Here is a 576716-nt window from a genome sequence, read left to right on the forward strand (position 1 = left end):
CAACCTTGAACATCTCCTAGTTCTTCATGGTAAGTGCACAAATTAATAATGGCCCTGGGATATGTGCGAACATGTTTGCATGCATAAATTTACGTATGACTCTTTTTAATTTGGTACCCAGGTTATTTATTTAAAGATGGTTGAGAAGGTTGATCTTGGACAATCTGTAGATAATTACAACTTGACCTGCCAGATGAAACGTAACTGTCAGTTTCATTCAAAAAATTTATTCATTTGGAGATTGCCATGATTAAAATAACACATTCTTGCACATGCTTGTATGAGACCAGTGTAATCAAAGACATGTAGGCCATTAAAAAGAACTTTCGAAGTTTGCTGAGTTAAACCTGGAGTTTCAGATAACACTTTCTCACTTACCTTTGATCTATTACCTGCTGCTGAAGCAAGATGATAAGGGAAATCAACTAAATTATGAACTTTTTTTTCATGAAATGGGCCAAAGAGGAGCAAAACTTTATTATAAATAGGGAGTATTATTCAGCCTATGTAGACATTACAGACCGGGCTGACTGATCTCAGACCTGACCAACACAGCTCTATTGGCCAACCACCACCTCCCCCTACCCCCGCCTGGAGTCATTTCTACAAGGTTGACAGTAATTCCAGATCTCTGGGTACCACCTGCAAACACACAAGGCAGCTTACTGTTGAAGGAGCTGTGAACAGAGTTTGGTTCTTAGAGCTTGCTTACACTTCTGTTTGCTGCTAACAAAGATCTGGTTAATGTTCTGGGTGAGGTAAAAGGCTCTCTCTGGCTTTCAAAGCACCTTGGCTTAGCTTCTCCATCCTACTCCACCCAGCCTCTTGTTCCACAGCCTTTCTGCACACAGAGCAACTTTCTGGAACAGGAATCTGAAGTGTTTGGCCTCTCTGCCCTTGGTGTTGACTCAGATCCTGTGAGTGGTCCTTGAAACTAATGAAAATAAGATAAAGATCATGAACAGTCAAACCCACTGAAGAGGAAATGCAAGGGGCTAATAAAGAAAGTACAGTATATTTCAGTAGTGATTAAAAGAATGGCATGTGACAACGTAATATATGCCACTTAACAAATTGATGCATTTTGAATAAGAGAATGGCCATTGAAGGTACATAAACTTGGTTCAACTGCTTTGCCACTTATAGTCTGATGTTACTGGAGAGCGATTTGGCAATATGTATGCAAAAAATGTATAAATGACAAAAAAATCTGTAAATATGAATGCTCTTTCTGCTTCCAGCCAAGATGAAGTAAAAGGTACCAGGTTTACTCTCCTGCCTGAAATGACCGAAGAGAATTAGAAAAAACTAGACAAAAAATATATTAAACAGTGGTTTTCAAGATACTCCCTGTAAGACAGAAAACAAATGGGGTGAGCCCTATAAAATTGCTTCATCTTACTCCCTGGTGAGTTCCCAGACCATGGAGCAGGGAGAGTATTCGCTGGTGGATCCCAGAAGGTTCCCTGAGTTGAGGAGAGGGGGCTGAGAATCTGGGGAGACCAAGGCAACTAGAGTTCTTAGAACAAAGTACTGGGGAGGAAAGAGCTTCACAGAGAGCTCTGCTGAGTCTCCCTTACAGTGATCAGCACATGCCACATGTGAAAAACTACCCATGGACAGGCAAAGACCAGTTAACAGGATTACAGGCAACAGTGCCCAGCACTCACACAGGGCTGGATGCAGGGCATGTTCCTATAGGCAGACTGGAAAACCTCGCAGTTCATTAGACAGATACACGGAAGGATCTTGCTTCAGTGGTGGGGAATAAGCCCTAGACAAAGTACAACTCCAGTCTTGCCTAACAAATCTTAAAAGCAAGACTAAAAAAGATACTAAAATGGACCAAACTATTTCTGATCAACTTAACTGCATTCCAGAACAAAGCTCATGAATATTGATAGGGATAAAAAAATATCCAGTACCCAACTAAGTAAAATTCACAATGTCTGGAATATAATAAAAAAAAAGTAGCTGTCATACAAAGAAGCAGGAAATCATGACCTATAATGAGGTGGGTAATCAATCAAAACTGAATGAGAGGGCTTCTCTGGTGGCGCAGTGGTTGAGAGTCCGCCTGCCGATGCAGGGGATGCAGGTTCGTGCCCCGGTCCGGGAAGATCCCACATGCCGCGGAGCGGCTGGGCCCGTGAGCCATGGCCGCTGAGCCTGCTCATCCGGAGCCTGTGCTCCACAATGGGAGAGGCCACAACAGTGAGAGGCCCGCGTACCGCAAAAAAAAAAAAAAAAAACTGAATGAGAACTGACAGATATGTTAGCATTATCAGGCAAAAACATGAAAGTTATCATAACTGTATTCCATATGTTCAAAAATTAAGACACTGGAGATTTTTATTTTTCTTTTCAGCTTTGAAAAGAAAAATTGAGGTATTGAAAGATTTTTAAAAGAAACTTCTGAAGATGAAACTTATGTGAAGTGAAAAAAACACTTAATGGTATTAATGACAGATTAGACATTGCAGAAGAAAAAATCGGTGAATTTGAAGATATAGCAATAGAAACTATCTAAAGAAAATAACTTTTAAAAAATGAACAAAGCATCAGTGAGGTGTAGGACTTCAAGTAACCTGATATAGGTATAATCAGAGTCCCCCAAGGGGGGAGGGCAGAAAAAAAAGGTTTGAAGAAATAATGACCAAAATTTTACCAAAGATTATAAACCCCAAATACCAAGAAGCTTGACAGACCTCAAGCCCAAGAGTTAAGTGAGCACAAGTAATCAAAACTAGTGATAAAGAGAAAAATCTTCAAAATGGCAAGAGAAAAAGGACATGTTTATAGAACAACAAAAATAAAGATGACATCAGTTTTCTCATAGCAAAACAGAATAGTGGAGCAACATCTTTTAGATACTAAAAGAAACAAAACTGTCAACCTCAAATTCTATATTGAGGGAAAATATCTTTGAAAAGCCAAGTCAAGATACATGCTTTTTCAGACATACAAAATCTGAAAGAATTCATCACCATTAAATCTCCATCAAAAGAAATATTAAAGGATGTCAATCAGAGAAAAGGAAAATGATATCAGATACGGCTCTACACAAAGGAAACAAGAGAACCAGAAATGGTAACTGCATGGGTAAATATATAAGATGATTTTCTTATTAATAAAGTATGTTTAAATGATAATTCACAGTTTAAACAAAAATAGTAACAATGAAGTGTTGGGTTGTAGCAGATGTACAAGTTAAGTTGTATGACACTAATACCACAAAAGTTGAGAGAGAGGAAATGAAAGTATTCTAGTGTAAGATTCTTGAACTACATGTGAAATCATCTAATATCACCTGAAGTCACATAATATCACTTATACTGCATGTGAAGTCACTTAATACAACTATATACTACCAACTAGAGTGTGGTAAGTTATAGATGTATACTATATGCCCGAAGCAACCACTTAAATAACAAAAGGTTTTAATTACTAAGCCAGAGGAGATAAAATAGCATCATTAAAAATATTTCATTAATCTAAAATAAGACATAACAAAGAGGAAAGGGGGAACCAAGAACAGATGAGACAATACAAAATACTGCTGAGATAAATTAAAGATCTAAATAAATGGAGAGAGCTATCACACTCATGAGTCATAAGATTTAATATTAACATGTCAATACTCCCCACATTGAACTGAAGATTCAACACAATCCCAATTAAATCCCAGCACTGTTTTTGTAAAAATTACCAAACTGATTCTCAAATTCACATAGAAACATAAAGGACCTAGAATAGTCTAAACAACCTTGAAAAAGAATAACAAACTTAGAGGACTTACACTACCCATTTCAAGCCTTATTATGAGGGTGACTAATCATCACAGTGTCAGATTGGGATCTGAAGGACAAATGATCAAGGGGGCAGAACAGAGTTAAGAAATAGACACCCACATAACAAGACAAGTGATTTTTGACAAAGATGCAAAGGCAATTCAGTGGAGAAAGGATAGTATTTTCAATAAATGCAATGGAACAATTAGAGATCCATATGCGAAAAAAAATGAACTTTCATCCATACCTCATACCACATTGAAATATTTATTCAAAATATCCAAAATGCAACCCAAAATAGATCACAGGGGGAGCTAAATGTGGTTAAAGCCAGGAGGTCTTCAGTCATTAATTTGCCTGAGTTAATTTGCATTAGGACTGGAGTTGTTGGGAGAAGCTGGTTTTAAGCACACTGGCCTCCCTCAAAGAGACAGGAATGTAGAACCTAAAAAGCATGGCTGGAGAGGGAGGGTTTGTATTGCCTACTGAGCAGGCCATATGGAGGCCTGGGGAGGCTACAGGGTCTCTGGACACCATGAATAGTTTGCAGACTCAAGGTCCCAGGAGACAGCACACTAGACAAGGAAGCCAGGCTCCTCTCCCAGAGGAGCCTCCCTCAAGGCTCTGTGATCAGGGGACGTCACAGAGCAAAACAGGAGAGGGCGAGTATGGGGGACCCTGAGCTACCCCAGGTACCTCAGAAATCATTGGGGGGGAGATTGAGGCAGCACTGGAGATCCCGCAGGCTTCGGCTGGCAGGGATGAACCAATAAATATGCTCATTTTTAAGAGTCTTCATATGAACCCTTAAGTTGGTGAGACATGGAGACATTTGGGTGACAAGGGTACCATAGAAAATACTCTGGAAGAAAATAGATTAATGTCATCAGTTTTCATCTTTGGCTGCTGGAGTTCCAGGTGATTTTTATTTTCTTCTTTATAATTTCTGTGCTGTCTGAAAGTTTTACAATAAACATGTGTTACTTTTATAGTTATAAAAAAGCAATAAAGCTATTTAGTAAAACTCTCCAAAGCAAAATCCTAAATTAAAAAAGGATGATATGATCCCATTTTAATAAAATACAAACTCAATGTAAATGTATAGAAAAGAAGGATGGGTGGAAAAACACCAAAATATTCATGGAACGATAATTTGAGTGGTAGAATTGTGAGGGTTTATTTTTTTCTCACTTTGCTCCAGTGAGTGTTTGTCACTTTTATAATCAGAAAGATTATTAAATGATGATTATGTTTTAAATCTAGTGAATAGAAATGAAGGCTGGCTGGACATGCAACTGTATACGTCTATTCAGCTCCCTGGGCTCTCTCTTTTTCACCTTATAAAATGAGGACAGGTTGGACTAGATGGATTTTAAAGCCCTTTTCACCATAAGAATTAATCTATCTTAAATTCTGGGAGATTACATGTGAAGAACTTTGGTACTCTTATGTTAAAGCTTAAAAATAAAAATAACTAGTAGGAGAGGTTTTTAATTTCTCCAAAAGCTTTCCCCTCCTCAGATTGTCTACTGAGCTGGGCATTCTGCCCTAGATTTCCGTCTTTGAAACAGAGTCCCTTATTCTTCAGATGAGATTAATTCTGAAGCTCAGGATTGCTAGACCTTCATGTTTATTTATAAGCTCCTTATTGAGGCACATAACTCGTACTTGCTCGAAAACTGATGTAGCATTTTCCATGCCATACTGCCCATAAATTATCCAAATACCAAGTTCCCAGACTGATTTTCTTCCTTCACTCCCCCTTTAAATCATCATATTAATCACTCCAACATTTTCCTTCATTGAGGATGTTGATGAATAGGAAGTAAATTATCTGTCAATTGCATAGTCACCAAAGTATGTAAGATTATTCCAGACTTCTTAAAAAGTAGCTATCCAGCACTGCCCACTAGAAATACCAGGAGTCTGATTTCTATTGAGTTAGAGCAATAGATATGCTGGGTTCTCCCTGGAAAGTATAACACTCGAGGAATCACATTGGTACACATGCCTTTGATTTTATCAGTTGCCATTATTACTATGGTTTGCTGAGGAGCAGTGATGCATAGCTCGTTGTGGGCTCACATTTTAGATCACTTACCATGGAAATACTGGGCCCAGGATATACTTTTCCTCTGTTGGTGTCTCTTCCTTAAAGGCATTGGTTCACAAACTCAAGACTGAAATGAAGATCTAGAGCAACTGTAGTATAAAATCTGATGTGTCCCGATTTCTCTTATAGCTGATGACCTCCTTTGGAGGGACACATTTTTATTACCTTCCCAATATGGGTGCCCTAGAGGCTAGTGGGATGTACCACTCATTGATGTGTGCGGTGGATAGCACCATGGTTCTAAGTGTGAGCTTTAGAATCACATAGATCTGGATTAAATCCTGGCTCTGCCACTTATTAGCTATCATTGGCAGAAAGTTCTCGGGGCTTCTGTTTGCTCAACTGTAAAATGGAAGGAATAATTTACCTACCCCATTGGGTTATTAATGAGGATTAAAAGAGATAAGACACTGTAGACCCCTGAGGAGAGTGTGTAGAGCACAGATAATAGCCAATAAATTTTAGCAGATATGATTAGAAGATGAAGACCATGGCTACTGCATAAGTTCACAGTGAATTGCAATTTTCTTTTCCCTGTTCCTTAGAGGCAATCTGACTTCCCCAGGCAGCCACTCCAGTATTTTGTGTCTATTTAGTTTCTTTTTTCCCAGGTAGGCCATTTTTTTTTACCTACTGTGTTTTCTGCTATCATTTGGACAAAGATTTCACATGTTCCTTTGTGTTGTATTCTTACGGCCTGTTGTATTCTTACGGCCTGTGTTGTATTCTTACGTCTCTGTGTTGGGACCTTCTGGGACACAGGCTGCAGTGATGAGTGAATGACTGCGTGATCTCGCTTAACACAATAAACCCTAAAGGCAACTCTCTCACTTCCAAACGTTGTAAGGCTACTTTTTAAAAAAGGACAGTAAAAGAAAGAAAAAATAGTCCATTTCACTTGTGCTGGTGACAGGGAAAAAAAATCTGAGCTCCTTTACGGCTGAAAAGAAAACCACAATGATGACCACTTGCATTTTTCTAGCCAAAGTGCTTTGCAAAAATTATTTTATTTTTGTGGAAAACCAAGGAGATGGGCAGAGGTACAATACTTTAAACTTGTTTTATCTACTAGGAGATTAAGGCATAAAGGAGGGTGAAGCAACATGCTCTCTGCTGCAGCTGCTCAGTAATTCCAAAAGCAGTAGTTCATGGGACCATGAATCACTTTCTCAATGAATATCCTCCTCTCCTTTGGGGAGACCAGAGGCTTCCATTTGCAGTTTATTGGAGCCACTCTGATTATTTAATGGCTAACATTATTGAGGCCTTATTACATAAGCAGATGGTGTTCTGCATTTTTTACATGTATTAACTCATTCAATCCTTCAGCAACTCTATGGGATAAGGACAATAATTACTCCCATACTAACATCAGAATAATGCGGTACTTGTCCGAGGCCACACAACTGGTATGTAGTAAAGCACCATGGTCAAGAGCCTGAGATTGGCAGAGTCGGCCTTGAGGGGCAGCTCTCTGGACCTGTTGCTTCTCTCTTCGCACATTCATCTTTCCATCCATGCTCCTCTGCTGTGTGAACAGTAAGCATGGCACTCTTCCAAAGGCAGCCAAGTCTGGGTCCACGAGTTGACTAACACTTCCTTAAATAAAGAGAGATGTAGGGGCTTCCCTGGTGGTGCAGTGGTTGAGAGTCTGCCTACCAATGCAGGGGACACGGGTTCGTGCCCCAGTCCGTGAGGATCCCATATGCCGCAGAGCAGCTGGGCCCGTGAGCCATGGCCGCTGAGCCTGTGCGTCCGGAGCCTGTGCTCCGCAACGGGAGAGGCCACAGCAGTGAGGGGCCTGCGTACCAAAAAATAAATAAATAAATAAATAGAGAGATGTAAAGAAAGGAAAGTTTGGGACATTGGCCCAAACCTCAGTTTTGTTTTTCAAACTTCTACCATTTCTTATCCTCAGTCATGAGTGATGAGAAGAAGAAAGGAGCAGCGTGAATAATGCTATGGTCAACCCAAACAGTGAACGAAACAAACATCTGTTCAACCCCAAGCAAACTGCACTTTGCACCATGCCTCACAAGCTGGACTCTCCTAACTTTTCCAGCCTTAGAATGTCCTCGGTCCTCATTCATCAAAAGGATGTGTTGGATGTCTTACATCTGCGCAGAAATCACCCTAAGTCTGTGACTGTCCCATCACTAAGAGGAGGCCAGCCAAATGATGAACTCACTGGTTCATGCTGGGAGTAGGGGGAGAAAGAAACTGGGAGGCTCCTTTGTCTTCAGGCCAAGCAAAGGGCTCACTGTAGCCTCAACTCTTTTTTTTAAGCAGGAGAAAAAAATAGGTTGGTCGGATGGGGTCCAAGTAGCTGAGGAGAACGTCACCATTAGGAAGTTGACGGTCCATCCAGATCCCCTGGGCCCCTGAGGCTTTCCACATGAGCTGTGGCTGTGTAAACCTTGTGACACCACGCGGGAGTATGCCTCGTGTGGGACATAAAGGACATGGGAAGAATAAAATGAGGCAAAGAGACTGGCTTCCAAGTTTGCTGAGGATCTGGTCTCCTTGGGGAAGTCATTCAAGCATGCGCTCTGCTCTGTCAAACAGATGGGCTGTTTACATTGCTCCTTTCCCATAAGGATTCTAAATCCACGTTAGGACATGAGGAAGAGAAGACAAATAAGGGGGAAAAAATTTCCAGTACCTAAATAAAGTTGTTGGGTATTAGGTGTATCCCACCTCTGCAGAAACAGAATATAGTTTGCCCTGCAAGCGTCCCGGACTCCAACCCAGTCCAGAAGACCAACCACCCCGAGAGGTCATGAGGGGCTCATAGAGGCAGAGGGGCAACTGGTACGAGGTGGTCACAGCTAGCACAACGGCTGGGCAGAGAGAAGATCCAGGGCTGTGCCTGGCCTCTGGGGGGCACTTAGTGTCGCTCACACACATTGCATCCCCTATCATCTACGTCACAGTTTTGACATCGTTCCTATGCTCATGGATTATTAGGTATTCTCCTGGCATTTATTCCTTCCACTCGGACTAAGATCCTAACGTGTAAGCGGAAAATTCATAAGACAAGAAAACACAGTTAATTTAAAAAAATTGTAAAATGTCAAGAATCAGAAATTCAAAATAAAAACCACAGCGAAATATTTTTCACTTCCAAAATTAGCAAAGAGTTTTAAAGGGTAATACCCAGTTTTGGCAAGAGTGTTATGAAAGGAAACCTCTGTTGATGATGACGATCTTGCACATGAGCGAGCCTGGTACCTAGTTAGTGCTAAATAAAGAGTTGTTGAATGAATGAGAAGAACTGTCTTCCAGTTCAACTTGGACTTAGGCTGGCCCACCCTCGCTTGTGACGGTTTTCCCCTGCAGAACATCAAAGTCACCAGAAAGCCTCCGACAGACAGCTATTTTATGAGGTCCTATCTGCCCTAGAATAGTTTCTTTATCATTCTGACAAACAGCCCCAGGGTAAATGACTATATCTCCCTCCACACTGAAGATTCTCCTTGGCCCTGGTGGAAAATGTGACGAGTTTTGCAATGGACTTGAAGTGTGATTCATGTCCTTTGTAAGTAATCTGTTAAGAGGGCATTCAGCAGTATAAACCGTTCTTTGCAGGAAGGCTCAGCTAGTGGTGTGTTGGTTTAATGCAAACCTCCTTGGTTCTATAAATACCTAGGGAAGCCACAGAAGTGGTAGTGGGCTACCACTATTTGTTCATCCTGTGAGGTCTTCAACTGGTGGTAAGCTGACTCTCCCTTAATGGAGTCCTCAGAATACATTTTGGGTCAGAAAGAGATAAAGGAAGCACAGGGTTCTAGAACCATTAGGACTTAACTCACTCTTACTGCAGATGAGAAAACCGAGGCTCGGAGAGGTGAAATAAATGCCCAAAGATAAGCAGCCACAACTGGAACCCCGAGAAACTAATTCCCAGTCTTGGGCTTTTCCCACGTGAACAGTGTGGGTCACAAAATATTTCACGGAGCACCAGGTCTAAAAGATTTTCTAGGAGAGGAAAGCAGAAGGGGGTTTTATGATGAGGTAAGTTCTTGAAGCAGTGTATACACTATACTCTCTCCAGCCAAGCCCCATACCCCAGCCCCACTTTTGCCTGGAGGTTCACAGGGCACCTCAGAATTTAAAAGGCTCTGAGAAACCATGCAGCAAGGAAAGCTTTTTTTTTTTTTTGTGCGGTGCGCGGGCCTCTCACCGTTGTGGCCTCTCCCGTTGCGGAGCACAGGCTCCAGACGCGCAGGCTCAGTGGCCATGGCTCACGGGCCCAGCCGCTCCGCGGCATGTGGGATCTTCCCGGACGGGACACGAACCCGTGTCCCCTGCATCGGCAGGCGGATTCTCAACCACTGCGCCACCAGGGAAGCCCAAGGAAAGCTTTTAAGGTTGTTTAAATCGTATTTTCCAAGCTTGTTTGACCACAGAATTGCTATTACATTCAATGACATTCCGGCAAAGAAAGATTTAAGGTTGTTTAAATCATATCTTCCAAGTCTGTATGAGCACAGAATCTCTATTACATTCAATGACAATTCCATAGAACGTGTATTCCTCAGAGCACACTTTCAGAAATGCTTGGCTCTAAATCCCACGAGTCTTTCCTTGCCTGAAACTGGCCTCAAACAGGTGATGAAAATGACTACTGGGCCAAAGATGAGACTCCGAAATAAATATCTATTGCTTGCCCAGGAAACCTCCTGGTCTGAAACATTGGGAGGGACTAGCAGGTTCCCGCCCCCCCCCCATCTTCATTCCTAAGTCCTAATCCTTCAGAAAGACTGTGAACTGGCCCATTTCTTGCCCGTATGAAATCTGAATTTTACCAGCATTGTAGTTATGCCATCTCCAAAGCACCTGATGTACCCTGTGCCCAGCCTGGGTAGGGTGGTGGTTGTGGTGTGTTTACTCCACAATCCCAGCCCAGGAAGGTGGACCCTTTTAGTCAATTACCACTTCATTGTTTTTTACCAATGCTTCCTCTTCAAATAGAGCACGTTTTTGCATTTTCTGCTTTATGGAACTTTTTCCTTAGCTTTAACTGTCATAGGAGTAATTAAATAACTTTCTGAGCTCTCTTTATTGGCATTAACTATTGTGGGAAAAAAGTCGAAACTCCCAAAATGATGTCTTCCAATAGCAGAGAACCAGAGGACTTGCTCTAGGTGACTTGTTGCAGAGCTCCAAATGTACTTTCTGAAATATTGGCCTCTCCTAGACTTTCTCAATTCTTTTTTTTTGCAGTACGCGGGCCTCTCCCTGTTGTGGCCTCTCCCGTTGCGGAGCACAGGCTCCGGACGTGCAGACTCAGTAGCCATGGCTCACGGGCCCAGCCGCTCCGCGGCATGTGGGATCTTCCCGGACTGGGGCACGAACCCGCGTCCCCTGCATAAGCAGGCGGACTCTCAACCACTGCGCCACCAGGGAAGCCCCTCAATTCATTTTTAAGATTCCAGAAAGCATTTAGCTCTCTTTGTGTTGTTAAGAAGCACCAGATCAGGTAAGGTTTATTCATTCTTTTAGACATAATCACTTCCCATGCGGGAAGGTCCCCTGATGGGTCCTCCTCAAGCTACCTTGGAGGTTCTTGCAGCCTGTTCCTGCCTCTGCTATTTGACCACCTTGAACAATTCTGAAAAGGATACTAATTCAGAACTGAGCATGACCATAAACCGAGCAATTGAGTTTCTTTGAGAATCTTGTTCCTGCCTCCGAGAAACACACCCAGGGCTCGGCTGAAACACCGGCAAAGAGAGATGGGGTGGCAGCTGGGGATGGGCACAGCTTGCGCATCTGAAAGGGCTCAGTGGATCCTGTCAGGGGAACTGAACTACAACATGTGAACCGAAGCTTAGCTTAGGGAGGTGGAGGGCAGGTAGGGGCAGCGGGGTATGTGATTTCTGTCCCAAGCACATTTTCCAAAAGTGGTTCCCTCTCCTACATATTTTAAGGTGAGGTATAGACATGCAGTTAATAAGATGTGAAGCTTTGTGAATTATGTGAGTAAATCACCTGTGGACAAATATGGGGACAGAGAAACGGAAAAATGTGGAGCCTTTGTCACGGGCTCTCTCCCCCATCAACCACAGGGACAAAGTCCCTCATGCTCCAGCCGCCTCAGACAGGTTCCCCAGGCGTTAAAACGAGCGAAGCCTCTGTGTGCAAAAGCCTGAAGGGATTTTATGGTTTTTGCTTGACCACTAGGGATGGAAATGTCTCTTTTGCGTTAAATGAGCACTTCAGTCTAAAGTCTCAGGAGAAAGGCCCCTGCTGTTAAAGCTTTCAGGCCCATTTTTGATAGAGACTAAACTATGTGGAACCCTGACATAATCTGGGAGTAGATCTAGACAATTCTACACTCCACTTTGGGCACCTGAGAAAAAAGGAAAAGATGATAGATTTGAATGGAAAAGGAAGAGACATCGAGTGATTTACAAAGAAAGATTAAAGCAGTTAGACGATAGTTTGGCCAAGACATGTCTCAGATTACAGGGCAAGGTTAAAAAGTCCATAAATATTTGTATCATAAAAAAGTTTCTGTCTCACGGGTACACATACACACACACACACGCACGCACACACGCATGCACGCACACACACACCAATACCCCACGGATGGGGTTAAATGCCTTTCCTTTTAGGAGTTTCAAATAGGCTGGTGGAAGATTTACTGCACACCTGGAAGGGTCTAGTGGCTTCTCTCAGGGGAACTGAACTAGAAGTTTAGCTTGGGGGAGGCAGAGGGGAATTCAGGGAGTGATTTCTCTCGCAAGCACATTATCTGAAAGTGGTTGTTCTCTTTTGTGGGCAGGTGTGATGGCAAGGAGTGCAGTGTAGGTGAATTTTGGGGTTTATGATCAGCTCTCATTCCTGTAATTGATGCTTTTGGTGCAGTAAGACATGGAGGAAGAAAACCTGAGATAATAAATTGTCATTGCTGTGTGCAATGATTGGCTACCATTGTTGCCGGCCACGGTGAAGCCAGAAGACTTGATTTGCAATTCATTGATTCATTTGAGATTTGCCAAACAGTACAAAAAGGGCTTCAGGTAACTTCGTTGTGTGCTCACCTTAGAATACAGTGACTGCCTGCCATTCTTGCTCATAGTTCTATATTACTCAGAAAATCACGTAGTATTCCAAGTTATTCTCCCAAGGTGCATGAACTCTCTGGACACAGAGTTTGATAACGAAAGATGAGCCCTGCAAGGTTGTCCAAACAGAAGACAAGTTATTCACAGGTATGTCCTAAAGATGTTGGTGGAAACCTTGAGTGGCAGGATGAAATTAGAGATGACCCACAAAGCCAGTAGATTGGAGCTGAGTCAGACAAGGACTAAACAAAGCACCATGGCTCCCAACTCCATGTTTTGTCACACATCTTTTTGCAGTGTTGCCCACTAAATAGTAAGATGTTTATTTCATAAGTAATAGACATTCACAGTGGGGGAAATGAGAAAACCCATTTCAGTTTTGATATACCAGCATTATAGTTACCACTTTTCACCACCACCTGTATCCATGCCCTTTGCAAAGAATTTGCAGATCCTTCCACTAGAAATGAAGTCTATTTCCCTCCCCTATTGGCTTTGGCTTGGCCCTGTGGGCAGAACAGACAGTGTACCAACTCCACATCAAAGGCTGAAGAGAGAGCAAGTGTTTCCACTGGCTCCCTTGCCCTTCTGACATTGCCCTGGTTGGTCCGCAGTCCAAGGAAGATGAGACACGTAGAGTAGGCTGGACCCAGCTTGAAGCCACAGCCAGCCAAGCTGAGCTCCACCTGGATCAGCTGACCAAAGACACATGGCTGTGAGTGAAGAAAAAGCCATCATTATCCTCGGGCACTGAATTTGGAGGTGGTTTGTTACACACCATTATTTTGGCAAAAGCTAAGTGCTACAAGTGTAAATAGGAAATTTAAAAAAATACCCATAACCCATTATCCAGAGATAACCAATATTTGGTGTGTATTTCTTTCCTGGTATTTATTCATGTATATGTGTTTGTCCTATGTGTATGCTAACTTTTATAAAGCTATATATAGAGTACATACTGCTTTGAAACTTTTCCCCCCACTTAATTGGAAATTTTTTTCCAAATCGATAAATATATTTTAGAGCATATTTTGATGACCCTATAGTGTTCTACAATATTGATGTAGCATATATATTTTAAAATTTTAGTTCCTGAATTTGGGTAGTAGCTAGATATGTTTTCTTTATAAAAAAGACAATAATACATGGATTCAAATGTAAATCCTCCTTTAAACACACACGCTCCCCAATAGAGATCCCTCCACTCCCCAGAGACAATCACTGTTAAAAGTTTGATTTGTCTTCGTTTAGACCTTTGTCCATGCATTTAATGCATGTACCAATATACCTACACACACATAGGATTTGAAAAGTGAATGGTATTATAATGGTTTTATGATTTGCAGCTTTTCTCATTCACTAAAAAACTCACTCTTCTTTTAGAGATTACTGCACGTCAGTCATGTAGGTTTACCTCATGATGTTTAATTGCTGAAAAATATACCACAATGAGGACGTGCTACGATTTACTGACATACTCCATCATTGGTAGACATGTGAATCATATCCAAGTTTTTGGGCTGTTCAGTGAACATCCCTCTTCCTGCCTCTTGGGTACATACGCAAGTGTTTCTCCTGAATCAGTACCTTGAGGGTAGCGGACCCTACAAAAGCTACCCTACTTTTAGCAGACGCTGTCAAAGTGCTCTCCGAAAGGCTGTGTAATTCACCCTCCACCAACAGCGTGCCAGAGGATGCATGAACACCAACACCAGCCAAGTCATCTGCAATTACTTCCAGCTAAGTCTTCAGCTTGTCTCAGAATCTCCGCTTCCTAATCTTTAAAATGCCTATGATAATTCTTTCCTGATCATTATTAAAGGAAATTATTCAAAGGAAAGATCTTACCACTATGGGCAAGAGCATTGCGCTCATCTTATCGTTACGTGCTAGGCTTTCTCCATGTGGACCTTTACTTCGTCAGCCCAGCCCACTCTCCTTCTCACACTCACACATTTCCCTAGGCCTCCACATCCTTCACACCTTTCAAAACCCAAATTCTCCCTATCTTTCAAGGTTTATTGCAGGTCCCTCTTTCATCACACGGTTTACTGGCAACTCTGCTGAACTCCCACACGTGTCCTTGCTGTGCCGCTTTTTTTTTTTTTTACTTTTCTTAGAATTACCAGCCATTTAATAATTGTGTTAAAATCGATGCTATTTATTGATTCTTAACTCTGTAGGAACCATTGGGCCACATGCTTTGTAGACGTTACCTCATTTGTCATCACTATGCTATTATTATTCTCAGCTTACAAAAGAAATTCCAGAGGCTCCGAGAGTTTAAAGATCTACTCAAGGCCACTCATCAGTGGTCAAGCAGAGATTCAAAGCCACATATGTAGGCTGTAAATCCTGCCATCAGCCACTGGAAGGTGGTCCTTACCCTCTCAAGTTCCTGACGGCAGGGGCAGAATCCTTCCTCTCTTTGCATTGTTTTCACAACGTAACACAATGCACTTGCACGTGGATGCTACTCAGTTACCGTGTTGACTGATCGAAGTTTCTCCCCTTCTAGGCCCCATTCCAGGCATGAACAATCACTCCTTCCTGCTGTGGCATATCCCATCATAGAAGTCCTAGGGAGAGAGCTAAGGTCTTGTTAAGTACACACTCTGCACCCAGCCCTTAGGTAAGCGCTATCTGGGCTACATCAGAAATAGATTACACAGCCCCTTGGCTTAAGGAACTCCTACTCCATATTTGAAGAATCAGATGTAAACAATTGGAACAAATTGTTAGGAATCAAAACGCCTACCTCGAAAACAAAAAGACCTGAGTTAAATCAAGAGTCGTATGGCATTGCAACAAGCCATTGGGAAGAGAAAAATCGGCATCAGTTGAGAGCACATGAAATGGCCTTTGAGAAATGGGTGAAAGGAGGTCGGTGGGAGGACATTGCCCAGGTGAGGAACAGGCGGAATGAGGTCATGGGTCCAGAGGTCCAACTCCTCCTCCTCTCCCCTGCCCTGGGCTTCCCTGTTCCTCTATTTCCCTCCCTACAAAGTGGGAATAATGATATAGCACAAAACTTGCACTTAAAAAAAATAATAAAAATGATTAGGCCATGCCTATAAAGCACTTTGAACTCTCTTACAGAAGGGAAGTGACTATAAAAAGGAAACATTATTAGTATGAATGTGGGACAACCCTTTTTGCAAAAATCAGAGCAAGTCTCCTTTCATAATTAATTTCAGTCCTAGAAAGCAGTGGCCTTACAGATTCCTGCATCGAGAAACTTCTCTATCTCTAGATTTCAGACAAAGACATTAGACTGAAAATAACAATTCCTCCTGGAAAATGGAAAGAGTCAAAAATGATCAGGCCCCACTGGTATCTGAATGGGTCAAAGATTTCATGTACAGGGAACAACTTGAACAAGCCAGGTGATAAAGGTGTTTATGAGCTAGTGATTCCATTGGAAGCCTGAAACGTGGCCAGTCTAGCCTTGGGCTGAAATTACCAAATCTCATACTTAAGCCCATTAGAACATGCTTGCACAAAACTGTTAGGCGATGCTGGTTGGTTGTGTCCAAAAAACAGTCCACACAGTAAGTGCATTGTTCCCAGCATAATGCTAGGACCTGACTTCCAAGACTAGAGCATGTTCCCCCAGAAAACAAACTTTGAAAAAGGACAGAATTGCCAACTACCTAGACTATAGGTTTAGGGGATGTCTCCCTCTTGTGGAAGAGGATGTGGGGTGCTCCATGTTGCCAAGATGGCGGGACTGCAGTCAATGTAATTGGAGGGAGACAGATGGCAGACTAACCCAGAAAGGAATGTGTAACACTTAGAGCTCATGAAGAGTGATGCAGACTTCATCCTGAGGTGGTGAGCACCCCAACCCTGGAGGTATTCAAATGTCAAGAAAGACACTAGAGGAGGGGTTCCTGAAACACAGAAAATTGAACTGGAGGACTTCCAGTTGCCTAGTTAAGCCTATGATCAGCGTGTTTCCTCATAATCCCTGGTGGCTCTGATGACTATAAAATGAACCTGGGCACCTATGGTCCACTAATCTATGACAAAGGAGACAAGGATATACAATGGAGAAAAGACAATCTCTTCAATAAGTGGTGCTGGGAAAACTGGACAGCTACATGTAAAATTATGAAATTAGGATACTCCCTAACACCATACACAAAAATAAACTCAAAATAGATTAGAGACCTAAATGTAAGACCGGGCACTATAAAACTCTTAGAGGAAAACATAGGAAGAACACTCTGACATAAATCACAGCAAGATCTTTTCTGATCCACCTACTAGAGTAATGGAAATAAAAACAAAAATAAACAAATGGGACCTAATGAAACTTAAAAGCTTTTGCACAGCAAAGGAAACCATAAACAAGACGAAAAGACAATCCTCAGAATGGGAGAAACTATTTGCAAACAAATCAACGGAAAAAGGATTAATCTCCAAAATATGTAAACAGCTCATGCAGCTCAATATTAAAAAAAAAAAAAACCAACCCAGTCCAAAAATGGGCAGAAGACCTAAACAGACATTTCTCCAAAGAAGACATACAGATTGCCAACAAACACATGAAAGGATGCTCAACATCACTAATCATTAGAGAAATGCAAATCAAAACTGCATTGAGGTATCACCTCACACCAGTTAGAATGGGCATCATCAGAAAATCTACAAACAACAAATGCTGGAGAGAGTGTGGAGAAAAGGGAACCAACCCTCTTGCACTGTTGGTGGGAATGTAAACTGATACAGCCACTATGGAGAACAGTATGGAGGTTCCTAAAAAATCTAAAAATAGAATTACCATATGACCCAGCAATCCCACTACTGGGCATATACCCAGAGAAAACCACAATTCAAAAAGACACATGCACCCCAATGTTCATTGAAGCACTATTTACAATAGCCAGGTCATGGAAGCACCCTAAATGCCCATTGAAAGACGAATGGATAAAGAAGATGTGGTACATATATACAATGGAATATTACTCAGCCATAAAAAGGAACGAAATTGGGTGGTTTGTTGAGACGTGGATGGATCTAGAGACTGTCATACAGAGTGAAGTAAGTCAGAAAGAGAAAAACAAATATCCTATGTTAATTCATATATGTGGAACCTAGAAAAATGGTACAGATGAACTGGTTTGCAGGGCAGAAATTGAGACACAGATGTAGAGAACAAACGTATGGACACCAAAGGGGGAAAACCTCTGCGGGGTGGGGATGGTGGTGTGATGAATTGGGAGATTGGCACTGACATGTATACACTGATGTGTATAAAATTGATAAGAACCTGCTGCATAAAAAAATTAATAAAATAAAATTCAAAAATTATTTTTAAAAAAATTAATAAAAAAATAAAATAAAATGAATCTGGCCCCAGGAATGGGGTGGGGGCCAATTCAAAGTCCCTTTGCAAAATGTTCTCCAGCTGCAAATTATTCAGCATCAGCTGTGAGTATTGAACAGACAACGTTTCTTGAATGGCTGCAACATTTCTTGAATGAAGACTAGCAAAGTCTGAGGTTTGAGGATCTTTTTTGTTTTTTAAGTTTTAATCTCACTCTCTTTTTAAAAATTAATTAATTAATTTATTTATTGGCTGCGTTGGGTCTTCATTGCTGCACACGGGCTTTCTCTAGTTGCAGTGAGCGGGGGCTACTCTTCGTTGCAGTGCACAGGCTTCTCATTGCGGTGGCTTCTCTTTGTTGCGGAGCACAGGCTCTAGGCGTGCGGGCTCAGTAGTTGTGGCATGTGGGCTCAGTAGTTGTGGCTCGTGGGCTCTAGGGCACAGGCTCAGTAGTTGTGGCACACGGACTTAGTGGCTCGGCGGCATGTGGGATCTTCCGGGACCACGGCTCGAACCCATGTCCCCTGCATTGGCAGGCGGATTCTTAACCACTGTGTCACCAGGGAAGTCCCTGGGGACCTTTTCTTTTTAAAAAAACTTTTAAGAAAATAAGTATGCCATGATTTGACAGAAAATATTGTGCCCTGCTCTGGATGGATTATTTTCCCAGGAGCTTGTTAATCCTGGTATTATCATGACCCAAAGAGCTCAAGATATGGGATCAAAGACTTAAGAAAGCAATAATAAATAATATAGCAATAATGACAATAAAGATAATAATAACAGCCACACAGCAACTATCACTGAGAGGATGCCTACTGATCTGAATTCCATTCTAACCAGATTAACTCATTTAAACCCATTTTACAGATAAGCAGAGCCAATATTGGGAAGTAGGCAGTGTAGATCCATGTCCAAACATGTAACCATTACGCTACATTTAAGAATATTTTCTAATCTAAATGTCTGTTTTATGTGCTGCGTTTTCAGCACGTTCTCTCTGCCCCTTTTGGAATGTGTGCACTTAGAGTCCACAGCAGCAGGCCTGGTGACAGGCAGATCAAGCCCTGCCATCTCTCCTCTCTGTCACCAGCTGGGTAACCTACTCCTTCTCACCAAGCCTGCTCTCTCATCTGTAAACCAGAGGTAATGATATCTCCCTCTCACATGAAGAATGGCCATGTCTGTGCTGCCCCTAGCATGGCGGCCAGCACAGAGGAAGCCCACAATACATGGGATATATCATGGAGAAACACCCTGGAACTCCTGTGTCATGTGTTTCCGAATGTGGCATCATGTTGACAATGAAGGTGGACATTCTGGTCTGTGACTACTGGTCACTTGCCAATACCTGGGCTTTCAGGAGACCAGCCCCAGTCTGGGCAGGCAGGGCCCACCAGAAACCCATAGTCTGATTGATTCAGCACCTGAGACATGTCAGAGCAGAGACCAGTCTCCCTGGTGTTTACTATGAAAGTTGCCAAACATGCTCAGTGAGCAGGAATGACGGCCTCCCTCTCTCCATGGCCAGATCCCAGAGCCCGTGGGAAGTCAGCAGCACATGAGATTCCATGAAAACAGTCAGGATGCTCGCAGGGGTGGAGTGCTTCTAAAAGTTATACATTAATTTGGGTAAATTCAGATTTATCTCACATCGCTCATAACTTGACGGGAATCAGAATCATAGGGTGCTTCAGAGAGCCCTGATGATCTTCAGGCACTGGGAATTTTTTAGTGAAAGGCAACAGAAAAAAAAAAAAAAGGATCTCTCAGCATGTCTTTTCTCAAACAACAGGGCTGCGGAATGAATCCACAGGGCCAGATGGGTGCTTGAAGCTTTATGGACAATAGTCATGCCTTGCACCACAGTGCAAAGCAAAGGGAATGCAGGTTGTGAAACCAAGGATATCCATTTGTTGTGATCGACCTCAAATGGAATGGCATTGGGTGTTTCATGTACAAGCCATATGGTTTTAAAGGGTTGTATAAAGAGAAGTTTGGCAAACAGATCCATTTCCCACGGACAGAGATTGTCATTTGAGAACCTTTGTCTTTGCTTAACACTTGTGGTATGTAGGGCAACCAACAGTCCCAGTTTGCCTGGGGTGGAGGGGTTTCCCGGGACATCGGACTTGGTTTTAAAATTGGGACTGTCCATAGTAAACTGGGAAGAGTTGGTCACTGCTTCGTGCTTCCTAACCCTTTAGATTCTGGTCCTCTCCTCCCCCCACTCGTCTCCTTTCCCCACCAGTATAAATCAGTAGTTCTCCAGGTTAGCTGCCCATCAGAGCCATCCGGCGAGCTTTGGAAACGCCCGACACCCAGGCCACGCCTCCCATCCATCACATCACAAGCTCTGAGTGTAGGTCCCAGGCATCAGGCATCAGCCTTTGGAATCACTGAGCACCAAATGGGCACCAAGTTAACAACTGGTGGGGGAAGAATGGGGCTGCTCACCGCCACTCCCATTTAAAGGAAATCCTTCTGTCAACTAGGACTCCTCATGGCAGAAACAGGCTCATGCTAATTGGTTTGATACATTTGTGTTTTTCTCTCAATGTCTTCTAAACACCAGTAGATGCTTATGTGCAGGCAGTTACCTCTAAGCCTTTTGGGAAGTAATGGACATGTATGGTTTTACCACCAGCTATGCTCAGATAACAACATAATGAAGTGGACTTGGATATTCCTAAAAGGTTCTCATCATTGAGCATGCTAGCAATTTTCACAGCTCTTACAACATTTTTCTTAACCTGACCCATTACTTGTGCTTCAAGACATGGAGGACCAAGGAAGCAAGAGCACTGAAGGCAGACAGACCAGGGTTGGAGTCTTTCTTCTGCTATTTACTGCCTAAGGAAGGTCAAATCATTTCGCCTCCCTGAACCTCAATGTGCTGATCCATGAAATGGGGACAATGACGATGGACTGATGGCTTCTTCAGAGAGTCACTGGAAGGTAAAATGAAGGAATGGGGCTTCCCTGGTGGCGCAGTGGTTGAGAGTCCGCCTGCCGATGCAGGGGACACGGGTTCGTGGCCCAGTCCGGGAGGATCCCACATGATGCGGAGCGGCTGGGCCCGTGAGCCATGGCCGCTGAGCCTGTGCGTCCGGAGCCTGTGCTCCACAATGTGAGAGGCCACAACAGTGAGAGGCCCGCGTACCACAAAAAAAAAACTAAAAAAAAAATAATAATAATAAATAAATATTATAATAAATAATATAAATATAATATATAAAAATATATAAAAAATAATATAAATATAATATAAATAATAAAAAAGAATGAATGTGTTGAGTTTTACCCAGTACCTGGCACCTGGTGGGCACTTAACAAGCGGGAATGTCTTCACTCACCTAGAGGGAGAATGAAGTAAGTGTGCATTTACTTGAAAATGGTTACTGAGTGTGTGGGAAAATCAATATCTGTGGCTTTGAAGCTGAGGGTTTCCCCTCCTGAGCCAACAGAATCCTTCATCCAGAACAACAGGCAGTTGAACTCCTTCCCAGCCCATTTGCACAGAGCTCCTCCCAGCTCTCTGGAAGATACCGTATTAACATTTGAGCCACAGGCTTTGGTCAGGACCTCCCTGAGCTGTTGCTTTTGATGTGGGCTTAGGATCTCAGGTCACTGGGAATAAAGCCTCTTTCATAAGCAGAGGAAGAAGGAAAGGAGCATGTGCTCAGAATTTAACCCAGTCTGTTCCAGAGAGACGGAGAAGGGGAGGGTGGGAAGCATTGGGGTGCAGATTAGAGCTTCTAGCTCAGTGAGCTGCTGTGCTGGGTACATGGGAGCAGCCTGTTGGGGGAAGGACTTTTCCACCTGCTCTAAAGCGGAGCCCACGATCCAGCGCTGTTCACCCCAAGTCCTCCCTCACTCTGCAGTGCTGAGTGAATCCATCCTGCTCATGACTCTGATGCTACAGGATGTAAGGCCTTTGCCCCAAGGCTTCATCTGTTCGTCGGAAAACCAATGGGGTACGATTGTCTGGCATCTCCCTGGAGAAGGATAAGTGGTTTTCTCCAGTCTCCAGATGTTGTCACCTTGCCGGATAGTGTGTGCCCGCCACTGGCTCCTCTTAATTTAGTCTCCTTTATTCCAGGGAAGTTTGAGGGTGTCAGATGTTCTAAATGAAGGTATCAGCTCTTCACGGTTACAGGACTGATCTCCATTTAGTTCCTTAGAGAAACAGATTCCACTGCAGACCAGAGGCCCCCTAAGCTGGATGATGATCAGAATCAAAGAAAAAAAGTGCAAAACTCCAGACTTTTTCCTGCACACAGATCTACTAACTCTGAATCTCAGTGGTATGTGGGTGAGGGCTCTCCAGGTAGACAGGGTCAGAATTGAACTGAGTTATATGACATGCAGCTGGCGTCTCGGGGAATTGCCTGGTGTGGGGAGAAACCCCATACGTTTGGTGACCAGAAGTGTCAGAAGTGAAGTGTTCTGTGTGAGGAATCAGGGACAGACACACAGGAGACGCGTGTTTCTCCTTTACAGTTGCTCTCGGTTGAAAGCCCGGGATGCCCATTTCTGTTTTTCTCCCCGGGTGATATGCCTCTAACATGAGGACAAGGCTACGTGCTCAGACTGCCTGCACAGCCTCCCTCAGACTTATCTCTAGCCATCAGCCCACCCGCCTCTCTGCTTTTCCTTCTGATCCCTGCAAAAACTGGCCTCTTGCAAAAGGCCAACCCATCGGTTTTAGGCCACTTTGTGTCGAAATGCTTTTTCCGAGCAGATGAAATCAACTGATTTCTTTCAGGATACGCCTAATGGTTTCTTTTGAAATCGCCTTTTGAACTTAGCTTTCAGCTCTAGGTCGTATTTAGAACATTTGAGAGGCTACAGGAATCAGAAACTAACAATTTTCAGCTCTGGTGGAAGTACTTAACATCCTGTGATTCTCAGCTGGTCAGATGGGACCTTTTCATAATGATAGCATGGTCTTGAAGGACAACTGACCCTCCCCAACTAAATTCCCCCAAAAGTCAAAGTCATTAAGAGTCCCTTCTGCTGCCAAATGGTAGACAATGTGAGCACCTTACAGGTCCCCTTTCCGGACACACTTCTACAACAATCTGTGTTTTAATAACAATGTGGACAGACATACAGGGAACAGAACATGAAGGGAATTCTTAACTCTGAGATGAACAGGAGGGGCAGGAATACCCTTGAGGTGGAATCACAGAGCCAGTTGCAAATCCACCTTTGGCTTCTAATTTTTTATTTGTCTGATTGTTTTGCTTTTGCTGAATCTCAGTTTCCTCTGAATTATAGGGGTCATAATAATGAGAGTTAACGTTTTCTGAGGGCTTATTGTGCTAAGGCTTTTGGATGGGTGCTGTCTCATTTCATCACTACAGAAGTCTGTGTGGTCAGCACTATTATAACCCTTCTTCCCCATTTTATAGATGAGAAGGTTGAGGCAGACAGAAGTTAAGTGAAATGTCTGAGGCCATAGGTACCAAACCTGCCTCCAGAGTCTGTGCCCTTAATGGCCGAGTGACACTGTCAACAACTTTCTTAGGCCTGTTGACATACGTTATAGGAAAGGACCTCTTTCCATCTCTACCCCATTCCCACACAGCTGTCATTGTCCCCTCTATCGAACCAAGAGATGACACATGGGCTCTAAGGTCAGCACACAGTTACTCCTGAAACTCATAACTGTCTTTCCACACCACCCTGTTTCTAGCACCAGACATGACACATAGACATGGCATCTGGGACCTACGCTGTTCTGCCTGGTCCCACCCTCCTCCTATTGCACGTGGTAGAATCCAAAGGTGGGACTCAAATCAGAACTTCTCTATAAAGTACTTAAACTGAAGCAACCAGGTTTCCTCCAGGTTGTATCCTTATTTTCATAGTTAGGACACAGCAGGTACCACTAGTGAGAACTTCACATGCGGCCCACACTGCGCTAATCGAATCATTGCCTAATTTAATTATTGCAAATACCTTGCCAGCTTGCTGTTCCTATCTACATCTTAAAAATGAGAAAATAGAATTCAATTATCCCATTTAATAGCTAAGCCACTGAGCTGGGAATGGAACCAGGTACATGTGATTCCAAATCCATTCTGTCAGCTTCTGCTCTTTGAAACTCGTGATGTCAAGAAGCCTTTTCCGGAGCCCCCGCCCAGTACCAGTCACTGGGCTGTGCCTCTGTTTTCTCTACTATGTGTTTAATAGGCTTCCGTTTGTCAGGAATTTTTCTATTTGCTCACTTAATGTCTGTCTTCTAAAAGAAAACCGAAAAAGAGTTGAAATAGCATTCTGGAGTGACCTCTGACGCTCCAGGATTAAACTGTCTTTTTATCCAAAGGGGTATAATAATAAATAAATCACAGACAGGGCTTGCTACTCATCAACACTGTCCCTCTCTGCCTGCAGCTCCTCACCTTTTCAATCTCTCTCTCCTACTCTCTCGCTCCACACTTTGAGTATCTGCTTATATGAGAAAAGTGTTATAGCATCTACCCAGTGCTAGCATCAATTATCTCACTTTGTCTTTCAAACAAGATCAATTTGATTTGAAAAAGTGAGGAACTGATGCTGAAGGCATCTGAGTGATGTGCCCTGGGTTGCAGCAGTGGTACCTGGCAGAATTAGAAATCGGCAAAGCCCTTTGATGGCAGATCCATCGGAACAGCAACTAAGTTGGTCCAGGCCGATGGGGCCCCCTGCTGCCTGCCCGGGGCCTTCTCCCTCCACACGGAAGACAAAAGCCCCAGACTGGTCCCTTCTCCACTCTTCCGGGCTCACCACTCAGACAACAGTGTGTGGTGGGAACAGTGAGTGCAGACTTGGGAGCCTGAAGGTTTGGGGTTTGACTCTTGGTTCAGCTTCTCACTGGCAACTTTTGAGCCTCAATGTGTTTAGCTGCTAAAAGAAGGTAATACTGGCCCTCTGCAGTGTTTTCCGAGGAGTCAATGAGAGAATGGTGAGTGAGGAACGTTGTATATGCCTGATTCGTAGCAGGTGCTTATCTGAAATATGTATCTTCCAAGTCGTTTCCCTCCTTCTACACGATGCCCACCTAGATAAACAGGAACCCAGGGTTCCTTTTTATGTCGTTTATGTCGGTGTTTCTTGGCTGCCATGTCATGACACAAAAGTTGAGAGCTAAGTGGCCAGCAATAAAATGGGAAAGCAGTATAGGATAGATATTAAGATTGAGGGTTTTGAGTCCAGCTGCTTAAGCTGCTTCCTATGGCAGACCTTGCTCCTGACCAGCTGAGTGAATAATTTCTAAGCCTCAGGGTCCTTCTCTGTAAAAGGAGATAATAGTACCTTCCTCAGAGGGGTGATGCTCTCACCACACTTAGAAGACTTCCTGGCGTACAGTAAATGCACAACACATTTCAGCTACCATAATCATTCTTATTATTACTAGTTACAAAGACTGAAATTTAGAAATCATTTCATTTTAAAAACAATCAGTCCTGATTCAAGTTTAATACTTTAATGTCACTTTTTCTTGCATTCTGAGTGGAAAAGAAAGGAGCAGAGCCATAGCTACAAGCCGAGAAATGCTCAGAGCCGTGAGAAAGCCCACAGAGCGTCGAGCGTGTGAGTGGCATGTGACATCTGGTGTCCAAACTCAAATAATAACACATATATAGTGTTCATGATATGACAGTCATTATTCTAGATGCTTTATTCTTATTAATTTCATCCTCAGCAGCATTCCATAAAGTATTATTGTCACCATTTCAAAAATGAAGGAAACTGGGCAGAGAGACTAAATGATTTGCCTAAGACTACACAGTTAATGTCGGAGTGAGGATGTGAACCCAGGCAGTCTGGCTACAAAGCTACATACCCTCTATGCTATACTCTCAAACAAACACATAAATAAACGTAGAAAACCACAAATTTTTATATCATGTTCTCGATTAAAGAACTTAAATTCCAACAGTTGATTGCCTAATTGAAATTTAGAGCACAACTGGTCTGTAAAATAGGCATCCGTCTGGGGATTCCCTGGTGGCGCAGTGGTTGAGAGTCTGCCTGCCGATGCAGGGGACACGGTGTTCGTGCCCCAGTCCGGGAAGATCCCACATGCTGCGGAGCGGCTGGGCCCATGAGCCATGGCCGCTGAGCCTGCGCGTCCGGAGCCTGTGCTCCACAATGTGAGAGGCCACAACGGTGAGAGGCCCACGTACCGCAAAAAAAAAAAAAAAAACCAAAAAACACAACAACAAACCTAACTAATCTGACTCCTTAGCCCAAAAGGGTGTCTTCCAGGCATCAAGTTAAAAATGAGAAGAAATTCGGGCAGATTCCCTACCTAGGATCACAAATATACCAACAGAGAGATGTTTCTTCCTTTTGAGTTATTTTTTTTCCCAATGGGGCATTTTTCTTGTTCTGCAAGGTTGTCGAGCTTGAAGAGCAGAGAGCACCTCAGGAGTCTATCTCCTTCATCCTCCTGGCTCCAGGAAGGGCCCCATCTAAATCACATTTAATGAAGGGGTGTCTACTCTTTACTTAAACCTCTTCCTTGACATTCCAGCGACTTAAAACCTTCAACCTCAGAAAGTCCTTTCTGTCCACTGGAAGGTCTCCTTCCTAAGCCTGCTTTCCTTTGGCCCCTTCTTGGAGGGGTAGAAGGTGGGCTGTCTGCATTGTATGCACAGTTGCACTTCATATATTTGAAGGCAGATAAATCCCTCTTAATGCCTGTCTTCCTGAGGCTGAAATCCCCTCACCCCACATCTCTGCAGCTCCCTGGTGCCTCCTGCTACCTGCGTCTCTTACTAGAATATATAAAGACTCAACCACATGAAGTCACAATTCTATCAGCTTGGGCGGCGGCGGGGGGGGGGGGGTGGGGGGGTGGGGGTTGGGGATCAGAGATTCTATTTGACCACAATGTAGCTAAAGAGAGCCCCACAGGTTATTTGGGGGTAAAAAGATTAGGAACGAGAAACAGGGAAGTATTAAGGAACCGGGAGCTTGTGAAAATTCTTCTTAGGGAATTAAGCAGGTGCTGGCAGATGCAAGTAGGACTTAGTCCAGAAAAAAATTTATCATGGACATTGTAAGGAGAAATTGCTGAAGAGGGAGATGAGTTACTTTGGATCGGTGGTTCTCAAAGTGTGGTTTAGGGTGTCTTCGTTTTCTAGGTCTGCCAAAATAGATGATCGCAAACTGGTGACTTAAAACAACAGAAATTCATTATCTCACAGTTCCAGAGGCTCAAAATCAAGGTGTAGGCAGGGCCATGCTCTTTCTGAAGGCACCAGGGATGGATCTGTTCACGCCGCTCTTCGCCTGTGGTGTTGCAGCCAATCACTGGCGGTCCTTAGCTTGTAGACGCATCGCTCCAATTTCCCTCTTGTCACATGCCTTCTCCCCTGTGTCTCTGCCTCTCTTCTTTTCTTATAAGGACACCAGTCAAACTGGGCTAATGATCCATCCTATTCCAGTATAACCTCATCTTAACTACTTACATTTGAAATGACCCTATTTCCAAATAAAGTCCTATTCAGAGGTTCTGGGAAGGGCATGAATTCGGGGGGCTCCCAGGGGATTGGTGGGGAACAGTAACTCATTATTCCCGTAAATCAGTTATAAATGTAAACTGTTGGGCCCTACCCAAGACCTACTCAATCAGAAACTCTGAGGGAGGGCTCCACCAAGCTAGTTTAACAAGGCCTCCAGGTGAATCTGATGCTTGGACGTTTTGAGAAGCACTGATTTTGATACAACCGAGGCATTTTCCAAAATGCACCGAAGTGACCTTGACTCAGAGTTCAAGACATAGGAGACTATCCTCAGTGACATGCAAAGTGGGCCATTTCATCTGAGATTGCATCTGTTAGTTTATTTTGGTGGGGAAACATATTATTTTTCTATGAATACATTTAGAGGGTGCCTTGCGCTTACATATCAGGAACCAACGTGTGACTGTGTTCTGTCACCACGCACTAGGGACAGCCCAAGAAAAACCCTGAGTAGAAAAACACTCTGATCTTAGATCACAGTTCATAAAGAGCCCTCGACCACTGCTGAAAGGACTCAGCCTTGTTCAAAACAGTACAAAGGTAAAGTTCAGGATCAAGGCAGCCCAGGAGGAAAACACACCAGCAAGAGGAAGAAGCTTCCCCAAAGGAAGCATTTCCAGCTCCCCCTTTGCTGGATAAACGCACCTGCCTGGGATGCTCGATGGTGCTCCTGAATTTTAGTACCGTCAGCAGAACTTCTGGCAGTCTGCGAAGCTTCATGCCGTATCCTCCAAATTTGCTGAGTTTTTATTGCAGAGTGTAGCCTGGAGACTTTGACTGCCTCTCGGGGTGCAGTAAAGGAAGGGACATGAAAAGATAGTAAGATAGCATTAGGAAACGCCCCTCCCGCAGTGTGTAATGGAAAACAATCACAGAAAAAAGAAATGACAACGCATCCTTTGGGGACTCTGCCTGCTGCTTTGTGCCTGGGTTTCTGTTCTTCTGGAAGGAATTATGCGCTGATGTCTGCTGCTGTGCAGGCTGCGGGCTCAGGTTTCCCAGACAATATCCTGACTTTGGACACATGTGTCTCTGCAAGATATATGTCCTTCGGCGTGGGAGAGTGCAATGGCTGCCTGGTGGCTTATTAGAAGAGTGAATATATTAAGCGAGGCAGCAGTTTTTATTTTTAAAATTCTGGGTCTTTCTGACTCAAACATGCCTGGAGGAATCATACTGCTTGCTACCTCAATTTTATGCAGAATTAGTCCTCTTAAAACTTAAAAGCTTCTTAAGAGAGAAATCAGGCTATTTAGAACATCAAGTACTGCTCAGATCCTGCGTGTTTTCTATAGGTGCTTTGAGATTTGGGGAGTGCTGGATCTAAATAGTGTTGATGTCACTAGTTAGCTGCCACATCTGCAAGCATGTTTGTGGGGGGATGGGGGTTGAATGGTACCCACCCCCAGAGGTTAGAAGGAGATGAGACAGGAGACAAGACCTTACGTAGATGTGACCCATCACCCTGTGTGTGTGTGTGTCATTCACCCTGCTGGCCTCCTTCCATGCCACCATCCACCCGCTTCCCTACCCCTGTATACTTATCCAATCTCCCTCCGCCTCCCCCCACCAGTCCCCAGCCAACACACTGAGGGGGTCAGCCAGGGATCGCCAAGCCCTTTATACTTCTCCTGCCCCGTGGCCACCACTCACAGGTAACACTGATACCAGCAGAGTCCCAAGTTCCATTTCCAGCAGGCGGGCACCCAAAGGGGCAGAAGGAGAGGCCTGTGTCCCCAGTCCACCCCCAACCCTCACTCCTCATAGGAGGGAAAAGGCACTTAGAGCCAAAGGCACTCCTGGAGCCAAAGAGACCAAGCCCAAGAGAAGTGTTGCTTGAAAAGGAAATGAGCCCCTCTGACAAAAAGGCTGGCTTTAGTGCACCTACATACTCCAAGTATTTGCACCCAGCCCAGGCCACCCTCCCACTCTCAGGTGGAAACCCTAAGCACCTGTGGGTTAAAATACAGGCAGAGGTTTTCCTGTGAAAAATGCACCCTATCCATGTGTTCTGAAATGCCTGGAGGATCTAGTGAGAGATTAGCCATCAATAACCAATGTCAAAGCCAAGCAAAAAAAGAAAGAGAAAAAAGTTTCCTAAATCAGAGCTCAGCGGGGGCATACTTCCTGTTCCTTTCAGTATCAGTGGAACATTTGGCGGATCTGGGGCTGGAGAGGTGGGGAGCCGTGGATAGTTGGTCTGGAAATGTAGCTGTGTTCTGTTGTGTCTGCTTTTTTTTTTTTTTTTTTTTTTTGCAGTACACGGGCCTCTCACTGTTGTGGCCTCTCCCGTTGCGGAGCACAGGCTCCGGACGCGCAGGCTCAGTGGCCATGGCTCACGGGCCCAGCCTCTCCGCAGCATGTGGGATCTTCCCGGACCGGGGCACGAACCCGTGTCCCCTGCATCAGCAGGCGGACTCTCAACCACTGCGCCACCAGGGAAGCCCTTGTGTCTGCTTTTTAATCAGCCTCATTAATGAGCAGATTTATTTCCATGATGCTAAGTTATGGTATAACAAGTGTTATGCAAACAAAATATGAAGCACCTGAAAACTTTCTGGAAGTACTGCCAAATGCTCTCATAATACTGTCACTGATACAGCATCAGAGCACTCTCATAAGGTACAAAGGTAAAGATAAGGGATTCCCCTCCCAGCTATTACACACAGCTTGATGAATCGTTCTAAGTAGAAAATATGAAAAGTGACGCATATTATCCCAAAGAAGCTTCCTCCTGGGGCAATATTATGTGTAGACTTTTTCAAAAAAAAGGTCCTTTTGAGTCTCCTGCTGTTTTTTGCTGCTTTTGTGCATAATTATCTAACATCCTTTTCTTTCCAGTCCTTTTGCACACTTTTTTTTAGAGCTTTTTTTACGAACTTGTCTCTCTCGTATTTCCTTTCATGGAGTAGGAGGATGCATTTTTATTTTGTAATAAGGTTGCTCAAACCACTTCCTCAGTCTCTCTCTGGAGAACAGGGTTTCAGTAACAGCACTTCATGGTCTCTTAGAATGTCTTTCCTTTGTTGCTCTCTGCTTGGGAGATGGGGGGGAAATGGCACCTTGTCGTGGATCCGGGCCTGGCACCGGAGGCACAGGCAAGTCTCCGGAGATTAAGTACAAGTGGGGAGGGAGGGGCTGGGACCCCACTTGCAACAGCAGCCATCGGCCCCCTCCCTCCCTCCCTTCCCCCCTCCACCCCCCACCCCCCCCACCCCCCCCCCCCCGCAGGAAAGATAAGGGTTAGGCTGCTTCCCACACTTCGCTGCTGGCAGCTTTGCTTCCCCCCCAAGGCCCATTTGTGAGTAGGCAGGTAGCATGGAGTAGCCACTTTCATCCCCTTGAAAATATTTATGGCTGATCATTGCAGATGGCCCTGGGCAGTAGCCTGATAAATTTCCTTGTGACCTGCACTGTCCCTCATTGTGAAACTCAAGATGAAACAATCCTAGAATGAACAAAGGGAGGAAGAACCGAAATTTGCTAATTCCTTATCTTATTGGCAACTCTGCCTGAGCCACTTTGTTTGGCCCTGGTGACTGACCACTGGCTGAGAAAAAGCCGTTCCTGGAGGGCATTTCCAGGCCTGAGCTGGAGACGGTTCAAAGGCACTCCGCCCTGTTTTGGAGAGATCGACACCTCATTCTGCGGGCTGATGGTGCAAGCTTGGCAGGAAGGGAGGTTGCCCTCTCCTCAACTCTGGGGCAAGAAGTGAACTTTTGAAACTAAATGGTCCCACGGGGGCTTTGCTGGGATTCAGCGGTGAGGCCTCCTTTGCCGAGTCTGGGGGTTTCCGGAGACTCCCTCCCTTCTGACCCATGCTAGGGTATTAAACGTCACATGGTGCCAAGAACCCAGGGTGGCTCTCAGACAGGACTTGCCATCAGAGTGGCTTCAAGAATTGCGGGTGCCCCAGCCTGGTGCTTGGTGAGTGTGCCGCTCTGGCCGTAGGGTCACATGGGCACGCCTTTGCCTTCCGGCTTGGCCTCTCATCAGTTACGTGATTTGAGTCCCCCTTTGCTTCATCTGTAAAATAGAAATGATATTTCTATCAACCTCAGAAGGTAATTGTAAGAGTTAAACACGACAGTGTGTATGATCTGTTGAGTGATATCAAGCACAGAGTGAGCCCTGGTGAGAAACCAGTTATCACCGCCATTGGTATGATGGTGTCATTGCGATGGCTTCCCAGGGACTCTGGGCTGGTGTCTTCCTCAGTCTGTTCACGGGTGAGGGTCTGTGCTTACTGCAGAGCTTCTTCTGGTGCCTGTCCAGCCCCAAGGTTGAGCCAAAAGCCTTGTTGTCAGGAAAATTAGCCCATCCCAGAATGTAAAGCACTAAGGTCTCCCCGCCAACGCTCGCTCAAAGGTATTTATATCACAGACAAACGTCCCTGACATACAAGTAACACACACTGAGCACGTAAATAAAAAATTTTTTGACAGAATCAAGTAACACTTAGTCCCACACAATCAAGTGCTATGCGTACCCCATCATGTGGCCTCCTCATGCAGCCAAAGGGATGAGCAGGTCACATACATGACTGTAATCGGCCTGCCTTTCACACAATACAACTGCAGCTTTCATTTTAGCTTCTCTTTTTCCTAGCTCTCCAGGACATAGAATCAGTGTTTGTGGTGACTGTTTTCCTGATTCTGGAGAAATTTTAAGATATGATGAAAGTCAGTGCTTTCAAATTTCTGAGACTTATAATCACTCCCCCCTATCCCCAAGGCCAGTTGGATGGTGCCTCCCAGGCTCAATTCTACACATCTTCTCAGACAGCAAGTGGAATTTCTTATTTACCTTTAAAGGCTTCCCTTCAAGTTCGTTTCTAACTGATTGCCTACAGAAGCCTCCGTGTGTGCTGCCAGAGGCGGCCTGCATTCCCCAAGGAGGGTCCTGAACATTCGTATTCTCCTTCCCTCCGTACTCACCCCGGCCATCCTGCGTCACCAGAAAGACCTGTGCCTCACTCTTTCCCATGCAACTCAAGGGATCTAGAACATTCTCCAGCACTGATTGCCTTGGCCAGTATTTGCAACATGCTCTGCAGGCCGTCCTTGACCTGTCTTACTTCATTCACTCCCAGATCGTTCCTGTGCTCCCCCACAAATGACAATGTCCTCTGCCTCACTGCTATCCTAGGAGATGTTTCAATCGGTGAATAGACAGGAAAGGTGTTAGCTCAGTAACTGAAGTATTGGTGTTTCCTACCTCACAAGAAATAAAAGTGTCTTGGGTACTGGGGAAGGGGGGGTCCCATAGGGAAATGAGAATGAAAACGAGAATCTCAGCCCTTTTGTTCCTCAGCTTAAACCCTCAGCTTGCTGGGCCCTCACTTATCGTGAATAAATTTAGGTCAATAAATTTCAGGAGATTTTTCCCCCCAATTTCCCATCTCTGCCCATGACCAAACGGGACTGGGTCTCTCTGGGACCCAGTCCCATTTTGAATGGCATGTGGTTTCTAACACCCTTTCAGTGGAATAACATTGAAAGGCTCTCCTTCATGTCCTAAGGTTCTTGAGCCTATAATTAAATCACTTCTGATCAAAGAACACTACTCATATCACCACTGAAATATACAATCTCTATGTTCCTAGACAGAGCAATCATCAACTACCAGAAGAGTAATGCTCTTAAGAAGTTGGGACAATCATTTCCATCTTTGAAGCTGGATTTGGCTTCCTTTAGCTCAATAAAGTCCCTATCCAGGTTGTACATTGTACTGTGAAACATTCTAACACATGGATTTCTGCACAACGTTAGGATTCTGTTAGGAAGAAATAGGGAATGGGATGGATATTGGGTAGGCAACCAACAGTGTTGACCTTTCACGGGGCACCAGAGCACTGATGCTGTCCGTACTTACTCCTCATCACACCCCCATGGAGTGGAAGAAAATAGGGGTGGCCACTAATTCCAAGTGGAAAAATACTGCATGGAAATGACTTACTATAAATGTTAGGGTAAATTCATAACATAAGACCAGGATACTGCCTTCTACTCCCCACTTCCTGCTTTTCCTGAATAAAGCACCCACTGAATATAGAACTTCACACTGCCCACTGTCTTCCATAACTTCTGCCTTCCAGCTCTTCTGCCTAAGATGCCTCTATCTGTCCTTAGAAGGGACTTCATTTCATTGTGTGTCTTTGTCATGCAGTTGTTCTTTAGAGACAACAGAGATGGAGTTCATAGGATCGTCGATGGAAAGGAAAAGCACGTTGTGTAATGGAAACAGGCTTGTCTCAGCGTTACATGGCTTATTGGCGGAAGAGAGAGAGGACTCAGCTATAAAGGGTCATGGACATTTCTGGCTTCTCTGCCACTCATGTCAGTTGCAAAGTGGTTATCCTCTCCTGTCTCTCTCCACTCAAGAATGACTGAACTGTGATTGGGAGTGAGAACTCAAGTCAGTTGCCTTAAACGAAAAAGAAGTTTGATTGGCTCATCTAAGCGAAAACGTAGGGAGATCAGGGATCAGGTGTGGTTTATACAAGGTCCAGGCTGTACAGTTCGTGGTTCTCTTGGCTTCAGATAGGTATGGATACTCCACGAATAGTTTTCATTTTTGAGCTCTTATCGATAGAGCTACAGAAATTCTGGACCTTATGTACATGACCACCTCCATCCTAACATTCCAGGTGAGAGTCCTGAGATTCACTTTGATTGGTTCACTTTGGTCATATGCCTTCCTCCTGAATAGATGACAATGAGCAGAAAATGGGATGTGCTTATTGTCTTAGTTAACTTAACTAAAAATGACCCCTGGACCATGGACTATTAGGCTGAACCATCTGAAACTGCTAATATCAATTTGTCAATTTTTGACTTGTAGAAACAGTAATTTCCTGTGGTCCAACGTAACACATGGGACGTGTGTGGAGAGGGATGAAAGCCAAATGAAAACCCACGTGGTTAAACAAGTGGGTAGGAAACCAACACACCCCATGTGTGTCCACTGCAGGGAAGAAGTGGGCAATATCTCTCTGACTGGCTTTACTGTGTATTAGCTATGTTAGGTCGATTTTGCAATTTCTTGGTTTCCACATTCACAAAATGAAAATCACAATAGCACCTACCTTGAAGCGTTGTGTAAGGATTCAGTGAGTTAAAACACAGAAATTTTAGAATAGTATTGAATACCTAGCTCTCAGAGATTATAAGCCATTATTATTATTGTTGTTTTGGTTGTTATTTCCGGGCAAATGTGATGGCCTTCATTTGCCATCACCATGGTGCTTCTTGGTTCATACTTGGGTGACGTGCTATCTTGTAACCAATAGCAATCACTGCACTCCCAGACCATTAATATTCTGGGATTTACTAAAAATTGGAGTCATCTTTCAATTACATTTCATCGCACTGGGAAAAGTTTGCTTGCATTTGGACCCACAGCGGCTCTGCGATCTCCACGGTCTCAAAGCCAGTTGTCAGTGAGTTACCCAAATGACCTAAAGTTGACGAAATCTTCCGCCAGAATCATTTTCTAGAAAGCACAGAGTGGCTCGATAGGCACAGACTCAAATAAGATGACTCTTCTCATGCGCCTCTCAATCCCAAGGGAAATGTCAGGGTTCCCATTCTCCCTGACCCTCTTAAAGGAGGTCTACTTTGCTGGTTGTTGGTAAATCCTGGGTCTCAGTGTTATTGGCAGCATCCTAGGAAAATCGTCTTGGTTCATCCCTCTACCTCTCACCAGAACTTTATCAAAACCATCCCAGGCTAGGTGGGCAGCCACACCACCCTGAGGGAACCACCCAGCCCAGCAAGAAGCCTACCCTCTCCCACTTCCTCTGCTCTGCCCTCAGAGGGAACCAGGGTTGCACTGATGGGGCAGCTGCAGGGGGAACGGTGGTGGTGGAGATGTGTGTGGAGTTCGGGCAGAGGAAGAACCGTTCTGAAAGGAGAACAACACCGTCCAACCATACCCCAGGCTGCCGCCCCCGCCAGCAATCTCTGCTGAGTGTTAGAGCTGGGGTAAAGGGGAGTAGATACCTTCTTCTATAAGATAAGGTGTTCAGGCTGCGTTACCTTTACATTCACACTCAGCGACAAACTTCTAGGACTCAGGGCTTTGGGAGATCTGGTGACATCCCTCCCAACCAGTTCCACTCTAAATTCCCAGGGACACCATCTGTTCACACACTTTACAACCCAAGGCAGACCCTGTGCTGGGCTCCAAAAATACAGAACCACGTCAGGCCACAGCCTGCTTTGTACCCACCAAATGGAGTCTCCATCATGAACGCCTTCACGACACAATCCAGGGCACCATCTGGCCAAATATGATTTATCTCTATCTGCCTGGATAATAAGGCCATTGTATAGGAACCACCTTTAATTCATTCTGTTTTTTGCATAATACAAATTAATTGTAAAAGCCACAAAGATACTAGCCAGCTTTTAATGCATGGGGATTCTGTATCAGGCAACTAAGCCCTTGCCTGCATTATCTCATTGAACCCTGACAATAACCCTCTGAGCTATGATGTACCAGCCCCATACAGGGTATGAGGACACGGGCGTCAGGTTCAAAGAGGCTAAGTAACATGCCCAAGGTCATCCAAGGAAGGCAAAACTTAAAGTAGGTGTCTGCTTCCATAGTCAGTCTCCTTAATTTTTAAAGTGCCCATGTTGCAGCCTCCTTGGGGACAAACACAGATCACTGTGGGCCCCCCTCTTAGCCCCCAGCACAGAGCTGAGCACTGTTAGAAACTCACAAACCCCTCTTTTCGTTTGCATTTCCTCCCATCAGGCCCACTGAGCTTCCAACAGCTGCCCTGTCCACTTCTGGCTTCACCCCATCTTACCGTTCTTGTCATCGTATCATCCACGACTACTGTATACCAAACAAAAGTAAGAACTATTCGTTTTGGACGCCATCACAGGTATGAAATGAATTCAGAAAACTTGGCTTCTGGCCTGCTGAAACTTGAGGCATCGAGCAAGCACGTGTTGTTCAAGTTTGGGCATTTTCCTAGAGCCGTGCGGCTCCCTTAGCTTTCGTTCCACATTCTTTGGGTGCTCGGCTGGATGTTCAATGGACAGCATTAAATGTAACTTCCCAGCCCTGATAACGTCCCAGCTTTGGTAAATGGACCAAGGTACCTGGTAATTCATCTTACGCAAAATGTTCACAGCTCAGCGAGCGTGCCTTCATTATCATAGAAATCATCTGAATGTTTAACAAACATATCTGGCATATTCTCAGCATTCACAGTTCCCATTTTCACCTAACGTGTCGTGAAACGTGCTATGTGTATACAAATCAACAATTGGTACAGGGATGATTTTTCACCGGGTCTGAGAAAAGACGTTCAGATTTCAGATTCTTTAAGGAGAGAGGCTTCTCCTTCTTCGACAGCTTCTGTGTTTTGACTCTGAATAGTTATTCCTCCAGCGTGGTAGGTCCTCCTTCTATTCAAGATCCAGTTTAAGATTCAGACCCTGTATGAAGGTTTCCCTGAGTAATAACACATCTACTGTACAGTTGTGTTAACACTCCCTTTCCCGAGTTGATAGTGTGTGGTTGCTATTTCTCGAGGAGTATGAGGTCATGTGAGCGTGTGGTCCCTTCCATCAGACTCCAGGGGTTTGCCAGTTTCTTTTGTGTGTCTCCCACACACTTTTGTGAAAATATCCTACAAAGACCCTCCAGACAGCCGCAGACAGGGTGTCCTAAAACATGAAAAAATATATAGCCTGCTTCTTTTTTGCAAGTTGCCTGCAATTGAGTTGGAGAGATAAGATTTTATAGATGGAATAATAAACCATGTAAGTTACTGTGGTAGATCCTTGGTGTTCGCCAATGTGCAATTTTAATAAGCTTCCTCATGATAGAAGATACACGCTGGCAATGAGCCAAGTCATCCAGCCATACACATAGAGCTTATCCTGTACATTGTTGGCTCACAGAGTGTTTAAAAATTTAGAAGTTGGCTGCCAAGAAATTTGTAAAAATAGAACATATTGCAGATCTGGTTCCAGGTTTTCTTTAAAAAATCAAATATGTTTCTCTTTTTGGAAAACAGGTAATGCTGAATCCATATTCCCATTCCAACATGCCTTTGGATGGGGTGTGAGTCCTCCATTTTTCCCTAGTACTCATCGTTTCCTACTTTTTCTTCCAGCACTCAGTCAGAGCTCAGCTAACATTTATTATCTGTTTTTACTTTCTTTAAATTTTAGAATTTTTCTTTTCAAAAAACAAGGAAGAGAAGCAGACTGAGAGGGCTGCCTTTTGTTTTTGTTTTTTTCCAAAAGTGGGTTAGAGGTACATTTCTAATGGAAAGGAAGACCGTGACAATGTGTTTAACAGGAAAAATGTGTCTGGGTGAAATAACACAGCTTAATGTTCCATTATGAGACAAAACGTGATGAGAACTATGATCTGTGAACTGGTCAAGAATACATCCGGGGCTTCCCTGGTGGCGCAGTGGTTGGGAGTCCGCCTGCCGATGCAGGGGACACGGGTTTGTGCCCCGATCCGGGAAGATCCCACATGCCGCGGAGCGGCTGGGCCCGTGAGCCATGGCCGCTGAGCCTGCGTGTCCGGAGCCTGTGCTCCGCAACGGGAGAGGCCACAACAGTGAGAGGCCCACGTACCACAAAAAAAAAAAAAAAAAAAAAAATGCTTGGGCTTCCCTGGTGGTGCAGTGGTTGAGAGGCCGCCTGCCGATGCAGGGGACGTGGGTTCGTGCCCCAGTCCGGGAGGATCCCACAGGCCGCGGAGCGGCTGGACCCATGAGCCATGGCCGCTGAGCCTGCGCGTCCCGGAGCCTGTGCTCCGCAACGAAAAAAAACAATACATCCGGCTGCAAGGAACAGAAAACTCAAAAATATTGGTTGAAGTATGAGGGTCAGCAGCTCCACAAAGCTGTCAGAGACAGACTCCTATCTTTCTTTTTCCATCCTTTGTGCAGTTTTCATGCCCATGGTTGAAAATTATTTTGCACATTTCAGGGAGCAAGAAGGAGAAGGGATACAAGGCAGCCTTCCCCAAGCCCTCTGCCTGTGCCCATTGGCCAGGACTCTGTCACACATCTACTCCTAATTGCAAGGAAACTGGGAAATCAAGTTTCAGCCTCTAGAAGTGAGGCAGAAGGGAGAAGGGAGTTGAGTGAGCCCTTCAATGTTATCGCCACAGTCAGTATGCGGAAAGCTGTGTTTGGAACAGACAGAAATGGAAATGCCATCAGAGTGCGTTGACGAACCTGGCCCTCTGCGCTCATTTGCACGACCCTGGAAGAATCTGAGGTTGCAGTCCCTGGTCCAGGACCTACTGTAATTGTTGCAAACCCAAACTTGAATCTTTCAAGGTGTGAGCCTGGTATGTACGGGGAATCACTTAGCTGGATGTCGGAGCCCAGTGTAACCCACAGCATCCCCCTCAGATCTGGACTCTGCTTCCCTCTGTCAGGGCCCACACAGTAATGTTGGTGAAATAATAAAATTTTATTTCTTTGTAAGAAAGGGCCCTGAAATGAAAGACAACCAACTTTATAAGTAACTTAAGTCCTATATTTATAGTCATTAAGGGTCTAAAGGAACACAAATTTTTCTACCACATTTTATTGCATTGTGTGAGGGATATTATTATGTTACAATAATATTTGCAATTCTGGAGATTTGCTAAGGCTTTAAAATGTATCTGCTGTGAATTCCAGGGGTCTACTGTGTGTAATAAATTACTGTGTGGTAGAGATCAAAGCCATACACCTAGGGAATCAGGGGAGGGATTAGCATGGGCTGGACTGATCAGGAAGACTTGCATCATTCATTGCTGGAGCAAATGGACACACAGGTAAACTCAGTTCAAGTGATGGATTCCTTTTTTCCAAGATTATAGCAGCATCTTCATTACCTAGAATTCAGGTAATTTCCCCTATCTGGAACACTTTGGAAAAACACTAAAACAAGCACAAAAGACTACTAGAATAGCCAAAAGAGAACTCACTAAGTCCATGTACTGAAATGTAAATGTTTTATTCCTAAGGAAACCTCACTCAAATTATGAACTCTTGCTTTACTTAAACGTTCACTAAGACTGGTATTCTGATCTCAGTCTAAAGTTAAGCAGGAATGGCTGACATCATAGAAGTAGACCTACTGATAGAGGCAAGAAGTTACACCAACAGAACGACAGCAGGGGAAAATACAAGAAATATTCTAAAAATCAGAAATCCAAAGACCTTGCCGCCCGGAACCATCAAATGAAAAACCATCTAAAGAAGGCCAGTCTTGGATCAGTACAATAACGGTGGTTTTTAACCCTCATTCTGACTCATCAATAAAGGTTAATTTATGTTGAGAGTCACTGTTTAGGAAGTTAGAGAACTGTGTTTTATATTTCAAAAAAGATTTTCATATAAATGATTAAAATAAATGTTTTCAATCTTAAAGGGAATAAGTTTCAGTTATCTGGAAAATTCTTATTGGGGAGGACTTAATTCCCTAATAATGCTGGAGAGATGTGACTGTATTGTATCTATAGAGTGAAGTTATGTGTATATGCTCAATTTGTAAAAACATAAGAAAACGATCAATGTTTAGGAGGTAACCATCCTTTTCTAATTATAATCCATTTTGAGTCAAGCTGTAAATATTGCCATACTTGAACACAGAATGAAATAAACATGCTCCAGGATATCTACTGACCCATACTAACTCCTTAAGTCAATGTGAGTCCTATACAGATTGCCTCCAAATCATTCCAAACGCCCTCCCTCTCACATATAACACAGGCAAGACTAGACATTACAGGACAGAAAACAGAACAACCAAAGTATAACGCTTATTAACCACAAGCATATGGAACACTCAAGCATGTTTGTTTGTTTTTTTAATTACTACTCTTTATTTAGGCTGCGTTTGGGTCTTCGTTGCCGCGTGCAGGCTTTCTCTAGTTGCGATGAGCGGGAGCTACTCTTTGTTGTGGTGCATGGGCTTCTCATTGCACGACTGCTCTTGTTGCAGAGCATGGGCTCTAGGCGCACGGGCTTCAGTAGTTGTGGCACGTGGGCTCAGTAGTTGTGGCTCGCGGGCACACGGGCTTAGTTGATCCGTGGCATGTGGGATCTTCCCGGACCAGGGATCAAACCTGTGACCCCTGCATTGGCAGGCAGGCGGATTCTTAACCACTGCACCACCAGGGAAGTCCCTCAAGCATGTTTTAATGACTATGAAACATAGTCATTCATAGTCTATGAATGTGGTTCTACGAATGTGGTTCAGTTCGGTCAACTGAACCACAGTATTGAGACGCATCACTTCCAGTAAATGGATACTAAATATTTTCCATTAAAGAAGTATTAACAGTCTCAAAACTCAGGCCCTTCTCAATTACTCTTCTGTTCCATAACCCTGCTGCCTAAAAGGGTATACGTTATATGGTGTTTGACACTTCAACAGGAAGTAATATAGAGCTACTTGGCTGTTAGTTCTTTTCCTATTTCTTTGATAGAGAGTGCACTTTCTCCTCTTACTCTAATGGAAGAAGGGTTGGACTTTATCAAGTGCCTTCTCTCAGGTGCTCCTGGTGGGGTTTGGCAGTGCCACCTGCCCCAGGAGTCAGGTAGACAGCAAGGGAAAGAACATTGCTCTGGAGGCCATGTGAAGAAGAGATAATGAGCTTCTTGCCTGCATCTATGAGTCTAATATGAGGCCCAGCATCTGCAGGAAAACCAAGGTTTTAGAGAGCATCCGGAGATTGAAAGGTTAAACAGAGATAGGTAAAGAAGGTTTCTGAGGTTGAAAACGAAAGCATCTTTTTTTGCTATCAACCTTGATTCTCAAACTAGGAATTGGCACCATTGTTATCATCATCATGCTTGTTATATATCACCTACCACTTTTTCAGTATGAATGAAGCCCTGTGCCAAGCATTTTATATCAACACAAGCTCTTATTTAATCCTATGAGGTAGCTATTACCTTCCCGTTTTTATTGCTAAGGAAATGGAAGAGTAAATAAAGAGGCTAGCTTAAGTGGTAGAAAATGGTAGCATTTGGGCTATGAACCCAGGCATCTGACTCCAAAGCCCACAACTCAAACGCTGATCAATGTTCTTATGCTCAGCAAAGCAACCACGTCACCCTCCAACCTCTTCCACAGAGTTAGGCTCAAGGAAACTCTCTCAATCCTGCTTGGAGGGCGTGGCCTAGTTTAAGAGCAGCATCGGGATAGAAATGGAGGGGTTCCAACCCCTTGTGGCTCAGATTCTGGTCTTTGTTGCTCTCTGGTCTTCTGTACTTCCCAATGACTATCCTAGCTCACGTCAGCCCCTCACGACTCCTTTCACAGCGATGCCCAAGTGGTACAACTGCAAGCTATCCACGTAGCTATACCTCATAGAAGGCAAGAATGATTGAACTGTAGGGAAAGGGCTTTCCTTGTTGAATCTGTCTTTAAACATGTAGAAGGTCAATTGCCTAGTCCTACAGCTGCCAGGTATTAAAAAGCCCAAGGTAAGCCGACACAACGCTTTGCGGTTTCCCATTAGCCACTTCCCAATCATGTCCAATACGTCTACTAAGACCCTTCTTACCTTCCTGTAAAGCAGGTTGGTTTCTCTCCACTAATATCTTTCAGCAGCATCACTTTCTTTTGGGTCCTTGTTCCCAGATCTTTAAAATTTGTCATCCCTTTCATTAGCTGGCCCATACAGATGCAGCCAAATGCTCAGAGGAAAAGGAAGACCTCATACATCCTCCTCCTTAGTTAAAACTGTGGGAATCCACTTCTTCCTCCCACCACCTTTCTTCTCAGGACATCACCTGCTTGCTTCGTTTGCCTGGTTCGTGGTTTCCTCTGAGAACTAAGCTTCTAAGTGATTCACATGCCTGGATAGCCAAAAGAACCGAATTCTTGTATTCCGCCCCACTGGCCTCACCCCATCGTACCCTTTCATCACCACAGCTGTCCTTTTCCTGAAATCACAGCCACCAGCTTCTCATGGCCTTTGCCAGAGTTGCCCACTCTCTGAAGAGCCCCCTCCTACTCATGGGAACCATACAGAGCCAGTTAGCTTTCCCACCTCCTCCGAACTTATCCCCAACACCTTCAAAGTCTGTCCTGCCCCGGCCCCAGGCTGGGTTGGGGGCACAGGGGGAAAAGTTGGATCACCTGGAATCTGGAAGAGAAAACTGGCCGGTATGGAAAACTGGGAACTAAAGGGAACGTCAAGGGCAGCCGCAGGGTGAAGAGCTGCCCAGGTAGGGCTGGGCCTGAGAGCAAGAGACAGAAGCCCCAGAGGGTTACATTGAGAGGGGGAGCACATAGGCCCAGAGTGAGTGAGAGGCGGGAACCAAGCGAGGGGACGAGTCGCACGACAGGAGAGGCACAGGATTGAGGGGACTCCAAGGACAGGAGTCGGGAGGCAGAAACAGAGCAGAGTTGAAGGGAAGCGGAAGGAATCAAGTGGAAAACAATAAGGAGGTGGGGGTAGGGGGTGTGGCATGATAACCAAGGGCTGAGTTTAAATTCCACCACTTAGACAACATCCCAACCATGTTTTGTGTCCGTTCCTTCTAGAACAATATATACGTTCATGCACTGTAAAGCCACAAGGGGTTTCTGATGGTTTATTACTCCCTGATCTGAGGCATTGTTTCTAAGAGATGCCAAGGACAGTTGAGTCCAGCTTCCCCCCATAGACTATTCCTTTGCTCATTAGTTGGCCACAGACCTGGACTCAAGTCCGAGTTTTGCTGGTTAAAGGTGACCTACCATTTGGCTGGTTTTGACACACAAAATGGCAATGTTATATGGTTCAACCTGACATCACAAGAGCTTAGACAGTTTACATTACTTTTCCAAGCCTCAGTTGTCTTCTCTGTAAAATGGAGATAACACCTCCCGTGCTGTAGTGATTCGACGAAGTCACAGATTTTAAGGTGCTTTTTGGTATAATGTCTCATACCTGGTAAATGCTTAATAAACATTAACTATTATTATCCATAGGTTTTAGGAATAAACATTTTGGAATTAAATTTGATAGTAAAACACTAAGAACAAGCACTGGGCAGGTAGTCCTAGACATACATGAAATACTTTTTTTTTTTTTTAACATCTTTATTGGAGTATAATTGTTTTACAATGGTGTGTTAGTTTCTGCTTTATAACAAAGTGAATCGGCTATACATATACATATATCCCCATATCTCCTCCCTCTTGCGTCTCCCTCCCACCCTCCCTATCCCACCCCTCTAGGTGGTCACAAAGCACTAAGCTGATCTCCCTGTGCTATGCGGCTGCTTCCCACTAGCTATCTGTTTTATGTTTGGTAGTGTATATATGTCCATGCCACTCTCTCACTTCGTCCCCGCTTACCTTTCCCCCTCCCCGTGTCCTCAAGTCCATTCTCTTGTAGGTCTGCGTCTTTATTCCTGTCCTGCCCCTAGGTTCTTCAGAACCTTTTTTTTTTTTTAGATTCCATATATATGTGTTAGCATACAGTATTTGTTTTTCTCTTTCTGACTTACTTCACTCTGTATGACAGTCTCTAGGTCCATCCCCCTCACTACATATGAAACGCTTTTGATGCCAAGTAGTATGCGGACCTCAGTGAGCTGTTTTATCTCCATCTAACTCAAGCAGGAGTGGAGCATATGTTTAAAACCATGCCCAGGCTTTGAAGTCAGCCAGGCAGTGGTGAATGAATCTACCTTTACCACTGGATGACCTTGAGCAAATCACTCAAACTTTCTGAACCTCAGCCTACTTATCGATTATCTGAGGATAATAACAGTACCTGCAGAAATACTGCCTGTGACATGTTAGCACAACACATGACAAGTCGTGAGTGATCAATAGATAGTAGTCCTTACATGCTGATTGGATCTCTAGTCTGACCCAGGCCTGCGCACGAATTCCAGCTCCCAGCACAAAGCCACAGCAACTCTTGTATAGGAAGAGAACAGTAGATAAGCACGCCCTCCTGTCTTCCGTCTATTGACCCATCTCCCACCCAGATTCTAGGACTTGTCTTGCCTGGAGGTCCTGGACTTACTGTGCTGCTGGCCACTGGCCAGTTTTGTTACGTGGCTGGTTGTTTCATGGCAGGCAGATCTGGAGGGCTATCTGGCTGGGTCTTGGAATTCTTTGCCTGTGGTTTTTGGGTTTCAGAGGTTGGAGGAGAATTCTTGGCAGGTTGTTTCTCATTCAAAATAAAATAGCTTGTTTTAATTAAAAAGACTTATTAGGTTTCTAGGACATCAAATGGCTCTTATGAAGGAGAATATTAATTGGTTTCAGTAGAAGGGTCACACAGAAGCAAAGAGAGACTGTTTCCTTCTAGATACAGATGGAATTCAGAACTTGGTGCAAAGAGTCAACAAGAACCCACTGGGTACAGCTGAGGCTGAAATGTCTGCAGGCGTTGGGCTGAGCCTGGTCTGTCTGCTGTTTTTCCCAGTGGGAACTTGAGCGACACCAACCCCACTGCAGCCAGATTACATGTTGCTCTGGGAATCATGTTATGTCATCTTGCAGAAAAATCTGCACAAACATGTCAACTTTCTTCGGTAAACATCAAAGGCCCACTCCTCTCTTTCATCTTCCCGGCTCTATACCTCCCAGGCTTCTAAGTTGCCTCCTGTGGCTTCCTCTCTGCATTGAGAGAGGCAGATTTTATCAGCTCAGCTTGTGTGGGGTAACCCACGCTGCACAAACAGACTACAGTGGTAACATGGAAGCAGCTAAGAGAGCTAAGAATACACCATTGTGACATGGGCATGCTGGGCAGAAGTAACAAGGGCCATGGGACAATTTCACTTTGGTTCAAGAAAAATAAAAATTTTGGACCCTATAACACCCAAATGGTTCTGTTGGAATGACTGGCTTAAGAAAAGGTACTGGGTTCAATTAATAAGTCAACCAAGTTTCTGGTATCTTTTTTCTTTTGATAGCGTATAACCTGTGGATTCAAAATGGTCTTCTTTGTGGAGTCTGTGGGAACAAGTTCAAGCCCAAGAAGGACATTAGAGCTAGACCCAGTTGGCCTCTAATCCAGCTGAAGAGACTCAGGGGATTTTATGTCTCATTCAACAACCCATCACACTGGGCCCAACAAATGGTACCTGAGAATCCACTGGGTCAGAAGACAGACCCAATAGGAATTTCTGTGATATCTAAGTATGAGGCATCCAGAAACCTCTACCTTTGGGAAATGGCTCCTTTCTCTCCAAGTCTATCCTGGGCTGTATTAATTTTGGTTCAGAGAAATGGATGGAAACCGAATTAGTCTTGGGCAAGTGTGTTTAACCACCAGAGTCCCATCCCTGTTGATTACATGTAATACGCTGGGACAAGAAGGTCATATTCCTACTAAAATTAGCATCTTGCCCGAGACGTAGCTTTTTACCAAAGCCATGGCAAATGCCATTCCCTTTTGCTCTGTGGGTTTTTGTGGTGACTCTAGCAGCAGTTCCTGAGTGGAAAACCAAAAAAGGTCATACTTAAGTATCTCTCAAGTGACAACAGCTTGAGGTCTCTCCATCCCTCTTCCCTTTATCTTCCCTTCTCTGGGGTGGTGAATGACCATCATCACTTCCCAGGGGAAGTCACTAAGTGCATGAACTTGATGCCATGGTGAAAAGAGAGGGGTTATGAAAATCCAGAGAACCAGCCAGCTCATGACCACCTAGGTATACACAGCATCACTTCCCCATCTTTGACAATGATGCTATTAGAGGAACCTCTTCTCTTTTCCACTGTGGGAAAGTGGCTTATACTCATTCTCTTTTCTACTTCTTGATGATGCTGTGAGAATGAATGAGGGGTCTGCCATCCACTTTTAACTCCTCAGATAAAGAAAACCTATGAATAAAAGTCATGTCAAGGGAGTAACGGGGATGGTGAATGCCGTGATACAAATGAAGTATCTGAACGCAAGCTCCAGTAAAGGCTATTCATGTAATCATGGAAGTCTGTTGGGGGTTTCCTATGTACAGGGCACTGTTCTAAGAGCTTTGTATACACCTCAAAATAACCTTATGAGGTAGGCATTATTACCCAGACAAATGAAAAACTGAGCCACAGAAGTGTTAGGCAATAACTCCCTTAAGTTCATACAAGTAGTCAGCAGTAGCCCCAGGCTTCAAATTGAGGTAGTCTGACTCTAGAACCCAGGCTTATCACCGCTATTTCATACTGTGTTTTGTATTCACCTTAGACCTGTTAAGGCCTACTGGTTCTACCGTATCCTATTTAAACTGTTTCTACGAAATGGAGAAAATGATGGGGCTAAATTTCTTTCTACAAGGCTAGGATTCTCTCTGGCATATTCCAGCTGATGAACTCCCATCTAATTAGTTTGGGATGAATTAACCTTAAATTACCTTGCCTCTGCACCCCCAAAGTGCCCAGTTGGCACCTTCAGATTGCTCCCCCTGGAGGAGTACTTTGGAACTTCAACGAAACAGTTGCATGTATTAGAAGCAAAATGCCTGCATCAGCGGAGTAAACCCTGACACCATGCACAAGCAGGAGCAGCAATGAAATTCCACTCCCTGAATTTATGCCAGCCATTCCTAGATGCCCATTTGTAACCTGAGGTTGCCCAGATGAGTCCATCAGGAGGCTTGTCAGAGGCAGTTCTTAGAATTCCACCGTCCCCCAAAGCCCTTTCTTTCTCTGCAGGCAAGGTTGGAGCAAAGGGTGGGAGACTTGTGCCCCAGTGGGCTGTATGAAGCTGCCAGCCAGCACGCAGAGCCTCTGGCAATCAGCACACAGTTCTTGCCGTTCCTTAAGCCATGTCGGTGGACCCTTGTCTTTCATTAAGCTGCCCGAAAGCCAGTCTCCTGATGGATCCCAGAGGGAAAAATCAAGGAGGAAAGAGTTTGTTTTCAGATGCAGTTCAACAGCAACCAACTTACGAAGCACGCAAAGAATAATCTCTCCTGGGAGAAATATTTAATTAATATAAATACCCCAAGAGTTAGTCCACGTAGATCTGTTTAGAAAATGTCCAATTAGGATAATATACACCACATTTCAAGGACCATAGGGACTGTGTTGCTTCACTCTTTTTTGCCATTGTTGATACTTCACTCTTTTTTGCCATTGTTGTTTCTAAGGGAATAATATATATGTGTGTGTGTGTGTGTGTGTGTGTGTATTCTTTTTCCATGTTCAGGAGCAGTATATCCTCTCAAAGGAAGGACAAGGAGCCATATTTGGTGGCAAAATATCACTCCGATTTGGGGAGTCAATGGCTTCTTAACAAGAGTCAGAACTGAAGTTGATATGGAGCAATGAATGGGATCTGATTAAAAGGACAAACTTCATTGTCAATCAAATTCTGTGTCTACTGACGTGACTCTTAGGACAGCAATCTTGTGCTTTTATCTCTGTTTAGCAAAATGAAATGAGCACCTACTTTTTCTGAAAGGAGACTAAGGGTTCTCTTCTCCTGTTAATTTTTTTTTTTTTTTTTTGCGCGGTATGCGGGCCTCTCACTGTTGTGGCCTCTCCCGTTGCGGAGCACAGGCTCCGGACGCGCAGGCTCAGCGGCCATGGCTCACGGGCCCAGCCGCTCCGCGGCACGCGGGATCTTCCCGGACCAGGGCACAAACCCCTGCATCGGCAGGCGGACCCCCAACCGCTGCGCCACCAGGGAAGCCCCTCCTGTTAATTTTTATTGGGCTTCCAGAAGGCCTCTGTCAACCTGGCTTCCAGATAAGTGTCCCCTAGTGTGGTTTCATTCCAAAGGATTTAAAAGGATCTTGAGGACTTCCTCAAGTGTCCACTTTAACCACTAGTGTCTCTGACACAAGAAATGCCTACCAGGGTCTTTTTCCTGTTCATTATCAAGATTAATTTAAGAATATCCTATAGTAAGCAGAAGGAAAGCAGTGTTTGAATGACTTTTAGCCTCAACGAGATGCAAATTCCTACAGTGCAAATGCAGAAAGCGCCTCAACTCCTTTGTTTTTAGCCAGGAATAGATCACCTATTACCCCTCACCACGAAAAGCATAGCAGAGCCCTCATTATCTCATATCCATGCTTTCCAAATCCATCAGCTGCCTGCTACACTGCTGGGCTTTTTAATTTAAATGTCAGCTAAAGTTAGAATGTGTTTTATAAAAATGTCAGAGCCCCGTTAACTTCGCTTCTGGGCTGGTCTCGCCTTTCACTTTGGAGTTGACAACGTTAAGGAAATGATTTCTCTAAGAACTCTTGCCCTAAAATTCCTCTTTGAATCTTTATGATACGCTCCTTAAAAATCTGAACTCTGGTTAAAAATCAAGGTGCTCCCGATACCAGTATCTATAAAATAGTCACCTCTCAGCCTGTATGAAAGATTTCTAAATGCTTCCCCACCTTTGAATTCACATTGTGAATAAAAAATATATTCTAAAAAGCTGGCATTCGATCGGTGCTTCTCGGTGGGCTTTTGGAGGTGACAACTGTCCTTACAGGACGATCCCACCCACTGCAGCATCTGAGTGTCCCTGCTCCTCCTTTTCGCTAAAAGCTAATAATTCTCCCCAGTTATGGTGATAACCGGAAAACCTTCCACTCATTTCCAGATACCTCCCGGGCTGTGGTACGCTCTAGGTGAGATGAGACTAAATTGAGAGTTTCAAAACCCTCGCATCGGACACAAACCAACCAAAATACTCACCAGCCCACAAAGTCTTTCCTCACTTGACTCCTAAAACCGTGTGCTTGGGTTGCTCATTTCGTTGCTGGGATTCACCACTCTGTGATGCTGCTTGAACTATATTGTTCTCTTGCTGTAGATGGAGGTCTCATCTGGCTCCACAAATGGTGCCCTGCTGGTGGGCAGATATCTTAGAATAGACATCTGGTGGTGACCCCATGTCAAGAAGAGTCCTGGGCACAGCAGATGCTCATTGACTTTGTTAGAGGAATAGTTGGTGGGTGGATGACAGAGAGGACCTAAATCCTGGACCCCTGGCCACTGGCTTAGGAAGAAATACAAGAAGCTCTGCACGCTTCTTGTCCCCCTGGCTTGCTGGGGTTGTGGATCGTGTCTGCAGCATTGTGGCAGTTGGGTTCTTTTGGCCTCATACTAACATAGGGCAGGGCACAATAGAAGGCAAATAGTCAAGTTTGTTGCTGGGGCAGCAGGTATATTAAAGTGACCACGATATACACACACATGGAAAGAATACATGTTAACAGGTAACAAGAATAAAACACTTTCTCAAAATGTGATGAGTTAGGGGAAAAGTAGATTTTCCCCTAACTCCCAATACTGGCTCTATTTTTATTTGTTTCAAGGTTTCCATTGTTGCTCTTGTACTAAAGCACCTAACAGATGTCCCTCCAAAGGCGTCAAACCACTGTTGTGGTTCTCCTCCCATCTCTATTTCTTTTTCAGTAAACAAATTACCCAGAATATATTTTCCCCTTTATATGTGTTGGGGAGAAGAAAAAGACAATTATATTTTTAAATGTCATTTTTCTCATTAATGACCAGAGACAGAAACAAACCACAATTGATTCAAAAGCCAAATCCTAATCCTTTCTATTTCTGTAGCCTCAGCAGGGCTTTCTCCCATGAGATAAATGGAGATAATCCTCACATAAGAGGAAAAGTGGAAAATACAAACAGATTCAACAATCAAGGTTAAGGGTGAATGAACTACAGGTCACGTCTGGAGAGGACAATACAGAAAGGAAGATGTGCACTTGCATTTTCCCCCCAGATGGTGATAAATTCACACTGATCCAATTTGTCCCTCTTCCCCTATCTCTAGAGCTCTCAACGGCACACAACCGTAAGGTGTCTGACCTTCGCTAAGATCGAGTGCCACCTGCAGCCTTCACCTCGTCAAAAAAGAAAAGAAACGGCCCCATTCATAGACAGAACCACGCTGTTATCAGTGGCACAGCCGAACTGGGTTAAGGGTACATCAGGGATTGGGGCACAGGATGTCTGACTCTTTAGAGGCATACATATATGATCAGACACCTACCTCACACTGGATGAGACAGCTTTGTCATTCTCTCTCTCTCTTTTCTCCCTCTCTTCCCTTGCCTCCCTTTCTTCCCACCCCTGCCCTGCAATGCCCTATTACATCATCCCATTCTGACTCAGCTCCACAGTCTAGGAATGGGAAGAAGCTGAGTTTGGCCACCAAGACGCTAGGACACTATCCCCCAGGAAACAAGCACCTCTGCGTGTGATGCTCTGATTCCCATTTTCAGACAGCACTGCCCCCACAGCTTGGAGACAAAGAAAAAAGCCATCACGCTTCAAAAGATACCAGTTCTGGTCAAATTGCTGCCAGTCCAGCAGAAAAATCTTAGGATGATTTCAGCCCATTAACTCCTTCCTGCTGACCAGGAGGACGCAATGTGGGGACACTACTCATCTTTGGGGCCACTAAGCAGGATTCAGATGGAACCTAATTTGCTGAACCTGGACCTCAACCTAACATTAATATCATTCAAGTGAAAATAGAAATGTAAAGCTTTAAAAATCATCATTTAGTTCCAACTGAAACAATCAAATATCCTCCAAATCAAACCTGAACTATATTGATGTTTCATTTACCTTCTAATCTAGAAGGCATTCCCGTGACAATTTCTCCATGGCCTTGGGCAGCTAATCTCTTTCTCGGCTTCCAAGTCACTGATGACACTACGCCCGGCAGGTTGGACAATTAACATAGCTCCAATCCACACACTTGGCCTCCCTGCTAGGTAGTTTACCATTTACACAGTCCAGTTTGATTTCTGAGTGTTCAGAAGGATGGGTTGCTTGAACCCACTGATCCAAGAACATGTTTTTGTATATTCCTATACCTCTTATAAATCAGACCAGAGAAAGGAAGCATGAATGGACCACTTGTCCATTTCAAGCAATTATTCTGTCTGGCATGGGTGGAGGAGAAAATAGAGTAGTGTCAGCAGAGTGATGATCAGTGGTTAGTTTTACCAGAGGAAATGTTACGTGTCCAGTGCCAAGCACATCTATCTGTCTGACTGCCTCGTCTCTGATCATCTGTATTTTTTCTCCTCTCTCACGTACACACGTACCCTCTTTAATTACTAGCAGAAAACAGTGCATTCTGCACACTTCACAACATCTGTTCAGGCCTTAATTAATCCAACTCTCACAGTCCCCATAGCAACGATGCTTAGCAGGTTCAGTCTCTGCAAGCAGAAATCTTCCCCTGAGTGACTCAAAACACGGCCATTACCGAAACATGTTTACATTAATTCTAGCGTCAGATATAATGAGAACTTTGCACAGAGGGTGTTTGCGTGGAAAGACCAAGTTATGAGATCATATTCAGCATCCCCTTAGTAAAATCAACTGCCTCAAACCGGGAACACAAGTTAACACTAATTTTTCAAGGTATTGCAAAAAAAAAAAAAAAATCCCATTACTGCCTTTATGTTACAAGAAATTCCTGTGCTACAGAAGGTTAATGACCACAGTTACCCTGATGCAGCACACAGTTATTGTTTGTAGGGCAGTTTGAAGAAATGCAAGTGTTAAAAAGAAATTCAGCAGGAGGGGGGCCTCCTGAGCTTCTGGCCCTACAGACATTAATTAAAAGTCTATTGTTCTTTGCGGGCACCCGCCAACTTCTTCCCCAAATTAGAGCTTGCCAGCAGCAGAGAGGTTCACTGAGCCTTTCCAAGGGGGCCATGAACGCTGCCAAGGGAAAAGTCAAGCACATCTCTGAGAGTCTCTTTTAGCTCCATGGTCTCTACAGATGCTCTCCTTGACGCTGGCTGTATTTGCGTTTATATTTGAAGCTGTTACGTTAGCGATAGTAAAAAGAAACACTGACAACTCTCCAGAAAACCTGCTCAGACCTTACATACGGTGTTGTGGGGCGCGGTGGTAAAGAGAGCATGGACAAGTGAAGCCAGGCATTTACCCCCAAGTAGTGGTTCAGTCCATACCAGCTCCGTCATTAAATGTTTAACTTGGGTTGCTAACAAGAAGTAAACCACTCATCAGAGTTCCAACTCCTTTGCCTATTCAAAGAAGGAAGCAGTGAAAGGGAAACAACCCAAAACCCACTGAGGAGGGAGAAGAAAAGAATTTAGACAAACTCTTGGGTAAGTCAAAACTCATTTTAGTAGACAACTCAGATCCCTTCTATGATATACATTGGGGCACCCAGTTGAGCCTCTGAACAAGAAGGGGAACTTCCTGAACCTTCCCCAGTGGCTGGAACTCTGTGGGGCCTGGGGACATTGGCCCTGGGGATGACGTATCTCCAAACTGAATGAAAGACAAGTCATTGGGGAAGGGAGGGTTGGGGGCTCCTGCAGGAATAAGGGCCAGTTCTCTAATGTAACCATGGTATCTAGTGAAATGAGCAAAGAAAGTATAATCCTTGTTTCTCACCAAGTTCATTCTTCGTCCGCAGACAACTGTCTCTATGAGCTTTTTGGCTGTTGTAAGTAAAACTTCTGACTTTCCTCTCTCCAGAGAGTTTTATTGGTAGGCAGGCTAGTAGGATTCGATTAAGGGCGTGTTGAAGTTTCTCAGCCATGAAGCTTCTACAAAACTACTGAACCATGGTCCCCCTTCAAGTTACTTCACCCAAAACAATATTCAATGACCAGCTTAAAGGAACGGCTTTGAACTCACAAGCCAGAGGCAAAGAAATGGAATGGAAACACGATCAGGGTTCTAGTTCTAGTTCTGTCGCCTCTTTGATCTCAGATTTCCAAAGGCTCCTGTTCATCCGCTCATCCCCTCAACTGAATAAGTCTCGTGAAGCTCTTACTCTGAGTGCAGCATCATGGCAGGCTTGGTTAGACCATGGACATCTCCCAGGGCAAAGGAAGATGGGCTGTGAAAAACGGAAGCAGTGATGCCCCAGCTAATTTAGCTCAAGCTCGCCTTCCTCCCACCCCTATCACCAGCATGTTACCCCTGCTATCATTTTTAGAGTGGTTACTGTGTGGCGTTTACTGTACTAGGCTTAACTCATTTAGTTTTCACAACAGCCCTGCAAGGCATGTCTAGTATTATCCCCTTTCATCGATAAGGGAACTTAGCTCAGAAGCAAGGTTGCGGGATTGTGCAACTCCAAGAGATCCCATTCACGCTGGATTCCACGAGCAAATCCAGACAATGTAAGTGGCGTTGTGTGACCCTGTGGCCCTAGGGAATTTCAGTAAGCAAAGCCTAAATCTGATTTTTTCCCTACCTTTTCACTGCCTCTGTCACACTTATTAGAGGGAGCTCTGTGCCTGACAGGCTGTCGGGAAAGAACATGGTGGACTCTTGGTGGTAATCACAGGATCACTGTGGAATCTTTCTTCCATGTGTCCTCTCTACTCCTTTTTCTTTTCCACAAAGCCTTAAGTGGTAGATGAAGATGGGGTGAGGGGTAAAGCTGATAAAAAAAGGCAGGCAGTGGTCAAGATAGTGATATAGGAAGATCCTATGTAGTCACCTCCTCCCCTGGACACACCAAATCTACAGGAGCATATGGAACAATTTTCTCTGAAAAAGACCTAGACTAGCAAAACAGCTCCACCGCATCAGAAAACAAGAATAAGGCCCACACGGAGGCGAGTAGGAGAGGCTGAGATGTGGTCTCACCCTAAACCCCCAGCATGGCAACCCACCATCTGGATGGAACTCACGAACTTCTCCCCAAGGAACAAAGGGTTTATCCCTCACATCAGGCACCCCAATTTTTGATAGCAGCACTTGACAAGTCCCCCAAACACCTGGCTTGAAAACCAGTGGGGCTCACAACCCCAAGACCCAAAGGGCCGTAGGGACCTGAGGACCAGCTTTTAAAGGGTTTCAGCCTCACTCTCTCCAGGGCCCGGCGCAGAAGCAGCCCTTTGAGAAGCGCACAGACTTTATGTGAAAGAGATTCATGTGCTGATCGTAAAGCCTCAGCCTACAGGGCGGAGCCCCACACTTTTCCGGAATGGGGATGGAGACACTGGCACTCCCTAAAGCCAGCGGAGTCCAGTTGTTTTACCCTCTGCAGGTGCCGCCTCCCCTCCGGCTGGCGCCTCCCTAAAGCCAACTTCCCTCTCCCTGCACTAGCATCTCCCACGGGGGTGCCCCACGTTTTTGCAGCTGCAGCCCAGGGCAACAGAGGCAGGGATGCCACCATCTTTGCGCCCTCCCTCTGCCTGGCTCCAGCTCACCGGTATCCCCCAGAAAGGAGTTGATACACTCTTCTGGTGCCCTAGTTTTTGCAACTGTCGTCCAGAGGACACCTCCAGATCGCCCGGCTCTCTTGGCCAGCAGGGCTTTTGCTTGCGTTCCCATAGCACTGTATATATTTCACTGTATTTATATATTTTGAAGCTGCTGCCTGAGGGTCTGGCTTCGTAAACAGCCTAAACCTAGATGCTGACTGAGGTCCCCCCGCCCACCTTTAGGACAGATAGGTCTTGGCACACCTCAAACACTGGGAGCCACGAAAAATAAAATAGGCTGCTTGGGCGATCACGAAGGTTTGGGAGATAACCAAAAGCTAGAGCAGGTTTGAACAATAAGGTTCATCTCCTACAACAAGAGCAATCCTGCAAGATCTGGAGAGGTGGCTGTCTCATCTAATATACAGAAACCCCCCAGAGTCAGGTAAAAGGAGAAAACAGGAATATGTTCCAAAGGAAAGAAAAGATAAAACCTTAGGAAGAAAACTTTACTGAAACAGAGATAAGAAAATAAAGCAGAAGAGCAAAGTGAGACTTCTTCCCTCCCCGTCACTTTATTCTTCCACTTAAAACTCTGCTCCCTCTCTTCCAAGAAGCATCTTCAGGTAGCCCCCAGGAACCCCTTTACTTTTGGTTTCTTGTGGCTTAGGATCAGTAGGTAGATACCCAACTGGCCATTTGACCACAACCCAGTTGCTTTATGGTGGAGGTGGATGTGGAAGGGTGAGGGGTCAATGGTGTCATTTTACCCAGCGCTCAGCAAGCCAAAATGCCGAGACGCCGAGGTTTGCAGCAAAGAGAGGGGCTTATTCGCAAGGCCGCCAAGGGAGAAGCACGAAACAGTGCATCTCAAATCCACCTCCCAGAAAAACAAAGGGCTTAGGGGGTGGGATATTTATGGGATAACAAATAAAGAGGCAGGGCTGGCAAAGGCGTGGGGAGCGTGGGGAAAGGATTGGAAAAATCTGCGGTAATCATGGCTCTGCTCAGGTGTAACTAAGCTCCAGGGCTCTGCACGTTCTAAAACGGAGGCGCTTGGCACGCTCTGAGGGTGGAGTTTTCAGCCCCCTGACGTCAAAAGGTCACGGAGCGGACACTCACGCATGCCCAGTTGGAGGGTACTGGTCCTATCCAGTCTTAACCAGGCAGCTCCAACTAGACACAGCTGACTCCAATTCCCGGAGAACAACTGGGGCAAACATCTTGTTTAGGCTCCGTGCCACCTGGAGGACAGGCAAGTCTTTTGTAGATGACCTTGATTAGTGAAGGCAGGTGAAATGGATTTGACTAATGCTTCCCCAGGGTTTCAGCAGTCCTCCATAATCCAGCTCTCTATGGAACCTGATCAGTTACCAACTTGAGAGAGACACTTCCATGTTTTCCACCACTTGTACCAGAGCGCTTGGAAGAGTCCGAGATAGATGGATTTTCTCCCTGGATACCTTGATCCAGAGGGGAGAGACACATTCTGCAGTACCTCCAAATGTGTACTCCAGTGGTCTTTTCTTTTGTGTCTCTGGACTTTTGCTTGGGTTTCTCTCCTTACTTGGAATGTCTCTTCCACACCCTCTGACTCTACTTCTATTTCAAGCCTCAGGCATCTTCTACTTTAGGACAACTCCCTTCATTCCACATATTACTGGCCCCAACATGCCCTTTCTCTGAGCTCCCATGGTGATCTGTGTTTCTCAGTTATCTGTTCATGTGTTTGTCTTTTCCAACAATTTGCAGGCATATTCATCTTTACAGGCTTCCTAACATTGTTTGGCCTTTAGCAGAGGGTCAATAAATGTTTACTGAATGAGTTGAATGGAGGTTTAGAGATGCAAATGAGTTGAAAGCTAACCTTATGAAGCTTTAGTCCACCCTTATAGCTAGCTATCTCCAGGCACCTGACCCCTCTATTCACTGCTTCTGGCTGTGCAGGTGCAATCTGCCTAAGGACTGGGACCAGGCTGACCAATTATTAAAAAAAGCTTATGATATGATAATAATAGCTAGCATATGTTGAGTGATTACTATGCCCCAGGTACTGTTCTAAGCACATTACATAATCATTTAACTCTCACAGTTCTGTAAGGTAATCATCCCTGCTTTATAGATGAGGAAACTAAGACCTAGAGAGGTAAGTGACAGGCCAAGGACACAGCCAGGAAGTGGAAGGTCTGGCTCCAGGATACACTACTGCCATGCCTCTCTCATTGAGAAAGACAGCGATGGTTGAACCTTAAAAACCTCCGTTTGATCCTGAGTTTGAATGGTGTGTCCCAGGTCATAAGAAGGAAAACATACTCCTTTTCACTTTCACTAATCCCATGACTTTAGCTTGCTCACCTTCTTCATTTTATATAGCCCTTACACACAACATCACCACCACCACTTCTGCAGCGATTATTTTCCCCCTTTTCTGAATGAGCAGGGCTCCATTTGAGAGTGGGCTGGAAGTGTCGCAGGAAGGACTCCAGCAATTATGCAGCCCTGATGAAGTGCAGAGAAGTTTGGACTACAAATGAGATGCACATGAATGTATGAAACCTGGAAGGAACAGGGCAAAAATGTTGTTTTCCTTTCTGCAACAAATCTCTAAAGGGATGAAGGTTTCCTTAAGATCTTCAAGCGGTGGGAAATACCCTTTGAGGGAAACTTATTTATGATGCTGAGAAACAGGGTGGTTTTCTCCTCAGATGAGTGAATTTCTTTTAGAGCCAGAGTGAATTCCACGAAATCTGAGCTGATTACATAGCGAGGACAAAGTGAAAAGGAAGAACTTATCAACAAAGTGTTGAGACTTAGATTCAGTTGAGAAGTCATAATATTAAATTTAAAAATTACCAAGAGGAATCTATGAATAGAGATATATCAAATAATGCTGAAGCTTCCCCTGGGTGGCTACACAAAGCCCCAGAGTTTGCAGGACTTGAAAATCAACCGAGCATATGTATTTTTAAAGAACTCCGTGGGGATTTTGAACATCTTTACCTATTTTCACGTATGGTTATTTCCATAGCCTCTGTCAGCAAAAACGGAAAGATATTTATAGTTATCAGAGCAAGGATTTATACTGAAATATCTATACGCTTTTTATTTGAAGGATAGAGAATTCTGGAATAGACATTATTGGAGAGAGAGGGAAGATAGATCTTTCTCTCTAGATGTCTTTAGGAATAGAAGATGCACCTTATAATTTAGGAGTTCATCTTGGAGATGAAGAGACTGATTAAAATTTTAACAAGCTATCATCCATTCTGTGAAAATTAGTCTCTGAATCTGTTAATACGATTGTGACCAAAATGGCCAGAAGAGGCAAGAGTCAGAAAAAAGAGTGTCCCCCAAAAAGGTGTTTTTTAAAACTCAGATTAGACTTGCCCAAGTGAAAATATAGGTTCGTTATTCCACTGGTAACTTAAGTGGGAAAAAAACATAACGGAACCAGGGTGAATTTTTTTCTCTTCCTATCACAGCTCCCTCCTGGTAAGTGTTGCAAGCCTGGGTGAATTTAGTATTCCTCCTTTATTTTCATTTTTAATAAAGGGAGATTGTGTTTGAGTGTGAAATGTGTATTTTACTATGGTTCTAAACAGTTTTAAAATTTCAAAGTAAACTAGCAAGGGAATAGATATTTATTGACACTGACCAAAACATACACAAACACTTCTGAAGAACAAGCTGAAAACATTTCCTGGTTTATTTTCTCACACAGAGACCCATAGTACCTTGAAAGCAAGATGCGCCAGTTTTCCTTTGCGGAAAAGCACATTCAGGCCACAAGCTTCACCGAGAGAGCAGCTTTTGTCCTTCAGTAACTGCTGGGCATCGATCCCTCCAGTGAGTGGTGGTCTTTGGTGCTCCCGGGACCAAAAGGAGGCAGGGCCAGCTGCGAGAAGCAAGGGCTAATAAAGTCTTACTTCGGTAGCAAAGTGTTGCTACTAAACTTTACCTCGAACCGACTTGCTGGGGCCGTGCCTCTGGGCTGTGTTGAAAGATGCCGCTGATCTATGACTGAATTCAAAGCCCACAAGCATTAGGACCACGAAGGTGCATCTGAACAGTCTCTGCCCCAGGTCCCAAGAGTCCAGATTGTGTCCACAGTAGAGTGGCCACCCGGTTAGGACAGGGGTCCAAATAGGGTACCTCGGTTGCTTGGTGACTGTGACAGCTCACCACCAGGGGTGACCCCTTTGATGTCCCAAAGAGTAGCTAAGAAAAGTTCTTTTCCACATCCTCCTGGCCTTTGAGGGCCCTGAGGTCACTCCTCCTAATCAGCTGCTGTGATTGTGAAAATATGCCAATTATATCACTCTTTCCATCCAAAGTGCTTCACCTAGATCTCAAAAGGCATTTCAAAAAACAAATGATCCTGTAGAAAATACAATATGGAATTTTACTCTAGGGTCATAACAACTTTGAACATATTTCTGCTTATCTAAGTTAATTTCTCCTCCAGGAGTCTGGAATTGGGTGTGATAAGTTAATGACGATACAAACAGAGTTGTTTTCAATAATTTAATTATTAGACTCATGCCCCCAAAATAAACTTGCACGAAATATTAAACATTACTCCTAAAGCAATTTGGACACAGTCACACACACATCAGGAAAGGAAAAAAAAATTCTCCCCCAAATGCCTGTATTTTGTTTCATTTGGAAAAATAACAACACAATTAGAGGTAAACAATAGTTTCTTCTGCTCCATCTCCAGTTTCGCCATCTTGTCTGGTTACTCTCTGTAGATTTAGCTTTGCTTCTGCTATGAACGTTTGCAGCTGAGGGCCATGCGGATTTGAGTCCTGGGGGGGCGGGCATGCAGTCTGAGAGAGGTCCAAATCTGCAACAAACAGACAGCACAGGTCACAGGAGAGTCAGCTTGAGACCTACAAGTCAGGTGAAACTAGGAGTCAGAGTCAGAGCCCTCGAAGATGGGGAAATGCTGTGGCCATAGAGCTAGCCACGGAGAGAATGACGAGTCCAGTGAGAAAGGAATGAAATGGATATCTAATGATTTAATCAAAATCACTAAAATGGTTGGTTGGGTGTACAAACATCTCCTGTAGCTAAAAATAACCTTTACAAAATACTCCCAGCAAAACCGTCAAACAAAAACTTGTTACCATTTGTGGGCTGTTCAAACACTGCACCTGCTGAGAAGGGGGTGCCCAGTTATTTTTAAAAATGGGTTCAACGTCTTAGAAATACAGTTACCTACTCCGGCTGTGTGCAATAAGCCATATTTGCATCTGCACCGCATCTTCCCTCAGAGTAACTCAAAGTCAAGAACTGATCTGGAAGACTCAAATAAGGTACCTGGGACTTTCCCGATATGGGGAAAGGGGAGGGCAGAAAGGAGATGAAGGATGGAGACCCTCCAGCCTCACCATTATGCAAATCTGTTAACACCACACAAATCACTTAGCAAAAAGAACCAGGTTCCTGGGGAAAATCATTCTGGTAACAACTGACTGGGTTTGTTATTTTTCTGGTTACCTAGCAACAGCAGGGCACAGCCCATTTTCCCTTTTCTGATAAAACCCTCTAGTACATGGTTTAAAGGAAAGGCAAAGGGGGATTTTGATTTGAAAAAAAAGCAAGGCTGTTGCTGCAAACCATATTCTCTGCATTGCTCCACTGACCGTCCTCCCGGAAGCTTAGCTATGTGGGAAAATTACAAATAACCAGCTTCAGCTGGAGCAAAAAGCAGTCTACATGGAAACCCAGGTGGGGAAGATGCAGAGCCCTGAGGCCCACCTGTTCTTTTTTCAGGCATTAACAAGAGGTCATTCTAATCCTTGCCACATTTTATTCAAAGGCTCTATTATTTAGATGGATACACATAACCGCCAGCACTCTGATGACAAAAATGCTTGTAATTTTTACGCTCCTGACAAGGTTCTTTGGTTATTAGGGAAGACAGGAAGCAAGGCCTGGCTGGAATGAAGAGCAAAATGTCCTCACAGGGCTCCACCTTCAGGGATGCGGCTTCCTTTGCTACACCCCCTTTCGTCACTTCTTCCAATAGGAGGCAGAGCCAGCGGGAGAGCGGCAGCCAGGGCCACAGGAAGTAGACACAGGTCACCTGGAGGAGCTGTCCTGTGCCTCCAAAGCCAGCCCAGGAGGACCCTGGGGGGAGGGGAGGGGAGAGGTGGGGAGGAGAAGGGAGGGGAGAAAATAGAAGGGAGGGGAGGAGAGGGAAGGGGGAAGGGGAAGGGAAAGGAGGGGAGGGGAAGGGAGGGGTTGGGGAAAGGAGGTGAGGCTGCACTCCACAGCTCTGCTCAAAGGTTTAGGCCATCCCTAACTCTAGGTATCAATGGGGCACAAAGAAAAAAATCCATTTATATTGGGGTGACTTGATTCTGTTGATCCTAATCCCATACCTCAAATATTGGGCTCTCACTCACTACTGAAAACATGACTACTGAAAATGCCTCCAAATCCACCATGTGTACGGTGCCTTCTCTGGGCACAGCACCTGTTCCAGGCCTTTTACAGTCATCATCTCCTCAAGCCTCAAAATGTTGTAACGCACAATTTACAGATTGGGAAACTGAGGCTCAGGCTACATTCTTGCCCATCGTGCAGCTAGGAAGTAATCCAGATTTGAACTCAGAGGATCATTCCCACTTGCTCATCTGCTCAAGATTCTCATGGTCCCCATTTCTTGTTGTGCTGGAAATGACTTGACCATCTTTGCAGCATTAAGACACCCTGGATGTGTAATGCTTAACCTCCCTAAGTACCGAATTTTGAACACTTACCAAAAAAAGAAAGAAAAAAGACATTCTGAGCTCCTCCAAACCGACACAGTAATTACTATAAAATTAGGAACCTCCCTCATTCAATCAGGTAAACACAAAAAAAACCCAGGCAATGATTTCACTATCAGGGCAACACAGATCAACCTAGAATGTTCTCTGTCCTTCGCCTGTCTGTGGTCATCACACATTTTCACACTTTTAACTCCTTTTCCTAGCCATTGAAATAAAACCATTTCACCTCTAAAAATAAACATTCCCAGTTAAACTACTGATGTTTAGTATTATGCAACCTAAAAAACAAAAACATGCCTCAGAACTTCCATCTAGCAGAGGCTGACCGACTGGAGAACAGTTCACCTCAGCCACCAACCACAGCGCTGCCTACTGGCCCACAGAAGGTCCAGCCAGGGTGCAAGAAGCGCTACAGGGAGAATGAACAATCATCCATTGAAAGAGGCAGTTGTCGGGACGCGACTGCTGACAAATGTGACAAAGCCGGGCAGAACGGAAGCCCTTAATCCATGTAAGTTTCCTTCCTCTGGGGTAGGAAACATGTAGCAAAGAATCCAAAATACTGGTGATTCTAGGCATCTGGGAAGTCCCCTTCATGGTTTCAAGAAAAGACTTGTTCGAAAAGAGCCCAAGAACCAAATACATTTCAGAAAGAATTCTTTTATCTTAAATTGTAGGCTCCAGTTCAGGAAGATAGAGAACCAAGAGTAAACATGGGGGGAGGTTTTTCATTTGTGTGTGAGTATAAGGCAGGCAAAGAGAGATTTAATCAGAATTTTTTCAAATAATAAAAATACAGGAGAAAAACATCTCCTGGACCCTAAAGGGAATCAATGGCCCACGTTGTAATCCCATATGTATTGATGTTGTGCTTGTGTGTCACCGGGAGGGGAACTCAATTTCCTTCTCCACGTTCCTTCTTGGTTTCTACCTGAACTACTTAGGCAAGGTCAGACAGTCTGTCTTTGAAATTAGAAACCGTTCTGTGATTTCTGATTTTATTACTCCATTTCAACCCTGAAAGGACTCCAGCACAGCAATTGTATATTTCTCAAGGTCAGCCACCTTCTTCCACACGCTCTACCCTAGAGAGTATGATCGTCGTATAGAACCCTAAACTGAAAAAACATTTGTTAAAATAAACCCTCGTTGATTCAGAAAGCAGAATTCTTGGGGAGTAGAATTAATCATCCAATTTTATTTGTGATCAAAATGCCTGTAAATTACTGGAAATAAAAATAGAATACCTCTTTTTTTGTGGAGAAAAGAACCCTCTTGTAAATTGTAAACCCTCTGTAAATTGATACAGCCACTATGGAGAACAGTATGGAGGTTCCTTAAAAACCTAAAAATAGAATTACCGTATGACCCAGCAATCCCACTACTGGGTATATATCCAGAGAAAACCATAATTCAAACAGACACATGCACCCCAATGTTCATTGCAGCATTATTTACAATAGCAATGTCATGGAAGCAACTAAATGCCCATCGACAGACGAATGGATAAAGAAGATATGGTACATACATACAATGGAATATTACTCAGCCATAAAAAGGAACGAAATTGGGTCGTTTGTTGAGACGTGGATGGATCTAGAGACTGTCATACAGAGTGAAGTCAGAAAGAGAAAAACAAATATCATATATTAACACATATATGTGGATCCTAGAAAAATGGTACAAATGGTTTGCAGGGCAGAAATTTGGTACAAATGGTTTGCAGGGCAAATGGTTTGCAGGGCAGAAATTGAGACACAGATGTAGAGAACAAACATATGGACACCAAAGGGGGGAAAGTGGTGGGGGGGTGTGTGTGGGGTGTCTGTGATGAATTGGGCGATTGGGATTGACATGTATACACTAATACGTATAAAATGGATAACTAATAAGAACCTGCTGTATAAAAAAATAAATAAAATTCAGAAATTCAAAAAAACCAGAATACCTCATTTTTTAATAAGCAAAGAAATATTAACACAATCATAATTTGGTCAGATAAAAAACCAAATGCTCTTATGATGAAACAAAACTTCAAACTACAAAGAACCTTTTAATCTACTGTCTCAACACAACTGTCCCTCTTAGTTGACATAAAAGAAATAATTTGATCCTTCCCATACCTCTGGAAACTCAACAAAGTGAGCATTATTACCTTAAAATAAGGACAAATAGGCTAAAACACATCAAAGCCTAGCTAAACCAAGTGGAGGAGTAGAATCTTGATGCAGGTTTTTTTTTCCCTATTTAGCTGAACTTTTCTTCACAGCCTAAAACTTCTTCCTTCACAAGAAATTTCCTCAGTCTCACTGTAGGGTCTAAGTCAGTCTTCTCAGGAAGTTTCTAAAAATGATAAGTATACACATTTTGGCTGGTCCTATCCCCTTTGTCTTATGGGCGGGGGGCAGAAAACACCCAGGCCATAGGCTGTATGATGTGCTGATACCCAGAGACAGTTCCCCAAATCCCCCTATTTTTAGCCCTTCATTGTAGCCTTGAAGGGCTAAAAATGCATTTGTTGACATTTGCATTTATCATTTTCACACTTTGCTCACCTGCTATTGGAATTTCAAACTGTGAAGGAAGAGAATGTGGGATCTGGATGACATAAAACCATAGGGATTGGCACCTGCAAAGCTGACACGAGCGGGAAGAAAAATTGGCCTTCCCTGCGTCAGCTCACCATCATTATTATTCTTTTGAGCCAACTGGATAATTGGTTATTTGCAAGACCAGACTGTAAAGTCAAGGTGTAAAATGCAACCACGTGTCACACTGAAAATGAATGAAGTGTCTCCCAAGCTGAGAAGTGAATGAAATCTTTTAAACCACAAGGTCAATGTAACCTTGGGCGAGTCACTTCCGCTCTCTGGGCTTCAGTTCATGAAGGATTGAACTGAAATCATCATTCAGGCCTCTTAAACTTCTTATACTGTAGGAGAATGTTTACACCTGTGTTTTGGCTCAGTAATGTGCCAAATACTATTCTAGAAGTGCAACAGTGAATGCATTTTTCAACTGCTTTCTGCTCAAGGAATACAAATTTATTACCTTAAGTTGCATTCAAAATAATGTTTTAAGGGTAATTTCTGGATATATGCGCCACCCTTCTACTTTCAGTCTTCCCTACAACACGTATTTGAGTTGAGCCCACACAGCCCTCAGAGCACAGGATTTGGAAAGCTACCTAATGAGTGGAAGATAAGGTCCACGGTCAAAATCTACACTTGATCTTCCCTTCTATGAACAGCAAACCTAACAGGAGTTTGTCATAAAGAAAGTGGTTGTCTATTGTTTTAAAATATTTAATTCATGTAGTCTTTGCCTTTTTCTGGATTTTCTGAATAGAAAAGCATTTTAAATCCTAATAATTTTTAAAGAAAAGCTTTGTTTCAATTTCAAAGCACCAGGATAACTTCCATCATAAACATTAATGTCCAGGTCTGAATTTAACTCCACATTACCCAATGGCCAGACAGCCCGCAGCCCAGTGCTACAAAAGCACGTTGAGTCAACGTTCGGATCATTGATGATGTGTGTCAGCCCTCTCCGTGTCTTACCCCAATCCATTCTCCCCAAAAAGACTCACAAAACAGAACTTCATGTCTCTGGGTCCTGGCTCTGTTCTTGGTTATTTTAATGAAGTGTTCCGACTCATACTCTTTACTACTGTATCCCTCGTGCAAGTTCCTATAATCAAAACTCACACTTTCCTAGAATAACACCACCTCAAACAAATTGTCATTCATATTCCAAGTCTGCAAAATAAGTTGTATTCACCCATTTAATGATCGATTCATGCTTATACTGTGAAACATTTACAAAATTGTTTCCTGATGGCCTTACTGGCAATCACTATTTTTTTCTCAGGAGCATTAATGCACAGCATATTCTTTCTAATGGAAAACACTTAATGTACAAAACTCAACATGTCCTCAGAGCTAAGGAAAATTTTTCTCCCTCACTGCTTTTGCTCAACTGCATTTCCCATAGTGAGCCACAAACAGCATGTGAACATCTGGCATAAAAACCAATCTGGATATCTGAAGCCAATGACCTCAATGAGTGTTAGGATTCCCTTCATTACTCCTCACGTACCAATCCTGCACCTGAAATAAAATAACCGAAGTGTACTCTGGGGTTGTATACGTGTAAATGTGTAATGTAAGAAAGCAAACTTATCATTTTTTAAAGTTGTGACCGTTAGAGTTGGACTTTATTTTCTTACCAGTAATTAACATATTTGGAATAATCTATGTTGGTTATGTAGGTAACACTGATAAGAAACACAGCAATTGAAGCAATCAATACAATGAAGTTACAATTATGTTAACACAAGATGCATTATGATACGTCCATTGTCTCTGTGTGAACTTTGATTTGCTCTCACACTCTCTCACCCAGAAGGGTGCCCGTGTTACTGAGTCATGACCTTAACATCAGCAAGTCCCACGGGAGAACGGGGCAAGTGCTTCCACCTTCCCCTCTTCTCTGAGATGCATTTCAAAGTGTGTTTCTCCAATCAGGATACTAATAGGTATTAATGATAAAAGAATACAGTGGTCAAGTAAGTTGATGAAACTCCGGGTTAATCAAGTTTCTTTATTGACAAATTCCCCAGAACTTTAATAGGCTCACCTGTATTATTAATCTCTGAAAGGGAAAAACTGTATGTGGCAGGTCCCAAACTCGGGGAGCCTTTTCTCACAGTGTACTTTTCAGTGTTGTGTTCCATGTAATATACTTTGGGGAATAGTGCACTAGAGAATAATAAATCTATTATAGACTAAGAAAGAAAGAGACAATAAATGACCAAGATGCCAGAATAAATCAGGGGTGAGAAGCTGGAAATAGGTGAGGTTTTCCAAATTCAGAGACTCTTGACCCTGTATATAACATCTATAGCAGACTCGGGCAATCATCATCAATGGCTGCTAAAGGCATTAGGAGAAGAGCTGATGGGGAACTTTATAATGGATGGACAACATCCGAACCCACGGGTCAATCTTAATATCGCAAAGAGAGAAACAGACACCTCAAGCCTCCTGATGGGATGCAAGAGGAAACACACAACATCTACAACATAGGAAACAGACAACTCCATCTATGAAGATTTTTTCATGTCAAAAAATAAAGCCTGCATCTAGTCAAATATCAAATACCTATTCCCAACTACCAGTTTACAGGAAATATAGAGACAGAAGACTACGTTAAGTGACACCACAGGGATGCAATCAGCAAAATCCAGAATGTAGAAAATTTTTCAGGAAATATATTTTTTTCAGAAAAAAAAAATGTCTTTTCACCAAATAAACAACCCAGTCTTTTCAACAAGTTGTAAGATTTTTTTTTAAGGCAAGGGAACTTTAGATTAAAAGATTCGTGAGATATACAAACCAAATGCAATACATGAAACTATTTGGATCCCAATTCAAACAAACCAAGGGAAAAAAAATTGAGACAATCAGAGAAATTCAAGTACTGAGAGTATGATTTTAAGTAAAAACTATTAAATTTTTTAAGGTGTAATAACGATACCGTGGGGACTTCCCGGGCAGTCCAGTGGTTAAGACCTTGCCTTCCAATGCAGGGGGTGCGGGTTTGATCCCTGGTTGGGGAGTGAAGATTCCACATGCCTCATGGCCAAAAAAACCAAAACATAGGGCTTCCCTGGTGGCACAGTGGTTGGGAGTCCACCTGCCGATGCAGGGGACACGGGTTCGTGCCCCGGTCCGGGAAGATCCCACATGCCGCGGAGCGGCTGGGCCCGTGAGCCATGGTCGCTGAGCCTGTGCGTCCGGAGCTTCTGCTCCGCAACGGGAGGGGCCGCGACAGTGAGAGGCCCGCGTACCGCAAAAAACAACAACAACAAAAAAACCCAAAAAAAACCCCCCAAAAAACCCAAAACATAAAACAGTAGCAATGTTGTACCAAATTCAATAAAGACTTTAAAAATGGTCCACATTAAAAAAAAAAAATGATACTGAGTCCATTTGTCCAGAGCAGTGAATTGATAATGTTCTTTTAGAATTTGGATCCCTATTCTTTAGTCTTGAGTTTACTTAAAACCAAAAACTAACATTTTTTAAGAAATAGGAACTAAAAGATGTACATCTAGTCCAACAATATCTGAGTAAATTTCAGTTCCTAACAACAGTAGGTGTCAACATATAATGTCAAATGAATGAATGAATTAGTGAAGACCTTATTCAAAAATTCTACCTACTGTAATTAGAGTTGTGGGAATCACCAATTTGGAATTCTTATGTTTAGAAAGTACCTTACAATTTCATTTATTCTAATTCTTGTCTTCTCAGTAGGAATGAAGCTAAAAATGTAGCCAAGATAGAACTGCACAATAAGGCTTCTCTCTTTAAGCCACTAACATTATTTGACCTTGAGTCAAGCATTCAATTCAAACCTCACACCAATCCACAATGGTAAGTACACTATGGAATATGAAAAGGAGAGCTTAAAACAAACCTAACTTGAAAATGGAACACAACTCAGGAACACAAGAAGCTGAAGAAAACATCCAAAAACCATAATTAACATCTTCAAAAAAAATTTTTAAGATATTTCGGCCACCAAACAAGATTCCATAAAATAGGAACTATAAGAGAACAAGGAAAAATCTCTTAGAAATTAAAAATATGCTGCTGAATTTTTAAAAAAATCAATGGAAAAGTAGGAGGTTAAGGATGAGAACATCTCCCAGGAAGTAGAACAAAAACATGAAGAAATGGGAATAAACAGAAAAATCAGAGGCTCCAAGAGGTCCAATTTATAACTGGAAACAGTTCCAGTAAAGATAAAACTGAAGAGAAGCAATTTTTTGAAGAAGAAAATGTCACAGATTCGAAGGAAAATATATTTCTTGATTGAAAGAGTCTAATGAATAACCGGTAAAAATGATTTTAACAAAAGACCAGACTAAGGCATATTATAAAATTCATCCGAGAATGAATAAAGTGATAATTCTAGAGGCTTCCTAAAGCACAAACAGGTTGCAAACAAAGAATTAGGAATCAGAATGGCATCAGACTTTTTAACAGCAACGCTGAGAAGTGGAAGAATCAAATCCTTCAGAATTCTGAAGGAAGATAATTTGGGTATAGAATTCTAAGCCCAGATATATTATAAAAACCAAGTATAAAAGTAGCAAGAATAAATAAAGGAAATGAAAAAGACATTTCAACTGATTTGGAAAAAAAAATCCTTTCATTATTAGATTTTTTCTTAGGAAGATTTAGAGATATGCTCCAACAAATAAAGGAATATGCCATAAAAGAGAAAGATTGGGATTGAGGACAATAGGATCCAACACAGGAGAGATATGAAGAGATGTCCCAGGTGACAGCTACACTGCTGGCCGGGACAGCAACAAGGGCATATTAGAGTAAGAGGACAGAAGATTCTGGAAGGGAAATTTCCAGGAAGGAAGATGAAGCTGATAGATTTTGGAATGTGTTGAGTGTGTGTAAAATAACATTGATCAGTTATTGAGAGAAGTATAGGAACTCTGGAGGAAAATATAGGAGGTAGAAAAGAAGTGAGCAAATGAAAAAATAAGGCAGATGGTTAAAGTCTCAGTAGGATAGAACAATGACATTATTTTTAGTAGCTTCTGTTCATACAGTTGATTTTTCTCCATCTTAAAAGGGCTCAGCTCTCACAAATGTCCTTTTCTAATCTTAAATGTCTACATATAAATATGGATTTTCGGAAAACTACTTCTCAAAGTACGAAATATATTGAGCCCATTCTAAAAGAATGAACGTGTCTGTATAATTAAGATTAGAGACTTCTGAAATTCTAATATCTGCTGTTAGAAAAAAACCTTTATAAACAGGCACTTCAGAGAGGAAGAAACCTAAAAAGCTAATAAATATTAAAAAGGAACTAAATCTCACTGGTAATTAGGGAAGTACAAATTGAAAGAAAGGGGTTACCCATTCCATACCCATGATATCGGCAAATATTGAGAAGCCTAACAATGCTAAGTGTTGGGGAGAATCTGGAGAAACTCGACCTCTCGTACGTTGCTGCTGAGAGTTACACTATACAATTTTAGAGAGAAATCAGTAATACCCAGTGAAACCAAAGACATCCCTACTACTTCTAGGTGTTCATAATCTACATAAACTCTCACTCATGTGCACAAGGAGATGTGCATAAAAGAATGTTTACTGAGAAGCGTTTGTAATACAAAAATATTGGAAACATCCTAATTGCTCATTAGTAAGGTAATGAATATGCTGGTGTTTATTCACATAATGGAAGAGCATACAGCAGTCTAAAATTAACTATTTGTGCTACATGTACAAATATGCACGTTGAGTGAAAAAATAAGTTGCAAATAGACATAAACACACACATACACATGGAGCGGGGGAGAAAGGGAAGAAGGGCAGGCTCTTTTATACTATCACTACGTACATATGTATCCATAAACAATATATCATTTTTTGTTTTCCACTACATTTATATGTATCCATAAACGATAAACAATATGTCATATTTTTGTTTTTTTAAAACAAAACAAAAAATATGTTTATTGATACATATATATGTTTATGGCATAAAAACACACTGTGGAAATGACACACCAATTATAGGATATTGGATAACTCTGAATAGGAAAAAAGAAAAAGATAAGGGGAAGGGATTTCATATCTAACATTTCTTTCAAATAAAAAAAGGGCAAAGAGATATCTGAAGCAAATATGGTATAAAGTTAACATTTGTTAAATGCATGCATGATACAGATTTTCTGTACTTTTCTGTAAGTTTGAAATTTTCATAATTAAAACTTTTATGTTAAAAAATGCATGAAAATACACAGCAACCAATTGCAATATGTGGTCTTTATTTGCATACTGAGTCCAAAAAACAAGCTGGAAAAAGGACACACGTACTACATTTATAAAACAATTGGAAACTTGAACCCTGACTATATGTTGATATTATGGAAGTTTTGATAACTTTTCCTAGGTGTGATAATAGTTTAAAAAAGAGAGCCTTATCTTTCAGATATGTATGTATCAGTACATACATACTGATGTATCAGTATATGCTTACAGATGATTTTTAGAATTTGCTTCAAAATAGCACAGGGTGTGTGTTGTTGCTGGGCATGGGGGATTGGTGGGTAGGAATCTACATAAATCACCACTGGTCATAATTTCCTAATTTTTTGAAGTTGGGTGATGGTACATGAGCAGTTATAATACTCCTCTGCTTAATTTTGTACATGTTTCAAACTGTGCATACATTCAGGTAATCAGGGAATATGTCAAGCTCAAATTTTAAATCAAAACAAATTAAGATGTTCCAACCTCAGAGTCCCTGTTAAGAAGCAGGGACAGCTTTTTAAGATTGTGCTGAATTAAACAATATGTAGGTCTCCAGCTACAAGGACAGGGCAGTATTTTCATGGCATTGAATTCCTCTTAAGGTTGTAGAGACCAGGGACTCCTAAGTACCATGGCAATAAAACTGGAAACTGCCTTCTGCATGACTCTACCCACACTGAAAGAGTTATGCCTCTCATTTTGCTGAAAGAAGAACTGAATTCACATCTCTGCCAGGTGAATAATGCAGAAAATCAACCTAGGAATTTTAATGCTGCATTTACTTCTTACTGGTTCAGCAGAGGGAAAAGCAGATGTTAAAATTCTTAAGCATACCAGATCCAGTGTTTTTCTTTAAACCAGAAGAAGGCAAGCAATTAGATCAAACACACCCAAGCTAATTAGTTCTACCTCCTTCTTAATAATTATGTTATTACCAGACTTTTTAAAAAAGGCACCCAATTCTTTAAAGGTATATAAATGAGTGTTTTTTTCTCTTGATCAACTACAAAATTATGAGATGCCAAAGAACTTACATGCCTTTTTCTGTTCTGAGAAGTTGGTATTTACAGTTTTCAGAGCAACATAAAAGTTTTTCTTTTTAAAAACGAGAGTCACTTTGTAATTCTTATCTGTTTGAAATAACATTTGCTGGGAAGCCAAACCCTGAAATATCTTTTCCAACTGCAGCTTTGAATTTATGTCACTCAAAAATGATTAAAATTTTAAAAGTACAACATCATATATAGAAAATGTTTTGTTCAATGTAAATTTTCACACTCAACATTCTTTTCATATTTATGTTTGCAATCAGAGCAAAGATTACTATATTACATTTCTGGAAATTAAACTTAAATACTTTTAGAAATTGTACCATTAGAGAAGTAGGCAGTTTGCAGAACAGAGGCAAAATTAGGACTTTATTAAAACAGGAATCAAATGAGAATATATATACTAAGATTAATTACTTTACTCCTTGAAGCCATCTCTTCCTATAGGAGATGATTTTACGTTGTCTCATGCATACAAATGTCACGTGGAGCTACTCTAGATGTTTATATTTGTGCTTCCTGACTTGTGACCTATGACTAACACTGGAGCCTAAGAAACCAATTTCCCTTTAATTATCTACAAGATGACACAAATTCCCAAGTTTACACTACATCCTCCTCCTTTTAGATCTCTTTCTTCTGTAAACAACTCTTCTTAAGAAGGAGCCACAGCATTACCATACAATTTAACTTCTCTTTAGTGGAATCAGCCACCGAGAGCAAAGAGCAAGTAGCCTCAGTGACTTAGTGCCCAATGGCCCCAGCGCCTTCCAGACCAATAAGGGCCACTAAGCACACTGCCCTCTGACAGCCTGTTACCTCACAGAGTAGGAAGACGCAGACACAGATAACTATAAAAGAGGCTAATGAACACTGTCCACAGGCGGACACCACTTCAGAGATCTTCCAAAGAGAGCATTTTTAGATGTGGTAGCCAGGACAGGCTTCAGAGCAAAGACAGAACTGGAATTGAGCCTGGCTGACCAGAATGTCAACAGGAAGAGGTGGCCTCGGGTGGAGGTATTTTAGGTAGAGCTCACCCCTACTGCAAAGGGGAGGAAATGCTGGATGCCATAAGAAAAGAGAGCTGTTGGGTCTGGTGGAATTATGAGTTAGGGCAGATAAACCAAAGGGGTGGGGATGTGTTGGAAGATGGTGGAGGGTTTTGAATGGGAATGCTGGGAGTTTTAACTTTAGGAGGTAAGTTTTGCAGCTGCTGGTGATCAGGACCCTTCTATGGTCCCGTGTCTATCTACATACTTGGCTTTACCTGCACATGTAGGTCCAAGGCAGGGTCAGAAGGGAGCTGTTATTCCCCATTTTTCATCTGCTTGGAATAAGCCCACATTTAGCCAGTCATGTTTCCATCCCTTTGATGGACAGAACATTATTTATTTTTCCAGTTAGGAGAGGGTGTGTCAGAAGGAAAACTGTTTTGAGCTTCTTGTCCATTCACTCTTCAATCAACACTGAGTGCCTAGTATGTGCCCTGCACTGGGTCGGACACCAGGGAAACCGAGTTGAACAAGACTTTGTCTCAGCACCCAGGGAGTTTATAGCCCATACAGTCACTTCAAAAACTGTTCCAGTTTCTTAAAAGCTAAATAGGAACCAATTCTAGGATGAATTCTACTCCTAGGTATTTATCCAAGAAAAGGGAAAACGTAATTCACAAAAAGCCTTGTACAGACTGTTTATAGCAGTTTTATTTATAAGAGCCAAAAACTAGAAATAAGCCAGGTATCTATCCACAGAAGACTGGATAATTGTGGTAAATTCATCGAAGCAAGATTCCTTAGTAATAAAAGGGAACCAATTACAGATTCATGCAACAGCATGGATGCATCTCAAAAACAGTATGTTGAGCGAAAAAACCCTGGACACACAAAGGTACGTAGTATTTGATTCCATGTCATTCTAGAATAAGCAAAATTAACCTGTGGTTGATGGAAAGCAGATGAGTAGCTGCTTCTGGGAATGAAGGTTGGTTGGTAAGAGGTAGAAGGGAGCTTTCTAGAGTGATGGCAGTACTCTGTGCCTTGAAATTCTTTCCACAAAAATGATTGAATAATAGAGTTAATATCTGAGCATTCAATGTGTGTAAATATCTCAAACAAACAATATATAGCAACTTAAGAGTCCAGAGGGAAAACAAGTGACAAAATATGGTGGAAAGTAACACAAGGATTTACTGGACACTATAGAATCACAAGGAAGGCTCCTAACCCAGATTGGGAGGGTCTGGATGGGCATTTGGAGGAAAGTGACCCTGGAGCTGGGGTCTTGAAAGACGAACAAGAGTTTACCAGGTTGAGAATAAAGGGTGGAGGACAGGATATTCCTGAAAGAGGAAATAGATGTACAAAAGGGGCAGATTTATGGCCTTTCACATAAATGCAAGAACTTCCTATGGCTGGACCACAGGGAGAGAAAGGACAGAGCAGCATGAGATGAGGCTGAGAGATCAGAGGTCAGATCAGGCCTCCAGGCCCAAGCACATAACCTCCTGCGCTTCATCAGCAATGACTAATTTCAGCACACGGTGCATTTGAATAAGCCCAAGGAAGGTGACCCAAAAAAGCCCTAAGAGGACTGGACACAAATCCTTATCCACAGGCCCAAATGCTGGCCTAGGGGCTAAACAAAACTCTATCTAAAATTCATTGTGTTGTATTTGGTATTCAGAAGACAACCCACGTGGTAAATCACGTTGGCATATGTCGTTTGGATTTCAATTGTTCCTACGGGAGAAAGGATGTATTTGAAGGGTGTGCCATGCGCAATGAGTTTATTTCAACACCCACTTACATCACTGGTTTTCTTCCTAGTATACTTTAAGGAATAGTAGCCCTGCAAGGTTCTGGGCTGGAGAAGAGGATGTTGTGGTTAAATAGGTTTGGTATGTGCCACTTTTGGAGAGTCACAGTACACATGAGCACAATGAAAGTTTTGAAGAAGTTGTGTAGTCGCCAAACCGCCATTTCCCAGTACCATCTGATTATGGGAACCTTCTATCATGTACTGTGGAATGTTTTTTGAGAAGTGTCTATTTAGATAATACTCCAATGAGACATAATATGTCCTTCAGGTCCCCAGAGCAACTATTTTGGAAGCTGCCCAGTGGATGAAGCAACTGAATGTTCTTCCTAATGCTCTGCTCCTTTTTTAACACAAGGTATAACAGTAACAGTGACAATAACTGTGTCTACTAAGTGCTTCCAAAGTTCTCAGAACTGTACGTTTCGTCTTATAAAACCCTCATACCACCTACAAAGTAGATACTGTCAGAAGTCCAATTTTACAGATGAGGAAACTGACACACACCAAGTTTAAACACTTGCTTAAGTTTTTACAGGTGGTAAATCTGAACCCAGGCCTTCTATCTTCACCACTATGCCACTCAGCCACCTCCACTGTTCAGTATTAATCAAGTTTATTCCTTCATGCATTCATTTGTTAATCTATTCATTGATTCATTCATTCAAATCCCTCATGTAAAAGTGAAGTACCAGAAAATACACCTAAAGTTCATTACATTGGAAAAAGCATCGTTTTAGTCTATGTTTGCTGAAACTTGGTTTAGGAGGTGGGAGAAGATGTATTCTTTATATTTTCATCTTTGAATGACGGGGAAATATCACATCACCTACCTTCTTCACATGAACATATGTCTCGTCTTGACCATTCTGGTCAAAAATGATATTGCTAGGCAGGTTTCCGCCCTAGTGTTTTTTCTGGGTCCTCGTTGAATTAGTCATTTAATCAAGCGCTTCATGAAATAAATTTTCTGAAATTTTCCTGAACCACACATCCTCAAAGTTAGCCAATGGTCTAAAAAGATAAAATAACCATCTCTAAAAAAAATACCCACCCTATCTATATATTACCTATATCTCTTATCTGAAGAGGAAATATTTTAATTTGAAATATTGTAACTCACTGGCAGCAGCATTTGCAAAAACCCTTCCATATTCCTATCAGAAGCAATGATAATTTCTTTGAGTAGGATAATTTTAATGTGATTTTTCCCAGTACTCTGCTCACACAGTTAAGATTTAAGCTTTTCCCCACTACATGCATTAAGGTAATCACCTCATACCCAGCTCAGAGCAGAGGTAGCTCATAAAAGACAAATGTAGTATCTGATCTTTCACGATGCTTTACCTCAGGCTGCTTGTTCAGCATAAAATAACTAAAATTTTTAAAAAAATCTTTGCAGATAGTTGAGTGAAGTACCCTAAAAGGCAGCTAAACACACCCTCCCCCTTGCAGTACTGCTGCATTCTCCTTTCAAGGGGGATGGGATTCCAGTCCGCAGTCCTCGGGGACACATCAGTGTGTGACTGTACTTCCTCACACTGGAGCCCAAATGCAAAATAGGGCCTCATGATTATGCTGACTAACAGACCATCAGATTTTGGCCCAAACCTTCCTTTTGTTTTCTCCTTCCAAGCTATGTGCCAGTGAAAAGTAGTTTGCACATGCAAAACTTTGTGGGTGCATTTTAGAGCTCATGTTGAACAGAAGCATCAAGTGTCTAAAAATACAGGATGAGCTCTACTTTGTGTATAATCCATCATGCCAACCTGGACTCATTAACAAGTAATCAAAAACAGGTTAGCTATTTTTGGTAGGAATAAATTCATCAAGAGTCAGAAGTTTAATCTACTCATTGGAAGTAACGCAGCTTTAAAAGCCTTTCGTTTCTTAAAAGAAGGTTCCATTTTAATCAGATGGAATATATATTAAGAATTATACATTCCATATTCTTGTTATATAATAACATCCCCAAAACAGAGCCATATGGAAACAAGTCAAGAAAACACAACCTACATTTATCCAAGAGTTTAGGCTTACGTAATTTTAAGAATATTTAATAGCTCCATATTTACTACACTAAAATAAGAAGAAAAAAAAATCCAGCAGAGCTAAACAGTTGACTGCAAGGGTGCGTCTGAAATGACAAGAATACAAGTCTAAGATCCTAAACACAGATTCTAGAAGCTTTTGGCGAAGCCAAGTATGCGAAGTCTCTTTCTCCTTGACTCCTAATATCTCACCATCCCACCTTCTGCCATCTGCCTCTAGCAAATGTCAGTGGATTCCCAGGATGGAAGCATGTTTCCTTTCTGATTCATTCCTAAAAGACTCCCCAAAATATGGCCTACTGCAACTGAGCATGACTGCCCTGAATTCACGGGAAATCACCAAAGCCATAGTCTTCTTTCAGCCATCCAGAAGAATCAAGAATCCCTCCCATCTAAAGGACTCGTGTCTAAACCGAACACTTACAGACTCCTATACTGACAGCCCAAACCATCTCTGAGAAATAGGAACTTCAAAATTCAGAGTCTACAAGAAAGTACTGAGGCTTCTGAGGACACGTTAGAAAACAGAGCGTTAAAATCACCTCCTGATTTGGGGTTTTGCATGGACAGGGCTCCGAGCAGGCGATTCCTGTTTTTTGTTGCTGGCGGATTTATGAGACTCTTAGAACGCAAGGCCCTTATTGCAATGTTATAACATTCTGTGTGATTAACTGATTGCAAATCACTGCACAGGGTGCCAAGATCGCTGGTAGGAAGCAGGTCATTAAATAAAATTAAAACTCTGCCAATGTTTTGCTTGTAAATGCTTCTTCCAAAGCTCTACAGCAGCACCAGTCCTTACAAAATGACCTCAATTCACCTGAGAAGTCGAGTCTCCAGTATTTTTGGCAGATGATCCAAATATTCTATATTTAATCCAAACATCCAGCATGTTATGTTTTAGGAAGAAAAACCTGTAGTGTAATGAAATTTGCACAAAGAGAGCTATGGAAAAGAGTGAAAATAATGAAATTCTGCACAGTCGTACTGTGAAATTGTTCAGCAAAAGGCTCAGGGTCCTATCTTGCAGAACTGGGAACCTCTGTAAGACCACATTTTTCCTTAGGTAAACCTTCAGACCAAGCATTAACATTTCAAATTAAATTGAATTAGTATCTTACCTAGAAAGCGAATGGGTACCCGGGCCCCTTCTCCAAGCAAACTCCACAGTGATTTATCACGGCAAGTTAGCATCTCCACAGATCAAAACCCAGGCCCCGGCTTACTTATTATCTGGCTCGAAGTCTGAGCAGAAAAACAGGACAAGACGTTGCCTCCTCAGCCAACTGTTTCTGGGGACTAACCAGCTGAGGACACATAGGTGCCTTTCAGTCAGTCTGTCTGGGGTAGAGCAAAGGGATATATTTCTTAAGATGCCACCGCATTTAATTTTAAGATTGCTATGATAAATATATGATCTTTCAGGCAATACTTTAAGGCTGACAAGTAGAAGGTGCTGCCAGGGAAATTGGTTCACATTCTAAGAGTGTACTTAACGACACAAATACTAATTGTTTTGCCTGGGGAGATACACTGGACTGTTAAATAGGACTTAGCAGAAGAAAAAGGGTTTAAGAAAGTGTTTCACTGATGTTGAGCTAGCTGCCCATGTTTAATTTACTGGTGTTCAAGCTACTTTATGGTTAAAAAAGAAATGCCCCAGTGAACAGATAGGCTGACTAACTGTTGTTCATATAACAATTAAATGCTAAATTCTTTATGTGACATCTTCCTAAAAGGACAGCAATGAATTCATTTCTACTTGTTTAGAATAAATTAAGGCATTTTATGGAGAATATGTTTTAACTGTTTGAGCTTTCATTTGCTACACATGGCCATGTGTGGCTATATGTACAATATTCTAAAGGGAAAAATAACTCATATAAGAAGATGCTCTCTAGAGTTGAACAAAGAGTACTCATATCAAACTGATAAATGAGACTATACGTCTGAAGACAAATTTATTTCAACATTAATGAGGAAGAAAAGTTGGCAACTGTTAAAGTCTGCTACCTAGAATCCAGAAAGGTATTCATGGCAAGCAATTTTATAGTTATCCTGACATTTCAGGAATGCCACCTCACATATACCCGTCTTACAAAAGTTTTCAAACTCACTCAATCCAGGTAGCTAGCCTGAAGCACTTGCCTACTCCACCTGTATTAACCCCCATCACACTCCACAAGTCTACTGGCTTTCCTCAACCTGTTTCAATGCCTCAGTCAAGTCAAGCTGTGTGACTCAAGCTCATAGTTGCTTTCATTTCTGCTAAAGAGTGTGGACCTTGACTCCTTCATTCATGTCACAAATTTTTATCAAATGTTCATTAGATGCCAAACACTGTGCACTGTGCTTTGTCAATTGTGATAGAGCAACGAACAAAGGAGATACATGGAGCGCCCCACTCTCTTGAAGCTCATTCTACAGTGGGACAGGCAGACCTTACATAATTTATTACACATGTCATTAATTCAAATTATGAGAAGTGCTAACAAGGGGTGCTTCCTGGTGATTCTGAGCCTTGATTTTTATCAGTCTATACAGGACTAACAAGGACAAATAAATTCAGGATAACTGAACTCAAAAAGAGATTAAGGTCATAAACCAGAACACAATTTTTAAATTTAAAATTGGTTTAAACCAAAATACTCCTGTTGGGTGTTCTCAACATTTTCTTTCTGGCAGGAAAGTCTATTCAGGGAACTCAAGTATTATCAGAAGTTTTCCTGGGGATATATTGATATAATGCAACCATTTATATAATGCAACCCATGAGGGTTGGATGTTCTGTAGATATGGAAGTTCTACATCCCAAGTTGAGATGTTCAGTCTTGCTGCCAAAATCTCTCTTACATTTGGTTCTGAAAACGTGGTTGACTGATGTAACTTCTTCTCTCAGAGAGGAACAAAGGGAAACAAAATGCTGTGACTTATTTCCTAAGACAGTTCCGGTGATATACTAACAAACACCTCCTCTTAGACCAATATGGAAAAGTAGTTAACCCTTTATATTCTAATCTATTTCCAGTCTGAGTAAAAAAATTCCCCAATTTACATATTTTTTAAAAATCACATTTGAAACTATTGGCTTCCTACTGACATTGAGGAGACATTTTCATTTCTATCAGCAGGCCACCTCTGAATCACAATTACAATGAATTCTTTCTACCAGGTAGGGATGAAGCTGAAGTTCAGCAGATCCCAGAATATCCTTGGCAATTTTTTCCTTTTTAAGTTCTGCTAACACTTCCTTCTCTTTTGTACAGATGAGGAATTAAGGCTTAGGAATCACGCAGCAGCCATACGAGCCTGAGTTAGCATTTGAACCGAGGTTCTCTAACATCAGGCCCAGTGCAGGGGAAGATAACAGGACGGCTGCTTCAGAATCACTTAAGGAAAATGTCAGATACACAAAATTGCAGGCCCAGCCAAGTCCTACCAAGTCAGAATCTCTGCACAGAGGAATTCATATTTCTATTGCCTTCTCCCAGAAACCATGGTACACAGCCAGCTACAGTAACCACGGTTCTAGCAGCCAATCCCACCCACGGCATCTCACTTCTCATGAGCCTCACAGTTAGAGGGTGGCCCTCCGTAACACCATCACAGGATTTGGGGAGCTGGAGTTGGGGGGGAAAAGTGAAAAATAAAAGTTGTCTTCTTTGAAACACAGAGACAGCAACCACCATCTCACAGGATGTTGTAAAGGGCAAATGAGACCATGAATTCAAAATGTTCTTTTGAACGGCATGAAGTACCATATAATATTACATTAATTCACCCAAAGGTGAATTAACTGGGATGGAATTTCCAAGCCAAGAGGAATATAAACGTCTCAATTTAAGTGAAAAAGAAAGTACAGGTTAGACCATCTATTTTTACAAATAAAGTTTTACTGGAACACAGCTAACCTCATTCTTTTTTTTTTTTAACATCTTGATTGGAGTATAATTGCTTTACGGTGGTGTGTTAGTTTCTTAATGTACTGTCTACGGCTGATTTAGAGCTATAACAGCAGAGCTGACTATATGCGACAAAGACTGACGGCCTGAAAAGACGCAAGTATTCACTGTGTGGTCCTTTAAGGAAACGTCTGCCGCGCCCTCTGAACCAGATGGTCATATTTTTCTTAGGCAAACATTAAACATCAGTCCTTAGCTGAACACCCCACATTTTAGGCAAGTCCTGAAAATTGAATTTTCACGGTTGGATGGACATGGGGGTGAGAGAGGAGACAGTCCCCGGATTCTGATTTGTGGAAGGCATGATGTTTTCTTTGCCTACTTTGGGTCATTGTCCCAGGAGTCATTGAGACTGACAGGAGCACGCCTTATCCTTCAGGTATGTTCGGTACCTAAATGGTTACAAACTTTCCTTGCAAACCCAACCCTTAATCACTTTGAGAGTAAAGCCCCACTGTACTAGAGAGGTCAAATATGTAACCCACAGACCACATATGTGTGTATGTACATGTATGCATATATGTACTTGTATGTAGGGTGGGTTAAGCTAAGGATGACCCAAGGTCAGGCCTAACCCCCTGGAATCCTTCATACTGAGTAGGTTCCCACTTTAGCAGCTTGTTCAAACCAAATTGGAAGCTCGGCGGGGATGAACAGCCAGCCACACGGCTGGCTGGCTGCCTCTGAATCCACCCACCTGCTGGTTTTGCTCTCCTGCTGTGTACTGGGCTCTATTCACTAAGGCAGGATGGCCCTGGCCCAGCTGGCTCACATAGCAAACCTGCCCCCAGAGAACTATGCAGTCAGGAAGTTGGCAGTCAGCACCCTTGGCTCACCAGGCTCTACAAGCAAATGGCATGTTTCCCTTTCCTGGTACAAAATCTGCAAAATCATCTATACTTGTCAGTGAGAAAAATTAAAATTAAGTCTTTGAGCCCAATTATCTATGCTCTTGTCATAACGCAGATGACCGAGAGCAAGCAGTATTTATGATTTCCTTTAAAATGTAAACCAAAGTGATAGCCAAGATTCTAGAAGAAAAGATAAAGAGCTGATCAATGATTTCCCAATTTTGACTTCTACAAAATCCCATAGATATATCTGGATAATAACTTGATGTCATATGAATATTCTCAACCCTTCAGCTTTGGTTTTATTTAAGCAATCCAAAATAAAGGCATCTAATATTCCCTCCCAATCATACAGAGAGTTCAAAATTCCCAAAGCTCTTTAATTAAGGTCTAGGTTTGGGAAAATGTCCTAATGAATATATAGACATTTTTCTGCCCTAATTTCTGTATTGACACAGGCTTGATAACAGATACCTATATCTACAAATATAAAGAATATAGATATTTACCACAATTTTACTGTGACACATTTTTTTAAACAAAGTTTACTTCACTCCCCTAACCAAGTTAAAAAAAAAAAAAGCTCAGATTGTTAAATTATAGTTCAAATATGGTACATTTTTTAAAAAATTAAAGCTTTCATGGCACCTAAAAACAGCAAAGAGAAAATAATAATTTTATCCTGTGTTAAAGGCTGAATTGTGTCCCCCCCCAAATTCATATATTAAAATCCTAACCCCCATTACCTCAAAATATATTCGAAGATAGAGCCTTCAAAGAAGTAATTAAGTGAGGTCATTAAGATGGGTCCTAATCCAATATGGCTGATGTCCTCTAAGAAGATGAAATTAGGACACAGATTTGCACAGAGCAAAGACCATGTGAAGACAGGGAGAAGATAACCATCTATAAGCCAAGAAGAGAGGCCTCAGAAAAAGCAACCCTGCCAACGCCTTGATCTTTGACTTCCAGCCTCCAGAACTTTATTATGGCAGCTCTAGCAAACTTATACATCCACCTTTTCAAATACTTCTTTGTCACTGAAGTCTATATTATCTAACGCCAGCTTCAGTTTTATGGGAAATTGCCTGTAGGTCTTTAATAAAGCTTCCTTCCACACAGATAACACAAATAAGGGACCCATTTCTGAATTATAGAATATTTTTAAAACGTTAGAAATTATCACGTACTCACTTCTTAAAGACTATTACTTAAATACTAACTACAGCATAGCCCTTTATTTGGAAATTTTCTATTCTATTTCCATATGTAAAAAACATGTCATTGAAAGTTTAACGCAGCTGTCTGTATTTTAAAAAATATAACAACATTGCCAAGATGAAGTATTCTGAATACAATGCTTTGAATTTGAAAATATTTTGATGGGCACCAAATTCTAACAAGCAGCAAAGCGAAACACTCTTCTGGAGTCCAAACTTGATAAAGTTATTCTTTTTCCAATGTCAACTACGTGACTAAGGCATGAAATTTGGTTCTCGATTTAAATTTTATCATATGCGTTACGGCAAAACTATGATGCTTTAACTACATTGAAAAGGAACTTTTTAGGTAACCTGCAAATGTTGAGGTACAGATAAAAATATAACTGAAAAGGGAGACTAAGAAGATTTCAGATTAATTATCATACCAGAAAGTATTTTCTCTGTTGATTAATGAAAAAAAGGCAAATATAAACTAAGAGAGACACTGAGTAAATAGTCCTAGAATTCTAAAGCTTGGAGAGAAAAAAAAAGGCACAGAAAGAATGTTTTTTGTTGGTTTTGCCTTTAAGAAGACTAATACAGTTGAGCATTTCATGGGGCCAATTACATAGCAATTGTCCTACAGGGACTATATTGTTTAAAGAAATTCAAATTTTCTGTAGTCTTGGCTAGTGTCCCTCAGAGGAGTGCAGATTAAGTTCCTAAGCCAACCATCTCTTCCACTATAAATAAAATCAAATACCAACTTGGATCTAATGTTCAAACATCAAGAATTTTGTTCATGAGACAACTTCCAAAACTGGAAAGTAAAGTTCTTTATGAAGTATTACCTTAAAAAATATTTACAAGTAACACAGGGATATTGTTAGGCAACACTAGAGAAACAAATGACCCTTAACAAAATGTGTCTTATGGGAAAAAAGTGAAGCTGAAGGGTAGTTATATCTGAAGATCCTCAGAGCTCATGCAAGCACTGGCCACCACAGCCCAAATGATTGAGAAATATTTTCCAAATGGTAATATTAAAAAAAGAAGGAAGGGACGAAAACAACAACAAAGAACTGGACCTTCATCATGAACATCCTGCCAGATATTACAATAGGAGTTATTCTAGTTCTACTCCAACTCCTTTTAAAAGGACAATTCAAAACAGCATTCTAGAAATTAACAACATGCAGTGTAATGGTTCAGAGCATGGGCTCCGGAACCAGTCTTCCCAGTTCCTCTCTGGCTCTGCTATTTACTAGCTCTGTGGCCTTGGACAAGTCACTGAACCTCTCTGTGCCTCAGTTTCCCCCCTCGAATGGAGATAATAACAGAACCATCTCAGTGGGTGGTTGTGAGTACTAAATGAATTTCTCCATGTCAAACCTTAGCACAGTGCTTGCAGTTTGGCAAGTGTCATATAACTGTCAGTGGTGGCAGTGGTGATGGAGATATTGAAAAACCAACTGAAACCAAAGTGCACAGGAAAATGTCTGGTGAAGCTGGCTTGAACAAACTAAATGAAAATTCCAATCTAGGTGACAGCTAAACACGTTAGAGAATTTTATTTACATACAATTTTTTCCACCAGGCTTACTGCTCCCAAAATTCACATTTCCACTTATCTGAGCTGCTCTTAGGCACCCAGTACAAGACCAGACAAAAGAGCAAAGCATTCTTTAAGGAGCTGCCTGAAAACAGCTGAACTTAGGGCCTACTGATGAAACCAAACCACGGTTAAACACACATTTAACAAAAACACCAGCCAAGAACAGGAGAGGCAAACTTCGTTAGCCAGGGTAGTTGTCACCGATGACCACTCACACAAAGATACAAGAGCAAATATGAAAGCAGGGGACAGTGACATGGCATCATCCTTGATTCTGGCACATGGACTGTCCCCCCCTCCCGCCTCCCCCCCCTCCCCCCCGGCCCATGTGGACAGCACAAGCAGAAGTGAAGACCACGTCGGTGGCTTATGTTGAGCTACTTTTTTTTTTTTTTTGCGGTACGCGGGCCTCTCACTGATGTGGCCTCTCCCGTTGCGGAGCACAGGCTCCGGACGCGCAGGCTCAGCGGCCATGGCTCACGGGCCCAGCCGCTCCGCGGCACGTGGGATCTTCCCGGACCGGGGCACGAACTCGTGGCCCCTGCATCGGCAGGCGGACTCTCAACCACTGTGCCACCAGGGAAGCCCATTGAGCTACTTTTGATTCTAAGAACCGTGAAAACTCTGGAGTGGCTTGAACAATTTTATCTGGTCCTGACAACCCTCTTAAGAATATATATCCAATTTTCATTCCACTTCCCTACCACCTCCTTAATCTCTGACTTTCTTCTCTCTCCTCCAGAAACTGCTTATCACGCTTAAGTAAACAAACGTAAATAGGGTTTTCTGACCAGTTGCAAAACTCCAGCGCTTGACAGCCCACACTGCATTTCTGATCTAATGCCCCCTGCACACACCAGGACGCTCCTGAGAGAGGAAGGCCAGAGTTGATTTTGCTCTCTTCTATCAATGTCCTGAGTGTCCTTGGCCTACACTGGACACAACATCTGAAGCTGAAGCACGTTTTCTCAGCATTTCCCTGGGCTATATTTAATTCCTTACATGTGGAGACACTGGTTTTGTATATAATTACTGTTTATTTCCTTAGTACATGTTCTGTCTCCTGTATGCAGGCTGCCAAATGTTTAAAAGCTTTCTACTTTAAAGCACAAGTCAACAGAAACAGGTAGGAGATACAGAAAAAGCAGAAATACTTCTTTCAAACAAAAGTGTAATGTGGTTTAACTCAAACTGAGTTTCTGAATTACCCCAAAGCCAGTATGCAAAATCACAGTGACAACACAGAAAGCACTGCAGATAGCAACTTAATGAATCCAACACAGCAAAGCAACATGTATCAAGAGAAGGCATGCTGCAATATGGTCTCTGTAGTGTTAGGGCTGCAACATAATACATTAAAGGGGTTACACTTTGCTACATTATGCCCATTTTTTAAACCCCGATTCACTGTTCCATTTTGTTTCTTTTTTCTTTAAGGAATACTTGAAACGATACTTAAAGAACTATTTCATTCTCTCTTATATGCTGACAAGAAATAAGAATGTTACAGCAATGACTGAACAATGTCAAGAATTATCCACTGCTAAGAATCAACATACTTTGGGTTAGTAATACATCTACTTTCAGGCAGTGTCAGAATTATTTACTCTCTAATTCGGAGAAGCTGAACACATTTAAACCTTTTCATTGCTGACAAATTATCCTACTGACAAACTAAGAATAACTATGAAGCATGGAAACCAATCTCTGTCCAGTTCTGAAGAGCTCTATACCACTGCTTGTTTCATGTTTCTGAAACATTTTGCTGTCAGTGATTTATTTCCCATCCATGTGGCCAGCCATTTGTTTATTCTATTGCATGCCATCTGTTTTTCAGTAGAGAGGTTTTGAGTTCTTCTCATTCCCTACCTCATATCCCACAGAAAACAATTTATAATAGACATAGAGTTAAATCATTTGGATTCATGTGGAGTTGGTAACTCGAGCTGCCTTTCATTTATATTTGGCAAATGCTTTAATGGGATTAGCAAATTGTGTCATTACGAGGTACTTACGGAGACACAACACCTTTTTTTTTTTTTTTACAATGACAAATGATGTTAACAGTTTCATTTGGGGTATTTAACGGCAGTACAGAAGATTTTACTAACATTGCAGGAAATTGCCCCGAGAGACAATAAAGCCCTACCACAAACCCTGTCCATATCTTTTATTTCTGAGAGTCAACAAGTATGTGTATCAGGATGTGGTTGGGTCTACAGTGAGGAATAAATATCAAGTTGCTTCACTTTTCAAGGAAAGTTATTATTTAACCCACAGACCTAAAAACCCTGTCTGGTTCTCACATCTCAGTGGCATCCTCTAAGCCCTCCAACCATGGTCTAGTTGTCTCAATGCTCACAAGTGATGGCCCCCAGACTTCCCCAAAGAAAAGTTTATGCCACAAAGTCCAGCTCATCAGCACCAATTTATTCCCATTCTAGGGCCCACTTTGAGTTGCTCTAAAGAAGAGCCAACCATTCAGAAAAACAGCTCCTTGTGGAAACTATACAGATGATGTTTAAAGTATTAATTACCATTTTTACAAGAATCCTTGCTGCTTTGGTGGAGAGGGGGTATCTGATGACAGGACCCAGCGGCTATCCACAGTTCATGGCTGACGTCCAAGGGCTGAGAAATGTTCATCTTGAGGTCTACTTGATTTTCACTAGTCCTTACCAAATCGGAATGAGATATACTTGGGGGGTAAGTGGCATCCTGATGGATATCTGCTGGAGGCGGTTCGTTCAAAGTGTTAAGTGACATTTGCGCTAAAGCTTCATTGATGAAGAATGAATTTTCATGACATAAACCCTCAGATTGATTAAGTTCCATTACCTGTGTAAGAAAAAAGAAAAAACACAATAATTCTTCCAGCAATTTGCACCAGTTTTATAAAGTATTTATTCCTAACAGAATTTAGCAATCAAGATTTTAATGAGTGAGGTGGAGAAGGATATTACCCTTGACTCCCTCCTCCCATCCCCTTTTAATGAGCTAGTACCAAAAACTTCAATTGGCAACACACAGCATATCTTAAAAGAAATAAAAATCAAATGAAAAGACACATGCAGCTGTGTGCTCACTGCCGTTAAAGTGTTTCTACTTTAAGGGAATAGCATTTTCACTTTTGCTAAATAAAAGTTGAAGACATTCATGTATACATAAAGTATTTGCAATAAATATAATTTAGCCAACTTGAAAGGAAAGTCAGATATAACACAGATCACTCTTAGAAGCTTGTCAACTTTTACAACCTTATGTACAGTATTTACAATAGCCAGGACATGGAAGCAACCTAAATGTCCATCGACAGATGAATGGATAAAGAAGATGTGGCACATATATACAATGGAATACTACTCAGCCATAAAAAGGAACGAAACTGAGTTATTTGTAGTGAGGTGGATGGACCTAGAGTCTGTCATACAGAGTTAAGTAAGTCAGAAAGAGAAAAACAAATACCGTATGTTAATGCACATATATGGAATCTAAAAAAACGGTACTGATGAACCTAGCAGCAGGGCAGGAATAAAGACACAGACGTAGAGAACAGACTTGAGGACACAGTGAGGGGGAGGGGAAGCTGGGATGAAATGAGAGAGTGGCACTGACATATATACACTACCAAATGTAAATTAGCTAGTGGGAAGCAGCCGCATAGCACAGGGAGATCAGCTCGGCGCTTTGTGACCACCTAGAGGGGTGGGATAGGGAGAGTGGAAGGGAGGCTCAAGAGGGAGGGGATATGGGGATGTATGTATACTTATAGCTGATTCACTGTGTTGTACAACAGAAACGAACACAACTTTGTAAAGCAATTATATTCCAATAAAGATATTAAAAAAAGAATATAAAAAAAATAAAAAGTATCTATGTGCACATAGTACAGAAAAGTAAACTCTTGGAACAAATGGAATTGTCAAGTATGGTTAGAGTGGGTGCAAAATGAAACACGGAACTTTTGGAAAGGCTTTATCCTGCCCAAACATTAATTAGTATACTACTTATGTTAACTGTCATTAGTGAAATGGATTTTGAATTTATGAGGTCAAATTTACAAAAAGAGAATAAGCTTGCAATAACGGAATAGTAGTGTACTTGTTAAACTCAGTACCTATGAACGTTAATAGCTTAACTGATCTGCTGAAAGGTAAATCTATACAGAACTCTGAAGACTGGAGCATATACAGGGGGGCTCGAACTACAGCACGCTCATGGTGAGCGTGCCTCCAGGGTAAAGCTCGCCTCAGTGGTACAGCTCTAGTCTGTATTTCTTCCCTCGGGTAAGGGGGTCTCAGAGTACAATGAACCCATGGTCCAGCAGCACCCGGACCTTTCACGTGTCCATACTTCAAGTCAAGGTGCATATGTATTGTCTCTAAAGGGTCCCAGCTTTTGTTACCTACACACCAAGTAACTCTTGTGAGCTCTCACACAAGCAGCGAAAAAGACAGACGTGTGGTCAGTGGCTCCGGAACCACCACGACCACGGCCGTCTCACACGCTGCTTCTGCAAGCACAGGGAGACCCGTACCTCCACGCCTCCTCCAGGCAGCGCCGCGGGAAGGCTCCTCTGCCGGCTGTGCTTCCAGCCACGCAGCAGGCTCTTCTGGGCCCGCATCCTCTCCCTCTCCCTCTCCACCAGGCGCTGGCCCTCCCGCAGCCGCTCCAGGCTCTGCTGGTACTCCTGGCGCTGCTGGTCCAGCTGCCCCCGGCTGCTCAGCAGTAGCTCCTCCTGCAGCCGGCACTCCCTCTCGCGCTCCTGCAGCCGGCTGGCCTTGGCCTCCTGCTCTCGCTGCTGCTGGTCGCACCTGCGGTGCCAGCGCTGCCGGTCCTGCTGGAACTGCTGCTGCAGCTCGTGGAGGTTGGCCAGCTCCTCCCGCCGCTTCTCCAGGCTTCGGCGCTTCTCCTCGTCCTGAAAGGGGCTGCCTCGGAAAGAGGGGCCGGGGGACAGGCCCTCCTGCTGCTGGAGAGCCAGCCTGTGCACCTCAATGTGGCTATCCTGAACGGTCAAGGCGGCCTGTCCGAGCAGAGGGCAAAAAAAGCAAAGGCGTCCGTACCGTGTGCACCTTGGGTTGGTACCACCTCAAGAGCATGACCAAATTATTTTCTCTGAATATCTCTGTCCTTGTTCTAAGTTACCTCCTGAGACTGACCTTGGCACTTCAAATAGGCTTGTCTGCATTTCCTTAGTGGTATGGCCTGGAATTTATACACAAAAGAAATAAAGCACAAAAGCAATACTCATCCCCTCTTTTGGAAATGCGGTTTGTTGCTGGTTGGTGGATAATATTTAAGCAATAAGAATTCAGTACCTGAATTCACAGGACTCTGCATTCCTGTGCTATGCCTCATTCTTTTTCTGAGGTCTTGACAGTCAGTAATTCAGGAGAATTTAAGAATCTATATAAATCTGGTAGTACCCTTTGAGTCTCAAACCAGAAATTACTTAAGCTATATGACATACACGAAGACATAAAAATAAAAGTCAGCCACTTGGAAGCTTTGCTAAATAAACTTTTTTATAATATAATGCCCAAGAACAGCAGTTAATATCATGTTTAGGAGATGTATAAATGGTAAAGCTAGTCTCATTACCGCTATTTCTTTGTATTATAGCAGGAAGGTCATGCACAAAACATTAAGCTGAAATTCGTTTAATAGAGTGCTAAAAGGAGGCTGGACTGCTTCAGGGGACATAGGTACTCTAAAACCCAGAGGACATTACCAACCAGGGACACAGATCCTCTAAAACCCAGAGGGCATTACCAACCAGATTAAAAAAACATTTTGAGTTACGGCATCTGCCTACAAAAAGTTTGGCAGTATCACAGGAAATAACTGACAAGTTTTGGAAGGATTCCACAAAACAAAACAAAAAAATATCTGTAAATGCCCCTGGAAGCTTTTAATTTTAAAAGTCCCCAGTGAAAGCACAAAGAAACAGAAAAGGGACAAATTGAAAATGGCCACATACTGGGTATGTGTGTGTATGTTGTGACTCGTTATGAGAAATTATTACTCTCCTAGGGATAAATTCTCATTTTTCTTTCCTAAAAATTTAAAAAGCTGTCCATGTAACAGATGCTGGGAAGATGGGGATTTGACCATTAGTTATTTGTTAACTCAGCAGTTTCCCACGCTTTTGAAGGTTAAAGAACTAAGGTATATTTTAAATTGGTATTTGTCTTGGAGTAAGTCTCAAAAATGTATTCAGTGGGGCCTTTTGAAATAAACTTCATGTTTTTAAATTTGAAAATCAATTCAAAAAATTTCAAATTCACGTGAATATTTGATTAATGACTTTTAGCAGTTATTATAAAGAAAACAATGATACCATTGAGAAGAGGTACTAATAACTTTGATATTTAAATATGAAATAATAAGCCATTCAGGACTCTGCTGACCTGGCTAAAGCAAACTGTAGACTGCACATCACCACTTAATTCTAACAAATCCTAAGGGCATCATCAGAGTAAAACAAACAAAAAATCCAACATTTTATATACCAAAACTGCTACAGGCAATGGTAACTCTCATGTAAGGATTACAATTAGATTAATTAAATGCTACCATGAAGTATTCTTCATATATATTTAACATTTGGGATAAGACTACTCCCTTCTGTAGCAGAGAGATGAAATCTGAAGACTGGATATTCATCTTCACATTTAAAGTTTACATTTACATTTAGGACAGAGAATAACGCTTGCTTTTGAAGTTTAGGAAAATTCCCAATTCACTCTCTCTCCTTTTCTTTTTTTAACTATTGAAGTATAGTTGATTTACAATGTTGCGTTAATTTCTGCTGTACAGCAAAGTGATTCAGTTATACATGTATATTCGCTCTCTCTTAATTTTTCTCAGCTGAACTGTGTCCTTTCCTTTCTGCCTTGCCTATACCTCATCTCTATTCTTCTAACATAGGATCAAATTTCATTTTCATCTGATTCAAAAATCCTTTGTAAAAACTTTAATCATGCATAAAACATTCAGCTTCAAAAGAGATGACTGTGCCATGAACAGAAATCTTTGAGAGCCCCTATCCTTAGACCAGCTCAAAAGCTTTGGTTACGAGAACCCACTATAGAATTTGGTATTTGCTTTAGTGTTGCAAAAACTAGGTCATTTAGGTCATCCAGCTTTTCTGAACCTTGAATCCACAGAGGGCTGCATTCAAGGTTGAAAAGAAGAGATATGACCTTGTGAGTGTTTTCATCAGGCAACACAAGCTGGGACACTCAATGTTTTCATCTCCCAAAAGTTAATGAAGTGCACGCAAACTATACCCCTTCTCAGTTAAAGTTTAAAAGAAAGAATATTTGTTTTACATGAGAAATTAATCTCTAAGACCATCTACCCCAGACCAGCATATCTAATAGAAGACACTAAAGGCATTCCCACTAAATCTTGAATACGACAAGGATGCTTACTATTGCCACTATTATTTAAGACATTTCAGAATTTCTAGCCAAAGCAGTAAGCCAAGAAAATGAAATTGATATAATTATTGAAGAGTAGCCAAAATACCACTACTTTCAAGTTTTTACTTTCTACTTGGAATACTCCAAAGAATCAACAGAAAAACTATTAAAACAAAAAAACAAAAATTCAATGAGTTGGCCAGTTAAAAATATATAAAAAACCAATACCTGTATTTATACCAGCAACCAACATTGGGGAAACAGAATGAAAAAAAAAAAATTCCATTCACAATAGGAACAAAGAGACAAAAATATCCAGAAATAAACTTAGCAGAAAAAAAAAGTACCTAAATGAAGACAATTACAAAGCTTTCCAGCAGAACATAAAATAACATGTTCTCAGACAAGAGAACCAATTATTGCAAAAGTGTCAATCCTCCGCAATTTAATTCATAAATATAGTAATATTTTAATTTAACTGTCTCAGTAGAAGATGAAGAAATTTGTCAGACTGATTCAAAAGCTCTTATGAAAGAACATACAGACAAACATGGAAAATAATAAGAGGAGACTGTCATGCATTCAAATGTAATCCAGAACTTTAATAAATAAGATAGTGGTACTAGATCAAGAATAGGAAGATGATCAATAGAACATAAAAGAAGTCTTGATGCAAAGTATTAATAAGAAAACAGCAAATGTAGCATGATATTTTTTTCTGGTAAAAACTTAAAATCAGACTTTTATTTTCCTTATTTTCTTTTAATATTCAATTAGGTATAAGATATGAAATATGAATGACAATAAACCAGTGGGGAAAAGTTTAATTTCAGTAGTAACCCAAAAAATGCAAATTAAGATCATGAGCTAACTTGACCTATTTTCAAATAGAAATTTCCATTACTTCAACATTTTCAAACTGGCAACAAGTTGTCCATATTACCCTATTGTAAACTTTTCCAGGTGTATGTAATCTATGTCCATGTCCCCTTTTTCTTGCTGATAATGATTTTTTCATGCCTTTTCCTTTTTTTCTCATTAGTATCAATATGAGGTTTTAAAAATTTTACTAATGTCCTAAAAGAAACAATATCTGAATTTTATTGATCTTTTCTATTATTTATTTTCTATATAATTTATGCTAACTTTATTTCTTCCTTCCCTCTACTTTCTTTGGATTTTATTTTGTTGTTTTTTAACTTTTTGAGATAGATGCATAACTCATTGACTTTTAGCTTTTCTTCTTTTTGAATATGTGCTTTTTAAAGCTCTAAATTTTCTCTAAGCATGACTCTAACTATAACGTACATATTTTGATACTTAGTAATTTTATTATCCTTCAGTTAAAACTATTTTATAATCTTCAATATATTCTCTTCATTGAGTCCTGATTTACTTAAGCATATATTTTCTTAATTTCTAAATCAACAGGGATATTCCAGTAGAATATTTGATACTCGTTTCTAAATTACTTGCACTGTGACCCTAGAATATACTTTGTATGATTTTAGTTGCTTGAAATTTGTAGAACCTTACTTTGTGGTCCATAATATGGTAAATTTTTGAAATGTTCCAGGTGTACTTAAAAAGAATGTGTATTATTCAGTTTTTGTGTGTATTATTTTATGTATATTAATTAGGTCAAGTTTACTTTTCCTGTTATTCCACTGTAACCTAACTGATTTTCTGTTCACTTTTATTATAAAGAGAAATGTGTTATAATCTAAAAAAAAAACAAACCTTAAGATCAGACTTTTATTTTCCTTATTTTCTTTTAATATTCAACAGGGATAAGATATGAAATATGAATGACAATAAACCAGTGGGGGAAAATGTTTAATTTCAGTAGTAACCAAAAAAATGCAAATTAAGATCATGAGCTAACTTGACCTATTTTCAAATTGAGGACAAGTAGAGAGGAGTGCTGATTATTTTGGCAATGTCTATCAAAAACCTCAAAAATTAATTTCAGTAATTTATCCTAAGGAAACACTCACATATGTTCAAAGAGATCAGTGCACAAGGATGTGTGCTAGACTGTTATTAACACAAAAGTATAAACTATGAGGAATGGATAAATTCTGTAGCCCTGAATATTATTCAACCATTAAAAATCGTGCTATAGAGGCAAGTGATGACATACAAAGGTACAGGTTCCAAGAGTATGTATAAAATGATTCAAAAAACTAGAGGGGGCTTCCCTGGTGGCGCGGTGGTTGAGAGTCCGCCTGCCGATGCAGGGGACACGGGTTCGTGCCCTGGTCCGGGAAGATCCCACATGCCGCGCGGAGCAGCTGGGCCCGTGAGCCATGGCCGCTGAGCCTGCGCGTCCGGAGCCTGTGCTCCGCAACGGGAGAGGCCACAACAGTGAGAGGCCCACATACCGCAAAAAAAAAAAACCCAAAAAAACAAACCAAAAAAACACCAGCAGAAACCTAGAGGGATACATACCCCCATGACAACAGTAATTCTCTCACAAAATTACAAGTCATTTTACTTTATGTACCTGTATCAAGATTTTCTATAAATCTGTTTATAAACATTGCTTTCACATCGTTTTAAAATGTTTTTTAACTCACAAATTAAGCAACTGGATGTATTCAGCCTTTCTTGTGCACGACCTAAGGTATCATCCAGCCTTAGAGTCCTCATTTTCACAATGCCTGTCTTTCCTGGACAGACAGTGAGCCGTCTGATGGTAGATTTTGTGGACCGCTTGTCCTTGTGTGCTTGGCTCTCATCACAGTGCCAGGCCCAGAGAGGGAACTTAATAAATGTTAGGTGGATGAACCAAGAAAACAATGAAAGAGCATATGAATTATTTAATTGCCCCAAAGGCCTAAAGGCCACATGTGGAAGTGAAAAAAGTTTAGGTGTGAATTTAAGTTTTCACCAGAAAATGTGAAGTCATGCTATACTCACCTAAGAAAGAGATTCATTGTAAACTTCAAGCCAGATCATACTCATCAATATTTTTTAAAGATATGAACTGTTTTATGGTTTCAGAGAAGAATGGTATAAACGGTAGTAGTGGTGATGCCTCGTGATTACAAAACCAGGTGAAGTTCAAAGCATCTAGCTGAGTTACATTTGGGGTGAGGCTTGGTGTTCTTTTAAGATCATTCACTACCTCTCAAATGTTCTAATTTTTAAAGTCCAGAACTCATCGAATAAAGTGAGTTGCATGAAGAGAAACATTCACAGGGTCAAAGCATAGTTACCTGAAGGCTATATAAGAGACGGGTTAAATTCTGTATTGCTTGTATAATCTGAAAAATAAGATTGTGAGTGTCAAATTTTGGAAAAAGCATTCATTATCCACAAACAAAGGACGGTAACATATTTAAGGTATGCAGAGCTCACCTCTGACTGTGAAGAACTTGGGAAACTTCTATATTCCACCTAAAATACATAAAAACATAAGAAAATGAACACACTCTATTCTTGAAAAGCTGCACTGTAGTGTTCCACAGTATATGACCTCAGGGAAATCGCTTCTCTCTCTCTAAACTCTTCCGTAGTGACTGTTTCCTCCCACAAATCAAAGCCTGTAGAATTAAACCACCACTTGATGAGAGAGAAGCCCCTCTGTGCGGACTTGGTATCTGAGATGCATGGCAACTTTCCACCCAGCCATCCCTTAAAACACTCAGGGAATATGGTCAAGGAGCGCTGCAGGCTCTAAGTGACAATGTTCACCTCGTGCAAACCGTATTGTAAATGGAGCTCTCTGTGCCCAGGTTGAAGTTGTCTCCTGGGCCCAGCTTCCATCCTGGAGGCCAGATTTGGAAGCCAGAGATCATCATGCCTGGTCTCTAACTCACTTTGAGATTTACAAAGCCACAACAGACAGTGTTTGGGAGGAGAAACCAGACCCAGAGGCAGCCCAAAGGAGAGCGCTCAGCTGGCCAGCTCCAGGTGCCCCCTCTCAGAGCTCACTGGGCCCATGCATGAGTGCCTTAGTAGAAGCCCTGTCAGCAGAGGCCTTGAATGAGGCCACAGGAGACCATGTGCTCCCGGGGGATGCATCTCTACCTCACTCACTGCCTCTCCACTGCACACATTGGGGGCACATGTGGCTAGTGAGGGCTTCCAGTTTTCAGAATTCAACATCTATTTGTTTGTCGTCTCTTTTCTCTCATTAGGATGTAAGCCAACGAGTGGCAAGATTTCATCTGTATTCAGTACTGTACCTGCAAACCTAAAAACGCTGCCTGGAATGTAATGGACACGCACACTCCATGCTATAGATAAAGAGAGAGGGACCACGAGGCCCTCCACACCTCACGCCGTGGGGATCATCAGATTCCCTGCCCTCCTACAGTCTCCTGCACACCACTTGTGGTCTTGTCTGAGCAGCTTTACATTGAAACCGCAGGAAACGGCTCTCAGGTAACCTGAGACTTGTTGAATTCAGTTAGTTCAGGCTGATGAGGCCATGAAGAGCTAGCCAGGTCTTTTCTTCCCGCCCCTCACCCTTCCCCAACGCTGCCCATGAAAGACGTCATTACTAAGCAGCACCTCAAACAGGGGAAGGACAAACGATGGGAAAGGAGATGAAGTTTAGTCATTAGATCTGCGCCCAACCCTCAGGAAGATAACCGGGGCTGAGAACCCCTGTTCTGCAGTGAGTTCCGGAGCTCTCTCTGCTCTTCTGGTTCTGTCCTTGCTCCACATTCCACTGCTTTTGTAATAAAAAGATTGTATGGGATATAATTTTTATATTCTACACACATAAGAAACATAGAAATGAGCTGGATTACGCTACGTGTAGTTACTTATTCCCAAGATCCACTTGGTTTGATACCAGGCAGGAATTTTGAACATCATCTTTTTAATGGAGTTCGTCTGCCACCTTGTGGTGAACGTGCATAGCTGCAGTAGGTGCTTTACACACGGGATATTTTGCCATTTGGGTTACCAATCAGTAATTTTGAAAAATCCTTTCAGAAATGTTTTGTTTTGTTTTTTTAAACCTTAACATATTAAGAAAGATAATTACAAAATACCCATCATATGCTTATTTAAAGTGTGATTTCAAATGATTCTGCCATGTATGTCAGTTCATTTCGTTTCTAAAAATGCCTTATGAATGGCAACATTTTCCAGGTAGGTTCATCCAAAGAGCACCCTGAACACGTAACCTCTTACCTGTCACTGAATCTTGGAAGGGGAGGGCTTTAGGGGTGGGAACCACCCCAGCTCAACCCTCCCCCAACTTCCCCCCCTAGTAACATAAAAGCAGCTGGAAGCTACAGGCTTGAAAGTGAAGTCTGCCCTGAAAAGGATGGAAAAGCAGGAATGTTTTAAGAAGAAATAAGTTAGAAAGCTCAGAGTCAGAGTAAGTGGAGTAAACTCTAACGACTATTTTCATTTTGGCCTATGAAGTTTAAAAAAACACTAAATCACAGCCATCTTTTCTATGGCTCTTAAAATATCTTTGGTTTCTCAGTCATATGTAATATAGACAAAAATATATATGATATACAAAACGTTACATAAAGATCGGACAGATGTCATCTTCCCACATGAACACACAGTGGTATCTGGTAATGTGCCTAATTCGATTTTAGATAAAGTTAAGCTCTTGAGCCCCAGATAATCCTGGGAAGGCCCACTAGCCACTTCTCAGAATCATATTCTTACTCCCTCTCTCTCTCTGACATCTCAGTTTCATTTGACGTTAACAGAAAATTTCATGCACTTAATGTTTAAAAGAGTGTGTTATAACCTATGTGTATAGTACGTAAAAAAAAAAGGTGTTTGGAATCACTTTGCCCCAGAGCAGAAATTGGTTAGGTTGATTACAAGTCTATCACAAAAAGGCAGGTGACAACAGGGGTGGTGACAGGAAAACAATCGTAAAGGAGAGGAAGGTAAAAGAAAGTGAAGAAGCCAGAATATTCCAAAGTCAAAATTGTTGCTGCCACTTTAGCACCACCTGGCTGCATAAGGGCCTGGATGTCCAGGACCACCTCTCAGCCACGAGTTACTGTATGTAGTGGGTGAAAAGCTTGAGGTTTGCAGGGCGGAAAGTGAGACCAGAAGCAAAAGCGCAGACACACAAATAAACATTTGAGTTTTAAATCTTTTTAATTACTTTTCATTGGTTGCTTGGTTTACACCTACACGATATCAGAAAAGCAAGAACATTTTAAGAAGAAAAAAGTTGGAAAGTTCAAGTACGAATACTGAAATTGAGAACAACGCAGGAGAACGCTTGCGGACTATTCACTGCCGTGGACACACCAGGAGCTGAGGTTGTTTGATTACACAAAGTAACCGCTGCTGTTTACTAACAAATCAGTTCACAATACCTTCTCCCCGGCATCAGAGACCGCCAGGTCGGTTCCCACACCCTGGGTCCCAGGATCCACATCCCAACAGCCTCTTCCTCCTGTCCCTTCTGTGACTAGTGCTGGAAGCACACCATTGAGACAGAAACAAAAAGGACATCATCAAACATCAGCCAGTAGACCGGGTTCTTTGTACTCAGCTGACACATATTCCAAGATAAGAAACATCACCACATCACATGTATAGAATATTCTTATAAGAGGTGCTAAAAAAGTACAGAGCAGAGTGCAGAGTCCCTGCCCCCAGGGAGCTTACACACTAGTAGATGCCAAGCTGACTCACAGCACCCATTGTCACCCATCTTTTTACTTTTCTTTCTTTCTAGCGGAGAGATGTCTGTGGTACCAAAAGGGTAGGATTCTGCATCTCACTTTCACTTAATAGGAAAAGCCGCCTGCCGGGGGTTAAATTGAAAACAGGCACCATGGAAGAAAATCAAAGGCTGGCAGGCCAGGTCTAAGGAGACGGGTCTGGGAAAGGCTCCCTTAGGGCCGGTACAAGAGTAGCAGACCGTAAACAAGGTTAGAAGGGAGGCATCCAATGGCAGGAATGAAACATCTTTCTAAGCAGGTGAAGACGGCTAATACTTTATGAGCTCAGAGTCATACAAACTGAGAAGCTGTCCTTATCTCCAAATAACTTAATTTTTAAAATAATTTCCAAGTGTGTTTTTTCCCTCACAATTCTTACTTATGCTGTAAATTCACAAATACTGTAAATACTGTATAGTTAACATATGAAAACACAGAGATATTTCTAGTCCAGAGATACGTTTAAGTACCAAATACAGACTTCACGCCATCCATTAAATTTCCATTGGTGGGATTTTCTTTCTTTACCCACGTGAACTCAGTTAAAATTTATACCATGCTCACCTTGCACATATTAAAACTAGACTTTCCAAAGCCCTTTCACACACAGAGTCTCATTGGAACCATGTCCACTCAGGACCCTGGTGAAATAGATATTCGCTTTGTGCTATCTTGAAACTTCATTACTGATGAAGGAAATACTTTTTCTTTATTTAAATTAATTAGAAAACACTTTGGTCTTTGGGAAATGACAGTCCTCTTTTATTCCAAAGACGTTTTTGTTTAAGCAGAAATAGCTCCAAATTATATCAACTAAAAATTAAGTTCATTTTGCCCAAGCTAGTCAACGCTTTTTCACTACAGTGAACAAACGCTTTATAGAGATTCTTCTGTCACTCAAAAAACGGTTGGACTCTTGGGTACTATTCTTAACTCTTAGAGAGATGCCAAAAGCATTACCAGAGAATTAGCCATTCTCTCTTCCCCCCAGTAGATACGAGGACCGTCAAATGGGAAAAGGAGCTGATGGTGAACCAAATGAAGGCAGAAGAGTGGCATGGACCAGGTCTCTCTGCTCCTGTATTCTATTTCAGAATTTCAGAATTTCACAGGAAGTAGATTCTACCTGTCCACCTGATTAGGTATTTCAAGGACTAAAAATAGAGGGCCTTGCTTGGTCTGTAAGCTCAGACTGACAGGGGCCCGACTTAGAAGGACCCAGTCCTCCCAGTCAATCATAGAACCAAACCATCTAGTTACAGACTTCCGTTCAGGACAGTGCTTCTCACCCTCATCAACTCTAGGAAGAGAATCAAACTCTTGTAGCACCGTGTTCCAATCCAGCCCAGCACTAAACCCCAGCACAAGACTAAACCGGTGCAAGACCCCACCAACCTGCCCCTCCTCTACGTGAACCCTGACTTCAAGCCACTGTAAACAGCCTCCCATGGTTCTAGCAGACGTCAGGGGAGATGTGGATACGGACAGGGAGAGCCTTCGTTGCCTGGTCTGACAGGAGGTAGGTGCGGCCTGTGCTCTGAGCAGCTGCAGGAGCTGAGTGGAGCCTGTCCAGCTGTCCCTGGGCTGAGGCTGAGAGCGGCAGATCCCTACACCGTATTTTTAGCTAGAACTTCCTCAATGGCATCAGCAGGCTCTTCTTTAAAAAGCAAATCACCTGGGGCAGTACAACTCCCCTGACAAATCTGGGCTGTGTCCAAATGAAAAACATATGTGCACATTCTGAAAATAGAAACCCAGGATTACATAAAGTAGAACTTAAGAATAATTATTAGCTCTGGTTTAAAAAAAAGGTATAGAATTTTAAAACTGTACTGCTTCCATGTATCTCAATTAACCAAGGGATGCTGTTACAGAAATTCTAAGACCATTTAATCCTCCAATCTCTAGCTACTAAAGACATTTTATCTGTGCACAGAAGACCTGGTGGAAGTAAGGTTTTTAATCACCAGGACATAATGAAACTATATCCTTTATGGTCCTACCTCAGAAACCTCTAGGGAACTAAATATTTAGCTCACAACTATACATATAATTCGGTTCTGAGAAATTACCTAAATCAATTCACCACGTTCTAGTTTTCTGTATTTAAAATCTACTGAAACACTGTTTAATAAATGAATTCTGACCTCAACTAAAGTGTATGACAACAGTGATCGAGAATCTTCCGGCATTTCTGCCTTTAACCCGAACACTAAACCTCGTGTGTGTGTGTGTGTGTGTGTGTGTGTCTGTGCATGTGCATGTGCATGTGTGCATATATGCATTAGATTCTAGTTTTCTGAGTTATGTTTTCTGAGTTGATGATATGAGATTAAGGTAAAGGTTCATTCATTCTTTAATGAACTGCAGGGACCCTTTTCCAAAAGACCAAAAAGTGTCAAAGCTCTTTCAAGACTGTATTCAGCAAGTCACAGCAAATACAAGACACGGTAGGGTTTGAACAAAGGACACAGCTTCCCTGGGTAATGGCAGTATAACCTACAAACTATTCTTTAAGTCCTTGTCCTTGGAACACCAGTGTCACTTCTATAGGTAAAGGAGGCTAGCATATTTATTCTCAGGTTTTTTTCAAAAGAATACACTCGTACCCTTCAAATCAGGACAGAGTCACTGCCTTCATTTTATGTGCCCATTATATGCTCCAGGGACGGTGCCCAGGCTCACTGCAAAGGCTACATGCTCACTTACAAGCAGTAGGTGATCCAGGTGCGTCCCGAGGACTGAACACATCCTGCAGAGCAGGTTCTCCACAACCTTCCTTGGGTGACTGACATACATCGCTCGTCTGGGAGGCCTTCACCGCAACTTGCAGGCTCTCGGCTAAGGAGAAGGAGGAAAACAAAAGTAAATTAAAAAAAATATATGTGTGTGTGTGTGTGTGTGTGTGTGTGTGTATATATATATATATATATATATATATATATATATATATATATATATATATATGGCCCAGGAGTTAAAAATGGCTTTTACCTTTTTAAAGCATTGTTAAAATACACACACATGCACAAAGAAGATTGTGTTCCCCAAACTGTATATGGCCTGCAGAGCCTAAAATATTTACTATCTGGCCCTATACAGAAAAAGTTTACCAACCCACAATCTAGACCAATACTTTTAGCATTACTTTATGATAGAGAATTAATTCAATAAAAAAACAAACAGTATAAAAATAACTCAAATGCAACTTCCAGTAAATTAGTATGCTAAAAAAACTTCCTGAAATCAATTAATTTAAATATGATATTAGGCATTAGGATTTTATTTTTTATTATTCATTTATTTATTTAGCTGCGCCGGGTCTTAGTTCCAGCACGCAGGATCTTCCCTGCCGCGTGCAGGATCTTTAGTTGCAGCATGCGAACTCTTAGTTGTGGCATGTGGGATCTAGTTCCCTGACCAGGTATTGAACCCGGGCCCCCTGCACTGGGAGGGCAGTCTCAACCACCGGATCACCAGGGAAGTCCCCAGGCATTAGGAGTTTACAACTTGCTACTCAGAAATATTAGCTGTTCTTCAAAAGAGTATTTCCCCAAATGTGCCTGAAATAAAATACGGGTTCACAATCTTCACCCTAGACCTACTGGATCAGATTCTCCAGAGGAGAAAACAGGGGATTTGAATTTTAAACAAGCACCAATGGCTACTCTTAGGATCTGGTAAGACTGGGAAACGCCACACCAAGAAAGTCAAGTTCTTATTTACAATTAAAAATTTGCAACCAGCTCATAGGATAGTATAATTCTGAGGACGCTACAAATATTTCTAAATCCCTCTGTCCAGTGATTCAATCTAGCAACTACTCATTGAGCACCTACTCTGTTCTGGGGGCCACTGGGCATCTGTTAACTAACAAGGAGAGTTTGCAGACTAGAGAAGGAAAGAGACACACACAACTAACTCTACTACAGGGCAGTGCACGATCAGTGCCAAGTTCTACCATCCAGGTATCAGAGCATCACAAAATGCCCAGCAGCACAGGCTAAAATTGAGAGTGCGTGACTTATTTGATAAAGACATCGTCAGGGACAACGAGATGGTCCCTGGTTGTGTCAACTCATTTGGAAGTTCTTCTGGCTTTATTTCTGAAATCTACCTTGCCTCTGCCCACTTCTCTCTATTTGCATTGCCAAAAGTCCTGGTCTAGACTGAGGCCCCAGCCTCTCTCATCTCAGCCTCTGTAAGCACTTCCTAACAGTCTCCAGGCAAACTAGTCTCCTTACGATCTTGTTTTCCATTCAGCAACCCTCATTCTTTTCAAGATATAAATAAGATCATGCTACACCCTTGATTAAAAGCTTCCAACAACTAACTTTCCACTGATTTTGGAATAAAATGTCTCTCTCTCTCTCTTTTTTTAAACCACAATCTACAAAGATCTGGTCCCTGCCCACCCATAGCAGCCTCCTCTGCCTCCTGTCACCCTGCCTTCCTTCTTTCACTGAACATGCCAAGCCCATTCCAGATGCAGGGGCTACGTACTCACATTCTGTCTGCCCAGGAATGGTCCTCCCCCAGATCTCCAAACAGCTGGCTTCTCATCTGTCAATTTTCACCTCAAAATATAATCTCAGAGCAGTCTTTCCTGACCTCTCTACAGCAAAGCCTTCCCCTCATCCAATCCCATTATCTTATTTTCTTGTGACTTTCTGAAATAACCTTGTTTCTCTGTGTATTGTTTATCTTCCCCAACTAGAAGTTTTTATGAAAGCATTACTGTTTCCTTAGTTGGCACCAACAATAGTGCCTACAGTAGGTAGATGCTTAATGAATATTTGATGAATAAATGAGTAAGAGATTCCATCAGTGGACTCCATTTCAGACAACCTCTACACCCTCCTTAAGACCTCAGTCTCTTCAACCGTGAAATAGATACAACAGATTTGATCATTTCTAAATTGTCTTCCATAGGTAGTGTTCTGAGATTCTAAGGCAGCACTTGGCATACGTTTTCTGCAAACATTTCTGCGGACAGTAAATATTTTAGGCTTTGTGGGCCGTACAGTCTCTGGTGCAACTATTCATCTTTGCCACTGTAGCAAGAAAGCAGCCATAGACAATATGAAACAAGCGGGTGTGGCTGTGTTCCAATAGAACTACAGCTAAAAAACAGGCGGTGGGAGGTGGGATGCATTTAGTCCGTGGTCTGTAATTTACCAACCCACGTGCTGAATGACAGCATTCCCTTCCACTCTCGGGTGGTGGCTCTTTTATCTCCCAAACCCCCTCTGTCCCTATTGTCACTTCCAGACTATTGGCCCCATTTCCTCCCTAAACCTGTTTTTCCCTTGAAGTTCATGCCACCAGATTACACCACTCCTTGGTCCTCCTGGTTGCCATTCATCTACATACTCCTCAAACGACATGGCACCTCGTGCAAGTTCTCTCACCTCCCCCAATGCTACTCGTGTCAGGATTCTCTGTAATTTCAATTCTGTGAACACAGTCCTTCCAGTACCCTGGCCTATCATCTCCCTAACTTTTTCCCCTTCAGTGAGCTCGTCCTCCACCCTCCTTCAGCCACCAACTCCCACGGTTATGCCCTAGACTTTGCTATTCTCCACACAGCGCCCAGAGGAAGTTCCTTTTAAAACACAAATCAAGTCACTCCTCTACTCAAAACTCTGTACTGCTTTCCCATCTCACTCAGAATGAAGTTCTGAGTGCTTACCTTGATCCGGTCCATGGAATCTGAGTCCTAAGTAACTCTGACTCATCTCCTGCCACTCTCCACCCCTACGTCACTCTACCAGCACTGTCCTCCTTGCTGTTCCTCAAACAAGCCTGGCACTCACCTGCCTCAGGACCTTTGCACCTGCTGTTCCCGACATCTGGAACATTCTTTCCCCAGATATCTACTTGGCTTTCTCACTTACTTCTTGTCTGCTCACATATCACTATATCAAAGAGGCCTTCCCTAGTCATCCTATCAAAAACAGAAACTTCCCAGCCCTATCACTCTCTATTCCACTTACCCTTATTTTTCTTCATAGCACTTGAACCAAACTGACATCTTTTTTAAATATATGCTGCTGTTTCTGGAATAAGTAAGGACTCTCTGTTTCTGGAGAGTAAGGATTTTGTCTTCTTCTGCTGTGTCCCCAGCACCAAGACCGTAGCACACGGCACATCGTAGCTGCTCAATAAACATTTTATGAATTTGTTGAACCAAATCCTTTTGGAAGCAACTTACCTTCTTTCAGTGCTGCTGCCAGTAATGAGGCTGCCTGGGGAGGCTCTCCGGGGTCTGGTTTAATGAGGAGGTGGGGCTCTAGATGGACATCCTCAAATCCACTCAGCTCTCCAAGTTCAGCATAGATATGCAGTTTCTCTTCCAAATATGTGCAAATTTGTTGGTCTTGGTTACTGAGTATTTCTAAGAAATAGTATTTACCATCGAAAGTTATCACATGAATACAACTAATGAAAATCCAGGCTCTAAGATAAAGATGTTGCTAGTTAGCAAGCAGTACATTGAACAGGTCAAGTACAAGTTATTGATTGGGTGGGACAAACCTAGGTTGAAATCCTAGCTATTCTACTTGGTGACTGTAGTTTCCAGCAAATGATTAACATCTCTGAGCTTCCTTTGCCTTTTCTGTAAATTTGCTGTACTCAATAAATGTTTGTTTCATTTCCCATTCCCCTAATTCCCGAAAACCTTGCAAAGCTGATCTTTGTTTATTCAGGCTGTTTTCTATTAAGATTAAACATGAAGGTCAGGAATGAAAATTGGGGTGGCACTGTCCACGATGAGCGCTTCCCACAAGGGAAAACAACGCAAGGCCTGGAACTGCTCGGCCTTCAGCCAGTCCTGGTCAAAACCAAACATACCGGTTTATGTTTTCGTTTCTCAACATCCAATGTCTTTAACCACCTTCGCATGCATCATCTTCCTCTAATTTCAACATGTCACAGAATTCTTAGAGCTTAAAGGGACCTTAACCAGAAGCGAATTCAGGGGTTCTCAGTCTGCCTCAGAATCACTGAGGAAGAGTTTAAAATACTGATGTCTACAGCCCATTGCCCTCAGATTCTGGGTGAACTGATTGAGGGTGAGGCCCAGACATCAGAATTTTTAAAGACCTCCCCAAGTGATTCTAAGGCCCAGCCAGAGATGAGAATCACTGAGCTCATCTAATTTCCTTACTTCACAGATTTGGAAACTGAGGACCAGAGCTATTGTGTTCCTTGTCCAAAGTCATACAACCGTGACCTAACAGTGTGAGATCTAAAATCAAAACACTAGACAACAGGTCCAATGCCCATCTGCACCATACTGTCCACAATTGCTGTTATGTTACATGCAGAATTTTTTAAATATATTTTTAATCACTAAGGAGGGAGGGAGTCATTTTATTTGAGCACCTTTAGTGCCAGTGTATATATATATACATATATATATATGTATTTATGTATATATGTATGTAGATAGATAGATTGATATCTACTAACTATATATATATATATATATATATATATATATATATATATATATGCATGTATGTATGTGTTTTTGTTTTTTTGGTTTTTTGCGGTACGCGGGCCTCTCACTGCTGTGGCCTCTCCCGCTGTGGAGCACAGGCTCCGGACGTGCAGGCTCAGCGGCCATGGCTCACGGGCCCAGCCGCTCCGCGGCATGTGGGATCTTCCCAGACCGGGGCATGAACCCGTGTCCCCTGCATCGGCAGGCGGACTCTCAACCACTGCGCCACCAGGGAAGCCCCTGTATGTATTTTTTGAGAGTGGTCAGTGTGGGCCTCCCGTGCACAGAATTAATCATTTAGTCATACGTTCCCATTCATGACACCTGGGCTTTCCCAACCTCCAAGGAGAACTGCACGACCCGGGAACGAGAGGCGTCTGCATTATACCTTGACATTGCTGAATTTTGGCCACTCTGGCTTCAGCTTTCCGCCTCTCTTCGTCAGACTCACTTGTCCTTCCCCCTTCTTCTTCTGGGCAACTTTAAAAGACAATAGTCAAGAGAGACAACTGAAACCAAATCCAAGTATCTTTAGGCTCGTTAGAAAGACATGGGAACTTGGCAGTAGAATTATTCGGAGAAGAAAAATTCAGCAGAAAGAGAATTCATCGTGCCCCCTGGCCAAGAGATTTGGTTTTCTTGAGTATATAATGGACCTTGCATAATATAACATAGCTCTCAAAGTCAGCAGTTTAGGATGACTCAAATATTTCAACAAACACACACATACACAAACATACACTCATACATGCACACAATACCAATGCCACCGGTAGGTACAACTCAAATCATCATTGTTGCTTCCTACTGCATTTGGGCACTTCCATTCTTAATGAAGGTAGAGAGACTGGAGGGGATGGTGGTAGGGTGCCAGGTTGGGTGGGGCGCAGTGGAGGAGGAGGAATTTTACACAACATCATTCAAGATCTAACTAATCAAGTTACCATTAAGAATGATCACCCTCACATCCCCGTTTATAAAAACTGTCTTTGCACAAGTAATGAGGGGTAAGTTGATGTAGCACACTTAGATCCAGCCATCTAAAAAGGTTTATTGAATGATTCTTCAGAATTAGGGACAAAGAGAAACACAGACATGGTCCCTGCCCTCAAGGAGCTTCCAATCTAATAACCAAACATATATACATAGAAAAGATAATAGCTGCAAGGCTGAAGATGACAAGCACCAAATAAATGCTTTGAGAGCAGGTGTTAAGGAATTTCAGGTAAGGAAGAGACCAGTGGAACTGAAGACGTCTTCAGGAAGGAGGTGAGCCATGAGCGGCAGCAAGATGGGCAGGATTCACACAGGCAGAGGGAGACAGGGCGTTACAGGCAGGAAGGCATGGAGGAAAAAGGTGCAGATGAGGGGCTACTGCAGGCCGGGGCAGGGGGTGGGGAGCAGACCCTTCTGGCTGAGGCTAAGTTTTCATTCAGGGGAGACACAGTTGGAATATTTTCCCCAATGGAACAAGTCCATTGCCTCAATAATGGACAGAAGGAAATGTTACCTTTCTACTGCCTGTTGGATCCGCCTCATCCAGGTATTCCGTTCCTCCTTGGAGTTGGTATGAATTTCATACATCTCAGGACCAGCAGATGAAGCACTGATCAGAAACATTCCTCTCTCCTCATTCGCAACTTCCCTAGCAATGAGCTTCTGAAGGGAAATAACTGATGGCTTCTGATCCTGCAGAAAATAGGATGAGGTGCAGATGAAACAGTGTCTTATTTAAAGCAAGGGTCTCACAAAACATAGTAGCTAAGGAAAGCAACAGTATTAGGCAAATCTTATTTCACTTCAACCTTTTCTCTTCCACAGAAGAGCTGTGGAAGTTCATAAGATTTCCAATGAAAAGGTTATGCTGAAGAGAGGATGGAAAAAGAAGACACAGGAGAATGTTTGTCCTTAAGAACTGGTGGTTTAAAAGAATATCTTTTAAAAAGACAGAACAATCAGAGCAGTAAGAAAAAAATATCAAAACTGTTGTAGTCAGGGATGGAGAGATTTTTCTAGAAGGGCATGGTATAGGAAACAGTGTATCAAATATTACAGAGAGATTATGAGGGTTGGAAGACCTACAGAGTCCACTGGATTTGGCAGTTAACAGTAACACTGTTTGAACAAGCTGATGGGTACAGAACCCCAAGTACCAAAGAGTAAACTGTAAATATGAAAGGTAACACTGGGGAGGCAAGGGCTTCCCTGGTGGCGCAGTGGTTAGGAATCCACCTGCCAATGCAGGGGACACAGGTTTTGAGTCCTGGTCCGGGAAGATCCCACATGCTGCAGAGCAACTAAGCCCGTCCGCCACAACTCCTGAGCCTGCACTCCAGAGCCCGCGAGGCACAACTTCTGAAGCCCGGGCACCTAGAGACCATACTCTGCAACAAGAGAAGCCACCACAATGAGAAGCCCACGCACCGCAACGAAGAGTAGCCCCCGCTCACCCCAACTGCGGAAAGCCCGTGCACAGCAACAAAGACCCAACCCAGCCAAAAATAAATAAATTAAATAAATTAATTTAAAAAAAAGAAAGAAAGAAAGAATGGGGAGGCAAGACCTCAGATTCCCCAGAACCAATGTCTACTGCTATTGTAGTACTGAGCACAATAGCCTCACTGCAACCTGCAAATGCCTCTTGTTCCCACCAAACAGGTGAGCCCTTGGTGGGCAGGAATGGGTCTAATCCATCTTCATATGCCTAGCCCAATGTTTTGAATAAAGTAGGCAACTCAATAAATGTCAGTAGAACTATATTTGGCATAATTCCATCAGAGAGAAATAGGAACAAAGTCTAAAATTTGGCATCGAAGCCATGATTAAATCACCTTTTCTATCAACATTTACTATGATCCTTCAATGCCCCATTCTAAGCACTAGGGATTCAAAGATGAATAAGACACTGATAATACTAATTTGGGTAGGTAGTTATGGTTGAAAATGATGGCCAAAAGAATGCCGGCAGGATGAACAGTTTGGGGGCTAAATATGAAGAATCTTCTTTGGTTTGTGGCTTCTACCACTGTTTACAGAGTTGGTTGCAGCATGTGGTTTTGCTTCTTGGACTCTTGGACTGAGCGACGCCTTTATCCAGAACACACTGCTCCATCCCTCTCTGCTGACTCCTTGGTGCTGACACGTCGGCTTTCCCAGCATCACCCAGCTTTACCACATCTGAAGTTGCGTGCAAGGGTATGACCAGAGGACTTCTTCATTCTATCTTCATCCAATTCTTAAGAGTAGCAAATACAAAAAAGCAACCCATGCTGGGACAGACTACTGATCTACCCAGTCCTGCTCACTCCCTCTGCTCATGGAAGTAAAAGCCACTTTGTGGCAGAGCTCTTGGAACACTGCCCGTTCTAATTAGGGACAGCCCCTGAGCACTGTTAACATCCCTTATTCGAATATGGATCTACTATCTAAGACCTTATCTGCTTTCCTTCTTGCAAAGCACAGTTTTAACTTCCTCAGCTTACAAGGTCAGTAGCCTCTATACATAAAGAGGCAGAGTAGCTTTGAATACACACACACACATACACACACACACACACACACATATGTATATATAACTATTTGAACTAGTTGTTTAGTGTTGCAGGAGAGGAGGTGGTGGCGTCAAATATTTTAAAAATGAAAAATAGGTCAGTGGGTAGAACGTAGCATTAATTAAACCACCACAGACCAGGAGGCATCAGGGACATGACCATGATTATTCAAACTAATCACACATGGACACTAGAGATGATCAAGAAGTCAAATTAAATCTCTAGGAATGGAGGTAACCTGTCTACTTTGGAGACAGATGTTAAAAACTAGTGATGCAGGGCTTCCCTGGTGGCACAGTGGTTGAGAGTCCGCCTGCCGATGCAGGGGACACGGGTTCGTGCCCTGGTCTGGGAAGATCCCACATGCCACGGAGCGGCTGGGCCCGTGAGCCACAGCCGCGAAGCCTGCACGTCCGTAGTCTGTGCTCCGCAACGGGAGACGCCACAACAGTGAGAGGCCCACATACCGCAAAAAAAAACCCCCAAAAACCCACAAAACTGGTGATGCAAAGGCCTAACTCAGCCTGCAGAGAGCTTTTCTTTGTACCACAGCACTTTGACAAAAGATTTTTAAAAATAATTGCCAGCCTTTAAAAACTGAGCATTTCACTGTTTTAAAAACTCTAGATTTCTGAGTTTTGGGAGAAAGCAGAAGATTGGCAATCCTGGGCCCATAGCTTCATTTTAAACAACAGGCGACAGCTGAGCCATCCCTGCCCTCTTTGAGACGGGGCATGAATTCACCAGTTCACTGTGGTCCCTACCACTCTCTATCAGCTCCTTGATAGCAAGAGTCTGGTCCAGTTTACTCATTTACATTTCCTGCCCAATCCCTGTAGACACTGGAGTTGACAACCTCTGCCCAAGGGAAAGAGGAAAAGGAACTGCTATATTCAGCCTCATTGTTACACCATATCCACTGGTGATTCCATAAAGTGGCTGATTCTATTAGTGAATCACTCCATTCAGGATTCCACTGTGATAACAAGGTCTTAAGGTCACTTCATATTGAACTTGCACTTGCACATCTACACATTCACTTTGTTTTTTTTTATTGTTCATTCATTTTGAAACTACCTTCTTTGATATTCAAGAGGTCCTCCTAGATTCAGTATTCCAGGATTTAGTGAACACATGTACCTTTTCCTACTCATTTCTAGAGCTGGTCCTACTCCCATTTCCAGAGTCCTCTTTAAAAAACAACAAAATTCTCTTGTAAGGGACCTATTCCAACCTCTGGCTACTTTCAGCTGCTTATCTTCTTGGCCATTTTCAAATTCATCATGTCTTCTGCAACACGTAGCAAGTTAAGAATTTACTAAAGAAAAGTTTCAAACAGCACAAGGAGCAGAGCATCTCACCTGTGGTCATCAGCATGACGATACCTTCCTAAAATACTATGGCGAGTACTAGGAAATCCAGATATTTGTATACTCCTAGCTAATGCATCAACTCTCTCATGCTGTTAACTACAAAGTAAGATACCTGGGTTTGTGTCCACTAAATGTACATGATGCAACTAAAAAGCATAGGATTGAACAGTAGTGTGCATTGACTCTCAGAATGACGCTTTCTCTTTTGCTCCCTGACATCGACAAGGCCTTGACTGGCCTTTATGAAGACAGCTATGTGGCAGACTAACATTGTCAGGAAACAGTATCAGAACCATCTTACTACTGTCCATAGCCAAACACATTATACCAAGAGGACCTAAGTTGTGGCTGCCTCCATCCTGACATTTGGTGGATTGCATTCCTAGTGTCCCACTTAATGGCAAATGTGCTCTAAGGGTGGCACCAATAACTCTTCAAGAGATCAGATAAGAGGGGAGGGCAGACAGCAGAAGCAAGAAGAACTACAATCCTGCAGCCTGTGGAACAAAAACCACATTCACAGAAAGGTAGAGAAGATGAAAAGGCAGAAGGCTATGTACCAGATGAAGGAACAAGATAACCCCAGAAAAACAACTAAATGAAGTGGAGATAGGCAACCTTCCAGAAAAAGAATTCAGAATGATAGTGAAGATGATACAGTACCTCAGAAAAAGAATGGAGGCAAAGATCGAGAAGATGTAAGAAATGTTTAACAAAGACCTAGAAGAATTAAAGAACAAACACCTAGAAGAATTAAAGAACAAACAAACAGAGATGAACAATACAATAACTCAAATGAAAAATAAACTAGAAGGAATCAGTAGGAGAATAACTGAGGCAGAAGAATGGATAAGTGACCTGGAAGACAGAATGGTAGAATTCACTGTTGCAGAACAGAATAAAGAAAAAAGGAATAAAAAGAAATGAAGAGGTCCCTAATAAGGGACCTCTGGGACAACATTAAATGCAACAACATTTGCATTATAGGGGTCCCAGAAGGAGAAGAGAAAGAGAAAGGACCTGAGAAAATATTTGAAGAGATTATAGTCGAAAACTTCCCTAACATGTGAAAGGAAATAGCCACCCAAGTCCAGAAAGTGCAGAGAGTCCCAGGCAGGATAAACCCAAGGAGAAACATGCCGAGACATATAGTAATCAAATTGACAAAAATTAAAGACAAAGAAAAATTATTGAAAGCAACAAGGGAAAAATGACAAAAAACATACAAGGGAACTCCCATAAGGTTAACAGCTGATTTCTCAGCAGAAACTCTACAAGCCAGAAGGGAGTGGCATGATATATTTAAAGTGATGAAAGGGAAGAAGCTACAACCAAGATTACACTACCAGGCAAGGATCTCATTCAGGTTCGACAGAGAAATCAAAAGCTTTACATACAGGCAAAAGCTAAGAGAATTCAGCACCACCAAACCAGCTCTACAACAAATGCGAAAAGAACTTCTCTAAGTGGGAAAAACAAGAGAAGAAAAGGACCTACAAAAACAAACCCATAACAATTAAGAAAATGGTAACAGGAACATACATATTGATAATTACCTTAAACGTGAATGGATTAAATGCTCAAACCAAAAGACACAGGCTCGCTGAATGGGTACAAAAATAAGACCCATATATATGCTGTCTACACTTCAGTGGGTCTGAAGACCCACTTCAGACCTAGGGACACATACAGACTGAAAGTGAGGGAATGGAAAAAGATATTCCATGCAAATGGAAATTAAAAGAAAGCTGGGTCAGCAAATACTCAATAGCAGATAAAATAGACTTTAAAATAAAGAATGTTACAAGAGACAAGGAAGGACACTACGTAATGATCAAGGGATCAATCCAAGAAGAAGACATAACAATTATAAACATATATGCACCCAACATAGGAGCACCTCAATACATAAGTAAACTGCTAACAGCTATAAAAGAGGAAATTGACAGTAACACAGTAATAGTAGGGGACTTTAACACCTCACTTACACCAATGGACAGATCATCCAAACAGAAAATTAATAAGGAAACACAAGCTCTAAGTGACACAACAGACCAGATAGATTTAAATGATATTTATAGGACATTCCATGCAAAAACAGCAAACTACATTTTCTTCTCAAGTGCACACGGAACATTCTACAGGATAGATCACATCTTGGGTCACAAATCAAGCCTCAGTAAATTTAAGAAAATTGAAATCATATCAAGCATCTTTTCTCATCACAATGTTATGAGGTTAGAAATCAATTACAGGGAAAAAAAACATAAAAACCACAAACATATGGAGGCTAAACAATACGTTACTAAATAACCAAGGGATCACTGAAGAAATCAAAGAGGAAATCAAAAAATACCTAGAGACAAATGACAATGAAAACATGATGATCCAAAATCTATGGGATGCAGCAAAAGCAGTTCAAAGAGGGAAGTTTATAGCAATACAAGCCTACCTCAAGAAACAAGAAACATCTCAAATAACAATCTAACCTTACACCTAAAGGAACTAGAGAAAGAAGAACAAACAAAACCCAAAGTTAGCAGAAGGAAAGAAATCATAAAGATCAGAGCAGAAATAAATGAAATAGAAACAAAGAAAACAATAGCAAAGATCAATAAAACTAAAAGCTGGTTCTTTGACAAGATAAACAAAATTGATAAACCATTAGCCAGACTCATCAAGAAAATGAGGAGAGGACTCAAATCAATAAAATTAGAAATGAAAAAGGAGAAGTTGCAGCAGACACCACAGAAATACAAAGCATCCTAAGAGACTACTACAAGTAACTCTATGCCAATAAAATGGACAACCTGGAAGAAATGGACAAATTCTTAGAAAGGTATAACCTTCCAAGACTGAACAGGAAGAAACAGAAAATATGAACAGACCAATCACAAGTTATGAAATTGAAACTGTGATTAAAAATCTTCCAACAGGGGCTTCCCTGGTGGCGCAGTGGTTGAGAGTCCGCCTGCCGATGCAGGGGACACGGGTTCGTGCCCTGGTCCGGGAAAATCCCACATGCCGCGGAGCGGCTGGGCCCGTGAGCCATGGCCGCTGAGCCTGAGCGTCCGGCGCGTGTGCTCCGCAACGGGAGAGGCCACAACAGTGAGAGGCCCGCGTACCGAAGGAAAAAAAAAAAAAAAATCTTCCAACAAACAAAAGTCCAGGACCAGATGGCTTCACAAGTGAATTCTATCAAACATTTAGAGAAGAGCTAACATCCATCCTTCTCAAAGTCTTCCAAAAAATTGCAGAGGAAGGAACACTCCCAAACTCATTCTATGAGGCCTCCATCACCCCGATACCAAAACCAGACAAAGATACTACAAAAATGAAAATTACAAACCAATATCATGCATGAATATAGATACAAAAATCCTCAACAAAATACTAGCAAACAGAATCCAGCAACACATTAAAAGGATCATACACCATGATCAAGTGGGATTTATCCCAGGGATGCAAGGATTCTTCAATATACACAAATCAATCAATGTGATACACCATATTAACAAACTGAAGAATAAAAACCATATGATCATCTCAATAGATGCAGAAAAAGCTTTTGACAAAATTCAACACCAATTTATGATAAAAACTCTCCAGAAAGTGGGCATAGGGGAACCTACCTCAACATAATAAAGGCCATAATAAAGGCCACAGCAAACATCATTCTCAATGGTGAAAAACTGAAAGCATTTCCTCTAAGATCAGGAACAAGACAAGGATGTCCAACCTCGTCACTATTATTCAACACAGTTTTGGAAGTCCTAGCCACAGCAATCAGAGAAGAAAAAGAAATAAAAGGAATACAAATTGGAGAAGAAGAAGTAAAACTGTCACTGTTTGCAGACGACATGATACTATACACAGAGAATCCTAGAGATGCCACCAGAAAACTACTAGAGCTAATCAATGAATTTGGTAAAGTTGTAGCATACAAAATTAATGCACAGAAATCTCTTGCATTCCTATACACTAATGAGGAAAAATCTGAAAGAGAAATTAAGGAAACACTCCCAATTACCACTGCAACAAAAAGAATAAAATACGTAGGAATAAACCTACCTAGGGAGACAAAAGATCTGTATGCAGAAAACTACAAGACACTGATGAAAGAAATTAAAGGTGATACAAACAGATGGAGAGATACACCATGTTCTTGGATTGGAAGAATCAATATTTTAAAAATGCCTATACTACCCAAAGCAATCTACAGATTCAATAAATCCCTATCAAATAACCAATGGCATTTTTTACAGAACTAGAACAAAAAATCTTAAAATTTGGATGGAGACACAAAAGACCCCAAATAGCCAAAGCAGTCTTGAGGGAAAAAAATGGAGCGAATCAGACTCCCTGACTTCAGACTATACTACAAAGCTACAGTAATGAAGACAATATGGTACTGGCACAAAAACAGAAATATACATCAACGGAACAGGATAGAAAGCCCAGAGATAAACCCACGCACCTATGGTCAACTATTCTATGACAAAGGAGGAAGGATATACAATGGAGAAAAGACAGTCTCTTCAATAAGTGGTGCTAGGAAAACTGGACAGCTACATGTAAAAGAATGAAATTAAAACATTCCCTAAAACCATACACAAAAATAAACTCAAAATGGATTACAGACCTAAATGTAAGACCAGATACTATAAAACTCTTAGAGGAAAACATAGGAAGAACACTCTGACATAAATCACAGCAAGATCTTTTTTGATCCATCCCCTAGAGTAATGGAAATAAAAACATAAATAAACAAATGGGACCTAATGAAACTTAAATGCTTTTGCAAAGCAAAGGAACTACAAACAAACAAAAAGACAACCCTCAGAATGGGAGAAAATATTTGCAAATGAATCAATGGACAAAGGATTAATCTCTAAAATATATGAACAGTTCATGCAGTTCAATATTTAAAAAACAAACAACCCAATACAAAGATGGGCAGAAGACCTAAATAGACATTTCTCCAAAGAAGACATACAGATGGCCAAGAAGCACATGAAAACCTGCTCAACATCACTAATTATTAGAGAAATGCAAATCAAAACAACAATGAGGTATCACCTCACACCGGTTAGACTGGGCATCATCAGAAAATCTACAAACAACCAATGCTGGAGAGGGTGTGGAGAAAAGGGAACCCTCTTGCACTGTTGGTGGGAATGTAAATTGATACAGCCACTACGGAGAACAGTACAGAGGTTCCTTAAAAAACTAACAGTAGAACTACCATATGACCCAGCAATCCCACTACTGGGCATATACCCTGAGAAAACCATAATTCAAAAAGACACATGCACCCCAATGTTCATTACAGCACTATTTACAATAGCCAAGTTATGGAAGCAACCTAAATGCCCGTCGACAGATGAATGGATAAAGAAGATGTGGTACATATACAAAATTATTTATAATTTATGGCTGAATATTACTCAGCCATAAAAAGGAATGAAATTGGGTCATTTGTAGAGATGTGGATGGATCTAGAGACTGTCATACAGAGTGAAGTCAGAAAGAGTAAAACAAATATCGTATATTAACGCATATGTGTGGAACCTAGAAAAATGGTACAGATGAACCTGTTTGCAGGGCAGAAATAGAGACACAGATGTAGAGAACAAATGTATAGACACAAAGCGGGGGAAGTGACGGTGGGGGGGGCGGGTGTGATGAATTGGGAGATTGGGATTGACATGTATACACTAATATGTATAAAATGGATAACGAATAAGAACCTGCTGTATACAAAAATAAATAAAATAAAATTCAAAAATTCAAAAAAAATGGTATATAAGCCCCCCCCCCAAAAAAAAAGAGATCAGGTAAGAGGAACAGATTCATATTTCAGGTCCTATTTTAAGTTGAGCATCACAACTTGATCTGAATCCATTTGCACATTGTCCTAGAAAACAAGATAGCTGTCTTTTTTTTTTAATTAATTAATTAATTTATTTATTTTTGGCTGTGTTGTGCGAGGGCTTTCTCTAGTTGTGGCGAGCGGGGGCCACTCTTCATCACCGTGCGCAGGCCTCTCACTGTCGTGGCCTCTCTTGTTGCAGAGCACAGGCTCCAGATGCGCAGGCTCAGTAGTTGTGGCTCACGGGCCTAGTTGCTCCGTGGCATGTGGGATCTTCCCAGACCAGGGCTCGAACCCGTGTCCCCTGCATCGGCAGGCAGACTGTCAACCACTGCGCCACCAGGGAAGCCCGATAGCTGTCTTTTTGCTGTGTCGAATTTTTGATCCATCAGCAGGTCACCTGGCCTATACCACCCAAGAAGCAGGATTTGCTTCTCTTTCCGGTCTTAGTTTTTGAAGAAACCTTTGTTTATAAAAACGAGGTGTGAATTTGTTTCCTCTTTCAGCATGGCCCTCACTGTCCCACAGGGCAAACAAAATGTTCCCACCTTCCTGCTTATTTTCTCTGTGTTCCTTCAGAGCATCCAAGATAATAGCAGAGACAGGTTGTTGGACAAATCAGTAGGTTGTCATGAAATATGCAATATATACAGTTCAAGTGGATCAGGGCCATGGAACTAGTTTAAGGCCTCTTGTTATCCTCTGGTGCAGCTCTGTGAAATAATCTCTGACCTTTATACAACTTGGCATCATTGTGTTGATGAGAGGCAAAGTGCTGAACAGGGTGAGGAAGCCTACTGGGCCAACCTGACAAGATGGAGAGGCAGCTGAGACACTGCTCCAGCCTCTTCCTCCCCAGAATCTATCACTGAGCAGGCATGTTTCTTTGTTTTCTCTGAACGGCATAACATAAACTTCCTTAAGCTCTGAATTTGCCAAAACCAGTTGGAACTGAGGATATCTGCTAATGATACCCAAATATCCTATCAGTCAATGGATGATAAACACTAACATTGTAGAGAAGCACCATTATACCGCCCACATCGGTACTGCATCTTAGATTCTTTCCTATAACAGGGCCTGATGCTCCATGATGCTGACAAGGGGTTGACTCATGACATCTTCCATCTTTGAGCGAGTCACTGTGGACAAGATGCTATATAAGAAATGCTATGAAGTACTGGTTTTACTGCTAGTCTGAGTCTCACTCTGTGCTGGCAATGAGATAACAGTAACACACTACAAAGGTAAGTGTTACATGAACAACCTTAGTATTAGTAGTCATTATGGAAGAATTAAGAAAGAATTGTCTTTACACTTTAGATACCAGGATGGTGTTCTCGTGTCTGGCAGAAGGAGCATCATAACAGTTATGAATGGAGTTGGCAACTGGTACAGCAGGCACTGTCCAGCATTAACATTTGAGGTGCTGGGAAGTCAGGACTGCAGGGGGAGGGGGTTTCTGGAGGAAAGACCAAGATAGCCAGACAGCAGAGGGTCCCCTTGTGGGGTTTAGGGCAGTGCCTATCCACCAACCAGTATCAAAGTACTTCAATATTTTCACAACTGGTTAAATCGCTGCATCAGCGGACTACCAGTCCTAGTTGTGATAAATCAATGCATATCATCATGGTTGGTAAACCTAATTGGATCCTTGCTACTGAACACTGTAATCGCTAATAATGAGACTATACCACAGGCATGATCTTGCCAATGACCATTTAATTTCACGAGGAATTTCAGGCAGTTTTCAAGGAGATGTGGGATTAAACCAATGAAAACACTCATCACATGGCCATATACTTACAACAGCTGCAAAGATGTACTTCTGGTCTTTCTCTTGTAAAAAGAGCAGCACATCAGTTAGAAGCAGAGCTAGGATATCTTCAAAGGAAAAATATTACTAGTATTAATGAAGCAAACCACAATTCAAATGCCTTTATTAAAATTCTAATTTCATGTTTAAATAATTTAAATAAACATACTAAAAATAAATACTTTTAGTCTAACTATAAAACCTTTATTAAAATGCCTGTATTATGATAGCTAAAGATATATTTTATAGATAACTCAGTAAGTAAGCTGTGTTTACGTGCACGCTGCATGTGTCACGGTTGGTACAGCTAAATCTCCAGCAAAATTTAATGTTGTAGCCTTCCAAATGGAAGAAAAATATTCAATAAAAAACAAGGTTCTAATAGAATGGAGCAAGCCCTTACCTTTACGGCAAAAAAGTGCTTCATTAAAAATGTTTATGGGCAGCTTCTGCCTTGAATTACTATATATACTAATCTGCTATTTTGTTCCATCTGGATCTGAGGGAAGTGTGAGGTCCTACACCTCCTTTACATACTGTTCACAAGAACCCACCTTCACTACACCACTAACATTCTAACACAAAGTTACCCAGCTGTTCATTCCACAAAACAGATAAAGAGCAAATGACTTGGAGCGATAGGATCTACAGACCGCGGTTAATATTTTAGTTGTGGTTAATATTCTAAGTATGGTTCATGTTTAGTTGCAACACTGCAAGTTGCTGATCAATAGGTCCTTTGGTCATTTGTTGCAAGCACTACCAAAACCTGATAATCCTTCAGTGGGTAGCAACCTTGGAGTACCTGGAATTTAACCACCTCTTCCCCTCATTGCTTACCTAAGGAAGATACTAAGACATATCAGAAACAAGAAGGTTGGGCCAGTGGTGCTTAACCCTGACTGCAGACTCACCTGGGTGCTTTGAGCATCCCTATGCCTGGGCTTCACCCCCAGACCAATAAAATCAGAACCTCTGGGAGGAGACTTGAGCATCAGTAAAATTTTTAAACTCCAGAGGCCATTCTAGGGTTTTAAATCCAGTGGCCAGTGTTGACAAAGCCTCGGACAAGGTGCTAGCCACAGAATCATTTCTTAAGGATCAGAATAAACTATTTTAGACTCTAACCAGATGAACAGGCAGGTTAATGCCTGATAGCAAACAGCACACCAATGTCCACGTGTATATTTATGCATTACTATGTATATTTATGCATTATATCATTCAGTCCCAAAGATGATGCTTAGAGCTCATTTTTCCCCTCAATGGTCTGAGCTCCTGGCTGGCTTGGCACACAACAGATTCTGAGTGTGTAGGCACATTTTCCAGGATAATATTTCCATGCCAACAATTAGCAGAATTCTCAGGTCCTTTGATGCGAACTTGAAAACCCATGCAATACCTAGGAAGCCTTTTGCTTGAGGCAGCAAACTTCCCCCTAAGGTTTGTAGCGTGGGCCACCTGTGCCTACGGAAGTTTTCATCTTGATCCTACAGGGATCTTTCCACTGACCTAGGGTTTGTGTGTGGGCCTGCATCGCTGAACCAGTTTTCTTTGGAAAATCTGTCCTCTGTTAACTGAATAATGTGCGTGAACAAGAGGGAGAAATTGGTCTGTTAGAGCCACGGTACCTTTGAAACGACCCGTAGCGGTTTTCCAATAAACAAGGCCATCGTATAACAGGGTCCTTTCTTTACTCATCAGTGCCTGTTTCCTAAACACGTGGCCATTTTTAAGCTTGGTATATGTTTTGTTTTCAATCTTATTTAGGATCTCAAGCCATTTTTGTTTCTTCTCATATTCGCTGACTTTTAAATCCACAGCTGCAATCATGTCTTTAATTAAGCAAAGAGCTTTGCATAAGTCCTTCTGTTCTTCAGTGTTCTCTGCATGGGAAAAAGAAAGAACAGACACCATGAAATAAGCCAGAGCGCTAATAAGGAAGACATTTTTTCTTTAGTTTTAAGTAAAGTTAAATACATCATCCAAACAGCAAAAATCCCAGAGCAAAAATATTGGATTAACTTCAAATATTCTATCATCACTCAGCACCCCTCCTCCCCAAAAGGATGGTTAAAATGTGTCCTTAAGAAGATTTACTTATCAGATGCTTCAGCAGAAACACTGTGACAATATGATGTCTGAATTCTAGAGACTGGTCTGACCTTCCTTCCTAGAGCAGTGAATGTGTCACATCCCAAGTTAGGCCTTCCTTCCACCTTCCCAGACACAGGTAATTAAGCAAACCCCACGCCTAGCTTCTTAGAACTTAACTGAGCTACAAGCCCAAGCTGGAGTCCTTTCCCAGAAGGGAGCTGCAGGGTGACTTGAATAGACCTCGGACTCATTTGCTTTCCTAGATCCCTCTCTCCCTAAAAAAATAACATTTAAAATTATAACTTACAACTGCATTAACATAAAGATATTAATAATATATATTAAAACATTTTTTCAACCTAAAAAAATGGGACCAAGGCACCGTGCAGAGTGGGTAACTCAGCCACGCTCACGCCAACCGAGTAGACGATCATCGAATCCAGCTGTTACTCTGAAATACTGGCCAAATCTCTTATCTCTAGATTATCTTAAGAAAAACTTCTGGAGAAGTTTCTGCAACAGCCTCCTGGAGCTCCAGATGAAACCAAATGTAGCTATTTTCTATATCTGATTTTAAAAAAACTAATTGATGTTTACTGAGGTGAATGGAACTGAAAGGGAAAGTTTCAGGAGGTCAGAAAATGCTAGAAAGAGAGGAGAAAGAAAAACAACAGGGAAAATAAAAGATTCTCTAAGAGCCTAGAGCAGCAGAAATAAACACACAGAAATAGCAGTGAAATGGAATAAGAACAAGTCCTCCAAAGGGTCTAAACTTTCCAGGCTCTAAATGCCTCCAATAGGTACACGAGGGCTTTCTGAGAAAACCAAGGAATAGATCGTGACACCAATCATTAACAAGGAAGATTTTCTCATTGCCCATGAAAAGAATATACTTCATTTACTTCACTACTTTACTATACCTGCCACCCACCTAAGGAGCACTCCCCACCATGAAAAAAAAAAAAGATCCTTCTTTATAAAGAGCATATTTTAAATATAGGAAAGTTGAGTAGAGAAAATCAAAGTTGAATTACAAAGTGACTTAAAGTAAGGCCAAGAAAAGGCTCCTAGTCTTCTGACCTTCAGGAACAAATTACTGTCTTTTAACCGCTTGCAACTCAAAGTGCAGCAGCATTGGCCCCACCCGGGGGTCTTGTTAGAAATGCTTACCTTGGGTTCTACCCCAGACCTACTGAATCGGAGTCTGCATGTAAATGAGATCCCCAGGTGAGGGGTACTCCTAATGAAATCCTAAAAGCACTGCCATAAAGAGTCACATGAACCAATGTTCCCAGCAACTAGAGAGGTTGGAGAAGTCTGACCTAACTAAGGAGGCAGTGTTCGTTCAGCCACTATGACGCCTACGCCTGCAGAGCCGTAAGTCCCACTTCTCATTTCCGACACACAGCAGGCAATCACTGTGATGCACCCTACCTGGAATCTGGCATGGGATGATTCTTGGAGGAGCACTAGCTGGCCTAACACAGTCCGACAGATGTTAGTCTTTGAGTATTGTATTAAACTTAAGAAAGAGAATATAACCATAATATAAACTAAAAGTCTTAATTTTGTTTTCATTCTTTAACTGAGAACAAAATTATGAGGCTTTTCTCTTTCTACTGTGCTTGTATTTTATGTTAAATTATAGGAAGCGGGCTTCCCTGGTGGCGCAGTGGTTGAGAGTCCGCCTGCTGATGCAGGGGACATGGGTTCGTGCTCCGGTCCAGGATGATCCCACATGCTGCAGAGCGGCTGGGCCCGTGAGCCATGGCCACTGAGCCTGCGCGTCCAGAGCCTGTGCTCCGCAACGGGAGAGGCCACAACAGTGAGAGGCCCGTGTACCGCAAAAAAAAAAAAAAAAAAAAAAGTTATAGGAAGCAATACAAATGGGACATAAGGAATGGATGCTACCATTCCTGCCTGAACTTAGGTCCTAATGTAACTAAAAAAAACAATGGAAAGACCAAATCATGCATTTCTATTCACCGAGACCCCTTCCAAAAAAAGGATGTTAAAAGTTGACTTTTTAGAGTGGGAATTTAAGATCTCATTACCACTTTCATGATCTCCAAGTCAGTTGGTCATAATAAAGATAATAAAAACAGCTCTCAGTTATCAAGCACCTTGTTTATACCAGGCTGTGTACTGGGCACTTTCTGAGACAATCTCACTTAATCCTCACAACAATTCCACAAGATAAAGATTAGTATTCTCATTCGGTAGTGGAGAGAACTGAGGCTCAATTCGTTACCTTGCCCAACTAATGAGCGGCAGAGCCAAGTATCTGCAACGGCCATGCAAGTTCACGCAAGGCCAAACCAAAGCCCTTGTTAACAGAAGACACTACCATCCTAATAATTTACTCACGATCAATAAGCTAGCTTGAGGAACAGGCACTTTTATCTGTCCATTCATTGCACCGTTATATTTATTTATTGATAACCTGTTCTGCACCAGGTATTGAATCTAGACCCCTCAAGGAGCTTATAGGCCAGCCATGTGCATTAACAGGTTCTTAAAGGACATCCAGATGTTAGTCCTTGAACATGATGAATTGACAGGGTCAAAAATAGCTCCTTCATAAATCATTCTCAATCTAATAAATCACTGCTGGGAAGGTAATAGGAAGATGAAGAAGAAGAGGTATTAAGGTCTGGATATGGGGGAAATACAGATGGGAAGGGTAGGGTCAAAGTATGAGGAAGTCTACTTGCTTTGGGCTGCTTGGAGGAATTCAGAGTATTGGCCAAGTCACATTACGAAAGATAACTTTTCAAAATGGATCCAAATCCTACGGCTTCACAGTTTTTCCATAATGAAAAATCTTTATGAATCAGGCACCCACAAGCACTTATAGCTGTTTACAACACCTCAGCTATGTTTAAAACTAATGAAAGAGGCAAACGTTTATCCCAGAAGTCATCACTCACCCTTTGTGTACTGCAATATCCTTTCCACCAAGACAGGGTATTTTGTGATGCGCTGAGTGACCAGCAGAATGCATTCTGGAATTCCTCGGCGTCGAGCCAAAAGATTACTATTTCGGAGCTTAAAAATATATATATATATATATATATGTATATATTTTTAAACTTTAACATACACAAACACTACCTGTATTTTCTTTTTAGGTAGGAATTTAGTAATACAAAGAACCTGCAACAGTATAATTCTATTCAGACATAACATGCTGCATCATTAATTAAAACTTGATATATTGTCATTAAATTGTATACTTTGAAATTAATTTCAATAACCCAACTCTCCAAGATTAAGAAGTTTCAAGTTACACTGATGTACTTAGAGTTAATTCCAAAAATAAGCAGGTTTTAAGACTTATAAGTGCTAAGATTCATGAATAGCAGAAGTTTTGAAAAATACTCAGAAATCAAAGTCACACTTTGAACATGAGTTTGCAATTAACTGTTTGTTTTTCTAAGAGGTTTTCCTCTACATTTGTTATTATTCATCATAGCATTTAAGTTTCCTCTAATCCGGGCAACTTTTTTTCTAAATATCTCAAAGCCTTATTTTCAAGTTCTCACTGCACATGTATGTTTAAAAAAAGAAAAGGAGGAGAATCCAGTAGCATGCTTAAAATGGTAGATAAAAAATTAGAATCTATGAAACTCTAAAGGACAAATTTCTTCAATAAGTAAGTAGGACACCAAAAAAATCGGATGGGAAGCATTCAATGTAAAGGCGGTTTAAAAGACATAACCCCCCATGAATAATACATAAACCTTGGTCAGATCCTGATCCAATTTTATGAGCTAATGAGGGAAATTTGATTACTGGCCAGCTGTTTGAAGATATTAAAGAATTATTGTGTATTTAAGTGGAATAATGCCACTGTAATTTTTAAAAGATATATTGTTCAGTGATACAAGTTATATATGAAATGATGTGCATCACAGACTTGCTTCAAATTAATCCAGTGGGGGTGGGGTAGGTTCTTTATTTTTACTGTGGTTCTTCTGATTTATAACTTGTCAAGGCATGAAAAGCTTCACAGGATATTACAAAAGTGCTCAGAAGTATGGAGAACATGGCTTCGCAAATATAAATACAAAAGTAAGTGATTTGGGAGAAATATTTTACTAACACAGAAAAAGAGGCTTTCTATCTTTGCCACAAACCTATCACTTCCTTCTTCCCTGAAAAACAGTACCTAGATGTGAAACTTGGTTAGATCACCTAAAAAACAAGTATGAACTTCATGCTGGCTTACCATTTTGTAACAGAGTTTTAAAATACTTGCCTTAATAAAATTCTGAAACTTTTTATTCTGCTGGAGTTCTTTAAAGAGGCTAACAGCCTCCTTGTGATGGCTACAGAATTCCCCATATATTTTCTTCATTTTATTTGCATTTTCTTCTGAAAACTGAGAAGAAAAACATTTCAGTGATGGTTTATAAATTTAGTCAGTCCTAAACACTAAAAAGAACATGCAATTTTCATATATTTCAGTACATTCTTTGCAAATAAAGAATAAACATCCAGGAATTTCTGACCACAATCACTTCTCTTCCCCAGATTCTTTTTAAAGTAAGAGGAAGTAGTCAAGAGGTAAGAGGAAGACATCAACCTAATGTGATTATATTATATTGAACTAACTCAATTATCAATAGCCCAATGAAAAACATTTGATATCTTCTATTTTTGTGTGTTTATGCAACTTTATAATTTCAATTTATAGTTTTAATACTTTTATAGATTGAAGGGTATGGGGCACATTTGGGGATCCTCAGGAAGGTTGACATTTACATTGGGTAACTGATCATGTCCACGAACTCAGTCTTCATTGGGAATTTAATTTTTGTCATCACAAATGGATCAACAGGCAGGTTATCATTAGCCAAGATGACAGAGAAAGATGAGTAACCAGAAGGCCAATTTATTAACTGATGGACAGAAGTAAAGACGTGGGCTGGATATTTCAATAACCTTGACCTGCAGAAAAATCTACATGGGAACAACTTAGCAACATACGGTGGTATGGAGAGAATCAGCTGAATAATTTGAATGCCAACGTTTCAGACTCTGGTGACACTATGTATACATGTGGGTGTTGAAGATCACTGTAACAGAAACCAGAACACACCTACGCCTCCTTAGAAAGTACTTAAAATGTACATCCCTATCTCTGACAGTCTTTTCAACTGTGCTCACAGTTTTATCTATGCTTGAGGCCAATACATCTTACGAGATGATCCTTAAACCATCAACAATAATATATAGGTATAAATTTAACAAAACATACACAGGCCTTGTGTGCTGAAAACTACACAATGCTAATGAAAGAAATCAAATAAGATTTAAATAAATATACCATGTTCATAGATTGGAAGACTCAACATAGTAAAGATGTCAATTTTCCCCAAATTAATGTACAGGTTTAATGCAATTCTTATCAAATCTCCGCAAGTGTCTGTACATATAGACAAGATTATTCTAGAATTTATATCAAAAGATAAAGAAACTAGGATAAAAACAATTTTGGAAAAGAAGAATAAAGTGAAAGAACTCAGTCTAGACAATTTCAAGATTTATTCTGTAACGACTGTAATTATGACTATGGAAGGATACACATACATCAGTGGAACAAAATAGGAACCCAAAATGCCCAACAGTTTTTGACAGAAGGCAAACGCAATTTATTGGAGGAAGGATAGCCCTTTCAACAAATGATATTGGAGCAGCTGAACATCCACAGGTCAAAAAATAATAATAATAACCTTGACCAAAGTCTCATATTTTATACAAAAAGTAACTCCAAATGGATCACAGACCTAAATATAAAACATAAAACTATAAAACTTTTAGAAAAAAAAAAAGGAGAAAATCTTTGGGATCTCAGGCTAGACAAAGAGGTCTTAGACTTGAAATCAAAAGCATGATCCTTAAAATATGAGGGAGTCCAGGAAAAACTTTGGCCTGTGTAAGAGGTAAGAGACCATTGTTTCAAGGTGTGCGAGGAGAGGGGATTCACAGCACTGCCTAAATGAGCTTCAGAGACAGGCGCGAGCTGCAGCTATCAGCGTGGACACCAGAGACGGGCATGAAATGCTAAGGCTGCTGCTGCAGCCACCAAGAAGCCTGTGTGCAAGCACAGGTCACTATCCACACCTCCCCTCCCGGAAGCCTGTGCAGCCCGCCACTGCCAGGGTCCTGTGATCCAGGGACAACTTCCTTGGGAGAACACACGGTGCACCTCAGGTTGTTGCAACATCACGCTGACCTCTGCTGCTGCAGGCTCGCCCCACATTCCGTACTCCTCCCTCCCCCTGGCCTGAGTGAGCCAGAGCCAGCTAATCAGCTGCTCCTTTAATTCCCTCCTGTCTGGGCAAAGAACAGACGCCAGAGGGCGACCTACACGCAGAGGAGGGGCCAAATCCGAAGCTGAACCCAGGGAGCTGTGCGAACAAAGAAGAGAAAGGGAAATCTCTCCCAGCAGCCTCAGGAGCAGCGGATTAAATCTCCACAATCAACTGGATGTACCCTGCATCTGTGGAATACCTGAATAGACAAGGAATCATCCCAAATGGAGGAGGTGGACTTTGGGAGCAACTGTAGACATGGGGTTTGTTGTATGGAACTGACTAGATTCTGATTTTTATGTTTATCTCAGTATAGTTTTTAGTGCTTGTTACCATTGGTGGATTTGTTTATTGGTTTGGTTGCTCTGTTCTTTTTTTTTTAATTACTTTAAAAATTTTTTTATTTTAACAACTTTTTCTTTCTTTCTTTCTTTCTTTCCTTTTTTCCTCCCTTTTCTTCTGAACCGTGTAGCTGACAGGGTCTTTGTGCTCTGGCTGGATGTCAGGCCTGAGCATCTGAGGTGGGAGAGCCGAGTTCAGGACACTGGACCACCAGAGACCTCCCGGCCCCACGTAATATCAATCGGCGAGAGCTCTCTCAGAGATCTCTGTCTCAATGCTAAGACCCAGCTCCACTCAACGACCAGCAAGTTCCAGTGCTGGACACCCCATGCCAAACAACTAGCAAGACAGGAACACAACCCCACCCATTAGCAGAGAGGCTGCCTAAAATCATAATAAGTTCACAGACACCCCAAAACACACCACCAGATACGGTCCTGTCCACCAGAAAGACAAGATCCAGCCTCATCCACCAGAACACAGGCACCAGTCCCCTCTACCAGGAAGCCTACACAACCCACTGAACCAACCTTACCCACTGGGGGCAGACACCAAAAACAATGGGAACTATGAAACTGCAGCCTGCAAAAATGAGACCCCACAAAGAAAGTTAAGCAAAATGAGAAGACAGAGAAATACACAGCAGATGAAGGAGCAAAGTAAAAACTCACCAAACCAAACAAATGAAGAGGAAATAGGCAGTCTACCTGAAAAAGAATTCAGAGTAATGATAGAAAATGGAAATAGAATGGAGAAAATAAAAGAAATGCTTAACAAGGGCCTAGAAGAACTAAAGAGCAAACAAACGATGAACAATACAATAAATGAAATTAAAAATTCTCTAGAAGGAACCAATAGCAGAATAACTGAGGCAGAAGAACGGATAAGTGACCTGGAAGATAAAATAGTGGAAATAACTACCGCAGAGCAGAATAAAGAAAAAAGAATGAAAAGAACTGAGGACAGTCTCAGAGACCTCTGGGACAACATCAAATGCACCAACATTTGAATGATAGGGGTCCCAGAAGAAGAAGAGAAAAAGAAAGGTACTGAGAAAATATTTCAAGAGATTATAGTTGAAAACTTCCCTAACATGGGAAAGGAAATAGTCAATCAAGTCCAGGAAGCACAGAGAGCCCCATACAGGATAAATCCAAGGATAAACACCTCGAGACACATATTAATCAAACTATCAAAAATTAAACACGAAGGGCTTCCCCGGTGGTGCAGTGGTTGAGAGTCCGCCTGCCAATGCAGGGGACACGGGTTCGTGCCCCGGTCCAGGAAGATCTCACATGCCGCGGAGCGGCTGGGCCCGTGAGCCATGGCCGCTGAGCCTGCGCATCCGGAGCCTGTGCTCCGCAACAGGAGAGGCCACAACAGTGAGAGGCCCGCGTACCACAAAAAAAATAAATTAATTAAAAAAAAATAATAAACACGAAGAAAAAATATTAAAAGCAGCAAGGGAAAAGCAACAAATAACATACAAGGGAATCCCCATAAGGTTAACAGCTGATCTTTCAGCAGAAACTCTGCAGGCCAGAAGGGAGTGGCAGGACATATTAAAAGTGATTAAAGGGAAAAACCTACAACCAAGATTACCCAGCAAGGATCTAATTCAGATTCGACGGAGAAATTAAAACCTTTACAGACAAGCAAAAGCTAACAGAAATCAGCACCACCAAACCAGCTTTACAACAAATGCTAAAGGAACTTCTCTAGGCAGGAAACACAAGGGAAGAAAAAGACCTACAATAACAAACCGAAAACAATTAAGAAAATGGTAATAGGAACATACATATCGATAACTACATTAAATGTAAATGGATTAAATGCCCCAACCAAAAAACACAGACTGACTGAATGTATACAAAAACAAGGCCTGGATATATGCTGTCTACAAGAGACCCACTTCAGACCTAGGGACACATACAGACTGAAAGTCAGGGGATGGAAAAAGATATTCCATGCAAATGGAAATCAAAAGAAGGCTGGAGTAGCAATTCTCATATCAGAAAAAATATACTTTAAAATAAAGACTATTACAAGAGACAAAAAAGGACACTACATAATGATCAAGGGATCAATCCAAGAAGAAGATATAACAATTTTAAATACTTATGCACCCACCATAGGAGCACCTCAATACATAAGGCAAATGCTAAAAGCCAAAAAAGGGGAAATTGACAGTAACACAGTCATAGTAGGGGACTTTAACACCCCACTTTCAACAATGGACAGATCATCCAAAATGAAAATAAATAAGGAAACATAAGCTTTAAATGACACATTAAACAAGATGGACATATTGATATTTAAGGACATTCCAGGCAAAAACAACAGAATACACTTTCTTCTCAAGTGCTCATGGAACATTCTCCAGGATAGATCATATCTTGGGTGACAAATCAAGCCTTGGTATATTTAAGAAAATTGAAATCTTTTCTGACCACAATGCTATGAGACTAGATATCAATTACAGGAAAAAAAACTGTAAAAAATACAAACACATGGAGGCTAAACAATACACTACTAAATAACCAAGATATCACTGAAGAAATCAAAGAGGAAATCAAAAAATACCTAGAAACAAATGAGAACGAAAACATGACAACCCAGAATCTATAGGATGGAGCAAAAGCAGTTCTAAGAGGGAAGTTTATAGCAATACAATCCTACTTCAAGAAACAAGAAACACCTCAAATAAACAACCTAACCTTACACCTAAAGCAATTAGAGAAAGAACCAAAAAAAAACCCAAAATTGGCAGAAGGAAAGAAATCATAAAAATCAGATCAGAAATAAATGAAAAAGAAATGAAGGATAATAATAAGAGTAAAAGCTGGTTCTTTGAGAGGATAAACAAAATTGATAAACCATTAGCCAGACTCATCAAGAAAAAAAGGGAAAAGACTTATATCAACAGAATTAGAAATGAAAAGGGAGAAGTAACAACAGACAGTGCAGAAATACAAAAGATCATGAGAGATTACTACAAGCAACTAAATGCCAATAAAATGGACAACTTGGAAGTAATGGACAAATTCTTAGAAAAGCACAACCTTCCAAGACTGAACCAGGAAGAAATAGAAGATATAAACAGTCCAATCACAAGCACTGAAATTGAAATTGTGATTAAAAATCTTCCAAACAAAAGCCCAGGACCAGGTGGCTTCCCAGACGAATTCTATCAAACATTTAGAGAAGAGCTAACACCTATCCTTCTCAAACTCTTCCAAAATATAGCAGAGGGAGGAATGCTCCCAAACTCATTCTATGAGGCCACCATCACCCTGATACCAAAACCAGACAAAGATGTCACAAAGAAAGAAAACGACAGGCCAATATCACTGATGAACATAGATGCAAAAATCTTCAACAAAATACTAGCAAACAGAATCCACCAGAACATTAAAAGGATCAAACACCATGATCAGCTGGGGATTACCCCGGAAATGCAAGGATTCTTCAATATACGCAAATCAATCAATGTGATACACCATATTAAGAACCTGAAGGATAAAAACCATAGGATAATCTCAATAGATGCAGAAAAAGCTTTTGACAAAAATTCAACACCCAGTTAAGATAAAAACCCTCCAAAAAGTAGGCATACAGGGAACTTATGTCAACAGAATAAAGGCCATATATGACAAACCCACAGCCAACATCATCCTCAATGGTGAAAAACTGAAACCACTTCCACTAAGATAAGGAACAAGACAAGGTTCCCCATTCTCACCACTATTATTCAACATAGTTTTGGAAGTTTTAGAAACAGCAGTCAGAGAAGAAAAAGAAATAAAAGGAATCCAAGTTGTAAAAGAAGAAGTAAAACTGTCACTGTTTGCAGATGACATGATACTATACATAGGGAATCCTAACGATGCCACCAGAAAACTACTAGAGCTAATCAATAAATTTGGTAAAGTTGAAGGATACAAAATTAATGCACAGAAATCTCTTACATTCCTATACAGTAATGATGAAAAATCTGAAAGAGAAATTAAGGAAACATTCCCATTTATCATTGCAACAAAAAGAATAAAATACCTAGGAATAAACCTACCTAAGGAGACAAAAGACCTGTATGCAGAAAACTATAAGACACTGATGAAAGAAATTAAAGATGATACAAATAGATGGAGAGATATACCATGTTCTTGGATTGGAAGAATCAATACTGTGAAAATGACTATACTACCCAAAGCAATCTACAGATTCAATGCAATTACTATCAAACTACCAATGGCATTTTTCACAGAACTAGAACAAAAAATATCACAATTTGTATGGAAACACAAAGGACCCTGAATAGCCAAAACAATCTTGAGAAAGAAAAACGGAGCTGGAGGAATCAGGCTCTCTGACTTCAGACTATACTACAAAGCTACAGTAATCAAGACAGTATTGTACTGGCACAAAAACAGAAATAGAGATCAATGGAACAGGAGAGAAAGCCCAGAGATAAACCCACGCACATACGGTCACCTTATCTTTGATAAAGGAGGCAAGGATATACAATGGAGAAAAGACAGCCTCTTCAATAAGTGGTGCTGGGAAAACTGGACAGCTACATGTAAAAGAATGAAATTAGAACACTCTCTAACACCATACACAAAAATAAACGCAAAATGGATTAAAGACCTAAATGTAAGGCCAAACACTATAAAACTCTTAGAGGAAAACAGAGGCAGAACACTCTATGACATAAATCACAGCAAGATCCTTTGTGACCCACCTCCTAGAGAAATGGAAATAAAAATAAAAATAAACAGGGCTTCCCTGGTGGCCCAGTGGTTGAGAGTCTGCCTGCCAATGCAGGGGACATGGGTTCGTGCCCTGGGCTGGGAAGATCCTACATGCTGCGGAGCGGCTGGGCCCGTAAGCCATGGCCACTGAGCCTGCGTGTCCGGAGCCTGTGCTCCGCAACGGGAGAGGCCACAACAGTGAGAGGCCCGCGTACAGCAGAAAAATAAATAAATAAATTAAATAAAATAAACAAATGGGACCTAATGAAACTTAAAAGCTTTTGCACAGCAAAGGAAACCATACACAAGATGAAAAGACAACCCTCAGAATTGGAGAAAATATTTGCAAATGAAGCAACTGACAAAGGATTAATCTCCAAAATATACAAGCAGCTCATGAAGCTCAATATCAAAAAAACAAACAACCCAATCCAACAATGGGCAAAGACCTAAACAGACATTTCTCCAAAGAAGATATACAGATTGCCAACAGACACATCAAAGAATGCTCAACATCACTAATCATTAGAGAAATGTAAATCAAAACTACAATGAGGTATCACCTCACACCAGTCAGAATGGACATCATCAAAAAATCTACAAACAATAAATGCTGGAGAGGGTGTGGAGAAAAGGGAACCGTCTTGCACTGTTGGTGGGAATGTAAATTGATACAGCCACTATGGAGAAAATTATGGAGGTTCCCTAAAAAACTAAAAACAGAGCTACCCTACAACCCAGCAATCCCACTACTGGGCATATATCCTGAGAAAACCATAATTCAAAAAGAATCATGTACCACAATGTTCATTGCAGCACTATTTACAATAGCCAGGACACGGAAGCAACATAAGTGTCCATTGACAGATGAGTCGATAAAGAAGATGTGACACATATATACAATGGAATATTATTCAGCCATAAAAAGAAACGAATTGAGTCATTTGGAGCGAGATGGATGGACCTAGATTCTGTCATACAAAGTGAAAATAAGTCCAAAAGAGAAAAAAAAATACCGTATGCTGACACATATATATGGAATCTAAAAAAAAAAAAAAAAAAAAAAGTGGTTCTGAAGAACTTAGGGGCAGGACAGGAACAAAGACACAGATGTAGAGAATGGACTTGAGGACACTGGAAGGGGGAAGGGTAAGCTGGGACGAAGTGAGAGAGTGGCACTGACATATATACACTATCAAATGCAAACTAGATAGTGGGAAGCAGCTGCATAGCACAGGGAGATCAGCTGTGGGCTTTGTGACCACCTAGAGGGGTGGTATAGGGAGAGTGGGAGGGAGAGAGACACAAGAGGGAGGAGATATGGGGATATATGTATATGTATAGCTGATTCACTTTGTTATACAGCAGAAACTAACACACCATTGTAAAGCAACTATAGTTCAATGAAGATGTTAAAAAATAAAATAAAATAAAACGAAAGACACCTCATTAACATAGCAAAAGACACTTTTTATCACTCAGCACTTAGGAAATTCAAAAGAGTTTTAAGAGCTCTGTGCCTATGGAATCAAAAAAAAAAAAAAAGGTTCTGATGAACCGAGGGGCAGGACAGGAATAAAGATGCAGACGTAAAGAATGGACTTGAGGACACGGGGAGGGGGAAGAGTAAGCTGGGACGAAGTGAGAGAGCAGCATTGACATATATACACTATGAAATGTAAAATAGATAGTGGGAAGCAGCTGCATAGCACAGGGAGATCAGCTCTGGGCTTTGTGACCACCTAGAGGGGTGGCATAGGGAGGGTGGGAGGGAGACACAAGAGGGCGGGGATATGGGAATATATGTATATGTATAGCTGATTCACTTTGTTATACAGCAGAAACTAACACAACATCGTAAAGCAATTATACTCCAATAAAAATGTTAATTAATAAATAAATAAATAAATTGTGGTACATTCATACTCTGGTATACAACTCAACAATAAAAAGAAATGAACTGCTGACATACACAGCCATCTAGATGATGCAGAGAATTGTACTGAGTGAAAAAAAGCCAATCCAAAAGGGATATACTGTGTATATAATCTATCTAACATGCGTGTAATTTATATAACTGGTTTGAAATGACAAAATTATAGAAAGAACAGATTAGTGATTGCCAGCAGTTGGGGACAGGAGGGAAGTAGGTGTGGCTATAAAATGGCCAGATGAGGAATCCTCATTGTGATAGGAATGTTCTGGCGTTTTGCTGTATCCCTATCAGTATCCTGGTTGTGGTACTGTATTATAGCTCTGTAAGATATTACCATTGGGGAAAAAATAATTTTAAAATGCCAACCCCCTGACCCAATCCTATCAAACAACACAGTAGGGGTTGGGAGCACAGAATACCTCGTTCTTAACAAGCTTTAGGAGATTCCTATGTACCTGAAATTGGAAAACCACTGCTACATATCAAGTATGTTCCACATGTTCACAACTTCTCACCAACACTGCAAGTTCCCACTGACTAAATTACCATCATATTCCAGCCCAGCCTCCTGAGATCTATGGAGTCCCCGAGGTTGGAGTGTGGGATTTCCCCAGACTCTCTCATACATCCTTCAACAGCTTGCTCTCCCTCTGCTCCTACAGAGTGCCACTCCCACAGCCATTGTCTGAGGACTTTGCTAATATATTCTTCAGGAGATAACTTTATTTACATAGTATTGGAAGGAAGCCCTTTCCATACCCACTAAGCATGTCCACCAACAGGAACACAAAAGCAGACTTAATCCTTCTCTCTGAACACCGAAGATTTTCCTTTTCATCCAAAAGACCACCAGGCTCACCCTGTGTAATAGTCAATTTCCCAAAACTTGTCCTCCAATTCCATAAAATTAAATAGAAAATATATCTGGTAAAGATGTGAAATTTTTGTTAACTATGAAAGTGACACAAGAACGAAAAAATGTTTTCAATGATTAGAATTAAAAGTCATGATTGTTTGTATCAAGGAAAGAGAGATTATGCAAATATTTTCAAATGATAAAAGAATCTCGCACTTCATTTTTGAATGCACTCAGATTCAAGTTCACCAAGACACAATCAGACATTTTTATTCAAACTGTCTTCCCAAGTACTTTACGGTCTCTTAACCTGGCACTGTATATGTTTCAGGTGAATTATGAAGATGGAACAGGTCTAGGACTTTAAAGATAATATGCAAAGCAGATAGTGCTTTGATTAGAAACTTATTACTAGTGTGGATTTTTACATTGTTAGACATGAGGAAGAAGATTGGGGGCAACTGTCAGGATTCTTTTTGTGTATTAAAAATATTCGTATTTAAGCATATTTAAATGTTTAACCTATAGACCAACAGCTAAACTCAACCGGTGTGTGTGACAGGGTGAAACTGATACAAAATTAATATTTTGGAGGGGACATTTTGGCATCTACTTAGAGAACACCAAACTAAAGTAATTAGCGATAGACCTCCATGCCTTTCCTCAAATGCTGTAAGTGACTGCAAAACATAGCATTGGAGTGAATTCCTGGTGTGTTTTTCCCAAGTGACCCCTTCATTCAATACATACTTATAGTACCAAGCACTGTTCTAGGTGTTGAAATACAGTGGTAACCAAAGAGACGAGACTCCCTGCCTCACTGGGACTTACAGACTAGTGATGTTAGAAAGCCTTCCCAGAATGTCACTGTGGATATCACAAAGATATATTCTTAACTCAGATCCCAGCTATGCCACTTATGAGATGTGTGACCTTGAGAAAGTCATTACTTCTCCATGCCTCAGTTTTAGGGAAAATAAATATTTGCCTCACTGTGTTGTGATGGTTAAGTGAGGTAATATAATGGAAGTACCTTGAAAGTCCCTGCCCTGTTAAGGCTGCTGGATACATGTTATTTAACTTCTGTATTAGCATGTTTTAAATGCAGGGCCTCTTTCAGAGAGATCGGGGACCAATACAAATTGTCGAAAGTAAGGTGTTTTTTCTTTTTAACTAGGAGAGTGGCACAGCCCATTCTCACTGATGCTTCAAACATCCCAAGCACCTAAAAAGTGCCTCCTTTGAGTGAGATTTGCTTGTCTTATCCCCCAGGCATGAACGCCAGGGCTTTCATGATAATAGATCTGCCTCACTCTTCCTAAAATTAGCAGCACTTATCTTGGAGATATATCACGGGCCACTCAAGAAGGCATGTTACTAGAGAGCCCATCACATCAAGAAGTCTAAGTAGGGAATTCCTTGGTGGTCTAGTGATTAGGACTCCACGCTTTCACTGCCGAGGGCAAGGGTTCAATCCCTGCTAGGGGAACTGAGATCCTGCAAGCCGCACAGCGCGGCAAAAAAAAAAAAAAAAAAAAAGTCTAAGTAAATTTTCTCCAGCCGAGTCCTGTGACACACAGAAGAGTTACTGGCTATTAAAAGCTCTCAGACATCGGTCATACACACCAACATCAAATAAAAGACAACCAGCTAAACCCACCTGTCAATAATCATAATGAAATCAATTCCAGTTCTCTGCAGGCTTTGAATACTCTAGACAGTCTGCATACCTTTAGGCTTTGAGGTTTTAAGACCTTTAAACCTTTCTCACCTGTTGTACTAGAATATCTCCGATTCGGTTGATGACGAAATTCCTGTCGTTGCCAATACAGGATTCTTGCCTTCGCTCCTTCATACTATAGAAGAAATGCCTGTGGATTTCAAGTAACTCATCTAAACAGGGGAAGATTTTATCCACAGTGCTGTGGTCAAGCTGCAGCTCCTCCTTCATCCCTTTCCTGAAGATCTCGGACATGATGAACAGGGTCTGGATGTGATGCATTTCTGTCTGCATTAGCTCTGAAACAGGTGAGCAGAAACAAGCTTTAAAAAAACAAGTGTCCTTTGATGTTAACTAGACTTACTGTGGTGATCATTTTGCAATATAGACAATTATCATTAAGTTGTACACCTGAAACTAATATGTCAATTATACCTCAATTTTTTAAAAAGTATCCCTATTGACCTAAATTAGTAGCTAAACACTGTATGTTACACAAATAAAAAAAAAAAGAGGGAATGTTTAGGAATAATAATATTCTTCTACTGTTGAAGTCAGCATTAATTAAACATTTAATGTAAGCTCAAAATATTAAACTATTCTCTTTTTTCCAGACATTATATGAGGATATGTATAAGTCAAGTCCAAGATGTAAGAATCCAATGTATCAAACTTTCATAATATAACCAGCTAACATCTTTAGGTATCTTCAGTTGGGCACCAGGTTTTATTTTCCCCTGAATGCTCTATAAAATGTAACTTAGTTTACCTCTTTTCTTTCTTTTTCCTTCTTTCATTTTTTTTGTGTGTGTGTGTTTTGTATTGAGTAGGAGCACAATTAATTTGGTGAATTATGTTGAATTAAATATAATAAAGTTCCTCAATGTATACAACAGTAGGTCCTTTCTATTATTGGATCTGCCTCTGAAATTCCATTTTCCCCAGGAGAAAACAATGTGTCATGATGAAGGGACATCATCAAGAAAGTGAAAAGACAACCCATACAATGGGAGAAAATATTTGCAAATCATGTATTTGATAAGGGACTTGAGTCCAGAATCTATAAAGAACTCTTATGACTCAACAACAACGAAAAAACCCACTTCAAAATAGGCCAAAGATTTGAATAGATGTTTCTCTAAAGAGATACACCAATAGCCAATGTGCACATGAAAAGATGCACAACATCATTAGCCATCAGGGAAATACAAACCCAAGCCACAATGAGACACCACTTTACACACACTACAATAACTGTAAGTTAAAGGATGAACAATAAAGAAGCCTTGGTAAGATGTGGAGAAATTGAAACCCTCATACATTGCTGGTGTGAATGTAAAATGGTACAGCTGCTTTGGAAAACAGGCAGTTCTTCAAAAGGTTAAACATAAAGTATGATGTGACCCCCAAAGTGGGAACAACCCCAAATGACCATCAAGTCATGATTAGATGAACAAAGTGTGGTAGATCTATACAATGAAATATTACTCAGCCACAAAAAGGAACAGAGTGCTGATTTCTATTACAGCATGGATGAACCTTGAAAACAATATGTTAAGTGAAAGAAACCAGGCCCCGCACACTAACTATTGTAATGTTCATAGGGACATATTCACAGGGACAGAAAGTAGATTAGTGGTTGCCAGTACTGGTGGGAGGGGACAAAGGGGAGTGACTGCTAATGGGCACAGGGTTTCTTTCTGGAGTGATGAAAATGCTCTGGAATGAAACAGTGGTTGACGGTTGCACAACTTTATAAATCTACTAAAACTTTACAAATACACTACAATATAGATTATGCACTGTAAGGGGTGAATTTTATATCTCAATGTTTTGTGACTATATCTCAATATTAAAAATGCATCATGAGAGAAAACAATAATTCCCAATTTGTAGGAGCATCAGAAGTACAAGTTCCAGATTAATATTTCCAAACTCATGTACGTGTTTTGAAAAAGAACACAAAACATCAGCCATGGAGGGTAAAGAAATCTACACGTAGCTTTGTTTATTATTTTATCATAAACAAAACTCTAATTGGGAACTGACTAACTTTAAATTATTAATTATTGTATCCTACCATATTTTTAATACCTACTCCATGCTAAGCCTCTACCATATCCGTTAATCCATTTAACTATTATGACCCCCAAAATAGGAATGATTTTCCTTATCTTTAAAAGAGAGACGTGAAGAAGAGAGGTGAAGGATTTTCCCTAGAACACAAGACTTTCTGACCCTGAGGCCATGCTGTGAACTACACGACGTGATAATTCATCCCACATGGGTGAGATTATTTTTAATAATATATGAAATCAAGAAATAAATGAAGAAAAATTACAGTATAATATAAATTAAGTGAGACATACTAAAGGGGACAGCATCACTCTTTCCAAGGTAGCTCCCACCTGCACAGCCCTAGATGTCAGCACACGACACGTCGGCTCCTCTGATCTACGTAACCACCACTTCACACAGGAGAAAAGCGGCCGTGGTCGCCACCGGCCTGTGCGGCCCATGCTTTACACACACAGGATTAGCAAAAACTAAGAGTTAAGCTCATATTTAAAGTAAGGTATCTTCTTGGAACCACTTTTTAGCATCTACTTCATACTTGAAAATTTTTTAAAGTTCTTTTTTTCCTAACTAGTCTACAATCTAACCTCCCTTAATTCAGACGGCCTTCACCCCAAATAGCATGAAATCGTAAAGCCTCCCACATTTGAACTCCATACTCAGGACTGAGGCACACAATCACACACGGCCCTAAGCCAGGTGCCGCCAGTCCCTCTGCATATGTGAGTCGCAGTCTCTGTGGCTGTGTGCAGGCAAACTACAGGGTCCTGCATGCAGCAGCCCTGACTGCCCTACCTTAAAATATGTGAACAGTCAGTGTGATTCGTACAACAGGAGAGGTGAAAGAGTAGAGACCATGCCTAAGTAAACTAGAAAAGGGTAGAAGACATAAAATGTGCTTATACCAGGTACAGACAATGCCTCATTTAAGCCTCACAACATTTTAATCCAGAGTATCATTATCTCCATTTTACAAAAGGAAAAACTGAGGTCCATGTGAGTTAAATATTTTATCTGAGACCAAGTAACTAGGAAATGGTAGAACCGGGATTTGAACCTCGCCTTGAATCCAGGTATGTATGGTTTCAAATGCCATGCACTTTCCTCTGCACCACACTGCTGGAGCCCAGAGAGAATGTTTGAAATGCTTACCAAAAATGACATCCTGTCTTTTGATGACATCCTTCTCCTGCCTACTACAAAATGAGGGGTCCACCACCAGACTCCAAGATTCTGCTTCAAACCCCTGGGCATCACTGCTGAGGTCACTCCACAGAGACGAATCCACGACATCTAATGTGCGTTGAAGAAAGAAAAGAAAAGCCAGAAGTGGGTGAACACACATAACACAAACAGACCTTCACAGGTGCCCATGTTTATGGATTCATCACCCTAAAGAAACCTGCTATGAACATAGAAACAACTAAGCCAAAATACTGTGATATGCAATTGAAACATCTGAAACCAAACAAGCGAAATGGTTCAAATCAAGATCGCCCTCATGAAAGCAAAGCAGAATCAGGCATTAAAATAGTGATTGTGTGTACGCCAAAAATATATATATATATACTGAAGATTCTTTTGTTTGTTTTCTTTTTGACTTGTTCTATTTTAGTTTTATTTTTGGTGACCTGCAGAGTCCACGATGTGCATACAGAATCTTAAACCCACTGATTTCTTTTGCCCTGGGTTGCTTTGTGCTGTTTACTCAAAACTGAATCTTGTACTTGTCCACTTTATTTGCTCTTTACTTGGCTTGCTGTCCTTAATATAAACATGAAGCAGGGTATAAGGCCCCCAGTCACATGTGAGTACAGATTTTTCTGATAGAATTTGACAACACACATATACCCCTTTCAGGAAAACTAAATTCTATTTGTCCAAATGGCACTCCTTAGAGATATTCTAGCTCAGAGGAGTCAAGATGTGATGACAATGGATTTAAAATAAGCAGATTCCTGGGGAAGAGTCCACCCCCTTCTCTCAACACTACTCTCCCTTCATTTGGTTTTCCTTTGCCTATTAGTAACGCTAGGATACAACAAGCAATTCCCCAGATTGTCCTTTCCAAAAACATGTTTTTTAAAAATGCTTTCATTCCCCTAGAAGTAGGAGGCAACATATGGGGATAAATATCTCAGCGATCCAGGCAAGTCCAGTCTTAAGTAACTGAAATATGTATTTTTAATGTATGATCCTATACCAATTCATCAATAGCTGTAAAACATTTTTAAAGAAGAACAAGCACATATTTCTTTCTCTTCATGACGTTTATGACATATTCTTTGGGGAATAAGTCCCTTTAAAAAGATGCATCATGTTTCCTTGGTCACTATCTGGGAGTCTCCTCTGTGGCTCAATTTGCATTCTTTTTAATCAGAAGAACCTGTAGCTAAGTGACACCATGAAACAGAATTCTTCTAAAAAGAATAAAAGAAAACGTTTCCATCTTACATCCTTCAGAAAACATTCCTTTCGGCAAATGCTCACAGAAACCCAAGTAAATGCAAAGGCGTCTTCTCCTCACCTTCCATTAAGAAGGAGTCCGTGGAGGGAGGTGAGCCCATGGGCTGGAACAGCTCATCAGACTGAGACCTGCTTTTCCAGGTGCTCCCGTCACTTTCGGACTCCAAGGATGCCCCTGACCTCCTGAAGCTGGAAGGACAGGGAGAAAAGTCAGCCCCAGCAGCAGCTCTGAGACGTCAAGGTGTAAGACCACACTGAGCCTTACCTTTCCAAGGTGATGCCTGGAACGCTTCTGGACAATGGATGGACTTGCCCTGCTGCTTCCTTCCTCCCCGTCGGCAACCCAACAGGCATGGAGGAGGAAGGGTGCAAGGAGAGCCCAGGCGGTGGGACGTCTCTAAATGAAGAATCTGGAAATCAGAATGGATGCTTCATGAGGTTTCCATAGCGGGCAGTAATCCCAACGAGTAAAGATGGTCTCTTAAAAGCCAGAAAGCCGAACACTCCAATGGCCACTTCTAATGTGTCACAGCCCAGACTTGAAACTAGTCTCCCTGCCACATCCCAACACCTGCTTCAAATGTCCCTTCCAGTTCACACCCTCCTGGTACCCAGGCTGCAGGCCTGCTTCAGCATATCCACTTGGAGACTGTGGGTGGCTGGAATTACACAAACAGACAAGAAAATGGAATGGGGAAACACTGGGACTGCTTGCCCATAAACCACTGCGTGTTCTCCCTAGAGCCAGCTTTAATTAGATACAAGGTGTTATTAGCACTATTACTAGAACGTACACTGTGTGTATAAACAAGCACACACACACACACACACACAGAGCATGTAAACAGATTGGAACAATGCTGGGGCATTGGTATGAGAATGGTATGGTATATGGTATGAGAATGTCAGGCAGATGAAACCTTCAAGCCAAGCTGGGCTGTTCTCTCTCACGTGTGGAAAATGAAATGATGCCTCAGTACCTTTCTGGTCAGTTTGAAATGTTGTGGGCATCCACGCATTTACATTTGATGTGTATTAAAAAGTGACTCTCTGAAAATATTTCAATCCTATGATATTATGTGCTTGGCACACACCTTTCTTAAGTAAAGGGGAAAAATACTTATATGGGAGCCTAAGATATTACAAAGGATTCTACACGTGTATGATTTAATGTTATTCCTAAGTTAAGAGGAGGAACAGATGGTATTCTATCAATTCTAAGATGCTTTTAAATTATTTTCATGCTTAACCTTATGAAATTGAGAAGTACGTTCCAACTGAGGTCGAAAGGACTTCTGGTGAAGAAGCAGGGGAGTAAACAATGTCACACTTGTTACTGCCTGCACTAGTTTACCCTTGTGTAACATCACACACAGTCACACGTCACCATTAATTTGCATATTTCATTGACCCCCCGATTCAAGTGGCTTTTAAAACACTGGTCACACTATGGCAGCATTGAAGTGAAAAGTGACCACAAACTTAAAATGCCTGCCGCAAGGCAAGCTATGTAATATTTGAGGCCAAAGAAATTGCAAAATTGCTCACATCAAATCAAAGGGTTTTCATTCAGGAGGACAGGGGTGTGACTGATCCTCCCGAGCAGTGTAAAGACTGTCATGGACTGCCAATTATCTAAGAGAAATTGTTTACATTTCAACAATGTATTAATTCAAGAAAAAGAGAACCACGGAGTTTAAGCATATGCAAACAAAACTCAGGTATACCCTGAAATTTCAACTGCCATCCTAATGCAGCTGATGAGATCACAGCCTCAGGCAAGGCTACTAAGAAGTATCAGGTTGCTCTGATAAGGAGCCACAGAGACTGATAAGAATCTATAGATTCTCAACTTGAAGACTTTCTCCTAACTTTGTGATTCTTAAGAAGCATATGGTGTGTATTGGTCAAGATAAACATGTGCCACTGCTAGGAAAACATAAAATTATGTACATTTAATGTAGTGTTTCTCTTTTCCCCCAAGAGGCTGTTATCAATAGCGCAGTGCGTATTACACTAGTTCGCGTCTTAAAATTGAGGCAACATCATAATGCCTCCTCCATTCAGCCTTCCCTAATATAAAGATCATACAGTACGTGTAGCGCAAAGGCTAGCAGTCTGCCAGAGTTTATGACATTCTTGACTTCTTTGTATAACTAAAAATTATGCCAATTACACCCAGCATATGCTATGAAAGAAGCGATAATTGGGCAAATGAGAGAACAAAAGGATGGGGTATTTGACGTTGGAAAAAATGTGTGTCTGTGTGAAACTGAAAAAGTTCTTGCCGTTTTCCACATCACTTACTTCCAAGGATGGTCTGCGGTTTGTTCTTATTATATTTCACTTGGAATTTCTGTAAAGAACATTAGAAACGCAAAAAGTAAGATCAAAGCACCACTGGACTACAAGAATGTCCACAGTTACACAGAACAGGCTTCTCATCTATACCATTTTCTTTGTTATTTTATTTCAAACAGAGGAATTCAAAGCAAAAGACATAAAACACAACAAAGAGAAAAATGTGATGACAATGAGATGAGCAAGTTATAAGGAAGGTGTGCCTCACGAGCACGTCTCAGCAAGATCCCAGCTTTAGTAAAAGCCCGATGGAACCGAAAATCTCCAGTTCTGTGTGCAAACCCAGGCTCAAAAAGGAGTTCTTATCAGCGCTGCCTTTCTCCTACTTGTTCTTTCTGTTCCTGGCTATTCCTCCCGCCTACAGGACACAGTGACCTTGAGCACTGAAATGGCATCCTCAACTCTGTGACCTGACACAATGTGTGTTTCAAGTAACACAGAGTTGGGGACTCCATGCTTCCCTCTGAAGGATCATCACGCTCACTCATGTGCATTTCTGGCATGGCTTTAGAGTGGGAGACAACGGAACGCAATGATAAATACCCCCATCCACTCAAGCCCACCCCCAAACACAGAGAACATTCCTCTAGTCCAGTGGGCCTTACACTGTGGTCCCAGGATCAGCAGCGTCACCTGGGAACATGTTTGAAATGCAAATTCTCAGAATCCACCCAGACCTACTGGGAGCGGGGTTTCTGGGAGCGGGGCCCAGATATCCGTGTTTTAACAGGCCCTCCAGGTGAATCTGATGTGTGCTGATGTTTGAGAATTACTGCTCTAGACTCCATTTACATATGCTCAGGGTTTGCACTGGTAAACCAAGCAGGTCCTGACAGAAAGCCTAAACCACCCACATCACGGAGCGCAAATGGAGCGTTCCCTCTACTTCTACAAGTGCACAGTTAACTGAATAGGTATACACTTTGAGCATGTGTTATTTTATCACCACAACGACCACTTTAAAAATAAATCTAGACAGTAATAACTAGTAAATCTAAAAACCTAAGCAGATAACATGAAGCAACACGCTGCACACAAGCATGTGACATTCACACACGACTGAGAGATTACCTTGGTACACGGAGAGGCGGCATCTTTACAGCCCTTATGTACATTTGCATTACAGTCTGGAACAAAAGGAAAAGAGAGAAAAGTGTCCATCTTATTTAAGTTAATCTGCAAAGTGAAATGCATACGACTACATCATGCTTTTAAGGGTCATTATAAAAATAACACATAAACATTAAAAATATTTAGAAAACTTAAAAAGGAAAGAAAAAATATTTAAATCACAGGTAGCCCCACCACCAGAGCAGAACATCTAGTAACGCTTTTTGCATTAAATTCTATTTTGCCTGCCTGATAATAACATGGCTACATCTGCTTTCTTTCCCTTAGTTTGTCGAAATACAAGTGTATCCTTTTGCATTCCTCTACTTTAGATCTTTCTGAAAATTAAACCTTTAGATATTTCTTGTCAGCAATATAACGCTGTATTTTCTATAATCTATTCTGACAATCTGTTTTTTGTTTGTTTGTTTTTTGGCCGAGTGGCTTGTGGGATCTTAGTTGCCTGACCAGGGATCGAACCCGGTCCCTGCAGTGAGATCACGGAGTCCTAACCACTGGACCGCCAGGGAGTTCCCTCTTTGTCCTTTTTAAATTAATATTTTTAGTAATTTGTATTCTATATACCCTTTTACAATTTATATGGTAATCAGCGCTCTCTTTGGATTATTTTGTCCATTTACTTTGTGCTTTATATTGCTTTCTTTTCTATTTTTATTCCTCTCTGGCTTTTTTTGGATCAATTAAATATTTTTTCTAATTACTTTCTTAATTTTTACAAGTATGGGACATACTTTTAGCTTAATAATTTTTACCCTAGATATTTTGACATTCATATTTAACTTAGTAAAATCTGAAATGAATAGCTTTACGGTCCTTCAAACCACACAAGGATATTTGAATATATGAACCTCACTTCCTCTCCCTCTTAGGTGTTCATCTTGCTGGTTTAAGCCCAGCGGACAGTATTATTGTTTTACGCTGTCAATGTTCTTCATTCTTTCTCGCATCTCCCATCATTTTTCTGGATTGCTTTTAGTACATTCTTTAGAATTTCCTGAAGTTCTGTTGGGGGCACACCCTCTGTAGCCCTTCCTCGGTGTCCTTGGGGGACTGGTTCTAGGAGTCCCTGGGGATGCTCAAATCCCTTATATAAAATGGTGCAGTACAATGAATACAGTCGACTCCCGTATGGACAGACTTAACTGCCGGTCGCACTGTTAATATCTTAGATTCCTTCTGCACAGGGTCTTATCGATTATGAAACCTGAAATCATGCATGACATACACTCCTGTGTCTGCCTGAGAACTCATGTACTACTATATGCCCTGTATTAGTAAGGGACTTCTGACATATGGCAACTGCCTGCTCGCACACCAGGGAAAACGCCTGTGAAGACGGAAAGAAAGAAAATGCACAACAATGCTAGAGAAAATGTACTGTCAGGCTCTGAGAGAATTCCTACTAACTAGAGGAAACCAAATTAAAAGAGAAAAGTTAGCAGCTTGCCTACGTTTTACTTCACGAAACAACGTGGCCGCATCTCACTGAAAGAAGTAAGGGAACACTTTGCCTGCCCCCTCGTGTCCGCAGGCTCAGAGAGCTCCCTGCACGGGGACTACTTCCTGCCAGGCTGCTGTCTTCTTGCCCCCTCTGCCCTCCCACCTTCACATCACCTACCACCACAGCCTCATCCTGCCCACCCCACCCGAGACGCTGAGTGCACATGGAGGAGCTAGAGGCTTATCAGAAACTTCAGGAGAAAAATCCTTCCACAAGGGTAGCAGGGCTCACTGAGGCCCGTCAAACAGTGACTGCAGCCCCTTGAGAATGGAGCAAGATGCTGAGCCCACAACCTTCCTCCCGCTGTAGGCCTTCGGCGGCACCCAGCCAACACCTCAATGGCCAGTGAGCAGAAGACAGGCTGGTCCACGTACTGGTCCTGCAGGCAAACATCAAAATGGCATGGCTCTCTCCTCACCCCAGAACAAGAGAATGAAAGGATAAGGAAAAAAGTAGAAGCTAGGAGGTACCACAGAACAAAGTTATACTGAAAACTCACAGGAAGAAGGAGCCACTGAATATTATGAAATCCAGAAATGGAGAAGAAAAATTTGGATATTTGAAATGTGTCCTCCCTAAGAGACACAAAACAGACATAAAATAGGACCAAAAGGCTGTGAAGGGAGTATAGGATGTGACCATAGGCCAACAGGATGACAGGGAAACGGAGCTCTGTGAGACGACAAAGTACTACAAGGAAGAAAAAAGAGCAAGAGAGCGGAATTTAAACCAAATTGAGAAGATTCGATGTGACAAAGTATCAAAGCAGTGCTATGAAATTAAACTTGAAGGAGTTTCTGATAAGAATCTACAGCTTCTCAACTTGAAGACTTTCTCCTAACTTTGTGATCCTTAAGAAGCATATGGTATGTATTGGTCAAGATAAATATGTGCCATATTATCTGAAGGACAACTCCAGAATGTGGAGAAAAAGAAGTGTATAATTATCAAACAAGATGTCATACAAATATGACAGACAACAGATCACACTTCTCTAAGGAAGAAATCAGAAAAATGAGGTCAGAAGTAACAACTGACAGCCGCAACTGACAAAAGCTTTTAGAAAGCTTAAGAAGAACCAAAAAAGGCAAATCAAAAGGTCTTACTGTTTTCTAGGAAAAAATCAGTAAATTATACCTATTCTATAGACACAGTCTGACAATATCCTTATGATCAAAAAATTAAAAGTCCTCAAGCATCCAGGCAGAAAAAGCAGGTTACCAGCAAGGGAAAGAGGACAGGCCGGCCCCAGAATTTTCTACTGTACCATAATATTAAATGCCCAGATATAAGGGACCACTGTTGGCAGAGTCTTGAGGGGAAAAGGTTTGACTGAAGAGTTTACTTAGCCAGATAAAATTGGTTTTATTGTGTGAAAGAAGTGAAGATATACCCTTAGATACACGAGACTTCAGAAAACAGATTGCTGCAACGACCTTCCTGGCAAAAAGCTTACCTGAAACCCTATTGCCTATTAAAAGCAGAATCAAAATTAAGAGTTCAGAATGGGTCAGCTTTATTGAAGGAAAAAAAAAAGAGCAAAAGCGAGCACTGAAACCAAAGAATCCCATCTAAGAAATTACTGTTAAGTGGAGACACAGAACTGAATACAAATATCAAATTATTGTTGAAATAGAAAATTATTCCTGAAAGATTAAACACACATTATAAAAGTAATAATAATGACTTCAGCATACTCACAGAGGCTGGGGGGGAAAAAAGGGTAACTATAAGGGAAATAAGAGTATTCGATAATAAGCCTCACACAGCCTTCAAGTTATCATTAGTTAAGTATTAAAAGAGCATATCTTGCCCAATCCCTGAAGAAGATAAAAGACAACAACACATGGTCTAAATAGCTGAATCAAGGAAAACAGCAAAGAACTATAAAAGATAGTTGACAGTTGTAAAATTAAATGTAAATAAGGAAAAAACCCTTATAAAACAAGGTCTCTCAGTTACATTACAGATTACCTATAGCTAGATGAAAGACACACACCTAAATTAAAAACACAGAAATAGGTAAGAGAAATACAAACAAAAGGAAAGCAAGAAGACTATTAATTTTAAACAAAGTAAAATTCTTATAAACGGCATTTAACCGCATTAGGGTAGTTTTAAGTTTATGAAAGTTAAATATGCAGTGAGGTTGTGATTAAACTTCTGTGCACCAAATAATGTAACATCAAAATATAGGTAGTGAAATCTATTTATAAACAAGGAGAATTTTATAGAAATACAATATTTGCGGAAAACTAGCAACTCAGGCTTTAATAAAGAAGAATACAGACACCAAGATTTTGAATATTTATATTATTTGTTTTATATCATATTGTATTTTTAAGATTAGAAATATTAATATTCACAATTTAAAAATACACCATGAAGTAGGATTATTTACCAATAACGGCAGTCTGAACGTTGTATTCTCCTACCCAATGTAAAAAACTTAATAACCAAAGTTTAAATGCCCAATGCTCCCCTCCCCCCAAAACTGTAAACCTTAAAACTTCTAAAAGACTATGGTTAAAGAGGAAATTAAACATATACTCAAACTGATTCTAGAATTTAATCTAAGGCAATGATCAAAGATGTGGGCAGTGATATGTGGAAAAGAATGCTCCTTGCAACATTATTTATGTTGTGAAAAAATTGGAAAAAACTTAAATGCACAACAAGTAAGGAACAATTGAGCACATTTGATATCATCAAATGAGACATTAGCATACAAAGCTGACTTTTTTAGTGATTAGGAGGGATTCCATAAAAATATGAATAGCAATTTTCTCTAGGCGGTAAAAGTCTGAATAATTTTGTTTCTCCTTAAACCTTGTATCTTCTATGAATTCCGCTGCCTTTTTTAAAAAAATTAATGACCATTTTAAAAGCTAAATATAATCTATGTACTTTCAGCAATTTCCATCTTCCACTAAAACTTTCATGACCATCCACTTGACCAACTCAGTATGAACCAACATATTCTGTACTGCAAGAATTTGCCTTTCAGCGATCCCTAAGCTTTCAGTAATCATTAACTACATGTGAGTGTCTAAGGGCCCAGCTTTGCGATAGCTGCTGTAGGGGATACAAAAGAACCATTATGTGACTATAGACCTCCAAGAACATAAAGTCTATGCTAGTAGTTGAAATCAGAAGAGGCTGTACATGCCCCAGTATTAAAATGGATAGGATAAATAGCTCCTAAGTGTGATGTGCAGGAACTCAGGCCACAGTGGTCAAGGAAGACCTCCCAAGAAGAGGCAAGAAATCTGGATGAAGTAGAGGAGCAGGGAAAACTGAGAGATAGGAGATTATCGTAAGTGAAGGAACAGAGGCAGGAAAACATACACAGTGGGAGAAAAGACAACAGGCCTGGCAAGGCCTCTGGTTGTAAACCAAGGCTGAACAGGGAAGTAACCGTAGGACTAGCCGGCAGGATGCAGGTAGAACCGAATGCACATCTGAAAAGCCTGGGCTTAGTCCAGTAAACAAAAAAGAGAGAAGTCCTCAAGCATATGTGTGCGGATGGAAGCAGTGCTTCATTAAGATTAAGGTGGTGAAAGTATCCAGAATGAATTGTAAGTGAAAATACCTAGAGAGGGGGGAAACTAGAACAGTTTGCTGTCCGCGGTCCAGAGGTGGTGATGAGAAGCCACCAGAGCAGGAACAGTGAGAAGAAATGAAAAAGGGACCACATGGACTGGGGTGCCAGGAGGAAGAGGAACTAAGAGTTAACATGCCCAACATTCGAGCTGGTACCATCAACACAGCAAGAACAGCCTTCTGCATGTGGACTGTAAGGTCGGTGTTAGACACGTTGGTCTGGGAGACAAGAAGATCTTTGGGTGATGATGCCCACAGACAGGGTGTGCCCGGGACAGTCTTGGTTTACACTGTAGCTCTGCCATAATGCTCAAATATAGCCACAAGTTACATGGGGGCTCAGCCTCTCTTGGCAACCAGAAATATGGAATTAGAAAGTGAGCGATAAAGACGTGAATCTGGGAAGAACAGGTTTAAGTACAGTATTTTAGAACAAAAGACTGGATGACTATACTTAGAAACAATACCGAGAAAAGAACAGATGCCCAAGAACTGAGTTTGGAGGATACTCAAAGTTAGGAGAAAGGAGACAATACAGGTGGTAGACAGAAGAGTAGTGTGCCATGGAAAAGAGGACATCTACCTACACAAAGGGACAATAAACATGGAAACAGGAGAGAGATCAGTGAGTCTGAGAACAGTAACGAGGAAAGATGCTAAGGTCAAGGGCAAGACATCTGTTAAGTAGTGGGAACAGAGGCCAAAATCAGATGGTTAGGGAAGAAGTGGCAGGAAGAGATGTCAGAGCAGTGAGCGGAGGTTGCCCAACTTGAGGAGTTTGTCTTAAAATGAGGGGAGAGAAAAGTCATGGATGTGGCTGGGGGGTACAGCTGAAGAGATCCAGCCCTATGAACAAGAAAAGAGCCACAACCGATGAAACATATGCCATCAAACCCATAAACTGACTGCTGACATGGGGGCAAGCCATTAACAACCCATGAACAGGGACTTCCCTGGTGGTCCAGTGGCTGGGACTCCACGCTCCCAGGGCAGGGGTCCCAGGTTCCATCCCTGGTCGGGGAGCTGGATCCCACAAGCCACAACTGAGAGTTCACATGCCACAAGTGGAGATCTCACATGCCGCAACTAAAGACCCCCCATTCCACAACTAAAAAGATCCCGCATGCCGCAACTAAAACATCCTGTGTGCCGCGGCTGAGACCCAGCACAGCCAAATAAATAAATAAAATGAATGTTTAAAAAAAAATCCACAAACAATACTTTTGGCAAACTTCTAAAAAATTAGCAAATTAAATCACAGCTGAACTGCTTGGTGCTATCTGTTTTTTAATTAGTAGACTTTATTTTTTAGAGTAGTTTTATTATTATTATTATTTTGCTTGATGCTATCTCAGGTCACATAAAAGAAAGAAATCAAGTCTCCAAGGAAAGCAAGGTTCAAGCATGCAGTGAAACTGGCATCATTAAAGACAGTGTGAATGGATACATTTAAATTTTTAATTTAATCATTTCTAGGAATTTAATGAAGAACTTTACATATAACCTTTCTCTGCTCTTCACCTCCCTTTGTACTCCCATCCCACCCCCCAAATGTTCCCCTAATTCTGGCCACCAACAAACACCATGAAATGGATTTCACCTGCCTGGGCCTAAATTCTTTTGCACTGAAATATTCTTTCACTCCATAAATATTTACTAAGCCCCTGCTATGCAAAAGCATTGTTCTAGGCACTGTGGATATAGCAGAGAACAAAATCAACAGACAAAAATCCATCCCTCGTAGAGTTTATATTCTGGTGAAGGAGATAGATAATAAAATTGACAAACACAACAGAGAGTAAGTTAGATGATGTTGAATGCTATAGTGGGATAAAAAGGAGGAAAAGGGGGCAAATGAGCCAAGCAGAGGGTGGTCAAGAAAGGCCTGACTGGGGGGTGTTATCTGAAGCAGACCTGAAGGAGGTGAGGGGACAAACCACACAGCTAACTGAGGGGAGAGCACTGCAGGCAGAGCGAACCGCAGGAAAGGCCCCATGGCAGGAGCATGCCTGACGCCCGGAGTATTGGAAGAACAGCAAAGATGCCAGAGGGACTGAAGCAGAAGAGTGGGAGGAGTGGATGACAGGAGAGATCATGGGGGCCTTGCAGCCACTGTCAGGGCTCTGGCCATCCTCAGGATGACAGGAAGCCATCGGAGGATCTGGAACACAAGGACAAATGCCTTGACAAACTCGCTCGGACTGAGATTTTGAGAACTATGCTTTTTGCAGTAAAAGCACAAGGAGACCAGTTGCAAAGCTACTGAAATGATGGCTTTAGACCAGGGTGATAACAGTGGCAGGGGTGAGAAGAGGCTGACTTCCACATATATTTTGAAGACAGAGCCAAGAGGAATGCTGAAGAGTGCGGGACTGAGAGAAAGAGAGGTATATAGAAATACTCCAAGGTTTTTGGCAAGAGCATTTGGCTGGAATGATGGAACTGCCATTAAACTGAGAGGGTCGGTTTGTAGGTGGGCACAGAAGGGGGAGAACGGAGCTCCATTTGAGATGCTGTTCAGACATCCAAGTGGAGACATCAGAAGGCAGTGAGGTGTAACAGTCTGGGTTCTAGGAGAGACTATCGCCTGTGGACACAAAGTACTGACTCAACCATCCTGGGTCATTGCTTGCTGATGAAACCACACACAGACATGAAAACAAAAGTCTACATGAACACACTTAGCACTGGCAGTATTCTCAGGGAGCTTCCTGTTTGGGGAGGCAAAGCACGCACGAAGACAGCACACATGGGGCCCGAGAACTTACTGGAACACTGGAACGACTCTTTCCCCAGGAGCGTTTTATCACAAACCAAACACTGTAGAGTCCCAGCAAATGTTCCAGGGACAAACTGATGTCGACTCAGTTTCTCTTTGTCTTTGGCATCCTTGCCTTTTGTCTTTAGATGTGGCAGCAGCAGCAAAGTGGGGAGAAAAGAGAAATGCTCAGAGCCAATCGACTTACAAAAGTCATACAAAGTCTCTACGTGTTCTATCAGGACAGAAGGGCCACACACCAAGAAGTGGGATAATGCCAAAATGTAACAGCACCCAGGATGAAGTGGTCTCAGTATTTTCAATGACTTGGACAATACCCCATAAGGAATATAGAGGTTTTTAAATATGTGTGTACAAAACCTAAGGTAAATGATTTTAAAGGGAAAGTGGAAACTATACTAATTGCTCAGAAACTGAGCATCTACGCTTTATAGACGATAGGCATAAAACCTTAATTACCTTAGATTTATTCCGAGGGCTGGTCATCCTGTTCATGAGGAAGCTGAAAGTTCGGCTCACTTTGTACTTTTCAGACTCTGATTTGGCAGGTATGATGTATTTATCCCATTCTTCTTCCTGAATTCTACAAAAAAGAATCTGTTATCACAGCTTATAAAACTTACCAGAGGGAGCAAAAGAGAGCAGTCATACAGATGTGTGTGTATGTATACAAACACACAGATGTATTTTGTACATATTATTTTTACACATATATATTTTTCAGGCTTTAATAGTTATTCTAAAGATAAGGATAGAAACTACTAAAAATATATCTTATAGATGAAAAGGTGGATAAGTGTATGAAAAAGCAACTATCTCACAATGTTAACACTTACAGAATCTAAGTGGTGGAAATAGGTATTCTAATATATAATTCTTTCAGCTTTTCTGCATACTTTAAAATTTTCATATTAAAATATTAGAGAAATAAAGGAAATCTTACACTTATAATTTTACTCTGAAAACATTCACCTCCCTGTTTACTAGGCTAATAGAATTTTCCTAGCACATAGAAGCCAAATAACCAACGACATCAAACTGGATTTTATTTATTTTTAGAACAGAGATAATACTCAGCAGACACACATTTCCTTTGTCAATACAGCCTGAGAAACAGACTGTCTGCCTCATGGTTCCATCTCCCCCACTCAATCAGGCTATTTGCAATCTGAGACTCTAGGTTGCAAAGGACAGAACATTGTGGAAATTCCCCCCAAATAAGAGGCAAGTTAGAGGTAATTGTACCCAACCTGTGAACACACTGAACATCACTGATTTTCCTCTAATCCACAGAATCATTCTTTAGGGAAAAAAAAAGTCCCAGCTATGAAGAGGAAATTTCCCTGGAACTTTTATATTTCCCCTAGAACTTTCTCTGATGGTCTTGTATTCTAATATTATTCCAAAGAAAGAAAGAAAGAGTGAATATATTAAAGACCAACAAAAGTATCACGTCAAACCAGATAACACTTCTGTAGACAATTTCCAAAATGAACATTTCATAACCCATGTCTCTCCTATCCCTCAAACTTCTTACTTGTCAGCCTTAGGGGCTAATACATTCATCTCTGGGAAGTACCTTCAAAAGCAATCATACTATTGATACGCACCAAAATACATATGATTACATTTTCCAAAAACGACTTAAAAGACAACTTCTAGGACTTCAGTTTTTCTCATCTGATCAAAGACTAAGTTATTTCTAAGGCCCTTTCTCACGCTTAAATATAATAAGTACTTAACTGGTACATATTAAACAAAACTAAGTTATTTGACCTCTATATTAGATAATTGAGAGCTCAAACCTCAGTGAATGCATTTAGCATAAATAATAAATTACTTCAGAGCTACCTCAGGTATAGTCAGGACAGTGGGTGTCCTGCCACTCAAACCCTGCACAGTTCATGAAATTGGGTTTGCTACTGAGAGAAAACAGTTGAAAAAGTTAGAAAGGAAAGACGGAAAACAGAAGTGAAAGTGCCCTGCACTACTCAGAATAACACAAGGAACTTAGACCGTCTTATTTCCTTTCTACTTCCACAGCCACCTTCTTAGATAAATCACTGGTTAATATATCTGTAATTTTCTATACCTCTTGTGTCTTAAGCATCCTAATTTGCAAAATTCGTGGAATAATATTCAACAGGCTCACTTTTGGAATGGGGAAAAAAGCACACTTGACAGCTGAGAAAGAATCCTCTCTGGAACACTTTTTGGAACCCCACCAAGAGCCACCCAATGTCTAAGAGAAGAAAAATATGGGGCGGAAATCTACATCTCAGAATTGAAGAATGATAAGGTCAATGTGATTTCTGAGGTGAAGAAGTCCTCTCCCCTACTTCCCAGCAGGAACACAACTACACTCTCTCAAATGAAAGAAAATGAGTTCCTGTTTACCAGACTCTACTCCCAACTCCCTATGCTACAGAAGACTGTATCAAGAACAATGTTACAGTTTTGATTTAAAACCTACAGGTGCACTGCAATTTATTTTAAAAAAAAGACATAAAATCATACCACTTAATCTTTAATTCCAAAGGTTGACAAGAACCAAGATGACAAAGTAAACAAAACAAACAAAAAACTGAAACACTAAATATTAAAAACTCTGAATCATCTAACCTGGTAGACACGTGAATATCATAGACATGACCCACTTTCAGATTATCACAATGGGAAACACATTGTAACTTCTGGGCAGATGTAGAAGGTTGGTTGATTCCATGTTTCAAATCTAATTTAACTATGTGGTATTCACTTACGTAAAAATTAGGTACTTTAGAGAAGAACTCAGAAAGGAAAAATCCTCAACTGATTTCACAACAGAATGTAAACAGCTTTTCAATTTATAAGAATCTGGAAAAATTTACTTAAACTCTTTCAACATCCCAGAACAAGAATGCCTAACTCTATTATCAATTTGATGACCAATGGAATTACCCACAATAAAGTTTTACAAGCCCCATTCTTCAGAGATTCTTGGCATTACCTTTTCAATAGGTAAACAGATATTTTAAGTATCTTAATAATATGGATATAGCCTCGATATCTTAATCCTTAACCTATTATATCTATAACCTATTTTTTAAAAGAACTGGGCATCTAAGTATTTTAAAAGCTCCAACTATCCAAATTGAAAACTGACGCAGGTGAAACTTCAACTTTGAACAGCCAGATTCTCATTTTCTTAAAAAAAATAAAAGGTAACAGATGTATCAGATTTAAGGTAGATGGTGGCAATAAAATAACTGAGTTGTACCATATAATCCTAAGATGGGATAGATGAAGTGCTTGCTCCTATAAGAATGAGCCTGCAAGGTCTGGAGTGAGCCCCCCTTTTAGCTGGCTGCACTCTTTTCCAGAAACGAAGTGATCAACATAAATAAGGGAATTCCAAAGAAGGCAAACCCCCAAGTAAATGTCTATAGCATGACCAAAGCAAAGCATTAGGTCTAGCCAGGGACCCTACTGGTGTATCCAACAAGGTATCAGGAACATAGTAGGGGAGATGGAATATCTATTCTACTAGATACACCAGGGGATATGACTAAGAAAGTCAGATGCTTTCGGGATGCAGACCCAAGACAGACCCAAGAACAGGAAGAAGAAAACAAGAATGAGGAATATGAGAAAAATATTTATCCCATCCAATACATCCCTACACATCTCATCCAAGTTAACACATTTTATAGGCTAATATTTAACCAATTCTGACATTGGCTCTTCCAGTCTTAAATCCCTCTCTTAATGGAAAATATTTTTGATTTTTAAAAAATCCTTACAATCAGTCTATTACTTCTCCAATTGTTAAAAAGATAGCAAGGATAAGACTTCTAACCAGAACGATGACCAGAATGATGAACAAATTCCAGACTTAGTCAACAAATCGCTTAAATGAAGTAATAAACGTAAGCAGCTTAAAACAGTGCCAGGCACATAAAAACACCCAACAACGGTCAGTTGCTGCTGCTCCCGCTGTCACCATCATCATTGCCCTGATGTCCTTTCATCAGCAGCTTATTCTCAAAGGGCATTCTTAGTCTTCCTCTGTTTTATCGTTTCAGAATTTCTATTCTGGTCTCCAAAAAATAGGAATGAGCAAAAGGAGATTTTTTTTTTTTTCCTTCTTCCTCATACTTTCAGTCCAAGATTTAAAGCAAAATAATCCCTCTTGATCTATATGGTAAAAGGTTTCAGAGTTTGAGCATTAATAGCACCCAAATTAAAGCCATTTTCCTCCTTTTCCCATGGTCTCTCAAAGCCAAGCACTTATACCATTTCTGACATAACCCCAGGGCTATTTCACAGTGTGATTCACGAGCAGTTAGTTTCTCAAGACCAACAGAGCGCAGCAATCCAGCCTGTTGCTAGTCAGCTGCCCAAGTTTTACTCTAAGGACAGTTTTACCTTCTAGGGAAAAGAGCAGCTTAGGCATACAGCTTTCAAATCTTCATATTAATCAGAAAACTCATAACGCTCAAAGTACTTTCTGCATCGTTTATTCTTTGTTTCACACTTAACACTTCTAAGCGATACTCTACGACGACAGACAGCAGAGATGTTTAGGCACTTTTGTAAAACTGACCCCGGGGGTCTGTTACCACAAGAAGTCTTCCTGTCATAGTGGACAGACCCAGTGAGAACCTGATACCTTTCTAAAGCAGGTGGTCTCACACGGCTCCGCATGCTGCTGTACATTGGAAGTGTTTGGCTTTGAAAATAACCCCAGACTACTCTGTCCCCGGTCCTGAGGCCTGTTCATCTGGGGACTGAAAGGAACAGCTGGCAAACCTACATCCATACAGATCACAAAGGGTACAAAGGATTCAGGCAGGCTCATTAGGCAGAAACGTCTCACAAACTGTTGAACAGGTATCAAAAATGATGTGCACACATTCCCAAAGATGGATCAAGCAGTCCCTCAGGAAATTCGGAAGGGTTAAAATACCTTTTTTCTCTTGGTGGCTCCGGTAAGCTGTAAGCTCTTTGCTCTACAAGACACAGAACAATAAAATGAAAACGAAGGCAGACAACCTAGCAGTCGTGTGTTAGTCTGAAGTGCACACACTCAACCGTACATTATCATTACACATACCACCAGTTAGAAAATAATGAAAAAAGTCATTTTATAGAACTAGGGCATTGCTCTGGATATTTTTATCACCTTCCCTAATTTGGAGAGAACGGGGAGGAGGCCAACACAGGGAAACATTTAATGATTTTGTGAACTAAGTTAGCCTCAGCAAGGGGCAGCAAACATTTTCAGAAACGCAGAAAATCAGTTCTGTGTTTCTGGATATTTCTCACCAGAGCGTCATCCCTTATTCATAACACTAATTCCCCAACGTACAGCATCAATAAATATCTTAGCGGCTTTTTAGCAAAGCTTAAAAGAAAAGTCTTGAAGGCCAGCCTAAGGAAGAGTCCATTTTAATGTAGCTGTAATGCCTTTACAGAGCAGCCAGTTCGGAGATGTGCTTTGTGGCTCATAAAAAAGGGAGAGCCCCTCCTCCATTGGACTGGGGTGGCTGGGTAGAAGGGGCAGGCTCATGCAAGCAGCGTAGCGCCATCTTGTTTCCCAAACCGGAGTACTTACTACAGGGATGGAGCAGAGACACTGATTTAGACAGTGAGAGAGACTGAAGGAGGGAACGGCCACTGTGGAGCACACCATCTACAGAGCGGGGACAAATCCTTTACCGTTACAATCCGGAAGAGTGAAGAGGCAAAACTAGGTTGCAAAGGGAGATGGGCCAGATATATACAGGGGAAAACTAATGAATACATATCTCCTGAAATGTGGAAATATCAATGTTGAACCCAAGACTATCTTGTAGGTAACAGAAAACCTACTCTGAAGGATTCGAAAACTTTTATTTCATTGCCATTAAATATTCTTCAAATTAAGTCATGGGCAGAAATCATTATCCTTTTTGTATACAGACTGAGGTGTCAGGAGAATAAGCCATATATCCCAAATAATCAAGCTAATAAAGTAACAGAATCAGACTCAGACAACTGGACAAAGTCTAACAGGATTCCATCCATCAGTGCACAATAATTTTCAAAAGTACATTCACTTCACTCCTCAAATTTTTAAGTGTAGAGCACTTTTGTCCATCTTGGTGATGCTGTAATTATCATTTTAACATGGAGAATATTCCTTTCTATCTAAATCCATGATGTACCCAAGGGAAATATAGGATTGGATTTTGTTTTATATATAAAAAGCATTAAATAATAAAGTTGCCACCATTGTACTCTTGGCCCCCTCAAAAACAACAACAAAAGCATGATAAATGATTGTAAGTAACCCTCTGAAAGTGACAAGAAAGAGAGGACATCACAAATAAGTATAAAAAAGGACTGAAAGACTATCCTGTCTCTGTATATCTGTATTACATCAATAGCTCATTTACGGGCATTTTCCACTGAGGAAGGAAGACTTGGACTCTGTTCAAATAGAAAAAAAATTTTAGAACTATTCAAAACTCATTGAAAGAGGATTTATAACAACACAAATGTCAATTTACCTCTGATTAAGCAGATTAAACAATGAAACATTAGAATACATCTTTGAAGTAGGCAAGCTTTCACACCTGTGCTTTGATCACACACACACAGTTAAAATTATTTTTTCTTCCTTAAGAGCTAATTTATTCTTCACAGTCCTATGATTTTGACTGACCTAAATGATACCAATCCAAATGTTTGCTACCATAGAGGAATATCCATTGGAATTTTTGTACATTTAGTGTGTAGCCTCAACCTAAATTGCCTGTTTGTAATACTTACCTCTTGGAGAGTGTCAAACTTCATCCAATAGCCCTATTTTTAAACATACTGTCTAAAGACAAGCTTTTATTCACAGAAAAAACAAAGGAATTGATTTCAGCTTTTTATTCTTTCTAATTCAAACGCGAAGATTTAAGGAATGTATGTAAAGCAAAAATACCCTCCCTTATTCATTAAAGAATTCATAAATCAGGGCTCTTTCCCCTTATAAACTATCCATTTTTCTCTCAGTCGTCTGAGATTTCAAACATCAGAACTGTCGGAATTTAATAATCAGAGATACTACAGATATAAAGGCAAAGGCACCATTTTGCACACTGCACAGAAGACTTAAAAGTGTTTTCCAAATAGTTACAGTACAAAGTTAATTCACTATCTCTAAGACTATCAGTGAAAAGGTGTCAAAGCTGCCATTAAAAGGAATCCCAACCTAAACTAAGGTTAGGGAGACCTGGAGATCCTAGAAAGACTTATGGTATTGAAAAAACATCCAGGGCAAATTCAATCCTCTTCTACTCCTGTCCCCTCAAGGTAGTTGTCTCCTTTCTTTCTCTTGGTCCTTTCTCTCCATCTTCCCATTCTAAAAATCAAAACTGACATTTATTATCAGTCCTGTTTTCTCATTCTCCAAAAAGACATCCCAGAAAGAAAAAGGGAAAAAAATGCCTTGTAGCACTTCTTTTGTATTTTATGTATTTTGTCTGCTACATTCATTCAACAAATATTGATTGAACATCTCCATACATTAGACATTGCTTTAGGATGGCAGGTCCAAGCACAAAGATTATGCTTTCACTGTTGTTCCACATGGCATAAGGATGCAAAAGAATGGCAATGTAACAAAGCAAGAATAAGAAAAAAGGAAAGGAAAAGAAGGAGTAAAATAAATCCTATTTTAAACATTCTATGCTGGGAAATTGGGGATACTTAAGCACATCTCTCACTTTCTGAGTCTTCTAAGGCTCTTAAGGATAACAGACCAAAAAAGGCATTACCTAATACATTGACAAAAAATCTGTTATAATGCTATGTATTACAGATTGACATTAATACTTCCAAATACAGCTTTAAATGTAATTATTACAGAACAAATGGTACACAGAAAGTGTTAAATAATTACATTCCAGAATTAAGTTGAAAATTGGGGTAGCGGCTAAGAAGGGCTACAAGGGCAGCTCTGAGTTGCCACAATTGTTCTATTTATTGATCTCAATTCACTTTTGAAAATTCATCAAGCTACATGCTTCTAACATGCACCCCTTTCTGTAGGTATACTATATTTCAATTAAAATTTTATTGTATAAAAGTTGTATTTCTGATTGCTTACATAGGCCACAAAAAAATGTTTGAGATATATTTACTTGTGTTTCAAGTATGTTCTGTTATTTTAACTTTCTAAAGTCCCTTGTTAAATAAAGAAATGAAGACAATCCATTTTGCAATGCTTTTGCAACTGTGAGGAATTGGATTATTTCAGCAATTTATATGTAGGACAAAAGTAACTTTTATAACTTCCTTAAATAAAATTCTCTAAAGCCCTCACAATAAAGAACCTAGAATAAATCATAGTTTACACTGTCCTTGAGGAAAACATTTTATTCAAAAAGAATAAGGCAACAGAGAGGTGTGTACACATCTGTGATTTCATCAAAATCAAATTTATACCTTGTCTGATATCCAATGAGAATAGGATTTTGCTAAGCTTAGAAAAATCAATAGTGAAAATGACATTGAAAATACTAGCCTGCTGCTCTTACATACTTTATGCACTTTTACTAACTGAAAATCCAGTCTAGAAAAGAATGCTTTCACAGCCAAATGGTAACTAATGCTTACCTTCAGCTGAATTGCACACTGTAAAGTCACGGATCAATCGAGTTTTTCCTAAAGAAATTTTGGGTGATGAGCAGGAATAAGAACGTGAGCGGACTCCAGAAAACAATGATTCCTAAAAGAAATCATAACGAAGTTTAAAAAAAATTCTATGGAAGACTTGAAAGTATGTGTTCATCATCAAAATCAGAACCTTTAAAAAAAGGATTCAACTTGAACATATCTGAGGTAATCTTATTAATGATTTGTTTCTGTTTGCCTCTCACAACTTTAAAAATGTTATTGTCTTTTTAATGCTTTAGTAAACTTGAGCTTTTGGGAATAGCTTCTATATTTCCTATATACTTCAGGATACAATCATGGCATCCCAAGCATGTTGGTTAAAAGTGCAAAACCAAGTCACGCGACTTTCTCTGCGTGTTCAACGAGTTTGACTTTTTTTTTAACCCGAGTTGTCACTTATTTTTGTTACTTTAAACTGTAGCATTTAAGCAAAATTCCACATTAACTGAGATCTCTATACATAATTATTAGAAGGTAGAGGAACAGTCACCTAAAATGACAAGTTTTTAAAAGTTCCTAATAGCTATTTAAGTTTGTAATGTTAGCTGCAGCCTCCAGGAAAGAATGCATCAGGTCATTACACAAATCCTTCTAGTCTGTGCCCATCTTTCAACAGACCTTCCATCCAGCACTTCCTGGGATTTTGCTTGAATTATCACTTATTTATATATGTTCAACTTTATTTCTTTTAAATGACCTGCTATTTTTTTCCTGTTTTCCCAATTACCTATTATTTCTATTATTATATTGGCAACATACATGAAAAATGCAAGCTGGATAGATAATTTAAAAAATGCTTTTCTTACATGTTCTAGAAAATTTAAATGAATACACAATAGAATGCCACTAAAGCCATTTATGGCACCCAAATCCCATCCAACAGAGGCCTAGTGGCCTTAGGATTGATGCCCACCCCCATCCATTTTTAAGATACCACTTAAGGTTACAGGTGAAAGAAAGTGGTGCAAAATGTGTTACTAAACTAAAGCCATCAGCAACTGTCCTTCTCACAAGCACTGTTCCCTTTTTCTCCCTAAGTGAAAGCACATGGTTGCCCTAGGCTTACGGTTTAGTTGAAGAGCCTGGAGGAAAGTTGAAAACAGAAGCCTGATCCTGCTTCAAAAGGTCTTAAGCCATGGCTCCCTGACTTACTTATTGGGAAAGACCCAGTGGGCCTGGATGTCAGAAAGGCCAACCCGAGTTGTCCTATAACCCTAACAGTGAGTTGGCCACAAAGGGCCCTAGCCAAGTACCACCCTCTGCCTTTAAGTCATGCATGGTAATCATTTTTCATAACAGGACTTTGAAAATTATCCAGAATTCTTTGGCAAAAAGTTACACAGGGTAATTACAGAGGCAAGGCAAGACATATTTTATAGGAAAGATTCTTCTTAAAAGTGAACAGCATGGAACTGTTTCACAAAGAATTACTTTTCATTCCAAGTAATGATGAATTTTTCACAGTTCCATTCAAAATGCAAATCTGAGAAGTAGCTACATTAACAACCATACCTATTTCTTATTATCCAGAAATATCACATGACCTTTAGGTTCAGAAGATTATGACAGCTCCACAGGACTCAGAGCTGAGGGAAGAGGATTCAGGATCCGGGGTCAGGAGGCCTAGATTTGAGTTCTGACTCTATCACCAAGCTTGGGCAATGTGGACATCTAATCTCTCCAGAACTTCAACTGATTAAAAATTAAAATAAAAGTACTCCCTTATATCCTAGGTGAGTTATGAGAAAATTAAACATTTTATATAAAAGCATGTTTTGTATATTGTAGAGAACACTACAAAAATAAAGCATTATCATAACCACCATATGTTTGTGGTATGAGACGTTTGGGCACAGCACACATTGTTTTATAGTAGTAAACTCGATTGAAAAAGAAAACAAGTGGACAACAGAAATCAAAAAGAAAACATAGGTCCAAACAGAAAAGGGCTTTCTCTGCAAGACTGGAAGAGTTTAGTCTTTTTAAAAACCACAACAAAATGAAATTCCAATGCAAAAATGCCAATGACAGAAAAGCTGTCTCCTATGGAAAAACTGACAAAGGAGACATCTGGTGTTCCAGATGAGTCCTTGCAGCCAGGAACGCTCAACAAATGTCACCTCTGCCTTAGCAATATTATTTACCTTAACACCAGTGCCAACTAAAATTTTATGTGTGCAAAACAAGTTTGATCACTTAAACTCACTTCATACTACCAGCTTTTCTCCCATTGCTTAAGGGGTGATGGCAGAAATCACAGTATAAAATGGTAAAATTTTCCAAGTATGTGAAAGATTACTGTATTGGTGGTGATTCGTGAAAACAAATCAGCCATTGTAAGTAAGGACTATACACATTAGAGTGGGAGAGAGTAAAAAGGCAAGCTCAGGCAGCTCACGGGTCTTCAAAAAAAAAAAGTTTACACATGTGACCATAACATAATTTGTCTTTCAGAGATAGGTGGATTTAGACAACATATTTTTCAGGCTTACAATAAACCAAATTAATACCAATAAGAATACCTTCAGCTGCAGGCTACTTGATAAAGAAAGTGATTCAGTCCTGGAGATATTAAAATCTGGTTCAGCGTTGGTCTCAAAAGAGTCCAATTCATCCCCACTAGGAATGCCAGTTCTCGAGGAACTCTGAGACACTGGAGTGTAGCAAATGCGCGACCGCTCGGAATGCCCCTCTCCTTCACTGTCAGCATCCAGGGCATCAAGGCTGGAACTGGATGGAGCACAAAGTAAACAAACAACTAAATCACCAAGTAAGACAGAGCCATGGGTTTCTTTTTTTTTTTTTTTGGGCTGCATTGGGTCTTTGTTGCTGCACGTGGGCTTTCTCTAGTTGCAGCGAGCGGGGGCTACTCTTCCTTGTGGTGCACGGGCTTCTCACTGCAGTGGCTTCTCTTGTTGTGGAGCACAGGCTCTAGGCGTGCTGGCTTCAGTAGTTGTGGCATGCAGGCTCAGTAGTTGTAGCTCACGGGCTCTAGAGCGCAGTCTCAGTAGTTGTGGCGCACAGACTTAGTTGCTCCATGGCATGTGGGATCTTCCCGGACCAGGACTCAAACCTGTGTCCCCTGCACTGGCAGGCAGATTCTTAACCACTGTGCCACTGGGGAAGTCCCGAGCCATGGGTTTCTATTTCTCTGAATTCAGATTTTCTCATTGGCGTCAGCTGCAATGGGCACCCGTTTAATATCTAACAAAATTCATGCTTAAGTGATTTTTATTGTTTTTTTCTCCCCCCAAATAGCCTCTTTTTAAACAAGATTTTATGTTTCCCCAAATGAACCTTTCAACCTAGCAAAAGCCACTTCAAGTGCTCTAAGAAACGAAAGCTGGTTCAAGTTAGTACTATCCTCACGATTTTTGCTTTGTAAATATAATTATTACAAGCCTCAAATAGCTACCCTTCAAATATTAAAAACACAGACAAAACAGAGCCACTGAGCTGTCAGGGGTGGGGGGGGCAGGGGAGGGCCTTTGGGGCAATTTGCATGTGAAAAATACCACGTGGCATTCCCTCTTTCACCCGTGGACAACACAGGAGGGTGGAGGCACACGTAAGAAAACAAGGAGAGACGTGCAAAGATCTCATCCCAGAGTTGGTGTCAAGAAATGGGTCAGGCACGGGTCAAGTGAGGTTCCAAATATGTCACATTCAATTATCATTTTTAGAGATTTAAAAAAATGATTCCCATGAAACTTACATGTCAGAAACAGGTGGTGATTCTGCTTATCTACTGCTTTTCTTTCCTCATTTAACTTTGATAACCATAAAATTAAAAGGCAAGAATTTGACCTTGCACATTCCTGGCTCCTTCCATCCATCTACATTTTAAACCACTCAAACTTTGAGGCTGAGGGCTTCCACAGGCATGTTAATGCACAGTGCATTTTTAAATGTATTTTTTCTTTGGTTGTTACAATTCTGGAGTTAAAATTTTAATAACAACACAATAAACCATCTTGATTTTGAAACACAAAGAAACAGACTTCAAATTTGGTTATTTTCCTTAAAAAACCATAGGCTATTTGATGGCCACTGAATCTCAACTTAATAAATTACATGGCATTTGGAACAGAGATCCTACCATATATGTCTCTAATCCAAATACTCAGACTCATCTCTAATCCTTGAGCTATTTCAGGGTCCCTCCTGGGCACCAGCAAACCCAGCAGTAAAGGCCATGATCGTCACCACTGAGGATTTCCAACGTGGGGTTTTCTCCTTGGAGAACTCATTGAGGGCCTCCACCTTGACCTTGAGGAGGAGAGGACAAACTGGAGGTGGACTTCACACTTTAATTCAACTCCTAAAGATGGTGGAGAGCATAAAGTTATTTCTCATAAAAAAAAAACTAAAGCTTAGTTAAGAAAACCTTTCTGGTAAATGCTGATGCGTTGAGTTTTACAGTAATGTAACTACAAGTATTTTAAGGCGCTATGTAGGTTCCTTAGTTCAGTGATGATCAGAAAGAGACCCGGGGTGGGAGTGGAGGGGAGATTTGCTGATGTCTTGTGCCTCTGCATTTGTCTTTCAACTTGTGATCGCCATACTAATGAAAATTAGTTCAAATGGTTGGCTGCCTACGAGAACATCGTGTTTTAACACAAGCCTTTCCAGTTATATACAGCATTTCTCCATCACTATGAATACAGCCTAGAAGTATTTTATTTTACTCTTTATAGTATACTTTAAAACATTCCTTTTTCTATTCATTCAAACTGGGCTACTATTTTCCTTTGTTAAGCTATTAAACTAAGATATTTGGTATCAAATAATATTATTTAGAATAATAATATTCTTCAGGATTACCTCTAGGTTTCTCATTTTATAACCATTTTTCAAAACCCCATTAGTGGGATATGAAATAGATTCAATAGGTTGTGACCAGCATTTTCTTTTCAAATAGTATAGAATAGAAAAAAGCAGAATATATAAAATAACATGTGGAATGTAACATTTGTTTAAATTTTATGTATGTGTGTGAGGGGAAGGTTCATGGTATTACAAGGATTTCTTTTTAAAACGAAAAAGAAATTCTTTTTTTCTTTCAAGAGTTCTTTGTAAGACAAAAAGGTTTAAAAAATGTAAGTTTTAAAACAAACACTTGTCTTTTATCACCAAATTTTTGTTACATAATTTTTAAAAATAAATGTTGCATTGCTTATTCTCCCCTCAGTTTTTATTGTGAGCCCCAAAATTTCTCCTTCATGAGAAGTTCCCAGCCTCTGGGAATAAATTCACTTATTAATGAATTGGGTGCATTTCACTTTGGGTTCATTATCAATTGTTCCTTGTCTTCCACCATGACACCCACTGAAGGGAGGGTCCCACGGCCATGCCAGGGCCAAGATGGAGCTTTCTGGGGAACTCAAGTCCTTTCTCCTCACTCCTTTATTTTTCAGAGGAGATGGAATGTAGAGGAGGTAAATTCAGAAGGGACCATTTTCTCATAAGACATCATCATTCTCTCCTTATTCCCTCCCCCCACACCTGAGCTATGACATTTTTACAGAGGCTTCAAATTACCTTTACTCAAACTGGACAGTTTTTCTTATATTCAAATCCATCTGCAGCAGTGAGATATTTAAATGTCCCAGAGAAGACCATGATCAGAAGATACAATTTAGATATCCTGTGAATATTTGCATATGCAGTACAGAGAGCCCATCTGTGGCTTTTCCTCCTTTTCGCTAGAGAAGCTCCTATAAAGAGCTTATTCACCTCTTGAGATCTGGGTCACAAACTCAACAGATCTTAAAGATCCTGCCAGAATGCATTAATCACATGGTTCAATCTGTCTCTGCAGAGCTCTGGAGAATCTTGCCTTGACTGTCAGCCTCTTGTCCCAAGCTGATTTGTGGAGAGCCCAAAATGTCCCATCAGTTCAATTTGCAGCCATGACCATGCAAGTATCTTTAAAACCATAATTCACACAATAAAAATCTAGAGAAAACCTTTTATTGTTTATGCACCAGACATTACTCTTGGTACCGATATCTGTTAAAGTTTTATAACCTCAAGTTATTGTATATCAGTGCAAAGTGGAGCCCAGTGATTGGCACCCAGTGACTGCTGCTTCCCCTCCCTTTTACTCCTTTCTGATTAAGCCTCTGTAGAATATTCATTCAGATAAATATTTATATACACACACATGTGTGTGCATTCTATTTTCATTTTGATTCATAATTTTATGTGTAAAACTAGACATATAATCAGAGGTCTAAGGCATGAGGAGAAAACAAGCTATTTCCTAAGGAAAGTAGAGAGAAGGATAAAATGAAATCAGTAAAAATGGGCCTATTCTCTAAAGAAAACAGACAACAGTACGAATGGATAAGACGTGAATACAAAGGTACAGGGTCACACACACACACACACACACACACACACACATTTATATAAATATGTACAGTCATATCCTATACAATAAAACTATTGTTTTAGTGACATTTTTACACATACAAGAAACAGTGTAAGGTAACTATAAGTTACAGAGCATAAAAATAAAACAAACACCCATGAGCCCACTCAACTTGAAACAAACATTGGCCACACCATTGTTTTATTCCTTCTCATTCTCTACATTGCCTACTCAATGTTACAACTATCTTAAATTTGGGGATTTTTATCCTCTTCATTCTCATTTGTGATTTCCTTATTGCTTAAGCACATTATACATGCCCTATATTAACAGATTGTTTGCTTTTGCATTTTATAAAAGTGAAATCTAACTGAAGTATTTTGTGGCTCCTTTTTTGTTCCACTTCATGCTTCTAAGTTGCATATGATTATGCATGTAGATGTAGTCGTAGTTGATTCATATTCACTATAGTACGGTATTACATTGTGTAACTATAGTGTAATTTATCTATTCATTCCCCACCATTTGGGCTATTTCCTACTGCAATAAATAGTCTTACATATGTCTCTTAGGACACAGAAGTAAAACTGCTGGGTCATAACATAGATGCGTATCCAACTTTATAAGGAAATGCCAAAGTGTTTTCCAAAGTTACTATACAATTTTCACTCCTATGAACTGTACACAGGAGTTTCTATCGTATGCATTTTCCTTAAAACCAAAATATGGTGTTACACTTTAAAATTTCTGCTTATCTAGTAAGTATTAAATGGTATCTCGTGGTTTTCCTCTTTTATATTTTTGTCACTTTTCTTATGTATCTTACTTTCAAGTCGAGGAATATAAGAACCTAAAAGGGGGCAAATTTTGATGTAGAAATAAAAATGGTGGGGACAATAACAATAAGAAAATAGAATTTTCTAAGTCCTGCTACAAGGTTCTTTGATTTTCTACATTTTCCCTCTAGAATGTAGTACCTTACCTTCTTTTCTTTAGATGACTTTGTTCCTTTTCAAATCCATGAAGACCAAAAGAAAGATTCAAACTGGAAGCATATGAACTAGATGGTGACATCAAAGACGGTTGGGTTTCGGTGTGTGATGGGACTTCTGTGTTCTCATTTGGGGGGTACGTGCCAGCGCTGGTTTCAGTAGGAAGGATGGGCTTGCTGCTCTGAGGCCCCAGAGTAGAGTCCATGGATTCAAGGCAAGTGTTTTCAGTGATTCCCTCTATATTAATATAGTTAATATCCAAATCACCAACCTGGTAGTTGAAAGAAAAATAGTTGCTGAGCAAAGAATAAAGTTTTCATAATTTAAAAACCTTCCAACTTATTTATCCTTTTTTTTTGTTCTTGTTTTGCTTTATATAAGCAGAGAATTCTTACATGATATATTTTTGTTCACATGGTTGCTATCCCATAATTCACAAAAGGATGAAGACTGAACATTTTATAAACTTTATTATGAAACCAGAAACTGACTATGCTTTTAGCATTTTATGAACCACTGACTCAAAAGAGGGGAAATGTTTTAAATACCTGAGAGAAAAACTAAAGAGTAGGCATTTTAGCTTATAAAATAGTTTATAGGAATCTGGGTAACTAAGTTAGTGGTGGTCACATAAATCTGTGTCTCCCAAACAAAAAGAAAACCAAATAAAGCTACATAAGACATATGGATTTAGCATAACTAGAAGACAGACAATGCCCCAAACTTTAAATTACCTGTAAATAATAAACATCAAATCTCAGCAAGAAACCTGTCATATACTTGCCATAAGCCTTTGCATAGAGTAAGAGCAGTCTGGAAAAATCTGCATGGTAGGGAGAGCAGGGAGCTACTGCAGGGCCTAAGACTGATCTAAAATCATCACCAGGAAGAGAAAGTACAGCTTCCTCTGGACCGTGTGAAAAAAAAAAGTCCCGGTTGATCAAAGCGCTTGCTCTAAGGAAGGGGCTTAAAAGTACTGGTGATCTGAGGTGGTGGTCATCAAAAGGCATCACTTCTGGGGGAGAAGACAGTAAAAACGAAGACAGTAACACCATTTAGAAATAAGACACTGAAGGGGAAAAGAAGCAAAGGGGGACATGCAGGGCCCTAAATCAACCACCATCATAATAATAATTTACTAAGGCAAAAACAATCAAGGAATGCTAGTGAGTGAGAGTCAAATCAGTAACTGGATATGTACAAAGACTCAAACTAACTCCTCACAAGATACACAATAATTTTTTTAAAAAAATAGTAATTTTACTGAAAAGAAACTTGGTAGATCAAAGATATCACCAGTAATGGGACAAATTATTGTCATGTGCCTCCTGATACAATGCACTGAGAAGAACATGACATCACCTCTGTAATATTCCTGCCACTCACACATAACCTGAATCTAATCATAAGGAAATATAAGTCAAACCAAAATTAAAGGACAGTATAGCAAAAAACAAAATAAGAAAACAAACAACAACCTGGTCTGTATTCTTCAAAACTATCAATGTCATAAAAGACAAAGACTAAGGAACTGTCCCAGCTTAAAGGAGACTAAAGAGACACAACAACTAAATGCAAGATATGTTATTGAATTTTCTTTTGCTACAAGGAACATTATTGGGACAATTGACTAAAATTGAATAAGGTCTGTAGACAGCTAATAGTACTGTGTCAATGATGATTTCCTGATTTTGGTAACCATATGTGCTTAAGTAAGAGAATATCCATGCTTTTAGGAAAATACACCATGAAAGATTGAGGGGTAACGGGGCACCATATTTTCAATTTACTCCCAAATGTTTACTATTTATATACATATCATAAGCATTTGCAGGTACATACACACAACACATACTTAGAATAATAGAGTAAAATATGGTAAAATTTGGAGTTTTTTTGATAAAGAGTATACAGGGATTCTTTGTACTGAATTATGTAGGCTTGAAATGATGTCCAAATTAATGTTTTTTCAAAGTAGTTTACCTGACAGAGTAATTTTCAAAGTAGTTTTTGTCATGTGAGTTTCCTCATTAGATAGGCTGATAACCTTGAAAATTTACGGAAAACATCATAAACAAGCTAGCAATCTTTTCAGGCTTCTGTGCCAGGTTGAAGGAGATGAAGAAAATTAGATAAAATTCTTTCCAGATATTGCTAGAAATTATTTTTGATATGCAGATTTTGGACTCGTCATTTTGTCCTTGCTATTCAAATGGACACAGGAACAGTAAAAGAAATGATGTAACTATACTACACCGATATAGTGAACTTCGTGATTTGTATCCAGATTTTGAGTTTTGTTTTCATGGCACAAATTCAGCAATCCTCTTCCTCATTTCAGTTTATCAATCAGGCTGTTCATACTCTCTTTAAATGTATGATTCACATTATTGAAGCAATATTTCTCTCACTCAAAGTATTTCCAAACAGAAATTGTATCCTAACTTCATCTTTGGTTTGGGAAGTTTTGCATTTTTAATGTATTTTAGAACATATAAAGACACAGTTTGCCTCCACATAATGTCCAGTCAAGTATAATTTTAACTACTTGACGTAGATGGAAGTGCTGTAGTATTCACTGAGGTTCAGAACGAAAAAAAAAAAAAAAAAATATATATATATATATATATATATGGACTCAAATGTATTTCATTTAAACGCTGAGAAAATATGGCAACAGAATAAAACCATTAAAATCAGAATGTGGCTAGAGCAGAGTAAGTCCAATTACCTTGTATCTTCAAAGACTGTCCCCAGAACTCCTACTTTGTCCTAAACTCTGTGTCTCACCTAGATTTCTATAACTAGGGCTGACATTCAGCTGCTTTATACCAAAAAAAACTATACTAGTTATTTACAGCTGATGTCCATTCTGATTTATTGGTTCTTCTGTCGTTTTGAATATCATTCCGATCTATGCCATTTATACTAGGCATTTAATGTAACAATGTTTCATAACCCAAAGGAAAAAGCAAAGACATTCAACCAATGGGCTGAACTTGAGACCTACTAGACAGGAAAAAAGTTTATATCAGAGAAAACATCAGTAAGTAATAGGGCTCAATATATGCACACTAACAATAACAACAACAAAGGGTAAAACAGATTATTGCTCAATGAACATCTATACAGTGTTTCTTATGTAGGGATTAGGTTTTAAAGCCAGGGGGTAAAGCAGAAATTGTGTGCTGTCAGAATTACTCTTGAAACTCCCTTAAGTCTCTCATAAATTAGGGCGTGCAGAAATTTTCAGATCTATAACTAAACTTTAATTTTTATAAATATTAAAATTTGAGGATCACTGAGCTAGAGAAAAGATCAAAGAATAAATCCATACGTAGATGCACATTCAAACCATCCGCCTGTATGAGGTTTAACTCACAAATCTCTATCAGGGAATGGGTGGAGAACTCTAAAGGGTTCCAGCTTCCCTACAACATGACACCATTCTGTTTTAATATTAAAGCTCTATAACCTAAGTACACGTTAACAGGTGTGTTGTGAGGATTAAGCAAGTAATTTGTGTGACAGCTTCACGTGGGGCTGACATCAAGCTCTGGCTCTCAGTGTTTGCTGGATTTGAATATGAATACTGCTTCATCAGGTCAGAGAAGAAATTGGTCTCCCAAATGTCATTTCCAGTTTTGGCCTCATGGATGAGCCCTCACACTCTTCTCCTTGAACGGTGTCCTAAGACTCCTCCCACAGTGCTTCTCGGTGGGAGCTACGGTGTGCTGTGTTCTGAAGGAAGGACCTACATTAAATGCTCATATGGCGAGATTTCACAGCAACATCACCTGGGCTGCGCTTAGGCGGAAATTTTCAGAGGAACACAGCGATGCGGAATGTATTTCTCACATGCTCAGGTTTTGAAAAGAGGGCAGATCCCCCTAGTAACATCACTCACACCTTACCTGATCTATCACCATGCAGTTAGCATAGACTTCATCACCGCCATTCAGCATGTCAGAAAGCCGGCCAGCAGCAAGGAACGTTGGGGGATGCTTGGATTTTTTGAGGACATCAAAGGAACGATCTAGAGGAAAAATGAAAACAGGACAAATAAAGTAGTAGGAATTTATTTTACAGTTAAGCTTTACCTTCTTAATCAAACCACAAGAAAAAAATCAAGATGGCATTTTGCTGTCTTCACATATTAAGATCAACACTGCAAATGAATAGTTCTAGATAAACGAATATGTGCCCATTTCAAGCAGTATTTTTCCAATCATGAGAGATGCACATAAAAATCAATTAGGTTTTTAGCCTTCAATTCCTAACACTAAACTAAAACTCGTTTCACTTAATAATGTGGAAGCATTCGTGATCATACTGTGAGCCTCGGACTCCATTGAAGTGTTCAGACTCCAGACCCTTTACTCAAGGACCCAAGATAGGACACAGTCTAGCAGTTCATTGCCTGCTGAATATGCATAATCTCATTCAGAAAGAGTTTTGCTCCTATTTCAACTACAGAAATGTTTTTGCTTGCTTCCCACGTTCTCAGGTTTGTTCCAAATAGATGAAGTTGCTCAAAGTTGAGTCCCAGAGAGTTGAGATGTTACTGTATTTGTGGGGAACATAAAGTTGAAGGTAATAAAACACAGTCGAGCCAGAATGCCTCATTTCTTGTGACTCGGGCTAACTTACTTGATCTCCAAATACCTTTACAGAGTTTTCTCATCCGTAAAAGCAGATAATTATTATGCTTTCTTCATAGTGCAGTTATAAGGATTAAATGAGTTCAGATATGCAAAGCACTTAACACATGCCTAGCACTCAGCAACTGCTCAATAAATAGTCACTATTATATTTTATGTTTTGTTATTATTAATGGTGATTTTACCGTTTTCAGTGTGAGGTACAAGGTTATTAATACTAATCATAGTATATTATACTAATAAGAGATTCTTAATATCTGTAAATGACTTTACTAGGGTAGACTGAAAGTTATATCCATAGCAAACGTCACCCTCACTGACATTCCAGTACGTTTTCTTGAGTAGGTACAAAAGGGATAGTGTTACGTCTATTCCATCAGAAATGGCACTAATCCTACCACCTGTCTTATTTATGTCATGGCTTAAAATCCAGGTAAGCCTGTGGGAATGAGTCAAGAAATGGAAAAACATTAATAACTGTTGCGCTAATGTAACAGGAGTAAAAAACTCTATTCTTTCCTGGAAAGTCCTAGATGACATTATAAAATTTACATACAAATATGTATGAGCCAAATGGCCCAGGCCTCAGATTCTACATCTAAGTATACCTCTTCCCCACGGAACACTCAAGTGAGATTTAATTAAGCTTCTTGAGGAAATATACAATGTAAAAGGAAAACATTGTTTATAGTGTCTCGTTTTATCAATTTATTTAAATAGTTAGCAATATAACATACAAAGCCCATAAATACTTCATAAGTATAATTTTTATGATCAATTACTATATATTTTCATTCTAATTACAAAAAATAAAAGCATGTTCTAAAAGGTATAAATCAAGAATCTGACATACCCAACGTGTTCTGAAGAAAATACTTGCTCATTTATCATTTTCCAGAATGTTTGAAAAACAATCATAAATAACTCAACATGGCCCTCTGAACTGTAATTAATCCAGCTTAACTGCTCTACAACATCTTAAGTTCACAGACTATAAAACAGCTGGCTTGGGAGGTTGGTTGTGCCCCTTTTTAACCATTTTGATCATGGCTAAATTAAGACTTCATTGAGAACTAGACCATCTTAAGAACTAACAATATACTCAACAAAACAATTGCAAACATTTGATGGATTTTAAGAACATAGAACTAGGACTTCCCTGGTGGCGCAGTGGTTGAGAGTCCGCCTGCCGATGCAGGGGACACAGGTTCGTGCCCCGGTCCGGGAAGATCCCACATGCCGCGGAGCGGCTGGGCCCGTGAGCCATGGCCGCTGAGCCTGTGTGTCCGGAGCCTGTGCTCCGCGACGGGAGAGGCCACAACAGTGAGAGGCCCGCGTACCGCAAAAAAAAAAAAAAGAACATAGAACTAAATGAAATATTACTCCAAATTTTCTGGCACCAGTGAATGTATTGGCCAGTTACCCAATATCCAAGTTCTTAATTACCAAGAGAGCAAGTTCTGTGTTCAGCACTGACCCTCATATCTCCAGGATGAGCAGGATGACGAACTACTTCCTTTTTCACGTACACAGGTAAAAGTCACTTGGATTCAACTTTTTCTTCCACAAACAAATCTACCTAGCCCAATATAGCAGATCAGAATCTATAAGGAGATCATACACAAGCATTTAATAAACTTAAAGATGGTAGAGTTACTTGGACCAAGTTGGGGTCTAATTTGTTTTCTGCATGATTAATTTGATCAGTGTTTTAGAAAATGATGGAATTTTTTTACAAAGACAGATCTGTAATCTCTTATCTGTGATTCTGAAATCTAGATATCTCTGAAAATCAAAACTTTTTTCTTAAGTTTGGTTCAAAAATATATTTGTTGGCCTGACCTGAACTCACATGGGGCCCTGGAGAATCCCTATTTACCCCACTTGGTATGAACATTCATACATTTTGTTGCAGAAATACTACCATGCTCGATGATGGCACTGCCCTAGTGTATACTATGCAATCATATCATATATAAGCACTATGCCAATAAGATCTGAAAATTCTGAATTCCAAAACAAATATGGTCCCAAGAGTTTCAAAGAAGAGACTGTAGATCTCTATAAAATTAACCATAGCAGATATTAGACCAGTATTTCCCAAGATTTTGTTATTCCTCTACCAAATTCAGTTTGCCATATCTATAGATCACCTCTATATTATATTCTCTAGTAGTTTTTAGATTGACTCACCATTTTCCTTTGAAAAAAAATTAATTTTCATAGAAATACCTTATTCTCACTGTAAACAGAAAGCCAGTATTTCCTGTCAAAAGCAGAAGGGAATTATACATACTAAAACAAGGGAACACAAAACAATAAACTACATTCTGACTAAACACCGTTTCCTCTCAAAGCTGAAAGTCTACAGGGCCTTTTCTCTATCATAAAGGAAGAGTCTGAAGGATTTGAGAGGTGTTAAAGAGGCGATGGTGCCAACTGACCTCCTCCTTGAATCAGAAGGTCAAAAGAAAATGGAAAAGGAAATACCTGCCTTACTATGTGACTCAATGTCATCTAGTGTTAGGCTGGGACACCATCTCCAAGATCAACAATGCCCAGAAGAATTCACCCTACACTTTGGATAACCTGCCTAGACCCTGTCCTCATCCTGTTACTTAGGTAATGACAGTAAGTCTTGTTGGGGGAGGACACAACTGTACAAAATCTTAAGATAGTAGTGAGAAGGGAAAAATCTTCCTCCTCTCTAGATCTGTCATCCCAAACCTGCCATGTAGATTTTCTGAGTCACTCATTGTAACTATTTATAAAACTGGCCCCAAATCTTGTGCAGTGTAACTCTCTGGAGCATCCATAGCTTCCACTTGCCAAAAGGCACCGAAAAATAATAGGATCTAAAAGTGAACACAGACCAGCAACCAAAAGGTGACACAGACTTACTAGACTTCCACTCCTTTATTAACTTCAACATTAGTCACTGCAAATAACGGGCTTCAAACCAGCAGAATAAGATTTATTGTGGAAAGAAAGTAAGTCTTAAAAAGTACCTTCAGATAAACATCAGCTACGTATATTAAAGTGGTTAATGCTCTGCTGTGCTTCAGCGCAAAGAAAAAGCACAACGGTTTCATTAAAAAAAATAAAACTGATCTTTTCAAGAGTTTCAAGATATAGGATTTCATTACTTCCATATGTAACCATTTAGTAGCAAATTAAGTGAAAAAGTATTGCCCCCCCGCCCAAAAAAAATGTCCTTCAGGTGTTTCGTCAATGACCATATAGAATTAATTTGCAATAAAAAAATCAGCTCTTTGTCTTAAAGGAATGCTGTTTTGTAAATAGTTTGTCTTAGCAAAAAGCTAAGCAAAATCTAATCTTACAGTTTTGTTGATAGTATGAATTTTTAATATTTGGTAAACCCATATTTCAGACATGGTAAAAAAGTAACTAAAACTCAACTCCCATCCAGCTGCCAATTTTAAATTAGTGAAGAGCAATGTATTGCAGTAATTGAGAGCAAGGGTCCTGGAATGCTTGGATTCAAAGCGCTATTCCACCATCTATTAGCTTGGGTGACTTTGGGCAAGTTACCTGACCTCTCTGTACCTCCATTACCTGATCTATAAAATAGGAATGATAATACTTCTCTCTCATAGAATTGTTGTATGGATTAAATTGTTTAACGTTTTAAGTGATTAGAACACAATCTGACACAAAGAAGGATTTTAATCTGACACAAAGTAAGCACTATGTAAATTCTTGCTATTATTATACAAGTAAATGAGGTTGTATAGTTTTGATACTTTCATGTAGTTTTGCTTCTTAAAAAAAAAAGATTTCAACTTTGGTTATAACTTTTCACATTTAAAATTAACCCAAGGCAACTGGAATGCACAAAACATTCCATTTACTACACGAAGAGCTTTTAAAACGTTTTCACTCTTATTTCAGACTCAGCTAATGTTAAGAAACTTTGAAAAGTCCATCCTGAACAAAGTAACCAAAAAACAAAGCCAACCTGCCCATAAAATTTACCTCCAAGGATGTAAGAATGAGATCCTTACGAAATGGGAGAGATGATAAGAGTGGGACGAACAAAGCATAAAGTCAGACAATCAGAGACAGCATTTCTCAAGAACAAAGGGAATATTTCAGAAACTACGATGTTCTAACATGATGAAGTGGACTCCGGCCAGGTTCTCCCTGCAGAATGCTTAGAGGATAAACATTAACTCCGAGGGGATTCCCCATCTCTCCCCCCTCCCATTATTCTCACTGCTCTGTAATGTGATATATGGAACTCTACAGGGACTCCCTGAAGGAGAAATTTTCATTCGCATTTCCTTGCTATAATAGACGCTCTAGTTAGGTGACACAAGAGAGACAACTGAAAGTAAATACATTTCACCCAGAGAAGGAAGGAGAATTAGTACTAGTAAGGAGGACAGGGAAAGGCAGATGCCTCCCCGTTCTCTGACATTTACACCTATCCCAACTCTGGCAGTAAACAGTTAATAGCAGCGACCAGCCTACGGCCTCTGCAACCTGATTTCTAATGAAATCCAACTCTCCCTCAAGAAGCTAAGGGAAAACGTGGCCTACTTGCCTGGTTATGTAAGAGACCCACACCCAGACATAAACAAACGCGGCTAAGGCAGCCTTCTGCAAACCTGTTGCTGACCTGGTTTGGTCCACTCTGGGTGCCAAGCTCTCGCTGTGAAAGGCAGGAAAGGGCCTCTCGGTTCAGATCTCTCTTGTGTGTACGTGTGTCCCTTTCTCTCTTTCATTCATTCGGTTTTGTTTTAAACCTAGAATGACTAACCACCACAAAAACAGGTAAGGCTGACTTTAGAGTTCAATTCCCAGCACTGCACTGAACCCACGCCCATCACGGTCACCACTGCCCCTCCTATTACAGAATCTGGTAGTCAGTTCTCAGGCCTCATGCCTCGTGTGACCTACAGCAGCCTTCGATACAGATGATCGCCCTTTTGCCCCTTTGTCTCTCTCTCTCTTCCTGCCTTTCCTTCTCAGTCTTCCTAGACTTCTAGATTTGGCAAGTTGCAGTGCTCCAGGGTTAATCCTCAAGCGTCTTTTCTTTCTCTCTGCACTCATTCCCCGGGTCATCTGAAAACGTGGCATCACGTACCATAATATAATGATGACTCCCAAATTTTCACCTCCAGCCCAGCCCTCTCCCATGAATACAACTGTCTCCTTGGTATCTCCACTGAGCTGTGCAGAAGCCAGGTTAAGCACAACAGGTGTAGAACACAACTGTCCGTTTTCCCTCCTACACTGGCTCCTCTCAATAAATAGCAACTCTTGGAGTTGCCCTGACTGTTCTCTCTCACAACTGAATAGATGCAGAACCTGACCTTTCCTCATCACCTCCACTACCACCCAGGGCACACCACCACCACCTTCCTGCCAAGACTATTACAAGGTACTGTCTCCTCACCGGTCACCTTGCATCTGCTCCTCTGTCCTAGTCTCCACAGCGTAGACAATGCACTCCTTTCACAGAGGAAATCAAATCATGCCATCCTCTGCACAATTCTCCAGTGGCTTCCCACCTCACCCTGAGTCAAAGCCAAGCTTTAGCACAACCTACAGAGCCTAGCTGAACTTGCCTGGGCCCCCATTCCAATATTGGGGGGAGTTTCCCACACACTCAAGCAATCCTTGGACACCAGCGGAGCGTCCTACAGCTCAACTCAACTCTGACACTACCTACCCGGAGACAGCATCAGATTCCACGCGTTAAGGGTTCAATCCTACAAGCTGCCCACCGCCCCCCACCAACTTCAGATGTCAGTTGCAGGTTCAGGTTGTTACCTGTGTTTCTGACTGGCTGCAGATTGGAGGTTACCACAAGCCCCTCCTTGGACTTCAGACTTCAGTCACCAGTACTTCTGATCAACTGGCTGAAACTCCGAGGTTCCCACGACTTCTTCCCCGGCTTTGATTAATCTGCTAGACCGACTCAGAGACCTCAAATAAACATTTTATTTACCAGATCACCAGTTTATTCTAAAAGGATCTAACTCAGAAACAGCCAGATGGAAGAAGTATATAGGGCAAGGTACTGGAAAAGATCGATGAGTTTCTATGCCCTCTCCTAGCAGGCCAGTCCCACAGCACTTCCACGTGTTCACCAACTGGAAGCTCCCCAAACCCAGTCCATTTGGGGTTTTGTGGAGGCTCCATTAAATAGGCATGATTGATTAAATCTTAGCCATTGGTGATTGAACTCAATCTTCAGCCCCCATCCTTTTTGGTCGAAAGTCACCTCATTAACATAACAAAAGCACCTGTATCACTTTTAGCACTTGGGACATTCTAAGGATGAAGACCAAATATTATTATTATTTTTTTTTTAGACAGCAGGTTATTACAAATATTATTTCTTATTATAACCAAAATATCTCAATTACATAACCTGCCCCTCCTCCACCCTCAACCAACCTCTCTGAAGTCTGCTGCCTATTTTCCTCTTTCCAGGTTGGCCTTGTTGTTCTGTGCCTCAGGCCATTTACACCTGCTGTTCTACCGGGACTGCTTTTCTCCTGGATCCTCAGATGCCTTGCTCCCTCCCTTACTTTCTTCAGCTCTCTACTCAAATGTTATCAAAGAGGCTCTCCCTGACCATTATATATATCTATCAAATAGCAACCCCCTAAGCCCTGTCTTATTTTCTCCTACACCATATAACATCACCTAGCATATTATGCATTTATTGAGTATTGTCTGATTCCTTCTACTAGAATGTAACCTCCAGGAGAAGAACGACTTTGAAGGCTTTGTTCACTCCCCCAGTGCCTAGAACCAGGTCAGGTATGTAGTAGATACTCAATAAATATTCTTCAAAGGAGTGAATACTTTCTCATTAAGAACACAAACTTTGTACCAGGTAAAACTAAGAAACTATCCTCTTCTGGTCTAGTAAACTTTCCTCCAATTCTGAAGGTTTTCTTGTTGCCCAGCTGTTCTTGTGCTACTTCAGGCTGTGACGGGAGTGTCACTTTCTTATTTCTCTCATTCATTCGCCCATTTACTCATTCATTCTATTTTTCAACACTTACTGAGTGTCTACTGACTACCAGTCACTATGCTACCTGGCCCTCAGCCTCCATCTCTGACATCCTCAAATTACAGTCATTATGGACGATCCCCCAGGAGGTCCCCTGCCAAGACTCCAATCACGAGGCTGTCCTCCTTCTCTGGGCTCTTCTTGCCTGTCACCTCTGTGTTTTGTACTGTGTTGTCTACCACATTTCAGTGATGAGAGTTTCATTTTGCCCCTGCTGTTAGAACAAGTAACGTTCCTGGTTGGTGTCTTGAGCTGAAAACAGAATCTCCCATCGGGCAAACCACCACACAGATGCTAAGCACTTCCTGTGTGACACCATCTGACACACCCTCTGTAGCAGTAGCCCAGGAATATTACTTCTTAATCTCTTTATAAAATAGCAGGTAGGTTACTTTTAAAGGAATAATGGGATGATCAGGCCGATTTGCAAAGTAAAGGTACTGGAAGAAGATGATCAGGAAAAAAAAAGGGAAAGAGTAGAAGCAAACTATTAGGTACTTGAAGAGTAAGCATCTATTGGACACCTGTACCATATTGGGTACTTCTACTGGTTAATATTACTATTATAGCTATCACAAATATAGCACTTCCTATGAGCCCGGCACTGTATGATTTTTATATATTAACTCGTTTGATTTCCAAAACAACCCAATAAAAGCTGTACTATTTGTTATTTCCATTTTGCAGATTAGGAAACTCTGGTGCTATTTTATTAACTTCCCAAGGTCACATTACTAGTAAACGGCAGCTCCAGATAGGCAGGTACTCTGCTAGGTAGTTCAAAGTACTTTATTTAATAATGGGAGTTACTGAGTATCCTATTTTGAGCCAAAGAAAATGGTATTTGAGCAATGCCTGGTATTTTCCCATTAGGAGGTTTCATTAATCGGTTACAGTGTGACTTGTGCCTCGGTGTATTCGTTCACTTCCTGGGCCTGTGCTATCTGCCCCTGGAGATCTACTGCCAGAATATGACTGCAACAGAAAATACACGACGTCATCTGGGTTACCCACACAACAATATGCAAGATAACCAGGAAAAAACTGGGAAGATACACTAAGATGTTATCTGCTATCTCTAGGCGACGGAGCACAGGTGGTTTTTACTTTCAACACTTTACTGTCTGTAATTTCTACATTTCTAATAACCATTTTAACAACTAAAATAAGGGGAAAAAAACAAGTCATGGTTTAAAAACTTGCCTCCTATTGTCAAAGAACGGCTGTAGGGGCTCATGCAAAACAGGTTATCAGTAAATAACCGTATCAGATAATACACATGTAAACATATTAGCTGGAAATGTTTTACCCAAGAGTACCTAGTATTGTTTTTGCTCATCTGCTAACCTTACTCTCCAAAACCACAGGAGGTATTATTACGTTCATTTTGTAGATAAGAAAGTTCTGGTCCAAGGAGGGTGATCACGCTCAGACGTTATTAACTGATAGAAGCAGAACGCAACACAGCGCTGACAGAGACATCCTTTCTCGTTGCAGCTCACTACCTCCCAATTTCCCAAATTCAAATAGCACTTTGCCAAATTCTGAAATGTACAGATAGTCCCTTCTCCCCATGGTCCGAGTGTGCTCTAGAGGAAAGAACAAACCTGCCCTCACAAAAGAAAATGCACATTGTCAGGGTACACTGTCATTTCTCTTCTTGCCTATTCTTCCTGTACAATTCCCCTAGGATTTTCCTGATATCAGTCTTGGCCTGGAACATCTCTTGGCCTTACTCTTCTAAGCTGGACTTTACAAAGGAGATCCATCCAAATTCCAAGATTAGCCTCAGCTCAGGAATTTCCTGTGTAAGCTAATGTTACTCAGAAGACTTTAGCTCACACCAAGATGTGTCTGGGAGAACCCAGGGAACCTTTGTCTACCAAACTACAGTGGCTCGAACGTGGATCCAAATGTCCAATTCACGCTCAGAACTCAACTCACCCTCCTAGGATCCTGTAAAAAGAGGAAAGTAAGCCGTGGGATGAGATCAGGCCTCTCAGCCAGCCCTGTTCACAACAGTAACAGCTGAGGACCAAGTGAACGGACTCCAGAAGGGCTGGGTGTGAGCGCTGTTTCTCCAGTTCTCTTCCTCAGATCCGCAGTTTAAAACTCCTTTGAAACAAGAAGTTACAACTTGGCACTCTAAAATCAGATCCTAAAAGAAGTCCTTTCTGCTGTTTTGAGAGACCTAATTATCAAAAATATTGAAGAAGAAAACAAGCCTTTTCCCTCATAATACACTGGAGGCACCGAGGGAGGTGGGCAAAGAGAAGGAAGAGAGGGAAAGAAAATACAGGCTCAGAGAACAGCTACAATTTTCTCCCAACCCTTTCCAGGTCCTCATTCCTAATTATAGTAGCACAAAGTAGCCTTCAAGAGGACATATGTTTATGTTTGAGAAAGGAGGACTCAAATACGTAAACTTTCTTCTGCCCTTGCTACCCCCAAGCTATCAAGGAGATGTTCAGTCATGTGTGGTGTGTATGTAGACTTTGGTGTGATTCGATTTAATCAGCAATTCATTTCCTTCTTGATGCAGTTCTCCAAAGCCTGCAGCCAATTCGTCTACAGAAAGGAAAAACGGGCAAGCTGAGGGGAAAGAAACTAACACGTTATACAAACACCAGGACAGAAGTGAAAGACTTCAGAGAAAGTGGCAGAACGTGGACAAGACCGCTTCAGGTGACTGTAGACAAAATATATGGGCAAACTGATGAGGCAGTGCTTCTGTATGCTATCATCACAAGAAACCCTATGAGTAATTCGAATCCTGCATAACCTTACGGAAAGACACAGGCACATTAATATGATTGTGCCCACTTCAAAAGTCACCAGGAGCTCCAATTCTCCTGCACCTAGCCCTAGAGCCATGTGTTTTGCCCCCCTTAATATCCCCCAAAGTAACTGAGTTCTACTGCAGACAAGGAACTCCACCAGCAAAATAGAGACTTCTCCACTGAAATGTAAATTCTTTCTTTTTCTTTTTTTTTTTTTTTGAGGTATAAGTGACACATAACATTAGTTTCAGATGTACGACATAATGATTCAATACTTGTATACGCTGCAAAATGATCACAGTAAGTCTGGTTAACATCCATCACCACAGAGTTACAATTTTTTTTTTTTCTTGTGATGAGAACTTTTAAAATCTACTCTGTTAGCAGCTTTCAAATACCTTTCACTTATTTTGGGTGAAAGAATATTTTGAATTAGTGAACACGTGAATAGTGGCAAGCACTGCCTGGCACAGCTGCAAATTGTTCTGCCTTTCTCCTCGTCGACTTCTGGTTGGTTCCTGAATACTGTTTCATTAGCCTGAGCAACTTTGGGCAGGTTAGCATGAATGAGAGCTGGATAGGAGATTTGTTACAATTCCTAACCAGGGCTTTCCATTGGCAGGGGCAACGAAGACCAAAGGCACAAGACCCGTGGTTTCTCTGCCCGCAGGGAACAGTGTGAGATAGGTCGGGGGCTACTCTGGGGGTGGCCTGGCTTTTCTCCCTTCCATTCGGGACTCTGAAGGAGGTCACCTTGCAGGCTGCCCCACCCCATCACAAGGACAACCACCACCAGGCACCCTCGGTGAGAGAGCAAGGGCAAGCAGCAGGGCCAGGGCCAGCATTCCTGGGCTGTTCCCAGTTGCCTGAGAGGTGAGAACGGATCCTCAATATCACACAGGCCTCTGAGAAGAACAGGAAGTGACTGAGATGAGTCCTCATGGCCGACCACAGGCCCACCATGGTGCAGAGGAAAGGGCCCCGTACCAGATGTTCTTAGGGAAGCGTGTCAGCCAGAGGCAGAGATTCCAAAGTCTCTGTAGTGTAAGAGCCAAGGTGAGGCCAACTCAGTGAAGGAGAGTCCTGGGTCCCGACCAACACCGGGGAGAGGATCCAGCTGCAGGACTGTGGTCACAGATGCCAGAACACTCAATAAAACAATGGTGCCTCAGGGAAGAGCTCAGGTCAGCAGATCTGCAGCAGAGACCAGGAGGACCCTGGGGCCTCCTCCACACTACCACCAACTTACCCCCCACCCTCACCAGGAAATCACATTCAATGCCAGCCTGGCAAGAAAGGAGGAAGAGGAGGAGGAAGAAATCTGAGAGAGTAGATATTTTCCTTAAAAAGACTGAGCAGTTACCAAAAATGACTATTTTCATTATTGCATCGGACCAAGTTTTCTATGTTAGACTAAAATATACCCTTTCCTGTCCCCACTGTCTAGAGGGTAGGACTTCATAAGAAAGATCAGATCTATTATAGATAAAATAGAGAAATAAAGGCAAAATAAAGAAATAAAGGCAAAATGAAAAGCATCTGAGTGTAGTGTAGTAAAACTTTCACTACTTACTGCCTGCTTTCTGTGATTCAGCTATTGGAGATGTGAAAACAGGTCAGCTAGGCTCCACCTTCAAGGAATTCAGTGTCTTAGGGGTGAGGGACACTAAATAATAGTTGTGATACAGTAATGTGTTATAAAAATATAATATAATTTTAATGTTATAAAAATATACATGAGCCAGAGAGGCACAAAGGAGAGAACGATGAACTCAAGGGAATTCACGGGAGGCTTCCAGAAAAAGGATCTTCAAGCTGTATCTTAAAGGGCAAGTTAGAGATTTCTAGTTGGAAGAGGGAGAAATAGTCACCTGAACTTGCTAAACAAAAAGTAAAAGGGGGAGGGGAAAGATTTACTGAAGCCATGTGAGGGCAACTCCAAAACTGAAGGAATTTGATATCCAAGCCTTGAGAGGGGGGCATCTTGGCAGCAACAGGCCCCCAAGGACTAGAACGAGGACCCTACCACAAGACTGCTTCTCTTTACACGTGCGCAGTATTTCCTCCTACTACAGACTGCTTTCTTCCAGCTAACGGCTTCTATTCCCACCCTTCCAGTGCTGCTACCCAAGAAGGAAGACATCTCCCTCCAAATTCCAGTTTGAAGAATACCAAGGAAACACACTGATTTACCAAGTTGAGATCATGTGCCCACCCTGGGACAACAGCTGTGTCCAGGCAGGAGGAGTGTTGTGATAGGGCTACCTGGGTGGGACGCCCACCCCACTGCATCCAGGAAGGCAAGGTCATATGAGAAGGTGGCAGCATCATTTGGACCCATGGCCCAAGCAGTGGAGGGGCCGCCCGCTAAAGAATGTGTGTGCTGTTCAGTGAAGGGCAAGAGAATGTGAGGCAGACAAAACCAACTCTCCAGGCCAAGTTAACATTTGGCCCCTTTCTACGTTTCCATGCCCCATGAATCAACAGCACACAAGCCCGGGCTGTCGTCCATCACCTTGATACACTCTATGTATGCCTGACTCTGCCCATTTGCTTGGAAGGACAGTCTATTAAAACCCCACCAGTTCACCCCAGGCTATTGAAATGACATCCCTTTCATGATGCCCTCAACGTGAACTGGTCTCTTCACCTTGAACTTTGACAGTAATTTGTCCTGAGCTCCCCTATTGGACTTATCACATTCTGCCTTAATTAATATATCTGAATAAACAACCATTGGTCCTTCCCCAAAACCGGAGTGGTAGGCAGGAATCTCTTGAACATGGGGTGATAAATTAGAATAGTGCCTCCTTTCCACTGACAGGAATTAATGCAGAAATGCATCTTGCCTAAGAATTTGAACTAACTCAAAATAAAGGGAAAAAGTCAGTTTCAAATCCGTAGCTATGTGGCTTGGCAACAGGCTTGTAATGGGCCTCCTCTCCCAGGCTGACAAAGGTAGGCCTCCTGGCAGAGTCTGAAATTGAAACTGCTCCACGTGAGGTTATCTGTCTTCATTGTGAGTCAACGAAACCTTAGTAGGTTATGTCACCTTTAGGAAAATGTTTCTCTTCCTTAAGAAGGATTTCTGTAGTGACTTACTCCTCCTATGGTATTCAGGCATCCTTTGGGGAATTTCTAGATGGGATACATACATGCACATGAAACTGTGTATGTATTTAATAAAACTTCTTGAAAGAAAGGAAGGGAGGGAGGGAGGGCAGGAAACAGGAAGAAAACAAGTAAGTCCATGAGACAAAAGTAACTCACTTCTAAAAATTATTAAACCTTCTGAAATGTCATCATACCTTAAATACGCACCAGGTCAGGGATTATTTTTCAGATTGGGTACCTGCTCTCCAAACACTAAATGAGCTCATGAGATAGACCAAGACAGTGGTCTCATGATTCTTATCTCCATTCCCAGCACACTCACTCTCTCGGACTTTATCTTTCTCTGTCTGGGACAAACCTGGGAAGCTTCCAGGATACACTGGAACCTCTCCCATACCATCCTTTTCTCAGTTCATCCTGCCTCTTCTGCCCCTCACCCGACTATCCAATGCTCCAGTCATCCATTCATCTCTTCCCTCACAAGCCAACGATGTGTGTCAGTACTAGATACATATGTGTGTGGATGTAACAAGACATGGGAATAGCACTAACATTTTACTTCCCCAGTGTCCACTGCCACCTCTATTCCGAGTCCAAGATGCACAGGACAGGGAGAAGCTACAATGGTGAGATACAGTGGCACCTTTTGAATATAAGACAGCTACCCAGGGCTTCCCTGGTGGCGCAGTGGTTGAGGGTCCGCCTGCCGATGCAGGGGACGCGGGTTCGTGCCCCGGTCCGGGAAGATCCCACATGCTGCGGAGCGGCTGGGCCCGTGGGCCATGGCTGTTGAGCCTGTGCGTCCGGAGCCTGTGCTCCGCAACGGGAGAGGCCACGGCAGTGAGAGGCCCGCGTACCGCAAAAAAAAAAAAAAAAAAAGACAGCTACCCATTGAATTCACCATCCCTTACCTCTACTAAGAGGTGGTGAAACACACTGGGAAGAACAAAACCTTTAAAGTCAAGGACTATGTCCTGTTGCAGGTCTGGCTCTGCATTTATTGACCCTGATCTTGGGCAACTCATTTCTCTGAGCCTCAGAGCCCCAAACTAATAAATGAAGATGACCCCTGACATACAGGTCTTTTATAAGATAACACACGTGAAAACCACCTTGTGTACAACGCATGAATGCCATTCACCTTATTTTACCATGCTTTCTGTTCCCTGTATTTCTTGGTATGGACTTGGACATAACTTTAAAACTCTTTAAACCTCAGTTTCCTCAACTGTAAAACAGGGATAGTATCTTGAGTTATTTTGAGAATCAAATGTTATAAGTATAAAGTACCTACCACAGCTTAGTAAACAATGGTTATTATGATTAAAAAAGTAGTACATACATACTAGTTATTTTGACTATGACTACAGAAAGTTTGGTCCTATCTAAGCTCTTCAAGGTTGTTAAGTTTTCAAATAGGCATCGCCTCTTGCATCAGCAAAAAAAAAAAAGCAGTCTTTCACATTTGTGTCATTACAGAGGCATATGATGGATATGAGCTGGAGTAGGAGAGAATGAGACACATGGCATAAGTGGATGAAAGGCACAAAGAGAAGAAGAGCTCAACACTTTCTGGGACCTGATGATTCATACTAAAAATGCATTTTAAAGACAACAATTATGGGGAACTTAGGTGAAGTCCAATCCCTATATTTAAAATTTTTTCATTAGTAAATATTAAATTTCTTCATTGACTCTCCTACTGAAACCAACAAAACAAAAATCCAGGCATTCCTGGAGTCCTTGAAGTGGACAGTCGTGGATTCTGGCCCACACCAATCATTAACCACTCAGTTTCCAGTACAGCCTGTCCTGGGCTGCCCACAATATGACAAAGGGCAACTTTGAGATCCCAGGAATACATTTTGGGTAGTTTGGTTTTAACTGCTTTCACCCTCTGCTTACATCACATTCCCCTCTAGACACCAGTCATTTCCAAAGGCGTTGCTTTTAAGTTAGATCTTTTTCTCTTTCCTTCTGAGGGAATAAGGATAAGAAAGTAGTAGATGTGGTTTTTAGTTAACATATAAGTATTGATGGGTTTCAAGAAAGTAGTAGATGTGGTTTTTAGTTAATATATAAGTATTGATGGGTTTCTGCTAATCCAATTTTCCTCTTATTACCAAACCCTCTAAATTTTCACCTCTCGAAACAAACCGGTAATGTGTATGTGTGTCTATCAAAGAACAGTGATAATAAGGCAGGAGGGGATATTAAAAGAAAGAGAATACTAACAAGGAGGATCAGGACACAAAAAAGAAGAGAGGATAAAAAATATTTCTGAGCAAAAATGAAAGGTTTGCTAATAAGCCAGAAATCCCAAGCCCTCAACACCCCTTCACGATTTCCCAGGAGACCAGAACCCACGTCCTGAGAATGATGTCGGTGATGATTAGAAGGAAGGAAAGACTAAGGAAGAAACTCAAGCCACCTTAGTTTTAAAGACTGACAGAATAAGGGACAAGAGACCACAGCTTTTCACAACCTAACCATGGAACTGAAAAAAATCAGGTTCCTTGGTGTTTCTTCTATTATATGAAAGTGGAACATCTGTATCCTGGGAGAGGTAGGATCCATTCCAAATGCTTAAGATCCCTGTAAGCAGGGACAGTATCCGTCTGGTTCACTATTTCGTCCCACCCTCTAGGAAGCACCTGGCACTCTGGACATGCTCGCTGAACACTCAAATGATTCCTCATCACTTCACTTCTTTGGGCCCCATCATACTCACCTATAAAATGGGGTGGTTGGGCCCGGTCATTTCTAAGGCCCTTTTGGCTGCAATGTCTATGGTTCTGGGATTCCGTCCAGCTGACATTACAGTGTGACCAAACCCACCCTTCACACCTAGGTCGTCATCACTTAACAGACAAAGGAAGCATGGGACACAGTCTGACCATCCCCAGCTCTCTGCTACCAATCTTAGTTTCACTTGTCCTTTGTTTATTAGTGGCAAATAGTTAATCATTTTCAAATCCCAGGTACCTGCTTTCACTTGAATTGAGTTTAATTTATACATGGCTATGTTATGACTTTCTGCTATAGTTCAAACTGGCTGCGTTCCAGCTTTGGATTTCAAAGGAGAATGTGATTAACGCATTCCCTACAGCTCCACTGGACTCTCAAGGTTCTCCACTGGCCTCCTAATCATTAATCCCACATCACTCCAGGCTGTTAGGCTACCTAACGAGGCCTCCCTACAACATAGGCATCCAATCTGCTAGCCAGGCAATATAAACACAAAACTATATAAAGCAGATTATTCCCCAAATTTAGCTGGATGAGAATGAGCACAAAGATTTAGTAGTCTTACAGAACTGCTACCTGCCCTCAAGAATTTCTCCATGTACAAGAACTAATAATATTCACTCTAAGGAATTAAGGACTTCGTGTATCTCCCCTCTCAGAAGTCATTTAAAAGTTTTTAAAAAATTATTTGGAAACAATTTCAAACTTCCAGAAAAGTTGAAAGAATAAGAAGAGCACAACGGACACCAATACAGCCTCTTTACCCAGATTTACCTATTGTTAACATTTTACTCCATTTTCCATTTGAGTCTGAGCTTGCTTTCACATGCACACATTTGTGCGCCCTATAGATACTCCCCTCCCCCCGAAACAATTAATGGTAAGCTGCATTTATATCATGGCCCTTTACCCCCAAAGAAGAAGCAATTACATTTTAAAATAGAATATAAGGAAAATAGAATGTTGTACAAATGTTTTAAGTCCCCAGTGATAGAATTTCAAGAATGGCAATGAACAGCGTGGGAGATTTGCTCAGAGAGAGGCTTTCTACTATCCCTAGAGAGTCAACCCCCTGTATTCCTGGGATCAGCCTTGATCCCAGGCCAAGAGCAAACACACACGCACGCGTGCGCGTGCACACACACACACCCCTCCATTTTATTTTAGAAGGAAAAAGAAGCCTTGAAATGAAACAGGTACGGTGATGACCGCCAGCTTCCATTTTTCTCCAGGTAAAGCACAGGGTGATACGGTTGGTCATTCTGTTCTCAAGAGAGAATTCTGCTCCCCCAGGACAAAGCTACAGAGGCGGCCCACTTTCAGAAACACCTCTTCTGCTTATAAGCTCACAAAAATGTTTCTGTTTGAACTAAAAACATAACCACATAAAGTCCCTCTACAACACAAGAAAGGGCTACACACTACCTTTCTAGTTTTGATAAACCTCAGAAGGCAAAAATCACCATCTGCTGGGGATGGTGCACCGGATACTCAGGCAACCTCCGCTGTTCCCTAACACCAACTTGTCCCTTGGTTTCCAAGACCTGCACCACAAGAGTGGGTTGCAGGTGAGGGGGAATAAGCAGCGTGAAGCCACTCCATTATTATCACGCTGCAAATAAATAGCTCTTCTGCCTTTGGCAGTAAAGCGTTTTGCATACTTGGTAATTACCGTTAATAAACTTTTTAATATGTGATTGCGTCCCCTGGAGAAATAGAGGCTTTCTTATTGAAATTACTTTCTTAAAATCCCTTCCTTAGAGCATCTACAAAATCAAGAAAGTAGAGTAGAAAAGAAAGAATTTTGTTAGGTATAAAAAAATTTTTTTAATTAGCACACACTTGAAAACTAAAACACAAATGCAGCGGACACCTGGTACTAAGCGCACGCATAGTTCTCTGCACACCCCACAAAGACCAGACACATTTAAATCAACAAGACACTTTATTGTCAAGGTAACACCAAGGTAACTGAGCAAATGAATCCGAAACATTTACCTTGTACTAAACTCCCCCCTCTTTTTTTTTAAAGGAATAGCGCATGCACAATACAGCACAAAGGAAGATTTAAAGTGAAAGGAACACAAGAAGGATGAGTAGGTTTACCTTAGAAGTCTATCTATAAAATATTTATATTATAAGAGTTTTATAAAGACATGTATAAACATGCACTTATCAGAAAGAGTCTTGCAAAGCAACGAGGAAAAGAAAGGTAAGAACAGGAAGATGCCTGGCTTGGCTCTGGGGGTAGTAAAAGATCGCGCGATCTACCTTGTTTGGACGCCCTCCGTCGAATCTTCATTTTGGGGAAGGAAGGCCACGAGTAGTTAAAAGGTGAGTCCGAGTCAGAATCCATCTTTTTGTCTTGATGAAATCAACAGATTCAACAGCAGAGACTCAGGAAGAACTCGGACATCCCCAGCCAGGAGGCGAGTCTCCCGTGTGATGTAAAAGGAAGGAATGGGGCTGGGTGAAAGCTGCGAACACCGGGAGGGAGAGGCAATAAATGTTTTGCTTCCTTCAGGCGTTCAGGCATGTAGACCAAGAAGGAGGCTATAAATATGCAAGTCAAACTGGGAAAGTAAAAGGAGGCGAGCACAGCAGCTCAGAGTGGTACTGGTACACCGCAGTCCAGTTATTCAAAAGGTCACTGGGAGCAAATGAATCATTAACTCTCTTCTCGTTGCTGGAAATGGAAATGAAGAAAAAAAGGTAACCGCGAATTGAAAGAGAGCCGCCTGAGACTCAAGAAAACCCTCCCAATGCAGACGCCTGTTTTGGTCGGGAGCTAGAGGATCATTTCTCAGAAAAGCCACCCTGTGCAGCATGAGATAAAGGTTGAGGTTTATGCGTGTGGACAGCCAGAAAGCTCCAGTACACAGACAAATAAAGGCCGTCATACTCAGGGCAGGGATTTTTCCAGAGCAATCTATTCTTTCATACCATTGGCAGCTTTTCAGATCTAAGAGCCAAAACAACTCTGATAATTCATTTAACAATCCAGTCTCCCCATCCTTTTAATCCAAAAGGGCTTGGAAGCTTTCACTTTTAACCAGAATTGTACTTATTAAATTCATGTAAAGTCATCCACTTTACCGTTTAGCACAATTGGGGCGTTTTTTCTCAAATTGTCACCAAGTCTGGCCATCCGTCACAAGGAGCTGGGCGCCTTTGGGGCTCTGATCTAAACTCGCAGTCCATCTCAATGGAGCTAGCGACTAATTTACCACAAACCGACAGTTCTTACACAGTCTCCCTGAACAACTCGTCAGTAATTAGCATTCAGTAGAAGCCCATTACTGCCTCCCCATAAATCGTTGACACTGCTCAAACTTACTTCTCTAAACCCCCACCGGCAGGCGCACAGATACATGGGCCAGCACGGCAGCCAGGGTCTGCAGCAGAAAAAAAGTAGATCCCAAGTCTCATACGGGAGTCTCTTTTAAGCATTTCTTTTCACAGAAGTATTGTATTTTGTTTTGAGGGCATCTGACAGCCAAATAAACTAAAGGAGAGTGGAAACAGTGTGAGGATCCTTTCAACTCTGCAGACCTGGAACATGACAATATGTGTCTTAATTAACATTCATCTCTTTACTTCAATTATTTCAAAAATCGTTGGCACTCTCGTGCCATGCTGTGTGAGAAAACAGATGCGTAACCTGCTCCCTGGTAGCTAATCCTGTCTGATTGGGCTGGGGTTGGGTGAGGGGTACAGCTAGATGCGAAGGAAATCAGAATTACATACGTCACCTCTGTGTTCATATGGGTTGCTATGTAAATATAGCATACAAGTAGATCAGCTATAAGCTATGTAATGACAAGCATCACAACTGAATTAAAACAAAAAATATATTCTCTACTTTGTGACCTTTTATTTGAAGAATAAGTACATATTTTTCTTACTCAGCTGGAGCAACTGTAAGGAAAAATTACTCTCAACTCTACTATCAGATAAGAGAGTTTTAGTCCATACACAACTTTCTATAAGAAAATAGATAAAATCTTGTGAATGGGTTTCCATTCATTCTCAGTTTTAGGATTTAGAACACTGTAGGCAGCTGCTAAACGAATGAATGATTTACACAGTTAAGTCCCAACCCGTAGACGAAGAATCTTTATATGACAGCTGTAATATTTTTAGTAAATATCTGTTAATTGAAGTGTGTATCTTGAGCAAAAAAAAATGCTATGCGAACTCTGGTAAAGTGTTTAAATATATATTTGCATTTTATTCATCATAACAGTGTCTACGTTTGCGAACAGCAGTACTGTTAGGTGGAGAAAACACTTTGTTCTCTAAGGCTCCATACAATATTTGGGGTGTGCACAGAACTCTTGCCTGCCTGAGAGATGTCCAGAGACCCTAGGAAGGGAACCTCCACAAGTATAGACAAGCACCATTTGGAAATGAAGGTACTGGGTCAGGAAATACTGTTATCTTTCTCATTATCATGCAAAGTAAAGTTTTAGAGCCACTGAAGTTTTAGAGCCACTAAACCTGGGATAAATCCCAGGTCAACAAAATACTGGAGTGGGCTGCTCCTCTCTTAAGCGTCAGAGACAGGTCAGAAGACCTTCAGGACAATGCAGAGATATGAAAGAACTTTCTAAAATGCAGTTCTTGAGTTGAGATGCCAGGTAGGTGCATCTCAATCTAATTATCCCCAAAGCACAGTCCTTGTTGACCAATTCCATATCAACTGATTGTTGATATAGAAATTATTCTGGCAATAAAACTACTAGAATTACCCAACAGTACACATGAGAAACCCAACAAGAGACTTTCCAATCTCACTTGCTTTATTATTTATTGACATGGTTTAAAGAATAAATTGAGTTTACTGACCAGCAGTGTGCACAGTTAACATAAAAAGTGGAGTATCAAATATTGCGTTGACAGTCTTTTTTTAGGCCAACTCGTTTTCTTACCAAAGAATTTCTCCTGAATATGGGTCATTTATCCTCCTTGTTTTCTACAGTAATTGAGTTTGTCCCAGCATTGGGTCAATGTGATTGCATTTAAATTAATTCAAGATGTTATTTACATCTCATTCATATTCAACGGCTTAATTTCTTTGCTTTCTCTGACGGGCTGATTGCAATTGCAGTTGGCAGAATTCAATGATATATCCCCAAGGCCACTTTCTCACCAGATATCATACAACCATGACAACATAAGAATGTAAATGATTTCATCAGCCTTACTGTGCCCGCTCTAATTAGAAAATCCTTTACTTAGAAAATAACCTCCATAAAGTCTCAATTATCCAGGACACATGCTGTCACCTACCTCTCAACAATGATAAAACTGAACCTCCCTAGAAGAGTATTTATATTTCAAGTTAAATTACAGCATTTGTACAGTTTTCTTATCCTCCAATGGGATCCAAAATTCCTTGAGAACAAAAACCGTGTTTTACATTCATATTTTTAAGGAGCCTCAAGCTGAAAAGAAAAAGTACGGGATTTTTGGAGACCTATATAGATGGTCGCCGGCTTATGATGGTTCAGCTTAGGATTTTTCGACTTTACCGATGGTGCAGAAGCAACACGCATTCAGTAGAAACCGGACTTGGAATTCTGAATTTTGATCTTTTCCCAGACTGGCGATATGCCCTATGACACTCTGTCATGAGGCCGAGCAGTGTCAGCGAGTACAGATCCCAGTCAGCCACACGATCATGAGGGTAAACACCCTCTATGCTTACAGCCATTCTGTACCCATACAATCATTCTGTTTTTCAGTTTCATGACCGTATTCAATAAATTATGAGATAGTCAACACTTTATTATAAAATATGCTTTGTGTTAGATGATGATGCCCAATTGTAGGCTAATGGATGTGTTCTGAGCATTTAAAATATGCTAGGCTAAAGCAATCTTGAGAACGAAAAAAGGAACTGGAGGAATCAGGCTCCCTGACTTCAGACTATACTACAAAGCTACAGTTATCAAGACGGTATGGTACTGGCACAAAAACAGAAAGATAGATCAATGGAACAGGATAGAAAGCGGATGCTCAGCAGGTTAGATTTATTAAATGCATTTTTCACTTATGATATTTTCAACTTATGATGGTTTTATTAGGGCATGACCCCATCATAAGTCAAGGAAGATCTATATATCTGGACTCTGTCACTTATTTACTTAGTGGTCCTCACCAAGTCACTCATACCTTCTGATCCTCAGTTGTTTCCTATAAAATGGGATATCTATACTTCAAAGAGTTGTAAGGATCAAATGAGATTATAACAGTAAAGGACATACGTTTTCACTAAGTTTTAATTTAAATGTTAACTGTAAATAAAGTTTCCCTTTCATTATATTTCTCTCCTATATTATAGACACTGAAAGATTCTTATCTTTATCTCAAGAGTAATAGCTTGATTTTCAAAACAGAGACATGGCAAAATGAAAAGAAGTTCCAAGGAAATCATACTGAGACAGAAAGAGGAGGATTTGTTTTGCTTTTCTGCTCCATTGTTTGACCACCAGAGACTACAGTTTTTAACACTGTTAAACATGATTCTTGGGGAAAATAATAATAATAATTTAAAAAAATACAGACAAAAGGCAGCAGGACCCATGATGCAAGGACAAGCCTATCCTGGATAATTTCAGCCTAAACAGTGACAATTTCATGTAGTTCAAGTTCCAGCATTAGGTGAAAGTCAGAGATGATCAAAGTCTTCCTCAAAAACCTCTTAGAAGGCACCATGTCATCACTCTAAGTTCAAAAGAAACAGTTCTTTGCTGGAGAACATCGTTACCTCTGTAGGGCACCAGAAGAAATGGTTGGCTTGGGCTTCCCTGGTGGCGCAGTGGCTGAGAGTCCGCCTGCCAATGCAGGGGACGTGGGTTTGTGCCTCGGTCTGGGAAGATCCCACATGCCGCGGAGCGGCTGGGCCCGTGAGCCATGGCCGCTGAGCCTGTGCGTCCGGAGCCTGTGCTCCGCAACGGGAGAGGCCACAACAGTGAGTGGCCCGTGTACCGCAAAAAAAAAAAAAAAAAAAAAAAAGGTTGGCTTTCACTGAGAGGCCATGTTTTACAGAAAACAAAGGTCTTAAAAGCACAGCTCACATCCACGCGTAAGATGCACTCACTGTGAGCCCCAGGGAGGGAAGCGCACATTCACGTCCAGCCTCATGCTCACTCAGGGCTGTTACACTCACTGAGTGTAGAACCACCTGAGGTTCAAATTATTATTTTTCTCCCTATCTCCCCTCCCTGTTGTATTTTTTTAATAGAGCCTATAAAGTTGAATTCACATAAAATAGACATGAAGTAGGAGCATGGTACAATGGTGGTCATAAATTAGAAACCCAGGGTGCCACCATTCATAATACCACCTTACTTTAAAAATAAGAATATTTTTTACTTCTTATCTACCTTAATTACCTTGATTTATTTGAACAAAAACTCTGCATGCCCCTCCGAAAGTTCTGATATGCCCCATTATGTCATCCTACTAGCTAAGGGGGAAAAAAACCCAGACACAACCTAGAAGTCCAACAAATGAAATTACCTGTATTATGATATACCCACATGTAATACAAAAAGAGAAAAAAATTCTCAAAAACACTTCAGGATAGGAAAATAATAGATTTTCTGACCAAAGTAACATATTAAAGAATTATGTTGTCAAAGCCTCCACCAGCATTTAGTATTGCTACAGATACAGGTTCTACTTAGCTGATTCTCTTAAGGAAATAAAGATCCTTGGTGGACCTCTTTTTGTCTTAAACACTGAAGTTCCTGGGCATAACCTGAAAGGAAAGAATTAGGACAAATTCACTAAGTTTTTCTGAATGATACATTATGAAGAATTTTGAATTTGTCCTGAAGAGGCAGCTGTGGATAGTAAATGTAAGGGTCCCTGGAGGTGGAAGAAGAAAGGTTATGGGCCATAAGTCTGGACAGAGAAAGGATGGAGGGGAAGGAAAGTATCTTGTTACAGCCTGAGGAGAAAAAAAATTCTTCATAGTAGGAAGAGCTGAGGCACCTAGGGAAGCAACATCTATGATTACATTTGAAGTTTTTTCTGATAATGTTCCAATTTTAATTTTTCCAAACCTTCGGAAAAAGTTTCTTACGTGATATGGACTTATTCACAAACTTTTTTTTAAATCAATTTTAACATCAAAGTTCAGCCTATTGTTCTATAGACTTTTACGGTCATTCACATGTAAATAAGCTAAAAGAGCAAAGAATTTAAATCGTTTTAATATAAGTGTTAGCAAGCCTACAGTTCTGAAGCTGAAATTCACACAAAATGTGATGGATAATCCTGTTTGTTTGGGTTTTTTTTAAAGGGTGGGCTCATCTTGTATATGCTACTGGAGTATTGCTGCTTCTAGGCCCTCTCAACTGACACAGCAATGAAATATGTGTGTCCTAACCTAGGTATATACACGTACCTACAAATAGTTCCATACACAACCATGTGTATCTATTTTAACTAATCATGAGTACATAGTGATGTCCACATCGCTCATTCATTAGCACATGGATCATTCTGGCCTCCTCCCCTTGCTTCTCTGTAAACTCCCACTCCAATAGTGAAAAACCTGACACCTACTCTCCATCATCCATTGACTTACTTATTTCCAGTATATATTAATAGTGGTATCAGAAATGTTAACCTGTACCCCTATGGGAAACAACTTTCTCACCTAGAAGACATGCTTATGTACAGTTTCTTTTGCTTTTATTCTTACAGACTCTACTCATTTCCAAAGTTACTGAGGTCTGCACCCTGCTCCCATCCTCTACAGTGAGGTTGTTTCCGAAGTTTTTAGTACAATTAGGTTGTTTTGCTACATTTTGCATTCCATCACAGGATCCTCCAACCTCTTAATTTTTTATTTGCACACACTGAAGTTTCCTCTCTGTGCCATAAAGTTCTATGGGCTTTGACAAATGCAGTGTCATGTATCTACCATTACAGTATCGTAAAGAATATTCACCACCCTAAGATAAAACCCCACAATGACAGGAATATGTAGAAAGGACACAGAAGCCAACTGAAAGAGTCCCTCATCACCAAAGCTAGAACACTCTGAATAAAGTAGTACTAGATGACTACCCAAAGTGTAAAATAAATATCCATGAATTTATACTGACATAAATGACTGAATAAATAAGTGAGAGGGATAAAAATCTCCCATGGAGAAGAATTCCAAATAGTTTTAGACACTTTGCCCACAGGGAAGCATACAGATAACTTCTCATTCCTAAAGTGTGGGCTGCACATCATGACTTCCTTTCAAAGAACATGATATGGGAAGAGGAGTGGGGAAGAGTAACTTTACAGTGGAGAAACCTGACAAACGCTAGCTCTACCAGGTAATCAAGGTCATCATCAACACTGACAAGTCATGCCGATATTATATGCTATTGATATAATGTGATGGAAATGGCACTTAACCTCTGTGGTCTTCCTCCCCAAACCCATAACCTCAGTTTAATGATAGAGAAAACACCCCAAAATTACCAATGAAGGGACATTCTATGGAATACATGACCAGTATTCCTCAAAAATGTCAAGATCATCAAAAATAAGTCTGAGAAACTCTCACAGCCAAGGGGAGCCTAAGGAAACACAGCTGAATGTAATATGGTATCCTGGGACAGAAGAAGGAAACTAGATAAAAACTAAGGAAATCTAAATAAAGGATGGACTTTAGTCAATAATAATGTATCAAAACTGGTTCATTAATTTTAACAAATATACCATTATAATATATGATGTTAATAATAAGGGAAACTAGGGGAGTCTAGGGGGCTGGGTGTATGGGAACTCTCTGTACCATCTTTGCAACTTTTCTGTAAATCTAAAACTGTTCTACAAAATAAAGTGTAAAACTGTGTTAAAGGATGGGGACAAAATGTACAGACTCTATGTTCATTAAATATTTGTGGGATTCATGCTCAAAGAAAGTGTGCATTGCTTATTCAGATACGTAGAATTCAAGTCATGCATAAAACTCTATTTCCCTTTGCTTAAGTTCTGAAGTGAAGTTCCCATGTAGCTTTGAGGGAACTAATTAGACATTGAAAGATTATATGCTAAAAATAATTGTAATTTCTCAGAAACAAATAGTGTCACTTTGGGGTTAACATGTTCCTAAGAGTTAACCCTAATGAGGAGCCCCCATTGGACACTTGGGGGGTAGGTAAGTCTACTTCAGTTAGACCAGCAGAAACCTAATGGTAGATAAGTCTCAAGAATCTGGATGAAGCCCAGCTCGCTTCCTCAAAGTTTGCTTCAAAATTCTAGACACCTTTAACTTCACTCTTGATTCTGTTTTTTGTTTGTTATTTTAAATGTTATGAAGAAACAAAAGACTATTTACCCCGGGCTCTCGTATTCAGCATATGATTGCATCACTTCTTTCCTATGCTTTACACGTATTCTTCCGAAGAATCTCATATTGAATAAGAAGAATAAGTTCTGTTGGATTTCTTGCCCATGACTGAAGTAAGAGGCCATGTTTCATAAAAATGTCTTCCAAATTAGGCACTCTAAAAGTTACAGCAAATTGTCCCAATAAAGTGATAGAGCTCATGCTGCCTGGCAATGAAAGCTAACCAGAATCTTAATTGCCCTAAAGTCCCTTCCAAGGGATTAACCACTGGGTACTCAGCAAGCCTAAACACACTGACACTGCAGTCAAGCCCGAAACCTAAGGATTCCCCTGTGCGGGCAATTCTTTCATTAACCGTCTGCACACACAGGTATTCTGAAGTGTTTCAACAAAAGAAAAGGGGACAAAATCCTTAAGTGGAAATTTAACTTTCCACAAAAAGCATTTACAAATACTATTTCCAGGATGTATTTCATATTTTTCATTTGTTTCATGTTTTATAAGGTAGTTGTAGTTTCCTTAAGATTTTATACTTGTTTGAAATTTATAATGATTTGATTTAATTAAAACAGAATCTTTAGGGACAGAAGCTCTGGAATTATTCACTAAGCTGGTTTGTTGGGAGCTGAGGATCCTGTTTTGGAGAATGAAACATTTAGAGTTCAGAGAAAGAACTGTCATTTTTTCCCCCCTCCTAGATCACATTTCAGAAATTAAGTTGGTTTGTGACATGAAAGAAAAAGGTGATTTAGAATACACGACAGCTAGGTTGGTACTACTGTCAAACATCAGGCCTCCTTGTAACGCCCTAGGACATTGGTATAAACAACCATCCATCCCTTCATCCCGAACTGTGCACCTCTTAAGTCCAATAAATGAATGTGACCGCAAACTACAATCACTTGATTCCTTCTTAATGTTTAAAAATAATCTTTAAAGGTTTAATCATCTCATTTAGGTTCGAGTATTTAGGAAACTTTCAATGAATCTTTTTTGTTTTTTACCTTTCCCACGGATCTACCATGATGTTGATGGTGATCATCATTAAAAGTCTGCAAACCTAATACAAATGGGCTTCCATTAATTGCTTTTGTAACCAACTGAGATAAAAGTAGAACCACAATTCTCCAATTCCCAAAACACTGAAAACCCAGTAAGTCAAAGTGATTTCAGCAGAGCAGGGCTCCCTTAAGGAGCCATGTCATGGTTCTCAACCTTGGCTGTACCTGAGAATCACCTGGGAAGCTTCTACAACTCCTGCAACACAGGCTGCACTTCAGGCCAATTAGGTCAGACTTCTGTGGGGGTGGGACCAGGGCTTCAGGATTGTTTGTTAAAGCTCCAAGGTAATTCCAACGGGCAGGCAGAGTTCAGATAACAGAGTACTTAGATTAATTAGCGACTCCTAATCTTAACTCACTTTTATTTTGTTTTTAAACACGTATTTGTGATCAAAAACTAGGCAGAACATTAGACCTATCATTAGACCAGACAGCTTCCTAGCCTTGGGACTTGTTTAAAAAAAAAAAACAAACATAAAAAAAATAAGAAAAGACGATAACGTGAAGACATTACACCTACAATAAGACTTTAGTTCCTTCACATTTCCTTGTCTGTAGTATTATATTAACCTGAAAACCCCTAAGTTCTTTTTTAACTTACGGGATAAAAGTCTGTCAATAAATATTCCAATTGTCTAATTTAAAGAAAAATGCTTTATTCGCATTCCACAAGGAGAATTTTATCCAGAGAATGAAACCACAAATAGAAAAGGCGGAACACTCGTGATAAGAGAACCAAATTCAGCTTATACCACTCAGCAGAATTCCAGTAAGTTGGCAATTTCTTCTACCAAAACCAATTTTTAAAACCTCAACAACTGCAATAAGAAATTTTCATTGAAGTGAAGGAAAGGAATAAAATCTGAATCAGAACTTTTACAAATAACTGTGCATTCCGAGTGATCTTCTTAGGATATTTCTCCAGCCCCAGCCCCTTTATTTCAAAACCGAAACACTGGTAAGCTTTGGTTTGTGGTGGAAAGATGACCCCAAAAACAGAAGAGAAAAGAAGAAAATCTACCCAAAACTTTTATAGCCCGGGGCATAAAGAGAGACCTGCCAGAAATTAGGCTTGAAAACTTACTTTTCAGAAGGCTAAGAGCTCTGCTAAGGTTACTCCCTCTCCCTTTTTTTCCTTTTTTCTTTTCTTTCATGTTTCATGCAACAGTTCCGAGATCTCAACACAGATCTACACATGAGTTACGAAATAATCACAGCCGAAAGAGGACCAGCTTCCAGTGACATGGGTCCTAGATTTTAAGATTCCACATTTTGGACCTTGCTTCTGCAAATAAAGTTTCAAGATGTTTCCAAGCAACTTAAAATTGCTGTTTTATAAGGTTTTATAGCTTAGTAGCATCAATCCCATTTCCAAACTTTAAATTAGTATAAGAAGAAAAGACTAACCTAATTAGTCTTACTTATTGGTGGTTTGCCAGACTAGCACTGTTGACTGCACCGTCTCCACCCAGCTCACCACCTAAATCCATGGGCCTGGACTCTCCCAGACACACCCACGAAAGCAGATCTTGGATAAAGAGTTCCTGCTGCCCCTAACATTCTGTTCTGAGGGACTGTTCTTTGGATCTCCCAATCATTTCCTTCCAGTTTCCCTTTGGTGATGTTTTCCTAAGCTTCCTATGCGGGGTCTCTGTTTCTCTCTGTCTTGTCTGTGTCAGCTGGGTTGAGCACCCTGAAACACCTCACTTCCTACTGTTTGTTTCTGTTTCTGCTTCCTTCTCTTCCCGACTCGTCTGGATGAGTTTTTCTGGTATCAAGTCAGGTTTCCTTTCACATCCAGCTTTGGTTCATCTGTCTCCCTAGTGCCCACCTTCCCAGCCTCAACACCCACTAAGAGGTTTTCTCATATTACATATAAGTAATGAAGAGTAACAGCAAGGAAGTGACCCAGGGCATTAACCAATAACTGGGATTCGAGCCTCAGCATGTACTGACAATTGGGCCACTCTGTAAAATCAACAATACATATTATAAAAAGGAGGGTTTTGTTTTGTTTTCCTGGTCGATAAACACTTGTGGAAAGAATCTATGACATTTTCCCTTCTTCATACAAAAGTAATCATAGAAAAATGTACAGCATCATTTTAAGCTACCTTCTAAAATGAAGCTTACTTGTGGCATATAATGTTACGTGAATAAAGCAGGACATAGAATTCTATTGTTTACATGAACACAACTATGATCACGTAAACACACCAAAATTTAATAGTCGCTGCTTTGGGGGTGGCAGAACGATAGGGCTGTTTTTCTATTCTAAAATTTCTAATTTTTCTACTGTGAGCATTTATTACTTCTGTAATTACAAAAGACAAAATTAATTTATTTTTTCTAAGCGTAACAATATGACGTTTAGAACCTCCGGCACTTGCATCAAGCTCTCTCTCCGCCAGCCAAAGAGCAGATACGGCACCACTTCCGGCCCAGCACTTCACGGTACCGAGACTTCACAGGCAGGAGGAGGATGCCAGCCGATTCCACCACCACTGCCCCTAGGGTCTCTACCTCCCTACCACCTTCTCCCACGGGGAAAGTTAAACGTGCTCCGAGCTCTTGTCGTAACACGTCGGTTTTACCAATCCTTCATTTTTCCATCCAAATGGTCATACAATACACAGCTTGAGCCAGTAAAGTTCAAGTCATCTTCAGTCCAGTGCAGGCAGCGGCTGATAAATGACTGCAGGAAAGTCAGTTTCAATATGAGTGTCACTAAATCTGGGCTGTCCCGTACAACCTCACTCACACTTGAATATCACTTGCTGAGGGAGCAGGAGTGTCACCCTCCAGGGGCTTCTGTAACCCACCTGAGACACTGGCACTCTTGTTTCACAGTCCTCAGGCACACACTTAACTTTTAACTGGAAATCTGAATTTCTAATCAGGCACATGGCTTTATTTTTTCAGATTCAACCTTTCAAAAGAAGAGTGTGCAAGACAGCAACTAACCAAGCCATTTCTGGCTTTGCCAATCCAGCGATGGCTTATGCATCTTTGTTTGCAGTTGGTATTCCAACGGGGCAGCCAAAGCTCACCCTCTCCACTGTATTTCCCAGAGGTTGTCCACGTTTCCCGCTAGATGTCCGCATCACTTCTCCCTGGTACAACAGTCACAGCTGCCCACTGTTGCGCTTCTATTCCTTAATCATATTGAGCCCCATATCCTTGAGCCAAATGGACCCTTCCTTCCTTTTAATTTCCATATTGACCCATTTCATTTACCTTCTCTTCTACCCTTTTCTCCAAATGCTTTGCCCTCTCCCCACACCCTACCTGACCAGAATGTGAAGGCACTGCACGCTGAGGAGTCTCACTCTTCACTGTGGCAGCGACAGAATCGGACCCCAGCGCTCAACTCATACTCTCCCCTTTGAGCAAAAGGCCAAGCCCTCACAGTTACCCACAGAGAGCGGGGCCCTCACTTCTGGACTCACCATAAATGTAATCTTACTATCACTACGCACTACTGTGGTGGTTCGGGGGCGCCAGCTTGGATGAGGTTACCAGCTGTTACACACTGGAGACTTTATTCTTCCAATCAGTAGTCATTTTCAGTGTATAAACTAATGGTGAGCTGGTTCCTGATGCTCATGGGCCAACGACAGCAATACAAAGGGAGCTTACGCTGGTGCTTCCCTGTCCAGTGCCAAAAATAAAGTTCAAAGGCAGTTAGTTCCTCAGTCACACTGGTCACACGTCACATGCTATATAGACATATGTGGCTACCTGGCTATATCTGAATAGCGCGGATACAGAACATGCCCGTCATCACAGAAAGTTCCACTGGAACGGCGCTGATGTCGTTTATGAGATCGCACTAAACTCACGTCACACCATTTTGAATAACACAAATCAGCAAAGACATATACCTCAATGCCACGTTTATCAGCACTTCCTTAGAGACCAAGCAGAATATAAGCACGTATAAAGTAGAACGGTTTAGAAGCGGCCACGGGGAAAAGCCATTTCCGGTTCCAGACGCCAGCTTACCACCTAATTCTATTATGTTCTTTGCATAAAATCAGGTGACCTTTTCTAATCCACCAAGTTTAAATGAACAACAAAGCCAATGTTCGCACAAGGGATAACCATTCATAGACCTTCTCATAAATCACCGGATTAATGTCATACACGCTCGTCTCTCTCAAATTCTTTATCACATCCCTCCTCAGACACGACATTACTGACAAAACACCCCGATTAGGTCAGGCTACTGCAATGTCCGTAACATGTGCCTTCTTACCCAGCAAGGATACCGGTTTGAGAACGGAGTGAATTTTTGAAGCCTAACATGAAAATAATCCTGCTATCTAATACTTCTAACAGCCAGCACTCCTCCCCCACCAGCAACCTGTCTCGGTAAACATTCTTCAAAGCGAACATTCCTGGGAGCATGATGCAATCTGGAGATGAGACATCCTGCATGCGTGAGCGGCAGTCGAGCTCTGGGCTTCAACAGCCCGCGACACTCATCCACGTGGGCACGATTGCTTTCATTTCTCCTTCCTCTTCCCCTCTTCTGGAAGTAAATCATTACTCTTACCTTCTATAGCAGAAATATTAAAGGTGTGCACAAAGCCCAGTATGATCTAGTTTCTATTCCAATTTCAGTAGCACCTCACACAAGGAGAGCCAGAAAGCACCTCTGGCTTGTGGCCAAACTACAAGCAGCACAGCCAACCGATGCTGAGGGTGCTTCCTCCTCACCCTGCTTTATTCTTGTAACTGCTTTGTTGCATGCCTGCACTCCCCAGGGAGCCCCCTGCACCGCCAGGCTCCGCAGGCCACCCACCTTCGCTACTCAGTTCACCCAGGGAGCTGTCTTGCTTTTCCCTGATTTCACATCAGCCCAAGCACTTGGTCACTGCCATAGCCACCACCACACCCCTGCCACTCCCAAGACTGCTCTGCCCAGGCACCTTCCAGGTGTGTGAGCTGCTGCAGCTTCACTGAGCCTGAAGAAACCAACTGGGCAATCTCTGGATTACCTGCTTCCCACTTATCAGCCCCAGACCATCCAAGTGCCCGGACGAGGCATCTGCTGATAGCCTAGCCTGTGCGTGTCCTCAAACCCCCAAGAGCTTCATCAGGCTCTAACTCAAAGGTTAAGTCTGGAGCCCTGATTAGCCCTGAAGAATTAGAAAATGCCCGAGGAGGAGATTTGGGGAGGTGCCCCTTGGGGAGTGGTGAATTACAATGCTTGTGAGCAGACAAGAATTCCCAGGGCCAAGGGGAGAAATACTTTCCCCTTGCCAAGGGAGCTCCTGGTTCCTTTGAAGGGACACCCACATCAGATCCATGCCCCAAGATAAGCGTCTGGTCTTTTCCTGAGGCCAGGGGATAAGATCACAGGCTCAGCTCCAAGGGCCCCCCCCAACCGGGTATCAAAATAGGATAGCGGTAGGGCTTCCCTGGTGGCGCAGTGGTTGAGAGTCCGCCTGCCGATGCAGGGGACACGGGTTCGTGCCCCGGTCCGGGAAGATCCCACATGCCGCGGAGCGGCTGGGCCCGTGAGCCATGGCCGCTGAGCCTGCGCGTCCGGAGCCTGTGCTCCGCAACAGGAGAGGCCACAACAGTGAGGCCCACGTACCACAAAAAAAAAAAAAAAAAAAAAAAAAATAGGATAGCGGTAAACTTGGGGATTCTGAGGCCAGGCAGGATGAAGTTATGAGTCTCAACTGCCCCATTTACCCTCTACCAGTGGGCTCAGTCGCCATCACCTGAAACGGAAGCTGGTAGTGCCAACCTCATAGGAATAACAAGGTAACATATGACAAGCCCCGAGCCAACATCTGACTCAGAGTAAAACTGTCTAGAAAAGCTTGGATTGCTTTCTTTGTTTTGTTTTGTTTTTTAGAGTGTAAATGGAGATTGAATGCCTGAAGTCATAGTATTATAACTGATGCTGCAAAAAAAATTTACCTGGGTGGGTTTTAAGAAATAGACAAGGCCCCCAGGAAGGAAGATTTTATTTCTAAGTAGATTTTCTTCTTGTCGCCTGCATACCTGGGTCTGTGATACCCCCATATGCATGCTGGGGGGAGCAATATTTTGGAACATACCCAAATATAGACTGTCCTGGTCTTCATGTTCATTCAGTTGAACCACTGGGCTTTTCACACGCTGGAAAAGATAAAGTCAGGTGGCTTTTTTACAAGTTACTTACTTGATAACAGTAATGTTTATTTTTGCAAATGAAAAAACAACCTAAGAAAACATCAGTAAAGACATGTTACATGTGTCACCACACATAAACAGAAAACTAGTCTTGTACGTAATATTAAGAGCTAGAAATAAGGGAAGAATCTGTCCCAAGCTGATGCATGCCTAAAAGCTATCCATAGGTTATTTTATATTCAGAGAATATCTCCCAAGTTCATTCCTGCAATGGCATTGTTGGCAAACATCTGTAGATATCATCTTCAAGTACGAATTTTTGGAAAAGGTATACAGTCATCTTGCATATACAACTACGACCCAGAAAGACAGCTAGGTTTGCTCATTAAGAGCAGAGATCTAAAATTCGATAAAGGAAGCAATTTCAAGTTATTCTGAATGTGCCCTGGGACATATCCCTGAGGGGTTTTTTTGCTTTGGGTTTTTTATCCTATGTTTATTACTGCTAGGTCTTCACTTCTACTTCAACTCTGGAGAGAAGCACAAAGATGAAAATGGGCAGGGAATCATTACCTTTACATTCTCCTCTCCAGGCGATGATCTGCTGGACACCGAATTCTTAATCTCTGCAAAAGGAATAATTCTTATCAGGATCTGCTGATAGGAATTTCCATTAAAAAAAAAAAAGGAAGAAGAATAAAAAGGAAAATAAAAAAAGAAACTAGATGACAAATGCAAATGAGTTGCTCAGAGCCGTCTGTGTGGAGCTAGGTTTTAGATTAGGCTTCTTAAAAATCAACTCTCTGAAGAGCAGAATATCTGATAACCTGACAGCCCACGCTCTGGTATTATTTGTGTGGACCAAGATGTAAACAAGTCCAGGAGCTCTCACAGGAAATCCTGAGGAAGACAATGATTGTTAAATAAACAAATGCCCCTGATTCAGAAGGAAGGCTGTGCACTGACCGAAGCCTCTTCAAAACAGCACAGATTCTAAAGACGTGACTCGTACCCACCTGAGGAAATCTCACGTCTCCTTCCTCAAGTGCCACCGATTTCATGTTTCAAAAGAGCCTAATTCATTCTAGATGAGGTTTGGTTTTCTCTTGCCCATTGTTTAATGTCAAGAACATCAGCACACCCCTTGGGCTGGGACCTCAGACAGTGCCAGGCTCTGCACTAACCAGCCCCATGCACACCGGCGGCCTTCGCTCTGAATAGAGGCTTTCCTGGAAGCATCAGTGGTCATGATGTTCTGGGATGAACAGAAGGTCCACTTAAGGTGTGCTTTTTCTCTGTGTCTTGATTGATTGGTTTTCTTCCCAAATACTCAGTTGCCCGTAAACAAGAGCCACCATTATTGAAATAACCACCCAAAGTAGGTTTGGGCCTAAGGAAAACAGAAGTGTTGGGCGCTCCTAACAAGGGCAGCTGGATGGAAATCTTCACCCTGAATTTGTATTAATATACAACACTGTGGGCCCAGGCCCTCTTCTCGACCCCTCAGCTTCCCTGCCCCCCAGGCCCAGCTGGATGCCAGTTCTGGGGAGCCCCTTAGTTTCCCCACCAGGTCCATTAACTAGGCATTCCCTCCCACACTTTGCCACTCCTGTTAATTTCAGTCACGTGAGGCCTCAAACCTCCAAGTGGATTTATTCAAGCCCTTCTTACTGCCTGGCAACAATGCCAGTTTCCATCCATGTTTCTGCTTAGAAAAAGTATAAGGTTTTCGTTTAGGTGGCTTTCCATGATGAATCTTAACAAGGTAAGGATGGAGCAGAGAAGTCAACAGACACAAAGTCATGATGTATTTTTTTTTTAATCTGCATAACAATAACTTTGAATTTGCTTTATATCAAGCAAGTTAGTAAGATATCTGCCCTCCACAACAGTATATTGCTCTTGAATTCATAATGCATATTAGCTTCTATGATAAAAATGAAAGGGTAATAGCCTCAATTTCATGTGGTCATGTCAACTGACCTCTACAGGGAGTAAGGACAAGGCTGTAGCTGACACCCAGCCTGGGCAGCCTGTGCTCCTCAGCAACCCCACCTACCTTTACATGCACACCCCACAAAAGGCCTCCAGGTGGCAGCAGAGTACCATCTGCAGAACAAGAGGGCCCGCGATGGGAATGTCAAAATGAGACACCTTCACCCTTCAAAAGCCTGCTGTTTAAGCACCGAAGTCCAAAACACTATATTAAGAGAAAGTTTTCGTTCTACTGCACAGATGCAGAAAACTGATGTGAAGCACCTACTATAGTGTTTACCATATGGGAGCACAGCAGGTCTTCTGTTTTAAAATACATATACCCAAATCCTAAAAACTGGGTGAAGGAGGGTAACTAGAACTAAAGTTTCAACAGACACATCTGCATAGACAGCAAGAGAGTCACACACATTTTTACTGCCCGTCACTGGATATTCCTTTAGAGACATTGCAGACCATATGCTTTTAAATGATAACAATTCTGCATTTCTAAAGAATTCTGTACCTACAACACTGATGCAGAATAATAATACACATTTTATTCAAGACTGCTGATGAAGAAGTCAGGTGATCCACCTGTAACAGCAAAGGATGTGTTCACCCAGTAATATGTTCAGAGTCCCCTCCAGTGGTATGTTCAGATTCCAGCTCCCTACCCCTCTCAAAAGGCTAGTCTTCATACACTGCCAGTCTACATTTTCCTTACAGTCTAATGCAATTTTGTTCAACATTCAAACAAATACTACAAACTATGTTAAAATAGACGTCTTTATAAAACGTATAATCATTTTTAAAACAACTTTCAAGGTTATAAAACTATCTCAAAATCATTAAAAATATTTGCGGGACTTCCCTGGCAGCGCAGTGGTTAAGAATCCGCCTGCCAATGTAGGGGACACAGGTTCGAGCCCTGGTCCGGGAAGATCCCACATGCCGCGGAGCAACTAAGCCCGTGCGCCACAACTATTGAGCCTGAGCTCTAGAGTCCACGAGCCACAACTACTGAAGCCCGTGTGCCTAGAGCCCGTGCTCCGCAACAAGAGAAGCTATCACAGTGAGAAGCCTGTGCACCGCAACGAAGAGTAGACCCCGCTCACCGCAACTGGAGAAAGCCTGCGCACAGCAACGAAGACCCAATGCAGCCAAAAAAATTAAAAAAATAAATTTAAAAAAAATTTGTGACAGGATAATCACGTATCTTTAATTAATCTAGGATGATACAGAACTATATCTTAGAGCTTTTAAAGAATTTGGCACTCCTTCCACCAGAGTTTAATTAAATTGCTCCAGGAGAGTTTCTGCTAAATGACGAGGATCCTTTTACACTCACCCACTGCACCACCAACTGCACAGTGCAATCAAACCACTCATTGCTATAGCAACCTTCAGCAGATAATGATATCAGTAACCCCAAGCTATTCTGTTTTAAAGACCTATTAATCTCCCTTTCAAGGCCTACCCAGAAGGAAGGACCTCCACCTCCTAAATCAGATTTGCCAAACATCATAAACATGTTTTTTATTGCCATACTATAATGGATCAAGAAATAATCTCTAATATTCATGTTCACCAGGGACACTGCACTAGCAAACAGCATAAGATCAATACCAGTGTCTTGTTAGGAAACAGATTAGCCTAATAGAGCTCAACTCTGGGCACAAGTCATACCATCTCCTTTTGAGAAATGGGACCATGGAGGCTGGACTTAAGCAAAGACAAAGCTTACATGGAAAATACAGGGTGCTCAGTATTCTTCAGCTACAATTTGCTGTGTCATCTGACTCCTCCCCCAGGAAGGAGGCAAAAAGGATCTCGATCAGAGCCAGCCAGACAACTACTGCTGCTTCACCCCGACCCTCAGGTTCAGCTCTCCACGATCAAGTCCCCAACTGGGTTAGACATGCAGGGCAGCATCAAAAGCACAAAAGAAAACACGGGTCATGCTCTCAGCTTGCTCTGTCTGCCCCACAAATGCCCAAAGGGACTCATAGGGTAGTTCACAGTCTTTGAATGAATCCTCTTCTCCCAATAGACTATTAGCTCTGGGAAGGCTGGGTCCAAATCAATTTAAGCCCAACACCTGTATCTCCAGGGCCAAGCAGGGTGCCTAGCATATTACAGATGCTGAATAAATGTTTCTCTCCTCCATGTAGATCTGATGGCCCAAAATAACCAATGAGATGCAACAGATCATTAGGGACAAGAAAGGGAAAGTTGTTTACTTTATTAAATTACTAATTCAAATATTCCAATACCGGTGCTATTTCATCACAGCTTCTGAACTGTCAGCTGGATGAGACAGATGAATGTTTTTCCCCTGGCTTCCTCCCACCCCTTCAGCTCTGCAAGCCCAAAAGTCACCCTTTCCTCTCTAGTTACGCATTGGAGTTTCACTAAGGACTTCACTTCACGAGTCACCTTAATATTTTACCCTAGTGTGCATGTCTGATTCATAACTGCTAGAGAATTAAAATGGCAAAGGGAAAAAATTTGAAAAACCATCTACCGCTCTCAATTCACAGGCTATTATAAGACTCTGATCTTCTGTTTCAGTATCTCAATTACTCCCTTTTTTTTTTTCTTCTAAAGGTGGGAGTACTAATCCCACCTTTACTAATGCCAACTGATAGCTGTTGGCATTCCCAGTATAAATATGGACTGGGAGAAACAATGAGGCACTTATCAATAGGAATATCAACATGAGCCCTGTTAGTCCATGAGTCCCAACATTCCATATAATTTAACAAGCTCAACCGGGCCCCCAGTGATCCAAGCCCCCAGGATCAGCAGTCAGGGAGAGGATGCCAAGGCGAGAGAAGACCTCAAGCAACTCAAAACGTGCTCTTTTACAATATAATTTTTACATTTCTACTCTGAATTCTTTCAGAAAAAAATTAAGACATCTTTTTTGAAATACGTAGTGGTTTTTTTTAATTCAAATTATTCGTGACACTTTTTTGAGTCACAAAAGTAATTCAGAAAACTTGAAAGGGACTGAGGAAAAAAATCCATAAATCCACCATTAATGGTTTAGTATATTCCCTTCACACATATACACATATATATTTGCATTTGTATATGTATATATATGTATGTATATACATATATGCATGTATATACATGTATATATATGTATGTATACATATATATAAGAGCTTTGAGGTATAATTCAATACCATACTATTCATCTATTTAAAGTATACAATTCAGTGATTTTTAATATACTCAGAGCTGTGCAATCATCACCACAACCAGTTTTAGAACATTTTCATCACCCCAACAAGAAACCCCATACCCATTTGTACTCGCTACCCATTTCTCCCCGACCACCACTGCTCCCACCCCAGCCCTAAGCAACCACTAATCTACTTTCTGTCTTAATGGATCCCATTTTGGATACTTCACATAAATGGAATTATACAATATGTGGTCTTTTGTAACTGGCTTCTTTCACAAGGCATGTTGTCAAGGTCCATTTGTGTTATAATGTGTCTGTATCTCATTCCTTTTTATGGCCAAATACTACTCCGTTGTATGGATACATCACATTTTGTATATCCATTCCTCAGCTGATGGACTTTTTGGATTGTTTCCATTTGGGGCAGTTATGAATAATGCTGCTTTGAGCATTTGTGTGTAAGTTTAAGGAGATCTGTGTTTTTATTTCTCTTGAGTATGTATCTAGGAGTGTCATCACTAGGTCATATGGTAACTCTATGTTTAATATGCTTTTATAATATAGATTTTTTACATCTAGAGTGTGCACTCTCTCCCACCCTCCCCACCCCCCATCCCCATAAGATCTCAAACAGTCAAAAATTAAGTCATGGAGTAAAATAAAAGATATCATCCTCAGCCCCAAAATTCGGTGGCAACTATCAACTAAGCAGAAGCTCTAAATCATTATACTTCAAACTGAGGTCAGGACAGAATTTTCCTAATTTACTCAACTGCTTGAATAAAATGAGGCAAAGTCATCTTTCAACAATATAAACAAGATTCAATTTTCTCTTTGGAATACTTTCATGTCCCTAAGATTTCACACTTAGAGTCTATTTCAATTCAGGGGGAAAAACTCCTTAAATATACCTTCAACTTATAAGTTTATTTCAACTGTATTAGACTCCTCAGTTGATATGCTTAGTAAATGCTTGTCCTTCCTCCTAACCTGCTGATCGGACCCAGCTGGAGCAAAGTAGCCATAGCAGATGGGAGCAGAATCCCTTGTATCTAGGTGAATTCTGAGGAATCTGAGATTCTTTCCAGCTCAAACTAGGATTCTTTAATTCTGTGATGAACTGGGGGAGGCAAGGTGGAGAATTTTTCTTTATATGAAAATACTAATATATTATAACAATATACAAAATGAGCATCATATCAGCTTGAGATCTTATTTTGGCGTTTTAAGGACGAAACTCATTGTCTTCTGTAGGCAGGAGGAGAACATGGACTGGCAAAGTCAGTCTCTAAAAGAAACAGAGAGAAGACTGAGCCTCTCTGTCAAATGAAAGCAGCACAGGTGACTTCCTGGGACTAGGAAGTACATTCTACGAGTATGGAGTGTAACTGTCTTGCAAATGCCCAGGTACCTAGCTTCTAGGCAGCAACACTGACCAAGCCCTTGGATGGATATTCCACAATGAGGCTAAGATAAGAGCTGTGTATCCAGCTGAGTAATCACCCCTGCAGAACAGCCTCCTTAATTGCTGTCCTAAATCCCCAACACCTCAGCCACCCTGGTTAAAGGACCTGCATCTTGATAAGACATTGGAACCGTATTCAACAGTTCTAAAAAGACATTGGGCCACAGTATTCAAAACGAAAAATCTTGGAAAGGAAATTTTGCATGGATAAAAGACTTCTTGGTTTTCCCAATAATATCTCACAGGAGATATTCAAATAAGGAGAATCCATCATATGATATCACTCATATGTGGAATCTAAAAAAAGGGTACACATGAACTTATCTACAAAAGAGAGATAGAGTTACAGATGTAGAAAACAAACTTACGGCTACCAGAGGGAAAGGGGAGAGGGATAAACTGGGAGATTGGGATGGACATATACACTCTACTATACATAAAACGGATAACTAATAAGAACCTACTGAATGGCACAGGGAACTCTACTCAATACTCTGTAATGGCATATATGGGAAAAGAATCTAAAAAAGAGTGGAGATATATAGATATATAAAACTGATTCACTTTGCTGTACACCTGAAACTAACACAACATTGTAAATCAACTAGACACCAATAAAAATTTTTTAAAAAAGGAGAATCCACCACACAACTCCCTCTTCCCATTTCACTCACGTAGAGCACACAGAGAAGAGCCGTACCCCCGTCTAAGGAATGTTCAAGCAGAAAATCTGCTCACCTGGTCACCACGAGGTGAAGAGCTGTGTCCTGATATCCCAGCACACACATGATCACCACTAAGTCCGCTCTAGCCACGTGCTATAACTTGCATTCATCACAAGACAGTGTTGGCTAAGCGTCCACAGTCAGATACTGATCAAGGTGCCCCACCTGTATTTTCTCATTTAAACCTTATTTTGAAGGAAGTATGAAATGACACTCCCACTCCACCATTTTCCACAAAAGGAAACACAGCTGAGTAACTTGCATCCTGTTCAGAAGCCAGTTCATGGCAGAGCTGAGGTTTTTAGCAGAGTCTGCTTGTTGCTGATGTGTCATCAAGACCTGTCCCTGCATGTGGGTCACAGTCTCCCATCGTAAGGGCTTTATGAGACAGATCGGTCACATGGAGGAGAGCTCGTTTCAAGGCAATGATTCCAATTTTGCACTTTTCCATCACACAAAAGCTGGAGAGAACTCTAGAGCAGCAGCCCAAAGACTAAGTAGGAAAACAGTCTGTTAGAGAAGGGTGGTGGGTATCTACAGTGCGGTGGGCAACCATTTACCCACCTGAGTTCGGACTGCCTGGGCAAGCTGTGTCACCTCACACAAGTTATGTGACCTCTCTCTGCTGCCACCTCCTTGTGCACAAAATGGGGAGAGTTGATTCCTGACTCCCAGAAATGTCCCTCTCTCCATGGCCACTGGGACGTGTGCTCCCTGAGTGTGCAAACTTGGCTCGGTTCCCAGCTGCGTCCCCAGCGCCTCGAGCAGTGTTCGTCACTCCACAAAGGCGTGAGTGAAATTCAATGGAAGGAAACTCCATGAGATGAGGGCTTTTTTCCCTTTGCCTTTTTGGTTACTGCTTCATCACCAGTGCTGAGAACCGTACCTGGCAGAGAGTGGGTGCTCAGAAAAGACTTACTGAATGGGTAAGTCAATGGGCCTGTAGGGCTCACGTCCGCCTGCCTAGAGCGGGCCTTGCGTTTGGACCCATGGCCTCTCGCACAGGATGGGGAGGAGGAAGCGCCTCTGAGCCCACTGGGAGCGGCTGCCTCAGCCCTGAAGGAGATGATTTTGCCCTCTTCCTTTGCGACTGGCACTCATGTTCCAATCCCTACTCCTCATGTCCTCGTTGAATGAGAACGTGGAAGATAAGTAATGGGGAGAAGTGAACACAGTAAAGGACTCGTCACATAAAAGTCGAGACAGCAAATTACACAGGGTTTTTTAAAAACTCCAAAATAATGAAAGAAAATGGATTCATACAGTGAGTGGTCAACAGTATTGCAATGGTTGCCTGTCTTATGGCCCCATAGACTCTAGGCAGGCAGCAGCCTCCTGAAAAACATCAAAAAGTACAGCGGGGGGCCCCGGTCTGGGGGGATCCCACATGCCGCGGAGCGGCTGGGCCCGTGAGCCATGGCCGCTGAGCCTGCGCGTCCGGAGCCTGTGCTCCGCAACGGGAGAGGCCACAGCAGTGAGAGGCCCGCGTACCACAAAAAAAAAAAAAAAAAAAAAAAGTACAGTGGGCTGTGTGGCGAGGCATGGGTGATCTCAGTACTCAAGATGACCATGAGTAGTTTTAAAAATGCCTCCCTAGCTCCCTCCCAGTGTGAGCATCATGTACTAATAGATGGAGAGAACCCACATGATCGTGAAAAAGGAGGACATAAGCTTAAAAGAAAGGGCAGGATCAGGGGAGATGAGGAAGAGCAACATTTCCAAAGCACCTTCCACAGACCATTTTCATGAGACGCTGAGAGCTAAGAAAAAGGGATTCTCCCATGATCAAGTTAGAGAACTGTGAGGTTAAACAAGAAACACAGGTTTCTTGACTGCAAGACTTAACTAGAACCTACAAAACGTTAAACGTATTCTCAGTTTCCAACAGGGGGGTTTCATATATAGCATTTTCTACGTATTTGGACAAAGAATACTTATTTTTCAGAGCATCTTCCAAGGTTGGTGTTCGGTACAATGCTCTTTAGGAACTCCAAGAGTAGGAGATCAAATAACGACAAAGGCGGCAAGGGACAAAACGGAGTCAGTTGGTGGATCAATACATACTCATAATTAGCTTATTCATCTGAACACAGTGAAAATGAGGTGACCTTTGGGCCATATAATTCATTTGGAATAACATCCCATCATTCTGGGAGGACAATTACAATCATGAAATTATGGAAACATAATTGGTTCAGAGACAATAATAAAACCATTTATCACACCACCAGAGACAAAATAAATTTCCAAGCTAAAGGTATTATAATCTTTTAATCAATGGCAGCTACAGATACACACTTAAAAGTCCCCTTTCTACCCACTGCCCCAGGAGGCAGAACATTATCTATTAAGAATCTTCTGTGAGATCTCAAAGGGAAAGTTTGCTTTGGGGGTTAAAGGGAAAAAAAAAACAAACAACCAAGCTCTTACACTCAAAATGTTTTGTTCTTCCAGCTGAGTCACCTGCAGGCTTATGAATGAACAAAAGCTAATTGAATGTTTTCACTTTAGGTGAATACTGCCCTCTGCTGGAATGTGCACACAGTTTCTAACATGTCCTCCAAACATATACAGATAAAAGCACGGTCTACAAGGTCTGTAAAATATACACGTTAATTATTTGGTGTTAGAGAACTTGAGTTTCTGTCCAAATTCTTTTGCTTATTGGTTGAGTGACTTCAGTCCAGCTGGCAGCCAGGTGTATTAACTTGCCTGCCCCCCTGAGCCCATCAAACTCAACCTGTCTAAAACTGAGTAGGTATTTTGTCATGATCCTGCTTCCTGTAAGGCCTGTCCCACCAGGAGTGGAAGAATCACCCTTCTCCCTTGCCACTGACATCCTACGCCTTCAGGACAGTATCCATCGGTCCCTCTGTCTCCAATCTCATTATACTGCTATGGTGCAGGCTGTCCTCTGTATTACTCTCAGCAGCCCCTGGCTCCTCCAACCTATTCTTCACACTCTCACAGAGTGACCTTTCTAAATAACAACCTGATCTAATTTGCTTAAAACAGTTCCCAGAGCTGTCAAGGTGGAGTTCCAGTTCCTTGCCTTGTGTACAAGCCCTGCTGATCTGCCTCTCTTTCAGGCCTATGTTCCTGGCATCATATACACACCCCTATACTCCAGGACCACAAAACAACTTGCATCTCCCCCAACGCATCATCTGGTTAGGGCTCTGTATTGCATATAGTCCCATTGTCTAGAATTCCCTTCCCTCCCTTAGATCACAGCTCCAGGGTCACCTCCACCAAGAAGCTTTCCCTGACCACCATCACACACCACAGAGTTCTCACAGTATTACTTGCCTATGACTCCTATAGCACTTATACTGTGCTGGGACAGCTTGTTTTTCTGCACTAGTCCCAAACTGTCAGTCCCTTGAGGGCAAGAACTTAGAATTTCAGCATTTGTTTAGACCTCACTTTGTTCTAAGTCAGTTTGGAGGTGGATTACAAGGGAAGAAAAATGTATACGATGATAGAGTAAAAATCAGGAGTTGATTTAAAAAAAAAAAAGGAAAAGCAAGAGTGAAGCCTTAAGAAATAAGGGTAATATCAAAACGCGGTCAGCAGTACCCTACAAATTTGCAACTGGCAGGCCAGAAACTTAGCACCAGGTTTACCAGCCAACTAGAAGCAAGAAACCTGATCAGTTACTGTCAGAGTAGTAAAAGCCAAGCCCAATGCTCAGGAGATGACAGCGCTCGTGACATGAGCCCGGAGTTTTCTCCCACGGGTCTGCAGGAGAAAGTGTGAAACTCACCACCACCTCCTTGGGCAGGTACGGCAAGCTGCAGCTCCCTCCACGCAGCCAGCGCGCCACCCACAGGGGAGAGCAGCGAGGGCAGCTCCACAGGGGCCCAAGCGGTGCAGCTTGGGTGGGAAGCTCAACTGGTTGGCTTAACCCGGGACTGAGTGCAGGTGCGTGGGGCACACACACTTAGAACAACCGGTCTTCCAGCTGTCGACACTGGTGGCTTGGGAACAGGAGTCTTGTCCTATTTTTTCTCCCTAACCCCAGCATCTAGCATGCTGCGTCTCAGCCCTATCAGACTATTGTCGCTTTACGTTAACAGATATTTTGTAATGTCTGCTCCACTGATCTGAAATTAAGTAGATAATATAACCCTACCCCCAGACATAAATAAACCTAACCTCGCATTTAGTTTCAAAAAATAAAAAGCACTCTAAAATATGAAGCAAAAGGATCGTAATTGATAATAAGATAATATGTATTAAAACCTTTGCCCTGACTACCCTGGAAGACATAGTGATGTACGGTCAGATTCCTAAAACCACTGGGTTTTGGAAAACAAAAAACAAAACGACAATCCGTTCCATATAAATAGTACAGGAGTATTCAAGAACAGAGGCTAAGATACTCCAGCGAATCAAAACCCTTGTTTATTACTAGGACTTGCTAACAGATCAGACCTACTTGCATACATTAAAGGGGAAAGAACCTGAATAGAAGTAGAGATCACATGCCCAGACAAACTGCCAAGTTAGAGAAAACAACGAAGGACGATATTCCTGCCTACAAGCTGGGTGTTAACGTCCAGGTGCGCCGTCAACACGACTCCACGTGACGATGTGGAACAGAGTAGTGACAATGTATGTTAAACATACACCTCTTGCCGTGGACGCCCACCTCGAGCAGATTTGTACATTCAGTCTCTGAAGCTCCATCAGGGCTGTGCAGGACAACCTGGGCTGGGTAGGGCCGCCTGTACCCTGAAGAACCCCCAGCGCGCCCCCTCCCGTCACCTCTACACGCCAGTGGTGCTCCCCAGAACCCACGGCAACAAAGACACCTTCACGGCCTCCATCCTCTAAGACCCCCTGGGCCAGCACAGAGCAGGAGCTCCACACAGGTGGAGAGAGCTGGAGAACAGGTGAGTGACGGAGGACTGAACGGAACGAACGGACTGAACTTGGAAATGAGGGGAACGCTCTCTGCATGTCAGGAGATGTCCCCAAAGATCAGGAATGTGGGAGGAACCCAGTAAATGCTAACCGAATGAAAAGTGGAAACACACAGTACCTTGGTGTGGCGCTGCTGGAGGACCCCGGGGTCCAGTGGCACCCCAGCACCCTGCTCTTGCCTCCCTCAGCTCCTGCTCTTCTCCACCACACACTTCAACTCCCAGGTGACTAGTTAGTTCTGAGCTCTTTCTGGGTTCCCGGGGTCGGGAAGGAACATGCGTACCTTCTTCGGTTTCTGCAGTGCTGGAGGGCATATCTGATTTTTCCTCTGACCTGGCTTCTTGCTCTTCAAGAGCCTAAGAGAGGAAGGAAAAAAAAAAAAAAATCACTGAAAGCCATTTGAGGCTTCAGATAAGCAACAAGAGATGAAAATCACAATCGAGCATCTCAGAGCCGGGACAGGCCAGAGGCATGGCCTGGAGAGGCAGGGGCAGATAGGGTGGTAAAGCTGCTGGGAGAACATGTAAGCAGCACCCCGGATGACATGAGAGACAGCGGGAGGAACCAGAGACGAGGGCCAAAACTGTCCCTGCCACTAGTCCTCGCTGCTTCCCCAGATCACACCACCAGAAGGTTCTCAGGAACATGATGCATGAACCAAAAGGGGGACAGAGAACAGAAAGTCTTGAAACCTGTAAGGACTTCTGTTTGACGCATCTCCCACCTAGACCAACCTCCATCCACACCCTAAGACACAGGGATTGGGGGCCTGGAGATGGGGGTAGGACCACTATCACAGGGAGGACCCAGGATGAGCTACATGTTGGTACATGCTGGTGCAGGCTGTCCCTGGCCAAGACTGAGCTGTGATCTGTAGAGAGAAGATGCCTTTAGAGCCCTCTGTATTTTCCTTTCAAATAGATTCCCCAGAGCCAGTGAAAATGCGAAGAGACAGAATTATGTGTTGATGTGTCAAAAACTGCCCAAGACTGCATCAGCACATGTTCCAAAACAAATACATGGGTAAACTGAGGCAAGCAACCCTACAACTGACCCAGAGCCCCGAATCCACCCCCGCCGGGCATGTTATTAAGCTCAGCATATCAAGTGCCTTGCTCATGACTATTTCAGGACATCCTGAGGCCAGAGCAAAGAGAACATGAAAATATACATAACTGACCACATCACAAAGAGGCAGGGAACAAGCAGTACCCCGTCACCCACCCTCTGTGGCTATTAACCGCTCCCAGCCTTACTCCCAGGACACAGTACTCTCTCTTTTAGGGCCCGCCATGGAATTAACGGATGGACCGAAGCAGGTATATGTCTGGAGAGGTACTAAGGAGACGGTAGCATGAGTACCTGGGGTTAAAAGAGGGCTAACCACGCAGGCTCAAGGCCAAAGACAACCACTTACTAGCTTACAGGTTTATTATAAGCGGATATAACTCGGGAACAGCCAGATGGAAGAGATGCATGGGGCAAGGTATGGGGAAAGGGCACGGAGCTTCCATGCCCCTCCTAGCAGGCTCGTCACCCAGTACCTCCACAAGTTCACCAACCTAGAAAGTTCTCCGAATCCAGTCCTTTGGGGTTTTTATGTAGGCTTGCGTTATTACGTAGGCATGACAGATTAAATCTCTGTCCACTGGTGATTAAACTCCATCTCCAGGCCCTTTCCCCTCCCTGGAGGTGGGACTGAAATTTACCAGGCGATTGGCTCCACAGGTAACTAGCCCCCATCCTTAGGTGCTTTCCAAAAGTTGCCTCATTAACATAACAAAAACCACCTTTATCCGCTCCACACTTAGGAAATGCTAAGGGTCTGGGGGCTGTGAGCCAAGAACCATGGACGGAGACCAGATACATTTCTTATTGTAAGTTACAATATCACAGTGTCTTAAAGAACCTCAGCCCTATTCCCTTCTCAGTCTCCCTATGCACTACCCAGCCAAAAGCTTAGGACAGGAAGAACGAAAAAGGGGTGCTGGTACCTGGAACACAAGGCCTTCCCACTGCAATGGATTCTTCTTTTATCAAGTGTTTTCCATAAAATTAAAATCTCTGATAAACTGGAAAGTAATCTTCATTTGGTCTTTGTTATTGTAAAGTCCACTACAATCAATTATTAAAGCATCTAGATTTACTCATCCTACATCTCCCCCAATGTCATCAGTAATAATTATCTCAAGTTACAAGAAATCACGAATCCGACCGAAGAAGCCGGAAGTTTTTATAATGCAACGAATGTTCAGAATTTTTGCTTTACATGGAGCATGCTCTCGCCTTTGCAGGAGCTCTGTGGTCTTGCTGTAGTCTGAGTGTCCCCTCTAAGGACACATGTGTTGCTGAGCTCTGCCCCTCTGAAACTGCAGGGAGAGGCACTCACCCCGAGTAAGGCTGCTGGGCCAGGCCCAGCCTCTGCCCCACTGAAATAGCCACCCCTGGGGGCCTGGGTGAGAAGCCACAGGGATGGCTGAGAACTTCTGTTTCTTTAAACAGAAAGGACCCTTAAGCAAAATGAGGAAATACTGTAGGCCAGAAAATTATCCACTAAACTCCCTAAACCCAACAGAGGTAGTTCACACTCTGAAGAGCATGTTTATTTTAACTATTTAATAAAACCCTATATGGAGTAAGCAATAATCTTGGATATATAATGTTTCTGGTTAAACCTTCAATTTAGTTATATAAAGCAAACATTTTACAAAAGCCAGAACTGATAAGTACCAATATCAGTTTTCTGATAACAGTAAACTGACTGCTTACTTTGTAAAGCCTCTATAGTCATGAAACTGGTGCTTGTTAATGGACGTGCTTGAGAAGCCTGCGGGGGCAGAGGGTCTGCCGGGGGGTGTCACACGATCTGGTGAGTGAATCCATTATACCCCTGAGCACTCTCGACTAAACTGACTGAAGCCCTTTTGCTCAAAAGAACATTCTACTTGATAATAATTAAAATATATGAATATGCTTTACAGTCTTCCAGATTCAACAAAAAAATAAAAATAATGAAGATGAAACATTTTAAACCCTGAGATGGGCATGCTCTGATAACAGTCAAAGCTGATGTCTGGGCCACGGTGGGAGGGGGGAAAATCTCTTTGAAAAAGAACTGGTCTCAAGTGACCAGTCCCCATTCAAGAAGAATCTGTACACTGAAACAAAGGCTTAACTATATCTAAGCCTTAAGAAATCCCAGAAGAAGATATTATTCATTTAAAATAACCCTAAAGGCAACTGCTTTAGATAAGAATTATAATACAGTCAATAAGTTAATAGAAAATACCCAATATCAGAATATTAAACATCAGTGATACTGGTTCATGAAAAGTAAAGGAAACAATATTACACAAATTACTATTTTCTACCTGCCGCCAAAATATCATATAATAATCTTCCTTCTACTGGTGTAACAGTTTCTAATTCCATGTCCCTCAAAGTCCCATTAGAAAAAAAGAAAGTGCTACCCCCCACACCAAAATAGTGTTCCCAAAACAACGAGTTTGCTGTCTGCACTCTCAAAGAGCGTGAGTTATTATGTCTTATACCACAATAAAGGGCACAAACCTTGAGGAGAAAGGCTCTATCCCAAAAGTATTTCCTAAAGAGTTTAATATCCGCCTCCAACAAATGCTCGGCTGTGTGATTAAGCGTCAGGGTCAGTGTTTCTGATGAGTGAATATACCGCAGGGAGGCATCTTCGCTGAGCTGCACTCGGGAGAAACCTGGGGAACGTCTGCCCTGGAAGCTGAAACATCACAAATCAAAACCCACGGTCCCAATACCCTTCATTGTCTCTGATATTACAAACCCAACTGGCAAAACAAGCCATAAAAGCTACCTACTGAAGATAGGTACATAAGATCATGTAAATAGATCCTAATAAAGTCATCTTTGTTTTTCCACCTAGAGAAGACGTCAAATGAAAAGCTGTTCACATATATTATATACTATAAAGATTTACATAATTAATGCAACAATACTGACTCTTAAACATAGCATTTTACCTCATTCTCCCTTTAACCTGAAAAGATGCCTCTGGCCTTAATGGCTACCACATGTAGCACCACAAATTAGCTGGCAGCTGACAGTTTATTAGGCGATTACAGTGGAAAACAGATATGATCTCCAGAGAGCATGGTGAGGTTTGGATGTTACAAACAAGCGAGATATTCACAACACACTGGTCTACTGTTGTAAATCATTTCCTCATGCTAATTAAAACCTGCATAAATTTGATCGTGTTGCATTCTTGAATTCATTCATAAACAAAGGAACAATATTCCCAAACTAAATTCCTGAATATTGGCTTATTTTCCATTCTGTTGTGGTTAAGAACAACTGCACGTTTATTAGCTCTATGTAGGCTTCATGGTTAATGTCATAATATTCTGGATGGCCTATAGGTCATGTAGTAGCAATGGTAAAGAGGCCTCGGGAGGGAGACGCTAGTGCTCCCAGGTTACAGTCTGCCTCAGCATGTTGTCACAGCCCCCAGACGCTCCCAGATTCTTCAGTTCACAGAACTAGCTCTATGTCTCTTTTCTCTTCTTCCATTACCTCATTTTGTTAATCAGCATTTGTATATTTGCAAAATTATAGTATAGCTCCCACCACAAAAATGCTACCTCTGTCACATGGAGTGACAAAAGAGATCCATTAAGAGCACCTGTACTCTAAGATTTGCGGCATCTCCCCAAACTCTTGACACAATTATTTGCAAGGACTTCAGAATCTTCTAGAAAACAATGCCCCATGCCAACTACAAGCCACTGAAGTGAATGATTCAGGCTGAGCAATAAGATTTTTGTAATTAATTTAGAAAATGGAAGCTCCATCACATAATCAAAATTTAGCTTACAGTCTACTTCTGATCCCATCCATGAATGGATTTATTAGATGTGTAAACATTTTTTATTTTCATTTTATTGGAGTATAGTTGATTTACAATGTTGTGTTAGATTCAGGTGTACAGCAAAGTGATTCAGTTATACATATACATATACTCATTCTTTTTTAGATTTTTTTCTCTTAAAGGTTATCAAAGAATACTGAATAGAGTTCCCTGTGCTACACAGTAGGTCCTTGTTGGTAATCTATCTTATATACAGTAGTGTGTGTATGTTCATCCCAAGCTCCTGATTTATCCCTCCCTCCAATGTTTCCCCTTTGGTAACCATAAGTTTCTTTTCCATATCTGTAAGTCTGTTTCTGCTTTGTAAATATGTTCATTTGTATCATTTCTTAAATTAGATTCTACATATGAGTGATATCACATGATGCTTGTCTTTCTCTGTTTGACTTACTTCACTTAGTATGATAATCTCTAGGTCCATCCATGTGGCTGCAAATGGTATTATTTCATTCTTTTTTATGGCTGAGTAATATTCCATTGTATATATATACCACATCTTCTTTATCCATTCCTCTGCTGATGGACATTTAGGTTGCTTCTATGTCTTGGCTATTGTAAATAGTGATGCTATGAACATTCAGGTATGTGTATCTTTTCGGATTATGGTTTTCTCTGGATATATGCCAGGAGTGAGATTGCTGGATTATGCAGTAACTCTATTTTTAGTTTTTTAAGGAACCTCCATACTGTTCTCCCTAGTGGCTGCACCAATTTACATTCCCACCAACAGTGTAGGACGGTTCCCTTTTCTCCACACCCTCTCCAGCATTTATTGTTTGTGGACTTTTTGGCCATTCTGACCGGTAAGAGATGATACCTCATCGTAGTTTTGATTTGCATTTCTCTGATAATTAGTGATGTTGAGCTTTTTGGACATCTCTGTGTCTTCTTTGGAGAAATGTCTATTTAGATCTTCTGCCCATTTTTTGATTAGGTTGTTTGGGGTTTTTTTGACATAGAGGATGTGTAAACTTTAAAAACACGTGTCATCTTCTGGTCTTGGACACAATAGAAAGATACAAAGCTACCAAAGATGAAGTGAGGCTCCGGGTCCTCAATGTAACCCTGAACTATCCACAATGACAGAGTCAGAGGAAGTGGTCCTGTCTTGCCCTTTTTAGCTAAAGAAAGTGAGGTCACGGTAGAGCAAAGATAAAGGCAATTCCATTGGGATGGGCTCTTTCCTTAGTTGGCGGTCACTTGACCAAGTAAGAACAAAAATAAACAGAAAGCTGTGACTTCAACATGCACTTAGGTAGCATATGACCGTAAATTAATTACATTGAGTTCCATGGGACAAATGAAACATACCAGTCCATTAAGACACACCATGTAATAACACTGATAATATTTAATATTTATGTAGTAATTTATCATTTTCATTGTAGTTTCCCACTTATTTTTTACCACATGTTAAGTCAAGGAAACCACTGTATAGGATATAATGACCAATCTGAACCACTCTAAGTAACAAACATTAAAAATGTTGGTATCATCCTCAACATAGAGAACTTTACAGTTGACAAAGTATTTCATTTCCATTATCTCTAGATCCTAATACCAGCCCATTGGCTACATAGTATCTTGGGGTTTGTTTGTTATTCATTGATTCAACAAAAACTTATATTCTTTCAATGAATGTATATGCTGAACACAGTGGGTAAAACAAATAGTTTCAGTCCTCAAATGATTTAGGATGGAGACATACATGAAATAAATGATGACTATATATATAGTACTATAAATTATGATTTATATTATAAATGAATCATAATTTTAATCACAATTACTACTGTAAATTAATAATTGTAAAAGACCATAACATAGAAGGCCTCTCTGATGAAGTGACATTTAAGCAAAAACCTGAAAGATAAGTAGGGGTTAGGCTAGTGTTTCCCAACTTTTCTTCTTCTTACAGCCACCCCCCCAACCATGGAGCCTTTTAAGACATTTTTCCTGACTCCCTCTCCCCCATGAAATGTGAATACCAAATATATGTGTATATCTGTTTATGTACGATATGTGTATCTGTACTTTATACATGGGAACTAACGGTAAAATATAAACCAATGTTAGCTCGTGGTTTGGTTATTTTAATTTTTCCATAATGCTTGGAAGACTTCAGAGAAACAGACTGAGAGAGACTCTATCAGGTATCCAAACTCACTTTGTGATGTCTTCAAACAGCTTGGAGCATCCACCATGTAAAGCTAAGTCTAATGGCGTGGCACCCTCCTCGTTGGGTAAAGCCAAGGCCTGGACTCCTCCAGGGAGACACAGGAGGAACTGGGAAAGCTTAGCAAGGCCCCATCTCACAGCCAGATGCAGGAGAGACTCTCTATGTAGAGAAACTGAAAAGAGAAACATGTAATATTAGTTCCTTCATTTAAAAAGTTTGTCTTATATTATTTTATCAAAGAGATTGTCAAAGTAAGAATAGTAATAGTAAACATGTCAGAGCTGGAAGGAACCATCAGAAGCATCTAATCCAGAAACTTCACTTTACAGATGTGGAGAGGTCAAGGGATTTGTGCAAGGTCAGGGAGGTGCTGGAGCCAGCTTCGCTCATCACTGGTACAATGTTGTTCTGTGCACTATGGTTCAGTGCACGTTCGCATCACCTCTCACTCACGTTCAGTGAGGTCATCCATGGAAAACAAGTGCTAGGAGCACACCATCCTTTGGAAACAGACACCGTCAATTTCCAAGGTGTCCTCTAAGGAGATGCTGTTACCCTAGCAGGACAGGCTACTAGAGGCCAAGGATGTCAAGGAGCCTCCATTTCCACTTTTTGTCCTCAGAGGTGCTCCTCTCCGGTCAGCAGCTGGGGCAGAAATGGACTCTGAGTCCATGGTCTCTCTCAAACTTTGTGGAGGTACTCCTACCCATTTATTAGAGCTTTGGGATTATTTCAGGGTTGCCAAAGCCACACACACCAGTGCTCTGCTTCAAAAATTCGGCCTGTGCCTCTTCACATCCCCCTTGATAAGGGGGTTCCTGCTTGGTTTGTGTCTGGGTTTTTGCTATTGGTGTTTGCCGCTGTGTCTTATGGTTGTTTCCCGACTGTATCTTCTTACAGGCTGAAGGCATCCTGGAAGTTTTTTATTCCTAACACCTAGCATGGTACATGTCAAACTGAAGTCACTCTGTATTTATTGAGTTGAATGGCAACTGACTACTAAAATCTCAATTATTTGTGTACGTTTAAATTGTCTAATTTGTATAGTTTGTCCTCCTGTATTTCTCCTACAAGGACTCAGTGCCTGGAACACAGCTGGCCCATGGTAAACATTACATTGGAAACATGTAAAAGAATACATTTGCTTACATTTGAAAAACCTAGGCCCATGAACTCCATCGACATCAAGACACACCTTAAAACAAACCTAGTCTTAACAACTGAACATGAAAATCCTAACACTCAAGATCTGTCAGAATAAGTACTCAGTAAGAATCTGAGTTATACATACCCTCCAGTTACGTAATGTTATTGACTGTTTGTAATCCGAAAGAGATCCACAGGATACTGCACCACACTGGAGTAGAAGGCCCAACAGGGTAGGACCTTATCTGCCTTTTATCCTAGCACAGTGCCTAGCATGTGTATGTGCTCTATAAATATCTGCTTGTTGAATGAATAAATGACCAATGGCCCTTTCCCTGATGACCACCCATGACAGTTAGCTTTTAATACATGGCTACAGCTGCTACTTGGAGCATCTGTCATTCTTAGTTCGACCTCTGATACCTCCCGAGAAAAATCTGTGAACACAAAGTACATACTCCCACACAGCTTGGACACTGAAGACAAAAACTACCTACTTCTCCACCCAGCTTACCGTCTACACTAATATGATTTTGCTATTCCGTCGTCTTCATTAGCATAACTTCACCAGTCCAGGAGACTCTTGCCTAGGCAAAGACTGACTATTCGTCAGAGGAACTTCCTTCAAGGCCCATCAACTCTTTAGCAGGAAGCATTGACAGTTTAAGCTGCAAAACCAATCTTTAACTACTATATCATGATCCTTATCTAAACCTAATCAAAATCCCTTCCCTGACACCCCTTGTCATCACTCCTCCCCTGCATCCAAAGACCCTCATTAAACCAAACTTCGAGTTCTCAGCAAATCCCAACCTTGTCTTCCCCCTTCAAGATTCTGCTGAGGCTCAGGGCTTCCCTGGTGGCACAGTGGTTGAGAGTCCACCTGCCGATGCAGGGGACACGGGTTCGTGCCCCGGTCCGGGAAGATCCCACATGCCGTGGAGCGGCTAGGTCCGTGAGCCATGGCCGCTGAGCCTGAGCGTCTGGAGCCTGTGCTCCACAACGGGAGAGGCCACAACAGTGAGAGGCCCGTGTACCGCAAAAAAAAAAAAAAAAAAAAAAAAAAAAGATTCTGCTAAGGCTCAATGGAGGCAGAGTTCTCCCTTATCAAGGCCGGCAATAAACTCAGCTTTGTCTTACCAGCAGGTTGTGATGATGATGTGTGTGGAGCCAGGATCCAACAAAACTCTAGTCTGAAACAATCAGAAGGAAGTGCTCCGCCGCACACGGATGCAAAAGAAAACTGCTTAGCTTACATTTTTAGTTGGTTTATACTATTTCTATATCTAGATCAATGAGCTTAAAGCATCATATTTCAAATATGTAAATGCCACAGACTTCACTGTGTATTTGCTCCATCATCCATCTGTGTGACACAGCACAGACCCCCCTCAGTAAAATGACATCTGAAATGCCAAAACATCTGAAAACAGACAAAGCAGTGCACCCCACCAGACATCTGTTTAATATACTTGCTATCTTCTAAAGGCTATTAAAGAACTTATCTTTAATTATTTTATCCTTTAAGTCTTTGATCTTTAAACTCACTTGATTAGAAAGTAAGGTTTTTACTCTTAACAGATTCCCAGCAAGGCATGTTTGGTAACATTTATACTTTTTCCTCCTTAAATAATAATCGTGAAGAGACTTGTTAGGATCACGTAACAACACATACACACACACACACACACACACACACACACACACACACACGAGTACACTGCCCAATGTACCAGTCAGCATGAGGCATGAGGTTGTAACCAGCCACATGAGGATGGAATTTCTAAGTCACGGATCTCAGTCTGAACCTAGGGAGAAATGCCCATGGTTATACGAGATACAATTTTTTTCCAAGAAAAATATGACCAGAAGGGAACATCTAAACCAGCGGTCCCCAACCTTTTTGTCACCAGGGACCAGTTTCGTGGAAGACAATTTTTCCACAGACGGGGTAGGGGGAGGATGGTGCAGGGGTAATGCGAGTGATGGGAAGCAATGGGGAGCGGCAGATGAAGCTTTGCTCGCTCGCCCACCGCTCACCTCCTGCTGTGCGGCCCGGTTCCTAAACCTTTTGGGTTCCCTTTTAAAATCATACCACTGATAAAGGCAGTATGGTGTCAACCATTTAAATGGTACTCCCTATAGTGCCTGGAGCAGGACCCTAAATACCCTCCAACCTGGGCTGTAGTTCACTGTACCCAACCTGATTCCTGCACCAGCAGAGCTTCCCAGGCCTGTTTGCTAGCCCAGCTCTCTGTTCTCTCCTTTCTGGCTCCATCCTCATATCCTGTTCAGTGGGAGAGGACAGCAAACATGTGGGACTGAGTGCTCACTGCTGCCCCTCTCCGTCCCTCCAAATCCAGGGAAGAGAAGATCTTCTGATGTTTGAAGAAACAAAAGGCTGCCCAAAATGTGTTAAGAAAGAGTTTTATCACTCAGTATAGAAGTTCAGAGCCTAGAATCAGGCAAACAGCTTGAAATAGGAAACATCACGACATATATAAATAATTCTGCTTGCTATAGAGTTTCAGATTCTTAACAGGAGTCAGGAAAACAAGCTGTGGAAAGGGGTTCTACAATTTGGTAGACATGGGGGTGTTTAATTAAAATGAACGGGTTTCTTTTACCAAATAAATTTGTCTCTTCCTGTTTATTTGGTACCAGGAGTTATCTGAACTAATGTAACTAAAGCAGAATTACTAATAATTGCTCTAATGGAAACCATTAAAAGGTGTGACCTGTACCATCCTGGCAGCAAGATCACCCAGACGCAAAAAGGAACAGCAGGCTGTGACGTTCAATCAACACACCCATCACGGCATAAAGTGGGGCTCATCTGCCCCCGTGACAGGGAGGGAGGCTCAAAGCCCACGCCTCTCACTCTGCCACACCTCAGTTTCTCTGCCTGGAAAATGAGGCTGTCACGTCAAAGACCCAAGGTCCTAGGAATACTCATCCTTGCCTTGACTCTTTGGGGATCAAAGATCCGTGACATACAGCACAGACCGAGAGCCCTTCCGGAGCACCTGAGGTGCAAGAGCAGGGGTGCCCAGTTTGGTTGTTACTGAAGGAGCTGATTTTATGTACTGTTCAGTCCAAACTTGGGACCATTATCACACCTACACAAGGTCTGACTGTGCCTTTAAGGTAGCAGGAAATTCAGGATGGAAGATTGAAAAATAAATTATCAGGGCCTCAGGAACTCACATGCACTGCTAGAGGAAATGTAAATTGACACACCCACTTTGGAAAACATTGTGGTATAATCTAATAAATTTGAAGAAACGAATGTCTTATAGCTGAGCAATTCCACTCCTACATACAAGCCCCAGTGAGGACAATGCTTTGTATGCACCTGGAAGCATGCATAAAAATGTAAAATGATCAAAAATAGAAGTGATCTTAATCACTTGATTAATCAACAATAGAATAAGTTGCAGTATAATCATACACAAGTATTCTAACAATAAAAACGAATTACAGACCAATATAGAAGAAACCAAGAAATATAATGTTGAGGGGGAAAAGTCACAAAAGAATACACAGAATATGTTTTAATTAATATGAAGTTTTTAAAAAGTGAAAACAAGCCATATTATATACGAATACATGGGTAGTAAAACTATAAGGAAAAACCAGGTGACGGTTACTCTAAAAGTCGGCATAATAACTCCAAGGGGAAAGAGTTGAATGTGGCTGGGAAAGAATGAGGGGTGTTGGTACTTCTGGGGTCCAATGATGTCTGTATGTTTCTCTCTCTCTTCCCATTCACCCCCACATAGTTGTGTTCAAGACCCTCCTCAGAACAATTAAAATTATAGGGAAGGGCCCAAGCATCAGTCTTTTTTTTTTTAAATATGTATTGATTTACTTATTTATTTATTTATTTTTGGCTGCTTTGGGCCTTAGTTGCAGCACACAGGATCTTTCATTGTGGTGCACGGGCTTCTCTCTAGTTGTGGCATGCAGGCTCCAGAGCGGGTGGGCTCTGCAGTTGCGGCACGTGGGCCCTCTGGTTGTGGCGCGTGGGTTCAGTAGCCCTGTGGCATGTGGGATCTTAGTTTCCTGACCAGGGATCGAACCCGCATCCCCTGCATTGGAAGGCAGATTCTCAACCACTGGACCTCCAGGGAAGTCCACCCCCCACAAGCATCCATCTTTTCTAAAGATTCCAAAGTGATTCTAAGTAAAAGCCAGGGTTGAGATCTGCTACCTTAAACATCTGGTTAACAAAATCCATATCTATGCCTCCTTTTTATACCACTGTATTCCCAATCATCTCTTAAGATTTTATTAGCTAACAAATTTCACCAACGAATAAGACCAAAAAAACGTTGTGATTTTCACAAGTTATTTTTAATCTACATCACTTGCTGCCAAGCCAAGATATGGCCTTAAACATTTAGCAAAATACTAAAACTGTGACGGGGACAATAATCTAGAAGCAAATGTTATTTTTAAACGAGTTAATTCAGAAGTCCTTCTACTTCATAGGGTTTACTAATGTTTCATAACTCCTGAGTAGAGCCACTTAAATGTATTCAACCCTGTAAGCTTATGAACAAAATATATTTTTAATGCATTTTTTTAATGAATTAAAAAAATAAATCCTATCAATTAAAATAAGTTCTTCTCTGGTTTCCGAAGCCACATATATATTCACAGAGGTGTCGATTTGTGCATCTAAGTCATTGAGCAGACAAACATTGAGTCAAACTACTACCATATGCCAGGCCCCTTGGACACAAAGGGGGAAGCACATGGCCAGCCCACTTTAGTTTGCAATAAAATAAGTATCTTGCCCATGAAATCCTGTCTGGTAAACTACAGCTCTAGGTTTACACAAAGAGTGTGAACAGAAATAAACTATCTGACCTACAAGGAAACTGCTCTACAGGTTAATCAACCTACATCATGCATCATGATTTGAAAGTTTACAGATGTTTCTAAAATACAAAAATGATGAGCAGAAAGAGAATGAAAAAAATATTAGCAAAAATTTACATGGAGAGTGGAAGAGAGTATTTGGCATGAGCATCACACACAATCTCTGACATTTTTCAGGACTCTTAATGAGAATGGGAGAAGTTGTATATTACGGCATCGTCCCTTTGGGTAGCTCTGATCGGGGCTTTGGTGTGTGTATAAACAAATCAGCCTTCCATACGGAAGATCGGAGGTTGGTGAGTCTAGGATAGTAACTGCAAATATAAACACACTCATAGGAAAGATATGGAAACAGGACGTCCCATGGAGCACAAGAGCAACGTGGCAGGCATGGTGGGATCATATAGCCAAAAGATAGAAGAGGACTGAAAAAGCATAATGGCAGGTTTTAGCTTCCCGAAGTGTCTGCTCTGCGTCAGACACATTTGAGACACTCAGATTACAGCAACTCCTGACTGAAAATCTGGGAAAACACAACCACACAATCATTCCAGAAAATTCACATTCTGATATACAGTACTGGAATGCACTTCATGGATTCTGTACCTCATATAGGTTGGTTATACTTACCTTGTGGAACTACTAAATCAGCTGAAACACTAAAAAGTCCTTATCAGAATTCAAAGATGGTAATACAATTTCTGGCTTTCACAATCTGGGGACATTTCCAGAGTGACTTATACAACGTGGACAACAACACAAGATATTAAGAAGCCAGACACAACACTGTGTAGTGCAATGGGAGCAGATTAAATAGCTGAAAGATCTGGAGTTGAACACTTACAGGGACGTAGCTTTGGAAAGACCACTGAATTCTCAAGTTTTAAGTTGCTTGATCTGTAAAAGGAAAGGAGGGACTTCCCTGATGGTGCAGTGGTTAAGAATCCACCTGCCAATGCAGGGGACACGGGTTTGAGCCGTGGTCCAAGAAGACCCCACGTGCTGCAGAGCAACTAAGCCAGTGTGCCACAACTACTGAGCCTGTGCTCTAGAGCCCATGAGCCACAACTCCTGAGCCCACGTGTCACAATTGCTGAAGCCAGCGCACCTAGAGCCCGTGCTCTGCAACAAGAAAATCCACTGCAATGAGAAGACCACGCACCGCAACAAAGGTTAGCCCTTGCTCGCCACAACTAGAGAAAGCCCACATGCAGCAACGGAGACCCAACGCAGACAAAAATAAATAAATAGATAGATAGATAGATAAATAAATTGAAAAAAAGGAAAGGAGTATCTGCTCAGCCTAGTATCCAAGATTGTCAGCAGGCTATAACGAAAATAACATATGGGACAGGGGTCTCAAGAACTAAGACAGGCTGTATGGGGGGACTTAACCAGTCATACATATTTGTCTGATTTTTTTAATACAAAAATATAATAAAGAGTCACTACATAGATCTATGTATATTTGCAAGCAGTTTTCCTCTGGTTATAATTTAAAATCATAATTTAAGGGAACTAGTTATGTGATTAAGAGGCACTATAATTGCATCAATGAAAGACACCAGGGCTTCCCTGGTGGCACAGTGGTTAAGAATCTGCCTGCCAATACAGGGGACACGGGTTCGAGCCCTGATCCGGGAAGATCCCACATGCCGCGGAGCAACTAAGCCCGTGCACCACAACTACTGAGCCCGCGAGCCACAACTACTGAAGCCCGCGAGCCACAACTACTGAAGCCCGTGCACGTAGAGCCCGTGCTCTGCAACAAGAGAAGCCACCGCGATGAGAAGCCCGCGCACCACAACAAAGAGTAGCCCCCGCTCACCGCAACTAGAGAAAGCCCATGCGCAGCAACGGAGACCCAACGCAGCCAAAAATAAATAGATTTATAAAAAAAAAAAAAAAGAAAGACACCAGACGTGTCATAAGACAAATGTGCTACAGCCCCATGGCTTGGGCAGCAGGCGGCCATTAGGTGCCATAAGCAGCAATTACGTCATACCAGCTTTTCCAGCCTGTGCAATAGAATTTTCTCATTTGTTAATATTTCTTCAAGGCTCTGATTTACATCTACCATTCATTCATTCAGTAGATATTTGTTGACAGCATACTATGCATTGGGCACTCTTCTGCTCTCCCCTCACACCACAGGTGAGCCTGTGGAATTCCCAGGCACCCTTCCAAGTGACCCTCCAGGAACGCTGTTCTGTTTGGGTGACAAATGAAAATACACTGCAGTCTAATTTTATTGTTGACAAGAAGAAAAAGCATAGACTCATCATATCTTGGAAATGGCCTTTTGAAGTTTGCATCGGGATTCTGAATTCAAGCACAATCAGGAAACAGCCAAGCCCAGATTGAGAAATACTAAACTTTGCGGGTATGAGGTACAACTTTAGTGGGAGATCTTATCCCCTCCTTCAGCACAGGGGCACACTCAGGAAGGGATATTCTGGTGAGAGAAGGAGAAGATAAATGGGATAAACCAAACAGGAAGTCAATAGATAAGACGAAGACTACCTGGGATAAGAGTGAGGGTGGAAGGTTGGGAAAAGTTAATTAGAAGTCCAGATGGGGCTTCCCTGGTGGTGCAGTGGTTGAGAGTCCGCCTGCCAATGCAGGGGGCACGGGTTTGTGCCCCAGTCCGGGAAGATCCCACATGCCGCGGAGCAGCTGGGCCTGTGAGCCATGGCCGCTGAGCCTGCGCGTCCTGAGCCTGTGCTCCGCAACAGGAGAGGCCACAGCAGTGAGAGGCCCGCGTACCGCAAAAAAAAAAAAAAAAAAAAGTCGTCCAGATGGCAGCTGTTACCCATGAAGGAAAATAAACCACAACATGCACCTTTATTTCATTCTTGCTAGGTGCCAATGACTACAAGGACTTTATATTTCTTGTTTCCATCTAACATTTATTAAGCAACTTACGTGTGTTATCTCATTTAATCCTGACAGGCACTGAACAAGGTAGGGGCAGAAACTGAGGCTTGACACAATTATGCAATTGCCCGAGCTCACTCAGATAGTAAATGGAGCATCAGGGATCTGAACCCAGGCTTTTCTACCTCTAAAACTCAAGTTCCTAACTGTTATGCTTCCAATTAGGCAAAGCTAATTAGATAAAAGAAGACAAACCCAAGAAAAGAAGGGCAGAAAAGATAGAACTTGAATAAATCAACAAACTGAGAGTCGGGAAAAGCAAGCAGAAGGAAACTAAGCCTCACCAATCCTCAGGGCTCAGGCCTGCACCCCACTCTCCAGATGTCGGCCTCATCTGTCTCCACATGCACATACACACACACACCCTCATGACAAACCTGCACAATAAAAGCTGCTACAGCTATAGATGTGGGGAAGAGAAAGTAGGCATGTGAGAATCATTATGAACTAAAACCTAGGGTAGAATTACAGAAGATACAGGCTTCTACCTATATAGTCTCATGCTCACATCGAGGACCATATCTGAAAGGATCAAGACAAGGCCTTGTAAAGTTCACTGGGGCCAAGTAAAAGGGGTGCTGCACCAGGACACAGGGCTGGTCACTTCCCTAGGATTATCTCATCACTTCTGGCTCACTGCCCGCCCCCTTTGCCAGGCCTCTCCCACCCATTTTCAACCATCAGCCTTTTAACCTCCAAGCATTTGGTAGTTTTTAAACCAGTATTTTATTTAATTTTTAAATAAAGTAGTACAAGGACAGCTGCCAGCATTCAAATCCTATTGAAGAAATCTACGAAAACAGCAAAAAGTTAAACTTTTTTACTCAAGTGTTAAGAGAATCCTCGGCTACAGTCATTTTCAAATTCAATTTTAATCTCCTGTGTGCAAACCAAAACTGCCCTGTACATTTGAAGGGTTCCCAGAGGAGAACAGCCAGGGATGGAACACTGCCACCCAGAGGTAAATTTCAAAACCTTCCACTTGCTTGAATCTGTTGGGAAGCACATTAGGGATGGGTGTTTGAAAATAAAAGCTTCCATTTACATTTTTTTTTCCTTGAAAATTTTGAGAGAGGGAGAAAATAACCTGAAATAACCTGAAAATAACCTGAATATAACCCTATCCTCTATTTCTCAGTTGTGAGAGTGGATATGTAATTCTCTACTCCAGTCTCAGGGCCATTGGTGCCCTGTAGAAGGCTTAACTTTTAAGGAAAAGTTTAAGCTGCTTTTTCTTCTTTAAAATACAGTGCCTTAAACAGAGAAGGTGCTTAATAAGAGTTGACTGACTTAACTGCAGGATAAGTCCAAATGATTTGACACGGGGAAAAAAGTCCTTTTCCTTAAGAGGCCAATTCTGTGTTAAACTCTTTACTGCCAGAAAAACCTATTCCTTAAAAACGAAAAGCTAAAAAAAGAAACAGAAGATAGAGAAACCAGTTTTAGGTTAAGGATTTTAAAACTTCACAAATGATGCACATTTGTGTGCATGTGTGTGGCTAAGTATTATGAAACAATTTTACCCATTTACCATAGGACCTGTCTTAAAGAACATTCTCTCCACCACTAGCAGTCATCCAGTGGGTTACCTTAGCAACTGAAGGAATATAATACCAGCTTTAAATGTCAGAAAAGAAAGTGTGGAGATGTCTGTCCCACCAGATACTATCAGAAGTGCCAGAAAGCTAGAAAGTAATACTGAGTGTATACACAACTGCTTGAAAAATGTCAAGATTTCCAAGAAAAACATATATCCCAGACTTAGTCAATACCCATAATGCATTAATTTTAAAACTCCTCCAAAATTGTTTTAAAAACCTAGGAACTTGTATTTTGTAATAAATCTGTCCTTTATGGGTTTCCTACCCACTGGTAGGACATCAGCTGATGTTATCTCAAACTTTCGGTCCAGGACAAAGCTTTGGGGCAGAAAGACAAAGCTGACATTTCACATAGTCTGTGGGACAGCAAGCAAGTCTTCTAATCCAATGTACCATTCCCTGGCTAACAAGACATGGCACACAGGTGGGGACCAGCCAACAGGGCCTTGCTCTATTTCCTTTCGATTTCTAGAGCTGGCAGACTATATTCAAGGATAAAAACAACAGCCAAGCTCCATTTCAAGTGTTAAACAAACCCTACCTCTTCCTGGTTACAGATCTCTTTCCTCTATTCAAGGAAAGATAAACAGATATTTCCCTCTGTCAAACGTTGCGGGCCCACACGTTGCCTTCTCTGATTGCCTAGAAAGAAGGTGATGATTCCCGGTATGTGGCTTGAACCAAAATGTAGATGTCACAGAAAACTGGCAGTTCCCACTGAGTCTCTCATAATGAACTGTTAATTCTCACTTAATGGCGTTTCCTGCAGATAAGCAATATTACCATTGCTCTTTAAACTCCTTAAGGGAACACTAAACTATTAAGACACATTTAACAGTTGCTGAATAACCCCCATTCTTATAAACTTTCTAAGTCCTTTTGGTCGACTGCATTTCTTTTCCTTTTCCCCCCATTAGTTGTAAAATAGAGAAAAACATTCTCCTTCAAAGGGAATTTATAAAGACCCTACTAGTAAAGCACAGCATCATGCTAACCACCCTTCTTCCTAGTAACAGCAGTCCTTATCCATCAAACCTATAGCCCCTGATGAGGTTTCTACTTCTCCTTTAAGTCACTAGTCATTACACTGTGACTTGTTACTACAGATACTATTTGGACTTGCCCTTACAACATGTATTCTGCAACCAATGCACCATTTCTCTAATTTCTGGATTCAAGTTTAAATATGTTCTGGTTGCTATAACTCCACTGGTGTTGCTTGCAAGGAAAGGAGCGTACTCTTGATCTGATATTTGGAATTAATCATTAAAATAATACATTCTCTAAGTTGTTCTCGGTGGGTCCTACCCATTCCATCCATTGCTTCTCTTTGAGGACAGTTCTCCAACCAACCATACAACCACAGAATGAGAAGCCAGTGCCCAAAATACACTGGCTGTGTATCCAAGACAGCCCTACAGAAAAGTTGCAAAAGCTCAGTTGGCTTACCCTAAATACTTTTTCCACGTATAAAACCAACTCTAAAGACAGTAATAAAGTTTAACTCTTTAAACTTGATAAAACAATCTAACAGATATTTTCTTTGCTTTATAAAAACTTTTAATGTATTTGCCCTACAGATTCAATTCATGGTGCCACCTTTCTTAAATGTTCTTACCACAAAAAAGAAATGGTAATTATGTAATGGTAAGGAGTTATTAATGCTATGGTGGTAGTCATTTGCAATATATAAATGCACCAAATCAACACACTGTACACCTTAAACATGCACAAATATGTTAATTATATCTCAATAAAGCTGCAAAACAGGTTGCTATGTTTTTATAATTGGTGTAATTAATGAAGAGTTCTATTTCTTCCACAACAAAGAACTTCTTTCTGCCTATTAAGGAGACCTTTGTACATACGAAGTACTTTTACCTAGAGACCTGCAGAAAAGTCCAAACTCATTTTTCACAACAGTAATTTACTTTGGCAGAAGATGTCTTGAATCTGCAAATTGTTGCTACATATTGGTTTGTAAGTGTAAATACATGCTGTGAGAGAGAGACTTTATATGACTTTTTTTTTAAGTAAAGGGGCTTTTTTTCCTCAAGTCAGAATGCATAATCAAGACAAGCTCTACCTAATTCCACAGGTTGGGAGAAGAGCTACTATGTTCAGAGGCAAGGCCATCAGTCCTCCGAGATGGCATTTGTAGTCCCTTTGGGATCTTTACTCAAATGGCAGCCTCCCCACTGGTGATGGCAAGTTTGGTGCTTGCCAGCCACATCAGGCTTCTGGACACACAAGTGATTGGAAGTCATTTGATTGAGCAGGAAGGGAAGACTTTAACTCAAGTTATCTGAGCACCAACAGAATAAAAAAAGAGTATATTTTATGCCAGTTAACCTAATTGTCAAAATTATGCCCATCTCTGAGAAAAGAGTTCTGTCCAAAAAACAAACAAGCAAAAAATTCAGAACAAAAAAGTTAATCATGAAATGTTATGGGATAGTATGTTACTACTTAAAGTTTTACTCTAAGTGTGAGGCAGCTCAGAAGCTTTTATCATAAAAGCTATTTCACAGAAAGAATGGGTTTAATTTTATGAAACAGAAATCCAATTTTATTTATGGCACAAAATTAAATAAAACACAGGATATTTCCTTCCCTAGGAGAGTAACTTGGTTGCATTGTGAGTAATGATGGGTAAGATGCAGGGCCAAGGAAAGGCTCTGCTTTTCTTCATAAGACACAATATTCTGCTCAGATTCTGGCCCTTCTACGGGTTCTCAGGCCTTCCTGATAACTCTCAGTGTTTGAAAAGAAAGGAAAATAAGGGATTTATTATAAAATGCAAGGAAATACAGTAATGCTTCACAGTAAGGTTCCCATCAGACTCTTCCACGACAAAGTCATTACAGAAATCAATTTTACTTATTCTGTAACATCCTCTGTACCCCCCTAAAAAACATAGATAAATACAAAGAATTTTAAATAAATGTGAATAGTAAGGTTTTAAATAGTTTTTGGACAGGTCTTAGGAGAAATAACTACTAGGGAAAAAAACTTTTCCATTTACGATGCTCCTACCATTAACACATGACGAACTCCAGTGGGCCACATGCCACAGTTTATTTCTCACTTTGCTAATGTAATTTATCTGCCTCAAAGACAAGCAACACTAATAAAATATGTATGCTGAAAAAAAGATGCATTGAGCTCGTAAGAGATTCTAAACGGCTTAGGTTATAACTCTACTACATTGAAGGGGAAGGACCAGGATTGTGACATAGGAGACTCCTGAACTTCCCTCCTCCCATGGAAATGCCAAATGTACAGCTACACACAGAGCAATTCCCACTGAGAGAAATCCAGTCACTAGCTCAATGACTCCCACACATAGGACTGGATGAGAAAATACCCATACTCACATGGGTAGGAAAGGCTGAGACATTCTCTTGCCATAAACCCCACCCCCAGCTCAGCACCATACAATCAGGAGGGAACCTCCAACTCCCAACTTTTCCCTGAGGAATCAAGGGTTTTCACCATACATGTAGCACCCCACCTTTTAAGGCTCCCACCTGGGATGGGCCCCCAAAACGCCCAGCTCTGAAGGCCAACAGGACTTACACCCATGAATCCCACAGGACTAGAGCAAATAAAGCAGCAGCTCTAGATGGGCATATAAGCAGGCACCTAGGCTGTCTCCCCAGGGCTCAGTGTTGACTAAGCAGGCAGAAACACCCGTCTCCCAGTCGTTCCCTGGAAGAGATTTGACTTCATACTTTATAAGCTGCTGCCCGAGCATCCAGCATCTAAGTGGAATGCATCTAGGGGCTGGCTGTCATTCTCCCTGGACCCCAAGGAAGCCAGTTGGCAATCTCTCTGGAAGGAGCTGCTTTTATGGCTGTCACTCAAGAGACAGGTCCCAGATCCCCTGGCATTGACAGCCAATGGGGCTTGCATTCAGGAGTCCCACGGGACTGCGGTGGATAAAGAAGCAGTTGTTAATGGGTGTACACATAAGTACTTGCTGTAACCATCCCCCCAAGGTTCTGCACAGAGGAGCAAGCCAAAAACACCCATCTTCCAGTCTTTCCCTGGAAGAGATTTGACTGCATACTTTGCTAGCTTATGCCTTCTAATCAGCCTGCATCTAGGTGCTGACTGAGATCCTCCCCCTTAGGACACTGATGGGTCTTGGTACACCCTCTACTACTGGGAGCCACTACGAACAAAGACAGCAACTTGGACTAGCACAAAGATTTAAGAGGCAAGCAGGAGCTTGGGCTGGGATGATTAACAAGGTTCATCTACACAAGACCAGTCTGTCAAGACTGGGAGAGGTGGCTGTTTGATCTGATGCACAGAAACCAAAACAGAGTCCAGGAAAATGAAGAAACATAATAAGTTCCAAACAAAAGAACAAGATAAATCTCCAGAAACTGATCTTAATGAAATGGAAATAAGTGATTTATCTGATAGAGTTCAAAATAACAAAGATGCTCACTTCAGGAAAATGAAGAAACATAATAAGTTCCAAACAAAAGAACAAGATAAATCTCCAGAAACTGATCTTAATGAAATGGAAATAAGTGATTTATCTGATAGAGTTCAAAATAACAAAGATGCTCACTTAGGTCAGGACAGCAACACATGAGCAAAGTGAGAATTTCAACAAAGAGACAGAAAATGTTAAAAAAGTACCAAACAGAAATCACAGAGCCAGAGAATACAATACCTGAAATGAAAAATTCAAAAGAAGAATTCAACAGCAAACTAGATCAAGTGGAAGAAAGGATCAGCAAACTAGAAGACAGGGGGATGGAACTGATCTAATCAGAGGACTGAAAAGAAAAAGGAGTGTTAACCCTGTCCCTGAACACTGATGTTGTAGAGAAGTTCTATTACAAGTCTAGGCTGCAAGCAATGTTACCTCAAGTACTACAAACTGTTCTTAGAGAAAGTCTAGAAATTTACTAGAAATTTCAAGGAATTGTTTGCAATACCAAGATTTTGTCCTTTGCCTGTGCTTCAGTTGCCCAGACCAACTGTAATTTGTTTTCCACATATGTACATACAATCTACTCTCTATACACGGAAATCCATTCACATACACACATGAGAGTCAACTTTTACTGAGAACTCAGTATGTTCAGACATTGTTGTAGAATCCTCACCATACACTAATTCAACCATTGCAACAAGCCAATGAGGTGGGTACTATTATGCCTCATTTTAGAAATTAAAACCACGGCATCAGAACAGAAATAATTTGCCCAGATGATCTCAGAGACAGGAAGAAACTGGGCAAGGATTTGGCATATAATCTTTTTTTTATATATAAATTTATTTATTTATTCATTTATTTTTGGCTGTGTTGGGTTTTCGTTTCTGTGCGCAGGCTTTCTCTAGTTGCGGCGAGCGGGGGCCACTCTTCATCACGGTGTGCGGGCTTCTCATTGTCGTGGCTTCTCTTGTTGCGGAGCACAGGCTCCAGACACGCAGGCTCAGTAGTTGTAACTCACGGGCTTAGCTGCTCCGCGGCATGTGGGATCCTCCCAGACCAGGGCTCGAACCCGTGTCCCCTGAATTGGCAGGCAGACTCCCAACCACTGAGCCACCAGGGAAGCCCAGCATATAATCTTAATGACTATTACACTAGAATTGCTTTCAAATAGAATACAATGTCTCACCATGTAAAGCAACTGCTCCAATTTTTCTCATGAAAATACATATATCTATATAATATATACTTATATATCTTGGTGACATAAATCTGTCTGTTATAAGGATATGGATAAACCAAAGGGTCATGATAGATGGAGGCTTGGAAAACAAGAACACATCTCCAAACATCAATGAAAATGGCAATAAGATAACCCTTGGCAATTTGGTGGTTAGCCCAGTTTTCTCCAAACTTATTTGATTATGCATCTCTGTCAGCAAAAATAATTGCACATATGCCCCAAACCCAGAAAATTGTATGCATATACTACTGTCAATGTACAGACTGAAGATTATGAAATCTTATTTCTAAATCTTAGGATAAAAAATAAATACAGCATGTGGATAACATGAATCCCACTTTGAAGGTTCTTAGTTTAGGCTGTTCATATGAAATTATGAAGTTCCATAACTTTCAACAATTTATCATTTTGCAGAGGCACAGACTGAACCACTGCAGAGTCCAACCTGCTATGCTGAGAGAGTTGCTGTGCTAGGAAAGTACCCCCCTCGTTGACCTACACCTGCCTCTCCATGAGGCTTTGAGGCTCTTTACTTATGTCTTTGAGCATGGTGACTAGTGAGAAATTATGAAAGCTTTATGTCTTTTTAAAAATGAGTCTGCCTTCCAAAATATAAAATACCCTCTAATATTATTGATAAAATTTGTTTTAAAAGCCAGGAGGCTTAAGCAAATGTAGTTCCTTAGCCAGAAAGTATATAATAGATAGATAGATAGATAGATAGATATGTATATATACACTCATATGAATGAATATATGTATATGCATGTGTACATACACCAATAAATATATGAATATATGTGTGTATATACATATGAATAAAGTTCCTTAGCCAGAAAACATTTTTTTCCTCCTATACATACAGGAGAATTACAATAGCAATATCTAGGATGTGCAACTCCTTAAAGGTCTCAGGATACACCGCTCATTCATTCAAGTACTTCCTGAGCACCTGTTATGTGCCAAGCTCTTTGCTAGGTCCTTGGGGATGATGGTGAGCAGAACACACACCACCCACTCCCTCAGGAAGCGCACCCCTTCATGCACATCAGTCAGCTGCCACACAGCTAAGTGGAGCACATGGGACTCAGGCACGGATGACTTCTTTCATCCAAGGTCTTAAGAAATAAGAAACATCCTTAAGTGCCAGGAGAGTTTAAGTATAACCCTAATAAAGGAAAGAAATGGAGATCCTCTCTGATTGTGGCTTATGACCTTACGATTGATTCTGCTTGAAAAAAAAATACCCCTTTTACCTAGAGTAGTTCATTTAATCTTAATCCATGATCAACTTTAAACCAACCTGTAACCAGAATTTATCAGGAAGCAGAAACTCTTAAAGACAGCATCATCCCACCACAAAGCTAAAGTCATAGGAAGAATACAGAAAAACAGCAATAGTACATGTTTGTGTCCAATAAAATACAGAGCAAAATTCTATCTCCAATAACATTATGTTATTTGTCATCACCATAAGTAGTATGTGTTGAACAGTGTAGCCTCATGAATAGTATGAGCTTATATACAACATCTATATCTTTGTTCACACAGATTCCAAATGGTTTTAAGAGTCTATTTAATGATATTGAGTCTATTTAGCCTTTTAGTAAAGAAGGGGTATCCAGACGTAACTCCAAAAGTTAGTATAAATATAGTAAATATGAATGCTGTCAGTGACACTGACATTTTCAAAGATGTCAATGCATTGGTTACATTTCCTGCATGGCCACATTTCTTCTCAGTGTTCCACAGAGTTGGCTGCATGTTCTTCCTTGGTCAATGACTCTACCTATTTGGAAATAGGACACCAATATCCCCTTCTTACAGCAAGAAAACATATCAAAGGAAGCGGAGCCACAGCTCAAAGCAGCTGGCTCAAAAGCCTGCCACAAAGAAACAGTCCTTCCCTCCTTGAGGAAAAGCTCTTCACCCCCTGGAACAGAGTGGCATCAACCAGCCCAGAGATGAGTGGCTCAGAATGTCAGGGATCCCAGATTGAATAGTGCAAGGCTCAGGTCAAAAGCAGGCAGGAAAACCCACCCAGGCAAACAGGCGACAAATTGTAAGGCACATTTGCACTTGACATAGAGAGGAGACATCTTAATTTCCTGGTAAGGACCCACCTTCAAGTGAAGAATTTCCCAGGACAGTCCACCCAAGAGGCAACTCCAGATGGGTCAGAGCCAGCACGAGCTCCTCATCCAGAGCAGGCAATGCTCCCGCCGTCAGGGCAAATGGGGTCAGCAAGGTCTGGTGGCTACTGGCTGTGAGGCGATCGGCTTGGGTGACCAGCAAACGAGCCAGCCTGCAGGCCATGTTGTCCACATAGGTCACGGAGTCAGAGCCCATGGTCACAGGGGAGTAACCTTCCGAGCAGAGGCACACAGACACCGTCACCGTCTCCTGAAGCCTGTGGCCTGGATGACAAGATAGTGAACAGTTCACCCAGAGTCTGCAGAAGATGCTCTCCCAGTGTCCAAAGCTTTGGCCTGAGCATACCACACGCTCCAGGAGAGCAAGGCAGAAAGGAAATGCGGCCAATTATCTTTAAATGCTGCCCAGCCTGTGGGTCCAAATGAACACTGACCCCATCTTCTTCCAGTGACTCCTGATTTTCTAACTGACCTTTATGAGCTCTGACCATCTCAGGGCTGCTTTCCCATCATTACCACTGCTATTTGGCATAGCTTCACCTTGTACTTCTAGCCAACCATCAAATTCAAGTTTGTCGTCTTAAAGGCCTTTGCCCTTTCCTGTTCTGGCATTTCCTTCTGAGTCATATGTTTTTATATATTTATTTAGGTGATAGTTTTATAAGGTAGCACCACAAAGTTACACAAGTTTACCCTAGTTCCTCAGAGTTCTTCTGAACGTGAGTAGGGTGGGTAAACACTTCTCAACAGAAACATTATATGTACTGTTCATTGGCCCACCACCACTTCTGAGAATGGCTTCTCTGTCTTGTCGATGTTCTTAATACTTCTGTTGGGTGGTCGCCTAATCCTGCTACCCGTCCCTCTCCTTACACTCCATTTTACCAAGGTTGGTGAACTTCTACCCAGGTATGTTTGTATGTTGTCCTCGGCAGAATGTCCAGGAATTACCACCACCAAACTTCTGTGATCATGATATTAATAGCTGGACAGAAGAAGGGCTAATATTCAGCTACCACTGGCCCCCAAGCAAACGCCTAATGGGTGCAAATCATCTTTGCTCTGCCTTATCCTCCAAAGCTTTTCCCCAGAAGCTATGCTGCCAGGCTTCAAGGAATAAGAGCGTCCCAGGTTTACCAGGCAAGAGCTACTGCTATCGTCACATCATTGCCTTTTTAAAGTGGTCCAATGGTACAGCACAGAGTGGAGCCCCTACCCCCAGACCACACACGTCCACTATATACTACAGAAAACTGTTGTACCTACTTTGGAAAGGTACCCTGGTAAAGCTGTGTCCAGGAAAATGTACGATTCAGAAATGTGGAACTGTCTGCAGTGAGTTTGTTAAAATCAAGGTAAGAACTCTCCCTTCTAAGCAGGCCACAATATAATCATAAAAGATTTTCTGTAACACACAAGGAGTAGGAAGGAGGTTCACCCCTACACGCAAGTAAAGAAAAAGACAAAAGTTTTGATGTTAGGAGTGGCGCTTTAGTTATTATTTTTATTCTTTCTCTTATAAGAGGCTGATAAAAAAAAGAGAAAAACCAAGAAAACAGGGCCAAGCTAAATGCAGCAAAAACATCAATGTAAACACCAAAGCAAAAGGGAGAGGCAAAAGAGACTAGCAGTCAGTATAACTCTGTGCCATTAACGTGGTTTGACTTTTTTTCTTGTGAGGATGGGAGTTACTGGGCCTGAGAGAGAAGCGCTTAAAATTGCCCAGGGCTTCCCTGGTGGTGCAGTGGTTGACAGTCCGCCTGCCGATGCAGGGGACATGGGTTTGTGACCCGGTCTGGGAAGATCCCACGTGCCGCGGAGCGGCTGGGCCCGTGAGCCATGGCCGCTGAGCCTGCGCGTCCGGAGCCTGTGCTCCGCAACGGGAGAGGCCACAGCAGTGAGAGGCCCGCGTACCGCAAAAAAAAAAAAAAAAAAAAAAAAAAATTGCCCAAAGCCCCAGAAATTGCACAATAGATTGATTCAGTGACCAAACCCAGGTAGGTCTGAAAGGTCTTTGTACATCACTACAATTCTCTATGTCTGTGTTTGCATGTTTCCTGTCTTCCTTCTTCCCGCATGCAACAGATATACTACAGAAGCACTTAGAAACATTTTTCTTTTAAAAATGAGGCCAGTCTTACCTATTAAAAAATTGAAGGTTCCCTCTATGATACAATTTAAGAAGGCCTAAGAGACCCACAGTTAAAACCAACCAATCAACAAACAAGAAAAACACCACAAACCCTCCTTTCCTGCAGGTAATGGCATATTAATTGCACCTTTAGTCTACAGCTTGATGTCTCAGATGTACAACCCACATGCCAATGAAAATACAAAACAACTGTACCTGAGGAGGGGCTGTTACTTCATGATAACACATTAACACGATACATTAATTTGTCATCTGTCACCGTGGTACTTGAAGACAGCTGGGAAAATTACAGGTTTCAGAATGTGAACATTTTGGTGGTGGGAAGAGACAGTTCTGGAAGCTGAGATCCAGCAGGGAAGTGTCTGGATGGACATGCTGCTAAGGAAGGAACCCCTGCCACCCAAAAGAGCAAAGCAGAGAGCAGCTGCTGGACTGACCACAGGAGAATGAAGACCACTGTCAAGTATCTCAGATCTGCCTGAGCTGCCCTTGGCCACGGCCCCGGGACTGCAGGCAGCAATACGAAGACAGAGCGTCTTCTCCACGGGATTGCATCCAGGGCACCCCCAACCTGGAGGTTAAGTCCAAGGTGGGCTGCTCAGGGAGCTGCAGACACAGCTGGAAGTGGCTCAGACGTGAGATAACCCAGTGTGAGTGTTCTTCCTTACATACACATACACACACACACACACAAACGCACAAACACACATTCTCACACACACATACACTCTCACTCATACCCATCCCACCTCGGAGCACCATGAAGGTGCTCACAGACAGGTTTTTCAATTGCACGATAAAGAGGACACCTCACCTGGAACGCTGGATTGGAGAACGTTATCCTCCGTGCGCTCTGCAATCACGATGTGTCTCTGATGAGATCCGTTATAAATGAAGTAAAACTCGGCATCTTTAGGAAGATAAACATTTTTGCCAAACTTCGCATAGACCGTCATCTGCCCCTGAAAAATGAACAAATCAAGGTATCATCACACTTCCTCGTCCTGGCTCTAAGAAACCACAATAAAAAGGGCCCCGAGGGCTTCCCTGGTGGCGCAGTGGTCGAGGGTCCGCCTACCGATGTGGGGGACGCGGGTTCGTGCCGCGGTCCGGGAGGATCCCGCGTGCCGCGGAGAGGCTGGGCCCGTGAGCCATGGCCGCTGAGCCTGCGCGTCCGGAGTCTGTGCTCCACAACAGGAGAGGGCACAGCGGTGAGAGGCCCGCGTACCGCAAAAAAAAAAAAAAAAAGGGCCCCGATACAAAACAGGGTCCTTTGTAATGTTCATTTGATGTGGGCGAGCCCAAATATCGTGAATCCTTCTTCCTAACAACAATGTTTTGGACGACAGGGCGATGTTTCCTGATCTATTTAAGTATGCGTGTCAGAGCTGGTTTGTTCTGTTTTCAAAACTGAAGAAGTCAGAGCATACAAAAGAATTTCTTTATTTACTAGATGTGCAATTATGATACTTGGTTGTATTTTACTTTCTTTGAATTCCTACTACCTGATGAACATCATTGCTTGTATTAATTTTTTCCTGTACCTGAGATACCACCATAGCATAAAGCTTCAAAATAACTATTCTTAGCCATGTCCTTCCACTGTACTGGACCACAGTGGCTTGTAAGAACCTTAATTAAATATTCACAAACATTGCCAAATAAACAGCACTATGTGATCCAACACTTGCTGTGCCCTTTCCACTGGTTTGTCTTCTCTGAGGGATTTCTCTGTCTTCTTTTTTATCTAGTCTGGCCTCACACTTTCTCTTGAAAGCTTCTGGTTGGCACAAAGCCCTGCTAAATATCCTGGTCCCAAGGAGAGGAGCTGCCAGCCTGGGTCACTGAGGCACACTCTGAGGAAGGAAGGAAGGAAAGAATGGATGGGCAGCAGGCTAATGCTCCCCAGTATATCATAATCCAGAGGCGGTGTCGGGCCCTTCAATAAGTGCTACAACCAAGGCAGCAGGGACGGATGAGCCTGCCAGATTGTCTGGGGCCTGGAAGGCTTCAAGGATTCGGGATGCTCCCTCCCCTCAACCACAAAAAGGCAATACAAAGGGGGCCTCCAGGGAGCAGGTACATACCACCCAGCTTGTGGGAGTGGCAGGAAAATGGAAACCAGGAGGTGGGAAGGGTCACCCACTTTGGAGGGCCTCCAGAGCTCAGCCCAGTGTGGAGAAGCATCTGGGCTTTTGTGTGCTTGCCCAACAAAAACAAACCCACTCTTCGAGAGTTCCTCAGCCCGTGACAGGAGAGAAAAGTGAACACAGAAAAGCCTCCACCGTCTCCTTAACATCTGTTTGCCTTTGATGATGATTAGCATGGTATTCCTTAGGATATCAAGAGGTAGGTCAATCAAGGACCAAAAACAAAATCAGCGTGGGCCTCCTCTTTCCAGTAACTACATGGTTGTTCTAGCTAAAATTTTAAAAATAAACGGGCTATGTTTCCCTAGTGGTTTGCAATCCATCACACACATAAAACACCATCTTGAATCCTGAATAGGAATAAATACACATTGTGGAGTTCTGAAAAAAAAAAAACCCGTTCACAGTTTTGAATTGTCCTTTCTCTGTGTGTGTGTGCGCGCGTGCACACACACAAACACATAATCAATAGAAAGTAACACGCCAAGAAAAATCTACCATACAATAGCTTCCAAAAAAAAAAAAAAACGAAGTTCAGGAAGAGGATCTGAAAAGCAAAAAACAATAACAAACGTCTGACATGACAGACAGAGGAAACTTAGATGAAATTCCATTTCCTAAAAACAGAAGAACAGCTTGCTTTAGTCATGTTCCCGGTTTCTAAAGAGACTGTTAATTATCCACGGACAAAATCTGAACCGACCTGTTGGTGATACATTTTTGTAATGTTAGAAAATAAATTGTATAAACAGATCAAAGTTTTCCACAGATCACAAGGATATCTAATCTGTATCTATTCAAAACAACGATCATATTACTACTTGATTTGGTTAGGTGAACCAGGACCACAACTTATGAAAGTGTTTGCAACCCTTTTCAATGCAATACAACTCCAAACAGGAGGGTTTTATAATTCAACCACGCCTCCCTTTCAAGACCATACCAGGCTTTATATTGGTCAAAGAAGATAAATAACAGTCAGGTCAGAAATAAGACATGGCCATTAAAGAGAGGTGCTCAGAAGTCTTAGCACTAAGAATAATTCAGCAATAAAAAGGGTCTCTCATTTGCTAATCACAAAGAGATCAGAAAGATATGGTGAAGAATATTATGGGAGGAGGAGGGAGGGGATGATATAGAAACGAACAAAGAGACCCAATGAGATAGAAAGGAATGGGGGGTGGAGTGGCAGGAGAGGAAGACAGGGAAAGGAAATATGAATATGAACAAGAACGTTTTCATTCAGAAAAGCTGGACAAAGCTCAAAGGAGATTTAGATAAAGCTACCAAGAAGACCAGCAGAAGGAATGAGCTTCTCATCATGTGCTGAGGAACAAGCACAGCATAAATGATAAGGCACAGGTGACAAATTTTGACTAAGACTGAGGACTTTCTAATCACTGTGGCCATTCAAAATCTACTTTTCTCAAAAGGCCACTAATTTTATTAATGGCAAAGATAAATTCCAATGTACAGATTTCCAGTGTGTCGCCATTATGTCCCCATCTGGATTTAATTGCATACTTTGTTTTAGGCAATTGAAAACTATAAATTTTTGTAAATGAATGTTGGCATCAATATCAGAATCATTCTGCTTCTATGCAGAAAAAATAGAGATGTGTTATAACCTTTCTGTCAATTCACTATATTCCAAATTAAAAAAAACAAAAAAACACTCAGCTACTTCACTGAAATTCCTGGAAACAATAAGAGGCTTAATAGGCAAAATGATCTTCCCAAATTAATCTGTAGATTTAATATACTCTAATTAAAACTGAAACTAAATTTGTCAAATGAAACTCAACAAGCTTACTGTAAAGTTCATCTGGAAGAATAAATACACAAGACTAGAAACAAAAGTTTTGAGAGAGAGAATAATGTTTGAGCTGTGGGGGGAGGGATCAGACCATCAGAATTCCATGGCAGAATTTCCTGCCTTGGAAATTATGTAATAATAAAGGTGGCATTTCCAATCAGTGGGGAAAGAATGAACTATTCAATAAATCATTCTGGTACAGTAGCTATCCATCAGAAGCAAAAACATTCTTCACACCAAATACTTAAATTCCCAATTAATTCAATATTGAACTTAATCCATAAGTGCATAAAATTAGAAAACTGTCATAAATTTTTCATTTTTGAACAAAATGATAGCAATTAAAGCTATCTAAATTTCATCTACACTGACACCACCCTAGTTTATCAACCTTTTTTAATTTTTCCTATTTCCTTCCAGTCTTTGTTCAATGCACAGCTAATTATTACATAGTTATACTCATGGCATAAATACACATATGGTTGTACTTTTCGCCTATCAAAAGCATTTTTCCATGTTGTTACAGTTTTTGGCACCATTTTTAATAGCATTCCATCAAGCGTTTGATGTTCCATAATTTACTTAATCATTCCTCTATTGTACATTAAGGGTATTTGTAGCTTGCTAATATTATTAAAAAAATGCTACAATAAATACTTTCATGTGTATTGTTTTTATGCTTTAAATTACTTCTTTAGAGTAGAATTCCAGAAATGAGGCCAAGAATGGGCACAATTGTCACCACTGCTTTCCAAAAATGTATCGACTTTCATTACCACCTGTGCTGGTCAAGAGTATCATTTTCATTCCAACTTTGCCAAAACTTTCTTTTTTATTATTTCCTAAGTTGACAGATAATAAACAGTTCCTCATTGATTTAATTCCTATTTTTTCCACTGCCACTGAAATTTATTGCCCATTTTTATCAAAGCCTATTACTAAATGGTACCAGCAATGTTAGTGGCCTGATTAAATTTTGCTTTAAAGAATTCTAGTCTTCCCTCTTCTATTTACATCTAAGTTCACCTTTGCCATAGGCAGGCCAAAATTTTCACTTTCCCAAATGAACCCATTGAGAACAACATCAAAATCATCCCCTTTCCCCTGTTACTTTCTTGTGGCCAAATCAAAAGCACCCAAACACTCCTGTAAAACCACTAAAGGTCAGGTAACACGGAAAACAGGAATAACTAAGGTAGAAAACTTAACTAAGTATAATCACACGAAATATCTCTCAATATAAGCACAAACAAAAAAAAATTAGGCAAATTAAACCAACATTTTTTACAATCAAGTATCCCCCTAGAGAAATTCTACTTGTAAAACTCATCAATAATTCTCAAAGATCAAACCTTCTGCTGAAATGCTGTTATCACGTATGGATTTCACCAAAGAAACCAAAGAGGTAGTAAATGTATTTGCCACCATAAACTATTCCATCCAACTCTCCCAGCTCCTCTTCCAATGGCATTTAAAATGGAAATGGACAGTGACCTTGATGTGCATATTCTAAATATTTTTTCATTTATCTACAATGGTCTCTGATTCAAGTTCTCTAATACCCTGAATAACTTGGTGGCTGTATTATCTTGATCACTGAGTATTCTTGTACTAATGTTCTCCTTCCCTCTCTCCCTTTCTTCTCTCTCACCCTCTATAGACAATGTATCTGTGTTTACTTTGTTAATAACAGCGTCATTTGCTGGACAACCACCTTAACTATGTAGTTTCTAAAATACCTGGCATGACAGGCAGTAAACAAATACTATAGTTTCAAATGATGACAATGAGAACAAAGTGTGCATCCTTTTATAGTGAGGTTTCTTCATCCGTGGCCACAGAAAGAGTCCATATGGGTCTCAGTTGGTCTGCGAACCTCTGAAAATTATGAGCAAAACTGTTTATGTGCATGTGTGTCCAGTTTTCTAAGGAAAGGTTTATGATTTTTATCACATTCTCAAAGGCGTCCAAAGATTCAAAAAATGTTATGAACCATAGTTTTCGTGGTAACAAACAAAAATGGGAATTTAATAAATGCTTTTTATTGATAATTGTCACCTTTTCATATGACAGTAAGACTGTTCTGTTTTCTAAGGTATTCTAGTATTCTACACAGCCTTTACCTGGGATGATTTTTTGACAGAAGTACAATGAAGGTAAATGCTAATTGACATTAAATATTACAATAAATGTTTCCTAATACATGCCATTAAAACCATTATCATAATATAAATATAGCACTCTAAGTGAACTATCAAATTTGATTTTTTGTTTTTAGTATTGGAATCTTGACCTCTTCATAGTAACCAAAAAAAAAAAAAGTTAGTAATTCTACCTAGAGACTTCTCTGCAGAGCACAGTGTGTTGAATGTTGTAAGATCCTTAACAAATAAATTTTAAAAAGATGCATTGTCCCATGTCATAGGTAAGTGAATAAAAGTACAGGTACTAGTTAGTACCAGCACTAACAGGATCCCAGAGTCAGATGAACAGTATTGGGCTTCTTGCTTTCTGCCCCACCCTCTAAGTTATACTATCTTTACATTCCTCAAGCAAAATTCCAAAGAAAGGGCTGTGGGCACAAAATTTTTTATTTCTAATTACTGTATTCAACTCAAGTATTTCTTTAAAACAAAGTTTGAAAATGCAAAAATTATTTCCTATATGTTGTGTGCACATATTAGATATAAATGCATATCTGTAGACTTACATGTATTATTTTATACGAACAGTATATAAAGTGATTTCTCATGTATTTTCTCATCTTATTCCCACAATAATGTCTGGGAAGTATTATGATGATTTTTATTTTATAAATGAGAACACTGATACTACTCTCAGGTCCAGTGTGTGGCAAAGCCACAAATAAATCTAGATCTTCCTGTTTCAGGCCCAGCACACTTTTCTCCCCAACATGTCATGGTACAAACAGCAAGTGCTCAGGTATTAATTGATTTATCTACACCTTTACACTTAACTCAACATTTATTTTATGTACTGAATACAAGGATTCTCATCCTGAAACCCATGGGTAGAGGTGGGGTTGAGAGGGAATGGGAGGTAGGAGAAATGTTGCTTAATCCCCATGAAGATATATGCACAGTTTTAAGCATTCATCTGGGGAGAGTGTCTGTCTTTTAACCAGAGATTCCTAGGAGGGTACAAGGAGCATATGATTCAAAAAGGTTAAGAACCGCTGATTTAAAGCATCTTTCGTACAGTGTAAAATATAAAGGTCATTAAAATTTACTATCCAAACCAAATCTAAGTCAACAAAATTCAGTTGAATATAAATTGGTTAGATCCAGGGGAAAATATCACAATGTCATTTTTTTTAAGGAAGGTAAACCAAAATGAGCTAAAAGACTTATATGTTTCTTCAGAAATAGCCTTTGGGGTAGGAATGGCTTTTTTTCCCAGACAGGATGAAATAGAACAGAACAGGCCAACATTCCTGCTGATAACAAGAAAATAAAGACTGAAAAATTAAAAGTAATATTCTTAAAAGCATCAGAAAACTATGGAATTGAGAATAAAATATAATAAAAACTCTGGAAAGGGCAGAACCACTCTGAGAGGTTACAGAAGCTAGAAGACAATGGAATGGTATCTTTAAAACAATGAAAGAAAGTAAGTGATGACCTAAAATTCCCCACCTAACAAAAATATTCTTAAAAATGAAGTTGAAATTAAACGTTTAAGACACATACTGAGGGAACTCACTGCCGGCAGGCCAGCACTAAAATAATTACTAAAAGAACTTATCCAAGCAAAAGTAAAATGATCTCAAACAGAAACACGAAAATACAAGAGGCAGTAAGGGGACTTCCCTGATGGCGCAGTGGTTAAAAATCTGCCTGCCAATGCAAGGGACACAGGTTCGAGCCCTGGGCTGGGAAGATTCCACATGCTGCAGAGCAACTAAGCTGAGCCTGCGCTCGAGAGCCCCGCGAGCCACAACTACTGAGCCCGTGTGCCACAACTACTGAAGCCCACACACCTAGAGCCTGTGCTCCACAACAAGAGAAGCCCCTGCAGTGAGAAGCCCATGCACTGCAACGAAGAGTAGCCCCCGCTTGCCACAACTAGAGAAGGCCCACGCGCAGCAACGAAAACCCAATGCAGCCAAAAATAAATAAAATTAAAAAAAAATAAAATAAATAAAAACACTATGAACTATAAACTTAAAAAAAAGAGGCAGTGAGGCACAATGAAGTGAGTAAATATAATTAATACCTAATGTACAAAATAATAATTAAAATGTCATGGAGTGTAAAGTATTTGTACAACTACAATGTCTGACTACAGTAACATAAAAGGGAAGTGGAATTAGAGTATCTAACAGTTCTGGAAAAATGTTAAAAGTAATAACTTACTATATTTATAATATGTCAAATCTACATGTATGTTGAGAGTAACCACTAACAGAATAGTAAAGGAATGTAAAGCTAACAAGTCATAGAGTAAAAAACGAAATAGAAAATACTCAAAAACATAAGACAGGAGAAATTAAGAACATAAAACGTGTCAAATAGAGAGTTATATGATAGATATTAATCCAACTATATCAGCAATTGTATTAAATATAAACAGACTGACCCAAATACAATACTGAGACAGTTAGGTATGCATTTTTAATTCGATAACAGTTACAATACCTATATGTTGCTTACAAGAGACACGCTAAAAATAACACAGAAAGTTTAAGTAAAAAGATACACTATGCAACACTAACCAAAAGAAAGCTAGTAGAGCCAAAACAATATCAAAGTAGTTTTTAAACCAAGACATATTACTAGAGAAAGAGGAACTTTTCATCATATAGTGTAAGTTAAACAAGATGATACAGTATTAAATCTGTATGCACCTAATACAGACATAGCTTCAAAATATATAAAAGAAAAACTGACAAATTCACAATCACAGTGGGAAACTTTAACATGGCTCTCTCAATAGCTGATAGAGCAAGCAGACAAAATTGACAAGGATATAAAACATCTGAATTACACAATTACCAAGATTACTAATCAAAAGGAATAATTACCATAAATTAGATGTATACAGTAATATTTATTAAAAAGGCATCCATTATCAAAACCTCTGCATTAAACTCAGTTAAACATAGACACAAGCATAAAAAATTCTTGACGACTTTCGCATTTGGTGAAATGATTCACCACTATAGAATTGAAATAGCCTTTGTTTCTGTAACACAGCTAAACTGAGTGAAAAACAATTCATGACGAAGGTCAGTAAATGACTCTAGATTCCTCACAAGACCAGAAGCAGGCTTTAAAAAGTTGCTTAGCTTACTTCCTTTTAAAATCACTAACTTACTCACAGATTCCATAAAAACATAGAACTCCTAGAAACTGAAAACAAAAACTGATACTTCAAGTAGACCACAGTAGGAAATATACCGAGTTGGATATAAGAATACTTAAACTATAATCTCTACCCTTCCATTATCCCAATATTTCTTGAGGAATAAATGTCCTGCACTTGGTTCCAAAACCATCAACTGAAAAAATTCAGAATGAAGCAAAACGCCATTTAATAGTTGGATATCAGCGGGGATTTTAGTCAATAATCAACCAAGGGTGAGTTATCACTGAGACGGCCACCCAAAAATGCTAATTCTGCTCAACCCTACGTTGAAGAAAATCTAGTAAGTTCATTAAGAATGGTTACGGGCCAGCTCTTCTCTATACCTCTCAGACATACCTGGGCCATGGAATACTTTATTAGAAATATAGACAAAACTGACAACATGTTCAGAGGAAAGTGACAAGGATGCTGCAGGGACACAGAAACCATGCTGTCCTATGAGGAACAATTGAAGGAACTGGGACTGCTTTGCCAAAGGAGAAAAGACTCATGACTAAACGGTCACTGTCACAAATATCTGAGGGTCTGCCATGCAGACAAGGGATTACACGTGTTCTGCAGGCCCCCAGGGGAACGCATAAAACAATGGAGGGAAGGACAGGGCACAACACAGAGTTCAGTTCCACAGTGAGAGCCTTCTGAGGATCAGCGATGTCCAAAGGTGACTTGGATTACTTCAGCTTAGGAGGAATAAGCACTACCAGGAGATGGTGCCTTTGATTTTTGGTTTTGTTTTGCTTATTTGTTTATTCTAAGAGAATGGGGCTAACTATCTAGACTTGAAAGTCTAGAATTTGTCACACCATGTATATAATTAGACATTAACAGCTTCAATATAAGAAAAATGGGAGGTCTAGATAAGTGGTGTTTGGGACCTGTTTAATTTCTCCCTTATTTTTTTGCTTTGGTTTATTTCCTAGCTCCTTGGATCAATGATTAGTTTATTTTCACTCTCTGCATTGGTGGTCTCCAAACTGAAATCAGGGGAACCATAGGTTCTAATGGAGGAATGTTGGGACTTTACAAACTTTCCTTTTAAATTTCATTTTGGAAAATATGGTTTCAATTATATTTACATCTAAAAAGATTGCATTCACTTAAATGTATTATCTACCAAAATTTAATACACTGGAGAAGACTTGAACTGCTAGGCTAAGTCACTGCTCTCATTGAATTAATAAATGTAATAAATTTGAAAAATATAGCTATGATAAAGTTTGTATCAAGTTTACACATCATTCTCCATAATACTTTGTGTGGGGGGAAAAAAAGATGTCTCCTTCAAAAAATAAAGTTTCAGCACCTCTATTTAGGATCTCTAAGGCCCCTCTGACTCTAGGACACCCTCTGCTATATAGTCTATATTGGAAAATAAAATCCTATTAGCTCATTTTATATTTCATAGCTCAAGCTTTACATTCACAACACGGTAAACACTACGTTTCCCCAATTTCATATTCAGGTTGAACCCACGCAGACAGTAATCTCACATGCTTATTTCTAACATTTAAAGTCTACAGATTTATGTCAAACCAAGTGGTGTCTGAAGGTCAGTGCAGGTCAGCTGACAGGACTGAACACACCATACCAAAACCAAGACTACCAGGAATACAAGGAACCTTAAGTCTCCATAAATTGACCTCTGCTAAACAAAGAACTGTGACCTGCCACCTGTATTCTTATTTCAGGGTAGACCACAGAGCTCCTGCATTCCACAGCAAATCCCTCTCATGAGGGCACAAAGGAAGGAGCCCTTTGCCCCTCTCATCTGGCCAGCTGTGCCCGAACACCCCTTCTAACCTCTATCCCTAATGCACACAGGCACACACTCACGCACACACGCAGGGAGAGACACACACACAGGCCATTCTTAAATAAGAGCACAGAAGATTCTGCAGAGTAATGACCCATGCAAGATAAAAGAATCAGAGAATCCTCACTAAAAGAAGCACAGGTTCAGAAATTTATAAAATATACAGCTGAAAGAAACTCATCTGGATCAAAACCCTGACTTCACCAGTGAGGAAACTGAAGGCCCACAACAACAGGTGACCTGTTCTGGGTCCCATCACACAGCAGACCTCAGGCCAGAGCCTATGTCTTCACCCTCCATCCAATCCTCTTCCCACTGCTCCAAGCTACAACCTCTGACCCCCAACTGAATCCTACTCCTCCTCAAAGGACTGGGAAGAATCTTTATGGAAACAAGTTAGGATCAGAAGCAAACTCTCCCGACGTCCCCTACGCCCACTACATCCATATCCCTCCATCCTCCTGTCTCTTCTCTTCCTAGACCCCCATTATCTTTGTTCAACCAAAGAGCGCTCTCAGGGCCTGCTGCTCTTCTCCTGACTCTTTACCTTCTCAAATTGGAACAAATGCAGGTAAAAGCCAGCTCAGTCACAGAATGGAAAGCATGAAGCCACAGAAACCAGAGAAGCAGGACAATGAAGAAAGAGCATCCGGAGACGAAGATCAGCCTCAGCTCCCACAGAGTGGATGGGAAGCGAGGAAAGAAACAGACTCAAAAGATGAGGCCTCAGTGGGGAGGGAAAGGAAGAAACAGCAGCAGCGGCAGGCTGAGGAGGGATGACAGCGGAAGAGGACAAATGGCTAGAAAAACAAAGCAACGTGGAATTTAATTGAAAAGGGCAAGAAAGATAGAAAATAGATAAATGAAAATGAGCAGAAGAAAGACAAAAATACACCCTACCAGGAACTACAATCTGGAAACACCTTTGTAAAAAGAAGGGAGGTGGAGGGAAGGACCTAAATTTTGGCGCCTGCAAAGAACATTTCATCTGATCAAAATCAAGAACTAAGGGCAAAAGAAACACTGCACAATGTGTATTTTTGTGACACATCATAAAAGGGGGAGGGTGTGTTTTCAAACTACTCACATCCAACTACTTGCCACACCCCCACTCTAGTAATTCCACCTTTCCTATGTCATGTACAACATTGTAGGGAGAAGGGAGGACACACTAAGAGATTGCTTTCCCATTCTCCCTTAGAATCAACAGTGGCTTTAGAATGCAAGAGCCCCTTTTTCTGGCCTTGTCCTTTTTTGCCCCTTACTTAGGATTCTCTCTGAATCTTCAGGTCAACTGTTCAGGGTTCTCAGCCAGTGAAAAACAGTACCTACATCCAGAACTGCCATGTTGGCTTCATCAGAGGTACCATTCAGCCGAAAGTCAATTGGAGTCTCCTCCCTCTTCCTTACCCGGCACCAAGTGCACCAGGGCCAGCACAGCATTTGGAGCAACGCACACAGAGAACCAATCCGAAAAGGCTGAGCATGCAATTAATCTTGTTCAGAATAATACCTTCCATTTCCCTAGTGCTTCACTGTGCACAAGGCGTTTGTGCGTGCTACCCGGCTTGAACCTCACAACCCCCAGAGACACAGACAGATGAGAGACTGGCCCGTGACCCACCAGGGAGCCAGAACCAGCCCCTGCTCTCCCCATACATTCAGGCCTTCATTCCAGATATGTACTGAATGTCGACTAGGTGCTGTGGCTAAAACAAATCACTACCCCAGGGGTCCCCAACCCCCCTGAACCGGGCCGCACAGCAGGAGGTGAGCGGCGGGCGACCGCGCAAAGCTTCTTCTGTATTTACAGCCGCTCCCCATCGCTCGCATTATGGCCTGAGCTCCGCCTCCTGTCAGATCAGTGGCTCCATTAGATTCTCATAGGATCGCAAACCCTACCGTGAACTGCACATACGAGGGATCTAGGCTGCGTGCTCCTTATGAGAACCTAATGCCTGATGATCTGAGGGGGAGCTGAGGCAGTGATGCTGGCACAGGGAAGCGGCTGCAAATACAGATTATCATTAGCAGAGAGAGTTCTGACTGCACAGAGACCATAATAAATCAATTGCTTGCAGACTCTTATCAAAACCCCATCAGTGAGTGGCAAGTGAAAACAAGCTCAGGGCTCACACTGATTCTGCATTATGGTGAGTTGTATAATTATCTCATTATATATTACAATGTAATAATAACAGAAATGAAGTGCATAATAAATGTAATGGGCTTGAATCATCTCGAAACCATCCCCCTCACCCCTGTCCGTGGAAAAACTGTCTTCCATGAGACCAGTCCCTGGTGCCAAAAGGGTTGGGGATTGCTGACCTACCCTATCATTCTAGTGGGGAGACAGACACAATGAACAAATAATTAAGCTCCTGATGTGTGAGCAATTAGGAAGACCCAATAAAAATAAGGCGGGGTAAAGAGAGAGATGTTTTACATAGGACAGTAGTAGGATATTCTAATAGAGACCTGAACAGAGTAAGAGAGTGAGCCTTGCGGATGTGAAAGAGCATTTCAGGGTGAGGGACCAGCAGGGGCAAAGGCCCGGAAGGGACATGTGCCTGGAGTGTTTGGAAAACACCAAGGAAACCTGCTGGTTGAAGCAGAAGAGGAGGGAAAGGGGAGGGGAGGCAAGGTCAGGGGTAAGGAAAGGCCACTGTAAGGACCTGGGTGTTAACTCTGCAGTGGGAAGCTGTTGCACAGTTCGGGGTAGAAAGGTGACAAGCTCGGAACTTCATTTTAAAAGGATCGCTCTGGCTGCTTTGTTGGGAATAGACCATGATGGGACAAGGGGGGCTGCAACCAGAGAGGCCCACTGCAGGAACATGGGCAAGAAACGACTGACATTTTCTGCCCTCTCGTGGAGGTTCTTCCAAGAGCAGGAAAATGCGCCCGTTTCCCAGGAGACAACACCGTTATTCAGCTCTGCTTACCACTGACTGCAGCAGCCCCAAAAGCCCTGTGCCACTGAGAAGATGGGGCCACAGGGCCGAAATGGACACTTTCCATTGTGTGAAAGTAGGCAGTTATTCCAGGGCCCTTGTGAAAGTGCTGGCCTGAAACCCTAGTCCTTCCTTCCATTTCTTAACAGACAGATGATGGACGGACGGGAGGAGGGGAGAAGGAACTCCCATTGACCCCTTTGCTGGCATTTATCAATCAGCAATTTACAAATTCAGATGACCAAATAGTACTTACGGTCAAATGGCTTTTCAATCTGAACATGAACAGCTTTGATCATTCGCTAACTCTAACCCAAACTTCTGTGGTATATAAACTTCTGGTTTTCCATAGGGCCAACTATAAACATTCGATGGACAAATATAACCTAATATGCTTTACAAACCTGACTGTGACAGATGCCTAGGTGAGATACTCCACCATCGTTCAAGCCCCCACCATAAAGATGTTATTGAAGTCATCTCAGGAAAAAGAGTCAGACTTTGTTTCAACTCACAGTGAGTATGAAATTTCTCACTCCTGGACATGGAAATTCAATGTGAAAACAGTAGTATTTACCGATTTATTCCCTGAGGTTCCTTAGGAACCCATAAGGATAAAAATGGCAATCACAGGATCCCTTTGTGTTTTAATTTATAGTACCGGGCATTTGAATGTACCAGGCACCATGCTAAGTGAATTATCTCATGAAATCCTTACAACCACCCTTTGAGGTAGAAACCACCACCCCCATTTCACAGATGAGGCAACCGAGGCTTTCAGAGGTAAAGTACTCTGACCACAGTGATCTGGAGCAGATTCAGGTGCAGAATCTGGAGGTTCAAGTCCACCTCTGCTAGGTAGACTCTGCTTCCCACCTAACTCCTGGCACATCCTGCCACTGTGCTCAGCACGGCATCACCTGGAAGCAGTGCCTGGCCCATTGCGTTGACTGACAATCACCGCAGACATAACTCGATGGGGTCTTAACAAGCTACATATGAATGTACTTTGAGTACTCAGAAGAAAAGACTCGTGTTCAAGGAACATGAATATTGTGACCACTTTTGAATTATTTTATTCTCCTTTCTCCCTTCATACAACAAATACCTGATGTGTGCCAAGCACAGATGGTAGGAAGAAGACAAGACCTGACCCTTACCTTCACAGAGCTCGTGGTCTGGCAGGCAGAGAAAAGCTTAAACACCCAAGTTAGGACCAGGGGTCCCTGCAGAGATGGGTGCAGGAGTAACCAAGTCCGCCTTGCAACACTGGGAAAGACTTCCCAGAGGATGAAAGGGACTTTGTCAATGGAAGGGAATTCCAAGTAAAGACTGGGTATAGAACAGTTCCTTGGGGTTTACTGCGGCCGGAGGTGGAGAGCAGGGCCAGAGGGGAAGCTGGACATGAAGGCAGAGGCCAGCTCACAGAGGGCTTGGGGGACAGGGATTCACCGGAGGGATTCTGAGCAGGGGAGGGACACATCAGATCTGCATTTGATCTAGGGGACAGAGGTGGTCACACCAGAAAGGACCCTGTGGAGGCTGGCCTTTCTTGGAGTACAGTCTCTTTCACAGTACCCTATGGCTCCATAATTTCTAAAGAGTACTTAAGATAACCCTAGAAGGTAGAAGAACATGGGTTTGGGTCAACACAACTGACCAGGTAGACAAGAGACGCTGGTCTGGTACTGCTTTAGAGCGAGGAAGGCAAAGGTTGATTGTGAGGGTTAAGGCAGACCTGGGTTTCAATCTCAGCTGCCTCAGCTACCTAAACTGTGAAACGGGGATAAATACAGAACCGACCTATCTTATGGGATAGGTAGGACTAAATGAAGTCAAGTGTATTGATACTTGCCCAGCACCTAACACTTAAGTGCTTCATAAATAAATTAACTAGCTGTTAATATGATAGTACTAAAACCATTATTAGTTAGCATTCTTAGTTCACTGAAGAAACATTTGTTGAATACCTAATGTGTGCTGAACACCTTCCTCCATTTGGAGGTATAGTGTCCTCATTTTGCAGATGAGGATAGTGTACCCAAAAGGTTAAATTATTTCACCAAACCTACTATGACCCTCTCCAATTCCTCTTAGAGGCGGCAACAGTATCCAAATAAATGTAGAAATAAGCTCTATACATCCATTAAAAAGATTTCACATTTTATCAATGAAAACTCTCTCTACTTCAAAACAGTCTTCCCTCTAAACTGCAAGAAAAAAAAAAAAAAAAAAGAAAGGCATTTTTATCCTAAAGATAATTCACTCTAACAGTTTGGCGAAGTAATATCAGTTATTCATTCTTCTGGACCTGGGCGCTACTACTGTCTGTTTACAGGTCAACAAACAGAGCACTCATTTTCGAGGATCTCAACCAAATATCTGGCAAACTCTGGGTCTCACGGGACCTAGATTTGCCTTTGTCACTGACCTATCCTTTTTTGTCTAGGTCTAGGCAGTATCTTACACACAGACAGGACTCAAAAGGTTAAATTAAAAGAAAGTCCACCTCTGTAAAGCAAAAGAATCATTTCATACTGTTTGTTGATTCCACTGTGATCTTTCATATACCACTTTTTTCTTAATCCAAAGTAAGATAGTTTCATACTCCATTCATCAAGTATTAAGCCCTTATTAGAATACATTCCACACACTGTTCTAGGAGCAACAGAGGCACGAGTGAACTGAGCAAACCCCTGATTGCATGGAGAAAAAATCAGATAACGCTGAATGATGCCAAGTGCCTAGGGAGCTATTTTAGACTGGGCAGTCAAGGAGACCTTTGAGAGGCAGGGCATGGAAGCTGAGATTTGAATTGCAAGATTTGCAAGTTATTTTAATGAAAGAAGAGAAAGGAATAAGAATGGAGTGAAAGGGAAGGAAACAAAGAAGGATAGGTCAGTGAAGAAAGCCAATCTGTTGGAAACAATCAATGAAGGCTTTGTCCCTAGGCCCAAACACAGGTCTGAAGTGATGGGGAGCTGCTTCAGAGCCTTACACTGGGTAACAGGTAAGTAGGAAAGTAAATCTGGCCACTGTTAATAGAGACACCCTGGAAGCTCGTTGGTGTAACACAATAAAAGTTCATTTCTTGCTCACATAACAGCCCCAGGCAGATACTGCTGCTTCGGTGACTCTCCTCCAAGTAGCTTTCCAGGGACCCAGGTTCCTGCCACCTTGTGGCTCTGCCCCCGGCAACACTTGGCTTCCAAGTGACCCTGCTCTATTCCAGCCTGAAGGAGAAAAGAATATGGACCACCACAGCTGTCCAGGCTTGAGCCTGGCTCCCATCTCCTGTCCCATTCCACTGGTAAGGCCTCAGCTACCGAAAGTAACTGGAAAATACTATATAGCTGTGTGTCCAAAAGAAGGTTTGGTTATTGGCTTAATCTCTGCCACAGGCTCTGGCACAATGAGTGATTCCTAGAGAACATCTAAGAGCTAACAGTGTCACTAAGTCCCAAGCTCAGTTTAATGAAAATTGAATAATACCACACTTCAAAAAAAAAAAAAAAAATCTAAGAGAGGCAAGAGTTGGGGATTGTGTTGAAAGTAAATGATGGCTAAGCAGTGCCATCATACTCACATGGCTATTTTCTTTTCTTTTTAATATTTATTTAGGCTGCACCTGGTCTTAGTTGCGGCACACAGGCTCCTAGTTGCGGCATGCGGGATCTTAGTTGTGGCATGCAGACTCTTAGTTGCAGCATGCAAACTCATAGTTGCGGCATGCGTGTGGGATCTAGTTCTCCGACCAGGGATCGAACCCGGGCCCCCTGCATTGGGAGTGTGGATTCTTACCCACTGGACCACCAGGGAAGTTCCTCACATGGTTATTTTCAAAAGCACATTCTGCCTGCCGCTGTCTGTGTGTCTTTGTCTCTGTCTCTCTCTCTCTGTCTCTCTCTCTGTCTCTCTCTCTCTCTGTCTCACACACACACACACACACACACACACACACGCTCTCTCCGTCAACAATTTTACCCCAAACATAGTGCCAAAAGTTATACTTCTGCAAGTGTCCCTTAATTCAGGAAAAAAAAGGAGCTGGGAGAGAACAGCTTCATCAATAAAGAATTGCTTACATAATAAAGGAAAAGTGCATTATTTTAAACGTTGTTCCAAATGATAAAGGAGATTTCTGACACCGAACATTAAATCATGCCACTTAGGTACTACCCCGAAAGTACAGCATGCACAGCTAATGGATGCTAAAAGTTTCCCAGAGGTACACGACTTTATAACTTACCTGTCAGAGAGGCACAACATTAATTCTCATTCCAGGACTACTCTATCCTTTAAAAACAACAGTTCAGGGCTTCCCTGGTGGCGCAGTGGTTGACAGTCCGCCTGTCGATGCAGGGGACACGGGTTCGTGCCCCGGTCCGGGAAGATCCCACATGCCGCGGAGTGGCTGGGCCCGTGAGCCATGGCCGCTGAGCCTGCGCGTCCGGAGCCTGTGCTCCACAACGGGAGAGGCCACAACAGTGAGAGGCCCTCGTACCGCAAAAAAAAAAACCACAAAACAGTTCAAAGAGGGGTTCGCTAGCCACGTGGTAACTGGGGGCTCCCCTGAAGTACATGACAACACAGAAACCTGCCAGCTACTCTGCTGACTGTGCCAGTGTCCTCAGTGCTTCCTCAAACCCAAATGAACACTCAACATTCCACAAGATCCTTTCTCTGAAAAATTGTTTAATAGCCAAGCAAATGCATGCCCCCAAGACTTATGATGATTTGTGTTTTTAAAGACATCTGGCTAACTGAAGAAATCCTTAACTGAGAGTAAGCCCTGAAGTTATCTCATTCCTAACAGGATAGACAGACTGTGTTTGGGTGTTTTTTTTTTAAAGTTTGTACCCCTTAATCCCCTACCCCTCCAATGCCCCTCCCCACACACACTGGTAACCCCTAGTTTGTTCTCTATACTCATGGACAGACTCTGCTTTTTAACTGGTTATACCCTCCTTCCAAATTACACACCTTCAAAACCTTTTGACCATATAAGGAAAGCACATGTAACTCTCCCTAAGTCAGTGTAAACACGTTCCCAATAATCACAGAAATTAAAGCATTCCCACTGAAACCCAATCTGCTAAATTTTGAGCATACGGAGCACACAGTTGCTAAAAATGGACTATTCTTGTCATAGAGAACATCAAGAGTTTTCTACAGTTCTGGATGAGAGATTTGCGGTATTTTGTTTTAAAGCTTCAAGGCAAGGAAGGGGAAAAAATTAAAGAATTTCAACGGATTACTACAACAAAAACAATCCAGTTCAATCATACGAACTGTTCCAAAGACATCCAAGATGCTGGTCTTTAACTGTTTGACAAAAGACTCAACACGGACTAAAAGATCAAAAGATTCTAAACTGGTGCTTAATTTTTAGGGTAACCTCAAGAATTGATTTCTCTTTTTCAAGCCTAAAGTTTTAAACCACTGAAAACATCAATCTTTAAAGAAATTCCTCTTCATAGCAGATACTTTTAACCCATATTGATAGTAGGTTACATCCATTATAACGTCCGCAGTCCACTGGAATGCGTTTTCTGAAAAAAATACTTTCATTTCCTTTATTTTGCCTAAAACGTACCTACTGATGCCAAGTAACACTGGAATCAGCAAGGTGAGCAAGATGTACACTGTACACCACTGTTAGGAAATACATTTAATCCTTACAATAACATTGCAAGATAGGTTTTGTAACTCCTATTTTATAAATGAAGGAAGTGAGACTCAGCACAAGTTAGAAGGTCACGGCTGGGATTTGGATTCAGGTCTATCTACTGCTTGCCACTATTTCAAGATCAAAACAATTATTATTGCATAACTGGTTTGTAGGTATTTATGTGCCCAAAGAAAGACAAGCCCCTAACTCCTGAAGTTCCTCTCTGAAACTAAAAAAATTAGCCCACACGATTTGGGTGAAACTGACTGCTTACTGTAATGTGCTCACCTTATTGAAGAAAGGAGAGAATTTGCCTCCATAATAACAGAGAGCAGCAGCTCGCCTAACATGGGATCAGTGACTAAGCAAACGAGAAACTGAACACATTCTGACCACGTACTGAAATAAAGGGTGAGGCTATAATGAAGAATACAAATGAAAGGATGATGATCTAAATGACTTTTAGAAACAGAAAACCTGGAGAGTGAAAAATTTCTAACAGTTATTCAGACTGTTGTCCTACAGACAAGAAGATCCAGCCAACCAATCTGAATATTTCGATCGGTTTGACAGTAGATACCTAGAGTGAATACTGCAGCTCCCTGAAGCAGAATCTGCAGACAGTCCTCCTTTACCCCAGGGGATATATTCTTGAAAATACAATCAGCACTGTGCACGGTCACGCTCATTATTAGAGCATCACATATCACCATCCCTCCACTGATCTGCCAAGCCCGGTTCTAACTGCTTTCAACACATTAACTCATGTGATCCCACAACGAGCCTTCAAGGTAGGTGTTCTAGTATAATCCCCATTTGACAAATGAGGAGAATGAGGCAGGAGGGCTTAGATAACTTACTCGAGGTCACACAGCCTATGAGGATGCTGAGCCAGGCAGTCTGGTTTTTTTTTTGTTTTTTTTTTTTTTTTTTTTTTGCGGTACGCGGGCCTCTCACTGTTGTGGCCTCTCCCGTTGCGGAGCACAGGCTCCGGACGCGCAGGCTCAGCGGCCATGGCTCACGGGCCCAGCCGCTCCATGGCATGTGGGATCTTCGCAGACCAGGGCACGAACCCGTGCCCCCTGCATCGGCAGGCGGACTGTCAACCACTGCGCCACCAGGGAAGCCCCAGGCAGTCTCTTAATAGCTAAGTCCTCAAACAGATGCCGTTCGGCCCACTGGCAATCCCTACATGCTCCTCCCCTGAGGCCAAGACATGCCTCTAGCTGCACATAATTGTGGGTCAATCTCACCAGGTTGTGGCAATATTTATGAAGCCCTATATAATGTCCAGGGCTTTCTGCCATTTCCTAATTTTCTGCTCATCTTTCTTCTCCAGTTCTTTTTTTTTTTTTTTTTTTCAGTATGCGGGCCTCTCACTGTTGTGGCCTCTCCCGTTGCGGAGCACAGGCTCCGGATGCGCAGGCTCAGCGGCCATGGCTCACGGGCCTAGCCGCTCAGTGGCATGTGGGATCTTCCCGGACCGGGGCACAAACCTGTGTCCCCTGCATCGGCAGGCGGACTCTCAACCACTGCGCCACCAGGGAAGCCCCTCTTCTCCAGTTCTTTGACTGCACCTTGAACTGCTGTAAAGTTCACATTTTAACACCAAGCACCATACTCTTCTTTTGTTTCTGGGGGCAAGTTCACACACCTTTGGTCAACCATCCTGCATCAAAACTGCTCCTTAGGGGCTTCCCTGGTGGCGCAGTGGTTAAGAATCCGCCTGCCAATGCAGGGGACACGGGTTCGAGCCCTGGTCTGGGAAGATCTCACATGCCGCAGAGCAACTAAGCCCATGTGCCACAACTACTGAGCCCACGTGCCACAACTACTGAAGCCCGCGCGCCTAGAGACGGTGCTCCACAACAAGAGAAGCCACTGCAATGAGAAGCCCGTGCACCACAACAAAGAGTAGACGCCGCTTGCCACAACTAGAGAAAGCCCACGCACAGCAAAGACAGCCCAATGCAGCCAAAAATAAAAACAAACAAATAAATAAAGTTATTTAAAAAAACAAAAAATAAACTGCTCCTTTAAAACACAAGGAAAACGGTGGAAAGAACAGCCATAGAAAACAAGACTTGAAGAACACACTTGCCACAGTTGCTTGGCAGCTCACTCCCTGCCTGGTCTCATCAGGATTTCCAGTGGGAACCCTCCCCTTGGCTACAACTCTCAGGACCCTGTGTTCAACATAGGGTGGGCACTAGTCTCTGTGGCTAAGAATATTCCTTAGCATTCTGAACAAGAGGGGAAAATATTAACCTTTCCACTCATCTTAACTCTACATGGTAAGTACAAAGAAGGCTTTGTAGTACATTGTGCACTGTTCTTTTTCCAATATTTCGTAATTTAAAACCGTTTAAAGTTTTTAGTAATAAATTTATATATTACATCTGACTTGAAAGAAAAATCGAATTTTCAGACTTGCAAAGCTAAGGAGTTGATCCAAGATCTGTAGAGATGCCACAAAGGGAAGCCACCAATTGTGACCCATGATTCGATAGCGACTGGCCCAACCATTTCTTTACTGTATTGAGACAAAACAAGTAATTGTTTTAAGACTGAGAAGCCTTCCCAAAACCAAGCAGGGCTCTATCCTGTTCTACATGTTTACTACTGGCTTCAATGAAGGCATAAATGTCCTTATCAAATTTACAAATGGCAGAAGCAAAGTTGGGAGGGTCAGTGATTATAAGTCAAGATTCAGAAGATTCAGGGCCAGCACTAACAAGATGAACTTCCCGACTATCAGTGAAAGTATTACACTTAGAGAAAACTCAGCAGCCTCACAGAGGACAGAAGAGGACCAGATAAACACCACTGATGTGAGAGGATCTAGAGGTTTCAGATGGCAGCAAGCTCAGGACGGTTAACAGTGTCACACAGCTGCCCAAGCAAGCTAAGACCACCTGAGACTGCATGACAGTGTCCAGAACAAGGGAGGTAAGAGCACCATTTTCCTCTGCATGAGCAGAGTCTGCCAGAGTTTTCTGTTTAATTAGAGGCAACAGGTTTTAACTGGATAGTGAGAGCAACCAGGGTGATAACAGCTCTCAAAGCCACATCAAGTCAAGAAAGGCTGTGGAAATTGGGGGTTTACTCTGGCAAAGAGAACACTTAGTGGGGAGGCATGAAAGCTGTTCTCAAACTTTTGAAGGATTATGTATGAGAACAGAGTTCGCATACAATGGCTCAGGGACAAAACTAAAACCAATGAATAGAATTACCAAGGACAAATTTTAGACCACAGTTTAAAATTATTTATAATAATTTAAACTGTCCAAATATGGACTCTCTTCCTTATGAGGTAAAGAAGTTTCCACTATTAGAAGTGTTTAAAGAGGGTAGAGGGCCATCTGTTCCTCTTGTCAGAAAGAATTCCTACACCTAAGATTCCATAATGAAAATGGTTCAGACTTGCACTGGACTTTTTCCCTTTGCTGATACTCAGAGAATCACAAAAGCACAGAGTAGAAGTGGTCACAAAAGATTTCATGCACTCCCCCTAATTCTGAGGAGAGAGACAAATCAAACGCAGCACAGAGATCACTTTAAAATTTTTCCTTTATATGTCTCCAAGAAAAGATTTCCCTATCTTCTTAGCATTCCCATAGTCCTAGATTTTCAGGAAGTTCCTCCTGATGTCTAACTTGATTTTCTCCTGCTCCAATTATACTAGTTCACATGGATACCAAAATGGGCTCTGTAATGATCATGGCAGGAAAACATTTGACATAAGAACATATAAATTAGTAAAGAAAAAATATTTCCGAAGAAAAAATAATAAGCAATAAACTTGTAAATGTTTCTAATCTCTAAATGCCAAATGCCATTCAGAACAGTTCTAAAATCCATTACAAGACTAGTTGACATACTTTCATTTCTGAGTGTGAACACTGACCTCCTTGTATAAGAGCTCTGCTGTTCCCTTCAGACACAGCTTTCCATCTCTAAGCAGAAAAAACAAAACTGAAACTTAATGTGTTTAGATTAAAATCACTCAAAACTGAGGGGAAACTACAGTTGGGTAGCAGGAATACAGGACAGCCTTCAAAGGCTAGTGACATTAAGTACTTACAAATGCCTCGTTCGCTTAAAAGGTACTAAAATCCAATTAAATGAAATATGTCATTTTCTCCTCTCTTTAGGAACTAGATAAGTTGTCCAAGTACAAAGCCGCCTTGAAACACTGCTTAGCGTAGGATTCCGGCTGCCCTTATTCCTAACTACTTACACTGTGCTTAGTAAATTCATCACATACTGCGTTGATACATTCCTGCACCAAACTAATTTGCCTACTAGTGAACCAACCAATTTCCCATTAAGATGCTTTAGTTTCCGATTAACTGGAAGGCATACATTCTAGACTCTCTTTAACTGCTTCTCTAACAAAGATAAAACCAAAGCCAAGCTCTAGATCAACTCTTTTAAAAGAAATTATTGTTCCTACTACTATTGCTGGGTTTTAGATAATATGTCCACAAGCAAGATAACAAACTACTATCTATATAACTTGGATTTTGTTTAGAGGTTAGCTGGCCATACCTAGTAGACTGGGAATTCAGAGCCCAGATGCTCCAGAGGACTCCCTTTCCATTCTCAGACTAAACCATGGGCTCCTCTGTTCTGGGCTGGCAATGAGTCTTTTCCCCTACGCGGAGGTGCACTGGTACACATGCACACTTTCTTCCCTGGTTAAAATGTGAAGGGTTTGGGCTTTGCAATCGAGCTCATGCCAATGGGGGAAGAACTCACATTGTCCAAGTCAGTCACCTTCATTACTTGTATCGCTTTTATAATTAGAAGAAAAATTATAAAATTTAAAGTAAATTTAACAATCACCTTTGATAAATATAAACTTACCATGTCACCCAGCAATCCATCCCTAAGTATTTATCTAGGTATTGTGTGAATTTACATTCATATAAAACTCGTGTATGAATGGTAAGAGCAGCTCTAATAGTAATCACTGAAAATTGGAAATACCTCAAATATCCCTCTATGGACCAACAGATGAAGGGCAGTACCTACACACAAATGGAATACCACTCAGCGATACAAAGAAACGAACTATTGAGACATGTTACAAATGGATGAAACTCAAATGCATTAGGCTGAATGGCAAAAGCCAGACTCAAATGGCTACCTGATGTATGAATCCACCTTGTATGACATTGTGCAAAAGGTAAAACTATAGGAAGGGGAGCAGATCAACAGTTGCCAGAGATTGGGGTTAAGGGAGGAGTTAACATCAAAGGGGCAGCACAGGAAATTTTGGGGTAATGGAAAGGTACTATAGCTGGATTGTGGTGCTGGTTACAGAACTGTATACATCTGTCAAAACTTAGAACTGTATACTAAGAAGGCTGAATTTTACTATATGCATATTATACCTTAATAAACTCGCCTCAAAAAAAAACCCCCAAAAAACCCAACTGAAAGTCTATTCACTTCCAGATTATGTTATGTTCTTTGCAATTTTTTCTCCAAAATGCATCTATGTTTCCTTAAAAAAAAAAAAAAAAAGTAATTTTTTTAAGGATTACATAATCATCACATGGTAGGCAAAGAATTCTAAAGGAATGGGACCCAGAAAAGAGAATTTTTAATAGGAGTGAGTAGATTAAATAAGATTCAGAACACTCAGGCCTGTCTGCAATGCCTCTGCCTGGCAGAGGTACCTGTGTGGGCTGCTGGACAACCACCAAGGGATTCCAGAGCTGGAGAGAAGATACTTAAAAGGGACTGAGGATAGAAGATACCATTTTCCAGCCTAATACTTTCAGAAGGTAGCCGAATGCAAACTTTGGAATCCACTCCAGAGAGCCAGGGCTTTGGCTGGAGTTGAGCACTTCTGATTTCCCTCATGCCCAAGTCAGAACCATTTCTACAGTGATTAATGCATGACTAAGCAGTCCCCAGGCCAGTTTGGTTTGCTCAATTTAGGGCTTAAAATGCCTGCCACACCTCCATGATATTAGAGAAGTGATTCTGAGAGGTGTCAGAGGAGATTTAGAATGCCTTCTCTTCCTAGGGATTTGGGAACAAGGAACTTTCTCCTGAGCTTAGTGAGGGAACTGGGTTTTTGTTTTGTTTTGTTTTGTTTTTCTTCATTTGGAAGAGCACAGAACTAAGCCTTAACTGATCCTCGTTATGAGCTCCAAGGGCAATAATTAGACCAGAGACATGCAAACTGGTTTTTATAAAATAAGAAATTGTTTTTCCAAAGAAACATCCTTTCTCTCCAAATGGAAGAGAGTAACAGCCATGGTTCTTGTGTATGGAGAAGACAAGGGAGGACAGCGTCCTGGGACAGGTTCAGGAATAATTACTGAACAACAGTTACATTCATCTCTTTGCTAGACACTCTGAAAATGAGTAAAGCTTTCTTAAACTAGAATGTAGACTGAAATATATCTTCATATTTTCATATAAGAAAGGGTGACTAGCAAACTAATGTTCTTTGGCTAATTAAGAGATTAAATTATTCTTAAAGCCTCAAAGGACTACTATCTACATTAAAAAAAAGAATACCCTAATCTGTTCATTAAAACAGATCACCAAAGAATGGTTACTTTAAAACTCGACTGGGCTTCCCTGGTGGCACAATGGTTAAGAATCCACCTGCCAATGCAGGGGACACGGGTTCGATCCCTGGTCCAGGAAGATCCCACATGCCGTGGAGCAACTAAGCCCGTGCGCCACAACCACTGAGCCTGCGCTCTAGAGCTCGTGCGCCACAACTACTGAAGCCCGCATGCCTAGAGCCCGTGCTCTGCACGCAACAAGAGACGCCACCTCAATGAGAAGCCCGCGCACCACAACGAAGGGCAGCCCCCGCTTGCAGCAACTAGAGAAAGCCCGTGTGCAGCAACGAAGACCCAATGCAGCCAAAATATAATTAATTAATTAATTTAAATAAATAAATAAAAGCCTGTTTGGAAAAAAATTTAAAAACTCAATTACCTTGTTTTTTAATATACACCCACACAGATATACACACATGCACATATATAAGCACATATATACCTACACATATAAACATAAAATAAGATATAAAATAAACAATATATATACGTGTGTATATATAACATATCAAGAGAGCTGGGCCATTCCATTCTAGTCATTGATTCCATAAACTTTTATTGAGTCCTTCCAGTCTGACAGTCCCAGGATATCCATTAAATACCTGTGGAACTGTGGATACATCATTTATAATCTCTGAGCCTTAGAGAGGGGAAAACCATACTTAGCACACTGAGTAAGTCATGGGAATTAGATAAAAGGTTTACAAAAGAGCACAGTGTCTGCTATGTAGTGGATATTCAAAAATACTAATTCTCTCTGTTTCCTCTCTCCCTTCTTTCTGAAAAGCTTTTGTTATATATTCACAATGTTTCTCTTTAGCCTACTAAACAGTTTGGCATAGAAGTAAGCTTTTCTGTCTCTGAGTCCACATATGTCAGATGTATTTGTGTGCTGCTTAGTTATTTTTCGATTATCAGTGAACAGCAGCAAAAGACCATAACTGTCAGGCTCGCAGATGTGATCACTGGACACTGCGAGTGCACCTGAGCATCTGCCTGAGTGGATTCTTCAGGATATTTTTTTTAACTTCATTCTGGATCCTCTGTCTCAATAAATATTCTAGGTTCACCAACTATTCCAATAAAGAATATACTTTATTCTAAGTATGTAAACAGGTCACTGGTAACTGCAGTGATGCACCTTTCACAGTGGGAAATATTTGGAAGCTCTGAGCACAGGAAGACAGAGCATCTTTCAGTAATGAGATTTCTATCCTTAATATAAACTTTATAATATTCACAAAACCTTAGAATTCATATTTTCCCTATAATTAGGAAATATTAAATATTAGGTATTTTTAAGCCAAATTCATTTCGCTAAAACAGACATTTTCTCCAAGGCTTTGGAGCATGGATGTGACCATAGACAATGTTGGAAGAAACTGCAACATCTGGGATTGGCCAGTTATGAGAGAAGTGGTGTTTCCATAACAAAATGAACTGAAACAAAGGGAGGCCCATGAACTGAAACAAAGGGAGGCCCATGCTCAGACTCAGTGTGGGTGGATGGCCCTGGGGCCACAGAGCTGTCCCGCAAACATTGGGTGAACAGGACACTGCTGCTGAGTAATAGAGCTGGACACACCAGAAGTAAGCGCTATCTTCCCCCAACTTTACTCAACCAAAACAAACACAAGCAAAATCCAGGCCCCAAAAGGTTAGATAACATGTGTAGAATCCTGCCGCTTGGGTAAGCAACATAGGTAAAAGAATACTGGGTCTCAAAACAGGTCCTCAGCACTCAATACTGTACACTGACAAGGTCACTAGACAGATTTTTCATCTAATTCTCAAGACTTACCATCAAAACACAGAATGCAATAATTCTCAGTTAACCATGACAGTTTAGGTGATGACATTAACTTAAGGAATAAAAGAGTCAGGTGCATCACAACGTGTCATTAAAAAAAAGAAAAGGCTCTCCTTGATAGCAGTTCTTAACTTCTTAAGGGCAAGTGAATCAAATTCAGATTGGTATTCATTTTCAAATATGCCTGTAGTTGAAAACAGAAGAGGTTATCTTCCTCCTTCTTTGTAATAAATGAAGCAGGTAACACCTCAGCTTTATTCAAGCATCTACTGGGCTATGGAAGCTTGATACCAAGCACAGGAAGTGGGAACTCTGATTAGCACATGTCACCACTCAGTTACAGGACAGGGTGGGGCTTCTTTGCAGCGCCAGCATATTTTTGTGAAACAGATTCACAAAATGATGCCCAGACAATTTTATTTGAAAACTCAAAGCACTAGGAGGTGACCATTAGAAGCCCCATTACTGGCTCCCAAAGAAAGTGACTAGCATAGAGAGAGCAGTGCTCTGGCCTGAAGGTACCTGGAGTCTGCACCCCAACACATAGGTCATGTTCTGTGACCTACAGGTAAACATCTGTTTTTACAGCAAATAATGGCTTTAAAATAACATTAGAAGTAACAGCAACCTTAAGGTGTTGCTGACATTTCACCTTTTGGGTTTTGTTTACTTTCTTTTTTGTCTGAACAGCATCCAAAGCGCTTCCTATTTTTAGCAAGTCACCCATTGTGTGGGTCTCGGTGGCAGGCAAGACCCTACCTCACAATACGGAAATGGCTGTTTCCTCTGCTGCTCCTTGGCTATCCTATGACCTACGCTCAGCTCAGTGAGTCCCGTTCCAGGCTCTGAATTTGCAGCGAGTAACATTAAAGACCCAGAGTTCGTAGAGATGATTCATGGCGGCAGCAGGGATGCCTGCAAAGGGGAGGCAGCCACGTTGCCCAGAGTGGCAGCAACACCAAAGCCACACTCCATCAGGGACAGGGCAAGCCTTCAACCGCAGTTCCTGTCTCTTTTCCAAGCTTGAATTTCCAGCCATCTTACAATTACTTTATATTTTGCCTAAATCAGAGTAATATAGCTTGCAGCTAAAAGCTCTGACTCACACAATGGGAGAAATGTTTTCCCATGAGTGATAAGAAATGAGTTAACCTCGTGAATTAGCCATTCACTTTGTATAAGGAGTGATAATGAGTTGTTGGTAAAGATAATATAACTAAGATCTCACTTCTTTTCTATCTCAACATATTTGTGCCTTGCTAAAGTTGTATTTTTTTTAGCACAGGGTGTGCTAAAAATGTTCTGTCTCCATCTGGGTGATGATGACACAAGTATATATTTGTAAAAATTTACCACATGTACTCTTAATATTTGTGCACATGACTGAACATAAGTTTACCTAAATAATACATGTACACACAGACATATGGCCTAGAAATTGTGTTGATGTAGATGTCATTATACTGATGATGAAGGAAACACAAAGAATGTCTTCAAATAAACTTGGTACGTACTATCTCCTTTGACCTTGGACTTTCCTGGACATTCTATTCTGCGGACAGAATTACCACTGGACACATTTAATGATATTCTTCAGTGCCTCCTAAGGATGGGCATGTCCAGTTCTGGTTTCATTCCTCACCACACCTTCAAACGTTTTCATCAAAATTCTCAGCAGGGTTCCAGCCAAGAGAGCTGAAGTCCTGCATCCTCCACTTCACTGTACCTCAACCGTATTGACACCTCACTGCATCTCAGTTGCCAGACCTAGAGACTGATTTCTTCTTCTGCAAGTCCCGCCCTCATGCTTCCTTTTCTAATCAAGTGACCTGATCACTACCTGCTCCCAGAGATGATCATGATCATGGCTCTGGGCCAGTCAAGGATGCCAGTGCTTTACATGGCCAAGTACTATTATTCTCCTCACTCTACCTATGAGGACCTGAGACACTTGGGTGTTAATCACTTTGTTAAAGTGCTAACACAGGAAGAGCCGCTCAACCTGCATCTCCCAGCTCACCCTTCTTCCTTAGATCTAAACTTCAGCTTGTGCTCAGTCTCTTCCTTTCCCTCATTTTCCCTGGTGAGGAACAAATGATTTCTCTTTAGAGACATCCATTTGCCATTTCAAATTCTGCATACACATGTACACATGCACTCAAGGCAAAACAAAATGCCCAATAAAAGAGGAAAAGAAAGTTCAACCCGGAAGCTATATATATAATTACTCTGTATTCCTTCCTTCAAGATGAGAACAACAATATTTAACTTACCATGAAAATTTCTATGGTCTTTCCCAAGTCCATCTTACAAACATAACATGTATTCAGAATGACCAAACCCTTGGCTGACCTGCCCCTTCCTCCAAAAATACCATCATGTTTCCCTTCCTCCAGACTTCTGAGCGGTGGTAATGTTCACGCACATGTCAAGATCACATCTCAAACAGTTCGGCCAGAAACTTCTGTTTGTTCAGAACTGAAGTCAACAGGCCTGGAAAGACACTAACAGCCCAACTGTTTCTTCCTGTGCCCTTACCCTACCACTCATTGCCCCTGAGTCAACCCTCACCCATCCCAAGAGGCAAGGTAAGTTGTATCAGCAAGAAAACTACAGCAACTAGGATTTGACACCTAGCCCTGGATCCTCAACACCAGGTGAACAGGGTGGGGTGGGGCAGGGGTAGGAAGAGGGGAAGGAGAAGAGAAGGCGGAGGGAAAAGGAGAGAAGGGGAGAGGGAGGGAGAGAGAAAGTGAATGAAAACAAAGAAGAATTTTACAGAGCAATTATAAAGAAAGCAAAAGAGAGAGATCAAGAGGTCCTAGAAGAATGGCTGGATGCATTTGAGAATATATGTTGGAACTGGTCCCCTAGGATTTGCCTGGGCAATAGGTTTCACCAGCCTGGCACATGGGACACAGGTTTTCCACACTAACTTAAAGAAAGGCATTGTGAAGAGGTTAAGAATTTTTTTCACAATAATAACTGCTTCATCCAATAATACATTTTCATAAAAATTTGGTTTTCATATAGTTTCATTTTCTTAGGGCTGTTGCATTTCCCCCACCTGTAAGTAAAAGTGAAAGGAAATATAATTATATTTGGGGAAACCACAATAAATAGTGATTTTTAAAAAAAAAAAAACCCTCTCAAAAAATGCTCACTATATTTATATTTAAATAATTATACTCAATAGATCAATAAACAAAGAAATGATCTCCAATGCCAGAACAAAATTTATATCATCACACATCTCATTTATTTCCTTCCATTTTTCCTCCAAAAGGATTGAAAAAAGGACAATTCATGAACTAGGTTAAGAGCCTGGAATGCAAGTAGTGGGACTATGCCTCTGTTCTGCTAGTTTAATGAGGACTTTTCTATTGTTCTATGTATAATGGAAGCATGCTAATATTTTCAAGGGGGAAGTTCAATGAACTTTGTGCTTGTTCCAAATACTTATTTCCCGTTTCTCCCCACTGGTTAACATGCATGCAAAATTCTATGCAAATTGAGCCCAGGCTGGCTGAAACTTTCGGACGCTGCCCTTTGGAGAAGACTGGCACAGTTTTAGTAACAAGATATATACCTGCCTGGCCCTGGAGTGCACTTTAGATACCAAGCCACTTATGGAGGAGAAGAAAGCGTCCATCTCACCAGGAAGCAGAGAAAGGCAAACAGGAATCAAGAGATCTAACACTTTCACTTCAGTCAAAAAAGTAGACTACCTGTATAATCATAGTAGTACTTATCATTTTATTCCTTCATATCTTATATGAATAAAGAAAGAATTCTTAGTTTGTATATGTGGAATCTATTCCTTCAAATAAAGGTGGAATTACACCAGCACTCAAACCTGACAAAGACAATACAAGTGAAGAAAACTACAGACCACTGTTCCTCATGAACATAGAAACAAACCCAACAAAATATTCAGAAATTAAATCCAGCAATACATAGAAAGAATAGTGTATCACAACCAGGTGGGGTTCATCTCAAGCATGCAAGACTGGCTCAACATTCAAATACCAATGTAATTCACCACGTTAAGAGACTAAAGAAGAAAAACCACATCATCTCAATAGATGCAGAAAAAGTATTTAATGAAATTCAACATCTCTTGATAATAAAGACTACTCAGTGATAAAGAACAAACTATGTTGGACACAAGCACGGTACTCTAGTTGATAAATCTATAGTCTCACAGCAGTACAGGTTAGCAACTACAAGTTTGAACAAACAAGTAAATACATGTAGTTAACAAAAGCCAAGTTACTCACTGTCGAAAGAGTTATAAGCAAAGGGTGAATACTAGAGTAAGCTTGTGGTGCTGGACTGTAGTCAAAGGTAACAGTATGAACTCATGTTTATTTTAATATATATGTTTGTATAAATGGGTTAGTGTACATACATACATTTCCAGGCTTTGTCCACTGAGAGGACCTAGAAGCAGTGACACTCCAGTAGCAGTGAGCATACCTAGGTGCCCAGATCTTGGTTTCTAAACACCGTTCTCCAATAAAAAGGAACCAAGGGTCTTTGGAGAAATGGCTGAGTTATGCAAAATATAAGATCAGCCTGGAGCATCTTATGGTGCCAAAAAGTAAGGAAGTCCCCAACAACAACAAAAAGAGATGAGAGCATCTCAAAGAGACATGGGAACCAATCTGAAAGAGCCCCTGATGTCAAAAGCTGGAATAACTTAAGCAAGTAAATAATAACAATAGTATTTGGCTGTAACCCAAAGAACCAAATTAATATCGTGAGTCCATACTGATATGAACCTCCTTACAGAAGAACTCCAATTAATAAATATAGAAAGAATGAGGGAAATAGAAAGCCGCCAATAAAACATCACACTAATAACTGCTGCAGGAAGATACATGAATGAATGATAAAATTAGCGGGCAAAACAAACACATGAAAGGATGCTCAACATCACTAATTGTTAGAGAAATGCAAATCAAAACCACAGTGAGGTATCACCTCACACCAGTCAGAATGGCCATCATCAAAAAATCTACAAACAATAAATGCTGGAGAGGGTGTGGACAAAAGGGAAGCCTCTTGCACTGTTGGTGGGAATGTAAATGGATACAGCCACTACAGAGAACAGTATGGAGGTTCCTTAAAAAACTAAAAATAGAACTACCATACCAGCCAGCAATCCCACTACTGGGCATATACCCTGAGAAAACCATAATTCAAAAAGAGTCATGTACCAAAATGTTCATTGCAGCACTATTTACAATAGCCAGAACATGGAAGCAACCTAAGTGCCCATCGACAGATGAATGGATAAAGAAGATGTGGCACATATATACAATGGAATATTACTCAGCCATAAAAAGAAACGAAATTAAGTTATTTGTAGTGAGGTGGACGGGCCTCACTATCTGTCTGTCATACAGAGAGAAGTCAGAAAGAGAAAAATATCGTACACCAGGCACGGTACCCAGGACTCAGCAATGAAAGGCAAAGTCTCTGTTCTCACAGCTGACATTCCAGTGAGAAAACAGATGAATTATAATATATGAACTTTAACAGATTCTATTTTAAGATGTTGTATGGTTCCACACGGCCCATTTAACTGTGACACACAGAAATCAAAATCACTTTCAATGTTCTTTTGTTGGTTGGTCTGTTGATTTTTAATGGCTTTCACGTGAATAGTCTACCTCAGAGGCTAAAAATAACAAACTGGATTTCATCTGTTTCCTGTCTGAACTATTTCTGACCCTCTCACCAAGGAGCCCTTCTGAAGCAGCGTGGCCGCAAGGTGTGCAAAACACCCAGACCCTTGGCTGCCCCACCTCCACTCAGAGTTTTAGCAGCTGCTGGACCTTCTCCGCAAGCATCCTGGGATAAACAGTTTATTCTACCTCAGTGGAGTTCACCACCGCTAAAAGCAGCAGTCGTGAGAACACTACCACACTCCCGGCACTCCCGAAACTTGGGTCTAAGGTTGCGGACAGGTACACACTGGCATGTGCTCATGTGCCTACCAGTAAGCCACTGCATTCACTGCCAGCACCACTCCTGTCATTGGAAGCCAACACCTGAGATGACAGCATGGTCTCTAAAAACCTATCCTTCAAACTTCTGAGGAGACCTTCAAGATGGCGGAGGAGTAAGACGTGGAGACCACCTTCCTCCCCACAAATACATCAGAAATACATGTACACGTGGAACAACTCCTACAGAACACCTACTGAATACTGGCAGAAGACCTCAGACCTCCCAAAAGGCAAGAAAGTCCCCACGTACCTTGGTAGGGCAAAAGAAAAAAGAATAAACAGAGACAGAAGGATAGGGACGGGACCTGCACCAGTGGGAGGGAGCTGTGAAGGAGGAAAGCTTTCCACACACTAGGAAGCCCCTTCACGGGCGGAGACCATGGGTGGCGGAGGGGGGAAGCTTCAGAGCCATGGAGGAGAGCACAGCAACAGGGGTGCGGGGGACAAGGCGAAGAGATGCCCGCACAGAGGATCGGTGCCGACTGGCACTCACCAGCCCAAGAGGCTTGTCTGCTCACCCGCCGGGACGGGCTGGGGCTGGGAGCTGAGGCTCAGGCTTCGGAGGTCGGATCCCAGGGAGAGGACTGGGGATGGCTACATGAACACAGCCTGAAGGAGGCTAGTGTGCCACAGCTATCTGTGAGGGAGTCCAGGAAAAAGCCTGGACCGGCCAAGGAGGCAAGAGACCATTGTTCCCGGGTGTGCGAGGAGACGGGATTCAAAGCACCACCTAAAAGAGCTCCAGAGACTGGCACGAGCCACGGCTATCAGCGTGGACACCAGAGACGGGCATGAGACGCTAAGGCTGCTGCTGCTGCCACCAAGAAGCCTGTGTGCGAGCACAGGTCACTATCCACTCCTCACCTCCCGGGAGCCAGTGCAGCCCGCCACTGCCAGGGTCCCATGATCCAGGGACAACTTCCCCGGGAGAACGCACGGCGCGCCTCAGGCTGGTGCAACGTCCCTCTGGCCTCTGCCGCCTCAGGCTCGCTCCCCATTCTGTACCCCTCTCTCCCCCAGGCCTGAGTGAGCCACAGCCCCCTAATCAGCGGCTACTTTAACCCTATCTTGTCTGGGCGGGAACAGACGCCCTCAGACGACCTACACTAAGAGGTGGGTCCAAATCCAAAGCTGCATCCCAGGAGCTGTGCGAACAAAGAAGAGAAAGGGAAATCTCCCCCAGCAGCCTCAGGAGCAGCGGATTAAATCTCCACAATCAACTTCATGTACCCTGAATCCGTGGAATACCTGAATAGACAACGAATCATCCCAAATTGAGGTGGTGGACTTTGGGAGCAACTGTAGACTTGGGGTTTGCTTTCTGCATCTAATTTGTTTCTGGTTTTATGTTTATCTCAGTTTAGTATTTAGAGTTTATTATCACTGGTAGATTTGTTTATCGATTTGGTTGCTCTCTTCCTGGTTTTTTTTTATATATAGATATATTTTTTTTCCTTTTTCTCTTTTTGTGAGTGTGTATGTGTATGTTTCTGTGTGTGATTTTGTCTGTATAGCTTTGCTTTTATCATTTGTCCTAGGGTTCTCCCTGTCCAGGTTTTTTTTGCTTTTTGTTTTTTTATACAGTTTTTAGCACTTGTTAACATTGGTGGATTTGTATTTTGGGTTGGTTGCTCTCTTCCTTCTTCCTTTCTTTCTTTTTTTATTACTTTTTAATTTCTTTTTAATATTTTTTATTTTAATAACTTTATTTTATTTATTTACTTATTTTTCCTTTCTTCCTTTTTTTCCTCCCTTCTCTTCTGAACTGTGTGGCTGACAGGGTCTTGGTGCTCTGGCTGGCTGTCAGGCCTGTGCCTCTGAGGTGGGAGAGTTGAGTTCAGGACATTGGTCCACCAGAGACCTCCCAGCTCCATGTAATATCAAATGGCAAAAGTTCTCCCAGAGATCTCGATCTCAATGCTAAGACCCAGCTCCACTCAACGACCAGCAAGCTCCAGTGCTGGACATCCCATGCCAAACAACTAGCAAGACAGGAACACAACCCCACCCATTAGCAGAGAGGCTGCCTAAAATCATCATAAGGTCACAGACACCCCAAAACACACCACTGGACGCGGTCATGCCCATCAGAAAGACAAGATCCAGCCTCACCCACCAGAACACAGGCACCAGTCCCCTCCACCAGGAAGCCTACACAACCAACTGAACCAACCTTACCCACTGGCGGAAGACACCAAAAACAACAGGAACTACAAACCTGGAGCCTGTGAAAAGGAGACCCCAAACACAGTAAGTTAAGCAAAATGAGAAGACAGAGAAACACACAGCAGATGAAGGAGCAAGGTAAACACACACCAGGTCAAACAATTGAAGAGGAAATAGGCAGTCTACCTGAAAAAGAATTCAGAGTAATGACAGTAAAGATGATCCAAAATCTTGGAAATGGAAAGGAGAAAATACTAAAAACGTTTAACAAGGACCTAGAAGAACTAAAGAGAAAACAAACAATGATGAACAGCACAATAAATGAAATAAAAAATTCTCTAGAAGGAATCAATAGCAGAATAACTGAGGCAGAAGAACGGATAAGTGACCTGGAAGATAAAATAGTGGAAATAACTACTGCAGAGCAGAATAAAGAAAAATGATGAAAAGAATTGAGGACAGTCTCAGAGACCTCTGGGACAACATCAAATGCACCAACACTCGAATTATAGGGGTACCAGAAGAAGAAGAGAAAAAGAAAAGGACTGAGAAAATATTTCAAGAGATTAGAGCTGAAAACTTCCCTAATATGGGGAAGGAAATAGTCAAGTCCAGGAAGCACAGAGACTCCTATATAGAAAAAATCCAAAGAGAAACACACCGAGACAGATATTAATCAAACTATCAAAAATTAAATACAAAGAAAAAATATCAAAAGCAGCAAGGGAGAAGCAACAAATAACATACAAGGGAATCCCCATAACATTAACAGCTGATCTTTCAGCAGAAACTCTGCAAGCCAGAAGGGAGTGGCAGGACATATTTAAAGTGATGAAAGGGGAAAACATACAACCAAGATTACTCTACCCAGCAAGGATCTCATTCAGGTTCAACAGAGAAATTAAAACCTTTACAGACAAGCAAAAGCTAAGAGAATTCAGCACCACCAAACCAGCTTTACAACAAATGCTAAAGGAACTTCTCTAGGCAGGAAACACAAGGGAAGAAAAAGACCTACAATACCAAACCCAAAACAATTAAGAAAATGGTAATAGGAACATACATATCGATAATTACCTTAAATGTAAATGGATTAAATGCTCCAATCAAAAGACGCAGATTGACTGAATGGATTAAAAAAAAGACCCATCTATATGCCGTCTACAAGAGAGCCACTTCAGACCTAGGGACACATACAGACTGAAAGTCAGGGGATGGAAAAAGATACTCCATGCAAATGGCAATCAAAAGAAAGGTGGAGTAGCAATTCTCATATCAGACAACAGAGACTTTAAAATAAAGACTATTACAAGAGACAAAGAAGGGCACTACATAATGATCAAGGGACCAATCCAAGAGGAAGATATAACAATTGTAAATATTTATGCACCAACATAGGAGCACCTCAATACATAAGGCAAATGCTAACAGCCATAAAAGGGGAAATCGACAGTAACACATTCACAATAGGGGACTTTAACAACCCACATTCACCAATGGACAGATCATCCAAAATGAAAATAAATATGGAAACACAAGCTTTAATGGATACATTAAACGAGATGGACTTAATATTTATAGGACATTCCATCCAAAAACAACAGAATACACGTTCTTCTCAAGTGCTCATGGAACATTCTCCAGGATAGATCATATCTTGGGTCATAAATCAAGCCTTTGTATATTTAAGAAAACTGGAATCGTATAGAGTATCTTTTCCAACCACGACGCTATGAGACTAGATATCAATTACAGGAAAAAGTCCGTAAAAAATACAAACACATGGAGGCTAAACAGTACATTACTAAATAACCAAGATGTCACTGAAGAAATCAAGGAAATCAAAAAATACATAGAAACAAATGACAACAAAAACATGACGACCCAAAACCTATGAGATGCAGCAAAAGCAGTTCTAAGAGGGAAGTTTATAGCAATACAATCCTACCTCAAGAAACAAGAAACATCTCAAATAAACAACCTAACCTTACACCTAAAGCAGTTAGAGAAAGAAGAACAAAAAAACCCCAAAGTTAGCAGAAGGAAAGAAATCATAAAAATCAGATCAGAAATAAATGAAAAAGAAATGAAGGAAACAATAGCAAAGATCAATAAAACTAAAAGCTGGTTCTTTGAGAAGATAAACAAAATTGATAAACCATTAGCCAGACCCACCAGGAAAAAAAGGGAGAAGACTCAAATCAATAGAATTAGAAATGAAAAAGAAGAAGTAACAACTGACACTGCAGAAATACAAAGGATCATGAGAGATTACTACAAGCAATTATATCCCAATAAAATGGACAACCTGGAAGAAATGGACAAATTCTTAGAAAAGCACAACCTTCTGACACTGAACCAGGAAGAAACAGAAAATATAAGCAGACCAATCACAAGCACTGAAATTGAAACTGTGATTAAAAATCTTCCAAGAAACAAAAGCCTAAACCAGATGGCTTCACAGGTGAATTCTGTCAAACATTTAGAGAAGAGCTAACACCTATCCTTCTCAAACTCTTCCAAAATATAGCAGAAGAAACACCCCCAAACTCATTCTACGAGGTCACCATCACCCTGATACCAAAATCAGACAAAGCTGTCACAAAGAAAGAAAACTACAAGCCAATATCACTGATGAACATAGATGCAAAAATCCTCAACAAAATACTAGCAAACAGAATCCAACAGCACATTAAAAGGATCATACACTATGATCAAGTGGGGTTTATCCCAGGAATGTAAGGATTCTTCAATATATGCAAATCAATCAATGTGATAAACCATATTAACAAACTGAAGGAGAACCACCATATGATCATCTCAATAGATGCAGAAAAAGCTTTTGACAAAATTCAACACCCATTTAGGATAAAAACCCTCCAGAAAGTAGGCATAGAGAGAATTTACCTCAACATAATAAAGGTCATATATGACAAACCCATAGCCAACATTGTTCTCAATGGTGAAAAACTAAAACCACTTCCTCTAAGCTCAGGAACAAGACAAGGTTGTCCGCTCTCACCACTACTATTCAACATAGTTTTGGAAGTTTTAGCCACAGCAATCAGAGAAGAAAAAGAAATAAAAGGAATCCAAATCAGAAAAGAAGAAGTAAAGCTGTCACTGTCTGCAGATGACATGATACTATACATAGAGAATCCTAAAGACACTACCAGAAAACTACTAGAGCTAATCAATGAATTTGGTAAAGTAGCAGGATACAAAAGTAATGCACACAAATCTCTTGCTTTCCTATACACTAATGATGGAAAATCTGAAAGAGAAATTAAGGAAACACTCCCATTTACCACTGCAACAAAAGAATAAAATACCTAGGAATAAAACTACCTTAGGAGAAAAAAGAACTGTATGCAGAAAACTATAAGACACTGATGAAAGTAATTAAAGACGATAGAAACAGATAGAGAGATTTACCATGTTCTTGGATTGGAAGAATCAACATTGTGAAAATGACTCTACTACCCAAAACAATCTACAGATGCAATGCAATCCCTATCAAACTACCAATGGCATTTTTCACAGAACTAGAACAAAAAATATCACAATTTGTATGGAAACACAGAAGACTCCAAATAGCCAAAGCAATCTTGAGAAAGAAAAACGGAGCTGGAGGAATCAGGCTCCCAGACTTCAGAGTATACTACAAAGCTACAGTAATCAAGACAGTATGGTACTGGCAAAAAAACAGAAATATAGATCAATGGAACAAGATAGAAAGCCCAGAGGTAAACCCACGCACATATGGTCACCTTATTTTTGAAAAAGTAGGCAAGAATATACAGTGGAGAAAAGACAGCCTCTTCAATAACTGGTGCTGGGAAAACTGGACAGCCACATGTATAAGAATGAAATTAGAACACTCCTAACACCGTATACAAAAATAAACTCAAAATGGATTAAAGACCTAAATGTAAGGCCAGACACTATAAAACTCTTAGAGGAAAAGCTAGGCAGAACACTCTATGACATAAATTACATCAAGATCCTTTTTGACCTACCTCCTAGAGAAATGGAATTAAAAACAAAAATAAACAAATGGGACCTAATGAGACTTAAAAGCTTTTGCACAGCAAAGGAAACCATAAAAAAGACGAAAAGACAACCCTCAGAATGGGGGAAAATATTTGCAAACGAAGCAAATGACAACGGATTAATCTCCAAAATTTACATGCAGCTCAATAGCAAACAAACAAACAACTCAATCCAAAATTGGGCAGAAGCCCTAAATAGACATTTCTCCCAAGAAGATATACAGATTGCCAACAAACACATGAAAGGATGCTCAACATCACTAATCATTAGAGAAATGTAAATCAAAACTACAATGAGGGGGCTTCCCTGGTGGCGCAGGTGGTTAACAATCCGCCTGCCAATGCAGGGAACACAGGTTCAAGCCCTAGTCCAGGAAGATCCCACATGCCACAGAGCAACTAAGCCTGTGCGCCACAACTACTGAGCCTGCGCTCTAGAGCCCACAAGCCACAACTACTGAGCCTGCACTCTAGAGCCCGTGAGCCACAAGTACTGAAGCTTGCACTCTAGAGCCCGCGAGCCACAACTACTGAGCCTGCGCTCTAGAGCCCGCGAGCCACAACTACTGAGCCTGCGCTCTAGAGCCCGTGAGCCACAAGTACTGAAGCTCGCGCACCTAGAGCCCGTGCTCCACAACAAGAGAAGTCACCGCAGTGAGAAGCCTGCACACTGCAATGAAGAGTAGCCCTCACTCACCACAACTAAAGAAAGTCCATGCACAGCAACAAAGGCCAAACACAGTCTAAATAAATAAAATTAAAACAAAAAATAAAATACAATGAGGTATCACCTCACACCAGTCAGAATGGCCATCATCAAAACATCTACAAACAATAAATGCTGGAGAGGGTGTGGAGAAAAGTGAACCCTCTTGCACTGTTGGTGGGAATGTAAATTGATACAGCCATTATGGAGAATAGTATGAAAGTCCTTAAAAAACTAAAACTAGAACTACCATATGACCCAGCAATCTCACTACTGGGCATATACCCTGAGAAAACCATAATTCAAAAGAGTCATGTACCAAAATGTTCATTGCAGCAGTATTTACAATAGCCAGGACATGGAAGCAACCTACATGTCCACTGACAGATGAATGGATAAAGAAGATGTGGCACATATATACAATAGAATATTACTCAGCCATAAAAGGAAACGAAATTGAGTTATTTGTAGTGAGGTGGATGGACCTAGAGACTGCCATGCAGAGTGAAGTAATTCAGAAAGAGAAAAATAAATACTGTATGCTAACACATATATAAGGAATCAAAAAAAAAATTGTTCTGAAGAACCTAAGGGCAGGACAGGAATAAAAACACAGACGTAGAGAATGGACTTGAGGACACGGGGAGGGAGAAGTATAAGCTGGGACGAAGTGAGAGAGTGGCATGGACATATATACACTATGCGATGTAAAACAGATAGCTAGTGGGAAGCAGCCACATAGCACAGGGAGATCAGCTCTGGGCTTTGTGACCACCTAGAGGGGTGGGATAGGGAGGGTGGGAGGGAGACGCGAGAGGGAGGAGATATGGGGATACATGTATATGTATAGCCGATTCACTCTGTTATAAAGCAGAAACTAACACACCATTGTAAGGCAATTATACTCCAATAAAGATGTAAAAAATTAAAAAAAAATTTAAAAACTTCTGAAACAGTCCCGGAAATCACAATTCCTGGAAACTTCGGCCAGAGACTATATTTTCCTTGGCGCACAGCAGGCACTTTAAGATTAGGTCTCCTCCGGTGGGCTTCTCTGCCCCCTCTTCCTTTCCCATCCCCTAAAATCAATACCTAAAGTCAAACAGCCAACTCTTCTTCCAGAGGCGTGCACACTCAAGATTTGGAGAGAGGGGCTAACCTAGCTGGGACAGTGGCCACTAGGTGGTATTCATCCATAGAAAATCTGGGGAGGATTATGCTGATCGCAGTGTTTATGATGAGTCCAGGCAATACACACTGACCAAGTGCTTACTCTGCAAGTGCCATATGCTGCTTAACGCTCACCTCAAAGGTCACATAGTTAACCCAGATCTGGAAGGACAGAGGTATTGGGTAGCAAGTGTGAAGCTGGTACTGGTCAACAGAGAAGGTGGGAGCATTGGCTTAGTAAAGCAGGTTGTTAACTGAGCTAGAACAGAGTGGGGAGGGGTGAACCCAATGTAGGAGGGGGCAGGGAAGGGTGTATCTTTAAAGTTTTTTTAATAAGCTGCTTTTTTTTTTAATAAGGAGGCTGCCTTGGTTGCTTCTATCCTCACATGTCAATGGCTTTCAATAGATAAGACATCTTCCGCTTGTTTTAACTGTTTTATGAAGACAAAGTAACTCATAGGTTTAAATGCCACCTAAGAAAAGAGGTCACAGGCCACAAGCAGAAGCATCTCGGTTCTGAAATGTTTAAGTACTTCAGTCCCCAAAACATTAAATCCTTCAACATATTAATAAAAGTGCTCCACCTAACCTACCCGAATTGTGTTCTGTGTACATGAACCTCCTGTCTTCTCCCCCTGCCTCTATCAAGTATTAGCCAATGGCAGTGCAGGAACCCCAGGACACCATGATGCACGAGATGATATCCCAGTGGACCGGATGTCCTGACACTCAGCTGGAGGTTGCGGACCCATCTGGCAGTTCTTCTGCAGTAGTCCCTGAACCTTCTGGCCAGTCACAAATCCCAACCTGAGCGATTTAACAGCTTTGTGATGAGGTGAAATGGGGCCTTCCTGGGGACACAGAGCGGTCTTCACTTTGGAGTATCAAACTCTAACGGCACACTTACTGAGCAAGTCGGAAAAGAACAAAGAAAAACTCAAAGGAAAAAGGAAATCAAAATGCCTCCTGCCTAAATCAGGCCTAAAAAAATCTGGCAAACAAAGGTGATCACTTGGCCAAGATAAAAGGCTACACCCTACTTAAAGGAAAACAGAGGGTTGAGACAAAAATGAAAAAGTAAAAATCACTTGCACCGTTAGCATGAAGGAAAGCTGATTAGCCAAAGCCAACTCTGGAAGAAGTTAAGGTCAACGTGTAGAATGTCCTTCAACAGAATCCTCCCTCCTCTCAGAACTCAGAGCCATCTTCATCCTGCCATAAAGCATTGCTTCAAAATGACCTAGAATTTGTTTTCCCGACTGCCAGAAGCCCTTAAAAGTGCTACAGCTCTAGTAACCCTGTGTGGTCGCCGCTGGCTCTTAGCGTGTGAAGTTTGTTATACCATGAGTATGTTTCAAGTTTCCTCCTGTAGTTTCTAACTTATTTTCATCTGCATTTTTTCATTTTAAAAGCCTTTAAAAAAAATAGTAATAATCCTCAGTTGGTTCACAGCCTGGCTTACTAACTCCAGGCTGGCTGGATTTGCATTTGGAAAGGCTATCTGGATTTTCCCATAAGGCAACCTCCAAAGAGAAAGAAACTGAAGCAGTTCCCTTCTAACAGGTAAATGGTGGGGTTTTTTTGTTTCTTTTCTGTTTTCTTGTTTTGTTTTGTTTTTAGGTATTTCCAGAAGGTTCACTGACCTATCCTGGGTCAGTGAGTGGACCCCTCCCCAATCAGGGCTTTTAAAACCCTGTGGCCAACACAGTAACACTCATCAGTCTACTGGGGAGAAGCAAAGATCTCCCAGAAATCGACCTTTGTCAAGGCAGGAAATGTCCTAACTGCCTTCTCCCATTCCTTCCTGTCTTAGTCCATTCAGGCTGCTATAACAAAACACTATAAACTGGGTGACTCATAAACAACAGGCATTTATTCCTCATAGTTCTGGAGGCTAGAGAGTCGAAGATCAAGTCACCAGCAGAATCGGTGTCTGGTGAGGGCCCACTTCCCCAATGATGTCCATCCTTTCACTGTAATCTCACATGGCAGAAGTGGCAAGAGAGCTCAGTGAGGTCTTTTTTTTTTTTTTTTTTTTGCGGTACACGGGCCTCTCACTGTTGTGGCCTCTCCCGTTGCGGAGCACAGGCTCCGGACGCGCAGGCTCAGCGGCCGTGGCTCACGGGCCCAGCCGTTCCGCGGCAATGTGGGATCTTCCCGGACCGGGGCACGAACCCTTGTTCCCTGCATCGGCAGGCGGACTCTCAACCACTGCGCCACCAGGGAAGCCCTGAGGTCTTTTTTTATAAGGACACTAATCCCATCTATGAGGGCTCGACATCCCAAAAGCCCCACGCACTAACACCACCACACTGGGTATTAGGATTTCAACATATGAATTTTAAGGGACATGAACATTCAGACTATAGCACCTCCCCATACTCCTGCCCACACAGACACCCATGTTAAGTCACTTATTTTTTTAAATTCTCTCTTAAGCCAAGATGACCATGGAAAATCAATGTGCAGTTTACATATACAGGTAATATTCACAATACACACACACACACACACACACACACACACACACACACACACAGACTTTTGGCAAAGAAAGAGTATAATTTTAAGACTTCCCAATTATTGAAGTGTGAAAGGAAAAGAGGCAAGGTCCATAACCTGACCTCCACCAGTGCCTTGAAGGTCAGCAGGTGAGCACAATAGACATTTATTTAATTAATCACCATTCTGAGTCACCTGCCCTCCCCATCCTCCCTGGGGCTTGAGAACCATCCTAAGTGCCATCCCTCAGGGAGTCCTGTTCCCACAGGAAACCCCCAAGAGGAACCAGAGTCTCTATTCTTTCATACCTCCTAAGGGCTTACCTTCTAGGAGTCAAAGAATCAGTGAAGTAAGGATCAGAAAACCCCAAACTCCCCCAAAAAACTCTGGATTTGGATTTGCAGGCATTATAGAAATTAATTATTCTCTTAGACACCATTCAGGCAATTTGACCTAAAGTCGCCAATTTAACCATAAAACATGTAGTCGCATAAAGTGGTTGAGCTTTCCCTGCTATGACAAATGACTTTAAAATAGAGACCATCTCCTCTCTCAACTCCCACTCTCAATTCTGGCTTTTTAATTGGATTCACATAACTTTTTAGATAAATCTATTCTATTTGAACTCTCAACTTTTCCTACCCAAAAGTATTTAGATAGATTATTCTTTGCTATCTGAACTCACCACATAAACTCTTATTATCTCAACTCAGTATCCAAATATATTAAGATCATGAAAAATACCTATAATTTCAGAGTGATGTGTAAATTAACTTTAATCTCACCCTGAGGTAGAATGAAAACTGGTCGCAATTTGAAAGGTCTGAAGGACCCTAATCAGTAATCCCTACTACAGGGATAGCTGCATAAACATTTCAAATCTCTTTATCAAAATCTATACCAGACCACTTTACATCCATGAGGATGGCTAGTATCAAAAACAGAAACGTGTTGGCAAAGGACGTGGAGAAATTAGATTCCTCGTGCAGTTCACTACTGATAGGAATGTATGAGGTACAGCCAATGTGGAGGTACAGTTTGGTGGTTCCTCAAAAAATTAAACATAGAATCACCATGTGACCCAGCAATTCAACTTCTAGATATATACACAAAAGAACTGAAATCAGAGACTTAGAAACTAGTACATCAAAGTTTATAGCAGCATTATTCACACAGCAAAAGGTGGAAACCACCCAAATGTCCAGCAAATGAATGGATAAACAAAGTGTAGTGTATATATACAATGGAATATTCCTCAGCCTTAAAAAAGAACACAATTCTGACACATGCAATATGGACAGGCTTTGAAAACATTATGCTAAGTCAGTCAGAAACAAAAGGACAAACATGGTATGATTCCACGTGTGAGGTACCTACAGTAGTCAAATTCAGAGACAGAAAGCAGAATGGTGGTTGCCAGGGGCTGGGGAATGGAGGAATAGGGAGTTATTGTTTCATGGGTAGAGAGTTTCAGTTTGGGAAGATAAAAAAGTTCTGGAGATGGATGGTGGTAATGGTTGTATGATATAAATGTACTTAATGCCACTGAACTGTACACTTAAAAGTGGATACAGTGTTCAAATGAGTTATGCATATTTTACCAGAATAAAGGGAAAAAGTCTGTACCAGGGACTATAAAAAGCTATCACTAAACACCTATTGGAACAGCTAAAATAAAAAATAGTGGCAATGCTAAATGTGGACAAGTATGCAAAGAAGTTGGATCTCTCATACACTGTAGGCGTGAATGTCATAAGGTACAGCCACTCCAGAAAATAGCTTAGCAGTTCCTTTAAAAACTAAACATACACCAACCAAACCACCCAGCGATTGCATTCCTGGACATTCATCCCAGAGAAATGAAAATTACACCCACACAACTGTTCACAGCAGCTTGATTTATAATAACCAATATGAAGCAATCGAAATGTCCTACAATAGATGAATGGTTAAACTGTGGTACGCCCATACCATGGAATGCTACTCATTAACGAAAAAGAATAAATATTCATACAACAAGTTGGATGCACCTTAAGGATATTATGCTGAGTGAGCCAACCTCAAAAGATCACATGCTGTATGATTTCATTTGCATAACATTCTCAAGATGACAAAACTATAGAGATGGAAAACAGACTAGTGGTTGCCAGGGGTTAGCAACGATGGAGGGAGGAGGGTGGTGGGTATATTAATGTACCATAAGTTTATCTACTCATCTGTGTTAGCTGAAGATACTTTTATTTTCCACCATCAAAAAAAATGCTTCACAAATTCTGTATTCTTTATCAAGGGCCCCATGCAATTTAATGGCTAGTTGTCCCTCCCAGTGACCTCAGTTTCCGCTGAATGCACAATGGCAGCTACCCACAGAAATGCCACCAACAAACTGTCACATATTAACTGATACCCACCACAATTTAGCCGATATTCTTCCCTGCTTTGCCTACAGGGGGAAGCTTACTATCGAATTCAGTCAGTGGTTTTGACAAATATCATCTATTTTCATGTTTAATCCTCTCCCACTCATGTATAAATACCTTTTTAAAATTCCAGAACACACAAAGATGTATAGGGTGCTCACACTTCAAACAAATCTAGTTTATAAAAATCTGAATTCAAACATACAATCTAGTGTGATTATCAAGAGTATTTACCATTGAATTTTATTCAGTAGGGCACTCACCTGCTAAAACATTATTGTATTTAGGTGTAACTTTTCCAAAACACCTTTATTAAAGAAGAATACAGTGAAGGTATAAAGAACCATAAAGTCACAATTCTAAATAAAAGCAGACAACTGATTATGAAAGCCAGTCTTGGACTTCACACACATAGTCATTCAAGTCATGTTTGTACTACTAATCCTTTACATTCCAATACATGCAAAGTGTTTTCAGTTTCTTACCAAGATATGCACTACCGGGGCTTCCCTGGTGGCGCAGTGGTTGAGAGTCCGCCTGCCGATGCAGGGGACACGGGTTCGTGCCCCGGTCCGGGAAGATCCCACATGCCGTGGAGCGGCTGGGCCCGTGAGCCGTGGCCGCTGAGCCTGCGCGTCCGGAGCCTGTGCTCCGCAACGGGAGGGGCCACGACAGTGAGAGGCCCACGTACCGCAAAAGATATGCACTACCCCATTTACACAACATTTTATTATGAGTTTAAATGGCAAGATGTGGGATTTCTATTTGACCTACGAATTTATGGGTGGCCAAGTACATTTAAATCGATCAATGCTTTAATGATGCAACTTTCTTAACTAATGTGCTGAAAGTCTCTGCTGAAAATGAATACTTCAGTAACCATTTCGGTTTTTTCTGTGGATTTTTTGGTCTCTGTTCTCAAGGGAATACAAGAAGCTATGTTTCTTCTTTCTAGAAAGTCACTTTTAATAACTACAGCCATACTCTAAACAATAAATGATTATGTCAGATGCTTAAATGCATTTGGTTTTAGTGACCTAGATTTTCAAATTCCCTCCCATGCTCACCACTTCCCACATCCCAGATCTACCAGGGAGACCAGCCCTCGTCTACATGCTGCTCCAGAGCCTGGTCACTTCAAATTCCAAGTTGGCACAAAAGTGTTTGGAAATTCATAGAAGATGAAGTCTTTAACGTGATCTATACCAGCAACTGTTTCTAAAGTGCTTCATGAGATTTCCCCCTAAACTTCCCTCTCTAGTGGATCCCCTTTCCCTATTACTGATCTTCACAAAAGGAGGAAGGTTTAAACCAGACAAGCCCCTGGGGAAACATGGAACCTTGATCTCCATGTACTGCTCAAAGGGTTCCCACATAGGTGCTACTTGTTCCAGGAGTATAACTCTCCCTGTTATTCCGAAAATGTCCTCCGGTCCCCTCCCTGGCTTGGGCTGCTGATTCTGCCCTCAATAGTTTCACTATCTGTCAGAAAAGACTGAATGATGTTCTCCTCTATATTTAGAAGAAAAGAGTGCAAAATTAAGTATGAGAACATGGAAAACACATGGATCATCATATAATGCGGTAAAGCAGGGTACAGTCAGAAGACCGGGGTTTCAATGCCTGCTTTGCCCCCGTTTGAGGTGTGATCCCCAGAACCTTCCTTCCCAGGCTCACCTCACCCCTCCCCTCCAATCAGATGGCTCTTACCAGTGCATGCACCCTCTCAGTCAGCACCCTCTCTTTGGGCCTCTCTTTTCCTGCCTGTCCCCGGACACTTATCCTTCTCAACCCAGGATGCTTCGCTGAGAAGCGTTCCTTGAGGCCTTCCGGGGGTTTCAGGAGCGTCCTCAACTTGTGTTTATCTAACCATTCATCGCAGGATCACTAAGCGCTTTCTGTGAGTTTGCTCTGACCTCTCCAATAGTGAACTGAGGGCAGGGCAGTCTGTTTTCTCCATGTTTGTACACTGTGCGCCCAGAGGTAGACTTACGATAAGGCTGAGGAAGCTTAGGCTTCGGGCCCTTGGCTCATGAGGCCTCTTCCAAGGCCCTGGGAGGGCCCGAGGCATCATCACACTGTTGGTTTTGTCTAGTCTATAATAGTAGGTAATTTTTAAAATGGGATAGAGTTTGATCTGTACAAGCCTGGGGTGGTCACCATGACAGAGGAAAACAAAAACATGGACTCCTGGGAAATCTGCTTGGGATCAGGTGTTTACCCAAAGTGTGCTGGGTGAAATTTTATAGGAAAAAATAATGTAGTAAAAGTATTCCACATTTTATGCTGGAGGTTGGGGTAGGGGGGATACGTTAACCACCATCCGTGAAGTGTGCCCTCTCTTTTCATTCGTGTTCCCCCAGACACACAGCCCTTCCTGCTGGGTGACACTGGAGTGGCTTGAGGGCATTTTCAGGATCTGACTAAGAGGAATATTGGGAATTTTTTTTAATTTATGGGATTTGTCAGCTTTTACAAATTTTGTAATTTCTCATCATACTCACTTTCAATCTAATTTTATATTTTTAGTTTTATATTCCTTCTCTGAAAGAGGAAAATTGCAGAAGTTTCAGACCCCACAAAACCTTGATCTGTCCCTGCTTGTACCTCATATAGTACTTGGCCCATAAAATTTGTCATGGGAATCAGTGCATGCAGGAATGTGCTCAGGGCAAGTCACTTAACATCTCTGAGCTCACCTCCTCTGCTAAATAGTCACATGTGGTGCTAATGAAATAGCTCACGTGTAAAAACATTTTGTAGGGCACTACAAGGCGCTCTCAACAATAAGGTAGTAGTGCCATGATTTTTTTCCCCCCAAAGACATGGAGCATAATAACTCTGAGTATTGGGTGATACTAATAAAGATGCCACAGAAGGTTGGAGTGGGGGTGGAGTTCACGTGACACGGTTCATAGATCATCTTTCCTGAGTTAGGGAACTCTTCAGGTATCTTCTGTTAGAGAAGGCAAGCTTTTCACTCCCTACTTTATCCGAACTACCTCACTGTGAAATTCTAATTCTCAGCTGGGAATTGTCTACCTCACAAAGACTTCCTTAATTTACAACATAATTTTGATACAGTCCATATAGTACCTTCCAAATTTAGCTACGATTCAAACTCTGGAACATCTTCCCCCCAAAGCTCCCAATTTCCTGACCATCGTGATGATAGCTCCCCCTCTTGCTTGACCTTCTTTCTAACTGTCTGTGCACCTGGAGAACAAAAAACTAACAAGACTTTCCCCATCCCAAAATCGGGATGGTCACATACCTAGTGGGAAAATGTACATAACAATACATTTGCTTATTTCTATAAGCAAACAAAACTAAAGCACGCTCCAGGATGAACACAGAACATTGTTTATTGAAGGGAACTAAATTAGAACCAGGTATTCATTCAACAAATATTTACTGTACATGGCACTGAACTGGTATTGGAAAGTCATTGGACAGAACATTTAAAATCTCTGCTGTCCTGGTGTTTACAAGCCAAAGAGAAGATACATTAAACAAAACAATAAACAAAATCCCCTCAAAATGTAAAATGTGGAGTGTCTAGAGGACTTTGAGGGTGTGACATCTGAGCTGAAACCTGCACAGTAAGAATTATACAAAGGGGGAGGGAGCAAGAGTGTGCCGGGAAGAGGGAATAGTATGTACAAATGTCCTGGGGTAGGAAGACGTATGACATTCATGAGGAACTGAGAGGAAAGTATGGCTGGAGCTCGTGGTACAAGGAGCCTGTACAATCTCACAGATGTGACCAAGCACCATCTTTAATTATCAACCATTTTGTCAACTGGACCCACTCACCCAGTGACCACAGCCATTGTCTAGAATGCTCCTATAAAGGACCAGAGAACAAGCTTGTCTGCCCCCTCAGTGATTCTCTAGAAATTCAATCAGTAAACATTTACTGAAAGTCCACAGTGCACTAGAGACTGCACTCAGTATTTCGATATAAACAAAGGGTGACAGTCTGTGTTCATGGGATAGTTTGGTATAACTGAGAATGTCCTGGACTGAGAGTCAGAAAATCTGGGATTCAAATCCAAGTTCCAAAACCTCATACCTCACTCAGTTCAGTAAGAAACCCAGATATTGGCCCAGATAAATACATGTTAATGAAGGAACACCACCCTGCTTCCCTGAACCTCAATTTTCTTATCTGTAAATGGAGATAATTCCTATCCCACAGGGTTTTGTAAAATTAAATAAGAACTCATTAAAGAGTATAGTGTTTAGCACATAACAGGTTTATTAGAAATGTTTGGTTTTTAAGCTATTTCATTGGAGCCAAGGGCCTACTTTGCCCCAAATGATTTGTCCTACTTAAGTGTGAATCTAGTATTATTTAATGGCAATTTAAATTTTCTAATTCATCTTTTTAAGCAGAGAGCTGTAATTCTCTCCGAATTAACCTCACCTTTGGAAAGCCCAGCGATTCATGCCACAGGCTATACCCAAGGCACCATGGGGTAGCAATACACCCTGATTGTTGCCAACATACCCAGGAGATAACAAACAGCTTCCAGAGGGCAGACAGTAGAAACAAGAAGAACTACAATTCTGCAGGTTGTGGAAGGAAAACCACATTCACAGAAAGACAGACAAAATGCAAAGGCAGAGGACTTTGTACCAGATGAAGGAACAAGAAAAAACCCCAGAAAAACAACTAAATGAAGTGGAGATAGACAACCTTCCAGAAAAAGAATTCAGAATAATGATAGTGAAGATGATCCAGGACCTCGGAAAAAGAATGGAGGCAAAGATCGAGAAGATGCAAGAAATGTTTAACAAAGACCTAGAAGAATTAAAGAACAAACAAACAGAGATGAACAATACACTAACTGAAATGAAAAATACACTAGAAGGAAACAATAGAAGAACAACTGAGGCAGAAGAATGGATAAGTGACCTGGAAGACAGAAAGGAGGAATTCACTGCCGCGGAACAGCATAAAGAAAAAAGGAATGAAAAGAAATGAAGACAGCCTAAGAGACCTCTGAGACAACATTAAATGCAACAATATTCACATTATAGGGGTCCCAGAAGGAGAAGAGAGAGAGAAAGGACCCGAGAAAATACTTTAAGAGACTATAGTTGAAAACTTCCCTAACATGGGAAAGGAAATAGCCACCCAAGTCCAGGAAGTGCAGAGAGTCCCAGGCAGGATAAACCCAAGGAGAAACACGCCAGAACACATAGTAATCAAATTGACAAAAATTAAAGACAAATTATTGAAAGCAAAAAAGGAAAAACAACAAATAACATACAAGGGAACTCCCATAAGGTTAACAGCTGATTTCTCAGCAGAAACTCTACAGGCCAGAAGGGAGTGGCAGGATATATTTAAGGTGATGAAAGAGAAGAACCTACAACCAAGATTACTCTACCCGGCAAGGATCTCATTCAGATTCGATGGACAAATCAAAAGCTTTACAGACAAGCAAAAGCTAAGAGAATTCAGCACCACCAAACCAGCTCTACAACAAAAGCAAATGGAACTTCTCTAAGTGGGAAACACAAGAGAAGAAAAGGACCTACAACAACAAACCCATAACAATTAAGAAAATGGTAATAGGAACATACATATCGATAATTACCTTAAATGTGAGTGGATTAAATGCTCCAACCAAAAGACACAGGCTGGCTGAATGGATACAAAAACAAGACCCATATATATGCTGTCTACAAGAGAACCCCTTCAGACCTAGGGACACACACAGACTGAAAGTGAGGGGATGGAAAAAGATATTCCATGCAAATGGAAATCAAAAGAAAGCTGGAGTAGCAATACTCATATCAGATAAAATAGACTTTAAAATAAAGAGTGTTACAAGAGACAAGGAAGGATACTACATAATGATCAAGGGATCAATGCAAGAAGAAGATATAACAATTATAAATATATATGCATCCAACATAGGAGTACCTCAATACATAAGGCAACTGCTAACAGCTATAAAAGAGGAAATCAACAGTAACACAATAATACTAGAGGACTTAAACACCTCACTTACACTGATGGACAGATCATCCAGACAGAAAATTAATAAGGAAACACAAGCTTTAAATGACACAATAGACCGGATAGATTTAATTGATATTTATAGGACATTCCATCCAAAAACAGCAGATTACACTTTCTTCTCAAGTGCACACGGAACATTCTCCAGGAGAGTTCACATCTTGGGTCACAAATCAAGCCTCGGTAAATTTAAGAAAATTGAAATCATATCAAGCATCTTTTCCAACCACAACGCTATGAGATTAGAAATGAATTACAGGGAAAAAATCGTAAAAAACACAAACACATGGAGGCTAAACAATATGTTACTAAATAACCAAGAGATCACTGAAGAAATCCAAGAGGAAATGAAAAAATACCTAGAGACAAATTACACCGAAAACACTATCCAAAACCTATGGGATGCAGCAAAAGCAGTTCTAAGAGGGAAGTTTATAGCAATACAATCCTACCTCAAGAAACAAGAAACATCTCAAATAAACAATCTAACCTTACACCTAAAGGAACGAGATAAAGAAGAACAAACAAAACCCAAAGTTAGTAGAAGGAAAAGAAATCATAAAGATCAGAGCAGAAATAAATGAAATAGAAACAAAGTTAGCAATAGCAAAGATCAATAAAACTAAAAGCTGGTTCTTTGAGAAGATAAACAAAATTGATAAACCTTTAGCCAGACTCATCAAGAAAAAGAGGGAGAGGACTCAAATCAATAAAATTAGAAATGAAAAAGGAGAAGTTACAACAGACACCACAGAAATAAAAGCATCCTAAGAGACTACTACAAGCAACTCTATGCCAATAAAATGGACAACCTGGAAGAAATGGACAAATTCTTAGAAAGGTATAACCTTCCAAGACTGAACCAGGAAGAAACAGAAAATATGAACAGACCAATCACAAGTAATGAAATTGAAACTGTGATTAAAAATATTCCAAGAAACAAAAGTCCAGGACCAGATGGCTTCACAGGTGAATTCTATCAAACATTTAGAGAAGAGCTAACACCCATCCTTCTCAAAATCTTCCAAAAAATTGCAGAGGAAGGAACACTCCCAAACTCATTCTATGAAGCCACCATCACCTGATACCAAAACCAGACAAAGATACTACAAAAAAGAAAATTACAGACCAATATCACTCGTGAATATAGATGCAAAAATCCTCAACAAAACACTAGCAAACAGAATCCAACAACACATTAAAAGGATCATACACCATGATCAAGTGGGATTTATCCCAGGGATGCAAGGATTCTTTAATATACACAAATCAGTCAATGTGATATGCCATATTAACAAATTGAAGAATAAAAACCATATGATCATCTCAGTGATGCAGAAAAAGCTTTTAACAAAATTCAACACCCATTTATGATAAAAACTCTCCAAAAAGTGGGCATAGAGGGAACCTACCTCAACATAACAAAGGCCATATATGACAAAACCACAGCAAACATCATTCTCAATGGTGAAAAGCATTTCCTCTAAAATCTGGAACAAGACAAGGTTGCCCACTCTTACCACTATTATTCAACATAGTTTTGGAAGTCCTAGCCATGGCAATCAAAGAAGAAAAAGAAATAAAAGGAATACAAATTGGAAAAGAAGTACAACTGTCACTGTGTGCAGATGACATGATACTATACATACAGAATCCTAAAGATGTCCCCAGAAAAGTACTAGAGCTAATCAATGAATCTGGTAAAGTTGCAGGATACAAAATTAATGCACAGAAATCTCTTGCATTCTTATATACTAACAACGAAAGATCAGAAAGAGAAATTAAGGAAACAATCCCATTCACCATTGCAACAAAAAGAATAAAATACCTAGGAATAAACCTACCTAAGGAGGTAAAAGACCTGCATTCAGAAAATTATAAGACACTGATGAAAGAAATCAAAGATGACACAAACAGATGAAGAGATATACCATGTTCTTGGACTGGAAGAATCAATATTATGAAAATGACTATACTACCCAAAGCAATCTACAAATTCAGTGCAATCCCTATCAAACTACCAGTGGCATTTTTTACAGAACTAGAACAAAAAAATCTTAAAATTTGTATGGAGACACAAAAGACCCTGAATAGCCAATGCAGTCTTGAGGGAAAAAAACAGAGCTGGAGGAATCAGACTCCCTGACATCAGACTATATTACAAAGCTACAGTAATCAAGACAATATGATACTGGCACGAAAACAGAAATACAGATCAATGGAACAAGATAGAAAGTCCAGAGATAAACCCATGCACCTACGGTCAACTAATCTGTGACAAAGGAGGCAAGGATATACAATGGAGAAAAGACAGTCTCTTCAATAACTGGTGCTGGGAAAACTGGACAGCTACATGTAAAAGAATGAAATTAGAACACTCCCTAACACCATACACAAAAATAAACTCAAAATGGATTACAGACCTAAATGTAAGACCGGATACCATAAAACTGTTAGAGGAAAACATAGGAAGAACACTCTTTGACATAAAGCACAGCAAGATCTTTTTTGATCCACCCTCTAGAGTAACGGAAATAAAAATAAACAAATGGGACCTAATGAAACTTAAAAGCTTTTGCAAAGCAAAGGAAACTGCAAACAAGATGAAAAGACAACCCTCAGAATGGTAGAAAATATTTGCAAACGAATCAACGGACAAAGGATTAATCTCCAAAATGTATAAACAGCTCATGTAGCTCAATATTAAAAAAACAAACAACCCAATTCAAAAATGGGCAGAAGACCTAAATAGACATTTCTCCAAAGAAGACATACAGATGGCCAAGAAGCATATGAAAAGCTGCTCAACGTCACTAATTATTAGAGAAATGCAAGTCAAAGCTACAATGAGGTATCACCTCACACCAGTTAGAATGGGCGTCATCAGAAAATCTACAAACAACAAATGCTGGAGAGGGTGTGGAGAAAAGGGAACCCTCCTGCACTGTTGGTGGGAATGTAAATTGATACAGCCACTATGGAGAACAGTATGGAGTTTCCTTAAAAAAACTAAAAATAGAATTACCATACGACCCAGCAATCCCACTACTGCGCATATACCTGGAGAAACCATAATTCAAAAAGACACATGCACCCCAATGTTCATTGCAGCACTATTTACAATAGCCAGGTCATGGAAGCAACTAAATGCCCATCAACAGACAAATGGATATAGAAGATGTGGTACATATATAAAATGGAATATTACTCGGCCATAAAAAGGAACGAAATTGGGTCATTTATAGAGACATGGATGGATGGATCTAGAGCCTGTCCTACAGAGCAAAATAAGTCAGAAAGAGAAAAACAAATATCATATATTAACACGTATATGTGGAACCTAGAAAAATGGTACAGATGAACCTGTTTGCAGGGCAGAAATAGAGACACAGATGTAGAGAACAAACATATGGACACCAAGGGGGGAAAGCAGTGGGGGGGTGGGGGGGGTGGAGGTGGTGAATTGGGAGATTGGGATTGACATGTATACACTAATATGTATAAAACAGATAACTAATAAGAACCTGCTGTATAAAAAATAAATAAAATTCAAAAAAAAAAAGACGAGAAAAGAAAACAAAAGCAACAGCTTCCAAAACAGTAGCTTAACCCATAAAGTGAAACCAAGCCTTAGAATATTGCCAAAAAGATACCTAATTAATGTACAGCTTTCTAGTGTTGTAACCTCCATACAACACTGTATCCCATCCCTACCTGAGGCTATTCCTGGTTATGGAACTGGAGCAGCTTGGGCAAAGTTCTGCAAATAAGAGAATGAAGAAAGCCCACCAACATCGAGAGGGGACTTGTCTCATTAGAACAGAAAGAGGATATGGCTACAAAGCAAGAGACAAACGCAAGATGATAAGCCATATCTGAGGGGGAGAGTAAAGTGCTCAAAGTTGTGAAACAGGCATCTCTGAAGAGGCTAAAGGCAGCAATCCAAAGATGAATTAGAATCACAGCAGAGGAGAGAAAAGAGACAGTCGGGACCATCAACACGTCTTGATGACTGATCAAGTGCAGAAGACAGTTACAGAGGAATAAGGAAAACTCCGATTTAAAGCCACAGTGCCTGGGAGAATGGGGGTATGGTAACAGAAATCAGGAAGTTAGAAAGGGGGTTGGTTTAGAGGAGAACTTGAAAAAGTTTTTTTAAATATAACAGTCTGGATTTGAAGCCAAGGCTGGATAATTGAGTGGAAAGAGCAAACGGGCCAGCTGGAAACAGAAGATGCAGCAGGCGCAGAGGTCAGGAGGAGGGCCCGCGTGTGGGAGGCTTCGTGGAGGAGCTGTGGTTGAAAAAACAAGGAGAGATAAGCTGCCTAGAAAGAGAGGAGAAAGGAGTGGGCCCGGGGAACGCCCACGTAAGCAGATGAGAAGAAAGTGCAATAGACAAAGAAAGAGCACAACTTGAAAGAGGACCAGCGGAGTTTGAGGACACTGAGAATACATTTTTCAAGTATAAATGAGATCAGGCAACGTCCCCACCGAGACTCCCACACCGACTTCTCATTTCATCACCTTGGCCACAAAGCTCTCCGTGAATGACCTCACCCACCTCTCTGACCTGTCTCCTCTCCTTCACTCAGGATGCACCGGCCACATTGGCCTTTTGCTGTCCCTCAGATACATGAGGTTCATTCCTACTTCGGGGACTTTGTGCTTTCTGATCCTTCTACTAGAAGGCTCTCAGGGGATTCTGGTTCCTAAACTATGAAATCTCTCACACACACACCATTCTCTACCATATCACACTGCTGTAGTGTCCTAACGCACACTACTAGCTGAAACTCTTATGTCTTTATTTACCTACTCCTTGTCTGTCTCTCCAACTCTGAAGTGGACTCCGGCAGAGTGAGGTCCTAGGATCTTTTCTGTTTCCCTCTCCACTACATCCTTAGTGACTCGAAGAGTGCACTGCACTACATGGGGACTTAAGAAAAAACCTTAGATTAAGCAAGAGCCAGATTAGTGTCCTTCATAAGTGAGTCTAGTTTCAGAAAAACAAACAAACAAGGTTAAAGCCAAACTACATCAAGTTATGGAGAGGAAAAAGAGGCAGGAGTTTGAGACAACAGTATTCAAACCAAACAGCACACGCCCTCAGGGGTGAGGGGAAGGAATTGTTGATAATGTAGAATCTCTATATATCACACCTTCTAGAAGAGCTGCCTTTCCAGAATGTGAAAATAAAACATTTTTACTGCTTCACACCTTATTTCTTGTACTGAGGGTTCTCCCAAAGAAAAATCTGACCCACACCCGTCATGCCTAAAATTCTTGCTTAAGATGGTAATACATCTTTTAAAAAAATCAAATAGAACAAAAATGTTAATTCCTGCAAGTTCTATGTTAAAAAATACAAGACTGCACATTACCCAAAATTGTGAGGGCTGCCACTGAAATATGGGAAGTGAGACAATCAGACTTTAAGAACACTTGGTACTTAGGTACCCACAGTCCCCAGCGCACACCAGCAAAGACATTCCTTCAGATATGCTGAGTGCTGGGGCTAATTCTTCCTGCAGTTTCCTGCAGTTGTACATTTTACCTTCAGGCCTTTTCACAGAAGTCTGTCATCTCACGGTGACAGCAGAAGAGGGCATCATAACGTGCCATTGTGCTGAGAGGAAACAGTAGTGTCTCTTTAAGAATCTGGACAGGGACGAAGTTAAGGGAGGATTTATGTAACGTCTCTAAGTCAAAGGTTTTGCTAGAGTCTAAGGAGTGGTTTTTCCCCTCCTTGCCTGCCAGAACCATCAAGCAATCTCTTGTAGCAGCTAAGGAGCTCAAGATTTCACAAGAACTGACATCTCGTGGCTGCTGGCCAGGCAGGGTAGCTACCACGGTTCTCCTGCTCTGTGGCTAGAACAACATGCTGCTTTGGAATTGGTTTGCCCCCTCCTTAAGGAAAACAGGAGAAAAAGCAAAAAGGTAAAAGCAGGACCAGGCAGAGAAAGACCAGCCAGGAAAAGGTCAAGCTAAGTTGGTAGAAAGTAAGAACCACCAAGGAGAGCTGACTTCAGCCAGCCCAGTTCAGACAATGATGGAGGATGCCACCCAACAGGTAGAAATTAGTTGAGATGCTCATGCTGCCATGTTTAAGTCAAAACACAGGTAACGTTAGTGTAATTTCCTAAAAACAAATTTGCACAAAGTAAACGTGTGATCGAGCAGTTCATCTCAGGCAAAAGCCCCTCCTGATTCCATTGTCAAAGCCAGAATTAGCCGTATTGACATGTGCTAAAAGATACCCTCGCCTGTGCCCTGACACCCGAACTAGTGAAATTTATATTAAGTTGAGCTTGAGAGCTTGATGGTACAATGACCATCAGTTACCAGGCCCAGCTTTTTGTGAGCAAATGAGCTTTAGAGGGTCAGGGTTGCCTAGAGTTAGTTACAAGCAGCATTCTCCAGCAGGACAAAAAAGTGTAAGAAAAGGGAGATATTTTAATTGAAGGTCCAAGAAGTAGCACCATTCTTCACGTTGTAAATCTCAAAGGAAGACTGCAGGGTGGCAAAGGATGAAATGGGTACCTGGCCAATGGGGAAATGAAGTGGCAGAAGCAATGCAATGGAGAAGGGCATTTTGATTAGCCGGTGAAGGTGGGAAAACCCCACGCTTATCGTGGATCTGCCACTAACAAACTTTCTGAGCAAAAAAAATGTTATGGCTTCCAATACATCATTTACAAATCCTGAGTTCAAACCAGCTGAGTTAACTAGTCAGATAAGAGACTCTCCTGCTCGGAGCCTGAATTTCCTCATCTGCAAAGTGCGGGTGGCCAGGCGAAGGTCTCTAAGGTGCCTTCACATACTAAGATTCCAAGCTGATGGTTAAGACAGGCTGATCACAGGCGGCCCATGAGGGGACACAGAGCCACAAGCAGAGAAGGGGCAGCATCTGGAGGACAGGATTTCCTTCAACAGGAACCAGAAGCCAGAAGGAATCTGCGGGAAGGAGGCGTCCGCCAGGTGAGTGCAGAACAAAGCAACCAAGTCACTTGCAGCCTCAATAGGAAACTGCCTCCCTGGGTCCTGTCCTAGGGTCCCCCCTCCAGAAGGCCGGGGCCTAGGAGAGTGTACCAAGCCCCAGAAATAGAAGTGATTGAATGGAGGAGGTTTAGCTCAACTACGTGAAGTGATCAGCAAACATCAGATTACCCCTTCAATTACGTACAATAAGCCCAACAGCAACCAATATACTTGGGACCAAACTCGGCAGGATACTGTGACTCAGAATAAAAGAATAACAAACACAAAATGCTAAGGGAAAAGGGAAGCCATTTAGATCCAGCTGGCAACAAGCTACTGAAGCTAAAACTCCATCGTCCAAACCATTATACAATCTGCAGCCTCAGGAGAAAGAAATGATTACTCTTCTCAGTCAACTGCTACGATTAACACATCTAAAGGGTGGAAGAGAGCAAGAGCCCACACGCAAAGTTCCACAAACACACCCTTTGCAGATGTTGTAGAAGTCTCCATGGGTTAGATGCTGATATTAGCCAGAATCCAAGAAACAGCAGAAATGAAGCACCATGGCAAAAAAAAAAAAAGATTAAAACAAGGGAATTTTTTGAACTTTTATAAAATTTAACACAAAATTTAACATGCTACCTTTGCACAGTAAAAGTGAGTTTATAACTCCCAATTCATAATTATCACAGTTGTTAGGGCTAAAGAACCAGATATTAAATATATCTGAAAGTTGCTGAATAGAATGTGAACTCTTACACCTCATTTGCAAAGAAATCATTCAAACTGGAAGTATGTACATCCTGCATCCAGCAATTCCACTCCTGGGAATCTATCCCATAAAGATGAAAGTACTGATAAATAAGGACATATGGACAAGGATGTCTAGTGAACACCCATCCACAGAGAAGTGTCTTGATCCACACCCATTTATTAAAAAGAATGAATTAGAGCTACACCTGACAACTTGCAGGAATTTCCACAAAGTAATGCTGAGTTGGAAAAGATACAGAAGTTTATATAATATGATCCACATATATATTTTTTCTGGCTGCACCACGCAGCTTGCAGGATCTTAGTTCCCTGACCAGGGATTGAACCCATGGCCCCTGCATTAGAAGTGCAGAGTCCTAACCACTGGACCACCAGGGAATTCTCTGATCCAGGTTTTTTAAGTGGTTTTATTAAAGCCTGTATCTATCTATATGTATGTGTAGGGTTGTATGAGCACAGAAAAATGTAGAAATATATACACTAAGTCAATGATTCTCAAACATTAGCACACATCAGAATCACCTGAAGGTTTTGTTAAAACACAGATATCTGGGCCCCACGCCCAGAGTGTCTGATTCAGTAGGTCTAGGGTGAGGTCTGAGAATTTCTATTTCCAACATGTTTCCCAAGGATGCTAATGCTGCTTGAGAGTGACTGCAATAGGTTTCAGCAAGAGTTGCCTGTGGGACAGGAGTAGAGATATAAGATGAGGGGAGAGAATAATGAGGATCTATGCAAGATAACATAAACAGCTTTTCTCTATGATTCCTTTTATGGATCGTGGTGGGGGCGGAGGGGTGTGGATGTGTGTATAGATGTGCAAAAACAAATTCCTGAAAGGACTGTCATCAAAACACTAATGAAAATTCTCCCAAAGGTGGAATTTAAAGTGATCTTTCTCCTTGGTAATTTCTTATTTTTTTTTTTATAATGAGCAAGTGTGATTTAAATAATCATTTAAAATAAAGCAATTTTACTGAGGAAGAGAGAATCTTTGGAAACAACAATTTCACAAGGAAAAGCTCTTCTGTTTTGTTCACAGCACTGAACTGATATTTTTGGAAAGATGAATGCTAAGTACACTTTATATAAAAATTAAAATATAATTAATGTGGAAAAGGAAGTTCTTGGATAAAGTACCTAAGTACAACATGTGTTTTATAACCTTCCTTAATCCACAAAAACTTAGAGAAAACTCAATTTAAAAAGTAATCAAAAATAACCTCCAATGGAATATAATCTGTAAAAGGAACAACAACAGAAACACTGAATCACTATGCTGCACACCTGAAACTAACACAATATTGTAAATCAACTGTACTTCAATTTTTTAAAAAATTCAGCAAAAACATACAATTTGGCTTACAATCACTTTCTCTTTCAAAATTCAATCAGATACTCAGTAAGCAAAATCTCTTTTCAAGCTGTACTTGCATCATTTCCTCTCTTTATATACAGACTAGAAAATAAAATAAGACTAAAAAAAACCTAAAATAAAAAAATAACTTTATGACTTCAAATATAGGATTTAAGTTCCCAAGTGGTGTCCATTAAAGAGTGTTAAGCTAGAATACAAGTATCTTAGATCAGTTATAATAATTCTAATTTACATTTTTCCAGGCTTTCACATTTCTCATTAGCTTCTTCACTACAACTCTTTGCTAGCTTAAAACATCTCCTCCTAAAACCATGTTACCATTCTATCTAAAAATTAAGCCTAGACTTCAAACCAGATGGCATGCCTCTGCCACCTTTTCTGCTGGGAACAAAGAGCCTGGCCTTCCAGAGCTGCTTCCTTTAGTGCCCCTTAAAGTACAGATGCAGGAAGCTGCTCAGAAGCTGAAAACTGGACTTGTAATGCTTATATCCCTAAGGTTTGCAAATCAGTATGATAAACTCTTCACTACCAGTCTTGCCAACTCCTGCTTCTTCTCTAATCTTATTATAGTACAGTGTTTCTCTTTTCCTGCAATAGCAACTCAGTGGACCTCCATGGCTCATTTTAAAAATTAGCATAAGTCTGTGGCTGAGTTCGGGAATATTCCTGCATTCCCAATGCTAAGATTGCCTCCTTCCTAAAGATAAGCAAACAGAAATGTTTGCCCACCCCCCCCAAAAAAAGGAGAAAAAAGTTTGCCCCAAAACAGTCAAAAAAATTTAAAGCACACAGAATCAGAGACTGCCTCCCTCCCTCTGAAACAGATTCCTGGGAGATAGAGGAAAAAAAAATTAAGTTCCTGCTTTGTGCTCACAGTAAAACTATGGGAGCATAAGAAGAAACATGCCAAGATTTGAAAATACTACACAAAAACTAAAAACAAAGTAAAGCTCTAAAACTGTTCTGGCAAGCAGGAAATAAACAACAGTACAGAAAACTTACGCAGAAAAGAAAACATGCTACCGGAATTCAGACTAAAAAAAAAAAAAAAAAAAAATGGCTAGAACAGTCTAACCCTAGAATATCAGCTATTCTAGAAGAGGCAAACAATACTGAAAGACAAAAGGATAAAACCTTAAAAAAGAAGTTGGAAGTTTTCATGGATCCAAACAAAAGGTATGAGGGGGAGAAACAAAGACTTACATCGATAGATTTTTTTTAACATCTTTATTGGAGTATAATTGCTTTACAATGGTGTGTTAGTTTCTGCTTTATAACAAAGTGAGTCAGCTATACATATACATATATCCCCATATCTCCTCCCTCTTGCGTCTCGCTCCCACCCTCCCTATCCCACCCCTCTAGGTGGTCACAAAGCACGGAGCTGATCTCCCTGTGCTATGCAGCTGCTTCCCACTAGCTATCTATTTTACATTTGGTAGTGTATATATGACCATGCCACTCTCTCACTTCGTCCCAGCTTACCCTTCCCACTCCCCGTGTCCTCAAGTCCATTCTCTACATCTGTGTCTTTATTCCTGTCCTGCCCCTAGGTTCTTCAGAACCTTTTTTTTTTTTAGATTCCATATATATGTGTCAGCATACAGTATTTGTTTTTCTCTTTCCGACTTACTTCACTCTGTATGACAGACTCTAGGTCCATCCACCTCACTACAAATAACTCAATTTCGTTTCTTTTTATGACTGAGTAATATTCCATTGTATACATATGCCACATCTTCTTTATCCATTCATCTGTCAATGGACACATCCATAGATTTTTCTAAAGGTATAAAGAATCTATCATCTGTAGGAAGGATTCTCTATAGTGACCCAAAAGTAAAGACAGAAAAACATTTTAACTAAAAAATGTTATAAGAGATTAATCAAAACAGGTTATAATCAAAGGAACAAAAATATCACTTACAGGATCCACTTGAATGAAGTATCCTTTTGTGAAGGATAGGTAGAAGTTGGGGGATAATTACTATCAATTTTTTTCTCCATGATTATTGCCCCACTATGTGATTTAATTCTTCTTGAGATAAACCTTGTAATTTATATTTTTAAAGCCTGTCTTGGGACTTTCCTGGTTGCACAATGGTTAAGAATCCGCCTGCCAGTGCAGGGGACATGTGTTCGAGCCCTGGTCCAGGAAGATCCCACATGCCGCGGAGCAACTAAGCCCGTGCGCCACAACTACTGAGCCTGCACTCTAGAGCCCGTGAGCCACAACTACTGAGTCTGCATGCCACAACTACTGAAGCCCACATGCCTAAAGCCTGTGCTCCGCAACAAGAGAAGCCACCGCAATGAGAAGCCCTCACACCACAACAAAGAGTAGCCCCCGCTCACCGCAACTAGAGAAAGCCAGTGTGCAGCACCAAAGACTCAATGCAGCCAAAAATAAATTATTTTTTTTAAAAAACCTGCCTCAAAAGATTTTCCCAGTGCATAAGCATACAATTATGCTTAGTATTATTTTATAATTAAGATATCATCTCAATGTTATGGAATCTTCATAATTTCTAGTTTTGTTTGGGTTCTCTCTTAATCACACTTACCAGAGTTATCTTGTTTTTCCAAAAGAACTAGTCATGACAGCTAGATAGAATTGCTAAAAGTACATGAAAGCATCAAAATTAAGAGATCCAATGTATCAGTCAAATACAAATTTATTTACATCATGTAAATAAATGCCAAGAGAACCTTCAATAAAATTCTACGGAGATATAGATAAAACTCTGGAAGAAAATACACCAAAAATGTCAACAGTGATCATTACAACTAACACGATTAAAGATGGTTGTGATTTTTGCATATATATTTTAGATAAGTATATATGAAATACAATAAATATGAATAAAATGTTAAGAGTTTATAAACCAGATTGCAGTTAACTAGGAGAAACTAGAAGTGAATATTTATGAAACCTCTGAAGACAGAAGGTCACAGAGGGGGTCTGCCACGAGATACAGAAACAAGTCAGAGTCTAGTTTGTGTTTGCTTTGTTTATGTGTTACTTATTTGATGAAATTTAAGACTTGTTTTCATTATAATACTTCCCCACTGACCTCTTCCTACATGAGATCAAATGGTCACGTTGGCTTAGGTCAATTCATAAAAATATTGACATGAAACATCAAGTGACGGGGCTTTCCCTGGTGGTGCAGTGGTTGAGAGTCCGCCTGCCGATGCAGGGGACACGAGTTCGTGCCCCGGTCCGGGAAGATCCCACATGCCGCGGAGTGTCTGGGCCCGTGAGCCATGGCCGCTGGGCCTGCGCGTCCGGAGCCTATGCTCCGCAATGGAAGAGGCCACAACAATGAGAGGCCCACGTACCGCAAAAAAAAAAAAAAAAAATCAAGTGAAAAAAGCAGATTACATGCATATATGTATATATAATGAGTCAATTATGTTAAATATATAATGTATTTCATCTGAGATACCAGTTATGATATGTATTTTATATTCCACTGAGACAAAACTGCAAAGTATGACATAATGTGAGATTTTATACTTATTAAAAGAGCTCATCTAAATTTATTTATAAAGACTTTACCACATTTGTCATGTTGCTCTTTCCACGTCTTTCTATACATACAGTAACTTTGCCTTTTTAATGCCAAATCATGGTGAAATCATTTTGAAAGCAATTAATTCATATAGTTCCAGCAAGGCACACAAGTAATCTGAAATGACAACAACATGAACCATTGTGACCAAGGTCACACATGCATAGGTAATGACAGCTCCATCATGACATCTGCCAGGATACACAGTGAAGTAAGAGCATCTCAATTTCAGAGATGTAAAATGAGAAAACTGTACCTTAAAATTGATGAAATAATGTTTTAAATTATCTACAGAGGATAAGATTATGAGTGACTTATTTTTCTTAACACTTTCTGTATTTTTCATTTTATTCTAATTAGTATATATTATTTGATAATTAGAGAAAAAAATTTTGCTCTCCTTTGGTCTATTTAAGTCTCTTCCCTCGGTAAGCAATGTGTATTAACTCTTCCCTAGTCTTGTCATAATCTGGTAGGCCTGAGTTAAAATAGCTGTACCAGGATGTTGATCAACTACAAGGTTTTGAAAGCTGGAGGCATAACCCTCCCAGACTTCAGACAATACTACGAAGCTACAGTAATCAAAACAGTGTGGGGGCTTCCCTGGTAGCGCAGTGGCTGAAAGTCCGCCTGCCGATGCAGGGGACACGGGTTTGTGCCCCGGTCCGGGAAGATCCCACATGCCACGGAGCGGCTGGGCCCGTGAGCCATGGCCGCTGAGCCTGCGCGTCCGGAGCCTGTGCTCCTCAGTGGGAGAGGCCACAACAGTGAGAGGCCCGTGTACCGCAAAAAAAAAAAAAAAAAAAAAAAAAATGGCTTAAGGACTTAAATATAAGACATGACACCGTAAAACTCCTAGAAGACAATATAAGCAAAACATTCTCTGACATAAATTGTACCAGTGTTTTCTTAGGTCAGTCTCAAGGCAACAGAAATAAAACCAAAAATAAACAAATGAGATCTAATCAAACTTATAAGCTTTTGCACAGCAAAGAAAACCATAAATAAAATGAAAAGACAACCTACGGACTGGGAGAAAATATTTGCAAATGATGTGACTGACAAGGCCTTAATTTCCAAAATATCCCAACAGCTCATACAACTCAATAACAAAAAAACACACAACCCAATCAAAAACTGGGCAGAAGACGTAAATAGACATTTCTCCAAAGATGACATACAGATGGCCAGCAGGCACATGAAAAGATGCTCAACATCACTAATGATTAGAGATATGCAAATCAAAACCACAATGAGGTATCACCTCACACTGGTCAGAATGGCCATCATCAAAAAGTCTATAAACAAAAAACGCTGAAGAGGGTGTGGAGAAAAGGGAACCCTCCTACACTGTTGGTGAGGATGTAAACTGGTGCAGTCACTAGGGAAAACAGTATGGAGGTTCCTTAAAAAAATAAAAATAGAGTTGCCATATGATCCAGAAATCCCACTCCTGGGCATACATCTGGACAAAGCTATAATCCAAAAAGATACATGCACCCCAATGTTCATAGCAGCACTATTTACAACAGCCAAGACATGGAAGCAACCTAAATGTCCACTGACAGATGAATGGATAAAGAAGATGTCATATATATATATATATACATATATACATATATATATATATATATATATACATACAATGGAATACTACTCAGCCATAAAAAAGAATGAAATAATACCATTTGAAGCAACATGAATGGACCTAGAGATTATCATACCAAGTGAAGTAAGTCAGAAACAGAAAGACAAATACCACATGATATCACTTATATATGGAATCTAAAAAATGACACAAATGAACTTATTTACGAAACAGGAACCTACTGACAGAAAACAAACTTATGGTTATGAAAGGGGAAAGGGGGTGGGAGAGGGATAAATTAGGAGTTTGGGATTAGCAGATACAAACTACTATATATAAAATAGATAAACAACAAGGTCCTACTGTATAGCTCAGGGAACTATATTCAATATCCTGTAATAAACCATAGTAGAAAAGACTATGAAAAAGAAAAAAATATATGTATACATATGTATCACTGAATCACTTTGCTGTACACCAGAAACCAACCCAACATTATAAATCAACTATACTTCAATTAAAAAAAAAAAGAAAAACTACCAGGTTTTGTATCCTCATTAGACTTGTAGATCTGTTTGGTTTGACGTAGGAGAGCAGAGTGGAATGAATAAAGCTAAGGAGGAGAAAGGTACCAAAAAAAAAAGACTTGAGAGTACTCTAAATTTAGCCTTAGATCAGTCTTTTTTTTTTTTTAATCATTAATTATGGCTGGGCCAAGTCTAACTATCTACAATACATTTTATAACCTGCAAATCACAATCCAGAGAGAATACTCCAGACCCCTGAGTAACCCAGAAGGCAACTTTTTAATTATTCTGAAATCCATTTATTTTATCATTTTGTCTTTCTCCAGAGAACAGAGTGGGGTATGTGTTAAGGCGGAGGGAGGTGACAGCAAGGGAAGAGGTGGAAGGGAGAAGGGAGAGAGGGAGGGCCACCTGGGTAGTGAAGTATGTTAAGGGGAAATGAATGAATATATTTTAATAGATTTAAGATTCTGACTAAATTTGTTCCAAGTCCTTGATATTTTGTTCTATTCGGGATACATCTGAATTGAGGTCATATCCTTATTCTAGCTCTAGTACTCTTGGTGTATTTCTTGAGTTGATGATTCAAAGGCCACCTGAAACCCCAATTCCCATACACACATCCATGCCCACCTGCCACCAAACATACGTTCCAAGGAAAGAGGTTTTGCCTAAAATAAGGAAGGAAGAGAAAATCATCTGCCATTTTCTATGTGGGGAGACAATCGGCTCACTTCTGTTACACCCAGTAACTTCTCAAGACTGGAATCCTCTCTCAGCCCAGAAGGCATATCTGACTAGGAATCTCATGGGGCAGCTCTGTCACCCAATCCCCCACCTACTCTATGTATGTCCCAGCACTTTTCCCTTTGAATTCCTACTTCAGGATTTTACCTGACACAACTCTCACTGAACCTTCTCCCCGAAAGAGATACACACAGAAAACATTCTTGGCTATTATCAGGATATCATAAAATAAAGTGTTCAAAAATCATTCACATAGATGAACTCAGTATTTCTGAGTCCAAAAGTTATACAGTTAAGCACTGGTGGTTATAGCGGTGAGCAGAGCTGCCTTCCAGAAGTTACACAGTTAAAAGTTACTCAGGAAAATATAACTAAAACCCAGACTTTGGAACCAGGAGGCAACCAGTTTTAAAAGGCTCCATGCAAAGGCTTGAACTAGACAGTAATGTTGTGTGTTGTTTTTTTAAAAGCCCCAACTCAATAGCCAACAGAACATTTCTTCCCACTTCAGTCACAAGGGGTTTCAAGTTCAAGAAAGGGCCACTTAGACCTGCAGCGCAATGTTTAGGCACTTACATAAAGAGGTACTTCACTGCAGTTCAGCTCCATGGCTTCCGCATCTGCAATGAAAATAATAGAAGTGAAAGTTATTGTAGGAGCCCCGTGTAACCAACCAGCAGAGCTGCGCCCTGCCCTTTAGTTAACGTCGTAGAGGGAGGAGTAATCCACTAGATAGGACAACCGCAGAGACAAAATTAAGAACAAAGGAATAAGATGCTCTCCATATAAAATATCCTCCTCCCTTTCTTCTTTCACATGAAGATCCACACATAAGGAAAACCTATCACCCCAAACATTATCCCACAGACTGCTCCCGAATAGAAATTATATTTCAGGAAGCCAAGAAAGGCCAACATAAGCATGTTGCAAGTTTTGCCTTAGTTAATCACTTAGATATAGGTTACTCTGAGGTCAAAATTCACTCTTGGCTGGACGAGGCAGGAGCCTGCGGAGACAAGATAGTTCTAAGACCTCTTGGTGAGGGCCAGAGAGTTCAGTCTGGAGGGACGCAGCCCACTGTCACGCTAACCAACCTCTCCACCAGGTGCACACATCCCATCTGTACCCGGAAACCAGCTAGCAACTTAGGCAAAAGGAGCATCCTTTAAGGAAGGTTCATTGAACACCTTCAATGGCCAGTAAGATGACCAGTACGGTCCAGCCCTCAAAGAGCTCACAGCTGAATGACAGAGACCTAAAGATTGGAAGAAAGTGAAGAGTGGGCTGCATGAGAACTCTGCGTAGGGCAGACAAGGAGACTCACGGCCCCCCATCACCTTTCCCCTCTCCACCCACCCACCTGCGTCCTCTGGGACAGGGTTCTGCTCACCAGGCCAAGCCTGGCTCTGGTCCCCAGGCCACAGGCAGCTGCAGTACTTTGGGGATGTCTCCTAAGAAGGCAGACAGACACATAGCAACCTGAATTGTGACTCTGAGTACAGTAACCCCCAGAGGTCACACTTGACCTGGAGGAGAAATATAAAGAATTCTATTTTACTTTACTTTTTAAAAAATCATTTCGCTCAAGTTTTACTAATAGTTCATATACATGCGGACACTGGCACCCTCCTAGGTCACAAGCTACATTCCATGAGTCATCCTGAGAGAAGACCGAAGGTCACACGAGGCCAAGGGGTTGACAGCAGAGCCCTCCTCGGCCCACAGTTTCAACACTTTGTGCCCTGTGGCAGTTCACGTAGACCCACGTAAATGGGCTTATGGGTCATCACCATCAATTTGTAATGAAACTAAGCTCACAAACTGGATGAATGACTTAAGGAGTCCAAGAAAGAAAGTTCAAATTAAAGATAATACTAACCACGAGAATGACAAAACTGAGACTCCCAATCCCGGTATGAATTGTTCATCAGCTACACTATGAAATAAAAATTATGACCAATCCAAGAGCACTGAGTAGAGCCCCTCAAGATTCAAAATGATCGAGAAGGCATTTAAAATATGAATGTATATCCACCAGCACATGTGCCATGACCCTCACACTAAAAGTGCACTGTGTCTCGAGACAGTAGCCATTTTTTCCAACTATGTTCACAGTCATGCCATACACAATTCCAATCCTTCACAAAATTTTGGTAAACTTCATAATAAAATTAGAAGACCCTTTTAAGATTTCTACCTAATAGCAAAAGATATGAATGTATTCTATAGCACATGCAGTGCTAAGAAAAATGGCTGAAATCCACAAAGTAAAAAAAAACAAAAATGCTTTCCTTTATGAGCAAAACTTTCAAAACTTAGTATTTTAAGAAGCATATTAGGACATATTAAGCTGTGTGGGAGGCTTGCCATACACTTAGAAGAAAGTACAGATGGTATTAGATTTTTGTCTGATAAAATACACTAGAAAAAAAAAACCACTTTTGGTGAGAACATGAAGACATTTTGAAGAGTGAATTACTTCTTTAATAAGTAATGATCTACAGGAAAACTGTTCGAGTACAACCACTGATAGGGTAGTTTCTCAGATAAGAAGTTTAAAAAGCACATTCGCAAAATTCATTCACTGTGTCATTCATGGGTGAGATACTGCAAAGAAGAACTTGAAGCCAAAAGCACACAGTTCCACAGGATGTCAGTGTGGTTAACTTTATAGAAATAAGACCTTCAAACACGGTCAAATCTTTACAATTGCTGTAACAAGACGGGAAATGACCATAAAAATTTTTACCACATTAAGGTGTGTTGGTTATATTGCAGCAAAGTACTTTAAAAAGTTGCCAAACATGTACTACCTAATTTTCTAACAAAAATAGAAGTGTTCCACATTTGCTGGGTTTTCTGAGATGAAAACTGGCTGTTTATAGCAGATCTTTTAAAAATAGGTTTCAAATAAATATCCTATCCCTTCAAGAAAGAGGTGATATTTTAATAAGTGAAAAAGAAAATGCATCTCAAAAGAAACTCAGGTTATAGACAGTATATACCACCATAAAAACATTTTGAAAAAGTATTCGCACCTTTCCATTTTGTGATTTTGTTGCAAAAATTATTTAAAGTTTGCCACCTACAAAAGCCCTCATACAGGCATGCTTTAAATTTTGGGGAAAAGCTTTCTACTCTATTTTTTTAACCTTTCCAAATGTTTCATGGGTTTCATATTCTTTAAATGCAACAGCTTCTGATTAATTTATAGGAGGAATGATTGACATCATGGAAGATGGGAATTTATTAGCCACATTTAAACTCTTGTACAATTGTTGGATGGGGTTAAAGTATAAATCCCCTTACGTACAAGTACAGCCAGCACTCACTTCTTCAATTAGAATCTATTTATCATAATATGGTACCTTTTTCAGCTATGACACTTCAAAATCCATTTCAAAGTAAACAGTACTTGGAACCAGACATTCAAGCTGAACCAAACACAGCGTTAAAATTATCAAGCAAAGGTTTTCAAAAGAATGACACATTTTCATCATATTACTCTCACTGGCATGTATTACATGTCAATGTTTTTAGTGAGTGCAAAAAGGACTCTTAATAAAAAAAAAATCTTACTATAATGTTTAATCCTTATAGCTTTGTAGATTTCAGATACGTTTTAGAATATACACTGTTACAGTAATATGTTTTATTAATAAATACATTAAGGGATACATGTTAACATATTATACTTAAGGGTATACACACGTCAACATTTTGAAGCTCTGCTCTACAAAGTAAGCCTTTTCCCCTACTTGTTAGGCTACTTTTCCCAATAGTTTTCCTCCAGGCTCAGCAGACAAAGGCATGACCAGTGGAGTGTGGGGTGCTCACCAGCACCTCTGGAGTTCTGTATTTATACAGCGAAAAGGCCCACATGAGCTGAACTGGAGTGCAGAATCCAACCTCACACAGCTTTGTGAAGGATCCAGGTTCTCCACCAACGCCATCAAGTGTCTGCCTCAAATTTGAATTATAACCATCTCAGGCAAAAGGCAAAACATCAAGGGCTAAACAACATGCTGTTTATATTTCACCTGATATTTACAACAACTCATATTTTATTATTCCTGCCTACTCTACCTTTTACCACTTTTCAGTAAAGAAATTTAGGAGCCATTCTGAGCAGCAGTTATTTTGTTTTTCAGAGAAACTACTTTTCACTCCTTGAAAACATAAACTAAAAACTAAAGTCCCCACAGTTCTCAACCTCTGTTCCAACACTTCTAAAACCCCTATCAGGATTTTCTACTTAAGTTGTAGAGAACATAGTTTGCTGCCAATATATTATATCTTCAAATAAAACTTCAAACCAAAATAGATATTAAAAACTATATTTTCACTTTTCTGTAATTAATTCCTCTTTTATAGCAAAGAGCAGTAAGTCCCGTGCTCACTTGCTGAGCTGCATGGCTAAATATGGCCACGCCTCCTTTTACATCAAGTTTAATGATAAAAAATTTGTGTTTGCTAAGCAAGTCACAATTGCTTAAGTTCTTCACATGCTGCAGCTTTTCACTATATACGTGAAGTATCATGCGCTACACTCCACTTCCTAAAGCTTGAGTTCTCCACCTGCAATTTCAAAAATTGAGACTCAAGTACTTTTTTATTGTACTGTATTTTTGAAAATGCTTATTGGGAAAGTAAAGAGCCAATACATTTCTAGTCTTGCTGGCAGACACCATGGAATAATTTGGGGTCTTAGTACAGAGTTTTTAAGTCTGCTCTCAATAGGGGAAAAAAATCTTATGAAAAGATCATCAAGACATAAAAGATTCAATATTTTAGATATTTTATGAAGCATACATAATATTCCAATATCTCTGGTTGCTAGTTAACAATAAAGAAAAATATTAGACTATTTTCAACAGGTGAAAAGAATATTTTAAATTTAAAACGTAACATTTAACTAATACAGAAAAAAATCAGTTCTTTGAAGTTCTGGGTTTCTCATGTTTGTGCATCTAAATGAAATATTCTAAGACTGATTCAATATAAAACCCATGACTAATTTTGTCTTTCAACATGCTAAAAGTCATTGGTGTGTATGCCTCTCATACAACTTACTAACAGATAATGCTCAAATATTTGTCCGTATTATAAATAACTACATTTTGAAGGCTAAAGGCACTGCGTTAAGTATTTCACAAACATCACCTCAGAGAATCCTCATGGTAGCGTTGAGAAAAATGGTGAAGTCCTAGTTATCTATATCTTCATTTACAAGTCCCTCCAGTTACAAGGTTAACTGAGGAGCAAGCTACCTAAACAAAAATACTTAAATGAACTGACCACTTACAGAATTACAAGCAAAAGCCTTCCTTGTTCATTCTCCACCCCACCCAATGCTAGCATCTACTCTCTAGCCATTTTATCTTGAACATCAAAAAAAATTTTTTTGTAGTTGTTTGTTCAGGGCTTGGTATGGTTCCCAGATATTATAGCTAAATACAAATCAACTCAAAATAAAACTGGAAATCTTTTCTAAGCATGAAATAAGGTTAAATAAAATTGAGAAAATAATTTGAGTACTGGAGAACTTCAAGTCATATACAAAGCTACCAATGAAAATGTGACAGAGATCCATTGACAAGTAAGAAGAAATAATCACAATGAGATAAAGGCTTTTCACTATATAAGAGAAGGTAGTAACTTCAACATTAAAGGAATAACAGCACCTTCTCCCCACCCTAGGAGAAAATGGGAGACGTTCTAATATTTCTAATAAAAATGTCGATAAAAATGAAATTTTTAAATTTCTAATAAAAATGACCCCCGTAATAATGCTCTGAAAATCAAACGCGATGACATGGATGTCCTACTGTGCTATCGGTCGTGTCAGAAAAAAAGTCACAAGCTCCTCTAATTAATCTCTCACACACACGATTCACCTTATGTTCATTCTAAGAGTTAGCAGAGTTAAAAACTCAGCATGCGTTAGGTCACACTGAACGAGGCTAGGCTGGTATTCGAGCAGCCACTCCAGAGCCTGTAATTCTAGCCGTGATGCTCTGCTGCCTTTCAGCCAAAGGAATAAACTTTAAATGTTAAAAATATTTTCATAATTTTAATTTCATTTTCAAAAACTAGAACCCCAGGCAAATTTTTTCTCCACCCCTGTTACCTCTGGATTGTGGTCCCCATTCCAAGAAGCTTCACTTTAAAGGGCTTTCCTGATACTGACTCTCTTCAGATAGAAGGACCTCCAGCACCCCTGTCTCCACTTCAAAAGAGCAAAGAAAAGCTCAGCAAAGTTGTGCCCCTTGGTTGAGGATGAGGCCAAGAGGCTAGACATGGCCGAGGTATATGGATCCAACCTGTCTGAGCCCAGAGCCCAGGCTCTCCTTGGCCTCAGCACAGTCCTTCTGTAACATTACTATGGCCTGAAAGACAGCAATTTGCTTGGCTAAAAGGCTGCAAAAGCCTCACAGCTAGGAGTACAGACTCAAGAACAGGCTGCGTTTGAACACCAGTTATACCCTGTTCTAACTGTGTGCCTTTGGGTCTGTTATTTACCTCCCTGGGCCAGTTTCTAATGCGTCAAGTAGAACAAGTAACAGTACCTACCCCCTAAGATTGTTGGGAAGATTAAGAGATTTGATAGAGAAAAAAGACAAAACACTTAACGGCCCATCATAAGCACTCAATAAACGCTAGCTGTAACTATTTTTATTATCACTGTACATTCAGCATACACAAAGGATATTTTAAAACATTTGAATCTTTATTTATCATTCGGAACCTCTATATATTAGACTGATCAAAATGATTCAGGAGTAATTGGGGTGAAGATGGTCTAAAAGAGGCCTACCCAGTTCAGCCTCATCCTGGCAGCCCCAAGGAATCCCCAGGCATCAGGAATTCTGAAGGGCACTGTACCACATCAATATAACACTGTCAAGCCCCAAAGAATTTTATTTGACTTTATAGAACCAGATATTCCCCCTACAGTTTGAAACTTCAAAGGGCAGAGAGCAATTACTATTGGGGTAATTCAATTGCTACCTCAGTTTGAAACCTTCTGCACTTGGAGGGAAACGTTGATTCACAGCTCCTTTGTGAACCTAGGAGTGTAGAATTTTAATTGTATTTCCCAACTGTTATACTAACAGGAGGAGGAAAGAACAGTTAAATGGGAGGTAAGGCCAAGTCTAAGTAAAAACCTTCAATGGCAGCACAATGGATGGGCAAGAAGGAAGCATTTTAGAAATAAACCTCCTGTTTAATACACAACGGTGTCTACAGACCTGCTTCAGGCCGGAGTTATCTACCTGAGCTATGCAGGTCTAAGCAGCTTTAAGTGAAAGAGTAGAATTATTTGGTGAACTCAGTGTGGGGAGATGTCTGAAGATTAGAAAGCCAGCAACACAATAACCATTCAATGGGATCTCATTAATTCAAACTACTGGGGGTGGGGAGGAAGAAGGGGAGCCAGTCAGTCTGAAATAGTACAGCCTAAATTAGAGGACATTTGCAAAGTACAAAGAGGAGCTGGAGCTAGCTGCTAACAAAATGTTCCGCCAAACCAGTCACACTTGCTGGTATTTCACAGGGTGTATTTGCACACAAAGTGATTAAGCCCTTACAAGCTTTTTATAAGTCAATTGAACATACCCGTACCATCTCACTTATGCTATTAATCCGTTTAGCGTATCCCTTCATAGTCAATGCAAAGCTCAATCACTCAAGTATCTTGGGCAAGTTGCATCCTATCAGGGCATCAATGTCCTCACCAGCAACAGATCTCTAAAGTTCCTCCATCATGTCAAAGTCAACTCACTGTCCCTGTGTGCACAACACTATGCAGGTTGTCATGGGAGGGATGCGAAAATATATAAAATAGAAAATGTATAAAATAGTGCCCCTACCACTGACGATAAAAATAGTGGCATCACCAAACCTTGGAAAGGATGTGGAGAAACTGAATCACTTATATACTGCTGGTGCAAATGCAAAATAATAGAGTCCCTCTGGAAAACCGTTGGGCAGTCTCTCAAAAACTAAACACACACTGCCACCAGCAATTCCACTAATGGGTATTTCCCCCCCCCCCCGACGAAATAAAAGTCTATGTTCACACAGAAACCTGGACACAATTGTTCATAGCCTTACTTATAACAGCCAAAAACTAGAATCAGCCCAGATGCCTTCAATAGGTGAATGGTTAAACTCTGTTGTCTTTGTGCACACTTCCATATGTACATACATAACTCAGCAAGGTATACTACTCAGCAATTAAAAGGAGCAAACTATTTACTCAACATGGATCAATCTTCAGGAAATTATGCTGAGTGATGAGAGCCAGTCCCAAAAGGTTACCGACTATAATCCCACTTATATAATAATATTTTTTAAATGAGAAAAATTAAAGGACCAACAGATTAGTGGTTGTCAGGGGTGAGAAACAGTATTGAGAGAGGTGAGGAGGGAAGGCAGTCGTGACTATAAAAGGGCGACATGAGGGATCCTAGTGGTTTCAGAACTGTTCAGTATCTTGACTGTAGTGGTGAATGCATGAACCTACACACATGACAGAAATGGTACAGAAATTTAAGATCACACGTACTAGTGAATATAAGTAAAACTGGAAAACCTGAATAAGATGGGTACATTGTATCACTGTCAATATTAACTGAGCTGATTATAACACTTTTACAAAATGTTACCATTGGGTAGAGAATATAAAGTTTCTCTATACTGTTTCTTACAACTGAATGTGACTGTACAATTATCTCAATAAAATTGTCAATTTGAAAAGTCATGCTAAAATTTATGTATGTTAATCAATCTTCTCTCTGGTGGTGGCCATCCCCCCACCCCCGGCCCGCATTTTCCAATAATACTGCCATTGCTTAAAATATTTTTAGAATTTCTTTCTCAGCTTACGACATGTTTTGATTATTTTGTGTGGCAGCAAGGCTTTATCCTTAGGAATAAATTTGATAATTTAAAATGTCAAAAGAAATTCAGAACTATGTTAGAGAAGAAACATGAACGAACAAAGTAGGAAATATTATTTATGGGCAAAAACAAAGTAACTGCTAAGTCAAGAAACTGGTTCTCTTTTGTGGAGTCATGGGCTGAATTTAAGGTTGTGAGATCCAAGATTAAAAAAATCACATACTTCTGGTTGAAAATCACTTCTAGAGGCAATGCGAGGCCAAAGAAGTGTTTGAAGTGAGGCAATAACCTACCTAAGGTTGGCTTGTCATGAGGCTGACCCAAAGACTGCTGAATCGACTGGAGAGAGAAGAAAGTAGAGGCAGAGAGAGTAGCTGGGGGAACAGGTACCTGGAAAATTCTCCTGATACTAAGAATCATTTCTACAGAGAGGTTAACAAATCTAACCAGAGGTGGCAGCCACCACCTCCCCCATGGCCTTCATCTGTATTTCAGGCAGCAAACTGTGGCTATGAGCCACCCTCCTCTACTTCCCCATTCCCAACTAGGCTTTATACAGTCTTTGTAGGAAAAAAAGGTACTCTCTGCCCACCACCCATAAAAATTAAGACATTCTTAAACCAGAAGAGCTAGACTAGTGCACCCAATTCTAGACTATAAAACTAGTGGACAAACGTGTAAAACCTGGAGAAATTCTAGAATGATGCTTTAATGTTTAGAAATATGACCTTAACAATGAAAAGAAATGAGGTTTAACCTTAGAAATATAGCTAGTCTCTAAATGTTTCATTTAGTTTAGCACATTTACTCAGAACTTCCTATATGCTTAGTACTCAGTTAAAAAAAAAAGTATAAATGTTTCCCTTCAAGTGTCTATCAATCTATCTGAATAGGGCATGCCGATATGAAATAGGCAAATAAGCTAGAGGACAGACAACTAAATATCAAGGATAACATAAACATTCACTCACGCTACAAGTATTTATTGAGTATCTATTATATCCTAGGCACTGAGGATGCAAGGATGAATTCTGTCCTAGAGGAAATGCCAGCCCAGTGAGAAAAAGGAAAACAATGGTAATATAAAATATGTGTGGGATTCTGTGAACACAGGGAAGCAGAAATACTCAAATCAGTCAGCAGGTGAGGCATGGGGCATGGTTCCCCAAGGAAATGAGGCTTAAGCTACGTCTTAAAGAATACATACTACTGCTTCTACCTAGGGGCATTCCTACCCAGAAAGGCCTTTGGAAATGAGGGCAGAGCGTGTCTGGTTTCTTACCTGACTGGGTTGGTCGGGTAGGAGTAGAGCAGAAGAGGGAAGGGAGCTGCTACTGGCATTCAGCAACAGGAGCTACGGATACCGAGTGTCCTATAACACCGGGTCAGTCCTGCACAAAGAACTGTCCCACCCCAAATGCCAAGAGCGAGCCTTGTTGAAAATCACTGAGACACACAATAGATGTTCACCAGGTAGACCATGAAGTGGGAGGACGTTTCAAGCAGAAGAAACAGGTACAACTACAGGGAAGCATAAAAGAAGAGGTTGTTCAGTAGCACCTCCAGGGCTACTGAAAGTGTGTGTAGGGTAGTGGTGGGAAAGAAGGATGAAAACTTTTTCTGAGCCCCAATGTTATGTCATCCTAAGTAACATGAACTTCAAGCCAGTGAGTGGCTTTAAGCAAGAGAAGGGTGTGATCCAAATTGTGTTTTTTGTTTTTTTTTTTCTGGTACGCAGGCCTCTCACTGTTGTGGCCTCTCCCGTTGCGGAGCACAGGCTCTGGACGCGCAGGCTCAGCGGCCATGGCTCACGGGCCCAGCCGCTCCGCGGCATGTGGGATCTTCCCGGACCGGGGCACGAACCCGTGTCCCCTGCATCGGCAGGCGGACTCTCAACCACTGCGCCACCGGGGAAGCCCCCAAATTGTGTTTTAAAGAGATCACTGTGACACAGTAGATGGATTGGTAGATGGATTGGAAAGAGAGAGAGAGAGAGACCAAAGTCAGAAAAACCAGGTAAGAGACCATTGCTATTGTTCAGGTGAAAGACATTGAGAGCCTGATTCAAAGCAATGTTGTAGGGTAGGCAAATTTAAGAGATTAAAGAACAAAATGGAAAGGCCTTGCCGCTTAACTAGATGATGCAGTGCATAAGGATCAGGAGGAATCTAGGGTGATTCCTCGGTTCCTGGTTTGGGAAATGAGATAGACAATGCCATTGACCAAGATGGGGAAAATGAAAGGAAAAGCAGATGAATGACTCAGAGGAAAAAAATGAGTACTGGCCATAATGAGTTTGAGATGTGAGGACTGGTGTCCAAGCCAGGTCAAAAGCAGGGATCTGGAGTTCAAGAAAGAGGTCTGGGCTGGAGAGAAAGGGTTTGATAATATAGAACAGTAGTTAAAGTCATTGGGAGGAAATGGGATGGATCAAGGAAATGGATACACACAAATTCAAAAAGGGCTTAGAACAGAACCTTGGAGACCTCCACAAGAAAGGTAGAGGAAGAGGAGCTCACGAAAGGCATTGAGAAATAGAGAAATAATCAGGGCTGACATTTACTGAGCACTATTTATTGTGCTAGACAATGTTCATCTAATCCTCACAACCCTACAGAGTACCTCCTGCTACTGCCCCCATTTTACAGATGGGAAAAGTGAGGCATAGAGAGGTTAAGCAGGTTGCCCAAAGGCACACAACTGCTAAGTGGTAGAACCAGGATTCAAACCCAAGCAGTCTGGTTCCAGATCCCACACTCCCAACTATCTAACTATTGTTATGTTAGAAATTTAGAATGTGACAAAATCCAAGAGAAATGAACAAGGCAGCAAACCCTGTGGGTAAATGACGCAAAGCAAGATAAGAACTGAGAAGGACCCACTGAAGCCATGATTCGAGAGGTTGCTGGCCTGCTTGGCCCCAGCCATGTTGGAAGGAGCAGCCTGATGAGGGCAGTGGAGCAGTAACCAGGGGGTAAGGAGTGGAGGAAATCATGTTAAACAGCAAATGCTTTAAGATTTTAGGAAAATGAGAGAACTTTGTGGCTGAAGTTGTCAGAAAAGACTCTTCTGGGAAGAGGGATCTTGACCTGTGTCTCGGAAAGGAGGAACAGAGTGAGAACTGGTATTCAAATGTTTTCACTGGAGAAAGCCAAGTCAAAAACTCTATTGTTACTGTGACTGAGATCCAGATATACCCCTGGGCTCCAGTGATCTGAACAAATGTGACCTACATATGCTAAGAATAATAACTACAAATTTCTATCACATATACAATAAAGACGTGAAATTCAGCATTTGGGATTCAAGATTAAGACAGAAAAGAACTTTCCTACAGGATAAATATTAAAACAGTGCAATGAGTTAGAAATAAATATTCAGCTACCAAATTAAACACCAAATACATTGTCCTGAATATTACTAAGGGCACAGAGAAGTATAAGATCCTGTCCTCAAGACATTTATAGAGAGACAAGTCCAACCACATGAACAGTTCAGCAACAATTCAAGAGATTAAATAATAATTGGATAATAATACATAATTGCTTAGAGCTCACGAGGGACTGCAGTGAGGTCAAGGAGAATGAGGACTCAGAGGGGCCATGGTCTTTGGAAATTAGAAAGTTACTGGGTATCACTTCCAGTGCAATGAAGAGGAAAATGAAGGGGACTTTTGTTTTATTTCGGTCTTTTTGTTAGTGGGGACCTGTGCACGCTTACCAGGACAAGGGAAAGAAATGAGAATGTCGAAAGTGCTGGGGAGAACAGATCTTGGTACTTGGTGCCTAGCGGCCAAGGATGTTAAATGTCACATAACGGGGACAGTCCTGCATCCTGAAGAACTGTGCCAAGCTCTTCTTTGAAATCTGAACAGATCTTAATTTTGCTTCTGATGGCTTAGGTGTGCCTTTTCCTCAAAAGAGAGGTTAGCCAACCTCAAGTCTCCTCCAGAAAGGGGATCCCTCATGGGAGAGTTCCTATATTCGAGAAAGTCATACCAGTTCACTACATAATACTATCCTTGATGTAATCCCCCAGGAAATTAGCATATAATTTCTTTTCAGATCTACCATTAAAATTCCTAAATATTTTCATTTAAATTATAGTTTAACTACCCAACTCATAAGCTGTATATTAATATTGATTTTCAGTTAAAAATGAAAACAGAATACTAATCTTACTTCAATTTTTCAAAAAGATAGTAAAAAGAATTTAGTTTCTAAATCTGCATATTTTCCATTGGAGTGAATGGTTCTATTTCATGGCATATAAGTTCCTTGTTGACAGTCCTCACCAAGAGAGACCAAAGAATAAGCCTCTGTCTTTCTATCAATCTGATCTTGGACAAGTGGGTGGCTCTTAAGATTGGATGTGCTCCAAAAACTGCAATGCCTGCTGTGAGGCAGGTAGAACTTGGGCCCTTTCCCTCTTACTATTTACTCAAGTCCCTTTTCAGATCATGTTTTCCATGGCTCTCGCATAACAGTGTGTTTCCTAAAGCAACACTGAGCTCATTATTCTGAAAAACTGCACTATTACAAAGGAAATGGGAACTAAATGCTACACTTTGCAGAACCTGAAGCAGTAAATGCCACATCAAGGCAGATCTTCACATGCCATGAACTGAACTACTCTCTATCTGTTCTAGGAAAAAAATGCAATCTGAAAAACTAACATTTGCACCAACAGAATACACAGGTGTGGTATGCGCATGCCTGAGTGTTTGTGTCTCCCCCCACAAATTCAAATGTTGAAAAGCTCACCCCCAGGATAATGGTATTAGGAGACAGGGCCTTTGGGAGGTTCTTAGCTCATCAGGGTGGAGTCCCCGTGAATGGAATTAGTACCCTTATAAAGATGACTCCACAGAGCTCCCCAGCCCCTCCTGCCATGTCAGGACACAACAAGAAGTCTATGACCCAGAAGAGGGGCCTCACCCAACCAGGCTGGCACCTGATCTTGGACTTCTAACCTCCAGAACTGTGAGAAATAAAGGTATTTCATAATAGCAATGCCAAATACATGATCACACTTAACAGATACCTCTCATCACCTGAGGTCTTCTCATCAACGTGACTAAATTTAGTTCATCTTAACCCCACTCGCAACATACACACATACAGGTCCACACACACTTTTACCTTTCATCTCCTAGTTCTTTACATTCCTATCTTCTAGTAGGTGATAGCTAACTAATCGAGTGATATAATCCAGGTTAATAGGGTAATGGAGAGTCATGGGTATAAAGTCTCGATCTTCCTACCAACAAATCATGCCTTCATTCAAAAACACGGACTCAGAGTCAGGAACACAGAAGGAAAGCAGGGCACACAGTGTGGAGCAAGCAGGTCTATGAGCCAAATTACAGAAAATATGCCATTCCCTGACTCAGTGCCTGTGTATGCGCCCACACGCAACACAGATCTGTCTAGGTGTGTGGCCTATACATTTAGATTACATATTTGTGGGGGGGAACCTCATTTTAGATGAGCGTTCACAGAGCACTCAGTAAAATACCGATACCATACAAAACGTCCCAGGTGTGGAATGTACCTAGTAAACTTAATTACAGTGACTGAGTGATTTATTGATAGACAGTCTATAACATCAATTCCAGACCACATCCATTACCCACCTCTGAAATGAGCTCATGCCAAGTTATGCTCTACCAATTCATTTCCCCCTTCTAACTACATTACATTTTTAGAAAGAACGACTTTGGTTCTTTCCTTTTTTCCTCCATCCTTAAGATGCCACCTCACTCTGAACAAAGACTTCATTTCCTATTTTGAAACCAATACTTTTCATCAATTGATCACATATTAGGCCATTAGAGCTCTTTCTTTCTGGCTCTGCCCTCCAATTCCCTCATCCATCTCCCCTCATGTGTTCTGGGTCCCATTTGTTTCCATTAGCTGAGGGACTTTGCACCCACAGAAGTCCGGGGTCTGCCCTCAGGAACTCCTGGCCTATTGGAGGAAGCATACAATAAAACAACCAGTGCCATGTAATTAACATTAGAATAAAGAAAAGCACTGGCTGCTAGCAGAGAACAGAGAAAAGGCACCAATCCTACCAGGAATGGGCTGGGTAAATTTGTAAGATGAGTTGACAAGGATTTGTTCCTTTAAGTGTTTAAGAAAACAGACTTTCTTTCTGCCAATATGATGGGTTAAATAACCTGAGACCCCTACTGCTCAAAGCATTAGTTAGACTATTTCAGGACTACTTCAAATGCATAGTTCGAACTCTCCCAAGAAAACAAGGGAGCTCTCCAACAGTCACAAAATTAAGACTCACTGAGAAATACAGTGATGACCTACTGAGAATCTTTGCCCTGAAGAGTTTGGCTGGTCTCGGCCCAGAAGACAGAGTTTAAATGGCCTTTGAGGGCAAGAGACAAAGTCATGGATCCATCTCCTGAATAAGGCAGTACCCAGAGCGCTCTACCTTTAGTCAAATAGAAAAGTATGACCACTAGTAAAAGGACAAGGCAAGGAACTTTGTCTCAGCCTAAGCTTTTCAAGAGCGGGGGGGAAAAGCGTTCCCTGGAAATCTTCAACTGAGAGATTAACATACAAAAAATAGTCCCAGGCAGGTAATGCTGCATTTGGAGTTAACTCAGATTTATGAAACTCCCACAGTTAGAGGCTCATTTGTCATAGGCTCACAATTCCAAATCATTAAACACTCTATGCAGCTATGCATCACAAGAAATACAGTCCAAACAGCAAGATCAGACCCTCAGAACTTCAAATAGACTAACCAAATATTCTAAAATATGAGCATATTTAAATAAGATGTTGAAAAAAATTACTGAAAGCATGAGAAAGGCACAGGACACTATCCTAAAACACCAGGAGGACTTGACAAAGAACCAAATAAAACTTCTGAAAATAAAAAGGTATAATGTCTGAAACTTCATTGGACAGGTTAAATAACAAAGAAAGAAAAATGAAAAGGTAATCAGTAAACTAGAATTTGAAATTTAAGAGATTACCCAGAATATAGTAAAAAGCTAGAGAAGGGGAAGGATATGAAAGAAGTTAAGGAACATGAAATATAGTATGAAAAGGTCCACATACTTTTTACAGGAGCTCCAGACTGAGATTAAAGGGACAAAAGAATATGTGAAGAGAGAATTTTGGAGAATTCTTATTAATTGATACAATTCTCAGATGCTGAAAATATATTGAGCTCCAACAAATCTCTATCTAGATACATCATAGTGAAAGTACAGAACACAGAGAGATCTTTAAAAAGAACTTTGCAGAATCATGTCTAGGTGTGATATTAAAATGAGTAATAATGGAGAATAATATATACTGCATTTTGTATGATCAGAGAAAAGTGAAGAAAAATATGTAAACTGTACACATTGGTTCTCTTACAATGAGAAACTGCTGGGAGTAATGGAAAGGTCTTTTAAAAATCTCTATTATTTTGCTGGTGATACCATGTCTTTTTTAAATAAAAATATTTAAATGTAAAATGTAAATTTTTTATATTTAAAATAATTTATTTATATTTAATAACTTGTTTTACATTTTAAATATTTAATTTTAATCTTTTAAATTAAAAAAAAATCAGCCGCAAAAGGAAAATAAATAAAACACCAAAACACCTTGGCTCTGCACTTTTTAAGCAGTGTGCTCCAAGGCCTCAGTTTCCTTACCTGTAAGAATGGGGTGATAGTGTCTACTTTGCAGAGCGGTGAAGATCAAAGCAGCTACTATAGGTAACTTTCCCAGTGTTGGTACTACAGTTCCTTATTTTAAGGCAAAATCTGCCTCCCCCTAATTTTCACCCATTAGTTCTAAACTGACCTCTGAAACTGCACAGAACTAGGCTAATGCCTTTTCCCACAATCTTTGATGACTACTTATCTCATCATCCCTTCTCCATCCCCTATGCTTTCTCTTCTCTAGGAGGAGAACTGTTTCTTTGATTATTTCCCTAATATCATTGCTTCAAGAACTATTCAATATTATCAGGCCCAAACTGGTCCACATTAACTACACTGCCCACTTTGCTAAAGGTAATAAAAGCCACTCAGGTTTATAACCCTAGAACGTTTACTTCTCTTCCTCCTTCACTTCCACACTCACTCATGTACCATGTAGTAATTACTTGGAGTCTCCCCCCCATCTTCCCCTCTTCATTCTCTTTACTAAACTGGCGTCCCATTCCCATCACCTCCCCCAACCTCCCAGCAATATTCCAAGAGTCTGTTAAGTGATCACCAGAAGCATGTTCCCCCCTCCCCACTTCTAAACCATCTTGGATATTAACACCAGGTTAAATACTCAATTTAATACCCAAAGTCATTGTTTCCCTTATTTTACTCCTCTGGTCAAGAACAAATCTTAGCCTCTAGCACCTATCAAATCAAATACAAACTCCCACACTGGGCTTCCAGAGCATCCTGCAATGTTGTTCATCCCACCCCTAACCTATCGTTCACCACTTCTTCACATAAATCTCACTTGACCCAGATTTGCTCCCCATGGGTCCCATGCCCAGACTCTACCACCTTACACTTCCATGAATCCCTTTCTGAATATTCTAACTCTGTAGCATGGGACACTAGGGTTTGAATCTTGGATCGAACACCTACTAACTCTGTGACCTTGGACTACCTCACTGGCCTCACAATATCTGTTGTAAGGATCAAATGGAATCCAGTACACAAAAGCCCTAGAGTAGAACTGACACTCAGTAGGTACTCAATAAACTCCAGGGTCCTCCCTCCCCTCATGTTCCCAATGTCTGCCCCTGTATGTTTTATTTATTCTACAATCTAACAGTTATATCCCAGCACTTGTTGCTATTTGTTTCATGTGTTTATCTTATATCCCCAGCTAAATTATTCTCTTGCATCCTTTGCTGTGTTCCATACATACCAAAAAATTAGGAGACTAAGTCCAATCATTATATATTCTTTGACGAGGAGTGGAGGTTAAGAGTGACTATTGTGTTTGAAAACACAACATATTCATTCAACAGCATTCGAGCAGCTACTGGGCAACAGGATACTATGTGCTGAGGAGATATAATTCAACAAGAGAAACAAAAATCCCAGCCCTTCTGAAGCTGACAGTACAATTTACAGGCAATAACAAATTTTCTAAGAGTACATTTGAAAGTGATATGTGCTATTTTAAAAATGAAGCAAAGGAGGAGGAAACAGTGGCAGGGGTGGGCAGTGGGGTGCAATTTTAAGTACAGTGGTCAGGAAAGACCTCATTGAGATGATGACATTTGAGCAAAGACTTAAAAGAGATGTAGGAGAGACCCATGCAGATGTCTGGGCTAAGAGTCTCAGGCAGAGGAAGGAGAGAGTGGGAAGTCGCGAAGCAAGGTGGGGACATCGACCAGTGCGAGCGTGATCAAGGAACAGCAAGGAGTCCGAGTGAGTAACATGGAGAGTGACAGAAAAAGGAAGACAGGAGCTTCTGGGCTGCTGAACACGTGGAGGTGCTGGGAGAGTGGCACGCTCAGAGGGAGCGTGGAAGTTCCACATACCTTGCCCTCTGCATCTCTTCCACATGGTTCTTCCTGAGTTACATCCTTTTTTAATAAACTGCTGCTCTATTGCAACTAAAGAATGATTCGTGAAAACCTGTTCAACTTACAGCAGCCTATCTTCAGCATCTTTCAGAAGATACTCGGTGACCAGAGGAAGTATTGAGAGCATCCTCAAAAAAACACATACCATCTACTGAAAGTTTTCAGAGTTTAAAAGCATGACTTCTCCCGGCTCTGGAAAAGTTGTAAAATCAGCAGAGACTGACATAGTCACTTCCACAATGCCTATAGGACCCCTCCATAGCAGCAGGAAAAGACAAAAGCAGCTCCACCTTTAAGAATTTCCAAGAAACCCACCGGAAGAGTTGTACCAGCTACCGTAAGTGTTGAGAAAATTTCCAAACCTGCCTCAACCATCAGATTGGCTGAACCAATAGCAAAAGCCTCACCACTTCCCCAAAGAGACGGGAGAGCCAGACCTGTACCAGCCACTGCCAGAGCTCCACCCCTTCCTAGATTAACTTCATTACCCACGACTAAATATTTACAGACTCCTGTGTCCTCAGGGTCCTCTGAACCTTCCGTACACACTGGGGGGGGGGGGCGGTGAGAAAAACTGCTTATGTCTTCTGCCTCCTTCCAAAGCTCTACGCTGAGCAGGCTAGAGCTCCACAGACAGAGGTTTGGAGCTTTCCAGGAAGGACAACGTTATAACTATATTTAAGAGGCTGTGACCAAGTCGCGTTTGTGTTTTTATTTTACAATACACTGCAGTAAAATCACACACATGGGGCTTCCCTGGTGGCGCAGTGGTTGAGAGTCCGCCTGCCGATGCAGGGGACACGGGTTCGTGCCCCGATCCGGGAAGATCCCACATGCCGCGGAGCGGCTGGGCCCGTGAGCCATGGCCGCTGAGCCTGCGCGTCCAGAGCCTGTGCTCCGCAACGGGAGAGGCCACAACAGTGAGAGGCCGGCGTACCCCGCAAAAAAAAAAAAAAAATCACACACATACCCTCAAAAAAAAAGGGGGACAGAGAAAAATGGAGGGCCTGATCACATAAGACCTTATATGTCATCGTGTGGGCTTGGGTTTCTCTAAGTATGATAGGATTCATTCGAGGGTTGCAAGCTAAGGTGTGACATGATCTGACATATATACTAACAGTATTATTCTAACTACTATGTTGCAGGTTGACAAAGGGACCCAGGGCAGAGTGGGGGACTTGTTTGTTTGGAGGCCACTGCAATGATCCAGGCAAGAGATGATGGTGGGCAAGAACAGAGTGGTAGCAAGGGCAGCAAGAGCAGTAACTGGATTCTGGACACATTCTGAAGACAAAAGCCAACTGGATTTCCTGGCAAATCGGAAGTGGGATGTGAGAGAAAGAGGGTGTCTCCAAAATTTGAAGACTGAGCTAAGGATGGAATTGCCATTAACGGAGATGGGGAGTGGCACAGGGGGTGCAGATTCGGGAAAGGAAACCAGGGATTCAGTTTGGGGCATAAGTTTGAGATGCCCACACGTGGAGAGCTGTCACACAGGCACTGAGATACACAGTCTGCAGTTTATTCTGCCCACCAAGTCCTTTTCCTGATTTATTCTCATCAAAGCACTAGTGGGAAGATAAGAGATTAAAAGGAGGAAGAGTAGGGACGGTTCCCTGCCCTTGAGGATGTGGAAATCTAAAAAGGGAACATGAAAGCCTTTTCTGCCACCTATGGCACAGCCTAAGCTGGAAATGGCATCTTCCTTTTCTAACACTTGGAAAGGCATCAAAGGAATGAGATGAGTACGTCCAAAGAGTGGTTTTAGACACAAAAACACGCCACCATGTTGACTGTCTGGGCTCCAGCTGTAGCCAGAATACATGCCAACGATACAAGCAAATGAAACCACATCCACCATTTTATGATAAAATCTCCCCCAAACTCCCCTCTTACAGTTCTGTTCTCCAGAGACAGTGTGGTCTCCAGGGCTATTTTCCTTGGAAATCATGATCATTTTCCAAAGGAAAATGTGTTCGGGTTTTCTAATGGTCAAGGAAGCGGACGAGACTAAGAACCCGGCAGCTTGAGTCAGCCCTGGCTCCCCTCCACAGGCCCCGCCCTGCCTCTGCCTCCTGACTTGGTTTCTCAGTGTGTAAATACTGCAACAGGGAAAATATTTTCCACTGCCTACACACAGGGCATTTGTGAGCATTAATGAATTAATGTGTATAAAACACGAGGAGCTACTCAAATAAAAGAACAATGAAACTCTATTTGTAAATTTTTGAGGTCCAGGCAGAGCAATCTTAACTCTTTTCGTACAAACCCCACTGGAAATCAGACTAAGATATCAGAAGTTATCCTGCACCAGCCTGAAGAGACAAAATGAGATAATGTCTGAAAGCTCTTTGTGAAGTTCAACTCCAATGTTAGGATTTCTAGCAACAAGATAAAAATGCAATATTAAACAGGTTAGGAATCATTACAAACCAACAAAAAGCTGTAGTTCTAGCAAAGCTCCCCGTGGTGGTTAAATGTGTTGACCTGTGAGGCCATATTCTGAGTTGTTGCTGGAAACATGACAAGACCCGGGAAGAAAATATGGGCTTTTGTCTAAGAGCCGTAGGATCGAGCACAGCGTAAGAGCCGTCCATGAAAAGAGCTTTGTTGAAGGCGTTTTCCCTTATTTTCTAGACGCTGTCCAAGTCCACTCAAGTGGTCACGGTTACCATTGAAGTGAAGAGGCCACTGTATATATTCTGCTAATAATCCAGGTAGACGGTCTTCCCTGCCCACTGTGATTTTTACTTCAGTATTCAAACAACCTTTCACGTTGTCTCATTCCTGGCTCAGACCATGCCAAAAACCAGATGAACGCACGACCTGGAGGTGGAACCTTTCCCCCACCAAGCAATGATGTGCTCTGATTACTGTGACCATCAGGTTTTCTCGCACCTCAGCTTTTCATTTCAGAAAGAGAAGAGCAAGTGGTGGCTAGAAGAATATCTGACACGCAGAGGGCAGAAACAACAAGCTACAAATGACTCCATGATTCACCTGGATCTAGACCAAAGATCTTGACGAGTTCATCCCGACAACGCTGCCGTGAGCAGGCCTGCACAGTCTCCCCACTGTGGACACCTGAGGCGGGAAGGGCTGACTCGCCCAAGGTCAGCGCGTTCTAATCCCTGAGCTGCTCATGACTCACGGTAAATTCCAAACTCCCAGTTCTGTGTTTACTGCACACGGACACTAATCTCCCAACTGGTTTCCCTACTTTTGGTCCCGGCTCCCTCCAGTCCGTGAGGCCCGCAACCAAAAGATTCTACTTCTTCAAATACTGCTCTGGGTGTCCAGCCCCCCTCACCTACTCTAAGCCTCTTGGTGGCTCCCCACTGCCGAGAGAGAGGAAAGGCCACCCTTCTACACCTGCCATTCTCACACGCTGTGTGTGAGCATCCCCCCCAGGGCGTCGGACAACACTTCCTTTTTCCTCTAGAGGGGGCTTTGTGGTGGTCTGGCTGTCGGGCATCCTTCCCTTTTTCCAGTTATCACCTGCATCCCCCCTCTGGGGAGCCCTCCACTGTGCACAGATGGAAGTAGGATCCCATTGTCCTCACAGAAGCCCACGGGAATTCGTTGCAGCCAGGGGTGGGTACGTGGTAGAGAGCTTATGCAAGGGAGTGCCTTAGGAGCAGTCAGGGTCGTAGTTAGGCATCAAGGTCTGTTTCTGTTATCACCCAAGAACTACGGCTAAAGCACTCTCTAGCCTATTTCCTACAACTTCCCATTACAGGCTGGCCATTCTATGAGGGTGGCCTACTGCGTATCCCCATCTCCCCCACCCAAACACTGCATGTACACTTCCACCCCTGTGCTATCTTCCTGGAGAACACAGGGCAGAGGTGCCTGACCGGGGTAAGCACAGGGCAGGAACAACAAACCCAGTCCAGGAGCTGGGCATGCTGAGTCTTGAAGGATGAAAGCAAGTGAAGTAGACTAAAGGGCAGGATGCGGGTATGGGGAGGAGACACATTCCAGCCTGTACGCTGAGCACAGAGAACACGTCAATCTATGTAGGATCTAAAGTCTCTTCTTTAGAGTTGTGTGCAAGATGACAAGGGGACCAAAGCTGAGACTAGAGATGCAAGCAGAGCTCCGCTCAGCACTTTACCATTTGAGTCTCCATCCTGAAGCTTAAGGGGTGGCTTAGAAGAAATATAAGAATAAATCCCTAAACGCCAGAAAGAGAGCAAAACTCTGTTTCTCCCAATTAGCTTTTTGAAATTCCTAACATTTACTCTTAATACATGCACTCACCTCCACAAAAGACAACATAATATTAAGTCAAGACACCTGCTTCAGTTAAACTCATTCCAAAATAATTTAGTTTTGCATACAGAGCACCCCACAAAAAAATCAACCCCATCACGTTCCTGAGCAAGGCAGGAGACAGAAGCAACTGCAGTGTGTCCAAGTGTCAGGCTGTGGAAAGAACCAAGGCAGAAAAGAGACCCATAACCTGGATCAGGGTTCTCAATCTGTCTCTAACTAGATGTGTGACTTTGGGCACGTTACTTAATTCAAGCCTTGATTTCCTTAACTGTAAAACGTGGCTAATGAAGACAACAGCTACGAGACTGTTAGGGTGATGAAACTGAATGTACCTAAAGCCCCTGGTACACATCAGCCACACAATGACACCGTCCCTTTCTTTCCAAGAAACAGTTCCCCCAACAAAGACCTCAGTTTCTGGAACGCATGTCCCTCACACCCTGAGGCATCACTGGAAAAGCAGTGGTCCAGGAGTGAGGAGATGTGGGTTCCTATAACTGCCATTTCCAACTGTGTGACTAGGAGAGGTCAACCAACCACTTGGGAGCTCCATTTCCATATCTGTAAAATGGAGACAATAATCACTGCCCACTCCTGGACATGCAAGGATTAAGGGAGGGTCACAGAAGCTTTTACGAACCCCAGATACATAAACTCTCATCACCTGGTATTTGTGTACTTATAAATGACCTTCTCTGAGACATATTTCTGACACCACCTCTGAAATTCCAGTTCAACCACTTTCCTCGTGTCACTCACGAACCTACAAAGACTCTTTATGCTTGTTAGCCCTCTTTCAAATTCTGTTTGATTTCCAACTCTCCTTAACGTGGTCCCACCTTACCTGGCTCTCGAATACTCTTTCCTCCTGCTCCCCCAGATTTGCAGGCTGTCCCTCTCATGGTCCACACTCACTCCCGCCCCTGCGCTGGCTCTCCTACCTAAAGCACCCTTCCGTCTCCCTCTCTATTGACCTAAGTGGATAAATCCTAACACCCAGCTTATTCTACCTGCTCCATTACACCGCTGGCAACTCCAGCAACAAGGATTCTCTCCTAGTTCTAAACTCCCTACCAGACTCTCAGTTGATATTTTACTAAATTCCCTAATTTCTCCTCTCTGCTAGTGTTCTCTTCAACTAGGTAACAAGCTTCTTGAGGGAAGAGAGCATGTCATTTTTATGCCCATTCCCCATTCCCTAAAAAGTTCAACATAGGGCTTCCCCGGTGGCGCAGTGGTTGACAGTCCGCCTGCCGATGCAGGGGACGCGGGTTCATGCCCCGATCCGGGAAGATCCCACATGCCGCAGAGCGGCTGGGCCCATGAGCCATGGCCGCTGAGCCTGCGCGTCCGGAGCCTGTGCTCCGCAACATGGACGGGAGGTTCTCACATCTCTCTGTGCACCAAAACTTTCAGCCTTGGTTCATTTCCACAAACTCTTAACAAGCACCTACTCTGTGCCTGATGTTAAGGAAACCAAGGTGAGCAGGGCAAGTTCCCAGATCTTAGAGGCTCAAGACACCAACAGGTCAATGACAGACTCCAGTCCAGTGGAGCAGGGGAAGCTGCAGATTCCAATGCTGACTTTCAATCTACAACCAGGGTTAAAACAAAACTGCCTCTTCCCTTGTAGGAACCGAGCCATGAATTTCTGACAAAGATGTACTTAATGCATTATGAGCAAAATATTGGGAATAATCGCAAAGTCTCACATTGAGAATAGATACTAATTTTATGCAGTCACTGAAAATGATAATTTTTGAAGGGTATTTAACAAGCACATTAATAATATCAAAAGTAAAAAACAAAGAATGCCCCGTGTACATACTATGTGATCCCAATTACGTTACGGTGAAACTAGCTGTCGTTGACCACAGGTTCACTGTCCACCAGGCCCCACCTCAAGCACTTCACACAATGACCACGACAAGGGCAGCCTGGGTGAGACCTTCCACATCCCCCATGATCTCCACCAGCTTCCCCCAAATAACACAACCTAACTAAAACTGTGTTTGGCTTCAAGACAAGCCCCCTCTTTCTAGTACAACTGCTTTCCCTCCATTCTTACTATAGTGAAAAGCTGGAGTTGCCTCTTAACATATGTTAATCATTTATTCTGCACCATTGTCCATAAAGTGTTGTTACTGTCATTTCATGGATGAGAAAACGGACGGAGGGCCCAAAGTCACCAGCTTAAAAAAAAAAAAAAAAAAAAAAGGTAGAGCTGGGAATTAGAGCCATGTATATCTCGTCCTGACCTCATTACCTGGACCATGACACCGAGAGCATTTTCCATCCCCCTCTCAGGCCCAACCAAACTCAGCAGACTGTCAAAGCCCCACGTGTATGATCAGGCCAGGGCTGAGTTCCTGGGAAATCTTACCGCATTCATGCTCTCACTATAACTCTCCTAAATGTATGAGACCTAATTGTAGCATTTGTCTTTCAAAAGTATTTTGGTCTCCCCGAGATGTAGAGTTTCAGAGTGTCTAAGAACTCCTCCACATGTGAATTATCAAGTAACCTGTATACAGACAAGCTTTTCATTTGGATAGATGAGAAAACTACATATACAGGTAATTTCAGTTAGGACACATCTCTCAGGTTATGAATGGGCCAGATTCCAACACTTGTAAATGGGTTATTTGCAGCTGCTACATGCCATGGGGGTTAAATATCCAGATCAGCCCACAAGAGCCTTTTTACCTCAAATACTAACCCGTGAGTATTTTTTTTCATAAATTTATTTATTTATTTATTTTTGGCTGCGTTGGGTCTTTGTCGCTCCATGCGGGTGAGTGGGGGCTACTCATCGTTGTGGTGAGTGGGCTTCTCATTGCGGTGGCCTCTCTTCTTGCGGAGCACAGGCTCTAGGAGTGCAGGCTTCAGTAGTTGTGGCTCGTGGGCTCAGTAGTTGTGGCTTGTGGGCTGTAGAGCACAGGCTCACTAGTTGTGGCGCACGTGCTTAGTTGCTCCGTGGCATGTGGGATCTTCCCGGACCTGGGCTCGAACCCGTGTCCCCTGCATTGGCAGGCGGATTCTTAACCACTGCACCATCAGGGAAGTCCCTAACCCGTGAGTATTGTCCTAAGCATCATGTTGACCCATGTGTCCACAGGACAATCAGAGTTCGCATTTAGAATTCCAAAAACATACTCCCTCCTGCTATAACCCTGGTTGTGGGATTAGACCCTTCTCCCTCCCCCACATTCATGGAGCCATGGAAGCCAGGACTCTTCCAACTTATGTGAGAATCAGGGCTGCAGTCTGAGGGCTGCGGCAGGGCCCAGCATCCGTAGTCTGGGTCCCCTTCCCTTTACTGCAGGGGGATGCAAGGGGCTGACCCACAGTCCCCTTCCCTGCCACCACCCACTGTGTTAGACATGGTGTCCCTGAGAAACGAATTTCTGTCCCAGTTTCTCCATTACCCTGTTACTATTCCTCAAGCAAGCACGGTCTCTTCTGATATTTTCCAGGTACTTTTTCTACTGGTAACAAATAGAAACATCCAATAGAAATGACAAATAAGAGTTGGTTACAAAATATACATTAAATTCACTGAGAAGAGGGGGTTCAAGTATGCTGTCCTGGCTTCATTTTACTCACTAGGAGCACGTCCCCCCGGGCAAGAATTGATAATTTCAAGTCTCTGAGCTCCAGTTTCCTGATCAAGAAAACAAGAGGGCTGAACTGCTTTACAGCGACAGCTCCTTAATCATAGACGGGGTGGCAATGAAACCTCTCCCAACACTCAGAGTGGGAGTCTGATATTTCTGGCTCTTCCTTGCTCTACCAACAAAATCATCCTTGGTTCTAAAAAGCTTCATCCAAACCCTCCTCAACCCCTTCAATTCTGGGTCAGGCGCTCCTGGGCCCCTCTCCCTCGCCAGCCCCACCACCACCAAGAGCATACCAAATCGGAAGAAAGCTACGTAAGTGATATTTCGGAGGCAGGACCATATAATGGTTAAAAGCCCAAGATTTAGATTCAGATATGTGTGTCAATCCAGTTGAGCAACTTACTAGCCTGTGACGCCAGGCAAGTCACTTAGTCTAAGCCTCTGTTTCCTCATTTATAAAAGGGGGACCCTAACAATGCCTATTTCATAAGATTGCTGTAAGAAGTGAGTAACACACATAAAGCCCTTAGCAGCCTGGCACATGCATGCACTATGATGCCATTATCGTGGTTGTGGTGGCAGTGATTATTACTGCTACAAATATTATTTCCCTGAAGGATGCTACAGCCTGATTGAAATGAGATTCTCCCCCAGAGGATGACTAACCTATAAAATTCAACCCAAGAGCCACTCCTGAGACAGGGAGAAGCTTCTGTTTGCAGGGGGCATTGAAAGATGCGGTGAGGGGCGAGGGGAGCTGCTGATGAGAAGTGGGAGAGGAAGGTGCAGTCCTATGCATTTACCCTTGCTCCTAACCTCCGTTCTCCAGGGAGAAGGGCCCTCACATCAAGGGCTAGCCCAGGAAAGGCATTCCTACAGCCACCTGACTCTGAGGGATGCAAGGCAGGCCTGTGCAAGAGAAGAACAGCCTGTCAGATCTAGAATTGAATTTGTTTAGGGAACAATCAGTCCCCTACGTCATTTAATGAGAAGCTGCATTCATGTTTCATTTAAAATTCTAGGAATCGCTGGTAAGTTTTACTGACTTACTTCTGGTACTACTGTGCTTCACATGTAAATTATCATCCTCTGCCTCTGTATTCTAGCAGCAGCAGATTTTTAATAGTATTTCCTGGAAATGGTCTACTTCCCCAAGCACTGAAAAGGAGCTCTCAATGTAAGGGGTTCCATGCAAACAGCTCCATCCAGTTAAGAGTGCGGAGCCACCCTCAACCAAAGCAAGATTCACTAGTTCAGGGAAAAGAGGCGTTTTCTGGACATAATTTTCTAAAACATTATTCATGGAACCAGAGAACCTGCCATTATATCAGCATGTGTATGTCAAACTAAAGCACCTCTGGATGTGAGTTCACAGCAAATTTGTCACAAAAAATCAAGATAAATTCACCCCCCCTGAGGACAATATAATTTTGATGCACAAGAAAGAAGAATATCCGTAAGAATGAGGATGATAATAAAGACAACGAAAAAACTTAATGAAATTCCCCAATCACTTTATTAGTTCACTTAACTAACACTTATTGGGTAATTAAAATGTGCCAAATACTGTACTAAGATCTAGAGAAAAGATGACTCAATCTTTGCCCTTAAAATGCTCAATCCAATGAGAATGATAGACTAAAACAGATTATATGCCCAGTGTGTCACAGGTAATACCAAGTAGTAGGATCAAATCAGAAGAGCAGAAACTGGTTGGAAGAGATGTGACAGACTGCCAGATGACCCCAGATATCCATTCTCCCCTTCATTTTAGTAGTAGGATCCTTCGATTTCAGCTGTGCACATGGCCAACCAGCTAAAGCTACATGGCCCAAAATGGTAGCCACTACCACACATGGCTTTTAAACACTTGAAATGTGACAAATCCTACATGTTGAAATGATATTTTAAATATACTGGGTGAATTTCACTTGTTTTCTATTTTTCAATATGGTTATTAGAAAATTTTAAGTTACATATGCAGCTCCCATTACCTTTGACAGTGCTGAGCTAAGGACTCTATTACCCAGCCTCCCCTGAAGTTCAATGTGGGCATACGATGAAGTTTTGGTTAGCAAAATGTGAACAGGAGTCCTGTCTACAGGGTCTGAGTCAGGCCCTTCAAAGGAAGGAGTGGGGCTTCCATACCCTCTTTCCCTCTTCTTACCGGTTAGATGCAGGTGTGTGGAGGTGAGCCAACTGCACTCATGCCAATAAGGTAATGCCCTATGGATGGGGGAGCAACATGAAAGAAGGAACATGGTCCTTGGATAACCTCACAGAGGGAGCCACCCGACTCTCCAGTTAGACTTTTATTACGTAAGAGAAATTCCTGCCTTGTTTAAGTCTCTCTAAAGTCACCTCAACTATATCCTAGCTAACAGAGGAGGGTGTAAAAGGCTTCCTAAAGGAGATCATACCTTTAAAGACATTTTCAAGAGCGTTAGTTAGCCAGGCAAAGGAGAGAGGTATATTGGGCATGAGGGCCAGGTGCAAAAAGAAGGGTGTTTGGGGCACAGGAGATGACAGGGTCAAGGCAGAGAGGCAAGGGCCAGTGGGACGTGTCCAGTGAGCTTTCAAACAGGAGCACAAGCTTGGAGACAGGGAGCTCTGGAAGAGGGAGAGATAGCACTCAAGGATGAGGCTGCAGGGCTTCCGTGGTGGCGCAGTGGTTGAGAGTCCGCCTGCCGATGCGGGGGACACGGGTTCGTGCCCCGGTCCGGGAGGATCCCGCGTGCCGCAGAGCGGCTGGGCCCGTGAGCCTGCGTGTCCGGAGCCTGTGCTCCGCAGCGGGAGAGGCCACAGCAGTGAGAGGCCCGCGTACCGCCAAAAAAAAAAAAAAAAAAGGATGAGGCTGCAAAGGCTGGTCAAATGCCTGAAAAGCCGTGAATGGTAGGTTGACAACCTGGAACTTTTTCACATAGGAATGGAGAACTACTGAAGATTGTACCTAAGGAGGGAACAATCATTCTGGTGCCAGTGCATAAAGTGGATGTTCAGGAGGCCACATCAAAGGCAGGAAGTGAAGGAGTATCCCAGACAAGGTGTGATCAGGGTCTGACCTGCAGCAGTAGCAGTGTGGAGAAGATGGGACAGAAGTAAGCCTGTTCAAAAGGTCCAGTCACCCTAGGGGGCGAGGAAGAGGGAGAAGTAAAACAGACTCTCAGACTTCTGGGCTAAAGGAGGGGACCAACAACTAAGGCAGGAGGTGGAGCCATTTGGAGTGGAGTAGGAGGTGACAGGCTCCGTTTCAGACACACGGAGATGTCGCCATTTGTGCCAAAGTCCCTTGCCTAGAGCTTAAATATGGTACCAGAAACAAGATGCAGATGCCAGGGGGATACTTACGTAGACACCCAGTGTCCACAGACATCAATGGCCCAACAGGGGATGGTAAACACCGGGAGGAAGGAGAGGAAGGGAAAAGGGAGGTAAAAGTTCATCAAAATCACAGGAATGTAAAACACTGCTGAGACTCTCCAGGCTCTTCTCAGAAAAATAAGTAGAGAAACAAACGTGCACAAGACTTTTTAGGGGCAAATGGCAAACAAAAAGGAGTAGAAACTATTATAAAAACTTTTGTCCAAAATGGCTCTCTTAACCTCTACCATTAAATTTTATCAGTAATAAAAGCATATCCCAAATGACTTAGAATACTTCATCTTCTCAAATTCATTACCATGTTTCCTAAGGAAGGATCACACATAAAGATACTGCAATTCCATTTTAAGTTTTATAAAACTAAAATTAATCAAAATGAGATTAAAATTTCATAGTGAGTAGTTTCTTTTCAAGACTCTAGACCACAGGATCTGCTATTTTTGCAGAACTTGTGTATTCACTTTGCCTATTTTTTAGGAAACAACCTGAGAAGAAATCCCATCACTTCTGAATTTTGAAAACGCTAGTGTGATTGGGAACCCTAACAACCCAGTTACATAAATATCTTTAAAAAAAAAAACATGACCCTGAGCAAGCTGCTTAACATCTCTGAGCTCTAGTTTCCTCATCTTTACCATGAAAATCTGACCCACCTTCCTACCTCCCAGAATTGTTGAGGATTATGTGAGACGTTAACAGGAGCCCTCTATTAACTGTAGAAGGAGACACAAATTTTATTTTCTTATACAGAAGAAACTCTGCAAGACTACTGAAAGTTCTTTCTTGGATGCAGTGGCAAGCTAGTGGATGGAGAGAAAGCAACAGTAATAATTAATCTTGATTTTCATAAAAAGTTTCCCAGGCAAAAAATAATCTATACCAGTGGACTTTAATACAGATTCCCAGGTGCCACCTGCTAGAGATTCTAATTCGAGCAGTCTCAGTGCCCAGGAAATTGTATTTCAAGCTCCCCTGCCCTCGACCCCAGGTAGTTCTAATGACCAGCTAGACTGGTGACTCAAAGCTAGAAAATGCTGGCCAGATCACAGACCCTTTTGCATTCACTGTAACTCAGCTGGCTGGATTCTGTGGCGGTCGGTCTATCCACTCATGCAGTATTTATTGCGAGCACCCGGTTTGCACCAGACACGGAGCTAGGTGCCGGGAGGGAGCCTATGATCTAGCAGGGGAAATTAAAGCCAACGCGCACACCAGCGATGACAACAGGGAGCTCTGACAGAGTAGATGCAGGTCCTCACGGAGCACGCAGGACAGGGGAAACTGACCCAGACTCCGAGAAGAACAGCAGGTAGCCAGGTTTTTGCAGGGAGCAGAGGAGTGCAGAGAAAAGGGAATGGTGAGCAGAGGGAGAAGTGCAAAGGCAGAAAACCAAGGTGTGTTCAGGGAGCTGCCTGAGACCTGTGTGGCAGGAGGGAAGGCCAGAGAGGAATGCAGGAGCCAGACCACGAAGGGTCGTGAAAATTATGAGGCACTGGTGAAGGATTCCGAGCAGAAAACTGACATGCTCAGGTTTATATTTTAGCAACTTCGCCCTGAGAGCAGTGGAAGATTGGTGTGTGAAGTGGGAGGTAGGAGGATGCAGACAGGTAAAGGGAGCCTGGAAACAGGGATTATAATTAGGAAACCATTAGAGTGATCTAGAGAAAAGAGGCCTGAACCATAGGGCACACAGTGGAGATCACAGGAAGAATTCCACAAACGTTAACTCAGGGTCTGCTAGTTAAATGCTTCTCTATAGCCTCGATTCCCACTAACTTAGCAGGTAATGTATAATGGGAAGACACAAGAGCAACATTTAGGGTGATCCTAGCAGTGGCATTCCTAGTGAATTTGATACCTAAAGCAGGTCATTTCATATCCCCCTCCTTGAGACTTCCCTGGCTGTCCAGTGGTTTGGACACCGTGCTTCCACTTCAGGGGGCCCGGGTTCGATCCCTGGTCGGGGAACTAAGACCCCGCATGCTGTGCAGTGCAGCAAAAAATATATATATTTTATATATATATATATACATATATATATGTATATATATCTCCCTCCTCTACATGACAAAATTTTCAGTAATAGTTTTTTTTAAGGCATAATAATGGCAGGAGATGCAGTGAAAATAATTATCTTATTGAACTACAAATATATAATCATGCCAGTAAAAAAAAATAATGCGAATGTCCATAAAGCTCTTAAATGTCTTCCAAAGATACAATGAAGACAACTACTAAACTGTGCCAGTCACACAACTTTTCTTCATTCGTCTTTTAGTTCCGAAACAAATTTCAACTCGGAAGATTTCAATTCAATAAAGTAAAATATTTCAAATATAAAATATTCACTTATGAAACAACATTAAGACTCACAACACTCGCTCTGCTTCACTGCTTTACATTTTAAACACAAGAACTCCAAGGGGTCACACAGAGTGACAGAATTAAAGTAACCCCAGTTTTGTTTCTTGTTTTTTTACCATCCCTCTCCTATCATTGCTGATTTCAAATCGACTGTTTAAATGTACTGTTAAATAGTACTACAGAGATCGGATACACAAACTGAACCCAAAGCAAGCTTGAACGATGCCAAATCTTTGATTTTACTCTCAGAACCAACTTGTATACTATGTGCTGGGGACCAAGTAGATAACTGGGAGTTGTCCAAATTCAACTCCATGTTGAATACAATGTTTATTAAACAAGTCATTAAATGTGTTAATTTGAAGCTTTCATAGATATTATTAAAATACCACAGTGACTGCAGGAATTATTTAGAGCTTAGACCAACAGAAGGATTCTGTGGGCAAGAAGTAACATTAACAGATATTGTTCATAATTGCTAGTTCATGGTGATAGCAAAACCAGACTGACTAGAGTCCATTTCTGCAGAAAAACTACTCCTTTATTGTCAGCACCCTGGCCGGGCAGCAGAGAGGGTCGGGGATGACCACTGCCCATCCTCGGGATGCCAATGAAACTGAAAAGGGCCAAGGGGACAGATGCAAGGCCAACAAGGAACAAGTGCAGAGTGGTAACGAGTTGAACAAAAGCAAACAGATAAATCCTTGGGAGTGACGATATCAGAAGTCAACTTCAAGTTCAAAATGAAACACATTTAAAATGTCGGGCTTCCCTGGTGGCGCAGTGGTTGAGAGTCCGCCTGCTGATGCAGGGGACACGGGTTCGTGCCCCGGTCTGGGAAGATCCCACATGCCGCAGAGCGGCTGGGCCCGTGAGCCATGGCCGCTGAGCCTGCGCGTCCAGAGACTGTGCTCCGCAACAGGAGAGGCCACAGCAGTGAGAGGCCCGCGTACCGCAAAAAAAAAAATTTTTTAAAAGTCAACAGGCTGCTGGAATGCATAAAAATTCTGTGAACAAACCACAGGTATTGAGAGGTCAGAACTCTGGGTCTAGGATATTGTGCCTAGCCTGGAGACTTCTCTCTAAGAAACAGCCACGAACTTAGAGGTCATAATTGACCCACCAGATAGCATATTAGATTCTATGGAAAAACAATTTTTAACTTCTGTTTTTCATCCTGGAAAGATTTAACATGACAAGGTATATAAGTCAGATCCTCTACCACTGACAAGTGTCTTACCTGAATTGTGACAAATGGCAAAGATGAGATACTTAGTTTCACTATGAAGACAAATCTGAAAATGCAGAGGGAGTGAACATTTGGATCAGTTGAAGAGCATAAGCTCTCCTCGTCTCTTTTACATGTGGACAAGCTGGCTTTCCCCTCTAAGCCTCCTGAGAGACACCACGGGAAACTGAAGAGAGAAAGGAGTCCCACAGACTAGGAAGGATCAATAAACAAACTGCTGGACCTAGAGCAGGTTGTTTAACCTCCCATATCTCCTTAGTTTCCTTATCTGTAAAACAAAAGAGGTTGTTGCAGGAGATAAAGATAAGAGACACAAGGCTCCAAGCAGAGTGCTGAACAAAGGGAAAGCAATTAACAAATGGTTATCATCATCTTCATTATCAAACTCCAAACCAAATGACACAGAGAGGTCTTTCTATAGCTGATGAAAATCTCACCCCATTCTCCCTGTAACAGGGCCCTCAAATGCTACAGGGGCCGCATGGATGGTTGGATAAACCTCATAAGCTTCATTCCTCCAACTGTACGAAGACAAAAAACGCAGTGGTTCTATCTATGGCCTATGACAAGCACACGCTTAGCTAATTATTATTAATTAGTTCATCTTTTACAGTAGGAACATTATGTACCCTATCTCCCACCCCCACCCCAAGATCCAGAAGTGAGGTTTTTTGGGGGGTTTTCCCAACTGTGTTAAACAGCCGGTTCATTCCCAGGGAGGTGGCCCAACTCAAGACTCTGGGATAACCAATGTATACTTAGCCCAAATCATTTCTAGTATGGAGACTCAATTGATAACAGTAACACAATTTTACAATTGAATGACTCCAAAGCCAGATGAGATGAGCAAAAACAATACTTGACCCTGTGGCTGCCTTTTTATTATGACCACCAACCCAAGACAGAAGGGTCTTTTCATCACTGGCTTTGAAGGATTAGAAGAGACTAATGCTTGGGGCTAATGAAAGAGTAAGGCAAACATTTACAAATCATTTAAGTGTACATACTCCCACCAACATATAAGAGAAGTACTCACAAAACCTCTCTTGGTGGCAATATATCTTTTCTGAAAGGGGGATTGTGGTCTCATGAAATGCCTCACTAACGCTTCTGCTCAAGTGGCTTTATACTCTGGCTAAGCAACAGAAGAGAAGAAAAACACTGGTTTTTGAGGGGGTTTTGTTTGTGTTTTACTTTTTTTTTTTTTTTGGCGGTACACGGGCCTCTCACTGTTGTGGCCTCTCCCGTCGCAGAGCAGAGGCTCCGGACGCGCAGGCTCAGCGGCCACGGCTCACGGGCCCAGCCGCTCCGCGGCACGTGGGATCCTCCCGGACCGGGGCATGAACCCGTGTCCCCTGCATCGGCAGGCGGACTCTCAACCACTGCGCCACCAGGGAAGCCCTGTGTTTTACTTTTTGCAACCTCTAGTACAGAAGCAGGGATTCCTGATAGAACATGTCACTCATCAGCCCCTTGTCTTACACAACAGGCCTCTTTGAGACGGCTCCACGTCTTCCTCCCATGTCGCTGAATGCAGACAAAAAGACCCAGGACTGGTATCGTACCAATTGATCACATTCGCTGCTTTTCCACGTGTATATTCACAGAGTTATGTCATAAAGAATTTTTCACAAACAGAACTGTCATCCTTTAGGTTTTGGTTTTGTATTTATATGTTATTTAAACTTGCCAAGTATTTCCATTTGATTGGCAAATTCCTCAGCTTTATCTAGAGGGCTGGTATTATCCCCATTAACAAGGGGGAACCTAGAAGTGCAAAACACTCTACTAAAGTTCAACTAGGTTTGTGCTCCCAATCTCAAGTTTAATTTTGAGACTAAGTGAGAACACCTGCATTTTATGCAAAAGTGGCCTGTTAATAAATTCTTAACTAGCTGACAGAACAGTTTTTTAAAACTTTTTTCTAATGTTAGTAGTGCAGAAGAAAGTTCTGCTTTGACCTCTTTGGCACTATAAATATCAAAACTCTGCCAAACTGATGGGTGAGTGGCATTCTGACACAAGGCATGTAAAATATACTTAATAAGGTTGCTTAACTTTCTTAGGGGATTTTCATATTGTACATGTAACTGTTTATATATTGCTCAGAGAGTCATAGAAGGCAACAGATGCGGAAACTGAGGACAGGGATATGAGTCCTGCTTATGGGCTTGTGGCTAGGTGCCCGCCCCATCCCTGAAAGAGGAATGCAGAGAAGAACGCAAGGAAGAGCTGAGATGAGGGGCAGGAACCCAGGCCCAGGTCACCCCGCTCCTGTAACCTTGCATACCGTAGTGCTAGTGTCCAAGACTTGCCATTTTCAAGACTGCTATTCACCCTATGAGCGTCTCACCTTAATCATATAGTGGTTTTGACACTTGTATTGATGCATTACAAAAATGGGACATTTATTGTTAACATTTCTGAAACAGACTGGTTTACCAATAAATGCTATTCTTTTTCTACACAACTTTGTTATTCCTAAATAAAAGAGTACAAATGTGAAAAACTAACTTCCTTACCATAGCTAAAAGCTTATACTAATGTGTCATAAGGACTGCCTGTGATTGCGTAAGTGATAATCACGACAGGCATGCCTTCTTCAAATCTACTCACAGTCTTCTAAGTTACATGGGATACACTATAAACTTACATGCTTTTAACGTCTAATGACGTTAAGACTCACTATACCATGTAATCCCACATCACAAGAAAGGGAAGACTTCCGGTGGAAGAAACCACTGTCTTTTTACTTAAAAGAAGTTACCTACTGTATACTTATACTTAAAATGCAATAATTCTTATGGACTTATATATACTACCAAATGTAAAATAGATAGCTAGTGGGAAGCAGCCACATAGCACAGGGAGATCAGCTCGGTGCTTTGTGACCACCTAGAGGGGTGGGATAGGGAGGGTGGGAGGGAGACACAAGAGGGAGGATATATGGGGATATATGTATATGTATAGCTGATTCACTTTGTTATAAAGCAGAAACTAACACACCATTGTAAAGCAATTATACTCCAATAAAGATGTTTAAAAAAATGCAATAATTCTGTATCCAAGAAAGAAAAATAAAGGATTTAAACCATAAACTTATCCTACCAAAGAAAGCAAGCAGTAAACCACAAAATCACACAAAAAATAAGGCAGACTATAAAATAAAATGCTGTGTCTGGTATCTCACTGATAAAAATACAATTTATAAAAGTGTTTTTATTATGTGACAGAATGCATGTAAGTTTAGTTATGATTTTATTGATACATACGCATTTTTACTAATCAGAAATATACTGACCAAAGGTAAACACATGAATGTTCAACAGCTGCACAAGTTATTGACTTAAAAATTCTTCTTTGCACACATCCATGTAATTTCTTAATGTAGAAAAAGGAGATTTCTGCACCTACTTCCACCGGAAGATGCTACAGGCCAAGGAAGGGTGTTTCATTGGCTCTTCCTCCCTGCCAGAGGCCCCAGCACTGATCATCTCAGAGCACTAAGCCCACACCTCCCCTAGAGCCACTGCACACGCTGCAAGGGCAGCCTGCATGACACACCTCATCAGGGGCTGCAGCAAACTTTCCACATCTCTCGTATTGCTTTGTATAGCACCTTGCTTATAACAGAGCCCAATATTTTATTTCCCTAACTTGTTTTATCTCAAGGTACCTCAAGGTCATTGTAAAAAATTGTGTTCAACTGCATATGTACACAGAAAATAAAAACTCCCTCTAATCTCTCCATAGATGACTGAACAATATTTCATGCACGTCTGGCCTTAGGCCAGGTCTGTCAACAGACACGTCTTAACACCTACTTAGCTAAATTTTACACGCTGGAGACAAGCAGATCTGCTCACCAGACAGAGTCATCCTGGCTGGACATCAGTCTTCAAAAAAGCTACTCATTCCCTCTTCCTTGTAATAAGCCTTAACTTCAATACAAACAAAAGTGCAGCAGCTACTCTAAAGAAGGAAAACAAGGAAAAGAAACTATGAAAGTATCAGTAGGGAAATCAACCACATATTTGGAATTCTATGGGAATAAGTTAACAGAAGAAAACAGGCACCTGGCAGGAAAAAATTTTAAGGAAATTATTGAGACGTGATACATTTCCTGTCAAAACAACACATGAGGTGGTGATTCATTTGATTAGTATCTTTTAAGCGCTATGCGACTTTAAATGCTCCATAAACTTAGTGATATTCAATTGTGGCAACAAAGGATTTTATTTTTTAAGTATTAAGCTGTTCAAATGATCCTGTGCCCAAGAATAAAAACAAGCATGTACTCAATGTATTCACAACAGTTTTCTTTAATGTCACTAAGGCAAGATAAGGAACGACTGTTTGCCTTCCCTAGTTTAGTTTTGGCCAAACTGGTGGCCGTGGACGTAATTCAAGTTGTGGAGTCTTTAGTCCTGGACTGGAGAACTGTCCGCCAACAACAGAAACATTAGAATCAGTTCGCACTTAACTTAAGCAGACACCAAAGCCTTGATCAAACATTCAGAATTCTGTAAAATTGCTTCCATTCTCAAGTGTCTGTAGTTAGAAAAAAAATATATATATATGGCTGGGTTTTTCCATACAAATTTAAAATGTAAACTCATTACCAAACTATTGCCAAAATAAATTGAAATAAAAAATAGACATTACTGTTTGATAATATCCAAGTTTCTCCCCTGCTCCCCACCAAATAGTTATCATAAACCCAAATCTGAAAGGGATTTTTTTAAATTAGCAACAATTATGTAGGTTCATTAAGAGTTTCAAGGCAAGTGCAGGAGTTTCTAGCTGAGTTATGACACCTGAAAGATACTCCGATTATATTTATGAACTAAGTACACAGATTTTCATGAAAATTTCTATTTCTTAACTTCACTTCTGTTTTTATAACATCACTGAAGCTGATACAGATTTACTATATAGATTATGCTTAGGAAACTATAGCAAACAACAACAACAACAGTAACACAAAGACTAGACAATACTTTGATTCCCATTATACCAGGTATGGCTGCCAGGCTGCTGAGAGCACCCTGCCCTCGCCACCTCCACATCACAACATACGCGTGTGCTTTCATGGCTGCTGATTTGGCAGCACTGAGACTTCCTGAAAAGCTACTTCTAAGCCTCTTCTCTCTAAGCCTTCAGCACCCATACAGGCCTGCCTCTTAGTAATTACTCGCCAAACTCAACTCAATGATGGCTCAAAACTCTAACAGAACTCTCGAACTCCGAGGTAGAAAAGCTTTGGAAAGAACTCCTGGATAAAGGTTTAGAGCCCCTACACCCAGCAAGCAGAATCCCAAACACCAGTACAATAAGATATCTTTATCTTGAGGTGTCACGCCTTAAAATACCACCCTTTTATGGGCACAAGTTTATTTTCTGTAATATGACTTGTCAGGAGCTACATTAAATACTAGAGGTTTTAGAAATTTGCTGTACCTTTTGGAAAAAAAAGGAGGATCTCACTTGTTCGATTTTACAAGTTTAAAACAAAGTGGAGCGAGGTGGGGAAGGAGGGGGGAGAAAGAGAAAGAACCATTATAAGTGTTATTTTAGCTAAAAATTGGCATTTGTCAAAAATGCCATGAATTTCAGTGCATATTCTCCACCCAGCCTCAATGGAGTTAGGGACATAAAGTCCATCTGCTAAAATGAAATTAATACCTATTTTCAGTCATCTTTGAATTCAATTAAAAATAATTACTAGATTATTACTGGCTGAGTCCACCTCACTGCTCGTGAAGTATTCAGACAACAATAACGTGAGCTGCCATCACAGGGAAATCTCAGGGTATAAGCAACCATTTCTCCCTGTAAAGATGCAACCCTGAAGTAGCTTCTTCAAACCCAACTTCCTCAACAGTTCAGATGTTGCCAGTCAAATGTCTGAAAGTGCTCTGAAAACCAAACATTGGCTAGTAATCCAAGGGAGGCTTAAGACACCATCCTTACCTCCAGAGAAACACAGAACTCGAGTTAGGAAGTACCATGGAGAAGGGGTTGGCCCAACCCCTCAGGTTTCAAATGAGGTCACTAGGGGGACTTCCCTGGCGGTCCGGTAGTTAATAAGACTCCACACTTCCACTGCAGGGGGCACGGGTTCAATCCCTGGTCGGGGAACTAACATCCCGCATGCCACATGGCATGGCCAAAAAAAAAAAGAAGCAACCTAAAAATTAAAGGACATGAGACTTTTGCCTCATAATTCCTGTCCCATGGAAACTTTTTTTCTTTTTTGTTATTATTTTTTTTTATTGAAGTATAGTTGATTTATAATGCTGTGCCAATCTCTGCTGTACTGCAAAGTGACTCAGTTATACACATATAGACAGTCTCTTTTTTATATTCTTTTCCATTATGGCTTATCACAGGATACTGAATATAGTTCCCTGTGCTGTACATTAGGACCCTGTTGTTTATCCAGTCTGTATGTAATAGTTAGTATCTACCAACCCCAAACTCCCAGTCCATTCCTCTCCCTCCCCCCTCCCCCTTGGCAACCACAAGTCTGTTCTCTATGTCCGTGAGTCTGTTTCTGTGTTGTAGATAGGTTCATTTGTGCAAGAACTGTGTCAGACATACTAAAGCCCCAAATAACATGAGGCTGCCAAAAAACTAAGGATAATCAGAGTTTTTTTTTAAATTTTATTTATTTATTTATTTTTGGCCGTGTTGGGTCTTCGTTTCTGTGCGAGGGCTTTCTCTAGTTGTGGCGAGCGAGCGGGGGCTACTCTTCATGGTGGCGCACGGGCCTTTCACTGTCGCGGCCTCTCTTGCTGCGGAGCACAAGCTCCAGACGCGCAGGCTCAGCAGTTGTGGCTCACGGGCCTAGTTGCTCCACGGCATGTGGGATCCTCCTAGACCAGGGCTCGAACCCGTGTCCCCTGCACTGGCAGGCAGATTCTCAACCACTGTGCCACCAGGGAAGCCTGATGATCAGATTTTTATTTCAACTTATTTTTTAAGCCAGAACATCAAGGAAGGGATAGATAGGTCTGCTTAGGACTGGTGATGTAGTGTAGATGAATGATAAGGAGAACCCCTCTACAGCGATTGAGATTTTGTCTCCTCTTGGAGAGAGATAACCTTCCAATTGAAAAGGACAGAAAGAACATCTGTAAGTGGGAAAGTCGATCATAAGAGGGCACCTAGAGGCTCTGAATAAGTTACAGGCTGCTGGACGTGCCAAGATAGGAAAGAATCCAATGAGATTTTCCAACCATAATCAGTCAGGAACTGTGGACAATGACAGGATTCAAATATAGGAGACAGGAACGTATCATGTCAATTTTCAAAAAAGCCAATTCTAAACTATAGACAGAAGGAGCTTCATATTGATCGTAAGCAAGATTCTAGAACAGATTAAAGGGCTAATGTCTGAGTACCTCAGAGGAAGCAGTGACTACTTGAAGCCAGTGTGGGTTCCCCAAGAATCAGTCACGTCACAATAACCCCATTCCATTATGTGGTTACCAAACTGGTAACTCTATATAGTAGAGGTACAGTAGATTTGGTTGACAAAGCACATATCCTTATGACAGGATGGAGGACTAAGAATCCGATGCTAGTGCCAATAGGAGTAATTCGCTGAACAACTCTACCCGAAATTGACAAACATCAATCTGAAGTGAAGTTTGTATAGACACATCAAATCGTTCTGCCCTAGACCTCAGCCTAGGCAATAATTTTATTATTTCCTTAAGACATTAAAGAAATGCATGTCAAATCTGTGGACAACTTGGAACAAAAGAGGGTAGTGAATGATAAATGTATAGATAAACAATCTAAAAGACTTTGAAAGGCTAGAACAGATGGTCATTTACAGGAAAATTTAGATAAATATTGTTTTATTTATAGGACTAAGGAGCCAATTGCACACATCCATGAATGAGGAGATGGGGCTCAGCAGCAACAGGTGTAAAAACAAATTGGTTATTTTGAGATGACTGAACATCAAGAGCCAATGGCCTTGTTTAGAAGGACCGTAGTTGAAAAGCCATTGTTTGAGAAATTACTCTGTCCTAGGTTCTGTGCTAAGCATTTTACATAGACTATCTTATTGTGTCCTTTTAACCCTATAAGAGAAATAGGTAAAAACTGAGACTAAAAGTTTAGATGACTTGCCCAACACAAGGTAGAGAGTAGCAGAGCTGAGAGTCCCCCCAACTTTCTAACCTGTAACTGGTAATCTTAACTATGAGGTTTCAGTGCTTCCCTGGGGGGCGAGGCGGGTCTCAGCAAGGGTGGGAATGGTTCTACTATACTCTGCACCTTTGGTCAGCATCCAGAAGTACTACACTTTAAGAAGAATATAGCAAATTGGTATATGTTCAATATTCAGGGTAGTGAGAGGATTCAAAATCATGTCACTTAACAAGAGCTGAAAGAGATTTACCAACTTAAGTAAGGCTTAAAGGTAGGGTATGCAATTAATTTTCAAAACTGTAGGGGGCTGTCATGTAAAATAAATTGTTCATAATGGCCCCCAAGCAGAACTATCAAATTTAATACAGGGGAGATGGTTTTTTAACAGCCTAAAGGTTTCCAAAGATAGACCACCTACAAACCAATGAAAATAGCCCTGGGAAAGCTCTAAACTACAACAAAGCAGCAGCAGAAACCCTGTGGAGCTCAAAAACTGAGGATGACAGCAGAGAGAAGCATAGGAAGCATTTTACTTGCATCCCTCTAACCCTCAGTCCAGAGCAGCTTGGTGTCAAGAAGGATCCCCATGGAGGGATTTCACACCACAAGGAAAAGGACAGTAGTAGAACCCTGGTAGGCCACCTCAACAATTCACAAAGGACAACAGCAAGAGAGGAAGAACAAAGGAACTACAAAACAATCAGAAAGCAATTAACAAAATGTCAATAGTATGTCCTTACCTCTCAATAACTAAATTACTCTAAATGTAAATGGTTTAAATTAAAAGGCAAAGAGTTGGGGTTCCCCTGGTGGCACAGTGGTTGAGAGTCCACCTGCCGATGCAGGGGACACGGGTTCATGCCCTGGTCCGGGAAGATCCCACATGCCACAAAGCGGCTGGGCCTGTGAGCCATGGCCGCTGGGCCTGCGTGTCTGGAGCCTGTGCTCCGCAACGGGAGAGGCCACAACAGAGAGAGGCCTGCATACTGCAAAAAAAAAAAAAAAAGAAAAGACAAAGAGTGGCTGAATGGACAAAAATACAAGACCCAAGTATATGCTTCCTACAAGACACTCAAACTTTAAGGACACTCATAGGCTAAAAGTGAAAGGATAGGAAAAGATACTCCATACAAATGGAAACTAAAAGAACAGGGATAGCTATACTTATGAGACAAAATAAACTTTAAGTGAAAAGTTATAAGAAGACACAAGGTCATTATATAATAATGAGGTCAATTCATCAAGAGGATATAACAATTGTAATTATATGCATGCCAATACTGCAGCACCTAAATATATTAAACAATTATTAACAAATCTGAAGGCAGAAACAGACAGCAATGCAAGAGTAGGGGACTTCAATAACCTACTTTCAACAATGGATAGATCATCCAGACAGAAAATCAATAAGGAAATAATGGACTTGAAGTATACTTTAAGCCAAATGTACCTAACAAACATACAAAACATTCCATCCAACAGCAGCAGAAAACACATTCTTCTCAAGCACACACAGAACATCCTCCAGGACAGATCATATGCTAGGTCACAAAATTAGTCTTAACAAATTTAAGAAGATGAAAGTCATATAAAATATCTTTTTTCAACCACAATGGTATGAAACTAGAAATCAATAACAGAAGGAACACCAGGAAAAAAAAAAAACAGATGTGTGGAATTTAAAACACACTCTGAAAAACCAACTGGTCAAAGAAGAAATCAAAAGAGTAATTCAAAAATCTTGAGACAAGAATAGAAACACAACATACCAAAACTTATGGGATGCAGCAAAGGCAGTTCTAAGAGGGAAGTTTTTAGTGATTAACATTTAAATTAATGAAAAAAGAAACATACACAAATCAATAAATGTGTTAATAAATGCAGAAAAAGCATTTAACAAAAATTCAATATCCTTTAATAAGAACTCAACAAATTGGGTATAGAAGGAACACACCTCAACAAAATAAAGGCCATATATGACAAACCCACAGATAATACTATACTCTACAGTGAAAGGTTGAAAGCTTTCCCTGTAAGATCAGGAGCAAGACAAGGATGTCCCCTCTTACCACTCCTATTCAACATAGTACTGGAAGTTCTAGCCACAGCAATTAGGCAAGAAGAATTAAAAGGCATTCAAATAGGAAAAGAAGTAAAAATGTCTGTTTGCAGATGACATGATCTTGTATAGAAAATCCTCAGTAGTCCACAAAAAAACTGTTAGACCTAATAAATGAATTCAATAAAGCTGCAGGATACAGAATCAACATACAAAAATCTGTTGCATTTCTGTACACTAATTAACTATCTGGAGAATAAAGAAAATAATGCCATTTACAATAGCATCAAAACCAGTAAGATACTTAGGAATAAGTCTAACCAAGGAAGTGAAAGATCTACACACCAAAAACTGTAAGACACTGAAGAAACTGAAGACAAACAAATGGAAAAATATCCGTGTTCATGAATCAGAGGAGTTAATATTGTTTAAATGTCCATACTACCTAAAGCCATTTACAGATTCAAAGTAATCCCTATCAAAATTCCAATGACTTTTCAGAAAAATAGAAAAAAATTGTCCTAAAATCTATATGGAACCACAAAAGTCCCTGAATAACCAAAGCAATATTAAGAACAAGATTGGAGGCATCATACTTCCTGATTTCAGACTATATTACAAAGCTACAATATAACAGTCAAAACAATATGGTACTGGCAGAAAAACAGACATAGAGACCAATGGAACAAAACTGAAAGCCCAGAATAAACCCATGCATATATGGTCAATATTTAACAAGGGTGCCAAAAATACTTAATGGCAAAAGGATAGTCTCTTCAATAAATGGTGTTGGGAAAACTGGATATCCATATGTGAAAGAATAAAATTGGACCACTATCTTACACCACTCACAAAAATTAACTTGGAATGGATTAAGGACTTGTAAGACCTGAAACCATAAGACTCCTAGAAGAAGATAAGGCAGGGGGAGCTCCTTAACATCATCTTAGCAATGATTTTTGGATTTGACACCAAAAGAACAAGGAACAAATGCAAAAAAATCAACAAGTAGCACTACATCAAACTAAAGCTTCTGCACAGCAAAAGAAATCATCAACAAAATGAAAAGGCAACCTACAGAATGGGAGAAAATCTCTATAAACCATATATCTAATAAGGGGTTAATATCCAAAATATATAAGGAACTCAAACAAATCAATAGCCAAAAAAAAAAAATCTCATTTTTAAAATGAGTAGAGGACTTACACAGACATTTTAACAAAGACAACATACAGACAGCCAACAAGCACATGATGCTCAACATCACCAATCAGGGAAATGCAAATCAAAACCACAATGAGATGACCTCACACCTGTTACAATGGCTATTATCAAAAAACGAGAAATAAATGCTGGTGAAAATGTAGAAAAAAGGGAACACTGGTGCACTGTTGGTTGGAATGTAAATTGGTGCAGCTACTATGGAAAATTGGATTGCAATTCCTCACAAAATTAAAAATAAACTACCGTATGATCCAGCAATCCCAATTCTGGGTACATAGCCTAAGGAGATGAAATCATTATCTCAAAAAGATTGCATTCCTGTGTTCATTGCAGCATTATACACACTAACCAAGACATGGAAATAACCTAAGTGTCCATAAAGATGAATGTATAAGGAAAATGTAATATGTGTAACACAGTGGAGTATCATTCAGCCATTAGAAAAGGAAATCTTGCCTTTTGTGACAACATGGATGAAATGGAGGGCATAGTACTAAGTGAAATAAGCCGCCATAGAAAGACAAATTCTAGGGACTTCCCTGGTGGTGCAGTGATTAAGAATCCGCCTGCCAGTTCAGGGGGACATGGGTTCAATCCCTGGTCCAGGAAGATCCCACATGCCGCGGAGCAACTAAGCCCGTGCACCACAACTACTGACCCTGCACTCTAGAGCCTGCAAGCCACAACTACTGAGCCCGCATGCCACAACTACTGAAGCCCACGCACCTAGAGTCCGTTCTCCGCAACGAGAAGCCACTGCAGTGAGAAGCCACGCACCGCAACAAAGAGTAGCCCCCGCAACTAGAGAAAGTCCGCACACAACAATGAAGACCCAATGCAACCAAAAGTAAATAAATAAAATATAAATAAATTTACAAGGAAAAAAGAGACAAATTCTATAATGCTATACAACATCATCAACATGTGGAATCTTATGGAAAAAAAGAGGCCAATTTCATAAAAACAGAATAGAATGGTGACTCACGGGGCTGGGGGAATGAGGAAACAGGGAGATGTAACTGAAAGTCTGTACCTCTTGAAAAGTTCTGAGTATCTAACATACAGCATGGGTGACTATAGTTAAAAATACTGTATTGTATACTAGAAAGTTGCTGAGATTAGATCTTAAGTGTTCTCATCACAAAGAAGTTAACTATGTGAGGTGATAGATGTGTTAATTATCCTTGGTAATCATTCCACAATGTACATGTATATCAAATCATATTGCACACTTTGACAAATAATTGTGTGTATCTAAAGTTGGGGGGGGGAACAAAGATAGACTGGGGTATCTGTGGTTACTGGTCCCCCATTACTGAAAGTATTCAAGGACAGTATTCAAATGGTCAACCATGTGGAAGTATGCTATACAGGGGGATTGTTCACCTGCTAGAAACTAGAGAAAAACCTTTCAGGTTTGTTTCAGTCCTAAGATTCTAACTCTGAACAAGAATTTCATTCATTTCCCCAGACAGAACATATAATTTCCTAAGAGAGGCCTGTGTAGCCTCTCATTTATATCTGAGAAGGATAGCTATCTAACTTCTTGAGCAACATTCTCCTTTCCTCCCCTGCATCCCAATATTTTCCAATTCAATCCACACCTTATACACAGGAAAACAATCACCATTAGCCTCTATAGGGATGCTGTAAACTAGGACTTGTTGACATGACAGTTAGCAAAATTACTAGCCAACCAACCAATATAGGTATATTCTGTGGAGCCCCCTAGAGCGTAGCCTAAATCAGGGTCCCTGCCATCAATGGGCCTACAGTCAAGTTGGAAAGTTGAGAAGTTGGTCAAGGGTTTCAGAGATGGTGGTTTGAACTTGCTTTGAGGATTGCAACAGATTTTCGCTAGAAAGGAAAGGGAACAAAGGAACAAAGTCAAAGAAGGTAGGAAGTACACTGCACATTCCACAGGCAGTTACCAGTCCTGGCTAATGGGAGCAGGGGTGGTGGGACACAAGAGGAGGCAGTAGGAGACAGGTGACTTGCCCATAGCTTAAAAGGGATACCAGGAGAATTACCCTTCCCTGGATTCTTTCAGATGCAGAAAGCCAGAAACACTAAAGGTTAGGCAAGTAGCTAGCAAACCCTTTTATAAATAGCTAGTATCACCTTTTTAAAAAATGATGCCAGGGGACTCCCCTGGTGGTCCAGTGGTTAAGACTTGGCCTTCCAAAGCAGGGGGTGCAGGTTCAATCCCTGGTCGGGGAGCTAAGATCCCACATGCCTCCCGGCCAAAAAGCCAAAACATAAAACAGAAGCAATATTGTAACAAATTCAATAAAGACTTTAAAAATGGTCCACATCAAAAACAAACAAACAAAAAAAGATGTCAGGCCCAAGCTGAGTGATTATGAACCCAGGTGATCCCAACGAACAGCCAGGCTCAGAATCCTGGATTCGGGGCTCAAATAATCCATAATCTCATTAATCACTGGGCACCCCCTACTTTTTGAAACTAACACCTGGCCACACAGCAAACCAGGAGGCTGGTGGAGCAAGAAACTGAGGAAAACTGTCGAAAGAGGACCATGCACAGACAATAAACAATGGTCATTAGGGAGAAGAGACAAATTAGCTCCAGAGACTTCGCCTAAACCATCCAGCCCAACGAAAACTTCTTAACCTTCACAAATGGTCAGAAGTCCGTAATGAGACTGCCTTTGCTCCAAGCCCTTCTAGTTTACAGCATCCCTGCAAAGGCCATTGGTGACGTTCTCCTGTGTATCAGGTGTGGAAATACTTTAATCATGAAATTAAGAAATAATCAGTCCACTTGTCTTTCATCTTCCCAGATCTACCCCACCCCTCTTCCACAAGAAGGGGTTCCACAGAAGAAAGGGAGCAGGATGGCCTATGACCCACATGCATGGGATCCAGACTTTCAAGTCTGAAATCTCTCTCGACTAAGTCCAGAAAGATAACTCAGTCATTTCAACCTGATGACTGTCTGGTGATCAAAGTGAGGTAAGTTAATAGTATTATTTCATAATCCCTTCAAACGTTTACTGACCGCCCGCTGCAGGCGCAGTACTGACCCTGTGGACAGTACATTCCTGGCTGTGTCACCCAAGACAGCCACGGCTGAACTAACAAACGCCCTCCTCACCTTCAAGTTTCAGGACAGTATAGAATGTTAGAACCAGAGGTCCTTAGAGACCATCAAGTCTACCCCTTTCCGTTTGACCAGATGAGAAGCTGAGACCCACAGAGGGGTCATGCTTGCCCAAGGTAACACAGATGAGAGGCCACAGGCGATAGTCTCCATCCCTGCCTTGGACTCCCAGCCTAGGGCGCTTCCCCTTGAGATCACACGGACATCTCACTGCCTTCTGAAACCTGGAAAACCTGCTCAAGCTCCTTTTTTTTTAATGTCTATTTTCTATTTGTTATAAACATAACCATCATTTTCTGGCACTTAATCTCTGCCAGGCACTACCAGAGGGGCTCTCTGCAAATGAACTCACTGAATTCTCCCAACAACCCTAGAGGGCAGGTTACAGTGATTATCCCCATTTACAGATGGGAAACCTGAAGTAGAGAGAGGTGGTACAGCCAGGACAGAGCCAGGACCGTCTAATGAGACAGGCTGGCTCCAGAGTCCCCACTCTTAACCACTTGGTTATAGTTTACGAAAGATAATTGCTTTAACTTATAAAATGATGGAAGAAGAGGTGCAAGCCTTAAAAATGACATGATCACTAGTGTATGATAATGAATTTAAGAGCTAAACCACACATTTCATTAATATATACAATATATTTCATGATTATTGATTAAGGGAATGTCTGTATACTTGAGGGAAATACAGAAAGCATGTTAACATCTTAAGCATTTTTTAAAGGCAAAATGATCATGCGCAGACCAGTCAAACAAAGCCTGCCACTTGAAATAGGCAGAATGTTATCTGAGTGCTGAGTACACATGCTATTATGTAAAGCGAAGGTGTCGGTGCCCATCTCCATCTATGCTGGCCTTCACTCGTCGCTATGAGGCATTTCTTTTACATCAACTTTCTACAGAAATCAAACCTCAAATTAATAAACTGAGGATTAAAATAAGAAAACACACCTCTGAAAATTAAAATACATTTTTTATAAAAGTGTTCAAAACCAAGATCACTGGAACAAATGCCCAATATTCAATTATGTTTTCACTTTCCTTCATACTAAAAATGATGTCAAATCTCATTACCTTGGTTATCCAGGAGAAGAAGTCCAGGAGCAATAATGGTAGAAATAAGCAAATTTCAATTGTGCCAAAGAGCAAATTTCAAGGGAAAACTTGCCGGCAAGTTAAGAAGATGTACTATCACAGAAGAAATTACCTGCCATTTTATCAGCCAAATGTCTTAGTGTTGAGTGTGGAGAGGCCCACTCAAAATGCAACAGATCCTAAAAATTCTAAAATCAGAAAAGGACTGTCTTAGACATGAAATCCACAGTCCAGAGAATTAAAGCAGAGAGCAATGCCAGGCACATAGTAGGTCCTCAAATATTTGTTGAATAAATATACGAAAATGTTCACAAAAAGAGAGGGGCATGATAGAGACTAGCAAAATGGCAACATAGCAGAGTGACACTGCTTTGAGGTTTTGAGAACTTTTAAATACCTGGAAAATAACAAAAGAATTAAGGATTATAGAGACTGGACAAAAATGGCAGAGTACCATCCAATCAGGGCAAAATGCTCTGTGGTCTAGTACCTGACCTGCACTTCGTAAGAAAAATATCTCTAAGCCCAGCTTTGCCTATGGGAGGGATCTGGACTCAAGCCCTACAGCGTGGCATAATATTTACAGTACAACTCCAACATGGCAAAATTCCCTGAATTTGGTGCACTTCAAGTATAACACTGTTTTTAATTTAGAACTCTCAGTGGGAGTTGCCCAGCTTGACCCATCTCTTCGTAACAAATTTAAGGTCACAGGAAAATTATCCTATAGCTTCTCTGCTTCACCAAAGCAGCATAAATACAAATGCAATTAGACAAAACCTACATAAACCAGATCTGTCATATCTGATCAGTAAATTAAAGCATAATAAAATTACAGTCAGCCTGGGAGTTTGAGGGTAATTTGGACTCTCTGCAGTACCATTCTAACCATGTGCCAATTGTAAAGGGTTTTCCGACATTTACTGGGTTGGCCAAAAAGTCTGTTCAGGTTTTTCCGTAAGATGTTATGGAAAAACCCGAATGAACTTTTTGGCCAACCCAATATATCATAAACCCTTTTACTGGGGAGTCACACTTGGTCATAAACTCTGGCAGAACTTGCAGGTAGAGCTTAAGTACCAATATAATGGTTACCAACTTTGTACAAAATGCTTAATATAGAAGTAACATTATATTCCTTTATTTGTTTCAATACCTATTTGAAACACATATCTTTTTCTCATTTACCAAAGGAGGTCATGTGTCACAGCTCACCTTAAATTCCTGTGCAACTTAAGTCTTAGCCACAACAGTAGTTTCTTATAAGAGCACAGTGAGAAAATATTCCAAACTCTTCTGCAGTACTCACATGATTAAACAAAAAAAGGTGTGAAACACAAGTGAGGCCCCTGATGAAATTTCATAGAGCCTTAGTTACCAACTACTATTTCCTCTTTACCTTTAAGTGTTTCCAAACTGCTCAGAGGACAGCAGAGGTGCTTCAAAGGAAAGTATAACGACACACCTGTTACATAACCTGTTCTTGGTTGGCCAGGCTATGTGGTTTTGATAAGGAAGAAAACACAATCAAAAGCAGGACAAACACTGATTCTCTGTTCTCCATTCTCCCATTAGCCAGGACATTCACCTGAGTCAAACGCCCAATAGCTAGCTCTGTGCCTCAGTTTCTCTAACCACTAAATATGAGGTCTGATGCTATCCAAATTCCTATCTGATCAAAGTTAATGAGCACAATAATCACACAGAAAGTCCACATCAGAACATTACACTGAAATACTATGTTGTCTAAGAAAACTCCAAAGGTTTTTGCAGTAGTAATTTCTTTTGCTCCAAATACTACAAAGGAATCAGATTGGCTATTAATCCAGATAAGGCAAATACCTATGTGCTTTAAGTATGTGTATATAAAAACCCAAGACAGATAGACTAAAAAGCTTCCCAGGTAATCTGCCTGGATTATCATGTGCAAAGAGCAACCCACAGAACCCAAGAGAACAGGTCTTCGATTTTTTTGTTGTGAAAAAAGGACTTCAATTCCCCTGACATCTTCAGGGCCTAGAACACAAGATGGCAAAGCTTTAGAAAACCAGGGACCCCATGGGACCCCAAATGATCAGTTCCTTCTAAACATCTTACGTTTTCGTATTTCTTACCCAATTGGCGCGGGTCTGGTGGTAAACCTCTTTAACTCTGGGTCTGCGGGGACTTGTCTCGACTCAGGCAGAGGTCAAGAAGGGAGAAGCTGCGTAAACACAGATGTTGCTGCCAGCTACAACCAATGGGGGGGGGGGGCCGGGGGGGGACGCTGTGAGCTCCTAGGGAGGAAGATGGATTCTCTCCTGGAAATCTAATTGGTGTCTGGGAAACGAGAGTTGGGTTTCCAAGGCTGCCTGAGCACCCAGCTTCCACAAAGCCCTGCATAGGCAAGGATGCCTCCTTAGCCAACAGGCCGTCATTATGCCCCTGTGGAAACTCCCAGCACGGGAAGGTTAGGGGACCACCAGGCACACCCCAGGTTTCCAAGAGGAAAACAGATCCACGAAATAATCCTAAGGAAGTCCAACGGAATTCTGGCCGCCTCTCCTAACCAAGATAACTATAGATGCCTTTTAAAGCACAATATGTGTTTCCACATGAAAGAAATGTTAGCGCTTGTGTCCTGAGCTTCCGCTTGGTCTGCTGCTCTCTGGGGACCCGGCCCCGCCGAGCACCATCACCCCGGTGCCAGGCACTGATGGGGAAGGGAAACGCCAGCTTTCGAGGCTCTGCCTTCTCCACCGCAAGAAGACCATTTATTTCCCCGGCGCCCGAAGGACAGCGGCCGGGCTTCCACCCGCCCATCCCCGGTCCCCTGAGCGGGGCCGGCGGGGGCGAGAGGGGCCGCGCGGTCCGGACGACCCAGTGCTCCGCAGCTGCAGCCGCCGCGCCGGCCGCGCCGCCTCTGCACTTGTTGCCGTCCCCGAGGACAGGGAGGCGGCGGCCATCCCCGCGCCGCCGAGCCCGCGGCAGCACCCCCTTTCCACCCCCGCTGACCCTCGCGCCCTCCGGGACCCTGGAGAAAGTAGCTCCGCGAGGGCGAACTCAGGTGAGGCGGCCAAACTTTTCCACCCCGGGCGGCCGGGAGACGCGGGGATGGAGCCCCCAGAGAGCACTTACCCGGAGGTGCTGTCCCGCAGCCTCCGACGCCCGAGCGAGGCGCTGCCCCCGCGCCCTGCCCGAGGGCGCCCGGAACGCGCCGCCGGAGCCGGGGAGGCTCTCCCGAAGCGGCCCACGCCCGGCGGCGGCGCGGCCGGGGCAGCGCGAGGGGGCGGAGCCGAGGCCGCGCTCCGGGGCCGAGCTGGCTGCGCCCGCGGCTGGGGCCGCCCCGCTCGCTCCGCGCCTGCCGGCTGCCGCTGATCTCCGCCTGCCCGCCTCCCGGACCCGGCATCACATGGCCGGGCCCGCCCGCCGCCGCGCCCGACACCGGCTCCAGGAGGAAACCTGAAGCTGCCCGACCGCGCGAGCTCCGCCGGCCCCCTCCCAACGCCCGCGGCCGCTTGCCTCGGCCTCGCTCCCCCGGCCCCGAGCCCCGCGACCGGCGGGGGCTCCGAGCCCGGGAAGCTCGAGGTTGCGCCCTGGTGGCGATGCCCGCGCGCCCCGGACCCCTCTGGCCTCGCCTGGGCGCCGCCAGAGCGAGGGGTCGGCTGCCGGCTCCTGAAAGGAGATGTGCCGGGCCCGAGGGAGCCCCAGGCTGTCCTCGGCCAAAAGCCACCACAGTTGTGACTTAACGTGGCCCATTTCTTACCTAAACGTCTGCAGACACCCTCTTGTTTCTCGAGGCTCAGGTTCCTCAAGCCGAGAGCTTCGCGAGCTGCGATTCTCTGCGCCTTCACGCCAGCAAGGGGCTCCATTAGAAGTCACCAAAATATGAAAACCCTCTTTCTTACCATGAACAGCAATATGAGAGGGACCCCCTTACCGTCAACGCACTTTTCTGGTTAGAACTGATCGCAACCCCAAGCAGAGAAGCCTCTCCATCAGCCAGGCCTTCCTAAAAGAGACTTCAGATAATGATAGCAGCTTTAAAGGCAAAAGTACCGATTTGATTTTTCTAATAGTTACCTTGAGTCTTTGTTTTGGTTTTCCTGTGAAGACCTGCCGTCCGCAGAACCACTAATCCCCGCAGTCCTAACACAGGGCACCGCTGGAGTATTTCATATTTGTTTCTTTCAAGTGAAGTAGCCCGAGAGAGCTGGCCACTGAGACACCCCTCCCCAGCTGTCACCAACACCTCTCCTGGGCCTTAGCCATTTTGGCCTCCCTCCTGGCCCTCACCTTGCCCAGCCCACCTTGCCGACAGAGCAGCCTGAGGAAGAAGGCAAGGCTTAAGAAGAGAGCAAGGAAACCCTGCCTTGTGTCCTTCACCCTGTTCCAAGGCAAAGGTCCGGGCTTCTGCCTTGATTAAAAGGACCCCACCCTGGCATTGCTCGCCTGACCCCATGCTGCAATCCCAGCTCCTGCTTCACGGAGCTGGGACCCCAAGGCCTGGCCTCAGGCACTGCCTTTTAAAGAAAAAGAAGTTCCTGCCCATTTCCAGGACTTCAAAGTACTCAAGACCAAAAAAATAAAAACAGTTTTATATTTTTCAAAACTAAAAAATATTTCCAACCCTAAAATGTGTACTGGAGACTAACTGAACAACACACTTGACAAAAATGGTTTCCAATCCGTGGTGAGCAAAAACATTGCTGAATTTGTGGCCTTTGTTGTTATGCTTCTTTTTACATCACTGGTACTGTGCGTTTTCTTTTCTTTCTTTCTCCCCCCCACCTCCTTTTTTTCATTACTTCTGTCAGATACGTAGATAGAAAAAAAATAAGAAAATGTGGGAGGAGGACCAACTATTATAAGAAGTTACCCCAAATCTCCTTCCCCACTAAAACTAAGAAACAAACAAGCAAAACTAGTACTTGTGGAACCCTCAGCAACTGAGGACATATAATCATGCTATCTGCAGTTTTCTTGCCCTCTCTCAAGCACTGAGCTTGATCAATATTTAAATATTTAAATATTTAAATAAGTACTTGGCTTTCAACTTCTCTTGGTTCAAATATTAAGCAAAGTGTACTCTAGCAACCTTAAAAGAAGCCCGTGGATGCATGCAGCAGGAAGCTATCAATCCTCTGCATCTGATTGATTTTGCTGCTCCAGATATAGGTCACTCAGGACACTGAGACAGTGCTAGGCTTGGCTGAGATGGCATTTGTTTAGAATTCAAAGACTACGTATTCTCCAGCCCCAGAAAAGGGACATTCAGCCAACAAGAAACCAGGCTGGTAATTCAGTTGGGAAAATTCTTACTTCCCAGTGAATATTAGGCCAGTGTCCCAGCTCAGCTTTGTCTTTTCTAGTTATTCAGTCTCCATTCATCCTTACAGACTTCAGACAGAACTCCTCCGTAAATCCTGTCCAGTTTCTGCCAGCCTCTGAACTTTGGCAAAGCTTAATGACCTTACCACACAATTTAGCACCTGATTCTTTTCACTGTCATATGTCAGACTAATTCAGGTCCTTAGCCTCTTCACTTGTCATTTCAAGGGCAAAGACTGTTTTTTAATCCCAGTAATCTCCACAGTCCTAACACAGGGCACCTTTGGAGTATTTAATATTTGTTTTTTTCAAGTGAAGTATCGTATCAGTTATGCAGGTTGGAAAATGTATATCACAATTTTCAAACTTTTCTTTAATGGATTAAAACCACTCAAAATTCTATTAGCTACTTAATTCTTTCCTGGTCTTCCTTCTATTTCCTTTGCCAGTAATTCTCAAAGCCTGAATAATGGTAAATCTAATGTTCGGACATATGAGTTAGGAAATTATCAGTGTTTCCTAAATAAAAGCATGGCACTGGAAGACAATAGTTTTGGGGTGGGGGGGGGGACAAATTTTGGAACTAGAAATTGGATGAGCTTGGGAAGAGCCAGCCTTTCTAAGCCTCCATTTCCTCAGCTGTAAAATGAGCATAAGAATAGTATTTATTATCATGGTGAAGATTAAATGACTGAAGGTGATTATGGGACACATAATAAGGATGTAGGAAATAGTGGCAATTAATTTTTCGGGGTATGTATATATTAGGAGAACACTTCAGAACTTTGAGAATTAATAGAGCATGTCAGACTCCAAGGTAAGAAACTAGTTCTGGACGATACACTTGGTTAGGGAAGTGTATCAGACTGAGAAGGTTAGGGAATACAGAAGAGGCCAAAATGAGCAAAACCAGGGGGCAAATCTTGTGGGGAAAGGCTCACAGTTCTCATTCTGGCTCCACATTAGCATCACCTTAGAAGCTTTAAAAATAAGACCTTGATTCCCACAATCCCACCCCAGACCAATTATTTCAGAATCTCTAGGGGATGGGTCCCACACGTTGGGTTTTTTTTTTTTAAGCTCCCCAGATGATTCCAATGGTCTGCCAAAGTTGGGAAGAGCTGTACTAAAGGAACTGAATTCATTGCCACTGGAGAAGAATGACAGCCAACCCTCGATTAAAGGAGGCTAAGGGAATCAGCTCATTCATTTCTACTAATGATGAACAATCCTGTTTAAATTGCAGGCCAGTGGTGCTTCAGTGTTATGTCCATGTGAATCACTTGGAGATCTTGTCAAAATGCAAATTCTGACTCAGTATCAGATGGAGGCTGATACTCTGCATTTCTGACAAGCTCCAGGTAATGCCACTGCTGCTGGTCTGTGGACCATACTCTGAGTAGCCAAATAATAAGTCCAAAATGGACATTAGGAACAAAAAGTATACAAATATTCATATTGTTAGAAGTCTTGACATCTTTGAATATTTTTAATCAATTAATATTTATTGTACACCAACTAAAAATATATTTTGCAATCTTTTAAGAAAAGAATAGGCCATTTCCAGCCAGTTTTTAAAATTTTTTTTTTAACATTTATTTGTTTATTTAGGCTGCATTGGGTCTTGATTGCGGCACGCCGGATCTTCCTTGCAGCATGAGGGATCTTTTTGTTGTTGTTGTGGCATGCAGGATCTTTAGTTGCGGCATGCCAACTCTTAGTTGCGGCATGCATGTGGGATCTAGTTCCCTGACCAGGGATCGAACTCGGGCCCCCTGCATTGGGAGGGCAGAGTCTTAGCCACTGGACTAAGGACTTCCCTAAAGGGAAGGTACAGCCTCTCAAATAGGGCCAACTTCTCCACCAGGCACAGCAGGCTCAGTGCCCAAAGCCCACCATACTTTTAGAAACCAACAAAATGTTTTAATTTCTTTTATAATGGAAGAAAAAAGATGAACTTTTAGGTCAAAGAAAATGTTTTAACATATAGTATTAATATATTTGTCTTTATAACAGTGGAGTCATAAGATGTAATTATTTTATTTTACTTTATTTTTTATGGAGGAAGCAGCCCATGAAGGCAAAAGTGCCTAGGGCCCACAAAAGTCATAATGTGACTGTGTGCTCAGTCTAACTTAGTCCCAGGTAGTTTTAGGAAAGCACATGAAGCCTACTGTGGCTAATATTTACATACTGATATTTCCATGAACAGGAAGATATTGGGGAAGATAAAAATTGTCCCTTGAGTGGAGCTGCCCCTTTAACCACACAGAGTTCATCACTTCCTACATGCGTGATTTGAGGAACACTGGGGATGCTCCATTGACAAAACATTGTTCCTCGTCAGCTGGCTCCTGAGGCTCTAAAATTCTACCATTAGAGACTTTTTCCACCTCCAGAGCCAGTCTATAGAGACACACTCTCTAGAGACCCTTTCTCTGTAACATTGGCTTTCTTTCAGCACCAATTTTTTTTACCTTCCAGATCCAGGACCCCATCTCAGGAACTTATCAGGGGATTTTCTACGAAAAGAAGAAAACATAATAATGAGATTCCATTTTATAAGAAACACCAATTCTAATCAGCTCCTAAAAATTTAAATGTGGCCATACATGGCTAAACAACATCACCTTCATCGCTATAATTCAATACAGTAACCTCAACAAAAATTACTGATTGTTTTACTGTCCACTATGTTTTACTGTCCACTACTATAGCCATTAGCTAGTAGACTACTTAACCTAATTAAAATGAAATAAAATCTAAAAATCAGTTCCTCATTGCACTGGCCACGTTTTGGGTGCTCAGTATCCCCACGTACCTATTGGACAACACAGAGATAGAACATTTCCATCATCACAGAAATTTCCATCAGACAGTGCTGTTTCAAGGGTTTGAGTAGAGAGGGCACCACCCTTCTTGGACCCTCTGAAATGCAAGGCCAGTTGGGGAAGTATGCAGACTCTAGCTCAGGCACAGTTTTTGGTTCCCATTTGTCAACTGATCTACAACTACCCAGATCATCAGTCACTCTGCTCTTTTCTAAACCTTCCGAACCAAAGTTTCTAGAAAACTAACTTTTTGTTGAAATTCCCTTGCCTTTCGAGAAAGCTAGACCTTTTTGACTTGTGAAGGGCATTATATACTATTCATGATCCACCCAAGGAACTTCAAAGGTTTATCCCAGGATCTAGAGCAGTCTTTATCCCAAAAAGTGATTGTTTATGTGCATCACTGGTATGTTTGGGTTTTATCCTTGCGGAATGGCTCTAGCTGTCCTCAAGTTGTAGATGACTTCTTAAATTTTAAACCAACTCCAAGGGCCCTTTTTGATCTCCCAGGCATAACTGTACAAGGTAGGCCAGCTGTAATGCCCCAAATGCACGTGTCTATAAAGAATCTCCCATCATCAGCAATTTTGTTTCCAAGAGCCCTGCTAGAGTGCTCAGGTATGGGGTGTGGGGCAGAACAACTAGTCTCTAGCATTTCTCCAATCCCCTGACACCTGCTAAACATGAACATATTAAATCCCAGCCTGGAGCAAGTCTTCACAGTTATATAATAAAAGCCCTGAAAAAACAGAGTTGATAACTGAGATACTAACACCATCTTAATTAGGGAGGAGATAACATGGGTGGGAAATAATGTGTGTGCAGCTGTCACATGGGCTGTAATTATGTCTAAGACTTCTGGTGACATGACAGAGGGTGAGAATGCAGCTTCAGTGTTCTGCACATGATGTCATTTGGAAGCCTCAGAAAGCACGTATAGCTTTGGGCAGCTATTACTCACTAAGGAGGATCGAGATCCTGTTTTTCCATTTACAAAGGGCAGGCAGAGGAAGGGAAAAGACAGGAAAATCTATAAATAAAATTAGTATGAATCAGTTTCCCCCCCACAAAAAAACCTATATAAATATATTTTAACTCAGCTTTTTCATTCAGACCCATTTGATTGCTCCTAATACATAACCCAAGAGCTAAGTTTGGAATCCTGCTACTAAAGAATCCAAGAATATTTTAATAGCCTCAGTTAAATATCCTGCAATTTCTGAATCCAACTCAAAAGAGCAAGATAGTCAATACCAAGTGCAGTGCACAAGAACTGTTTTGTGGTTGATGTTGTCATTGTTTTGTTGTTGCTGTTTTCGATTCTGAAAAGACCCCGTTACCACTCACCCCTGAAGTTGGATATTTTGGCAGAACTTTTTCTTCAGGACTCTAAGGAGGTAGGTGAGGCAGGTAAGCTTACCGAGGGCGCTGAGACTCCAACTCAGATGAGGAAACTTAAGAATCATCCATAATGTACAAAGGAAAATGCAAAGACTTGGGAAAAAATGGAGAGTCCAAAAATAACATGTTTTTAACTCCTCTTGGTTTTAAATAATAAAGTGTCCTATCCAGAACCCTGCCATAAAAGGAAGTTAATTCTCTTCTATCAGAGAAAATGTCTTTAAATTAACACTCTCTGATATTATTTCATAGTGCAAATAATTCATTGTTTTTCATCTTGAAAAATAATTTCAGCCATAGATGATCATGGGAAGCAGCCACAGGAGAAGTGGTGAACAAACTCAGAGCTTACAGATGGCCTCTGCCTGCCTCTAGACCAGGGGCCAGCAAACTTTTTCTGTAAGGGGCCAAATAGTAAATATTTTAGGCTTTGTGGGCTGTATAGTCTCGGTCACAACCACTCAGCTATGACACTGTAGTACAAAAATAGTGGTACACAATATGTAAACAAATGAGCTTGTCTGTGTTCCAGAAATTTGTATTTACAAAAATTGGCAGTGGGCCAGATTTGCCCCACAGGCTGTAGTTTGCCTTCCCGCTGTTGTAGACCACTGGAATATCATGGGAAGCTCTAAAAATCACTAAAGCCTGGATATTACCTCAAATATGGACAAATATATTACCATATGGAAATCCACAATACGGCAAAGAGTTCAAAATTCAGCTATAGAATTAAACTATAGAAATTAAAAGTTAAGCTACAGGGAAAAAAATAAAACAGGGAGGGATAGTGAAGGGAAGAAAAGAGAACTTCCATAAATTCTCATTAATATACTCCAGAGGTATAAAAGAAAATAATATATCTATCAAACAAGAACAAGATGCTATGAAAAGGAGACAATCAGAGGACAAGAAAGTATACTCAGACATTAAAAATATAAGGTAGTAAAGTTTAAAAATTCAACAGAAGTTTGAAGATAAAGTTGAGAAAATATCCCAGAAAGTTTAAGAAAAGGCAAATGCTGGAGAAAAGGGAACCCGCCTACACTGTTGGTGGGAATGTAAATTGGTACAGCCACTAGGGAAAACAGTATGGAGGTTCCTTAAAAAACTAAAAATAGAGCTACCATGTGATCCGGCAATCCCACACCTGGGCATATATCTGGAAAAGACAAAAACTCTAATTTGAAACGATATATAAACCCCAATGTTCATAGCAGCACTATTTACAATAGCCAAGACATGGAAGCAACCTAAGTGTCTATCAACAGATGAATAGATAAAGAAGATGTGGTATATATATACAATGGAATAGTACTTAGCAAGAAAAAAGAATGAAATAATGCCATTTGCAGCAACATGGATGGACCTAGACAATATCATACTAAGTGAAGTCAGACAAAGACAAATATTATATGATATCAGTTATATATGGAATCTAAAAAATAATACAAATGAATCTATTTACAAAATAGAAACAGACTCACAGACATAGAAAACAAACTTATGGTTACCAAAGGGGAATTGGGTGGGGGGATAAATTAGGAGTTTGGGATTAACAGATACACACTACTATATATAAAATAGGTAACCAACAAGGACCAGCTGTATAGCACAGGGAACTATATTCAGTATTTTCTAATAACCTATAATGGAAAAGAATCTGAAAAAGTATATATATATATATAATATATAAATTATATATTATATATATATAACTGAATCATTTTGCTGTACACCTGAAACTAACACAACATTGTAAATCAACTATACTTCAATTTTTTTTTTTTTACTTTAGAGCAAAATCACTTTTATTTCCCTCAACAAAATGTATCTCCAGAGGATACCCTTTTAACCAAAAAAAAAAACCAATTCCAAAACAAAAAATATATCCAATTTTCCTTGCATACAGAGTTGTTTCTTATTATTTTTAATTGCACATATTAGAATTCTTAACCCTTAGAAACCTTAATTTATAGTGAAAACTTAGTAAGCAGTTATGAACTATTACACTAGCATTCTTTAGATTAGCAAATTTGTGAATACATTTCATAATTTTTAGAAATACATGCTTCTTCATAGTAAAATTATTTTTTTTTTTACATCTTTATTGGAGTATAATTGCTTTACAATGGTGTGTTAGTCTCTGCTTTATAACAAAGTGAATCAGTTATACATATACATACGTTCCCATATCTCTTCCCTCTTGCGTCTCCCTCCCTCCCACCCTCCCTATCCCACCCGATATACTTCAATTTTTTTTTTTACTTCACTTCAATTTTTAAAAAAAGAAAGAGAAGGCAAATTCATAGAAAATATGAAATCAAAAGTAAAATTTTTAAGGATTAAGCTCACATATTCAACATACCACTAAAAAGAGGTCCAGGAGAAGAAAAGAGAGTGAAAGAAAGTATCAAAGATACATTCTTTTAAGCTCTGAATTCAGGGAAACATAAGTCTATTCTAAGAATTTATCCTAAAGATATATGCAAGGGCATGAAGATACATACACAGTTGTGCTTAGTGCAACATTTCTGTAAGAGCAAAAATCGGAAACAACCTAATTGTTCACGGTTGTTTGGTTACATAAATTACGGAACACCTATACTTACGTAGTTGTTTAAAAAATAATAAACGGTTCTAGATGTACTAACATGGAAATATGTCCAGCTTCTGGCACTAAGTGAGAAAAGTCAGTTGTAGAACAGTATTATTACGGGGAGCCCCTTTATATTTGAAAAATAAAACAAATAAAATGTTTAAAGATCAATATATGTTTGCAAATTGCAGCTAAAGAGTTACTAAAGAAACTGTTAATAGTTATCTCTTGGGAGTTATCTCTTGGGAGACGAGCAGGATTGGGGGGTTAGCTGAATAGTCCTTCAACTTTGCATTTACATACATCTACATCGTGGCCTTTTTTTTTTACAATGTTTATATGTTTCTTCTGTAATTTCTAAAAATCAAAAGCAATAAGTAAATTATTTACAACATTATGGAAAGGAAAAAACACTTTTTGCCTTTATAATATCTCTGGGAAGATTATCAGGGGTCAGGAGGAAAAGAAAATGAAATTCCTAATTAGAGAAAGACCCAGATGAAGAACACAAGCAGTAAAAGGCACTGCCAGGCCCTTCAGGAGCTTATGTTAGAGTTAGGAACGTAGACTCATACAGATGGCCAGCGGTGACCAGGGCTCAGCGGTATAGCCTCCTGTCCAATTGTGTAGAATGTCAAAGCCTCGGAGCTTGGAGGGCAGAGACCTATGAAGACTGGAGTAGCCAAAGATGCTTCATGAAGGAAGTAAGACTTGAAGGATCATAAAGGCAGAAAGGAGAACATTACAAGCCAAACAGCCAATAAGAGTAAAGACATGGATCCCAGTGAGCATGCAGAATTCAGGCAAAGGTGAGGAGAGTGGCCCATTGAGATTAGAGGGATCATGTTAGTTAGGACTGGGTTTGGCTGCTCATTTAAGCCACTTATTTAACGGTGGCTTAAATAAGATAGAGGTTTAATTTTCTTTCATGTCAAAGGAGGCCGGAGATACAACGTCCTGGGCTATTTCAAGAGCTTCATCATCATCAGGGCCTCAGACTCCTCCCTTCCTGCCTCACCATCTTCAGCACTGCTTCCAATCTTCAAGGTAGCCTCATAATTGCAAGATGGTCGCTGTAGCGTGAGCCATCATATCTATGCTCTACACAGCGGGAAGAAGGAAGGAGCAGGGAAAAGAGACATACCTCCCAGTCCAGCCAACCTCTTTTGAAGGGTTTCCTGGAATCTGCACCCAACAATGTCTACTTACATCTCATTGGCTACCCCTGTCAATTACAGGAGGCTGGAAACATGTAGGCTTTTTAAGCTGGGCACATTGATGTTCCTATTAATACAAGATTTCTAGGAGTAAAGGACTGTTAACCATCTCTGCCAAGTGATTAGGTTAGACTATAAAGGTTTTTTTGTTTTTGTTTTTGTTGTTTGTTTTTTTGTTTGTTTGTTTTTTGCGGTACGTGGGCCTCTCACTGTTGTGGCCTCTCCCGTTGTGGAGCACAGGCTCCGGACGCGCAGGCTCAGCGGCCATGGCTCAGGGGCCCAGCCGCTCCGCAGCATGTGGGATCTTCCCGGACCAGGGCACGAACCTGTGTCCCCTGCATCGGCAGGCGGACTCTCAACCACTGCGCCACCAGGGAAGCCCGACTATAAAGGTTTTTGAAAACAAGGCAGACAAAAGAATTTACATTGGAAAAGGGGAGAAAGAAATTAGCAAATTACCTATCATCTGTAAAGAAACAGGTAGAAAAATGAATCAACTTAAATGGAGTTTTAAAAGCATAGAAGAAATAAATTTAAAAATAAATGAGAAACACTAATAGCTACTTTTTAAAGTAGCTAATGTATTAGTTACACAATGAAGTGAATATACTTAATATTACTGAACTGTACACCTAAAATGGTTAAGATAGTAAATATTATGTTAGGTATATTTTTCCCCAATTATATTTTTAAAAAATTTTAAGTAGCTAATTTATACTTTTGTAGTTATATACCTGAACTTACAGAAACGTGCGGCCCTGCTCCATTCAGAAACTTGGAACCTTCTCCTATTTTCTAAAAAGATTTAGTAACGCTTATCCATGTACCCCTTATACTACCAATACAGGGTAGACTCCTGGTCTGCATATGATGACAGAAGTCAGCCTTTCTCCCTTCTCACCCATATGCCCATGGTATGTTGAAGACACTACTATAACAACAGTTATCACCTTGTGCTTTAATTGATTGTTTATGGTGCCAGTTAAGAGGGGATGTGACTGAGTAGAAAGAGCAGCATGGGCTTTGTCATCAGAAGGACCTGACTTTCCCCTTGCTAACTATTTTCCTCCAGCAAGTTACTTTAACTTTCAAAGATATGCTTCAGGTACCATTAAAGTGAAGACTGTAACATGAATCTTACACATATTTTTCAGATTGTAGTGAGGACTGGAGCCTAGTACTCAGCAAGAACTCAGTAAAATAGGGCTTCCCTGGTGGTGCAGTGGTTGAGAGTCCGCCTGCCGATGCAGGGGACACGGGTTCAAGCCCTGGTCTGGGAAGCTCCCACATGCCGTGGAGCAACTAAGCCCGTGAGCCACAACTACTGACCCTGCGCGTCTGGAGCTTGTGCTCCGCAACAAGGGAGGCCACGACAGTGAGAGGCCCGCACACCGTGATGAAGAGTGGCCCCCGCTCGCCGCAACTAGAGAAAGCCCTCCACACAGAAACGAAGACCCAACACAGCCAAAAAATAAATAAATAATTAAAATAGCCTTCATTATTGTTTATGTCTTCCCTTCTGGATTCAAAGGTCTTTAGGGACAGGGCATGTCTTACTTATCTCTTTTGTGAGCCCCTAGTGTCTAACACAGTACTGGATGCCCTGATAAGAGTCATTTGAGCAAACAGAAGGTCAACTGACAGATGTTCATGAAAGCTCTAAAGCCAGCAGTGTACAGCCTGCTCCCGTGGAGTGAATGTCACTGGCCCATCGCAGTACCCCAGAGCCAGTAGGGAAGCCATAGGATCTAAACTTCCCCGGGGACAGTAAGTGACATTGTAGAATTCTCCTTGTGGGACATTTGAAATTCTGAGATTCTAGATGCCTAACAATTGTTGCTTCTTTTCCTTTTTTTATGCTTCATAGTTTAATAAATATGTTTTATATTAATGAAGTTTCCTTTAGGTGCACTGTGTCCGATGGGCTTGTTTTAGCGTGTTTCCTGACAAACTCCCACATGGACAGTCCCTTTCGGAATGTGGAGATGCATTCAAACCTGAAAAGTCCCATCTGTGTCCCCCCCTTTTGGGAATCCACCTACATCAATATCTTCCCTGGATGGTTGTGATATAAGAAGCACAAAGGTTCTGCAAAAGCTCCCCAGACTCTCCCTTGTTTTACCTAAGTCAAATTTCTAAAGCACAGGGCACTCTACCCTAATCCCTTGGGTTGCAAAGCTCTTCTGTTGCTCCTATTCTTTTATCTTTTGCCTCTCCCTGTCTCTTGACATTTGCACATGGGAGCATCAAATTGCAGGGTGGAAAGGGAAACGATCTGACTTCTTCTGTGTATTCAGGAAAACTACCCAGCGGCAGAGCGTGCCTGGCATGCATCTACTCTAAATGCATTCCCTTGTCGGGTTGTTGTCCCACAGTTAGGCAGAGCCAGCTGTGCTTTTTTAGGCCAGGGGCCTGAGCAGACGTATCACCTGGAAGACTTTTCCCCATCACTCATGCCTGGGCCCCACCCCTGGAAGTACTGAGTCAGCATATCCTGGGAGCATCCTGGGCATGTGTACTTTGAAAATGCTCCCCAGGTAATTCTATTAGGTTCTTCGCCAACTCTACCCTTGGGAAACACCAATGTTACCTGTGCTTCCCTTCTGAAGAACTACTCTTGGCATTGCTTCCTAAAAAGCTATTTTCTCATTGGCCACTGGTCCCATCCACCAGTGCTGTAAGGAATTGCGCTATGGAACACAGCCTCAGAACCCTGAGAGTGGCAGCTACCGCTTATGCTTAGCACATACCAGAGCTCTTTACTCATCCAAATTTATTTAAGCCTCACAACAACACTCTGAGATACTGGTGGTGTCTCCTATTACCAAGGAAGAAACTATTAAGTGGTAGAGACCAGATTTCAAGTCAGCCCCTACTAGTAACCGATGCTCTACGTGGCCTCTTGCAGCAAGTTGCAGAAGCCTCAGGAGTCACATGTTTCTTTATGGTCAAACTAACCCCAGCTGCCTTGCTGACCACTTCCACCCTGGCCCATCTGGCTCCACCACCAGCCCCAGCCTTCCCATCTCTTTGGTCTGCTCAGCCACATAACTTCTAAAAACAATATTGCGGACCTCAGTGTTTTTCTACTGATTTCCTAAGCCTTAGCTCAGGCTCTCCTTCCAGAAAATGTTCTCCACCCTCCACACCAAGCTGGGTTAGGTACCTTATCCACACTTCCCTCTTGCTCTGTGCATTTCTTTTTTTTTTTTGGCGGTACGCAGGCCTCTCACTGCTGTGGCCCCTCCCGTTGCGGAGCACAGGCTCCGGACGCGCAGGCTCAGCGGCCATGGCTCACGGGCCCAGCCGCTCCGCGGCATGTGGGATCTTCCCAGACCGGGGCACGAACCCGTGTCCCCTGCATCGGCAGGCAGACTCTCAACCACTATGCCACCAGGGAAGCCCTGCTCTGTGCATTTCTTGACCACCAAACTTACTATGTGGCATCATGATAGCTTGTGTTGGCTTCCATCTCCCTCAGTTGAGAGTTCACTAGGGTCAGGTGTATGTTTCAATCATCTCTGATTCTCTGACGCCTAGTACAAAATCTGGCGGAAGCAACATATAACTATTTGTTGAGTAAACAACATCAGCTTCAGTGATACCTCCACCCCTCATGTTACAAGAAGGGCTTATTAATTCTCCTCTGGAATCTGGGGCAAGAAGGAACATCTTCCATCAGCCCCTTATGAAGACGTTATCTCTAGACACTACAGACATATTCTTTGCATCTTTTCCTGTATTCCTCAAACCCCTGCCCCAATATACATATATTCTTTTTCTATAGCTGAGGTGCCAGGGACACAAAAGTCATGCTTAATATGCAAAAGATAAGCTCCCATTCAGACTCCAACTTTTCTAAAAGATAATGTCCCCTTTATCATCCTTAAATCTCTCTTTCCCACCCTGCCTAGACTTGTTGGTGGGGGACCTACTGCAGCAGGTGAAATGGGGCCTTAGGGCTTCTGGATTGAGGCTCCGAAATGCAGACGTATGACACCTTGAAACATCTGACAGTCATGTGCAACCTCAAGGTTGTAGCTACAAACTCTCGTGCCTTTATCTCTTAACATTTGAGGTCTTTGGAATTAGTTGCAGCTTGTGAGTACCAGGAGATGAGCAGGAACTGTCAATGGAACCACCCAGTGGTCAAGGAGGTCAATTAGCCAAGTAAGAAGAAACAAAGAACGGCAGGTGCTTTTCACAACTTCTCTGTAAAACTTTGTATTTGGCTTTATAGATAAAAAATATTCTTTTATGATTTCCATTAACAATTTTATAAACAATTTCTATTGACCCCCTAGAACACTCATGATATACCCCAGTTTACTAAACATATTATGAACAAATCTCATTTGCCATCACTCTCTCACTGCTCCCCTGCTCCAATCACACTTGCATAGCTCAGGATATATTTGTTTTGCCAGTCATTTCAGCACTGTTAAAATGCACCCTTAAGATGGCTTTGATGACAACTACAAAATACCGTCATTAAAACATTCCTTAGTAGAAAACATTGCATTCTTCCTTCACAGGTTATGAGCTGTCTTAAGAAACAGGGGAGGAGTGTTTGAGGGAAGAATGCAAATGGTGCTCTGTAAAACTTTTAACATGCTGCAGGTTGACTTTCGCCTTTGATACTGACTGCATGACAAATTGTATAAACCGTAATAAGCAAACATCACACCGCAAGATTAAAGCCTCAGTGGGAAAGTATCATTAACCACACCAAACACGTATTTGCTTTTTTTGTTGGCATCAAAATGTAAGTGTTTCTCTATAAGTCAAACATGCCTCATGGTACAACGCTGATCCTAATCTGTGCGGCGGGCAACATAAAAAGGAAGCTTATCCTCTTTCATCCATTGTGTGAATGTGTTTTCCTCCAACCAAAATGATCAGTTTGAATTAAAGTTTATTCTGTCCTCCTCTATACATGTCGCCAAACCCAGCATATCAAGTTTGAGTAAGTACAAAAGAATGATCTATGTTTGTCCACTAGGTTGGTGAAAGCATATGGCTTCAGGGGGTAGAGGGAATGAGGTCACAGACACATTTGAGAATTTGAAAAAGAGCTCAGATTTTTCACCCCCAAAATAATACACATTCGCCAAATTGTGAATTTACCTTTCAGGGGGTCCTTGACTCCACCAAAGCCCCATTCGTGGTCCACAGGTTAAGAACTTACACGTTTGAATGAAAACTTCATAGGGTACAGAAATTAAATCATTTGCATTTCTGGGCAGCAATCATATTACTTAACACTAAATATGATAGCATTTTGAAGTAGGATTTAGTAATAAACCAGTTTTAGAAAGGAATTTTACAGATCCTTCCCTTACTGACCCCTCACAAGGAGCTTGTCCATAAATATTGACAAAGCATCCGTCTGATAAGGGGGTACTATCTAAAATATATAAAGAACTCATACAACTCAACAGCAAAGAAAAGAATAATCTGACTGAAAATGGATCCGAATAAAATCTGAATAGACATTTTTCCAAAGAAGTCATCCAAATGGCCAGCAGGTACATGAAAATACGCTCAACGTCACTAATCATCAGGGAAATGCAAATCGAAACCACTATTAGTGGGAGAAGTTAGTGAAAGCTTAAGCCAAAACAGGATATTTTCATAATCTCAAAGTATCTCTCCTAAATATTTCTCAATTACAAAGGGAAAAATAATAACTTAATGGTGGAGAAACCTGGCCTGAAATGCCTTAACTAAGGGATCAAAGCTAGAGTCACCAGTAATGAAACATATGGACATCAGGAAGACCTGACATGACACTCTGAGAAAGACACAATATCACTTCTGTGATATTCTTGCCCCAAACTTGTAACGTGTTTCTAATCATGAGAAAACATCAGACAACCCCAAACTGAGGTACATTCTACAAAATAACTGACCAGGATTCATCAAAATTTCAAGGTCATGAAAGACAAGGAAAGACTAAGGAACCATCACAGATTGGAGGAGATTAAGGAGACACAACAACTAAATGCAAGGTAGGATCTTGAACTGGATCCTAGAACAGAAAAAGGACATCGGGGAGAAAACTGGAGGAACTGGCATATTTTCATCAGTAGCCTTGCACCAATGTTAATTTCCTGGTTTTGATACTTGTACTGTTGTTAACTTTGGGAGAAGTTGGGGCAAGCGGTACTATTCCTAGAACTTTTCTGTAAGTCTAAAATGATTTCAAAACAAAAAAATAATAAAATAAAAACCATAGGGTTTTGAAGCCTTCTGTACTTGAAGCTTTCATTCTTATCTAGTTCTCAAGAGAGAACTAGAAGACTCATTTCCTTGTTTAGCCCTGAGGGAGCAAGCCACCTCCCACTCTGGTAGCCCTGCTCACCTCCATCTCAAGTCTGACATTTGCCTCTCAGAATTCACCCTTCAAGCAGGAAACATTTATTTAGCACCTCCTGTATGCCAAACCCTATACATAAGGCAGGTATGGGCCCTGTTTTCTCACAGCTTACTTCTCTTATCCATTCAACCTTTTGTCAATTACTATTTAAGTGAGTCACCACTCAAATTTTAAATATTGTACTCACCACTGTCCTTCCAGGATGGATCCAGGAAATTCATATTCTTATCTCCTATACTGCTAAGAAAGAAATCCAGAGATGAACTAATCCAGGTTACGATTTAGACTATTAACATAACAGTTTATATTGGTTGAGCTGAACATTAAACATGAGTGTTCTTCTGACTATCAAATGACCTCCATGTCCTGTTTTCTAAGAAAATTTATCATCGATCACATGGCCTGCTTATAGCAGCGGCAGAGATAATGTTTTATTTACAAGGTCAACCAGTTACCTGAGGTTCTTTGCAAGAGCTTGATGTACTCATCTTTTAATGACTTAGAAATCATCACATCCATTAACACTTAAGAAAAAGCCTGAAGTAAACATTAGAGTATCTTTGCTAGAAACTCACTGACTTGGGCAATGGTAGATTTATTCTTAACAAAATAAGAAAACATCAGCAAGTAAACTGCATCAGGAACTTACTTGGTGATTTGAGGCCAAATTGGAGCTTCCCTGTTAACTACTTCAGTTTCTCCTCTTGAAAAATGGGAGTAATATCCACTTCTTATGCCTTCATAGGGAGCATTGCACCCTGAAATTGTATAAGGCATGAGCCCTAGGAACCTTCATTTAGTATACCCTTCATGCATAGCTCAGCTGAAATATATTTTCCCACTCAAGGGTGTTTTTGCTACCATGAAGCCTTCAAATCCTTAACTCCTTTTTGATACTGACACAATAGATGGGGGAGAGAGGGGACGAAGCTGCTTACATATTTTACAAACTAAACCATGTTCCCTTTTCTTTAGTTGGGAGCACACACACCTAAAGTGAGAGGTCTCCGAGTCTTCAGTGGGGAACATACTTACCTGTTCAGAGGTCTTAGTTGGAAGTATATTATTCCTACAATGTATGCCTGAAATATTTTTCTTATTAATTGAAGATTTTAACACAGATATTCATAAGTGAATTTATCGTGTTCTTTTGTGGGGGAGAGGAGTGTATCAATCAGGATAGCCTGGGTTATGCTGTGATAACAAGCAATCCCCAAATCTCAGTAGCTTAGAGTATCACAGGTTTAATTCTTACTCACGTATCTACTGTGTCTCTTCTCCACGTCGTCTTCCCTCTGGGATGAGGTAGATAAAGCAGTTGATCTGGCACGATGCTGGTCTTCATTGCAGGAGAAGTGAGATCTAGTGAACCATGAACTGGATTTGAAAGCTTCTGCTTATAAGTGGCTTGATGTCACTTCTGCCCTTATTTTATAGGCCAAGGCAAGTTGCATTTGCATGACCACACCTGACTTCCACAGGGTGGGGATGTCATCCTACCACAGGAGGCCCTCAAGTCCTAGAGGCAAGACAGATGCCTGTGGTCCTAAGAACTGCAACCTGTCCCCCAGGAGGGGCAGCAATACTTTGAACAATAGTACAACCTACCAAAAAGAGGTTTGTCAGGTCTATGTTTGTGTTGTGCTGGCTTCAGAAAATGGCGTTGGAAGTTTTCTTCTCTAAGTTTTAGATCAGTTTAAATACATTAGAATTTTCTGCTCCTTGAAATCTTGAAAGAATTTACTAATACATTTGAGTCCAGAGCTCCTCAGATTACCTTCTCAATTACTTCCCTATTCAGTGTTGCTTTAATCTCCAGTCTCTTTGGGACCTATTTTGTTCATTTATATTTTCAAGAAAAGCATCCATGTAATCCAGCTTTTAAAATATATTTGAATAAAGTTTTGTCAAATACTCTTCTAAGTTTAAACTTCAGCATCTGTGGTTACTTCTTGTTTTTTGTTTCTTTTTACTTTTTAAAGTGGCTTATTCTTTTTTCCAGCTTTATTGAGGTAAAATTGACAAATATGAGTGTACATGTTTAAGGTCTACAGTGTGATGATTTGATGTACAGTGATTACTAAAACCAAGCTAATTAACATACCCATGATCTCACATAGTTACATTGTTTCTCATTGTGTTTAATTTGTATTAACTTCACACACTTTAGAAATACATATTTGCAAAAACAGTTAATTTTGATACAGTACCAACTCCAGAGTTGTTGTGAAGATTAAATAAATTAGTATATGTACACTGGTGAGAACAGTGACTTAGTAAGTATTAGTATCAACCATTATTATTATTCTTGTCCATAATTTTCCAGTTTTGATTACCCTTATACTTATTGTTAAAGCAGAATTATACAAGGTCCTCTTTAAAAGTTGACCAGAGAGTTTCCTACCATTAATAATGCACTGACTTGCACTATCTTAAATAACTTGTAATGCACTCACAAGATAAGTAAATAAAACCACTAGGTTACGTGTAGGTTTATGGGTAATAATGTCATGGTAGAAAATCATGTATATGAGCTCATAATATTCTCCTAGAAATTACAGAATAAGGAAGTTCATATATGCTACTATCAACAAATGTCACTGCAACTGGCTGTTTCATTTTCTCAATTCTTTATCACTTAGATAATTTCCCACTGAAAGATAAGAATGAGTTAGGCATGTAGACCTCAAAGTCTTTTATTCTAAGGGGACAACAGTAAAAAAAAATCTGACTACTGCTTCCCACTTGTTTCCTATGAGGAAACTGCTTTTGACTTGTTTTGGTTTTTTTTTTAATTGGTAACACTTTGTCAAGCCTCTATCTGTTAGTGCACCTGAAACTAATATAATGTCAATTATATCTCAGTTAAGAAAAAACCTTGAAAAAAACCTTATATGAGAGGAACTTCCCTGGTGGCACAGTAGTTAAGAATCCGCCTGCCAATATAGGGGACACGGGTTCGAGCCCTGGTCTGGGAAGATCCCACGTGCCTTGGAGCAACTAAGCCTGTATGCCACAACTACTGAGCCTGCGCTCTAGAGCCCATGAGCCACGCTACTGAGCCTGCGTGCCACAACTACTGAAGCCTGTGGACTCTAGAGCCCATGCTCCACAACAAGAGAAGCCACCACAATGAGAAGCCCACATACCGCAATGAAGAGTAAGCCCTGCTCGACACAACTAGAGAAAGTCTGCACGCAGCAATGAAGACCCAATGCAACCAAAAATAAATAAAAAAATTTTTAAAAATCTTATGAGTTCAGTGTTTTATAGTAATGTTTATAGAAAAATTGCCAACCCTCATTAGATTAACACAGTTCATATTTTCAACCTTTTGGTCAATACAGCCATCACAGTCACAGCTAATATAGTTAGTTTTAATAAAGGAAAGTTTGCATTAATATATGTTTAAAGACATAATTCTGCTTAAAATTTCTACTATAACACTAATGATCCAATGGGAACTCACATCTTGTTTTCATGAATAAGGGGTTACTGTCTTATTTGTACCTAATGCAAATCATACCATTTACTTTCAAAATGCTTGTAAGCAGTCTCTCTCAAATCAGTTACACCCCTTATTTAATAGTGTATGCAATTAATTTATTTTAAAAACATCCTTTATACTAGTATAATAGAAAACTTCAACCCAACCCTTAAATGATCCAAATGATGTTAATAATCAGAAAAGCTAAGAAAAAGTTCCCAAATAGTGCAGGGCAAGTAGATTTTCCATAGTCAGAAACATGTGAAAAACACAGTAAAGCAGGTAAGACACTTTCGTATTTGTATTTATCCTCACAACAATCCTGCAAGGGAAGTGATATTAGCCCCATTTAACAGATATGGAAGCTAAGGCCCAGGGCAGCTGGGACTTACCCAGGAACACATAGCTCATGTTCTTTCCATTATTCTACAATGTTGAAAAGTTTAATCTTTAATTCAAAATGGTTGTTGGTTAGATTTTATTTCCGTATTTCTGGCTAGCATCTAATAATAATTATCAATGACTTTTGAACCCACTGTGTCAACATTACAATAACCAAATACCTTGGTTGTTTTGTGAGAGAACTCACCTTATGACTCAGCAACACCAAACTGATTCAGAGAAAGGGCTGTGGAAAAAGTGGGTTTCTCATGGTTTTTGAAGTAATACTGCCACCTCGTGGACTAATGGTGAGCTACAGTCCACTTTAAGTCCATGGCATTAACCTCATGTGGGGCTTAGTGCTGCCGGTAATGCTACTTCCTTTTTCTAGTCCATCCATTCCCCCAACAATAGTGAACAACAGAAATATTCTAGGTTACTTTTACAGGTATCAACTCAATTCTCACAAGCACTTTTTGTGATTTTGTTTGTCTGATTAACAGATGAAGAAAATGAAATACAAAATGGTAAAATAACTTGACTAAAGGCACACAGCTAGTGAGTGGCTGAGCCAAGATTCAAACCCAGGCAGAGGGCTGCAGAGTATGAGCCCTTGACCTCCCTGGAAGTACTCATTTTCTGTTCTCTCCTCAAACTTTCTAACCTCTGAACTCCTCCTTCTCCAACCTGTTTCTGTTGGTGGTTTTTTCCCCATAAAGGAACTTAGTAAAGAACTTCCACAAACCCCCAGCACCACAGCTATACACCTAATTACATCTGTGCCATTATCTTCTGCCTTCCCTCTTGAACTATGCCCAAACTATTCATTTGCTGTCGAAGCGGACCATTCCATTTGGGCGCGCAGTCCCATGCCCCCTTCCAAGCACACCGCTCCAGCAATTGGTCCCCTCTCTCTACTCTAATCATCAGTTTCCCTCTCTCTCTAGAGGGATTATCCCCACCAGCATACAGTCTGTCATTTCATTCAAAACACTACTATATTTTAATAATCATTTTAAATGGGGCTTTTAATTAATGTTTGATAGTTGATTTAAGTTGAACAGACTAAATTTCTTTAAACAATCCCATTTACAACCCAAAGTCCTTTAAACAGTTTAATAGCATTTACACTTTTAAGATATTTTCTTGTAAATAGCACTTCAAATGCTTGACCCAACAAGCAAAACCTTCCCAAGTACTTAACTCTTATAAATATAATAAATTAAATGTACAGTGACTAAGTTCTCTGACATATTTCAGTATTTCTGCAGGCTTTCTAAGATCTTAAAATACATTTCAACTAAAATTTACAAGTCTAAAAATCTGTTAGGCATTTTAAGTTGGAAATGAAGGCCAGTGTTACATACTGTAATATGCCAGGTATGTTCCAATACTACTTCAAATAGCAAATACTACAGTTTGTCCCAATGACTATAAAAAACTATTCCTGAACTTAACACTGAAGTATTGATGGCTATGGGAATTGTTTCCTAATCTTTTTGAAAATTTGTAATCGTTACATATTTCATCTAAAAACGGCAGCACTCTGTGAAGTTTTGTCAAAGGGAATGAGTGGTTTGGGCCCCAGCAGGCAGGCCAGTTCAGGGTGCTGGCATGAGGGACTCAAGCTTGGGGGAATTCAAGGGTGAATTAACTACTGTAGTAAATTCAATGATAAATGAGAATACCAACTTTGGATGGTTGCGGTGAGAATTAAGTAAAATAATGTACGGGAAAACCCTTGTCACATGTGAGTTCATGGCAGTTTTTTGGTAGATTTTAACCTTTCATTCTTACTATTGATAGTATCCAATCTATCAGCATATTTATGAAGTTACATTTTTTTAAAAGCTTTAAATTTATTTTAAAAAATTAACCCTTCTTAACATGAAGACACAGTTTCTAACCTTGACTAATCTCATAATTACTCAGGGAAGCAAACTCCTGGTTTCTTATAAGCCACTGGGCTTCATGATTACTTAAATCAATTGATGAGGGGGAAACCAGACCCTCTGTTTGAGCATATGTCCTCATCAGAACACAGGAATATTTTTTTCTGCTTTAAAAAAATATATCTGAGGGCTTCCCTGGTGGCGCAGTGGTCGAGAGTCAGCCTGCCGATGCAGCGGACACGGGTTCGTGCCCCGGTCCGGCAGGATCCCACATGCCGCGGAGCGGCTGGGCCCGTGAGCCATGGCCGCTGAGCCTGCGCGTCCGGAGCCTGTGCTCCGCAACAGCAGAGGCCACAACAGTGAGAGGCCCGTGTACCGAAAAAAAAAAAAAAAATATATATATATATATATATATATATATTTATATATATATATGAATTCACAGAACTGAAATTTTAAGAGGAGACTGCAATTACAAAATCTTCCTTTAAGAATTCTTCTGGCCTGACATTTCCTTACAGATAATTAACTACTTAAGGAACTGGGGGAAGGTGGAAAAGGTAGCAAGTGTAAAATCAGTGTGCTAGGAATCAGTAACCAGTGACTATCCATCAGGAATTGAAACATCTCAGAAAGCCAAGAAGAAAATATGAATTTCTTTATAAAAAAATGTGAATTACATTGAACTTTTTTTTAAAAACACAAGTATTTTCCAAAACAAGCTACTCTGGCTTGGGGTTCTGAAACACAAAATGATGTTAAGAATAGAGGGGAAAAAAAAAAACCTAAACACAGATCAAATGGTTTTCAGAGGTAGGTAGCTTCAAAATAAGCTCCAAATATATCAATATGTATAAAAAACGCTGAAAGGCTATTAATCACGAGACATGGCAAATTTTATCATTCTGCTGACCTGAAGCAAGTTGAAAAGCTGGTAGAAAGGCTGCATATTTGGGGAAGAGGAAAAACATGGTCTGTAAGGCCTACCTGCAGACCTTGCTCTGAGAAGCACAGTCAAGATTACAGAAAGAAAAAGAACCATGGGCTGCTGAGCACAATTTTTAGTATTCAAATCTGCCTCATCACACTCTCTGAATACAGGTCAAACTAGGGTCAATCATTCAGAGTTGGCCACTAATTTGCCACACTTGGAACAGATACAGCCCAATTACCAGCTAGGTGGAACACGTGGCCTGGGATAAGGGATGGCATCAAGGAGAGGGAGGCAAACTCGGCTGGGGCTTGGGAATCCCAAGTGCCCCGATTAGAGTGAAGAAAGAATTTATTTGTTGTTGCCATTTGTTTTGTTGTTGTTGTTTTTCCAGGATAGAAGGGAAAAGTAAAGCCCTGTTCCTTTGGCAGTATTCCTAGTTGAAACCCTCTCCAGAGTTCTGAATGCCTACTCAAATGCTGAAACAGAACTCTGCTGTAGTAAAATTAATGTCGGGCTTCCCTGGTGGCGCAGTGGTTGAGAGTCTGCCTGCCAATGCAGGGGACACGGGTTCGTGCCCCAGTCTGGGAAGATCCCACATGCCGCGGAGAGGCTGGGCCCGTGAGCCATGGCCGCTGAGCCTGCGCGTCTGGAGCCTGTGCTCCGCAACGGGAGAGGCCACAACAGTGAGAGGCCCGCATACCGAAGAAAAAAAAAAAAAAAATTAATGTCAATTTGTCCAAGATGGACATACACTATGACCAAAACATCTTCCAGCTAAAGATGCCAGGAGATAATTCAAAATAGCACATGGAAAACCATGATTAAAAACAGGTTCTTATTTTCCAAGCACAGTTATTCCAGTCTCTTCCAAAAAATTGCTTCTGTAAATAGTTTTTTTTAATGTATCAAACAGAGTCTCCTCCCAGTAGTCAACCGCATCAAATCTATTCCAAGTTAGGAGTTCTTCTGTGTCCTGTTAAGCACACACTATGATTCAATCTTCTTGTTCTCTAGAAATCCATCAGATGTATTATGCTGCAACAAAGAAGTGCTTCCTTTCCTTGTCATGGTAGCAAAAAGCATATCCATCATCCCCAAGGTTTCTAGTAGTTCTCTTTGGTAATCAATCTCTTTTTCTACAAGTCCTTGAAGTAACAAAAACTTTTTATCAACTACAGGTGACTGACCAATCACAGGTAGATATATATCTAGAAAGAGAGAGAGGAAACACATTTACTAGAAACATCTTTCTAAACAATACATGAACAACAATATTTAGAAAAAGTACAAAAATATTAAATATAAGACATTGAAAAATCTGTACTTATTTTACAACTTATGTTTTACATAAAGTAAACAATCCATCTGAAAAACGTATTTCAAAAAGAAATAATTAAAGAAAGTACAGTGTTAAGGTTCTGACTTATTTTCATTTTCCCATTAAAAATTAGTCGTGGGGGCTTCCCTGGTGGCGCAGTGGTTGAGAGTCCACCTGCCGATGCAGGGGACACGGGTTCGTGCCCCGGTCCGGGAAGATCCCACATGCCATGGAGTGGCTGGACCCGTGAGCCATGGCCGCTGAGCCTGCGTGTCCGGAGCCTGTGCTCCGCAACGGCAGAGGCCACAACAGTGAGAGGGCTGCTTTTTATTATATTTTTCAGCACTAGAGATTTTTTTCTGTTCTTGAAAATACAGTTTGTTCTCTTTGAAAAAAAAAAAAATTAGTCATGGTCATTGGAGGTATTTAAGGAAAAAACTTTTTTAAATTATAATAACCCTGGTGCCAGCAACTGAAAGCCAATCCATTATAAACATTTTACTCCCACTTTAAAATGCACTGATTTACTACTATTGTTTGTTTTCTCCATGAAGTCTTCACTGGAGAACTGATAAAGACAAGGTATATCAATCTATTTGATTTCATTATTTGACATCTCTACTTCTGCAAGTATGCTACAATTTTTCAGGTTTTAACAGCTACTTACCAATAATTATTTCAGCAGCATTAATCAAAACAGGGGCAAATCTTGGCTGGGACAGATTCCTACAAAGCAAAAATTCTGTTTACTGAAACCTGGAAACTTAAAGAAAAAAAATCCTTAAAATAGATTTACTAAACTGTTCTGTCAGTTCTTTACAAAGCTCAAACTAAAAGTAAATTTGGAGATAAAATTTCAGATGCGAAATACATGCGCTTCATAGACATAAAACATACCTTATCAAAAAATTAAGAACACGACTGATTTCCTTTTCATCTCGACCTGCAAGGGCATTTGCAAGGACTCCTCTTCGGTTTAGCTCCTTTATGATGGAAACTGTAATCTCAGGCGTCTTTATTGCACAACTGGGCTAGAAAATTTTTCAGAGTCAACATGAGCAGACAAGACAGTACAAGAAAAAAAATCATAGTCTTGGAACTCACTAACAATTACCAAATTTAAACAGGTTTTTTTCTTCCCAGTTTTGAGTCATGGTAATGACAAGGCAAGAAACAAAATGATTCTTTTAAAAATAAGCTCCTTGTAGATACATCAATTGTAATAAATGCACCACTCTGGTGGGGATGTTGATAAGGGGGGAGGCTATGCATGTGTGGGGCAGGTAGTATATGGGAAATCTCTGTACCTTCCCCTCAACTGTGCTGTGAACCTAGAACTGCTCTAAAAAAAAGTCTTAATAAAAAATTCACACACAATCTGTAGTGAGGTGGATGGACCCAGAGTCTGTCATACAGAGTGAAGAAAGTCAGAAAGAGAAAAACAAATACCGTATGCTAACACCTATATATGGAATCTAAAAAAAGATAGTTCTGAAGAACCTAGGGGCAGGATAGGAATAAAGACGCAGACACAGAGAATGGACTTGAGGACACAGGTAGGGGGAAGGGTAAGCTGGGACAAAGTGAGAGAGTGGCATGGACATATATACACTACCAAATGTAAAACAGATAGCTAGTGGGAAGCAACCGCATAGCATAGGGAGATCAGCTCGGTGCTTTGTGACCACCTAGAGGGGTGGGATAGGGAGGGTGGGAGGGAGGGAGACACAAGAGGAAAGAGATACGGGGATATATGTATATGTATAGCTGATTCACTTTGTTATAAAGCAGAAACTAACACACCATTGTAAAGCAATTATACTCCAATAAAGATGTTAAAAAAATAAATTAATAAAATAAAATTGATCACCATCCAGCCCTTATTAAAACTCAGTTGACACAACTGGTATTTGAGAGAAGAAATCTATGGACCAAGTTAACCATCATTGCTCTAAATTGGTTTTTAGCTATATTCTATTATAAGTGAATTCTTACTTGAATTGTATTTGGTTACCTATTTGTTGAAATGACACTACAGAAGTTGCGGGTATTTATTATTATGTCTTTGGCTTTTACAGAGGGTTAATACATAATCCTATGCTTGAGAATATTTCTGCATCTTCTAATGACATAAAGACTATCACATGATTCCTATATTTTTCTTCGTGTTCCAACTAAAAACAACTCATGATAAATTTCTCTGTACTATAGTGTGAAAAAAAAGTTGTGTATTTTTTCTAAAATATAGATATATATGTTTCATTTATCTGATAATAGCAATTATGAAATTCAATCCATTATCCTTTTTACCTTGCTTCTAGGAAACTGGAATATACATTTATATTCAACTCTAGTATATATTCATAGCCTAAGTTTCTGCATCTTTCTATAGTATGGGTATTCATATTCAATATGATTTTAGCAACCTATTTATATGTGTGTGTCACAAATTACATCCACTTTTTTGAAGTAGAAAGAATATAAATAAAATTAAAAAAAAATACACACACACACACACACACACATTCCTCATTCACCTCAAGGACTCTGTCAAGTGCCTTAGAGATCCGGAAGTTTTTCAGATCCCTGTCATACAATTCTAGGTGTTTCTTTGATGGTCTGTTGATCAAAATGTCATCCTGCATTGAAAAGTAAATTTACAGAGAAAAATCAAATATCCTTTTAGAGCTTCATTCAAAATAAACTTCTTCGTAGTGGTATTTTTTCATAGTTCTGTGGTGTCCTTGAACTGTATCATAAAAAATGGACATATGCCCATATTGTCGATTAAATGAAAATGGAATAATCTGCCACATCACTGTGTTCTTAGTGTCCTATGACTTTAACTTACGATACATACATGATACCTCCGTTCTGGGCAAACATTACTCACTGCAATTCTCTTTACATAGCAAGCAGTGATTCAGCAGAAAGAGAAAACAAGAATCAGAGAAACTGCCATCTAGTCCCAGTAAAGAAATCCTGGATCAACACAACTTCCTTATATCTCCATCTTCTCCATCTTCAGATGCCAAATGGAGATATTATTGGCTCTACGCTTTTTCAGGGTTGTTTACAAGATCAAATCAGATAGCATGGGAAAGACACTGTTCTGAGCACCACAGCATTGTTATGATTCAGGGCATTAAGAAGTACAGTTCTTACTTCCCATTACTTATTAATTTAATGTCCCCAATCTAGCAATGTGGAGATAAATGAGGTAGAGAAAAGCAAAATGAAGCTAAATGCCATGTGAACTACACTTTCCAGTAATGCGCAGGGATGAGGCTGGATACTCTAAGAAATTTCACCTTTAAAACAAATTACACAAAATATATAAATACCTGTTGTTTCATATAATTTTTTCCTTTAATAAAAGTTCGATATGCAGGCCTTCTTCTCCTGGGAAGAGAATCCTTCTTTGCTTCAGATTTCCGATGTTTAACACTCAGTATTCCATTGGTCATTCCTACAACTATTGCCTCATCTTCATGCTAACAGCAATTAGAAAAATAAGTTAGTATATTCCTAACTCATAATTCATCTTACTTTTTCTTCAAAATACCATTTATAATGTGTTTGCCACTTATCCATACTTTCAACAGGAGTTCCATTCAGATATAGATACTCCAACAAAAAGTTAGAATAAAATCATTTTTTTCCTCCAAGATACTATTATATTGACAGCACTTTTAATTATACTTGGAAATTATCACTGGCAGTTTGTATAATAATACAGTTAATGACATCGTAAGAAACTTCCAAAATAATTTTTTTCCCACATCCTCTTCCTAGAAACAGAATGATGTGGTAGCATGACTTTCCACAATCTTGTCAAGAAAATATTTTATAATAACTTTTCCCCTCCCAATTTCTATATAATGTATTCAAATCTATTCCTCCTCAATGGCTCATGAAACTTGACAATGAACATTCCAGAAGGAGCAGTTAACAAAGAAAAGGAGACATCATTTCATTGTGTTGCCCCCTATTCTCCTTTTTTTTTTTGCTCAGAGAGCCAACTTGACTTTCTGGAGTATTTAACCCTTGGGGTAAATATACTGAAGAGAGATTTATCTGCTTTCCAGGTCCTGTCCTTAGTGTTAACAATGCCTACAACAGTGTAGTTAGTTTCAAGCTATGCAGTGAGTGGGACCTAAATCTGAATTCATGCCTAGTTACTGAGACAAGTTACATGTTCTAGCAATTATCTAATGGGGTGAGAAGAAAATAATACTTGTACAAATACAAAGATAAACCCTAATATTCCATTTTAGTTTCATTTAACAGGCAAGGTTAGTGAAAGCTTTAAAAAGAGCTAAAAGTACTTACTGCAAGTGCAAGACTCAAAATTGAAGCTGCATAATCAAAACTGTGGACTACTTTATAGGAACTTGTGCTATATACTTTCACCTTCCTAATGAAAAAGAAAGCTTTGTCACAAATCATCTTGGAAATGAGCATAAAAGGTAAAATTTCTATTTTTGAAACTCAATATATGAATATTAAAACTTATACAACAATGAAGAAAAACAATTAATAATATTAGTTACAAACTAATTCATCACTGGATCTCTTTTAAAAATGAACTGTTTATTGTTATGCTTGCATAAAGACTTCAACCAGCCACCAGAAGGATAGACCACTGTCTCCTGAAAATGAAACTTGAAAGTAAAGAAAAAGCAACATGAATGTTCACTGGAAAGAGCAGGGTTTCTCAGCTTCATTCAGCATTATCGACATTTCGGGCAGGATAATTCTTTGAAATGGTGGCTGTTCTGTGCACCGCAAAATGTTTAGCAGCATCCTTGGCCTCTACTCACTGCATACCAACAGCACTACACCCCCAAGTTGTGACAACAACCAAAAATGTCCGCAGATAGTGCCAAATAGCCCGCTGGAGGACAAAAATCACTCTGGGTTGAGAACTACTATGAATAGAGCCAACTTACACCTAGCTTTTGAGGGACACATCTAAAAATCAAGTCCCAAATTGCCTAGTAACACCATTGCAGAGAATCTGCTATATATTTACATAGTAAGTTCCTCTGTATTAGAAATATTTTCTAGCTTTTAAAATATGTATACTTTTTAATAAACATGCTGAAAAACCAAGGCTTTCCATATCAGTGAAAAAGGGAAATATGGAAATAAAATGACCAACAATAGATAAATACAAGGAAATTCTAGAACTGGGCCATCATTCTAGCCACATGTGGCTAATGAGCACTTAAAATGTGGTCAGTGAAAAAGAAGGGAATTTTTTATTTTACTTAATTTTACTCAACTTAAATTTTAAAACTGAGGCAGTATAAAATATTTTTCTGTTACACACAAGTATATTTTACTTTAACTGTAAAGTATTACTACTGTATTAAGGGCATGTATTCGATGCTGAACTTGCTTCTAGTCTATCATTAATAATTTTTACATTGAATTCATACTGAAATAATATTTTAGAGTAAATAACTTATTAAATTAATTTTACCTAGTACCTTTTAGCTTTTAAACATGACTGGTGAAACACTTAAAATTACATATGTAGCTCACATTATATTTCTATTGTACAGCACTGTTCTAGAACATTAATGAAACACTAATACCTACTGAAAATAGTAATATTTAGAAATATGTATTTCTATACATTAATGTATAGAAATTTTTACATGAAGTTTTAAATTTTAAAGAATACAAGCTAGAATATATATACACATACTCATTATAAATATTTCAAAATATACAAACATACAATGATTTTAAAAGAAAACTACAGAATAATAGAAATTATTTTAAAAGATTAACGTTCACATGGTTCAATAAAATTCCTCAAGTATATAAATCAATAAATTACCTCAAGGGAGAAAATAAGTTTGCTATATGTAAATGAAATGTCAAAACTATTTTCAGCTCAATAGATTTTTTTTCATGGAAATCATTTGGTAGAATATTTATTCTATCACAAATACTGCAGAAATAACTCATTTCCTCAAGCAGTAAACATGTGTACATTAAGAATGATCCAAAAAGAAAATTAAAATGCTAACCTATCCAGTGAGCCAGAAAGTAACCTCTGTCCAGAGCTGCTCAGACATAAGCACGTCACAGTTTTATGATGATTTTTCAAAGACACTAGCAACTGTCCTCCTTTTAGCATGTCCCAGACTTTAACATAACGACCTCCTATAAAAAGAAATAATCATTAGTTTGATTATGAAAGGATCTGAAAAGCACTCTTCACTGGACACTCCACAGCATGGAGTGGAGGGATTCCAGAGCCAGACTGCCTGGTTTCAGTGCTGGGTCTACTATTTACTGGGTACGTGGCTGATAATAATTACAGTTCCTACCTCACAAAAACCTGTTATGATGATTAAATAATTTCATATTTGTAAAGTACACAGAACTGCCTGGCAAAATAAGAAGTATAATCAAGAAAGATTTTATTTTAACAAGATTAAAATAAAATAATTCTACAAAAGGAATTCTGTATAACCATGGAAAAGAATAACATAGATTTCATTTCCTAAAAATTCTGTGAATCCCAACAAAACTGAAAAACTCTATAACTTTTACTCTAAGAATTGGAAGCATCTTTAAAGGCAATTTAATCCAGGGGTTTAAAAAGAATTTTTTTATTATGGCGTCTTTTCTTTCAATGAAATATTAAGCAAAAGTCTAGTAGGTAAAATGGAAAAAGAGGCTGGGGGGCTGGGGGTGGGAGGGGATGAAGTTCTTACTTATCCTGACTATGTAGAAGCGCCTGGAACCCAATTTGCAGTCCCTATCTCCCTACATGTAGCAGCTCATGAGAGAGATCACAGTTTGAAACCACTGATCTGGCCCAACCTCTCATTTTCAAGGTCTATATTGGTTAAAGGATTGCCCAAGGCCACACAATTAGCTACTGACACGACGGAGATTAGCATATAGGCATCCACTCTCCCTGTTCAACTTGTATGTACTTCCATTTCTCAAAATAACAGCAAGAAAAATAGGTAACTCTGACAATATTATCAACTTACTTTGAAATCAAATAGGTACTGGGGAAAAGAGTATAAAACAGGATAACTTCTATTTGGATTTTAGAATTAAGCAAAAAAACAAAACAAAGCTACACACTACCTACGTATTCTTCTAATGTCAACACATTAATTTTGACTTAACAAATGGAAAAAGACAATTTACTTCTTCCATTATAATTTTTTAAATGCACCTCAGTTCCAACTTGATAAAAAATGTATCAAGGCCCCTTTGACTCCACGTTATCTTCTCCTCCAGCACTATCAGCTATTTGCTGGGTAAGGCCACTTCAATCAAGAGTCACATAAAAAGAGATAAGCCTGATTCTAGATCTGAAAGAACCTGTGTTTTCAAAAGCTGCCGCAGATCTCTTACGTAAGAACAACAGCAGGAGTACGACCTGGATTTTTAGATTAAGTACACAATGAAGGCTCTCAAGTTCTGAGATTTCAGATCTGCCACTTACCACTTTGTCTTGGACAAATTACTTAAAACTTTTATTTATTTTCTTTTGCAAAATAGAGGGAAAACTATCTTGTAGGCTCACCTAGGGGACTGGAGGTAATACGTTTATAATAGCATAGTGCCTGGCTCATATTAGCTACTCAATAAATGAAAATTGCTTGCCTGTGCCACTTATCAACTGTCTGAGCAAAAACTGAGACATGCATTTCAAGTGCACACTGATAAATTATAAAGAATAACTAATAAAGAAATATCTGACTCAAGACAAACAATATTGGTGAAAGCAATTTTTAAAAGAAATACCTGCTGATACCAGAAGACCTCCAGAGGGAAAAAGCAGGACACTCTCCACTGGCTGCCCATGATCAACAGAGATAACACTCTGGTTTGTTCGTGCATCAAACATCTTCACAGTGTGATCATATGACCCTAAAATGTCAATTTTTGTACTATGTGAGTTTCACTACTCAAAATAACAAAAATTATACGTGTGTGTGTGCATAATCAAACATAAACTTTAAAGGAAGAAGAAGCATAGATGAAATTTTAAAAAGATATGTATACTCATGAAGACACAGTACTTCCAAACCCTCTGGTACCACTGACTGTTTCTGAAGCACTAACCTACACAGAATCTTAAATGATTCCTATCTTCAGACTACTGTCACTACTGAGTCACCTGGGAATCTTTGCACAGGCACCCATTAAGACTGAACTGCACTATCTCTGTTTCTTGGCTACTGGAGAACCTGTGAAAACCAGAGTACAGATGTTTCCAAACACATCTGGAGGATGATAAGAACAATCCCCAGGGACTTCCCTGGTGGCGCAATGGTTAAGAATCCCCCTGCCAATGCAGGGGACACGGGTTCAACCCCTGGTCCGGGAAGATCCCACATGCCGTGGAGCAACTAAGCCCATGCACCACAACTACTGAGCCTGCACTCTAGAGCCCGCAAGCCACTACTGAGCCTGTGTGCCACAACTACTGAAGCCCACATGCCTAGTGCCTGTGCTCTGCAACAACAGAGGCCACGGCAGTGAGAAACCCGCACACCGCAACGAAGGGTAGCCCCCACTCGCCGCAACTAGAGAAAGCTGGCCCACAGCAACGAAGACACAACGCAGCCATAAAACAAAACAAAAAAAACCCTTGCCTTAAGTCTGAGCAATAAACTTAAAATAAAAAAGCTTACTTCATAAAAAAAAAAATCCCCAGAAGAAAAAGAAAATAAAACAATTGGATAAACAGAGACATATTTTTTTATAAAACTTTTTAAAACTCCTCTATCCCAGGGTAAGCTGGGACGAAATAAGAGTAGCATGGACATATATACACTGCCAAATGTAAAACAGATAGCTAGTGGGAAGCAGCTGCATAGCATAGGGAGATCAGCTCCGTGTTTTGTGTCCACCTAGAGGGGTGGGATAGAGAGGGTGGCAGGGAGACGCAAGAGGGAGGAGAAATGGGAATATACGAATATGTATAGCTGATTCACTTTGTTATACAGCAGAAGCTAACACACCATTATAAAGCAATTATACTCCCATAAAGATGTTTAAAAAACAAAAAACAAAACTCCTCTACCTCAAAAGAGTCCCAAAGCAATATTTAAGTATATCAATAAAATTACCAACTTCAGGAGGGAAGAAAAAGATTTCACCAACCTGTTACAAAGAGATCTGGGTTCAGTTTGCTAGCACATCCACACCTCACATAATCAGAATGTTCTTTGAATGTCAGAATTTCTTTGGAGTTTGGAATATCCCATAATCTAACTGTATAATCATCAGCCCCAGAGACCACATGATATTTGTCAGCTGTAAAATCTACTGTATGAACTGCTCTGAAAGATCAAGGATCAGTATATTAAAAAGCAAGGAAAAATTATTTCTGGCACCTTCTGACATCAAACACCCTTCTTCCCAAAATAACGAAAAAAAAGCAGCTCAGTTTCAGTAACTGTAGGGAGAAATCATGAGAGAATAAGAAAATCTTTAAAACAGGTATTTGTCCCCAAGCCAATTTAAAATTTATATACCCCTAGTACTATGAAGTTAATAAGAATATTAAACAGTAGCCTTAAAATTATATTTTCTAATAAGTTAACATTTCTACTTAGCACGTCAACAGAAAGTAAATGTTCTAAATGTTGGCACAAAGGTATTTTAATCTGAAAAATTTCAAAATGGGTAGTTCTTAAAAAATTCTAAGGACACTTGTCACTAAGTAGGATCATATTAAGTGAACTTGTTATATTTAAAATGTTTCACTGATGGACTAAGACTATCCTGATAATATAAAAAACACTTTTGAGATTTAAAATCAACAGCAAATTTCAGTGACGACATTGGTAATCCTGAAAGATATAAAACTGTCCCTAGCCATTTAATTTATAAAGGGGCAAAACACCAAATCCAAGTAGAAAAAAATCCAACTTGATTTCAAAATAACAACCTCTAAGTCCAAGCCTTTAGAGTTCTCATTAATAGTTGTGAGGTTGCCTTTAGATCAGCAGTTTATAACCTCAACGGCATCACAGAACTCACTGAGAAGTTAACGAAAGCTACAGGACATCTCCATAGATAACCACACATTTCCTAAAATGTCACATACAATTCTAGGAAATTCATGAGCCCCATCAAACTGGACCAAAGGACTGAACCAAGTTAAGCACTGTCTTAGAACAACCAGAAAATAAAGTCCGTGACGGTACATAATCTTCACAGAACTCTGTTTTTTTCAAAGCCTGTAAAACCAGTAGAGCTTACAATAATACAAAACAAAACAAAAACACATAAAAACCAACTATCTGTAACTGTATGGTGACAGATGTTAACTCAATTTATTGTGATCGTTTCACAATATATACATATAGTGAATCATTATGCTGTACCCCTGAAACTAATATAACGTATGTTAATTATAGCTCAATAAAAAAAAATTAAAACAAAACAACTGTCTCTTACTTAGTATGGCCTTCAAACTGCCTGAGGGGAGCCCTGCCACTTATATCAAAAAGCTGAATGCCACCATCTTCACTGCCAGCCACAAGCAGTCTACCATCCTGCCGAAAAGTAGCACAGTATGCTGTGTCTTTAAATCGTGAAAAGGTTTTTATAGGTTCTTGGGAGTATCGGCCATAAATGTGAATCTACAAGAAGATAAAAAAAAAAAAACACAAACACAGTATTTTACTAGATGGCTCAAGACCAGTAGTAAATATAAACTACATAAAAGAAAAACAAAAATTATATTTACCCTTGAAGAAGCTGTGACAGCATAATTATACGGAGGCTGTGGAGAAAAGTCTACTTTTGACACTGCACCAAACTCCTTGATCTGAACAGGGGTCTTAATGAAAAATAATAGTGTATTAACAAAGTTACAACTGGTAAGACATATTTAAGCATATAATTTCTTATTGACAATTTCTTTTTGTTCTTAGCAACTAGGTTGTATTTAATAGAGAAGTATGAAGAAAGCAAAAAAGATCCAAATCCCATCATCCAGACAATCTCTGTGGCCATTAAAGTGAATAAATATATGGGTGAAAAGCCACACCCCACTTTTTCTCTTTAGCTGTGAAGTTTTCTGTGATTATCACCAGGAAAAAGTTATGCCTAAACCAGCACATATTTAACCATGTATTTTTTAACTGGCACAAAGATCATACCACACAGGCTGTTCTGCACCTTGCCTTTTTTTCACTTATTAACACCTTAGCTAATAACTTTGCATAAGAGCAACAGCTTTATCATCCATTATAAGATTCATCATAATTTAATTTACCAGTTCACTACTAACAAACAGGTTTTTCTGAGATTTCTTTTTTTTAAAATAAATTTATTTATTTATTTTTGGCTGCGTTGGGTCTTTGTTGCTGCGTGCGGGCCTTCTCTAGTTGCGGCGAGCGGGGGCTACTCTTCGTTGCAGTGCGTGGGCTTCTCATTGCGGTGGCCTCTCTTGTTGCGGAGCATGGGCTCTAGGTGTGCGGGCTTCAGTAGTTGTGGCTCACGGGCTCTAGAGCATAGCCTCAGTAGTTGTAGCGCACGGGCTTAGCTGCTCCGCGGCATGTGGGATCTTCCCGGACCAGGGCTCGAACCCGTGTCCCCTGCATTGGCAGGCGGATTTTTAACCACTGCGCCACCAGGAAGTCCCTGAGATTTCTAATATTACAAATAACACTTCAATGAACATCTTTCTACATAAAGATAACATACTTTACACACAAATTCTGGAGAGCATATTCATTGAGTAAGTTCCAAGCTGTGGAACTTACAAGACCAAAAGGTATTTTTATCATAATAGATAATGCCAGAATTGCCCTCCAGAAAGTCTGCACCAATGTCCCTCCCTCAAGTAGCAACGATGATCAAAATTTCTCATTTGTGCCGATATAAGATGAAAAAGTATCCAAATTATTATCCAATAATTTTATTATCCAATAAATTATCTAAAATCCAATTATTGTTTTAATTTGCACTTCTTCAATTATGAGTGAAGCTGAAGCTCTTTTAATATATTTATTGGCCACTTAAACTTCTTTTTCTATAACCTTCCCAATCCCAATCTTTTCCCATTTTTGTTTAGTTGTTCAGCTTTTTTAAAAAAATCATTTGTTAGCCTTTACATATAGTCTAGAAGAATTAATTTTGCATCACTTCCTCCTTAGATTAAGAAAAATGAAAAAAAACCCTTCCTTCATGAGATTCAAATTCTAAAATTTATTTAATTCATTTGGCATTGATTAATCATCCATTCTGTGCTAGATAACTTCTATGATTAAACTGATTAAGGAATATGGATTTTTATTTTTATATAACTCTAAGAAAAAAATATCAGATATCAAATTTTCCACCCAAACTATAAGCTGCTGATAGATTATTTTTAGTTATTAGTTCTCTATTAGCATATCCAAAGTATAAAATATGCTGAAGAAATTGACATAAATGTAAAACACCTCCCTCCCTTAATTTTGTCTATACTTACCTTATAGTTGTTCCAGTACAGTGTATCTTGGGTGATTTTTTCACCAAGTACAGGATATGCCTGGATCGCTACAGGCTTATAACCAGCCATACTTTCATAGAATTGCACTGTTATCCAAGGGTAAATAGTTTGAAATTGGTGTTAGAAATAAAGCGACTCTGCCTCACGTCTGAAAAAGAAAACATTTTATAAACACATTATTATTCATAAACCTGTATATAGTTATGATTTTCACTCTGCATCTTTTCAGAAAGCTGTATGGTAGCTTATAGATTAGTGATCAGTAACCACTTAATTTCAATACAGAAGGGACAATCTAAAGGAAGCAGGAAGAATACAGATAGGGCTACCATAGTGTACTATCTACTCAGCTATAGGCAGAGGCTATACACAAATGTTCCCACACCTAACTGACCAATTTACAACACCTGGGAATAAATCTGGTTCGGCCACCCAGTAGCCAAAGCATTTAGAAACACACTGGCTTAGAATGTTCACTTACTGACAACAGAAAATGTTAAGGTGAAACTGCGAATACAAATGTTCCCTGAAATTAACCTAAAATGACATTTAATCTATAAGAACATAATCTAGGGACCTGACTTCCTGAAAGCCTAAAATTGCCAAGAAGAAAAGAAAACAAAGCTAATATTCTAATGCAGAAGATTAAAATTAAATTTAAAAGCTTAAAATAAAAATCTAATATTCTGATGTAGAAGCTTAAAATTAAGTTAATTTTAAAATGTTTAAACAGTAAGAAAGAAAACAAGAACAAAGCAATTCTGAAATTAAATTCTAAATTAAAGTGACACAATAAAAATTAATTAAAACTTTAACTGACATGTAATTAGGCCGAAATGTCTTTCCAGAACCATTCAGTTGCAATAGAGATTCAATTATATCAGAGGAATGATTCAGTGGTGCAACTCATCTTTCCCAAAAGCCTGAAAACACCATATCAGTAACACCAAAATAAACAGGTGTGACATATTTTAAAGGCTTTGATGAAACACGGCAATCAATGATTTTAAAAGTTTTCTGTTCACTGAAGTACCCATAATGTGTAGGACACACTGTTTTAGGCACTGGGGTGCAATGGTGAGTGAAACAGACATGGTCAGTGCCTTCATGTACTCCAATATTCCTCATTTCAGCTGGTAACTGGCATCTGGAATCAGCCTTGACTTGTCCTTCCTTCTCACTTCTAACATCCAAATAGTTAACAAGAGCTCATTTTACCTCCCAAATCTTTCTAAACTCCATCATGTCCACTCCACCTAGTTCCACTGCTCTAATTCACATCTTCTCTTCTAAAGGTCTCCCTGACTCCCTTACCTACCTTCCAAATAGCCATCAGAGTTACCTAACTACCATGCAAATCTGGCTTTTGCTACAAAGCCCAACACTGCCCAGAAAGAAGGTGCAAGCTCCTTTACATGGCATGTAAGGCCCTCTGTGATCTTGCCCTTGCTTACCTTTCCAGCTTCCCTCATTATTCCCTTAACACACCATGCTCTTTCTTGTCTCAATGTTGTTCTTCATTTGTCCTCTCTGGCAGGAATGACCTCTTTCTACCTACCTCCTATTTATCATTTAAAGTTCAACTCAAGGATCACATCCTCCAAGAAACCTCTCACCTTCTAAGCTGGGTCAGGGGCTTGTCTTCTATAATCCTACATGACTCTGTATTTCTGTCAATGCACATAATCACACTGCATTTGTAATGACCTCTTTTTCCCATTGAATTGAACATTTCATATCTGAAAGATTAAAAACAAGTGCTCAAAGAATGTTTGTGGAAGGAAAGGAAGCACTGTGCTGGGTTATATGGGAAACAAAATTAAAGTCACAGGTGGTATCTATTGTATGAACACTGCTATAGAGCACAAGTCCACGAAGTTTTTCTGTAAAAGGACAAATAATAAATATTTTAGGCTTCACAGGCCAACAGGCAAAATGGAGGATATTATGTAGTTATTTATATAGCATGAAAGAAAAACGTCCCAATTTTTTACTAAGGAAACCGCCCCAAATAATTATAAGTTCAATATTTTGTTTATGAATGAAAGGAATGGGACTTTTTGGAGGAGGAGGAAAACATTTCACTTACTCTGGTTCAAAGTTAGTGTTTCCTATCATCAAATAGATTGCGAATATTCATCTATAAAAATCATTCTTGGCTCACTGAATACCCCAAAACAGACACTGGGCCAGATCTAGCCTGTGGGCCTTCGCCCCTTACTACCGCAGAGCTGACCCTTGAACAACACGGGTTTGAACCGCGTGGGTCCGCTTAGAGGCAGATTTTTTCCAATAAATACTACAGTACTACAGAATTCCCGTTTTTTTGAATGCACAAGCAGAATCCAACATGTGGAGGAACCTGGATAAAGAGGAACCGCGCATATGGAGGGCCCACTGTAAGTTATCCTTCAGGGGAAGGTTGGGGCCCATAAACCTACCCCTCCCCCGCAGTGTTCAAGGGTCAGCTGTATAGGCAAAGGAGTACATAACTCTGCCTTGAAAGAAATCGTTTAAAGCTTTAGAAGGAAAGAGCGAGGCACAGGAACAGTGGTTTGCCAGATTAAAGTGAGGAACAGCATTAGAGGCAGGGGAGGGTAAGCAAGACAGACAGAGCAAAGGCACGGATGCAAGTGATGTGAAAATGAATAGGAAGAAAATGATCAGGGAGAGGTTAGAGGCTGAGAAACTGGGACTAAATGAAAAACAGGTACTACTACATCACAATGCAGAATACCAAATGTATGCTATAAGTAACGTACAGAACACGGAGCGCTCAGAAGCGATTTTTAACTGTAACTGGGCGGCTGCCAGAAAGATTCAAAGTGTGCAATTCAGCTGGGCCTTTAAGTTTAACATTAAAATGAATTAACCATTTAACGTGGGTGGGCACTGCAAACTGCGGGAACCTCACAAGCAAAGACAGAGATGGAAATCAGCCTAAAGTAGTGTGGCTTACTCCGGGGACTAATGACGGTGGACAGTAGGTGTGGACGTGACGTGACTGTAGAGGAGGAAAATCTAGGTCGAAGCTAAATTGCGGGGATCCTGAGAGGCTGGTTAAGGAGTTTAGCTATTCCGCGGAGACTGGGAAACCCCAGAGGAGCATGCTAGATACTAAGGAAGGCCCGATGTGAGTCTGGGCCACCCGCATTGGGAGCCCCCTTCACCTACCTCCGATGGGCCCGGAGGGTCCGCCGAGACTCCCCGGCCTCAAGGAGAAGTTCTTGGACTCCGCCAGCCCCCTCCCCGGACTGTGCGGTAGAACATGCGGAAGGTCACGCGGATCCTGGAAGGAGCTGCCGAAACACGCCACGAACAGAACGGCGAGACGTGTCGCACGAAGGTGACGTGATGGCGCACGTGATGACGTACGTGATGGCGTCCCGAGACGCACGCAGCCCTGGTGCGCAGGGGCCAGCCCGGTGGGCGGGACGATGGGGAAGAGGAGGCGTGGCCGGAGGGAGAGACCGAGGCCTGGCGCTAGTGAACCAGAGCTGTAGCCGAAGGGACACTGTCTCTGTAGTACTGGAGCAGTAAGGATCTAGCAGCGGCGGGAAAATACCTGAAAGTCCCTCCCCGCAACAGCTTCACCGGTGCGGCACGTTTTTTGGCCGGAAACCGAAAGAATAAATCGGAAGTGACGTCGCGGTCAAAACAAGCCGGGGGGTGGGGCCCTGCAGTGAATCTGGCAGCAGATGGGAAGTCCCGACTCGCTGTGGGCTGTCGAAGGCGGTCGCCAGGCCTTTCGCTCCCACACGGTCGGCCTCCGACCCCTATCCCCGGGACCAGCCCGCCGCGGTTGAGCCAGAGTTTCCGCGCTCCCTACCCGAGCCGCGCTGGGATTTTTCGGGCAGAGTTGGCGGGAGGCGCCAGAGCGGACTTCCCTCCCTGCAACAGTCTCCCCTCCAGCGGGTTCCTGTCCTGGGACGCCGGGACACCTGTGGGCTGTGAGGCATCATTCATTTTCATAGCACCTTCCTGTTCTTGTAGAACAACTCCAGGATGAGGAAGAGCCGGGGGGCTCCTGTTACTAGCACCCACTGTGGATTAACCCAGTTGCCCGTTTTATTTCGTTAGGGTCTCTCTCCCCTTATCCCTGGGCTCTGACAGATTGAGGTGATCCTAGCTCTCCTTGGCCTTACCTCTTTTTCTCACCGCCTCCTCTTCTCGATCATCTTTTTTTTCCCCCTTCCTCTCTTATACTTCAAAATTATGGCTTAACCAGTCAGTGTTGCTTCTCCTCTCTGGAGTGGTGCCAAGATAAGCGTTCTGTTTCCACTCCCTCCTCCCCCGAGTACATTTGCTCTTCTTCCCTCAGAGACTGGTAATTCCATTTCTAAACCCTGATTTGTAACATGGAAGATGTTTAGAATTGGAAAGAATATTAGAGATACCTATTTCAACCATCTTCATCTTATCTGAATAAAATGAGTCTTAGGAAACGTGTATGATTTCTCTGTCCAGGGTTGCACAGCTAGTTGGTAGTGATGTTGGGAACGGAAAGCCAGATCTAATCAGCAGATGTTTGTTGAGCATCTTGCAGGCTCATTTCAGGGTAGAAAAGAATACGAACCTTTGTTAAGGTTCAGATCAGAAAATATTTATGGAGTACGTGATAGAACCAAGCACTGTTTGTGTGCGAAAATTAGTAAGAGTGCCCCCCCCATCCTAGAGGAGTTTTCAATTTATTAGGAGTTTAAATGGAAATTTTCAAGAGAGTGATAAATGCTAAAATAAAGATATATGCGGGTGCTGAGCGAGGTCAGGGGAGTTGCACTTCGCCCAACTCTGGGTAGGAGTCTGTGTGAGATGGCTCTTCCCTCAGGAAACACAGTTCGTATCTTGTAATATACTTTAAAGACCTCTGCATTGCCCCTCCACCTCCATTTGAATCACAACTCATTTTCTGTTTTAGTCTCCTTCTTACCGTTTGCTGAAGTGTGTTGACTTTGTTACTTGTTAACATTATTATTAGCGTTTATTATTTCTTCAACTCTTTCTCCCTTGGAAGTTTTGGATTAGTTTAGTGCTGCTTTTTCTTTTAACGAACAGGGTGATGGAGTCGTGAGCTCCTCTTTTCTCTTCTCTGGAGTGAACATAATGATTACCTGCCCTGACTACTCAAAGGATTGTTATAAAGATCAATCTTGGAAGATGTTTTAAAACTGTAAAAGTGATTATCTATAAATGTATGATTTGCCAACCTTTGCTCCACTGTGGTCCTAATGCACTTTTCTCTGTTAGTTCCAATTAATTACAATTTTAAAACACCCTGCACCCTCAAAATTTCTGAGGCAGTAAGCCCTAACATGAAAAAATTAACTGGATGCTATTAATTTTCCTCTTGTCTCAGTGACTATGTGTAAGACAATTATATGCCTTGGAGTTCTTCCTTTTTTTAGAAGCAATTTTAGGTACAATAATGAAATTTCTCTTGAAATTTTATTAAGGTCCATAGGAAAGTGCCAGTGATTACCTTACTGAAAACTCATTTTAAAACAATAGTAAATGATTCAGTAACAGGTGTGCTTCTAACCTCTGTTTTGAGGGTTTGCGTTTATTAAGTTCATGTATTGACAATCTATATTTGGAAAAAAATGAATAATTCTAATTTCTTAATACTTATTACAAAGATTGGGACCAAAAATTATACTTAGATTATAATGTCCTAGAGATGCTAAAGCAAAGGAAGCCAGTCCATAATCTGTACACTTTATTTTTCATAAAAACCTGTATTAAGTTGCTAACACTTGATCTGAACAAAAACTGATTAATGTGTTTTCAGTTCATCATAACCAAAACTTTGTAAAGCCTTTCACTATCCAGGAATCATGGATATTGTAGATGCTGATAGACTTTGGGTACAACATGAGTTCTATCTTTTCTTAAATTCAAATTTTAACAGCATGTTAAAAAATAAACCTCAGATTAGAGGTTAAAGTTTTTACATGAAAGTTTATTTTTGTTGTTAGCCTGATTTTTAAAAAATCCATTTGGCAATATTCAGGAATAGGAAAGGGGAGAAAAGGATAAGTAAAATTTGTTGGGACCTAGTGATGGCGGTGAGAATGTTACTGTATTTCATTTGGTCTTTGCCAGGGTCCTGTGAGGTTACTGGTGTATACCCATTTTACAAGTGAGACTGAGGCTTAGAGAGGTTGAGGAGCTTGTACAGATTCACACAGCTAATAAATGGTGAAGCTTGGATTCAGACCCAGGTTTTTCTACCTCTGGAGATTGTATTCTTTCTATTATGTATAGGTGCTAATAAGAGCACTGTTTGCATACGTGATTGAAAATGATTATTTTGTATACATTAAGTTGATATAATACTTTTAATTTTTTTCTTTCAGATGTTTTAATACCCAAATTTGAAGAATACACTGTATGCCATTCTTATAAAACCAAGGGGAAATCATGAAGAAATGTTTTAATTATTGAAACTACAGTTGAAATCATGGCTACATCAGCAAATTTGGATATTGGAGCCCAGCTGATAGTAGAAGAGTGCCCCAGCAGTTACAGTCTAACTGGCATGCCAGACATTAAAATAGAACATCAGCTGGACTCAAATGCAGAAGAAGGATCAGCTCAGGGTGTTTCCATGGGGATGAAATTCATACTGCCTAACAGATTTGATATGAATGTCTGTTCTCGGTTTGTGAAGTCCTTAAATGAAGAAGATAGTAAAAATATTCAAGATCAAGTTAACTCTGACCTGGAGGTGGCATCTGTCCTATTTAAAGGTTGAAAGTTATGGTATAAATATCTGCATTTGTTTTGTTTTTGTTTATTTATTTTTTATTTTTTTCCCTTTCTGATCATGAGATTTTGAGTTTGCGAAGTTTGGAAGTCATCTTTACTTATGATTTTCTAGAATCTCATAGAAACCAAAATTAAATAATTTCATGTTATATAATGTCCATAAGTACATGTTGATTTTTACTTCTTCCTTGACCTTTGTTTATTTACAAATTCTCTAATAAAGTTTATTATTGTACCTTTTAAAATTATAGGAGAAAAAAATTTTGTGCCTTTTGTAAATGAATTAACTCCATGCATATGTGATTGGCATTAGCTTCCAATGCTTTAATACAGTGAAATCTGTCATCATGTTGTAGATTTACTTTTATAACAATCTATCGAATAAAAAAAAACTAATCTCTGGATAAAATTGCTCAAGATTAATATTGATTTTTTTTTCTAGAACTTTTACTAGTACAGATTTTTTTTTTTTTTTTTTTTTTTTTGCGGTACGCGGGCCTCTCACTGTTGTGGCCTCTCCCGTTGCGGAGCACAGGCTCCGGATGCACAGGCTCAGCGGCCCTGGCTCACGGGCCTAGCCACTCCGCGGCATGTGGGATCTTCCCTGACCGGGGCACGAACCCGTGTCCCCTGCATCGGCAGGCGGACTCTCAACCACTGCGCCTCCAGGGAAGCCCACTAGTACAGATTTTTTATGGCAAAAAAATAGTATCACTTGAGACCAGTTAAAGATATTATACATCTTGTATTTCTTTTTTAATGTAAACATTGACATAGAACTTTGAAATGCTTTGTTATTAAAATATTGTTTTAATGTGTTTAAATTAATTTTACTTAGCTGAATGCAGTATCCATACATCTCCTTCTCCGGGAATTCAAGTAAGGCATGTCTACACTCCCTCTACAACAAAGCACTTCTCACCCATAAAACAGTCAACTACTTTAACCAACAAACACAGAGGAAATGAGGTCTCAACCACACCTCTGTTAGCAAATTGTAAGTATTTCCCACTGATGTATTAGAATATTGTTATTACTAATGTAATGATTTCAAGAGTTTGGCTTTGAAACATTATTTTCATTAAATGCATATTCTGTTTTGGAAAGCTTAAGTGATGTCCTGATAGTTTTAGTAATTTAAAACTCTTTCACATATTATTGCATATTCAAATATTTCATGTTTTATGTTTCTCTGTTGAGAACAAATACAGATTGAAATATTAATTCTTAAAACCTTCATAATTTTACTATAAAAACAATGAGTTATTCTGAACTTTGTACAAAGCAAGACATTGTGTTTTTGTGTTCTTGGAGTGCATTTTATAAACTAGATCACTGATCAACAAATGATTTGTAGTAAAAGCTGAGCGATGTCTACTATAATTTCGAATTTGAATATAATCTGAATATGAAATCACCTCTTTAAAAACTTTGAATTTACAATTTTTTAATGTAGAATTATTCTAGAAGAAATAAAATGAAGGGTTTTCTCTGTAAACTAGAAAATATTCTATATAGTACGGGTTTCTTAATGAGAGGAAACCAGTTAGCAATTTGATGTTAGGAATTACATTTGAGAATATAACATAAATGCATCTGTATTCTAAAGCATGGTGAAATATATGTTTTTACTTTGGAAACACTGTGTCCCTCCTGATTTTGAATTGTATGCTGTAGCAGGTAAGCCAGAACGAGTTCATGACTCTAACTCTACCTAAGAGCCATTTCTGTTTTATTTATGTAAATTTGCATATGCCTCCCAATTGCTTTCCTTTCTGTATTAAGGCCACCCAGTCATATCATCCTAAATCAAGGATCAAGTGATACTGATTTTTAAGATGAACTGTCATAGAACAGTACCTGTTTGGCTTTGTTTTAAAATAAAGAGATTGTCTTAAAATATTCCAACCATAGAATTTTTTTTTTTTTTTTTGGCCACGCCGAGAGTCTTAATGGGATCCTAGTTCCCTGACCAGGGACTGAACCCCGGGGCCCCACAGTGAAAGCGCCGAGTCCTAACCACTGGACCACCAGGGAATTCCCCAACCATAGAATTTTTGGAAAAAAAACTAGGGATCATGTGGTTCACATACTTCATGTTAGACAAAAATGTTTAATCAGGTCTCTAGGGTCACACAGCTAATTAGCCACAAATAGGTCTGTACTCAAGAATTTCCTGTCAGCTAGTTTTTAATTTACTATCTTAGTCCTCCAAAAGTTAAGAAATACCCATGGCCTCTTGAAATAATGATATTTGGGACTTAAATGAATACAGTCAATTAAAAAACAAGAGTCTTTTAGACCCAACTTCCTTATACTTCCTTATAAGTTTTGATAAAGAGATACCATGTTAAAAATTAAGTACCTAAACCATTTCTTTAATTCATAAGATCAGTAACAATTTGCATTGTTAATAATCAAACAATTTGCACATTCACTGATAATAACACTTTGCAGATGTCAGAATTACCTTAAACATATATGAGTCAATTCTCAGACTCTTAGATATTTAAGGTAATTCTGACATCTGCAAATGTTAGGCTATATTTTAAGTTAGATTTTTTTAAACAATAAAATGATAGTTCGTGTTTTGGAAAGGAAAATCGCTACACAGGCATGAACAATGAGATGATGAAAGTGTACCTACAGATATACATGAAACTTTTTATGGTATTGTTTCAGCTTTGTCTGTTCACCAGTTGGCTGCTCAGGGAGAGATGCTCTACCTGGCTGCTCGTATTGAACAAGGTACTAGCCTATTTTTTTAGATGTATTTAAAACAAATTTAATAGGATTTATCAGATTTGTTATTGTTTTCTTTTTATACAAGAAAGTATAAAGACAAAAAAAAATAGTTGCATAGCCTCACCAGGCAGATAACCCAATAGATACTTTAAAAAAAATAGTAATATAAGGTATAGAAGTTAAAGCTTCCCTTACCACCCTCGCCTTTTCTGCAGAAGCAAACATTATAAGTTTCTTATATTTTCAGAAGACTTCTCTGGAAAATATTTATACTTGGGGCTATATGTGAGAGTATAGTATATATGTGCTTTTTTTTATTTACACAAGAGGGAAAATATACACACTGCGTTGCGCTTTACTTTTTTCACTTAAATTTTGAGATCTTTCCATATAAGCCCATAAAGATCTATTTCATTCTTTTTAATAGGTCTGTGATTTTGCATTGTATTGCATATGCGTATACTATGTTTTTTATTTTTAACTAGTTCCCCTGGTGGTAGTTGATTCCAGTTTGTTTCTATTAAATAACAATATTGTTGGCATTCTTTTAAAGTATATCCATAGGGTAAATTCCTACAAGTATATTTGCTGGGTCAAAAGGTATATGAATTTTTATTTTTATATACATTGCCAGATGTTTGCCCTGTCCTCACACCAGAGTTAGTGTTTCTACTTCCCCATACCCTCACTGACACAGAATATTATCAGACTTTAATCTTTGCTAATCTTATGGGTGAAAAATGGTATTTCATACTGGTTTTGTTTGCCTTTTTAAAATTATGATCTATTTGAATTTCTTTTTGTGTGAACTGCCTGTTTTATATTGATTTATATGAACTCTTACCTAAATTAAAGAAGTTCACTTTTTGTTTATGTTGAATCTAGTTTTTTCCCAGTTTGCCATTTTTCCTTTGACTTTATGATGTTTTCAAACACAGGCTTAACATTTTTAAGTGGTAAATTAATTTTTTTCTTTGTGACTTCTGAGTTTTATATCTTGCTTAGAAAAGATTTCCTATTCCAAGATTATAAATAAATTCACTCATACCTTATTCTAGAACTTCGGTGGTTTCTTGTTTACATTTCAATCTTTGACCCATGTGGAATATGTTTTGGTATAATGAGGTAAAGGTGGAGCTTAACTTTTATTTTCATTTTTCAAAAAGTTAGCCAATTGTCCCAACATTATCAGTTGAGTGCAGGGCATATGATTAAAGAGTGGCTTTTTTTAATCATGTCATTCTTTTATAAGAAAGACTTCATCATTATATTCCTATTTGTTTATAAACATTTGAAGGTTTTATTCTCAATCTACTAAATAAATTTAGGGAAAAAACTGTGGACTTTATACCTGGTAGACTGAATCTAGGGAACAAAATGGGTTTTGAGGTAGAATTGCATAGAAATGTGTTTCAGATTATTCAGTCTTCATTCATATTATATTATGTTAGCAAACCACCAAAAATTTTAAGAGACTCAAAGGCAGCAGTATTGGCTAGAGAGTAAAAATAGCTTTACTAATTTGGGGCTTTTTATAATATGTATTTATGTAATGCTAAGGGCTGTCGTATAACCTCATTTTTATTGTGATCCTCCCAGCTAACTACTGAGATAAGCAAGGTATTATTCTGGATATTAGAGGAATTAAATAGCATGCCCAGAATCACACTGCTAGAAAGTGACAGTCAGGATTCAAACTCTGGTCTCCTGATTCTGAGTCCAGTGTTCTGTGGACTGCCCTGTACCTAGCATTATGTTGTGTCTGGTAGTTTATACTTTAAATAATATGCTATTTGAACTCAGCTACGTACCTTGAGGCACAGTTTAATGCATTGAGACTGCAAATTGCAAACACACACAGCACTTCAGTGAACACAAGTCAGCACAAACGTGAACCTCATTGGGTAATATAGTCACCTTTTTAGAATGCCAGTATTTTCATAGAGATATTAATATGTGGTTGTTAAATTAGATCACAAAAATTGCTTTTCTTTTAAATAGAAAATGTTATCAATCACACGGACGACGAAGGATTTACTCCTCTGATGTGGGCTGCAGCACACGGGCAAATAGCTGTGGTAGAGTTTCTACTTCAGAATGTAAGGAAAATGCCTCAGAAAATGTATATGTACAGTTACTTAAGTTCAGTTAAGTATTTAGTAAAGTTTTTACATCTCCAGCCAGCTAGACGTAACGGTAGAGGATCCAAAAAATGTTTACATGCTCTTCATATTCTTGTGGAGCTTGCATCTGGTTGAGCAGGCAAGTGTAGTCGTCCATGAAGCTGGAGAGAGAAGTGAGTGCCCAGCCCCGCTAAGCACGATGGGAACAAAAGTCCTGTCAGCCCTGTAGGAGAAGCTTCTTGGAGAAGATACAATTTGACTCCAAAGTGAAAAGATAGTTAGGATTGAGGTAGAGGGAGGAAAGCAGGCCTTCAGACAACCTTGATAACAGAACGTCCAGGAGTAGAAGTTTGTGTTCTTTCTTTATTAACCCCAGAACATTACCTGACCTAAGTGTTGAACTGTAATTATTATTGACAGAAGTAACAATATTCTTGTTTTCATAAACTGAAAAGTCTTTTATCTCTATTTCCCACTGCAGGGTGCTGATCCCCAGCTTTTAGGAAAAGGTCGAGAAAGTGCACTGTCATTAGCCTGTAGTAAGGGCTACACAGATATTGTCAAAATGCTGCTGGATTGTGGAGTTGATGTAAATGAATATGACTGGGTGAGTCTGTAATACTGATTTTTAAATTACTGGAACAAACTCTAGGATTTATTTGGTTTGGGGAGACATAATAAGCTTTATTAAACCCTTGGAAGAATAATTAATTACCTTAGTTAATTAAACAGCTGGGAGAAAAAGTTAATGTCCTAAACTCAATTATTAGTTCTGATTAAGTATTCTTCACAAAATATTAAAATTACCTTAAACTACTTTTACATGCCCAATTCACAGGAGCATTAAATTATTTGAATCTTGCTCACCTTGAAAAACTAAATCACCTTTCCTTTTGCAGAATGGAGGGACGCCTTTGCTTTACGCTGTACATGGAAATCATGTGAAATGTGTAAAAATGCTCTTAGGTAAGCAGATAAAAGTGGAAATATTTAGAAAACGCCACATGAAGACATTATTTTTTACAAGCTAGCCTCAAGAGAATCCTGAACTATTATTAAATACGTTATTCACCCCTGGCGCACCTGCTGCCCTAAGGTTCCCATGTAAGCCGTAGCTCCATCACACAGCACGCCTGCAATCACAGTATCTGTCCTTATTGCTTTCCTTTTAGGGATCACATGTGAATCCTCGGCTCTTTTCTCTGTCCACAGTGTTTTTAAGCCTGAGTGCTGTCTGTAGTGGTGTATTAGTTTCAGTTGCTCTAGAGGATGCCTGTATGTTTGAAGTGTCTTCCCTCCGACCCACCAGAGTGAATTCTATGCCCTCTGTGTACTCTGTACTTTGTCAGACCATCCTGAAAATACCTTCCAAATTTGCAGAAAATCTGTCCCGCTAATTGCGCATGAGCCAGTGATAGACAAACATATCCATATTTTCATTTTATTTATTTAGATTTTTCTGTTTTGGTATAGAAAATGGAGCTGACCCAACAATTGAAACCGACTCTGGATACAATTCTATGGATCTAGCTGTAGCCTTGGGCTATAGAAGTGGTAAGTGGTTTAGAACTCTCAGGTTTCATTTTAGTAAAGTTATATAATAATACAAACCAGTGGTCCAAACTATTCTCATCACTTGCAGTTATAGAACATGCATGTTATCCTAACTCCTGACATATACTTTCAACTGTGGGCAAAATCAATAGATTCCTACAAAGTCTAGAAATGAGTTTGTTACTATTACTTTTCACCATCCCAAATAATTAGTTGCTGGAGGATACGTGTACACCTATTTACAAGATGTGTTTAACATTTCATAGCAAACTATTTATAAAATGCTTTATAGTTGCCCTTTCTCTGTTCCTTAGAACAACCTTGTATTCTGGACTCTCCTTCAGTTTCAAAATTTAGAAACCAAGAACAGAAAACCCAGTAACTTGGACAATTACTAAAGTCAGTGACAGACTAAGTTTGAAGTATTGCATTGTAATCTTATTGCCCTCAGACTATGATTATATCCTAATTAGAAATTATTTTAGGAAAATGTTGGTGATGTTAAGTTGAATTTGATAGTTTTTAAAAATTTTGTAATCAACATGCTGTTGTCTTGATCACATGTGTGTTCTAGTTCAACAGGTTATTGAGTCACATTTACTGAAACTGCTTCAGAACATCAAGGAGTAGACATAGTCATCAGAAAGTGTTGTCTGCCCTTCCGTTTACTTTTGGCCCTTATAAATGATAGTTTTGTTTACTTATAAATTTTTACCTCAGTTGCCATATTGACTGATTTTTAGTAAGTTTTAATAAATATTCCTCTGAGTAATTCACTGGTTTATAATAAAATTAATGTTGATGCTTTTTTATAAATGTGTTTTACCGCATATTTAAAATTATAAATGAGTGCTTTGTGGCATGTAAATTTTTATGGTACAGATAGTTATCTGTGTTTGTATCAAGTGCTGTAATTTAACATTTTTGGAAATTATTCTGCACTATTCATCTTCACTCTTGTATTAACTCATTGACTTTATATAGAGTTTGCTATAAATCCATAGGAAAAAAATTTGTTATTATTGAATTTAAAAATGCACAGTGTGGTTGTTTACAAAATGATATTATAAATGAATAAAGTACTTTTCTTCTGTTAGTTTGCATGCAGGTTGTTCTTTTTCCATTGCATAAGATTATTAAGGTATCTCTTTGGGATTTTTAGTTTAACCCTTCTGTCCTGCCAGGATACTCCATTAGATCAAACAATATAATTAAAATAAACCGAATGTTAGTCAACAAAGACTTATTGATTGTCATTTCTAGAAGTATATTGAGAATATTTTAACCTTGTGAATAAGTTTTCAGTAGGAAAAGCCCTCTGTGAAAGAGAACTCATTTCTTCAATAAAAGTCAGATGCTCTTTAATTCCACTAAAGGAGCATTATAAACTCGTGCTACACCAACATCTGGAAGAGAGCCATGAGCTAGAAGTTGACATGACCACTGAACGTGGGACTTGGGTTAAATCACTTCATCTGGAAAATAGGTGTGATGTCAGTTATGACAGTTGGGTTGTAAGCCACATAAACTTGATCTAGCTAATTTAAGCAAAAAGGAATTAATGGAAAGGCACAGAATGGAAGGAAAAGCTGAAGAAGCAGGCAATACCAAAGGGATGAAACTAGGCCAGGGATCTCAATCAGGAAGTCATGGCCAGTCATTTTGGATGCCGCTTTGGTAATGCTTAAATCCCCTCGTTTATCATTCTGCTCGGGATTAAATTTTCCAGGAGGCAGAAGTCTATTTAGCATGGGATATAAATGCACCACTGTATGGAGTTGAGGGGAGAAGGGGATGACTGGTTAACAACCCACCATTGCCCCCAGACCACCTAGAAAGCAGGAGGCCTAAAGGAAAACGACAGGAAGAAAAAAATGATAGATGTTCACTCCAAAGGCAAGCTTAATCATACGTGAAAATGGTACTAATGCTTCCCCCCTTGTCAGGCATATGCTTTAAATCGATTTTACTTAAAACCATTCACCCTTCCATTTGGTTCCTTTTCTTATTGATTGCACATTATCCATGAAGTGTTTGTCACTTCCTGTTCATATTATAAAGTAACAAAATCCAATGATCCCTTTGGGCACATCACTCAGTATTGTTTGCAAGTGCTCTTCGCAACTGAACAGCAACCAAACAACCTATGCTGGGATTGACTCTAAAATAACCACTCCTAATCGGACTCAGGTCGACAGACAACAGATCTCAGAGAATATCTTGAACAAAATTCCCCTTTCCTATTCTATCACCTTTTAGCCTCGGGGTCCCTAATAACAAACCCCAGAAAAATCCCTTAAGAAATAGACACAGTTAATTAAAACAACAGGAATGATACTTATGGGCCAGTTCTGACATTCCTCTTTTAAAAATCAAGTACCTTGGACTTCCCTAGTGGTGCAGTAGTTAAAGAATCCACCTGCCAATGCAGGGGACACGGGTTTGAGCCCTGGTCTGGGAAGATCCCACATGCCGCAGAGCAGCTAAGCCCATGCGCCACGACTACTGAAGCCCGCGCACCTAGAGCCCGTGCTCCGCAACAAGAGAAGCCACCGCAATGAGAAGCCCTCACACCACAACAGAAGAGTAGCCCCTGCTTGCCACAACTAGAGAAAGCCCATGCACAGCAGCGAAGACCCAATGCAGCCAAAAATAAATAAATTTATTTTTTAAAAAATCAAATACCTTTTAGGTAGTGTTTATTGATTGCACAAAAACTTACTTAGAGCTTATGTACCAGACACTGTGCTTCATGTGAGGATAAAATACTGAGCAAAAATAGACACAGTCGTGCTGTCAAGGCACTCACTGCCTAGTACAGTACTAGGGCCCATTACTGCCACAGGGTGAAATACACTAACAATAATTTTCAAAAAGTTTAAAAACATTATTCTATGTAAATATAAATTGAACACCTGTCAAAGATTTTATTCAACTAATTAACTGGTAAGGAAACCAGTTAGATGTTAAAACTAATTCCAAGAGCTAGATATTTTAGGCAATGTTAGTATAAGCTTGCTGAGTTAGACACAAATCTGATGAACATCCAACAAGGCCATAAACCGTAACCTTTGAGGCTATCTTTTCCACTGGACAGAAATTACTGGCATCTCTGTAGTATAGAAATCTACAAACTAACATGTGACTTCACTAAATCCGGTACTTTTAGTCAATAGTAAGCAGAGAGTTGAACTAAGTAGTTTTCCCCAGATTAGTGGTTCTCAAATTTTAGTGTATATCAGAACGATCTGAGGGCTTGTTGAAAATATAGATTGCTGAGTCCCACCCACAGAGTTTCTGATTCAGTCAGTCTGGATTGGGACTCAAGAATTTTAATTTCTAACAAGTTTCCAGGTGATGCTGGAAATGGACTATCCTTATGTGAACTTGAATTCTTAAAATGTTTCCTAGCTAATGATTTCTGTAAGAAAAATATTTTTCTTAATACTCTAGCACACAAAATACCAGAGGAGGTTCAGTTTCTTTATCTTCTTGGATTTGAGGGAATATTTGATTCATGTAAGTGACTATCTTTATAAACCAATCTAGTCTTTCAATACCCTCCAGTGTTAGGAAGATATTTCTCTTACACAACGAGAGCTAAAGGTCTTTCTTAATTATAAACATGCAGACACACAAACAGAGGGAGAGCGTCTAGCTTTGTCTATTAGCTACAAATCAGAAGTGAACCAGAAACAAAAGCTTAGAGTTATTTTTCTTCCAGTGAGCACATAGTTCTTAACTGATTTAAGGTTGCAAATAGAAAAATAGATTTTTTTAAAAAGAGCAAAAACAAAAAAGAAAGAAGACTACTAAGTGGATTCTCTGTCGTCTTCCACCCAACAGAGAACAGGTCTTCATTATACACCCATCAGAGATCACCAAATAGTCAGACCATAAGAGCAAATCCCCAATCATTGCTGACACCAATTCAGACTAACTTACTGAAGGTGTACAAGCCAGACATAAAAACAAATACATAATATCAGTAGAAAAAGAAAAAAAGAACTAGAGAGTCAGAAAATTTAAAGTTCTGTTGCCACCCAGGATTCACTTCAGAAGCCAAGAAAAGATGTGCAAGCAAATAGATTTAATTTGTCTCCGTTGGTTAATCCCCTCAAACATCTCAGTGGATGACCTTCAAAACTGATCAAATATAATTTTCTAAAGGTTACATGACTCATGCGAATAAAATGAACACATGACAAAGATTTAATTCAATGTATTAACTGATGATGTAACCGAAAGTGGGGTCCAACTGCTCACTGCTCAATAAAGAGGCAAGGTTGGTGGAAAGGAAAGTGTGGTTTATTTTGGATGTCAGCATCCGGGGTGGGGGGTGGGGGGTGCAGACTCCTGTCCAAAGGCCGAATCCCACCACCTACAACCAGGGAGCAAGAGCTTTTATAGACGGAGGGAGGGAGGGGGCTACATGCAGAAACAGCACCAACAGTCTGACAGGCATCTTGAAATTGGTCATCGGTGGTCTGACCAGTGTCATCTTAAGTACAATTAATCTTCAGTTCCAGGGTCGGTTTGTTCCCATTTTCTTGAGGCCAATTCTTGGAATTGTGGCAGCTTATGTCATGGCTACAGTCTGGTCATCATGTAGTTAACTTCTTCCAGCTGATGGGGGTTTCAGTCTCTATAAGACAGCTCACAGGATATGGCTCAGAATATTATCTATATTGCCCTTGAGGAGGAACTAAAGTCCTTGACTATGCTTAATGACTAAACTATTATTATTGGTCTCCTTTTTTTTTAACATCTTTTTTGGAGTATAATTGCTTTACAATGGTGTGTTAGTTTCTGCTTTATAACAAAGTGAATCAGCTATACATATTATTGGTCTCCTTTGACTGTTTTCCTTTGTTTCTGCATTTTCTCACTTCTCTGATTAAACTTATTCTTTGGCTAAAGTTTTTTCACAGACAAAAGGCAGGCTGTGGACACGGGGTGGCGGGGGCGGGGGCGGGGGCGGGGGGGCGGGGGGAAGGACCATAGTGTCCTGCTTCGTTTCAATGAGGAAACCAGTAAGATATGAAAACTGGCTCTAAGAGCATTTGAGAAGCTGAGCACTTTTAGCAATGTTAAGATAAGAGTGCTGGGTTATAGACAAATCCGACTGTTGTCCAACAGGGACAGAAATTATCATTTGGGCGATTTCTTCCACAAGACAGAAATTATTTGCTTCTCTACCAGACAGAAATATCCAAATTAACATGTAACTTCACTAAGTCTGGGACCTTGAATAAATAGTAAATGGTGAATCAAATTACATTTCTCTAGGTAATCCTTGGGTGGCCTTCATCTCATATGACATTGAAAAAGGATGTGTGGCCATGACCCTTTTCAGTACTTCAGTGAAAGCCAGCCTGGGAGTAAGGTAATCACCTTTGTAACGGCTCTTCTGTCATCAGCTGACAGGTAAACTAATATAAGCCTCCTAGTGTTGCTGACAACGCCTCTCTCACATTCTCCTCCCGACTAGACCATATAATTCATGTTCACTTTCACTTTTTCCATGGTGAAAGAAGCTGTGAACCAGAGAGCTCAATGAAAAAGGCTAATCATTTTAATATTCTTGAACTTTCAAAAAATATTGCCAATAGCTTGAAAAAAATGTTTGTTTTTATGGAGGATGTTAATCACTAAACTATAAAGATTTTTAAGGTTTATAGCTTTGAATTTTCTCTAAAATCCAGTTAGCCTACTGATTTTAGAAAACACTATGATTTCATTACCATTTCCTGTCTCTTTATCCATACCTAAAGTTAAAACTTTAAATTCTTTTGTTAGAACAAACTGGTTGTATATTAATACACTATATATTTACGTTTCATGCAAGTTATATCATTGAATATATTTCCAGTAGGTGGCATTGAATGCACTTCTATCTGTTAGGTGGTTTCCTGTGTGATAGATAAAATGTTTACAAATCTGATAGTTGTAAAGAGAAAAAAAATAGAATGAAAGGCAGGACAAACTCTGGCTATTATAAAATCCTTAAAGTAAGTGTCCTTTCTCTTTAATATTCAGATATTTTTCTGTGACAGTCCTTCTCAGATTTACATACCTAATAAGAGCTTCAAAAGTTCACCACCTTACTCCTTTGTAGTGGATACTCTTGATAAAACTTGGGATGGCAAGAGTAAGTTTTCACATTTTTTTGTTGCTTAGAAATGTTTACAATATGTATAGATTGGTTTTTAAATAACAATAAAGATATGAAAAAGGACCGTAACATGATTGGAACTTTTTTAGGTGTGTGTTTAGACAGGAGATGCAACCATTTAAGAAAAGGGGTACAGCCCACAGATATTTGTGTAACTGTTTTTTGATTAAAGTAAACTTGAAAGGTTTATGGTCTGCTGTGTAGATTTTCCTCTTCAGACAGTAAAGCCTTTTCTGAGCTGTGTAATTGGAGTTGGTGCACAAAAACACGATCCACCTGCATTATTATCATGTCAGTGATGGGAAGCATGAAATTATTATTGGTGATTTTATGCTCTGTGGGATTGAAACTACGATTGGATACGTAATTATTACACTGAGAACAGACCCTCCCAAACTCACTGCCTGCTGAATTTTCCTCTCTGTGAAATGGAGTACAGACCACTATGATACATTTGCCCCACGTTTTATTTTTTATTCATAAATTCAGTGAAATTGTTCATTCAGATTCACTCATGTTAGTTTATGAACCTGGGAAGTATCTTAAACTTGTAGATGTTTCTGTTCTTTTCCTTCTTCACATTCCCTGAGAATAGTTGGATATATTACATATCCCAGAATCAATTTGTGGAAAGTATCTTGAATACCTTCTTGGTGCTTAATTGATTTTATGTTCACCATCTCTCCTCCAAAAGGTTAAATGTTTGAAACAAGAAATTTCCTCTAACAGTTATTCAATCCTTCGACACACATTTATTGAGCCCATAATCTGTGCTGATTTGGACTGGGTCCCAGGGATGCAGTGGAGACCCACACAGACCCAGTGCCCTGCCCTGCCCTGCAGATCTTACATAGTGATCTGCATACCGAGCGAGTGTGGCTCTGCTAAAAATCATCTCCCCTCATCCCATACATCCTGAGGACAAGTTAAAAATGTCATGTACTCAGATAAATGGATAAAGAAGATGTGGTACATAGAGACAATGGATGCAACTAGAGATGATCATACTTAGTGAAGTCAAAAAGAGAAAGACAAACACCATATGATATCACTTATATGTGGAATCTAAAATATGACACAAATGAACCTATCTATAAAACAGAAACAGAATCATGGCCATAGAGAACAGACTTGTGTTTGCCAAGGGGGAGAGGGTTGGGGGAAGGGTGGAGTGGGAGTTTGGGATTAGCAGATGCAAAGTATTATATATAGGATGGATAAACAACAAGGTCCTACTATACAGCACAGGGAACTATATTCAATATCGTATGATAAACCATAATGGAAAAGAATATAAAGAATGTATACATATGTATAACTGAATCACTTTGCTGTATAGCAGAAATTAACACAACATTCTGAATCAACTATGCTTCAATTTAAAAAAATGTCATGTACTAACTGAAGTATGTTCAAGGCTCAAATATGTCTATTACTGGGTTTCCCATATACCACTTGTTCTGCTGTGTCAAAACATCAGTGCTCTTATTGACACAACAGAAACTCCTATGTCCTGAGGGGAACCAGAGGGCCCAGAAATTTAGAGTGATGGAAGAAAGGTCCATTCCAAGGGTAGCTGGTTCTCAATTGCCACGGTGGAATTATCTGGAGAGGTTTAGAAAACACTGAGGCTTGGGCTTCCCTGGTGGCGCAGTGGTTAAGAATCCGCCTGCCAATGCAGGGGACACAAGTTTGATCCCTGGTCCGGGAAGATCCGACATGCCTCAGAGCAACTAAGCCGGTGCGCCACAGCTACTGAGCCTGTGCTCTAGAGCCTGCGAGCCACAGCTACTGAAGCCCGCATGCCTTGATCCCGTGCTCCTCAGCAAGAGAAGCCACCGCAATGAGAAGCTCATGAACTGCAACGAAGAGTAGCTCCCGCTCGCCGCAGCTAGAGAAAAGCCTAGCTGCAGCAACGAAGACCCAACGCAGCCAAAAATAAAATTAATTAACTAACTAAACAACAACAAAAAAAGAAAACACTGAGGCCTGCCCTCTGCCCTCCACCCCAGAGAGTCTGATTTATCAATCTAGGATGCCGTATGAGGACATATAATAGATTTCCACGTGATTCTAATGTACAGTCAAGGCTGAGAACCCCTACTCTAGGGGCGATTAGCTCCTGGCTGGTGGAACCAGCATATTCCAAACCACATCCTAACATTTGCCTCTTACATTGCCATCTTGTCTACAAAGAACCTTATGAAAGAACCTAGTTTATCCTTTCTCTCTGGCCTGTTGGTACCTGCTCTGATTTTTTTGGTAAAGATAAACATGTACCCTTTTAAGCCTATGTGACAAAATAAAGAATTTTGAAACCCTAATCTTACCTTTTGTAATTCACCTTGTTGTTCAGCAAGTTGTTAGCTGTGACTCAACATCCTTTATTAACCTGCATTTCTTAAAGACAGAGCCCACATGTGATGCCGTGTGACTGTTTATCTTGCTTACCTTTTGGATAAAAAGGAGCCCTGAACGTCCAGGACAGCAATTTGCACCCACAAATACCAAAGAGCTTATCTTGTTATTCCTTTGTTCTAGGATTTCCTTGGAGACATGGGCGTTGACTGAAGCACTGGCCTCCAGAACCCATGCCAGCTCACAGGGGTCACAAGGCCAGGTAACACCTCCTCCATCATGCATGCCTGTTATGAAAACCTTTTCCTCTTAGTTGGCTGTCCTGGTGTTTGCCCCTCTTCCAAGGAGACTGTCAACAAGAATTAAGTCAATTGCATGTACCCCTGTCTCAGTGAGCCGCTTCCTCAGAGGCCCCCTCAGCTGAGTCAGGAACAGCATGTCAGTATTTAAGGAAGAGCCCATCCACCTAACCAAGCCAGAGTTTGGCCTGTTCAGAAGATAAACCACTCTCTCTGCGCCATTCCAGATCCTTCTTTTAAAGATAATGTTGCCTTGCCTATGTTGATGAGATGTTATAGGGCCCTTCCCGAGAGAGCATTGTGTACTCGGTCAGCTTTCACGTAGCCTCCTACTTGGGGAGAAATCAAATATATCAACCACTATTGTCTGCGAGAAAGAGCCTAGCACAAATGTCAAGCTTTGTGCTGGCTGCTGGGGTCACGGTCACTGTGCCTCAATGCGATACAGATTAACTAACAATAAAGCACTATGAGATAATAGATAACAAAAGCCATTGTCAAGCAGGAATAGACCGGAGGAAGAAAATTATTTCTGTGGCTTTAGGAAGCAAATGTCAAATCACTAGTACTTAGGCATTTTAAAACATTGATCTTTATTATTTTTCTGAATATAAAAGTGTACTTCTTGTATCTGTTGTTAGGATGCTTTTAGCTATCAAATAAGACCCACCTAAGATGGCTTAAATAAATAAGTGAATGTATTTGTTCACATGAAGAGGTAGGTACACTTCAAGGTTGGTTCATAGATAGCAGCTTAACAATGCCAAGTAAGACCTGGATTCCTTCAGGCTCTGCACTCTGCTGGCCACAATTCAGCTTCATCCTAAATCTGGTTGCCCTGCGGGTCATAGTGTGACTTCCAATAGCAGGGGCCATATGCTTCCTCGTTTCTGTCCAGTCCACTGAGAGAAAAAGGTGTCCCATACCCCCTTCCAATAGTGAGGAAGAACTTCCCCAGAAGCTTCCAGAAAATCTCTCTCCTAGTTTTATTTCCTGCAATTGGGTCACATGCTCATTTCTGAACCAGTCATGGAGATTGAGATTACCCTAGTACCCACCAGTCATGCCCATTCAACTGAGAGTCAGCATCTTGTGTAGCACCTGGGCTGAGTGGGGAGAAGCATTGGCCTTCCATTAAGAAGGAGAAAGAGGAACAAATACAATACACATGAAATTCACTTTGGAGAGCCCTGACCAGTCACCTTAAGTAGATAAGCAAAAGAATAATACAGAACTAGAAAGCTAACAGAGAAGATTAAATGGAATGATAAAAAAAAATACTTGATTGATTCAAAAGAGGGCAGGAAATAAGAAATATGGGAACAAATGGGGAACAAAGAATAGATGGTAGACTTAAATTCAACATTAAATGTACGAGGACTAAACATTCCGAGAGACTGGACTAAGGAAACCAAGCAAGAATCACCTATTACTATTTGAAAGAAACATACTTTAAGTATAAAGATGCAGATAGATTGAAAGTAAAAAGATAGGAAAAGACACCATCAAACATCAACCAAAAGAATGTTGGTGTGGCCACATTAATGTCGGCACAAGGAACTTCAGGGACCTAGGCTGGCCAAAACTTAAAGAACAGTGTAGAAAAATTAAATTACCAGATATCAAGACTCACTGTAAAACTATAACGATTGAGCCAGGTGTTGACAAAACAAATAAACCCATGGAACAGAAGAGAGAATCTAGAAACAGATGTGTACATATATATCACTGATTTACACAAAGGCACCACTGCAACTCAGTGGAGAAAATAGTATTTTTTTTTTCAACCAACAGTGCTGGGTCATTATATATCATTGTGAGAAAAAATTTTCAGCTTTCACATCTTACTACAAAATTAACTAGAGATGGATTATAGATCTAGTTAATTTTGGAGGAAAACGTAGGAGAATACCTTCATGATCTTTGAGTAGGGGAAGACTGTTCATCAGCCCTCCATGGTTTCTAACTTTTTAATCTTCTTCATTCTAATGATTTAAAATAGTAGCTTGTTTCCATTTTAATTTACAATTTTTTAATCACAAGCAAGGTTGGACACCTTTTCACAAGCTAAGCCACTGGTTTTTCTTTTAAGTGTTCACTTGTCCCACTTTTCTGTTAGGTTTTGTTTTTTTCCTATTAATTTTTAAAGTTCTGTATATACTAAGGAATACTTCTTAATTTTTAAAGACTTTATTTTTAGAGTAGTTTTAGGCTGACAGCAAAATTGAGCAAAGCTACAGAGATTTCCCATATACCATTGTCCCCACACATGCACAGCCCCTCCCCTTGTCAACATCCCCACTGGAGTGGAACGTTTGTTACACTTGATGAACTTACATGGACCCATTATAATCACTCAAAGTCCATAGTTTACACTAGGGTACACTCTTGGTGTTGTACATTCTATGGGTTTGGACAAGTGTGTAATGACATATGTCCATCATTATGCTATCATACACAGTATTTTCACTGCCCTAAAAATCTATGTTCCGCCTATTCATCCCTTCATCTCCCCTAACCCCTGGTAACCTAGCAAATGGAATTCTATTCCTTGAAAAATGAAGCCCTACTACTTGCAAATAATAAAGAAAAGAGCTACTGATACCAGAAGAAAAGATGAAATACTAAGCAACAATTTAAAAATTTTTATTTTTAAAATATTTGTTTGTTTGTTTATTTATCTGGGGGCACAGATGCACAGCTTGCAGGATCTTAGTTCTCCTACCAGGGATCGAACCTGCACCCCAGCAGTGAAAGTGCCGAGTCCTAACCACTGGACTGCCGGGGAATTTCCTAAAAAATTATTTTAGATGCATTTGGAGGCTGAAATTTTTAGAATGAAACCCTGTCTTATATTTAGTAATCAATAAAATTTTCCTCATGAGGCGGTCTGTAAAAAGTTCTTTTCTGAGATATCTGGCTTTCAAAGTTTGATGCTGTTCCTTAAAAATGCAGCTTTTAATCTCTAAAAATCTTGTATGCTGACTGGAAGTCATGGATAACTGGATTCACACTGAGATTTGTAACTCTAGAAGGTATCAACTACCATTCTTCTATGTTAAAAACAAATAGTCTCAGAACTTTTCCTTTCTCTCCTCTCCTTTTGTACATAAAGGTATGTACAAAGTAAGATGACTAGTTGATTCATCTTAAAACAAGGTGTTCCAGGAAGTTTATTCTGACAATCAGGTTGTCATTGTCTTTTGGCTTTATGCTGATTTTTCCAGAGCAGGCATAGTTTCTTTTCTTTTCTTAATATATTTATTTATTTATTTATTTAATTTTGGCTGCACACGAGCTTTCTCTAGTTGCAGTGAGCAGGGGCTACTCTTTGTTGTGGTGTGCGGACTTCTAATTGCAGTAGCTTCTCTTGTTGTGGAGCTTGGGCTCTAAGTGCACAGGCTTCAGTAGTTGTGGCACGCGGGCTCGGCAGTTGTGGCTTGTGGACTCTAGAGCACAGGCTCAGTGGTTGTGGTGCACGGGCTTAGCTGCTCCACGGCATGTGGGACCTTCCTGGACCAAAGCTCGAACCCGTGTCCCCTGCACCAGCAGGCGGATTCTTAACCACTGTACCACCAGGGAAGTCCAGGCATAGTTTATTTTCTGTGTAGTTAAATTCACGGGTTCCCTGGTGCTCCTAAAACAATGTCTCAAATCACTTCCCTTCAAAGAAGCCAAAAAGCCCAGGTGCTCCCTTTCCTAGCTTCGCCTTTATCCAGCCTCCCTTGCAGCTAGAATGCAAGTATGTGATGAAGGTTTAACCAATCAGATGCTCCCACCCCAGATTTTTGAATTGGTGGCTACTGATGCAAAGCACTAATAACAGTGGAGTCCATAGCAGTGACGGCAGTGACCACAGCAATATCCAGTTTCTGGGAACAGCACATACTGTACAAAATGTCACAGCCGTGTCCTCACTGGTAAGATGTTGGCTGTGGCCCCGCAGCTGCCTGGTCTCCCATGTTTCCTGCCTTCCTCCAGCCTGCTTCTCAAGGCTTCCTGGTACTTTTGTGAACCAACTGCTTTTCAGTCCATTCCTTTTCTGTTTAACTAGAGTTGGTTTCTGATGCTAAAGTTTTTTGCCAGTTATAAGGAAACGAGGAGAAAATCCCTTTCCCACACTCTGTGTCCCTCTTTGCCATCTGAGCACTAAGAATCCTTCATGAAAACAGCTCCTTATATTCAAACAGCTCATACAGCTCAATATCAAAACAAAAAAACAAAAACAACCCAAACAGCCCAATCCAAAAAAAAAAAGGCAGAAGACCTAAATAGACATTTCTCCAAAGAAGACATACAGATGGTCAATAGGCATATGGAAGGCACATTGCTAGTTATTAGAGAAATGCAAATCAAAACCACAATGAGGTATCACCTCACATCAGTTGGAATGGCCATCATCAAAAAGTCTACAAATGATAAATGCTGGAGAGGGTGTGGAGAAAAGGGAACCCTCCTACACTGTTGGTGGGAATGTAAACTGGTGCAGCCACTATGGAGAAAAGTGTGGAGGTTCCTTAAAAAACTAAAAATAGAGTTGCCATGTGACCCAGCAATCCAATTCCTTGGCATATATCCGGAAAAGATGAGAACTGTAACTCAAAAAGATACATGCATCCCAATGTTCATAGCAGCACTATTTACAATGGCTAAGACATGGAAGCAACCTAAATGTCCATTGACAGATGAATGGATAAAGAAGATGTAGTATATATACAGATACAATGGAATATTAGCCATACAAAAGAATGAAATAATGCCATTTTCAGCAACATGGATGGACCTAGAGATTCTAATACTAAGTGAAGTAAGTCAGAGAAAGATAAATATCATATAGTTTCACCTATATGTAGAATCTAAAAAATAATACAAATGAATCTATATACAGAACAAAAATAGACTCACAGACATAGAAAATAAACATATGGTTACTAGCAGGGGACGTGGGGAAGAGATAAATTAAAAGTTTGGGATTGGGCTTCCTGGTGGCGCAGTGGTTGAGAGTCCACCTGCCGATGCAGGGAACACGGGTTCATGCCCCAGTCTGGGAGGATCCCACATGCCGCGGAGCGGCTGGGCCCGTGAGCCACAACTACTGAGCCCGCGTGTCCAGAGCCCGTGCTCCGCAACAAGAGAAGCCACTGCAATGAGAAGCTGGTGCACCACAACAAAGAGTAGTCCCCGCTCACCACAACTAGAGGAGCCCCGCGCGCAGCAATGAAGACCCAACACAGCCGTAAATAAATAAATAAAATGGCTCTGCAAAACAAGAATCATTCGGTCATGTCCCAGGAGCCACTCAGTGATACCTTCTCTGTGTTTCAGCCAATGGCTTCAAGGCACCTAAAGTAGCAGTAGGTGTTTCCCAGACTCTGGCTCCTAGGAAACTTTACCTGGAGGGTGGTTGCAGGTATATTCTGAGTAACCAAGCTGGTTGGGGTTAAATCCCACTTAGTCCCTCAGGGTCCCCAGGGACTAAAGATTATGCACAAGAATGGCTCAGATACATCCACTGCCAGTCACTTGCAGTAACCAACTTTCCATAAATGTCAATACGCGGGCTTCCCTGATGGCTCAGGGGTTAAGAATCTGCCTGCCATTGCAGGGGACACGGGTTCAAGCCCTGGTCCAGGAAGATCCCACATGCCGCGGAGCAATTAAGCCCGTGTGCCACAACTACTGAGCCTGCGCTCTGCAGCCCACGAGCCAAAAGTACTGAGCCTGCGTGCCGCAACTACTGAAGCCAACTGCACCTACAGCCCGTGCTCCGCAACAAGAGAAGCCACCACAGTGAGAAGCCCGTGCACCGCAAAGAAGAGTAGCCCCCACTCGCGACAACTAGAGGAAGCCTGTACACAGCATGAAGACCAAACACGGCCAAAAATAAAATAAATAAAATATAAATTTTTTTAAAAAGCCAATATGCTTATATTGACATATGAATATGACACACATATATAATAGTTTCATTATAAAGGTGTATTTTAATAAAGTTAACTATATACATAAATACACATAGTCTCAATTAAAATAAATATATAGGTTAAGTTTTTTGCCCTAAAAGTTATAAGCAGGCTAAATTATTTACAAAATAATAAAAACCAGCCATAATTTTCATCCTGCTGAAGATGACTTTCCATGATCATGACCTAAACAGATTTTTCACAGGCCACAGGACCCGGAGGTCAGATTTTCTGCATCTCCAGGTGCCAGGGGCACACACACTTATAATCCTCTGTCAGAGACTTAGTCAGGACCTGGGAAGGATTATTCCAAATCAGGGCCATCAAGAGGAGAAGGAGAGGGGGATCCCCAAGTGACAAAGCCACAGAAGAGCTCAGGAAAGCCTCTGTCTTCACCTGCTTTGAGGAGGGCTGGCTCTATTCCCCACAGTGTCCCTAAGTCACAAGCTTCCCTACCGCCTCAAGGGCTCATTTTGGAAACTATCTTTGGCTGCCTAAAGAGAGGGGTTCATGCTCCAGCTCAGGTAGTCCCCACATACCTGCCACATAAACGTACACCTGGGAGAAAGTTGAGGCTGCTCTTGGGTGGGCTTCCCAGCAACCTGTGCACCAAACTCGTGTCCCCCCACTGAGTAGGACTTGAATGCCATTGCTAATGGCTTAATGGCCATCCCATAAGATAATAATTTGTCATCGTTTTTAAACTTTAAAATTGGCCAAATTCTTTACAGCACACAGACTTATATCCAATACTTTGATTTTGTTCCAAATTATTTTAAAAATCAAAAAGATTTTAAATTGAAAAGTTTTGTTTCGACTACCTCGGGCACTTGCCAAAACACTCTCCAAGTACTTTTTTCAGCGATTCTCATTATACATTTGCAGAAAGCTTTTAATAGTTACCAAAATGCATCTAACCATTGCCTCATTGGATTCACTCAGGAGTCCCTAGGAGCTGGAAGGATTGGTGAGTGTATCCATTTGACAATCAAGGAAACCGACACCCAAAGAGGCATGAGACTTGCACAGCTAGCTAGTAAATAGTAAAGAAGCCAGACCTCCCAAGATTGTGCTCTGTACATGCTCATAATAGAAATACACAGAGGACTGTCCCTTGGCATTTTCCAGGCTGAAACGCTGAGGCACAAAAAAAAACCCCAAGAAACCCACTACCTATCTTATGAGGCCTGTTATTAACTTTTTTATTTAAAAGAGAAGAAGTTGACTGTGAATAATTTTCTATCTATATTTTCCAAAAGCAAAGAGAGAGAAAATAAAGGAAGATGATCAGGACTAATGATGTACTGATGTAAGAGCCTTTTCTCTCAGCAGGTGAAAGGCAGGCAACAAGCACAGGTTCTGTGAGGCTGCACTGCCGGCTGTCACCTCCTCTGTGCAATAGTGACATTTCATCAACATTGTGTATTAATGCTGGGATTTAGTAAATCAAACTGTATTTTTTTAAAAAACAGTCATTAAGGAGCTAATATGAACATTTTATGTAAAACGAATAATTAGTCCTTAATATTTTTATGCAAATACACCCTATACACGATTCTAAAGTGCACTCGATTTTTTTCTTTTTAACCTCTAAAATCAGCACGCATCTGTGAAAGTAGGATGCAGTCAATGTGTCATACAATAATTGTCCACCAGGTGGCAGTCATGATGTAGTAATAGGAAATTTTCCATTGACGCATTCCAATAGGATGGAGAAATCCTCAATCTCAAAAGCACCTTAGATTTGATGAAATACGTAATGGCTTCTTTGGAGCAAGATACAACTACAACAAGTGTTTATTTTATTTTATTTTATTTTTTGCGGTATGCGGGCCTTTCACTGTTGTAGCCTCTCCCGTTGCGGAGCACAGGCTCCGGACGCGCAGGCTCAGCGGCCATGGCTCACGGGCCTAGCCGCTCCGCGGCATGTGGGATCCTCCCGGACCGGGGCACGAACCCGTGTCCCCTGCATCGGCAGGCGGACTCTCAACCATTGCGCCACCAGAGAAGCCCAACAAGTGTTTATTTTAAATAATACTAGGACCTAGGTTATATTCTAATCCTAGTTTTAGAATTCACCAACAGAGTGAACCCATGAAACCCTAAGCACTCCAACTTCCACCCCAATAAAGGCATAACCCCAGGTTCTGTCGACCCACACCACAACCTCTCTGTGTGACCCCAGGTGTGCTATGCACCCTCTAGGACTTTTGAGTAATAAACCTTGTCTTTTCAAAGTTCTCTGATACAACCAGTTGTTGTTGAGGTACGATTTGCAACTATAATAGGAACCACAAGGGCAGGTCCAGCCACGACATTGGTTGGGGAATATCTGTGCGGGGCCTCACCACAAGTAGTACCTGCTGGGGTGAGTGCCCCCAGGCATTCCTCCCTGATAGCATCACTCTTCACAGGCTGAGACCAGACACAAAACAACTGTGTTCTCTTAAACAGCTCACACCACTATTTCATGACCTTTTATAGTTGGTGGCTTCCATAGAAAATTTCAAGTACATATTTTGCGCTAGGCAGATAATTATTTCCTTCTTCTCCACTCCAGCCTTCCATCAATCTGTCCTCACTATACATTTCATAAGCACATCAGTCAGTATGATTAAAATGTCCCTAAAAAGGCAGCCAATCTTCAAAGAAGCCAATAAGACATAACCCATTTCAGGAAAAGAAAGAAAAAAAAAGTTGGTTCAGAAACAACTAAAATGTCAACGTGGTTTGAAAGAAACCAATCAGTAATACAGACATAAAGATGCTACGCTTGTGATTAGCTTGATTAACAAAATAATAAAGCCTGTTAGAAAAATATTAATAAAACATTCTGGTGATGAAAGCTTATCTCTGATGAGTTGGAAAAGCAAAGAAAAATAATCCCGAGCCATTTCCCAATTTAGAAAGATTTTGTTTATCCTTCTTTGCTGGAGTTGGAGCCAACCATTCTGATGGTTTGGATTAGCTCTTAATATTTCTAGCCATTTGAGTAATCACATCAACGGTGCATTTCTGGGAACAGGCTATATCACCACAGACAGCAGGCTGTGGAACGAAGCTTCTCCACACCTAGGTCACAAGCCTCCTCTCTCCTTTCACCACTTTGACCAGTGGCCTTTAGTCGAAAATGGGCAAGGAGAAGTCAGTGACCCCAGGACATCAATGCACCCAGGCGGTCCACGTGGTGCCCATTGGTCCTCCTCCATCCCCAGGGTTTCCAAGAGCTCAGCTGCCCACTAAGTATCCAGGCTTGCAGCCAACTAACCCTCCCTGTTAGGCATCTTAGTCACTTGTTTTTTTAACTACATTATCGAAGTTGAGGCAGTGAAACCATGACAGAGGGAGAGGAGAAGTTACTGTAAGTAAGAGGCTCGTACAATTCTTGAGACTTGCGAGACATGAGTTCTTTTATCAGGATACCTATTTTAGGCTTGAATAGAATTGATGTGTTCATTTATTCATTCACTTTACAAATCCATTCTCTCTCCAAACGGCTATATATAAGATTCATGCCATGGTGGAAATAATTAGTTTTAGAATCAGAGGGACCTGGATTCAACTCCTGACTTAACATTTTTTCTGAGCCTGTTTCCTCACCTGTAAAGTTAAAATAATCATACCATCTTTGAGGGTTTTTCTAAGGATTTCAAATAATGTATATAACATTACTGGCACATAGTAAATAATAAATCAGAGCTATAGTTATTACTATTTTATTATTATTAACGTTGCTGCTGCTAAGCAATACAAACCCCCAGTTCAATCCTCCATATTTACCTGAGGATGATTCTTCCTCTTAGTCAACTTCTTCAGTCTGACAGAGAGAAATTCAGATTTCCACCAGCTTTTTGTTAACTCAGCTCAACCATGGCAGTTCTCAGCCTCTAACAAAGACTTCTTCCCTGGGCTTCCCTGGTGGTGCAGTGGTTGGGGGTCCGCCTGCCGATGCGGGGGACACGGGTTCATGCCCCAGTCCGGGGGGGTCCCGCTGCCTCGGAGCGTCTGGGCCCGTGAGCCATGGCCGCTGGGCCTGCACATCCGGAGCCTGTGCTCTGCAGCGGGAGAAGCCGCAGCAAGACTTCTTCCCTGACCAAACCTTAATCAGGCTCCTCCTGTTACTGAGCAAGGGCTCATTGCCTGACGCACGTAGAAGCCAATACCATGGCACCGGCTTTTGAGAAGAGAAAAAGCTTTATTGTGAGGTCAACTGACAAGGAGGCTGAAAGCCTAACTCAAATCCGCCTCTCTGATCCAGGGTTCGGGAGAAATTTAAGCGGTTAGGGGAATTTCAAACTTGGAAGCGGATTGGCTAGTCTCAAATCAGTCCTCATAAGCTACTGGTGCTGCTGGAAGCCAGATTTTCTCTACTGAAGGACTTCTCACTTCACATAAAGGGCTCCGGTGGAAACATTTCTATTCTTTGGTCCTGGGGTCATCCTGGAGACCTGGCTTCCTGTCTTGCACATGTGCCATGCTGTGTCTAAAATAACTCATCTGAGTAGTCAATCAACCTATTTCAGGAGGCAAAGTCAGTTTAAGCCGGTCAATATTTTACATGCTGTTTCACTCTCAGCCCTCTTCTTAACTTGACCTTGGGCTGCTTCCTTTGACCTTGGCCTGCTGCCCTTGACCTTGGCCTGCTGGGCCCAGTCTTGGCACAATTCTTCCTAAGCCAATTTATTGAGAAGCCCCCACCCTTGATAGGTAATCACCGTGGCCTGCTTTAGCAAGAATCCCGTTCATCAAGAATCCCCCTGCACTTGATGTCTGATCAAGTTCCTCCTGGTGACTTCTGTCCACTGGCCCCCCTCACTCTGCTTGTTGGCCATAAATCTCCAGTTTGCCTTTGCTGTATTTGGAGTTGAGTTTAGTCTTCCCCTCTTGCAATGGGCTTGAAAGGAAGTCTCCCTACCATCTTAACAGGTGTTAGAATAATTTTTCTTTTACACCCCTCATCACTGCACGTCATTTCTGACTAGATGGTGTCACTGCCCATTAAGACAGAAAATGGCACTTGGCCTCCTCTAGAGTCAGGACGAGTCACCAGGGGGCCCAGCTGATTCCTCTGGCATGGGGCCATCACTCATCCACATGCCATAGTGGACACTCATCTGCTGAAACAGAACCACAGAGCTGGTTCCACTCAGAGCCCTGGAGGAAGTGAGATGGCTCCACTCCAGGCTCAGGCCTCCCCAGTGTGTTGAACCCTAGACCCCTGGAGAACCACACTGTTGCTCTGCACAATTGCCTTTGCCTCCCCTTGAAGGCCTGCCCTTGCCCTCTCTCAGTTAATTTCTGATTCAAATTCACGCATCCTGTTTCTCCAGTCCCTCAGAGCCTTACTGAGCGACTCACTGACAATACTCTTAGGAGTGAACCGCTGATACTGACTCCAGGTTCTTCCTCTCAGAGCCACTCTTGCAGTGTATCCAGGGCCTTTGATGACTCAGAATTTACGAGCTGGCAGAGGCCTCAGTGCTCAACAAGTCCTGTGTTTTCCTGATGATAGCATTGAGCTGAGGCCCTTGTTAAATACAAGTTACCAGGCATCTGCCCCTGGATATTCCAAATCTGGGCTGGGGCCCAGGAATGTGGCGGGGGCGGGGGTTGTTTCGTTTTTGGTTTTTTTTTGCGGTACGCAGGCCTCTCACTGCTGTGGCCTCTCCCGTTGCGGAGCACAGGCTCCGGACGCGCAGGCTCAGCGGGCCCAGCCGCTCCGCGGCATGTGCGATCCTCCCGGACCGGGCCACGAACCCATGTCCCCTGCATCGGCAGGCGGACTCTCAACCACTGCGCCACCAGGGAAGCCCAGGAATGTGGGTTTTTAAGAAACACTCCGAGGGGTGCTTACCTTCAGGGAAGACTGGGAGACACTGAAATTCTACCATAACCCTGATTATTTTACAGAAGGGGAAGCTGAGGCCTGTATAGGTGTAAAGGCTCACCCAAGGCTGCCTGCTCCTCCTTGGCAGATCCAAGTCCAGGGTCAGGTTGCTGACTCCCAGTACAATGACTGTGCCCTTCAGTCTGTAGTCTTGGCTCAGGGAAGCAGGAGGCTCAGGCTGGGAGTTTGGACACCATGTTGGCCAGTGGGTGAGCAGTCCACTGCACCCGTAATAACCCCTCTCCTAATGCCCTGTGTCATGCCTGCGGTCGAGTCGGCCTCCCATTTAAAACAGGAAATGAGCAGGCCTGTGCGAATAATGACTGCTGCTCCCTGCCCTCTTTCTGTGGATCTGTTGCCTGTGCTAAGGGTCAGGAGAGCCAACTACAGTCTCTAGTGACCTTGAATTAGAGACACTTTATCCATCTAGGCCCCAGTTTCTTCATATATAAAATAAGGTAACTGAAACGAGATTAGGGTCTCAAAACTTTTCCCAAAAAGGAGAGTCCCCTGATGGGCTCAGGAACTCAGTGTGGAGTTACAGTAAGAGTTGGGGCTGATGTTAGGGAAGAAGAAAGAGGAAGAAATGGAATCTGTGGGCAGCGCTCAGAGGTGAGCTGTCCTGGAGTGTAAGTTCCTCAAACCAGGTAATGAATGGACCCCTTCACATTCTTGGGAAATTATTGCAGACCCCCAACTATCGTTTTAATTTTTATTATAGTGTTATTTCCATATGTACAGCCATAAAAATGTATAAACTCCATGTTTATAGGTTACCATATCATTGAAGAACAAAAGTGAAATCAAATGCCATAAAGCTAATGAAATTCAAATCTGTGATATTAATTTAATGTGATAGGTAAGTGGATGATATTGTCTTGCAGAAACTAAATTGCCAATTTGCGGTTAATAGTAGAAAAATGTTAGCTCAGGTCTGCTCATATATTTGGTCTTTTTCTATATTGTGAGTTTGAAAATACAACTCCCAAGGACATCTGTTTGCACACAAAACAGAAGTATTAATGCATCCCAGCCTTTGTTTGTAATTCAGGAGGAGGAAACCTTCCACTTAACCAACACGCTGTAAGTGAGCAACGCAGATGTTACTTGATAACTCTGTAAAGTTTTCTCTTTGATTTGAAGATATTCGTCTGCATTCAATGGGCGACTAATCCAATTATTGTTGCCCTCCAGAACAGACCATTCTTCAAGACATACTGACTACTAAAATTATTGTTAATTGAATGGTTGAAAATTGATATTTTCAAAGACCGAGACCACAGTGCACATCTATTGAAAACATGAACACGGACGTTATGAGGTAAGTTCCTTTTTAGTCTGACATGCCTGTATTCTGTGTATCCTGAGATGATTCAATTCTCCCACATTTCTGTGTTCAGCCTGCTGCAAAAAGTCTCAGTGATAGAGTATACCAAGAAGGCAACTGGATTGCACTTGGTATAAACTCAAAGATAAACACAAATCAAAAGAGAAAAACAAGGATTCTGATGATACATGCCTCTACTCAAGTGTGGTCAGCCATATGATTCAGAATCTGCTTATAATAACTGTTACAGATGATCATCACCATGAAAACAAAAATTTAAATTTCTCATAGAGAATTTACAGATCCTTGAGAAATTGACAAACTCCGGGAAAGAAGAGTTTAGCGGGAAAAGTCAAACAGTTTGCCTTTGGGAGACTAAAGTCCAAGTCCAACTGTGTCACTAACTGACTCTGGAAGGTTGGGCAAGTGTTTACATCTTTAGGCATCTGTTTCCTCATCTATGAAACAGTCCTATAATCCCCTTTACGTCACAGGTCCACTATGACGGTGAATCAGACAGCTTACGTGCAGGTGCTTAAACAACCCTCATCCTGCTTACAAATGGAAAACAATCACAATGGCAGGGCCAAGTGGCTAGAGGTTGACTTCTATACGCTTTGAAATGCCCTGGCCACTTATTCCTGAGTAGCAGGGGACAGATGTGAATACCTCCTGGCCCTTCTGGTCCTTCCTGTCCAGGCCTCTCCTGAGCAAGTAAGGGTGGTGGTTATTGGTCAGCTTTCTGAAAGCATTTAAGAGTGAGGGCCCATTCCTTGCTCTCTGCTGCCCTCTTCAGTATGAAAATTGGCCTTGCATCGGACGGGGTCTCCGCAGCAAGTCAGGAAGTACCGACCAAGCCCAAGCCTTATTGCCCTCTGGGCACCTCAGCTCAACAGTCCAGCTCCAGCCCCTACTCAGGATCCCACAGCTCCAGGCTGGCCCTGGTTCACTGCAGGCTTCAGGCCCTAGGCCTTGTGCAAGCTCCTCTGTTCATTTCTCAGTCTGCACACTTTCTTTCTTGTTAGGGCTTAGTTAAGATGATTTTAGGGCCCAGAGACCCTATAAAGTTTCCTCATGTTTGTTGACCTGCAATGAAATGATTTCCAATTACACATTAGCCCCTGAGGTAAAAAGATATGCTCTGTTGTTCTAATTCCATTTTAATGTTTGAGGTCTATTTGAATGTCTAATTCTATTTTAATGATAAGTATTTGCATTAGCCTTTTGAACACCCTTGAGGCGTGGCACTAAATAAGCAATGAGTTCTTAAAAGCAGCTTTTTTGTTTGCCACTCACAGCCCCATTATTCTTTAGACTAAGGAAGTCATTTCCAAATGAACCACACAGGACTCACAAGAGGCTCCAGTGGGTTCAGGGAAGAAAATATTAGAACTTTTATTTTCATATAGTATATTTAGTTTCATTCTTCTAAAGTTTCAGTCTTGGACAATATTTTACAATATACATGATATAATAGTGGACTAGCGCAGGCACAGAATTTATACATAATTTTTTGAGAATATTACTTTGTTTTCTTAATTATTTTATTGAAGTATAGTTGACTTACAATGTTCGTTTCTGCTATACAGCAGTGATTCAGTTATATATATATATATATATATACACATTCTTTTTTTATATATTCTTTTCCATTACAGTTTATCATAGGATATTGAATATAGTTCTCTGTGCTATACAGTAGAACCTTGTTGTTTATATACATAAATATTTATATATTGTAGGGAAGTGCTAATTTTATTTATTTGTTTTGTTCCTGAAGGGATATACGATGATAGAAGGTTGGAGACCTCTATTCTAGAAGAGTATTTATCATCCTGGCTGGGTTTCAGAATCACTAAGGGAGCTTTTTAAAAAAGTATATTATGCTCTAACCCCATCCCAGACTTAGTAAACCACCATCTTCAGCAGTGAAGCTTGTGATATATGATTATTTTTTAATTTTCTTTTTTTATACAGCAGGTTCTTATTAGTCATCCATTTTATACACATCAGTGTATACATGTCAATCCCAATCTCCCAATTCATCACACCACCCCCGCCCCCCCGCCACTTTCCCCCCTTGGTGTCCATACGTTTGTTCTCTACATCTGTGTCTCAATTTCTGCCCTGCAAACCGGTTCATCTGTACCATTTTTCTAGGTTCCACATACATGCGTTAATATACGATATTTGTTTTTCTCTTTCTGACTTACTTCACTCTGTATGACAGTCTCTACATCCATCCACGTCTCAACAAACGACCCAACTTCGTTCCTTTTTACGGCTGAGTAATATTCCATTGTATATATGTACCACATCTTCTTTATCCATTTGTCTGTCAATGGGTATTTAGGTTGCTTCCATGACCAGGCTATAGTAAATAGTGCTGCAATGAATATTGGGGTGCATGTGTCTTTTTGAATTATGGTTTTCTCTAGGTATATGCCCAGTAGTGGGATTGCTGGATCATATGGTCATTCTATTTTTAGTTTTTTAAGGAACCTCCATACTGTTCTCCATAGTGGCTGTATCAATTTACATTCCCACCAACAGTGCAAGAGGGTCCCCTTTTCTCCACACCCTCTCCAGCATTGGTTGTTTGTAGATTTTCTGATGATGCCCAGTCTAACCGGTGTGAGGTGATACCTCATTGTAGTTTTGATTTGCATTTCTCTAATAATTAGTGATGTTGAGCAGCTTTTCATGTGCTTCTTGCCCATCTGTATGTCTTCTTTGGAGAAATGTCTATTTAGGTCTTCTGCCCATTTTTGGATTGGGTTGTTTCTTTAATATTGAGCTGCATGAGCTCTTTATATATTTTGGAGATTATTAACCTTTTGTCCGTTGATTCGTTTGCAAATATTTTCTCCCATTCTGAGGGTTGTCTTTTCGTCTTGTTTATGGTTTCCTTTTCTGTGCAAAAGCTTTGAAGTTTCATCAGGTCCCATTCGTTTATTTTTGTTTTTATTTCCATTACTCTAGGAGGTGGATCAAAAAATATCTTGCTGTGATTTATGTCAAAGAGTGTTCTTCCTATGTTTTCCTCTAAGAGTTTGATAGTGTCCAGTCTTACATTTAGGTCTCGAATCCATTTTGAGTTTAGTTTTGTGTATGGTGTTCGGGAGTGTTCTAATTTCATTCTTTTATATGTAGCTGTCCAATTTTCCCAACACCACTTTTTGAAGAGACTATCTTTTCTCCATTGTATATCCTTGCCTCCTTTGTCATAGTTGACCATAGGTGCGTGTGTTTATCTCTGGGCTTTCTATCCTGTTCCATTGATGTGTGTCTCTGTTTTTGTGCCACTACCATATTGTCTTGATTACTGTAGCTTTGTAGTATAGTCTGAAGTCAGGGAGTCTGATTCCTCCAGCTCCGTTTTTTTCCCTCAAGACTGCTTTGGCTATTCGGGGTCTTTTGTGTCTCCACACAGATTTTAAGATTTTTTGCTCTAGTTTCGTAAAAAATGCCATTGGTAATTTGATAGGGATTGCATTGAATCTGTAGATTGCTTTGGGTAGTATAGTCATTTTCACAATATTGATTCTTCCAATCTAAGAACATGGTATATGTCTCCATCTGTTGGTATCATTTAATTTCTTTCATCTGTGTCTTCTAGTTTTCTGCATACAGGTCTTTTGTCTCCCTAGATAGGTTTACTCCTAGGTATTTTATTCTTTTTGTTGCAATGGTAAATGGGAGTGTTTCCTTAATTTCGCTTTCAGATTTTTCATCATTAGTGTATAGGAATGCAAAAGATTTCTGTGCATTAATTTTGTATCCTGCAACTTTACCAAATTCATTGATTCGCTCTAGTAGTTTTCTGGTGGCGTTTTTAGGATTCTCTATGTATAGTATCATGTCATCTGCAAACAGTGACAGTTTTACTTCTTCTTTTCCAGTTGGTATTCCTTTTATTTCTTTTTCTTTTCTGACTGCCGTGGCTAGGGCTTCCAAAACTATGTTGAATAACAGTGGTGAGAGTGGACATCCTTGTCTTGTTCCTGATCTTAGAGGAAATGTTTTCAGTTTTTCACCATTGAGAATGATGTTTGCTGTGGGTTTGTCATATACGGCCTTTATTTTGTTGAGGTAAGTTCCCTCTACGCCCACTTTCTGGAGAGTTTTTATCATAAATGGGTGTTGAATTTTGTCAAAAGCGTTCTCTGCATCTATTGAGATGATCATATGGTTTTTATTCTTCAATTTGTTAATATGGTGTATCACATTGCTTGATTTGCATATATTGAAGAATCCTTGCATCCCTGGGATAAATCCCATTTGATCATGGTGTATGATCCTTTTAATGTGTTGTTGGATTCTGTTTGCTAATATTTTGTCGAGGACTTTTGAATCTATATTCATCAGTGATATTGGTCTGTAATTTTCTTTTTTTGTAGTATCTTTGTCTGGTTTGGATATCAGGGTGATGGTGGCCTCATAGCATGTGTTTGGGAGTGTTCCTTCCTCTGCAATTTTTTGGAAGGCTTGAGAAGGATGGGTGTTAGCTCTTCTCTAAATGTTTGATAGAATTCACCTGTGAAGCCATCTGGTCCTGGACTTTTGTTTGTTGGAAGATTTTTAATCACAGTTTCAATTTCATTACTTGTGATTGGTCTGTTCATATTTTCTATTTCTTCCTGGTTCAGTCTTGGAAGGTTATACCTTTCTAAGAATTTGTCCATTTCTTCCAGGTTGTCCATTTGATTGGCTTAGAGTTGCTTGTAGTAGTTTCTTAGGATGCTTTGTATTTCTGCGGTGTCTGTTGTAACTTCTCCTTTTTCATTTCTAATTTTATTGATTTGAATCCTCTCCCTCTTTTTCTTGATGAGTCTGGCTAATGGTTGATCAATTTTATCTTCTCAAAGAACCAGCTTTTAGTTATATTGATCTTTGCTATTGTTTTCTTTGTTTCTATTTCACTTATTTCTGCTCTGATCTTTATGATTTCTTTCCTTCTGCTAACTTCGGATTTTGTTTGTTCTTCTTTCTCTAGTTTAGGTGTAAGGTTAGATTGTTTGAGATTTTTCTTGTGTCTTGAGGTAAGCTTGTATAGCTATAAACTTCCCTCTTAGAACTGGTTTTACTGCATCCCATAGGTTTTGGACCGTCGTGTTTTCATTGTCATTTGTGTCTAGGTATTTTTTGATTTCCTCTTTGATTTTTTCAGTGATCTCTTGCTTATTTAGTAACATATTGTTTAGCTTCCATGTGTTTGTGTTTCTTACGTTGCTTTCCCTGTAATTCATTTCTAATCTCATAGCGTTGTGGTCAGAAAAGATGCTTGATATGATTTCAATTTTCCGAAATTTACTGAAGATTGATTTGTGACCTGGGGAATGTTCCGTGCGCACCTGAGAAGAAAGTGTAACCTGCTGTTTTTGGATGGAATGTCCTATAAATATCAAGTAAATCTATCTGGTCTATTGTGTCATTTAAAGCTTCTGTTTCCTTATTTATTTTCATTTTGGATGATCTGCCCATTGGTGTAAGTGAGGTGTTAAAGTCCCCCATTATTATTGTGTTACCATCGATTTCCTCTTTTATAGCTGTTAGCAGTTGCCTTATGTATTGAGGTGCTCCTATGTTGGGTGCATATATAATTGTTATATCTTCTTCTTGGATTGATCCCTTGATCATCATGTAGTGTCCTTCCTTGTCTCTTGTAACATTCTTTATTTTAAAGTCTGTTTTATCTGATATGAGTATTGCTACTCCAGCTTTCTTTTGATTTCCATTTGCATGGAATATCTTTTTCCATCCTCTCACTTTCATATGTATGTGTCTGTATGTGTCCCTAGGTCTGAAGTGGGTCTCTTGTAGACAGCATATATATGGGTCTTGTTTTTGTATCCATTCAGCAAGCCTGTGTCTTTTGGTTGGAGCATTTATTCCATTCACGTTTAAGGTAATTATCAATATGTATGTTCCTGTTACCATTTTCTTAATTGTTTTGGGTTTGTTTTTGTAGGTCCTTTTCTTCTCTTGTGTTTCCTACTTGGAGAATTTCCTTTGGCATTTGTTGTAGAGGTGGTTTGGTGGTGCTGAATTCTCTTAGCTTTTGCTTGTCTGTAAAGCTTCTGATTTCTCCATTGAATCTGTATGAGACCCTTGCTGGGTAGAGTAATTTTGGTTGTAGGTTCTTCCCTTTCATCACTTTAAGTATATCATGCCACTCCCTTTTGGCTTGTAGAGTTTCTGCTGAGAAATCAGCTGTTAACCTTTTGGGAGTTCCCTTGTATGTTATTTGTCATTTTTCCCTTGCTGCTTTCAATAATTTTTCTTTGTGTTTAATTTTTGCCAATTTGGTTACTATGTGTCTTGGCGTGTTTCTCCTTGGGTTTATCCTGTTTGGGACTCACTGCGCTTCCTGGACTTGTGTGGCTATTTCCTTTCCCATATTAGGGAAGTTTTCAACTATAATCTCTTCAAATACTTTCTCTGGTCCTTTCTCTCTCTCTTCTTCTGGGACCCCGATCATGCAAATGTTGCGTTTAACGTTGTCCCAGAGGTCTCTTAGGCTGTCTTCATTTTTTTGCATTCTTTTTTCTTTATTCTGTTCCGCAGCAGTGATTTCCATGATTCTGTCTTCCAGGTCACTTATCTGTTCTTCTGCCTCAGTTATTCTGCTATTGATTCCTTCTAGTGTAGTTCTCATTTCAGTTAGTGTATTGTTCATCTCTGTTTGTTTGTTCTTTAATTCTTCTATGTCTTTGTTAAACATTTCTTGCATCTTCTCGATCTTTGCCTCCATTCTTTTTCCGAGGCCCTGGATCATCTTCACTATCATTATTCTGAATTCTTTTTCTGGAAGGTTGTCTATCTCCACTTCATTTAGTTGTTTTTCTGGGGTTTTATCTTGTTCCTTCATCTGGTACAGCCCTCTGCCTTTTCATCTTGTCTATCTTTCTGTGAATGTGGTTTTTGTTCCACAGGCTGCAGGATTGTAGTTCTTCTTGCTTCTCTTTTATAGTCTTTTTGGGTTTGTATCTTTTGAGGAAGGGATTGCATGACAAGAAGTTTGAAAACCACTTGGGCAGGAGATCTCTGAAGTGCTTTCAGCTCTAAAAAGAATTTTAGACAGCTTCTTCCATATCAGTTCTTCATTTGCAAAATGGTATTCAGCACACATTTCAGAGAACTGCTAGTGTTGGAGGGTCTCCTGCAGAGGCGGGGGGTGGCTGTGGCTCACCACGGGGACAAGGACACTGGCAGCAGAAGTTCTGGGAAGTACTCCTTGGCATGAGCCCTCCCAGAGTCTGTTATTAGCCCCACAGGTAGGCTCCAGTGTTGGGTTGCCTGAGGCCAAACAACCAACGATATATGAATTTTTAAAAAGCAGCCCCTTGTGTTTCTGACACAAACCCTCTCTGCTAAAAATCATATAGTACTCTAGACTGTCAGCTCACCGAGGGCAGACAATATCCATCTGTCTTGTTCACCATTGTATCTATGGAGCCTAGCACACTGCCCAACACAGATGTTCCATAAATATTTGCTGAAGGAATGAATGATGAACAAATGAACCACAATCCAGAGACAGCCACTGGTAGCTCTCCTGGCCTTTGTTTTAATGCTTAGTGTTTCTATATGACTGTTTTGCACAGTTGAGAACCAATCACATATAAAAGTGAGTAGCTTATTTGATCACTTTTAGTAAACAGATTTGTTGTTGTCTTCGTTGGCCGCGCTGCATGTGGGATCTTGATTCCCAGACCAGGAATCGAACCTGTGCCCCCTGCAGTAGACTTACAGAGACTTAACCACTGGACCACCAAGGAAGTCCAGTAAATGGATGTTTCAATATTGAAAGTGTTTTAGCATTGTTTAGCATTTAGCATCTCCTATTACAAATTTGACTACATAAAAAATCTTTTTACGTAAAGCTTTCTTCTATATACCCAATTATAGGCAGAGGATAGAGTCCCAGAGGGGGATTTTCAAAGAGCGAGAGCATTTTAAAAGGCTGTAGCTGCTGTGGGAAGGACAAAGTAACACTGACCCCACAGGAGCAGAAGACTTTGGTTTCAGGGGCAAGAGCTTCCTGGTGTTTGTGACCCAGCTGAGGGAGGATCTTCAGTGGAGCTCTGTGAAGTGGCAAAAAGCCTTGGCGTGTCTGATTGCGTCCCAGCACTTGCTTCTACCACTTACTGGCTGTGACCCTAAGATTCTTTAAGCCTATGTTTCTTCACCAGTAATGTGAATGTTCACAGCTACGTGACAGGGCTGTTGACTCTGAAGCACTATTAGGTGTTGGAGATAATGTTTATACTTGTCAGAGGGACAAAAAAAGCCTTGGAGTCTAGGACTGGTTCCCATGAAAAGATGCCATCCTGTCTCTCTTCTATTACAATGTACTGTTTACACACAAAGGGGTTTGACTGCAGACTCAGGCCCCAGAAGAAGGCTCAGAGATATCAGGAACTCTGGCCAATGGGTCACTGCAGAAATATCAAGGGTGAGTCTCACTGTTTGCAAAAGGCAGTGCTGCTGAACTCTAAGGAAAGATCAAGAGTAGTCTGAGCAGTGTTTCTCTTCGTGGTGTGCCAGTAAAACCAGTCAGGCAGCTGCCTCTCCTGTTCTTCCAGGACTGCTCACTCCAGAACCAGCAAGCAATGTCCTTTGGAATGCTCGGAACCCAAGACCAAAGTCTGCATTTCATCTTTGGCACAGGGCTGTGTTCCCAAACTGTGGTGTGTCTAAGAGTGACCTGAGGTGCTCAAAAAATATTCAGATTCCCCCCGCCCCACCCCCTAGAGATTCTGTATGTCTGGGGGGAGCCCAGGAATCTGCATTTCCTTCCGTGATTCTCAGGTAGGTAGCCTGAAAGCCAGGTTTTGGGAAACACTGGCATAGTAGCCACAGCCCTGGATAGGGAACCAGGAGACCTGAGTGTGAGGTGAGACAGTTCCCCTTATCTCAGCATAAACCTCAGAAGTCACTCCATCTCACTGGCCCTGTTCCTTCATTTTAAAGCTTCATTTACAACCGACGGACCAACACCCATTCATCAAAAGGCCTGTTGCTCAGAAACTGAATTAGATACTAGACAGGAAAAGCACCACTACAACTCAAAGCACACATTTAAAGTCCTGAACGTTGTCTCCTGCCTTTCACACTGAGATAAACATGGACAACAGCTGGCTAATTTACACCATACCCCCAGCCCGAGCCTCTGCCCCAAGATGACTTGTCCTCCTCTGTGTCTGTGTGTTTTGTTGTGATAGAGCAATGCTGGCCTCCCACGAGGCAGTGTCTCTGGATTTCCTGCATGGCTTTTCTTGTGCTCAGAGTGATGGCTGCTGTGATCAGTCTTGGGATCACCTTTGGGATACCTGTAAAACCTGCAAGTATGTCTCTTCCCTAGGTGATGGATCTGTCAATAATTCACTCAACCAGCAAGAGTATATTTATCCACCATGTATTTCCAAAATGAGTGAGTCTCCTGATATGGGTGATATGGAGTGAGTCCACTGATAATTGATGGTTGGCACGTGCTATGTGCCAACCATTGCTCTGGACACCTAACACATCTCATCTTTACTCCATTCTTTTCAACAACCTTGAGAGGCAGTGGTTGTCATAACCATTAAGAACAGAGACTCAGGGAAGTTAGGTGACTTGCCCAGGATCATACAGCTGGAAAATCGACAAGCCAGGGGTTCCATTCCAGGTCTACCCAACTCTGAAGCTTACACAGGATATGGTTTCTATCTGCAAGGAGTTTCTGCCATATTTAGGGAGACCAGAGATACAGTGGTGAACAATACAGGAGAGCATATCGTTCAGTGTTAAATGAGGTTGAGTGGGGTAATAAATACTGTTAGCAATTTGAGTGAAACCAGCCACAATCACAGTCCAAGCACCTCATGGATTAAGGGATACATACACACAGTAGTGTTACCTATAGAACTATATAAACCTCATGGATTAAGGGATACACACAGTAGTGTTACCTGTAAAACTATATAAACTTTTAACTTTATTCCAACTATAAAACTTTAAGATGCAAAACGCACCTTTATTCCAACTATAAAACTTTCAAGATACAAAACGCACCTTCCCCAAGCCCTCACCAACTCTAACCCAGGTATTTAAAATATTTCCTGTTTACCACTACACACACCAAACCAGAATTTTCTGGCGATACGTTATTTCAGGTGTAAATACGTGTAAATATTTGAGATATGTGTTACCAATCTGCTATTTACCTCTTAACTTCCATCAAAATTTTACAGTACTTACATGTCTTTAAAAATATCATCACATTATTCTGGTAAACTCCCACACATTTTTTAGTAGATTCATTGCACTTAAACATGTTTCAATTTAGCCCACAGTGTCCCCTTGAGGTTGGTGTAGCAATTTATCTTTGCTCTCATTTCTAGCTAAGAAAAGCACAGAGAGAAAATCACAGATACACAGAACCAATGTGTGGAGAAGCTCAAAGCAGATACCAGGCTTGTTGCCCCCTCCTGGTCACCTTCCTTCTCAGGCAGGAGTGAGTACATACTTGTTTACCCAAAGGCCACTGGCATTGCAAGAAATGCAAGCTAAGTCGGCCTAGAGAGTTTGGGAGCACAGGGGAGAAAAAGAAAGAAAGGGAGGAGAGGAAATCATGGGAAAAAGAACAACAGAAAGAAGCAAAAGGGGGAAGAAGAAAGTGGATTATTAAAAGCAGGTTATTCTATTATTAGGGCTTGATGTTCATAGTCACAGGTGCATAGGTCAACATCCAGTATTTGTCTTATAAATCTTCCAATTTGTCATATCGACTGTTTAAAACAGCTTCACAGCGACTGGGCTTCTCGTGTGAGGACCGCTCTACTTGCTTGCCACCCTCCCTGCTCTGTAACGGCAGGCTGGACTGCAGTCACGGTGAAGATGAGTCTGCTACATATTGTGCTGAGGTGAACAAACAATCCAAATTAAAAAGCAGTCACCAGCAACTAATATCTAAAATTCAGAATTATAATTAAAACATTATCAATGAACGAATGTTTCTATGAGAAATAATGCCGTTGTCTATACAGGCCAAATGCCCAGCAGCCTCTCACAAAACTTGATATTCAAGTGTCCCAACCAGAAGACTTGGACATACGTGGACAAGGTGTGTGACACAAGAAACGACTGTGGGGATTGTTCAGATGAATCAGGTAAAGATGAAAATATGTAATTAATGTTTTAATGGGTTCTTGGAGTTGCTACCCTTACATTTCAGCCACATAAATTAACTCATGCTTAGAAACCTTCCTAAGGATATTTTCATTCACAGTTAAGCAATTCTATCACTTCCAATAGTTTGCATATTTAAAGTAGGTGAGTTCTCTAGCTAAGAAGCAAATAAAGCCAGATTTGCAAAGATTAACAAAGATTAACCTTGACGAACAATTTTTGTCTGTTACCAAAATTGTTTGATTTCTTTGGAAATTTTAGTAAAGATCAAAAAAAAGTCTGCTGAATGCTTTGACTTTCAAAGACTTTTTGTTGTTGTTATTTAACCTTTTGCCCTTTCTCCTCCACTCTCCTCTCTGCCTTTCACAGTGTTCTCTATGGTGCTTTAACACTGTGCAGCACCCCGATCACTTTACAGTCTGGTAAACTGGATTATTCTAAAACCATGGTGGTAGATACGATTCCAATACCGCATGGCCCCAATCAACAATGTAAATGACCCATCGGAAATAAAGTACACTAAATAGATCATATCCTGCCTTTTGTCTAGTCCTCATGGAAGGTAGAAATAGAAATGCTTCCTACGAGTTGCATGTTATCTAACAATGTGTTGACAAGAAAAGACTAGAAGTATAAACAGATCTTTCTTGCTAGCTGCCAATTACCAAATACTGATTCTCTTCCTTGCTTATTGAACGTATAAACTCATACGGACCTTTCCTTGTTTATGTAGTGTGTCAGTATGTTTATTCTCAGGCTGATGGAGAGAGACAGTACTCTTCTTGGTTTTTCAGAGTACAAATTCTTTCACCCAAATATGTAGAATCTTTAATAAACATCTGCAATATTCCTCTTGGACAGTCTTCCCTATTTTAAAAATCCAAATGGCTATTTTTTTCCCAACAGTATCTTTTCCAGTTCACCTTGACATTTTAACAGTTATGGTTTTAAAAATAAATAAAATTGTCTAGTTTCACAGTGCCCAAAGTGTTCAGGCTACAGATGTGATACTGTTTTCTTTGCCGACTGTGCCTGCATTCCCAGAACTCGCTGCAAAGATGGCAGTCAAGACTGTGCTGATTGGAGTCATGAAAATTTATGTGAATAGAAGACTTTTCTAACTATTGTTTTGGAAAGGCTAAAAACTGTTATTAGTCCCCTTAAGATTTCTCTCCCAACAACATATGTATCTTAAAGGGGTGGGGTGGGGTAGGGAGAGCTACCAAAGCACAAATCCAGTGTTATGGAATAGAGAAAAAAATGATTGGTAGAATTCAGACCTGTCAGTGACCTCTGACCCATTTTTTTTTTAAACTTGTTTCCAAATTTTAGAATGTAGCTTTCTGCCCTTACAACACAGGGTTATAATGCGGATGACACAAGTGTACTCCAGGTGGGTTAGTTCAACAAATAAAGAGTATTAATCCTTAGAATCCTCAGTTCATAATCGATGTCCATCTCTTCATTAGGGTAACCCTGGTTCAGATCCAGCTGAAAGTAAGTTGGGGGCTAGTCTTAAAAGCAGTGGACAACAGCCAGCAAATTGGGACAACAGCCAAAAGATCAACCAGACTAGAATCATCTGCCCCTCCAGCCTGCCAGGACCTGAAATTCTTTCCAGTAGGTACTGAGATCAAAACAGCAGACCTGGGTTTGAATCTCGCTCTACCACTTAAGGGGTATGTTTTAAGGGTTTCCTTATCTGCATAATGTGGCTCTTTGGGGGAGATTGTTATGACAATCAGTAAGATGATATAAAATGAGTTATACAGTGCTTAATAAACACAGGAATTGTGGGCAATTTAAGAAAAATTATAAGGATATGGTAGATTATATTATTGTTTTAAAAAAAATCTGCTATCTTGCTCCGGGGGAGGATTATACTTCCCCAATCCTCATGGCCATCAGACTTGACTACGTATGTGACTTGCTCTGGCTGCCGAAATTTAATGATGTGTATCACTTCCCAGCGTAAGTCTGAAGAGCCAGCTGACTGTTTGCCATCTCTTTTCCTTGTCCTGAGACTGGAAATGTTCTGATTAGAGGCTGTCCTTGAAGTAAAGTGGAGCCTAGCCACAGGCAAACCACAAACATCAAGCCTGACGAACAAATCTCTGTAGCAACTAAAGTTTCTAGTCATTTCTAACTGTAGCATAACCCTGCCTATCTTGATACTGAAAATGTTACAGGAAAAACCTTTCTTACCAGTCTATTGCCACCAACACACACCACCAGATCCTTTAAATAATGGACCAAAGAAATATTTTTAGAGGTTGTTGGGAGAAAAAAAAGTCTCTAAGCATAGGCAAAACAGGACTAACCTTAGCCAGCAGCCTAGAAATCTATTGCACTTCTCTATTTAGTCCCTTTCCTATACAGATCTAAGGCAAATAACTATAAGGATATTCAGACAGCGGCCATCTTCACATGCTCAAGTCAGCCTCTGTCACTGCAATCTGTTGGGATGAGTTGAGAACATCTCTAATTGTGCTGCTCAAAGGAAGCATCACCAGTGGAAATGCACTAGCATCACCTGGGAGTTTATCAGATATGCAAATCCTCAGGCCCTACTCCAAGCCTTCCAAACCCCCTGCCCTCCAGGTAAGCCACTCCACTTGCCTTGGCCAGTTACATACAAGAAGTGATACTTGTATCACTTTAAGAGCCAGCAGGTGACCCACCATCTTCTCACTCTGCCAGGAAACTGAGTGTCCCAAATAGTGGTTGCTCCATCAGTCTGGGACCTGGAGTGAGTATGTAGCACAGCCCAACCTAACCCACAGTAGTCTGGAGACATGTACTTGTTTCCTAATTTTGTAAACCCACTGAGACTTTAGTCCTGCTTACTGTAGCAGTATAGCTTAACAGAACTGATATACATCCTTCGAAGAAAATAATACAATGTTAAGATGTGCAAATATTTTTTGCACAGCATCTCATTTTTGAGTTAACAGTTGACTTTTAGATATAGCTGTATAGTACCTTCAAAAGGTACTCTCTAATTAGTATGAAAACTTAAATGAATTCTTATTATTGCAAGCAGAAACTAAGGCATTATGATTGCTAATACAATTTTTTAAAAGTAACCCTACATTGAGAAAATTTTCTGGGGTAATGGAACTGTTCAGTATTCTGACTCTGGTGGCAGTCATATTACGTGTTAAAATTCTTACAACTGTATACACGCATGTCAATATTACTGTTAACTTAAAAAGTAACAAAAACAATTTTAAAGAAAAAAGTAGTCCTATTCATTTAAAGTGTTATCACTTAAGGAAGATAAGGTGACATTCCTAACACAAACACTACATTTTTTCAGGTATCTTAGAGAATACACTACACAGAATGGAGTTAAGAGATTAATAACTACTTTAACTTTTTTGATGTAACCTCGGTTATATCTACAAAATGGAGTTACTAGTCCCTACTTCATAGATTGAGAATTAAATGAGAGAAAATTAAGTGCTATAATACATAAACGGCACTCAGTGTATGTTTACAATATAGACAATATTAAGAGAAAAAAACTCCTTGCTTACCCACGAAGGAATATACTAGTCTCATAATTACACCCATCACAAACTATGGAAGCTCTGAGGCCTGCTGGAGAAAGAAGTTTTCAGACATAAGAACTTTAAACCACCTTTGATACTTATACTGTCATTTTAAATCTTTAATCAGATTCCATCCATGATTACCAGTCATATTACATGCCATGATTAGCTTTCTATAAACAATTTTGCTTTCTGTGTAGAAATCAGTATCAATGAAATAAAATATAAAACCGTATACTAAGCAAAGAACTTTATTAATCTTTGTTTCAAACTTTATTCCCAGGCTTCCTCAGCTTAATTAGCTGCAAAGAATGAATTGTATATAAGCAAAAACTGAAAAGAGCTGCAGTGTCCAGGGGCTTGGCTTAAAAATATTAGAGATCTAGATTTTATCAGATCCATAAACAAAATTTTAAAAAGCAGTCATAATATAAAATAGCAGCTCCCAGTAACTTCTTCAAGATTTATCTTCTTCAGAAGTTGACTCAATTCAGTTTGCTTCATTTTTGGAAGCCTCATCAAAATTCTCCACAAGATCTAGGAAAAGGAAAAAAAAAAAAAAAGTAAAAACTCAGAAAAAAAAGCCAAGTCTATAAAAATAATCATCAGGTCTTAAAAAGAAGATAGGGAAATGCTCTCAAAATATATCCTACAGTTAAATTAGGATATAAATTTAGACACCTGTTTTTATTTCTAATGAGACCACTACTCATTTGGCATATTTTGAAGTGTATATTTTGGCATATAATTAATACAAGGGAAAGAGGAAAATTATTAACTTGCCAATGACATAAATATAATGCTTAAAGAATATGTATATGTCCCACCCATTCCTGCCCCATTCCAAGAATTACAGTTAAGTAATATTACTTATATGGGGGACAGAATCAAAGAATACCATGACACACAATTTGATGTTTTCCTGGATTCCTGAGGATACCTGTCTATGCAATGTGGAAATATTTCTGAGTCTAGGGAGTCTACTGCCCAATATCTGTTTTACAACAAAATAAATTATCCAGTAACAGAAAAATGCCTCATGATTGCCAAAGGAGTTTTTCTGCTGATTTCAGAATGATTATATAGAAGATATTTCTACAACTTCTCCATGCCTTCTCATACATTTATGGATCTCAAAGTAGGAAACGAGGGTCATTTGTGATCTGCAAGTACCTATTATATTTAGGTTACTACACACGTATCTATTTACACAATATTTAAGGTTAGATACCTTCTTGGGATCCCAAACAGAGAAAAACCAAGCCTACAAACCTAAATCCCAGGTGACTAACACTGCATTATTTTTCTCATTCTCCCTTTGCCCCACTTTACCCTATTTCACATACCTCCCCAGCCCCTGGCCTAAGGTAATCTTTCCTATAGTACAAAGATTCTTCATTCTCCCTTGCTAAGATTCTCTAGTTTAACCACAAGTGAAAGTTCCTACCTGGAACTTCATCATCATCATCCTCTCCAGTAGCAAGTGGTGCTTTTCCATCCACAGCTGTGAAAGGAAATGTAAATGTTCAATGAACACTAACCAAAAGAACAACAGGTGAATGGTCAAGTGTTGTTACAACTTATGCTTATGGTGACATTTGGGATTTCTTTTACAGTACTAGCAATAGCATGATAGTCTGACGTCTACCAATGAGCTAGAATACTAGTACCAGCCAACACACCAAATTCCAAACCCATTCTCCTTTCAATCCCTCTCACCTACAACATGGTACAGGTAAACCCACATACCAAAAAACCTTTACTGAAGTGAAAATAAAATAATCAAAAAATTAAAAGTACCTTTGACTGGTAAGCCTCCACTTTCCTTTTATTACACAAGAAAGTGAACTACACTTGACAGCTGAGACCTCACAGTACTAGCACTGTACAATTTTCAGTGGAATCCTTCAAAAGCCTACCTCTGAAAGCCTAAGACTTTCTAGAACCTCTTAGGCCTTTCGGCATGACAAAACAAACAAACTAACAAAAAACAGCAACACACACAAATTGATTAAAGCAGATGGAGCAAACCTCAAGAAAAACATGGATGACTAAACAGCAGACCATATAATAAACTTGTCTCACTTCTACATTTCCATTTCTCAAAATTTTAATCAGAGAGCTTCAGCATAAAGTAGCTATACCCTGATATACACCTATTCAACCACACAATCTTCTGCCCCGAACAAAATCCTTATTACAGTGTAATTAAAAACACCAGAATAGCAGGAGGCCAATTCTTAAAGACTATTGGTAATACCAGCTGAATTTGTACAACTGAAGAAGTTTAATAATTTGTAATGTATTTAAATATATTTCAATTAACTGTCAGTTATTTTAAAAAAAAAAGGCGCAAATTAACATTTTCATCATTTCCAGCTAATAAAGGTACAATTTTTAGCCTCTGATCCAAAACAGAAAGCTAGTAGAAAGCAAACATTTCACTTAAGCAAGTATAATGATCAAAGCATATTATAACACACTAAAAACACCTGCTTAAAATCAGTATAAAAATTGATGTTTCTTAGAGGAAAATCAGCATTTCCAAATTTAAAAATATTCATATCCACCGTGCACCCTAAATCTTAGAAATCTACTGACAACTCAGTAACCCTGGGCAAAACTGCTACTAGGAAACTCACATTGTTTGGGCAGAGCTTCAGCCAGTCTCCTTAAACTGGTCAGACTGTCTGCGCCAAGCTGGTTTAAGATGCTGGGGAGCATTTCTGTCAGCTGCTTTGTCTCAGCATGGCCTGTAATGGTGAAAGTGTTTGCTGCCAGAGATGCCTGAACTTTAGGGTTGTTAAAGTGGATCACTGTTCCTTGGTTTGTGAACATATTCACCTAAAAAGAAAAAAAAAATTGTTAAATTAGCAACACTCACCAAAATCCCTTTAAAACCAAACACTGTATTAAGCAAAAGCTGAAGTCTGGCTAAGTAACCTAGTATGTCACCATAATGCACAAGCAAAATTCTGCCTGAAATGGAAAGTGCAATCTAATCCCTTTTACACTTAGCAATCTCCCTGATACTAGAATAGAAACATATTTTAGAGAGAGATGAAATTCTCTGTTGGCAGTAGTCAAAAAAATCATTTAACGCACAAACATTAAAGTTTTCAATCAAATCTTATTTTTGTAAAGAAATAAAATCTGACACTTACCTCTTCAATACCAGAGATATTGTTTACCCCTAACTTCTTTAAAGAGAACTGAAGTTTTTTGTCGTCTGCTGTGGCTGTTCTATGAACCACCTTCTTCTTTCTGCGAGCAGTTCCCTAAAGTGGGGAGAAAAGGAAAGAACACAGCATATGTTTATACCACAAGAGTCATTTTCAATTGGACAGTTTCTAATTCCTTTCTGACCTCTCAATCTGTGTAAGAAAATTACCATAACCACAAACTTTTATGCAGTGAGTAGGCATATTAAGGCACCGATGGAAGCCAAAAGAAGACAATGAAAGGAATTGTCTAAAAATCCTTCATAGGGCTTCCCTGGTGGCGCAGTGGTTGAGAGTCTGCCTGCCAATGCAGGGGACACGGGTTCATGCCGAGTCCGGGAAGATCTCACATGCCGTGGAGCGGCTAGGCCCCTGAGCCATGGCCGCTGAGCCTGCGCGTCCGGAGCCTGTGCTCTGCAACGGGAGAGGCCACAGCAGTGAGAGGCCCGCATACCACAAAAAATAAATAAATAAATAAATAAATAAAAATCCTTCATAACTTCTAAGCTTCTAGTTTTGTCAGATATAAAGAAATGATCTTTTCAGAGTTCTACTTTTTACGTTATCTGCTCTATACGTAAGCATGTGCCAACCTAAATTAAGCCTCATTTAGAAACTCCATATCCAGAACCATTAACCTTTTCTGTTTCGATATTAAAGAAAAATCAACATCCATTAATATTCACAGACAAGATACCATAAGACACAAATATGTCTATATATAGACTTCTACAGCATCCAATAGTAAAATCTGAAGTAAAATCTATCTTACCTAGCAGGTCCCTACACTATCTGCCCTGCCCCTCTATGCCACTCTTGACACTCCACCTTCTATCACACATGTAAACTCATCTTCAGACAAATAAACCTCTTTGCTGTTCCTTAAAAAGGCCAAACAGAGGGGCTTCCCTGGTGGCGCAGCAGTTGAGAGTCTGCCTGCTAATGCAGGGGACACGGGTTCGAGCCCTGGTCTGGGAGGATCCCACATGCCGCAGAGCAACTAGGCCCGTGAGCCACAACTACTGAGCCTGCATGTTTGGAGCCTGTGCTCCGCAACAAGAGAGGCCGCGATAGTGAGAGGCCTGCGCACCGCGATGAAGAGTGGCCCCCACTTGCCGCAACCAGAGAAAGCCCTTGCACAGAAACGAAGACCCAACACAGCAAAAATAAATATATTAATTAATAAACTCCTACCCCCAACATCTTCTTAAAAAAAAAAAAAAATGGCCAAACAGGAGCCTTCGCATATACTGCTCCCTTCTTCCCCTAACATCTGCATGGCTCCCTACCTCACTACAGATCTCCGTTCTTATGTCACCATATTGGAGTGGCCTTCCCCAACTACCCAATGAAAAATAGTAATTCCCACATTCATTTTCTATCTATCCAGGTTTATTTTTCTTCATAACACTTGTAAGAAATATATTTTATTGTCTTTCCTCACTAGAACGTAAGGTCCTCGAGGGCTTCGATTCTGTTTATTGCTACAGACCTAGTATTGAGTATGGTATCTGATTCATTGAAAGCACACGTCTTAATGAATGAACAGAATACAGGCTTCAGGAAAACTTGTCTCTTGTACATATATGCCAAATCTCCAATCTCCCTCTTCTCAAAACTCTTTAATGACACTCTCATGGACTCTCTCATACAGACTAATCCATTCATGCAGCACATAAGGCTCTTTATGGAAAGGTTATCACCCACTGACTTCACCTTCCCCCAACCTCCACACCAATTCCTATTCATCCTTTTAAAATCCTGCTAAAGCCATCATCTCTTCTGTGCCTTCCCTAAACTGCCATTAACACCCCCAAACCAAATCATTCCCATCTCTGTATTTTGAAAATGCTTCTGTTCCACTATGTATATTACACTGTGAAAAGGGGTTTTTGTTTCATTTTGTTTTTTTTTAAGATGCCTATCTCCCCTACTAGCATTAAAGTCCCCCTCTAAGGACTTTAAACTTCTTAAATTTTATACTCTCAGGATCCAGCAATAGTAAAGGCTTAAACAAATCATAGTTTAACTGAAAAAAATATCAATAGCTACAAAAAATACTGGTTACCAAACACCCCCAAAAACCTTTAATAAAGATCATCTTGAAGCGATGTAGATACCGGGTTTCCAAAGAATCCTCTCTAAAACACATTCCAAAGAACTACTATAAGATTCTAAAAACAAAACCAGCCCACATTCTACAGGTTTCATACACTTTACACTCAATTTTTACTGAAATAAAGGGCTTTCATAGCATTTACCTAAAAAGTATCTAACGCTTTCAGATTTCTCTAAGGCAACACTAACTCATCTAATTTCACATTCCACAGTAAGTAGGTTTCTTAAAACGTGAAAAAATGTTTCTGTATTACAATGACAGAAATAGTTCCTACATTAACTAAACAAAGTTTAATCCTTCATCAGCCTTAAGAATCCTAGAAAACCTTGACTTTCCTTTACCCTAGAATGATGTCACTCACAAGTTAAAGACTAATGATCAGCGTAACAACAAAAAGAAAGCACACAAGCACATTATTCAAATGACTCCTTCTGAAACCTGCACTGAAAGGAATGATAGTTAAAAATACCAATATAAGAGCACCCAAACACTGACCCACAAGGAATATGAGTTTTCCTGGCACCTGAAGGCCACACCTAGCTTATAACAATTGCTAAAAAGGACAAGAAACACCTACTGCTGTTAATGGGTAGGTGTAGATCTTGAAAACCAGCTTGGGGGCATGGGGGGAATCAGGATACTTTCACTTCTGGCAAAATCCAGTAACTAACACATATACATCTTATTACTTAAGTCTAAGTGCAAGTTTTGGCTATTTTGCAGTAGACTGTACTTGAAGGTAAACGCTTGAAGTGAGAAAAACTAATAGATAATAAACTTGAAGCATGGAAGCTTTACAAGTTTTACCAAGTAAAGACACGCTCTGTTTCAACACGCTACCACACCTTGTTAAATACTAGGAATGTGCTAACACAAGATAAAATACAACTAGGTAGACCTCTGCTAGAGTGCACATCTGACTTAAGCAAATTAGAGAACCTAAAACTTACCAAGTTCAAAAAAGAATCCCCTTGAAGGGGACCAACAGCCACCAGGAAAGATCAATTAAACAAAAACCGATCATTTAAAAACCCACCCGTCAATCACTCTCATTCCCTCAGTTTCAGTGTAATTACAAAGCAAAAATGGAATGGTATCTGCTTAGGTAATATTTCCAAATCCACAGTCATTGCTCTTAAATTTAAAAAATGTACCTATAAGAATGACATCTTCAAACATCCTAGAAAATACACAACTACCCTGGGTTGTATTTAGCGAAGAAAGGATTACAAAAGGTCTTAATTTACAGGAGGCATGAACTTCTAACTTACAACAGGCATGAACTTCCAACTATTAAGTACCACAATTATCCACAACCATAAACTAAAGTTGAAAAGATAGTTGAAACTTGGATCCAGTTAGCTTAGTTATTAAAAAAATAAATAAAATAAAAATCAAGCACTGACTGTATACAACTTAGATTATAAAGCCAATGACAAGACAAGTCAAGGGTATTAAGGGTCACGTGATGATCTAACCAAAATGACATTTTCTTTCTAATTAAATTAGGAAACACTTCTGTTCTATTTAAAATACTGTAACACTGAAAACATCTACATAAAAGCAGTTTGCAGTTTAAGTGCTCTCTTTGTCTCTTCGCTTGCATTTTTTTCTTCTAATTTACAACCTACACGTCTCACTGATACACTACACTGTACACCTAATTTAATCCCTTGCCACTCCCTTCATAACGATTTGCAAGCTCTGTGAAATGCCCTCTAGAGACAAAGTGACAAGCCAATTCTATTAAAAATACAAAGGAGAAAAAAACCTAAACCATAAAACTTCAAAAACAAAAACAAAAAAAAAACCCCAAACCCAAAACCCCCAACGCTAGTAAAACTTACTTTCCCACCAATGCGCACTTGTGCCTGCAGTTTGGCGAGTTTCTCCTGGTTCATGATAGTTTCTTTCATCTAGAAAAACAGGAAACCCTCAGCGAGGAAAGATCTAGTTCACTCTAGCATTCCACGCTCGTTATTTCCCAAGACACCAGCGGAATAAACGTCCTACACAGGCCGAGGCCTGGATCCCGAATCCACCCCGCCAAGCTCCCGAACTTCAGTTCTGAGGGAGCCCAAAGAGCACCCGCTTTCCTACCCCTCCCCCGCTCTTTAAAGGCCCAGAAAAAGGGCTCTAACCCACAGCTGGTCAGCGCCTCCCACCCCCCGGCCCCGGCCTGGCCTTGCCTCGGCCTAGCCAGGGCCTGCCCGGCCCGGCCACTTTCCGCAAGCCTCGCGGTACCTGAGGCTCCTGTCCTCGGGTTCCGCCGCGAGGTGGAGGAAGAGACGGCGTCGCCTCGCCCCCAGGGCAGCCGCCCCTGGCCCGACCTCGACCCCGAGAGTCAGCCTGAGTGGGTGCGCCTGTCCGTCGCATCGCCTTCCTCTCCTCAGCCCTGTCCCTCCCTGTCTCGCTCCTTCCGGGCACTTCCCGCCCCCGTTCCCGTCCTCCTCCCACGCCGGCGTCCAAAGCCTTTTTGTACCTTGTTGGAGCGGAAATGGGGCCGCGCGGGGGACTAGGGTTGGCGCTCAGGGGGGTCTCGGGCAGACCAGCTGAGATAAGGCGCACACACGCGGGGACGCAAGATGGCAGCTAGAGGGAAGCCGGAAGTGACGCAACGCCACTTCCTCTAAAAGTCAGGAAACGGACTTCGCCGCGAGCTCAGCGGCTGGCTGCGCACGCGCGGCCTCCGGTCGCCGCGTTTGTGACAGTCTCCCGTCCTCTCGTGGTCCAGCGCTGGCAGGGTGGAGACTGAACGAAAGACTGGGCTGGAAGCACCGCGAGTGACCCTGGGAAAGGCTGTGGAAGGGTCAGAGAGCACGGTTCTTTGCACAGTTAGGGTTGAGTAAGTCGGTCCTGTCTCAGGGCCCCTATCCCCAAGTTCTTCATCCTCAGAAGAAAGGGCCTGTTCACGTTTGCGGAAACGATCGGGGAGCCTAGAGTGTGCTCACCCCTCCATTCGCTGGGAGGTGTAGATTGTAGCGATCATCGGAATGTTTTCGAATTTCCCCTTTGGCCCGAATGAGCCTTTACCAAGACGTTTTGTAAAAAACGAAGCTAATTTAGCTTTCACAGATTAGGTGGTTTGGTTGGTTGCGGGACCATGGTTCAGAATTTCTGGGGAGCGTGTTCAGAATGCAGACCTGAGCCCCACCTCTCAGCGATTCAGTCTGACTGGAGATGGGACCAGGTAGTCTGCATTTTAGCAGGTGGCTAACCACCTTAGACCCGTGACCGTGATTACCTTATTTCTTTTGTGTCTTAGACAAAAAGTGGACTCCTTGATACCAGTTGGTATGGATTTGACAATTAGCGATTCACAGTTGAACAAACTTTACCTCTTAGCTGAGTAATTCAATCAAAGGAGAATTTGTGTCCGGTGTGTTTGGGGAGGCTAAACTGATGTGAGTTAAAATTTTCTAAACACTAGGACAAGCTTTAAGACAATCTTAAAACAACCGATATTAAAAATGGCAATTTAAATCAGAATGCTTCCTGATCAGCCTTTTTGTGTCTTAGCTATGAAAAGCGTTTGCATATTAAAAAGTGAGTCGGAAATCTAAGCTAGAGACAATACAGTTTACATAAAGCAAGAAAACTTGTCTAGGTGCAGATTTCTCCCCAATTAAGATTAATGTTTTTGTTTTTGAATATTATCTAATGTGAATTTGTTAGGATTGTGACCTCTTTAGGAAAATAACTGATGAGGACCGCTGTGTTGCTTTTTAGGATACTTGTAATAGTTGATACTTTCTCAAAAAACAATGTTGCTTCTATTATTAAATATGAGTCAAGTTTATTACAGAAAAGGGAGTTTGTACTATTAGGCTCTGGGGGTCACTGTTTTAACAATAAGGGTCAAAATGACTGTGCTGTAGGAATATTACAAAATATATAGAAATACCCCTCTTTTTGAAAGTATATCTTTGTTCAGGAACAATTTTCCCCCCTTCCTCCATGTTATACTGATGGCATTTGAAACTTCCTAGTCCTGTGAGGTTTTCTGAGTATTTGCATAAACACAGGTTTCTACTTAAGTAACCGGCCACCTGATTTTCTTCACCTGTTTTCAGGAAATGTTCCAGGTTTTAACTTTCCTTTGGTTTCACTTTACTCTTGTTCTTTTGTAATTTTTAAAACTTTCATTGTGTTGAAATCATGAGAGATTCCCTAATAGTACGAAAAGAAAATTTTGATTCTGACTCCTGGTTATTTTGTGAGTGGTCAGGAAATTCTGATTCTGCTAATATTTACATACCAGTCTTTTAAAAGAAATAACTGAAGGGATTCCTCCCCCACCCCCTGAGAAAATAGCTACTAAGTTGCCATCTTAGCTCAGTGATGGCAAAAGAGTAACTCACATTACCATTTCCTATGTGCTCCCAATGTCTATGACAAATATGGTTAGCTGGCTCCCACACTTTACTACTGAGCTTGAACAAACCTAAGAATCATTTACTCAGCACTCAACCTGGCCTTTGTCAATAGAGCGAGTAGGCAAGAAAGGGGAAATGTGCAGTCCTCCTTGGTATATGGTTTATGGTCTAATTAACGTCCATGAATTGTTTTCACCTCTCAGTTGGACTTGATTCTGCTTCAGTAAGAGCTAAAATATATATTTTATATTATGTTTATTTCTTAAGAGCCCCATTCTGACCCACACAAGAGGTATTGGAGATCACTGAGTATAAATGTTCCTGTACTTTTTTTTTCCGGTACGCGGGCCTCTTACTGTTGTGGCCTCTCCGGTTGCAGAGCACAGGCTCCGGACGCACAGGCTCAGCGGCCATGGCTCACAGGCCTAGGCGCTCCGCGGCATGTGGGATCTTCCCGGACTGGGGCACGAACTCGTGTCCCCTCGTGTTCCCTGTGCCACCAGGGAAGCCCTCCTGTGCTTTTAGTTGCTTCATTTTCTGGCCCCTTGACTGATAGCCACAATGGATTTTTTTTTTCTTTTATGTTTCTAAACCTTCTTAAACTCTTCTTCTAGCATCCCCACCTTTATAAAGTTAACATCTATACTTCATCTAGCTCTTAGTTTAAGTGTCTAAGGAAAGCTTTCTCTGACATCCCCAACACCATTAAGTTACATCCATCATACTCATTTCTTTTAAAGGAATGAGCTATTTTTTTAATCAATTTTATTTTACTATAAATTTATTTATTTTTGGCTGTGTTAGATCTTCATTGCCGCACGCGTGCTTTCTGTAGTTGCAGTGAGCGGGGGCTACTCTTAGTTGTGGTGCGCTGGCTTCTCATTGCGGTGGCTTCTCTTGTTGCGGGGCACAGTCTGTAGGCACGCAGGCTTCAGTAGTTGTGGTCCTGGGCTCTAGAGAGCAGGCTCAGTAGCTGTGGCGCACAGGCTTAGTTGCTCCACAGCATGTGGGATCTCCCTGGATCAGGGCTCAAACCCATGTCCCCTTCATTGGTAGGCAGATTCTTAACCACAGCGCCACTAGGGAAGTCCCCATCATACTCATTTTAGTTGTGGTATTTTATTAAATGGAAAAGGAGAGGTTGATAATTTTGTTGAGTTGATGGAGAATTGAGAATTGTTGAACTAGGAGTCTTCATAACAATTTTCTACTGGGTTAATATTGAGTGTTGGCTCCTTGATTGTTGAATTCTCACAGAAATCTTATGAGATAGGTACTTTCCATATTAGTGGTGAGGGAACTGAGGCTTAGAGAGTTAAAGGTGTGAAAATAGACACACTCAATCTCATCTTCCCTCCACCAAGTCTATCCATCTATATGCATCTGAACCTATAGATATTGCCTTCCCTCCTGTTACACATGAAAGAAATAGTCTCTCTACTTGTTTATTTCATTCAGGACCTTGGTTCTTCTGTTATTGTTTCCCTCCTATATCTCTTTTCCCCTTTTCAACTAGATCATTCTGCCAGTGCACTGAATATGCCTTAGTATCAGGTATCTTAAAAGAGAGCAAAACAAAAAAAATTTTGACTTCTATTCCCCTCCAGCCACTACTTAATTTTTGCACTCCTCTTTATAGCAAAATTTCTCCCCAAATTGTCTAAACCTCCATCTTGGCAAATCCAGAGACAAATTCTTAGTTCTTATTTTAGGCAGTATTTGACATACTTGGCCCTTCCACATTTTTGAAACATTTTCTTCTCTAAGTTTCCAGAATATCTCACCTCCTGGTTTCCTTTTACTTTACTGGCATCTCTTCAGTCTACTTTGCTTTATCTTCTTCCTCCAACTTCTAAATATTAGAGATGCTCACATCTTAGTCCTATGTTCTTTTCTATCTGTATTCTCCCTAAATGGTTTCATCCTATCCCATGACTGTAAATATTATCTTCATTTTGATAAGTCCCCAAATTATAATTCCAACTTTTTTTTTTTTTTTTTTTTTTGGTGGTACGCGGGCCTCTCACTGCCGTGGCCTCTCCTGCTGCGGAGCACAGGCTCCAGACGCGCAGGCTCAGCGGCCGTGGCTCACGGGCCCAGCCGCTCCGTGGCATGTGGGATCCTCCCGGACCGGGGCACGAACCCACCTCCCCTGCATCGGCAGGCGGACTCTCAACCACTGCGCCACCAGGGAAGCCCTATAATTCCAACTTTTTGAACATCAGACTGAATATTCTTTTTACATTATTACAGAAAACTTCAGGTACATAAAAATAAAAATAATATAACGAACCTCCATAGGTTCGTCACCCAAGCATCAACAATTATTAATATGTAGACTCATTATTCTTAATATGGTAGGGTGATTATTTTTCATTTTTGATGTTGACATATTTGCAGACCTTTATTCCATATATACTTTAGATTTTGTTCAATTATTTAAAATTTTTAAATTGGGATTGATTGTGTAGATTAATTTGGGAAGCTTATTTATCTTTACTCATTATTGTATGAGTCTGCATTCAGTTGCTGGAAATAGATCTGGCTATTTTAAATATATAGGGATTTAATATGGGGAATTGGTGTTTAGAAACTTGTTTAAAGGGCTGGAGGAGTGGGCTGTCAGAAATGAGTCCCAGGATAATACTGCCAAACTGGGCAGTTAAGGGAGCTACTACCACTGTCTCCACCCATCAGGATGATGGAGAATCAAGACCCCACAACTGGAGTTATTGATGTTAAGAACACACTACGGTAGCTACAATTCAAGAATAAACAAGTACTCAAAGCAAATGACTGCTTTAGAAAGCTGTTGCAAAAAAAAAAAGAAAGTTGTTGCAGAAAATAGTAAATATTATCTTCATCTCCATGATGCCTACCAACCAAAAAACAAAGTAGCAGGAAGAAGGCTTTTGCCTTACTTCTACCTTCCAAATTTTACTTAAATGTACCTATCTAATTGGCAGAAATCATTTACCTCTAGAACCCTAACTGCATGTCTGGAAATGTATTGATAGTATTTAACTTTTTAAGATTTATAGGATAAGGAAGCAAGCTTGAAAGAAGTTTGAATGAATGCTGAATCTTCACATTCATGAATGTAGTGCAAAATATTTTTCAACTGTTTTACATATTTCAATAGAGAAAACTTTCTGAAGATCTTGTACATTCTTTGTTAGCTGGATTCCCAGATATATTATACTTTTTTTTTTAATCTCTCCTATTTCAGATATTGCAAATATCTTCTCCTGGTCTGTTAAATTTGTCTGTAGTACCCTGGTTGAACTAAATCATTAATTTTTGACCCCAAGGTGATCAGCCATCAAGTTACAGAAAACATGAGCAACAGAAAAAACATGTTAAATTATTCTACAGAAGGCAGTCAACAAAATTCAGGTTACAGGAAATGACAGCACAATTAATCTGGTATCAACAAATAAATTTTAAGGGAGAAAAAAGGAGAAAGGGGCTTCTTTAGTTAAAAAGAGGCCTAAGAGACATAGCCAAAAAAAAAGAAAAACCAGGCAGAGCTAGAGCGTTTAGGGATGCACACGCTTAGGTGATGAAAAGGAGATTGTCAGAAACATCAGGATAGTAGCTATTCTTGGGAGGAGAAGAAGGGTTGTAATTGGGAGGAGACACATGGAACATTGCTAGGGTGGTGAGCAAGGGTCTCTCTATTCTGACCTGTTAGTGGTATGCAGTTTTCTGTATTTTCTATACTTAACAATAAAAGTTTTTTAAAAGGACATAACACAACATATATAATACAAAGTTATGTGCATATTTAAGGTCATATTTCAACACTAGAGTGGTGTGGTGTAAAGAGAAATGTATATTTGGGCTTTGTCCCAGGTTTCTGGGCCACAGCTCCTAACACCCTTAGAGTGTTAAAAGTGTCTTCTGTATGCTAATGAGATGACTAGTGTGCTATGGCCCCTGAAGATAGCTTCAGGTTGGGTCAGGTTGCCACAAAAGATCAAGACAGGATTAAAGGGTTGAGGGTTGTAACTTTCAGTCCCATCCCTCCCCCTTCCCCACCCCTCCCCCTGCCCCCAAACCTCCAAGGAGGGGAGAGGGCATAGAGGTTGAGTTTAATCACCGATGGCCTGGCCGATATTTTACTCAATCATGCGTATGTAATGAAACCTCTATAAAAACTCCTAAACAAGAGGGTTTGGAGAGCTTCCAGGCTGGTGAACACATCCAGGTGCTGGGAGGGTAACACAGCTAAGAGAGAGCATAGAGACTCCAGAAATCACCCTTCCGCATACCATGCCCTATGCATCTCTTACATTCGGCTGTTCCTGGGTAGTATCCTTTATAATAAACCAGCAATCATAGGTAAAGTATTTTCCTGAGTTGTGTGAACCACTCTAGCAAATTTCTGGATTTGAGGGTCATGGGAACCCCCGAATTATAGCCAGTTGGTCAGAAGTAAGGGTGGCCAAGGACTTGGGACTGGCCTCTGAAGTGGGGGCAGTTCTGTGGGACTGATCCCCTTTAACCAGTGGCATTTAATGCTAACTCCAGGTAGATAGTGTCTTCATCAAATTGAATTATTGGACACCCAGTTGGTATCCAGAGAATCGGAGAATTGGATATTGGTGTAAAAAACAAAACAAAACCAACCACTCGAACAGGTACCTTTTTGGGGGAGGAGAATAGGAGTGAAGATAAGAGAAGAAGAATACATGAGATGCCTGGCATGGATTGAAGATGACTGTGCTAACAGTGGCTAATGTCTATATAGCTTTTACATTAGACATTGTTCTTAGTGCTTTATGTATATTAATCCATTGGATCCTATGAAGTAGGTACTATTACTCCCATTTTACAGAAACAGAAAACTGAGACACAGAAAATGTTAAGTAATTTACCTAAGGCCACAGTGCCGTAAGTGGCAAGGGTGAAATATGAACACAGGCAGGCAGCTCCACAATCTGTGCCCATATCTATTATACCGTGCTACTGACTACTAGGGAATATGATTATCTCAACTCTGTACCTGATACCCAACAAAAGTATATTCAATTGCATACTCATTATCTCTACCTAGATGACTAATAGACTTCCCAAATATACCACATCTAAGCCAGAACAATATTTCCCATCCACTATTAAATCAACACTAAGAGTCAACTCTTTCCTTTTTTTCCTATAACCTCCCATATCAAATCCATCAGCAAATGTTATCGGTCCTACCTCCAAAATATATCCCAACTTTGACCACAGACCATATTTACTGTTTCCAGCCTAATCCAAGCCACCATCACTCTCCTGGGCTACTACTATAACAGCCTCCCAACTTGCCTCGCTGTCCCCACTTTGCCACCTGCAGCTCATGCTCCACACAGCAGACAGTTTTTTTACAAAGTAGATATTATTCCCCTGCTTATAGCATTCTGATGGCTGCCCATTGCATTCAGAAGAAAATCTAGACTCTACTATGACCTTCAAAACCACACATAACCTGCCCTTAACTACTTCTCATATTTTATATCCTATTACTCTTCTTAAAGCATCTTCCATATTTAGGCTACTCAGAGTACACAACAACAACAAAAAGTTTCCTTGACCTTCATTTTTATTTTGGAAAATAAAATAATAGGGTCAAAATATTAGGAATGATGAGTTTATCTCAGTCTCGGGGAAGTAGTCATGTAAAGTAACATTTGAACTGACCACTCCCCAACCTCAGTTGTCATCAACTTCCTTAGTCGTAAGTTTGAGGTAGTTTGTTATATAGTATTATTGTGGCACTAGTGGACAAATACAATGGCAACAATTAGTGCTCTATGCTGTTGTGATATTGTGGTTTATAATAAATGTAAATTTGGTCTCAGTCGTCAATTCTGGCACAGAGCTCCTAAAACCCTTGGATTTTCCTAAGTGATAAGAGCAATTAGTGTGTCTTTTGATTTTCATAACAAACCCCTTTCAACCATACCTGAGTTTATGTTAATGAGATAACTTTTGGAAGAAGTTCGTTGGGGGGGTGAGGGGTTATTGCCAGGGGAACCAACCTTGATTAGAGGGTTGTAATTTAGCCCCACCCTCTGAGGAGGGGAGGGGCTGGAGATTGAGTTCAGTCACCAGTGGCTGATGATGTAACCAATCATGCCTATGTAATAAAGCCTCTATAAAAAACCCAAAAGGAGAGTTTGGAGAGCTTCCCGGTTGGTGAATACATGGAGGTGTGGGGAGAGTGGCACACCCAGAGAGGGCATGGATGCTCCACACCCCTTCCCACATACCTTGCCCTATACATCTCTTCCACCTGGCTGTTCCTGTTTGTATGTCCTTTTATAATAAACCGGTGATCTAGTAAGTACATTATTCTCCTAAGTTCTGTGAGTTACTCTAGCAAATTAATCAAACCTGGTAGCCTCCAATCAATAGCCAGTAGCTCAGAAGAGCAGGTAACAACTTGGACTTGTGATTGGCATCTAAAAGGGGCGGGCAGTCTTGGAGGACTGAGCTCTTAACCAGTGGGATCTGACAGTAGTGTCAGAATTGAGTTACATTGTAGGACACCTGATCATTGTCCGCTGAGAATTGAGGAATTGCTTGGTAGTGATGGAAAACACACTGGAGCTGTCCATCCTGTTCCCTTACTGTTAGCTCTCAGTTTGGCCACATGTAATCCATTTTGAGTTTATTTGTGTGTATGGTATTAGGGAGTGTTCTAATTTCATTCTTTTACATGTAGCTGTCCAATTTTCCCAGCACCACTTATTGAAGAGACTGTCTTTTTCTCCATTGTATATCCTTGCCTCCTTTGTCATAGACTAGTTGATCATAGGTGCATGGGTTTATCTCTGGGCTTTCTATCCTGTTCCATTGATCGATGTTTCTGTTTTTGTGCCAGTACCATATTGTCTTGATTACTATAGCTTTGTAGTATAGTCTGAAGTCAGGGAGTCTGATTCCTCCAGCTCCATTTTTTTTCCCTCAAGACTGCTTTGGCTATTCGGGGTCTTTTGTGTCTCCATACAAATTTTAAGATTTTTTGTTCTAGTTCTATAAAAAATGCCATTGGTAATTTGATAGGGACGGCATTGAATCTGTAGATTGCTTTGGGTAGTATAGTCATTTTCACAATATTGATTCTTCCAATCCAAGAACATGGTATATCTCTCCATCTGTTTGTTTCATCTTTAATTTCTTTCAACAGTGTCTTATAGTTTTCTGCATACAGGTCTTTTGTCTCCCTAGGTAGGTTTATTCCTAGGTATTTTATTCCTTTTGTTGCAGTGGTAAATGGGAGTGTTTCCTTAATTTCTCTTTCAGATTTTCATCATTAGTGTATAGGAATGCAAGAGATTTCTGCGCATTAATTTTTGTATCCTGCAACTTTACCAAATTCATTGATTCACTCTAGTAATTTTCTGGTGGCATTTTTAGGATTCTCTATGTATAGTATCATGTCATCTGCAAACAGTGACCGTTTTACTTCTTCTTTTCCAATTTGTATTCCTTTTATTTCTTTTTCTTCCCTGATTGCTGTGGCTAGGACTTCGAAAACTATGTTGAATAATAGTGACGAGAGTGGACATCCTTGTCTTGTTCCTGATCTTAGAGGAAATGCTTTCTGTTTTTCACCATTGAGAATGATGTTTGCTGTGGGTTTGTCATATATGGTCTTTATTTTGTTGAGGTAGGTTCCCTCTATGCCCACTTTCTGGAGTGTTTTTATCATAAATGGGTGTTGAATTTTGTCAAAAGCTTTTTCTGCATCTACTGAGATCATATGGTTTTTATTCTTCAGTTTGTTAATATGGTGTATCACATTGACTGATTTGTGTATATCGAAGAATCCTTGCATCCCTGGGATAAATCCCACTTGATCATGGTGTATGATCCTTTTAATGTGTTGTTGGATTCTGTTTGCTAGTGTTTTGTTGAAGATTTTTGCGTCTATATTCATGCATGATGTTGGTCTGTAATTTTCTTTTTTTGTAGTATCTTTGTATGGTTTGGATATCAGGGTGATGGTGGCTTCATAGCATGTGTTTGGGAGTGTTCCTTCCTCTGCAATTTTTTGGAAGGCTTGAGAAGGATGGGTGTTAGCTCTTCTCTAAATGTTTGATAGAATTCACCTGTGAAGCCATCTGGTCCTGGACTTTTGTTTGTTGGAAGATTTTTAATCACAGTTTCAATTTCATTACTTGTGATTGGTCTGTTCATATTTTCTATTTCTTCCTGGTTCAGTCTTGGAAGGTTATACCTTTCTAAGAATTTGTCCATTTCTTCCAGGTTGTCCATTTTATTGGCATAGAGCTGCTTGTAGTAGTTTCTTAGGATACTTTGTATTTCTGCAGTGTCTGTTGTAACTTCTTTTTCATTTCTAATTTTATTGATTTGAATGCTCTCCCTCTTTTTCTTGATGAGTCTGGCTAATGGTTGATCAATTTTATCTTCTCAAAGAACCAGCTTTTAGTTTTATTGATCTTTGCTATTGTTTTCTTTGTTTCTATTTCACTTATTTCTGCTCTGATCTTTATGATTTCTTTCCTTCTGTTAACTGGGTTTTGTTTGCTCTTCTTTCTCCAGTTCCTTTAGGTGTAAGGTTAGATTATTTATTTGAGACTTTTCTTGTTTCTTGAGGTAGGCTTGTATAGCTATAAACTTCCCTCTTAGAACTGCTTTTGCTGCCTCCCATAAGTTTTGGATCGTCGTGTTTTCATTATCATTTGTCTCTAGGTATTTTTTGATTTCCTCTTTGATTTTTTCAGTGATCTCTTGGTTATTTAGTAACGTATTGTTTAGCCTCCATGTGTTTGTGTTTTTTACATTTTTTTCCCTGTAATTCATTTCTAATCTCATAGCATTGTGGTCGGAAAAGATGCTTGATATGATTTCAATTTTCTTCAATTACTGAGGCTTGATTTGTGATTTATTTATTTTTAAATTTATTTTAAATATATTAAGTTATTTTTAATTTATGGTTAGTACTTTTTTCTTCCTAAGAATTTTACTCACCCCATACTCTCCTTTGTTTCTTGCAGTTTTTGCTTTCACAGTTAGCTCTATGACCCATCTCTAATTTTTAGCTATGATGTAAGGTAGAGATCAAGGTTGAGGTTGGGTTTTTTTTGTCTGTTTTTTTCCTCACGTGGATTCTAGAAAGACCCTTGGTAAAAGACCAGAAAGAAAAGTTTTGAATTGGACTCTGGGCCTAGCTCAGCAGAAACAAGTAGTTGAGGTCTCTCTGCATAAGGATTATATAACGTAAATTAGTAAAATAAAGTGGATCATTATACCTTAGAAGGTTCTACTAAACCTGACACAGTGGTATTAAAATGGTAGGCGGAGCAGTCATAATTCTTTTGGCTTTTCTAGATCCTCTCTCTCATAGGATTTTATTGATTCATTTGCAAAAATAAGATCATTAAATCAAAATCTAAAATAATACCAAGGTCTAGCCTGTAGCACTGCTTTAGGAAAAAGAAAAAGCACCTATAGAATAATATATATATTTTATGCTATAAAATGTAACTCAGGAGGTAGAGAGTAATAGTTTTCAGTCTCCTGTAGTTTTACAGAATTCAAAATTTAAATGTTAAACTCCCTCATTATTTTCTTTCTGCATACAGTCTGTTTTGAGCTGAGATCTGCTGAACACATGAAGAGAATGACATTTGCATTAAAATCTAGTTAAATTATAACCATGGTCTGTGCTTTTAAGTATAATGGCTGATTTTCAGACTTGGTACATCACTGTTGTTTCAAACAAAACAACAAAACTAGGATCAAAATGAAGCCCTACCCACTAGATGACTTAACATATAAGATGTAACCTAAACAAAAATTGCCCTGTTGCCTGTTTAGCAAAATCTCAATTATGAGACTTCTTCCCACCTTCTCAACAGCTGTTGAAGATACAGGCACTTGCAATATGGTCATATGGCCTTTTGTTCTTTTGTCTTTTTTTCTTCTTCTGATGCTGTACTGGCTTATTTTTTCAAATACCTTTTTAGGCTCTCCTTCTCTCCTGGTCCTTAGACTTTCTACAGGACTACCTGCTTTTTCTGTCTCTTCTCCAGAGAGTCCAGTCATTTTCTGAGCCTCCACAATCGAGTCTCTGCTGACTTTTGAATTTGTATCACACACCCTGGCCCCTTGTTCCCAAGTCCATATCTTCAGATGTCTCCTGAATCCATTTGGATGTCCTCAAGGGCAGTGTATCTCAACGTAAATCATCCTAGTGAATTAAATCTCCTTAACCATCCTGTTTTTTTACTACCAGTTACTAAGGCTGATAAAATGATATACTACAGGCTGTGGCTTCACCTTTTATTAGCTGGTCTGCTGTTCCATGATTTCTGTCCACAGAGAAATGGACAATGTTAACTGATTGTGCACCCAGAGAATTTTAAACCATCTTTTGTTGTATCTTTGCCTTATGAATTTCAATGTATTTATTTTATTTTTTAATTTTTAAAAACTTTTTGAGAGGAAAGCATTTGGAAAATGCTCACTAAAGTTCAGATTACTGAGTACAGGACTATTAAATGGAATACTCATGAGGAATATGGAACGGCTTTAGTACTAGTGAATGCACTGATTAGAACCTTACAAGCAAATTCCAAAATATATTAGCCAATATACTATAGTCCAATTAAAATATATATTTGTATTTGCATACTTTGTAATAAAATTGTCAAAATCAGTTTCACCTTCTGTTTATCTGTCATAAATTAGCAATAGACATTTGTCATGGAGGTCAGAGTAGTATTTCATAAGTATAGATTCATGTTTATTGCTTTTCAGTGTGTAGTACCTTAATGATACATACTTCATCATAAGTGAGCTGATAATAACAGAATGTCACCTAATTAATTTATGAATATTTACATATATGGCAAACATTGTGAAGGTGCCAGCATAAAGGAAATAAAATACATTCTTTCAGATAAATAATAATTCACAATTTAACCAAGAAATTGCAAGTGGCACCAAAAATACTGCTTCAGGATTAGTGTCTGATATTCAAAACAGTACCCAGCAAGAACTGTAACAGTTTCTCTGAGAGTGGAGTTTAAGAAACAGGTGATGGGTCAAGGCCCCAGGCAGGGAAAGCAGATTTGTATGAGGAACTGAAGAAGGATTCCTGGTCTCTGGACAGTCATTGAATGAGGGAACAGGGCAGAATTGGGTTAGTAAATGAAAAAAAAACCTTCTGATTGCTAGTGACAGAGACTTGACTCCAGTTGGCCTAAGCCACAAAAGACACTTGAAGGTCCAGGGGCTCAGATAGCTTCAGGCATGACTGGATTAAGTTCTCAGTGATATCACTGAATGCTGTCTGTCTCCTTTGGTTCTCTGGCTCTGCTTTCTGCTGGGTTGGTTTTATCCTCAGCTAGGCTTTCCCCAGGTATGGCAAAGAGAGACCCCAGCAGCTTCGAGCTTACAACCTGACATATGTAACCCCTACAGAGAAATATCTCCTCAGTTCCAGCAAAAGTCCCAGAATTAACTCTGGCTTTGTTGAAGTGACATGTTCACTGCTGGCCAGGCCTGGGTCACCTACCACCACTAGAATCAGGGAATGGGATTATGGCTCCAAAAGGAAGAGAGTGATTCTGTTAAAAAAAAAAGATGTACAGTAACTTGAGGTGGGGAAAAAACAAGAGGGGACAGGAGGACAAGATAAGAATGTGAATAAACCCATTCTTTTTTTCAAATTTTGGCTACAATTCATCTTGGCAAACCAACAGCAAAATGTTTTCGTGCCAAAATGTTTAGGTGGCTTTAATTCAGAGTTTCACAACTTTTAAAAAATTATCATTCACTAAAGAACTTTAAAGGCATTGTTTTGCCTACTCACTTCCCTATGAAATTTTAATACCACAGGTATACTGTATATCTGTTTATGTAGTATATGTATATCTGTGCTTTATATATAGGAAGAGTAAGTATAAAGCCTCCTCTTTTTATCCAGTGCAGTATGAACAACAAAATTTTAAGTTAAAATTTAGTTAAATTGAAAATCAAAGCCATTAACCTTTATAACTGTAATTGCTGTCTAACTTTTAATATAATTTATTTGCTTATGTACTGTAATGTATCAAATTATACGTAGATATTGGCAATTTTTAGAAGTACATGGTAATAATAACAGTGTAATCAATTTAAAAACAAATCATTCAAAATGGTTTTTTTTTCAGCGAAAGAAAAACAATTGAAAAAAATTAAGTTTCCTAAACATTAACTTTTGCTTAATATGAGAAAATGGCTTTTAACCTAGTTGGATGTTAGATATTTATTCAACTGTTGTTGACAGTTTTTCTTTTCAGCACTTGATATAGTTAATGGGTTGACTAACTTTTGTAGAATTAAATAGTAAAAAGAAACCATTTTTATTTACTTCTCAAAGTTCAAGTCACACACAAAGCTCACACAGGCCGTATGCCCAAGGCAGCCAATGGCAGTCAATAGCACATGCAGGCCACCTCTTACTATGTGACTTCGAGACTGAGCTATCAATCAAGAGAAAGTCCTCCAATCACAGCCATCTATTTGGCATAATTTTGCAGTACGGATATAGCATACATTTACGTACCTTCCATGCCAACAGCAATGCTGCTCGTGTGATGCCCGAGAAAGGTCAAAAAGAGAAATAAAATACTAAGGAATACGATTTTGCTGGGTAGGGTTGAACTTTGGAGGGTCAGAAATCATTGTACAGTAATATTATTTTTCACCCACCCCCACCCTTTCTTGAATCAGTTTTCACCCCCTTGATGGCACTATCACTCCCTCTGAGCGTGAGTACTAACAGGTAGCTTAAAGAGCAACTTTTCCTCCTCACAAGGAGCTGAACTCTGTCTTCTAGTAAAGTTTACGTATTGGTTCTAATTTTCCCATACCAAACAGATTTAATCTCTCTTTCATATGAGAGATCCTCAAATATTTGGAAACAGAAATTATATTCCCAACATACTGAAAGGCTCCTCTAAGCATTTCCTTTCTGAGGCTAAACTGAACCACAGGTTCCTTGAACTGGCACTCATTTGACTCAGTTCCCCTGTTGCATTAGGTATCCTTTAGGGGCAGACGCTATGCCTTGTTTCCCAAGCTGGTTGCTCTGTTGGGATCCACTCCAATCTCTTCTTAAAATGAGGTATCTATATCTGAACACAGTATCTGATAGAGTTAAGGAAGGCTATCTCTTCCCCTGTTTTGGGTGGTACTCCTCTATAGACTAAGATTATACCAGGGCAACCTGGCTGATGCCTACCAAGTCATGAACTAAAATCCTGAAGCCTTTCTGCACAGGTGCTGCTGATATGCTGAATTCCTCCTCCATTTAGTTCTAGTTTTCTGAGAACTATGTGTGCTTTGCGTTCACACCTGCTGCATTTAATTATGTTAGACTCTTCCCTATACTCAATCATGTTGAGACATTTGAAGATTCCAATTTGGTTATCCAACTCATTGTCCTTAATTAGTTATACTTGCTTTTCTAAATAGGTTTTTCATAAAGGTTAATAAGAACAGAAAGTCAGTATGAGGAAGAAAAAAGAAGCACATTTTCTAGTCCCTAGAGCTACTGTATGTGCTGAGACTGAGCACATGAAGTTTGTATCTAGGCTTCTTCCTGAAGGGGAGGTTTGCATTCCTCCTTCACGCATCTCCCACTTCAGGGAGGGAAGAGGATCTAAAAGGGCCATCTCAGGAGTTCCCACATACTGACTTTTCCAAAGTAAAATATACTTAGCACCTGAGATCTAATGATCTAATATCAGTCAATGTCTGTTGTAAATTGTAAACATTATTGGAGTAACAGAATCTTATAAAAATACAAAATATGGTCCTTTTCAAGCCCATAATACATGAAATATTTTATCATTTTGGCCATATTAACATATGTTAACAATGTGACATCAAACACCGAGTCAATCAACAGCATAATTTTGGAGGAAAAAAGACCTTGCTACTGATACTCTCTATAGTGAAGGCAAAAGAGTGTTTCTGACTTGAATTATTTGGAGATTTGGCCCAATCCTTGGCTCAGCAAGAGTAGACCTGGCTTATGAGAGTTAATTCATACCATTTGGAGGCTAAAACAGTTATAAAGCTGCTTTGGAATGTCCTAAATTGTGCCTAAGAGACCTGTTTTTGACAGATGTGTTCATGTAGTTCAGTCAATTGGCATATGGAATTTTTATGTACAAGCTAGTGCAAAAGTTTCAACATGTAACTTTTATTAGTGCTTCCACTGGCATGGGGAGACAGATGGTATACACATTGCTGGCAGAAGCAAGCTTTGCAGTTGGCCTTACAAGCCTGACTTTTCTTGGTTACTTAGGTCACTTAACTTCACTCCCCCCCACCGCCGCCGCATGCACCTCCTGCCCGGAGTCCTCTATAGGAATTCTCGCCCAATTGCTTGACTTAAGATTTCCCTTCTTCCCACCCATTCCTTGGCCCAGATCCCCACCTCCTCTGTCTGTTTGCCCCCTCCAGCTGGTCCAGGGTGAGATCTGGAGGCTGAGGTAGGGAAGAACACACCCCCACTGTTGTTCTCAGCCCCCATCAACCCCTAACGTTAGTCTTGGCAGTATCCAGCCCATTTCCCCCACGTTGACCCCAAACTCCCCCTCTCTTTAAGTCTCAGCACCAGCAATGAAATGCCCAGTTGAGCAAGAGCTACAGATTAATCTGTCCCAGATATTCCTAAAGAAAAACTGGCGTTAGGGGAAATGTCTTCCCTTCTACTCTGAAGTACCTACATGAAATAGCACCAGAGGGGCACTCAGGATGGAGCCTTTTTCCTTTTTCAGTCCCTACCATCTTCTCCACTGCTAGTAAGTATACAAACCCTCAAAAAATCCTTAAAGGTATGTGTATTTTTAAAAGGTATATCTGAGGAGGTGAAAAGCTGATTCTGAATTCTGTTCTTCAGTTGCCCAAGGAGGAAAGATTCTGTTCAGAAGCTACTAATGGTGGCAGTGGAAGAGGAAGTAGGTGTGTTGGAGTGCCTGGGGATCCAGTCTTTGGAGATGCATTAGCGCAAAAACCCAACAGCCACAGTGCCTCAAACTCCTGTCCCACAGAGGCCCATTTCCCCTCTGCTCCACTTGTTTGGCCTCCATCTAGATGCTCACTCCAGCCTTGTCCTAGCCTCTTTCCTCCTCTCCCAGCCCCATGGTTTGGCTGGAGAAGTATAAAGAAAGAGGACCCACCATTTCATTACAGTGGTGGTAGGTGAAGGGCAGAGGAGAGATATAATGAAGTTCTAGACATATCTTCCTGTAAGTTGAATAGTACTGTTAGAACCACCTTATACAGAAAGTTTGGGCTTACTCAGTAGGCCATAGGGTGTGACTGATAGAGAATTGGCCTAGCAATCCGAACTTTCCTCCTAGGCTTTGTTCTGTCACCCAGTACTTTAGACAAATCAGTCAACTCATGTGCTTTGCGAAACATCCATTTATATATCTTTCAAGCAGAAATTATATCTGCCCACCTCGCAAGACTGTGAGGGATTTTAGATTATATAAAATGGGCAAATAGTGCTTTGAAAGACAGCCATACAATTGAGGAGGGTACTGCACTATTGCCAGCATGTGAGACATAATCTGAGAGGAGGCTTTAGCGTGTGGTGGGCACAATGGACAATGCTAAGATGGAATGTAGACTTTTAAGTCCCCAAAACGCATCTTTGGAATCTTAGGGCTCTAATGTTGCACAGTAAGCATGGACCCTTCTTGAGTCCACTCACCAGGCCCAGTGGTGAAGTATTGGTGACCTCTTGATATTTTCATTTCCACCCCTTCTCCAGGAGCTATATCAAAGCCTCCACAGAACTCAACCCTTTTCAGTCTTCCCCTACAGCAGAAATCATGAGTTAATGCACCTATGCATTGATTTTCCTTTCCTATATGTGATTTTAAGCCCCTTGAGGTCAGGGATTGGGTCAAATTCATTTTTATAACTCCAGTGCCTAGCACAGTGCCAGGTTAACTGTAGGTGCAGGTAACGATTATCGAATACTGGAAAAAATAGCTGCTAGAGAGATGGACCCAGGTGTTTCTAGAACAGTTAGTGGAAAAGTCAAGCTTTGAGAAAATACTTCCAAAATTCACTTGGAAGAATAAATGTTCAACAGTAGTCAGGAAATATTTGAAAAGTGTTAATGAAAAAGGATTGAACTAGCTCTAACAGATATTAAAACGTATTATGAAATTAAACCAGTGTGCTACTGTCACAAGGATAGATCAATGAAAAGACTACAGAATCTAGAAAGAAACTAAAGTGCATGCAAAAATTTAGTGTATAATAAAGGTGGTACTTTAAATCAGCGGGGAAAGTATGTATCATTCAATAAATGGTGTTAGAACAACTGGCTATCCATTTGAGAGGGAGCATTAACTTTAGAGCCTTATCCCATAACTTACAAGAAAATAAATTTCAGATGGATTAAATTTAAAAAGTGAGATATAAAAATTATATATAATAAGGTATGGGTAAATATTTTTAAAATCTGAGTATGGGGAAAGTCTTTCTAAGAATGACCCTGAAGGAAGAAAGCATAGATTTGACCAAATACAACTCCTGTTTTAAAAACAACCAAAGTCAAAAGACAAATTGGAAAACAGCCGTTGCTTATATACGACAGAAGATTAATATCCTTAGTAAATAAAGAGTTCTGATGTATCAATAAGAACCACTCTCCAAAAGAAGGTGGGTAAGGAACATGAAAGGGTAATTCAACAAGAAAAAAACATTCAAATATATATGTGTGCAACCTCAACTTCAATTAAGGACATGCCAATTAAAAGAATGAGATTTTTATTTTTACTATTTTAATGGCAAAGATTTTAAAAGAATATAGTGCTCAATACTGGCAAGGCTGTGGAAAAGCAGGTGCTCTTATCTCAAAGGGATTGTTTACACACAGTTGGGAATTAGGATGGAGTGAGGGAGAGAGGGGTGGAACAGTCAGGGGTGGAGAGCACCAATACTCACAAAAGAGGCTCAGTGTTCTGAGCCCTAGTCCACTCATCTGAGATTTGCTGAAAGCTCTTGATGGGATAGAAAGTTAGACAGCAGGATAGCAAAGGAGAAACAGATCCAAGAGGGTACTAGGAATAAGGGTGATTTCTGATGCCATTACATCTGTTTCCCTTCATAAATTCTTCCTTGGTCATGCTTTTGATTTTTATAGAGCATCCCAAGACTCAGCTCTTAAAACTCAGTGCACATTTATACTGGTTTCTTTTTAAAATTGTATACATTTTCAAACATTTATATTCAGGAAGTGCAATGAGGTGGTAGAAACAAACTAGGACTGGCATTTATGCATGCTGCGTGGTGTGGATGGAAAAGTCACCCCCAGATGGGCAGGGTAGGGTAACAGTGAGAGCATGAATCTCAGTTTAATAACTGGGGGGTTTCAGGCACATTGTTCAGTTTGTTTCCTATATATTTGTAGTTTTGTAAGTTGGAATAATACTACTAACCTCACAATGTTGTTGTGGGGATTAAGTAAAATTGTGAATGTAAAATCCTGAGAATTAGTACGTGCTCAATAAGTTAGGTTCCCTTCCTTGCCGAGAGCACCAGCACAGGGATTCCTTATTTTACGGGAGTCACCACACGTTTCATCTGTGGTCTGGTTCCCTTCCAAACAGGTCCTGAGACCTCACACTGTCTGAGGGTCTTGCTAACCCTTGATAAAGGGTTCTTGGCAAAAAATTGAGCTGTTTCCTATTTTGCTGACCTCCAGGCTGAGAGGAAGGCTCTGGATTCTGGTAAAATACTGATGGGTTCAATCTAGCAGGGCCTCCACCCAGCTCCCTGCCTGCGCAGGCTCATGTGTTGTGGCTTGTATAAAAATTAGAGAAGATGTGACCCCATCTGGTGAGGAAATGGAGAACAGAAGATGGGCATCAGGAGCCCCACAGAGCTTCCTAAGATACTTTAATCACATTGGGGTTGCCGTGCCGTCACGGAGCATCTACTAAGTGCAGATGTCTATCAGAATTTGGGAGTTACCTGTGGCCATCGTATCAATGACACAAACCCACCTGTTAAGGCCCAACAAAGAGGTCAGGGATGGAAGCCCATACCCAGAATGGGGATGGTGGATGTTTGACTGCTCTACCTCCCTCTGAGACACATGGCATTAAGTCAGGTAGCTTCTGGCATTGCAGCTGCTATTGTTTCTAGAGACTCCCTTTTGAGAAATAGTGTGGTGAGAGTGTGTTTTTAAAAAAATTAAAGAGATGAATCTATGTAAGAAACAGAAGATCGAGGTCTCAATTTCCCCACTGCTATCTTCCTGGTCATTGGTCCTCAAACCTTAACATGTATCAAAATTACCTGGAAGGCTTGTTGAAACAGATTCAAGAGCCCCAACCTTGAATTTTGGTGTAGGCCCTGAGAATATGCATTTCTAAAAGCTCCCAGGTGATGCTGATGCTGCAGGTCCAAGGATGGCTCTGAGAAGTGCTGCTCTAGGTAATTTTTTAGAGGTCTGGCCCTATTGCCAGGGGATCCACCTTGAAGAAAGATTTATTCCCCTGCTCCCACCCTTACCCAGATTATTCAGACCAGTGCCCTCTGGTTTTCAAGAAATAAAAATTTCCCCAATCTCTTTTGTTCAAAATAAGAAGCGATTACTCAACTGGAGCAGAAATGCCAGTTTATAATAGGGGTACACTGAAGTCCAGATTGGTAATCCCCAACACTGGTTAAACTTTAGAAAAACCTAGGAAACAAGGAAGGAAGGAAGGAAGGCCGGCCCCTGCCCAGGCCTCCTACCCAGATATTCTGATTTAATTGGTTCAGGGTTGGGTCCTGGCAGGAATATGTTTTAAAAGCTCCCCATGTGACTCTCGTTTGCAAACAGGGTTGAGAACTGCTGGTCTTGATCACTGGTTCTCAAGTTTGCCTACATATTGGAGATACTTGGGAAATTTTAAAATACTGAGACCTTGCTCCTACTTTCAAGATTCTGATTTATAATGGGATGCAGCCTGGGCATCCAGAGTTGGTAAATCTCCCCCAGGTGATTCTAATATGTTTAATATGCAGGTAAGTTTGAGAACCACTATTCTAGGTTTAATGAGTCAGGTTGTAGCTTGGTCTGCCCCTCTCCAGATACTTTCTACCACAGTGGTTCTCAAAGTACGGTCCCTGGACCAACATAAGCACCACCTGCGAACTTTTTAGAACTGCCCTTTTTAGGCCATACCTCAGACCCACTGAATCAGCAATTGTGGGGGTGGGGAGCAGCTGTCTGTCTTGTAACAAGCCCCCCAGGTGACTTGGATGCACCCTAAAGTCAGAGAACCACTGCCGTATTATCATCGTTATAACTTGAGTGTCCTGATCGCCATTCCCCTAGAGACCAGCCAGAGCAAGAAGCAAGAACTTCAGTCTTCTGAATTTGGGGCGATACCAAATCCTCAGTTTCCAGATGAGTGATGCCAAAATTCCTAGTGTGACTGAGTTTCTATATAATCTGTGAAGCTTTTGTTAACTAGAAACTGGCGGCATTAAATTGGCGAGTCAGTTACGGGCTGCAGCTGCAATCTTGGTCAAAATTAAAAGCAAGGGAGAGGTAACAGAAGGAAGGCAATGTAAAGCAAACATCAGCCCCTCTTGTTTGGACTGTGAAACAGGAGCATGAAATAGGGGAAGGAGGAAAGGCAAGTGTCTGTGCCAAGTGAGACCAGAGTACCTTGGTCTGGGAGATTTCCTTGGGTGCTAATGCCCTTCAAGTTTGTTATACCTGCAGGTGAAATCTATTTTCCTTTTCATAGGAACCTGCTTTCTTGCTGAGGGAAAGAGCTAGTGTGTACTGGGTTAGATGCTGAAAGATAATCTCCCTGATCACTTCAGGGCCAGGCAGAGTGACAAAACACACAAGCAGTGACAAAACACACAAAGAAGGAGACTTAACCTGCTTGACAAAGGACTCCTTTGTTCACCCCCATAAAACCAGTTTACACTAATTCATTTCATCCTGGGGTTAGATGTTGTGAATACTAAGGTGAACATGGCATAAAACCTGCCTTCAAGTAGATTGCACTCTAGCAGGGGAGAGAGGTGAGCAAGTATATTTCTGCACTGTGTGCTGATTGCTCTGTGAATGAAGTACAGTCGGAATACAGAGGGAAGGATTAATTCTGGATGGGGGTGGAGCTGAGGTAGTCAGGGAAGACTTCATGGAAGCAGACCCTGGAGCTGGATTTTGGAGGCAGAATAGGTTGGCAGTCAAGGTGGGCAGAGGGTTTTCATCCAGGACAAGGGCCCAGCAGGGTGAAGCAGTGTACTGAGTATTGTGAGCTGTCGGTATTCAGGATTGTTGTGGGTAAATCATGAGATGGGAAGTGACAGGGGATGCCACTGTAGGGTTGAGCAGGGATGAGGGCCTTTTTAGGCTAAGCTTAAGGAACTTGAATTTGATCACACTGACCTGTCGTTGGCAAACCTAGCTGATCACCAGAATTACCTGGGCAACTTCCAAAAAAATTCCTGGGCCTCACTTCTAGAGGTTCAAATTCAGTAGGTCTGGGTGTCTCCCCAGGTGAGCAGGAAGGGAAAGACTGACGAGTAGAAAAGAGGCTGGGAAAAGCAAAATGGCAGGAGTGAGCAGTACTGAAAAGCAATTTGGAGAATTAGTCCAGTGGATCGTGCGGTAACTAGGTTTCTACCCCACTTTTTTCCCTACCCCACTTTTAAAAGGAATGTTTGGATTTTCAAGACTGGCTTTTGTGCAATCTTTATTCAATGGTTGGTGGTGCAGAACATCTGCTGTTGTGCATTCGGGCAATGAGTGTGTTACCAATACTGATCTGGGTTTAGCAGGAGCCCCGCCTGTGTGTAAAGTTTATTTGGCACTGTACGAGTCATCTCAAGAAGTAACAATAATGGTAACAAATGAGGCATGATAGGATTTACTGTTACAGTACATACTTATTAATATTTGTTTTACCAAAAATTGATAATAATACATGTTTAAATTTACTTTGCACGTAAAATAAAACTAACAGGGATAAATTCCTCTGAGTGAAGACAAGATTAGTCAAGACTGAACTACAGGCACTAATAGTGAGTGTCTACTACAAATAAGCAAATCAGCAAAGGAACTTAAAGTAGAGTGAATCCTTGGGCCAGAAATAATAATTTGTTGGAAGTTCTGTTAGGAAGCACTAGCTGTTGAAGCACAGCTTTTCATTGCCTTGGGGAAGAGTCGGTCATAGAGGTTCCAGGTGTCTTGTTTGGAACCAGTTGATATTTGAGCTCTCTGACCGCTATAAAAATATGAAACATATGATAGTAGTTCCCCCCAAATTACGTTTTATATGTTGTGAGCTGACTTATATGAAACGAATAATATAAGTTGTAATAGGTGCTCATTATTAAACTTTTTAATATTGTGATGTGGTAGATTATATCTTCCAGTGATGGCAAGTGACAGTATCTCCCACATGCACTTTTTAAAATTTATTTATTTTTATTTTTTATTTTTTTTACTATTTTTTAAATAGATCTTTATTGGAGTATAATTGCTTCACAATACTGCATTAGTTTCTGTTGCACAACAAAGCGAATCAGCCATATGCATACACATGTCCCCATATCCCCTCCCTCACGAGCCTCCCTCCCACCCTCCCTATCCCACCCCTCTTGGTCATTGCAAAGCTCCGAGCTGATCTCCCTGTGTTACGCTGCTGTTTCCCACCAGCCAACTATTTTACATTTGGTAGTGTATATATGTTGATGCTACTCTCACTTCGCCCCAGCTTCACCCTCCCACCCCATGTCATCAAGTCCATTCTCTCTGTCTACCTCTTTATTCCTGCCCTGCCCCTAGGTTCATCAGTACCTTTTTTTTTTTTTTAGATTCCATATATATGTGTTAGCATATGGTATTTGTTTTTCTTTTTCTGACTTACTTCATTCTGTTTGACAGACTTTAGGTCCATCTACCTCACTACAAATAACTCAATTTCATTTCTTTTTATGGCTGAGTAATATTCCATTGTGTATAGGTGCCACATCCTCTTTATCCATTCATCTGTCATCCCACATGCACTCTTTACATGGTGACTTTGACACTCTGCTCATTGAAAGTTGGGGTCTATGTTCATCTTATGGATTAACTTGTTTCCTTCAAAATTCATTTGTTGAGGTCCTAACTCACAGCATCTCAGAACATGGCCTTATTTGGAGATAGGGTCTTTACAGAGGTAATCAAGTTAAAATGAAGTCATTAGGGTGAACCCTAATCCAATATGACCAGTGTTATAAAGGGGGGGAAATTTGGACACAGAGGCACACAGAGGGACAGTGATGTGAAGAGACATAGGGAGAAAATGGCTACCTAGAAGCCAAGGAGAGAGGCCTGGAACAGATCCTTCTCTCACAACCCTCAGAACGAACCAGTCCTGCCAACAACGTGATTTTGGACATCTAGCTTCCAGAATGGTGAGACAGTTGTTTAAGCCACTCAGTCTGTGGAACTTCATTGTGGCAGCCTAACAAACTAATACAGTCCCCTCCCCTTGAATCTGGGGGCGGAAATAACATATGTGACTTACTAGGCTAAGTTATACAAGGCATTACAGCTTCCATTGGTTCTTTAGGGAGACTGGTCAGCCATGCTGTGAGGAAGCCCAGGCCTCCTGAAAAGGTCACATGTTAGTGTTCTAGCTGACAATCCCAGCTGACAGCTGCCATCAACTGCTAGAGGTGTAAATAAAAACACCTCCAGATGATTCCTGTCCACAGCCCTGGGTCACCCCAGCCTTCAAATCCTCCTAGCTGAGTCCCCACGTACTGCAGATATATCAACCCCTTTATGGTCCTTGTGAATTCCTGACTCAGAGAAGTTGTGAGCATAATAAAAAGTTGTTTCAAGCCACTAAATTTGGAAATAATTTGTTACTTAGTAGTTGGCAACATGTCATTGTTCACAAATTTTTATTTTACGTGACTCGTGTTTTTGTTGAAATCATCAGGTACCTTAGGTCCTAGACAACAGTCCTCACTTCTCTCAGCCCTTTGTGACATTAGGCCCAGACGTTAGTCAAGAACAATCAGTGACTCTGCCTCAAGTCAACTTAATAGACCTAATGAATGAATTTCAGACAAAATGAACAGGACAGGGAGCAGTGGCTCAAGGGTGAGGGTAGGAATTTCAGAACAACTTCTGAGATAGTTACAAACTTTAGCAAGGTTACCACAATTTGCCTGGAGCAGGGGAGGAATCTCGGAGCCCCATAAGGCAGTACTTTCCTCATCTGGGACACAGTCCAGGAAAAAAAAAAAGCAGAAGTGCCAACCTGTCAGGGGGTGATAAGTATTGGCTGTTCTGGAAGAAGAACTGGGAAGCAGATTGTGGCAGGATCTAAAATTTCAACCAAACTAGGCAGCACTGCCAACCTGACTGCCCCACAAGTTCAAGTTCAGTGTCTGAATCCCTAACGAGCAGAGGTAGGAAAGAAGACATTGACACATCTGCACCGAGGAGCTGTGTTCATCAGACTCTAAGTATCAAACATAAGGAGAATGTAATCCGTAAATCTGCCCCCAGTTATTTCCTAGCTCACTGTTCTTTTTGGTTTTTGGTTTGCCTTTCCTTGCTTTTTAACAAAATTCATTTTGAAAAATTTCAAATTTTGTCAGGCATGGGGGAATTAAAAAAAAAGTTTTATTGAGGAACAATCAACATACAATACACATATTTGAAGTGTAGAATCTAAGTCTTGACATAGGTATATACCGGTGGAACCATCACCATAGTCAAGATAGTGAACATATTCTTCAGTCCCAAAAGTTTCCTTGGCCTTTTAAACCCCTCTCTGTCCTTTCCCATCCCGCCAAGGGATGAGGGAGTTTTGACCTACACACGTCCGCCTTGCTTGGGAGGCATATTGCCCCTAGTGGCAGAGTATGGTAATGACTATCATGCTTGCTGGAAAAGTCGGCTGAATAAGGAGAAAAGTGGAAAATCAGATCCTGTATAAGTGGAATGAGGTGTGTGTGTGTGTGTGTGTGTGTGTGTGTGTGTGTGTGTGTGTGTGTGTGTGTGTGTGTGTGTGTGTTTCTTACAGGCCCTTTCTTGACTACCCTGTAAAGACCTTATGAGACTGTGGTTCTGTTATCTGAGAACTTCTTGAGTATAGTTTCTTTTTCAAGCACATGCTTGTTCACACTCATGAGTATTGTGCAGAAGGTAAGAGGGATGCTTTCCAAGCTCACTAGTGGTGTTAAGAAGTGAGAAGAACCACTTCATACCCGTTAGGATGACTACTATAAAAAATGAATAAACAGAAAATAACACGTGTTGTGATCATGTGGAAAAATTGGAACACTTGTGCACTGTTTTGGGGAATATACAATCGTGCAGCCACTATGGAACACAGTATGGCAAGTCCTTAAAAATAGAATTTCCATATAATCCAGCAAGTCCACTTCTGAGTATATGCTCCAAAGAATTGAAAGCAGAGACTCAAAAATATACTTGTGTACCCACATTCATAGCAGCATTATTCATAATATCCAAAAAGTGAAAGCAACCCAAGTGTCCGTCCATGGATGAGTAGATAAACAAAATGTGGTATATACGGACAATGGAATATTTTTTCAGCCTTGAAAAGGAAGGAAATTCTGGTACATGTTACAACATGGATGAATCTTGAAGACATGCTAAGTGAAAAAAGACATAAAGGACAAATATTGTATGATTCCACTTACTTGAGGTACCTAGAGTAGTCAAATACAGAGAAAGTAGAATGGTGGTTACTGGGAGGGGGCGGCAGGGGGCAGGGAGGAATGGGATCTACTGTTTAATGGGTACAGAATCTCAGTTTTGCAAGACGAAAAGAGTTCTGTAGATGGATGGCGGCACAACAATGTGAAGATACTTAGTGCCACCGAGCAGGAGCAGTACAGTTAAAAATTGTTAGGATGGTAAATTTTGTGTTATGTGTATTTTACCATAATAATAAAAAGAAGTGAGAGAAAAGAGAAAATTCTGTGTGGAATTTTTGGCCTGAACAGAAGGTTAAAGTGAACATGCTTTACACTTTTTTTTCTCATTTTAAAATTATTGGGCTTTCCTGGTGGCGCAGTGGTTGAGAATCTGCCTGCCAATGCAGGGGACACGGGTTCGAGCCCTGGTCTGGGAAGATCCCACATGCCACGGAGCAACTAGGCCCGTGAGCCACAACTACTGAGCCTGTGTGTCTGGAGCCTGTGCTCCGCAACAAGAGAGGCCGCGACAGTGAGGGGCCCGCGCACCGCGATGAAGAGTGTCCCCCACCTGCCGCAACTAGAGAAAGCCCTCGCACAGAAACGAAGACCCAACACCGCCAAAAATAAATTAAAAAAAAATTATTATATGCAACAGGGAACTTTAGCCATATTAATATTTCTTAAAGCAGTAGTACTTGGGTGTTTTATATTTTTAAAAAATTATGTCTTTTCATGTATCTAAAATATGTAACAATACAAAACTCAGAAAGTAAACATATTCATTCAACAAATACTTTGGAGGCACTTAGTCTATGCCTGACCCTGTTTGATTTACTGGGGTTACAGCAGTAAACAAAACTGATATAATTCCTCCCTTCATGGAGCTCACATTCCTGTGGGAGGATTGTTTGGATGAAGTACTTTTTTTTCGATGAAGCACTTTTTATATAAATGATTATTTCTCTGGGATTGATGCCTAGAAGTAGAATCACTGGGCCAAACAATATAAACATTTTAAGGCTTTTACTACATCCTGCCAAATGCCTTCCAGTCTCATCAGCAAGCCATAGGAGTGTCTGTTTTCTCATACCTTACCAGCCTTAGGTATCTTTTCCCCCCTTTGGGGGAAAAATAGCATCAGTCTAATGTGCATTTCTCTGACTAGCGGTTAATGTAATTATAAACAAGGTGTGACTGGCGGTTAATGTAATTATAAACAAGGTGGAACAGTTTTCAAACATTCATTGTCCATTTTTCAAATACCATTATTTGTATTAAAAATCAATTTGGAGGACTTCCCCGGTGGCGCAGTGGTTAAGAATCCGCCTGCCAATGCAGGGGACACGGGTTCAAGCCCTGGTCTGGGAAGATCCCACGTGCCTCGGAGCAACTAAGCCCGTGTGCCACAACTACTGAGCCTGCACTCTGGAGCCTACGAGCCACAGCTACTGCAGCCGCGCGCCTAGAGCCCGTGCTCCACAACAAGAGAAGCCACCGCAATGAGAAGCCTGCGTACCGCAACGAAGGGTAGCCCCTGCTCGCCGCAACTAGAGAAAGCCCACGTGCAGCAACAAAGACCCAACGCAGCCAAAAATAAATAAATAGTAAGTAAATAAATAAATAAATAAAGATCAATTTGTAAGGACTATTTTAACTTTATTAAAACTCCACTGGTCACATTTTTTGTAATTATTTTCCCCATCTGATCTTTCCCCTTTGCCTCTGTCTATATATTTTTACCCAGATTTTATGTAGCAAAATCTAACCATCTTTTTCTTCATGATTTATTCCATTCTCTGATACTTAAGGTGTTTGCCCATTCCAAGATCCAATAAATAAGTCCTATATTTTTGTTAGAAATGGTTTCATCTAAAAGGAAGGTTTCATCATTTGCATTTACTTTCAACCAAAATATTACAGTTGGGGGATGGAGGAGGACAAAGCACTGAAAAACTTTGAAAAACTCTCCCCAAGTGAAATATCCTTGTCATCCTCTCCCCACATCTAAAGAACCACCAGTTTTATTCACCTGGAATTTATTTTGATATATGACCTAAGTGTCTAACTTTTTTTTTGGCTCCCAAGAAAAGTTAACCGACTGTCCTATACAATTTACTGAATAATTCCTTCCTTTCCTCTCTTATCTGTTGTGCCACATTTAAAGTCATATACTAAGCAGTACATGTTCACAGTTTATGGCCTGTTTCTGGACTCTACAGTTTGCACTATCAGTCTACTTTTATTTGAAGTCCACATTATTTTGATTACTAGAGCTACATAGTAATATCTAAGGCAAGCTCTAATGCCCAACCATTCTTCTTTTTCGAAATATTCTTTGTTATTCTCACTCATTTATTCTTTGATACAGCCTTGGAATGAAGTTTTAAAAACCCATGATAATTTTTTTATCATAATTGCATTAAACTCATAAATATCAATACCTTTAAAATAGTCATTATGCCCACCTATCTAGTTACAGTTGTTATATAGCAGAACAATTGATTTATCTATATTTGTTTCATACCAGCAAAGCCTTGCTAAACACAGCCTGCCAGGAAACATGCTACACACTGCATGTGGACGCAAAAATGGCTGATATACATCTTCTAAAAGAGGTCACCTATAACTAATCCAAGTCAGAACATTGTGGATGCAGCAGAAGATGCAGATGAAGGCACAATTTGATACATTTTGACATGTATACACCTATGAAATTGTTACCACAGTCAAGATAATGAACATAATCATCACTCCTGAATTTTCCTTGTGCCCTTATGTAATTCCATAATTCATTCTCCCATTTCTCCCATTACCTCAAGGCAACCACTAATCTGCTTTCTGTCACTCTAGATTTGTTTGCATTTTCTAGAATTTTATATACATAGAGTCATACAGAATATACTCTTTTTTTTTTTTTTTTTTGCGGTACGCAGGCCTCTCACTGTTGTGGCCTCTCCCGTTGCGGAGCACAGGCTCCGGACGCGCAGGCTCAGCGGCCATGGCTCACGGGCCCAGCCACTCGGCGGCATGTGGGATCCTCCCGGACCGGGGCACGAACCCGTGTCCCCTGCATCAGCAGGTGGACTCTCAACCACTGCGCCACCAGGGAAGCCCAGAATATACTCATTTTTGTCTGACTTCTTTCACTCACCATAGTGATTTTGAGAGTCATTCATCTTGTTGCATGTATCAGTAGTTCTTTCCTTTGTATTGCTGAGTAGTATTCCACTGTGTATATGCCACAGATTATTTATTCACTCTCCTGTTAATGGACATTTGTGTTGTTTCCAGTTTTGGGCTATTACTGATAAAGCAGCTATGAACAATCACATACAAGTCTTTGAATGACCATATGCTTTTGTTTTTCTTGGGTAAATAGCTATGAGTGGGGGGCTTCAGGTGAGGAAGGAGTGAAAAAAAGAAGCTTAGATGGAGCAGTGCCAAAAATGCCATGGAAAGACCAGATGAGATGATTCTTTGACTCCTGTCTTGATCTTATAGCCTGTATTCAATGTCAGGAAATCTTGTGAGCTCCTTCTTCAAAATACATCTAGAATTCAACCATTTCTCACCATCCCCGTTGTCATCCCCCTGATTTAAGCCACCAGCAGGTCTCACCTTCATTGCTGCCATCTCTTCCTAACTTGTCTATTTCTTCCCTTGCTTGATGTAGGCTTTTTTTTTTTTTCTTTTGCGGTACGCGGGCCTCTCACTGCTGTGGCCTCTCCCGTTGCGGAGCACAGGCTCCGGACGCGCAGGCTCTGCGGCCATGGCTCACGGGTCCAGCCGCTCCGCGGCCTGTGGGATCTTCCCAGACCGGGGCATGAACCCGTGTCCCCTGCATCAGCAGGCAGACTCTCAACCACTGCGCCACCAGGGAAGCCCAATATAGGCTATTCTTAATAGAGCAGCCAGAGGGACCCTTTACAGGATTTAAGGATTTAAGTTTGAGCAGGTTATTGCTCTACTTGACACCCTACAATTACTCCCCATCTCGCTTAGAGTAAAAGCCCAAGTCCTTCTAATGCCTACAAGGCCTTGCATGGTTGCCTCCTCCTACCCCACAACCCTTTGACCTCATCACCTATTCTTCCATTCTGTATCGTTCTCCCCCTTGCTCACTCCACTAGACCACCATGGCCTACTTGCCACTCCTTGAATATGACAAGCATGGTCCTGCTGTAACTGAAAGTGGGGTCCGGCTACTCACCACTCAAAAGGCAATAAAGAGGCAAGTTGATGGAAAGGAAAGTGTGCTTTGTTTTGGATGCCAGCAAGGGGTGGGGTGTGGAGGGAGGGCGGGCTCCTGTCCAAGGGCCAACTCCCCATCCCCCACACAACCAAGGGGCAAGAGCTTTTATCGATGGAGGGAGGGGGCTATATGCAGAAACAGCACCATCAGCTCTGACAGGCATCTTGAAATTGATCATGCGGTGGTCTGACCATCGTCATCTTGATTGTTTTAGGTACAGTTAGGCTTCAGTTCCAGGGTCCGTTTGTTTCCATTTCTTTGAAGCAAATTCTCAGAATTGTGGCAGCTTATGTCATGCCTACAGTCTGGTCATCATGTAGTTCACTTCTTCCACCTGATGGGGGTTTCAGTATCTATAAGACAGCTCACAAGATATGGCTCAGAATATTATCTATAGCCCTTGAGGGGGAACTAAAGATCCTTGGCTTTGCTTACTGACCAAACTATTAATAATTGGTCTCCTTTGACTGTTTTCCTTTGTTTCTGCATTTTCTCACTTCTCTGATTAAACTTATTCTTTGGCTAAACTTTTTCCACAGACAAAAGGCAGACTGAGGACATGGCGGGTGGGGGAAGGACCATAAGGTCCTGCTCCATTTCACTGCCTTAGGGCCTTTGCCCTAACTATTCCTTCTGCTTTGATTTCTCCTCCCCCAGACATCCAGCTGTATCATTATCCCAGTCTTTGGTCATTATTGAAAACTAACCTACCTGTTTCTTCCATACTGTACCGCCACCATTCCCAACCCTCTTACCCCTTCTACAATTTTCCCTCACAGTATCTATTACCTTCTAACATACTATATAAGTAATCTATTAATTAATATATTCATTTTGTTTATTTCTTAAGGTCTGTCTCTCTCCTGCTAAATACATAAAACTCCTTAGGGCAGAGATCTTTGTCCATTTGTTTACTTATATATCCCATGTACCTAGAACAGTACCTGCCCCATGGTAGACAATAAATATTTGTTAAGTAAATAAATGAGAGGAATCCTTACTCTGGGCCATTAGAAAATCATTGTTAACTCTTTATCATGTTATTTCAGTGAGCTCCATTTCCCAAAGTTGTGTTCCATAGTAAAATAAACTTGGAAAATATTACACTGCATCTATATGCCTCTGGAAGAAGAATCACAATGCACTTTATACGTAAAAACTCCTAAGTGCTGCAGTAAAGGCAACTGCTTTCTTCATTTAACTCAGCTTTTCCTAAATGTGCATGGCCATACTTTTCCATGGCACATTGATTAATATAGCAATGGTATTCAGAGTTGGAATGACACTGTGAGGGTCTAAGAGGTGGGCAAGAGATGACGTTGGAAGCAATGTGGACAAACCAGCCTTTTGAAAAATTAGGTGATGAATGGAAGGGGAGAGGGGGGCACTAGCTTGCATTGGCATATTCAGGAGAGAAGAACATTTTTGCATGTTTTTATTTTTAGATACAAGAGTTTGGAACATGTTTGTAAACTGAGATGAGCATTAAGAGAAAAAAAGGATAATTTATGAGCAGAATTCCAGAGAAGGTAGAAAAGAATAGCAAGATCATGGCATAAATATATTTTTTAAAAAACAGTAGCTGTCTAACATTTTTTTACTGTGACCCGCACTGACAGATTTCATTTTACATGGCAACTCAGTACACGCACGTACATTAAAAAATATAAAAATAACTGAAGTAAAAGTTTCACAAATTATTCTTAGCATTTTTATGTGTCATTCGGTGCTATTTTTTATTCTACTCTCCTCTATTCCATCTCCTCCCATCCCATCATCCCATCCCATCCCATCCCATCCCATCTGATTCTATTCTCTGTCAATGCTGACTACAACTCACTAACTTGATTTCATGAGCCAGAATTTTGTCCTTTCCAGCTGCTTTTGGGAAACTTCCTCAAATTGATCTTCAAATTCAATCCATTCTTCAGGTGTACCCATTCTGCTATTTATTCCATTGATTTGTTCTTTATTTCGTCTATTACATTCTTCATACTCAGTGTTTCCACTAGGGTTTTAAAAAATTATTTTTCTTGCTTAATGTTACTAATAAGTTTCCTTTCCTCCTTAAGATGTTTATCATGCTTACTTTAAATTTTTGGTGTCTGTTCCAATAATCATGCTTCAGATTATATAACCCGTTCAGTTTGTAGTCTTTCTTTCACACTAAGTGTGCTCTTCAGGTGTCTGAACTCAGGAATTTGGAAGTTGCTCATTGTGAGAAATTTGGGAAAAAAATATAGAAAAGTACAATATACATAATGAAATAAATACCACCCATAATCTCACTTCCTGGAAATAACCAGTTGACATTTTAGTGTGTTTCCTTCCAGTCATACAATTCACATGTATAGTATATTAAATAATTGATAAAGTATTACATATAATTTTCTCTCTGGACTTTTACCATTAATCTTGAAGTTTTGTCAAGTTATTAAAATAGTTCACAGACTTAATCTTTAATGATTATAAAATATTCCACCTTAAGGATATATAGTAATATATTTAACTCCTGAGCATTTAAAATGTTTCCAATTTTTTCCCTTTAAAAAAAATCACTGCAACAAATATTTTTGTACGTAAATCTTTGTTCACATTTCTGGTTGTTTCCTTAGAATAGGATCCTAGAATAAATGAATCAAAGAAAATGGCACTTAAGATCCAAGCTTTGTATTGCCAAATTGTCTGCTAGAAGGTTTGCACCACTTTACACTTTACAAAGGCAGCATATGATTGAGTTCCTATAATCACACCCATCACCCTCATGCATTTGCTAATTTGATAGAGGAAAATGGCATTTCATCATTTTCTAATTTGCATATCTTTTTTAAAAAAAAAAACTATTGATCATTATTTGCATTTACTCTTCTGTAAATTTTGGGTTTAGGACCTTTCTCAGTTTTTTTCTGCTCTGGAAGGCTGCCAACCAAAGCTTTCTAGCCAAGGAGATTCACTCACATGTGCCTCTAGTGGAAGACATCTAAAGTGCTTTCTGCACAGGGGAGTATGTTTGTACTTGACTGCAACAAACCTCCCCCTGTCTCTACTCACCTCCCACAGCTTGATGTCAGACCATGGTGTCAGGTGCAGGGTTGCCCCTGAGGGCAGACATCGAGCTTTTGGTGTGTTTGCATATGTAGAGCATGTAGTTCAGCCTTGGTTTCAGCCTGAACATCAGGCTAAAAAGAGTGTGTGTGTGTGTGTGTGTGTGTGTGTGTGTGTGTGTGAGACAGAGAGAGAGAGAGAGAGAGAGAGAAGGAGGGAGGGAGGAGGCTGGTCACTGTATACATTTTAAGCACACAAAAAAAATTCAATTCAAGACAAGGCTTTCTCATGGTCTTGTAAGAATTCTTTTCATTTTCAGTGTGTCCTGTAGATAGCTGCACCCCTAGAATCCCTTTAGAGAGCCCCATTCTTCCCAAGCAGAGAGATTTCTCTTCACAGACAGCCCCTGGATGAACTACAAATAAAAAATAATTCTAGATGTGCTAATATTATTATTATTATGTGTGCTCTTTCTAGATGTGGTAATATTATTTTTAAATTCTTATATTAGAATTTAAAGTACTATATATATTTCCAGGAAATTAATTTATTAAACAGTGTAAATAAACACTAGATGATTACAGCACCACACACATGGACTCTTGAGGGTCTTGTATTGAAGATGACTTCCAAATGGAGGAGTTCTTTCTGGAATGGAGTTGTGTATATTTTGCAATTAAATTCACGATAAAAATATCTTTTGAACTTTTGATTTGGGGGTGCAAAATTTAAATGTGTGTCACTGCAAACCACTGAGACCCAGAGTTGAATAAGTCTGTGTTGGTGTGTGTTGGGGCAGGAGGGCTAGTCCAGCTGAACTGCAGTAATGAAAATTCCTGAGTCAGTGTAAATAATTTTACTGTTATAAAACACAGATTTAGACCTTTGCTGACATTCTGAATTCTTGAGGATTTCTGAATCCTGCTCAGGCCACGAAATGCTTGTTTAAGGAGCTGTTGTGCAAGCATAGACTGCCTAGTAAGACCCAGGAGACCACTAACATATCTTCTTCACAAAGGAATCTCACCTCCCAACTACACTGCCTGAAGATGCACCATTTGAAACTGGATTATGGCATTTTATCAACAGAATTCCTGGGTTAAAATGCATCGACTCTTGGGAGAGGTGCCAACCACTGTCAGCCAGTAATACCTTGCCTTGAACTTATTTTCAGACTACCTAACTGGTCCTGAAGAAGTAGATTGGGTGGGGGGAGGGGGGTGGAAAGAGGCTGGCTCATGGAGTCCTGTGTAGGGAGAGGCCGCTAGAACTGGGACATGATGCTGGAAAGTTCTGCTCTGCCATTGCTGCCTCCATAACGGCCAGCAGCAACTCTCAAGAGCCTGCTTTGCTTCCTCAGCCATCACATGAGGTACCCACTTGACTGGTTGTTGTACCTTGGAATTAGCTTAGTGGCACGTGTGAACCAACATTCATGGCAGGTAATATTACACCACAGGAGAATGGTGAAGTGGAGGGCCTGGACAGCCAGAGAAACATTTAAAAATCATCTTGGGCCCTCAAGGATTTAGGACAGGTAAGAAGGCATAAAAAGTAAAAAGGATGTAAAAAGTGTGCATGTGTGTGTAACTAATTTTACCAGGAACTAATTCTGGCAGAGTCTTCTACTTTTTTTTAAACTGAAGAGTCTGAGGCAGAGTCTCAGTCTGAAAGTCTCAAAACTGTGAGCAAGTTAAGGTGACAAATCCAGAAGGGCACAGCAAAAAACAATGGGGATCCTTTGAGGATTTCTGGAATGAAAAAGGTGTAGGAAAACTAACAGACACATCTTTATTGAGTGCCTGGTGCATGCAGAGTGTTACAAAGAGCTAGGTAAGTGGAAATTCAAAAATAAATAGAAAAGGAGGAAACAACCCAAATGTCCACTGATGGATGAATCAATAACCAATATGTGGTATACATAATATACAACAGACTATTATTCAGCCTGAGGAATGAAATTCTGATACATGCTACAACATGGATGAACCTTGTAGACATTATGTTAAGTGAAATAAGCCGGACACAAAGGACAAATATTGTATGCTTCCATTTATATGAGGTAGGTAGCTAGAATAGTCAATTTCATAGAGACAGGAAGTAGAATAGTGGTTGCCAAGCTGCTGGCGGCTGTGTCTCTGTGTGTGTGTGTGTGTGTCTGTGTGTGTGTGTGTGTGTGTGTCTGTGTGTGGGGGTGGGTGTGGAATGCGAGTTATTCTTTAAACCGTACAGAGTTTCAGTCTGGGATGATGTGAGAGTTCTGGAAATGGATAGTGGCAGTAGTTGCACCAAGGTGAATGTACTTAACGCCTCTGAACCCTGCACTTAAAATGGCAAGTTATATGCGACGCATATGTGAACACGCACACACCGAAAAACAAAAAGCAATGAATAGAGCCGTTTTTGGTCTCCAGGCGCTTGCGTTTAAAAAAACAAGAGAAGACGCATACAGCCACAAGAAGGGCAGCGCAGGATGAAAGAACAGAGCCAAAGACAGGCAGGGACCCCGAGGCATAGCCCACTTTAGGCTGGGGTACTCAGAAAGCACTTCTCAGTAGGCATAATAATCTGTTTACCTGGCTTCCCCATGAGACATTAGTCACACCAGGAACTCTCCTTTTATTGTTACGCTCTCCAAAAACCAGAATGCCTGGCACAAAGTAGTATCTCAATACAGGCGAGTGGAAAGACTCTTGGAGAGAGAGCCCCAAATGTCCGCGTAATTTGGAAACGCGTTCATGTTCACGTTCATGGGTAAACGCCTGGGATGCTCTAGGGGCCGGAGAGAGTAGTCCAGTTTCCCGCCCGGGAGCTTACGCCCCCAAGTCTGCCAGCCCTCGCCCACCGAAGGAAGTCCCTGGACCTTGTGGAGCTCGCGGTCCGGGGCCCGAGGGCAAAGGGCTGAAGCGGTGCCTCTCGAGGCTTCAGCCGCCTCCTCTGCCCCTGCGCCGCCTTATCCCCGATAACTTCGGGACGCCTTCTGGAGCGCCCAAACCGTCAGGGGAAAATATCCGAAACCTGCAATCCAGGGAAACGCCTTCAGTTGCCGCAGAGAAGGCGACGTGGGGCCTCGAAAAAGAAAAAGCCTTGCCGCCCAAAGCCCAGGGGGAGGGAAGCCCGGGAGCCCACCTGGCACACTCGTAAAACGCCCGCTGCCTCCCGCGTTCCGGCTCGGGGCCGGCTCGGGGCCAGCCCCGGGCCAGCTCCGCGCCGCCGCCAGGAGGCAGGCCTCCCCCATGAGGGCACCGCCCGGCCCGCAAGAGCCCCGCCGCTTTCCGGGTCCGCGCGAGCTGGGTGCGCCGGAGGGGGGTCGCCGCGACGGCCCCCGCCCGCGACAAGGAAAAGTTTCTTGATCTTGTACCAGCTTGAGGGGTGGGAGTGGAGATTTCCCAGCCGAGGCCGAGAGCTGGGAGCCCATTAGGACGGAAGGCCCGCGGGTAGGGGACAAGGAAGGCGAAAGGGGGACGCGAGGGAGAAGAAACGCTTGGGTTTCCGCGCTGGGGAATTTCACGAGCGCGGAGCTAAAGGTGGCATACAAACGTGTAGCTTAACTAAAGCAAACAAAACAAGTGGCGTGCACAAACACGAGGCTTTAGTAAAGCTCACCCAAATCTCCGTTAACGCTCTCTATCCTTGCAGCGCTTCTCCTGAATTGAAATTCCGCTCTAACCTCCAGTAAATCCTAACACTTTCACCTGAGTGGCCAGAAGATAACTTGCCACGTTTTTTCAAAGGTTTTCAGGGATGAGCTCTTAACCCTTTGGGGAAGGACCTTCGGGCAAGGTTACAAACGGAACTGCAAAGTTCATCTCCCCGCCCTCCTTGGTCAGACAAGTCCACGGAGGTGGTAGCAGAACGGAACGACGGCTGTAACTGATCATCTAAAGTAACTAACGGTCTGCGAACAAATTCTTCCTCTCTGTTTCAGCTTTGAACACTTCGCCACACACCAACCCTCAGTGCAGCGAAAATCATGGTGTTTATTTAGATAACGACTGAGTACTTATAAAACTTAAACTTTCAAATGTAAGAGTGAACTCCTTGGTAAGGACTCCTGGCTACATCAACAAAGCAATGTAATGCCTGATTAATAGTGCTGATTAATGTTGGCTCAGGTTAATGCTGAGCCCATTACAATAATTAGATGGTTCAGCCATGTATCAAACGAGAGTCAATGAAAAATTATTTAGGACTTTGAGACGTTCTCATACATCTTCCAAAGATCTATGATGGACTTTATGGGTCATTTGTAACTATCACTGGTTGATAGCTGTCCTGAGCAACAAAAACTTGACTTAAAAATAAGTCGTAGGTGGGGTAACAGTGTATTTTTGAGCCTCTGTAATTGATAAGGGGAGTAATGAAACGTTTGGAAACGTGAAAACTGCTTGATCCATAATATGATATACACAAGGGCAGCTGATGATTGTTCCTACATAAAGCCATTGATTTTTGATCCTCAGTTCTTGTCAAGTGATCATTTTAATCAGGAAGCTAAAATTTTGAGGCAAGGTCCCCACTTTGAAATAGAAGTGTTTTAGGAAATGCAAAAGTCCAAAAGGTATGGCTATGTATGAATTCCACAAACTATTAGGATTTTCCCACTAGCCAAAATAAAATCAGCTGGTGACAAAGATAAGTGTACTTAAAATACCATCGTATTTGAAATATTTCCACTACCTTGTCACCTGAAAAGGAAAATTGGGCTGAACAGAACTTGAATCTTCTTTTTAAAAATTATTTCGTTTCTTCTCACCAGTACCTATTGGAAATATTTAGTGGATTAAAAAAATTTTTTTTTCTAAAGCTGGTGTGAAAGTCTTTATCATTGTAGTTTCTATTATTAAGCCTGGCTGAGTAGAGATATGTGTACACGTTTAGTAATTTATTTCGAGATTACTGTGGAGTGTTGATTAGAACGTTCCTCTTACTGATAACTATAGAATCCCTTACCCCATTATGAAAGAACTTTTAAAAGTCGTTCCTAGATGCATTTTTCTGGTGTGTATTTGGGTTTTCACTAAAAATTTCTATTCCTTCTCTGCATTCAATGGTTACCTTCTTTATTTCCATGAAATTTGTCAGATCCTCTCATTAGAGCAGCTTAGTTTAGCTGTCAAGTTTCTAGGGCATTCAGTTGCAGATAAGTGACTAAAACGCCAGCTTAACAGCATTTTTATTAACAGATGGTGGAAAACAAACGTCTTTGGAGAAGAACCGAAGGGGACAGGTTAAAAGGTCAATAAACAATTATTACTGTGCTTAAACTGGGGGGGTTTCTCATCAGATTCGGTGGGGAGCCGCTCGCCCTATCTGGGGGATATGGAACAACGCAGCAGACCTCAGGGCCGTTCCCTGGGGACCACCTCAGACGACGGGGTGGTTATCTCCTGGCTGGACGGCTCCGATAGGCCATCGAGTGGTCAAACCGTCGCGTCCCGGGAGTGCTGCTGAGGTTTGGGTTGAAGGCTAATTGAAGAGGAGACTGGGAACTCTTAACTCGTGCATCGTCCCTTGGTCAGACCACCGCGGGCCTGCGCGTACTTCAGGTCTCAGCCCCTTTGGTAACGAATGATGGGGTCCTATCTCCTCCCCCCTCTTCTCAGTTGCTGCTCCCTCCTCTGGGTGAACTTTGTCTCCCGAGCGGGGCTGCTTTCCTAGGCTTCCTTTCCCTTGCCTCGGTAGCGCTCTGACGTGCACACCATGTGACAGGCCTCCTTCTGCTATAAGCAGAGGAAAGGTCCGCCCTCTCCTGGACTCAGCCCTCTCCTCGCCGATCTCTGTCCCTAGACTCTCAACCGTCCCGCATCCTCCCGGCCGCCCGACGCTCTGACTTGCTCGCCCGGGAGCCCCAGCACCCCCTCCTCGACTGAGCCGGCGAGGACCGCTGGGAGGGAGGAAGATAAAGCCCCCCGCTCGGGCGGGGTGCGCGCGGAGCCAAACAAGCGCGGAGGTTTTGGGGCTACCGCGGCGGCGCAGGAGTTACAAAGTCGCAGCGCAAGCCTCGGGCACCGCTGCGCAGCCCGAGCAGCGGCGGCGCCCCCCATTGTGGCGCCCCCAGGCCAGGCCAGCCGCCCGAGACCTGGGCTGGGGCGCGGCGGGAGCCCGGAGCCCGGCGCCCCTATGGGCCACCTCGCCGCCGCCGCGCCACAGCTATGACCCTGAGCACGGAGATGTCCGATGCCTCCGGCCTCGCCGAGGAGACAGACATCGACGTGGTGGGGGAGGGCGAGGACGAAGACGACGAGGAAGAGGAGGACGACGACGAGGGCGGCGGTGGCGTGTCCCGGCTGGCTGTCCCCGCGCAGCGGCGGCGACGGCGGCGTTTGTACGCCGGGGAAGACGAGCTAGAGGACCTGGAGGAGGAGGACGACGATGATGACATCCTGCTGGCCCCGCGGACAGGGGGCTCGCCGGCGCCCCCGGGCCCAGCCCCGGTGGCAGGGGCCGGGACCGGCTGCGGCGGCAGCGCGGGCGCGGGCGGCGGCGTGGGCGGCGGCGTGAGCGCGGGCGGCGGCGTCAAGAACCCCCTGGTGAAGCCGCCCTACTCGTACATCGCGCTCATCACCATGGCCATCCTGCAGAGCCCCAAGAAACGGCTGACGCTGAGCGAGATCTGCGAGTTCATCAGCGGCCGCTTCCCCTACTACCGGGAGAAGTTCCCCGCCTGGCAGAACAGCATCCGCCACAACCTCTCGCTCAACGACTGCTTCGTCAAGATCCCCCGCGAGCCCGGCAACCCCGGCAAAGGCAACTACTGGACGCTCGACCCCGAGTCCGCCGACATGTTCGACAACGGCAGCTTCCTGCGCCGGAGGAAGCGCTTCAAGAGGCAGCCGCTGCTCCCCCCCAACGCCGCCGCCGCAGCCGAGTCGCTGCTGCTGCGCAGCGCGGGGGGCGCGGGGAGCGCTGGGGACCCAGCCGCCGCGCTCTTCCCGCCGGCGCCCCCGCCGCCCCCGCACGCTTACGGCTACGGCCCCTACGGCTGCGGCTACGGCCTGCAGCTGCCGCCCTACGCGCCGCCCTCGGCCCTTTTCGCCGCGGCTGCCGCCGCCGCAGCCGCCTTCCACCCGCACTCGCCCCCGCCGCCCCCGCCGCCTCACGGCGCGGCCGCGGAGCTGGCCCGGACCGCCTTCGGCTACCGGCCTCACCCGCTCGGCGCCACCCTGCCCGGCCCCCTGCAGGCCTCGGCGGCCAAGGCGGGCGGCCCGGGCGCCTCGGCGCTGGCGCGCTCCCCCTTCTCCATCGAGAGCATCATCGGGGGCAGCCTGGGCCCCGCCGCCGCTGCTGCCGCCGCCGCGCAGGCCGCCGTCGCCGTGCAGGCCTCGCCCTCCCCCTCTCCCGGGACACCGTCCGCGCCCGGGTGCGGCGGCGGCAGCGGCGGCAGCGGCGGCGGCGGCTGCGCGGCTCAGGCGGCCGTGGGACCGGCCGCCGCGCTCACCCGTTCACTCGTGGCCGCCGCGGCCGCCGCCGCCTCCTCCGTCTCCTCGTCCGCCGCCCTGGGGACTCTGCACCAAGGGACTGCCCTGTCCAGTGTCGAGAACTTTACTGCTAGGATCTCAAATTGTTAATAACGCTATGTTAGCGCGCTTGAGAAAGAGAAGGTAGGAATCCCGGCTCCTTTTTTCATCTGGGTGGTTTTGTGTTTTGTTCCCTCCTCCCGGCGCGGCCCTTCCCGACCTCGCGCCCCCATTCCACCGCTTTGGTTTCTCAGATGAGACTGTCTGGCAACTGCTAGGGCGCGCTTTTCTGCTCTGCAGGTCCCTCTTATTTATGCAAAGTCGCCCTATGCTGCAGCCCCTCAACCTAGGGCGGGGAGGAAGAGGGTGCTGGTGGGGATCCGCCCTGTCTAGGCACAAGGGGCTTCCTTGACTTTGGGAAAATGTTTAAAACCTAAGCCTTTTTGAGGTCTAGAGAGTCTCAGGTCCAGGCGTTAAAAGGAAAAAAAAAAAAAAGGATCGATAATGTTCAAAAGAAGATTAATACAAAAAATAGTAAAAGTCCCGAAGAATGCCAGAGAAGCAATAGTTTTTATTTGAGAACACTTGTCTGGTGTACTTTTTCATGAAAAGAAAAAAATGATTAACATGTTTACATAAGGAAAAAAGTCAGAATTATCATTTCTTATTTTAACCTGTGTTTTGTATCATAATAGACATGAGGAATTTTTATTTTGTACTTACTGCGTATTCTTTGCAAGGAGTATTGTAAATTTTGACTGGCAATTATTATTGTACTATTCTAATGTAAGATTTTTACACTTTTTTAGAAATAAATGCTTAATTTTCAAAGAAAATTCTCAAAAAGAATCGGCTTCAGTCATCCCCTTCTTAGTTTATTGTCTTTTCCGCTAAAAAAGTTTCCTTGTGAGATAAGTAGGAACCCATTATGAAATAGAAAAATAATATTTTCAAAGACAACTTAACAAAAGCATCATGCCATGATTTTTCATTTATACTTTCTAAGTCAAAACCATTGCAGGAGATCAGAAATTGTTTTTAAACGACTACAAATAAAAGTTACTTTGGTATACATTTCAAATCTTATTTGATTCCATTTTGAAGAGCATTGAGCCTACTCAAAATAAAAGCCACAGATCTTTAAGATACTGATAATTTTACAGAACTTTAAAATTTATTTTTGAGTTTCTCACTCCATTTAACTGCCACTCTTTTTTGAGCACAATATTGTATATATATGTAAAAACTCTGCAACATAAGGTTATATTATAATGGAAGCAACACAAGCAAATAGGGAATTTTTGGATGAAAAATTTATTAGAAAAAATTTAATAGAACTGATCATTAGTTAAATAGCTTTAAAGTCATGAATAAGAAACTATTTACATAGATAAAATGAATTGTATTTGAAAGCTCTAGTATTTAAAACTATTTTCTTTGACACATAGGATTCCAGTAGTTGCATAAAGAAGTTTTTATCCTAAAAGGCAAACTTAACTTTGAAATTCTAGTTTAAATGAAAAACTTAGAGTATGTAAGGGAAACCTTTAATTTTTGGATAGCATACTCTTTAAAGAATAAACATGAAATTGCATCAGGTGTTCAGTGAACTACCTATATTTATACAATTTGGGTGATTTAGGATATCTTTTTTCAGATTTTGCTTTCACTGACTACTTGTTGCAGGCAATTTATAGTTCTTTGAAAAAAATGTGAAACTCTAGTTTTGATTACTACCGATGTTGTGGGCTTCAGATAAAACCAACGCATATGTAATGTGTAATTTAAATGCTTAATATCAGTGAGTTGCAGAGGTTAAATCTGTTAATTTTTAAAAAATATCTGGACAGGTATATATCTGAAGAGCTGGAGATTTAACCTAGCAAATTAACAAAGACTTCATTATAGTCCAGTATTTTGCAGTGACGTTCATTCTTGATGCCCTGTCCTTCCCTCCCTTTTTAGGGAGGAAAAAAACTGACTCTCATGGCCTCAAAATTAAGTTCTGTGTTTTTTTTTTTTTTCCTATGAGATATTAGGGAGAGGTTAAATAAGAGGTTAAAGTAAACACAATCACCCCCAAATTTACCACTAAATATATAGATATAAGTTGAAATTCGTTAGAACAAAATCTTATATGCAAAGTTACTCTTACCCTAGCCCACCTAAGGGAAAGGAGACATTGGAACCCAGAACGTCCAGATGCCACTGGCGCCCTGGGTGAACAGACGTTAGCAGGCCAAGCCCAAACCGCACAAGCACTGCTGACGGGCCTTGCAGCCTTCTGTAACGCATAAATCTGAAATGTATATCTGAAAGTAATTAGGAAGAGAGAGCGAAAGAACAAAACCGTGTGTATTATTATTATTATTTGCATGATGCTTGGATGTCCTGAAACCTGGGAATCCCGGCTAATCCCTCTCTCTGTCCAGATTCCTGCATCTTTAAAAAAGTGCGGGGACGGGCTTCACCCCCAGGTTGTCAGTGCTTTTAAGAGAATGGCAAGAAGGCCTGGGCGATCCAGCGCTGACCTCGGTCCTGGACCCGGAGCTTCCCCCGCAAGAGCATCGTGAGCCCTGATTCCTGAGAAAAGGTAAAGCAGACCTGCCTGCCTCAGTCTCGAGTTTTGCGTCCTAAGAGTTCAGCTCCTCCACCCTCAGGGTTTGGGGTTCCACCATCTTCTTTGCTGGCTCCGTGGGCCTGGCCGACGGGCGGACGACAAATGAGAAAGCGAAGGCCGTGGGGCAAGTGAGGGGTGGGCCGTGGGCCGCTAAGCGAGGGCCGCGGGGCAGGCGAGGAGTGAGCCGTGGGCCGTGGACCTGGTGAGCCAGGAGAGCGGGGCGCGCCCCGTCAGGCCGCGGGGCGAGCAGGTGCTGGAACAAAGACCGCCCGGACGCCAGCTACCGCGGCCTTTGATGGGCAAGGACGTCTCCTCCCGGGGCTCCTCATTCGCATGCAAATCCAGCTCCGGTCCCCTTTTCTTTGAAGGCAAACAGAAGGATGTTTGTGTGTTTGTAAGGACGAAGCCTGCTTCAACAAGCCTTCCTCAATAGGCTGGGTCTCGAAAAATAAACCAGTTGGACAAACATTGGCCACCAGCTCTCCTCCTCCCGACTACAAAGTGTGGATTTGCTACAACTCATTAACCCGACGCTTTTCTCCCCTTCTCCTTGTTTCTTTGCTCATCAAACGCCCCCGTAGAGCCTGGAGACAAATGACCGAAGCGCAGTTGGGAGGGAATTGCAGTTAATAGGGAGAGGGATATATTGGGGCTAATGGTTCAGGCAGCTCCCGAAGAAGGACCACACAAAAAGGAGCCTCTCCATTCAGGGCTGTGTTGTGCTGTGGAGATTTAATCTGCAGCTAGATTTAGCCAAATGTTATCTATTGCGGGGGTAATGAAGCCCTTATGGATTGAATTGCTCCTTGTACCACACATGGTGTCATGACCTTAGATCATTTCTTGGTTGATTTCTTTCTTCTCTATTGGGTAATTATTTTATTTCTTTAAAATAAGAAGCTAGCGCTTCTGCTCAACGTGTTTCCTCTCCATCCCCATCCCGTGAATTTATTTAAGAGGCACTTACTTCCCTTCCTCTTAAAAAAGAAAAGAAAAAGAAACTGAGGAGGCAAAGGAAAAAAATCGTGAGGACTTTCCCCATTTTTTACTCACTAAGGCATCTTGTTTGCACATCTCCGCTTCCCTGTCCCCTACTCAGTGTCCCATTCCTGCCTTAATTTTCTGCTGATGGAATTGGAATTTGGGGTATATTTGTTATCAGACTTCTTACAGTGAATGTAGTAAGCATCTCTTTGGGGGGAAGGTTTCTGCCCTTCACAGTTTTGTTTGTTTTTAACCCACCATTTCTTCCTCTAGCCTGTCCTCTGAGAGAGCTGGGGGAGGTGATTATTTTGATGGAATACCAGCCTGTGCCATTTATTAAAGGCTGTCTGAGGCCAGTGGCTGTGCCTGTTTTGTTTTTCTCTCTCTGGCTCTGGTGGCTCTGATTTCCTTGCTTGACTGAGGACCAAGCTTGGAGCAGCTAACAGTGTTATTACAACTGCTATTGATGGGTAGGGATCTGATGTTACTACCCAGAGCTAGGAATTAAGAACTCTAATTTTAGTTTAGAAATTCTCTGCTGGCTACACATTTTGCTCACACCTGTCTTTATAACTGACTGAGAAAAGTCATTTAGGGGCAAATTAAAGGTCATATCAGCATCAAACTCAATCCAAATCAGAAATCTGCCCAGGAAGGACCCTGGTCTCTCTGGGCTTCTCCAAGGGAGGGTAGCCCTGGGACTAATTGGAATGCCAGGGGTCCCCTTCCCTCTTTAGAACTGAACCAGATAGGCCTGGGGAGCAGAGGACAAGTGAAGTGGGCCCGGCATTGTCAGTATCCATTCTTGTCTCTACTGGTTTCCTGGTGTTGCAGCTGGGTCACACATATACACACGCAGGCATGCACGCTCATTGCCCATCAGCTGCCACTTGCCTCCCTTCTCCCCTATGATTTTGTAATTAGGCATATGCTTTTTGTTGGTAAATGTGTTTGATGTCATGGCCAGTGAAACGTGGAGTGTTTATAGGGCCACGAATGTAAATGTGTAAATATGTTTAGTGTAAAATCTGGCCCTTCGACTTTAGCAATAAATACCCTGCCAACTCGGATACAATTACATTTGACAGAAAGATGGAGAATCTGATCATGACCAGCTGCTCAGGGCTCTTTGGGGCTTATACTTTGCCAACTGAATTCACTTTTCAGATAATTTCTTTGCATGTCACATCTCTCTAATCACATCTTTCCCTTGATGTGAACAGCTTGGGCTCCCTTCTTTTTATTGTTGACCCCTCTGGCATGCAGGAAACTTCCTGGTTCATTCCTCCTGCTTCCTTTACCAGGAAACTACTGTTCAGTAACAAGCAAAAAACACACACAGAAAACAGCTGATTCTTATCATCGAGCCCCTGTTTAGAGTCCGGAGTCTCCAAGTGTGATAAGGTGGCTAGGAAGAAAAGTGAGGATAAAGACTGTAAGCGTCATATTTATAATTTTTCTTGTCCTTAGCATTATCATCCTAACTTTAAAAACTGTTTTGAGTTACTCTACCTTTTAAAAGTGAACCTTTTAGGGAATTATACATACAGAAAAATGCACAAATCTCAACCACTTTTCACAAAGTGAGCACACCTGTGTAACCAGCTTCAGATCAAGAAGCAGATGTTACCAGTACCCAAGAACCCCTTTCCTGTCTATTCCAGTCACCACCCTCAGCACACATTAACTTTTCAAAAGGATTTTCACTAATACTTCTCTCAACCACATTGTGAAATAGTGAGGACAATAATTGTTATTGACCCCACTTTACAAATAAAGATATCAAGGCTCAAAAGATATGAAGTGACTTGCCCAAGATCACAGCTACTGGGATGTCAGCATTTAAATCCCATTTTGTTGCCATTACATCACGCCGCCACTGTGTTACCATCATTGTGATTGATGAAATGCCCACTGTGGTAGGGTGATTGCCTTAGAGGTCACTGTGTAGAAGAGTCATTTATTTCTTGTACGCTTTTTCGGTGTTTTCGCTAGATTCTCCCCCTTGCCACTTCCACTCAGGGCTTCCCAGAGATACGCAGCCCCTGTTTTGGATGCATTTGGAATTGATAGCTAATTATTTCAGATATATCAGCTTCTTTCACCTAGTTCTACATGACACTCCTAATATCACTTTTTCTTTTTTTCTTTTTTTTTGCATCAGCAATCTTCTTTAAAACATCACACACACACACACACACACACACACACACACACGGCTTACCTTTTCACCTCTGTAATATTTGTCCGTTTCCTCGGCTTCTCTCACTGATTTTTAATGCTCAGAGTCTGCCAAACTGGCAGAACGTTTTGCTAAGATGCTAAGTAGGTCTTTATAACCAGACTTAGGATCACATCCTTCTCATGTGGAAATGGGAAGAGTATGTAAGGGTCAGATAAACTGATTTAACATTTAATGAGAAAGCAAGTTATTTTCCCGAGACTGTGCCCTCCCCCCACTCTCGAAGAGTTTACTTTGAACAGCTGCGTATGATGTGGCTTGAGTGCGTTCTTTTAGCCCCTACACGGTTAAGGCACTGCACCGGAGCCTCCTGAGGGGTGGCCCCTCCTGGAGCTCCAAACTGCCGGGCCACAGAGCTCCCTAAAATGCGTTGATGATGGTGGTGCGGGCATCCCAGACCACCTGCTGGAATCACATCTCTCCCTTGATGTGAACAGCCCATCCTTGCCAGTCGCCACCAGAAGCCTCACTGAAGCCCAGCTTCCTCGGGCAGGCGCAGGAGCCACTACTTGTCCCTTATGAGGACATCCAGGCTGGAGTCAATGCGGGGATCGCACCTAATTGTGAGCTGCAGACCACAAAGGAAAGTGTAGGCGGTGATTTTTTTCAAGAGACAGTGCTTAATGTAAGGTAACACTGATTTTCTAGAGAAAGTGTTTTTAAAAACTCTTTTCTTCTAAATTCTAGGCTGTAAAAAACAACAAAACCCCACTTCAGGAAGAAACACAGTCTATTAAAATCAGAAGCTTTATTTAGAGAACCTGGAATATTCTAATTCTGAATTTGAAATTAGAAGAAGGTCTGGAAGGATATTTTTCTAATCTTAAAGTGAGAGTGACTCTTTTTCAAGATAGGATGTTTCCCTGTACAAAGCATGCTACCGTTAAGGAGAATCTATCTAGTCCGTTAGGCGGAATGCAACTCTATGTAATGCATCCGTAGGTCCAGTGAGTCCCCCAGCACCAAGAGAGGATCAGGCAGGCCTGGGTGGGAGAGGATGGATCTGAGGCCATGGGCCTTGCCTGGGTCTGTCTGTCCGAGAGGGAGACAGAAACAAACTACGAATTCTCTCTTAATTACAACTCTGATCAATAAAAGACTGGCAAAGAAAGGGGGGGCAGATAATCATGGCAGAAAGCAGAAGCTTCTTTGAACACTTGCTTAGGAATTCCCTTTAATATAACTAAAAGGCAGATATTTTCAGCAATAAAAGGATATGATACATTTTCTGACAAGTCAATAATGAAGGATTATAATGAATGAAAGATAACTTCGTTTTCTATTTCTATTTTTTATTATTTTTATGCAGTTTCATATATATGAAAATGACTGTGACAAGATTATATTCTGTTAAATGATTGACTGGGAAGAGGGGGAAAAAATCACAAACCAAAAAACAACAACAAAAACCCTCCAAAGCCTGCAACAGAAGAAATAAGACTCAGTTAAAAATAAAAATATTAGATCAGTTTTCACACTCATTTATACTTTTGGCAAATGTGGTGATGGGTTTCGAGAATCAATAAGCCAATTTATGTGAAAATACTTTGGAAAACATAAAACCTATACACATGCATGGAATGATGATTCCTTTGTGGCTTCTTTCCCACATCCTTATTCTTACAAGGAAATAAAAAGAAAAACTTCTAACCGTTGGAGTATACCCAAATCCTTAAATTAGATAAGAGAAAATTTTGGTCTCCTGTAAGACTCATTTTTCTTCAACATTCCCACCCTATCTATGAAATAAGTTGTTATTTAACCCTTTCTGGAAATAATGAGAAGAAAAGAAGTGGCACTGTGTTTTCTCTTACCTCAGCCAGATGTGTATCTGGACAGATAACTTTCTCTTCCCTTCTAAAATAAACAAACCAGTGGTGTTTTAAATCCACTCTTCTAGTCTCTTGTTCTATTTCTTTTCTCTAGTTATTTATCTACTGATCATCTCTTTAACCTCTAAGCTTTGAAAAGTGGGATTAGTCTTCAGTATTTATTGAGCACCTGCTACATTGCAAATCCCTTTAGTCCCAATTTAAATGTAGGGAACAAATGAAAGAATTCCCACCACCACGCTGCCTCTGATAACAGAAACATATACTCGCACAACCAGAGGAACAAGCCATTTCAGTAGGAAACAATGGGGTGGAGGGAAGACTAGGAAGATAATTTTTTCGTTTCCCCATTTAACAGAACCATTAAAAAAAAATCCCGATCGTCTGTAAACTAAACTGAAGTTGCTTCTTGAAAATATCTTTCTAGTGTGGCAGTTTTCTCACAAAGTTCTTAAAACAGCTATAGGGGCGTATGTGGTATGGACGTAATTCAGTGCGAAACTCCTCCACGCAGAGAACTAGGAATTTGAGTTTCCTCTCAAGTTTTTAAGGCTTTCTACTAAGAGTTCACCTATCAGTCTTATCCCTAGCCACCAGTTCTTCTTCGGTGAAGAACTGAAAAGGCGGGGGAGAATGGTTTGTGATCAGGCCCATCAAAAAATGCTCAGACTACTGCGAACTGAGACTGTGACCTACAAGGAATGAGTTTACGTTCATGTGGGTTTGTGAAAGAGTCAGATACAGAGGCACAGTGAAAAGCCCTAGGACACTTTTTTCCCGTTCTTAAACATTTTATTACAAATCAAAGAAAAACTTTAAAATAAATTTAAAAATTTTTTAAATAAAGAAAAAATATTTTTCTTGTACTCTTTTATAATTTTAAACTATTTTCCACTTGCAAAAATTGTAGACACATTGATATGCAAACTCAGAGAAGTCAGGGTTTGAAAGAGTTTTTTGGTACTCAAGCATTAATCTCACCTTTAAGTTATCGCCAAGGAACTTAGGGCAGGTCACCAAGTTTGGGTCTTGTTTTCTTCTTCAAAAGGAACCAGGGGTACAGAGGACAAAAATAGAATGCTGAGGCGCTGTGTTCTGTTTTTCTATTTAAGGAATTTAATATTTCTTTGCCTTCCTCCTCTTTTCCCCCTCCCCCTCCCCCCCATACCCCCCCATCTGCATACTTAGCAGGACTCAAGCAAACCATCCCCCACACGTCATTAGAATTATGTGGGACGGGATCCCTCATTTTAGGGAGTTGGTGGGTGCGAGTTGTTATTGTAACTCTATTCTGTAACTAAAGCTCTGGCATGTAATAAATCTCTCCCCAAAGACTTTTGGATCTTTGATTTGAAAAATCGGATTCCTTTTGTGGAAACAGTTGACAGGAACCTAAAAGGATTAGTTGCATTCCACATAGGATAATTTTTACTGGCAACATTTTGAAACGATTTGGTCCCTTTCATACCTTAAACAATGTCCAGAAAAATGATCTAACGAGACTTGTATTGTTTTCCTTTGTATGTGAATCCGTTTGCCGCTTGTGCCAACGTCTCCATAGGGTTTTGACAGGGTTTTGCTCCCGAGCAGTGCACCGAATTAATTTTGGATCTCCCTGTCTACTTGGTTTGTTACTTCCTTCGGCCAGGGGCGCAGCAGTGTTTTCCCAACGTCAGTCCCTGAAATGAAGCGGGAGCGGGTGGTTTGTCTCTCGGTGGCGCCGCGTCTGGGAGGGGGCCCAGGGACCCGTCGCGGCTCGCCGAGGGCGGCGCGTCCGACGCGCAACGACCGGCCCCCTTGATTGCCGACAGCCCGGGCACCCGGACTTGGCAGGGGAAGGCGAGGCAGCGCGCACTTCCTAACCCTTCACCGTCTGATACTCCTGGGGCCCTCTGTCCACCAGGATGCGAGGCTGAAAGCGAGAGGGCGAAAAGGGAGATAATTTAGATTCTCCTTCCTCCCTAACCACCCCCCTCACCCGAAAAGAAGCCCCAAACAAAGAACCAGGAGAGGCCTGCCGTCTCCCAGAAGACGGCCGCTGTGCTGCTGCGAGCGGGCCGCGGGCGACCGCGCTCCCCGCCTCCCCCGGCCCTCTCCACTGTTTATTTTGTTGTCAGCGGACTTATCAAGATGTTAGTTTGCTGGAGGTTCTGACCTGCCCGGGCGCTTTGGCTGCTCAGCCCGGGCTTTCCCCTCTGTTTTTACACCTGCACAAACTCCACCGCACTCCCCTGTCTGATTTATGGCCCAATTAAAGGTTCAGCGTTCTTGAAGCCACCCGCGCTGCTCCCCTCCCCGCCTCCCGCGGGCCGCGGCGAGCGCAGGAATGCGCGGGGCCGGGTCGATCCGCGCCGGACGACCGGGAGCGCGCGGCCGCGGGACGCGCTCGGGACCCCGAGGGGCGGCGGCGCCGGTGAGGGGCCTGCCCGTGGAGAAGGGCGAAGGAACCTCGCACGCACATTCCCAACAGGCGCACGCAATTAAGCCTCATCCGCAAACAATAGTTATTTCCTTCTTGGGGTTTCGGCTTTATTGGGACGAGGCGCAGCGCCGACAGCACGCAAGGCCCGGGGCGGGAGGGCACCGGGAGCGTCCAAGTGGCGCGGCGGGACGCGGAGGCCCCGCACTGTCCTTCCGGTCGCGACCCCCCTACTCTCCCTCCCCGGGGCCCGCCTGCCGCGCTGCCCAGGCCGCGCCTCTGGACGGTTTTCCGGGAGAGGCAGGGGCGGCCGCGGGGCGCGGAGGAGTGGAGAGGCGGCGGGCCGGGGCTGGAGGCCGTGCGCCGCTCTTCTGCGGCCCTTCCTTCCAGCCCCTCTCCGCGAAGGCTGCTCGTCCCGAGGCCCGGAGACTCCCCCTGGAGAAGCCGGAGGTGCCCGCTGCCGGCCCCGTCTGTTCAAGGGAAGCGCGGGGTCAGCGACCGCCCAGCCCGCGAATCCGGCGGGAGCCGAGACTTCGCGGCGCGGGCGGGTTGGCTCCTGCTCCAGCCTCCTTCTTTTCGGCCTTTTCTTTCTAGAGAGAATAAAAGCGGCAACCCAACCGAAGTTGGAAGCATTGAGCATCTTCTTAACCCAACTTTGTCTTCTTTCCGTCTATCATTCCACCTTTCTAATTAGACTAATTAGGAGCGCTCTGCGGTGTCGTTAGGCCCAGGGACTGAAACGCTTAGAGGTTGTGAAAAGGGCCCTGAATGGCCACGCTGGGGGCCGGGCGGGGGTCTTTGCGACTCATTCAGCACAGAGTAACAGTGGCAACATTTATCCCTGGCCATTGAAAAGAGGCTCGATTAAAACGTTTGGGAACTAATGCCACCCTGCATCCCTTCTCTAATTAGAGGAGCCCGGGGCGATTTTGAGAACGCCAGAACCCCGCAGACACAAGTCCTGCGCGCTACTGCTTTCCGCCCTTTCAGCGCAGCCGATTTCCTTCCCGGAGACAGAAGTCCGCCACCTCCCCACCTGTTGCTGGCCCGCCTTTCCCGCGCATCCCTAGCCCCTTCAGTCTTCCTAGGCTGAAGGCCCAGCCAACTGTGTTAGGACGCGCAGCGAAGCAGAGAAGTTGGGGGCAGCCTAGTGGAAAAGGCTTCTCGTTCCCTCTTAATGTCTCGGACGGAAAGCACACTTTAGCATTCGGCAGGCTCCAGATTTTCCTCTGAATGTGTTTCCTCGGTATTTCTCACACTGTCTAAGTATAGCTTGGGCTTACTCCCTACCCCACTTTTTAAACATGAAATTTCTAAGTCAAGAATCTGGGAATGGGAGTCTCAGGTGCCCTCCCTATCGACTATACTATCTTAGCCGCACACTTTGCTGTAGGAGTTCTTCACTTGCATAAGTAATTTGTACTTTTTGTCACCAGCCTTTTCTTTTTAAGAAATGTGTGTTGAGCACCTACTATGTGCCTAGACAGATTCTTACTATACACTTCAGCCTTCTTCCTTCCTTCTTAACCCATCCCCAGATATGCCATAGGAAGCTGAACTTGACTTGGCTCAATTTCTCAAGCTGTAGATTCTATCCCCGGGGTTTATATGTAGATCTATGTAGATTTTATCTTTTTCATGGCTTAGTAGGAAGGTACCAAGACACAAGGTATTAGGGAAACAAGTGATAGAAATGAGAAATAGCAGACACATTTCAACTACACATTTTGTGTATATGTGTGGGGTTATTTGTTCATTTTCTTGGTGGGAGGGTGATATCTGATATTTTTACAAAAATTTGAAACACATTTTGCCCTAGAATAAAGGGGATTGAGAAAGTTTGATTTCCTCTTTTCTTTTTCCTTCCTTCCTCCCTCTCTCTCTCTCTCTCTCTCTTTCTTTCTATCTTTCTTTTCTCTAATCCTCCTTTTTGGAAAAGTGCCAGATGTACAAAGAAATATCATCAGGTCACTGTTCTTGATCTTGTTAATTTAGAAAATGGAACCTCAGCAAAATATGCTATTAACTAAATGTCAACCCACAGCATGCAAAATTCCTTGGATCCAAACTTCAAAAAAAGGAATGAACGATGTCATGTGAGTGAAAGGAATCATGGAATTTTTAAAGGCCTAAACTGATCTTAATAGATTTTTATTGCTTCCTCACCCTGCTTCACAATATTTTAACAGTTACAATATGCATGACATTGCAACATAAATCTAACTATTAAGAAGCTGGGAGGGGCAGAGAAGAGGAAAAGAGACAAGCAGAGTGGTTCACTTGCGCTGGGGAAAATTACAATTTGCAAAATTTAAAATTCCTGGGAATTTTGAAGTGAGAAACCAAAATCGATTGTCTGTGATTTTTAATAATCAAACCTCTTATTTTTTCATTTCAGTTGCTAACAAATTTTAATTAAATAACAGCAACTAAAGTACTCAACTCCTAAGCATACAACTTGCAACTACTACTTAGATCAAGTTACTGAACATTTTAAACACCCCAGAAAATCTCTCCATGCGCCTTTCCAGCCAATACCACCCCACCCTCAGCCACTATTCTCATTTCTATCACCATAGATTATTTTTAAATGTTGTTAAATTTCAGATAAATGGAATTATACAGTGTGTATATATTCTTTTGTTTGGCTTCTTTTACTCATCAGTATGTTTTTGAGATTCATCTGCTCAAACTCCTATTTATAAGACAATTTAAGTTCTAAGTCAATTCATATAGGTCAAGAAGGGCAGACAGACACTGGAAAGCTTTAACTTACTCTGAAATTAAAAACAAACAACATTAAATTAAAAACAAACAACGCCCCAATTCCACCCCCCTCCAAAATACATCATTATCCACCAGCAGAGGTAATTTTATGATTACAAGTATGTAAGTAAACAAATATGATGAAATGTTCTACCTGCAATAACTGTTAGTTACATCATTTTCAAGATGCAATTGTGGGTAAATATAAAGAAAGCAGAAGCCACAAGCCGCTTTTGTCCCTGGATTCTATTTCCTACTCACCATTTTAGCAGTAGGAAGTACTTTGGGCCTCTTCACAAAGAATGGCATGAACTTGAGGGGGAACATAAATTGCATCCAGTTTGTTTTATCTCAGACATGCAAGTACTTAGTGCAACAGCCTGTCAAGTGCACTTTGAATTTTGTTTGAAAGTAAAGTGTTCATTTTGCAAGTAACCTAGCCGTCTACACTTTGTCTCATCTCTGAGTCATCATAGAGGCCAGTTAACTTTGAACACAGAAAGCTGTTCCCTAGAAATGAAAGAAGCACAGCAAACCTGCAGAATTACAATGGTCCTGCTGTCCCCCAGGATCCCCAGCCATGCAGCCCCAAAGCCTGGTCTCTCATGAATTCATGCTGTGGGTGACCAACCAGAGACAACCAGTGCAGCCCGTCATTAGTGCTCCTTCCCTTCCAAAAAACAAGAGAATGCAGCCAGTAGGAATGTTTTCCCCAGGAAGGAGAGCATTTTTAGCCATGGGCATGTTTGTGCCATGGGAGAAATTATGAGACTGGGTAGAAGAGACTGAAGTGAGGTTCTGATTGCTTATTACTCGATATTGGTAAAGTTGAAGTAGAGAACACATCTTTTTATAATCTTTAAATCTAAAAAATTAACATAAATATAAAAGAAGCCATGGAGTTCATACTCAGGAAAACACTGTGAAGACAAAAAGTCATCTCTAATGAACTATCACAGTACCAGTCATATAAACTGAATCAGTAATTTCTGAAAATAAGCAAAAGAAACTACATACCTATTAGAATATTGAACATTAAAAAGAGCAATAATACCGATTGCTGGTGAGGATGCAGAGAAACTGGATCTCTCATACATTACTGGTGTGAATGTAAAATGGTATAGTTACTCTGGAAAATAGTTTGTCAGTTACTTACAAAATTAAATATGTGCCTATCATACAGCCCAGCAACTATACTCCAGGGCATCTATCCCAGAAAAATGAAAATTTTTGTTCACAGAAAAATCTGTACATAAGTGTCCATAGCAGCCTTAGTTGTAATAGCAAGAGACAAAAAGAAAACAGATAACCCACATGTCCTTCAAGGGGTGGAACTCTGGAATATTCATACAATGGAATACCACTCAGCAATAAAAAAGGAGTAAACTATTGGTGAGACAAAAAACTGGATCTCAGATGCGTTATGCTTAGTGAAAAAAGTAAACCTCGAAAGGTTACATACTGAATGATTCTATATAACATTCTTGAAATGACAAAACTACAGAGATGGAAACAGATTGGTGGTTGCCATGGGACAGGGAAAGGGTGGAAGGGGTTCATATATAAAAGGGTAGCAGGAGGGAGTTCCTTTGTAGTGATGAAAGAGTCCTATGCCTTGATTGTTGTGGTGGTTACATGAATCTATAGAAGGGATAAAATTGCATAGAACTACACACACACACAAATGCACGTAAAAAATGGTGAAGATTGAGTAAGACCTCTTGTAACCTATAAGCTACTTAACGGTGTTAGACAATGTCAATTTCTCGGTTTTGATATTGTACTGCAGTTAGTTATATGACATGTCACCATTGGAGGAAGCTGAGTGAAGGGTACATGGAACTCTATGTACTATTTTTGCAACTTCTTCTGAGTCTATAATTATTTCACAATAAAAAATTAAAAAGAAGTAAGAGATCCTTTAGTCGGTGTCTCATTAATAGAAGTCTCAGCCAATGACAAGAACTTTCACTGGTTGATTTCTCATAATTAATAATGGCAATGAATTTAGCCCTGTCCTTGCAATGGGTATTTTATAGGCAATGCTTAAAAGACTCATCATTTTAAATAGTATTTTCTATTGATAGCCCCAATGCTGAAAATTTCTTGGAACATAAAACAATTTGCCCATTTGTTTGAAAAACCTCCTTCTTTGAGGGTGGATTGGATTTTTGTAACCAGCCAAGTGTCACTGAAAAATCAAATATCATGAATAAGACAGATGACCAAATTGGGTAAAACAGTTTTTTTGCAAAGCCAAAGGGTCCCTTAAGATTTATTATCTTGTATAAACTGGTCACAAAAAGAGATCTCAAAATGTCCTTGGGAAAAAAAAGTCCTCGGGAGTGAAAGCATCTCTGGTATCAGTATGGCCTCCTATGGTGATTGCGTAGAAGGAGACACTCATTTGCATGCATAAGATCTGATGAAGGTTTAAAAATGGGGCCTCATTTCTAGTCTAGCTGTAAATTCGGTTCTTGGAAATGTGTGTCTTATTTTGAAAATAGTACGTTAAACAAGGTATTGAGTGTTTAAAGGGTAACAGTTACTAATCTCTGTCTAAGCAAAGCAGTACACATTACCTTATCTGTTTTTGTAATTTGAACTAAGGCAAATGAAATGTTTATTAACTCTAGACATGGTTGTGACTCTCTTACTCCCTCTACCAAAGTGGAAGGGTGACTAAACCAGTACTACCACTAGTTACGTTGTTAAAAATCTCCATCGATGAAGAGTATGTTCAGCCCGCATAATCAGTGGTTGGCACCATTATGGCATGGACTTGATGCAGATCCCGCCCATGAGATCTGGCCTGCCTATATGGAAGTGGACCATGACATAAAAACAATCTAAATTCCTACGGTAAGCAGACCAAATCATGAGTGACTGGATATCAGACAAGTTTTGAGTCCTGATGCCAGTGTTTTAACTATGGTACTTATTCTTTTCCTTGAATGTTTTATTGCTTTCATTATTTTATTTCCTCTAGGAATTGTGGACTTCTAAATATTATTAGTGGTTTACCACTTTTATACACATGTATCCTATTATTTTTGGAGATTTGTATGTGGAGAGAGAGACTGGCTTCTTTATTCCACCCATTCATCTACCTGCTCACATAGATGGGCTCCTGTCTGTTTAAAGAAGCCAGAAGGGACCGCACAGAATCTAAGACTTGAGCAGAAGAACTTGATCATGAGTATCTGACAAAAATTTGATTTTATTATAGAAAAATCTCTAGTAATTTATCAAAAAATTTTGCTCACTTCTTGATTTGCTTGAAAACAGTTTATTATTTTAAAAATAAAGCAACTGGGCTTCCCTGGTGGCGCAGTGGTTGAGTCCGCCTGCCGATGCGGGGGACGCGGGTTTGTGCTCCGGTCCGGTAGGATCCCGCGTGCCGCGGAGCGGCTGGGCCTGTGAGCCATGGCCGCTGGGCCTGCGCGTCCGGAGCCTGTGCTCCACAACGGGAGAGGCCACAGCAGTGAGAGGCCCGCGTCCCGCAAAAAAAAAAAAAAAAAAAAGGCAACTTAAGAAACATTACTTTGCTTAATTTCAACAGAACTTCTTGAAAAGATGGTAAACATTTTCATTTAAAAATTTAATAAAATACATGAAAAATTAATAGCAAATTAAGATCACTTCTTATGAAAGACTATAAAAGTGTCAAAACTTGGGCATTTGTTATCAGACTCTTGGGTCTATATATCAATAGTATTACAGGCATAACATAAAATAAGGGTTGAAGCAAGTACAAATAAAGATAACATTACAATACTGATATTAAAACAAATGATCAAGGGAAACCAGAGACCTACACTTGATTATTCATTTACCCATCTTGCATTTAGTGAGCACCTAGTGTGTCTCAGGCATGGTGTGATGTGCTGTGGATACAAGGAAAAATGAGACATCTGGTTGGAGGGTAGCGGGAGAAGACATGTATACTAATTAAAATATTATATGACATGCTTCAATAGAAGTATGAACAGGTAAATGTAAAGTCACAGTGGAAGAAATAACTGTCTGAGAGGGTCAAGAAAGGCTTTGTAGGAGATAATGTTTGAGACGAGCCTTGAAGAAAGAAGAAAATTATACACAGGAAGAGAATTATAAAAAAAACAGCAGCATGAGAAAGCAGGATGCTTTCAGTGAGCCTGTAACTGAACACTGAAATCTCATCACATTGAGTCAACCAAATGCATATAATCAATGGATACTCCTAGTCTGATCACCAAAATCTGAGGTTTCTTTGGCAGCGTCTAGAATCATTTCAGAGGTAAAGATCAGGGAAAGGGTGGACTAGGGGTCTCTTCACTTGAGTATGTGTTTAACTGTTGTAGGTTTAGCTCTTCCAGCATATTTCTATTATCCTGACTTACTAAGGTTTACTTAAGGTAAGTTTACTTAAGGTAAACTTACTAGTTTACCTTATAATCGAGAACTTTCACAACTGGGCCAAACTTACTGTGCCAGCAGACACTATAATTTTCCTGCTTTTTCCGCTATTGATGATATTATTCTCCATACCTGTACTATCTTTTCTTCTTCTGTAGTCTACATCACATAAGACCTAGCTGAGATGCTTCCCCTCTCCATGAATACTGCTACTACATGAGTACAAATACTACACAAATACTGTTGCTACATGAATACTATTACTACATATTTAACATGTATGGAGCACTTTGTGCTAAGTGTTTGCTAATTATGTTATGCAAATAATCTCATTTAATTCTCACAACCATCCTACAAAGTACACCCCTGTTTTTCACAGGGGAAAACTAAAGCATGATAACATTAAGCAGTTTGTCACTATCATATATCCTTAAATAGACGAGCTAGGGTGAGGTTCTGATTTCAGAACCTGGGCTCTGTTACTCTTCATTGCCTCCGGTGAAGGACTTCTCTGTCTAAACCCGAAGAATTTATTAAATGTGCTACTTAATTGGCATTAATTTTATATGAGCTTTTGTGATGTGTCCATATGCACTGTCCACTATTAAATATCCACTGTGTTTTCAGCTGCTTAAAAGAAAGCCTATGCCTTGTAATTCCCTTTGTATTCCCATAATGCCTTGCACATAATTAGCATTCAACAAATATTTTTTGACTGATGAATAAATTGACGAATCTACCATTCAATTGAAAAATCTGGGTAAAATAATTTGGAGTTGATTGGCTTTGTCTCGAGGAAAAACAGTAAAGAAACTGATCTAACCGTACAATTTAGCCTAATGGATCTATACTGTCCAACTAGAGCAGTAGGGTTATGATGAGTTATGCTCCTGGGTACCTGACATTTGTACTACTATGTGGGATGACTATTGATTGGTTTGACCAACAGCCATAGACAGTATGAATGTATCTATTTCTAATTTACCTGACATGAAAGAAGACCTCTTATAATTTTAAAGACTTTTAAGAGATCTTCCCATTCAAATTGAGCAGACTTTTATTCGTACTTTCATTTACTTGCTTGCTAAAAGTTGATTTGTATTAAATAAGCAAAAGTTATGCCTACACACCTACAAATCAATAACTGAAAAACATCCATTTGATATATGTCTTCCAGTCATTATACTATTTTAAGGTTCTTTTTAATTATAAGGCAAGGAATTGGTACTACAAGATCTTTTTTTTTTTTTTTTTTTTTTTTTTTTTTGCGGTACGGGGTCCCCTCACTGTTGTGGCCTCTCCCGTTGCGGAGCACAGGCTCCGGACGCGCAGGCTCAGCGGCCATGGCTCACGGGCCCAGCCGCTCCGCGGCATGTGGGATCTTCCCGGACCGGGGCATGAACCCGCGTCCCCTGCATCGGCAGGCGGACTCTCAACCATTGCGCCAACGGGGAAGCCCAAGATCTTTTTTTAATAAAAGAATATTATAAAACTGCACTAGAAGATTTGCTATATTTCCTTCTGAATTGTCCCTGTTAACATGAATTTTTTTAATGAAGTCACCAACTTGCCATCAGTCAATAGGAGGGTTGGAATAGCTGTCATTTAGGCTTTTTTTTTCAGCATATGGCCACACAGTTGCCAAAGTAGGGCCACACTCTTCAAAATTAAAGTAAATATAGTATGGGGAAACTATCATTTATATCCACAGAAATCTGGGAAAGAGGTGTCAAGTTACAACAGTGGAATTCATTTTCCATATTTATGACCTCCGTGTCAAGGGGCAGTTGAGGCCTTACGGATTACTGCACTGAGATATCATTAGATACACTATTGTGCTCTAGGGGACAAGACACCATCACCAATAGAATCACATAGCGCTGTTGAATTCACTATTCAGATTAACAAATTTAATACATCATGTAATCAAGGAGGGTGATTCTTTGGAAGAATCCACCTCATGAGATATTAAGAAGGATACAGAATATGTTCTTTATATATATATATATATGTGTGTATATATATATTAAGAAGGATAAGAAGTTGGCTATATCGTGTGCTCTGCTGTCTACTTTCTGAAAATGCCCAACCGCCTGAGGACACAGCTCTGGATTCTCTAGCATTTATTGAAGAGCTAAAATGTACAAGGTGTTATATTAAGAACTAGGGGGAATGCAAAGGAAAGGGAGGGGGGAATGCAAAGGAAAGGGAGGGGAGAATAACATTTATTATTCACCTGCCATGTACTGGGAACTTTTTGCATGATATCACTTTTAATTTATCCATCAAACCTGATGAGATAGAGGTTTGGCCTGTCTTACATTAGGAAATAAAGGCTCAGAGTGGTTAAGTAACTTGCTTAATGCCGCACAGGTACGAAGTAGCAGAGCTCAGATTTGAACCCAGATCTTTCAACCCCAGAATCTGTATTTCAGCAACATCATGGAGGCCTCCCAAAGATGAGTTTGAGAGGATGGTAAAGAGACCAGAAGGACATAATTGGAGAGGAGTGGAGAATTTTCCACAGCATTCTGTGGCTATGATGCCAACTCCAGAGTTTGCATTCCTACTGGAAGGACTTAATATATAGAATGTTTTCTTAGCCACTTCACACTTTAGAAACACACTTGCGGCCATTAACAACTTTTTTTTTTAAGAGCAGGTACAGAATTTAAGAAGAAATTGATTAGAGAATCAAAGTATGTGAACAATCTGGCATGTAGACGACCGGATGTATATTTTCCTGTTGATTAGCTGTTTTGAAGCTTTGTTCAATAAATATAGTTCCCTTTGGTCCCCAAACCTGTGGGGTTAGGTCCATGAGGTCCACTAAGCTGAAAAACTTAAATCCAAGGTAAAGAAAAACCAAAAATCTCTTCCAGATATGCTATATGAGGTACCATTGTGAGATGCCTCTTGGTTTACGTTGCAAATCATCATCATTACAAACCACCAGCAGTCAGGAGTATGCTGATGACGTGGGTAGACCTTTCCATGATTGAGGTCTTGGTCTTGTAAGAGAGAAAATGGGACGTCCAATCAGCTCTGCTCCCTTTGCTCTGAAGGTGATGCTTCTCAAACCTTAGCATGCTCAGAATCACCTGGCAAGCTTGCCGGCATGCTAGGCCCCATTCCCAAAGTTTCTGATTCAGTAGGTCTGAACTGGGCCTGAGAATGTGCAATTGTAACAAGTTCCCAAGTGATGCTGCTGGTTCGGGAATCACACTGTGAGAATTACTGTCCTAGAGTATAAAGTAGGACCTAGGATGCCAGGGAAGTATACCCCTAATAGTCATCAGGGAAATGTAGGCAGCTTCTGACATGGCTCCCAAGGATGCAGCTCCCTCCCCTTGAGTGTGAGCTGGTCATAGTGACTTGCTTCCATCAAAGAGAATAAAGCAAAAGTGATGGGATGTCACTTCCACGCTCAGGATATGAGAGACTGTGTCTTCCATCTTGCTGGTCCCCTCTGTTGCCCACCTACTTGCTCACTCTGATGCAGCCAGCTGACATGTGAGACGCTCGACACAGAGGTCCATGTGGGAAGGCGCCTAGGGAGGCCACCAGCTAAGAGCCCTGGAAGAACTGAGGCATCAGTCCACCAATTAGCAAGGAACTGAATCCCACCAATCCTGACATCCTGAACCATGTCAGTGAGCTAGGAAGCAGATCCTTCCCAGTCATGTCACGAGATCTGACTGCAGCTATGTGATTGACCCAGAGCCAGAGGATCCAGTTAAGCTGTGGTCAGAGTCCTGACCCACAGAAACTCTGAGATAATAAATGTTGTTGCCTTAAACTGCTAAGTTTGGGGGTAATTTGTTATGCAGCAATAGATAACTAATACAAGTGACCTCCTGCCCTTCCATGAAATACTAGATGGGCAGTAGAACAACAGTAGGAGGCAGAGAGAGACCGTGCCTTAGCATGAGTGATGAAAACCTTCCTGTACACAGAGCTATGCTGGTACTGTACAGAGTCAGTTAAAAAGTCTCTATTCTCTCGGCTTTATTTATTTTGTACTTAGAGTATCATCTTTAAATGATAATATTTATTCAGATAGTTTATTGCTAATTTTCAGAAGTGTTCTTTTTGCACTCTAAGGATTGCTATATGAAAAAATTGCGAATGGAGTAAACAAAAATTCCATCTGTTAGTTTGTGGTGTAACCACATTTAAGCATCTAAGAATCACGAGAATTTTATAACAAATTTATACCTTTTAGAAGCTAATACCTACAGGCAGGTAAGAGCTAAGAAATTTCTCATGTCTAACATAAAATTTACATGTAAAGTAAATGACCAAAAGGAACATTTCAAACTCACATGATTGTAAATGCTGCTGTGTATTATTTAGGTAGAGTTTTAGGTTTTTCTTTTTTTTTTTTTCCCCATGGTAGAGAAACAGATCAAAGGAACTATTCTTAATGATTTTCATTTTGTCAACATATCTTTAGACAATCTATTAATACAAGCTGGTAATAGAATTTTATCATGAAAGACAAATAGATTTTAGGGTTTTTGGTTTTTTTTTACAGTGACTACATGACTTTTGTGGATTAAAATCAGGATGATCTAAATATTAATAGATTAATTTATGGAGAGGAAAAGTTACAAATCATTCACTTAAAAATTGGCTTTGTGCCCACATTCTAGAGGCACACTAGGGAGAGTTGTAGCTACACAGCTAATGTCTACGGAGAGTGAATTTCTGAACATAATTTATGTAGATGAAGTGTGCAGAATGTTTTTATTTGTTCTACATCGCACTGTCTCACCTCTGCATGAACTTCCCAAACCCAGATCTACTCCAAATACTTTAACTCCCCTTCTCCACACTTCCCTCCAACGTGTTTGCTTTGGCAACTTTCATGTTCTTACAAACAATTCTCCCAGCGAAATCAATCACTCTTGCACCCAAAGAGAAATACTGTGCACTCAGTGCGATGACAAAATGAAACATGTTTGAAGCAAACCATGTGTTCCCGCGTGTCCGGAATTATGCTATTTGCTCAAGGAACATGTTCCTAATGTGTTTGGCTTCTGTTACCCCTTGTGATTGCAGCGCTCATTGTCTTTTGGAATTTATGATTTCAGAAGCAACTGCTCGGACTCACTTAATAGGACATTTTTGGAATGTGAAGCCTGGGGGATTCACCGAGCAGCATCACTCTGTTCTCGTTTCCAGGCAAGTCTGGCCAGTATAAGTGCACCTGGTGTTTGAGGAATTCTGGGGGATTGGTCCTCTTTTCCATTTGGAACTCCAGACAAATGGCTTACCTGAATGACATGGATCCATCGTTATTTGAAAGTGATTCCGTTCATCAATCACGTTATTGGGGAAAAAATACTTTCTGGTGATGGAGTGAGGCAATGTCCTTTTCGAAAAGAACTTTTCTGCGGTACTTTCCTCCAAGGTACCCAAGGTACCTGACCAGATTTGCCCCTCAATTTGACAGCATATTTACTTAGAAGAGAAGCAGCAGTATTACCAGTTCCATCTTTGTAGGCAGGAGACCCATGAGCTAATCAAGATCCCAGGCCCTGTTCTCTTTCTCTGATTGATGGATGTCCAACCCTTACCCCAAGGATTGTTATAGCAGGAGCCATTCCCAGACCCCTTGAGCATTTTAACTGGGTTTCTGCACTCTTTTCCCTTGGAGCTCTGCATATGCTCTGGGTTCACTTCCTGCCCCGAGTCCAGCTACCTACTGGGGGCCCTGGGAAACTCAGTTCCATGGAAGCCTGACTTTTTTCCCTGTATCTCATCAGTCTTAGACTTTTTTTTTAAAGAACAACAAATGGGATAAGTAAAATTTCCCACTAGTCTGGTGTTTAATACACTAAAAATTTAAGCTATCAATCACTCATTGCAGCAAACAGAATGACACAGGCTCAGGGAAGGTACACAACTGAATCTAGTTATAAGTGATGGAGAAAGACCTTAGTTTAAAAAGGGGGAGGGAGCAAGCGTTAATACATTCTACAGGATGGAAATATAATTTTTTCACCCAGTAAGAAAAAAGTTGGTGCTCAAAATTTTAGGCTTTCTTTGATCCCAGGAGCACTGAAATGAAATTTTACATTACCATCCTCCACAGGCATTTGAGGGGCGCCCACCGTGTGCACAAGGAAGGACTCATATGACAGTGCACTGGTTAAGAGCTCAGGCTCGGAAGGCCAATGGATTGAGACTCAGCTCTGCCACTTATTAACCTGGTGAATATGCCTCTCTGAGCCTCAGTTTTCTCATTTGTAAAAGGGTACTAATAATACCTACCTCATAGGTTTATTGTGAAAGTTATATAATATGATGCATGCAAAGCACTGGCACATGACACAGGCCAAATCAATGTCAGCTGCTGTCCTCATCATATCACCACTGTTATTGACGTAAAGTTCCAGTTGGGGCCATGGAATATAACTAATCCAAAACAGCTTATGCTAGGAACTAAACAAGGATGGCAAAAGTAAGTGCTGTAAAATTTTTAACAGAGGAATAAGGGGTTTCATAAAAGGAAGATGGGAACTTCGCTGGTGGCGCAGTGGTTAAGGACCCGCCTGCCAGTGCAGGGGACACGAGTTCAAGCCCTGGTCCAGGAAGATCCCACATGCCGCGGAGCAACTAAGCCTGTGCACCACAACTAGTGAGCCTGCGCTCTAGAGCCCGTGAGCCACAACTACGGAGCCCGAGTGCCACAACTACTGAAGCCCGTGCGCCTAGAGCCCGTGCTCTGCAACAAGAGAAGCCACCACAATGAGAAGCCCGGGAACCGCAACGAAGAAGAGCCCGCGCGCAGCAACAAAGACCCAAGGCAGCCAAAAATAAAAATAAATAAATAAATAAAGGAAGGAAGGAAGACGGACAAAGCTTCAAATGGGGAGGGGGTCCTTTGCAGTGTCTTGGTCTGCACCTTGAAGGTGGGAAGGGATTTGCCACCCAATCCTGTCCTACCAGTTCTATAGCTGCATTGCACCAACTTGGTAGTGCCTCCCTGTTGTAGACTGAATGTTTGTGTTCCTACCCCTGCCCCGCCCCCACAAAATTCACATGTTGAAGCACTAACCCCTGATGGTATTTGGAGGTGGGGCCTTTGGGAGATAATTAGGTTTAGATGAGATCATGGGGATGGGACCCCCATGATGGGTTAGTGTCCTTATAAGAAGAGGAAGAGACTGGAGCTCCCTCTCCATGTCCATGTGAAGACACAGGGAGAAGTCTGCAAGCCAGGAAAGGGCCCTCACCAAGAAATGAATCTGCCAGCACTGTGATCTTGGACTTCCCAGCCTCCAGAACTGCGAGATATAAATTTTAAGTGTAAGCCACTCAGTCTATGGTATTTTGTTATAGCGGCCCGAGCTGACTAAGACACTCTCACATGGATGTGAGGGGGTATCAAAAGAATCAGCTTGGACATGAGAATGTGTCACCTTCCAGGTAGGCAGTCTCCTCGGTTTATTGGACATCCAGGCATTTTATTGATGTCTTTCTCTTGACCGGCAGGAGCAAAGTGTCCTCTGTTGGCTGGGGTCACTGAGTAAAGGAAATTTGAGTTTGAAATATTGAAACCTGTTCTCTTCTTTGATTCCAAAGAATTTAAGTTCCTCAGCTATGACTTTTTTTTGGTCTCTGAAACTTTTTCTTTCCTTAGTCCCTTCATCTCTGCCAACCGGTTTTAAAATAATATGAAACGTGGGCAATTTTTATTAATGTTGTCTGTCCTTTTCTTTTTAAAATTCAGGGCCATGGATATCTTTGATCAAAAGAAGCCACAAGCTCTTTTCACACTTGATGGAGACATAGATAATTTAATTTTGATCTGGAGGAGGGAGTGTTTGGGCCAAAATTAGACAGGTGGCAAATGTCATTAAGTCATTAAGATCTGGACACTTAATGACCAATGTAAACCAAGCAAGTGAAGGAAGTAGAGGAGAAAAGGGAAACTGTTTTAATTCTCTAAATCTCTTCAGTTGTGGCTCCCCAGACTGAATAAAAAGCTTGAATAAAGGGAGAAGTGCGTTCGTGGTTCCTAATGGTTCATTTTCCTTTCTTTATCCTAGTATTATGTTTGTTTTTGAAAGCTACCAGATTGCATTGCCAAGTGATATTTAGCTTAGGCTCTCTAGAACTCTTTAGGTATTTTATTTCTAAATGTATTTGAAACAGTCCTGTCTCACGTTGCACTTGGCAAATCTTCCTTTTCATGATGAGTAAATTTAGTTTCTGCTTCTCTGATCCAATTTCGTATTTTAAATATCTGCTCATTACACTTTCTACAGGTACTTCTTGGCAGTGATGCTCTGCATGCCCCCTTTCAGGAGAACCCCTGCCCAACTTCTCCTTTTCTCAAGGCAGAGCCACAGGAGAAGTCCTCTTTAGGAAACACTCTTCAACCCATTGTAAAATCGTTTGAGGTTAAAGATTAGGAATTCATGCCACAGCAGTCCTTTTTCTTAATGACTACTACTGCTATGAATTTGGAGATTTAAATCCGGTTTTCACTCAACAGCATTTAAAAAATTATCATCCAGTATTTTTGCATATATCTTTACAATCCAAGGTTGTTTACTATGCACCCTCATTTGCCCGTTTTCAAACTTGTTTCAACTTGATCTTTCATGGGTTTTCCTAGATAGTGATCGTGGCTTTGCAATGACTCGAATGAAGTATGTAGTTGCTTAATTACCTTCGACTCGACTCAGTAACTGTACTTCAGTGAAGTTAAACGTGAGTCTTTTCTCGAGTAGGGAGGAAGAATGACAGGGAGGAAGGAAAGCTTAGCATGTTGGAAGGATGTATTGAGGTAGACCTGTACTGTTAATCCAGTTTTGTTGTTAGTGTTTACTTTCCCTTCTCAAGACTGGGGCATTTCCCGCTATTTTCCCTTTTGTTGCTTGGCTAGGAAAGGGCATGCGTTCCGCTTTTCTTTCAGCCCAAACATAATACACGAAGCCTCTCGTGCTTGGGGGGTGGGGTGGCGTGGGGGGGGGGGAACACATGTGGTTGTGTTCTAAGCGCCATCTGCGGAAAGATGGTCCTGGGAAAGCTTCTTCCCCAGTACAGAGAAACATCTCCAGAGCGAGTGATCTCCGGCGCGTAGATTCAATAAGCCCAACCGCACTTGGCTCCGTCACAAACCTAATACGGCAGCCCATACTGTTGCTCGGGAAGTCTCCAGCCAAACCGAGTTCTTGTAAAAATAAATACTCATCAGCAAATATTTTGATTAGTTAAAAATGTTCGAAATGGCGAACGCCCCGCTCCCCTGCTCTCCCCTACGGCGCGAGAGCAGAGAAGAGGCTTCCCCCTCCTCCCCCGCCCTCCGGGGCGGGAGGCCCGCGCTCCCGGGGCCCGCGGGTCCCCGCGTCCCGCCCGCGCCGCCGTGCGCCCAGCCTTGGCCGTCCCGGCGCTCGCACGGCCTCCGGGGCGCGCGGAGCCGAGGGCCCCGCGGGGCGCGGGCGGCGGGCAGCAGGCGGCCTCGGCCTCCCCAGGGCCCGCGGGGCGCGGCCGGCTCCGAGCCGCCGCCACCTCGCTACACTTACTTGCCTTAAGCTCTTTATTAACTCCCCCGGAGCAGCACGGCTGCGGCCGCGCCTCCTGCGCCCCGGTGGTCTGGCTCCTCCGCGCGGCGCACATGCTAAACAGATTAACATGCCTTGGCTGACCCACGCTTCGCAACCCGCGGATTGGGTTTCTGCAGCTCCATGTGGAAATTAACCTATCTGTACCCGTGGTCAGCTGCGCCCGGCCGCTCCCGCGCCGCCCGGGCAATCCAAACAAACCCGGGCCGCGGGCTCCCTTTGTTACTCTTGGCTCCCCTCCCCCCTTCCCGGCCAAATATTTATTGGAAAAGAGGTTCTCCTCTTTGGCCGAAGGTCGGGCACATTTCTGAGAGCTCTTTATTTGTAAATGATTTTTGGCAGGGCCAGGCACCCTTAGGAGGGGGTGGCAGGGAACCCGAGCTCCATGACTGGAGGGTTTCTAGCACTCCGCAGGCAGGGAGCTGTTTATGTTTGCACAGGGCACCCTAGACCTGGTCATTAAAAATACATGCACTGTGTATATTTTGCTTTTATAACAGTCCCTCTGTTTAATACGGTTGTTTGCTTTGTTCTAGGGCAAGTTTATTCCCTCACCTCCCATCTCCGCCTCCCATTCACACCCAGTGAGCGAAGTGAAGCGATTCTTCTAGGCTTTCTTCCCTACTTAGAAGAACTGAAAAGTCAGACTCAGAGGCCCGTGGGTACCAACCAGCCTGAAGTTAAATCCAAAAGGTAGCAGCATCTATCTCGAAACTGCTGCCTCTTCCACCATTTCGGGGGCACTGAGGATTACTAATGGACCCCTGGTTCACTTGTTGGGCATTACCCTCTTTTATCCTACTATTTTATAATTACGTATGCACAGTTCGGCTTTCGCTAGTTATAGACTGGAGATGTCGGTGTCATTTGGAAAGGGCTCTATAGTGAATACTGCTGCCGGGAAGATGGAGATGGTTCTTCATATTCCTTTCCCTCTTGTTGGTCACGAAATGTCTCCATTGTCTGGGAACCACAAGTGGCTATTTTCTGGGACCATTGCTACTCGTGATGCATCTATGGTTGCCTTGTCCCATTAATCAGAATGAGCCCAGGCCATCTGAGGTTACCCACTGTGCCATCATTCCTCACTGGCATCTAGCAGCATTGCCTCACTTTGCTGGGGCGGTTTGGGCATGTCCTTGACTGGTGTTTCTCAAGGCCTGTGGGAACTATCCATCCCACTTGTATTCATATTCCAGTCAGCCCTCACTGCAGTGCCCTTCGTTGTCTTGGCATCGATAAACTGTGTGAGACTCTTAGGTGGCACGGATCAAACCGTGCAATGGTTGCATCCACGTGGCAGGGCCATAATGGCCCCATAGTTAGAAGACTGAGCACAGCTGCCCCTCAGCAGATCACTGTTTGCCAGCCCACTGAGTGACATGCTGACTCCGTTGATTCATTTTGTCCTTTCAAGCCGTGTGTTTCTTGGATGGACAGCACGTTCCTGAGGTAAAATGCTCTCAGAGCTGTAAGCTTCCAGAAAAACAATCAGGAACCAACTGGCAGCATATTTCAGGGGTTTCAATCTGATACTGAGGAGATGAACTAGAATTGGCTCCGATAATATGCCCACAGCGAGGAACTCCATTGAAACTGAGCTATAAATAAATGTGCTGAGGATAAGGGGAAATCATGGTTCCCCACCCCAACAGGCATGGCCATGAGAAACCTGCTAACCGCTGAGCTTGAAAAGAAAAGAAATTAGGCTCAAGGTCCAAGGCAACACAAGGCATAAGTCAGTTAAGAGCTAGTAGTTCTTTTTTCTTCTGGTTATGCGTAACATCTCAGAATTCCTTCCAGCTCTGGAACTGTGGGTTTAATTAGAGAGCATTTCTCTGCATTTTTCACAAAGCAGCTGGCATCTTGATTTCCGGTAAACCTTTTCTTTTTTCTTCCTCAGCACCTATACTCGATATTGTCCATATGGATCACGTGTGTGGGAACACACAAATTACAGCAACTTTTGTCTTTTGTCGTGAAGGGCTGACAGGGCAATAAACACATGCAGCCTCCCTCCTTCAGGAATTCCTCATCCTCCCTGTGTGGCTCTAGCCCTGTGGATAATATCATTACAGGACTAAACAAATAAACAGTCGATCCGAATCAACCGGGAGGCACTGGGGACTACACAGTTCCTCTCCAAAGATGATACAAGTAAATTTACACTCGTAGCTTGGATGTGCTCCAACTGCTATGAATAGCCGTTCAGTCCTGTCAGGCTGGGGAGGCGCTGGGGCACTGGGCTGACCCCCCAGCTCTGTCTTTGCTTCAATCAATGTGAGCTTTCAGCGTTCTGTTTTCCTTACTATCCTCAACTGGGAACATCAAGGACCAGTAACATTTTTTATGAACCCTGAGCTCAAAGAAGAACCTTTTACTACAAAGTTAACATATTAAACCCAATGACATGGATGAAAGGTTAACACACTTCTGCCAGCCCAGAGCTTCCCCTTCGAAGGTGATTTCCTGTGTTCAGGCTGTCGCCGCCATTGCCTCTGCCACAAGCCCTGTCTGACAAGCACATCGATTCATAAGATGGGTACGTACCACATCAGCAACAGAACAGAAACTGACTGTGGTGAAGAGCCACAGCACATACGTATTCTCATCCTTACCAACAAATTCATTAATACCATTTTTAATTGAAAAGAATCAGTTACAATGAAAACATGAATACCACACGTACTTCTCTTTTTCCAAGTTGAAAAAGGAAGCTTTCTCTTCTCCTATCTTTATACATGTGTCAACAGTTCCTGGGATGTGCAGGCCTCTTCTTATGCCTGTTCTTGTGATTGGAGACTTTCTTTTTTAACCATTACTTTGCCTGAAACTATATGATAGTTCTGTGTGCGTGTGTGTTTTTTAAGATGGAAAAGAAATACCCTAAAACATGAACAGTGGTGGTAGGATTACAGTTTTGAAAATTTTCTTTTTATATTTCTCTGCTCTTTCCTCTGTCACATTCCCCAAGTTCTGGCCCAAGAAGTGTATGTTATTTTTAGAGTCGGATAAAATTAGGATTTAACAAGGTTATTCTTAAACAATGTTGATCCTCTTGAGGTAAGCACTCATTTCAGTGCAGCATACTCAGTAAAGGCATGCAGTTACTGGCTTCTCTGGCTTATCCGTTCGAAACCTAGGGATCAGGCATTCAGAAGGTCTGCCTGCATTTATTCAGGGAGGTGGAGGTGGGCCAATGGAGGCAAAAAGCAAATAAAATGAGAAAAAAATAAAACACACACCCACATGAATAAGACAGCATTACTTTCAACAGGTGCTTTCTGGTATTTATGACCCATTCTGGACCAGATAGAAAACAACTCCATCTTCTTTTAGTGTCCAGGGGCCTCTGCAGGTGAGCCCAGGCTGGGGCAGCATCTGTTTTTACGTCTTAAACTGCGAAGTTTCTGGGTGAACACAGAGCCATGGGACAGCATCTGGGAACCAACAAGAGGCTCGCCAGACTCTGAAGGCAGTGGAGGGACAATGGGCCCCAGGTGAGAGCAGCCTCCCACAGCTTCTCTGAGGTCGCTGTTCTAGAGAAAACAAGCAGAGAGGCAGAGCAATGAGGAGTGGTGAGGGAAACAAGCCCAGACCTGGGTGTTCAGTGATTTGGCTTCCAGGTGCATCTCTGCCATGGAATGGCCGTGAGAGCCCGGGAAAGTTCCTGAACATTCTCTGGGCGTGAGCTCCCTTCTTTCAAAATGAAAAGGTTGGTCTGCTGACCTCAGGTCAATGTGTGAGTCAGCTCCTGTTTCAGAGTATGAGGACTCCTGCTTTCTGGACACGTGGTTGGAGAGCTCTAATGAGTAGAATTGTCCAGTTGTGAAGAAGGAACTTTTCCTGAGAGAAGGGCCCTCAAGTGCCCCCGAAGTGGGTGGTGCAGATAATGGGAGCCACGAAGCTCGTTATCACAATCCCAACAACTTGAGGAAAGTATGGCCCTCAGATCTCAAATCGGGATTAAGTGGGAAGACTTTGGGTTCCTCTGATCATTTGTATGAGGCAAAGTTTTAAACTTTCACCCAAGAGACATTACGTTGAGCCCCAGCATGTACCGGGTACTATGCTGGGCAAGGAGGCAACAGGAAGAACAGACTCTACCCTCTGCTCTTAGTGGGAGCTCATGGACCCCACCCCCCGCCAAGCCCTCACAAGCGCCTGGCTGAGGAGACTAGTGACTTCTGATTGGTCTTTAGAAACTCCAGTTTGGTAGGGAAGAGCCCGGCTCCTGGAGGTTAGAAAACGAGCTGTGGCCTCAGGACACCTGGCGAAGATCGGCAGGGAGCAGGGAAGGACGGTGCTTCTGACATTGCCCTAGTCCTTCCACTGTTGTCGACGTTGACTCTGAATTCTCTCTATACCCTGAAAACCTAGTGACTATTATAATGTTGCCTATATTTTCCTTTGGTTTCCCATCATATTCAGCTAAGTCATTTTTTTAACATCTTTATTGGAGTATAATTGCCTTACAATGGTGTGTTAGTTTCTGCTGTGTAACAAAGTGAATCAGCTGTACATATACATATATCCCCATATCCCCTCCCTCTGCGTCTCCCTCCCACCCTCCCTATCCCACCCCTCTAGGTGGTCACAAAGCACTGAGCTGATCTCCCTGTGCTATGTGGCTGCTTCCCAGCTAAGTCATTTTTGAATGCCAGCCTGTCTTAGCTGCATGAAGGGCAACTCAAGAAACGGAATTTACTTGTGCCCACGCTGAATTTAAGGGAGAAACTGGGTATTCCGGGGAGCCAGTCATGGCAAAGGCAATTGGAATCAAAGTGTGATACTTCCAGGAGACAATGCAACTCTGGAAATATCTCAGGTTTGGTAATAGCAATGGAAAATAAGATTCACTTGGACAGTCATTTCTTTCGCCTGGAGAAATCTCCTTCCAGAAAATCTCCCAGTTTACACTATGTTTAATAATCTGCATTTTTAATCAGCCCCTCCCAAAGCTGAATTGGGGCAAAGGGTCCTTAGATCACACTTTGAGAACTGATGGGATGGATGACTGAATGGAATGGATTCTTAGGGGATTCACTGGGCTTTCTTTTTCCGGTATGCAAAGATATTTTGTTTTATTTCATTTAAACACAGAAGAGATTATTATATATTTATTTAGGGGAATGTCCAGGTTGAATAGTGTTCCCTTCAGATTCATTACCTTCCAAATCAGCCGGCACCTTCTAGCCTTTATAGCCAGAACTGTGAGGAAAAAAATGTCTGTTGTTTAAGCCACGCAGTTTATCCTATTTTGTTATAGCAGGCCAGGCAGATTAATAAAACTGGTCCTTGTAAGAATAGGAGGAGAGACACAGGGAGAAGGCCATGTGACAATGGAGGCAGAGATTGGAGTGATGCAGCCACAAGCCAAGGAATGCCAAGAATTGCTAGCAGCCACCAGAAGCCAGCAAGAGGAAAGGGAGGAGCCTCCACAGAGAATGGCCCACTGACACCTTGATTTTGGACTTCTAGCTTCCTAAGTTGTGAGAAAATAAATTCCCATTGTTTGAAGTCACGCTTTGCTATGGCAGCCCTAAGAGACTAATGCTGTGGTTTAGATATAATCCTTCCATTAGACAGAGAAGTAGATGAGCTCTCAATATGGGCATTTAGGAAACTTCCCTGGTGGTGCAGTGGTTAAGAATCCGCCTACCAATGCAGGGGCACGGGTTCGAGCCCTAGTCCGGGAAGATCCCACATGCCGTGGAGCAACTAAGCCCGTGCGCCACAACTACTGAGCCTGAGCTCTAGAGCCCGCGTGCCACAGCAACTGCTGAAGCCCGTGTCCTGCCACTACTGAAGCCCGCACTCCTAGAGCCCGTGCTCTGCAACAAGAGAAGCCACCGCAATGAGAAGCCCGCGCACCACAATGAAGAGTAGCCCCTGCTCACCGCAACTAGAGAAAGCCTGCACACAGCAACAAAGACCCAATGCAGCCAAAAATAAATAAACAAATTTATTTAAAAAAAATAGGCGTTTATTGTTTTCTACTTGTTTGCTCATAGTTTGAAGGGTATATGTATTCAAATATTTGGAATTATCATGAACTAGACAGTGGTTTATCAGTGTTTATAACATCTTTGCCTTAAATTTCCCCCTAAAACAGAACATATATGATCTTGAATATTTGAGACAAATGGGTTTTTGATGTTTTTAAATAAGATTAAAGAAAAAGAGTAAATGTACTTGTTTTTGATAATAAGCAGAACACCCCAAGCTTTCATAATAGAAAATAAATTCATTTTGAGGTTGGGTTGTCAGTCATGAGTAGATGTGAAGTAATCACTTTCTCTTCTTAAAATTCCGGAAGTTAATTTCAAGAATAAATCTGATTTTCCATCTATTTGAAGTGACGGTAAAATTTTGTACAGTGAGTTTGTCTACCTGAATGAGACTTCAGTAACTTCAACCTAGCAGAAAAACTCATGCAAGAAATCAAACTTATTTCCTTTTAAGACATGTTAAGAGAATCTTCCCCTTTTTTGGTAGTTGCTTTGTAATTGTAAAATTATATGAGTAGATTTTACTTCTCAACGCTGACAGTTCCTTGTGTTTTGTGGTTGGCACTTTAGTGAACCTAACATCTGACAAACCATTGATTTGCTAGCATTTAACTTGCAATCTCCGACTTCTCAGGGAGGTGCTGTATTATGGTGTAACATGATAGAGAAGGGGCAAAGAACTTGGATTGTTGCTGGCATATCAGTTCTTTCCATTAATAAAACACTCAACTGAGTCATTTTCTCTGGCCACTTTTCCATTGTAAAAAAACTTAAATCAAAGAACATGACTGCTTTTATTGGCAAAGCAGTAGATAAATCAGAGATGTAAAAATGCAAAAAGAAGGATTCAGTACAAGCACTATGCAGAGTGGACTCGCTGGGTGAAAGGTTTATTCTGTCAATTTTCCTCTTGAGACACTTAGGTTTAAGGAAATGTTTGCACTGTTCTAGAGAAAAAGTTGGCTGTGTGTTTTTCTTTTGTGTTTAGGCCACTCTGGAAGTAATTCCTTTGGGCACAATTACCTAACATATGGTGATTTAGAAAAAGTCCAAAGCAGAGGTCATTTGGATGTTTTAGACAGGAAAGAAGAAAAATCCATCTTGGAGAATAAAATGAAGTCAGGAAGGACTTATGGTCAAAGGAATTTGAAAAAAGTGAGATAGACTTCAGGTAAAAAATGCAACTCAGATTTTTTGTGTTTGCTTTTTTGTTGTTGTTTGATTTTTGCGTGAGAATTGTGCCTGTGGAGTTGACCAAAAAACTTTGATAACAGAGCATTTTGGTGCTGGACAAGGCACAGAGGAGTTGAAGGCCAGCTTTCACCCTGTGTGTGTGACCTGTTCAGCCCCACAGGGCCCTGTGTGTAGACAGGCCCTGCCCTTGGTTTAATGCTCTACTGTTATCCTCTTGAAATTCTAAATAAGTTTTGAACTTTACCCCCTATATTTTAATTTTACATTGGGACCTGCAAATTATGTAGCTAGTTCTGCAACAGATGGTCTATTCTAAACCTCTCTCTTTTTTTTTTTTTAGATGAGAAAATAAGGTTCAGAAAGGATAAATGACTTACCTGGTGGAGCCAGGAATAGACAGTTTCTCTGGGTCAGAACTGCAAAACGAATTCACATTCTAAGTGTCTAAACAAAGAGAAATGTTTTCACCCTCATATTGAAAAGAAGCTTCTTCATGCACCATAAATGAGCCAAGAAAAACACTGAAAGAATCCAAAAGAAAGAAAGCTCTGGACCCTATTAGGACACAAATAAGGGAGACCTCACAATGATTTTTCCCAACTCACTTTGAAAAAAGCACTGGCTGCCATATTCCTTCCCCTCGCTTCAGCATCAAACTTTCAGATCCTCTGAAGTCAGGGTATCCTGGCACACACTCGACGTCTTCTAAGCAGCCAAATTCCTACTCTTCTGCTGGGGAAGCTGACGGGCCTGCTCTCTGCACCTTCATCGCTGCTGCTGTCCCGGCGAAAGCTGATGATTAATTTTAATAATGAGGCACTTTTCTTATTGCATGGTCAGGAAGCTAATTAACATCGTCTAACATCAACCAAGTAACACACCGCACTACAAATCAGAATGGAACACGAGCAGTGGTGGGCCACTGCCTAAGGCTTCCAAAAGGGCTTTTCCAGAGGAAACCAGCCCGGGGAGCATCCTCCCTCAAATGGGAAATGTCCTGTAATTGTGATGTTCTGCATCTTTAGCTGACACAGCTGTCAGAATTCATACTTTCGGTGGATTCTGATGAAGCGAGCTATATATTAAAGAGTTGGTCTTTAACTTTCTTTTAAGATCGGAACAAAAGCATTGCTTTTAAGCACCATCCCCCAATCAACTCCCTATAACGTTCTGATGATAAATGACATTTATGGAAATAAAAATGTAGGTTTGTAACTCTGCCCAGAGGTTGTCAACTGGAATTCTGTTGGAGCAGAATAGCCAAAGGAATTCTCAAAACACATTTTCCCCACGTGAGAAACATCCCACTTCAAACTCTCTTGGTGTAAGTCAGAGATGAATATATAGACTGGCATCCATCACCTGATCCACAGAGAAAAAGATGTGTAAAAAAGCCAAATTTGATACCAGGCTGAAGGAACCAGATGAGAATGAGCTCTCTTTCTGATGCAATGCTTACTTCCTATGTTTTGAAGAGGTGTCAGGGATTTTACTGGCAAAGGAGAGCCAAATGTATAGAAAATATGGTTCAAGCTCTTTTATAAAAGAAACATTCCCAACTTTCTCAAGTGTCTGGTGAGGGTGTGGAAGGGTGAGTCAGCAGCTATTTTCCATGTGCGGGTCAAGTGTAGAGGAGGGAGGTGTGGAAATACAAGAAAAGATTTGCCTTGGCAGGATTTTTACATCATAACATCTTAGAGCTGAAAGACCTTCTATTCTTCCACTCACATTTCATAGATGGGAAAACTGAGGTCTGGGGAGATTGTGAATTACCTGTGGTCCAAGGGCAGTCTTCTTCACAAAGCGCGCAGCCTGGGTAAGCTCTAAGTTTGGGGAGGTTCTGGGGAGAGGAGGTTGGTCTGTGTTCAACGTTAAGGCATAGCGATGTTAACTCCTGTTGCCTTGGTGGCCAGAAGCGTGTATCTTGGGGCTGCGCTTCTGAGCTGCTTAGGGTTTTGAATGCAGCAGCTGCTATGGAGAACTCATTCAAAGCACCTTTCTCAAATCACTCCACACCAGGACCAGAATGGTAGACAGCAAAGGGGAAAGAAAGAAAGAGGGCCGATGGCCCTGGGCCACTTTGAAAGTCTGGGTTGCCATACCACAGAAACAATAGCAGTGGTGTTATAATAATTGAGGTCCAGACACACTACCTCCGTAGAGTTCTGTTTCTGACACTTGGAGTTCTTTTCTGACCTCAGAAACCTCGAGCCTCTTAATCTGACCACGTTTGGATGAACAGCTCAGAGGGAGAGGCTGAAGTAGTACATAATCAAGCAGATTACAGTCATATATATGTGGAATCAGTTTCTAGGAGGTGGCTATCACAGAGGAGCGCACTGTCACATACGGGAATCTGGGGGGACAAATGAATCCCCTCCCAATAACACAATAGTCGTAGTAATTGCTGTTTTACCAAGGGTCGTGCTTTCATTTAGCTGGTTTAGAAATAAAGATAATGATGTTAGTTATAAAAGTACTACAGCCGTTGGACCTGGTTGGTCTACAGATACATAAACTTTTTTTTTTTAGAAGTGTTATTTTTATTTTTATAAAATTTATTTTATTTGTATTTATTTTTGGCTGTGTTGGGTCTTTGTTGCTGCGTGCGGGCTTTCTCTAGTTGAGGTGAGCAGGGGCTACTCTTCGTTGCTTTTTTTGTTTCTTTTTAACTTAATTAATTAATTAATTAAGGCTGCGTTGGGTCTTCATTGCTGCACGTGGGCTTTCTCTAGTTGGGGCAAGCAGGGGCTCTAGGTGCTCGGGCTTCTGAGTTGTGGCTCTCTGACTCTAGAGCACAGGCTCAGTAGTTGTGGCCCACGGGCTTAGTTGCTCTGTAGCACGTGGGATACTTTTAAAAATAGGGCTAAGTAACCTAGAAAAGTCAATTAGTAAGGGTGGCTTACCATCTACTCATTGTCATAGGATTTTCAAACTTACAAAACTTGCTTTTGAAAATTTTCCTTAAAACATACAAAATTTAACTAAATCACCATTAACTGTTACCATTTGCATGAATACAATAGCAACTTATCATAATCATGGGCATTCCCTGTTCCTATATGTTGTATTCACAATTTAATTCTCTCCACAATGAGAACATGAGCCAGCCAGGTCCATGATCCCCAGTTCTTCACTCCTGTTGCTTGGGTTCATTTCTAAAAGTAAACCACCTACATGCAAACCCATGTCTCAAGCTCTGCTTTTTAGAAAGGAGAAAATTAGGCTAAGACAACATTTGTTATATTTCTTTCAATCTACCCCACCCCGCCCCCCCCGCTGGCCTCTGTCATACCCCTCATTTAGCAGTCCAGTTACAGTCTTTTCCAATTTGTCTTAATTCTGACAACCTGTTTGGCTTACAACCATCTTATTTGTTCCTGATTTTTAGCCTGTTTTTCTCATTCAAGCCTAGTGTACTGATGCCCCCAATCCCTTCAAATCCATAGCTATAAAAAATGCCTCAGTTCTTCTTCCTCTGAATCCAAATGCTCACTAATTTCAGTGGATTTAGCCCAGGATAAGGTGAGCACAGCATTGTGTCTTTAATTAGGCACTTTTCAAATCTCCCGTGGTATGTACAGTTTGGATTACTAAATTACGCCAAAAGCATTTCATGCGAGGGGGGGTGTGAAGATTAAGAAGTCGTGGTTTCTAAATCGCTTTAAAAGTCTGGATATGCAAGGTCTTTTGCAAACATATGGCCTTTAGTAAGAGACATTGCCTCAGCCCACAGAAAAAATTCTGTTTGGGGAAAATGTCTTGTTCAGCTAAGCCTGGAGAGGGTGAACATGCTGCAGTAACCCTACACTGTGACAGCATAGGCTGCTGCAATCCATCCATCCATCCATCCATTCAGAGACACTCATTAGATATTTATCATGTGTCAGGAACTCTGCTGGGCCCCGCAGATTAAAAAAAATCACCTTCAAATTGCTCACATACCAGTAGGTACATATGTGTATGTTTGAGGGGGTTGAATAGTACACAAACAATTACGTGTCAAATGCCACTTGAGGAGGAAGCAAAGTGCTAGGAGGGTTTAGGAGGAGAGTTCACAGCTAACTAGAGGATTCAGTAAGGCATCACAAAAGAGGTGATCTTTTGTTTGTTTGTTTGTTTGTTTTGCGGTACGAGGGCCTCTCACTGTTGCGGCCTCTCCCGTTGCGGAGCACAGGCTCCGGACGCGCAGGCTCAGCGGCCATGGCTCACGGGCCCAGCCGCTCCGTGGCATGTGGGATCGTCCCAGACCGGGGCACGAACCTGTGTCCCCTGCATCGGCAGGCGGACCCTCAACCACTGCGCCACCAGGGAAGCCCAAGAGGTGATCTTTGGATGAAGCTTGAAGGGGAAGCAGAATTTTGTTTAAAATTTTGGAATAAATTTAGATATACAGAAAGTTTCAAAAGTATTAGAGTGTTCCCACATGTTTCTCATTCAGTTTCCCCCCTCCTTAACATCTTACATTTCCACAGAACACTTGTTAAAACTAAAACCAACATCGATGAATTACTACTAACTATACTCCACACGTTGGGGATGTTACCAGTTTTCCTATTAATGTCCTCTTTCTGTTTCAGGATCTGTTTCAGGGAACCACATTGCATTTGGTTGTCATGGCTCCTCAGCTTTCTCTGGTCTAGGACAGTTTTTCTGTCTTTGCTTGTCTTTACGACCTTGTTAGTCTCGAGGAGTACTGGCCACATATCCTGTACATGTCCCCCAATCTGGGTTTGTGTGATGTTTTTCTCATGGTTAGACTAGACTTAAGCGTTTGGGGGGAGACCACAGAGAAGTGCCCTCGTTACCACATCATGTCAGGGGGTACCTGATAGACACATGACATCACAGCCAAGAAGGAGAATTTTAATGAGGGGACTTGACCCACAGGTGAAAAGGGTATGTGTGAGCAAGGTGTGTTTGTGAACTCCTGATTAGTCCAGGTGGGCTGACAGGGCGACTACTCACAAGGGAGCAGAGGGAGATAAGGTATGCATTGATGTAACAATTTTAAGTTTTTAAAAGATTTTGCAGAAACTAACTTTTTCAGAACTTAGCACTTTGTGGGAAAATGATTGGGTGGATATTATAGCCACCAATATCATTAAAAGGTGACAAAACGGAGGCCCAAGCAATTACGAGGATTGCCGAAGGTTGCACCAACAGTGATGGAGGCAGGCCTTAGACACCGTTCTCCTGATTCCCATCTTGGTGGTTGCCCCTTGGAAAGGCCCGTGGAGCAACTGTTGGGAGTGATGAAATAGCGTAAGTAAGTCTGATGAATCTGTTAAGGCTTCCCCCACCCTCACTTCCTCTGTCCCAAGTGCTCATCAAAATTCTGCTCACAGAAGCTGCGCAGAGCAAAGCCACCTCTTTTTTCTGAAGAAAGGAAGGCTCTGCCATGCAGGTCTGAGGAAGTTTTCTTCTGTGCTGCTACCTCACTTAGTGTTTGCCGCGCTGGTGTTTGCAGAAAGGGAGTATGCCACCGAGGCTCTAAGGGTGGAGGGTCTGTCACATGTGCCTACTAGCAAATGTTCATTCGTGCCTTCCGTGGGCAATCGAAGACACACGAGGGACACAACTCTTTCGGCAACTGGAAGTAAACCACTGGTCTTTGTTGACCCAGGTACAGATTGAGGGGAGAATGCGAAAAATCAGAGGAGCTTCTCTTCCCTTCTTTCCCAGTGAACTCTGGGACTGGTCCTTTACTATGTCAGAAAGGGAGCCAAAGTTGGCTAATCGGGAAGTTCCCTTATCCCACCCTTTTTAGATTAAACATTTACTTGTTTATTTCATAAACATATAGCATGTACTCACCGTGAGTCTGGGTTTGTTAGGCAACAGGAAGGTAAGATAAACAATAGCGATAAGGTTTCTTGCTTTCAAGAAGCTTACCAGCAGGGAAAATAGAAAAAGATTTAGTGGGAGAGAGCGATTAACTGCCTGGGCTTCATAGAAGAGGTGATGCTGGAGCTGGGTCTTGTAGGACAATAAGGGTTGGGAAAAAGCACATGCAAAAGCATGGAGGAGAGCAGCAGCATTGCACGTCTGGAGAAGTGGGAGTCATTTGGTATGCTGGAGCATAACATGGGGTGTTGGGAACACAGCTTCCGCTCTAGGCTGCCATCCGGAGCCATCCTCTGGGGGTGGAGGCTCAAAGACTTCCGAAAAAGAGTCCTCTAGCGTTCTACCTTCTACGATGCCGTCCTTCAGACAGCCAGGCACTGGGATCTTCAGGATTTTGCCTGACTTCCCTTATTGCAACTTGATCTTGGAAGTACATAGTCATAATGCCTAATCCCTTAAAATGTGTTGAAAGCATAACAGCATTTGGTCTGTGATCAGCAACAGACTCTCTTGCAACTTATTTTTACACAGCTCAAGATTGAGTGGAAACATCCCACTGTACTTAATGCAGGGTTTCTGTTAAAAATGCAGGGTTTGGGGTGGGGAAAAAAGATTATCTATTGATCTTTGCTATTCACTTGTTCACAGAGCTTTGTCATTATACTGTGTCACATGGCTCCCTTATAGTTTCCAAAGCCATTAAATGCTAAAGAAAACAGGATTTTTCCAGCTCTGATCTCATTATATGTACAAATTCCAAGAGCAGCCTCCCAGAAAATAAAAGTTTTTATACAACAGAGTGGATGTGTTCATGAAAGATATATTGTTTATTTTCTTGGCACAGATTTAACTCTAAAATAAGATTACTTAATTGAAGAAAACATTTCCTGACATGCTGAGAAGCAACATTTGAACCAAATCTCCTCTCTCTTAGATTAAGTCTAGGGTGGATGTGTTCTAGGCTATTTAATCCATGTGAATCTCAAACAAAATCATTTTAACTACTGAGGCATTTAGTTGGTAAGGCAAAGTGTAACTCAATACGGCAGGCGACAGCTTGTAATCAATTATGATTCTTTAGTTGGGGAAGTTCCTGGGGTTTGTCATTACAGTAGTAGTTTATTTATTTATTGGCACAAAAATTTTCTTAAATCTGGAAGCATTCAATTCGATTTTTCATTGCACGGGCTGCTTCTGGCTTTGGTTTGCAGGGTAACTCAGCTCATTTTTACTGGTTCTATTTGCTATTTTTAGGACTTTGGGGTCAGCACCATAGTTTATAATATTATATATTAGATATTACTCTATAGCTATATCTAACATGATATATATTCTATAATATTTATTATGTAGCAAATAATATGTAACATTATATATTATATAGTAATATATAATGTTATCTATTAATATCTATATACATTATAATATTCACACTATTAAAACTAGTCTGTATATGTGTGGTAGAGGCAGCTAGTTGTTCACCAGAACGCCTTTTCCCTTTGGGCACATGGCTGCTCACTAGAACAGATTTCCCAGACTTTCTTGGAGTTGGGGAAGGCCATGTGATGAAATTCTCATCTGCAGAATGTGCACAGAAGTGCTGAGTGCCACTTCCAGGGCCAGGCCTTCCATGTGGAATACACCTCCTTCGTACCCTCTTGGCTCTTCCTGCCGGTTGGAATTCGGATGTGGACACTCAGCTTTGACCAGCTGGCTAAAGACAATGCCCTAGGATGGTGGTACGATACAGTGAAAGGAACTGGGGTCCTTGAATGTTCGTATGGAGCAGAGCTGTGCTGCCCACCTGGATTGCTCACCTTTGAACTGTTATATGTGACAGAAATAAAGTCCCCTATTCTTTAAGCCATTGCATCAGTCAGGGTTTATTCGGAGAAGCAAAAGCACGAGGAAATACAATATGATAAGGGATCTGTTACAGAGATTTTAAGCAATTGTGGGAGCTGGAGAAGCAGTTTCTGTTGGGCTGGCTTTGTGACTGCTGCTAGAAATCAAAGTCTGCAGGGCAGATAGTAGGGAAGGAAGGTGAGTGGTGAGTCTGCAGGGTAGAGCAAGGATAAAGTGGAACCAGTCGGCACCAGCTGGTGTTTTGGCTGCTTCTGACCTCGATGGTATGAGCATCTGCAGGAGAAGCTGATGTCCTTCATCATGGACCTAACACACACATGGCCCAGGAGCTGGAGGAGCTGAAGGCAGATCCAGGAGAAGGTGGAGTAGCTGCAGGCCTGGCTCCCACATCACACCATCAGGGTGACCCAGGAGATCAGCAACAGCAGCTGCTGCTTCTCTTCCGCCCCCCAAATCTCACATGAGAATCTCTCCTGTGACACATTCTAACTGGAAACATACAGGGAGTAAAATTCTGGGAAGTAGAATTCAGCCTAGCTATGTTGACACCTTACAAAGCCACCACAGTCAACCCTTGTCAGCTTACACTATTCACGGTTTCTTAAGCCATATTTTATCTCTAAAACCATAATAAAGTCATGCTTCAGCCAGATGGGATGCAACCATCACACATACAACCAAAAACACAGTATCCCTTTCCCCAGGAGAGGATACAAAGTCCGGTTTTTGATTTTGGATGCTGTTAATTTTTCTTCTAGATGATTCACAATCCCTGTTCTTTGAATATTGGTATATAAAGCTAATTACTATATAAAACATTTTAGGTTAGATGATACGGGGATGGGGGGGGGAAGAAAACAAAAATTGTTGGTTAATATATATATAAACATATAAATATCAAAATGATGAAGCAACATTCAAGCTCTCATTTATGCAATGGTCACATGGTCATTGCTGGTGTACAGCATTACTTTCTTCTACCACCCATTCCCTTTACCCTAAGCAAGCACTTCAGCTGCTTATGGTTCCTTACCTGGTGGGAGGACTCAGACATTCATTCCTGAAGGGTCTGGGTCATTTGTGATCCTGCCTGAATTGAGTTGTTGTAGTTTTCCATTGACTTTAATCCTAGGAAACGGGAATAGTAAGAGGTGGCCCAGAAGATCTCCCATACTCCAAATATATTTTTCCTTAGTCCTGTTGTGTAGTAATCCCAATTACCCCATGATTATCAGGGTCATTCCCCAGAGCCAGTACCTGACCCTCTTCTCTGCTCATTGATTCACTGTCATGAAGAGCACATAGTGTGCAGGTGGCAGTCTCAGCTTCCAGTTCTGTGGAATCATTGCTGTGTCCCTTGGTGGAAGCATTTTCCACCTTTAGCTCCTTTTGAAGCCAAAATTCTTAAACCAGCAGAGCCCAATTGCAGGGATGGGAATAAAAAATGTTGCTAGTGAATCACCAGGGGTAATAGTGATAAGAGTCAACACCATTTCCTCCCCTTGACTCCCACACTCATGAGTCCAGCCTATAGGAGAAAAATCACCATATACTGGACATCAGTTTGAAGCTGTACTGTATCCTGGAGGGCATTGCCCCAGCCCTGCAGGGCATTGTCACCTAGCTGGCACCCAAATGAGTCTTCAAAAGGCTACTCCACTATTACATCAAGTCAGCTGCTTTAAGATGATGGGGAGCATGATAAGACTAGTGAATTTCATGGGCGTGGGCCCATTATTGCAACTTCATTTACCATGAAATGAACTCTTTGGTCAGAAACAACACTGTTTAGAATACCATGACAGTGCATAAGGCATTCTGTAAGTCCACGGATAATAGTTTAGGTAGAAACATGGCAGACAAGGAAGGCAAGAAGTGAAAGCATCCATACCAGTAAGAACAAAGTGCTGCCCCTTTCATTATGGAAATAAGCCAATATAATCAACTTGTCAACAAACATCTGGCTAATCTCCCTGGGGAATGTGCCATGTTAGGAATGCAAAGGCTATTGGGAGTTGGGGCACTCAGCAGTGGTTGTAGCCAGATCAGCCTTGGTGACTGGAAGTCCATGTTGCTGAGTCTACACACAACCTTTATCCCTTCATCCCTACCATGGCCACTTTGTTCATGAGCCCATTGTGCAAAGCCAAGAGTAGATAGAGAAGATGCTGACTGGTGTCCACAGAAAGGCCTTCCTCTCCATCTGAGGTCACCTTTCTGTAAGCATTCACAAGAGACACAAATATCTCACACTCCGTGCCCATTCAGGAAAGTCTATCCACATACCGTTTCTTCATATTTCCTTGTCACCGATTTTCAATCATGTTCCTTCTAAGTCCCTGACCAGTCACACCATTAGCCATAGCCCATGAATCACTGTGGTCATACCTCTGTCCATCTCTCCTTCCAGCCATAGCAGGTGGTACACACTGAGTTGCTAACCTAGGAAAGCTAACTTTGGCTTCTTCCAAAGGATTCCACCACACTCCTGGGAAACTCTTAGCAAAAAATGGTTTCCGACTTACCTTGGTTCACAAACACTGATCCTTGAATACCACAGCGCTTACATATGCACTCTAACACAGAGTCTTACACATGGTAGGCAGGCGCTCCATCAATATTTGTGCAATGGTTGGATAGCCTTGACCATGCTACTGCTGAGGTTGTTAGAAAGTAGCCAAATGCAGAACAAGTTCATGCATCTGCCCAGCAGCTGAGATTGCATAGCGCATGACCACTTATAGCCAACAAGTCTGTATTGATCAGCTACTATGTACCCAGTTACTATTCCACAGTAATCTTTTTATACCAGTTGTTGAGCTAGGTTAATTTTACGGACATATGACATTAATTACATAAAATTACATTTATTTCTCGTTCAGGTTAAGCACATTTGTATATCTGGGCCTGGAGTCATAACTACTGCCTCAGAAGTGTTCGAAGGGGAAAAAAGGAATTTATGTTTCCTACTTATAATCTATCTAGATCCCTGAAGTGATACACTCTTCAGCTCTGGGAGGTTAAGGCCCATTTCTGACGTTGGTCTTGTTCAACACTCTCAAACTTTCTTTGGTGTCTGGCACATGATAGAGCTGTATAAATAATCGTTGAGAGAATGAATGAGTTGTTCATCAAGATCATGTCAGAAACTTTCTGAGATGCCCAAGGAACTGAACTCTGGGCCCAGAGGGAGTATAGCGTAGTGAAAAAAAAGCACTGGGCCAGGGCCAGGAGAGCTGAGTTCCGGCTTTACCTTTGCCACTGCCTGGCTGTGTGACCTTGAGCAAGGCACGTATCCTTTCTGGGCCTTGTTTTTGGTCCAAGGACATTTGAGAGTTTCCGAAAGCGTTTTGCTTAACAGCAACAACAAACACTGCACAGTGCTCCAAAAACTGTATGTGGGTGCCTTTGGGGACACACATTCTCTGGTTTGCTGCAGTTGCCACCCATTCTTATCCCCTCTGTGCATTTTTACTCCCAGTCTGGCCCCTGGAGCCATCTGAGTTTGTAACTTTTGAACACAATAGACCCCTGCTCTGACAATCTCTGAGTTCATGCCACTGGAATCTACGTGCCCTAAGGGCAGGATTTTGAGCCTGTTTTGATCACCACTGAATGCCCAACCCTGTCTGGAGCCTGATAGATTTTTTTTTTTTTTTTTTTTGCGGTACGAGGGCCTCTCACTGTTGTGGCCTCTCCCGTTGCGGAGCACAGGCTCCGGACGCGCAGGCTCAGCGGCCATGGCTCACGGGCCCAGCCGCTCCGCGGCACGTGGGATCTTCCCGGACCGGGGCACGAACCCGTGTCCCCTGCATCGGCAGGTGGACTCCCAACCATTGCGCCACCAGGGAAGCCCCTGGCTCTCTTTTAATGTATTCCCTCTAAACTTTCCTCTTTAAAAGAAGGAAAAAAGTCCTCCCCCAATTTACCCCCAGTCCTTCCTCCTTAAACCGGGATCCTCTCATGGTTTACTCTGCTCCTCCCACTTCCCGGAAAGGCTTGTTTCCTTGGGGAAGCTTTTCAGTGGCTGCCTTCTCACAGGAGAACCAGAAACGAGTCTGGAACGTCCATCCTTGGAGCCCTCACCACGTTGTCGTCTGGACTGTTTTATGTCTGACTTGTATTGTCTGGGTAACTCAAACTGGAAAACCTTACAGGGACTGTGCTTTTGAGAAAACTGATTTGAACAGCTGAAATTAGTTGAAAATGCTTGAAAAAGTCATAAATAGCCCAAATTCTTAATCTGGTTTTGGGGGTAAGATTACTAAATGTCAGAGTTTTCATAACGAAACATGGAAAGTAAAAGGGTTCCTAAACATTCTGGTTTTGATACTATTATCAGCGACCCTTGCCGCTGCCTTGTTTTTTGCTGAAGAATCTCCCTCCTCATTGCTCTGAAAAGAGGGTGAGTGCTGTAACTAACAGTTCTACCTCTAACTGATCAGCCTCACCTTGCAGAGGGTTTTGAGGAGCATCATGCTGGATTAGGAAACCATGAAAAATCACAGAAGTTTCAACTAGAATGAAAACAAATGGGTGCACGAGACAACCAAGGCTCTTGGAAAGCAGCACCTATCGATCTGTGTTCAGTGTCAAGTAGTCTTTGAGAAAGTGTCACGCAGAAGCCCTGCGATGACGTTGTTTCTTATTTAGTTTTACTCTTATCAAAGGCACATGTGCACACGTGTAAAGAGGCAAGGAGTTGTTACAAGGCTTGCATGAAAAAGAGAAGCCTCCACCCTCTGCCTCTCCTCATTCCCACTTTCTGAAGGCAAACCTACTCGATTTTTCCAAACAGTTATCTGGTATTCACGTCATGTGGTTTATCTCCAAATCACATGATTTTATTGCTACTTCTTGAATTTTCACTTTTAAATATTATCTATGGACTTCCTACAATAGACTATAAGGATTTAACACTCTTTCTCACCCCCTCCTACAGCCCATATTCACATGATCCATCACCCTCCAACTCTATACTCCCAAATATTTCTACATGCTTGTAGTCAGATCAATATATAGGTTGCCATTTTATGACCATTTAAAATGCTATTGTCAGCTGAGCTGTATAGTACACTATGATTGCTCTTCCTTTTCTCCACAACTTACCGTTTTCCCTGGCATCAATAACTGCCTTACTGTTTCCTTTGCTTATTTATCACCAAATAAGCCCCCAACTCCCTTCCAGTTATGGAAATCTCTCAATAAGCTCAAATACATTAGCTATTCCATCAGATGTCACTCCAAAAGCCTTCTAAACCCCTCCAATCTTGATTGTTGTCCCTAAGCTGGTTACGTATCTGCTGTCTTGGGTTTTCCCTTCACCACCATCTTGGGAGTTACCTTGGCCTCTGTCTCATGTTGAATTCCCTGTTTCTTGGACTTTGTGTCTTCCTTTTTCTTGATTTATTCAGTTGTTTTGATGGAACACATCCTCCAGGAGCTTTCTGAGAAAGGGTAAATGGTGGTAAGTGTTTTGAGAATTGCATTTCTGAGAATATCCTTATTCTACCAATCCACTTTGATTAGTGTTGGGGCTGGGTAAGAAATTCTAGGTTGGGAATAATTTTCCCTCAGGAATGGAAGACATTGCTTCTTGGCCTTCATATTTCTAGCATTGCTGTTGAGAAGTCAGACACCATTCCAATTCCTGATACTTTGTACCTAATTTTTAGGATCTTCTCTTTGTCATAAAGTGTTAAAATTTCACAATGATGAGCCTGGTGTGTGGATCTATTTGTATCCACTTTGGCCAGCATGCGGTAGGTCATTAACTCTGTAGATTTTAATAAGTTATTGGATGATCCACACTCCCCCGCAACTGTTCTCTTTGTCTTTTTCCAGAACTCCTACTCATCAGATGATGGATGTCCTGGGCTGGTCCTCTAAATTTCTTACTATTCTTCTCCTATTTTCTGTCTCTTCGTTTTACCCTCAGGGATATTTTTTCAACTTCATTTTCAAAACTTTTGAGAATTTCATTTTTACTTCCCACATTTAATTCCCTGAAGATTTTAATTTTTTATATAATACCTTGTTCTTGTCTCATGTATGTGGTAGTCATTTGTTAAAGGTTTCATCTCAGCTTACCCTTCCCCCTCCCCAGCAGGTGGATTCTTAACCACTGCGCCACCAGGGAAGTCCCCTCACTGCTTCTTAAACAAACTCAACAAATCCTCTGGGTATTAGCCCCAGCATTATCCCCACTTCCAGAGGTAACTCGTACTGCCAGTTCTCAGACCTATGGGGGATTTTATGCCTCTCAGCTTTTCCTACTTTCTAGGGTCTGCTAAGTCATTACCACTCCTCCAAATGCTTTTCAGCTGCTAGAATGTTATTGTTTCTCTTCTCTTTGTTTACCTTTTGTTTTTTCTTTGTTTGATTCCTTAGTTGTTACTTTAGTGGAGTTTCTGGAGGAAGTGGAGGTAGATGCGTATCTAGCCAACTATCTTCAACTGGAAGTCCATTAAGTAATCTGATATATTTATTAAAGAAAAAATAGAAGTCATGTTCTACAGAGAAAGCTACCCTTGTGTGCCTGACATGCATAGATCTAGGGCTTCCTGTAAGTTGCTAAATGAAATGAAAAATAATACCTTTGCCTGTTCTCTCTAATATCTGATCTGTAGGTTGAATCCTTGATTCACATCACTGCCCTGTTGGCCAGGGGCCCTATGGAAGTCCTGTGCCTTTGGGCCTATACCAGCAACGCAAGAGTCTCAGGAAGGATTTCAGCCTCTCCTTTTAGCACTCTGCTCTACCCACCTGTGGCCGATTGCTGGGTAATAATAAGGAAGCTACAAATAGGAGGAGAGACCCCAATTAGGGATGAAAGAGGAGGATCTGAAACTCTAAGAAATGCACCCCTTCCCCTCCCTTGTGGCATAGCCATGGTTTTGCTCCTCCGCTGCCCTTATTGACCTGTCTTTTCCCCTGGTCACCTTCACAACTCCAGGACAGAAGAGAGAACCACATACTTCATTACTCCACTAAGGACTGACCAGTTCATGGGGTCAGAAACTAGAATTCTGCCAGGTCACTATTCTCAGAGGCCAAGTGGATAATACAGCCCTGCAAGAAGACAGTTTAATCTGCCCCCCATTTGCTTTACCTCTTTGGAAGAGGAAAAAGAAAAAGAAGATGTAAAAGTTTTTAAAGATAAGAACTCTCAACAGGGTCAGTTCTTTGTAGGAGAGTTTACATGTGGAGCTTCCAACTATCTACGCGCGTGCACGCGCGCGCGCACACGCACACACGCGCACACACACACACACTCCCCTCAATGCTTTTATATAGGGTAAGTGAGACCTAAATGAATATCAGGCAAACCTGTAATGGGAGAGAATCCTCAAAATGGGAATTCCGTAGTCTCAAGAGGGTATTTGTGGGAGGGGGGAAGGGAGGACCCTGGGCTTGGCCAGCATGGGATGAAAGTCTGAGTGCACTGACTGTATGTAGACAGGCCTCAGGATTGCCTATGTGTTTGGTTTTTAAAGTACCACCTGGCCGTCTAGTATCTTACGCTCCACACCCTGGGCATTTGTCAACCTGCTGTGTCCCAGCAATATCTCTGGCTCCCAAGAGCACGGCTCCAGAGCCAAACCTTGCTTGATTTATGATGTGGATGATTCACACAAAAACTTCTTGACTTCCTGCTTGGGTATGGAGTTTTGGAAAGAGCTCGCATCTAACGGGGACTTCCTTTTCCTTTACCCTCTAGCGTGCTCCCGTATTTTGAATTCAGATTTCTATTACTTGGTCTGCGGCAGGGCTTAAGGGCTTGGGAACTGGAGGAATTCCTGGAGGTGCTGGGAAGCTGCTCAGGCTTGGACGTTGATCACGCTGCTTATTTCAGCTACTTGGACAAGTGTGGCAGGCTCCATCCCACTCCTACTCCAAGCTTCTTTCAGAGCCAATATCATTTTCTGCATATGTGTCTTTATACATAATTTTCAGTAAACTTTGCAGGCAGCTGTCTTTCTACATAGGATCATCTGCCGGAAATGCAGGAAACCACACAGGCCAGAAACAAAAAGACACTCGAGGTATTGTTTAGAGAACATATGTAAGATATTAGAAACCACAACATCCTACACCTGTAGCAACATCTACTGCAGATGGGTATGTGCTTTGCAGTCCATTTTAGACTTTAATGTGAATTACTTCTAAGAAACAAACTCAAGCTGCCTTTTTGCCAAGTTCCCTGCTGTAGATGATTACTCCTGAAAGGCCACATACCTTACAACTTTACTACCTCTGGAGCAAAGAAGAGACCTCATTTGCAAGGGTTTGCCCAACTCACGCCAAGGTCATCAACCAAGGTTTCTGTCAGAGCAGTTTTGGCCCCGGAGATTCTGCTTGCTCTTTCAAAGTACACAGGAAACCCGAACAAACTCGATAGGGCTCATTCCTAACAAAAAGTAGACCCAGCCAGTCACTCACTCGCTCATTATTGTCCAAAAGTAGCACTTACCACCTCAATATTAGTTCTACAAAAAGCACATTAGCTCCGTGAGTTTTAACTCCCTCCTAACTGCGTTTTCTGAGACTGGACCCAGGGCTCAATGATGGACTCAAAGAACTCACTGTGCAACAGGAAACTTCCATTGACTGGGGTTTGAACACCTTATCAAACAGAGATGTTGTCTTTATTAGTTTCCTATTTAAACCCAAGCTGTAAACACCATAACCATTAACAGTTTCACCGTTCAGAATATATGAATGTTCTCAAAATTGATGACTATCTACAATTTTGGGCAAGATCCAAGACCGTAAACTCTCGCGTGCAATGAAAACCGGAAGGGCAGTGAGGCTGGGAGCAGCAGGAATGTTATACGTGGCTGACTGCCTCTTAGGAGATAGTTTAAAATTAGGGACTCTTTGGGGATTTCTTTCATTTTCGTTTTATTTTGCATTAATTCTGGGCCTTTCTGCCTGAGCCAACTTCCAAACCGGGATACTGGAAAGGCTTGGTGAAAAAGACCCAGAATGTTCTTCTATTAATTTTGTCCCTGGCTAACTTGAGTACCTTGAGCAAGTGTGTCTGATGATCAGTTTTGTGAAGTGGCACTTTCTCTATTCCTTTTACAGTGTTGTGGTGAGGACCATATACATCTCCTTGAAAAATATAAGTTGATAAACAAATCTAATGTCCTTTTTTGCCTTTAAAGTTAAGAAGTTTATTCAATTACCCAGTGTATTAATTTATCTATTGCTGTATATCAAATTACCCCAAAACTGAGCAGCTTAAAGCAATAAACACTTAAAACTTTTTATTTTATTGAAGTATAGCTGATTTACAATGCTATGTTAATTTCTACTGTACAGCAAAATGACTCAGTTTTACATATACATACATATATATATATATACACACATTCTTTTTTATATTCTTTTCCATTATGGTTTATCACAGAATATTGAATATTGTTCCCTGTGCTATGTGGTAGGACCTTGTTGTCTATCCATTCTATATAAAATAGTTTGCATCTAATCCCAAACTCCCAATCCATCCCTCTCCCCTCCTCTTTCCCCCTTGGCAACCACAAGTCTGTTCTCTAGGTCTGTGAGTCTGTTTCTGCTTTGTATGAAAGTTCATTTGTGTCATATTTTAGATTCCATATATAAGTGATATCATATGACATTTGTCTTTCTCTTTCTGACTTACTTCACTTAGTATGATAGTCTCTAGGTCCATCCGTGTTGCTGCAGATGGCATTATTTCATTCTTTTTTATGGCTGAGTAGTATTCCACTGTATATATGTAACACATCTTCTTTATTCATTCATCTTGTAACTGAAAGTGGGGTCTGGCTGCTTGCCTTTCAAAAGCCATTACAGAGGCAAGGTTGGTGGAAAGGAAAGTTTGCTTTATTTTGGGTGCTGCCAACTGGGGTGTGGTGGCAGGGTGGGCTCCTGTCCAAAGGCTGACTCCTCCCCCCCTCCCCTGCCCCTCACACCCGACAATCTGTGGGCAAGAGCTTTTATAGATGGAGGGAAGGGGCTACATGTAGAAACAGCACAGTCAGCTCTGACAGTCATCTTGAAATTGGTCATGTGTTGGTCTGACCAGTGTCATCTTGATTGTTTTAGGTACAGTTAGTCTTCAGTTCTAGGGTTGGTTTGTTCCCATTTCTTTGAGGCCAATTCTTGGAATTGTGGCAGTGTATGTCATGGCTATAGTCATCCATCGCATAGTTCACTTCTTCCACCTGGTGTGGGTTTCAGTATCTATGAGACAGCTCACAGGATATGGCTCAGAATATTATCTATAGCCCATGAAGAGGGACTATAGGTCCTTGACTATGCTTAATGACTAAACTGTTATTATTTAGTCTTGTTGGACTGTTTTCCTTTGTTTCTGCATTTTCTCACTTTTCTGATTAAACTTATTCTTTGGCTAAAGTTTTTTCACAGACAAAAGGCAGGCGGAGGACGGGGGGAAGGACCACATCGTGCTCTGTTTCAATCTGTTGATGGACATTTAGGTTGTAAAACAATAAACATTTATCTCACAGTTTCTGTGGGTCAAGAATTCAGGAGTGGCTTAGCTGGATGGTTCCGGCTCAAGGTCTTTCATGAGGTTGTAGTCAAGTGTTGGCCAGGGTTGTAATCATCTGACATTTGACTGGGGCTGGAGGATCCACTTCCAAGATGGCTCACACACATGGATATTGGCAGGAGGTTTTGGTTTCTTGGCACGTGGACCGCTCCATTGGGCTTCTTCAGTGTGTGTGACATGGCAACTGGCTTCCCCTAGAGTGAGTGATCCGAGAGAAAGCAAGGCAGAAGCCATGATGTTTCTTATGATCTAGGCTGGGAAGCGACACATTGTCAGGATATCCTACTGGTTACACAGGTCAGCCCTATTCATTATGGGAATGGACTACACAAAAATGTGAATACCAGCAAGTGAGGATGGCTGTCTTGGGGGCTGGTTTACCACAAATCAGAACTACATTGACAAGTAACTATTGAATTAAAAGTGGTTATGGGAGTTCCCTGGTGGTCCAGTGGTTAAGACTCTGCACTTCCACTGCAGGGGGCATGGGTTCGATCCCTGGTCGGGGAACTAAGATCCCACATGCTGCACTTGTGGCCAAAAAAAAAAAAAAAAAACTGGTTATTAAGTACATGTTTGAACTCAGCATATTCCAAACATTTTCCCATGCTCCATCCACATGTCCTGAGCATAGAATCAGAGTTAAATATTCAAACCTTAGATGGTTACAAATCTGGCTAATTCATGTGCTTGTTTGAGCCTATATGTCCTCATTTGCAAAATGGATATAATTCTATACTTATTTCACAGGCTTATTGTAGCCAATAATCAAAAGAACAGTACCTAAGTACTCAATCGATGGTAGACATTTTTATTAATTATTATTGCTTTCACTATACAATTCAGTTTGAGAGATGAGCTCAAGTGCCCAGAGTTTGCATTCTGACACTCATATAACAAGAAGTCTGGATATTGCCTAGGTTCAGGTTTGATGAATGCAATGGCTCAGTGACATCATCAAGTACCCAGGTTCTTTTTAATCTTTCCTCTCTGCCATCCTTGATATTTGGATTTCCTCCTTGATAAGATAACTGTATAGAGTAACTGCTGCAACTTGGATCATCATGTCCTCACACAACTACATACAAAGGCTGGCTGAAAGAGTAAGTCCCTTTCTTCTTTTTGAAGTGAAGAAAATCTTCCCATACCCCTATAGACTTTTCCTGATATTTAATTGATCTCAGTTGTGTTACATGCCTATTTCTAAGCCAGTCATTTGCAGGGGGTAGGGAATTACAACTTGCTGCCTTAGATGAATCAAGACTATTCCATGGGGCTGGGGAAAGGCTTGGCTTCCCAGAAGCACATGGCTATGTGATGCCTTAAAAAAGAACATGAAAGAAAGATGGAGATGGCTGTTGGGTGAGTCAGCAGTGTCTGTTTCAGGGTACAGGGAAATAAAATTTTTAGAATTTTGCATGGCTGAAAATGTCTTTATTTTGTCTGCACACGTGAGTAGTTCATTTGGATGTAGACTTCTGGACTGGAAATGATTTTTCCTTAGAATCGTGAAGGCATTGCTCTATTATCCTTTTACTTCTAGTGTTATTTTTGAGACGTTCAATGCCATTCCGATTTTTGGTATGGGGCCTGTTTTTCTTTCTGGAAGGGTTTTGGGGTTTCTCTTTATTCACAAGTTTCTGAAATTCTGTGAGTATGCCTTTTGGTATAAGTCTTTTGTTAGTCTTCGTGCTCGGCATTCAGTTGGCCCTTCTTGTCTGAAAAATTATCTTAGTAAGTTCCAGGAAATTTTCTTGTACTGTTTCTTTGAAAAAGAAATTCCCCCTTTATTATCTCTGTACTTTCTTCCTGGAATTTAACTTGAATGTAGGATTTCCTGTATTGGTCTTCTAGTTTTCTTATCTTCCCCCTCTTTTTTCCAAATGTCTTTTTGTTCGTTTCTGAAATATTTCTTCAACTTCATGTTGACTTTTTTTTTTACTGAATTTATTTCTGCTACCATATTTTTAATTTTAAAAATTTCTCTCTTGTTCTCTTAATGTTTCTTTTTTAGACCATTCTTTTTACGTTTTATGGATGCAATACCTTTCCTCATCTCTCCAAGGATTTTACTTGGAAGATTTGTGTGTGTGTGTGTGTGTTTGTGTGTTTCTTTAAAAAGTTCTCTAATTCCTCCCAGCCACTTACTTTTCCAATTTGCTTTTTGTCTTTTGTTAAATATTTTCCTTAAAATATCTGGTGATTCTTCTTCACTTTCTCACATATAAGAGAAAAAAGCACTTTATCCCACTTCACTATCTACCCATAAGTTACATTGTAACAGAGGAGATAGGAATGCCAAAGGCATAATGACATTATGATACAGTGCTCCAGGTGAAACTGGCAGCAGTCATTGCTAACGTTTATTAAGTGCTTGTTATTTTATTTACTCCTCATAACTCTGTGATATATGTATTATTACTATCCTCATTTTGCACGTGAGGAAACCGAAGCTCATACAGCCAGAGAGTGGTGAACATGAGCTCTAAACCATAATACCATACTGCCTCTTAGTAGGTGAAACTTGTCCTTGTAATGGCCCACCGCCTCTCTCTCTCTCTCTCTCTCTCTCTCTCTCTCTCTCTCTCACTGGCCCATCTTCAGGTGTTCTTGCTCCCTAATTCTTTGGTGCCCTCCTGGTTTCCTTAGGTATCCTCTGTTTGTATTGATACCCATCCCTATTATTTTTCAAAATCCTCTGCCCTCCCATATTTCTTCTCCTTTTCCCCCACTCCCTTTCTCCTCCTCCAATCAAAATTTCAATTTCTTCAATGGTACTACCTCAATTTGGGTTCAGAAGAAAAACAAATCTACTGACATAACTTAGAATGAACACACACCACCACCACTCCAGTGATTAGCATTTTAGAGGGGATAACTGTCACACCAGTTGCTCCCAACGCTGTTTGCGTGGTTCTCAACAGCAAACAAAGCTGCAGGCAAAGAGGGCTTCTTCAGAACATGGCTTTTCTGACACTTTGAGTGTTTTTTAGATGAAAGTGCTTTCTTTTAATATATTTGAAAAATCTGGAAGGAATAAGATAAATCCATACCTCAAGCTTTATCAGCTTCAGATTTAATCATGTTTCTTGAACCGAATTCATCACAGCGTTTAAAGGGCAGTAAGAGAGCAGAGCCATCAGCCAGTCTTCAAGACTTCGGGATGAACTTTATTCAAAACAAACAAATCCCTTTTTGACTTTTATCTCTGGCTTTCAAAACCGAACACCCAGCAACAGATTAAAAACGCCTCCCAGACCCGTGCTGCTGGAAGGGGTGGGTCCTATGCCCCCCTCTGCGCATGCCCGGAGTCCCGGGTCCTCCGTGCTCAGGGCGAACGGCTTCGTGGCCGCCAAAGCCCAGCAGCCCGGGGCGCAGCAAAGACGCGGAAGGGTCGCCAAGCCGCAACCCAACGACCCGTGTCGAGCACGCCTAGCCTGTGATGCTGGGATGTTAACTGTGGAGTTTCTGTTGTCGGAAGAAAGCAGGAGAGCCACTTCTCCCAGACCGGCAGGTTTCCCTGGGCGGTCCGCTCCCTCAGGGCCAGCGGGAGAGGGTGTGTGGAGAGCTGAGGACGGCCCTGCGCGGGCCTCGACGTCCCTGGCCGCAAGGACGCCAGGCGGCCTCTGCACCCGTGCGGGTACCTCCGAGCGGGCCCGGGCTCATTTTCCACTCGGCTGCTTCCCGGCCGAGCTGTAAACCCAACCTGACGTGGGCTCATTAATTTGGCAGCGACTGGAAGGCTGGGCCAGGGCGGCGCACCCGGGAGGCCTTTGTGCGCCCAGGGTCGGGTCAGAGGGCAACCGAAACACGGCTGAACCCTGCACGCGGCTCCCGGGCGCGGGGCTGCGCGGCCCAAGCTGCTTCCTCCCGCCCGGCCGCCCCGCCAGCGCGGCTTCCGGAGCCCGGGAGCGCGGTGACCCGGGCCCTGCTCAGCGCCCGGCGGAGCTCGGAGCCGGCGCGTCCCACCCGGTCTCTCTCCGGGAGGGTCTCAGGCGGGCTGGGCCGGCCGTCTCCAAGGCCTCCCGCCTCCGAGATTCAGTTCCCCGGGCGCAGGCCCGGCTCTGCCCACCGCCTCCCCTGAGTCTCCGCGCCCCGCACCAGCCCGGGGGCCGCCTGACCGGCCTGGAGCGCAGGGCTCGCCGCTTCCTTCCGGCCCGAGCCTGCCCCGAGCCAGGCTTCCGCCCGGCAGCCCCGCGACCGGGTCCTGTGGCCTCTCGGGAGTTTTCCTGGACGCCTGTGAGGCAGGGCTCCGTGTTCTTTTGCGCATGGAGCCCTGACAGTCGGCCGGCATCGAAAGCAGCCTCGCTGTCTTCTGTCTTCCCGCTCCGCCGGGTCGAGGCGTGAGTGCGGGAGGAGGCACGCGCGCCTCCCGGCGGGGAGAGGAGGCCCCAGGCACCGTCGGCGCTCTGGGTCTGTTTTCCCCGCGTGCCCCTTGGGCCCTCCATGCTGACGAGCGGTTGCCGAATTTTCTTTCCCTTCTCCAGTTTTCTCGACGGGCGGGTTTAGACTTCGAAGCCCTAGAGCCTGGCTCCCCAAGCGAAACGGTTCTTTCACAAACGCCTGAAATCCGGCGGTGGGGACGGGGTGGCCTTGGGGTGGTCTAGGGGTGGGGGGAGAAGGGTTGTTATGCTTTATCCAAGTGCTCCAGCACAGATTAATTTTAGCAAGAAACAGAGCGGCTTCTGTGCCTTTAGGTGACTTTTGTGACATTTAGCAGCAAAGAAACCTATTTCCTCTGCTATTCAGAGCTAACCACGTGTAATTGGCCCAGAAGTCTCTTGTATTTTGGGGAACTGTTTGCGATAGCCCATCTGTTTTCATCTCGCAGTTCAAACGATACTGTTTACCCTTATGTCGGGGAAATTGGTTTACATGCGCAGCAATTTCAGTGCGACACCGAAATATTGAACCAACGCTACGAATCGTACAGGCTTTGTACTGCTAATAACCCTCCATTACGACTGTCACGAGACATTTACACAGCCTCTTGGTCCTGTAAAGCAAAGTTAGATCCTGGGTTTATCTAACTATTTGAAAACCAGTTGGTCTTTGGCCAGAGACGCAGACGCATGGGTCAGGGGAGGTGGCCGGGCAGCCCGGGAGCAATCGGGTCGCAGGGGGCAAAGCCCTGACGCCTTCTGTCTGCTGTGGTGTGGGCTAGGTTGGCTGATACTGAACGACCCCCAGCAGCCCCCTCCTTCCGTCCCGCAGACTCGTTTGCGTCTCTTTTCTCCAAACCGCGATCCGGAGCTTCGGGCCCAGTTTCCCGAGTGACAGATCGTGAAACCGCAGGGAAGTGGTGCAAGCCCGGAACAGATGGGTCTCTGACCCTGCGTGTTTCGCAGATTGAGGATGGATGGAGGTGTAGACGGCTCAGGGCCATCTAGCCCTTTCGTGAGCCGCAAAGAGATGGTTCGGTGCTCCCAGGAGGGACAAGTCTCCTTTCTCAGGCTGTGTGTCGAGGAAAGGGAGCTCGTCAATGCAGCGTGAAGCGCCGGCCCGCAGCGGTGTGGGTGGGGGCCGGTCTCGTTCTTTTGGCCCGTGGGCAGCCGCGGGACGGCTGCGTAACCGGCTCCGGAGACCGGGAGTGTGCGTTGGAGCCGCGCCCCGACTTTCCTGGGGCGGAGAAATTGGAGAAATTGCTCTGAAGTAGCGTCGGCTGCCCTGGCTGAGAGGCCCGTAATCAGCCCCTGGCATGTGTGCAAATGCTGATTTTGCGGGTGTTACTTAATCCACGCCGGCGGTGAAAAGCCTCGGGTTGGTGGCACGCTCACCTCCCACCGCCAGGCTTCTTTCTCCATCTGCTCTGGGGAGCAGACTCTGCGTCCAGGGTGGGGTGGGGTGGGGTGACCGGTAAGAGTGTGAGTCTGATGCTGGGGCTTCTTTGGCCCAAGGATTGAGGAGTGAAAAAAGAATGCGAAAATGAAGCTGTTGACAGACGTCTGCCGCCTTAATTCAGGCTGTTGTCCCAGTGTCCTGGTACAAATTAGCCATTTCCTCTGTATCCCATGCTAACTTACTCTTTCAAGGGGAGGAGTAGTTGGCAGAGGAAAAAACCATAATGATTTTACACAGTACAAAATGTGACCAAGGCTAACTTGAGGAAGGTACAAGAAGAGGAATATTCAGTTGACCATTTAAACCTTAGTGCCAGAAACAGTCAAAATTATCTGTGGAAGGCCATAAGATCAGTAAGGGACTCCTCTACAAAGGAAGACCCAAATTTAAGTCCTAGCAGTTAAAGTGACCTTCGGTAACTCCAGTAAGGTGGAGGCCTGCTCCTGGGCAAATGCAGGAAAGCAAAGATCTAAGGCCAGAACCCACATCCCACAAAGAGTCCATCTTTTCCAAAGTTGGAAGGAAAAAGCTCCCTTACAATGCCTCATGATGACCAGCCCTCAGTTCCCTCTACTACCTTCAGTTCATGTCTCATATGACTTATTATTATGCTGGAAATGAGTAATTTTAAAAAGCAAAATATTCTGGGGGAAAAGGAGTGAAAATTCCAACCTACTTCATCCCTTAAATTTCAAAAGGCAAATAATCCATTAACTCATGACCACACCTCTCCCTGCCCCCCAAAAGCAATGAGAATTTAAATTTATATAACAACTTGAATATAGGTCTAAATTATAAGGGGCAATCTCTCTTTTCAGATCCTTGAGCATTTTATTTTGTGGCCTTTCCAGTACTTTCTACCAAAAACAAATCCACAGAGAACGTGAAAGCATCCCAGCTATAGGAACTAGTTTTAGTCAGTCGGTGAAGACAAATTGGAAGGTTTGTCCTGAAAAGCAATGATTTTAAGGTTAAGGTTATACTTTTTATGCATGGTCAGCGTAGCCGCAAAGTGTAGAAAGAAAGACAACAGAATTGTCTCAGAGTATAGTGTTCACATATCAGGGCCATTGTAAAAACAGGGTTTTAGTTTAACAGGGTTTCTTAGTAGAGGCTGCCTCTGCCTTACTAATTGTCCTCCTTGATGTTTGCTTTCTTTTGTCCTCCTTACCCATCTACTACAGCTGACAAAACTTACACCAAAGAGACTCCTCACACAATTTGTTTTTGAGAGACTGCTATTTGCTTAGCACTGTACTAGCAATAATGAAGGGTAGGAAAGGATCAGATGTGTTCCCTGCCCTTTTGGAGCTTCTCATTTGCTTGGGGAGAAAAGACTTAGAAAACTTAGTGTATTCATGTCCATTAAAGAGGTAAGAAGGGCCAACACAGTATTGCTGAGGGAACGGAGTGAGAATGGCAGCACAATTAGAGCGTGAGGAGTGGCACAGGTCACAGGAATCTTTTCCGGGTCACCCAAGTGGTCTTCAGGTCACGGTGGAGAGAAAACTAGATGAGGAGGTTGGGAAGCCAGCAACCAGATGGGGCCTGGCTCAGCTTTGTGATTTTTTTCCCCTGCCTCTTCTGCTCTTGCAGCGTGCACAGGAAACAACTGAAGGGCAAATCTGGAATTCATGGTGTGTGTCTGCGTGTGTAGGGGTGAGGTGGAGAGGAAAAGGCCAAATACATTATCTGATCATTCTCTACCTGTGGGGAGGTTAGGGAGCTTCATTTTCTGGCTGCCTTGCTATTTGCATGGATATGATGCCCAAATGTAATCTCAGGAAAATAAACTAACTGGATTATGAGCTGAAGAATCATGTGGCTTTTTTTCCTGCTAGCATCTCAGCAGCTGCTCTACGACAAACATGGCCCAACAAAACTGCCACCATCACAGGATGAATCTAAAGGACTTAATTGCCTGTGAGTAATTTACAAAAAGTACTTGGAATTTGGTATGTGATTAGAAAGAACAACCGCAGTGGAACACCGCTGCATTTCTAGTCATTTTTGGGACCATATCTACCTGGTTGGTGTTTGAAGGCAAAATAATTCTTTCTGCTTGAGAAAAATGTTTGATTCTGTTCCTCCACATGCATTTATTTGGGAGAGTTAAAAACAAATCCAGATACAGTTGCTGTTTTGATTCTACTCACCCTCTCCCTCCCCTGCCACCCTCCACCAAAACCTTCACTTTGTCTGGTTTGACTTTTCAGACCACACACACAGAGGACCGAATGTTTTATAGGTGATCAGAGTCTTATGAGCTCTGTAGTTGGCAGAAGACTTGATCTTTGACCACTTGCCTCTTCATGGTATTGCTCTGTGGGAAGAGGTGCCCCCCTCCCTTAATAATGTGGGATGTGGTAGGATGACCCTCATGGCCCATCACCTCTGTCATTTAAAACATAGCTCGTTTAAGTCCAATTGGTCTGAAACCTGCTTTCTTCAGATCTTGCCCAAAGTTTATATCTGTAATCATCTATAATGAGCCTATGCTGTGAGATTTACCCAGCACCTGTCCCAGAAGACTGAGGCCCAGGCCATGGTCAGCACCACTGATGGGCAGCCTGAAAGAGCCTGGAGGAGCCCTGCAGGTGAGATACTGCCTGGAACCTCCATACTCACCCTGTTCCCCCCCCCCCCATCTGAAGGCCAAAAACCCTGCCTGCCTCTAAAATATCTGAAACAAAACACACATTTAAAAACTTTGGTCAACCTGTAAACAGTTGAATTTTTTCCCATTGATGAAATTATCAAGTACTTAATTTTTATTTCCTCCATGAATGTATTCATATGTTCATGGAAATCTTGCCCAGCACACGGAGCATTTGGCAGTCAGTTTCTTCTCCTTTGGGAAACCACCTATGCGAGTTTTCAGGGATGACCAGGGAGACTAGGAGTAAGTTTCTGTACAGTCAGTGAAACCCGAACTAGTGGAGGCCATGCTCCGGGCAGAGCAGTGGATGAGGCAGGTAGAGGCAGTGGATGGAGAGAGGGAGGAAGGTTGGTATGTGATCCAGAAAGTCTAATTTCTGATGTTTCTTGGCAGGTTCTGACTGTGATATCTTATGTGGGTAACCCTTCAGATGTGGTAAAGATTGTAGATATTGGATGAGAAAGAACAAAAAGCCACTTAAAAAAAAAAAGCAACTCAAAAAAACTATCATGCATGTTTTGATTCTATTAAAACAATGATTATATGTAAATAAGACTAACATAGTTGTTCCTAATGCATGTATGCTTAGTTTTTCCATTTATATTTCTTCCATCTAATAGATACCAGATAAAATATAAAATCAAAGTCAGCATTTACCATTTATCTTGTCATTCATATACACTATTCATATATACTTATTTTTTTCCTTAAAATGTACAGAATTTTAATTCTATAGACTTCTTTTGGGTCATGAAACTCACTTTACATTCTGAAAAACACTTTCAGTTGTTTCTTTAGCTGAGTTAGCTTTGCCCATTTTATTAACTGCACTTTTATACATTTATTTATTTTTGTGATTTATAAAAATGGCCTCATCATTTTAATAGTCACCCCTGGGTGCATAGGCAATGGTTTAGAAAACTTCCAAAATATGGTAATACCACTATAGCAAAACACCATTACAGCAACAAAAAACACAAACCCACTGAACACGAGCCCAGAACAACATTCCTCCAACTATCTGGGGAAAATAAACCAAAAAGAGCTATCTTTCATCGTGCCTGATAGGTCAGCTAACCAGGGCTCTCAGGAGAACAGAGGAATGGTATTTTACAGAGGAGGGCCCTTTATGGAAGACCCTCTGCTTCCAGCTCCCCAGAAATGCACTGCAGGGTGGGGTGTGGAGACTGATCTCATTTGGAAAGAGAGGTCATAGAAATGAAGCAACATCCCACCTCCTGTGGATGTCTGGGGCTGCATGGATGAATAGACACGTGGTCCATTAGAGCTGATGACCACTCTTGTCCCGAGAGCTGAGGGCAGAGCCCTTTTTTTTTTTTTCTGTTGTTGTTATTATTTAGGGCTAATAAAGGGCAGAAGGAAAGATTGTTCTTTTGTGATGCAGCATCATAATATAGAGATGGATTCTGAGTCCCAGCTGTGATTTTTACTAGATGTGTGATCTTGGGTAAGTCGCAAAGCTTTTCTTGAATTTAAGTATTTCTCTTAATATTAGAGACAACAGTGGCTGCTTCTCAGAGTTGGTAAGAGAATTAAATGAAAAAACCTGTGTGAAAGCACTGGTGTAATATATTGAAAGTGCTTTATATCATACATGACTGTACTGCTACCTGGAGTTTTCCTTGAGTCTAAATCATCTGGACTCTCTCTTTGTCTTTAGCTGGGTGCACACAGCCTTCTCCATTGTGAATCGGATCTGAGCAAATGCCTGAAGAACCCAGAGAAGTAGCTGGTCCGAGGAGGTGGCCCCATGTCATGCCGCCTCTGACAGCACTGGGCAGGCAAATAAGAACTCAGTCACTCAGGAGTGTAACAGGGGTTCTGGCAGAGCCTGGAGTGAGAGAAAGTGCAATGGGGCAGAAGAAAAGATAGAGGGGACTTGAGTATGTTCAGTTGACTTTCGCCAGCCTGTGGGGAAGCAGCATGGAGCAATGGTTACAAGCGAGGGCTCTGGAGCTCTTCTTAACAGTGATGCATACTTAGCTTTCAGTGCCCGAGGCCCACATCTGCAGAATAGGGAGAATAATAGTACCTGCCTACAGCATTGTAGGGAGGACTCAATGGGTGAGTGCAAGCAAAGGGCTTAGAACAGTGCTCAGTATGCTGGGTCCTGGTTCTTTCGAGAGGCAATAGAGACTCAAGCTAATGCACCGGACTCTGAGGGAGCTGCCTGAGTCTGCCTTCACCCCTTACTGACTAGATGACTTTGGGAATTTTCTGCACCTCTGTGCCTCACTTTCTTCATCTGTAAAATGGGGGTGATAATAATACCTACTTCCTAGGGTGGTGGTGGTTATGATGAAATGAGTTAATAAATGTGTTAATGTGTTAATAAGCAGTGTCTGGCAGGTAGCACATATTTGCTGATATTATTATTGTTGTTGTCTTTTACTACTGTTTTTACAGGCATGCTGCCCCCTCACCTTTCCCTCCAACTCAATAAATGTAGATTATCCTACAGCCAACCTGAAGGAGAAGACTCTATCACCTGGAAATTTTTTCTATGGCTCTCACCAATACCCCTGGACATACCAGTGTCATCCTTTAATAATCCTCTAGGAAGAGACACAGCCACCCCTCCCAGCCGGCTACCCCATACCACACCCTCACTCTACCTTTGGATAGACTCTCTATTATTCACTTGTGATTTTTCGCCACCTTCAGCTCTTCTACTTGTGTTTTTCCTCTTCCTACTAGTTCTTGAGTGTGACCAAGGGTTCTTCTGAGTTCCATAGACCCTCAGGGGATCTTGCATTAATCAGACCAGGGCTGCTATTGGTCAGGATGAATACATGGGCGGATGCACTCAATGGACAGTGCTTGGTTTCTGGTTTTTATGAAATGCACAAGAAATGAAAAATGGAGCATAAAAAAAAATTAAATGCCCTGTTGATTTCTAGTTAATCCAATTATCTCATTCTTCATGCTACTAGAGATCCAGAATGATACCGCCATTATTTGAAAAGACGGAGAATAAATACTAACGCCTTACCAAAACATTGCAGGACTCTGCAGTTTCCTCTAAAACCTCCTTTCTGTTTGCAGGTGGACTTGAACTCGACAGACGGAGGAACATCACTGAACACATCCCCTTTGTTAGCAGTCTGAGCTTCATAGGCCCTGGGCTTATGGCATTCCTTCACGGCGGACATGGCAGAACGAGTTGGACATGCCATTTTAGACTGAGCTCTGAATCTCCAGACTGTGAGTAGTTTAATTCATACCCTCCATGTAGCTTTGCTATTGACATTTATTAGCCGAGAGTGTTGCTGCCAACACAAGTTTTGAGTAGATTGTGGTATAAACAGATTTCCTCTTTACACATTCTAATCAGCGCAGAAGGACAGTTTTTATTGAAACCGTATCTCAGCCTAAGTTTCTCCACACATGTAGGCACACATGTACAGAGTTTAAATTGTATTTATGGTTGGTAAATGTTCTAATTATGGGGCTGCGTGTGTTCTGAGGAGAAAATTAAATCAGTGAACATGGGAGGCCAGGATGCCCTTCCGCCCTGGTTTAGGTTCTTTATGGTTTTAGGCTTTGAGAAATCAATGCCATGAAATGGTGGGTGACAATCCAGGTAGATGTTTGACTCCCGACTGATTTACAATGTTATCTACATATTTCTTTTGCCTCCATGAGGGAAAGTTTGATTTCTTACTGCCTGCATCATCCTAACATATCACAGAGCAATTTCCAACAAGCTGCTCTTATGGACAATGTCCTGGGCCTCATTTCCCATATTAGAGTGCATGAAATGCTAAAATAGAAAAGGGGTGTAATTGACATCATGCCCACCAGCCCAGTCCCATACTACTGTCGTAACGATGACAATGAGTGGGTTAGTAGTCACCAAGCAGTGCCTAGGCTTCTTTGGAACTCACCTAAGGAGAGGTTTTGACATCTTCCCCAGTGCCACTAAAGAAAGCAGTCCTAGCTGTAGCTGACCAATGGGTGCTAAAGGGTTTTGAAAGTAGCTGCTGCCGCTGCTATATAATTAGCTCAAGGATGTTGTAATTTGCAAAATATGCACTCCAAGGATATGTAGAACATAATCTAGTCAGCTCTACCCAACCACAGTAATTTTGCTGCTGCAGGCAAAATGCTTTCCTGGGCTAGGCTCGAGTTGACAGATTACTGAGGGAAATCTTTGTTTCACCCACACTCCCAGATTATTCAGCTTACTTTCTAACACACCACTCAACCCTCCATGCAGACTGTGTGGTGTAGACGTGGCACCCTAAACGGAATAATCTCCTTGCTGACAGCTGAAAAGTAAAGGCATCTGTGGCAATCAGATGGGTTGTCTCAGGTTGGTTCCAGATGTCAAGTTGATTAATGTTAAGAGTCAGGACTGCCAGCAGCTAGGCCACGTGAGTGCACAGATCGCCAGGAAACAACCCTGGTGCTTGTGGCATCGGTGGGTAGAGACATAACGCACAGATACTGAACAGACGCCAGTCCTTCTGTATCAGCTCAGTAGAATGCCCAGAAAATCATGGATTCCTCCAGCATGCAGACCCCAACACATAAAACTGTTCAGCTATTTTTCATGTTTCCTAACCTAGTGGGTTTGTTTCCTTAAATTAACATCAGTATTTCTATGCTAAGCGGTCCAACCCAGGAAGGCCCTAGTGGGAAAAGCCCAAGATGAAGTTTGGATCTTTGTGATGGTAAAACAATACATCTCTGTAGTACTTCCGATTTTCTAAAGCACCATTGTCTTTACTTCCTTTCTCACTTGTAGCTTACATCCCTGTGAGTAAGTTTGAGAAAGGTGTGCTCATGTAAGTGGTACAGGGTTTGTGTTTTGAAATACTCTGTGGATATAAGGTGTCATTGTCTCTCTCCATCTCCGTGGGCCACTGTCAGATGGGTGAATGGTCTGTTGAAGTTCATGCAGTTCAGTCAGCACAAGAAATCATCCACCACCCTACTCATTCTCTTAAACCAGTGTTTTTCAAAGTGTGGTCCATGGACCAGTAGCATCAGCATTATCCCAAACCTACTGAGTAGAACCTCTGGAAGTGGGCCCAGCAATGTGTTAACAGAAGCCCTTGAGGTGATTCTAATGCACACTCAAGGCTGAGAACCACGGGCCTGTGCCAGTAGTTCCCAGCTCAGTTTTCTTGGATGCCAGGACCCAGTGGACATAATGATGAAACCCCATAAGCTGTTTTCAAAATTTCATGAAACTTAATGAAAATCATACTCTTAATGTTACTTTTTTAAAAAACTATATATTTTATTACACATGGCTGATAAATGAATGTTGGGAAAGGAAATTGATTATTAATCAATGCCATTTGGTACTCTTTCTTTCATGCATCACTCATTTAATCCTTTAAAGGTTATCTAATATGCTCTGTGCTAGATACTGGGAGATTCAAAGATGGTACACTCTTTACTCTTGAGATAACTATAGGCTTGTAAACAGATTATTGCAATTCAATATGCTAAGTACCGAAAGGCACATTTAAACAGTACTGCTGTAGAAATAAATCTTCTGAAAACCTTGGGGGAAATAATCTTCAGACTTGGCTGTGTTGCTTCAAGGCTTTGTGCTTGAACTTGTGTGGTTGGAATGGGGAGAGATGGGATGGCAGGACTACTCCCTCTTCATTCCCAACCACCCAGCTGAGAACCGGTGGAAACACAAGCCCACTTCTGGGTTCTGGGTTTGCCCTCTTCTTGGAACTTCCTGCCTTTCCTGGGCAACAGCATTTCTGATTATGAGAAGCACTGATAGAGCACTTGAAACAGGCTCACAGAGGCTCTGTGTTAGTAAGGAGAACTTGAAAATAAGACCTACAACATATTTTTATTGACTTGGCTTATCTTTTATTATAGTGGGCAATTATTTAAAAGGCACCTCTCTGTTTAACCAAGGACTTGAAACCAAATGAAATGTCAGCTTGATTCAGAGTCTATTTGGAAAACATTTCAGTACACTTACTTTAGAAAATACATAGGTTTAATTTCAGTTCAACTGTTTCACAGGTCTTTGTCTTAAAAAAAAAAATCCATGCTTATGTGGCAGGAGAAAAAAATACTCTGTGTTCATTTTGCTTTCAGATTAGAGTGAGGTTTGTCCCTATTTGTCAGGTTCTTGGTTCTAGAGTCTCAAGCCTAAGCAGATGAGGGGCCCACCTCTGCGCTTTCTCTCAAGTTGACTTTCTGTCTGTAATTCCACTTCAAAATGACTGTATACCCAAAGTACATCCAGCATAACTAAAACAAGAGGAAAGGGAAGGGGCAGGGCAGAGATGTTAATACAAGGAAACTTCACATGTAACAACTGAAACTTATATCAGAACATTAGCAATTGCTTTCTTCTGGTGGGGGAGTGCTTCTGGTTCTAAATGAGGTGTTAGTGTTTGCGGGGTGATAACCTTGTCCCACTGAATTATGATGAGAAAACAACCCAGTTGCCTGCAGAGCCAAAAACAAATCTCAGAACTGCTTAACTCATCCGTCAAACAAATTGTATTTTAGGAAATTCAGGACAGAGAAAAATGCACAAAAGAAAAGGAGATTTATTTATTTGTACAAAAGTAGAATGACAGGCGTTTGAGTGGATCCAAATAGCATTTAGGGAGAAAAAAAATGTGATTCATTGCCAGCTATTAAATCTTGTTTATCCTTCTTTAAACTAACCAGAAACACATTTTGGAAAAACGCTAGTTAACAGTTTAAGCATTGACAGCCTCCTGTTGTGCTGTTTTGCCTTCCCTGCCTTCCAAGGGGAAGACGATGGGGTGCAGCCAGTGAGCATTGTTTCACGAGTCCATGACAGGAGATGAATTCCAGTCCTGCTTGTGAAGCTCGCCTTCATTCTCTGGGAGAATTCCTTCAGTTTCCTCAAAGAAGGATGCTTACCTCACAGCAGGGGCAAGACATCCGTGTTTACAAGGTAGTTTCAGATGAAAGGCCCCGAAGGACACAAAACATTATTCAAAGACACAATGACTGATGAACTGACGTGTCCTTCAGAAAGTGCCAACTCCCAATAGCCAATCATTATCACGGTATCTCCCAGACCAACAGCTGACCTCACCAAAGCTGGCTCCAGTCACAGCTTTGTGATTGAAATTCTTCAGAGCACTTGACAAGGATCTGAAAAATTTGCTGAAATCCCAAAAGCCAGTGGGAGTAAGCCCTCCAGGCTGCAGTATATTGTGGGGGCCCCTTCCAGCCCTGCCCTGTGCTCATCCTGCTACAGGGCTTTGAGGGAGCAGCCTTTTTTTTTTTTTTTTTTTTTTTTTTTTTTTTGCGGTACGCAGGCCTCTCACAGCTGTGGCCTCTCCCGTTGCGGAGCACAGGCTCCGGAACCGCAGACCCAGTGGCCATGGCTCACGGGCCCAGCTGCTCCACGGCATGTGAGATCTTCCTGGACTGGGACACGAACCCGCGTCCCCTGCATCGGCAGGCAGACTCTCAACCACTGCGCCACCAGGGAAGCCCGGGAGCAGCCTTTTATAGCTGGTTCTGCTGCCCCCAACTCCAGCACCCTTTTGCTTAAATGTATTAGTATAAATATTTGGCTTGTCAGTGCCCTTAGAATTTGAGGGTTCGGTACCTACCATAGACTGTAGTGATTAACTTGATTTAATTAATTACAAAAGATACACATTTCTGAAAAAAGCCACTAACATCTTTTTGCTTTCTAAGCAGATAATTCTACCACCAGGACTATCTAGGTTTTGTGGTCTCAGTAGTGTCTAGAAAGGTGACTCTGCTGAGTTTAAGGCCACAAAGAAAGGCCCAAGTGGACTCATTAGATCCACAGAACTCCTCTCCTCCCCCCTCCTCCCACTGCAATGATCTAGCAGGAGGAATGTCCACACAGTGGTTTGCTAACCTTCAAGCCTCAGGGCACTCATGGAAGCAAAGTGCTCTTTGCCCTTGCTGGTTGCCATCCCTCCTTTTCCCTCATAACCTGCAACTTTTCTCTTGCCCAACACATCACATTCCCTCACATATTTCTATTAATATTATAAATTCCGTGAGGGCAAGAACTGTGTCCTATTCAGTTTTGTATCCCCTTCTCTTAGCAGAGCACCCACCCCATAAAGTCAGGCACTGAAAACCAGTGGTTGAAGTGGGCCTCCCACAAGTAGATGTAGGCCTTCTCACCTGCCAGCATCATGAGCCACCGAGGCTGGGTCTGCACAGGTTCAAAGTGTTAAGACATTTCCTTCCAGGAAGCTCTCTAATACCCAGTATTTGGATGACTCTCCTTTTTTCATTTTAATTAACTCTAGAAACAACATTTCAACCTCTTCTACCATTACCACCACCACCACAACAGAAAAACAGCCCTCATCATCATCCTGTGGCTTTCCTGAGAATCTACATTTATAGGATGAGAATCCATCTGAACTATTGCAACAGTACCTACAGGGTTTATTGGATGAGCGGAACATGAAATAGCCTGAGAGGTCAGAGAAAGACAAACTTCGATTGGGAGAAAGGTGTGCCTTCTCTTCTGGCTGTTTGGCCAGAGTAGCAGTTGAGAGAGGGAATAAAGAGAAAGGCACAGAGCATCATAATAGTTCAGAGATGTCAGAGTGTGCTTTCTTCCAGAAGGTGTAGATTCAGCGGATTTAGCATCATTAAATCCCTCTTGTCTCAGAAGGAAAATCTGGGCATGAGATGGGACAAGAAAGAGTTAGGGTGTCCAGCCTAGTTGTTCTCTGACTCTCACCATAGAACACAATGATAAAGGGACAAAAGACTTAAAAACATAAATTGGTAAAGTTTCTAGATGGTGTGAACTGTTTGTGTCCCTCCAAGATTCATTTGCTGAAACGTAATCCTCAATGTGATGGTGTTTGGAGGTGGGCCTTTGGAAGGTGATTAGATCATAAGAATGGAGCCCTCATAAATAGGATTGATGCCCTTATAAAAGAGGCCCCAGAGAGCTCCCTCACCCCTCACGCCATGTGAGGACACAAAGAGAAAACGGCAGTCCATAATCAGCAAGAGATCTCTCACCAGAACCGAACCGTGCTGGCACCCTGACCTTGGACTTCCAGCCTCTAGAACTGTGAGAAATAAATTTCTGTTGTTTATAAGCCACTCAGTCTATCGTAGTTCATTACAGCAGCCTGAACTAAGACATCAGAGTAGTACTTTAAAAAATCTTACCAACTCTTTGCACCTATGCACTTGACTACCTGACCCATGTTTTGGTGTTTCTGGGAAGAGCAGTGGTGGATGGGATGTGGATGGGACCACCGGTTCAGGGGAGGAGCTGAGCTCACAACAGGAGGTAGCGGGGGCTCCTTGCAAGGGCCCTCTGACTCTGGCCTGGCTTCCTTTGCCACATCACCTTCTACTTCCTCTTTCCAGGGAAACTGTGGTCTCGACCACATGCCTGCAGGCAACATGGGCTCACATCAAACCATCACGTGGTACCCTCTGTGCTTAGAGCTTCATATCCAGGAGCATGGCAGCAAGGACAACATTGTGGTCATTTTGTCCCATAGTCCTGCACTGTCAACAAGAATCTCAAGAAGTAATGAAGTCTGTGGCCCGGCAGTTCTACTCCGAGGTGTACACCCAAGAGAACTGAAAACATACACACAAATGTTGACAGCAGTACTATTCATAACAGCCAAAAAGTGGAAACAATCCAAATGTTCATCAACTGATGAATGGATCAACAAATGTGGTATGTCCATAAGCTGGAATATTATTCAGCACAAAAGGGAATAAGTACTGATACATGGTATAACATGGATGAACCTTGGAAACATTATGTTGAGTGGAAGAAGCCAGAAACAAAAGGCCATATATTATGTGATTCCATTCAGATGAAATATCCGGAATAGGCAAATCCATAGAGACTGAAAATAGATTTGTGATTGCAGTGGGTTGGGGGGTTGGAAGAACGGGGAGTGACTGCTAATGGGTATGGGATTTCTTTTTTGGGTGATCGAAATGTTCTGGAATTAGATAGTGGTGATGGTTACTCAACACTGTGAATATACTAAAATACACTGAATTATACACTTTATTTTTTAATTTTTTATAAATTTTTATTTATTTATTTATTTAATTTTGGCTGTGTTGGGTCTTCGTTGCTGCACGCGGGCTTTCTCTAGTTGCGGCGAGTGGGGGCCACTCTCGTTGCGGTGCGTGGGCTTCTCACTGCTGTGGCTTGTCTTGTTGCGGAGCATGGGCTCTAGGTGTGTGGGCTTCACTTAGTTGTGGCACGTGGGCTCAGTAGTTGTGGATCGTGAGCGCTAGAGTGCAGGCTCAGTAGTTGTGGTGCATGGGCTCAGTAGTTGTGGCATGTGGGCTTCAGCAGTTGTGGCACATGGGCTCAGTATTTGTGGCACATGGGCTCAGTAGTTGTGGCTTGCGGGCTCTAGAGCGCAGGCTCAGTAGTTGTGGCACACGGGCTTAGTTGCTCTGCGGCATGTGGGATCTTCCTGGACCAGGGCTCGAACCAGTGCATTGATAGGCGCATTCTTAACCACTACGCCACCAGGGAAGTCCTGAATTATACACTTTAAAATAGTGAATTTTATCTCAATAACAAATGCAATTAGAAAAAAAGAAGTAATGAAGTCAAGTCACTGGGAAGCAGCAGCCCCCTTTCCTTCTTTCTTCCCTCCCTCAGCCAACTGGGAAATTTGCTCGCACACTTGCACACCCTAGATCCGTATTTTCGGCTCATCTGTTGGCTCTTTCTCTTGTCTTCAACCTTCCAACCACTTCTCTGCACTCGAAGTGATCATCCTTTGAGACTCAAATGGGTGTTCAGTTCTGAGTTTTTCTTTTTGTGCCTGCAGTATGCCTTGGGTCTTTGGGGCTGGGTTGATCTAGATAGAAATCCCAAATCACCACTCTGTCTCTGGGAACACTCTGCCTCTGAGCTGCTCCCTGTGGAAGCCGGATTTCTCAAATGTTGGAAAGCAGCAGGGAGGCTGGTTTGAGAGACCGACTGATAAACAAGCCTTGGCAAAATGCCAACTTGGGCAGTCTGGTTTTGGTTTTTTGTTTTTTGCTGCTGTCCTGAGACAAAGCCTTGGGGTAAAGAGATGCCTGTATCACGGGGTTCCAAAGGACCCCTCGGTTTGCTCTTCTACGTGTTCCCTTCTCAGCAGGTGTCAGTACAAGCTCCTCCCTCAGGCTGCTTGTGTGGAATACACACATCTATTTAGCTAAAAGTGTGGGAGTTTTTCAGAGTACAAACCTCATAAAAGTGGTCGCTGGGGCACTCACGGTGCCCACTCTGAGGGCCCCTGGCTGCAAGCCTCCCGCTCTCCCTGCCCACCTCTCACATGTGACTTCCTGCTTTGCTCTCTGGGTAGATGTCTTTCTTTCCTCCCGGTCACAGGTGCCTCAATCTAGGTGTTTGTGGTCCTTGATTATCTTTCACTCTTTTCTGATAAGCACATCCAGGAGCATTTTTATTCCCATAGATGATTTGAAGGACAGACAAAATGGGAAGCTCCTTATCATATAGTTCTGGGAAGAAAAGGGGAGTCACATGCCACTATAGGCTTTTAAGCAGGCATGCTGAGATGTGATGCAAATGAAATAGTACTGCCTCACCTGGACCAAAATAGTTTAAGCTGGCTAATAAAAGTGAAGGTTTGGGCTTCCTTGGTGGCGCAGTGGTTGAGAGTCCACCTGCCAATGCAGGGGACGCGGGTTCGTGCCCCGGTCCGGGAAGATCCCACATGCCGCGGAGCGGCTCGGCCCGTGAGCCATGGCCGCTGAGCCTGCGCGTCCGGAGCCTGCGCGTCCGGAGCCTGTGCTCCGCAGCGGGAGAGGCCACAACAGTGAGAGGCCTGCGTACGGCAAAAAAAAAAAAAAAGTGGAGGCTTTAGGTTTATTTTTTTAACTGACAAATAAAGCCCAGAGTAGTCAAGTGGATTGAAAAATATTCAAGTGATTCACAACAGAACACTGGCCGTTGTTTAGTCCACAAGGAGCGCCAGCGGAACAAGCCTGGACATTTATCTGCATATTTAATGAAAACACATAGCCCTAAGCATTAATAGCACACTGAGCCATCTCCTGCAGGCCAAAGAGATGTTTGTTGAGTTAGCAGTATGTCTTCCACAATCGTGTTGGTGGGTAGTCAGAATGCTGTGGTGTAAGCAACAGACAGAGATTCTGGATGACCCAAGTGAAAAGGAGTTTATTGGTGCTATGTGGTGTTCACAGATTGACCGGGAGCCTGGAGAAGCAGGCTTGGGGAGGACAGTAACCAAGCTCCAGAGTGGGGAAGCCTGTAGTATGGGAATGATACCATAGCTGGAACAGTCTGGATAAGGCAAAGCTGCCACCCTTGGGTCACTCAATATTCAAAGTCTTGAGAGGAAGCGTCCAATTGGCTGAGGCCCTATTGCAGGTATGCCGGTGGCTTTACT

At 41.4% G+C, this 576716-nt stretch overlaps 5 protein-coding genes, 2 long non-coding RNA genes and 1 other non-coding gene across 32 annotated transcripts; 4 read left to right on the forward strand and 4 right to left on the reverse strand.

Moving 5' to 3' along the window:
• Window positions 1-58577: 58577 nt before the first annotated feature.
• Window positions 58578-367510, reverse strand: ARHGEF28 (Rho guanine nucleotide exchange factor 28). 13 transcript variants are annotated; one of them, XM_033430008.1, is made up of 37 exons: window positions 367225-367510; window positions 315639-315682; window positions 247048-247195; window positions 244052-244345; window positions 225647-225830; window positions 222132-222312; window positions 218845-218917; window positions 206843-206895; window positions 206215-206275; window positions 172265-172386; window positions 168341-168621; window positions 163505-163712; window positions 160923-161034; window positions 157888-157965; window positions 157240-157282; window positions 152751-152874; window positions 152281-152413; window positions 144349-144404; window positions 143224-143272; window positions 141182-141326; window positions 140978-141105; window positions 139603-139743; window positions 136426-136673; window positions 124711-124833; window positions 123380-123497; window positions 119984-120238; window positions 118344-118420; window positions 107251-107429; window positions 106129-106220; window positions 104448-104630; window positions 100943-101074; window positions 97883-97983; window positions 94929-94967; window positions 94787-94834; window positions 88676-89161; window positions 86676-86976; window positions 58578-59800 (listed from the first exon to the last, which is right to left on the reverse strand). In XM_033430008.1, the coding sequence occupies exons 1-37, from the start codon at window positions 367493-367495 to the stop codon at window positions 59637-59639; spliced, it is 5475 nt and encodes a 1824-aa protein (XP_033285899.1). In that variant the 5' UTR covers window positions 367496-367510; the 3' UTR covers window positions 58578-59636. The 13 variants fall into 13 exon arrangements, 12 of the variants coding, with proteins under 12 accessions (XP_033285899.1, XP_033285900.1, XP_049563638.1 ...); XM_033430009.1 differs by lacking the exon at window positions 367225-367510 and adding an exon at window positions 335439-335514; XM_049707681.1 differs by lacking the exon at window positions 367225-367510 and adding an exon at window positions 333605-333638.
• On the reverse strand, window positions 307553-307625 carry TRNAR-UCU (transfer RNA arginine (anticodon UCU)). The gene has a single exon. It is a non-coding gene; the product is annotated as a tRNA-Arg (tRNA).
• Window positions 367511-388814: 21304 nt separating the features above from the next.
• Window positions 388815-407675, reverse strand: UTP15 (UTP15 small subunit processome component). 3 transcript variants are annotated; one of them, XM_049707701.1, is made up of 14 exons: window positions 407530-407661; window positions 405972-406094; window positions 404335-404503; window positions 402604-402696; window positions 402312-402496; window positions 401010-401188; window positions 399645-399770; window positions 397901-398036; window positions 396189-396273; window positions 395201-395350; window positions 394394-394495; window positions 392754-392887; window positions 392524-392582; window positions 388815-391746 (listed from the first exon to the last, which is right to left on the reverse strand). In XM_049707701.1, the coding sequence occupies exons 3-14, from the start codon at window positions 404422-404424 to the stop codon at window positions 391526-391528; spliced, it is 1560 nt and encodes a 519-aa protein (XP_049563658.1). In that variant the 5' UTR covers window positions 404425-404503; window positions 405972-406094; window positions 407530-407661; the 3' UTR covers window positions 388815-391525. The 3 variants fall into 3 exon arrangements, with proteins under 3 accessions (XP_049563658.1, XP_049563659.1, XP_049563660.1); XM_049707702.1 differs by lacking the exon at window positions 405972-406094 and having other exon boundaries at window positions 407530-407675; XM_049707703.1 differs by lacking the exon at window positions 392524-392582 and having other exon boundaries at window positions 391567-391746; window positions 407530-407669.
• A 264-nt stretch (window positions 407676-407939) lies between these two features.
• On the forward strand, window positions 407940-429262 carry ANKRA2 (ankyrin repeat family A member 2). 5 transcript variants are annotated; one of them, XM_033430003.2, is made up of 11 exons: window positions 408044-408305; window positions 410712-411104; window positions 411962-412120; window positions 413806-413871; window positions 415870-415967; window positions 416473-416598; window positions 416891-416957; window positions 417465-417545; window positions 422835-422931; window positions 426262-426340; window positions 429071-429262. In XM_033430003.2, exons 2-11 carry the CDS (start codon window positions 410816-410818, stop codon window positions 429185-429187), a joined length of 1179 nt encoding a protein of 392 aa, XP_033285894.1. In that variant the 5' UTR covers window positions 408044-408305; window positions 410712-410815; the 3' UTR covers window positions 429188-429262. The 5 variants fall into 5 exon arrangements, 4 of the variants coding, with proteins under 4 accessions (XP_004270855.1, XP_033285894.1, XP_033285896.1 ...); XR_007476362.1 differs by lacking the exon at window positions 422835-422931 and having other exon boundaries at window positions 408050-408305; XM_033430004.2 differs by lacking the exon at window positions 408044-408305 and having other exon boundaries at window positions 410890-411117.
• Window positions 429263-439177: 9915 nt separating this feature from the next.
• On the forward strand, window positions 439178-439979 carry LOC117201684 (uncharacterized). Its single transcript, XR_007476369.1, has 3 exons — window positions 439178-439310; window positions 439422-439548; window positions 439846-439979. It is a non-coding gene; the product is annotated as an uncharacterized LOC117201684 (long non-coding RNA).
• A 9527-nt stretch (window positions 439980-449506) lies between these two features.
• On the reverse strand, window positions 449507-462236 carry BTF3 (basic transcription factor 3). 7 transcript variants are annotated; one of them, XM_033429999.2, is made up of 7 exons: window positions 462106-462236; window positions 461471-461539; window positions 457448-457561; window positions 456926-457127; window positions 455731-455787; window positions 454269-454332; window positions 449507-450459 (listed from the first exon to the last, which is right to left on the reverse strand). In XM_033429999.2, exons 2-7 carry the CDS (start codon window positions 461537-461539, stop codon window positions 450345-450347), a joined length of 621 nt encoding a protein of 206 aa, XP_033285890.1. In that variant the 5' UTR covers window positions 462106-462236; the 3' UTR covers window positions 449507-450344. The 7 variants fall into 7 exon arrangements, with proteins under 7 accessions (XP_033285890.1, XP_049563667.1, XP_033285888.1 ...); XM_049707710.1 differs by having other exon boundaries at window positions 454269-454329; window positions 461868-462224; XM_033429997.2 differs by having other exon boundaries at window positions 461868-462224.
• A 62-nt stretch (window positions 462237-462298) lies between these two features.
• LOC125963922 (uncharacterized) lies at window positions 462299-463112 on the forward strand. Its single transcript, XR_007476370.1, has 2 exons — window positions 462299-462468; window positions 462889-463112. It is a non-coding gene; the product is annotated as an uncharacterized LOC125963922 (long non-coding RNA).
• Window positions 463113-499662: 36550 nt separating this feature from the next.
• On the forward strand, window positions 499663-504433 carry FOXD1 (forkhead box D1). The gene has a single exon (XM_004270804.3). The coding sequence runs from the start codon at window positions 502175-502177 to the stop codon at window positions 503588-503590; it is 1416 nt and encodes a 471-aa protein (XP_004270852.1). The 5' UTR covers window positions 499663-502174; the 3' UTR covers window positions 503591-504433.
• The last annotated feature ends 72283 nt before the right edge of the window (window positions 504434-576716 follow it).

This window comes from Orcinus orca, chromosome 3 (genome assembly GCF_937001465.1).
Source record: "Orcinus orca chromosome 3, mOrcOrc1.1, whole genome shotgun sequence".
NCBI lineage: Eukaryota > Metazoa > Chordata > Mammalia > Artiodactyla > Delphinidae > Orcinus > Orcinus orca.

Bases quoted from the DNA above. Each gene is read 5' to 3' on its own strand.
- UTP15 (XM_049707702.1), bottom strand. From the start codon at position 404,424: ATGGCTGGTTATAAGCCTGTAGCGATCCAGGCATATCCTGTACTTGGT. The intron at 402,497-402,603 runs GTAAATATAATT...ATCTTCTTGTAG, and splicing joins CTGTCACAGCTTCTTCAAGG to ATTCACATTTATGGCCGATA. The intron at 395,351-396,188 runs GTAAGTACTTTT...AATTGCTGTTAG, and splicing joins TTTTGAGTCTTGCACTTGCA to CATGAAGATGAGGCAATAGT.
- ANKRA2 (XM_033430003.2), top strand. From the start codon at position 410,816: ATGGCTACATCAGCAAATTTGGATATTGGAGCCCAGCTGATAGTAGAA. The intron at 416,599-416,890 runs GTGAGTCTGTAA...TTCCTTTTGCAG, and splicing joins ATGTAAATGAATATGACTGG to AATGGAGGGACGCCTTTGCT. The intron at 426,341-429,070 runs GTAACACCTCCT...CTGGGGGCACAG, and splicing joins CACAGGGGTCACAAGGCCAG to ATGCACAGCTTGCAGGATCT.
- FOXD1 (XM_004270804.3), top strand. From the start codon at position 502,175: ATGACCCTGAGCACGGAGATGTCCGATGCCTCCGGCCTCGCCGAGGAG.
- ARHGEF28 (XM_033430008.1), bottom strand. From the start codon at position 367,495: ATGCCGGGTCCGGGAGGCGGGCAGGCGGAGATCAGCGGCAGCCGGCAG. The intron at 123,498-124,710 runs GCAAGTATTTTA...TATATTTTTAAG, and splicing joins AGTTTCAGAATTTTATTAAG to CTCCGAAATAGTAATCTTTT. The intron at 120,239-123,379 runs GTGAGTGATGAC...TTTCCCATGCAG, and splicing joins GATATTGCAGTACACAAAGG to AGAACACTGAAGAACAGAAG.
- BTF3 (XM_033429997.2), bottom strand. From the start codon at position 461,999: ATGCGACGGACAGGCGCACCCACTCAGGCTGACTCTCGGGGTCGAGGT. The intron at 457,562-461,470 runs GTAAGTTTTACT...TCCCCACTTTAG, and splicing joins AAGTGCGCATTGGTGGGAAA to GGAACTGCTCGCAGAAAGAA. The intron at 450,460-454,268 runs GTAAGCAAGGAG...TGTTCACCTCAG, and splicing joins ACTAGTATATTCCTTCGTGG to CACAATATGTAGCAGACTCA.